The sequence below is a fragment of the Lissotriton vulgaris genome, chromosome 5, assembly GCF_964263255.1.
Source record: "Lissotriton vulgaris chromosome 5, aLisVul1.2, whole genome shotgun sequence".
Taxonomy (NCBI): domain Eukaryota; kingdom Metazoa; phylum Chordata; class Amphibia; order Caudata; family Salamandridae; genus Lissotriton; species Lissotriton vulgaris.
This window is the reverse complement of record NC_141693.1, coordinates 1,365,157,059-1,365,644,645: the sequence shown is the minus strand read 5'-3', so window position 1 is coordinate 1,365,644,645 and position 487,587 is coordinate 1,365,157,059. Positions and strand designations below refer to the sequence as shown.

The following is a 487,587-nucleotide window of genomic DNA, read 5'->3' as shown; positions in this document are numbered from 1 at the left end:
CCCGAGAAGGTCTCCCTCTAAACCCGCTCTCCAAGCTCTCCATTGGCTTCCGATGGAGAAGAGAGTTGAGTTTAAGGCCCTCTCAACGTGCCATCGCATTCTGAGCGGCAAAGCCCCTGTGCCACTTCAGAGTTTGGTGTCCCACTATGAGCCTACCCGCAATTTACGGTCCTCTCAGACGGGACTACTTGTGGTGCCCAGAGTTAGGAAGGCGCGGATGGGGGGGAGATCTTTCAGATACCTTGCTCCCAAGTGCTGGAATGTCTTGCCCCCAGACTTGCGTCTTGAGCCATCAGAGGCCCTGTTTAGGAAAAAATTAAAAACTTACCTTTTTAGCAGGTAGCTCCTGGGGGAGGGGGGTATGGCAACTGCTCACTTATCATAGCGCGGGGACACGCCTTCTGGCGTCACCAGGCGCTTTAAAAATGTCCAAATAAATAAATAAATAGGAGGTGGCTTAGGGATTCTTTATAAGACATCTCATATGTGCCATACTTCTGCACTGACTGGCCCGTCCGATTCCTTTCAGGCTCTTCATTTTTCAATTAGTTCCCTTGGTGCCGCCCCTTTTACGGGCATACTGATTTATAGACCCCCGGGTCCAAGAACTGATTTTAGTCAGGCTTTGCTTAACATCTTGGAACCTTATTTCGGTTCTCCCCAATTAACGGTTTTGGGGACCAAAACTTTCATCTGGATAACCTTGTTTCCAGAGACTCCCTCACGCTCCTTGATTCTTTATCCGCCTGTGGCTTCCAGCAGTTGGTTAAATCTCCCACCCACCAGGCGGGTCACATCTTGGATGGGGTGTTCTCTAATGACCCCAGACTAAAAATTGAATCACCTATCCCACTAGTTTGGTCTGACCACCTGGCCGTACCGCTGGAACTTCAGCATCTCCATGAGAACCTCAAGCGGACTGGCCCCAGCAAAATGGAACCTAGGAGAAACTTTAGTAGGGTTACTAATCTTTCCCTTGCCCCTCTAATCCAGAAATTCCCTAGTGACTCAGCCAAAGACGTTAATACAGCTGCCCTTGTGTTAACAAATGCCATTACGGCAGCAGTTAATGTGCTGGCCCCTGCAACTCTGCAACACTCTGCCCGAAAGAGACCTTCAGCCCAGTGGTTTTCAGAGTCTTTAAGGCTCCTAAGGCAGGGATGTAGGAAGCAGTAAAGGTTATGGCGGGTAAGCTGGAACCTTCTAGAGAGGGAAAAGCACAAGTCTCTTCTTAAAGAGTATAAGTTGGAGATTATTAAGGTGAAACAAGAATACTTTACTCATCTTACGACCAATCTTACCTCCCCGAGAGAACTCTTTAAGATAGTCGACTCACTCTGCACGTTACAGATGCCTGATCCCATAGTGTGCTCACAAGATCTCCGTGATAAAATCGCAGGATTTTTTCACACTAAAATTGCGGACATCTACTCGGCCCTTGATTCACAAAAGGCCTTAATGCCTCCCCCCCCCTCCCAGTTTGGACCCCCCTTCCTCTGTAGCCGATGCCCCGACTACTACAGGGAGTCTGTCCGTGTTTCCACCACTTTCCTTGCAGGAACTGACGTGCTTTTAAGCAAGACAAGATCAGGGTCCCCCTTAGAACCTTGCCCTCTTAAAGTCCTTAAGGACTGTAGAGAGACCCTGCTGCCTCCACTCTTGACATCATGAACAGGGCAATGAAGGATGGTACTTTCCATGCCCCTCCTTAAGAAGCCCACATTAGACCCTGAGGTACTTAAAAACTTCCTCCCAATTTCTTTGCTCCCAGCTCCAGCAAAGATGGTGGAGATTCATCTAAACCAGCATCTGGCGGCATTCCTGGATTCCTCGGGTCTTCTAGATCAGTCCCAGCATGGCTTCAGGAGAGGACATAGCACGGAGTCAGCCCTTACGATAGTGCTTGATAACATCTGCACTCAGGTCGATCAAGGCCACACGTCCCTTCTGGTCTTATTAGATCTGACAGCTGCCTTCGATACCCTGTCTCCCTCAGTGCTTACATCTCGTCTGAGGGAGATAGGGGTAGAGGGCGCTACCATGAGTCTCCTGGCCTCTTTTCTGGCCCAGAGGGAGCAGAGGGTCAAGCTGGGAGAATATCTATCTCCACCCACACCTGTGCAATGTGGGGTGCCACAAGGGTCGGCATTAAGTCCGACCCTGTTCAACATCTATGTGGCCCCACTTGACAGGCTTGTAAGATCATTTGGGATGGAGATAGTCTCCTACGCCGATGATACCCAGATCTTGGTTTCTCTCTCTCATTCACGGAACTCTTCAGTTCTCAACTTCAGAAATTGCATGGAGGCGGTTTCTAAGTGGATGATCTACAATTCACTGAAGTTGAATGGGGAGAAGACCGAGATTATGGTTTTCGGCGGAAACACGAACATCGGGTCGGCCGAATAGTGGCCCCCTCGCTGGGAGTCTGTCCTACACCTACAGACTCTGCCAGGAATCTGGGAGTTATGATCGATCCTGCTCTCTCAATGGTACATCAGGTCAACATGACAGTTGCTACCTGCTGGGGCATCTTTAAAATTCTGCGCAAAATTAAACACTATCTGTCCCCTCAGGCTCGTAAACAGGTTGTCATTACATTGGTCGTTCGGCGACTCGATTACTGCAACGCTCTGTACGCTGGCATCAATAAAGGCCTGTTGCAGCGCCTTCAAACTGGCCAGAATGCGGCGGCGAAGTTTGTTCTTGATGCCCCCTGACTTTCTTCTGCCACAGCCGCTAGGAAAAGCCTGCACTGGCTTCCTATTGAGTCCAGGATAGCCTTCAAGACTCTGTGTTTGACCTACGGGGCACTCTCTGGCAAGGGGGCAGGCGGTGTGATGAAGTTGCTGCTCCCCTATGTACCGGGCAGAGATCTGCGCTCCTCTACTAAGAGCTTACTTGTGGTGCTCCGTGTTCATAGAACTAAATGGGGCGGGAAGGCGTTTTCAACGGTTGCCCCCAAGCTGTGGAATACCCTTCCCATAGAAATTAAATCTCTGTTGTCTGTCCTGAAGTTTCGGAAAGCTCTTAAAACGTGGCTATTTTCAAAGGCGTACCCATAGTGCTGGTTATCTGGTCATTTTGATGGTGTTTGGTAGGCGCCTCGAGGCCTTCGGGCTTAGTAGCGCGTTATAAGACTCATTTCATTTCATTTTCAAGTTTCTGCTATTTCTAGAGTTGGGTCCCCACAGAGTGCCGTAAGTCGTTCCATGACTTCTCTGTCATAGTACTCTGTGTCCATCAGGACTAACCCTCCTCCTTTGTCTGCTTTTTGGAATGTTAGGTTAGGATTTTTTGTCAATTAATTAAGTGCGCTGTATTCAGCTCGGCTCAGATTTTTTAACTTTCTTGAGTAATCAATTTTTTTAAGGTCTTTTCTTATAAGTATTTCAAAAGTATCCAAAGTTTTGTGGGATACTGGCGCTACGAATGTACTCTTGGGTTTGAACGGAAGTGCCATACTCTTTTGACTAGGTTCTTGAGGACAAATATTGGAGAAGTTCCTTAGCCTTAAGATATTTCAGTACTTTGACATTGGGCGATCTATTTGCCTGTATAAGAAATTGGGTTATTAGTTGAGGGGGATAAATACCCACCTCGAGTAATCATCATTCGGGAGCTTGCACCCAGCATGGTCCCCTCAATGGTGGCCACCTCAGATGGGGTCCCCCCCCCCAACCGGTGGTCAAGGTCCGAAACCTCGGAGTCATTTTTGACAATAAACTTACTTTCATACACCACGCCAATGCTGTTGTATCATCTGCCTTCTACACACTAAAAAAAATAAAAAAATTACTTCCTTACCTACCACAGTCCGCGGGCAAAACACTCATCAGCACCTTAGTGTTCTCAAGAACCGACTATTGTAACTCTCTTCTCCTGAATGCCCAAGAAAAGGTTCTCAACAAGCTCCAGACAGTACAAAACGCGGCGGCCAGAACCCTACTATCCATTCCTAAGTTCACTTCAACCTCAGCTCATATCAAGGAACTACATTGGCTTCCGGTTAGGAGCCGAATCAAATTTAAGGCTCTGTTCATAGCCTATAAGACTCTGAATAATGAGGACCACAGTTTCTAAAAAGAGCTCTCCGCCCACTGGAACAACGCAGGAACCTTCGATCTTCCTCTGCCTACCTGCTGAACGTCCCTAGGACAAGAAAGGCCAGCTGGGGAGACAGATGTTTCACAACCGCCACGGCCAAACTGTGGAACACCCTACCACTTCATATCAAAACTGCCCCCACGCTCCTCAAATTCAGAAAGAGCCTTAAAACATGGCTGTTCTCATCGTCCTAACTCCCCCGTCACACCATCAGTGAGCTCTGTAAACACTAGCGCCAAGACACCAGTATGGGTATTTGCGCGATTTAAAAATAGCAATAAATAAATAAACAAATAAATAAATCACAAAACTTGTCAGGGTAAACCACTAAAGTCACTATATAAACCTCCTGGTAGGTACAGCAGAGAGCAGACAGGCTTAACTTATAACAGTGTGTATGGCATTTATGCGCCCCTCCCAGTCACTTCTGCTCCTAGCTCTCCAATTCATTTATTTTAATGACAACTATATGTACACTTAATATGAAATTATAGCCAACCCGACTTACAGGATGATATTGTCTAAAATGGTGCCGTCCTAGTTCCAGGCAGAAGCTAATATATATATATATATATATATATATATATATATTAAAAAAGCCCAAATGTTGGAATACTTGCTGGAGCGAATATCCTCTGACAGAAATTATGATAAACCAGTTATAAAGTAGGGACTGTATCCACGTTAGACATATATAGATACATTTTGGACGAGCAATTAAGACTGTGATTATAAGGATTCTCACCTCTCTTGCAGTGAGTACTCTATTGTACAACAATGTTTTATTAATTGCTGACAGTGAGAACGCTGGACGTGTCATCTTGGGCGAAAGCTTGGAATATTTATGCATAAAGCTAAGACTTAAGGTCTGAGGGGAATGGAAAGAAAACATAAAAATAGTACACACGCATATATTTTTCAAGATTAACTTGAATGAAAAATCAACACACTTTTAGCAAAACAGTTTTTCACTTTTAAGGAAATTACATATTTTAATATGAACAGTTCCTTAATTTAACCCCTCCCATGCTAAGAAGAGCTAAGTTCGTCATGAGCCACAGTGCTCCGGTGCTCATGACGAGCTGAGCTCGTCATGGCCCGTGGAACGCTCGCACGCTGGGTGGATACCCCTGCTGTGCTGAGCGTTCTATTAAACGGGCGTGGTCGTGACGAGCTCAGTTGGTCATGAGCAGCGTGGCTCATGACAAGCTGAGCTCGTCATGAGCATGGGGGCGCTATGCGCACCCCGCCCCCCAGAACAGCAGGGGAATAGCCCCAGCATTCAAGGGGTTAAAAGAAGTACAATCAAAAACATTCATAAACAAAGGTAACACTACCATGGCTCTGTTCAAACCACAGCTTTAAGTTAAATGGGCACATTTTCTTAATGTCAATTTAATTCTATTCTATCAATTATAAGCCCAACCTCAAACCTTAAATAATGACACTATGTTTTTTGACATATTCTGCTACTTACTAGAGGCAAAAGGTGGGTACAACCTTAGCGCAAGGTAATTGAAGAAACTTAATATTCTTCTGTTGAGGGAAAATTAGACACTGGTTCAAAGGGGTCCAAATAACCTTTTATTAAGCTGATGGGTCTATACTGCTCAGCACACTTCTCTTTAAATGTGGCATTCCTAAATGGCCACAGATTGCAAAAGGCATGATCTTACAGCTATCAGTCAAAAGCTGTATTCTAACTACTTCTGAATTTTAGGCTGTGTAACATTGTAGTTGTAAGAGTACAGCTCCTAAGTATCTAGTAGCACCTCACTGCCAATTCAAGTCGTTTCTGCATGTACAATTACCACAGCAAATCCAACCACAAAATCCAATGTTCGTGTCATCCACTCTGCTTGTCTTATTATTTCTGCTTGATTCAGGCGTCGCCAGTACTCTTAATTATCATGAGTTGAACTAGTTTTTAATATAATTTCTCTCCCTTTAGATCATTTTTGACTGATCCCTACATTCAGTCGGTCAATAGAAAAAAATAATGTTTTATTCCGTGAGCCTGGGCCTCCAAGATCAGAATGATTTATTCAGTTCAGGGCTTGGAAGCCTATGTGCTAATAAGGCACATTATAAATCCAACACTTATGATGAGTCTCCACAAACTGAACGTGTCAGATAAAAAGGGCCTTTTTTTCTCGTCTCACTGAAACATGCCAGCTTGATCACATTTGGACACACAGTACATAATCAGGCTGTATGAAAAATGCAATTCTTCTTTCATCTGCACTGCACCTGGATGTCAAAAAGTGGATAGCAGGCGAACGCAGTCTTAGGGCTTCAAACCAGCAACCGTTTGCATTACAGTTTCCATAAGAGACACAAAGATCATCAGTGCTGCTTTGTTTTCTTTGCTTTGCTTAACTGTAACCTGGATGTCTGTACTGTCTGCCTCGAGCAGCAGTTCTGTTAAAAACAAACACCCCTGGTCATCCTCAGCATAGAGGTAGGCTTTCCAGGGCTGGGTACCAGACTTGCTCCTTGCTAATGTGTTGATATCCACCACTTCTAAAGCAGTCTGCATGGTGTCTGGCAAAGCACCTCCCTTCCAGCTGACAGACTTCTGGTAAGCTATTTGCAGAGAAGCCCACTTTGTCTCGAACAGTGCTGGATCAATCTGTATATTACGCCTTAACTGTAGGTTATCTGAATCAGTTTGTAGTTCGTATACATCGTTATCCTCTTTAGAATCCATGTAACCTAAAACCAAGCAGAACAAAAAAATGTTTTAAAGTTCTCGTTCTTAAAAAAATCTAAACTTTCAGGAACACATTACTGAGTAACATTACAATTTTGGCAGATTGAACGAATATTACCTCCTCAATACACCACACACTTGGACAAATACCAACCCACTTGGTGTCTAGAGCCATGGTAAACTCTCCTTTGGAGTATAATGTAGATTTTCCACAGCATGCTGAAAAGAAAATCTGGATTTTATGAAGGACACGGAGGCTAATATTATGCAATCTCCCTTAATTGCAATCTCCCTTTATTGCCAGCTCACACAGCAGCAACAATTAGAAAGAATTTAGAACATTGAGAACATTCTGAACATCTATGTAAACCAGCGCCAGGCAGCCATCTTCCTTCTTTTATTTGCGCTGCGAACGAAATAAACTTTAATCCAAAGAAATCCAGGGGAAGAAAGAATCAATCCATGGTCAAAATTGTCACTCTGAAAGAAAAAATAGGTAATACGTTAGTTTACCCGGGGGCGGGTATAAGTCGTGGGATAATCTTAGCCTCGATGTCCTTAATAAAATCCAGATTTTCTTTTCAGCAGGCTGTGGAAAATCTACATTTTATGGCATGACACGGAGGCCAATATTATGCAAGTTCAAAGTGCATTCAATACATGATCAATTACATAATGCATTGGTTTAAAATAGCAGTTTTTAAACATACTTTCGTTAGGCCAGTCTGCTGCCCTTAAAATGTCCTGTAAACTCCCTCCCAAGGTGAAAGCTTTGGAAGCTGATGCACCTCTAAGTGAATGAGCTCCAAAAATAGAGGTGTCTACACCTCCTTCAATAATGACATCTTTCACCCATCTAGCCAAGGTAGGGGGAGAAACAGCTTTGTGAGGTCTTTTATGAGATATAAGTTGAGTGACGTCATTCCTCAAATTAAGGGGTTTCCTCACATATTCTTTCAAGCATTGCACCACACACAGATCAGGGTTTGCAGAGAAGTAAGGATGGAAAATGGTCGAAGAAAGGGTCTTAGTCCTTCTTTTAATATAGAAGCAAACTCCCTCAGGTTGATAGGCCCTACTGTTGACATCTAAAGCTCTAACATCAGAAGTACGTCTACATGAAACAAGACAAAGGAGGGTTGTAAGTTTATAAGAGAGGTTTCTAAGTGATAAAATAGGATTATCACCCCAGTTGTCTAAAACTTGAAGGATCAGTTTAACATCCCAAAGTGAGGTGTACCTAGGAATCGGGGGTTTAAGGCCCCTAATGCTTCTCATAATTCTCCTTGTCAAAGTATTCTGACCCACAGGTAATCCATCTATCAAGGAATGGCCAGCAGACATAGCTGATCTATAGATGTTTACTGTCCTATAGGATAAGCCAGATTCGAATACTTCTGTTAGGTAATTTATTACATAGACTACATCAGTTGAAATGGGATTGATATCCCATTGAATACACCAGCAAATCCATTTATTCCATGCCAGTCTATATGCTTGTCTTGTGCCGGAAGCCCATGACTCAGATAGGAGTCTAAAAGCATCTGGCGAAAGGCCAGGGATTCCCCACTGTCTCCGGAAATCTTCCATGCCATCAATTTGAGGGAGCCTTCTTCTATCAAAGGATGTATTTCTCCTCGAGGGCCCAGAACTAAGGTCTGGAATTGGGAAATCAGTAGAGGGAAGTCTATTGACATTTCTAGAATTACGGGGAACCATGCCTGGGATCTCCAAAGAGGAGTTCCCACTACTGTTTCCCTGAATCTGTGAGTATGTAAGAGGAACCTGGGTAGTATGACAAATGGCGGGAAGGCATATGGCCTTAGACCTCTCCAATTCTGTAGGAAAGTGTCCACCCCAGCTGCTTGAGGGTCTGGTTTCCAGCTGAAGAACTGAGTTAGTTGAGTATTCAGCCTGTCTGCAAAGAGATCCATGTTGAATGGACCCCATATGTGACGGATGTGTAGGAATATTTCCCTGTTCAGTTTCCAATTGCTGGAGTCTTTGAAAGTTCTGGAGAACTAGTCGGCTACTCCATTGCTCAGACCAGGAATGTGTTGTGTTACAACTGTAATCCCTTTGCTTAAACAATAACCCCGACAGTCCTTCGCTAGCTCCGCTGAATCTTTTGAGTGTGGACCTCTCATCTTGCTCACATATCGGACTGCTGAAATGTTGTCCATGCGAAGCATTTCACAACATGACCCAATTTGATTGACCCATTATTAGGATGTCGTCTAGGTAAATAATGAATCTTTCCCCTTCTGTCCTTAGCCATGTTGCTAACGGTCGGAGTACTTTTGTGAAGCACCAGGGTGCCGAGGATAGACCGAAGGGGAGACTTGAGAATTCCCACATTTAGTTTTGCCATGTAAAACGGAGGTATTTTTGGTGAGGGTGCCAAATGGAGATAGTAAGATAGGCGTCTTTGAGGTCTAGTCTCGTTAACCAATCCCCTATTCTTAGGGTGTCCCTTAAGAAATAAATTCCCTCCATTTTGAAGTGGCGGTAAACCACCCATTCGTTCAAATCTTTTATGTTTATAACAGGCCTCATCTCTTTGTTCTTTTTCTCCACCAGAAATATGTTGCTGAGAAAGCCACCCCTGGGATGAGTTGCCTCCTTGATGGCGCCCTCGGCCAGCAAGTCTTCTACCTCTTTTGTAACTAGTTTTGAGTGTTCTTGAGAGAAAAGGATTTCTCTTGTTTTTTTTTTCTGAAAGTGGATGTCTGTGAATTCTATATGATATCCCTTGACCGTTTGAAGAACCAAAGGGTCTTGAGTCACTAGATTCCAGTTTCCAGAGAATTGGGCGAACCTGCCTCCCACTATTATAGAGAAAGGTAAAGGGTCCTTGGAATGACATACCTGATGAGAGTCCTCTCTGTCTTCTATCACCACGGTTGTTCTGAAAGCGACCTCGTCTTTGTCTTTGGGGGTAGAAGTTGGAATAGCCATAGGTATGAAAGGATCTATTCCGTCATGGGATGTAGGGCCTGGAGTAAGGTATGCCGCGGCCGGGGAACCGACCCCTTGTATGCCCGGCCCTTCCAAAAATCCGATCATTGAAAACTTTTCTGATTTCTTTTTGTGATTTTTGTATGGAACTGAAAATTCCAACATACATGGTCATTTATTTAATGAAATTGTCGCCCAAAAGTTGGCCTTGAGAAGAAGCTCCCCCTTCTTTATTTGCAAGTTCTAGGAGCTTGGGATCAAACTTTAAAAGGATGCTTTTCCTTCTCTCGTTTGACAGGGCTGTGTTTGCGTTTCCCAGAAGGCAAACGGCTCTCTGTGTCCACTCTCTCAGTTCTTTAGGGTCGACTTTTCCGTCATTTAGGTATGCGGACTCTTGTTAATAAAAGACACCACCTTCTGGTCTAGTTCAGGGGTCTTAATAATCATATCTGGGAGAGATGGGAGAGGGCATACGGAGCCAAAAAATAATGTATTTGGCAACATGTTGCGAGGGGGTCCATTCGTATGAGAGGGGATGTTTGATCATCAGGGGGTCGAACATTTTATCCCCAAATGGGTCAAGGATCTTAGACCCAGAGGCCAAAGATGCCTCATCAGACGTCCCTTTTCTTTTGCTGGGTGTATCCTCGTAATCAGAATTGAATTCAGAGGAGCAAGATAAATCGAGTTCTGGTTGATAAGACTGATCCTCATCAGATTCACTGTCTATAGGGACAACTAGGCCGTCATGCCCATCCACAGTGTGGGACACACTAAGTCTATCTCCGGCGTCATCCGGAAGATTTTCAATGACCCCTTTTGATTTTTTAGATTTTTTATGGGGTTGGTCGTCAGATGGTCTTTTTTTCTGTGAGTTATCTTATCAAGTGGAGCAACCAGGTTGATTAATAGGTTGATTAGAGAGGCTTTCAATTTTTTCATTGAGGGTGTCATCCAGCGACCCCATCATTTTACCTAAAGCTCTATTTACAAGGTCTTCTAACTTACTATTCATTAAATAATCTAGTTCCTGTTCAGTCATATCCTTTTTTTTTAAAATAACTAAATTAATTAAATGGACAAATATAGGTTAATTATGAGCAAATCAGGTTATTTCCGTAAAGGTATGTTACCAAACAGTAAACAGTTAAAAGACTCCTATTTGATATAATTTGTTAAGAGTATTGGTCAGCAGGGGGCAGCTAAGTCCAAAGGATCTTGTCTCCGTTGCTGTGGAAGTCGTTTGCAATTGAAATTCAGTTTGGAGTGGTGCCCGGAGTAATTGAAAGGGTCTTTCCTCTAAAGGGATGAAAGCGAGGCTTGTTTCCCTTTGATGGTAATCAGCAAGTGTCCCGGTGCGGTCGCGTTGGGGATAGCGGTTGCAGCGGGTGTGTAAGGATATCGTGCCCCAAGATAGGAGAGGTAAGGGGGAGGGCTTTGTCTCTGTCTTTAAATAAAGACGGGTCTGTAATTTAGTTTGCCTTGTACGCGGCCCAGATCCGATCTCGTGAAGTGCGATAGAGAATGTGTAATACGCGCGGGGCCGCGAGAGCAAGCTCGAGGCCCCGGCGCTTCTTTTAAATGTGCATTTCATAAGAGGCAACACTCTGATGTGAGCGCGGGGGCCGCGAGAGCAACCTCGAGGCACCAGCGTGTGTTTGAAAGGCGCACTATTTAAAGGGGTGGAGGCAGGGAAGGTCTTCGGTCAGTTGGGTTAGTGTGCAGCTAGGTGTTGGGCATGGGGGAAACGAAGCCAATTAACGTGAGGACAAGTCAGCGCAGGGAAATAGCGTGGAGTAGCGTGAGTAGATAAAAGACATTAGAGTCTACAAGTATACAAGTAACAAGTCTTAACTAAGTGTCAATAAGCGCAAATAAGCCAAAGACGTATAATAAGCCCCAAGAAGCGTAAATAACAACAAATTAATAACAAATTAACAACGAATTAGCAGAGAGAAAATAAGGAGTACTTAACTGGTGAGCAGTAGCAATAAAAGAAGGAAGACAGCTTCCTGGCGCTGGTGTACATAGATATTCATAATGTTCTCAATGTTCTAAATTCTTTCTAATTGTTGCTGCTGTGTGAGCTGGCAATAAAGGGAGATTGCAATAAAGGGAGATTGCATAATATTGGCCTCTGTGTCATGCCATAAAATCCGAAGTCGCAACCCGCCAAAATCTCAAAAAATTTATTTTAGTAAACAAAATGGTAGTTAAGTCCTTTTTGAAATGTTGAAGTAATTACTTTTCAGATTTGTATTATATTAATATTACCTTCTAATAGAGTTCACTGCCCATTATACACCATCTACCACTGCAAGGCGTCTCACAAACTGGTGCTTGTTACTGTGGAAGAAAAGGTTACTTGCCTATCACCCCAGTTCATTTCTGCATCATGGAAACCTTCAATGAACAGTCAAACATTAAAATACCTCTTCTCACCTGTGACAACGTTTTTAGCTTCTTGAATAGAGAAATACATCTCTTCAGTCAACTCTTACAACAGTGTCTGTAGAGGCAACATTGCATTACAAGAAAATAAGCACAATATATTAAAACACACTGGAAAATCAAAATGGGTTTGTACACTACACGCATCCAACATTGCTATTCCAATCTCCCCCCCAAAACATTTCTTTATTATTTTAGGATACAGGGAATACTTCAAGAATAATCTCCTAAAGCTGTATGTTGGGTTTCCTCGTAGTGCAGTAAACCGATAACCAGCAATCATGAACAATTATGACGCATAATGAAAAATGCTGACGGTGTCCTGCAGGCCAAGAGGAAGTTTCAGAAGTCCAATGGTGGAGACAGAACCTTCCCTAGCTTCTGGTAGGCCTAGTTCGTCATCGTTGGGGAATAGGGACAAACTACTCCTCAACCGTCAGTCTACTTGATCAAGAACGCTGAATCTGTTATGAGGGAACATGGCCAATACAGGGGTGTGATTATTATCTCCCTTCCAATTAGTGTTCCCTGCCTGGACAATTTCACCCAGACTTTCCCAAATCCCGCAGGTCTACAATCTTCTATTCAAGTTAGAATTGAAGTTAGTAGGAGTGGCAGGATAAAGGTTAGGGGAAGGGATTGAATTTGCGTTACTGAACGTGCTAGATACCAGTTGCAAATATGCTCGACAGCCCATATATTCCTAAAATTAATTACAACGCAATCACCCTTAGTATTTTTTTCCGGAGGCCCCACCCAAGACCACTCGTCGAGCAAAACTAATTTTGCTAGATACCTGATTAGGAAGTGGCCTATTACAGTTCAGCCAAAGGATGCATTTATTTTTGAGCTCACTGTAGACCTCCATTTTTCCCTGGCTCAAAACTGGAACGCCTACAAGCACCACAACATACGGTATAGACTCGGGAGGGAGATCTGAGGTTCCGTAATTCTGAACCCGTTCCGTAAAGGTCATGGTATCGTTACGATTTTGGTAGTAGCGAAACGCAAATGACGAGTGCGGCAAGAATGAGTGTTTTCGTTATGTTCGATTGATGGATTCACTATGTATTCAGGGATTTTGTTCTGAACCTTCGGGTTCCATTTTGTGTACGGCAGCCATTTGTGGTTGCCCTCACATAGGCTGATGTCTACGGCCGAACGAGTCTTTGGGACACGTACACCTTTAGCTGACTTTTAGATGACCTGAGCAAACTGACCTTGTTGCCTGAAGCTAACCTGCTGAGCCAGTTCCTTGTCCGGTAGCTGGTCTAGATAGATACCAAAGAGCAGGACATTGCTGAGTTTATTGTTCACGCACACACCCTTCTATCTTGCTTCACATCTGTTTCTGTTCCTTCTTTTAAGGCCTGTTTATGGTTTGGGTTGTGGTCCTTTTATTATGGGTTCGTCCGGCCTGTCCGAGCAAGAATGTTGGGTTTTCCTGTGTAAATGATGGTGGGCTGGACAACTGAAAAGTGGGATTGTCGTTATGCGATACCCTTTTGCAATGTCACCTATGTTTGGATAGTTCGTAAATAATGGGTGTTTGTCAGGAATGTGATCTTTAGCATAAAAGACGATGTCTCGCAATATGAAAATTGAGCAGTCTCTAGTGAACCTACCCGTGTCGTACTTCGTAGATTTCTGTTCCTGGTTGCAGCCAATAAATTTGATATTTGACGTCACAGAGAAGTATCCTGTGTCTCTGTATACAGGTGAACCCGAAGACTTTGGCCGTGCCCCTGGCGCCGCTGGGTTCTAAAACCCGGTTCTTCAGTTGGCGCCCAACATGGGGCGACTTCAGTGGTACCGGTCCAAGACTGAAGATCGCGAGGAGCTTCGTGAGAAAATTCTGGAGGAAGGTCAACCACTTCATCGACCCCTGTATGTCGTCAGGGTCCGAAGGTTTTTGCTGCGAGGTTCCCCGCTTTCCGACGGCTACGAAGGACTGCTGCCCTGACTGTCGCCCTGTCTTGGACCCTTTGACGATTTGTAGAGCGAGACGATAGACGGGTCTTCTGGTGACGTGATCGATACCTCAGTTAAGTATGAGTGGAGCGTCTCCCAGTCCTTAGTTTTTGTATATCCTTCGGGATCTTTGATTTGGAACTTGCAAGTGCCAAAGCTGAGGGACTCGTATATTTGCGAGACTATCGAGTTTGGTAATCCCTTGAAGTTTGAAGCTAGACTAGTGAGCGAAGATGCCTGGTCTTAGCAGACTTGGAAAGATATTTTGTTGTGGTTGTAATAGGGATTCCCAATAGGAGGATTCGTGTCCGATACCTCCAGTTGGAACTCCGACTTATGAGCTTTATTCGAAACATGGTGTGGGCCCCATTACACATAATGAAGTGTGGGTTAGATACACGAGAAAAGACGGTGTCCTAAAGTGGCCCCAACATGGTAGCTCTGACACGGAGATTTTAGATAATCTAGAAGTTAAACTATTTAAGAAGAAAGCCGGGCCGGGGATGTTCGACTCTTTCCGCCTTTGGCGTAAGGAAGCCAAACAGAGAGAAATTAAACTAGCAAAGAGAAATAAAAGAGAGAAGGGTATATCGATAATGCAGGCTGCTATACAGTTTAAAGATAATGAAGAAGAACAAGCGAGTGAGCAGTTGCACAGGCAACGTAAAATGGCTATCGATAGATGTTATCCAGCTTTGTCACCTCTTCAACAGGGTACAACGAAGGACCTTGAAAAGGATCCTTTAATGTCACATTTGTTGAGTTCTCCACCCCCTTATGTGCAGAGTGCTACAGCACCTCCGCAACCTTTAGTTGCGCAACCTCCAGTTGTGCCTCCGATTGTTGTTCAACCGCCAGCTCCTCTTCAGTTGGCTCCTATTCCTTTGGCGCAGCCTTTTCAAGGGCCGCCAACTTTGTTAACAGTTCCGTCTCCAATTCCTACGACTTTTTCTCCTGTATTTCCTACTTCCTCTAATACTCCTTCTGATACCACTTCTACGTATACTTTGTGTTGGACCCGGCCTCGTGGCGTGGTCCCACTCCTCCCGCATGGCGGGCCCTGGACGACATCGACCACTGTCCTCCGGTCTATAGCTACCCCCTCCAGCCCTTACGAGAGCCGCCACGCATGGCGACCCCGGCTCTCCCCCTCCAGAACATGGCGACCCCTACTCGCCCCACGCTGCTGGTCCGACCCCTAGCCCGGGCCACCCTCTCAGGCCCCAACACCATCTTGGGCCTTCCACGTCCGGGCCCCGTGGCCTCGGCCCGACCTCAGCCGCGGCCACAACGAAGCCCCGACATCGAGGCACCAAGATCCGACCAGGTGGTAAAGCGGCCACTTGACGGAACAAGGAGGAGGAGAGTTTCGATGGCCCTCCAGCCGTCCCCGGACGCCTGGTTTCGATCACCCTCCAGCCTCCCTGGGCGCTGGCTCCACCCCCCTGCTGGGTGTCTGGACACTCTCATCCCGGCCCCTCTGACCCCCGGGTGCGAGGGTCCGGACATCAAAGGACTCCAGACCAATATCTGGGGCAGCTCTGAAATGGGTCGGTAGTTGTATCCTGGAGTCGAGAGACCCTGAGAAGAACTCGCCTACTTCGAATCCTGTAACCATATTCGGAGCCCTGCTGGCGCTGCCGCGGCCCAACCTCGCTGAAACCATCCTTGGAGCCCTGCTGGCGCTGCCGCGGCCCAACCTTGCTGAAACCACCTTCGGAGCCCTGCTGGCGCTGGCGCGGCTCGACCTCGCTGAAACCATCTTCGGAGCCCTGCTGGCGCTGCCGCGGCTCGACCTCGCTGAAACCATCTTCGGAGCCCTGCTGGCGCTGCCGTGGCCAGACCTCGCTGAAACCACCTCCGGAGCCCTGCTGCGTGCCCCGGCCCGACCCCGAGGAACCCCCCAGTTCGAGGATTGAGAACTGAGCGTAGGGTATCCCTGTACCAGGCTGGTACCAAGACTGTCCCGCTACCCCCTGTCCGCAGATACTAAGACCTTAAGGATCCCTCGATCCATTTGTACATATATTGCTGAGATAACCTGCCTTGATTGCTGATAAAGACGTTAAGAATCTATCCTTGTGTGGTGTCTATCTGTGGTAGGGTGATTGCTCGCCTGTACGATCCCAGCAGAGGAACCTCGCCAGGAGGCCTCTCGATGGCGCTCGGCCAGTTCCACAAGGAGAGGTGGGTCTCGGGGTGGTCGGCCAGATAGTCTCTGCCTCCCCCCTAAGATCACCTTTCTAACACTTTGTCTCAACTTGCTTTGCCTACTGTCGTTATGGCCACTTCTCCTTCTGTTCGACAGAGAATGGCTGATACTGTTACTGGTCTTTTGTCTCCCTTCTTTGGGTCATGGAGTATGACCCCTGCTTCTGCGCGTAAACAGTTGCGTAGCCAAATGCCTGGTCCCGAAGAGCGAGTAGTATTGGATCATATGGCTCGTAAGTGGGTTGCCAATTCTTCGAGATATGATTTAGAGTCGGTTATGGATGTCTTCCGTCAGTGGGAAGCACCAAAGCAGAGGTATGTCTTCGACATGAAGTGTACTTTCCTCCTTGAGGAATGGGAAGATGGTGAGTTGGGACATACTCCGTCTGAGGTGTTCCGTGTACAGTCCGAGTTTGCGAAAGGAACAATAGTGGGTCTTGAAGTTGAAAAAGCAGTTGCAACATTGCTTTCATTTAGGAGTGTGCATCCTTCTCAGTTGTTTGAGCCTGATTCTTCTGTTAGGAGACAAGCACAACAGTATCCGATGAGAGAGGTTCCTCCGGTATGGAAAGATGCAGTTCAGGCCGATGTTAATAATGGTATTCAAGCTGTACCGGCTCATTTTCAGCGTGTTTGGGTACATGTTCCATGGAAGCGAGCTGAGGTTTTGGCTCTTAAGCAGAGTTTACCTGATCCTCGTAAGAATCCTGCAGGGTACTATAAGGAATTGTCAGAGACAGCAGACTCATATGTTATGAATCTAGCCGATATAGATATGTGTTGTTTGGGAATGTGGTTCCTCAACCCTTGTGGGGAATGATTCGTCATGTGGATCATGCGTAAGAGTTAGGTGATACATGGACTAATATTGCTGCTGCAGATGGTCTTCAAGGTGGAGGGGCTAAACCTGAAGCTTTAGTTGCAGAACTCCCTGGTAGGATCATTACTTATATGAAGACTTTAATGCCTGCCGTACGAGTGAATTGGGATAAGTTGTCTGCATGTAAGCAGAAGAAAGATGAAAGTGTGTCTGATTTTTTCACTAGGTTTGAAGAGACGTTTATCGACCATAGTGGTCAAGATATGAGTACGGAAGGTGGCCAACGGTTGTTCGTAGATAAGTTTGTGCATAATTTGCTTCCCGAGTTGTGTACTAAGTTGAAGGATTCAGAGCGTTCATGGGCTAGGTCTTCATCGGCACAGATATTGGCTACTGCGCAATATTATGAGAATATGGATAAGGATGAGAAAGAGAAAGCGGATAGAAAGACTAAAGATTTGAAGACAAAGGTTCTTTTGCAACAAGCGTATCCGCCTCGTAATAATCAGCGTGAATATCAGCAACCTCAGCAGTTTCAGAGAAATTCGCAAAGGTTCGAGCCTTCCCAACAGCGTTTTCCTGTAGGCCCTAATCAGTGTGCGTATTGTAAAGAAGAGGGCCACTTTAAGAATAGTTGTCCGGTTCTGTTACAGCGTACGAATGGTGCTTCTGGTGTGAGAGGTCGAGGTATTCAGCAAGTTCCTAGAGGTAGAGGACGTGGTGTGTTCCCCCAGAATGCACGATCCTTTCCACAGAAATCTATGAACTATTTTGATCAACAAAATGGTGCGTCTGGTAGGACGACTCAGTATTATGCTGACAACTACTATGTTGAAGGTGAGAATATTGACGGTAATGATTGCTAGGACAGCCATAGACAAAGAGAGGGAGTTGTGTCAGTTCCAGTAGATCAGAGTGAACCTTATGTTGAAGTGATTACATTAGGTGTGCCAGAGCCTTTTCTGTTGGATACTGGTGCTGCGAAGAGTTCTATCATTCACTGTAAACTCCCTGGCGCACCTTTGTCTGGCTTGACAAATGTTTCAGTAGGTTTTTCTGGCGCCTCAGTTTGTAATCCGGTTTCTAGTCCTTTGTCTCTTTCTGTTGGACCTTGTGAATTTGAAGCACCCCTCATTTTAACGACAGGTTGTGGTGAGAATTTGTTGGGATTAGATTTGTTGAAAAGATTGTATGCGACACTACATTGTTCTCCTTCAGGAGTACAGCTTACATTGGGTAAGCGAGTGATCTCTCCGATGTATTTGTCTACAGATCGACTGGAATTGCGTTCTCTCCCTGATATTCTTTGGGCTACTGGTCCTAATGATGTGGGTCTTTTGGAGATTCCACCATATGTTATGACGTTGAAAGCGACTGCTAGATTGCCACGTATTCCTCAATATAGGATTTCTAGTGATGGTGAAAGAGCGCTTTTAGCGATCATCTATGACCTGATTGAGAAAGGTGTGATTGAGGAAACGAGAGGTAATGTGTGCAATAGTCCGGTTTTGCCTGTTCTGAAACGTAAAGATTCTTCTCAACCACCTGTGTATAGGTTTGTGATCGATCTCCGCGAAGAGAAGAAGATCGTCGTGCCACAATTTCCTGTTGTTCCGGAAATTACTGCTTTGCTGACTATGATTCCTGCTTCAGCTACCTGGTTTTCGGTGATTGATCTGAAGAATGCTTTCTTCAGCATCCCGATTGCCGAGGAGAGTAGAGATATTTTTGGCTTCTCTTTAGGAGGCCGAAGTTTCCGGTTCAAGCGCGCTCCTCAAGGCTATTGTGAGAGTCCATCCATCTATAGTCAGGCTTTGAAAACACAGCTTGACACGATTGTATTGCCTGATGGTGCTGCTCTTATTCAGTATGTCGACGATTTGTTAGTTGCTGCTGATGAGGAGATTTGTAAAGAAGCTACTCTTTCTTTGTTGAGACATTTGTCTGACTTCCATCATAAAGTATCACTTTAGAAGTTGCAGTATTGTCGACAAGAAGTGACCTACTTAGGTCATCTCTTATCGAAAGAGGGAAGAAGATTGACTCCAGAACGAATTCAAGCGATTGCGAAAATGAATGTGCCAACTACACAGAGAGAAGTGCGTGCTTTCTTGGGTATTACTTCATACTGTAGGCAATCGATTCCGAATTTTTTGCTCCTTGCGAAAACCTTTGTTAGCACTTACTGTCAAGGATACTCCGAATCCTCTTCCTTGGTCTGACGAATGCCAGAAGAGTTTTTCAGAATTGCGTGATGCGTTGTGCTCGGCTCCTGTGTTGGGTACCCCCGACTACAGTAAGCCTTTTACACTCTATGTTCAAGAGAGAGAGGGATGTGCATTGTCAGTCGTGACACAACAGTTCGGCGATAAACAACGTCCATGTGCGTATTTCTCGTCTACTTTGGATCCGGTAGCTAGAGCATTGCCAAGTTGTTTGAGAGCTACAGCGGCAGCAGCTGTTTCTATCCGACAGTCTGCTGGTTTGGTGATGGATAATACGTTGATTGTGATGGTTCCACATGCAGTGGATACTTTGTTGAATAGGACCAAGACACCGCACTTAACTAGTGCTCAATTGTCAGGTTACGAGTTGACACTTTTGGCGAGTCATGTGCATATAAAGAGATGCAACACGTTGAATCCAGCTACGTTGTTGCCGATTTCTGTAGAGACAGATGTTCCTGAACAGCATGATTGCTTTCTTAGGACAGAAGAGGAAACAAAGGGTAGAATAGACCTTAAGGACACTCCTCTTGCAAAGTATGATGGTACCCTATGGGTAGATGGTTCGTGTTTTAAGCTTCCGAATGGTGATACGACTGCAGCATATGCTGTTACGACTTTGCATACGATTGTTGAAGCTGCACGTATCCCACAAAATTCAGCTCAAGCATCAGAGTTGATTGCACTGACAAGAGCGTGTGTGTTGTCGAAAGGAAAACGAGTGACTGTGTATACCGGTAGTCAGTATGCGTTTGGTGTGGCACACAGTTTTGGTCGCTTGTGGAAGGAACGTGGGTTCCTCACGTCTCATGGTACAAAAATTCAGCATGGTCAGTTGGTGAATTAACTTCTTGAGTCGCTTACGTTAACGATGCAAGTTGCGATCGTGAAATGCAGTGCACATAAGAAGGTTACCGATGATGTTGGTCATGGTAATGCGTTTGCAGATGAAGTTGCGAAAGAAGTGGCGAAAGATGTGACGAGTCGAATGTATGTTGCGGGTCCAGCAAGATGGGTTCCGGATAGAGGAATGTGTGAAGATACGATAGAGAGTGTGAAGCCAATTCAGGCTGAAGCTACGGAGAAAGAATTGAGTGTATGGAGAGAGAGTACGGGAAAATTGGATTCGACTGGTTGTTGGATTGAGTTGTCAGAGCATCAGTGATGGTTGTTACCTGATGCGTATGTGCTTGCAGTGGTTACAATGGCGCATGGAATGGCTCACACTAGTGTGAAAGGGATTTGTAAGTTGTTGAATCCAGTATGGTGCAGAGAATCTGTTCAAGAATTGTATGGTTTGTCTGATGTATAATCCTGGCAAGGGAACTCCAACTCCAGCTGGTCACTTTGCGCCTCCGACGTATCCGTTCGAGGTTTTGAAATTAGATTTCATTCACATGGAGAGGTGTAACAACTTGAAATATGTCCTCGTAGTTGTTTGTGCCTTTTCGAGATGGGTAGAAGCATATCCCCTGAAAGATAATACTGCCTTGTCCACAGCTAAAGCCCTAATTAAGGAATTTTTCCCTAGGTATGGTTTGCCAAGAATGGTGTGGAGTGATAACGGGAGTGAATATGTGGGTCAAGTCATGAAGAGAGTATGTGAAGGTTTAGGCATCAGACAGAAGTTCCATGCTGCAAATCACCCCCAGTCAGCTGGTTTAGTTGAGTGCTATAATGGCACCCTAAAGCTGAAACTAGCCAAGATTCAGGCGAGCTCTGGTCTCCAATGGCCCGATGCCTTGCCATTGGCACTTTTGTCAACCAGAACGACAGTACATTCTCGAGTGGGACTTAGTCCCTACGAGATTGTCTTTGGTCGCCCGGCGAACATATGCGGAGTGCTGAGGCCGACAAAGTTTAGCGAGATTGAACATCCTGTATTGCTTGACTATCTGTATGACTTGACGGCTAAATTGCGTGTTTTACACCAACAGGTTCATGATACACTGCCACAAGCATCGGAAGATCCAGGACACGCCATCGATCCTGGCTCGTGGGTACTGATCCGGAATTTTCAGCGGACTAAGAACGATCAGCCCCGCTGGACCGGACCCTTTCAGGTCTTGTTGGCAACGCAAACTGCAGTAAGAGTGCACGGTAAAAAGAACTGGATCCATGGCGTACATTGTAAGAGGGCCCCTTTGCCTCTGCCATACAACCGGTGGGTCCAGGAGGGTGTAGGCGATTCAGAGACTGAGACTGTGCTACGTTTTGTGCCATTCAGCGATGCACGTTTGATTGGGACAAGTTCTGAGCGTGAAAACGACAACCTTTTGCAAGAAGCTGTGCCTCCATCATTTCGACTGGACACCACTGAACCTGAACTATTGTTTCGTGAACAGACATTGCCTGGTAAAGGCCGCTATAATTTACGATCAAGAGTCATTGGACAAATAAATGAAAACCTTTTCTTGTTATTTTTGGGACTACGCTTCCTTTTAACTATTGGATCTGGTGCAGAAGATTTTGCCCCCGCTTGAGAACTAGATGCAGACCGTGTTTGCAGTCTCGGAATTGATGTTCCTGGGTGCTCGTGATTTTGCGAAGAAGCACATAGATCAACTGATACGACATCCATTCTGGCAGAGGGACTAGGCAAACCACAGACAACTTTGAATAACTGGGTACCCACGGCAGTGTGGCCTATAGAAACAGTATCTACAGCTGATTGTTTCTCTGGCGACGGCGCCTGGGCCAGCCTGCCCATAGACGACCGTTTATCAAAAGCGGGATCCAATGATAACCTCCTTTCGGTCATTTCGATTTCTTGTGCCAATACGGAGGATGCCCTAGTTAGAAATTGGTCCAATGTGCCCACAATCGACCCGCCCGGTATGGGCTTCCTGCCCTTCTCCACATTGGAGGTAGTCATTGCTTGAGGGGGTTGCAGAGCAGCTACTCCACTAGTAGATTGCAACAAGAATACAAAAAGAGATAGAAGTACCAAAAGCGGTCTAATAATACAACATACGGGTACTAACCATCGTATGTAGATTGAATTGGTGGTGTAAAGGGGAGGGCCCCGTCCCGTCCTCGAACGGGCTCAAACGGGCCTGCCCTTAGCCCGGCGCGCGCCCATGCGCGTTCCGCAGGGCTGGAGCGGGGAGATCCTTTGTAGCCCCCGAGAGATCACATATGAGGGCTGTTTAACAAAGAGGCTCCTGGATCATGCAGTCCGTGACCAGTGGCAGTGGCGTTGCTCGAAGCGGCTCCCGCGAAGCAGGAGCAGCGAGATCCTTTTGTAGCCCCCGAGTGATCACAGGTGAGGGCTGTTTAACAAAGAGGTTCCTTGGACATGCAATCCGTGACCAGTGGCAGTGGTGTTGCTCGAAGCGGCTATAGCTGTATGTTGAGTTTCCTGGTAGTGCAGTAAACCGATAACCAGCAATCATGAACAATTATGACGCATAATGAAAAATGCTGAAGGTGTCCTGCAGGCCAACAGGACGTTTCAGAAGTCCAATGGTGGAGACAGGGAGAAATGGGTTGGAAGGGGTGACGCATGGGTCTGGAACTCTCTGCATGTGTACTCTTTTGTAATAAATGAGGGAGGGACAAGAAGGAGTAGCTGGAAAAGGGTAATACTTACTACTAGATGGGAGGGGGTTAGGAAAATGTAATGAGGTGTTTAAAGAGTGGCATGCTAATACAAACAAGCCCACGAAAGACTAAGAAGAATGCTATTCACAAAATACACTTCTGAAATTGCTGTAGCCAGAAAGGTGACAAAGCAGGTGTCGTACGGTTCCTACAAATTAAGTAAGACTATCTATCCGGACCACATAAGCGTCAGAATATGGGGATTGAGTGTACTCGTATCATCAGAGTAGGTTGGCCCAAATCCTAGCTAGCTCACAGTGCACCATCTGGAGCCCTAAGCTTACAGGGTACTGGATGGTATCTGCAACCTCAGAAAATTACCTCTCTAATTCCCCCAAGGGAATTATGGAAATAGATCTACCCATTCGTTATTACTTAGGCATGCCCAAAGGAAGACACTAGAAATATAAGAATTCTAATTTCAAAACATTTGTTGAACCAACGGTATTCTTGTGTACCAAACAATATTTATTAGCAGGAGGAAACAAAGCATTGTTACCAGCATTACAAGAATGGCGAAAAAGATGAACAGTTCAACCATTAGAAAGTGACAGTGATTATATGAATATATGAGAATCTATCATATTTATACTCCTACCTAATAGTACCTACCCTATCGAGAGCATAGTAATAGTATCCTCTTCCAGATTGCTTGGGACAATCCAACTACCATTTCTGTGTAATATGTATCAGGAGGCCAGATTGGTGTAGAACAGGCCCGGTCCTTTGCAGGATAGAGAGTAGAGTCAGTAGGGCTGCATCTCAGTAACAGGAACACATTCCAGAGTAAACCGAGAAGTGCTTCTCTGAGGAACTTGGCTTAGAGGTGGTTTACATAATCAAAGCCTTGTTCTGATCGCACTGTGTCAGAGGTGCTATGTTGATGTAATTGTTTGTCCTTCCAATTCAGAGCTGTCTCCAACTGGACAACTTAAAGTAAGGGCAACGTGCTCAGTGCTCTTTAGCCTAGGACAGTGTACACAAATGTCATGATAAAATGCTTACGAAGAAATGAGCTGCAAGCAGAATACTTTTACAAGCATGTAAAAAGTCACTGTCTAAAAATATGTCAAGTTTAAATGTGTATTACAAAATAGAGGCTTTTTGTGCATGGGCTCTGTTGAACAAGTTACTTATCTTCAGTAACAATATATCTCTAAGAAATATTAATTAGTTATAGATTCCTTACCTTAGAATTTCCCCCAGGCGTCAGACTGGATCTGGAAAGTTTTTCGTCAGCAGTACCTCTGCGCGTCGGAAGGTGGCGTTAGTCGGCTCCACAGTCGTCATTGGCGTTGTGTCACCGGGATGACATCCCGGTAGCTACTTACACGCTGCCCTAGCATGCTGAAGTCAGTTCTGTACACGACTTTTCGCACCAGAAACGCAGAGCCATGCAAGACACTGACCACTGGTGCACAAAACTAGGCCCTGAAAGGATATCCTTAACCCTAGAAAACAGTTTGCAGACCGGGGAGGATGGGTGGGGCGGGAAGGAATCTATAACTAACTAATGTTTCTTACAGATATATCGTTACCAAAGATAAGTAACTTGTTCATCCTAAAGAAACACGTTAGTTATAGATTCCTTGCCTTAGAATAGATACCCCTGCAATACCAACCCAGGAGGTGGGTCTGCGAACCAAGATCACACCAGAAAGTCCTGGAGAACAGAACCGCCAAAGAAGCCATCTCACCGGACTTGACTGTCAAGACAGTAGTGTTCGTAAAAGTGTGCAACAAAGCCCACGTAGCTGCCTGATAGATGTCACTCAGAGGAACACCTCGTCCCAAAGAAGTGGTTGCTGCTGTTGCCCTGGTGGAATGGGCGCGCAGCCCCACTGGAGGCTCCTTTTTCGCCACAGAATAGCAGGCTTTGACACACAAAATGACTCAACAGGAGATCGTCCGCTTGTGTACGGCCCGACCTTTCTTGGCACCCACGTACCCAACAAAGAGCTGGTCATCCACCCAGAACTGTTTGGTGCGATCCAGATAAAAGGAAAGCACACGTTTTGGGTCCAGACGGTGGAGCCTCTCTTCCTCTTTCGAAGGATGCAGAGGTGGAAAGAAGGTGAGCAAAGTGATGGTCTGCCCGATATGAAAAGCAGTGACAACCTTGGGCAAGAAGGATGGACGAGTCCTGAGAACTACCTTGTCCGATGGACAGACAGGAAAGGAGGCTTAGATGAAAGAGCCTGGAACTCACTCATTCTTCTGGCAGATGTGATGGCAACCAGGAATGCAGTTTTAAGTGTCAGAAGTCTCAAAGGACAGTTGTTAAGTGGCTCAAAGAGAGTGCACAATACATAAGTTAAGACTAGATTCAAGTCCCACTGAGGCATAACGAAAGGAATATGAGGAAAGAGATGAGTTATGCCTTGTAAGAAACAATTTTCTACCGGGGTACTTGAAAGAGAGAAGGCTGATTTGAAAGCCAAAGGAAGGCAGAGATGGCCGAGAGATAGCCCTTGATAGTGCCCCGAGCAGAGTACTGCTGGACCAAAGAAAGAAGGAACAAGAGAACCTCAGAAAGAGGGGCAGAGAGGGGATCCAAAGCCTTTGCTGTGCACCATGCCACAAATTTGTTCCACCGACAGGCGTATACCGTCTTAGTGAAGGGACGCCTGGCTGCCAAGATTACATCACAAACTTCGGGAGGCAAGTCAAATGACGTCAACTGCCGCCACTCAATCTCCAAGCAAGGAGGTGGAGGCTGGACAGGTTCGGATGGATGACAGTCCCCAGCTGCTGTGACAGAAGATCCTCCAGAAGAGGCAGTCGGATCGGAAGATCGATGGACATGTTGAGCAGCTCAGGATACCAGACTCTTCATGCCCAATCCGGAGCCACAAGAATGACTTTGGCCCGGTCGCGCCTGATCTTCTTCAGTACTCTGGGCTGAAGTGGTATAGGCGGAAAGGCGTACAACAGACCGCAACTCCACTCATGACGAAAAGCGTCGCCTAGTGAGTGCCACCATGGAAATTCCAACGCACAGAGTTGCTGATATTGCCCGTTCTCTTTGGTGGCTAACAGATCTAACCAAGGTTCTCCCCACTGCTGAAAGGGACCTTGCACCACCTCCAGGTGAAGACGGCATTCTTGATCCATCATGCGCCTGTGGCTAAGTTAGTCTTCCCTGGAGTTCAGGGAACTTGCCTGGTGTTGAACACCAATGGATATTTCCTGACGTTCTAGCCATGTCCAGAGGCGCAGGGCCTCCTGATATAGGGTCCACGACCCCACCCCGCCCTGTTTGTTGCAGTATCACATGGCGGTGGTGTTGTCCGTGAACACTTGCAATACTCTCCCCGGACAGTGGGAAGGAATGCCTTCTGTGCAAGATGAATCGCGCGTAGCTCCAGAAGGTTGATGTGGAGCCCAGACTCCGCCCGAGACCAGAGGTCTCTGATCTCCGGCTGTCCCATGTGGCCACCCCATCCCAGAAGGGATGCGTCTGTCAACACTGTGTGCTCTGGTTGGGGAAGGGAGAGGGATCTGCCGCTGACCCAATCCTGGTTCGTGAGCCACCACTGCAGTTGTTGTGCAGTGCCCTCTGAGATTTGGACGCAATCGGACAGGTTCCCCTGATGATGCGCCCACTGGAACTTCGGGTTCCACTGCAGAGCCCGCATTTGCCATCTGGCATAATCGACCAGCAGGATGCAGGAGTCCATGAGGCCCAGCAGCCTCAGGGTCATCCTGACCGAAACCCGTGATCATAGTCCGAAAATCTCGGTCTCGCTGTTCGAGAGGATAGACCCGAAACTGCGTCATGTCCAGAACCGCTCTGATAAAGAGGAGCTTCTGAGAGGGAATCCGGTGTGACTTTGGCACATTGATGGAGAACCCCAGCGAAAGCAGGAGGTCGGCCGTAGCCTGGAGGTGGGAGACGACAGTCTTGGGCGAGCCCGCCTTCAACAGCCAGTCGTTGAGATAGGGGAAGACTGGAATCCCTGATCTGCGCAGATGAGCTGCGACCACCGCCATCACTTTTATGAACACCTGAGCGGCGTTGGTAGGGCCAAAGGGGAGCACAGTAAACTGAAAGTGCCCATGGCCTACTGTGAACCGTAGGTAATGCTGGTGGGCCGGCAGGACAGGGATGTGAAAGTAAGCGTCCTGCAAGTCCAACCCTACCAACCAGTCTTTTGGGTCGAGGGTAGACAAGACATGAGCGAGCGTCAACATCTTGAACCTCTCCTTCCGGAGGAAGTGGTTGACATTCCCGAGATCCAAGTTAGGCCCTTGTTCTTCTTGGGCACCAGAAAGTAGTAGGAGTAATGACCACGGCCTACTTCTGGGACAGAAACGCGCTCAATGGCTCCCATGGCCACGAGACTTCCTGTTGGAGAAGGCCCAGATAATCCTCCGACATACAGTGGTACAGAGGTGGCATGGCTGGCGGGGTTGCCTCGAAGGAGAGGGATTAGCCCCTTTGAACTATCTGCAAAACCCACCTGTACAACATGATCGTGCACCAGTGGTGATGTTGAATACTGCTGCCCACTGGTTGTTGATGGGTCTGAAATATCGGACTAGGAAGGTTTGGAGGCTGCTGCAGTGAGGTTATGGGTGGACTTGCCCCCTGAACCACGGCGGTTGTTCTCATGTTCCCGCCCGCACAAAGGTTGGGCAACTTGCTGCGGCCTGTGGCTCGGAGCGGGACGTTGTGGGCACCCCTACCGTAGCCACGGAAGGAACCAAAAGCAGACTGAGCAGGGTGGTTGGAGAGGCCCAAGGACTTGGCCGTAGCCAGTGAGTCCTTGAAACACTCTAAAGCGTTGTCCGCTTTGTCTCTGAAAAGGTGACGGCCACCAAAAGGGCATGTCCATGAGGGTATTCTGGACATCCCCAGAAAAGCCAGTCGATCTCATCCAGGCGTAGCTTCGAAGAGCTACCGATGTGGAACTCGTCCTACCCAGAGAGTCGGTGGTATCCAGCCCACAATGGATAGTAAACTTTGGTGCATCCCACTCGCTGACAATAGCCTGAGAAAGCACTGTCCGGGCGTCCTCCGGACACTGAGGCAGCACTTGCACATCCGAGTCCCACATAGAGTAGCAATAATGGCCCGATGGAGATGCAGTGTTTACCGACTGCAGTCTCAAGCTGATGGAAGAGAAAATCTTCTTTCCAAGATGATCCAGCTTCTTGGATTCCCTTTCCGCTGGGTATGGTAGGGAATGCGCTCTTGGAGGTAGAGGCTTGGACCGCCAAGCTCTCAGCGGTGGGGATTGGGAGAGAAAAGTGGAGTCGCCCGGAGCCAGGTGGTAGTGTCGGGCAATCATCCTATCCAAGGGAGCCCGTGTGTTGGGCCTGGACCAGGTGCCCAAAAGGAAGTTGGTAAGGGCCTTATTAAACTGAAGCAGGGCTCCGAAGAGCATGCAGCCGGGTGAAGCACCTCGGTCAGGAGGTTAGTCCTGACTGACACTGTAGGGAGTTCGAGGTTGAGAGCCTCGGCTGCCCAACGCAACACCACTGCATATGACGCTCCCTCCTCTGTAGCCACGATAGAAGGAGACAACATGCCAAGGTGAGGGGAGGTGTGCAGACCACTGGCATCCCCCAGGTCCTCTCTCCAGTGCTGTTCATTATCCAACTGGTCAGTCAGAGGGTCACCTGACCCCTCCCAGCCCTCCTCCTCTTCCTAATCTGGTCGAAAAGGGACCCCAGGAGTGAACAGGGGCACACAAACCCCTCTCGGTGCCAGATCCGGCGTCAGCCGACGCCGGTTCGGATCCACATCAGGATGGAGGCCAGGGTCGAAGCCGGCCAGGGGGCCGACCGGCGTCGAATGCGTTAGCAGTGCCAGAGGAAGCGGCGCCAGTGGAGGTATAATAAGGCCAACCGGGGGGGACTGCAACGCTGAGGCCGGAGCCGTCAGCGGAGAAGGCCTAGGCCCCCCAACCGAGTCCGCGGGGGTCTAAGGCGCCTCGGCGGATTTGGGCCGCTCAAAGATGGCATGCATCGCCTGGTAGAACGTACGAAGCCGGGCAGGAGTCGCTCCGGGTACCGGAAAGGGAGGGAAACTTGGAGTCTGCTCTTTGGGCTCCGCACGCGGAGCCGTGGGAGGGGCACCGCCCGCATCCCTCATCGGGTCGGCTGACCGACGAGGAGAAGTCGAAGAGCGGCGATGCTTCTTTGACTTCTTCTTGTGCTTTGACTTACCTGACCCAGAGTGCGAAGACTTCGATGACTTGGACGAAAGGTGATGACTCCGCGACCGGTCCCTCGATCTCCCTCTCGACCGGGATCTCGAGTGGCGCGGAGCCGACTGCCTACGTTTAAGAAGCTTTCAGGATCGCTCCCGCAAAGCCTTCAGCCCCATGGACCGGCAGTCGGAGCAGGACTTGGGGTTGTGGTCGTGCTCCAGTCAAAAGAGGCACATGCAGTGCGGATCCGTAACCAACATAAGTCGGGAACAGAATCCGCAAGCCTTGAAACCGGGCATCCTTACGTGCACCAGGAGTCATAGACTCAAAAGACTGCGACAAAAAGTCGAAAAAATAGTTCAGTCAACAAATGACTGGAGGTACCGCTCTTCCCAGATCTGCGCTGGCTGGCGCAGAAAAAGAAAGAACTGACATCAGCATGCGAGGGCAACGTCTACGTAGCTACCGTAACGTCATCCCGGCGGCACGACGCAAACAATGAACGTGGAGCCGACCAACGCCTCCTTCTGACATGCAGAGGTACTGCTGCAGAAAAACTTTACGGATCCAGTCTGATGCCTGGGGGTAATTCTAAGGTAAGGAATCTATAACTAATGTGTTTCTTTCAGATGAACCTTACACCACAAGATCCTGTGCATTCCAGCCAAGGCTTGGACGACATTAAGCACCATACATGGTCGCTCACAGGTATTGAACAAGTTACTGTCGTTCAGTAACGCTTTACCTGGTAGAGTATCTATCTAGCCACAGATTCCTCACCATAAAATATTCCCCAAGCGTCATACTGGATTCTGCAATTTTTATTGAGCAGTCCCCTTGTGCACGGTAGGAGGTGTTAGTCAGCTACGCGTTGCGTTGTTGGTGCCAGCTGCTGCAGGGATCTGCTTTTAGAACAGAACTATGCTTAGAACCATAGAACATCAGTATGTAGGAACAAAGTCACCATTGCACCTCAGTACCTATGGTTTCGAGTCAGACTAGCTATAGTGCCTCACATGCCCTCCTAACCTTACCAGAGAAACAAGGGAACTGGCACCCCAGAACACAACGCTGTCGAACCTCTAAGGAATTGTGGTAATAGGACACACACTTTGCTCTGTCACTGGTACTCCTCCACATTAAGATAACCAGAAGACATGAAGGCAGGTTAGGAATATTTATTTAAACTATCGAGCACTGAAGTGCAGTATACGTGCCACAATTAGGAAACAAATGCATACTAAAAATACTGTTAGCATGGTTAATAATCCACATAACATGAGAAGTCCTGTCATTTTATAGGATAGAATAATCTAAACCGCCCTCCCTTGCTAATGGAGCTAAATGATTATATATCAATGATTTCTGGCATTACTTGTAGACCCTGTACAGTAGCATACACAGATGAATGCTCTACAGCTCAGCAAACTCAGTGCTCTTGACACGGGACTCTCGTTCCATGTGTCAGTTTTTTGCTCATATGCTCATCTATATGATAGGACATGTGTGCGCATAACCAACAGCTGCATTTTTGTGTTATGTCCAGGTGCTAGTGCCTGGACAAAAAAAATAACACCGGACACTGTTGACCTTGTCTGTGGTACTCAGACTAAATCCCAAGGAAAAGAACAGAATACAAAAACATATGCAGGTTCTGTGTGAATTTACAATGTGGCACAAAAGCAAAATGTATTCATAAAGTAACGTGTGCAAAGAAAAAGGAGGCCTACAACGTTCACAGTTAGGCGCCTAAAATAGGGAAAATCCATTATGTTACTCATTATTTTGTAGGTCAAGCCTCCATGAAGGAATCCGACTACGCACATAACGATAGGTCCACTGCCCAAGTCATGAGTTTCAAAGAACAAACATGCTCTACATTCTCAGCCGATCCTGATACAGTTACCGGGATACCTGCATCAGTGTTAACAGTGCCTGTATCTTGTGATCCATGCCCTGCTGCATATAGTTCCTCGTAGGCCAAAGGCTCAAATCTTGCATTGTGGGGGGCGTTTCCTGGCCGAGTGCCAAGATGGCGGCTTGACTGAGAAGCTCCATAGCGGCCGCGTAGTGAATGCAGTATTACCCTGCTCCCTTGATGCCGTAACATCGCCGTGCCCTCCTGTGGATGCCCGCCGTCTCTGGAAACGCCCTGGTGCCAATGGCGGTTGGTATCGTTGCCCCACTGACTGTGCGGCGCCTCTTGCTGGCCGCAGCCTGACGCAGCCCTCTGAGGCGCATGATAACAGGGGTCGCGGGCGAGCCTGAGGGCCGAAATTGAGACCGGAGTAGGGATGACACATACGATGGGTGCCTCTTTCCCCAGTGTACTCACGCAGGTCAGCAGTGTGTGGTGGTGAGTCTCCCACACCTCTGGCTGCCTCCTCTGGTGGTGAGTCTCCCACCCCTCTGGCTGCCTCCTCACTCTCCACCTTTTATCCGGCGCCGGCCCTCGCTGTGTGGGAAGCGGCCTGTTAACCGCTACGAGGGAAGGCCGTGGCCAAATCCTGAGGCTGGAACATATTCCAACAGTCCATGTGGGGTGCTCAGCTGCGCTGGGATTTCCCCTGGAATCAAGCACCACATCAAGGGTGAGATGAAGCGGAATGCAAGGCCAGTGTGGGATGCTGTAGTGCAAGAGTGGTGCTGGGGTCCTCATTATTACCTGGCCTTGATCCCAGGCGGATATTGACAGTGGAGGTGGGCATTGGGGGTACATGCCTGTGTTTTCACTGCCCTGGCAATTGCGAAGTGGCGACCAGTTGACCTCAGTTGCTGGGCCTGCTTTTGCTGATGCAAATAGGTGCAACCATTAATTTTTGCGCACTGAATTCTCTATCTATCAGTGGCACAAACACAGCTTTGACATCTAAGATCAACATGGGCCATGGGGACCCCAAACAACGGCAACTCACCTTTGAGAATACGAAGACCCCTTGACGCGAGGGCAATGAAGATCCCTAATGTGGTGACTCTTCAGGGCCCAAAGACCCCCCTGAGACCATTCGACCCTCCACGGCCAGTGCAGCGACTATCATGGTGGAGTTGTGCGCCAGCTTTAGGGCGATAGATGAGTCCTTTGATACATTGGCGACTCGGCTGGATGGTATGCATGGACATATTGAGCAGCATGATGCCCGAATTGATGCAGCTGCTCTCACTGATAATTCCCAGCATCACGCGATCCTACACACCCTGGCGCTTCCCATCCGACGCTCTTCTTGATGCCGTCTTTAAAAGTGAAATTACTGATGCTATCATTGAATATTTTCAACTTAATGTTGGCTCAGTTCCTTGCTACGCCACGCTATTGGAAGCCTTTAAAGTCTATATCCGGGGCATCTGCCTGGCTAAACAGGCTGGGTTTTGCGCACCATTCGACACAATCTTGATTCAACCGAAAAAGCACTGAAAGATTTAGATGCGTGCTTTCTAACGGGTGATCCCCCCCTCTTCTATGCACCAGCGTGTGAAATTCCTTGAGGAATTACAGGAGCGTTCGGCCCGCGAGACGGCCTATATTGGGAAATACACGCCAGCCACCCTGCATGGGGACGGGTAGCGCCCCGGATGGATTTGGCCAGGCTGCTTAACCCGCAACATTTCACTCAGTTACAACTGGAAGATGGCACATACATCACTCAGAGCGCAGACATCTCATCGGCCTTCCTGTCGTATTACTTGCGTTTATACACCACTTGGTCCGCACCTGCAGGTGCTGCCCTCTCTGAGCATCTAGCAGAGATGGCGATGGTCTGGACTGAAGACGACCAGCACCAATTCCTAGCCTCCCCCGTAGGCATGGATGAGGTCTTGCAGGCTATTGACAACCTTGATAGGTCCTGTGCCTCTGGCACGGATGGTCTCACGGGCATATTTGACAAGACATATAAGGCCTTACTGATTCCCCACCTTGAGGTTCACACAAAGGCACTTAAATCAGGAATGCTGCCTCTTTTGATTCGAGAAGCCATCATTTCTCTGCTCCTTAAGCCGAGCAAGCCAACTGACACGTGTGCCTCATACAGGTCCCTGTCTCTTCCTAATCAAGACTATAAAATATTAGCTAGGGTCCATGCAACGTCTATCTCTCTCTTAACTGATCAAATTATCTCTCCTCTCCAAACCGGTTTTGTTCTGAATCAGTTCACATTGGTTAATCCACACACAATATTTGCAGTTCTCAATCAAATAGAACCAGGTCGTCCTACCACTGCAATACTGCTAGATTCCAAATAGGCGTTGACTCCCTGGAGTAGCCTTTCTTACATGCAGCACTCAATAAGCTGGGCTTTCCTCGCAGATTTTTCAACCTTAGCCGCCTCCTTTATGCTGACCCAGTGGCCCAGCACCGGGTGAACGGAGAGCTTATGGACCAATTTACTTTTTCGAGAGGCACTAGGCAGGGATGCCCTCTATCACCCCTGCTGTTTATAATCTCTATGGACCCACTTGTGCAACATCTCCAGGAGCGGGGCCTTCAATTCCATCGGACCCTCTTCTGGCCTCCCTCTATTCGGATGAAGTTCTGCTATTTGTCCGCGACCCTGAAACCAACTTACCCCCGCTCCTCCGGGAAGTGGTGCATTTTTGAGTCTTCTCTGGTCTGATTTTTTTTTTTCCAAAGAGACTTTTATTGACTTCATGCAAAACTGACACAGCGGAATGCCTACATCCCAGAGGGCCGGCAGCACAGTACATTTTAGCCTTCATCAACCCTATTGGCCTGGTCGCGTCAGGAGGGCATGCGAGTTGTTCAGCTGACTAGTCAGGTCTCTAACAAACATAAGTAAAGCTTCAACTTAGAAAAGCCACAATACTCTCACCACCGGTCTCCTAACGTATTCGACTAGTGCTAACTCAGTTACTGGTCATGTTCCGCCTCCCGGTTTTTTTCCCCACTTCACATGCCCGAAGATTACACAGAGTAAAACAGTCTGCTCCTTCTAATGCTCAGGGAGTCCAGCCCTTCTCAGTGTCCTTCCCCCTCCCGCACACCCTCTTCTCCCGATTGGGGATCTGGGTGCATGTCATCGGTTTCAGTGTGTTTCAGAAGGTAAGTTTGCAGAGGGGCCCAAATATCATGTGGACGGGATGCAGGCGGCATAAGTGTGAAGTTGTTCCTGAAAGTATATGAGGCTGTTCAGCCACTCCTTAAATTTGGGAGCCCGTCCCCGCCCCCACCAGTAAGCTACCCGTCTTTTCGCTAGGAGGAGAGCCAGGGTGGTGTAATTCGGTACCTTAGCAGGGAGTGGCTCGTGCATAAATCCATTTTAATATTCAAGCTTGAAAAACAAAACCAACAGAAGTAGGTGCTGCCTAAGAACTGGGGAGGAGAGATCCCTAACACCACGTACGTCTTCGGGAAAAGGTGCAAGGGCATTGTGGACAGGCTCAATCGCTACTCAGGGTTCCCGCAATTAAGTACCAGACCAAACTTTGGTGCCACCATGTTGCAGGCATTCTGCTCTTAGAACAGAACCATGCTTAGAACCATACAACATCAGTATGTATGGCTAAGTCACCATACCGACCACCTTGGTACCTATGGGCCAGAGTTCGACTAGCTAGAGTGCATCACTTGCCCTCCTATCCTTATCGGAGAAACAAGAGATTTGGCATCCCAGAACACAACACTTCTCGAGGATCGCAGTAACATGACACACACTTTCACTCTCTCACCACAATAAGATAACCAGGAGACACAAAGGCAGTTTAGAATATTTATTTAAACTATTGTGCTCTGAAGTGCAGTATATGTGCCACAATTAGAAAACAAATGCATACTAAAAATACTGCTTTCATGGTTAATAAGGGAAACGTCCTTCAGGACGAAGCCCCGATCACGATGTGCCTTCACAGCGCTGGATACAGAACGAACGCGTCTTAAGCATGCATTCGTTCTGCACGCAAGTCATTACAACGACTTGGTTTAAGGGGGCGCATTGGTGGAATGGTGCTGGAACTAAAGTCCACCACCTTCCCTGCTGTTGCGCAGACTGGGGTTGGAAAAGAAAAATTTAACTATTCCAAAATCCAGTCCCCCCTCCAGGCAAGTCGTTACAATGAAATGTTTGCAAAAAGAATGCGTGCTAAAGACCAGTCCGTTCTAATGAAGGCAATCCCAAGACATGCGTGATAAATGCATGCGGAATACCGTCATACATTCGGTTAATAATCCATATATCATGAAACATCCTGTCATTATATAGGACAGAACAACATAAACCTCCTCCATTGCTAATATAGGTAAATTATTATATATCAAAGATCTCTGGGATTACTGGCAGTACACATACCTTAGCATACATAGATGGACGGTCTGCATCTCAGCAGATGCAGAAATCTCGTTCCAAGAGTCTGTTTTTTTTGCTCATGAGCTCATCTATATGATAGGACAGGTGTGCTTATAAACAACGGCTGCATTCTTGTGTTATGCCTAAATGCTAGTGCGTGGCCAAAAAGAATAGCATGGGACATTGTTGTTTGATCTTTTGTGTGTTGTTCAGACTAAATCCCAGGAAAAGAATAGAACGCGAAAACATATTCCGTTCCGTGTGAATGTACATTGTGGCACAAAAGCAAAATGTATTCGTATAGTAAGGTTTGAAAAGGAAAATTCGGCCTACAATTTGCACAGTTGGGCTACCATAGGGAAAACTACAATGGGCCATGCAGGAAACACACAACACCATCTGCGCTGGAAGTAACGTCCACAGTACCTATGCAGGCACCACTTCATTGAGCGGACCTCAGTTTTGTGACAATTTTTCCAAGTCAGAAGCAAGCCAGGATTCCTTACTTTAGAATAGATAACAAAGCAATACCTCCCCAGAAGGTTTGCAGACGGATTACATTAAAAAGTCCAAGAAGACCTAATCAGCGATATGCCCTTCAAGCCGAACCCGACTGTCTAGGCAGTAGTGCTTAACAATCGTGTGAGGAGCTGCCTCTGTAGCTGCTTGACAGAGGTCCAGAACTGGGACTCTGTGAGCTTTTACAGTGGTTGCAGCCTTGGCTCTGGTGGAATTACCATGCACACCTTCAGTTTGTTCCTCTTTGTCCACTGACTAGCAGATTTTAATGCAAAGTACAATCCATTCTCTTGTGCATGCTTTGTCTTTCTTTGCTACAACAAAACCCATAAAGAGTTGATTGTTCGTCTGGAAGACTTTAGTACGATCGATCAAGTTACTTACTTTCGGTAACGTCTTATCTGGTAGAGACTATATCTAGCCACAGATCGCTAACCTTTGAATTTCACATGCTGGATCCAGAAGAATTTTTTTTTGCAGTACCCATGCACGCCAGCAGGGGGCATCATTCGGCTCTGCGTGCGTCTTCAGCACCAGAAGTGACGTCTGTGGCACCTATATAGGTGCTACCTAGGCTCGCTGACGTCCGCTTCTTTTCACGACTTTCCACCAGAAGCGTGGAGCCATGAGAACACTGACCACTAGTGTGAAAAACTAACGCCCTGAAAGGGGTCAGCCCTGTCCCTAGAAATCTGTTCACAGAGCAAGGAGGATGGGTGGGTCGGTAAGGAATCTGTAGCTAGATGTAGTCTCTACCTGATAAGGTGTTACCAATGGTAAGTAACTTGTTCACCTGATAAAGGCTTCGAGCCGCAGATTCCTTACCTTTGAATAGATACTCTAGTAATACTTCCCCGGAAGTGAGCCTGCAGACCAGTGTCACACAAGGCAGCCCTGCAGGACCGAACTGACAAAATTGCCATCTCTACGAACCTGATTGTTCAGACTGCAATGTTTGGTGAACCTGTGCAAGGAAGCCCACGCTGCTGCCTGGCAGATATCCAGGACCGCAACTACGCATTCTAACGCAGTGGTCGCAGCTTTAGCTCTGGTGGAATGAGCCTGCAAGTCTTCAGGAGGCTGCTTCTTGGTCAGTGTGTAGCAGATTTTGATGAAGAGCTCGAACTATCTAGAGATGGTCCGCTTCTGAACAGACCGGCCCTTCTTCAACAAGATACACCACGAAGAATTGGTTGTCCACCCGAAACGCACATATGCGGTCAAGGTAGAAAGACAAGGGGCGTGGCCAGACTGGCGACCGTGATAGCCAGGCGGCACTGAAGGTCCGATGGGATAACCCAAACACCTACCTCATCCGACCTTCCATCCGCGACTCAATGCAGCAAAACATCCGTCCTGAAGGAGGGAAGACATGCACACATTGAAGTGTGGTCTGGAGGGCTCGTAACTCCGGCATTGACTCGGGAGCAAGCGTTGGTTGCTGGTGGCGCCTGGCTCTGACTCTAGGCAAGCACGGCCTGGAACTAGGCCGCACAGACAAGCACCCAGCGGCTGCGATCAGATGCCGCTTCCCCAGCTAACAGACACCCAGCAAGCCCAGGCGGCTCGGAGGTAAGTGGGGCCCTAGAACCAGGCCCCCTCCGGTGGTTCTTTGCCCCGTTCACCGGCTTACGTGCTACCGGCCCGCGTAGCTTCCGAGGCCAGCAGCGTCAGGGGTCGAGGCTGAGCCTGGAGGCCAGGCACTCAGGTGGAAGGGCCGGTTTGGGGGTGGGGGTGCCAGTGACTGGTGCTTGCCTGGCAGAACGGGGAAAGAACGAGCTGCGCTGATATTCCTGGGATGGCAGTGGCATCTCGAGAGATAATGGAACAGCCTGGCTCCTGAGATGGTGAGGCCTGCACTGGATTTATTTGCCCACTTCCCCTCTCAAGCTTCACTGAGGCTGGAGACTAGCGTGAAGAGCCTGCTGCTGTGCTGAGCCCAATAGGTTTGACGCAAGCTCAGGAGACACAGCGAAGCATGGTGTAGTGCCACTGCTGCGGCCTTTTCGAAACAAGCGCTGCTACCCCTGCGTGGCGGCGCGTCCATTGCTGTCTCGGGCCAGGTGGGGTCTGTCTTGGCTGGCTCTCTCAGGTTGACCCACTCCCGGGAGACGACCCAACTCCCAACCAGTCTGGTGCAATAAGGGATGGGACGCAAAGACCCGAAGCAAAGGTGGCTGCAATTTGGTAAACCTGCTGAGAAACCCAGCAAATCATGAAATCAACATGGCTACAGGTGGAGTGGAGGTGGCTGGCACGGATGACGTTCCAATTGGATCTGGCGCACTTATGCAAGAACTGAAGGCCAGCTTTAGGGCGCTAGATGGCGAATTCGACTCCCTAGAAAAAAGATTAGACACCATGGGATCCAAACTGGATGCTTATGATCAGCGCCTTGACAACACGGAGGGTAGGATTTCTGATCTGGAAGATGAGGCGGCCCAGTCCACTAAATGCTTCGACCGAATGGGGAAGTTCCTTAAAAAAGTGGCCATAAAGAATGAAGATTTAAAGGTACGAAGTAGGCGTAACAACGTACGCATCCTAGGGGTTCCAGAATCCACCAATACCAGCCGCATGGATCTATTTGTTGAAACTTTGTTTACGTACATTTTTGGCAGAGAGGCCTGCACCTCTACCTTTTTGGTAGAGCGTGCACACCGCTCCCTGGGCCCACGACCCAACTCGGGCTGCCCAACTAGTTCCATTATAGCTTGCCTACTAAATTTCCGGGACAGAGACACTACATTGAGGATGGCTAGAGAACAAGGTTCCATATCCTGGCAGGGGTCTATGCTGTCACTTTTTCCAGACTTCACTGTTAGGATACAAAAAGCGAGGCGTAAATATACCGGTGTTAAGGCAACTCTTCGTAATCTGGGGCTCAGATATGATATGATCTATCCTGCAAGCCTCCGGGTTGATGTTGACGGCTGGTCTCGCATTTTTGACACCCCACTGGCTGTGCAAGAATTCTGCAGAGACCACAAGAGGAGCGACGGACAAAGGAATAACGATAAGTCGAGAGTTTCCCCGTCACACAATGGCTCTGTGGACGGTGTGAAACTTTTCCAGTGGATAATATTGTGCTGCTTATGTTAAAGTATTTTGGGTGAGGTATATAACTTCATAGACAACATTACATACATAACATTACAATATTATAGAGAGGCGCAAGAGACGCCTGGTTGATTATTACTTTTTTTGGGTTTCTGGCGTGGCGTTGCCACACCCTGTGTATATCACGTATTGTTTGTTTCAGAAGCTGTAATGCATCTTACCTTGCTGTATGGTACTCTGTTGGGGTGTTTACATGATGCATATTATAGAGTTGTTAATGGAGATATTCCCTGCGAAGGTGGTGCGCAGGGATGGGCGAGGGTGGGGAAGGGGACCATCAGAGAGAATTGATCACAATTATTTCTATCACAGTTAATCACTGCTATATATCGTGTACTAAAATTGTTGCATTCTTACAGTTAGTGCTCTATGATTTTAAATGTCAATGCCGGGTAGAGTATCTACTATTTCGGATGTGAATCTGATCACCTGGAACGTTAGGGGCATAAACAATGCCAGAAATGGGAAGCATGTTTTACATTACCTGCAGAGTCACAATGTTGACATTGCTTTTCTGCAAGAAACTCTCTTGTCCCATACTTCTCCGGTCACTTTTGCATCGAACTGGGGCACACATTATTTTATTTTTCTAACCACAGCACATATTCTAGGGGGACAGTCATACTGGTACATAAAGGCTTGCCCTTCCAACTCTAAAAAGTTCAAAATGATAGAGAGGGGAGATAAACGTTGGTTATTGGGAAAGTAATGGGGTATCGCATTGCTTTGGTGTGCGAATATGCGCCTAATGTTGACGATCCTGAATTTTTCCATGATTTACATGTGCAACTCCTACAATTAGGCGCAGACTACATCTGTATGGTTGGGGATTTTAAGCTCCTCCTCGATCCGGAGCATGACAGCACAGACGACTCGCCTTATACCAAACCCCGTGCACGCCGTGCTCTGATTGATCTCTGTGACTCGGTGGGACTGGTGCACACAGCAATCCGGACGACCCCACAAACACACATTACTCAGCCCAGTATGACACCTGGACAAGGTTAGACTTCTAGCTTGTTTCCCCCAACTTGGCAACCTGGTGTAGGTTGACGCTTCATCTCCCTAGGACGTACTCAGACCATTCCCCGGTTATTTTGCAGATACATATCCCTAGGCCTGAGGGGGGGCAAGAGGCAGTGGAGATTTCCTGGGCAGGCACTGAATGATGCAGTGTTCATCGCGGAACTGCAAGAGGCAATAGAGGCATATTTCGAACTTAATAAAGGTTTCGTCAACACTTTGGCTACTCTGTGGGAGGCCTTTAAGGCATATATGCGGGGAGTTTCCATATCCAAGCATGCTAGGGTATTGAAAGCCTTGAGAGGAACTATATCTCGTATTGAGCAACAACAAAGTGTTCTTGATGGAGAGCAAATTGAGGGTCCAGATCCGTCCAGACAACCACAGACTGACGCTATTGACAGAGTTCAGGGAAGCGCCAGAGAGAGAAACACACTTTCTTGGCAAATACGCCACTGCGCAGCTACATGGGGAGGGCAACAGACCTGATTGCAAGCTAGCACAGCTATTGAGACCTCAGACTGGAAGATCTTACATTACATACATCCGTTCAGACTGCCCCGGGCCTAGACCGCTTCACTGGTATATTTTATAAAACATACAAGGATCTACTTGCTTCATATCTCCTTGAGAGGTACAACGAAGCACTCGAAAGTAAGGTACTGCCCCCCACATTGGGTAAAGTGGTAATTGTTCTTCCAAAGCCTGGGAAAGATCTGTCATTATGCGGATCATATCAGCCATTATCGCTTTTAAACTTGGATTATAAAAACCTCGCCAAAATGGTAGCACTGAGACTTGCACTGTTGCTCGACTGTATTATATCCCCGGCCAAGTCAAGATTCGTCCCCCACATATCGACGGTGCTGAATCTGCAAACCTTATTTGCTGTCCTACACAGAATTGCACCGGAAGTGCCGATGCTGCGGTCCTACTGGACACTGGAAAAGCCTTTGACTCCGTGGAGTTGCCTTTCTTTTTGGCAGTGATGAGGAAGTTGGGAATCCCAAAGGGCTTGATTAAGCTCACCTCCTTACTGTACACTGCTCCCTCCGCAAGGCTTCGCTTAAATGGTATGCTGTCCCCCTTGTTTTCTCTCACACAAGGAACTAGACAGGGGTGTCCCCTGTCTCTGCTACTTTTTATATAGACCCTGGACCCTCTAGTTAGACATTTTCAAGAGAGGCACCGACACAGGGAACTCCAGTTTAAAACAGGCCCACTTTTAGTTTCACTTTAGGTGGACAATATAATACTGTATGTCCGCCATCCACAGGTAAACCGTGACCCACTCATCAGAGAGATAATACAGTTTGGAAGCTTCTCTGGATTGGGCATAAACTGGAGCAAATCCGAGTTTTTCCCTCTGACGACTGGCACGGCACAGTGGGATTGTGAGTTCCCGCTGAGGTGGTGTGAGGAGTCGGACAGATATTTAGGGATCCAGATCCACAAGGACACAGAACAGATTATTCTGCGAAACTAAGGGACAGCATTGCGGTAATGAAAATGATTGTGGTTCCAAAGTTCCTGTAACTATTTCATAACATCCCCATTCCACTCCCAAATAGGTTTTTTGGTACTCTAAGGACACATCTCATCAGACTGGCATGGGGGCGAGTGACCTAGAGTTGGTTGGGAGACAATGACCTTGCCGTATGAGAGGGGAGGGTTCGGGGCTCTGGATTTCCAACCTTATTATCTCATTGCACAGTGCTGCTTCGCACAATCCTGGTAACACCTGGAAGCATGTGATCCCTACATGAGGCCAGAGGCCTATCTGGTGCTCCAGGCCCCCCTGCATGCTGTGTTGCCGCAGGGATTTCCCCGAGACCCTCGTGATATTCAAACAGTTTCAACAAGCCTGGCCTAAGCGGTCGTGGGTCGCTGGTGGCTATGCCCTCTACTTCTCTGAAATCCATATCGCTAATAACCCATGGCTTCCTATTACGGAAGAGAGACAGGTCTAGCGCACGCTTGCGTCTTTTTCCATAGTTAAGTTTAGAGACCTGCAAGGGCATGTTTTTACCAGTACATATGGGGGGGAGGGGTGGGGTGGAGGATTTAGCGGAGCAACATTTTTGGACCAACTTGGGTTCAGTAGAGGCGTAGGGAGCTCCATGTTAGAATTCCGGAATATCCACTGGAACCAGAGTCTTTTCCTCCACTGACACTATAATCACAAGTGCATAAGGGATCACCTGATTTCAAAACTATATAAGGCTTGCATGGCTCTGCTCCCTTGTTGTGACTCCAAGATTCAGGAAGCGTGGGAGTGAGATTTAGGGCACCCAATTCAGGACTCACTGGACATATTGCTGTACTCCGATTAGAGAGGTCTCCCTTAACAGTAGACACAAATTAATACACTTCAAATACCTATGTAGGGTTTACATGACCCTGGCGAAAATCCACTCTATTGACCCCAATCACCCACAATGCTGCCTAAAATGTGGGAACCCGTAGGCTAATTTTGCTCATCTGACTTGGAACTGTGCTAAGATCGATGACTTTTGGAGAGCTATTTTTAGGCTAATATCCCGGATGGCACACTTAAATAAATGCCACGCCTGAGGTTGCCCTACTGGAATACGTTTATAACATGCAAAAGGGGCTGCGCAGATTCATCGCTATTGCACTCTTGTTAGCGAAGCGGGAAATAGCACTCAAATGGTGCAGTAGAGCTACCACTACAGTTAACACTTGCATCCAGTCTCACTTTTTGTAACATAAATAACGAACTCTATGCAACAATGCGGCCCCCAACTTCCTAGCCAAAAGATATTTGGGGACCGCTTAAAGAATATCTGCTGGGCATAGGATTGCCCTCCCCCACACAGCAACCTGCAGGCATTGTACCAACTGGGCTGAACTAGGTACACTTAACAGACTGCACTACAGTCATTTGTAAACTTATAGAGGATAGAGAAGTAGCTAACAGGAAATGGCCTCAGGAGCTGATCGGAGGATATATTGTAATGTATGCTACAGGTACTACCCGGTTCTAATGTGCGATATATGAATGTACACAATTTCTATGCATAGATTTATTTTGCTGGTTGAATTTGTTATTGCAGTGAATTACCATACCATTTTTGTAGTCATGACAGAAAATGATAAATAAAAACAAATAAATAAAAAAGCTAGAACAACAACGCCCTAAGAGTACCCAGAGCAGAAAAGCAAGACTTCAGAAAGGGGGGGAGAAAGGGGATCAATGTCTTTGTCTGCACAACATGTCACAATTTTCTTCCAATGGCAAGCCTATACTGTCTTGGTGGAGGGGCGCTGAGCTGGCAGTATAATGTTACAGACTTTGGGAGGAAGATCGAAAGCTGCCACCTATCGGCGTTCAATCTCCATGTAAAAAGGCGGAGAGTGGACAGGTTCAGGTGGATTACCCTCAACTGCTCCTGTGACAGAAGATCCTCCCCGAGGGGCAGCCTGATCGGAGGAGCGATGGCCATGCTCAGTAGCTTGGGAAACCATACTCTCCGTGCTCAGTCCGGAGCCACAAGGATGACTTGGGCCTGGTTGGTCTCGATCTTCTTGAAAACTATGGACAGGAGTGGTATGGGCGGAAAGGAGTACAGGAGCCTGAGCTCCACTTGAGATGAAAGGCGTCTCCTAGCAAGAGCTGGCTTGGAAACTCCAGGATGCAAAATTACTGACATAGCACATCCTCACTGTTGAAAGAGGCCTTACGACACCCCCGAGTGGAGATGCCATTTGTGATCCGCTAGGCATCTAAAGCTGAGTTTGTCTGCTTTGGCTTTACGAGAGCCAGCCAGGCTTTGAACCAACAGGGATATGCCCTGCTGTTCCTGCCATGTGCAGAGACGCAGGGCTTCTTGACAAAGAGACCACAACCCCAGCCAGCCCTTTTTTTCGCAGTACCACATGGAGGTGGTGTTGTCCGTAAATACCTGTGCTAGCCTTTGCTTGATGGAGGGTAGATAGGGTTTCAATGCCAGACCGCGTGGGGCTCCAGCAAGTTCATGTGGAGTCCTGATTTTGCCAGAGTTTTTGATCTCCATCTCTCCCAGGTGGCAGCCCCATTCCAGGAGTGGTGCATCTGTCACTACTGTGAGATCTGTTTGGGGAAGGCAGAGGGGTCTGCCTCTGACCCAATCGCAGTTCGTGAGCCACCACTGAAGATTGTTTGCAGTTCCCTCCGAGATATGGACCAAGTCCGAAAGTTTCCCCCAAGGCTTTGCCCATTGAAACGTCAGGCCCCACTGCAGAACCAGCATATGTCATTGGGCAGGAGTTACCAGCAGGATGCAGTAGCCGTAAGTACAAACAGCCTTATGGTTTGCCTCACCAAAATCCAAGATAAAGGCTGAAACATTGGTATCATTGCCTGAAGGTCCTGGACTCGCCGTTCGGGAGGATAAGCCCAAAACGCCACGATGTCCAGAACAGCTCAGATGAAAGGGAGAGTCAGAGAGGGGGGTAGGCGTGACTTCAGCATGTTGAGAGTGAACCCCAGCGAGTGCGGAAAGTTTGGCATAATCTGGAGGTGGGAGGTGACAGCCTGGGCGAGCCTTCCTTCAAAAGCCAGTCGTCGAGATAGGGGAATGCTATCACCCCTGATCTCCGCAGATGAGATGTGACCACTGCCATCCACAAAAGGAGCAAAAGGCGGATTGCAAGCCCAAGGACTTGGTCGTAGCCCGACTGTCCTTGAAGCATTCCAGTGCAGAATCCGTCTTGTCTCCGATTATACTATGTCATCGAAGGGCATGTTCATAAGTAAGGATTGGACATCCCCTGAAAAGCCAGTCGTCTCAACCAGGAGTGGTACATCTAGGCCACCGTCTATGAACCGATCTGCCCAGTGAGTTGGTTGTGTCAAGTCTACAGCAGATAGTGAACTTTGTTGCATCTCTCCTATAGGCAACAGCCTGCGAGAGTACGGTCCAGGCCTCCTAAGGGACCCGTGCCAGCACCTGTACAACCATGTCCCATAGAGTTTGGAAATAACAGCCCAAAAGGCAATAAGTGTTCATGGACTGCAATGCCAGGCTGGCAGAAGGGCCCAGCATCTTGGATTCCCTATCGGGGGGAGCAGTGGGGAAAGTGACATGGGATGCTGAGGTTTAAGACATCAAGTTTTCTGAGGTAGGGTGTTGGATGAGGAAGTTTGGGTCCTATATAGAGGAGCACCTGTGTTGGCTTTGGCCCAAATCCCCGAAAAGAGGGTGTCATTGAATGGGAATAGCGGTTCAGATGTGGAGACTCCCGGCTGTAGCACCTCTTATTCTTGACTGCCACAGAGGGCAACTGAAGGCTAAGGACCTCAGCTGCCCTCTGCACCACCACTGCGTAAGGGGCTACCTCCTCCATAGCCAAAGTAGGGGGAGAAAAGAGACCAGTATCTAGAGAGGTATCCAGTCCACTGGCTTTACCCTCTTCCTCTCACCAGTCCATGCTGGGGTCTTCCTCATATGGCTATTTTTTCCCAGGATCCAGCGAGCCTCCCGTTCCTCCCAGAGTCTTAACGCAAGAGAATAGGGCTCAGGCTCTAATCTAGGAGGAAAGGCCCTTGTCAGCGTCAGGCGACGGCTCTATGGCTCCGTTTCAGTTGGGGATCAGAATGGGGTTGGTGCCGCCGGGAGCGTCGGCATCAAGACTGGCTTCGGAGAAGGTCGAGTTGGTACAGCCAGCTACTGTCTGAATCCAGGAATGGATCCAGGGGGGCCCACTGGAGCCAGACCTGCCAGCGTATAACAAGGTGAGGCCCCCTCTGACCCTGTGAGGCCCGAAGGAGTGACACAGGGGTCAGACCACCCAAAGATGAAGCACATGGTCTCAAACCTCCTTTGATTGGGTGGGGTTCGGTCCAACTTCTGGAAAAGGGGAAAGGCATGGAGTCCACCCAGATGCAGGCTCTACTGCCAGGTATCAAATAATGACACTCCCTCGTCTCTTTGGCCCACGGACGAGGAGAAGTCCGAGATCTCTTCGACGACTTCTTATCGTGATAGGACTTACCCAAAAGTCCCGAAGACTTCGATTGGGACAATGACCTCGGACTCCGCGACCTTTCCTGGGACCTTCCCCTCAATGGGAACCTTCAATGTTCTGGTGATACACGCCAGGCCAGCATGAGGCTGAGGGACTACTCTTGCAAGGCCTTAAGATTCATGGTGCTGCAGTTAGAGCATGACTTCAGGTTGTGGTCATGCTTGAGATACCACAGTTGCGAGTCCGTCACTGACATCGACCAATAACACACTACGCAGGGGTTAAATCGTGCTTTCCTGGATGACATCCTACACACCAGGAGGACAAAACCTCAAAAGTACTCGACAAAACGTTGAAAAAATCCAGTCAGACAGTGAGTGAGGGTTTCAGGTTTAGCGCTGACTGGAGCAGAAAGAAAAGAACTGACATCAGTGTGCCTAGGTGGGGCCTATAAATGTGCAGCAGACATTACTTTTGGTTCATGATGCGGACAACGCATGCAGAGCAAAAAGAAGCCACCTACCGGTGAGCAGGGATACTGCTCATGAAAAATCTTCTGGATCCAGTCGGACGCCTGGGAAATTCAAAGGTAAGGAGCCTGTGGCTAGAGGTCTCTGTCAGATAATTGTAGAATGATAAAGCTACAGTTGGACCCATGCGGTGGAGTCTTTCCTTTTCTTTGGAAGGGTGAGTTAAAACATAGAAAATCAGTAGTGTGATGTTCTGTCGGACGTGAAAAGGAATCACATCCTTGGGTTGAAAGGAGGCACGGGCTCTAAAGACCAGGTGTCCTGAAAGAAATATAGTATATGGCGTGTTGACTGAGAGTAATTTGCTAGGCTAGTGACAGCACAAATAACACTGCAGACATGGGTGCAGAAAGAGGATCAACTTGTTTTGCAACACACCAAGCCACAAATTTGTCCAATCGGTAGGCGTACACCATTTTTGTTGCGGGATACCTGGCTGCGCAGATGACTTCACACACTTTAGGAGGGAGGTCGAACACTCTCAACTGCCATTCCAGCCATGTCCAGAGGTGCAGAGCCTCCTGGCACAGGGTCCAGCACCCTACCATGTCCTGTTTGTTGCAGTACCACACAGATGTGGTGTTGTCTGAACCAACCTTAATTTGATGGATGGAAGGAAGGCTTTCAATGCTAAGTGTATAGCTCTCAGCTTCACATCAACTTGTGTCCACAGGAGAACAGAATCCTCTGATCTCTACCTCTCCCAGATAGCTGCCTCGACCCAAAAGTGATACATCTTTCACCAATGGGAGCTCTTGTTGGGAAAGGGAAAGGGGTCTGCCACTGACTCAATCTCGGTTTGTCAGCCCCACTGCATGTCTTTTGCAGTTCCCATTGATATCTGGACCACGTTAGAGAAATTCCCCTAATGCTTAGTCTATTTGAACTTCGGGTCCCAATGCAGAGCCTGCCAAGGCCAATGGGTTTGTTTTGCCAGCAGTAGGCCATGAGGCCCACATCCTCAGAACCAGTCTCACCGAAATTCAGGATGGACTTTAAAACATCAGTATCATAACCTCAATATCCTGGACTCGCTGCTCTGGAGGATAAGCGCGAACTAGCACTGTGTCCAGAATGCCTCTGATGAAAGGGAGTAACTGAGAGGGAGTCAGGTGCGACTTCAATTTACTGATAGAGAACCCCAACTAATGCAGGAGGTCCACTGTAGTCTGGAGATGGGAGTTAACTGCCTGGGGCTAGCCTGACTTCAACAGCCAGTCGCTTCTGACAATTTCCTTTTTCAGGAACTAGTTGAGAGGACACAGATTTGGGATAGTATGCAGGCCTCCATCCTCTGCACCAGAAATACATGCTTCTGATGGAGGAATCATTTTGATGGCTCCTTTGGCCAGAAGTAGCTGTGCTTCCTGTCGTAAGAGTGAAAGGTGATCCTCCGTCCACCTTTCAGAGAACGGTGACAAAAGGGCGGGGTTTGTTGGAAAGGAAGGGCAAAACTCCGCTGGATAATAGTAGCACTCATTTGTGCGAAGTAATCGGCCGCCATTGGAGCAGGTGGTGCCGAATCCAGCTGGTGTGCCTCCCAGAACCCTGGGGCCTCATGGAGCGCCAGAGAGGTCAGGCTACTTAAAAATAGGGTACATTGCCTCATAGAATTAACATAGTTGAGCACAGATCGCTCCGGCTAACTTGGGGAAGCCCAAAGGACCCAGGCTCAGGCTCCACTGGGACAATGTGGAGGTCTAGATTTGTGGCACTGTTCCTGTGCCTCATCTAATGATTTGCAGCAGGGCAGAGAGGCTGAAAAGCGAATAGACTTCTTGGACTATGTGAATTACCTGAAAATGTCCTGGATAGGGACGCTGACCGGCGCAGGCGACTCAGATACCCGTCCTGGAACCCCACTTGCGACTTCGACCTTGAAGTGTGCAGAGTTGCATGCCATGCAACCAGGAGCTCCATGGCTCACTCGCAGATGGCCTGTGGGTGCATGGGTTTACACTCTGAGCAGGCCTTGGCTCCAGGGGCCAAAGGCACACCAAGTGGGGGGGTGTCACAGATATTTGCCTGTGGAAGACACCACAAGGCTTAAAATCCATTTGTTTTATTTAGGGGATATAGTCCAAAAGGATAAGAAAAAATACATATTGGTGTAAAAATGTTGACATAAAGTTATGAAAATTCAGTCAAAAAATGACTGGGGGGAACTCAATCTGATGGCACTTATATATGCATTGCGCATATCACTCCCAGTGTGGATGACGTTGACGACGCAATGCAGAGCCAAATTACGTCATCTTCCATTGCACAACGTGACTGCCCAAAAAAATAAACAAACATTAACATTACTCACTGCAGTACAACACATACACCTGACTTTCAGAGCCACTACATCTATCTATACATGATGTAGTACATTTAGATTAGGAGCACATTTAAAAAATAAATATTTGTTGCAGATGATGCTAGGTATGCAATCTAACCCATTCTTCTCACACCTGTCAGACATCCAACCACAATAATGCAACAGAAGTACAATGGTCCACACACGTACGTGAGCCATCACTGAAGGCACTTTTGGTAAGTTTAAGTCACAACTCAGATCCCTTGACCTTACAGAGGGGAGGGATGCTTGTGTGTTGCCCAGAAGTTGTCTGCAAGATAAAAATAGTTTGTTGAGTGTTGCAAAACATCGCAGTGGGACGGGGCTTATATATAGACAATGCTCATGATCTTCAACCCCTCCAGATTCCTGGGGTGGAGCACAGAACGGAGGTCAGGGAATGCAGGATCAACTTGTTAACTCATTTTTCACGTGAGCTGCTAGTTTAGTTGCTGCACTAACATGTCTGAAAAGTGTCTAGTAAATGATGAATGGATGAGTACACCATCCACATAAGCCATAGTGGACAAGCTAACAAAACGTCACACTCATACATCCTATGCTCTTTTTCTTATTACAATTGCACTTCACTTTCAAAATCTTTCTAGCATTTTTATATTTGAAATCTAATTAAAATCCCTCACATAATATGCACAAGTATTTTAACATACAATTTAACATCTTAGGGCCAGATGTACAACCATTGTAAATTGTGACTCGTAATTTGCACTCGATTGCAGAATTTCCAATGTTCAACAGTGTCTGAGACACTGTTTGTGATCCTCAATGGGGTCGCAAATTGCATGCCTCCTGAATATTAATGAGGCACTCACAATTTCCGACCCATTGAGAATGGCAGGTCCTCCCAGGTAAGGTGACCTGGTGGGCTCAGCAGACCTCCATGTCTGGGACTGCTTTGAAATACAGCAGTTTTTTTTTAAATGCAGCCAGTTTTCCTTAAAGAAAAACTGGTACTATAAAAAAAAATGAAACGTTTTTGTTTCATTTTTTCAGGGCAGGGAGTGGTCCCTGGGACCACTACCGGCCCCTAAAAAATATTTTCCTATACATTTGCAAAGGGGAAGGGGTTCCCTGGGGACCCGTCCCATTTGTGACTGCATTACCACCCCCTTGAAGAGGGCGGTAAATGCCAATGTTCTGCGACCGCAATTGTGGTTGCAAAACATTCATACTTAGGGCTGCGAGTCGCAATTAGGAAGGGATGCCCTTGGAATGCCCCTTCCTAATTGCGAGTCGCTAAACACTATTTTGCGAGTTGCAATTTTTTGCGACTCGCAAAATAGTGTTAGCACATGGCCCACATGGATATTGCATACGCGAATGGGTTGCAAACCCGTTGGCGCATGCAAACTCCCTTCGTACATCTGACCCCGAATCTGTTATTACATAATTCTCAGAAATGCTCCCTTTAGTGATAATAATTGTCTAACAAATGCTTTTTTAAAATTTTCTCTGCATGTGTAGCATGCTAGGAGAGATTTCCCCAAATTAGCATGGTTTCTTACGATTATTTCATACATCTGTATCAATCTTTCTCTTTTTTTAGATGCAATATCCCAGAAATGTATGTGTATCAACATATGAAGTAGTGGACATGTGCACTAAACTCATTTTTCATTAACCGTCACTATATTCTAGTGGGTAGAGTTAGATATTTTCCGAAGCTGAACACCAACAACAGTGATATCATGGTCTTTGGGAAGAGCACCTCAGTGTGGGACTCCACCAAGAGCCAGGAATTACATCTACCCCACTACCCATGCCAAGAATCTCAGGAGGGTCAATGACATCAAGCTCAACATGACTGTCCAAGTCAAAGCTGTCACCGCCTTATGATTTTATACCCTGAAGATTCTGAAGAAGATTTTCTAATGGCTCCCAAACAGTACCCCCCCCACCCCGCCCGCCCCCCCCCCAAAAAAAAAAGCTCACCATAAGGATGTAGATAACAAGAATCACTCTCAACCTCCCAGACCGCACTCACATCACACTGCATCTGAAGGATCTCCACTGGCTCCCCATGCACAATTGAGCACAATTCAAACTTCTCTCCCACACTTTCAAGGCACTACACAACACTAGCCCAGTATACCTCCTCAATCGAATTTGCTTCCTTCAACCATCCACACACCTCCACTTGGCTGGACTCTTACTTGCACACAACCCATGCATACGGAAAACCAGATCCAGCATTCAAGCCTTCTCCTACATCGGTCCTATAGCATGGGACGACCAGCTGCAACACATAAGAGCTTCCTCCTCACTTCTTGAATTCTGCAAGAAGCTGAAGACCTGGCTTCTCAAGTAGTTCTACTAGACCCTAGGCTTGGATAGACTCACACCTGCTCCATGCCAGGATACCATCCCACTTGTTACTGTGCTCTACAAATCTGCCTAATATAACAGACAGTTATCATCTCAGAAGGACCCAGGGCAAACATCCTGAGCCTTGATTTCAAGGTGGCAAAATAACTAACAACGAGTGAGGAGGAGAAACCATCCACTACCACAGAGAGTGCACCCGCCTGATTAAAAAGAATGTTCAACAACTAAAAGACTCTCGTCAGAATCTGTTAGACACCACCAGCAAAGAGGAGTTGACAATGGTGCTCATCCTGACCTTGACCAAGACCTTTCAGTGGAGTCTGAAGAGCAGATCCCACGATCATTTGGGCCTACCCCAATCCCCTCCTTAACTTTCGGTGCCACATGCCACTGCACCCTCTGATCAATCATATTCTCCTCCATTTTCCCATCCAGAACAGCAGAGGTAGAGGGACACTTTCACCCCCTAACATTTGCATTTTATTATTGCCCACCCCATTTCCTCAGATTTCTTGTCTGTGACTGCCCTGAACAATGTCCTGAAGCCCATAGAAAAGGTTCTGTAAACAAACTCTCAGCAAGTACAAGAGTTAGCAGGTGAGATGCAACCACTCTTAGAGTTGTCAACTGACCAGCTTCATCATTTTTGTAGTCTCATGACCTCCCCGTTTGCAAGCATATGGACAGGTAATAGTGACTGTGTAAGAGGAGGGAAGTATACAAGAAAGTAAATATAAACATCATCTTATTTAAAGGGAATGTGTTCGAGGGGTATATATTTGAGGTATTTGAGGTTTGCAAAACAGTAAAACGTTGGGGTGGGGGGGGGGGAGGACAGAGCTCAGTTAGAGGATGCGTTTTAGGGCAGCAGGAGCATTTAGTTTTTACCTTGTGTTACATTAGGGTTGTCTAACATCCCCTATAGCAGTTGAGGGTGCACTGTAAAGAGGATAGCCTCCACAAGGGGCGTGAGAAACGTCTTAGAGACGACTATTTCTTTATCAACCTACGTGATTGATTTCAGCCTATCATCCGACTCATTTAGACCAGGTTTCCCAGCAGTAATTTTTATCCCACTGTGACATATCTCACCACAGACATACAAAGGTCAATTGTTTGTCTCTCAGATTCACATCTTAAGCCGCATTTGAGACCCAGGATTTAATGTATGTTTCAAAAACAGTAGATTTGCATTGAAGAAGCCCCAGGCCTGCACGCCATAAGGGGGAAATGCACTTCACTCAATCTTTTTTTTTTTAAACTGTTCTTCTTAAACAAAAGGTTTTGGTCATCACTTACAATTATTCATTGGTTGCAGCAGTATCACATATTTTGATAAACAAGTACGTAGTACGTACATAGCATTTAATGGTACATATGGCAGGATAAGAGGCTCACGGGTCATGCATGTCATGGCTATAACGGTTCGTCTAAGGCGGGGACAAGTAGGGGTTCACAGATATTGCCACAATACACATTCCAATTAGACCAAATTGCTATCCATTTTCGGGGGCAGCCACGTGCTACATATACAGTCTTTTCTCTTACCATACACTAGTCCATATCTGCCTTCCAGGCATTTAGCGTGGCGTGCAGCTTCTCCCCACAGACGTGCAATGTTTTGTTTAGCCACCATTTGACCAAGAGTCGGCCAAAGTTTGCCCTTGGTGTTAAGGTCAGTGGGCTAGGACACATTTAGGAGGCATCTCTTGGCTTCAGGCCGGATTACCACTCCGAAGACTGCACTCATACATTTGTGTACTTTTCCCCAGTAGTCTTGAATCAGCGCACACTCCCAAATAATATGCATAAAGGAGCCCTCTAGTCCACATTGTCTCTTACACAATCCTTCGTCAACCCTACCCATCAGCAACAGCCTAGGGCCGGAAATGTAGATTCGGTGTAACATTGTCAAGTGGACAAGCCGCAGTTTGGATGAGATAGCAACCTCTCTAGGAGAGGAAAGTGCTTTCTGCCATTCTTTAGCATCCAACTCGAGGCAGTCCCGCCCCATCTTTCCCTCAGTGATATTAAGAGGTCCAGGGTGTTGTTATGAGCATTTTGTACGTGAGGGAGATGGCTTTGTCCGGCAAATACCCATCCAGCAATCTATCCCCAAGAGGAGAGGACTCTGGAGGGCAGGAACCAGTGGGGATGTTAGTCTGGAGGGAGTGCCTGATTTGTATGTATCTAAAATATTCAGATTCCGCTAGCTGGTGTGTCCGTTGGAGTGCAAAATGAAACCACCCCGTTTGCTCCCCAAAGATCTCCAATGCGGAAGAGCCCAATTAGGTCCCATTTATCAAAGCCCCTTGTCTGCCCCAGGGTACCCTAACACTCGGATTCCCATAGTGGAGCGGCTAGCATGAGCTTTTTGGCCCAGCCTAGGCTGCGACTGACCGTATGCCAGAGTTGGACTGAAGTTGTGCAGGTCCTGTTAGTGAGTAATTGTTGGGCCTGGAATAGAGCGCCCTTGTGCCCCCTGGGAGTTTCCATTTGTCCATTCTGTAACCTGGTTCATCACCAACCCGGTAGGTGCAGTTATTTACGGCTGCAAGGTGTGCCGCCCAGTAATACTTTTTAATGTCGGGGAGCCCTATGCCACCGTCATACTATCCGATCGTGAGCTTGTGAAGCGCTATGCGCTGTCTATCATCCCATAGTAGATCTCTTTGGGTGCTTTCGATGACTCTGAAGAATTTAGGTGGACCTAGGTCTGGGAAGTTCTGGAGGGCATAGAGGAAACTCTGCAATGTCATCATTTTAAAGAGCGCTGCTCGTCCCAATAGAGACAGGGGCAGCGTATTCCAGGTCGCGGCGTCTCGTTTGAACCTCTGTAGAGGGTATGCTCATAGGGGAGTTTAACGTCGGTAATGATGAAAATACCCAAGTATTTCACTCTATTTGTTGCAGTCAGGATGGGGCAGTCCCTTGGCAGGAGGGGGGGAGGGGGGGGGGGGGGGGGAAATCTCCGTGCAGAACATATAACAGCCACTTGCTCCAATTGATTCTATAGCCATAGTTTCTCCCGAAATTTGTGAAGATATGTAGAACAAGTCGTAGCGACTTCCGGGGAGAGGCAAGATCTAGGAGGATGTCATCTGCATAGAGGGAAATTCGATCATCCCACCTCTCCGCCCACTTGAGTCCCCTGATGGAGGGGTCTTGTTGTATCCATGCTGCTAATGGCTCGAGGGACAGGGCGAAGAGTAGGGGGGGCGAGAGGGGACATCCCGGTCATGTTCCCATGCCAAGGGCGAATACCTCAGAGACTTTATTGTTTACTACAACTTGGGCCAATGGATCTGCGTAGAGGAGCTGCACCCACCCAATAAAGTTAGGGCAAAAGCCCAGCTTCTTGAGGACCGCCATTAGATACGCCCATTCGAGTGTATCAAACGCCATGGTTGCGTCTAGCGAGACTACTATTGCGTCTTCCTGCTTCCCTCAATCTTAACGAAACAACCTGAATAGTATTTTAAAGAAAACATATACACTGTATCTGAATAACCTATACCCTACTTACATCTCCATTTAGGTTAGGTTATGCTAGTCTTCTACTAGTTTCAGTATACTAAAAACAAATAGATGACAACTGTTAGTTTCAAACGGAGGAACCCATGAGGAAAATAAGCATCTGCAATGCAATCGGTTTGGCCTTTGGGACCTTATATGTATTTAGCTAAGCAGAACATTAGCATGGGTGCTGAAACATCTACTGTTATTTTAGTAGGCACCATACTGCATGACACGCCAGGCATGGAACACATGGAGAGAAATATTGCCTTTGAGATGAAAATGGTATAGTCCAAAGCTCTGTTTTTAATATAAAATCAGGGCCTTCTGTGATTATATTACAAAAAATACAAGATTTGAAAAAAATATGATTGTTCACGGGAGCTCATGGAAGACAATTTCTATCGACTAGAATCTAGAGAATGCTAAAGTGATTCTGGTATTTTACTGACCTCTGTGGTTGTTTTTTATCAAGAAAGTTTAATAGAGGCAGTTGCATGACAAATTAAAAAAAAAGAAAGTCCCTCAGCGCAGAAAGCAATTCTGGTATTTTACTGACCTATACTGGTCGTCTTCTATCAAGACAGTTAATAGAGGCAGTTGAACAGAAAAAAAAGTCCCTAAGCCGAAGCAGACAAATCCTAGGGCTGATCTCCAGAGCTCACAAAGTACATACACATATAAGTATATACTAAAGTATATACAAGAGATCTCGAATGTTCAACCTAAAAAACTGTTAGAAATTGAAACATAGAGAAAAAGAATCAGTGACACAATTCACCCGCCAGAGGGTGCAAGTCCCCTTAAAAGGTTCTAGATAATTGTTTTAAAACTTGATACAAAATTGGAGATCAAAGGAACTGGACGTTTCTCCTAGGCAGCAAACTTAAGTTGCTAAAACACTGTAAGAAATAATTTTAATAATTCATTTGATTAGTAAGTATTAATGCAATGGTTCTCTTTGAAATAGATGTGCCACAATGCCCTTGAATGTAAACACAAAAGACGTTGAATACCAAACCTCTCTGACACATATAAAGAAAAGAGAGGAGGAACTAGTATCTATGATCAAGACTTTGGCTTATGATTTATGTGTCACTTAAGGAAATTAAAAAATCCTCTAGTGCTGAGCCTTTCTATGAGTGAATGTTGTTCTCCAAGCCACAGGCTTGGAAGACTTGACAGAGCACCAGTAACAAAAGTGATGTTCGCTACAGCACATGGAACGGACGCTTTTTATATATCTGTAATAACAGTTCTGGGATCCCTCCCATGGGCATGACAATGGTGGGCTTAGCTCACTCATTAATTTCCAAGCTAGACAGGAGGATGCAGCTGTGACTACTTAGCCTGTAAGCCTAGAGAGGTCCAGAAAAAATCATATTTAACACAAACAAATGTGATAAGCATGATCAATGTGTTTTGGGATTTTCACCACTGCGTGGAAAAACAGTAATGAGGGATAAACTACAACTCTGATGCATTCATAAGGTCTCCTTGTAAAACCACAAGGGGAACAACAACATGTATCATGACCAATACTTCATTTTGGGACGGTCTGTCGGCTGCAAAATGTCTTTTAACCACTTCCTTTATTGCTCAAAAAAGTAACAATGAAATAATAACAATGAAAGCACATACAACTTTTTCTAAGATCTCTTAGCTTTGGACATCTCATGAGGCGTAAATGAGAAAGCTAGGAAATGTGTATAATTCTCTGAGTTGTGGAAGAGATTTAGGACAAGTTCCACATTTTCCCCATTTCACCCACATCGCTTTTTAGTATCAGGGTGCCTGTGTTGTCAACCCCACTTACTAAACATCAATTCCCGATGACTATAACCCCATGCCCTTTCAAGTTTTGATACGTAAAACGATTGAGCAGCTTAGCATAAGAACTTCAAGAAAAGGCCAAAAACAAGGAAGACCCATTATTATTATTACATAATTCCTTGCCTTGTGACAAGAAACAGCGACCCTGAAAAGGCCATTTAAAGTTTGATTATCATTAAGAAGTCTAGGAACTCTGCTCTTTCTTATACTTTTTTCCCTCATGCTCAATAACATTACAGATCACAAATAGCAGTAGGCTTTTTATTGCCATAAACTGCCTCCTCAATATTTACTGTATAACTAAATACATGAGTGAAGCTTGTAAGACAGTTTCTTCTACTTTCTCTTAATAACTGTAAAATAAAATGAAATACTTAAGAGGACTGCAGGCAAAAAGCTAGAACGAACTGACATCCATTTCCATGGTGTTCATTCATGGTATATCCTTTCCCCACATAGTAATACTTGCATGCAGGCTGCAAATCAAAAACATCTTGTATGTTTGCACGTATACCTGAGACCGGTGTCACTGTGTTGTTTCCCAATAGCTCGACAGCAGGCCTTCTGTGGGCTGTCAGGACTGCCCAGCGCTCTCTGCCATAAACTGGGACAAGCGTGTTGAAATCCTTTGCCCATGAATTAACTGGTCGGTTTGGTTGATCTTCCAGAACACCCAAAGATGGATCAGACTTTCGGTTACTAAGGATACGCTTAACCTCCTGTATACCAGACAATAACAATCGATAATAAAACAGCCCACGATCTCGCACAGCCATGTTTGTTTCTTCCTCTGAAAAAATATAGAAAGTTCAAAGCAAAACATTAAACAAAGTGCAATGCATTAAAAAGAACAGGAACTTGTGTGTTATACATAGTTCTCCCTTTTTTGTTCAAACAAAAGAAAGCATAATTTCAAGTACAAAAACAGATAACACTAAGGTCTAGTACATTAACTAAAACGAGGAAATACAGCAGTTTTCTGTCAACCCTAAGACATTGAGGCCCATATGTACGTACAATACATTTGGTAAAAGTGGTTTTAATTTGTGCACTGATTTTTTACTAAATTGGTAGTTTGCTAACCGGCATATGTGCCAAGAGGTCCGTTCACAAAATACCTAATCGTATTGAGTTACAGTTCAACCGACCTCATTAATATTAATCAGCTAGGTTGCAATTAATGACCCACTGCGATTCGTGCTAGGTTCAGCAGACCACCATGTCTTTAAATATACTTAAATACAGCAATATTTTTTTTAAAGCAGCTAGTTTTCCTTAAAATGAAAAAGGGATCCACTTAAAAAAAATACGTTTTTCGTAGGAGTAAGCAGTGGTCCATTGCCCACAACCTCTTCCTAAAAAATATTTTTTAAACAGTCTGTGGGGACAACTCTTCATGAATGGGTTACCATCTCCATTGAGGAGTCACTAAAATATTAAATATTTTGCGACTGGATTTCATTCAAAAAATGAATACTTACCACAAGGAATCAGCATTTGGTGGGGACGCGCTAAACACTCCCCTTCCAAATACCAATTCAGAAAAATAATGAAACAGACATGCAGACCTATTTCAGTTATGCCAGATACTAGTCACAATAATATTCATTAAATGTTTTAAATTGTAACCTATTATAAAACGTATCTATTATATATTATGCAGGAAATGTTTATTTTCTTAACTTTCTTTATCTCCAATAGCGTAGCTTGTCATAGTATTGTTGAGCCTTATTGTGCCTAAAGAAGTACAGCACTGTCACAATATGGCAAAAATAAAATAACTAGATTACAATGAGAGGTTAGGGGATACCTGGAGCAATCGTAAGGGGGTAATAAGAGCATTGCTAAAAAGGACTTGTATAAATTCTACGAAATCAAGAATTTGTTCTTGGAAATTTTGTCTTCTGGATGATAGTATCAGGCTTGTTCCGGAGGATTCTACCATTGGTAATACGTTTTCACTGGTGAAGAGGTACATTGGTCAGCCAAAGTAATTCTAACCTGCTGCAATACAACTGGCCCAAATTTTTAAGTGAACAAGTGTCAAATTTGTGGAATTTGCCAATGCTTGTTTACGGCTCGATAAAAAGTGAAAATTTACTATACCTTGTTAAATCTATCTCTACAGAACCCACAGTTGGATCTTTTTTGTTATAATGTCTAAAAATACAGTCTACTTTTATAAATTGGTGTATTTCTTAGGTGTCTCGTGTATTTCTTCTTCAATTGTTTTCGAGCAGATTAAATGATTTACATTTGTTCCTCTGTGTAAGCCTTGCTACCCCGGGTTGACCCAGACGTTTTAAAAAACAAAGCCTGGTTCGGTGAGTGTATTATATGGTAAAGTTGCACAACCACACCAAATAATGTACCCCACTTTCTCACAGGTGGGGTGGCTCCATCTTCTTCCCCACAGTCAATCTTTACCTTAGCGCTCACCAGATGTACAGTTGGGGACTAGCCTTGTAGACTGGCACTGGATCATGGCTGGCCCGGTGGCTCGCTCAGTGGCTGGGTGCCCTAGCCGCCCTCCTATCAGCAGAACCCAGGCAGATGATTTAAGCAAAGAAGGACAGACTGGAGTACTCTCTTAAGCACAGCATTAGACCTTGAGATCACAGGTTGGGTGAACGGTCAACTACTCGGGTTCAGATGCTGGTGGTGGCTCTTGGCGAAGGGGTATCAATCTCTGTGCTTCCCAATAGTTCCACGCAAAAAGGGATGCTTGAATACGGCACAACTGAGGAGCATCTATGGGAGAGGGACAATCCCCAAGCAGCGGGCGTGTGGCCCAGACCCTCCATGATGTAACAAAGACACTGACTGAGGAAGATCTTTTGGCTACCAATAAAAACTGAATTAAGGGATGAGATTGAGATGGACCCTGATTATGTCCTCCAACCATTGATCTTAGCTCCAGTCTGGATACTCTTCTCAACTACATTGACTCAGTGGGCCCACAATGGTAGACATTAGATAAAAAAATGAAACACTTGAACTAGCTAACACCCCAACCAAGAAAATATATGAAGAATTCAACACCAAAATAAAAGCAGTCACCTTAAAGTGTGAAGACCTCGAAAACGAAGCCAAAGGGTCAACATCTGAGTGAGGGGTCTGGAGGAGAGTGCAGAGAACCTTGATTTACATGCTGTCTTGGTGGCATTGTTTTCATGTTCAGTGACTAAAGCAGAGGCCTGGCGTAAGAGGGTTCATGTGGGGTGGAAGGGACTTGGGGCCTCAGGGGCTGGAGGGGGGTGACTGGGAACATGGTATATCCATTGGTGTTGATAAATTTCACAGCTACTGAGAAAAAGAGGAAGTCCTGATGGTCAGAAACATGATCTACTTCCAAAACTACTAATTAAACCCTCTATCGAGACATTGCTTCACTGGAGTCTTTTCTTTTCTGAAACTGAGAGAAAACAAGATCAAATAAAAATGGACCTACCCGGAAGGAATAGTATTCAACATGCTAATAAATAGTGGAATTTCAAAGTCAGAAATGAAGTGGTGAAGGCTCTTGGGACCAGCTGTACAACACTTTTTTGCGGGCGCAAAAAAGGGTAATGGCATGTACAAATGCTATTTTGCGAGTCAATGACTCGCAAAATAGCATTTGCGACTCTCGCTATTAGGAAGGGGATTCTCTTCCTAATAGGGAGTCACCATGCTATGTACTACTGTTTTATGCCCACATTTATGGTCGCAAAACATTTGCAGTTTACTACCTACTTCGAGTAGTAGACCCCTTCCCCTTTGTATGTGAGAAAAATATTTGTTAAGAGCAGGCAGTGGTACCAGGGACCACTGCCTGTCCTTAAAAAACATGAAACTGAAAAGTTTCATTTTTCCTATTTAAATGCAATTCCTTTAAGGAAAACAGGCTGCATTTTTTTTTAAACTGCTTTATTAAAAAAGCGGTCACAGACATGGTGGTCTGCTGACCACAGCAGGCTACCATCCATGTGAGTGCTAGACATTTCTAATGGGGTAGCAAATTGCGCCTGCCTTATTAATATCAATGAGGCATGCAATTTGCGACTCCATTAGGAATTGTAAACAGTGTCTGAGACACTGTTGTGCATCCCAATTTGCGAGTCGCAAATTGGTGGGTCGTACATCTGGCCCTTGGTGTTGAGATTACGAAAGATAAGGCAAACTTAAACTAAGCCTTTGTGATTGGAGGTTCCACTTGGAGTGATGAAATCTTGACAGGTTGACGGAAACAATCTAGACTTCAACGATGTCATGAATCCAGGATGATGGCAAACATTGATGACGAATAGAAGGGTGACAAGTCTGTTGACTGTACAAACTGGTGACGAGTGACACCTCCTATAAATCTGCACTGCTGGTTTAGAACAAATTGACAAACAAAGCTACAACTGTAGATGGTGCTTGATATATCAACAGCCGCCAACAGGATGGTGCCCAAACATACTCAGTGGGATTCAGGGTACATCTTTCATTAGTTATTTATTACTCTTTATTGGTTGCCTTGTTAAGAGGTTTTTTAGATGACTTTTTTATGGTCGGGTGGGTTGGGGAGGAATATAGGGTCTCAGCATGTTATCCAATTACACTTTATCAGCTGCCACTATGGAAACCTAGTGTGGGTAGGACAATTTCATGTCATTCAACTCCCTCCCCCATCATACAGACAACATATACTAGACAAGTGGACCCTCTTAATCTCTCACAATGGTACAAATTCATCTCATGCAATGTCAACGGATTAAGCACACCCAATCAAAAATTCAAAATCTGGTGGTATCTATTTTTAGCATCGATATTCTTACCATTCAAGTAACATACCTCCAGAAAAGGGATGGAATCAGCTTTAGGCATAAACACTACCCTATAGGTGATCCGTTCCACAACGATCATGAAACACAACAATATGCAAATCTAAGGCAATACTAAAGAAATCATGTTCTTTTTACATGTGCACCACACCTACTTGCTGGTGGCGAACAAGAATATTCATCCTATAACAAATGCCGACCATGCCACCATCCCAGTGAACTTTTCAATGAGGTGTGACTTACCACAGGAATGTTGGTGGTTACTCTACCTGGTACTCTAGTGAGATCATTGTGCTTAGGGCAAACAAACACCCAAATGGATGAATACTTTCACCTTAATGAGGTGGCGGATGTTGGACTGAATTGTACGAGGGAAGACCTTAAGGCAGTCATGAGGGTAAGTTGCATGGTACTAATGCTGAATTTGAAGCAACTTGGTGATAATTAGCGTGAACAGCAAGAGGAAGCCCGTAAATCCACAGAATCATAAAAGATAACTACCCCATTAATACATCCTTAAGTGCTTCTGCTTGACCTAGTCTTCCCTTAGCGGACAGCCACAGCAGATGAGATGCTCAGTCTAAAGAAGGCCATTGCAGTCATCTTTTATACCCGTTGGATCCCTTTGGGAGGTCCTTTAGGTCCCAATGATTAGACGTATCAGCCTTTTGGGAGTCGCATCGGTGGAGCTGTACCTGATGCTACTGCACAACTCAAACTCCACCAAAGGTCAGCTCCAGCGTTCGCCAAGTAGACGCTGGCTTCAGCCCTAGTACAACATCCAACACTATCCCGGCACAAGACTGACGCCATGGGTAGAGCCTTGATACCGATGTCACAGACGTCAGAGCCGATAGCTTTATCGATTTGGAAGCTCGACCCCCGATGACTCAACTGCGTTATTTTACTTTATCTGATGCTGATCAAGAGTTTTATGATCAAGATGTTAATGAAGGCAATGTTTTAGAGGACCTGCAAGATGACAACTGGGCTAGATACCTCCCCTGGCATGTAATGTCTACTCGCCAAACCCTATGGTCACCGAAGTATCCGCCTTCTTGGCAACAGTCATCTGGAGGGTGGCCAAAGTCCTAGACATCAACCTGCTAATGCAGGAGGTGATGGACAACGTACTGACAGAGGTTCTTAACTCAGCAGCTACCACTAAGGAATCCCTGCTTCCTTTCAATGAGGCCCGAGTAGGTGTATGTGGGCAATGGGGCGTAACCAGGATCTTGCCTACCGATCAACAGATACCGGTCAACAGACTGATGGCACATGGCACTGGCCAATTTCCAGGCACACAGACTTTCTGATACAACATCCCCCCCTCGCCCCCAGTACAGGCATCATCCAGCTGCCAGAACCCTAACTCTTTAACCACCACTCCACTTAACAGAGAATCCAAACAGATCAAAGCATTTAGCAAAACAAGCTTTTTTCCAGTGCCAGTCTTGCCCTATGTTTTGTTAGCACCTCATGCTTACTGGGACGGTATTTGCACCCCTTTTGATACAGAGTGGCGGCTATATTGCCAGCTGTTCCAAAGAATGCCTGACATAGCCTCCAACCTTTGATCTTTGATGGGCAAGATGGCGCAAAATATACAATCCGCTCTGGCATGGGCACAATAAACTGCTTGAGATGGGCAGTTGGCACCAGTGTGGTGCTTAGGTGCCAAACCGTGGATCAGCTCCAGGGGTTTCTGCTTGGATGTTCAGCATTCCCTCATGGATATGCAGCTCGACGGCTCAAAACATTTTGGGGCAAAGGCTGACTCGGCCCTCAAGAAATTTAAGGAGAGAAAACCCACAGCTTGTTATCTAGGCCTAGCTCAGCAGTTCCCCCACCAACAATGCCCATTTCAAGGCCTGAGAAGTGAATCTCCTGAGAAACACAGACTATAGTTCTCAGCAACAGGCCGCCCAGCCCTTTCAGGGACAAGGCCGGGGAGACAACCGACACCGCTCAGGCCCACGGGAGAAACATTCTACCCAGACCACAATGGCAGTTATTGCAAAACTACTGTAATTTGTCTTGACCCTAGCAGCAAGCGATCACCCAGTATGAGGTCAGGGCACTCTTTACCTTACTGCATGGCGGTGCATCACGTCAGATCTAGAGGTGGTTCAGACTGTAGAGCATGGCTACTCCCTACCTTTTCTGTTCTATCCCCTGGAAATGCCACCATAAGCACCTGGAGATCAAAATCTCATGGCCCCAAGGAGCAATAAGAGAGTATGCAGGCAACAGAGCTCAAGACTGGTTGATACTCCAGCTAATTTCTGGTGCTGAAAAAGGAGAGAGGTCTTCATCCCATCATAGATTTCCGCCCTCTGAACTTCTTTCTTCTAAAGGACACGTTCAAAATTCTCACCATGGCCCAAGTTTTGTCTGCTCTGGATCCACGTGAATAGATGGTGGCTCTCGACTTGCTTTACACACTCTGTGCTGCTGTACCACTGATGCTACCCGAGGTTTTAAGTAAACCAAGAACACTTTCAGTCTCCATGATCCCTTTTTGACCTGACCAGCGTACCTCTGGTGTTCATGAAGATAATGATGGTGGTGGCAGCAGTCCATCTGCGGAGGTTGGGTATACCAGTCTTCTCATGCATCGACGTCTTGCTACAATGGCAGTTGTTGCAAAACTACTGTAATTTGTCTTGACCCTAGCAGCAAGCGATCACCCAGTATGAGGTCAGGGCACTCTTTACCTTACTGCATGGCGGTGCATCACGTCAGATCTAGAGGTGGTTCAGACTGTAGAGCATGGCTACTCCCTACCTTTTCTGTTCTATCCCCTGGAAATGCCACCATAAGCACCTGGAGATCAAAATCTCATGGGCCTAAGGAGCAATAAGAGAGTATGCAGGCAACAGAGCTCAAGACTGGTTGATACTCCAGCTAATTTCTGGTGCTGAAAAAGGAGAGAGGTCTTCATCCCATCATAGATCTCCGCCCTCTGAACTTCTTTCTTCTAAAGGACACGTTCAAAATTCTCACCATGGCCCAAGTTTTGTCTGCCCTGGATCCGCGTGAATAGATGGTGGCTCTCGACTTGCTTTACACACTCTGTGCTGCTGTACCACTGATGCTACCCGAGGTTTTAAGTAAACCAAGAACACTTTCAGTCTCCATGATCCCTTTTTGACCTGGCCAGCGTACCTCTGGTGTTCATGAAGATAATGATGGTGGTGGCAGCAGTCCATCTGCGGAGGTTGGGTATACCAGTCTTCTCATGCATCGACGTCTTGCTACTGATTCGAGTTTGCCTTCGTCATAAACCACCTAGGAAGGAAGGCCAACCTATTAACATTTTTGGGGGGTCTCCATCAATGCGCCAAAGTCACACCTGCCACCTTCACAGTGGCTCTTTATCAGAATCATCTTAGAACAGGCATTTTATGTTTAGCTATTCCACCACCTCAAAGAGTCCAGGACATTCGATCCCAGTGTTGTAACTCTTGACCTGTGCTCCGAGGCTACTGTGCTTCTTCGCATCCTACTTGTAGACCATGACAGGTGGTAAAAGCAGGCTCTGCAGTGGGATCTAAAGTATCAGTGGGCTTGCACAAGGGTATCCAGTCAGATTTCCATCCAGGTGTCGAAGAATACTGCAAATGATCAGAAGTGGTGGCTCCCTGACCGAAATTGGTCCATTGCAGACCCCCTGTTCCTACCCCACCAAAAGCAACTGGTCACGATTGATGCATCATTGCTCGGTTGGGGGGGAGGGGGTTCAGAGGAGCTCGACTCCACATCAACCTGTTCAGATTGATTCACTTGGCACTGAAGGCGTTCCTCCCAACACTAAATGGTGACCAGGGTCTCACAGACAATGCAACCACCATGTGGCACTGCAACAAACAGGGCAGAGTGGGGTCATGGATCTTGTGAAAGGAGGCCCTATGCCTTTGGAAGTGGCTGAACAGTCAGGGCATCTCCTAACACCTGGCCGGATCTTTAAAATCCAGGATGGACTAACTCAGATGCTGGTGCCTGGCAGATCACAAACTACAGTTACACTCTGAGGTGGCAAATGGCATCTGCCAGCAATGGGGAGAACCTTGGCTTAATCTATTCTCTGCCGAAGGGAACGCAAAAGTCCAAACATTTGCACATTGGAGTTCCGAAGGTAGTCTTTTCAGGAGACACATTTTGTCTGCATTGGGGATTGGGACTCCAGTATGCCTTTCTGCCACTCCCTCTCCTGCCCAGAGAGTGAAAAGATCGGAAAAGAGTTCACGTTATCCTAGTGGCTTCGAATTGGCAAGGGGAGTGTTGGCGCCCGAAATTCTGGCCATGAGCATTGATCCAGCAATTGGGTTGCCCCATCAGGAGCACCTTCTGTCGCAGCTGAGCAGCCAAGTCCTGCACCAGAGCCCGCACAACCTACACCTCAATGCGTGGAGCTTGAGCAGCGACACTTGATGGTTTTCGATTTTCCCTCCGAAGTGGTTCATTCTCATATCATTCAGGGAGTCAAGTGCCCCTTCACTAAGTCAGTATATTCAGGGTGCAGGGAGAAGTTTGCTGCCTCATTTTCCCTCTGTCTTTTTCAGCCCTTACAAGCAAGTTTGTCAGACTTCCTTCTGTCAGTGATCCCTTTTCAAGCCACCTTTTGTGAGCAATTTTATGAAAAGTTTGTCCCACATGTTTCCATCTACACCTTTTTGTGAAGCAGCAATGGGAAATAAATTAGGTTCTCACATTTCTAATCTGCACCTTGAACCTCTGGATAGTTTTTCATTACACCTGTTAACTACCAAACTGTGTTCCTTATCATATTCAGCTCTGCTAAATGAGTGAGTGAAGTCCATCAACCAGACACTTTGTTCTTTCTGGACAAATTGGTCCTACGGACAAAGGTGATTTTAAAGCTGAAGGTGGTTATGCCCTTACATATAGGGCGATCCATCACCTTGCTGGCTTTCTAAACACCACCTCACACCTCGAAGGAGGAGGAACGGCTCACCAGCTTGACCTTAAGAGGCCTCCAGGTTTTATATTGACAGCACCAGAGATTACCGGCAAGATGACGAGCTTTTCATTGCGGCTCTAAAGCAAAAAAAGAAAAAGCAGAGCACATCAGACCAGAGCCATTTTGTAATAGATTGTTCTATGTATAAAGATCTGCTATAGGCTAACTAAGAAACAGCGCCCAGAAGGCATGCATGCTCATTCCACCAGAGTGAAGGCTGCTACAGCTGGGTAGGGGCACAGTGTGCCAGTCACGGACATTTGCCAGGCTACTACCTGGGCAACCCATCACACATTCACAAAGCATTACTGCCTGGATAACCAGCAATGTCAGGACGGGATTTGGACAGATCTATCTTGCAGGATTTCCTGGTCTCAGCCATCTCATAGACTCCCCACCCGAGAAGGTACTACTTTAGTATCTAATTACAAGGTGAGGAATCTGTAGTTCGAAGTCTCTATCAGAAGAACAAGTTACTAACATTCAGGTATGGCTTTTCTGGTAGAGACTCTATCTAAGTGCAGATTTTTAACTGACCCACTCTATTCTCGGTTCTGTGTAATGGACTTACACGATCCATTAATAAGTTCCCAATTCCGACACATTGGAAACCTGCCCTTCTGATTTAAATGGCTCCACATCGGACGATGCAAACGGAGATTCGAAAGAAACTAATGTCAGCGCATGGAGGTGGTGGCCTTATAGTGGCTCAGAAGTCACATCAGGAACCAATGGACCCAACGTTAAGCTGCACAGCACCACTTGTTGACACACAAGGGAATTGCTACTAACGTTTCCAAATCCAGTCTGGCACTTAGATAATATTCACATGGCAAGGAATCTCATTGACAATGAGTGTCTTCAAAGTTATTCAGTTCAACATTAACAGAAACTGGCAGGATTGTTAGTGATGCACCCATTGTTCAAGGTACTCTGGTAGGGTGGTGGGATATAATGTAGAATTCTCTGACGTGGAGAGTAGGCCTTCCATTAAATTCTGAGGACTACTTTGCCATCTTCCTGGATATTTTCTGGAGGAAATAACAATCTTATAGAGTGAATCCAGAAAACACACTATATAAAGGTTAACTTTTTTTGTCCTACAGGAAAAACACATTACGAAGTGTGAAGGCAAGCTGCTTTTGCGAACCAACACAAATGATGCAAAAGTCAGAAAAATTATGTATTTACTTTATTTCATTTCCCTTTTTCCTCGTTTTCTTAGTATTTTATTTCCTAATTTTAACTTATATTCGCTCAAACACAAAACAACCACTGTCAAAGCTGGGGCAGGGAGAATGCAAGAATGAGTCAATTGGTAGATTGAGTGAATTGGATGATGAGTGGCTGAGTGCATAGATGAATGAATGAATTAATGAGTGGGTGGGTGGGATGTAAGCATGCAGGACCGTTCCCTGGTAAGCCAGACATCCAGCCCAACTGACTTTGCAAATGCTTATTTAATAAAGATTACATGTTTCTTCATTCTAAGCAAAAACAGTTAATGCATTTCCCCTCAAAAACTGAATGAATCATCAAGCGTTATTATACATGGGAGAAAGTGGATTGTCAAGTACCCCAAGGCACTCGCCAAGACTGAACTAAATGAAGTGAACTTGGAGGGTATGAAGTATGCAATGTGGAAATTGAACTCCAGAAAGGCATCTAGACTAGCTCCATTGAACTGGTTTAGCAGAAAGGCACTCATTAGATGGTAAGCTTAGTGTCTAAACATTCTGCGTCCACTGCCTTCTCTTGAAAATGCAGAGTAAATACTAAAGGCAAACCACCAAAAAGCATCCTTTTGCTCCAAATGTGCATGCACATTTCAGCTTTTTCTATCTGCAATCTGTGAACTCGTGCTCCTATCTATGTGAACACTTACAGTTAAGTGTGTGAGCCACTGTCACTGATGGTGCATTAGAAACATTTGTTTCAGTTGTGTGCACCTTTGAGTGCTTCACCCCTTTCTCTTGTGTGTGTGTGTATATATATATATATATATATATATATATATATATATGACCAAGCTCCGTCCGCGGAGCGAAACGCGTCATGGAGAACACTGGTTCGTTGATTTTTGAATAAATCCACACCGCTGCTCACACGATTTGGTGTATTGATGGCTTGTTATTGGAGATCGTGATTTGGTTTGGGGAAGAGGTCCGCACCTGCTCAGTTCCGCATTGATAGCGGACAGGACTGCTTTTATATATATATATACACATGGGAGCTTGGGAGGAGCTGGTCCTGGGCCAAGAATACCAACATAATATCCAAAATAATTTAGTTGCTTGGTATCATTTTATTGACGATTTGCTGGTTATTTGGAGGGGAAGCAAAGAAGAAGCGTTAAAATTCATTGATGACATTAATATCAATGAACTAAACTTGAGATTTACTGCTACCCTAAGCCAGGAAACCATAACGTTCTTGGATACTGAATTGTATATAAATAACGGACATCTAGAATCCAGAATTTTCCGAAAGCCCACTGCTGGTAACAGCATATTGCATGCTGCGAGTGCACACCTGCACACTTGGTATCTAGCATCCCCTATGGGGAGATGCTACGATTACGACGAGTGTGCAGCAACCCAATCGACCTATAGAGGGCACAGGAGGAAAGCAAGATACGTTTCCTGGAAAGAGGATATTCAAGTCAGTTGATTCACAAAGCCAAAGAAAAATCTATGTTACTACCTAGGAAGGAGCTTTTGACCAGTACAACCGGTCAACATGCAATAACTACAATGGAGACGGTTAGTAAAAAGAAAGAGGAGAGTACCAATTTCCGTATAATTACAGGATATAGCAGACAACATCAGCAGATATATAAGATCATGAACAAACATTGGTCCTTAGTAACTAATGATACCATTATAGGTACTACTCTCCCTAAGAAAGTATCCTTAATTTACAGTAGGGCACCCTCCTTACAAGATCATTTGGTGGAAACTAATCCAGAACCCTATGTTAAATCCTCTTGGTGGCAAGAACATAAGGGCTTTTATCGGTGAAAAACCTGTAAGGCTGCCTCCACGGAGTAAACACTAAAACCTACAGGGATGGATTCACTGACGTACAACACCCAATCACGCAGGTATTAACCTGCAAGACCGAATTTGCTGTATATATCCTACAATGCCCCTGTCTATTAAGATACGTGGGCAGCACCAAACATGCTGTCCACAAACGTATCCTTCAGCATTTACGTGCAATCACCAATGGCGATAACACTTATCCAGTGGCTCGGCATTTCAGAGAATACCATCAAAGCAACAATGCTACCCTGAAATATTGGGTGATTGACTCAGTTAATGCCAATAGAAGAGGAGGGCACAGAGAGGCCAAATTAAGGAAACTGGAAACGAAATATATCTTGTTGCTTAACACCAAGATCCCTGGGGGCCTAAATGTAACCGAGGATTTATACACATGTTTACCGTAAGAGTTTTTGAACCATGATGGAATATATTAGGTCTCCCATCTTTACGCCTCAGCAATAGGAACCACCCGGCTGGGAGGGACTATAAGAGGACGAGGATGTTAAAGACACTATGGGAACCCTAAAATGAAAAACTGATTTTGCTGCTACTTTTTAGTAATATTGATCATTATCACTTAAGGGCACTTCAGGAACTGGATTGACTGTACGGGTCTTAATTCACAATAAGTCAATTTAGTTAACCTTTTAACAGACACCTATATCACTTTTATCACAATGTATGTACATAATATGAATTTCCGCTAGGCTTTTAAAGGGTAGTTGATAACATTGTGGTTAAATAAGTTTTAGGTTGCTTTTAAACCAAAGTATTTAACTAAGACAACTGTTTCTGGTGTTTTTAAATCGTGCTTCAATATTTTATAGTGTTCTTATTAACCAATTTAATTATGTGAAACCATGCAATCTTTTACACAGATTAAAGATACTTGCACAATCAGCTGTCATTAATTCTGATCATATTAGTGTTTGCATTTTAGCATAATTGGTACAGATAGTAGGGGACCAGTACTCCTGATTTGATTCGATTTGCACTAAAGCAATGTTTTGCACAAAAAACTGCACTAAAGGCAATTGCACATTGAGAATCTTGCACTTGCACTTTATATACCGGTTGGTCTAGCATACAGCAAAATGCAATTGATATCGATTGATATGGCACTATAAACAATAATATTGTACCCAGTAATGTGGAAATATTGAATTTTTACAGTCTATGAACATAAGGTATTTAACTGTGACACCTCATTTTACCCACAATGTTATAAATGTCGACAGTCTAATTCAATGCATTATTGGACTGTCAATTGTTGCTAATTTGGTATTTTACTGTAATTTGCAAATAGTATCAAATTAATGCTTGTATACATCACAACTGCTGTATATACCTAGTATGTTGTCTATGTCCATACATAGCCCTCTCATGTGACGACAATGAACCTATCACTGGCACTTTATAAGGGCGAACCATATACGACAACATTGTCATGTGAACAAGGCTCTTGGAGCCGAAACGTCATGAGACTACCTGCACTAGAAAATAAATAACGAAATCACCTAACTGGTCCGTGTACTCTGTATCCTGGCTGGTGTGACTCCAGAGCGCGAAACGAGTGACGGAGTGTTGGAGATATATATATATATATATATATATATTCACAGAAAACTCCAAACGCCACTTCCAACCACGTAGATTAGCGAAGCGTCAAGCAGGAGACGGACCACCAGATTAGGTAACAATTTTTTTAATCCAGGTTTAACGTTCTTTTCAGGAAATGCATAACGCGTTTCGGGCTGCAAGCCCTTGTTCACATGCACAAGACTGTTTGTTACATTTTTACATTTATAATGCCAAGTGATCAATGGTACACGCCCCTCCACACATCATGTGGTCATAGACATAGTAAACATACTTTTTACCACAACATGTGCAAACAAGCTATAAGAATAGTATAAATACTTATATTTAGACATAAAATCATTGTCATATATTTTGAAAGCAATAAAACTATTACGGGATAAATCCGTTAGTTTCACATGTTATTTCAATTTTACCACATACAGACACCCTTGGTTTTATAAGGGATGCAGAGAATATTTCTATTTGTTTGTCATTATCTTATTTAGGGGTGGGCATAGTCCAGTGAATAAAGTGTAAAGTGCTTAATATTAGTGCCAAAGAGTGCATGTCCTAAAGTGCAAAAATTCACATAAGTGCTATAATATATTTACAATGTGGTAAATAGAAGTACCATGCAATTTTTTCCGTATAATTAATGACAGGTAAAAGAATAGCTCAATCAAATGAGAGGCAGAGTCCGTGGTATCTGAGTCATACGGGCTTTAATCGGGATGGCTCGAGCCATGGAAATCAGATCCATCAATACAAGGGTTCGGGGGAATATGCAATGATGGCAAAAAGATGTCCACGATTTATTAACAGTACATGGCATATATAGTAAAACTGTACAATGGCGATGGATACAGTAGGCGTGACAAGTGAAAAGAATATGATAAGAACACATGTGCGTAGCAAAAAGGCGTGTACACGGGTGTACACGGAGGTGTGTGCTGGAAACGTCACAGAAAAGTGTCATAAGTGGGTGGGTGCGTAGAGGATTCTGCAGAGTCAGCTGAAACATTTCACCTGGGTGCGTGCGCAATTAGCATGACGTGTGATTGACGTGGAACTGGGGAAAGCTGGGGGTCTGACTTTTAGTACTAGTAGAGGAGACAGAAGTCGGGCATGTCAGATCGACCTGTTCCTATAACATGTCTGATATCTTGTGTTTGGGGGATGTATAATCTGAAGTAAAAGGTCTCTCGGGCAGAGGCTATTCTATACTGAATGCATATGTGTCTAAGTGCAATGCGCGGGGCCATGGGCCTACCATGGTAACGGGAGCAATGAATTACATGAAGGAGACAGGAAGGCTTGGCCCTTTGCTCTGCAGCCGGGAAGCTGTTTACCTAATTCACTAGACTGGAATGTGTTTTCGAGGAGGCTGAACTGGCTAAACTGATAACTTGAAGGCAAAACACTGTTTTGGCAGGCAGGCCAGGCCGAGCCAGGCACCGCTTCGCTTGGCAGGAAGTAAGGCAGAGGTCAGGGATGCATCTCCATGCTGCAGCTTTCAGAGGCAGAGACAGAAGTGATTCGAAGGCAGAAATCAGGGCCTAGCTCGGCAGAGCCAGGAAAAACGTGAAAGTGCACCATGTAAAGACGTTGGCATGGCATGGTTAGGAACTGAATTATCGATCCATTCATGGTGGATCTGATAGAGGACATGTTAATGTTGAACGCAAATGTATTTGCGTCTTCAGATTCGGTCGCGGAGGGAAGTTACATGCACTTTAAACTCGTACATGGAGACGTTGGGGTACACTTTAGGGGACATACCTGACCATAAAAATTTCAATTACCTCATTCCCTCCTTGTCCCCTACGGACCCATCAAGATATATCTATTTTCATGAGACCATCTATCTGTTCATATAACATCATCTGTTCTTCTTTCTTTATTCGGGAATGGGAACGTGAACTTGGACGAGGAATACAAGCTGTGGCGCACAAGCCGCAAATCGCTGGCCCACATTGCAGACAGAGACAACAACTAAACACTATGAGCAGTATGATTCCTAAGAATGACAGTAGCTTCCATCCCCAGGCGGATATTACACTCCAGAGCCAACCGGACCAAGTCCAGGAGCCTGGATTCTGATGTATCTGATGGGCAATTTCGTGAAGCCTGGTTATAGCTTTGTATACTGATGGCGCGTTATTAGGAATAAACACGCAACAACTGGATCCGATGACTCTACAAGCTCCGCCCCTATCAGCCAGGATGACGTCAAGGACAAGGCGGTTCTGAAGAACAACAAGTCTCATAGCAGACTGCTCCTCTGTTAAGTTGCCCAAAGCGGAAGTAGTCTCATTCACTACTGCTTTGAGGATTCTGGTTAATTTGCGTATCAGTTTACTATTTGAGACAGTGCCTAAATAAGGAAAGAATCCTTTATTGAAATCTGTATATTGTTCCCATGTAGTTTCAGTCTGATCAACAATTGGGAGATCCCTCTTTTGTCTAACGTGAGTGAGGCGGGAATTCCTGTGAGAATCAGATGGGGCTAGAAAAACTGGTGGCAATAGGAATGCAATGAAACAAGTACCATCCCAGTCTAGAGGTAAACGTACATAAGCTGTCTGACCACAAATGAAATAGGAATGTCGGGAAGCTTTGAAAGTAGACTTGCCTTCATCACTGAATTCGACCACAGTATTACAGTCACTGTGACCTAGATGTACTGAACCATTCTTTCTGACGCATAATACACCTTTTGCGGGTAAAACTGATATAGATGGCAAGTCTGGACTAGTCTCTGACTGAACATTTAGGATCATGAGGTTAAGTGTAAAATTACCTAATCCATACACTTCATTTTCTAGGTCGGTCCCTGTCATTTGTGGAAGACCTTCTTCGTCTGGGTAACATGCTTTGTTCATAACTGTGTTCAGGTTTCCCCATATCCATTTGCCTTGGGAAACTCGGGAGTCAGTGTCTAAAGAGGATATTAAACTAAACCATGCACCACAGGAACCATTATGTGTAAACGGGTAAGGAAAGAGGGGCAGAGCTCCCTTATAGTTCTGATAGGGAGGGAGTCGGCCACATATCCAACAATTAGTAGCATTGTTGATCTGGTGAGAATGGTGTAACATACGTATGAATGTGTTGTTGCGCAGCGCAAGTCGATAAGACAGTTCATGTGGAGGTAGAGCACTAAACATGTGCTCTGCAGTGTCATTAGAAAAAGAATGTGCAATAGGAAAGTACATATGTAACATCCAACTAATGCAGATTAACGTAAGACTCAGAAAAAACATAATAAGTAACGTGCAAATGCAACGGCTTCGGAGATTTTTACAATATTTAGGTTTCTTGGTCTCCTGTCTATCTCTCTCTCTATTGGGGTCTATCTTATACATGTCAGGAACCTGTCTAACCGCTTCACCCGAGGGGGACTTAAACAATTAAACTGTCTGACTTACTAGACCTCAATTTCAATCTGTACTCCTGCTGCGGGGTTTTCTCTAACAGGGGGAGTTTAGTATCAGTGTCTGGAATGCGGCAGTCCTGGGAAACAGTCTTTAGCGGAAGTCCATAAAAATTTTTGACGTGGCTTGAGTGCAGCCACCCTGTCCTGCCTTCGACCTTAACTGCAGTCCTTGTGGTCAACAAAACGATCTTCGGCTCTTTCCAGCGGGGCTCCAGAGGGCTTGCTCGGTCAAAGTTACGGACCACGACGACATCTCCTGGAACAAGTTCATGCGGTTTCACCTCGGTGTTGTCTGGGAAGGCTGCCGCGACCTGTGAACGACATGATAGTAGTGCAGACATCAAGGAGGCAAGGTAATCTGTCAGCATAGTACTGTCAACATCTGTTATTTTACGGGGCATAGGCGTCCCCCACATATTAGGAGGCCTACCAAAGACCACCTCATACGGGGATAGCCCTGTCCTAGAATGAGCTACCATTCGCATATAAAAGAGGGCAACCGGTAAAGCTACCATCCAATCTACACCTTTCTCTTTACACACTTTGGCAAGACGGGTTTTCAGAGTCTGATTGTGTCTCTCCACGAGACCTGCTGCCTCGGGATGTCGAACACAGAGAAACTTCCATTGATAGCCTAACAGGAGTGAAACCTGCTTCATGAGTTTGGACGAGAATGGCTGACCGTTATCTGAATATACGACACGGGGCAAACTGTACCGTGGGAAGAATTCACAAACCAACTGCTTGGCAGTGGTTACGGCAGTGTAATCTGGGACGGGATATGCTTCTGTCCATCTGGATAGGGCACATACAACTACGAGGACATACTTGAATCCTCGGCATCTGTCCATCTGGATATAATCCATCTGGAGGACTTCAAAAGGATGGTCGGGAGGATGAAATCCACCTCGATCCACAGGAATACCTTTTCCTGGATTGAACTGACAACAGATCATGCAGGTACGCACTTTGTTTTGCTGCTGCTCGTAAATGCTTGTTAAACCAGATGTTCTGTAAACTGTCTAACATGGCTTTCTCTCCTAAATGTGCTGGACTGTGTGCTGTGTTGATGATAACTTGAACCATAGAGTCGGGGAGAAACCATGTGGTCTTTCCCTTCGTCATCCATCCCTGTTCTGTCTGGATCCCTCCTTGTTCAGCCCATTTCTTTATTTCATCTGGAGTAGCATGTGTCTGTATGTCAATGACATCTTGTGTGGGATCCCTAACTGTCATGCAATGTGTCAGTGAAGTTACGTCAGTCTTTGTCATATCAGTCGTATGAGTATGAGTCAGAGCTGTATGTTTCGCTGTTCGATCTGCCAGGCCGTTACCCTGGGAAATAGTGTCTGTGACTTTGGTATGTGCTTTGCACTTCATGATGGCTATGGCTGTTGGCAAATGTATTGTTTCTAACAGAGCTTGAATGAGGGGACCATGCTGGATTTTGGCTCCGTGAGAGGTCAAGAAACCCCTTTCTTGCCAGAGGACACCGAAGTCGTGTACGACTCCAAATGCATAACGTGAATCAGTGTATATGTTTACTTTAAGGTTCGTGGCTCGTATACAGGCTTGGGTCAGAGCAATGAGCTCTGCTGCTTGAGCTGACAGGGTGTCAATGCGATGTGTTTCTATGACTTCAGTTTCAGTGGTCACTGCATATGCGGCCACTAACTCTCCTGTACTTGTTCTCATACATGAACCATCCACATAAAGTGTCAGGTCTGGATCGGGTAATGCAACATCTGTCAAGTCTTGTCTGGGCTTCGTGAATGTGTTAATGACATCCACGCAGTCATGTGGAGTAGGATCTGTTGTGCTTGATGGTAAAAGTGTAGCAGGATTTAGAGTATTGCAGCGTCTGATCTCTATGTGTGGTTGAAACAATGTCAATTCATAACCTGTCAGTCGTGCTACAGTCAAGTGCTGAGTCTGTGTTCTGTTTAGGAGAACTTCCACAGAGTGTGGAACCTGTACTGTCAATTGATGTCCCAATACAATGGAATCACTTTGTCTGATTGCTAGAGCTGTTGCTGCAACTGATTTTAAACACGCAGGCAAGGCCTGGGCTACTGGATCCAATGTAATCGAAAAATAAGCACATGGTCTGTGTTTGTCTGCTTGAACCTGAGTGAGAACCGATAACGCTGTGCCATCGCGTTCTGTGACAAAAAGCGTAAAAGGTTTGCTGTAACATGGTGTTGCTAAAACAGGTGCTTGACATAAGGCTTTCTTTAATTCGTCAAAAGCTTGTGTATGTTCTTGAGTCCAAGGGAGAACAGTCGAAGACGCTGCCTCCTGTGTTGTCAACTGTATGAGTGGTTTAGCTAGAAATGCATATTGAGGAATCCATTGTCTGCAATAAGAAGTGAGTCCAATAAAGGCTCGTACTTCCTTCTGTGTCTTGGGTTGTGGGAGATGTGCAATTAACTGGATACGATCAGGTGTCAGCTGTCTACCCCACTTGGACAGCAAGTGCCCAAGGTACACCACTTGCTGGGCACAGAATTGCAGCTTCGAAGGAGACACCTTGTGTCCCTTGTCCGCCAGAAAATACAAAACTGTCAGTGATGCATGTTCACATTCTTGTTCACTTCGGGCGGTGATCAATAGATCATCGACGTACTGGAGTAGGGCAGTGTTAGGAGGCATATGAATACTGTCAAGTTGTCGTTTCAATGCTTGGCTGTAGATTCTGGGGCTTTCTGTGAATCCTTGAGGGGCGCGTGCAAATTTGAAGCTACGGCCATTTAAACAGAATCCGAAAAGGTACTGGCTTTCCGGATCAATGGGGACACTAAAGAAGGCGTTCTTGAGATCGATTACAGTAAAGAACGTCGCTTCTGAATCAATAGCTGTCAATAATGATGATATGTCTGGGACCACCGGATATTGTGGTACAATACATTTATTTAACTCTCGGAAATCGATCACCAATCGATAGACTGGAGGTGCATTCGGATCAGTGCGTTTAAGAATCGGAATGATAGGGGAATTACAAACATTGGAGTCGGTTTCTGCAACCACTCCTTGTGCAATGAGCTCGTCAATGATTTTCAGTAAAGCCACTACAGCATCAGGTGGTAACTTGTATTGTCGGATTCGGGGTAGTACAACTCCTGGCTTGAGTGTGACACGGTATGGTGTAATGTGCATACAACCTACATCAGTTGGGCCTTGTGCCCATAAATGTGCAGGAACATTCTGTAACCTGGGATCAAAATCTCTCAACACATAATGACCCTTAAAATCACGAAGGAACAGCCTTACTCCTTCCGGAGAACAACAAATTACAGCTCCTAGAGCTTTCAGTGTTTTAATACCAAGCAAGTTTTCTGGACATGATTTCGTAAGTAACAAATCTGTAGTACGGGATAATGGACCAACTGCAAGGGGAACTGGTTTCGATACTTCATTAACAATAGGCTTTCCTGAAAATCCAAGGGAAACATTCTGTGAGCCTGAGAGGGGTGCCCCTGGAACCTCGTCATGACTAATGGTAGTTCTGCTTGCCCCTGTGTCAATCAAAAATTTTCTATCCTTTCCTAATACCTGACTATGTACATAGGAACCTCAATAAGAGGCAAGCCAACCTCCCTCTCTAGGCTGTTTCATGTATACTGCTGATAATCGGGGTAATCGGACTGTGCATACTGGTACATCTGCTGTGTGACATGTTGTGTTGCGGCAATGGGCTGGGGCTGTGGTACCGCTACGGTCTGTTGTGGAATCTGCATAGGCTGCACATTCTGCGGAATATGTTGTTGGACCTGATCCTGTCTAGGTGGACGCGGTCTCTCTTTCGTTTTACCTGTAGCTATATTGTGTTTCAGAACTGCACAATCACTTATATAGTGACCTGGCTGTTTACAATAGTTGCATGTCCCTTTAACAGGAGCTGTCGAATTATTGGACTGTGTCGTACCCCTTTTCTGACCATCGGCTGCAACTGACTGAGCAACTAGCACTTTCATTTTCGTGTCTTTCATACGTCTCTGTTCGTGTTCCTCCCTGATTCTGTTCTGGTGGTACTGTAACATTTGTAACATTTGGGAAGGCGTATTTGCTTGCCATGTGCTTTCGACTTTCAATACACGGTTCTTAACCTGGGGTAGGGAATTCTCGACTAATTTGGTCACAAAAAGGTGTGGGTATGACTCGCTACTTGTTTTCAGGCCGCTATTAATAATAAAACATTTCTCGAATCTGGAATAAAAATCACTAGTGTCTTCGTCGTGTTTCTGTTTACAGGCTGAGATTGCGTCCCAGTCTTCCTTTTTAGTTGTCAACAATCTTGGCAAAACCTGTACTAACAATCCTGGTAATGCTTTTGTTTTGTCCCCAAGACCTAAACCTGGGGTTCGTCTGGTTTCTTCGTTTTCTAATTCAGTCCAATTAATCTTTTTATCTCCCATCTCCCATTCTTTTTCTTTGAGTTTCTCGTAAATACCAGCAGGCAATAATACTTTCAATGTTTTCATAATATCGGGATATGTGTAATCTCCCATGAGTAACATGTCTTTTATTTCACGGTGAAACCCTGCTGGATCTTTATCATGACTAGGCACTATTTTCTTCATTTCCAATAATTCCATTTTAGTTATGGGCGTGTATACAAATACGCGTTGAAGCTCACCCCCTGGAGTTGTCTGGACGGGATGGACTTCTCGTAAAGGGTTCTGTCTGTCTAGGTGAAAAGGATAGCTTACTGGGGGTGGAACAGGTACAAAGTGTGGAGTCAAAAATGTTCTGTATCTATGACGTTGTTCGAGAATCACATTAATCAAATCAGTACCTAGGCCTCTCCATCATTCAGGAGTAATTTGTCTAGTACATTGTATAGGGGACCTGGATCAGAATGTTGACTCTCATATAGCATAATGATATGCTGGATCATGTACATACCAGCTAAACGTTGTTCAGTTGGAGTAAGACTCAGAAATGTTTGCGCTACTGAATCGTCTTTATATACGCTGTCATTATCGGCCCACTGTACTGCGGACCGTGCTAGTTCTTGTTCACGCATTGTACTAAGTTCATTGTAACCTATTCTATCCTTCAGGACTTTATCAGTGGCTTGGAATAAATGTTCAAGAGAACATTTTTCTGGTATGGGAGAAAGAAAACGTCTTTTATTTTCTAGACGTATTGGTCTGTCAAAAGGTCTATCAGGAGGATACTGTTTAGGGAGTTTCGTTCTACCTACGTATGCTATCATGTCTTGAGTCGCTACTGGATTCTCTGGTTCTTCCTCCTCTGAGGAATCTTTTTCATCCCCTGATTCGGTTGTCCTTTCAGCTTTGCGTTGGGTATGTATTGCCACTATTTCTTTACGAATCTTTCTGGACATGGCATCTATACAATTCTGTTTATCATGTTTACAATCTGCAATGTTCTGACTCCATTTTGTCAATCCCTCCATCTCTTCTTGAGAAAAACCTGGCTGATCTTGTTCCCTTATCAAACAATTAATCAAAAATCGCAATATTAACCCTTGAGTCTCGACTTTCTGATATGCCATGGCCTCACGAACACTTTCTGGACCCTCCCCCGTTCGAATAAAGTGATATATTTTGTCTAGAAGGTCTGGCATTTCTGGTAATGTCATCAAATAATCTGTATCACGTCTTAGACGTAACAATGCTAACACCATGTCCCCTTGCTTGCCAGGTACGGGATCATATCTACAATCTGCAAGTGCTTGTTTAAGCTTTTCAGATGTGCTCGCTTTAGGTGTACGCTGCATTGCTAATTCTCTGATTGTCATTTGATGTAATTGTGGCGGGGTGTGGGGAAGGCCACCTACGGCACCTCCTGAAACGGAAGCATGGGCATAGCCTGACTGTGTTGTGGCAGTTGAAGTCATGGCGGGTATATGTAATGGGGTTGGGCTCTGGATTGCATCTGTCGAAAAAGGATTAGTAGTGGGAACAGTAGTAGGGGGGCCAGTAGGGGAAGTGACAACAGGCACGGGACGTTGGTGACGTGGAGGGGTCGTGGCTTGAGCAGCCGGAGCATGCTGCTGTGCATTGTTAACGGGTGGTACGGGCACATTAGTATAAGCTGGAGCTACACCATCTAAATAGGAGGAAAGGAATATGTCCGCTGCGGTCTGTTTGTGACGGAGTTTGGTCGGAACCAATGGTGGCGGCAGATCACTTGGCATTTCCGGGGTCGCCTTGGGCAGGCCCTCGGCTAGAACTGGATACAGTCCTGTAATAAGGGCATTTCTCTGTCGGTCTTGTTGTTCTATTCTGACTCGTTCTCCTTCTTCTAGTAGTTCTTTTTCTCTAGCTTTTTCGGAATCTTCTCTACTTTTTTCTGCTTTCCTGAGTTCTTTCTCTGTCCGTCTATGCGATTCTTTACGCCACAATTCTATGGCATCTTTCTGTGATTGTCTGGCTTTCTTTTTCCACAACGCTTCTTCTACTCTCATGATGCACTTGGCATCCCATGTCCCTGTAACGGGCCATCTCTGTTTCTCTTCCAGGTCCTTCGTATAGTCCACCCATAAGTCTAAGTACAGTATGGCATCTAAGTCATGTTTGTGGTACATAAAATGTCCGGGAGTGTCCCTAGGTGGGACGGGAACTGCTTCTTCGAGTATCCCTTTCCTAGTTCCTATCTGTCGCAGTTTAGAAAACAAAGGCATACCTGGACACAAACACGATAAACACAATAAAAAAATGCAAACAATCATTCATACCACGACATTAAACACATTGAAACATTTCGAACAAATATTGTCTAATATGATGCTAGAAGACCAGAATACTGTATCACTGAATTACTGAATTACTAGATGCACTGCTAAACAGTACAGATGCACTGCTAAAACAGTACAGACCGGATCTGTGTACCCAAACCCGTCTTGACCGGACACAAATTAATGCACCCGTCTAGATGCGTCCCCAGCAACGGTACTCACCGGGAAGCACGGAACGGAAGGCCTCGGAAACTCGACTGGACTGGACTGCTACGACGTTACTGCTGCTGCGCACTACGCATGCGCCTCGACGCTTCGGACAGTTGGGCCTCTGGATACCTCGGACACTGCTCTCTCGGCTGGGCTCTGGTCGGGATCCTCCGCACTCCTCACCGCCTCGTCTGGATGCTGTCCCGCAGTCTCCGTCTCCACCGTAGGCCTGAGGGAGATACAGGAAAACCTGCAGATGCGCATAGGAGTCCGTCACGGCTGTGGTAGGGGCAAGGCCTGCGACGCATCGCCGGCGCGTGGGGTGGGGGAGGGGTCCCTGTTCGGGCGCCAAATTATGTGGTAAATAGAAGTACCATGCAATTTTTTCCGTATAATTAATGACAGGTAAAAGAATAGCTCAATCAAATGAGAGGCAGAGTCCGTGGTATCTGAGTCATACGGGCTTTAATCGGGATGGCTCGAGCCATGGAAATCAGATCCATCAATACAAGGGTTCGGGGGAATATGCAATGATGGCAAAAAGATGTCCACGATTTATTAACAGTACATGGCATATATAGTAAAACTGTACAATGGCGATGGATACAGTAGGCGTGACAAGTGAAAAGAATATGATAAGAACACATGTGCATAGCAAAAAGGCGTGTACAAGGGCGTACACGGAGGTGTGTGCTGGAAACGTCACAGAAAAGTGTCATAAGTGGGTGGGTGCGTAGAGGATTCTGCAGAGTCAGCTGAAACATTTCACCTGGGTGCGTGCGCAATTAGCATGACGTGTGATTGACGTGGAACTGGGGAAAGCTGGGGGTCTGACTTTTAGTACTAGTAGAGGAGACAGAAGTCGGGCATGTCAGATCGACCTGTTCCTATAACATGACTGATATCTTGTGTTTGGGGGATGTATAATCTGAAGTAAAAGGTCTCTCGGGCAGAGGCTATTCTATACTGAATGCATATGTGTCTAAGTGCAATGCGCGGGGCCATGGGACTACCATGGTAACGGGAGCAATGAATTACATGAAGGAGACAGGAAGGCTTGGCCCTTTGCTCTGCAGCCGGGAAGCTGTTTACCTATTTCACTAGACTGGAATGTGTTTTCGAGGAGGCTGAACTGGCTAAACTGATAACTTGAAGGCAAAACACTGTTTTGGCAGGCAGGCCAGGCCGAGCCAGGCACCGCTTCGCTTGGCAGGAAGTAAGGCAGAGGTCAGGGATGCATCTCCATGCTGCAGCTTTCAGAGGCAGAGACAGAAGTGATTCGAAGGCAGAAATCAGGGCCTAGCTCGGCAGAGCCAGGAAAAACGTGAAAGTGCACCATGTAAAGACGTTGGCATGGCATGGTTAGGAACTGAATTATCGATCCATTCATGGTGGATCTGATAGAGGACATGTTAATTTTGAACGCAAATGTATTTGCGTCTTCAGATTCGGTCGCGGAGGGAAGTTACATGCACTTTAAACTCGTACATGGAGACGTTGGGGTACACGTTAGGGGACATACCTGACCATAAAAATTTCAATTACCTCAACAAGAGAAGAAAAAAGTGCATAATACCTGATAAGACTACCTGCATTTAGAAAGGATTACTCCATGCTAACTACACAAACGGACAATAGTCATATTTTGTATTATAAAAGCTTGATAAAAAACATTTCATATTATTAACAGGGTTCATCATAAAAAAGTGATAAAAGGTGATAATACAAACACCCTGTGTCTAAAATTAGTGTAAAATTAGATATATCAAAGAAGATTTTTTTAATATTAAATATATTTACACAGAGGGGTTGATAATTGCACAGATTATGATCCCTTGCTAACAGGGACCCTGACTAGCCAGGGTTAGTACAGCAAACATATACCGAAAAGAAAGACCTTGATAATTGATATTGCAAATCCCCTGGTAACAGGGAACCTGACTACCAAGGGTTATATAAATTATATTAATTACAGGAGATCAAAATCAGAAAATGCCACTCGAGGGCCAGCCTACAAAAAAGTGTGTAAATCCTCAGTGTTGTTGAGGCCATTCGGCCACTTACTGTCGAATTCCAGAATCATATTCGATTCGAGCTGTCTGAGCCTCAACTCTCTGTTGCCACCTCTTCGTAGTTTAGTCACTGCCCCTACAACAAAGTATGTCAAACAATTAATATCTTTATTGTGTTTGATTTCGAAGTGGCGTGCCACTGGGTAACTAGGGTCACTGTGCAGAATTGCACGCAGATGTTGCAGGATCCTGACGTGCACCTGCTGCTTGGTGCTGCCAATGTAATTAAAGCCGCAGGTGCACCTCAGGACATATACCGCAAATTCTGTCTTGCAGGTGTGTTGACCAACATTCTAGTTGCTGTGTCACTGAAAGGGGTGGTGCAGTGAGTTTTATTTACCCCAAATTTACAGGCACGGCAACTGGCACATTTACGGAAACCACCTGCAGATTGCAGCCAGTTCGCTTTATCTTTTAATTCTGGACATGATTGGTCCAAGACCGCCCATGTTACGTGCTCTGCGAAAAGTTACTGTTGGTTTCTGCGGTAAAAAGGACCCTAGGATGTTGTCAGATAAAACAATGGGCCAGTTCCTATTGATGATCTTTCTGATTTTGCTCTCCTGGTCACTGAAAGAGGTAATGAATCTGGGGCAAAGTTCAGACTTGTCTTCTGATGAAGTGGTCAGATCTACCTCTCCATCAGTGACAGGTAAAAGGCTCTCACGGGTCCTTAGATCAGCTTTAGCCAAAGCTAGATCAAAAGTTTTAATTGAATATCCCTGTTCCCTCAGTCGTACTTCTAGCTCCCTTACACATTGCATAAAATCAACCTCAGAGCTACAAATCCTTTTCAGTCGGAGAATTTCTCCGTATGGGATGCTCTGGATGGTGTGTTGTGGGTGTAGACTAGAGGCATGCAGGGTGGTATTGCCTGCGGTCGGTTTTCTAAATAATGTAGTGTGCAGTTTCATCGAGTCATCAATATAGACTTTGACGTCTAGAAACTCAACCTGGCACGCGCTAATATGCGATGTAAACTTTAAATTCAGGGAGTTGTTGTTAATTTCCTCGATGAAGGAGACAGCTTCCTCCTTTGCGCCTTGCCACACAATAAAAACATCATCGACGTACCGCAGATACTTGATTATCTTTTCATTGACCCACACCTTATGTGTCTCATTGAGGACCCACTCCTCCCACCAGCCAACGTGGAGACACGCATAGCTGGGGGAGAAGCAGGCCCCCATTGCCACGCCTCTTACCTGTCGCCAAATCTCCTTACCAAAAGAAAAGTAATTGTTATTCAGGCACCACTCTATGAGACTCAAAATTGCCTTATTATGCTGATAATAATGTGCTGGTCTCTGGCTTAAGAAATATATTACAGCATTGAGGCCATCTTCATGTGCTATACTCGTGTATAAAGATTCAACATCGAGTGTGATTAACAACATGTCCTCCTGCCATTCAATTGTCTCTATTTTCTTTAAAAAGTCTGTGGTATCACGGACATAGCTAGGTAGCTTTTTGACAGGGTCTTGAAGAAAGAAATCTATATATTGGCCTACCCTTTCACCCACAAATGCAATTGATATCGATTGATATGGCACTATAAACAATAATATTGTACCCAGAAATGTGGAAATATTGAATTTTTACAGTCTATGAACATAAGGTATTTAACTGACACCTCATTTTAACCACAATGTTATAAATGTCGACAGTCTAATTCAATGCATTCTTGGACTGTCAATTGTTGCTAATTTGGTATTTTACTGTAATTTGCAAATAGCATCAAATTAATGCTTGTATACATCACAACTGCCGTATATACCTAGTATGTTGTCTATGTCCATACATAGCCCTCTCATGTGACGACAATGAACCTATCACTGGCACTTTATAAGGGCCAACCATATACGAGAACATTGTCATGCGAACAAGGTTCTTGGAGCCGAAACGTCATGAGACTACCTGCACTAGAAAATAAATAATGAAATCACCTAACTGGTCCGTGTACTCTGAATACTGGCTGGTGTGACTCCAGAGCGCGAAACGAGTGACGGAGTGTTGGATATATATATATATATACATACATATATAGACACATATACATATATAGACACATATACATATATATATATATATATATATATATATATATATATATATATATATATATGTATATTCACTGAAAAAACCATAGGTTATAGACCATATATAGTTAAGAATTCGCATTTACAAAACCTTATTTTACTCACACAAAACCATTGAAATTCCATATATAGTTAGTTGCACTAACTATATATCGCGCACCCGCAATCCACTGCTGATGATGTCACATATTACATCATTCATGACATGGTCAGTGACATCACTGATGACATCACTGATGACATCTCAAATGACATCACTGATGACATCTCAAATGACATCTCATTTGACATTACTGATCACATCACTGATGATATCATTCATGTGATAATACGATGAACCTCTTCAGACTCTAATATAACCTAAGATACAATCAGTGTAAACAGACACTCACGGACTGTCACTCATCCATGGAGTTACTCACACACCTAGTCAGTCATGCAAAGAATCAATCACACCTCCATTTCCTCAACTATACAGTTATACAAACTTTACTTATTCAAACATATACTAACACATATTTACTCTCTTATACAATCCCTGATACAAGTTCACAATGATCCATACAGCCACTCACACATTCACTGGCTCTTATGCACAGTTATTTATATATGTCAACTCTCACATGTACTGTGTTTTACATATGTACTTACTTTGACATGTAGCACTGAGATATCCATTCACTCACCAATACACTCATGCACACAGTCAACCGCCCTTACAGCTGTTTCCACATGCACTTTTGAAGCCATACATCTAGTGAATCAACTGCTCACACATCTATGCACAGAGTCATACACCTCCCAGCCACCCACACACACACTCAGTCTCCCATACAAATACTTGGGCAACCAATCAATAACCCATATAGTTACTCATATAGCTACTTATCAACACATGCAACAGTTTACAGAACAACAGACATAATGATGCACAAATTAAGACAGTTTAGTCACTAACCCATGCACTCAGTGAGACACATTTAATCACTCACTCATAGTCAGTCATGCACCTACTAAATCCTTCATCCAGACACTTATACATCCACTCATTCTTCAATATGTAAGACATATTTTAACTTTACAGAAACATACAGTCACTGGATGTTGTCATCAGTGATGTCATCAGTGATGTCATTTGAGATGTCATCAGTGATGTCATCAGTGATGTCACTGACCATGTCATGAATGATGTAATATGTGACATCATCAGCAGTGGATTGCGGGTGCGCGATATATAGTTAGTGCAACTAACTATATATGGAATTTCAATGGTTTTGTGTGAGTAAAATAAGGTTTTGTAAATGCGAATTCCTAACTATATATGGTCTATAACCTATGTTTTTTTCAGTGAATTTTCAAGGTTTTGTAAATGCTAATTCCTAACTATATATGGTCTATATATAACCTATGATTTTTTCAGTGAATTTTCAAGGTTTTGTAAATGCTAATTCCTAACTATATATGGTCTATAGCCTATGGTTTTTTCAGTGAATATATATATATATACATACATATATAAACATATATCATCTGTATATCTATATAAATACAAACATAAATGCATGCATACATATACTTATATGCATACAGATGCATGTTATTTACATGAAAGTTGAAAAAACACTAATAAAAGCAAAGCTAAAAAGCCACCTCATTACAAACAGAATGGCTTTAACTTAAACGAGGGCGAGATCTATTGCATTTTCAATGCTTGTTTACTTTGGTTCCATCAAGAAGGCATTCAGATGTGTCACACATTTGCCATAAATTCTGAATGTTAGCACTCTAGTTGCACATTAGATCACTGTAGTAAAGCTACTGCTCACCAGGGACGTCTGCTGCTAGTATTCAAAGTGCATGTTTCAGTCTGCATGTCAGAATTTTTTAATTGAAATAGAAGAGGATTTGAGAAGTCACTCAAAATGATCCCTAATTTTTCTTTCTGAAGCACTAATCATACTTTCTATGGCAAAATTAACCCCCTCATGTTGTTCCTTTTTAAATTGAGTGTTTTCAGACTTACCACTTCATTCCAATCAAGATGGCTTCTGGTGTGCCATACTTTTGTCATAAGTAAGACTGTTAGCGCTCTAGTTGTTCTTTAGAACACTCTGGGACATTCTGTCATTGGGCTATACTTGGGGTACATCTGGGTGATATTTGGGCTACATTTAGGCTCTTTTGTCTCTGGTGGGCATCTTGGGAGACTGTATGTCAGAATTTTTTAATGAAATTGAAGAGGGTTTGAGAAGTCACTCAAAATGTGCCCTAATTTTTCTTTCTGCAGCACTAATCATAATTCATATGGCAAAATATACCCCCTCATTTTGTTCCTTTTTAAATTAAATGTTTTAAGAGTTACCACTTTATTCCAATCAAGATGGCTTCAGGTGTGCCATACCTTTGTAATAAGTAGGACTGTTAGCGCTCTAGTTGTTCTTTAGAACACTCTGGGACATTCTGTCATTGGGTTATACTTGGGCTACATCTGGGTGATATTTGGGCTACATTTGGGCTCTTTTGTCTCTGGTGGTCATTTTGGGAGACTGCATGTCAGAATTTTTTAATGAAATAGAAGAGGATTTGAAAAGTCACTCAAAATGTGCCCTAATTTTTCTTTCTGTAGCACTAATAATACTTTCTATTGCATAATATACCCCCTCATTTTGTTCCTTTTTAAATTAAATGTTTTAAGAGTTACCACTTTATTCCCATCACGATGGCTCCAGGTGTGCTATACCTTTGTAATAAGTAAGACTGTTAGCGCTCTAGCTGTTCTTTAGAACACTCTGGGACATTCTGTCATTGGGCTATACTTGGGCTACATCTGGGTGATATTTGGGCTACATTTGGGCTCTTTTGTCTCTGGTGGCCATTTTGGGAGACTGCATGTCAGAATGTTTTAATGAAATAGAAAAGGATTTGAGAAGTCACTCAAAATGTGCCCTAATTTTTCATTCTGCAGCACTAATCATACTTTCTATGGCAAAATATACCCCCTCATGTTGTTTCTTTTTAAATTAAATGTTTTAAGAGTTACCACTTTATTCCAATTAAGATGGCTTCAGGTGTGCCATACCTTTGTAATAAGTAGGACTGTTAGAACACTCTAGGAGGCTGCAGTAGAACACAAAGGAATCAACTGACAGTCTCTGTCCTTGTTGGATGTACATGTTTTACTGAGAATGTCAGACTTCATTTTCACATGACTGAGAAAGATAATGTGAATTTACAGAAAATATGTTTACAGTTTAGCTTATAGATCCCCTTCCAAACCACTGTGGGAAAATCATGAGATATTAGTTTTCTTTCAAACAATATTCATTATATCACAGCAGAAGGTTTTTTCACATGGTAAAATCACCTTAGAACCCACCACAATTCCTAAAACGAGTATGGTACCATCAACAAATGATTTATAATGTAACTAAAGTCCTAAAACCCTCTATTAACTACAATGCTTTTTAATGAGGTGCTATCATGTATATTGGTCCCAAGATGGCTGCCAACACTTCTTGGATGAAGTGCTGACAGCCAATCAGATCAGATGTGTGGTTAGGCTCCGCCCAGATATATATCTTTTTTTGAACCTAAATTACTCAAAATCCACTGGAGCACATATATTGAGACCTAGCAAAGGCACATCGGGCTAACAGTCCCTACAATTTTGCCAAGTTTCGTGCAAATCCATTCAGCCGTTCGAGCTAAAAGTGAGGCCAACCGCCCTATGGAAATTAACATGGGAAAAACGCGTTTTGGGACACCCCTTTTTTCTCGGCCCCCCCTTGATGAAACCCCCCCAAATTGCCAGGGGCTGCTCAGAAACGAAATGTTCCATTTTCCTGAAAATTTCAGCCAATTCCGTCCACAAACGCCAAAGTTATTAGACATAGAATTTTCAAAAATCCCATAGAGAAAAAATCCTAACTATATATACCTACTGGCGACCGCCAGTAGGTAATATATGACACATATACATATACATATATATATATATATATATATACATATACATATATACATATATTAGCGGCTGTTCCCGGTCGCGAAGCGAGCCCATCCGCTTGTGAGCGGGTCCTGAGCGAGCCCTTGAACGGGGGCTTACTTATTTGAAGGAAGAGGTGAGAGCGAAAGCTTTAGCAGGAAGAATTCGCCCTCGCACTAATGGAGGCAACAAAGCAGGGCATCTTTGGACTTATGGGTGCACGTCTGTCCACTGGGACATTATCAAGTGTTTACCATTGAACTGCGAGCGCACCCAACAGGGATTTTGAATTAACTACAGTATCCAGAATGCCGTGGGGTGTACCACGCCCCTTGAGGCAGGTGATTCAAAAAGACTGTGCACATCGTGCATGCGCTGCTTTTCATTTCAACACACGCCACTGAGGAAGAGAGCATTCCGCTCTCGAAACGCGTCTGGCGGTGAAACTTTTAAAGACGCTACCCTTTGTACTTTAAGCTGCCAGCATACCTTCATTAAACCAAGTGCTGATTGAAAACCTCGTGTGGCTGCTTCAATGTGGGTGTTCTGCAACCGTGTGGATATTAGCGGCTGTTCCCGGTCGCGAAGCGAGCCCATCCGCTTGTGAGCGGGTCCTGAGCGAGCCCTTGAATGGGGGCTTACTTATTTGTAGGAAGAGGTGAGAGCGAAAGCTTTAGCAGGAAGAATTCGCCCTCGCACTAATGGAGGCAACAAAGCAGGGCATCTTTGGACTTATGGGTGCACGTCTGTCCACTGGGACATTATCAAGTGTTTACCATTGAACTGCGAGCGCACCCAACAGGGATTTTGAATTAACTACAGTATCCAGAAAGCCGTGGGGTGTACCACGCCCCTTGAGGCAGGTGATTCAAAAAGACTGTGCACATCGTGCATGCGCTGCTTTTCATTTCAACACACGCCACTGAGGAAGAGAGCATTCCGCTCTCGAAACGCGTCTGGCGGTGAAACTTTTAAAGACGCTACCCTTTGTACTTTAAGCTGCCAGCATACCTTCATTAAACCAAGTGCTGATTGAAAACCTCGTGTGGCTGCTTCAATGTGGGTGTTCTGCAACCGTGTGGATATTAGCGGCTGTTCCCGGTCGCGAAGCGAGCCCATCCGCCTGTGAGCGGGTCCTGAGCGAGCCCTTGAACGGGGGCTTACTTATTTGAAGGAAGAGGTGAGAGCGAAAGCTTTAGCAGGAAGAATTCGCCCTCGCACTAATGGAGGCAACAAAGCAGGGCATCTTTGGACTTATGGGTGCACGTCTGTCCACTGGGACATTATCAAGGGTTTACCATTGAACTGCGAGCGCACCCAACAGGGATTTTGAATTAACTACAGTATCCAGAATGCCGTGGGGTGTACCAGGCCCCTTGAGGCAGGTGATTCAAAAAGACTGTGCACATCGTGCATGCGCTGCTTTTCATTTCAACACACGCCACTGAGGAAGAGAGCATTCCGCTCTCGATACGCGTCTGGCGGTGAAACTTTTAAAGACGCTACCCTTTGTACTTTAAGCTGCCAGCATACCTTCATTAAACCAAGTGCTGATTGAAAACCTCGTGTGGCTGCTTCAATGTGGGTGTTCTGCAACCGTGTGGATATACATATATACATAAAGTCGCATGCTAAAGAAGAGCCCATCACAGGAAGGTTTCAGCCAAAGTCTTTATTTGCAGAGAGCGCTCGTGGAAACACCAGCAAAGTCCACTGAAATCACACACCCAGCCCGGCGCGTTTCATGTCCAGCATTTCATCAGGGGCTCCAGGTAAGTAGTCTAAGTACTGGCAATATTGGGCGGCGATATATGTAGTAGAATTCCCAGCCTCTGTGGGCGTGACCATCATCAAGGCATTATGGGCTACGTAGTGCCGCCGTGTTACTTCAGTGAGCTGCCGTACATTGAACTCTGTATAATGTCAATTATTTCAACCAAGTGGTGTGTGGCACTGAACTGAGGTACCACAAGAGCTTTGGTTGCTCTCCAAATGCGGCACCTGTTCCATCGAAATCCCGCCGTTAGGACGGAATCACAGGAGTGCCTTGCGACACCAGGGCTTTCTTCCACGGCTCAGGCAAGCCGTTTAGACATCCAAAAGTAAAGCCTCTGAAGAAGTAGCAATACAAAACGCGTCAGGCTGACTTTCATTGCATTTGCTGTATTTGCATCCATTTCGCAAGCTGCGCTCCAACAAAGAATTAAATGCTGAAACCTTCACCTTGCTCGTGGGCTCCTCTTTCCTCCAGGCAAACTAGGTTTGGATATTGTAGCGGCATGCCTGAGCCGCGGAGGTCAGCCCTGGGGCTGTTACAGCCCCCCACGGAGACGCCTAACAACGCCACCGATTTGGGAGCGAGGAGCGTTTGTTGGGGTAAAATAATGGACAGCTGCGGTGTTGTGATGTGACACTGCATACCACACTGTGGTTTTATTTTTTCATCGAACAGTTTTCTCCAAGGCAGGCCACTCACTGAAGGAGGACAGGACATTACACTACAGGTACCATGAAGCCCTGCGACCGGCCACGCCCACTGGGGCGGGTACTAGTGCCGTGGTTTTGCCAAGAAATATGTTTGCCCTGGAGCTCGAGTCAGTGCCTCTGAAGAAGTAGCAATACGAAATGCGTCAGGCTGACTTTCATTGCATTTGCTGTTTTTGTATCCATTTCGCAAGCTGCGCTCCAACAAAGAATTACATGCTGAAACCTTCACCTTGTTCGTGGGCTCCTCTTTCTTCCAGGCAAACTAGGTTTGGAGATATATATATATATATATATATATTACCTACTGGCGGTCGCTAGTAGGTAGTTATAGTTAGGATTGTTTTCCATAGGGAATCCGCAACATTCTATTGGGATTAACTTTGGCGCCGGTTGAGGGATCTGCCTGAAATTTTCATGAAGTTTGCCTCGCGGCGCTGCGCTCCTTCCCTGAAAGTTTGGGGGGGATTCGTCAAGCGGGGGCCGAGATAAAAGGGGGGTCCCAAAACGTGTTTTCCCCATGTTAATTTCCATTCAGGTCACATGACCCGGTCTTTCATCATTTGGAAACCAAAACTGTCTTGAAATTTCAGGGTGTTTTAAGAGGTAATACCATCATTACAGTATTGTTCCATGGGCGCTTTTAGTCGCATAAGTCTACTTCGTTAACCATTGTTTACAATACCTTCGGAGATGTTTCAATAGCTGCAAGCACTCTTACCCGATTCGGTGTATTGGCGTGGTTTCCTGCCCTCCGGCAAGATTCCTCCGCAGTGTGCACTCTTCAGCTGTCCGGGATTATAGAGCGTGCGCTACTCATCTGAATTGCCTTTCTTTTCCACGGTTTGTTCCTGGTTACAAAGTATCAATTTTCCTGCGACGGCTGCCTCGTGTCTTGAATTTAAACATCAAACGAAGTTTGACCCCCGTTGACGCCGGCACTCCCCATATGGCGTGGTGCGTTTTTTCCAACAGGGTCCAGTCAGTATGTATCAGCTAAGTCCAATTTCAATGTTGGTGGAGTAAAAACGCACTTACTCGTGTTGTTTTAGAAAATTACAGCGGCTTTATTTCCAAACGCTTGCCAAGCCCAACGCGTTTCCCCTTCTGAAAAGGCTTGATCATGGGATGCCGAGCCCTGACAAACAGACTTCTTTTCTTTTTAGTACACATTTACTTCCTGTGTTTCCATCTAGTGCATGATGGTCATTGTAGTTAGGGACTTGTGTGAGACTTAACAATTACTACATTTCAATGTGGTGTCAGTCCTTAGTGCGTGCAAGTGAAATTAAAATGCAATACTACGGTAGCTTTTGATACAAGACGGTGTCTATGTCATTCATATCTCTCTAGTGAGCATTGTATTCATGCTGTTCACGGTTTGCCACTCCATTAATTACAGATTGAATAGTTCTGTCCTGCCATTAATTATGATTTCTTTCTCGGCTCTCTAGTGAGCTTTGTTCCTTAGTGTACCCATCATGTTTGGGCCTCTTATGTCTCTGTGTCAGTCACGTGTGGCCACTAACGTTTTGGCCAATAAGATCTTTTATCCTTTTGTTACGCTCTGGTGAGTGAATCTTACTTTTTGCAGATTTATTTTTTAATCACAGGTGGACATACAGTTCTTCGTTCTGATTTAACCCTTTGGAATCAAGAGTCCTGAAGGTTATGATATGTTTGGATTCCTTTTGTCGAAAAGTCTTCATTCGATCTCCTCCTCTTTCAGATGCTGGTACTATAGAACAAGTACCAACATCTGAACAAGCATTTACAATGCAATGGTCTCAGCATTATTAAAGGTAGAGCTATTGGCATTGCTTATGACATTTTTTCATTTTTTTTTTAAACATAAGCAATGCCAATAGCTCTACCTTTAATAATGCCGAGACCATTGCATTGGGGGGCTGAGATGACTGCTCAGTGCCCCCAGCGGGCTCCTCTGGCGTTGGGGGCTCCTGCCTCCCGTAGGTAGGGGCAGGGCAGTGGTGCCAAGTACAAGGGCAGTCGCAAAGGGCAGATGTTTAATGCAGAGTGCGGAGTCTGCTCCGGAGGAGGGCAGGCATAGCTGCCAGCAGCACCGACAGGCAGGGCGAGGGCACGAAGAGGTTAATCACGAGATGCAGGAAACACTGCCAGCTTTCAGCATGAATGGGGTCAGGCGCTGGGAGTCTGCGGGGGGGGGAGGTATGCAGGGTGTGAGGGTAGGGTGAGACACATGGAGGGATGAAGAAAGGGGGGCAGGGATGATGCAGAGTGACACTGCGAGGGTGGTGAAATGAGGGTGGGGTGAGGCAGAGGGTGTAAGGGTGGGGTGAAGCAGGGGGCAAGGTGATGCAGGGGTGAGAGGTACGATGGGAAGGAAGTGAGTGGATGGTGAGAGCGTGCAGGCGCGTGACAGGTGAGGGATACAACTGTGAGGGTGAGGTGAGGGAGGGGGCGATGCGAGGCTGGGAGGTGTGACAGGGTGGGTGACGGAGGATTGGGAGATGTGAGGTCGGGGGGAGCACGAGGAGCGCTCTGCGCATGCTGCCTTCAGGCTCGCAGGCTCAAGCGCTGTTTGCAACGGCCGGGGTAGGCAGGAAAATGGCTTACCTTCACTGCGGTGCTGCCTTCAGGCTCGCGGGCGACTCGAGGAGGAGGCTCTCTGTACTTGAAGACTCGGCGGTGGACAGGCAACAATGGCGGCCAAAAGCTTCTGAAACTTTTCGGATTCGGGGGCGTGGTTTTGTGGTTCTGAGTGACAGACAACGTCACTGTCTAAAGAACAGCAAAACTTACGCCCCCAAATCCGAACAAGACGGAGCTTCTTTGGAGGGACGGCTCTCTCCTCCAATGGCTGGCCTCAGTTTAGGAAGCCAGCCAATGGAGGAGAGACGAAAATAGTGGCGGGATAAAGCAGCCACTCTAAACAACAATAATTCTCCGGACTTCCGGTCTTGGCCTACGGCCAAGCCCTATGGTCCCTCTACCTAAAAAGGAGGGTTAAAGTTTTCGCTAGAAGTACCTCTGCGCGTCAGTAGGTGGCGTTGTGCGGCTCCGCGTCCGTCGCTGGCGTCGTAAGCGACGAGATGACGTCACAGAGACTACTTAGTCGCCACCCATGTGCGCTGATGTCAGTTCTGCACACAACTTTCCGCGCCAGGAATGCACAGCAATGCAAGAAACTGAGCACTGGTGCCAAGAAACTAGGGCCCTGAAAGGGATGTCCTTAACCCTAGAAATCAGTTTGCAGAACGGGGAGGATGGGTGGGGCGGTAAGGAATCTACCACTAACTAATGTCTCTTACAGGTATATTGTTACACAAGTAGTAACTTGTGCATCTGAAAGAGACACGTTAGTGATAAGTTCTTTACCTTAGAATAGATACCCCAGCAATAACAACCCCGGTGGTAAGTTTGCAAACAAGATTACACCAGAAAGTCACAGAACAGAACGGCCAAAGAAGCAGTCTCTCCGGACTTGACTGTCAAGGCAGTAATACTTGGTAAACGTGTGCAGCGAGGCCCACGAGGCAGCCTGACAAATGTCCTGCAAGGGAACGCCGCGTCCCAAGGCAGTAGTGGCTGCCGTTGCCCTGGTGGAATTGGCACGCAGCCCCACAGGAGGCTCCTTCTTAGCCAACGAGTAACAGGCCTTGATGCAGAGAACGACCCACCGAGAGATGGTTCATTTGAGCACGGCCCAACCTTTTTTGGCGCCCACGTAGCCAACAAAGAGCTGCTCATCAACCCGGAACTGTTGTGTGCGCTTCAGATAGAACAAGCGCGCACGTTTTGGGTCCAGACGGTAGAGCCTCTCTTCCTCTTTTGAAGGATGCGGAAAGAAGGTGGGCAAAGTGATGGTCTGCCCGATGTGGAAGGGCGTGACAACCTTTGAAAAGAAAAAGACAGGTCCTTAAAACCACCTTGTCCGGATGAATAGAAAGGAAAGGAGTTTTGGAAGAAAGAGCCTGTAGCTCACTCACTCGTCTGGCAGAGGTGATAGTTACCAGGAAAGCCATCTTGAGAGTGAGAAGACGCAAAGGACAGTTATGAATGGGCTCGAAAGGAGCGCACATCAGATATGGCAAGACAAGGTTTAAGTCCCATTGAGGCATAATGAACGGCACAGGAGGAAACGCGTGCGTAACGCCTTTCAGGAAACGGTTAACAACCGGGGACTTAAAAAGAGAAGGCTGATCTGGAAGCCGTAGAAAGGCAGAGATGGCCGAAAGATAACCTTTGATAGTGCCCAGAGCAGAGCCCTTCTGGGCCAAAGAAAGAAGGAACAAAAGGACTTCGGAAAGAGGAGCAGAAAGGGGATCCACAGACTTTGCTGTGCACCATGCCATAACCAGCAGGCTTATTCAGATTTAGTGGAGGGACGCCTGGCTGCCAGAATGACATCACAGACTTCGGGAGGAAGATCGAAAGCTGTCAAATGTCGCCGCTCAATCTCCACGCATGGAGGTGAAGGCTGGACAGGTTCGGGTGGAGGACCGTCCCCTGCTGCTGTGACAGAAGATCATGCCGAAGAGGCAGTCGGATTGGGGGATCGATTGCCATGTTAAGTAGCTCGAGATGCCAGTATCTTCGTGCCCAATCTGGAGCCACAAGAATGACTTGGGCCCGGTCGCGCCGAATCTTCTTCAGCACTCTGGGCAGAAGAGGTATATCCGGAAAGGCGTACAATAGACCGCAACTCCGCTCGCAACGAAAAGCGTTGCAGAGCGATTGCCACCTTGGAAATTCCAACGTGCAGAACTGATGAAATTGCGCAGTCTCTTCGGTGGCAAATAGATCTAACCAAGGCTATCCCCACGGCTGAAAGAGACCTTGTGCCACGTCCGAGTTCAGACGCCATTCGTGATCCATCAAGCACCGGCAGCTAAGTTTGTCCGCCCTGGCGCTCAGAGAACCTGCCAGATGTTAAACCACCAAGGTAATCCCTTGATGTTCCAGCCATGTCCAGAGGTGCAGACCCCCTGACATAGGGGCGAGGACCCCATCCCGTCCCGTTTGTTGCAATACCACATGGCGGTGGTGTTGTCCGTGGACACCTGCAATACTCTTTCCCGGATGGAGGAAAGGAATGCATCAGTGCACAACGATTTGCCTGCAGCTCCAAAAGGTTGATATGGAGCCGGGACTCCGCCGGAGACCAGAGGCCTCTGATCTCCGCCTCTCCCAAGTGGCCTCCCCATCCCAGGAGGGACGCATCCGTCACCACTGTGCGCTCTGGTTGGGGAAGGGAGAGGGTTCTGCCATTTACCCAATCGCGATTCGTAAGCCACCACTGCAATTGTCGTGCAGTGCCCTCCGAGATCTGGACATGATTGGACAGGTTGCCCTGATGCTGTGCCCACTGGAACTTCAGGTCCCACTGCAGAGTCCGCATATGCCGTCTGGCATGTTGCACTAGCAGGATGCAGGAGGCCATCAGGCCTAGGAGCCGGAGGGTCATCCTGACTGAAACCCGGGATAGAGGCTGAGAGATCGGAATCATAGCCTGAATATTCCGGACTCGCTGCTCAGGAGGATAAACCCGAAACCACATCGAATCTAGAACCGCTCCGATGAAGGGGAGCTTCTGAGAGGGACTCGGGTGTGACTTCGTCACGTTGGAGAAACCCAGCAAATGCAGGAGGTCGGCTGTAGTCTGAAGGTGGGTGACAACTGCTTGCTGCGAGCCCACCTTCAACAACCAGTCATCGAGGTAGGGGACGACTGACACCCCTGACCTGCGCAGGTGAGCTGCGACCACTGCCGTTACTTTCATGAACACCCGAGTGGCGCTGGTAAGTTCGAAGGGGAGCATGGCAAACTGAAAATGCTCCTGGCCTACCGTGAACCGCAGGTAACGCCGGTGGGCCGACAGGCCGGGGATGTGAAAATATGTGTCCTGCCAGTCCAATGCTACCATCCAGTCTGCAGGGTCCCTTTGTCCTTCTTGGGGACCAGAAAGTAGTGGGAATAACAACCACACTCTACTTCTGGCCCAGGAACGCGATCGATGGCCACCTTGGCCAAGAGGGCCATAGCTTCCTGCTGGAGAAGCGCAAAGTGATCGCCCGACATGCAGTGGAACTGAGGTTGAATGGCCGGGGGGTAGACTCAAAGGTGAGGGAGTAACCCCTCCGGACGAGTTGCAACACCCACCTGTCGGAAGAAAGCCAATAGGGAAGGTGATGTTGAATCCTGCGTGGGGTGCGTCCCAAAGCTCAGACTAGGAAGGCTTTGAGGCCGATGTCGCGGGGCAGAGATGGACTGACCCTCAAGCCGGCCCCTGGAGCCGCCATGGCAGCCTCCACGCCCACGACCATGCTGAGTTTGATTCTGCGCAGGCTTTTGACTGAACGAGCAGGCAGGGCACGAAAGGAATGAAATGTAGACGTGGCCGGGTGCGTGGCGGCAAGGCCCATGGACTTGCCCGTAGCTCGAGGGTCCTTAAAACACTCCAGCGCACTGTCGGCCTTATCACCAGACAGGCGAGTGCCATCAAAGGGCATGTCCATGAGCGAGCTCTGGACGTCCGGGGAGAACCCGGTAGACCTCAACCAGGCGTTGCGACGAAGCGCCACAGTCGTGGAAATTGCCCTACCGAGGGAGTCTGCGGAGTCTAAGCCACAACAAATGGCGAATTTAGCCGCGTCCTTACCTTCAGCCACAGCCTGGGACAGCACAGCATGGACCTCTTCAGGGCACTGAGGTTACACCTGAGCAACGGTATTCCACACTGCCTGGGAATAGTGGCCCAACAAACATGTGGACGCAGATGGGAGCACCTCAGTGAGGAGATTAGTCTTTGGGCCACCGTAGGGAGATCAAGGTTAAGGACTGCCCGACGGAGCACCACCGTGTACGAGGCACCTTCCTCCATAGTGGGCGAGCGAGAGGCAAACCCTGGATGAGAGGAGACGTCGAAAGACGCCAGCCTCCTCCAAGTCGTCCGCCCAATCCTGCTCAGAGTCACACTGATGAGCAAGAGGGTCCTCGTACCCCTCCCAGTCATCCTCTACCTCCGCCGTATGTGGCGCATACTGCGGCAGCTAGGCAGGGACCGGGAAAGCAACAAACGACGTCGGGAACGGCGCCGGCCTGGGCCGAACCAGCACAGTGTCCCAATTCGGATCCCAGGTGGAGACAAAACCGTCCGGGAACCGAGGCAGAAGGGGAACCAACAGCATCCACTGCTGCACCGCAGGTGGAGCAGAGGGTGGCGCTGGGGCCGGAGCCGGCAGTGTGGGACCTCGTGGGACTGTGGCCGGTGCCAACGGCGCAGGATCCTGTGGTGCCGGAGCCGGAGCCGCCGGCGGTCCCGGGGCTGGAGCCACCGGTGGAGTCGGCAGGATTCTGACACGGGACTGCGGGGCCCAAAGGCGCACCGGCGGGAGCACGAGGCCTAAACAGGCGGTCCATGGCAGCAAGAAACTCTTGCACCTGTGCGGGAGTCGCTGACTGACCCGGGTAAGGTGGGTAGGCTGCGGGACTCCCAGGCTCCGAAGGAGCCGCAGGGGCGGAACCCCTGTCCCCCTCGTCCACATCTGGGGACCGTCTCTTACCCGAATCAGAGGGTGAAGACTTGGAGCCCGAGGAGCAATGATGGAGGTCCCGCGAACGTTCCCTAGAACGTCCCCTGGACCCGGAGCGGCGCTGGGACGAGTGCCGAACCTCAAGCAACTTCCCGCGTCGCTCCCTCAAGGCCTTCGGGGCCATGGCCGGACAGTCCAAACAGCGACGTCAACTCGCCGCTTACGATGCCAACGACGGACACGGAGACGCACAGCGCCACCTACTGATGCGCACAGGTACTGCTAGCGAAAACTTTCCGGATGCAGTCTGACGCATGGGGATATTCTACGGTAAGGAATCTATCACTAACGTGTGTCTTTTAGATATTAGGCGACCAAGGTAGTATTGTATGACATCTATCAAGGAACAACAGAGTACCATCCCAGTGGGCTAAACCACCAAGAGAGTATTGTAAGGTAGCCTCCCAGAATCGACAGAGAACCACTAAGTGAGTATTATACGACAGCCCTCAGAAGTGCTAGAGCACCAATCCACAGAAAGCATATTTAAACCATCAAGGGAATATTGTATGATATCCTCCCAGTAGGGACAGAAGGAAATGCCACTAGACACACTGTTAAATGGCCAAGGGAGTCAACTCGGGAGCGAGAAAAGATAGTTCTAGAGGAACTATCAAAATGCAAAGGAAGGATTTAATTGAGTCTACCCAGCAAGACACAGAATAATCCAACCGAAGTCACTGTAAGACCCCCGGTGTCATGCAGCACTGGCAGCAGTTAAAACTACATAGCATCATGAATGACAAAGCCCATCCCTTGAAGCACAATTAAGCTAACAAAAGCATTGTTAGATTAGTGGTTAAATAATATCTGGAGTCACCCAAGAGTGATTAAGATCAGAACATGGAAGAATTGTTACCAGTGACTACTACATGGAGGAAATACTGGAAGCACCGGCCAGCACCCAGTGAGCATTATATGGAATGAAAGGGAGCGACACAGAGCACATCATAAATTGGTTCATACGGTTAAAGAGACTATGAGGAATAACATGAAATACGACATTTGAAATAAAATCCAAAGATAGGAATTGACACACAAGTTTCTTCAACTGCACCAGAGATGGTTAGCTGCTTCCCCAAATACTATGGAAGCAATATTATGGTAGACATCTACAAAAGTGGGAGAGTTTTTGTCAGACATTTTCTCATGGTAAGAACTTGCTGTACTCTTTCTTAGATTGTCCTGTCATCAGGGAGGACACGTTTATAATAGGGAATGCAGGATATTTCCCCACTTACGCACTTCCTAAGATAAATGTATCTAAAATACAATGAGAAGTATGGTGCCTCCAAAGTACTTCAAAGTGCAAGATTCCGGAATGGCATTAAAATTTCAAATTGTGAGCTGCAGATGAGACAGAAAATTTGAAGGGGGACTATAAGCAAACGATGTGGTGTTCAGAGACAAAGTATGATATTGCCACTTTCTTCTTGACAGAGAGCACACAATTGAAGACATTCACCAAGAGCTTCTAGTTACAGCTAGACTAATCAGCAGCTGAGTGATGTGCAACTGAGCTAAACCCATGAAAAGGCATTTCCGGTATGAGTAAAAAACTAACTGTTCGATGCAATCAGCATAGGTTTGTAATGAATTACCAAAAGGGATAACGCTGCTTTGTGTCATTCTGGCATAATACGGATCCACAAGGAAGATCCGTATTCAAAGGAATATATCAACCAAAGACCTTAGAGGCAGCTAAAAACCAACACACTTTGCTTTACAAAAGACTGAAGTAAAAAGAATCAAAATCCTTCAGGCAACTGCAATGTGCACGAATGACACAAGGTTTAGGGAGAGTGAGCACCTATGAGATTGTTACATATTTCAAACAGATTTAGAACAGTCAGCAAACCAAAAGTGTCTTACCAAGACTGCACAGATGACACCAAGATTTTCAGAGTTTTTAAAGTTATTTTTCAAAGAAAGTTGCAACACTCACATGACAGAAAAGCCCCGAATGTAAGTGCAAATGTTCACTCTCTTTAGTTTTTAAACAACAACAATGAATTACCGCCTGCAGAGGTAGATTCCTTTTTATCCAAAAGATGTATGATTACATTGCGATGGAAAATCAGATACTTGAAATTTTACACGCCAGACCGATAAAGAATTAAGTCGGCCAATAAAGAAAGATGGATTAACAATGTGTTGGTGGGCAGAAAATTGTGGAGATGCATTATCAAAGGGGCCTAAAACTGGTAATGCAATAGACAGGCTCCCTCTCTCCACATCGCCACGGACATATTACTGCTTATTTTCAGAAAAAGCTGTACCCACTATATTGGCAATTTCCAATAAAAGGGGGGTTTATGTAGGATCATCTTTACCATGGGTTTCCATACCCTGCTTGATTCCTGCTATACTCTGCTTTATTCCTGCTATCAGATGTATCAGCATGTTCTCTGCACCAGGCACACTTGCCAGAAGTGTTTTTTCACCCCCCCAACTGTCTTCCTCAGAACACTATTTGGCATCATGTCGGAGAATCATTGCCATATCAAACATTTCTAGGTCGGGAAACACAAGTCTTCCCTCTTCTGCGTTTAGCTTTAGGAGCCTTAACCCTACTCTGCTCCTCTTGCCTGCCTAATACAAGGACACCAGTTGGCTATTAATTTCCCTAAAAGTAGCTCTTGATATAAGATACATGGAGTTCTGTAAAGCATATAAACTATCTGGGAAGGAAGACCATTTTTGCAATTGCAATCCTTCCAGCAACCAAAAAGGCAATGTATTACAGAAGCATATGGAGGCCCGAAGCCCAGTCAACATTTTATCCATATTATAGGAGAATTGCTTCTCTGTTGTGAGCGCCGTGTGAAGTTTCTGGTCTACATTCAAGGTTTCATGACCTAAGTTAATGGTTGCAAAAAAATGTGATTTAGAAGAAACGGAATTAAATGAACAAATTGAGTGTGGATTGAGAAGTGGCCAAGGATTATTGCCTTTAATACACTTGTGAATGTACCCACCTATACAGAAATGAAGCAAACGGCCAAGCATGTCTTGACATTCTGCTGGTCTTGAAATGAAAAGCCGCAGCACTGCAGTAAGCAGCTCCATCTTCACTGATGGGCAAGTCTCTGTTTTCACATTGTCTATCAAGTCTTCAAGCACATAAGGCGCATTGGGAATGTGCTCTCCGTGCATTCCCAGGAGCCATATCAATGCCTGCTTCCCCTAAGGAAGGCAACGAAAGAATGCTGTTGACTCTATAACTGAAAACATCACAAGCAGCAGCAAAACACAAATGAGGTTAAAGTTGTCCAATCATTCGATGCAGTGTAGATGTGCCTTTCACTTTAAAATCCATAACTTTGCTCGATTCAAACTTATTTATAAAATGATATTTTAAGTTTGAAATGTTCACCCAGTGAGAATGTGCTTGGCATTAATCGTAATGTAAATTCTGAATATCAGACATTACTTCAGATTCTTTTAGTCTGCATGCATTTAGTCCGCGGTGTTTCTCCTCATGCCTTTAAAACAAACAATCTAATTTAATACAATGATAACTGCCTTTACAACGCTGTTAAAAATTAAGTTTAAAATGTGTATAAAACATTGGCAACTTGTAGTAAACGTAAACAAACATAAGTTAGTAATATCGCTTGTACACTGCTAGATTGATTAAAAAATCCCTCCAAACAAAATGAACATTTTGTAAGGATTTAAGTAAATGATTACAGATAACTGATGTAGTTCCTCCATGCGACTGATTTCCACATTGAAGTCTCTTAATACAAAATATCCCCTTACACTGCGCTCATCCACATATATGTATTAGAAGTGACCCGGGATAATTTGCTGATACAGCTTATATGGAGCTCATGTCCCACTTATCGTAAGAGTGACAAACTGGTTAAAAAATAACAACCAGAACTTAACGGGACTATCCAGTGATGAGAAAAGAATAGTTCTCTTTGTCCAGTCGTGCTTCATTAATAATCACCAACAATTAGTGATCTAGAATGTACCATACTTTGATGATTTCTGCTTGGGGTTTGAGGCATATTGTAAAATCATCACCAGACAACTTCCGAGTTTGGCAGACTGGGAGGGTCTAAAGAAATCATGAGTAGATTTTACAGAATTATTAGTCCAGAACACCTAAGTTTACTATGTTTAGTTTGTCACTTGTAGTACAGTATTGAGTATTTAGCAAAACGTAATTTGGTAGTCGGGTAAGAAGTACAATATCCCAATTATCTTGCTGCCTGCTTCAGAGTTTCCTCAACAACTGCTGACTATATCTGGTATTATCACCTGTATAATGCATTCTCCCATTAATGAGGCTAAGCAGTTTCTTAACCGGTCACCATTTTTTGTTCCCCGTGTTATGGCTCTTTCATCTACATAAACGGTATCTGGATTAGGCTGGATGTGGTATGAATTTCATTCCACAAAAGGTCACTGCATTCTGCCACCATCAATGGTGGGCAAGCTCCACGATGCTAGTGAGGTTTACGCCTAGGCAGAAGTCAGCTTTGTCAAATTCTTCATGAACACACACACACACACACACACTCATGAATGAAATGAATGAAATGAAATGAAATGAAATGAAATGAAAATTGCACTTGTATAGCGCATAGCTACCCGGAGGCCTCGCAGCGCTTACACACACACACACACACACTACATAGATTACAAATAAACTATTAATTTACTACTCTCTCTATATAGAGAGTGGGAGAGTAGTAAAGTAATAAATAGTTAATTTCGGAGTAGAATCCCCATAACATTTACATTAATAAATACAATTTTCTACAGGTACATGTCCCCATTGTTAAACCCATTGCCACAAACTACAAGCATACCTTTTTCAAAATCAATGGTACGGCTTTCATCTATACCCTAAAAACAATAAAAACATCTACTAAAATTCAATTCACGCTGAACGTGACCGTAAGGACAATGCCCAGAGAAAATGCTTTGATTAACTACATTCAATGATGTTGGATCTGATTTCAAAATCCTCAATGTTTCCCAAAGGTGTCCTGGCCTCACCCAGGTATCGACATAATGAAAGAATACATTTCTTTTTGGTGCACTATGACAGAAAGAACAATAGTTACTTACCTGTAATTTGTGGTTCTCCAATATTGGTGTCTTTCATAGATTCACATGCCTGAATCATTCCCCGTTGTCGGAGTGGGAGTCCCACGGTACATAAAAAAGCAATAATATGCCTATAGGGAACCAATACCATTGGTAGTACCAAACCAGGAAGTAAAGTAGCCCAAGCTACAGTAGAAAAAAACTTCCACACTCGTGACTATCCTAGTCATTTTGTATAGACCAAACTGCAGCCCATCAGGTGACAGCACCCACCAGAATGTTCTCCCCAGAGGCTCAGGCTCTCACATTTTCTCGCACAGGAGTGAAACCAACATAATGCCTGAGGGAGCCTCTGGGGGGAGGCAGGCGGGTGCATGTGAATCTATGAAAGACACCAATACTGGAGAACCACAGATTACAGGTAAGTAACTATTGTGCTTCTCCAGTATTTGGGGTGTCTTTCATAAATTCATATGCCTGCATCAGAATAGATAGCAGTACTCATAACATAATGCTCATAGACGCTAATTGTATCATAGTAAACATGCATAATAATAAAATGCAAAAGACATGGTAAAGCGTCAAAAAAAGAGCATAGAGGAGGAGGGAGAACAGAGGTTCACCTTATTGGAAAAGATTGCGAAGAACTGCTCTTCCCACAGAAGCATCTGCATCACTTGCTGAGTCCAGACAGTAGTGCCTCGTAAAAGTGTGCCTGCTGGACCACGTTGCAGCTCTGCAGATTTTTAGAAGAGGCACACCAGCGAACAGAGCAGTGGAAGAGGAAACTGCCCTTGTAGAATGCGCTCTTGGTAAGGCCTGTAAGGGTCTTCCTGCCTGTTGATGACAGAGCCCAATTGTTGACGAGACCCATCTGGCGATGGTCTGTTTAGATACTGCACAGCCTTGGCGCAGTCTGCCATAAGCCACAAACAACTGGTCTGTCTTGCGAATAGCTGCTGTTCTTGAAAGATAGAAACTGAGACATCTCCTGATGTCCAAAGAGTGTAAAGCTCGCTCAGCCGGTGATTGTGGATTTGGAAAAAATGTCTTGAGGATTACCGGCTCATTTAAATGAAAGTCCGATGGGACTTTGGGCATGTACCTTGGATTGGTACGCAGCACCACCGAATCAGAGGTAAATTGTAAGAAAGGTGGTTTAGACGTGAATGCCTGAATGTCACTGACCTTTCTGGTAGAGGTTAAAGCCAATAGCAAGAAGACTTTCCAAGTAATAAACTTAAGGTCAACCTTATGGATAGGCTCAAAGGGGTGACGCATGAGCTGGGCTAGCACCACATTCAAATGCCAAGCAGGAGGTGGTCGTCGAATCGGAGGAAACATACGAAATATACCTTTGAAAAATTGCTGAATTATTCTTGAAGAAAACAGAGAGTTCGATCCATCCTGACGGAATCGGGAAATGGCTGCCAGAAATACTTTTAGGGTTGAATGCGCCAAACCCGATCTAGCCAGCTGCAGGAAGAAAGGCAAAATTTGTTCTGGTTAGCATGAATGGGATGCAGATCAACAGTCTGGCACCAGGCACAGAAACGCTTCCACTTGAGTTTGTAGGTCTTAATCGTTGACGGTGCTCTAGCGTTAGCTAGAACCTCTTGACAATCGTGAGGAATGTCTAAGTGGGCGAATTCATTGTGTTGAGGAGCCAAGCTGATAATTTCAGAGAAACTGGGTCCGGATGGTACACTTTGCCCCTCTGAACTGTCAGGAGATTCGGTATTCGAGGCAGTTGTATTGGCCTGCACTCCGAGAGGAGGAGAAGCTCGGTGAACCAATATTGCCAGGGCCACCTTGGAGCAATTGGGATTAGACGACATGGTTGACTCCTCATCTTCCTGATGATCTTGGGAATTAACGGTATCTGCGGAAAAGCGTATGCAAATATCCTACACCAATTCATCGAAAGGGCATCCCCGCAAGAGTCTTTGTGGGGAATCCAGCTTGCAAAGCGTGGGCATTTCCGGTTCTGATCTGTTGCAAACAAATCCAGATCGGGATGACCCCACTCTCGGAATATCTGATCATGGGATGGTTGATGTAGCTTCCATTCGTGATTGCATCCAGCGGACCTGCGAGGGAGTCCGCTAGAACATTGGCAACCCCTGGGACATGGACCGCTGACAGATTGATGTTGTGATCCAGGGCCCAATTCCAAATCTCCTGCGCTTGATGGGACAATCAGGCCGATCTTGTGCCTCCCTGCTTGTTCAGGTAATTCATGCTGGTTGTGTTGTCCGTTCGAATTACCACTGTAGAGCCCTTCAAGATCGCTTGAAAGGATTTCATGGCGAGAAAAATGGCTCGTAACTCCAGCAGATTTATGTGCCACTTTTTCTATTGCATGTCCCATTTGCCACTGACTGTCATTCCATGGAGATGGGCGCCCTAGCCCTCCACAGAAGCATCCGTGGTCACAATGAATCTGGGCCCTTCTATCAGGAATGTACATACCACCTGCAGGTTGCAATCTTGCCTCCACCACTGGATGGAGCTTCTCATCCGAGGAGTTATGTTGATGATGTCCTCGAATAAGCCGGTTATCTGCACCCACTGACGACTGAGTTCCTCCTGCAAGGGTCTCATTCGTAGGCGACAGTTGGGGTTGAGAGGAATACAGGACGAGATCATCCTGAGGAAAGACTTGAACTTGTGAACAGAAACTCACTTTCGTGTTAGTAGTGCTGAGGCCATCCTGTGAATCTTCACCTGCCTTTCTCTTGATATGAAAACTTGGCCGAGTTTTGTGTCCAGCGTGGCTCCCAAGAAAGACTTTCTCTGTGATGGAGTCAGATGAGACTTTTTGAAATTCACCGAAAAACCCAGGCTCTGAAATAGCGATAGACATCTCTGAATGTGAGTTTTTGCCAAGTCGATGGAACTGGTGTAGCCATTACTTTCAGACCTTCCTTCCATATAAAGTCAATGATTGGAATAGACCAACTCTGTCTTTGCGGCAAATCCTTAAAATCATATAGGAAGCATTCGTCTTGTTTAGCTTCCATTGTGACGAGGAACCTTTTCGTAGCTCTATCCATAATCTTGTAAAAGTTTTCAATGTCCACCGGCGGAGAATCCGCCGTAGGTGGGCCCGCTGGAGAAGGGGTTTGTGCCTGATAGTCGTCCCACTCCGACGATACTGACTTGTCGTCCAATTCACCATCTTCTCGTTCTTCTTCCGAAGCATTCTCACCCCCTGTCTAATGAGATGGTACTGGTGAAGAAGGTATTGCGGGCCGTGCTTCCTCAGTTGTCATTTGAGAAACTGATTCTTGAGGCTTTAGAGTTGCCGTAGAGGTTCTTGGCCTAGGCGTAGAGATATGAGAATCACCCGATTCTGATGGTGGAAATCGGCGATAATAATCGCTTAACATATATTGGAGATTCTCGAACAAATCCATAGGCATTTGCATGCTAGGTGCAGACACAGTCTCCCGACTAGAGGGTTCCAGGAAATGCTAGTCCTCCTCCTGATCCACATCCTGAATTTTTATCAGCAAGTCAGAAGGGCTCCTGGCTGCACGGAAAGTGTTGTCCCCATAGGATTCTTCTTCCTCAAAATCCAGTAATTTATCTGGCAGCTTTAATGGAGACAAAGTTGTGGAGGATGAACCACGCTTTTGTAGGAGTGAAGCAGTAGTAGCCGGTGATGGCAGAGGTATTGTGGATGTTTTAGCTGACCACACTTGCATTGCCGTACAGGGGATGTATGACGTTATAACGCATACCATTACAACTACCTACCATTACAACGCGACCGTTACAACGCATACCATTACAACGCATAGCGCTTAGAGGTGCTGGATAGTGGTAAGTATAATTTACTATTCCAACTCCAGTCCCCGTGGACACTAGGGAAGGTGTTGGATAGTAAATTAAATTTATTCCCTATCCTAGAGCACCCCCCAGCGCAATGCGTTGTAATGGTATGCGTTGTAATGGTCGCGTTGTAATGGTAGGTAGTTGTAAAAACTTAGTTGTAACAGTTATATACCCCGTACAGGTTGACAGTGGGGGCGTCGACGGAGCCACTGCCGCTGATGACAAGCCTGATTCCATCTGTGTCGCCAGATCCGTCGTCGACGGAGCGTCCGTCATCGACTATGAACTCGTCGACGGGGTTGTTTTCTTCTTCTTCGACGATGGTAGTGTCTGCTTCCTCAACGAGGAGGTCGTCGACGGGATCATTTTCTTCGTCGACGGTAACTTCGTCGATGAGGGTGTCGTCGACAGTAACTTCGTCGACGAGGACATCGTAGACGGTAACTTCGTCGACGAGGATGTCGTCGACGGTAACTTCGTCAACGAGGATGTCGTCGACGGTAAGGCCTTCTTTGTCGACGGCAACATATTCGTCGACGCCTGAATCAACGACGAAGTACTCGTCGACGGTACCTTCAGGATTCCCGTCGACGATCGATGGAACTATTTTCGTCGACGAGATGGGTCTAATTTGTACCTGAACCATCGTGAGGAGGTTGAAGACATCACCATAGCTGATCTTGGTGAGGAGAAAGTCACTGTAGAAGTGGAAGAGGTGGCCACATGAAGAGATGGCGACGATGAGGCTGTATTTGACTCTGCCATGGCCAGAGGTGTAGTCTGAGGTGAAATTTTTTGAGTAGCTGCTTTGGAAACTGTAGATTTTCCAGTTTTCCCTGAGGGCACACCAGAACCAGATTTTACAGGAGGAGACACCTTCTTGGAAGTAGTAGGCACGCCAGAATCCTGAGAGGATTGGGCTTTCTTCAACACCTTCGCCCTAGGAGAAGCTACCTCAACCTCAGTTTTCCTCTTCCTAGAGAATATAGAAGACCCCGAGGCAATGCTCCCTACCTCAGAAACAGGGTTATCCTTGTCCTTTGTCCTCTGAAGCCACAGGAGAAGACGACCCCCTCTGTCCCTGAGGGTCTTTTGAGGGAAGGTTCTGCAGATCTTACATTCCTTCACCTCATGATCAGGATACAGACAGTATATGCGTTTTTTGTGAGGATCCTCCTTGAACAGCCTTAGCTTTCCACAGGAATCACAAGCCCTAAAAAGGGATTTTGAAGTAGACATCCTTTGAAGGTTAAAAAACCAACCAAAGTAAGAAGAAACTGAGCGGAGCTCAGAGAGACTCCCTTCACACGACGTGCGGTAGAAAACCTGAGAGCCTGAGCCTCTGGGGAGAACATTCTGGTGGGTGCTGTCGCCTGATTAGCTGCAGTTTGGTCTATACAAAATGACTAGGATAGTCACGAGTGTGGAAGTTTTTTCTACTGTAGCTTAGGCTACTTTACTTCCTGGTTTGCTACTACCAATGGTATTGGTTCCCTATAGACATATTATTGCTTTTTTATGTACCGTGGGACTCCCACTCCGACGACGGGGAATGATTCAGGCATGTGAATCTATGAAAGACACCCCAAATACTGGAGAATTGATATTCCGTAACTCTGCAGAATCGCAAGTCTAGACAGGGGTGGCTGGTGTTGCTGAGCATAAAGGGTGTGGCTCTACCACCCTGGGGTCAAATTCGAGGATGAAAAGAAACACATGGAGCTGCAAACGAAATGCAGTTGCTGCTCTGTGACAAAGTGGGCGGTAATATGTGCTTTACGGCAAGGTGTAGGGGCTATTGGATTCACATTCGTTGGCTGGGCGAGATCACTCCGGAATCGTAAAGTAGGACAGGGCAGGATTATAAAAGCGAATTAAACAAAAGGGCCAGGGCTGCTTAAGCAGTACAATGCCAGAGTGGGTGGGGTGTCATTGACCTCCGCCTTCTGCATTCCACCCAGCAACTGCAGTTGCTGCTTCTGGTTTGTTACTGATGGGGCCTGGAGGCGGGAAGGGGGAGTTCAGCAGTCTTCTTCAAGGTAAATGTTCTCGAAACAAATTTTGCTTTTATGCACAGAAAGACAGGACAGATCCAGGTGGAGGAAGGAAACAGGAAAACAGCCACAAAGCTTAGTGTTGAGGCTGGAGGAAGTGTGGGTCACAGACTGCTCCCTCAAAGCTCAGGCACGCTTGGCCGGGGTTGTGGTGGCTACAACAGGATGAAGCTTTTTGCAGCGCTGCCAAGTGCCGAATATGCTACTTACCAGTATGCATCTGTTCTTGGCATGTAGGGCTGCTGACATTCATATCTGTGCATAGATCGCCGCCTAGTGTTGGGTCCGGATGATTGCACATTGTTGTCCTGGAAGAGTCTTCGAAGTATCACGAGATAGGTGGCTCCTCCCCTGGACTACAGTGCGCATGGGCATCGACTCCATCCTCAGATTGTTTTTAGCCATTGTGGCCAGGATGGAGTGAAACTCAGTGAATGATGACCATGCTAGAAGTATATGTGAATTCTGCAGCTGCTACGGGCGCCGGCGAGGAGGGCGGGCGATATGAATGTCAGCAGCCCTACATGCCAAGAACAGATGCATACTGGTAAGTAGCATATTCGGTTCGAGGCATGTGGGCTGCTGAATTCATATCTGTGCATAGAATACATAGCAGTCCCTCCATTAGCGGCGGCCGCCCGTGCCAGCTGCAGCAGTCTGGAAAAGTGTTTTGAGAACAGCCTGCCCTACAGCTGCCTGCTGTTTGGAGTGCACATCAACACAGTAATGCTTGGTAAATGTGTGTGTGGTAGACCATGTGGCTGCTCTACATATGTCTTCCAAAGGAATGTTTCCAAGGAATGCCATAGAGGCCCCCAACTTTCTGGTGGAGTGGGCCCTTGGTGGAATGGTGAGAGTACGTTTTGCTTTCAGATAGCAGATCTGTATACATTTAACGATCCACCTAGCAATACCAGCCTTGGAAATAGGGTTGCCTTTGTGGTGTGGCGCAAAGGCGACAAAGAGTTGCTTAGTCTTCCTAAAATCCTTGGTCCTATCGATGTAATACATCAGGGCCCTTTTGACTTCAAGGGTGTGGAGCATTCTCTCCGCCAATGACTCAGGATTTTGGAAGAAAACAGGCAATTCAATAGTCTGGTTGATATGGAATTGAGACACAACTTTGGGAAGAAATTTAGGGTTAGAGCGAAGCACCACCCTGTTAGAATGAATTTGAATAAATGGCTCTTGGATAGTTAGGGCTTGTAATTCACTAACTCTTCGTAGCGATGTAATCGCGATGAGGAAAGCCACTTTCCACGTCAAGAACTGAATCTCACAGGAATGCAGTGGCTCAAAGGGAGGACCCATCAGCCGGGTGAGGACCACATTGAGGTTCCAATCCGGAGCTGGTGGAGTCCGCGGAGGAATGACTCGTTTGAGTCCTTCCAGAAAAGCCTTAATGTCAGGCACCCTGAAGAGGGAGAGGTGCTGCCTATTCTGGAGATAAGCGGCAATCGCAGATAGATGTATGCGAATGGAAGCATAGGCCAGATTACATTTGTACAGATGGAAAAGGTAACAGATGATATTCTGAATAGAAGCATCTAGCGGGTTAATGTTGCGGTCTGCACAATAAATGGCAAACCGCTTCCATTTTGCCGCATAGCATGCTCTGGTGGTGGGCTTCCTTGCCTCCCGAATGATGTCCATACAGTCGGAAGGCAAGTGCAGGTAGCCAAACTCTAGGACCTCAGGAGCCAGATCGCCAGGTTGAGCTGTTGCGGATCTGGATGCTGAATGTCGCCATGGCTCTGCGTCAGAAGGCTGGGTGTGAGACGTAGCCTCTGATGCGGCACCACGGATAGTTCCAGAAACGTGGTGTACCATGGTTGGCGAGCCCACGTTGGAGCAACCAGGATGAGAGTCATGGAGTGCTGCCTGAGCTTGCGTGCCACCAGCGGTATCAAGGGTGCTGGGGGAAAAGCGTACGCAAATTTGTCTGACCAGTTCATCCATATTGCATTACCCTGCGACAGTGGGTGTGGGAACCTGGCGGCGAAGCTTTGGCATTTTGCGTTCTCCCTCGTGGCGAAGAGGTCGATCTCTGGATGACCCCACCTTTCGAAGTACGGTTGGAGTACTGATGGATGTATCGCCCACTCGTGCATTTGGTGGCTGTGCCTGCTGAGCAGGTCCGCCATCTGATTGTCCTTGCCCGGGAGGTGTTCCGCCATAAGGAAGATGTTCCTTTGAATGGCCCACTTCCACATGCTCGGAGCCAGATGAGACAGCTGCGGAGAGTGTGTTCCTCCCGGCTTCTGAATGTAGTACATTGCCGTCATGTTGTTCGTCCGGATCAACACGACCTTGTTGCACAGATGTACTTTGAAGGCTTTTAGTGCCATGAAGATCGCCATCAGTTCCAGAACATTGATGTCCATCTTCCTCTGCTGTTGCGTCCATAGTCCCTGCACAGTGTAATGGAGTACATGAGCTCCCCACCCCTGGAGAGAAGCGTCCGTCATCAGGATGATCTGTGGCACAGGCTCTTGGAACGGTCGGCCCTTGCAAAGGTTTCGTGGATTCCACCAATGCAGAGAGTTGTATGCCCAACCGCTCACCAACACTAGGTCTTTCAACTGCCCGTGAGCCTGAGTCCACTGACGTGCTAAGCACTCCTGAAGCGGACGCATATGTAGCCTCGCGTGCGGGACTATGGAAATGCAGGAGGCCATCATGCCTATCAACTGCATGAACACTCTTGCTGGAAGCGAGTGTTGAGGTCTGAATTTTTGTATCAGCGATTGAATGCTGTTGACCCTCACTGAATTTGGCTGTGCTGTGGCCGCCAGAGTGTTTATGGTCGCACCCAGATACTGCCGTACGTGGGCGGGCTGGAGGTGGGATTTCAGGTAATTCAGTGAGAATCCCAGATCGTGCAGGAGATGAATGGTGTGGGACATGTGGGCGGCACATTGCTGGGCTGACTTTGCTTGGATGAGCCAGTCGTCCAGATAGGGGTAGACGTGGATGTTCCGCCTCCTGAGATGCCCCGCCATAACGCCAGGCACTTCGTGAACACCCTGGGTGCCGTGGTGACACCGAAAGGCAAAACCTTGAACTGGTAGTGCTGGTTTTGTATGGTGGGCCGGAGGTATTTCCTGTGTGAAGGGTGCAGTGGAATGTGAAAGTACGCATCCTTTAGGTCTAAGGTTGCGAGAAAATCCCCCTACCTGAGCAACGGGAGCACTTGCTGCAGGGTCAGCATATGGAAGTGCTCCGACAGGATGTAGTAGTTGAGTGGCCGGAGGTCCAGGATGGGCCTGAGGGACCCGTCCTTCTTTGGTATTAAGAAGTACAGGGAGTAGACCCCTGTGCCTCTTTCTTGCATAGGCACGAGCTCTATTGCCCCTTTTTGCAGCATGACGGTGACCTCCTGCTGCAATAAGTGCAAGTGCTCGTCCGACATAGGACGGTGCCTTGGGGGCATGTTGGGTGGAGTGGATGTTAACTCCAGACAATAACCGTATTGGATAAGTTTTCTGACCCACCTGTCCGTGGTGATGGACTTCCAGAAGGGCAGGAACTGCTGGAGTCTCCCCCCGACTGGTGTTGTGTGGTCGGGGGGCAGTGACAAGGCGTCACTGTTTGGTGGTGGTAGAGGACCTGGAGCTGTTGTTGCCACGTCCTCTGCCCTTGGCGCTGTTGCCACGATATCCACCTCGACTTTTGTTGGCGTAAGAAGTCTGGGTGTTGCCCTTGTGGTATTGCGTGGACTGGAAGAGCTGACCCCTTGAGATGCCTCTAGTGCTGGAGCGACGAAAGGACCCACCCCGAAACTGCTGGGACAGTAAGGCACCCATGGATTTTGCAGTGTCAGTGTCCTTTTTCATTTTTTCTAGGGTGGTGTCAACCTCCGGGCCAAACAGGTGATCTGGGTTAACAGTTTGGTTCAGGATGGTGGTTTGGATGTCTGGCTTAAATCCAGAGATTCTCAGCCAGGCATGTCTCCGAAGCATAACACTGGTGTTTATAGCTCTGGCCGTGGTATCAGCTGCGTCCAGAGCGCACTTAATGGAAGCGTTAGAGATTAGCTTCCCTTCTTGAATCAGCATCTCAGCCCCTTCCTTGTATTGATCAGGCAGGTGTTGCAACAGGGTCTCTAGTGTATCGTAGTGCGCCCTGTCATAGCGCGCTAGAAGCGCCTGCGTGTTAGAAATACGCCATATGTTGGCGGTCTGTGCTGCCACCCTCTTCCCCGAAGCCTCAAAGACCTTGGATTCTTTGTCTGGGAGAGGAGCATCACCTGTAGTCTGAGAATTGGCCCTTTTTCGGGCATTCGAGATGACAAGGGAGTCCAGAGGCAGCTGTCCTTTAATGTAGGTAGGATCAGTAGGCGCCGACTTGTATTTTTTGTCAATCCTAGGGTTTATCACCCTCGCCCTGGTAAGCTCCTTAAAGATCTCTGCAGCATGCTTTAAAACACCTTTTAGCATAGGCAGAGTTTTTACAGTCTTTTCCGATACTGAAAAAGTGTCAAAGAGGAAGTCCACATCCACAGGGTCAGCATGCAGCTGGACATTGTGATTGTTAGCAGCCCGTTCAATGAGGGCATTGAAAGCAGCAGAGTCTTCCGTAGGTGAAGTCTTTGCAGAAAAGAGTTGAGGGTCTTGTCCTGAATGAGGATCCCCAGGGTCACCACCAGCTGCCCATGGCTCATGTGTATCCTCAGGGTCTGTATAGACTGGATAACTGTATTCATCCTCATCATCTCCCTCACCAGCGTCCACATCTGAGTAAGTGGGCGACACATCATGAGTCCGTGGTGAAAGGAGTTCCACCAAGACTGGAGAGCAAGCAGAGTCCTTTTTCTTCTTGAGAGGGATCTTGTAAGACTCCAGTTGGGGTTCCGGGGTGATTTTCCTCTTCAGGAGGGAAAGTTTGCCCGTTTCGGCGTCAATGAAGTGTTCCTGACGCTCATCCCCCGTCGAGGTCGAGGTCGTGGCCCGTGAACCACTGACGACGCCTTCGGCATCGAGGAGACCTTGTCGGGCACGCCGGCCACTGCCTTCGGCGCCGTCTTAGGCAGCAACGTGAAGTGGATCGGCGCTGACGCCTTAACTGGTTTCTCCACAGGCTTCGCAGGGTCCTTCGGTTCGACCGCCGCGGTGCCTTCATGGATGCGTTGCAGGGAGTCCGTCACCTTCTTGGTGAACGCGGTGGATGGACGCGCCGGTTCAACAGAGTCCTTCGAGGCCACTTTCAGGGTCGACTCACGGGGCGCAGCGCCCTTGGCCTTGTCGTGCGGACGCGGGGTAGTGAGGACCTTCGGGTCATCGAGTTGCTTCTTCGGGTCACCAAGACTTTTCTTAGGTTCGCCGACAGCCTTCTTCGGGTCGACAAGGCCCTTGCCGGCGTCGACCGGTCTCGGCGCCGACGCGCCAGTATCGACCACCTTTACTTTAGCCTTCGGCGCGGCAGACTTTGTCTCGATGCCCTTGACTTGACTTTTCGGCTCGATAGCCACCTTCGGCTTCTTTGGCGCCGAAGCCTCCGAAGTTTTTTATCCGACCAAAGCGATGCGCACTTTCGGTTTCGATGCTTGCACCTGCGCAGTATCTGGCGTCGAGACCGTAGGTTTCACTTTCGGTTTCGTTTTGCCAGGGAGTGGCTCGGTAACAATGTCTGTGGCCGGGCCCGAAGGCGGGGCCGTGGAACCCATATCGAGGTCTTGGGTAAGGCCCGAAGGCGATCCCTCGAGCTGGGCCTTATAAATAGGCACGGCCCCAGAGTCAGTTTGAGGAAGCTCCTCGTCCGAGCTATCCTCCATGGCCCCGAGGGCACCGTCGTCATCTCCTACCTCCTCGACGACTTCTTCGCTTTCGAACACCTCTGCATCAGCGTCGTAGTCTTCTTTGACGTCCGACGCGGGGTTTGATTCAGAAACGTCCTGGATATATTCGTCCTCAACCTCCCCAGCATCGAAGATGTCCGCAGGCGCCGGAGCAGATTGCTGGGCCTCCAGGCGCGCAGCTCGTCGAAGCTTAAATGTCTTCTTGGACCTGAAGCGTGAACAAGCCATACACTTGTCCTCATCGTGGTCCGGTGACACACTTTTTGCACACCGGGTGGACGTCGATGTGGGGGTACTTCGAGTTACAGACCGGACATCTCTTGAATGGACTTCGGTCCATGATGGATGGTCGATAGGTCAGGAGCGTCGACTAGGCCTTCCGCGCCGAGAGCACGCGGAAGTACAGAATCCGGCTCGGAGCCGAGCTAGAAGAAGTAAAGCCGAACGCAAGACAATACCGACGTATAGACTAAAGACCTTTTGGTCTCAAGAAAGTTTTTCTATCGATTCCGACAAGAGGGGATTAAAGACATCCGAACCCAATGGCGGAAAAAAACAATCTGAGGATGGAGTCGATGCCCATGCGCACTGTAGTCCAGGGGAGGAGCCACCTATCTCGTGATACTTCGAAGACTCTTCCAGGACAACAATGTGCAATCATCCGGACCCAACACTAGGCGGCGATCTATGCACAGATATGAATTCAGCAGCCCACATGCCTCGAGCTTTGAAGTTCACGGTGGACGACAACGGCATTCACCGTATCCCTGCAAGGCTTGTATACTTTCATGCAGATTGTACCAGCTGGGGTGCCCGAGCCAAAAGCAGCTTGTGGAGGGGGGCCGCGTGCCGATCCTCCCACTAACATATGTCGGGCCCAAAAACAGCCTGGGGTGGAAGGCCACACGCGCTCCCCTCCCCCAAAAATAAAAAGCGTAGTTCACCCGGGCCTTGGCACACACCAGAGAGCTCAGAAAAGTAGCACGTGAGACCACGCTTCTTTTAAAAAATATTTATATATTTGCGTCTCCTCTGTGAATTTAACCCTTTGAATGCTCATGACGAGCTGAGCTTGTCATGAGCCACGGCGCTCCGGTGCTCATGACGAGCTCAGCTCGTCATGAGCCGTGGAACGCTCGCATGCGGGGATAATTCCCCAGGAACGGGTGTGGCCGTGACGAGCTGAGCTCGTAATGAGCACAGGAGCGCCGTAGCTCATGATGAGCTCAGCTTGTCATGAGCATGGGGGCGTGTGCGTGCCCCCCTCCTCCCCAGCACAGCGGGGGAATATCCCCCGCAGCGAAGGGGTTAAGGAACCATTAAAAACAAATAACGTGTTTGGACCCAGACGGGGGTCAGGGCATCTGTAACCTGTCCCTTATGTATTTTTTTGTGTTTTTTTGTAGGACTCAGGACAGAGTCCATAGTCCTAAAGTGGCTGCCAATACTTCCTGGTTGAGGTGGTGGCAGCCAATAAGATCTTACTCGGAGATCTGTTGGCTCCATGGATCCTCCGCGGCATGAAATATAACATTTATTTGAAACTTCGTTCCTCCAAAACTACTGAACGAATTTACATCAAAACATAAAAGCACTTTTCCCAGACCAAGATCTAGCTTTCTGTTAAATGTGGTGTAAATCCGTTCAGTGGTTTGCGCTGTAGCAGTGCCTAAAGTTCCTATGAAAAAATTAAAGGGGAAAAGCGTTTTGGGACCCCCCTTGAACGATCACCCATGCGCAATCTAGTCAAAAAGTAGCACTTTATAGAAAAGTTTTGTGGAGATTGGTCAAACAAGATTAATAGCAAAACAAAAAATGCATTTCCTACAGAAACACAATCCTAACTATAACTACCCAGTGGCGACTGGCACTGGATAATATATACATAAATATATTTACACACACACATATATATATATATATATACATATATATATATATATATATATATATATATATATATATATATATATATATATATATATATATTCACTGAAAAAACCATAGGTTTCACACCAGTTATAGTTAGCTAGAAATTTTACTGACATAAAACCATTGAAATTCCACGTTATAGTTAGTTGGACTCACTATAACTTGCGCGTGTAATGCACTGCTGATGACGTCACATATTACATCACTCATGACATGGTCAGTGACATCACTCATGACATCACTGATGACACCATCCAGTGAATGTGTGTCTTTCTGAAAAATAAATATGTTTTATATATGTATATGTAAAGGTCGATGGAAGAATAAATGTTTAAATAAGTGTTTATAATGAATGCTTTTTTTAAAAAAAAATTGATTGGTTAACTGGCTTATTAAGTGTATCTTAGTGAATACATATATTAGCGAGTAATGTTAAAATATTTAAATATATGTATCAGTGTTTCACTTTGTGTATAATTGGCTGCATGGGTTGGTGAGTAGCTACATGTGTGTGTATATGGGTTATTAGATATTTTTTTAGTATCAGTATGAGTCTCTGTATGGTTTAGTGGGGGTATTACTTAGCACATAGATGCATCAATGACTGACTCACTGTTTGTATGTGTTTTGAAGACAGCATATGTGCAGGACTGTATGGGTGGATGAGTGTGTATATGTGTGTGTTAGTGAGTGAATGACTGTCTCACTAGTGTCTTTATCAGTAACGACATATGTTTTAATCTAGTATATGTGAGTATTGATGTTTATAAGTGAGTATAAGTGAGATTGTAAGAGTTCCTGTTTAAATAAGTATGTGTTTCAATAAGTGATTGTTTAAGAGAGTAAGTATGTGTAAGTTTCCTTAGAAGTAAGGTGGTAGTGTGTGTATAGTTGTATATGCAAATAAATGGATGTTCAATAGTTTATTTGCATGTGTGAGTATGTGTGTGAGTAACTTTTGGATGACTGTCGGTGTGTAACAAGATGTATAGGTGTATCACTACATATGATGAGTGAGTATATGTACGAGTGACTATATAGAACTGTTGGTGAATGAGTGGATGTGTATATAGATGGTGGTATTACTGAATTGGTTGTTGTAACTGGTATGGATCTCTCCATTTTTTTTAAAATGTTAATTTCTATTTTCGAATATGTGTTTTAAGGGTTACATTACACTGAAAGGAGGTCTGTCACTGTGAGAAGTTGGCCTGGTATATAATGCTCACTAATTCTAGTGATCACTTTGTACCATGCCAAGCAACCCTTATGATGATTGGTTGTAAGTCAACCTTATTGACCAGTTATCCTAGTGGTAACGTGGACAAAGCAGTCTTAGGCTAAACTCTGAAAGGCATGTGAAGCCAGCTGTATTACCATACACAACCCCCTTGAATACCAAATGAAAGGACACCACACAGATATATATTGAAAATATATATTGATTTATTAACTAAAAGTATCCCCTGGACTCTTTATGAGCACAGAAGCACAAGCGTTAAACACAAGACAGTTTAAAATACACAAAAGTTGCACAATATGGATGAGCCCTAGGGGCCACCTAAACCATATACTAAGAAAGTGGTATAAGAGATACCAATCGGAAAGGAAACAGGCCTAGGGCCTAGGGAATCGATGGAGCTGATCGGGACTAGCAGTGACTAAGTCGGGAAAGGCCCGCGGGACTCGGGTGCAGTGTTTAAAGTGCACGCACTCACCAATACAAAGTCTATGGTGCGTAAAAAGTACAAAGTTAGTTAGTTCGGAACCTTCCGAGTGACCTATAAAGCTGAAACTTGAGACACAGGCCTAGAGATGTGTACCAGTGTAGGAACACCGGCGGAGCTGAGTTACCTCACCCACAGGAAGCGGGTGTACAGGGTCGAAGTAGTGTCGGGTTTTGTCACGCTGGTCGATGGTGCTTGGAGCTGAAGATGCTGCAGGCGGCTCGAGGTGAAGAGTTCCGGTGGATCCAAGGGTGGATCTGAAGATGTGGAAGACCTGAAAGCATAGGGGACAATGTTCGAAGTCACTAGCCAGTGACTACCGTGGAACCAGATTGGAACCAGGCGATGCCGGGTGCAAACAGGCGTTGAGGTGTAGCTTCTCTCTGCAGCCACGTGGACACCGGGGGTCGAGGACGTCCAGGAGTCGGTCACGAGCTGTCCCACGCAGGCTTCTCGCTGTTGGCGGTGTCGGCAACTTGATTGTAGCAAACAGGCCTTGGCTAATGCAAGCCACGCAGGAATCGAAAAAGGCTTGTTACTCGGACCAGCAAGGTCTGAGCAGGGGCTCCTTTTTACAGGAGCTAGGGCAAGTCGGGAGCAACCAGACCCGCAGTGTAGTTCGTAGTTGTAGTCGCCAAGATGGCCGCTGACCACGTGGCTAGTGGCCGGGATGGCGCGCCGAGTGGCACAATGCAAAAGGGCCCCACGCAGATCGTGGAGATGCTGGGGGGCTGATCTTCGGTGCAAGGGCCGCTCGGTGGTGGGGGTTCTCAGTCCCCAAAGCACAACGTCGAGGATGCCTCTGGTGCTGCGCTGTCAGCTCTTCGGGTGTCTTCCAAGAAGTCCGGTCCCACGTCTCTCGGTGCCTCCACGGGTCCCTTCTTTGCAGGGACTGTGGATCGGGCTGTGAGAAGTCTGGGAGTCTGGGTCTTGTCAGGCTCTGGGCTCAGGCTCTGGCGGGAGGCGGCGGCAAAGCAGACGTCGATTCGCTGGTTGGTACCCGTGTTCACAGGGTGGCCACTCCTAGGCCACAAGGGAGATTCTCTTCAGTCTTCTGAGCAGCAGAATGTCGAAGTCCAGTCTTCTTCTTTGTTTAAAGTTGATTTCAGGATGATCTGCTGTGCAATGGCACTGCTCCCACTCTTATTCCCAATCTGAGGGGTGGATCACCTACTAGGTCCCTCCTCTGGGTGGGACCAGGAAGGGGGGCGGTTACACCCCCTTTCCTTTGTCCAGCTCCTCGCCAGGCCTGGGTCTGGAAAGTCCCAGGACCGGTTTGGACTGGCTTATGCACGGGGACACCTTGTGTGCCCCGGGCATGTCTCAATCTATTCAGCCCTGTCCTACCCAATACACAAAACCCTGTCTGGGGTGGTGCTCGCACCTCCCAAGGCAGGAAACCCTTTGTCCAAGCCTCCCTCGCTGGAAGGACTCCCAGCAGCAGGAGGTCAGACTTGTGTCTGTGGTGGCAGCATTCATTTTGTGATCCTGAGGCTCTGGTTAACTTTAACCGGGGTTAAGGCTACACACATGTCGTGTCCCTCTAGAAGGGTGGAATGCTATCCCCGTCGACAGAACTGTCGAGGGGATAGTATTCCAATTCGTATGACACCTTACTCGACATGTTTTGATAAAGCCAAACCAAAGATAGCATATAACCGCGAGGATTATAATGCACTTAAGAGTATATGGTATGGCAATATCCCGGAACAGCTTAGGGAGTGGTTCCCGACAGCTGTAGACAGGCTCAGCTCATGCTAGAGCACCATCTCACATATTTCCAAGCACTCTGCCTCCAGGATTGATGAGGCCTTCCATAGGAGTGGCTGATAGGAACATATGTGTCCAGTTTAGGGTTAGATATAGGGATACTATATCTAAGTAAGAGGTGATTACACCAACTTACCCCAGCTGAGTGATCAGCCAGTTGTATCAAATATGGAGGCCAGGCCAGGGGTGGCACAATACACGCTGCAGCCCCTGGTAGGCCTTGGAAACACCTATGCCCTGGGTACCTAGGGTACACTGTTACAGGGGCCAATAAGGTGAACCAGTATCCAATTCGTAATGCACCTAGAGTGCATTGGCAGTAATTTAGAGAGAGAACAGCAAGCTGTGGGTCTGATTAGCAGGCCCACAGCCACATTAAGTCATAAACCAGTGAAGCAAAAAGCAAAAATTTGGGGTGACCATAGGATAGCAGACCCTACTCTCCTACAGTCACTCTGTCACAAAGATGGTGTCATCAGTGATGTCATGAGTGATGTCACTGACCATGTCATGAGTGATGTAATATGTGTCGTCATCAGCAGTGCATTACACGCGCAAGTTATAGTGATTCCAACTAACTATAACGTGGAATTTCAATGGTTTTATGTCAGTAAAATTTCCAGCTAACTATAACTGGTGTGAAACCTATGGTTTTTTCAGTGAATTTCATAGGTTTTTTAAATGCTAATTCCTAACTATATATAAGGCCCCAAACCTATGTTTTTTTCTTTAAATTTCAAAATTTGGTTAATAGCAAATGTCTATAGCTATGAAATGTAATATTTTTGAAAATGATTGAATCCTATATTTTATTTGTATTTTAAACAATTTTTTTTTTTGACCCTGACGCGCTCCCGGGGCGCGTCCCGGTGAGCGCCCCCGGAGAGCGTAGTTGTTTGAAGCGCCCCGGTGCGCGAACCGGGAAGCGTCCCGTTAGCGCCAATGTCGCGAACGAAAACATGATCGTGACGTATCGCGTAGCCGCGTCCGCGTGATACGCACGGCTTAAGCGCACCCGGAAGCACTCGAGCAAATACGCTCGCGCAACGTAAACATCTGATGCGCTTACGCGACGCTACCTGGGGCGCGTCGCGTAAGCGCGTCGGTCATGTGCCCTGAAAACAACACTTTTAATTGGTGCAGAACAGTTTTAGTTTCATAATGATGAAATCCCTGGTCTTGTGACCTGAAAATAACACTTCTCATTGGTTCAGACCTTTTTCTTTCCAAATGATGAAAGACCCCACCTTTTTTTCCTATTCTGACTTTGTCCTTTGACTGAGGAAGACCTGATTGTACCTCTCTGTACCTTTTTGATCTATATAATGGCTTCAGTAGCAGCAGCAGCTGGTGCATCTGCACCACCACCACCACCACAACCACCAAGAGGACCACCACAAGACTACATTGGTGGTCAACAAGAGGAGGAAGAGAAGGAGGAGGAGGAGGAGGGGAGGAGAAGATGGCTTGAAGAACATAATACCCCATACCAGCCAAGACCACACATTATATGGGAGTTTTTTTCGATCCCAGAGGGGAAGAAAAAAGTAAATGCAGCCAAGGTGACTTGCCTAATCTGTGGCATGGAACTTTCTAGGGGGAACCCTAATAAAAAATATTCATTCGGAAACAACACAATGATTAGACACATGCAGTGCAGGCATCCAATAAACTATTCTATTCTGCTGCAGAGATGAGGGAACTGGCCAGAAACCCTCCCCAAACTACAAGCACCACCTCGAAAAGGAAGCAACGCACTCCGTCGGGACAAGTGGCAAGAGAGACGATGCCTTGGATTCAGCCACGGTTTGCAGATTTCCGAATAACCTGTAAATATATGTAAGACCATCTCCTACGGAGAACAGAGCGTAAAGCTCATTGTCCTTGCTGGGGACAACCACAAATGCCCCAATAAACCCTAATTATTTCTTTTCTTTTTTTTTTTTTGCTCCAGTTGAGCCATTTTCAATTCCCTGTTTTTTCGTTTCTCCCCATGAAAAATACAAAAAAATATAAAACTGTTCAGAAAACCCCAAAAAGTTAAAAATGTTCAAAGAAACAATAAAAAAATATAAAACAACAAAAAGAAGAAAAAAACCCGTTTTTTTTAGACCTACCTCCAATTTATAAAAAAAGGCTACATTTTTTAAAAACTCTGTCATTCTTTTTTCCCCATGGTCCGCTCCCCGGTCCGCTCCCATGTGCGCGTACCGGGCGCTCCCCCCGCGCAAATCAAACACAACATTTTTTTTTTGCCCCGCTGGGCCCTTTTATGGCCCCCACATTAAACCTAGGGGGTCAGGGGGGTGGTCTATCCCTGCCCCCTTATGGTCATTTCCCCCTTTTTTTTCCCACCTCTTGTGTCTCGATCCTACCGAGACACAAAATGGCGGCCGCTTCGGACTGTTTCGAATGTTTACAGACACCCGAGAGCCAATCAGCTTTCCGTACGCACCTCGCGTGGCGCGCCCGGAGCGCTCCCCGGTGTGCGTACCGGGGCGCTGCCATAGATATATATATTTTTTGGAACCTAAATTACTCAAAATCCACTGGAGCACATATCTTGAGACATAGCAAAGGCACATCGGGCTACCAGTCCCTACAATTTTGCCAAGCTTGGTGGTAATCCATTCAGCTGTTCGGGCTAAAAGTGAGTTCGACCGCCCTATGGAAATTAACATGGGGAAAACACGTTTTGGGACCCCCCTTTTATCTCGGCCCCCGCTTGACGAATCCCCCCCAAACTGTCAAGGAAGGACCGGAGCTCCGCGAGGCAAATTTGAGGAAATTTTCAGGCAGATTCGTCAACTGGCGCCAAAGTTATTCCAAATAGAATTTTGAGATTTTACATTGAAAAAATATATATATCTATCCATATCCATCCTGGTCCGTGTTGTTTGGGGCAGGCGCTATCAGTGGGCAGCCTTGACGATATCACGGAGTTTGTGGATATATATATATATATGGATATATATATATATATATATATATATATATATATATATATATATATATATATATATGGATATATATATATATATATATATATATATATATATATATATATATATATATATATATATATATATTCACTGAAAAAACCATAGGTTATAGACCATATATAGTTAGGAATTAGCATTTACAAAACCTTATTTTACTCACACAAAACCATTGAAATTCGCATATATAGTTAGTTGCACTAACTATATATCACGCACCCGCAATCCACTGCTGATCATGTCACATATTACATCATTCATGACATGGTCAGTGACATCACTGATGACATCACTGATGACATCTCAAATATATAATATATAACTATATATGCGAATTTCAATGGTTTTGTGTGAGTAAAATAAGGTTTTGTAAATGCTAATTCCTAACTATATATGGTCTATAACCTATAGGTTTTTCAGTGAATTTTCAAGGTTTTGTAAATGCTAATTCCTAACTATATATGGTCTATAACCTATGGTTTTTTCAGTGAATTTCAATGGTTTTTTAATAGCAAATATCAAAAGCTGTAAAATGTATTCTTCTTTTAAAGGAAAAATATATTTTATATGTATTTAATATAATTTTTTTATGTATATAAATTTTTTGAGGGAACGAATTGATCAACTATCATGCTGAAGAAGAGTGTGGGGAAAAAAAAACAAAGAGGAGGACTAAGAGGAAAGAACAATCAGTTCAAAAATACAATTGCTTTAAAGCATGAAGTGCTTTTCCACACATTTACATTTAAATAACCCATATTAGAACATACAAAATATCTACAGAGGAGACGGTGTACATTGAATTTTAGACTCTTCATTGGTACCTACATGTTGGTACTTACATCACCCACACAACACAACAGCTCTATTCAGAGCTACCCTACCTCAAAGCACTCTAAAATATTATTTTACTATTTCCCTTGGTTTTCCCCTTGTTACGCTTTCCGGAACGCTACCCGGTGCGCGGACTGGGCGCTAACCGTGCGAAAATTTGAAAAAAAAAGGTTGTTTTTTTTACATATATGGGCCTCCTCAGCCACCCTCAGAAAACCTAGGGGGTCAGGATATGTCTCCCGTGCCCCCTTATACCCATTCCCAACATTGTTTATCCTCCATCTTGTGACTAAATTCATCCGAAACACAAGATGGCGGACTCCCGTTACGCTACCGGTAAGCTACCCGGTTCGCGTACCGGGTAGCGCTTCCACCGCGAAAAATCGAAAAAAAAATATTTTCTTTTTTTGCCCTGCGGGGCCCTTTAATAGCCCCCACATCAATCCTAGGGGGTCAGGACAGGTCTACCTTGCCCCCTTCATTCTTTTCCACCTCTTGTCTCTCGATCCTACCGAGAGACAAGTTGGCGGCCGCTCCGGACTGTTTAGAATGTTGAGAGTCACCGGAGAGCCAATCCGCTTCTCCTCGTGAAGTTCCGTTACGCGTCTGGTACGCGAACCGGGGCGCTAAGCGGGACGCTGTCACAGATATATATATTTTTTTGAACGTTAATTTCTCAAAATCCACTGGAGCACATATCTTGAGACCTAGCAAAGGCACATCGGGCAAACAGTCTGTACAATTTTGACAAGTTTCATAGAAATCTATTCAGCCGTTCGAGCTAAAAGTGAGTCCAACCGCCCTTTGGAAAACTCAATGTTAAAAACACGTTTTGGGACCCCCCTTTTTTCTCGTCCCCCGCTTGACGAAACCCCCCCAAACTTTCAGGGGACACTCAGAAACAAAATGTGCCATTTTCCTGAAAATTTCAGCCAATTCCGTCCATCAACGCCAAAGGTATTCAACATAGAATTTTCAGAAATCCCTATTCAAAAACATCCGAACTATATATACCTACTGGCGAGCGCCAGTAGGATATATATATATATATATATATATATATATATATATATATATATATATATATATATATATATATATATATATATATATATATATATATATTTTATATATATATATAAACATTTCTATGGCAAAATGAAACCCCTCATTTTGTTACTTTGCAAATTAAATGTTTTAAGTGTTAACACTTTATTCCAATCAAGATGACTTCAGGTGTGCCATACTTTTGTCTTAAGTAAGACTGTTAGCGATCTAGTTGTTCTTTAGACCACTCTGGGACATTCTGTCACTTGTCTATAGTTGGGCTACATCTGGCTGATATTTGGGCTACATTTGTTTTTTTTTGTCTCTGGTGGCCATCTTTGGGCTACATTGGGCTACATTGGGCTACATTTTGGCTCTAACATATATATAGCGCAATATATATTTTTCAAAGTTAATTTTCGTAAAAACCACTGGAGCATATATCTTGAGACATAGCAAAGGCACATCGGGCTACATGTCCCTACAATTTTGCCAAGTTTTGCGGAAATCCATTCAGCCGTTCGAGCTAAAAGTGAGTCCAACCGCCCTATGGAAAACTCAATGTTAAAAACACGTTTTGGAACGCCCCTTTTTTCTCGGCCCCCGCTTGACGAAACGCCCCCTTTCAGGGGACGCTCAGAAACAAAATGTGCCATTTTCCTGAAAATTTCAGCCAATTCCGTCCATCAACGCCAAGTTATTCAACATAGAATTTTCAGAAATCCCTATTCAAAAAAAATCCTAACTATATATACCTACTGGCGACCGCCAGTAGGTAATATATATATATATATATATATATATATATATATATATATATATATAATATATATATATATATATATATATATATATTCACTGAAAGAAACCAAAGGTTACAGAGACGTTATAGTTAGGCTAACATTTCACTCGTACAAAACCAGAGACATTCAGGCTTTATAGTTAGTGCGCTAACTATAACTCGCACCCCCGCAATGCGCTGCTTATGACCTCACATATTACATCACTCATTACATGGCCAGTGACATCACTCATGAAATCGCTGATGAAATCTCAAATGACATCACTGATGACATCATCTACAGAATCTCTGACGCACAAACTCACATCCCCATATAATCATTCATACATCCTCTTCAACTACCACACTACCATTCTCAAACCTATTCACACACACATACCAGTACTTACACCGCCACTCACTGATTAATAGATCAACACACACATCCACTCACTGACCCATACAAACAAGTTACTTACCTTTGGTAATGATGTGTCTGTAAGAGACATTAGTAGTTATAGATCCTTACCTTAGAATTACCCCCAGGCGTCAGACTGAATCCGGAGAATTTTTCTGTGGCAGTACCCCTGCGCGTCGGTAGGGGGTGTCAGTTGACTCCGCACCAGTCGTCGGAGTCGTGGTCGCCGGGATGACGTTGCAGTGTCCACTTCGACACCACCCCTGTGCGCTGACGCCAGTTCTGACACAACTTTAAACGCCAGAAGCGCAGAGCCATGCAAGACACTGATCACTGGTGCACATAGCTAGGGATCTGTAAGGGAGTCCCTATCCCCAGAAGTCAGTTCTCAGAACGGGAAGTATGGGTGGGGCGGTTAGGAATCGATAACTACTAATGTCTCTTACAGATACATTGTTACCGAAGGAAAATAACTAGTTCATCTGAAAGCAACCGTAGTTATAGTTACTTTACCTTAGAATAGATACGCCAGCAATGCCAACCCCAGAGGTGGGTCTGCAAACCAAGTTCACACCAGGAAGTCCTGGAGAACAAAGCGGAAGAAAAAGCAGTCTCTCCGTACTTGGCTGTCTAAGCAGTAATGTTTCGTGAACGTGTGCAGGGATGCCCACCTGGCTGCCTGGCAGATGTCAACCAACGGAACTCCATGTTCCAAAGCAGTAGTGGCTGCTGTTGCCCGAATAGAGTAGGCACGCAGACATAAGGGAGGTTCCTCTTTTCCTAAAAAATGACAGATCTTGATGCATAGAACAACCCATCGAGAGAGGTTATGTTCGTGCACTGCCCGACCTTTCTTGGTGCCCACATCACCCACGAAGAGTTGATCGTCCTTCCGGGAGTCTTCAGTGCAGACAAGGTAGAAGGACAGCGCACATTTTAGGTCCAGATGGTGGAGTCACTCCTCCACTTTGGAAGGGTGCAGAGGTGGAAAGAAGGTGGGCAATGTGATGGTCTGGTCTATGCAGAAAGAGGTAACCACTTTGGGCAGAAAAGAAGGCCTAGTATGAAGGGCCACTTTGTCCGGATGGACAGCAAGAAACGGAGGTTTGGAAGAAAGAGCCAGGAGCGCACTCACTCTGCGTGCACTCTGCTCGGGAGGATAGGCCCGAAACTGAGCTGTATCCAGAGCTGCTCCGATGAAAAGGAGCTTCTAAGGGGGAATCAGGTGCGACTTCGGCATGTTGATAGTGAACCCCAGTGAATGCAGGAGGACCGCCGTAGTCAGGAGGTGGTAGTTGACAGCCTGGGGTGAGCCCGCCTTCAACAGCCTGTTGTCGAGATAGGGGGATTCTGGAACCCCTGATTGGCATCAGATGAGCTGTGACCACCGCCATAACTTTCGTGAACACCCGATGGGCGCTGGTAAGGCCAAAGGGAAGCATGGTAAACTGAAAAGGCTGGTGGCCTACCGTAAACCGTAGGTAACGCCAGTGGGCAGGCAAGACGGGGATGTGAAAATAAGCGTCCTGCAAGTCCAACGCTACCATCCAGTCTCCATGGTCAAGGGCAGACAGGACCTGAGCCAAGGTTAACATTTTGAACTTCTCCTTCCGGAGGAACCGGTTGACGTCCCTGAGGTCTAGGATAGGACGCAGGCCTTTGTCCTTCTTGGGTAACAGGAAGTAGTGGGAGTAGCACCACAACCTACTTCTGGCACAGGGACTTGTTCAATAGCTCCCTTAGCCAAAAGAGCTGTAACTTCCTGGAGGAGAAGGGCCAAGTGATCCTCTGACATGCGATGGAGTGTTGGTGGCATGGAGGGAGGGGTAGTCTTGAAGGGGAGGGAGTATCCCTTTCAGACTACCTGCAAAACCCACCTGTCCGACGTGATGTTGTGACAGTGGAGGAGGTGATGGCAGGTCCTGCCGCACACTGGCAACTAGTGGCCCTAAAAAGTCAGACTAGGAAGGTTTGGAGGCTGCTGCAGAGGGGGGCATTGGTGGACTGGCCCGCCGCCCGCCCCCAGACCTGCATCCCTGGGTCCCACATCCCCGGCCACTCATAGGCTGGGTATCCTGCATGGCCCTGTGGCTCTAGGTGAAATGCGGTGGGGCACGCAGACTGCATGGGGCGAGAAGTTTCTGCGAGGCCCAAGGATCTAGCCGTGGCCCTAGAGTCCTTGAAGCGCTCGAGCGCGTTGTCTGCCTTGTCATCAAACAGCCGCCTGTCATCAAAGGGCACGTCCAAAAGTGTGGATTCGATATTCCCATAGAAGCCAGATGTTCTCAGCCAGGCGTAGAGCCTCAGGGATATTGACGTGGAAACCGTCCTACCCAGCGAGTCGGCGGTATCCTGCACACGCCGGATGGAAACTTAGCTGGGTCTCGACCCTCAGCAACATTGCAGGTGAGCACGGCCCGGGCGTCCTCTGGGCACTGTGGCAGCACTTGCATGACCGTATCCCACACCGTGTGTGTATAACAGCCCAAGAGACATGCAATGTTCACCCACCGCAGTCCTAAGCTGGCGGAAGAAAACATCTGAAGATCCAGCTTTTGAGGATGAAACTTGGACCACCAAGCTCCAAGGGGTAGGGTGTTGGGAGAGGAAAAGTGGGTTGACCGGGGCCGGGCCGTGGCGTCAGGAAATCAACCTGTCCACAGGAGCCCCTGAGCTGGTCTTGGACCAAGGGCCCAGAAGGATGTCGCCGACAGACATACACATTCATTCACCCATACAACTCCTCACACACACACTCAGTAATCCACACAACCACTAACTCACCCACTCACCCATCTATACAGGTAGTCACACACACCCTCACCCACCAACACAGACACTCATACACCCATACAGGGACTCAGACAACCAATCAATCACCCATATAGCCACTCATGTACTCACTCACCAACGCATACAGCCACTTAGACATCAACTGACAGACTGATACAGACATTTACGCAACCTAGTCACTCACCCAAACATTCACTGAGACACCTAATCACTCACTTATACAGTCAGTCACACACCCAATGAATCAACCATACAAGCACACATATACACCAACTGATTCACCAATACATCTTTGTATATAATTCAACACTACAAATTTTTAAAAACACTCACAGTCACTGGGTGATGACAACAGTGATGCCATCTGAGATGTCATGAGTGATGTAATATGTTAGGTCATAAGCAGTGTATTGCGGGGGATGCAAGTTATAGTTGAATTTCCCTGGTTTTGTACGAGTGGAATGTTAACCTAAGTATAATGTCTCTGTAATCTTTGTTTTTTTCAGGGATTTTCTAAGATTTTTTAAATGCTAATTCCCAACTATAACGTCCCGGTGACCTTTGGTTTTGTCAGTGAATTTCTAAGATTTTTTTAACTGGTAGTCGCCTTTACAGAGTGGTGGAGAAAGGGGTCTGGGCCTCCGACCAGCTCTCAGGAATCCCATTGTGTAGAACTTACAGGAGGAACCAAGAGGGTTTCTAGGCCCACAAGACCCCTCAGGAGTAAAGTGGACTTCATCTCCGAACCAGTAGTGCACCTTGAGCAGCGTTTGCAGAGTGATGGAGAAAGGGGAATGGCTTCTGAAGACCTCTTAGCAATAACGCTGTGTGGGACTTATTGAAGATAACAGGACGTCCTTGGGGCCAACTACCCCTCCTGTTACCTCCAGTAAGTCCCAAACACAGGATTGCTAAGAGGTTATCTGAGGCCACGTCCACTTTCTCCGCCACTCTGCAAATGTGCCTCCCGGTGCACTACTAATAGGGGGATGAAGTCCTCTTGGTTAATGAGGGTCCTTGAGGGCTAACTAGCCCTCCTGTTGCCTCCAATAAGACTCACACAGCTGAAGAGGTCGTCAGAGGCACGCCCCCTTTTCCCACCACTGTGCATACGTGCTTCCTGGCGCACTACTGGTTGGGGAAGAAGTCCACTTTAGTCCTGAGGTCCTCAGGAGTACAGTGGAATTCATTTTCCAACCAGCAGCATGCCAAGAGGCGCATTTGTATAGTGGTAGCAACCACATTAATAAATGCACATACATTATAACAGTAGCATGAAATTCACATAAGAAACACATTATGTATTGGCTCAGAGATTATTTGTTATATTTACTTGACACATAGAAACAACTGCCGTAATAGACACATGGACTGCTCATTGTGGTTTTACCTTTCTGAACGAACCTAACCCCTTAGAATCCTGGTTTTTAAAAACAAATGCACTTGAAACATACCATTGCATAAACCATATATGTAGATTGGCAGGATATAATATGCTATTTATTACCATTTTTTGAGAGAGGGGAAACGGGCATTCTTGTGAAACACAGCCCCTCCCAACACTCAACAATGGTACTCACCCATGGTAACGAGCAAGATATTACACTCATTGCAACTACATATATACTTTATATTAACTAAAAAAAATAAAGCTTAAAGTGAAGTTATGGTGATCTGTGGTTAGAACACCTCCATTTATGTCTAAAAAAAAACATTCAGACATTCAACAAAAAATCACAGTGGCAGCGCAGTTATGGTTACTAATGTAAAAAAAGAAGAATAACAAACCCAAACAAGTTATTTACCTTCAGTAATGCTCTTTCAAGTGTATTTTCCATTTAAATGCAAATTCACCTTGTGAATACTCCAGGCACCAGACTGGATGCAGAGTTTTTTAAGAGCTCCACACTTCATCCTGCCTGAAAAGTGACTCTGGAGTCGCATGCATTCACCTTCACAACAATGTGAGTTTTTTTTCTTGCTATAGTGTTCGCCATTGGAAGAGGAGTTTAACTACTGATCAGACGTAAAAAGACCAGGCAGGTTGGAGGGTGGCTAGGAACCACCAGAAAGAACGTTATCGAAGGTAAGTAACATGTTCTTCTGATGGATACTTCTAACTGCAAATTTCTCACCTTTCTAAGGTGGTGGGTCAGTGGAGTGACTCAGACCGAAATATCTTACAGAACGAACAGCCGAAGTGCCCCTCCCGCCAGACCTGGTTATCAAACCAGCAGCGCTGCATGAATGTGTGAACTCACACCCACGTTGTGCTCTGCCACATGTCTAGAAAAGGCACTGTGTGCGCCAACGCGGTGTTAGCAGCCTTGGCTCTTGTAGAGAAAGATTATGAAGAAATCTACCAGCACTCAAAAAATTAAATCAGCGTTGTGTAGAGGGTATCAAAAGCCTTGTTTATTTTCACAACAATTATTTGGCTTGCCCATGCCAACACGTGTTTCGTTTTACGCTGCAAGGGTCGCAGCAGACGTCTTCAGGGCTGTGCTATATGGCTTGTTTATCTATACAGGTGTGGTCTGAAAGTATTTGATGTCTGTAAATGTAAATGTAAATGTAGTGTAGTGTATTTTGTAAAGCGCACAGCTGCCCCAACGGGACGTCCCGGTGCTGTATAACGCTGTGGAACCCTTCCTGGCTCTCCCTGTGAGATGCCCCTCCTGGGTACCCCCAAGGTGAAGCCAGGCATCCCAGTGTTGTAGGGGCCGTTGTGGAGATTAAGCAAGCTATTGCCCAGAGTTGCAGCGTGGGACCCATGATTAGAGTAGGCGCCAAGGCGAGAATTATCGAGTCCGCAGACATTGAGCCCAAGACCCTGCCGCGTCGGGACTTGAACCCTGGTCCCGGGCCCGATCTCTGCTTCAGAGTCTGCTGCTCTAACCAGTGAGCCACACTTCTCCATGTCTGATTCCTCTACATTCATGTGTAATCCTCTTGACACTTGTCAGTAGTAAACCCAAGTGATAACAGTTGCTGCATTAATGGTAAACCAAACCCCCTCTCCCGTGTTCTCTTCCCCTCTGTCGGATCTGGCATTCTCAGCGCTTGGACGCCCCTGGGCAGCAATTCGCGCTATATAAATCCACATCAAATCAAATCAAATCAAATCAAATCAAACCAAGGAGAGTGTTCCCCAGAGTTTCACGTCATCTCGGAGATGCATTCTGGCTCTGGTCGAATGATTCCTCAGCCTCGCTCGAGGCTGCTTCCTGGGTAGTGTATATCAGATCTTAATACAGAGGACCGTCTACCTCGTTATGGACTTTTTTTTGTACTGCTATACCCCACAATGAGCTGATTGTCCACCTGATGTACCTTGGCACGATCAATGTCAAAGCTTAAGGCTCTTTTGGGTACAAATGATAGACTCCCACTTTCGAGGTATAGGGGGGCAAAGAGCGCTGGAAGAGTGATGGTGGCAAAACCTTTGACAGCAACACCGCCTTACTCTGAAAACACCGTTTATCTGGGGGAAGAAGGAGGTGTATCGTGGCAGATCGGACAGAACTTGTACCTCACTAACACAGTGCGCTGTTTTGTGAGTTAGAAGTCAAGGACAGCTGTGCATTGGCTCACATAGGGTGCACACCAAAATTTGAGAACAAAATTAGGATCCCACCATGGCCTCACAACTGTCTTAGAAGGGAGCGTATGGACCAAACCCTCAGGAAACACATCACAGCCTGTTACTTAAACAAGGTCTAGTAAGAATAAAAAGGCAGCAAGGGCTGACAAATAACCTTAACAGTTCCCAAGCCAAATCCATGCTGGGCTAAAGACAGCACAAAAAGGAACATATCTGACAACTCTGCTTGTAGTGGGTTTGTAAGGCAGGAACTACACCAGGCAACAAACCTATCCCAGCACATACAGATTTCGCTGACAGATGCTTAGCTGTCAGAATGACATTCATGGCTTCAGGAGGTAGGGCAAATGCAGTCACTTGCTGCAGCTCAATCTATACAGATTAAGGTGTAGGTTGTACAGGCTCAGTGCAGTACCCTGCCCTACAGCTGCAATAGAAGATCCTCTGGAAGCTGCAGCTTGATTAGAGCACAGATGCTCCTGACCAGGTACCATGCTCTCATACTCAGGCCGATTCCATTAGGATGACTTTGGCTCAGTTATTTCTGATCTTCTTCACTCAATCAATCAATCAATCAATCAGAGTTCTTATAAAGCGTGACTACTCTCCTGTAAGGGTCTGAAGGTGGGGCAGATCAGTCGAAGAGCCAGATCTTGAGGTCCTTCGTGAAATGAGGCATTGATGGGGATTGTCTGGGGTGCAGAGGTAAGGAGTTCCAGGTCCTCGCCATGAGGTAGGAGAAGGATTTTCCTCCAGCCGATGTCTTGCAGATCCGAGGGATAGTGGCCAGGTCCAGATGGGTGGAACGGAGGTGTCTGGTCGGTGTGTAGAAGAAGAGGCAGTGGTGGTTGAGGTATTCGGGTCCGGTGTGCAGGGCATTGTAGGTGTCTATGAGGAGCTTGAAGGGCATTCTTTTGTTGATCAGGAGCCAGTGGACGTTTTTCAGGTGAACGGAGATGTGGTTTGGCAGGGATGTCCAGGAGAAGTCTGATGGAGGCGTTCTGGATGTGCTACAATTTATTTTGGAGTTTTTTGGGTCATGCCAGCATAAAGTGAGTTGCTGTAGTCAAGCTTGCTGCTGATGAGCACTTGGGTGATAGTTCTGGACTTGGTGGGGTTCCATTTGAAGGTCTTTTCGAGTAGGCAGAGCATGTGAAAGCAGGAGGAATATACAGCGTTGATTTGGCGGTTCATAGACTGCGAAGAGTCAAGGATGATGCCGGGGTTGCATGCTTGGTCGGTGGGTGTGGGGGCGGACAGTGCTCCTGGCCACCATGAGTTATCCCAAGCTGAGAGGGTGGAGCCCAGGATGGGGACTTTGGTTTTGTCGGAGTTGAGGTTTAGGAAGCTCTCCTTCATCCAGGCAGCTACTACCTTCATCCCATCATGGAAGTTGCTCTTAGCTGCTGTAGGTTTGTCAGTGAGGATCAGCTGTCTGTTGTCGGCATAGGAGACCATGTTGAATCTGTGGTTTCAGACGTTTGCTGTGAGCGGGGACATGTAGACGTTTGAAGAGGGTGGGGCTCAGGGAGGAGCCCTGGGGGACTCCGCAGTTGATCTATGTAGGATTTGAAGAGAATGGTGTGAATTTGACTCTCTGGGTTCTGCAGGTGAGAAAGGAGAGGATCCACTCTAGCGCTTTGCACAAGACTCCACGACGCCGGCATCCACAGCAGAGGATGTGGTGGAAGACCGTGTGGAAGGCGGCAGAGAGGTCCAGGAGGATGAGGGCTGAGGTTTTGCCTCGGTGAAGGAGAGTGCGGATGTCAATTGTGGCGAGGAGAGCAGTCTAAGTGCTGTGGTTGCTGCTGAAGCCAGATTGGGAGGGGTCCAGGGTGTGGTTTGTTTCGACGAATTCTGTGATTTTGGCGTTGATTACCTTCTCAATGACTATGGCTGGAAAGGGGAGCGGAGATATGGATCTGTAGTTATTGAGGTATGTTGGGTCGACCAAGGGTTTCTTCAGCAGGGTATTGATCTCGGCATGTTTCCAGTCTTCAGGGAAGGTGATGGATTCCAGGTAGCAGTTGGTGCAGTAGAGTTCGGGGGCGAAATCGGTTCCTACTTGGTTGAAAATGTGGTGGGGGGGGAGGGAGGGTCCGAGGGGGCTCCAAAGTTGATGGTGGGCATGATTCTTAGGGTGCCGTCAGCGGTGAGGGTGGTCCAGTTAAGCAGTGTCAGCTGGGACCTGGATCCTTCGGGTGCGGTGGTTGTGGTTGGGGAAGGTGGGTCCTGGATTGTGAAGCTGTCGTAGATGTCTAAAACCTTGCAATGGAAAAAAGTGGTGAAGTTGTTGAAGAGATCTTGGGAGGGGGATGTCTGTGGTGTCCGTGCAGGGTTTGGCAGATTCTTTGATCATGATGAAGAGTTCTTTGCTGTTGTGTGTGTGTTGGTGTTGATGTGTTCCTGTATGGCGGTTTCTTGGTGGTTCTGATGAGGTGGTTTTGTGCGGTGATGGCGGTTTTGAGGGCTGCCTGGTCTGCCGAGGTCTTGCTGCTCCTCCATCTGCAGGTGCTCCTGGACTCTTGGAGGGTGGGGGAGAAACAGCTGGCTTTCCCTGAGGGCTGCTAGCTGGATGGTGTCTTAAGGGGGTGGGCGCAGTTGGAGATCCATCAGTGGATGTTGCATGCTGAGGCGTTGGCATCCTTCGGCAATGAGGCTTTGCTGAGGGAGGTGGCGAGTTGGTCTTAAAGATCTTGTTCCATTTTCTGCGTTGGTCGCAGTGGTGTTCGGTGGGTTTGATGAAAGAAAAGTCGACGCGGCGGTGGTCTCTTTAATGTAGTTTGGAGATGTGGCTGACTGAGATGTTGTTGCCTGCGGACAAGATGGGGTCAAGCGTGTGTCCTGTTGAGTGGGTTGGGGAGGAGAAAAGTTGTTTCGGTCAGATGGTGGCGAGGTTTTCTAGTAGGGATGATGTGTTGTGGTCGCCAAGGTGGAAATTGAGGTTGCCGAGGAGGATGTAGTCCCTTGAGGCGAAAGCGTGGTGAGCAATGAAGTTGGCTATGGCTTCAGTGAAGGGGGAGGGGGTCCGGGAGGTCTGAAAGATGAGGGTGCCATGGAGGGTGCCATTCGGGTTGGTCAGGATCTGGAAATGGAGGGGTCCCATGTCGGGTGAGTGGTCATCAGAGCTAGTAGTGAGGCGGAGGGTGTTTTTGTGTACAACGGTGATGTCTCCTCCCGGCCGGTTGGTGCAGTTTTCTTGGATGATGGAGCCGTCGGGGATAGCGGTTGAGATGTTCGGGCTGAGGTGGGGTTCAGCCAGGTTTCTGTGAAGAAGGATACTGAAATAGTGCTTTAATGGCCGCCTCAGGGCCTAGGCCATAATAGGCATTATGGGTCAGGCATAGGGTCTTAAAAAGAATTCTACGGTCCAGAGGAAGCCAGTGTAGCATGATGAGGGAAGTCAAAACTACATGGTATTTCGGAAGATCCATCATCAGCCTGACTGCAGCATTCTGCACCAGCTGCAGACGTCGCACCAGGCCTTTGTTAATGCCCAGATAGAGGGCATTACAATAATTAAGTCTGGACATTACTAAGGCAATAACAGCCGGACCTCAGTCTTTTCCCCATTGAATTTAAGATAGTTTTCAACCATCCAGGAGGAAACTGCCTGCATACAATTTTTAAAATTTGTGGCGTATTCCCTGATACTATGGGTGATGGATTCCATTATTTGTGTGTTGTCACAATAAGACAACACCTCCAGCCCAAAGGATCTCACCACCTTAGTCAGTGGGGCAACATAGATATTGAAAAGTGTCGGGCTCAATGAGGAACCCTGCAGAATTCCACATATCAAGGAATTTGGAGCCGAGTAGAATTGGACCATTTTAACTATCTGTGCCCGATCACTGAGAAAGGATGCAAGAAGCCCAAGGGCTGTGGCCCCAATCTCTATCTCCTTGAGACGTTCCACCAGCCTCAAGGGGGACAGGGTATCAAACGCTGAGGTGAGGTCAAGAAGAACCAGCAGCATGGTGTGACCTGCATACGGATGTTATTAAAAACCGCAGTTAATGCTGTCTCTGTACTATGACGGCTTCTAAAGTCATGATGTGAGCCATCAAGTAACTGGTCATCCTTTAGGTAGGCACTAAGGTGAGAATTTAAATGTTTTTCCAATATCTTGGCAGGGACTGGTAGCAGAGAAATAGGACGATAATTTTTCAGTCCTATTGGGTCCTATGTAGGCTTTTTGTAAGAGTGGCTTAACCACCGCAGTCTTCCAAGGGGTAGGATACTGCCCCTGGGAAAGAGCTACGTTAAGTACAGAGGTGAGGTGGGGAACAATAACTTATCTTCCTAATTTTAGTACCTTCAGAGGGCATGCGTCCAATGGGGAACCAGATGCGACACCTAGCCGCCGATCCGTAACATCTGGCGACATGCGAGGGAAGGGGAGTACCCTAGGTACCTCCTCCATGATTAGGCTGAGCAGATAGAGCAGTTTTAGAGATGGAAGCCTCCAACAAAGAATATATATCTGTAATTTTGGAGTATAAAAAAATCTGCCATTCTATCATAAAGTTCCTGTGAAACATCCGAAGGATCTGTGACAGGGGGGATGTAAGAGAGTTGATGACATTAAAAAGCTCTCTAGGAGATTTGATCGACTCAATGATCTTTTGATAATACTGTCCTTTTTCTTCCATAATAGCAAACCGGCGCTAAATCTATACACCATAGCCTCTCCTGTTTGCGGCACAATTGCCTCAACTTTCTGACTCTCTCCGAGAAATAAGGAGCGGAGGTCTTTTATCTAGCTACATAATGCTTTTTAACCGGTGCTAAGGTGTCCATGGCTACTAACAGCCTTTTAGATAGTTCAGCTGCTGCCAGATAAGCATCCAGGTGTCTGGGAAGCTGACATTTCTTAAAAAGATTAATGAGAGCCTCCTTACTAATAAGGCTAAGATTTCTATTTTCCTCCATTATTCTTTTATCAGCTACAAAAGTACCTGGTACTGAAGTCTGTAAATTAAAAGGACTGTCAAAATGATCTGACCAGGAGAGAGGTATAGGCTCTACCCCTTGATCCGTAGATCATTAGAAAATATGCCATCTAATATATGTTCTGCCACATGCGTAGGGCTCATAACCAACTTTTTAAATCCGCAGCAGCCCAGGGTTTCCAAAAGAGTTTGTGAGTCTTTACATAACGTTTTGTCCAGATGAAAATTAAAATCAGACCGGTTTATGAAAGTTTCTTTGTCGCAGGCCATCCTGGTTAGCTTGGGAAAGGGACGCCCAAAGTCATCTGGAACAGCAGGCAATACTTGAGTCACTGTGCACCAAAGGGCCTAGAAGGAAGCTGGCATTTACTGAAAGCAGAGAAAAGCTCATGGTGAAAAGATGTGTCTGCCAAAAGTTTTCTATTCTTTTACACTTGTGATCAGGTGGGGTGATGGTATAGGAACCCTAGTTATCTTACTGGTAAATGCTTGCACCACCAAACTCTCTGGTGTAGGATGTGGAGGAGCTGAGGGAGCTGGCTATTAACTGGTTGTAATGAACATAGGGCCAGATGTAGGAAGCCAAATTCCGGTCGATAACGGCCGAAATTACCTAATTTCTGCCGTTACCGACCGGAATTAGGCTTTTCATATGTAGGGGCCGAATTTAAGGATTCAGTCATTTACCGAATCGGTAATTTAAGGAATCAGTAAATTACCGAATTCTTAAATACCGATTCAGTAAATTAATCCCATTTTAGGATTCGTTATTTACCACTAACTACAAGTTGGTGGTACATTTCTAAAACTCTAAAAAATGCAAATTCATGCAAATAATAACAGTGCCATGTGGCAGACATACATGCCCTCAGGGCATGTATGTGTGCCACATGTGCACCCATAAACAAATCAGGGGTGCAACAGGGTGTCAAAGTGACACCCTGCCACCCTTCAATGTTTCCCCCCTTTTACCGAATCGGTATTTACCGATTCGGTAATTCGCATTCATTCCTATGGGCTTAATTTACAGATTGGACACCTATATAGCATTTACCGATTCTAAAATAACGAATCGGTATAATTCGGTATTTTAGAATCGGTAAAAGCTGATTATCTACATCTGGCCCATAGTTCGGCCCAAGAGGGTATCCATGAGGACTTCATTAAATAGCAAAAAAGCTCTGTAGGTGCTTGATCAGCCTGGTGCATCTCAATCAAAACACCAGTCTTCACCTCCATAGTGAGAAGTTTTAGAGCCAGTACATCTATCACCTTTCGCATAACCATGGTGAAGGAGGCACTTTCCTCAGTGGCATTGCCAGGAAGCGAAACCAGACCAGCATCTGGAGAAATATCTACGTCACTGGCATCCTGGAATTTTTCATACTAATTTTCTCCATTATATTGGGGGGAAAAATCACCCCGTCACAAAATGTGGCATTGTCTAAATCAGTGTTGAAAAGACTGTGCAAAGTAAGGGCTTATCCCATCGTAAGGGCAAAGTATGAGAATTAGAGGGGTTGGCCTTCTGGCTGCCTTCCTTCTGGTTTGAGGTGCGCTCTCAATTCGAGGTCCTGGTGGATTCTGCTCTAAGTCGGAAAGCACAATGGGCCTTAAGTCCTCCTCTGGCCTCGATGTTAGCACCATTGTCAAAACCAATAGGTGTAGCAGACAATGCCGGAAATGAAGTTGGCAGCAGAGCGGCTGAGGAACCTGATGCAGGTTCGAGGGGCAGGGACAGTGTTGAGAACGAACCTACCGCAGGAAGCCCGACAGAGGGCCCGGCCGATCCTTTGGGCCTGTGGGCACGGCAGAGGGAATGTGCAAAGTGTTGAAAATGAGCAACATGGCCTTCCTTAAGTGGACCTCGAAATTCAGATATTATTAGGACTAGACTCAAACAGCTCGATGGTGACCGGGACAAAAGCAGGAAGCACGTTGAAGCCCTAGCTTCTTCTTTCTTCTGGAGTTTGAAAGTGGCAGGAAGGGGCCACTTCCTGCTTCGATTTCACATAGCTGCCAAGGTTTCAGATTGCTTACGTGTGACATTTTCATAATTTCAGTGTCAATAGGAGTGACATTTCAACGACTATGAGTGACACTTTCACACGAGTAAAATCAAGTAATGAAGATGAGGGAAACATATCAATATCAGAAGCTACACCCATTTGAGCAACAAGAAACTCTAATTAATATCGTAAAACTGCTGCAAAGCACCAGAAATAGAAGGGCAGTAACTGGAGACAAACTGCGTGACTGCAGTCCATAGTAACAGAGGGCAGGCACTAAGGAAGCTGCTGAGAAGTGCCAAGCCTTTTGTTTGTAAAATGAAAAGGATGCCACCTTGGTTTGGGCCATATTACTAACATACCTCTGTGCTGGACGTTTAAGCTCTCCCATATCTGCTTCTGGTGTGTCTGCCTGCAGCCTTATAAATTCAACACCTGGCCCAAGACACTGTACGTGCAGAGGTGTCCCCCCTACCTTAAATGCAGAGTCGAGAATCATGGGCGTACTAGCTCTGGACCTACAGGTGTTTTGACCATGGTATGGAGCTAAAAATATAGTGAGGTGTAACGGTTTAGTATTGCAGGCATGGGAACCATGAGCCTGCAGTAGACTCTGGGAGGCAGGTTCAGGCTGGGACCCTCCGCAGCGCCCACTTCCTTAGTCAATGACTATGTTCTGTGAGTCTGCTGCTGTCCAGTAATTCTCCCCAACTCTCATGCAGGACACCACGAACAACCCGCCACAGCAGCCTCAGTCATTGGACAGGCCATGACGCCTCCGCATAATTCGGGCAACCTCAAAACCCTCACGCTGACTGTCGCGCTTCAGACCCTCACTCAGCAAATGTGCAAAGCCATCTTTCTGGCATCCTGACACCCTCATACATCCCCAAGACTCTGCCCGCTGAGCCCCACAATGGAACAGTACCAACAAAGGCAGCAGTTAGGGGTTTCGGAAGAATTTTTTTTTAAATTAGGGGCGACACAGTTCACAAGTAATCATGCCACATGAAGAATTCCACATGAAGACACTGTTACCTCTTTCTTTGCGTTGTATTTCTGTACGGGCGCTGCAATCGCCGATCACTGCCCAGTGACATAAGGCTCGGCTGTAACTTAATTTGGAGCGGCGCCGGTCACATTATATTTTTGACTGCCGTGGTAGCCAGGTACAGTGCGAAACGCAGAAGGACGCAGCGCTGCACATGCCATAATTAAAGCGGCAACACTTTCTCCCATAATCTCCCGCCTTCGGCAGCAGGACGTGAAGGCACATCTCCTCCCACCCCCAGCGCAAGATGTTATAAAATAAATCACCTTGATCTGACCAGCCTGTCCCGCCCCGGCTGTGAGGGTAGAAGCCATTTGACCTGACACTAATGTCAAGCGGAGAGCGGCGCCACAGGAAATGATGATTGGATACAATGTAGCAGTGAGCTGCCTGCCAGCAGCAGTCTTAGCTCAGCCACAAGCCCCAAACCAGCAGGAGCAGCGCCCGCAATTAGTACAAGTACGATGCTCTGTCCGCTACCAGTAATCACACCACAATATTTTAAACACTGCTTCATGAGCCTTAGACACTGCAAATTATGCGTGACAATACATTTCTGTGCGGTGATGCGCAGCACCACAGTGAAATGCGTTGGTGTCACACCTAATGCGTGATACTTGACAGCACTGATTTCATATGTTTGTTTTTGAACTTACCTGAAGACTTAGACTGCAACAAAATTCTGTGGTGACTTCAAGCGGTCTCGGCAGAGTCTTCCAGTTTCTGTTGACATATAGCTTCACCTTGTGGACCCTTACTGCCTTTTAATTCATTTGAGTGCAGTTGTCAAAGGCCAGGGAATCGTGCTCTGACCCCAGACACCATGAGCATGCTTTGTGTGACTCTGCCACAGACATGCATTAGTAATAGACCCTAAATGGTTTGAACCATGTTGTTTTAAGGGGATGTGGGGACCATTTTCCTTTGCACACTTTCGTAGATTTTTTTTTTAAAAGGACCAAAAAAAACAAGGAGTTGCTCCGGATCCACATGTGAAGGTGCACAAAAAGGAACTGAACTCAGTACGCATGTTTGGCATTTACATGGGGCTACGTTTGTCACTTCTGGAGTGGAACAATGTTGGTGTGGAGCTGCACAATGCCACCTATCGGCACACAAGAATACTGCTTTAAAGTTTCCGGATTCAGATTGATGCCTGGGGAATATTCACAAGGTGAGGAATCTGCAGTAAGAAGTATCTATCAGAACTTTGCTTTAAAAAGATTTTTTAATTTAGAAAACAAATCAGTTGGACTGTGTAAAATCATGTAAAACGGCTCTAAGATTTGCAAAGAAATTATGAATGTTAAATCAAGATTAACAGTACTCTATAAACAATCCACACATTTCACACCATCTCTATCAATTGAAAACATTTAGCACTAACTCAGGTTAAACTTTTGGAGAATGGGTTCATGAATATAAGGTTTTGCCTCATTCATACTTACTCAGACAGGAGAAAGCATGCAAATTTAAATGGTTTTTTTTCTTTCGATATTTAGCTCACACCCTACCTCATTATCTTCAATATTATCCTCGCAGTCGGATAGTGCTTCGCAGATGGATTTTGTGCACTGAGGAGAGAGCCAGACAAGGTTGCGAAATGTTTGTATCACAGCTAAAATGTAAAATAATGCAGAACAGTTTAGACGACGGATTACCATGATGGCATTTGCTGCTGGCTTAGAGTTGGCAAATAAAAGGGATTTACAACATACATGCTTGCGTCAAGCACAGTAAGTGACCCACTAACATACTAAGAACTAGGCATCACATTTGTGGCAAAAAAAGTTATATGTGGTGGTACATTAAACAGGGGCTTTCTTTACATCAATTGGTAAAATCTTTAGATAATTTCAAAACCTGCTAAATCATAAACTTCTTTGTTTTAAAGACGTAGTATATCATAGTGCACACAATAGTACTAAAAGGCTAGAGTAGCAGTAGCAAAATGTTATTGTATAGAATATAAAATCTGTGACAATAATAGCAGTAGCGACTCCTTATTAGGGGCTTCAGGGAGTAATACCCTGCCTCCTGCGCAGACCCGGTGCATTTTTCAATTTCATGAACATTGCCAATGTGCAGGTCAGCCCTCTCTGCCTCATCGCCAAGCTCCTGATGACAGGAGGAGGGTCAGGGTCTGAGCAATGATCCAGCTACAGAGTGTGGTTTCAATATAAAATACTCTTTAGCTGGAGGGAGCAATACTCTAGCTAGATGTCTGGATTGTGCATGTTTGTGGGGCGTAGTTCAACCACGATCCCCTCACACAGGACCAATCCATTTTTAGGTCTCGCCTACAGCATTGCTTTAGCAAAGCTTGTTAGGCAAGATTATAGTAAGGCTTTCAAAAGTCTACCCAAACTGCGGATTAGATACAGTGCATGTGAGCCAGGCGCGTGCACAGCCTGCCACATCGCACACCATTTGCCTGAACCTCGGCATCAGACTTCAAAGGAATCCGCTCACCCGCCCCCGCATCAGACTTCAAAGGAATGCGCTCCCCCCGCCACAGCAATGCCGAGAGCTTGTTAGTAGATAGCTTACTGGTCTGTTGTATTTTATTCTCGTATTACTCTAATTTCTATGCACTCTCGATTTCTTTCAGTTTGTCTTCTCATCACAGGTTCTCTGCACTCCCTATCACTCCCGTCCACTGGTATATATTTGTTTATCACCCGTATTGTAGTTGATGCATTACGATGACATGGTTTGCATTCCTTCGTATGTATTGTAAATATTTTGTCTGTACAGCACTAAATAGGAGATGTACATTCCTCTTGCGTTCCTCACAAACATTGTAAATATTTTGTATTTATGTTATTTGCCTACATGTCAACATCATGCTCCGTAGGGGAATCTCACTAGATAGGAGCGACCGCTCAACTGCCATGGCATAGATGTCTTAGTTTTTCCAAGTCTTTTCTCAGACCGGGCGAGCTCGTGCCCTAGCGCAGTCTGTCTTCACACCGGCCAAACGGAGCGTGACAGCGGCAGACCAGCGCACTCGGGTTTAGATTACGTGCATGTTGGCTTTTTAAGCCGTGAGCGGACACACATCCTCCTTCCAGTTCTTTTAAACGCCGACGGATGCGGTTTGTCTCCCCTGGTGACTGATGCACTTGGAGGTAATTGATAGGCTGTTTTGCTTCGGAGTACAGGACAGGAACCCATACTGTTTATCTATTACTAAAGCATGCCATTTTTACAGCTTTGAACGCCCTTTCTACGGTAATCCGCTTGAAGGTCCCTCGCCGCTCCCACCCAGTGGGTGAGTCAGGGTGCCGATGCACGTTTTAACTTATTCCGTATAATCTTTATGGTTGTCTGCACATACCATGGTTAGTCTTAATGTCGGTTTTTGTGACTTTTTAGTACTGTGGGACATCCCCAACCGTGATGAATCAACTGGAAACAAATAACCTATAATCATAATCATGAAGTAGTTTCTGCTTTCAAGCTTGTGAACAGAAGGTGCTCGGTTGCAAGTTAAATGATAATTCAACCCCGCCCCCCACACACACACACAACCCCACACACACACACACACACACACACACACAACCCCACACACACACAACCCCACTCACACAATCCCCACACACAACACCAAACACACACAACCCTCCACACAGACACACCTCACACACAACCCTCCACACAGACACACCCCACACACAACCCCACACACACACACACACACCCCCACATACACACCCCACACACACAACCTCCCACACACACAACCCCACACACACAACAACCCCAAACACACACAACCCTCCACACACAGACACAACCCACACACAACCCTCCACACAGACACACCCCACACCCACACACAAAACCCCAAACACACACACAACCCCGCACACACATAAACACACAGACACACCCCACACACACAACCCCCCCACACACACACAACCCCCCCACACACAACCCCATACACGCACAGCCCTCCACACAGACACACCCCACACACACACAACCCCACACACACAACCCCAAACACACACACAACTCCACACACACCCACACACAACCCCACACACACAACCCCCCACACACAACCCCACACACACAACCCCCGCACATACACACAACCCTCCACACACAACCCCCCCACACACACAACCCCCACGCCCCCACACACACACACACACACAACCCCAAACACACACAACCCTCTACAGACAGACACACCCGACACACACACACACAACCCTCCACACAGACACACCCCCACACAACCCCACAGCCCCCACAACCCAGCACACACCCCCACACCACATACACCCCCACACACATAACCCCCACACATAACCCCCCCACACACAGCCCCCCCACACAGCCCCCCCCACACACAACTCCCCACACAAACACAAACTCCACACACACAACCCCACACACACACACAACCCCATACACAACCCCCCATACACACAACCCCCCACACACACAACCCCACCCCCCCCACAACCCCACGCACACCCCACACACACCACCCCACACACAACCCCCCACAGAACCACACACACAACCCCCCCACACACAACCCCCCACACACAACCCCCCCACACACAAACACACACACCGCCACACACACACACCGCCACACACACACCCCGCCACACACAAACAACCCCCACACACACAACCCCCCCCACACACTATCACTCTATCTATCTATCTATCTATTTATTGCCTTCACTCTATCTCCCTCACTCTATCTATCTATCGCCCACATTCTACCTATCTATCTATCTCCCTCGCTCTATCTATCGCCCTCACTCTATCTATTTATCGCCCTCACTCTATCAATCTATCGCCCTCACTCTACCTATCGCCCCTCACTCTATCAGTCTATCTATCTATCGCCCTCACTCTATCTATCTATCGCCATCACTCTATCTACCTATCTATCGCCCTCACTCTATCGCCCTCACTCTATCTATCGCCCTCACTCTATTGCCCTCACTCTATCTATCGCCCTCAGTCTATCGCCGTCAGTCTATCGCCCTGTCTATCTATCAATCGCTATCACTCTTTCTATCACCCTCACTCTATCTATCTATTTATCGCCCTCACTATCTATCACCCTCAGTCTATCTATCGCCCTCACTCTATCTGTCTATTTATAGCACTCTATCGCCACCACTCTATCTATCTTTCTGTCTTTCTATCGCCCTCACTCTATCTAGCTGTCTGTCTGTCTGTCTGTCTGTCTGTCTGTCTGTCTGTCTGTCTGTCTATCTATCTATCTATCTATCTATCTATCTATCTATCTGTCTATCTATCTGTCTATCTATCGCCCTCACTCTATCTTTCCATCGCCCTCCCTCTATCTATCTATTGCCCTTCATCTATCTATTGCCCTCACTCTATCAATCGCACTCACTCTATCTATCTATTGCACTCAATCTATCTATCGCACCACCACAGCATCACTCAGCACCACCACAGCATCACTCAGGGGCACCACAACATCACTATGCGCTACCACAGCATCACTGAACGCTACAGCATCACTCATCGTCACCACAACATCACTCAGCGCCACCACAGAATCAATCTGTGCAACCATTCAACAACAACTGGTTCAAATATGTTCTCTCAATGTTTCAAGATTTATTATAAATGTCACAAAAAGATGTTAATATTTCACTTCTGTTCTTGAATTTGTCACAATAAAATACACTGAACATAATATTCACAAACGTATTTTACAAAAGTTTAAGCGATTGCCATTATAAATTACAATAACTTTTATTTACGTATTAATTATTTTAAAAAAACTTAAAAGCCATTGTTATTTGTTATAGAAATACATCCAAGTCACGTAAATACAACACATATTGCATTACAAATGCTATAGGTGTCACATTTGCGGAAGTTATAACTATTGGCATTGTAAATGACAAAGCTATTAATTTCGCTATTTTCAAAACCAACACATAAATTAAAAATGTGTCATTTACAATACCAATAGCTCAAAGTTTCCTAAAGCGAGACCTATTGCATTGCAAATGCTTGTTACTTGCCTACCTGCCATCTCCAGTGATGAACTTACTAAAATCTGTAGGAAGGTGAAATCGGGTGCACCCACAGACCCAATGAGACCTAGTCACTTTCTAGGAGCCCTAGAATTTTTCCTCCCACCCCTAACCGCGATTTTGAATCTATCTTTTGCTACGGCCACGGTTCCCCTCTGCTGGAAACAGGCCTGGGTAACCCCGATCATAAAAAAACCCTCCCTAGACCCCGCCAAACCAGAGAACTACCGGCCTGTCTCTTTGCTACCTTGGGTCGCTAAATTGGCAGAAGCCCACGCGAATAAAATACTCAGTGAGTATATGGGGAAAAATAACATCCTAGACCCCTCCCAACATGGCTTCAGGCCGGGCCATAGTACGGAATCCGCGCTCCTCACTTCCACCGAGAGCCTGCGGGAAATCATGGATACCGGCAAAAGTGCCGCGCTGATACTGCTTGATCTTAGCGCGGCCTTCGACACGGTGTCCCATGCCATTCTCCTGAAACGCCTGGAAGATATAGGAATCGTGGACTCAGCGCTCCAATGGTTTCGGTCCTTCCTGACCAGCAGATCATTCAGGGTATCTGCCCCCCCGTTTATCTCCAAACCTCAAGACATAGGGCAAGGGGTACCACAGGGCTCAGCTCTCAGCCCCTCCCTGTTCAACCTATATATGCAACCTTTGGCAGAGGTTGCTAAGAGATGGGGCCTCACAATGGTGTCGTATGCTGACGACACTCAGCTAGTCATCAGCCTTTGTGAGGCTCCCTCCCCGGAGGCTACCAACTTTAGGGATGGACTGTCTGCCGTCGCCAAATGGATGACAGCAAACTGCCTCCAACTGAACGGTGGTAAAACCGAGGTACTAATAATGGGGAAAAACAGCAACAACTGGAACGATTTATGGTGGCCTCAGTCTCTGGGCCCAGCACCCCCTCCAAAAAAATTAGTAAAAAACCTAGGGGTGTGGCTGGACTCGACCCTGAGCTTCCAAGCACACACTAAAAAAGTTGCCGCAACCTGCACTGGACTACTGAGAAGCCTATACCACATCCTGGGCTACTTCGACTCCAAGACACGACAACTCATAGTGCAGTCTACTATCTTGTCTAGACTGGACTATGCGAGTGTCCTGCTGCTGGGAGCGAATAAAGCAGAGATAAAAAGATTCCAACGAATCCAGAACTCGGCAGCCAGAGCGATAGTAGGCCTTCCGAGGAGATGTTCAGTAAGAGCGACTTTGCAAAGACTTCATTGGCTGCCCATAGAAGCCCGGATCCAGTTCAAGGCCCTCTTATTTGCCTTTAAGATCCTGAAGAATGAAGGCCCAGAGCTTCTTCGGCCTCTGATGACCCCCTATAAACCCAAACGAAACCTCCGGTCCATGGGGCAACATCTAGCCCTGATACCCCAGACGAAAATCTGTCGCATCGGAGGTCGTTCCTTCAAGCTACTGGGGGCCAAACTGTGGAACTCCCTCCCTCTCCACATCCGTTGCATGGATGAATTGTTAGCCTTCCGAAGAGCGATCAAAACCCATCTTTTTCCCACCACATAGATCCCTCTCTCGTTTCCAGTAGATTGTGTTATGGTTCTAGCGCCGGGACGCCCCGTTGCTGGGGCAGCTGTTGCGCTCTACAAAACATATAACATAACATAACATAACAAAACCAGACATACTGTTCATGCCTAAGGCAGCACAGTAGATCCGCTAAAATGTGGCTGTTAGGGCGCACATCAGCGCATTCCTGAAGCCAATGAAAAGTCGCACAGAGCAGCAAAGATAAGATCCCCAGCACTATTACACCTTAAGTAGGGCTGTGGTTCCAATTCATTTAAGAAGCAGGGAGAGGGATTGAGGTGGGCCTTCCCTGTTTTCAGTCCTGTTCTTGTTGCTGTGTTTGGCTCCTTCTTGTGAATCTTGGCTTGCTGGTTCCAATGTACAGCACAAGGTTCCTACTCTGCTGCTGCCATGAAGACACCGTTGATGCCAGCTAACAATGCTAGGTGATAACCTTTTTAAAAAAAATATCTTTGTATGTGTTGGTGAGTGATTGAGAGGGCGTGGGGAGAGTGAAAGTGTATGCGAGTGGGGTTTAGAGTGTCAACAAGAGTAAACATTTGTGAGAATCTGAGTTTGAGAGTGAAAGTGAGTACGAGCGAATGATTGAAGGAGTGTGAGTTTGTTAGAAGGAGTGGTTGATTGGATGTTGTGAGGGAGTGAAAGTGAGTCAAGGGTGTAGCTATAAACAGTACAGCAGGTGCAGTTGCACCAGAGTCCAGACTCAATGAGTCTCTGTAAGTGTGTTAGTAAATGAGAATGAGAACCAGCGAGGATGCATATGTTTGTGCGTGAGTGAAAATGAGCAAGTGAAAAAATGTGAGTAAGAGTGAGAGAGGGGAAGAGACCAGATGTGAGAGAGCAAGGCAATTTTGAAAAAAATCGTGTGAACTCCTTGCTGGTATTATGCGTCACCATTGTCAAAGATCACCAGCCGCCGCTGAATAATAGCCAAAATTATAACACATGAAAACAAAAAATATCAACCACTGAAAACAACTTCATTATAAAAACATCCTGGCCATATCTATGTAAAAACACAAACATCATTAATTAACTTTTGTGTTAAGAGTCCTTGCGGCCTATACTAACATATGACTATAGTACTATGAAGGAATGAATGAAAAAGCTTTATTCGATTTCAGAGAACATAAAATCATAAAAGCAGCAAGTTCATTTCTCAGACAAACAATTATCCAAATAACTACATTAAAAAACAGTAGATACATATATTTTAAAAACGAATTAAACTTTTCCTTTTCCTCAACATGCTTTTTAAAAAACCTATCATTTAGCAACACAGTATACATCATTTAAAGATAATAGAAACAATAGGGCCGGGCGGCATTGTCGCCAGGTACCTTGTTTTTTCAAGAGTGGTTTGATCCATCTAGACCTTTCTGTGGCATAAAATTTACAAAAACATATCGCGTGCAGCGTAGATTGATCTGACGTATTATCACACGAGCACTTACAAAGCGTTCTGTCCCAATCGTTCACTTTGGGAAATGTGATTAAACGAAAAAAGTGTTCAAATCTAAATCTTGTCAGTAGATATCTATCAAAGCCCTCCAGACACCAAATTAAATATGGTTGAATGGTAAACGAGACTAGGGTGAGTTGATGTTGCAGTACAGTTTTTTTATTTAGTTCTACTCCTGGCCTTAGAGTTTCTAGGTGGGTCCAGCAGAGCAACTTTAAATCCTTCCTCGATATGTTACTCAGGGATTCTGGATGATGAAAGAACTCGGATCTCCCCAGGTCATTTGTAAACTTACGAATGTAAGACAGCCATGGTATCCTAGTGGCCTTATCCATACCCAAACAATCATTTATAATGTCTCTATTTAATACAAGAACGGGCGAGGTCCAGGCTCTATGTCATAACAATAAGGGTTGCATACTGATGAGGTCGCTGACGTATCGAATGTCCAGCTCTGAGTGACAGTTAAATACAGATGAACTTTGGGGGATGGCTAGGATGAATCTTAAAAAAGCATTTTCTACCTTTTGAATAGGTGTAGAATCATAGATTCTCAAAACCCCTGCCCTGTAGATGGCTGTACTTATGCACTTAGCCTGGTAATTTTTTACAGGATTTCAGGATTTTCTCTTTCCCAGCGAACAGGGGACAGTCTCTGTTCTTTCGTCTTCCACAGGTCATAACAAATGTTTTAGTTACATTGAGTTTCAAACCCCGGTTATCCATGAAATTTATATATGTATCTAAAGCCGTTTGTAGGTCTATTTGGGTTCTTGCCATTATCACGGCATCATCGGCATACAGGAGTGACACGATTTGTTTATGATTTACCTGCGGGGAGTCGCGGACTACCGTACTAATGTTAGAACCTTTGAAACAAATCAACATCTGACTTGAGTTCTTTATACAGTTCAGTTAAATTTCAGATACAAATAGTTTCTAAAAATTCACTGTATGATCAACAGTTTCCTTTTGTTATTGTTCTACAGTCCACTTCAAATTGATAAATATGAATATATAATAATCGAAAACTCAGAGTAGCTGATTAAACACATGCATCAAGATTGTAAGTTAAGTATATCTGCTTAGATATGGGGTAGTTAATTACCAAATAATGAGTGTAATGATTTCCCACATCTGTCAATGTGTTTAAAATGAACAATGCCGATTGAATTTGAAGGTCTGTGTTTTTTTATAGAGCCAATGTCAATCAGAGCCATTTTCAACTAATTTGTTAGGTCTCACACCTAGCGTTGCAGTGCGCAGCACTGCTCGCGCAGCACAAGACTTTTTGTATGGGGGTTTTAAAACGAGTCTAGGAATCGCACACGCTCATGCGTGTGCTTTTTGTTTTTCCCCATGCTATTGGCTTATGCGTGCGTCTTTTTAACCCCTTCCATGCTCATGACGGAACGGTTCCGTCATGAGCATAAGTTGGCCTGTGCTTATGACGGAACCGTTCTGTCATGGTTCCATAGGCCCAATGGAACGTTCAGCACCTCAGCAAAATTCACGCAGTACAGAAGGGGCTAATAAAGACAGTACGCAATTGGCCAAAGGCGGGCGCATTGCTCCGCCCATGGCCTATTGGTGTCTATTACGTGCACCAATGCCATATGGTTTCAATTATCGTGTCCAGACACTGGCGCAATATTTGAAATCACATGTCTTGCTGTGGCATGCACGCATCACTCACCGGCTTGTTTTCAATAGCGAACGCAGAGACCACGTTGCTTAGACTACTGGAAGGAAGGAAGTAATTAGACCTTGTTACAGAGAGCTGGGTGCTTTAATCCTCTTAAATACCGCTGTCTGCATGATGACGCAACTCTGTGCATTGGAAGAGTTAACCACAGACTTCTGTGATGCAGCAAGAGATGGCATGGTCGGTGAAAATGTGAGAGTGCATCAATTTTAACTAATGTGCATGCACTTGTGACCCCATCTTGCACAATCACACCGTAGACATAAGTTAACTCTAAGGATGCACATACCCGGCTCACGCAACAAAACAGTAATTAGAAGGAGTGAAAGAGTGTATGTACATGTAGGTGGACTCTAGGTCAAACCCAGGCTCAAGAGCCTTTCTCTGCGCTTCATCTCAGCATGGGCCAAAAGGGAGCGAGGGGGAAAGGTGTTTAGCTTAATAGTCTAACACATGCTTTGCGCAATTCGAATAACTATACCGATACTGAAAAAGGTTCTGAAGTTGTTTTGTTTTGTTATATGCTTAGGGAATGAAAATATTTACCATTTCAGATTCATGTGAATCTCAACCCCGCTGACAGCCCACAGCAACTCATACGCTTGCTTATCCAGACTGGCTTTTGTAATTTTCTTTGTAGCATCGGTGACTTTGTTCCAGGATTCAACACAAACTAGACAATGCTCTACTCCTGTGGCATAGATCAACTTTGAAGAATTCCTTTATTCCTTCCATGAGCTAGACAACACTTTGTGATTTCGAAGAAAGCCCACAGCCTCGGACTGATGTCCTACTCATTGTCCGTGCAGTCCTGTGCGAGTAAAAGATGTCACTAAAGTCCCTCTGTGTCCACGAGCAATCGCATCTAGTTCTACTTCTATGTCTGTGCCCGTTCCTGGTTTTTGGCTTTGAAAATATAGCCACCCTAGCTTTAGCTGTGCTGGTAGTAGGAGGCAGGCATCCCTCTTCCTGCACAGCTGTCTGCTGCCTTTCCGCACACCCCTGCCAGGTTATAGGTATCACACGAGCTTCACACATGGCAAGGCCCGTCGCAGTTTACCGCACTAGTGTGCCCGGACCTCTGCCTGTCTAAGGCACATTTGTAAAGTTTTTTTGTTGATACATGCAAAGTGACACATTCCATGAAAAAGGCACAGTGGTGCGCACACAGGCCAGGTAGGTCAAGAAGCATCACAGAACCAGCTGTTCCTAATCCACTCTTCTTCGACTTGGTGCTACGTGTTTGCATAAGTACACAAGTTTAAAGAGCATCAAAAAAATGCTTTCTTTTTCACCCCCGGGATTTCCATAAAAATGCACATACTGGTTACTTCTGTTGGGGGTATACTGTTGTAAGGTTTAAGAGAAGTGCATATTTGAATGTCCATGGAACTGCCTATTATTAACTCATTGATAGATATATAGCCCCAGCCAACTATGACAAGTTGTTGTCCTACTTCTTTGTCTAAAGCGTGTCCTGGTTTTTGGTTTTGAAAAAAGTGATCATCCTCCTGAAGGCGTTAACATTTTTGAAGCACTATATTTTTGCATGTGCCCTCGGACGCTTACACACAGTTCTGTACTGTGTAGTTGAATAATGTAAGAAACATTAAAACCAAATTGCATGCTTGCGGCTCCTCTAAGGATCGATAGAGTACAGGCAGGAAACCCGTGCCCGGGTGCACGTCCAACTCCGCTTGCAGAGCAGTCCTGCAAACACCTTAGAATGTGTAATTTTCTAAGGGACGCCACTATCGACAGCGTATTCTGGGCTCCACTTTCAGTATGGAATATTGACCTGGTGTCGTTAGGGTGACCAACTGGCATTGGTGCAAATTCAGGACGGTGAGTGTATAAATTCAGGACAAAGGGTCGGGATTCAGGACACAAATTCAGGACAGGAGGTCAAAATTCAGGACAAAACTTCAGGACAATTGAATACGTTCTACAGACACATCAGAGGTCGCGCAATAGTATAGAAGTAAGCCCAGCCATATCCAAACATATTCAACCGTTTTCAAACCTATCCTTCATGAAACCTTCAATCTATAATTTCAATCCTCCATCGCCTCATGCATCCTTTCACTCATACATCCATTATCCATCCATCCACCCTTTCACCCTATCCATCTGTACACTCATCCATCCACTCTTCTACCCATCCATCCATTCACTCATCCATCCAGCCATTTACCCTTTCACCCATCCTTTCACTTTCTCATCCATCCACCCAGTCACTCATCCTTCCACCCTTCCACTCTATAAGTCATCCATCCATCCTCCCTTTCTCTCTCCATCGACCCTTTCACTTAGCAATCCTTCCTTCCATCCATCCACCGACCCATCCATCTACTAATCCACTCATGAATCCATCCATTGACCCTATCACGCATCCATCCTTTCTCTCATCCATTTATCCTTTCACTCATCTATTCATCCTTTTGTCCATATACCCTCCCTTTCACTCATTCGTCCAGCCATTCACCCTTGCATTTATCAATTAATCAATCCATCCATCATTTCACTTATCCATCCACCCACTCACTCACTCATCATCCACCTTTTCACTCATCTATCCTTTCACTCATCCATCCACCCTTTTACCCATCCAGCTACCCTTCCACCCATACATCCAGCCATTTACCTTTTCTCTCTTCCATCCTTCCACTCACTCATTAAACCATCCATCCTCTCTCATTATCCATCTATTCAATCTTTCATTCATCCATTCACCCTTTCCCTAATTCATCCAGCCATCCACTCATCCCTTCACTTACTCATCACCCACCTTTTCATATTAATTTTGAGCTGAGCCTTTTTGACAAGAAGCCCATCAAGAACTTCACCCTCGCTGCATGAGCCATTCCAGGACTGGGACAGAAGCCAACCAGGGCAGAGACAGGATCCACCACAGGAGAGGGACAGGAGCCATCACAGGTGGAGGGCAGGGGGGGGGGGGACAGGAGCCATCACAGGAGGGGGAACAGGATCCACCAGGGTGGGCACAGGGGTGGGCATGCAGTATTCTAGTATAATCTTGGTCTCTTCCAGGGTGGGGTAGGGCTCCTCACCCCCTCCTGGACAAGACAACGAGAATACAGGCTCTTTCCAAAATGTTAGTTTTGCCATGCCCCACTGTGATGTACAGTACTTACAGGAGATGTTCCAAGAGAACTGATTTAACTGATTGTCCTCCATACTTTGTTAATCAGTGTGGGTGCGATTGTGCCATTTCTTAATTTTATTACATTAAGACTGCATGTTAGAAGAAACTAGGTTTGTTTACAATTTAGTGACAGCATTTAAGCTCTGTGAAGAGAACCAGTGCTGCGCAGTGTAATCAGGGCCGGTTCTAGGATGTTTGGGGCCCTGGGTAGAAATGGAATGTGTGAAGCCCTCCTAAATCTCAGAGACATGGCGCTTCCAGGGCTGTTTGCATCTGAATAGATGCCCCTGCTCCTGAAGCTGCCAACCCTCCCTCTCTTCCATCTTCAAACACCTCTTAACAGCTCATCAAGGGCTGGAGGTGTGAGGGTTGCCATCCTGCTGTGCCTCTCCAATGCTGCTGGGTATCTGAGCTTTGCATCAGAGTCAAGAAGGGAGGAGGGTGGAAGCTGTGCCGGCTTTAGGGTAGTGCGACCGGTGCCCGGGGTTAAAATTACAGACAAATGGCGTCCGTTAAAGAACCCTTCACGGACTACGGACAGATGGCCGGAATTACGGACTGTCCGTGAAATTTACGGACGGTTGGTCACCCTGATCGGTGTCGATTTTTTTCTGGGCTTGTTGGACAAATGCCAACAATGCAGAAATGTGGATGGACTGGTTACACCTTCTCCTCACAAACACGGCCTGCTGGGCGACTGCCTGCACGACAAAGGGGCTTGTCTAAAAAAAATCTCCAGACATGATAACCTGGGCTAGGACTGCAATTTGCTCCCTCTTTAATGCAGGGCCTATTGAGACAACAAGATGGAAAGCGATATCATTTTGTCTCGCCTTCTTGTTCCACTGGTGTCTCGGTATTTCGCTCCACATCTGCTTGAAGGGACCCACACAAAATAAAGAGGAGTGTCACTCGAGCAGGTGACACTCTCAGACCACCATCCAGCCCAGAGGTCACTAGCGCTCCAGGGAACCCAAGATCCCCCCGCACACTGCTCGGGTGATCTGCAAAACAAGGGTGCTTTCAGGAACCAGAAGCTAGAACAAGCATTTGCGATGCAATAGGTCTGAACGCAGCTCTACAGGACGAGAGCTTCGAGATGGACTATTGGCGCCGCCGGGAGCGCATGGCCCTGCTACTGCACTACTACAAGAGGCAAAACTTCGCCAGACTCCAGAGGTGAGGACTGCAAGGATCTACCCTAATTGGGTCAGTGGAAGCAGGTTTTCCCTTGTAACTGACATTGTCTATTCATTTACTCCTTCTCCAAAACATAATGCAGTTGTTCAAAGATGCCTATTTAGATGTTTAAGTGTCTCTTTATGATGACTTTTCAGCACCAGTCATCCATCGTTAATTGAGACTTCAATCCATCATGCCCTTGGTTGGTGGAGTGAGCAGGTGAACCGCCAGTTAGATTAATGATTTTCCAGATTGTTGTCAGTTTCTTGTCCCATTAGTGGTTATATTTCTGATCCCATGACGCTGGGATGACGGCTGCTGGGATGATGGTGTTCAGTTTGAAGCCTTTTTAGATGAGTGGCATCTTCAGGGTTACCTCTTTGGGACCCTTATTAAGTGGAACAAGGAAAAGCACACCCTTTATTTTTTTTAATCTCATTTGCATAATAGAATCATCATTTTGAGTTAGAGATATTTTGGTTGGACCTTGTAGACTTTATGAGAGAGCAGAGGGAGAATTGTGAACTTGACTATTTGTGCTACTGGGATTAATAGGAGAGCGGTCAGTCTTTTTATCTTGTGCTTCTTTTTGTCTGAGATTCTTGCAGGATGTGGATTTATTTTTTAATCTGAATTTAGTTTTGGATCTGTTGGGAATTCTGTAACTTTTTGTTTTTGGATCACTATTATTTGTGGTACAGTAAACCAGGCAAGGCACTAACCAGGCCCTTCTGAGTTCCAGTGGATCGGTAACTGCGACAGGGCTTTCCTGAGCATCATGACCTGGCCATCTGTAGTCTTAGCAATGTCATATACCTGAAAGGTGCTGCCAAGGTCCGACTCAAACAAGACATTGCGGTTGTTTATTTTTTTTTTCATTATTTATACTTTGGGGTTGTGACAATTTGCATGTCCCAGTAAGAGGATACACGCTTGAGGTTTATTCAACACAAGTAACTTTTATTTTTTGAGAAGCCAAGAGGCATTCATTTATTTCTCTTCAGATCCTCATGTAGTTGTATCTTGACATTGACTTTTTTGGGTAAGTGCAAAAGAGGAGCAATGAAATGCACTGTGCTTAGTGGGTACTGACGTAGACATCCCTGCAGCACTGGTTCTTGGATTGTGACCTCAATCCAGGAACTGGTCCCCATTCTTACATTTGTCTTAATTAACAACCGCACACTAGTGTAAAGGCAACATGTATGACTGTGTTTAGTTATTTAACAAAACATTGCGTCTTTTTCTTTTTTCACTTTTTTTCTGAATGAATCCTTTATATTATGAGTGAATATGACCGCCTATATGTGTTTTGTCCATCTAGACTTTTTCCAAAGCTTTATATGTATTGAAAGATTTATTTTGCCTGATCGCTAAGAAGTAATACTGCATACTACAGAATGGAAATCTCTAATAATGCGTAAATACAAATAATCTAGGACTCTGCAGAAGAGTGTTCAGCTGTAGTGTACCTCAAAGTCATGAATATAGACTCTTATGTTAGTGTTTTGTTTTGGTACGTTTGTGGAGGGTAAGGTCTTGTAATGATCATTACCGGTTGCAGAGATTTTTTATTCATCATGCTGCGTATATAGCAAGGACTTCACCGCATGGGTAGCACATCACTTCACATACAAAGACAGATTTCATAGAACTAGATAACAGCACAGAGATTCACAGTGCAGATGCAAAATTGCGAGGAAAATAGAACAAGAATAGAAGCTACCGTAGCAAGAGATGGGTCCAATAATTATCCTGTTGCAAATGGAGCATGAATAGTGAAGTTTTAGAGTCTTGCAGAAGACTAGGGAGTTTCCATTGCATTGCAGTTCTTCGAGGAGGTTATTATAAGTCTTGGGACTTGATAGGAGAACGTTTAAGGAGCTTTTGATATTTTATTTACTTCAGTTTCGTGAAATAGCGTTTTTTGTCCAATGTCTCTCTTACCTCTTGTGATGTGGAGCTTGTTTTTTAGGGATGGGTAGGAGGGCCAGCTAAGGTGAATCGCCTTGTGAGTAAACAGACTATTTTGAATTCATTTCCAGCCTCATGTAGCTGCCTGTGTAGGTCTCTTGGATGTGATGTCTATTTTTATTGCTCCCTTCACCAAGTGTGAAGCAGTGTAAGATTGCTGAGAGGTGCTGCCGAGTATTTGGTGAGGCCAGCTAGCGCGGTGTTGGCATCATCAAGGTGAGATTGCACCAGTGAATGAACTGGTTTTAGCCAGATAATATATGTGGGTTTGCACAGTTTGAGCTATTGACATTGCAAATGATAAAGCTTTTTATTTTTGTTTTTGTATTTAAAACATAAATAAAAGGCATAGTCATTTACAATGCCAATAGCTCAAACATTTGCAAATGTGAGACCTATTGCACTGCAAATGCTTGTTACAGTTGGCTTTGGGCCCACCTATTTCACCCACTGGTTTATTTACCAGCATTTTTCATCCATTGGCTTGAGACTTTGTCAATCACGTCTTGGCTCAGCCAGAAGAACATGGCAATTTCACCGGATACTACTGAATGGCAGGTTGTAGGTTTACACCTCCAAAGGTGTGCATGCATAGAAGTTCATAGGGACTACTCTATGATTAAAGACCTATGTTAGCTCCTCGTAGCTTATCCTGCCACTTCCTCTGCACTTTTTCTGTCCTTTGGCGGCTGCTCTCTCCCACTGTTCCTTCTGTCTTTTGAGTGTTGCTCCTCCTTCTCACTCTGTCCTTTCATTCCTCCATTCCATCCTTCTTTATCGTGATGTTCCACTTATTTCCCACCTGCATCTCTGTCGCAGTCCGCCCTTCCCTCCCTCTTTTCCAGTGGGTCTCTTTTTGTTCCACTTTCACTTCCCCAGTAATGCTCCTTGCTTTCTGTGTCCCTCGTTCCTCCCACAACTCCCATACGTACCCCCTTCCCACTCCTCAATTTTCCTGTGTGCTCCTTGTTCCCATCCCATACTTTCCCCTCATAGAGGCTTCTCATTAGTTCTGTAAAGAACAGGAATTATTTTTCCTTTTTTCATTTCCTAGAAATGAAAGGGTGTCCATATTGAAAGCTCCCTTTATGATGCAATTTCTGTTTCTATGTCAAATGAGCGTCAGAGGAAAAAGAGCCTTTATTATAGCCCTCCCCTTCTATGGCTCAGAAACTAAGAAGGACTATAATGAAAGCAATATCACCAAAGGTGTGATGATTCAATGAATGACGATCACATACAAAATCTCCTAATGAAACTAACATGTTATGGGTAAAGGAACCTCACACATGGTCTGCCCTGTCAGCCTGCTGAGGTAGTACTACGAGAGGGGACTATCCCTCTTCTTGAGGGAGTCCTTATCAAAGGTTACTGGACGTGAAAGGGAATCCAGATTGTATTAAAATTACCTCAAAGTGAACCCAAGTGTTTCTATTTATTAAGAGTGCCAAGGGTAAAATTAAAATAAATAATAAGGGATGTATTCTGAGTGCTGACTCAAAATATATTTCTGAGTGTTGACATGTTTCAGCCTGTATAAATACCCAACGGGTCAAAGGCTATCATCATGATACGAATAATCCCTCTCTCAATGGTACACGTACACCTTTTTACATAAGATATATGATGGAAATGAGTTTCCTACCTTTTTCATTAAATAGAGATGAGAGCCTATCTATGTAAACCTAAATCCACATGGTCATGCGGGAGCTACCATGGTAGCTGTATGTAATAGCCATTTAAATGAGTTGGACTCTGATCTTGCTCCGGGCATAAAATACACTAGAACCCATTAATCTGCCACATCTGACGGGGCAGTCATGCACAGCGTGAGCGGATTCCTGTATTGACGGGTGGATTCATGCAAATGTAGCAGTTTACATATCTAATTAACCGATAAAATATACATATTCTCAGTGAGTTGCCAACAAAACGCTGGTGCCCAATAAAGACTTCAAAGCGGGTACCTCTCCTATTGATTGTACAGTGCTTCAAGGTGGGCTTCCTAGTTTCATTTTATGTCAAGAACACTCCTCAAGTAATGATGGTGATCCACCGATTCAATAACAGTACTATTGATCCTCCAAGTAAACATGATGAACATTTTAGAAAATGACAATGTTTTTTAAGACAAAAAAAAGATTACGTTTGTACTCCTCTAATTGGGCGCACAACGTTTAGAGTCCTAAAGGTGTGGCTGCCATCATTAACAAATAGTCTGCGCAAGTAGGATTAATTAACATATGGGAGCCAAAATTTGGAAGGATGTTCTTTAGGTTCTGAAAGACAGCATCAAAGGTCTACGAGACATAGGTAAAAAAATGGCGCCAGGATGCACCTCTGTTTTAGAACATTTACTATATAAATTTGATTGTAAAGCTACTCCTGGATGTGAATCTCACCATTGCTCAGGTAATCCAGGTTAATAGGGTTTGTAGCAGCAACCCCATTGCTATGGCAAAACCCGCAGGAAGTGGGTCAGCCCTGCTGAGTCCCTCATCCTATCATAATGCGGTCTGATAGTATATTGTTAAAAAGGACCCTAACAGGTAGTGGAGTATACAGCAAAATAATAGGTTTTAGCACATATTCCCAAGATACTCTTTGTAGCTATTAGATATAGCCATTCCAGTGAATCAAAAGTTTTATCAGGATATAAAATAAACAGAAATCACCGCAAGTTTGGGCTTCAATTGTGGAGTAATATAAATTGTGTGCTCAGGGTGTGTGATCTTTGGCCATTCTGGGGACAAGCCATGCCTGGCTGGGTAACACCATACCCTTCATCAGTGGGGACACCCTAATGGCAACCACTTAGGAAATAATTTTGCTATCTACCATTATGCCAGAGCAGATTATCTTTCCCAGAGCTACAATAATCTTCTCTTGCATCACCTAAGACAGTATTCCATCTTACAACTTTGTCTCATAAACGTCCAAAAGATGACAGGCCAACACATCTCTATATTTGTTATGAAACTGTGGTATGACACACTCTTCCCATGTGCTTTGCGAGTAGCTTGACTTTCTATAGCTAATTTAATTTCCATTGTTGAGCGGTGCAAATATCACTTACCTCTGTTCATCTTCAAACCAGGCAAGTGTAATGTCATCTAGATAACGCCATGTAGATGCAGAATCTACCAGTAAGTTGTTAAGGTAGTAAGAATGTCAGAGCTCTTCCCCGACCACCAGTCTATTTTCTCCTCGCACTGCTGAAACAGTGGCTGACCCAACACCCTAGCCTATCCTCACTCAACCTGGCAGGTGGTGTCCGAGTCCTTCCTTTATTATTTTGCCTTGCTAGTGCAGATGTCCCTCAAAAAGCCACCTCCTTGCTAACACTTCATTAAAGTAACGTAATTTCAAATTTACCTCCAAAACGAGCCCTATATCTCTGGATTCAACATACTTTCTCTCAACAACTTTCTGCTCTGATTCTAAGCAATCAGTCTACATATGTGGAGATTTTTAAATACCTCCTTTTTTGGTTACGCTAATCCCTCTTATAGAGAATTTAAAAGTTTCCCAGACTATATTTAGGCATCAAACCAAAATTAATGTTGAGGAATTCTATAATTGAGGTCCGTTTCTCCTCAAGGCGTCCAGCAGTGCCCTCAATGTAAACCTCCAATAACCACACTAAGTGCCATTTTCTGGAAATAAGATATCCAGTACAATCAGGGAATTGTCAGAAAGCGTAAAAATAGTCAGAATGAGTAGCCAATGAGGTCAAGATTTTAAACTTGAGACAACACATGAAAGGGAAAAATGCATCGTTAGGTAAAATATTAACGTAGCTGTCAAGTTTTCACATTACATATGTGTGACATTATCATCATTTAAGTGTGTTTGTGAGTGACAGTCCAAACCTTTTGTGAGACATTTAGAGTGAAACGTAATTGTTATTAAAAACAAACATAAATTTCCCTTTAATAAGGTACATTTAAGAAAGTATCCTAAGTGGTGCAGCAGTTAATTTTTCCTTCCACCTCTAATTATCTATTCCGGCTGTAGACTTTCAAAGCAGCTGCACTGATAAATATTTTTTCCACTGGGTGAGTTGAGAGGAGCCTTCAAAACTGTGTGACAAAGTGTTCCACGGAGGGATGGTTCACCAAATTGGGTTAGTCTGACCCTTGATGCGTGGCACTTGGCAAGGCTGCAATAACGCGTTTAATCCCATTTTAGCCGCACATATATTTTCTAACCCATAGCATGTCACATATTTGAGCCACTGGTCTTGCTATCCATGCCACAAGTCTAGACCCACAGTTTGATCTGCCCTATGATGGCTTTAGTACCAGTTTAAATCTCTGCCCCTTAGCAGAGGTTCAGCACAGTATCAAGGAACTCACAAGAGTAAAATGGGTGGCACATCATTCTCTGTTCAAGCAGCCCAACCATGGAACTCATTTCCCTCCAACATAAGATCCATGGATCTTCAGAAAACTACTCAAGAATTGGCTCTTCCCCACATAACCACCATACGCAAACAGATGACAGAAATATTCAGCATCTCTCTCCATATATAAGCATTTATTTGTACTATAGATATTTACCTATATAGGTGTATTGCTTTGTATAAACCTGTAGAATACTTATGGTTAAAACAAATTATATATATTTATTAGTTCTGCTTAACAAATGTACACATCACTGATAGTTACATTATTCTATGTTTTTAACATGTATAAAAAGGGACTGCATAAATAGGTAAATCTTTTTATCGTAACTATTTATCTACCATTGCTTCACTATTGATATACAAATATATATACATATATATATATACAAATAAAACTAATTTAAAGTACAACACTTGTAGGCCAGAGTTTATTTAATGCATCTTTAATCTACTTATACTACCTTCCTTTATGCATCTACATACCTTTCATGTATTTATGGATCTAGATATTTATTACTTTTGGATCTATATATTTATTACTTTTATTTATTTATTACTTTCTTCTACTTCAGCATATCCAATGCACTACCCTATTTTCCACCATATACAGCTCTCAATATATCCTCTAGCTCAACTTTCCTACCGACTCACCTCAAACCTCTTTCTACTACTCTTTCCAATGGACTACCCTATACCTCTATCTATATATCCACTACTCTCCACTCTCTCATTCATCCCAAACCCCATACCACTACTATGATCCCCAAAATAACCATTTAGAGACTCTTCCCTTGCATCATCTCATACCTCTTTTTGCTATTCTGATCCCCCTCTGACTCTTCCCCTCCACCTCCCTTTTACTCATCCCAAGCCTCCTCCTACTGCTATGAGCCCCAAAACCAGCAAACCCAAAAATAAAATTCTAAATTCTTCCCTTATATCACTCCACTATCCTTTTCAGTCCGAATAAAAGACTAACAAGTCCACCACTCAAATTAATTTCATATTTCACTATACTAATTCACCACTAATCCTTTATGGATTCTAGAGTAGTGTGCTACTCACCGAAAAAGCACTTAAGCACCTCATCAAGGGCAGCAAGCGCTATATAAATGCAAACCTTTTTCCCTACTCTATCCCTCCACTATCCTTCTCAATCCAAATAACTAACATATCCACCACTCAAATTACTTGAACATTTTCACAATACTAATTCACCACTAATCCTTTATGGTTCCCAGAGTACCGTGCTACTTGCCGAAAAAGCACTTCAACTTCTCGTCATGGGTAGTAAGTGCTATATATATATGCAATACAATACATGCGGCCCCCTGGTCAACATTTGCACTCGGCTAAGGTTCATGTGACTCAGTGCTAACATAAAAAATATCTTAAATGAACTGGCAAACATTTATTTAAAGGTTAATTGAAATTACAGAAAGGAAGTAACTAGGGTGTCCTAAACCACTTAACATTGGGGACACATTTCTTGCAGTAAAAGTATGATAAAGTATGTTAATAATTCTTTAACATCCAGATAAACATCAGTTTATCAGTGCACCAAGAAGTTTTTTTTTTAAAGTCATTGTTTTCAAACATGAATTGAGAAACATCAATTTTTCCCTTCACCCTGATAACTATGCCAACAGTGTACGAAGAGGAAAGTCAATTGACATGTTCACTTATTGGGGACCGGGTTTCTATTACACATGAACAAACAGACCTGGGGTTACCGGATCGATGACCTAGCGAAGGTGGCGTTTGACGCCAAACATTGGGTTGGAAGGTCAAGTATTTATGGCAATGCGGTCTCCGGGGGGCGAGTAGGTGATTACCTGACGAGGCGAGCTGGACTCTAAGTAAGAATACGAGCCCCTGACCCCGTCCAGACCATGGGGCCAATCTGAACCTCATTTAAAATACTACGATCAATTGAGTTTAAATCGTATGTATAGAAGTGCACACACAGTAGGTGTGCACACATCACTTCTCACTTAACAATTTATTTACCTCACTTTTTAGGTCACTTAGGAGTGGAACGCATAGGGCTGGCCCGTGTGGTCCTGAAGAAGAGCCGTGGGGTGGCTCGAAACATGTTGACTAAAGCTAGAGACATTTAACTCATTATGGTTAATTAGTTGTTTAGTACCCCTTGTTTTTATTATACCGACTAGGAGCCAGAATAAAGTGTTTTGCCCACTAGCCAGGTAATTTTAGTTTTCCCATCCACTCCACCTACACTGCACCACACATAGTCGCCTGTTGAGTGCTTCTACGTAATTCGCAAGTCGAAGCACGCCTCAATCCGCAGCGGATTGAGAGGACCCCAATGATGAAGCTTGTCACCAGTGGGAAACACCGGTGAGTGAGGGGACTCAAGAAAGCATTTGCTTTTTCTTGCCATATATACTTGACCTTCAAACCCAATTTAGTTTTGGGGTCAAACGCCACCTTAGCTAGGTCCTCGATCCGGTAACCCCAGGTCTGTTTGCTTATACGATTTAAAGAAGGGTGGACCTAGCCTAGAAACCCTCGATCTCCCCTTGTTTTTGAAGTATTACACATGAACAATATATAGTTTATTAAATCAAACACTGGAGAGGCTTTGTACAGCACACATCCTGAAGTCATGTATTTCGAGGTTCTCACATGTGATAATGAAGAAAAAGGATTGAAAGTGAAATATAATAATTGTCTAGGATCACACAATTTGGTTAAGAGGAGAAGCTGGGATTAATCCCAAGTTTTTGATTTCACATTGTGAAATTCAGACACTAGATGAATACACTGTGCTTCCCCAACACCCACCTTACCACAAACCCCTTCTAAACCCTGACTGCCACGTTGCTGGTATCAATGCGGCCCTTCGTCACATCACAGATCAATGTGTGGCCCATGGGAACATTTTTGGCAAGTTTCTGTCCTCAAGCACATGGCTGTATGGCCAAACAAAGTGAAGATCCTCCAATGCTAAGAAACCTCCATCGATCCATTCAAATCCATGCACCTACATTATGCTGCATATTTAACCAGCTCGATTTTGAAACAGCTAAAGAGATGTCAGAAAGGGTCACAATTACATTTCTGAGGTCATGAAGATTTTCCTCAGCTGTATTTAAAACAAGAAGAGCAGCTTGTTAACCAGGCCATGATCTTCGTCTAGAAAGGCATAACTTAGAGGAACATTCCACTGGGGACACATGGATAAACAACACCAAAGATATCTGTGCAGGTAACCTTTCCTTTTGCGTTGAGGCTGAAAAATGCAGGCCAGCCTTTTCTAATTTGAGACATCTGCTGGTCCCAAAGTACTGTATATCATCACATAAGTCTTACTGTATTGCTTACTGTATATCATTACACAAGTCTGAAAATTAAGCATTTTAGTTATTGTTGTATTTTGGGAAGCTGGAACTGGTCCTAATTGCTGGAAGCCTTGTTTAATTTATGTTTCTCACCTGTGAAGTCTTATAACACTATGCATTTACATGACTAAACTTGCGGGGAACCAGATGACCACTAACCTTGGAGATTTGTATAAATACTGGTTACGTATTCAGCCTGGTGGCGGACGTGGATATCCTCATCAACTGTCTACCTCGGCACAGCTAAATAAATGTGCATTCTTGTATTGTCTGTTGAACTGAGAAAAGTGTTTTTTTTCTTGCTTAGAACAAACTCCAAGTAGTCACATTACTTCATTCTTCAATAAATCCTTGCAAATACATCAAATACATGTTGAAAGGAACTCCAACCTACATTCGAATACCTGGAAAGCTTCATTTGTTTCTACATCAGTAGTCTACATAGGGGGTGTCCACTTTACCTGCTGGAGGTACAGTTCAGCTTATGTGTATGCTGGAAAATTAATTCCCTGAGGCTGAGAGAGGCATTAAGTGTGGATGATGCCCAATGAAGTCTTTAGTAGGCAGTTTGTACTATTTGAGTGAACAGAAATCCATAACTATTATACTGAAGACATCTGGGGGCATTTTGTACATATGATACATAGATTTTTAAATGCAATGTCTCAAAAGGGTGTGATTCATAATGACAACGTATGACTTTCCCTAAGGATCCCCCCCCAATGTCTTAACACATCTCCAATTCTTACCCTCTCAAGCATCATACCTCTCTCTACTTGCACGCTTATTTTGTACAGCACTCAATTGCTATTCAACATGGTTCAGGTTGCTTAAGTAATAGATTTTTAACACCATGGATGCTGGCCCGATTTCCCTCCCGTGCTGAACATTCCTTAACTGGGTGTAGTCGTGACGGAACCATTCCGCCATCAGCACAGCTCAACCGTGACTGATGACAGAATGGTTCCGTCACAAGCATCGAAGGGGTCTAGAACTGTGGTAGAAGCTCCACTTCTTGAAACAAGTTTTCATACTCCACAAACAACTCAGTGCCTGATCAGAGGGCCAGAATCAATCCACAGGGCACAAGGACAGGACATGGAAGCACAGGGGAGACAGATAGGATATGAGACAGAAAAAGGGGAATTTAAATCTTCAGAGAGGCTGAAAAAGCCTAACCTAACTTTCTTTTGTCGGTAGCAAACATCCTTCTTACCCAGGCCATGTAGCGAAACAGGACTAATAAGAACAGAGCAAGAGACTTAGAGATAATGGACAGATCAATACTTAGAGGGGTCCAGAGCCATTCGGTCACAAAAACATGTGGCCAAGACGTCAATGCAAATGGACATGGCAATGCGGTCATGCCCGAACATCAAACACAACATGTAGCAACGGACTGGTCCTGGCTTCCGGGTGCCCTACTACCTGCTTCAAATAGGAGCCTGAACAATTGACTGAATAACTACTTAGTTGATAGCTCCCCAATGGAGTGTCTTTCAATCTGTGCCTGGAATATGGAGGGACTACCAGGAAAGGCGGAAGACGAGGTCATGCTAGCAAATATTAAAACATTTCATGTGGTGATTCTGCAAGAAACCTGGGTCCAAGAGGTTATATATCTACCAGCATATTTAAGCTTCAGTAAACCGGCGGTTAAAACAAACACAATGAGCTGCCCTGTCGGAGGACTTGTAATGTATGTAGCCGATTAACTTAATGCCAGAATAGAGGAGATCATCATCGACCATACTAATTTGCAAGCAGTTAAAGTTTCTGAATATTCTTCTACTAGTGCACTACGCCTGCGGATTATAAAAGTTTACATCCATCCCTCGCTGGTAAAAAACAAAGAAACCATCAATATTTTATTGGACCTTATGCCCACCCAATTTATAACAAATTTGTCACTTCTTATCCTAATGTCTGGAGACTTTAACATGAATTTGCTACAGGTGACAATCAAGGATCATATAGTGGAAACACTTGACCAGATCTGGCATATTCTCTTGTTTCAACCTCACAAGAAGAGGAAGGATTCCAGTGGACGACAATTTATAAGCAACTAGCTTACCCGTCGCGCGTTGCTGCAATCTCAGAAGAAAGGAAATTTAAGGAAACTTGTTATGATAACATTTCATTTACATTGTGTCATTTTTATTGAAAGGTATTCATTTAAATATGGAAAACATTTTAAAGTGTTGTTTTAATTCTGTTTATTTATTCGAGTGCTTGTGGATACACAGTATTTTTTGTTTTTCAGTCTGGTGCGTACACGAATAAATCAGAAGGTTTTCCGACGCATGAGCTGGCCACATACAGTTGTCCATGTGAGAAGCATGGATTCTCCAAATCTAGTCCACACACTTGCAGCGATTGTCCTTGTTCTTTGTTGATGGTCATTGCAAAAGCGAGTCGCACCGGAAACTGTAAACGTTCAGTATTGGAAAGATTATGAGGGCCCTGGGGGCCGATATTTAACAAATGTTTCTTCTTTTTTTTTGCCAGAAACCTTCGCGTGAGTGTACTCAACAACTTTAAAAAAATATATATATTTTGCCAGAAACCTTCGCGGGAGTGTACTCAACAACTTCCCAAAGTTTCATGCCGATCGGATGAATGGTGTAGTAATGCATAAAGGACAAACAGACAGACATACATTCGTTTTTATATATATATGGATGTGGAGCATCTGGGACTGAGAGTGTCACGTTGAAACTGACATTCCGGCGCATCCAACTCATCACTCAACAGCTTCCTATTCAATTATTGACAATACTTTAGTGTCTCTCCCTTGCTTTCAAATGGTGGCTCACTATGCTCTGGGAAGCCAGCTAGAAAGTGATCATCAACCGCAGATGATTCAGCTGAATCTGCAGGTCTCCTTGCATGATCAAGTCCAACCAGATATTGGTATAGTCTCTATGACAAATTATATAAAGCTGCAGCGAACAATAGATTTCACTGAGAAAGTGGAACACCAAGCTAGGCTCCAATGGAAAAAACAATGTGAAACTATCTCGAACCCACTGGCTCAGTGGTTGCAATTCCCGAATTTACTTCTGGAGAACCAAGTAGGTGTCCATAAGGCTGTAAACACCTCAGCCTTGCGCAAACTTGGCCCAGGAGTGTCTCCGTTCAACTCATAACAGTAAAAAAAAGCTGAACCATGCTTTATGGCAACTTAGAAATAACCCAAACTTTAACTTATGGAGTGAGATCCTCCCAAAACTAAGATTCTTATATAAAAAAAGCTGTGCGGGAATCAGCTAAATCTGAGGTTGACCTATATTGGTGTAAAGACAATATGATGCCATAGTGTTTTGGCGGTTGGTGGATCAACCTGCAGGTCCAAGGACATCTCCCTCATCTTCGAACATTTCAGAAGCCTCCAGGTCAGCTTATTTAGGGGAAATGTATGGTGGTGCAGAATCATCAAAGGGAGATCAAAAACCAGTGTGCTTTAATCTTGATGGTGAAGCCTCACTGAAAGTGGCTTCAATAGCCTTTGGGTAAAATATTGGTGCCTGTTCTCTGTGACTAAACTTGGATGTTTTGTTGGCTTCTCCTTTCCTAACTTTATACAATGGAATTTTTGCCAGGCATGCACACAGAAACTTCTTGCAAATTACCCACGCTGGTGATTGAAGAACCCATCATGCAAATTTAGGGACATAAATTTCCATACATGGAATTTACACATACATTTGGAGTTAAGACTATATGCTTGCAGATCCAGATGTATGCACAGTTACATGGTATTTGAGCTTGCAAATATGAGAATGAACCATGTACATCCATGCATACATATATTAGTGCTAAATTCTTAGTGAATCATGTCCATAATTTAGTGCTTAATTTGAGCAGGTGGTTACTGGTGGGGGCCACCAGCACTTATTTTTACAAATCAGAAAATTACTTCATGCAAGGGATGGAAAAACACACAGATCTCAAAGACGGGGGAAGACGATAAAACATTACAAACGGAGAAAGGAGGAACCTGCATGAGCGAGAAAAGGAAGGGAGTGTCTGATAGTGAATTAAAGAAGCATGAGGTCAATTCAAGACTAAATAGCCTTGGTATTAGGTTTTCCAACGTTCAATTGCACCACCTGTGGGTTTCTTAGCAGAACTTGGGCACCAGCAATCTTTATTTTCAGAATTTAAATACAGTGTACATTCATAGATTTACATGCAGGGGCATACGTCTGTGCACTCATCTTTTATTTGTGAAATTTGTACCTGGTGGATCTAGGAATGGACTCACATGGGAAGGTCCACCTCCAAGACCCCCTACATTATAAACTGTTCCACAGATGCCTGAACGGAATTAAGTACATTAAATGTCCTTTAAGGGTAAGGCAGCTTCCTGACCAGAAATCCATACTGAAATTGATGGTTGAGAATGAAAGCAGGAAGAACACAGTGAGGCAGAAATTCGATAGTAAATAATGATGAATCTAACGCAGTTGATCAACTCTCAAGCTAATAGGTGAACACTGCAACCAGAATGTACAAGTTTTACATACAGAAAGTTGATATAAGGATGTGATGATGTGATCAAAGTAATTAAGACTATTGTGGAACGTAATAAATGTAATAGGAGCGTTGATAAAAAAAAACAGCCAATTTAAGAAAAATAACGACATTAAAGAGAACAAGATAGAAATATTACCTGAAGTTATGTGTTCTTGCTGGAGTACTAACAGTCCAGATAAAATATCCACACACTTTTCGTGATATGTTTTTGCAATGCTACCTGAAAAAAAATAGTTGACAAATAAAGCATTAGTTTTTTCTGCACTGCAATGAACTGTATACCTACAATTTAAGCTCACCAGCAAGTGAGTCTTCAAAACATGGGAATTCATGGTTTTAAACAGGCCCACTTTGTCTTTTATGGGCGCCTAACCAGTTTTGTGGAAAACCATAAGATGTTACAAAAAGGCAACATTCTTAGTCCGTTTACAAGGAAACAAGGGTTGGGGTAAGAGGCTAGAGTCAAATTTGACTCATAAATTGTTTTGTTTTTTTAAAACAAGTTTTTATTGATAAATAAACATAGGTCATACTTAAAGTTACAAATCAAATGAAATATATTTCCACAGCTACCGAACATTTGCACCAACCCCTGGCTCACCTCCAACATCAAGTACATATCTCTAGGGGGGCGTGGCCTGGCGCCAACAGTGAGGGCCGCCTGAGTAGCGAGCTCCGCCGGGGCTGAATCCGTCCCCGTAATATCCGGCATATCTCTGCCCTGAGACACTGCTGATAGCGCTCCCCAGGTTGCCGCAGCGGGGGGCTACACCGGAGTCTTTCTCCCGGGCCCCTACTCCCTTCCGGAGCTGAGCCGCCCCCCTAGATCCGTGGGCCAGGTGCGCAGCAGACGCGCTGGTGCCCACTCGGAGCACCTATGTGAGGTCCCGGCTTGTGGCCTGGTTGCGACCGGAGGAGCGAGCTGTGGTCTGCGGTTGACAGCCTCTGGTGGACTGGGCGTAAGGAGAGAGCAGTGGAGGATATCGCGGGAGGGCTCGGCTCGTCTCCACCCCCCCCTCCCCCGGTGGCTCGGGACACCCCGGGGCGCGGTCCGCAACTGCGCCGGAGGCTCGGGGCCTAGATGAGGAGGAGGAGCCCTGGGGACCAGAGTTGGGCCGATTGCGGCGGCGGAGGGGGCATAGGAGTGAGGGCCTCGGGGGGCGCCCGGGGGCTCCACCGATGACACTGTCCTTGGCCCGTGAAGCTCTGCATCACTCGACCTGGCAGGACTGGCTGGAACCACACCGCGACATCCTGAAGGCCCCTAACCGACGCAGTGCTGGTAGGCAGGAGCAGCACTTGCAGTACACGTGCCGAGGTGGTGGCGCGGTGAGGGGAGGGCCCACGGGGGTGTCCCTGGGGCCCCCCAGTCCTCTCCAGTGTGACAGAGACTGGCCCTGTGACTGTGGACTGTGGACAAATGCGCGGTCCCTCTGGGGCAAGGCCAGGCAGGAGGCGCGGCTGAGGGCCAGACCTGTCAAACAGAGCCATCCCTGACCTCGATCATGGCGGCGATACAAACACTGGGCACCAACCTGGAAACAAAAATGGATAAAATTTCCATAGAAGTAAATCTTCTCCGGACAGACCTCGGCAAGACTACGGAAAGGTCCAAAACAAATGAAGCTGCGATCCAAGCGCTCCACACCTCCTCGAAAGCGTTGGAAAAGCGAGTTAACGAACTGGTCCACCCACACCGGGAAATGGCCCTGCGGCTCGAGGACCAAGAAGGAAGGGCCTGACGCAGTAAGGTTCGCGTGGTGGGGGTACCGGAAGGAATGGAGGGGCCTAGCGTGGAGTTGTTTCTGGAGGAACTCATTCTCACCCACCTGAAGCCGAAACGCCTGTCCAACATCTTCACAGTGGAGCGGGCCCACCGAGCGCCGGTCCCTAAGCCCAAGCCAGGGGCGCCGCCCAGAACTATCATTGCGAAAATCCTAAATTATAGGGACCGTGATGCCATTATGCAGGCGGCAAGGCAACGCGGGGACCTACATTATGAGGGAGCTACAATCCACTTCTTCCCGGACTTCACATTACAAGTCCAGCGTGAGAGACGCTCATTCACGGGCGTGAAGGCGGCACTCCGGGAAAAGGGGATAAAATACATGATGTTCTTTCCGGCAAAGCTAAAGATCGTCGTGGGAGGTAAATACTTGTTTTTCACCTCGCCCTTAGAAGTGCAGAATTGGTTGGACAACAAAGCGTCACAAGAGCAGGGACTACCGGAGGATGGGACCTGGAGGGACACTCGGGCCGCCTCTCCGGGGTCTGCAGCGCTGAGGTCGGAAGTGGATGTCCAGAGCCAGCGTTCATGGCATTCCAGATCAGCTAGCCCCAAATGGGGATCTCTCCAAAATACCGACGATCGCTGAGGAGGATGGGTACCGACTGCGGACACTGCCGAACTGTAATGTATAACTTGAGTATTGGGGGCTACAAACCACATGCCACTCTCGGTGTGTAAACACTTTCATGACTGGGATTTCTACAAACTGTCAGTGTGTGTCTTAGGTATAATAAAGGTACGTAAGCTTGGGGGGCGGATGCGAGTGGCGGCTGTGGTTGGAGCCGGTGCACTTTTACCCATTCAGGAGTTTACGCCGGAGGGGGAGGTTTCCTCGCTCCCGGGTTGGGACTGGGCGAAAGGCACTCTGCTAATTGGGGTTGTGGGTAGTTTGAAACCTACGGAGCAGGGTGGAGGGGGGGGGGGAGGAGTTTCAATTTACTGCATGGGGAACATTAAGGGATTGTTGCTGGGGGAGGAGGGGTGTGGGGGGGTGGGAGATGTATGGTTGGGGGTGGTGGGGGTGGTTGGAGGAAGAGGGAGCTGTTCAAAATAGTCACACAAGAACTATATGGTCACGTATGTGCAAGATGTTGGGAAGGGCAAGATTGATCCTCCAGTGGAGAGTCTGTACTGCAATGAAGTGGGATAAAAGCGTTAAGATCCTGAGCTGGAACGTCAACGGCTTTGGGGACAAACTTAAAAGGACTATTGTGCTACAATTTATTAAACAACATCTCCCTGATGTGGTGCTTCTACAGGAGACACATCTACTGGGAAATACATGCCACGCGCTCAACTGATCGGGGTACTCCTTGGCGGTCCATGCTGGCTTCACCTCCGGATCTCGGGGGGGGGGGGGGGGGGGGGGTATCCCGCTCCGTCGTAGCTTCCCACTGGTCCTCGACTGCACGGAATCTGATCCTCTAGGACACTATGCGGCCATCTCGGGGAGGTGGGAGGGTCGCAGGATAAATCTGGTCACGACCTACATCCCGCCTGGTCTCCAAACCCAGTCATACCACGCCCTGGGAAAGTTATTTTCTCTCTTTCCCGGAGGGACACCTTCTGGTGGGGGGGCGACTTTAACGCTGTAGTCTCCGGGGTCCTGGACAGACACCCCCCTGGGGACCTACCAGTGGGTCACAAGTGGTTAGCCGACTTCATCGAGGCGTTTGGGCTCACTGATCTCTGGTGACTCTGACACCCCACAGACACACAATTTACCTTCTTTTCAGGCCCACACCGCTAATTTTCTCGTATTGACTACCTCTTAGCCACTATGCAACAGGGCACTACCATCCACCAGATCACACAACTGGCAAGGGGTGTCTCAGACCACTCACCGTTGCTGGCCCACATCATAATGGGGGATCAACAAGAGGGTTGTTTAGCGCCAATTAATACTTGGCACCTTCGTAGCGAAGAGGTGAGAAAGAAACTGATCCTCTGGCTACTTCGAGACTAATGATGGGACGGTAGAGTCCTCAACGACACTTTGGGAGGCCTTCAAGACTGTGCTCAGAGGGGAGGCACTCTCGGTGATCGCTGGCCGCCGAAGGGACCGGGAGGCACAAATGGTCGACATGGAGAAGGACCTCCTCGCACTTGAAACAGCAGCTCAGGGAGGCGGCGACCCGGGGACAGTCCACCAGATGCAGCTCAAGGTGGCAGAATACAAGGCATTAGCCACTGACGCTGCCAAGACAATAGGAAGAGACAGGGAGGGCAGGATCTACGACCATGGAGACAAGGCAGGCAAGCTTATAGCCTGGTTAGACAAAAAACAACAAGCGCAGAGAGTGGTGGTGGAGCTCCGAGGTGACTCAGAAACTGTCTTCACGGAACCCCATGCAATAGTCAAGGAATTCGCATCACACTATCAAAGGGTCTATAGTAGAGGCTCTGACAGGCCAGAGGAGGACTCGGTTTCCCTGTTGACTGACATACGCATGCCCACCCTATCGGACGGCGAGCGGGAAACCCTGGAGTTGCCGCTTACCACAGAAGAGCTGAGCCAGGCCATTAGGGACCTTCGGCCTGGAAAGGCTCTCGGGCCAAACTGCCTGCCTATCGAGCTGTACAAGCTTATACTAGACGGCCTTAGTCCATACTTAAAACAAATGTTCGCAGGGAGAGGGGTATTCTGCCTCGGGACCAGCGTATAGCCACAATAGTGGCCATTCCCAAAGAAGGGAAGCCGAGAGATTCCTGTGCCTCCTACAGGCCTATATCATTATTGAACGCAGAGCCCCAAATTTTGGCTAAGGTCCTTGCTAACAGACTCAAACCTGTCCTACCCACACTGGTCCACCCAGATCAGTCGGGTTCTATGCCCCACCGGAACACGGCACTCAACCTCCGGTGGCTCCATGGAGTGCTAGGGTGCTGCCATACTCTTCGCGAGGACGCAGTAGTGGTGTCTTTGAATGCCTAAATGGCATTGGTCACGCTAGAGTGGCCCTATATGATGGTGGTCCTCCGAAAGCTGGGCTTTGGACCCAGCTTCATCAGCTGGATAAGTCTCCTCTATACGAAACCCCTGGCCCAAGTCTTGGTCAACAACAAATCCTCTGAGGTGTTTGCTCTCGGAAGGGGGACAAGGCAGGGATGCCCACTCTCACCCCTGCTCTTTGCTCTCTTGCTGGAGCCCCTGGCTGCATGGATTAGACAGGAACTCTCCCTGAAGGGAATCCGCTGGGCTGACGGCTGGGAGGATAGGATTTCGCTCTATGCGGATGATATCCTCTTAAACCTCACGAGGCCCAGTAAGTCCCTTATTGTAGCCATGGACATCTTCGCTAACTTCGGGAGAAACTCAGGATACTGTATCAACTGGGACAAGTCCCTAATATATGTATTACGTGGAGATCCTCCGATAGCCCCCTGAAACTGCCCGATCAAGTTGGCAATGGATGGGTTCCGGTACCTGGGAATTTTTATCTCTAAGGAGAATGCCACAAGATACGAGCGGAATCTCCTGCCGCCCCTACAGCGATTCAAAAGGGACACTGCCTCCTGGTGTATGCTCCCGCTGTCCCTCCTGGGAAGGGTGGCGCTCTTCAAAATGATGGCTCTACCCAGATTCATATAAGCCTTCAATCCTCCCGGACTTGGTCCTGAAATCATACTTCGCGTCCGTTGAAGCCACACAAAGAGAACTTCTGTAGTCTGGGACGCCGCGCATATCCCTGCAAAAACGGACATTGGGATGGTACGAGGGAGGCATAGCGCTCCCGAACATCCGGAAGTGTTATTTGGATGCACACCTCTCGGCAATTAACCAGGGCACGTATTGCGACCGGAACTATCCTGGGTACGGAATGGACCGGTGGCTATTACTGGGTGGTAACTTTGAGGCAGCGCTCAACTCCAGACCTGGCAGATACCCACTTACGGGACCAACGAAGCACTCGGTCCAGCTATGGCACATTGTGCAGCGCACAATGGGATGGGCCAACACCCTTACTATGGCAACCTTACTGTGGGTGTCGGAGAAGCTGGGCACTTTGGGTCGCACCAAAGGGTTCCACAATTGGGACCTTATTGGAATTTCCCGCATTAAAGATCTGTGTGGTCCGGACGGGATAGTGTCCTTTGCCTCACTCCAACAAACATACGAATTAGCACACACAGAACACTTTAGATATTTACAGGTCAGGCACTCACTTCAGACCAACATCCCCCCAGGGACCCAGCCCCCGGATTCTTTCCCACTGGAGGACAGACTCCTGGACGGCTACCTCCCCGACCACGCCATCTCACTCGCATACAAAAAAATCATCAATAACTTCCCAGACCAGCTGTTGCCACTTAAAGGGAAATGGGAGTGTGACGGGTTGGAAATTGATGAGGAAGAGTGGAGGAGTGCACTTGCCTCCCTTAAGGAAGTAGCCATTTCAGCTAGACTCCGACTGATCCAACTTAAAATTCTCCACCGAGTGTATATCTCTGAGACCAGACTACAGAGGATGGGTCGTGGTGTGGATGGGCACAGCAGGAGGGGGTGAGAAAAGTTGGGGACGTTCTTTCATATCCTGTGGGAATGCCCCGTGTTGTCTAACTACTGGAACAAGGTGACCAGCTGTATACAGGAGGTGTGGGTGGTTGAGTTGAGGCTGGAAGAAAAAAGGTGCCTCTTGAACATATGGGACCCCACGGACATGCCACCCTGGGGGAGGATCTGGGCAAAGTTGGGTTGTGTCATTGCAAAACGCAACACAGCAGGGATGTGGGGGGTTAAGGAACCGCTGAAATTAAGCTCCTGGAAGATTGATATGGACTGGTGCATGCTCCAGGAGAAAACAGTGTACGTGGCACGTGAATGCCCACGGAAATGGACAGAAGTTTGGTCCAAATTGAACAAGTATAGAGGCGGCATATGCGAGCCCCCCAAAACTGTCCCGTTGGACGAGCCACTCGGATTGTGAATAGAACTGTAAGATACTGCTGTATACACTCTAATAATGTAAACGCTCTGTATGATCTGTGTTCTTCCACAACACACATGTTGTCGCGTTCTAATCTAGGACCCCGATCAATACTGTGACCTTGTGCCCCTATATGGCTATAATCCATTTATACCACTATAATGGCATAAACGATCAAGAACGATATTTCAGAAACTCGTCTCTGGCCTAACACGATCAGAGCCACATTTCAGAATCTCTTCCTCTGCAGCTCATTAGAGCAAATGACACAGCAGAAGCCACTATCTAAGATTCCTAGATTACACTCAGAGTTCTTCAACAAGATAAAACTCAGCAACCTGGGAAAGCCCCGCTCGCTATGTTTTGATTAGTAATAGAACTCTAATGAGCACTGAGAGACTATCACTTCCTAGTGACATCTTTATTGACGTCTTATGTCCAAAAACGTACGTCAAACAAGGCACCTTTCAGGTATAAATATTACCAACGTTGCCTTAAGCAAACGCTGCCTCAACGACATCGATGGTGTGGTGAATACAGGAGCAGAACAGCTGTCCCTTACAGAGCCCAGCAGATGCAAGCTGCCCACGGACGCTGCCCCTCCTCCTCCTTGACCCGCTGTCTTTTCTCCTGCCGAGAAAATCCAGCTCTGGCGTTTCCAGCCTACTCTTGCGAGTGACTGGGATATCGAGTCCTGGAAGGAGATACAAGACCTCCAACATTCTATTTCAGAGGTATGGTGTTGACTAAACCCTTAGAGAGAATTCTTGAAGTAAACCTTGGCAAAATCAACTTAACTAAAACTGATACTTACTTACTCCCTCCCAAGTATTAGGCTTAGGTCAGGTACACTGGGGTAGGCGTTGTTAGAAGCACCAGTTGAGTACGTTAGTCAAATGTATATATGAATGTATATATTTTATTCATTTTAACCATTGTATGGCTAAGAAACCATATCAATGCTTTTACAGTATTATTTCGCAATCCTCATTTTACTGTACGCACTTTTTATAATAACTAGTCTTGCAATTGTGGCAATTCATTTCTCTTGCATGAGAAGAAAGACTGTTCAATAAATATTACCTTTTTATTGAAAACGACCGTCTCTCTATTTCTCTGCATCTTGGTGAAAGTAATCTGCACAACTGACTGAGTAAAATAACTGTCTATTGTTTCACACGACTCTAGAGATTGACTCTTATTCTAAGGAGCAAAGTTGTCATGTTTATGCGGTTGTTGGAAAGCTGAATCCCTTCTTGTCTGTACCAGGGAAGCTGATCACTTCCTATTCAGTCAAGAAAGTTTCCAGTGACCTCTGAGCTAGTTGGTAACAAACCCAATTAAGTTTAGCATAGTCAGTAGAGACCTGGAAGACCGCACTTCTACGTCTATACTAGGTTTATGTTATTCCAATGCGCAGGGCCTATAGGGAAAATAGGAACTACACTACATGGCGCCCAACGTTTGGTAAGGCGATAAAACTAATGCAAGACGTTAGAGTAACTCAGTCGTGCATTTTTCACACAGACTCCTTTCTAGCGTAAATACTCCAATAGACGTCTGGAGTGGGTGAAAGGTTAAAATCCGCCCGAACTTAGTGGGAAGAGATTCCTATGTAAAGCTCTGGTTTATTCAACGTTGGAGGATACAGAGTTCCAAAATATTGTGCACCTAATCTTTGTCTCCTTGGAGACCTGCTCTGCAAAACATTTCTGACAATAAAATGTCAGACAATGAAAACGGAACCGCTGCAGCTGCAGTAAATGCGACTGAGCAGGGTCCCGACGGTGTTAATGAACCGGGTGCAATAATCATTCCGGCACATTTAAGAAAATCTATAACTTCAAAACTTATAGAAAATGGACTGACCACACAAGGTGGAACAGTCGTCTTCATGATTGAGGCACACGAATATCGGCAGACAGAGGTATTCTATTCTTGGATAAAATTTCCAGCCGCAACACACGAGTTCCACTATTACAAAATAGGGGATCCACCGGAAGAGTACGCTCCTTTCGAGGAGATTGAAATCCCATTAAAATACCAAGAGCACCTGCTCTGGTTTAAAGGCGCCCTAAAACACAATGATCATATTACCAGGCTAGGTCCACTAGGTAGAACAGGAGCAATGTGGCCGGTTCTAGCCAGCTACACACCACATCCGGACATTGCAAAAATGTCAAAAGAAGAGCTGCTAGTACAGCTAAAAACATTAATTAAAATACATAGACAATTAGTCCAATATGTAATGCGGACTGCTACAGTCCAAACAGCTGTTAATGTACCACAGCTGACCCCTCATCAGGGGAACACCAATAAAATTACACCACAGAACATACAATCATGTCTTGGTAAAACACCCATAAAACGGGAACAAATTCCTTTCTGGTTAGCGCAGAAAATTACTCAAATAGAGGCAGTATTTACGAATACTACCCCTATTGAGAAACACAGAATTCTGACCATCTGCCTTCCAATGGGGGTCGCACCACACGTGGAGGACTGTGACACTTGGGGTACAGTCTTTGCTTCCATTTACACAAAAACACATGGTGTTCCGTCAATGGCGGTAATACGAGAAGTGCTAAAACAGTTTCAGAATGAATACGGTCCAAAACCTGCTTTAACTCTTGGTATGAAATTACTGAAAGACTTCAAGCAGGTCTCGGCTATATTACTAGCCAATATAAAAGGAGAAGCAGCATCTGTGGCGATCCGCCAGAAATTGAAGGAAACAGATATAACAGATTAACCAATTGAGCTTGCCAGAATTATAGAAAAATGTTATGAAGAACTAGGTAGAGACAGCTTGGGTAGAAAACCAGTAAAGCCCCAACTGCTCGAAAATCCTGAGAAATTATTTATTAAAAATAATTCAAACACTCCTAAAAAGAGCTGGGATGGAAATAAACAATCCACTCCCAAAGAAAAAGTTTTCCAGTCCAGAGGAAGGTCTCCTCGACCGAGGGAAAGAACTCCGACTCGAGAACACCAGTCTCCCCAGAGGGAGCCCTCTGAGAAAAGATATAACCTTAGAAATAGGGATAATTTGAAGAAGCCTGATAGATATCAAAGTATTGATACACGTCCCTCTCAATCTTTTTCGCAGAAATCGGAAAGAAGAGGACGGTCAGACCCAGGAGAGCACACCAAGTCCAAAGACAAGGAACCTGCTCAAAGTAAAAAAATCTCAATTTCCAAGAAAGAAGGTTGCCAGTATTAGAGTAATCGAACTTGCCGAGAATACTGAGGACACAGTTGAAAAACGGGGAGTGGGCACAGACAATGTTAGACAGTGCAGCAGAAATCACCATAGCTCGCAAGATCCTGATGAGTCATCTGGAGACAGTGGACACGAATGAATACATTCAAGTAGAAACTGCCGACATCAGAGTTAGCGAGCCCCATAAGATATACGAAATAACACTGCGTATAGAGGGTGATAAGACTAGGAAAATAAGGGGTCTATTTTGGGATAAACTCTCAAAAGGCTATGACATTCTGTTAGCTGAAAAAGATTGGCCCCTGGAGTTTGTCAGGGAGTGCCCTCATGGCGAAGAAATGATTATGCCTGCCTTCTCGAATCACATTCCGATTCACACTAAATATACACATGCAAGGAAATGGGCAGTGGCCCAGGCACCAGCATTATATAAAAATCATGTAGGATGGGATGAGGACTCTCCTCCTCACAAAATCCAGTTAAAAAATCAACCGACTGCACAAAGGCAGTATCCTATTAAGCAAGAAGCAAAAAAACAAGTCAGGGAGATTTTAGATCAACTTGAATACCAGGGGGTGATTGAAACATGCATCTCTCAAATGAACAATCCTTTGTTTCCTGTCTCCAAACCAGACAATTCATATCGTTTAGTTTTGGATTACAGACACCTTAACGCATGTTGCAAAACATTTGTAGTACAGAATTCGCATAGTGCTGCATTAATGAATAACATAGTTAGGAAAAAATATAAAACGACATTAGACATATCAAATAGTTTCTTTTGTCAAAATATTGCACCAGAAAGCAGATACTTGACCGCTTTCTCAGTAATGGGGTCTCAGAAAAATTTCTGTAGGCTCCCACAGGGATTCAAGAACAGCCCAGGACTATTTTCAGCCAGAGTAACAGAGTTACTACAAATATATGATGATGAGGCATTATCTTATGTAGACGATATCTATCTCACAGACGACGACTTGGATACTCACTTGTAAAGAGTGAACACCATTATACTTGGGTTCGCAGCAGAGGGTGACAAAGTCAACTTTAAAAAGTCTAGAATTGTCCATCTGACAGTATTATTTTCAGGATACGAATTATCAACTGAAGGGAAAAGCCTAGCGGACAACTTCTTAGAGAAGCGCTGTACTCCAAGCACCAAAAACGCTGAAGAACTTTCAATCGATTCTAGGCTTCCTGAATTTCGGAAGAACTTACATCCTAAATTATGCGGAGAGGGTTAAACCTCTCTACGAACTAATTAAACCTGATTTTAAACCAATCAACTGGACTCAAAAACACACAGAAATTTTGAGATCACTGCAAACAGACATGTTAGCAAAAACAATAATTAAACCTGATTTTAAACCAATCAACTGGACTCAAAAACACACAGAAATTTTGAGATCACTGCAAACAGACATGTTAGCAAAAACAAAATTAGATACACGTGATAACACACGCAACCTTGTAATCCGAGTCATCCCAGGAAGATGCGGATTCACGTACCTGACCTCTAATGAGGGAGAAAAGGTACCAATAGCTTACAAATCACACTTGTACACACAAGCAGAAAAATCATTCAGTCCCACAGAAAATACTGTGAAAGCAGTAGAAACTGCATTAGCGAATGAACGAGAACTAGCACATGGCAAACGGATCAATATCCTCACAGCGGAATCCGCCTTCGAGGCGCTATTCAGCCCAGTAAACCTGCCTACAGTATCACTGGATCAGAAATGGATACAGTGTGTAAATTCTCTTGGAGCGGAAGATGTGAAATACTATTTCGCCCCGCAACTCGAAAAACTGAATGATTTGACTTATGAACAAGAATATCCCCTGCCAATCGAAATTCTGCCTCTCCAACAATGCTCCTGTATAATCTATACAGATAGATTTGTACAGCATTTCAACGTAGAGAACAAATCCTACGATGCAGCCTGCGCGATTGTTAAAGGTCGCTGGCTGTGCGGTAAATTCAGACCGAAAATAACAAAAACTGAATCAGTAAGAAACTGTTCGGCTCAGCGAGCTGAAATCAGATCTTTAAAGATGGTGCTTGAAAATGCCGATCGTGAATTCCCGACACTAATTGTGTGCGATTCGCATTTTTGAGTCAACTCTTACAATAATAAGTTGCAGAGCTGGATTCAAAATGATTACAAAGATGACACAGGTGGCACAATAAAGCATAAAATGCTTTGGAAACAAGTAGCTCTTTTACATAAAGAACTACAAAAGACTCACATGATACACACTCTGAGTCATCAACGTGATGGCGTTCACGTTGCAGGGAATTCATTAGCTAATACAGCCACAGCGGAAGCAACTAAACCGGCTACCGTAGCCACAAAAAAGAGTTCAGAAAAATACATAGACGGGGAAACCATGCTGGCAGTGAAAACGTCCGTAAAAGGCGACTGTGCAACACTACCTGTGAACTATCCACTCAATTATGCATACGTAATTGATGCAAACTCCGTTCCTTTTGCTCGAATCCCTGGAGTGGGGGATAGGGTAATTCCAAACATGAACAGGAGAATCTTTTTAATAGCAGACGCACACATGGGATTGGGTCCGAGGCACAAAAAGATCAAAGAATCTCTGACTGAATTACAATCAGTATACTGGTGGCCGGGGATGAGTGTGCAACATCAAATATATGTAAAGAACTGTCCCGATTGTGACAGGGATCGCAGTAATGAACCGGTCCAGTCTGCTGCCCAGTTACCGTTTATAGACAGGGTAATGCTGTCTACATGCCATCCAGCGTCCTATTAATCATTTAAGACTAAAATTCACTTAAAAAATGTGGCCCCAGCGCTCGGCTGACGCCAGAACGGTTATATAAGATCTGCGAGTCTTTATCGGCACATACGCAATTGCCATGTTCCATTCTGACCAGGGTCCTGCTTTCAGCTCTAGAGCTTATAAGGAGGCCATGGCCAGCATGGTCGTTGGCTTGCGATACTCTTGTCCATCACACCCCGAAGGGAACAGTGTAGTGGAAAAAAAAACCTGGACATAAAGCAATCTATAACAGCGAAGGGATTAGGTTCGGGTGATGGGTGGGTCAAACATTTAATTAGAGTCCAGCTTAGTCTTAACAACTTGCCAAGAAATTCTCTAAAAGGTTTCAGCCCATACGAACTATTGTTCGGAACTAGAATGTACATTCAGGACTTAGATAGTCAGGTATCAGTGGTAGAAGATAAGAATAAAGACTTTGACATCAAAGACTGTTTGGCTGTTTTACAGGACTTGAATGAAACAAGAAAATCCTTAAGCAACAACAGATATTGAAATAGACGTAAATAACGTTTTACATCTAAACAGAACACATCCTGATTGGAAAAAGTGGTTAATCTGGCCTACTGACACAAACAACTGTCAAGATAGATTCCTGAATAAAACACAGGGGTTAACAATGTCCAGACCAGACCCTAGATACTCCCAGAGACAACATCCAGGGATAGTAACATACAGTGTAGGGAAGCTGTGCCTTGAATGGCGAGAATCATCCACACTGGCAGAAATTAAGCAACACTTATCTTTACTTAAAGATGGTGCTGATTTGCGCGATTTCATTCTGGGACCTCGCAAACAGCGTCAAAAACGTTTCATAGCGACCAGTATATATGCGGCTTATAACGAGGCTTGGAAAGTCACACAAATTGAAACAGCTGAAAAAATACGAGAAATTGATCGTATTAATTTGGAAAAATCACTTTCTGTTGTGGACAATGGGTTAATGACTCTGTCCAGAATATATTCACTGGACAGTATTGTATCATCTGCCATTGATATAATAGACAAAGACTTGCTAATGTTACAGCATGGCCAGTCACAATTGCGCTCTACTGTATAGTTAGGCTGGACGCTGCAAAATCTTCGTTCAGGCTATGTGCCATGGCGTTTAATCAACACAACGTCATTGTTTTCCATCTTTAACCTTACTGATAAACAAATCAGCTTGGCACAGAAAGGAGCAGACTATACAATCCTGAGCATCGAAAAACTTGAGAGATTACCTTTGACAATGTCAGAAAGTCCTGTCATTGAATGGATAATACACGGGATTATCACAATTCCGATAACAACTTTCCGATTTAAAAATTGCCTTGAATACATACCGACTGGCCAGTATGAACGTTTGGGTAAAGGATACATTAAGTCAGCAAGGAAATTACCATACACACACACATGCTATAGTGACAGCAACAAAAATGTATTTCTTAGTGGTAAAAACTGTAAACATTGTCTAAGCGGTATACTTTTGTGCCAAGGCATTAATTTACACGGAGCCTGTGAAGGAAATTCAAACAACGTTTCATGCCACCAACATGTCACACCTGCAACGCAGATAGAGCCTTTCTTTAAGCAACTCTCTAACGGGAGTTATGTTCTAATAACGGATCGCAGCTGTTGTGGCCTTTTGCCAGGGAAAGCATATCTCGTACAAGTAACTTCCATGGTCAAATGCTTTATGCAAGCATTGTTTCCAAACGGCCCTGGAGACTCACAGACTCCCATATGGCCTCGTTTGAATGTCTCTTCTATACGAATTGATACTTTAAGCAGAATGAAGTCTGTGCTTTTGCAGACAACAGTGCCCATCACGTCATCAAAAGAGACGTATGATCTCCTAGTTGCAAGGACAACATCAGAGATTCATGACCTTTTATCAACAAATTGCCCTGGTCATTTCACAGAAATGCTTAGCCAAATTCTTAACATGTCGAGTGCCATAGGCATCCCAGGCATATTTAAGACCATTTTTACGGGACTGTTAACACCATTCAAAGCAATTCTAGGAATCATTCCTAATTTTGTCCATTCAGTCTTTGGCGGCATACCCCTGATTTTGGGACTTGTAGCAGGCATTTAATTTTTGACCCTCCTGCTCCTATATGGCAAGCCAAAATACAGACATGACTCCGGCAGGGGTGGAAGAAACGATCCTAGCAATACGCTACCGCATAACTAGAGTCCTTGGATTGGCCAGGCTGAGAGATGACCTGGTTTCTTTCATTCAGACCTATATGGCAGACCTGCATCTTACCTGTGCTTCGATGTATGCTATGCGGAGATGAGTGTGTGTTGGACATCTGTCTTGCAATTCCATCAGCAGTACCAATGGATATCGATACTTTGCTAAGTCCTGGCACGGCTCACGCATTGTGTTGTCCCAGCGGCTACCAATCCTGATGACGGCATTCGTTGAGACTCCTGTGCTATGACTAGGTGGTGACAGTGGAGCAAGAAATAAAAGCAACATCACCCAGGTACGACCTTCTGTGAGCATTGCTGATCCAGACTTTGATGATAGCAATCATTCTCACACCTGCCAAGTTACAGCACTATCGAACTTGGTCGAACTGTCATCTGATTTTGTAGACCAATTCTTTGAGAGCTTGTCTGATATGATGTTCTCCCCTGAACAGAAACAATAATTTTTGAAAAGCATTCCGACACACAGCATTCCCATGATCTCTGAATTCGGCCTTCAGTTTTGATCAACAAAAACTACTGAAAAGCGTTGGAACTCTATTGCCCCGTTCACTAAGATTTTTTTTTTTAATTGAACATTTTTCAAAATATTTACCTTTTTTCTGGCACAAAAATTCTTTGCTTAAAGTAGATCTATTCATAAAGAACAGAACTTCTATTTTTAGGTACTTCTAGAGACATAATAACTTTACATCAGCCTCTAGCACATGTTACAGCAATTGCATGTATATGTGATGAAATTATCTCGCCCTTCTTTTCTGTATAAAGAGATATTTCATGTGTAATTTTTCGCAAAATCGTTCACTGATTACATATGCTATAATTTTGAATGATTTCTATGCTTAAAGACGTACAGTACAAATATTTCCATGTATTTAAAATACGCCATTTCAAATGCAGATATGTATTTTGGGGTGGGTTATGTTCCACATGCATCTTTTGCTATAGTTTTTAGTAATTTGATGGACATAAATTCGTGGAGTGGGTGTTGCGTTCTAATCTAGGACCCTGATCAATACTGTAACCTTAAGCCCCTATACGGCTATAATCCATTTATATATATATCCCCTATAATGGCATAAACGATCAAGAACGATATTTCAGAAACTCGTCTCTGGCCTAACACGATCAGAGCCACATTTCAGAATCTCTTCCTCTGCAGCTCATTACAGCAAATGACACAGCAGAAGCCACTATCTAAGATTCCTAGATTACACTCCGAGTTCTTCAACAAGATAAAACTCAGCAACCTGGGAAAGCCCCGCTTGCTATGTTTTGATTAGTAATAGAACTCTAATGAGCACTGAGAGACGATCACTTCCTAGTGACATCTTTATTGACGTCTTATGTCCAAAACCTACGTCAAACAAGGCACCTTTCAGGTATAAATATTACCAACGTTGCCTTAAGCAAACGCTGCCTCAACGACATCGATGATAGCGATGGTGTGGTGAATACAGGAGCAGAACAGCTGTCCATTACAGAGCCCAGCAGATGCAAGCTGCCCACGGACGCTGCCCCCCCTCCTCCTTGATGCGCTGAGAGAGACGCTGTCTTTTCTCCTGCTGAGAAAATCCAGCTCCGGCGTTTCCAGCCTACTCTTGCGAGTGCCTGGGATATCGAGTCCTGGAAGGAGATACAAGACCTCCAACATTCTATTTCAGAGGTATGGTGTTGACTAAACCCTTAGAGAGAATTCTTGAAGCAAACCTTGGCAAAACCAACTTAACTTAAAGCTACTTACTTACTCCCTCCCAAGTATTAGGCTTAGGTCAGGTACACTGGGGTAGGCGTAGTTAGAAGCGCCAGTTGAGGAACGTTAGTCAAATGTATATATGAATGTATATATTTTACTCATTTTAACCATTGTATGGCTAAGAAACCATATCAATGCTTTTACAGTATTATTTTGCAATCCTCATTTTACTGTACACACTTTTTATAATAACTAGTCTTGCAATTGTGGCAATTCATTTCTCTTGCATGAGAAGAAAGACTGTTCAATAAATAATACCTTTTTATTGAAAACGCCCGTCCCTCTATTTCTCTGCATCTTGGTGAAAGTAATCTGCACAACTGACTGAGTAAAATAACTGTCTATTGTTTCACACAACTCTAGAGATTGACTCTTATTCTAAGGAGCAAAGTTGTCATGTTTATGCGGTTGTTGGAAAACTGAATCCCTTCTTGTCTGTACCAGGGAAGCTGATCACTTCCTATTCAGTCAAGAAAGTTTCCAGTGACCTCTGAGCTAGTTGGTAACAAACCCAATTAAGTTTAGCATAGTCAGTAGAGACCTGGAAGACCGCACTTCTACGTCTATACTACGGTTTATGTTATTCCAATGCGCAGGGCCTATAGGGAAAATAGGAACTACACTACAATGTGATTAAGCTATATTTGAAATGTGATGGCCACTGTCTTGCTCTATGTCGTTAATAAAAAACAGAATTAAAAAAAAACAAAAAAGTACATATCTCTTACCCAACTCTAGTGTAAAACGAAACAGTTACGATGCTCCTGAATATGTGACCAATATCCGTCAACACTTACACTCACAGTTGCATAGTTCTTGAATCTGTGCTGTTCTTAGTGAAACAGATGAAATGCTCCCAGTGCAGAGTGTTACACAACATCTCTAAATTCTATCCCCATATATACCAACAACGGGTGCCCTACCAGTAGAAAAATGTCTCCGGTTTGAGAGACAGGTGTCTTGTCAGTCTCTCCAGCACCATTGTTTCCTAGAGTTTTACCACCAGCTTTGCCAAGGTAGGTCCTCACATCTGTTTCCTCCTGCCTGCTAGGATCAGTGGAGCAGTCAGCAGGAGATATAAGACCATACCCCACTCTGTAAAGCAATGTCATCCCACTCATTCACTTTGATAACCAATATCACCAAGCCAGTATCTGCAGGAAGTGGGAAACCAATGATGTCACTTATAAATGCTAGAATTTATTTCCAGGTTGTCTGATCTTTGAAATCTTGGTGACTGTCCGAACTGAGGTGGGACGATGTGTATACATACATAAACATACATTGATGATACTACGTACATTCTACCTAATTTGTAGATCATTAGATACAAATTTGCCATAATTTGTAGAGCGGATTCAATGTTTAAATGTTATGTTGGAGCATCCAATATCCTTCGATAGAAGGTCTCGAGAGTATCTGGGCAACTTCCTCCCCATGCCTCTGTGTCATCAGTCCACATATTTCGACATTGCCACCTTAATAGGGCCATTTGCACTTTTGTAAAGGTAACATATTGGCCCGTGTGTCCAAGTAAAGAACATTGTGTTTTTTTTATGGTATAATTACCACTGCCTACAGTCATCCTCGCTCCATTGGCTGGTACGAAGATCAGATTATTGTGGAAGGGCATATGGGGCGTAAGGAAGTTGTTAAACTATGTAGTGGTTCCCAAACTGGGCGCCGTGGCTCCCTGGGGAGCCACCAATCCTAGCCAGGGGAGCCGTGCAACAAGCATTTTAATGCATTTGATGTTGACTTAAACGCATGATGTCGATGGTTTGTAAGTGACATGCCTAAAGCTGTAAATGTAGTGCTTAATTAATTGCATGTCAAGGGAGATTACCTCCATATTTCACTGGATCCCCACTCCCAAAGTAAGCAGAAGATGCCGGATTTATTTTGTTAGACTTGTTAATAGTTTTGTTTTTTCCAAATGCATTTTACACCAATGCAAGTTATCAGGAAAGTACAGTTGTCCGGTCTATTGAGCACATTAAATATTGCCACTTGTACTTGAACCATAGGTACTTCTAGTACATATTTCTTTCAGTACTCACACATTTCCAGACAGGCCTGCTCTCCCCTTGAGCACAGGGAAGTAAAACACCATATACAGCATATTGCCAACATTTGGAAGCAAGAAAGCAGGACTTGTAAAAATTAGAAATCAGAGGAATTTATTTGGCTTGCATTGATTTGGAGGCAATTTTAGGGAGGAGACAGCAAAAATAAAGCTGTATGTGGTGTATAAAATCGTGAGTCACCCTGCAGAGACAGATGTCTTGGCATGTATGACATGGGTAGAAATGGACTTTGGCAATGGGGCCTACATGCACAGGGGTGCTATCTAGCACTGTATGTGGGATAAAAAAGGTTGAGAGGGTACTAAAAAATGGCAAAGAAGTGTAACGCAAATATTTTATTAGAGGCGCCGCATTAGTAATACAAAACACCCTGCATATAATACCTTCATTAGCTTCATCCCAATTGTTTTCATGTATATGTATGGATTGCCAAAATGGGAGGAATTACAGGAGACGTCCCCTGAAAGGTGTTAAATGTTCGGGGGGAAGTGTATACAAGTCACTGCTTGTTAGGGGAGGAGGAATTACGTGGTGTGGAAACTTTGCCCCTAACTTTGCCGTTGTTACCTCTGTATCCTCCTCTAAAGAAGCCTTTTGAGGAGGAGGATTGATTGTTGCAAAAAAGAGCAATTGATGGACAGAATGCAAAACAATGTCATAAATTCACCCAGTACAGAGATCTGGACCTAAATCCATATTTTTTTTGCTGACCATGCCATTCCAGTTTGAACCCAGCCATATGCAAATCAGCCTTGACCCTGCGCCCAATGGGAGCAGTCCAGCCCGAACTGCCAGGCCAGGTCCTCCCTTGACTGGAAACAAGCATCCTAGGACCGGTTTCAGGCTGTCAGCCTTAATGAGCATTGGAGTTCACTCTACAATAACGCTGTAATGAGCGGATTGGAGGGTTGTAGAAATGCAAATATTTTCTTAACTTGTTATGTCGCCCTAATCTTTTTATTAGAGAGACACTACGAATGAACAGTCTTTCCATGGGGGACTATATTGTTATCCATTTTTTCTTTGTTACTGCATTATGACTGACTGCATAGTGTCTAAAGTATTACCAGTTTCAACATGTTCAGTTTAAATTCCACCACCTACACTTTACATTGTATATATTTTTTAATGCATGATTATTTCCATGTTCGTTAGATCTATTTATCAGTCTTGGTTCATCCAATACATACAGTTGTCTACATATCACGTGGACTTAGTGTCATTTGCAGGTAATTATCTGTATATACCTGGCTGCTCATCAGTTCCTAATTAGTTCTCTTATGTTTTCAGTCCTCACTGGCTGATTTTTTTTTTTTGCAGAATCGTTTATCCTTTAAAATTCATACCCATTGTTCAGCTTCCATTTCTCATTATGGTAAGTTGGCACTTTTTACAGTCTAGGGTTTTTAGGTGCCATTGATCACACCGTATTTCACACTATTGTTTATGCCTTTGCATTCTTTATCACCAGGTTGGGTGCGGAAGTATGGGTATTTCTTTCACTTTCATATTTCATGCACGGTTTGTCTTTTCTAAATCTCATAATTCCTCTCTGGGCAGCTTTATTATTTTTTTACTCTTTATGAGTATGGAGTTCACCTTTTTGTATGTATACTGTACAGCCCACATCCCTACACAGACTCAGTGTACTTTGTTAGCTTATATGTGTCTTATGTTTTTCTTCGTACAGACATCTATGTGGCTCTTCCTGAAGAAGGCGTCTCGTACGCCGAAACGCGCGTAGATAAAATAAACATCTACAAAGTTCAGCCACATGTGGTTTACACCACCTGAATATTGATAATGTCTTGGATAATGTTTATTCATCTGCTTTATGGTTGTATTTAAAACTGATTATTTCAGTGAAATTATTGTTGTACCGTTTGTGATGTTATGTATGTTACACCATGGCTGCTTATGTCAGATGTTTAAAGTTTGTATGAATACAATGAAATATTTTTAACTGATTTTGGCAGTACACTGAGCCTGTGTAGTTAGTATCTTATTATGTACAGGACTTGATTCTCGTATGGTCCCTAGTTGCCTAGGAATGTTATTTCAGTAAGAATAGTTTCCCTGTCCTAGGAACTTCTAGAATCCTCAGGAGGTCCTTATTTTTGCATTTAATTTCAGCGCTCATCAGCCCCCACGATAGAAGGAGCGACAAAAAGGGCCACAATTAGAATGAGGCTGAAGTGCTCCCATTGACTTAGCCACGTTGCAAGTATTACGCCATTGATGAGATTGCCAAATCTTCATGTTTTATCCTGGGTATAAATCTAAATTTGCAATCTCACATCAAATCTCTAGCCAAAGGAGCACATTACCAAACCAGACTCCTCAAAGGAATCAAGTCTCTGATCCCTGCCGATTGCAATAAGACCAGAGGTCAATCTTTAGTTCTGGTGAGGCTTGACTCTGGAAACTACCTCCTGCTTGGCATTCCTAAATCCACTTAGCTCCTCCAAAAACAGTCTATGATGCTGCAGCTTGATTAGGATCGGGCACAGAAGAATGGTTCCTATCTACCCAACCTTTGTTACTCTGCAAAACTGGCTTCATATAGAAGCTAGAAACCTTTCAAAGCTGGCCTGCATTATCCAATAGACTATTCCTGGTGAGAAACTGAAATACTTTTCATACAAATTAGTCAACTCAGGAAATCTTGCAGCCTACCTGGTATAGACTTCCTCCTACTGGAGATGCCTCCCAACATTTTATTCTCTGGGATCCCCCCAAAATCAAAGTCATACTCTTAACTTCTATAACACTCTTAATCTGATCTGAGAACTTTAACGACTTCATCTTCACGTCCTGCTGCCCCAGTTGGATGAACAACTGATCTTAGCACTTTTAGTATACATTTGTTTGTTTGATATCTGTTAGTTTTCCCACTTGTAGTTCCTCATACCATGTGATGACCTGTTTGATTATGTAAAGAGCTCTGCTGCCCAATCTTTCTGGTGTGTGCGATACGATTCTACAAATAAATAAATAACTTACCTATGGCAAAAATAGCTGCTTGTGCAAGCTCCACCAACACATCTGTGCAGTACACCTTCAGCTCCTCTAAAATATGCTGCACATTTTCATCATTCACTAGTTCACATACAATGTTCATCTTCTGGAATTTGATGTAATGTGGATCAGCATAGGAACAAAAAAACTTCTTGTAGTGACAACTGAAATGACCTGGCAAGCTGTGGAGAATTTCCTGCACATGGCAAAGAGCTGTGAAGCATAGCTCACGACTCTCGGACACGCATGCCGCCAGTAGTGGTGCTTTCACTCGGATGAGCACATCAGTCTGTACATGGGGAAAGTCCTCAGCAAGTATGAGAAATAGTTTGGTGGCTCCCATGACCACGCCAGAATGGCTACTTTTCAGAAAGGGGTCTAGCAGGTTTAGAATATCAAACACTTCTTCTTCATTGCGTGGTTTGTAGCGTAGTAGAAATGTCAAAACTTCGCTTTGCCCCCACTGGTCAAGATCTACCATCCTGCAACACAAAGTTAAAAGAGGAAACCTTATATTGTATAAGAGTTGTTGGTGGCAGCACATATATATAGATATTTCACATTCCATTTAACATTGCTTTTTTAGCCATTTCCAACCATATCAATTTCAATATTATTTGCCCCATATAGAAATCATTGCGCATCTTCACTACCCACTGGTCTCGAATTGTGAATAATTCTCAGGTACCCCCAAAAGATATCTGTTACGACCTCTTACATTCTATTGAAACAAGTTCGGAGGACAATAGTTCTCATCATGTGGAGAAGTGTGGCTCAATGGTTAGAACGGCAGACCCTGATGCAGAGGTCTAGCCCGGGACCAGGGTTCAATTCCCCACCTCGGCGGGTCTTGGGCTCAAAGAAATTCCACGGACCTGATAATTCTCGCCTCGGTGCCTATTCCAATCATGGAGTCCCACTCTGCAACTCTGGGCAATAGCTTGCTTAATCTCCACAACGGCCCCCACAACGCTAAGGATGCCTGGCCTCGACCTTGGGGGTGCCCAGGAGTGGATGCCTCACAGGGAAAGCCAGGATGGGTTCCACAGCGGTATTCGTACAAGCGCCTTGAGACCCTTGCGGGTCAGTAGTGCGCTATACAAGTATCAATTTACATTTACATTTACATCAGCTTTTGGTGGATTATTCTTGGTCTCACACAAACATCAATGAATGATCACAATACATTTCTTAAAGAATAAAAAAAAATACACTAGCTGCAACAACTCTTGACAAATATTTTAAGTAATACTTAACATGCTGATTTAGATCCTCCTTTTACTTTTTCTCCACGAAAAAAAAGCGCCCCAAGAGCTATCTGCGCTCTCAAGTTTACTAGGTCCATTCATGAGTAGCTATTCCAATCCAGGATTTTTCCTCTGCATTCTTTTACTTGTAGTCCTGCTGATTACAATAACCATTCATAACTACAGATACCAGAATGCAAAGAAAAAACCTAGACAATCAGCTACTCCTATTTGTGCCATTAAAATTAAGAGCTCTGCACTATACAAGCACACTATATCATACCATGCATTTTCCTCTGGGGTCATCTTCATATAAGATGAATGCAAAAACCTATTTCTTGTTTGTATAAAGCAAAAGCATTGCTATTTTTATCATGCACTGTTGGTCTACCAAATAACATTGATGTTTGTGCCATGTAATGATATAAAGTCCAATTTGCCAGGTAAGACACAAAATTATGTTTTTCATGCTGAAATGCACTAAATGTAAGGGAGATGCAAAAGAGACTAAGTACCATATGTACAAAACATGATCTGTTGGAAGCATGGTTTGGATTTGCTGTACAAGTGCACAGGAGCCGATGGTAGTGGAAAAAACGTGGGGCAGAAGAAAAATTACTTTTATGGCAATTCTTTTGCTCCTTCCTTCATAACGGTTTGGGAAATGACAAGCCTGTGAGAAGACCAGGAGAAGATGCAATCAATAATTTTACAATTTTTGCCAGAGGACCCAGTACAAGCATCACCTCTAGAATGTATTCGGACATATACAGTGTGTGGATGTTGTGAAGAAGTTACGAAGGAGGGAAGAAGAAAGGAACCAGAATCACAATAACGTAAATCTTCTTTACTGCCATTGTTACTCTCCCTCCTTCTCAGCTGGTTGGGAACCAGACTCCACATCACCAACAAATCTGGGAGAATAGTACCAGACTTCAAGCGAATTGGGGGCGTGGCTTGGGCGCCGATGGCGATGGTCGCCTGAGAGCTCGGCTCCGGGACTGAGCCCGGACTTATCCTGTAAATCGGAGGCTACGGGGCACCCCAGACCCCGCATTCTGCTGAGCGGACCGACGGAGACCTGCCGGGGCCCCTAGCGGGGCTCGGACGAGGGTCGAGCCGGAGTGAAACCGAAGTTTGCGGAGTTGCGGAGTGCGACCCAACATGGCGCCCGGACTTCTTTGTCCCCCTGGTCGGACCCACTGATCCGGAGGAGCGTCGCGAGCAGCGACTTGCGCCCGGCTTTGCCATCCCCGGCTGCTCTGTGCACTAGATATCAATTTGATCGGACTTTTTACAACAAGTTTGCACTCGGCTGGGTGACTGGGCGGATGCCCACAGTATAGGGGACCCCGGGGGCGGACGCCCTATGATCCAGGCGGTGGCCCAACTCACGGCACCGCACCTAGCTACGTTTTCCTACCCAGTCCACTTCCATGGGAGGCGCGACACTTTGGCGCCACAAATCCTCCGGTGGAGTTGGTGACCCTCACCCCGGGTCTCTAGCGGCTGAGCGGGCCTGCCCGACTCGGCGGCGGTTATCTCCGCCCCCTCATCGGTGCCCTCGGACGCCGTGGCGGTGGCGTGAGCCGAAGCGGAGAAGTCTCCACAGGCCCTGGAGAAGGAGATCTCCCGTACTTGATTTGAGGACCAGTAACCGGGAGGGTCGTGGTCGGCAGCTGCACCCGGAGACGCCTACTCCGGGACCTTCACGGAGTGCCCCCAGTGATATGGGGAAACCTAGAGGCGCCAAGGGGACTACCCCGACAGCCTCGGACTCGGAAGCCCAGGACAAAGAGGAACATGGGGACTCAAAGAGTTCTGGAGGCGCAACGATGCAACAACAGTTCGACCGTGTCCTGGAGGCGATAGCGACCACGAGATCGGCCCTCCAACAGGACATTGCCCAGGTGGCGACGAGCCTAGGCCTCCTCAGAGCGGACCACGGTAAACTGTCGGACCGGGTCAAGGAAGTGGAGAGCTCGGTGAAAACCTTGGAGCCGGCGCAGCGGACCTTGGCTGCAACGATGAAAGATGCCTGGTCCCGAATTGCGACCCTGGAGCAGAGGGCGGAGGATGCGGAAGGCCACAACAGAAGGAACAACATCCGTGTAGTGGGCCTCCCGGAAAAGATCGAGGATGGCGACATGGTGACATACTTGGAGACCTGGCTCCGTGACACGGTGGCCCCGGAGGGGCTATCCTCCTTCTACACTCTGGAGCGTGCCCACAGAGTCCCGGTGCGGCCACCGCAACAGGGGCGCGCCCCGAGACCGGTGGTGGCGCGGTTATTGCACTTTCGGGACAGGGACTTGATCCTTAATGCCGCCAGACATAATGGACCATTCAAAGTGGCGAACAGTCAGGTGAACATCTTCCCGGATTACACCTACGAGACTCAACGCAAGCGGTTCTCCTTCCTGGCGGTCAAGCGCGAGCTCAGGAGCGAGGGCATCCAGTACTCGCTCCTCTATCCTGCAAGGCTCCGCATCATTGTCGATGACAAAACTCAGTTCTTCGACACCCCGGAGGATGTCTGTGCCTGGCTTGAGCTCTACAGGACAGGGAAAGATGGCTTCGGCTCCTCGTCCCAACAGGCAGATGAGCCGGAACAGAGACGGCGTTCCAGGAGGATCAGGAATCGCCGCGGCCGCACGGGAGGGCCCTCAACTGCAGAGACGTCGTCGGAACGGAGGGGAGTGTTGGAAGTCTTGTCGGAGTTGTCTGGGGCACGGGACGACGCCATTGAGGAGGAAGACAACCCGGGCGATGAGGAGGCACCATCGGAATCGGAGGACTCAGTGACTGGTAGTGCCCATACACCGGTGATCACGCCGAAATCGGTGGAGGACCTTTTGGATGGACAAGGGTAACGGGGTGTGCTGCCTTACTTTGGGTGGGGGCCCGGCAGGGGGGAGGCGGTTGCCGTCCATTGCTGCTGACAATGAGAGAGGAAGGGGTGGGGTGCCCCTGTTTCTGCCCCGAGGGGTTTTTGGTACTGTTTAGGGCTTGGTTTTAGTCCTGGTGGCCTGAGCGTTGAGGGCCCACTGCCTCCGCCCGGCCCGCACCTGGCCCTTAAGGCCTTCCTACGGTGGCGACCGTAGGAGTAGTAGGGGTTATTGGGTTGATGGAAGGCGAGGTTTGGATGGGATCTGGATGGTGCAGGTTGGGTCCTGTTCTGGGGTGGGTGGGTGGGGGTTCGGTTTGTTCTTGGGTTGTTTGGTTTTGGTTGGGGAAAATGGCCGCCATCAGTGCTGGGATGGATGATGTTTTTTCTTTGTGGGAGCCCGGACGGGGAGACTATGCGAGAACAATATGGGACAATGGCTGATGTTGCTAACTTGGAACGTAAGGGGGCTTCATACTATGTCCAGGCGCCACAAAGTCCACGCTTATTTAGTGCGTAGGGGAGTGCAAATGGCGCTGCTGCAGGAAACTCATCTGACCAAGGCGGAAGGGGCGGCGCTACAGCGTAGATGGAGGGGGCAGGTCTTTTCCACGTCGTACTCCGCGTATGCCAGGGGGGCGCTAATATGGATCAGAGCAGGGGTCCCCTTCCAAGTCACGAGAACAGCGATAGATCCAGAGGGGCGTTACGTGGCTATCTCGGGCACTCTAGGAGGGAGGGACTTGAACGTTTGCTGTGTGTACGCTCCTAATGTGGACCAGACTGCCTTCCTTTCCAGGTTATCGGGCTCGTTGGCCCACTTCTTCTCCGGGCCCCTTCTGCTTGGGGGAGACTTCAACTCCGTAGTGGACGTGGACATTGACCGCTCCCATCCACCACTTCCCGATTCTCCGGTTCGTCGCACGGCTAAGGGTCGTCAGGATTGGCAGACCCGATGGGGTTTGACGGACATCTGGAGGGCGCATCACCCCGCATCTAGGGATTATTCATACTTCTCGGGCCTGCATGAGTTGCATGTCCGACTGGATGGTTTTTTTGGGTCGCCCGAACTGGTTTCGGCAGCGGTCCGATCTGAGTACTTGTCCAGAACCATTTCGGACCATAACCCGCTTCTGCTGGACCTTCGCTGGTTCCCCGGGGCGCCGGCGGTGCCCACCTGGAAGCTGCGACCCGAGATTCTTGAGGACAGTGTCTTTAGAGTGGACCTGGGAGACAAGATATCGGAATATTTTGCGTCCAACGGCGGCACCGCGAGTACGCGAGCGTTAGAATGGGACGCTTTTAAGGTAGTGGTGAGGGGTTACTGTATTTCTAAGAAAGTGGGCACGAGGCGCGTTATTCTGGCTGACTTAGATGCAGCGGACCAGCAACTCCGCGAGCTTGAAATTCGCCGCCCTGGACACCCGGAATTGCAGGTACGAACGGCGGAGGCAAGGGAAAAGGTAGCGGCAGAGGTCGAACGGCTCCGCTGTTTTGATTATAAAGCCTATACGGTCCGATCCATCGCGGAGGGGGACAGATCGAGCGCGCTGCTGGCATGGTTGGCCAACCCTACGCGCCAGTCCCAATTGACGACAAGTATGCGTGAGGCAAACGGCACCCAGGTACATACTCAACCGGAGATTCTTAGCTGCTTCCGGCATTATTATGAACGTTTGTACCGCAGTCGCTCCGCACGAGACCCTGCCGGCTCGATAACTATCTACGTCCACTGGAGCTTCGCGCAGTGGAGCAAGAAGTGGCGAAGGCCCTGGGGTCCGACATTGAATTGGGGGAGATCCGCGGGGCCATTAAACGGATGGCGAGAAACAAGACCCCGGGCCTGGATGGCCTACCCGTGGAGTTTTATGCAGCTTACGCTGACCTCCTAGCCCCTCGATTGGTGGTGGTCTACAGGGAGGCGAAGAGGCTGGGGCGACTCCCGAGCTCGATGTGTGAGGCGCTGGTGGTTCCTCTCCTCAAACCGGGACGAGACTCGTCCGACCCGGGGTCTTACCGTCCTCTATCGATGTTGACAGTGGACTATAAAATACTGAGCAGCATCTTGGCCTCGAGGCTGCTGGGACACATGAGTTCCCTAGTGCATGAAGACCAAGCCGGTTTCATCCCACGGCGAAACACGACTATGAATATCCGCAGGCTGTTCCGTTTGCTGGGGGAACCATTTGTGGATGCCCCGTCCCCGGTCGTCTTGTCGGTGGACCTAGAGAAGGCGTTTGATAGCCTCGAGTGGGACTACCTCTGCACGGTGCTGCGGAGATTCGGCCTCGGGGAGGGCTTTGTCAGGTGGACCGCGGTTCTCTATGCCTCTGCATCAGCCAGGGTCCGGGCGGGTCCACTGATTTCCTCACAGTATCCGGTAGAACGAGGCACGCGGCAAGGGTGTTCACTGTCCCAGCTTCTCTTTGCGCTGGCGGTGGAGCCACTCGCGCTGCATCTTCGATCGGGGGCCCACTATAAGGGCTTGTGGACGCCTGCGGGCCCGCATTATGTTTCGCTGTATGCGGACGACCTGTTGCTCTTCCTAGAGGACCCGCTCGACGCTTTACGTGGAGCGGCGGTGGCGCTCACAGAGTTTGGGGAGGTTTCGGGCCTCCGAGTGAACTGGTCCAAGACCTGTCTCTTTCCGGTACGCAAAGGTGCTCCCGCCCCTACCCTGCATAGGGAGATTAGATGGGAACCAGACTGCTTTAAGTACCTTGGGGTGTTCGTCTATCACGATCAACCCGACCTCCTGGATGGGAACATTGCCCGCAGCATTCGAGCACTTTGAGGCTGCATGGACTTCTAGGCCACGCTGCCGCTTTCGGTGGCGGGACGGATCGCCCTGCTTAAAATGGTGGCGCTTCCCCGGCTATTATATTACTTTCGGACTCTACCGATCTGGGTCCCACCGGCCACGTTTCGACTGTTACGCTCTATGGTGGTCGGATTCCTCTGGGGGTCGGGCCGCCGGCGGGTAGCCCTCAGAACCCTGATGAGGCCGAAGGACGAGGGGGGGCTCGCGGTGCCGGACTTTGAAAAGTATTATCTGGCGGCGCAGCTCCAGACCTTCACCCAGGAGATCGCCAGGGAATTCCGTGGCCCGGAAGACAGGAGGGGAACGGGCATGGCCAGGCATGTTCTCTCCTTTATAGCGCTGCGACAACGTTTGGCCCTGCGGGATTTGTCGATGGAGGAGCGGACTGTCCTCCTGTGTTGGAATCGGGCTCACGCCCGAGGTCAACTGAGAACACCATATGCGCCTGAAATACCGTTGGGGATGCTGACGGCCCTCCCCCATGGAGGGGATTGGTCACGTTTGGTGGCCTGGGAGGATGCCGGCTTACAGCTGGTTGGAGATCTGTACGAGGTCGGAGCGCTCTTGTCCTTCCAGGATCTAATCGACCGCTTCGAGATCCCCTGCGGTGATTTTCTGCTGTACTCGGCCATTGTCCGAGCAATCCAGGCACACTGGAAGAGCGGGCAGGAGGAACCCCCCTTATCTCAGGTGTGCCAGTACGTGATGATGTCTGCGGGCACGGTGAAGGCGGTCACTTGCCTTTACGGCAGGTTAATTAACGAAGGGTTGGCTCCCCTCACCACTCTAAGAAAACGATGGGAGGAGGACATTGGCAGGGAGATCCCGGAAACGACCTGGGCCCAGTTGGTGAGACGAGCCTGGAAGGGCACACGTAACGCCCGTTTCCAGCTGGTCCACTATTACGTTCTCCATAGAGCGTACCTGACCCCAGTGAAAATTAGACGGTATTTTGCCACGAATTCGGCGGAATGCCCTAGGTGTCCAGCTCAGGAAGCGGACCTCCTACATATGTTATGGGCCTGTCCGGGATTGTCATCTTACTGGCAGGAAGTAGAGAAGACCCTGGAGGAGGTGACGGGGAGATCCTTATCATTTGATGCGGCGGTGGGGCTCCTGCACTGGTTCCCCCATACCCCCAGGAATAAAATTTCTAGTAAATTTATCGACCTAGGGCTCCTCCTTGCTAAACGAGAGGTGACCAGGAATTGGAAGGCACGAGTTGGTCCGACAGGCAGCAGATGGCATAGTGAGCTTTTGAAGTGGGCGGCGGGGGAGAGCGCGCTGAGATATCAACTGGCTTGGAGGCAGCGTAATGAGAAGGCGCAGGAGGCCGCGTTGGAGTGGGAAATGTTGGTGCAGGCCCTCAGGGATTATTGTGCCCCCAGCGACTCTGAGGGTGAAGAAGCGACTCGCCCCGAGTCCCGGTAAAAATTTGCACTGTTAGTCCTATTGCTTTTCCCGTGGGTCCCATGGCAGATCCTGTGGCGGTGGCTCCCAGGCGATGGTGGCGGGGTTGGGTGGGGTTTCCTTTGGCTAGTAGTATTTTGAGGGTGGGGGTTTTCTTTTGGGTTTGTAGGCTTGTTTGGAAAAGCAGATGACGGACAGTGGATCATCCGGACCAGCTCAAGCATCCTACTGAGCCCCCATTGCATATCGCCGCCCGACCCCAGGGTTGTGGGCCGGATGGCTGTGTACGAAACTTACGGTGGGGGGCCAGAGGGTTTTACTATGTTGATATTGCTTGTGATACAATGCTGGTCGATATTGTAACAATATACTAATTCCTGCAATAAAAATATATTTAAAAAAAAAAAAAAAAAGACTTCAAGCGAATTGCTTGTACACAATCTCTGTCCATATGTTGTATCTGTGTAGTAAGATGTATCTAATGATAAATGCTTACAGAAATATGGAGGAGCAATGGATGCATGCCTCTGGAAAGTGAAATATTTTTCTTGGCCCTAGCAGAAATAGCAGTCTTTGTATATTCATAACTGGCAATTGTTACAGTAGCTACTTTACTGCCTGCATAGGGCTATTATAGTTTATATAAACATGATCTGTATTCTTACAACTAGTCGTCCTATTGAAGGGTATCATAAGAGGCCTGAACATATCTAAGTTGAGTAGTCTTTCTCTATCTAGGAAGCCTGTGATCAATAGAATTAAACCTGGTTTAGATTAATTCGGTCATATCTTTCTGGATAAAAGAGGTGCTAATTGCAGTAATACTTCATGGAAAAGGTTTAAGGCTCTCTTACGGAAACAGCCATAAAAAAAGTCAGTGATCCTTAAAGCTGAGGAAATAGTGAATAAGGAGTATGGTTTTCTACATCAAAATCTCAACGTTCCAATGTGGCAGTGGGTCAAGCGGTTGGTGCAAGATGGCAAATACAATGAGATGCCAATGTGGGGATAGGAGACCACTTATCAGAGTAAAATCTCTCCAGAACTATTAAGGAAAATTCACAATTGACAAATAATACAGGAATAAACAAGAGTTTCAGACTCGGACAAATAGTTAACATAAAAGTTAAGAAATGGTCCAGGATTGACTGGCGTGGATTACACAAGTTTAAAGGGCCAGTGACATTCATCAAGCCATTTCCTTTTATTCCTTGTAAATTCTTCCTGAAATCACATTCAGTACAGACAAATTCAGGTGACCATTTCTCAAGTGTTCCACCAAACATGATCTCATATTCATTGACAAAAAAAGTATGGAATGATGAATATGATCCCCTTGCTGAACCAAAAGTTATGTAACCTGATGAAACTCCAAGAAGTTGCTCTAGGTCAGTAGACTATGAAAAAAACTGTGTTCACTCAAAATGAATGGGTCTCTAAAGATTGTTTCAAGGTTGTTGGATATCTTGATGTTCTGGAGGGTTATGTGAATCGGAGTTGTTAGTCGAAATGCATCAAGGAATTCTGGCAATCAATCTAAAGTGCATCTCCTGGAAAATGTTCTCTTGCTCCCACATGCAAAACCACCTGAGGATATAAACGACTGTCCTTTGTTGAAAGCAGGTCTACCTAAGGAAATACCCAATTATTTAAGACACACTGAAGGATTAACTAATTAATCTGCAATTCCCAAGGAAGCTCTGCCTAACTTGCTTAGGGTGCCACCTATATATTTATTTTCCCCTCCAATCGAAAGGCAACTGGTATGATGGTGGGAGGCCGAGTGTTTCGGTTTTGTTGCCGAGCCCGAGGGCGGGGTGTCTGAAACTTTTTTCGGTAGTCTGACCGGGCTCGAAGGCGGGGTCGACACCAAGCGGGGTCGGTTTTTTGGTAAGGGGACGTTGTCACTCACGGTTTGATGATCGTCTATTTCTTCGACGTCAGACTCGTCCACTCCCGACCCCGACTCGTCCTCATCTTCTTATTCTTCCTCTTCGGGGTGCTGGGCCTCGAACAGCTCCGGGATTGCCTCTGACTGCATTCTCGACACCTCATGTCTTCGGGCTCGACGGTTTCTAATCATCGACTTGAAGGAGAATGCTGCGCAAGCTTCACAGTCCCTGAAATCGTGTTCAGGTGATAAACAGAGGTTGCACACCTCGTGTAGGTCCTTGAGTGGGAACTTAGAGCCACACGTTGGACATCTTTTGAATGGAGTCCTTTCCATGGACTCCGGGCTGGACTACGTCGAGATAGGCCTCCCGGCCTCGTCGACGTAGAAGTTGGAAATTTTCTTGTTGACGTCGAAGCGCGTCGAAATGGAAATGAATTTGCGCTTGATAACAATACCCTCGAATTGGAAAGGGAATACGCGCCGAAATATAACTTTTTTCTCGAAGTCGATCCGGAGCGCTTCGATCCTCATCCGAACCCGATGGCGGAAAAAAACAATCTAAGGATGGAGCCGATGCCCATGCGCACTAGCACCCAAGGGAGGAGTCCTCGGTCTTGTGACGACAAAAGACTTCTCCAAGAGAAAAACAAGTGCAATCATCCGAGCCCAACACCAGATGGCGATCTATTCATAAATGTACCATCTGCAGCCCATATGCCTCGAACATGTTCATTGCCATTAGAGCCTATGGTAATGATGCATACTGCTTTATTATGGTACAGCGGGACTCCCACTTTGATGACGGGGAATAATTCAAGCATGTGAATCTATGAAAGACCTAATACTGGAGAACCAGGCATCCTTCATAAGAGACAAAAATAAGCAAATGTTGTGTATTGTAATGTAAAGTCTGTGTTAGCACTGCACATCAATACACAAACCTGTCCTTCCACATGCCTTTCTCCAGCTATTCGCAGGAATAAATTCAACATTACTATTTATCTCTAATTCCAGAAAGGGTTTTGGATTCACCATTTAAACTAACAACAGTTTAAAGCCACTCCCATTTCTTAGAAACAATTTTTCTCTGATACTACGGTTCCAATCCATACATAAAACAATGCTTTCCATCGACCCCCCTAATATAGAAACTGTCCTATATTTGTAGGTACCACATATTTTCATATTTTCTGTTAATCCACTACTCTCTACCCCATCATAAAAGGCAACCAAACAGCATACAAACTTGTTCAGTAGGTGGTGGGCTACTGACTTGTTGTAATGTAAAGTCTGTTGTAGCACTCCACATCATTACACAGAACCATCCTTCTACATGCCTATTTTCCAGATATTTGCAGGCATAAAAGAACGCTTAATTCAGCATTATCATTTGTCTTAATTTAATTCCAGAAATTGGCTTGGATTCACCGTTTATCCTAAATTTAACGCCGCTCCCATTTCTTAAAAACAATGTATTTTCTTATACTACTGAGCTAACCGATACATACAACTTAATGCTTTCCACCACAACCTAACAACATAAAAACATAAAACTTTTCCTAGTTATTTGTATGTATCAGGTATTTTCATATTTCGTTGTTCTTCTGCTCCCTACCACATCATAAAAGGCAAACAAACATCATACAAACCTGTTCAGTAAGTGGTGGGCTATAGGTTTGTTAATGACAACCCCTCCTTCAGGTTTAAGCATTTCCTCCAAGGCTCGCAAGCAGTTGACCATTACAATGGGATCCTGATCACGAAGCATACTGTACAATTCATTCACCAGAGCACCATCTAAAGAGACAAGGTATGGACAACATTAGAAGGGTGAAACCCAGTTGTGAAACCCAAAGATCTTTTTAACTCGCAAAAAGTGTTGTACAACTGGTTCTGATTCACAATTAAGAGGGGATGTGAAAGTTGCCTTTCCTCCTAACTGAAGTGGTAACACATTAATCAGATGCCTAACCGCAGTTGGGGTCAAGAGGGAGCCTGATTCGCACATGGGGAATTTGTCCCCTTTAGTAATCATTTTGGGTGGCCTTGGGAGGAGCAGGCACTGGTCCAGGGACTAGGCTTCAAAATGTTCCCTATTTTGGGAACATGAATGCAGAGATGGAGGTCTGTCGTCCCGTGTAAGCCACATTCCCTTCATTCGTACCAAAGTGCAGACTGCCACAAATAGAGATGTTCCTACTTAATATTCATAAGGAAGGTCATTTTGACAAATTGATATTTTGCAATGTGACCCATCAATACCCAGGTTGTATTACAAACTGCATCCATGTTCACAAACCAGTCGATGCACAATTTGCACATATTAAACATTCTCTTTTCCAATACAAACACAATTTTTGACTAAACCCTAAAGTGTCAGGTTTTCTGGAATCAAATGCATTCTTTATAGTATTTACATGTAAAAAAATAATGATAATTAGGGTTGAAGATAAGGTAATGAAGTCAGAGTATTCTACTACTACTTCTTGAACCTGGGAATAAAGAATATTTATTCTGGGAGCAAATAAACTTCAATTATAAAACCTAGTATTTATATGGTGGAATCCTTGCTTCTTTTTATCCAGTAAATCATATGCATATTAAGATTCAAATGTACCTTAAATTAATAGAACTATCACAAAACGTATTCTGAGATGCGATTTTACAGCCGATTTGGTTTAAACATCCATGTTGTAACAGGATACGCAGCTACTCTCTTTTCCTGGTCATTCATCTCAGGAAGGTGAATAAGAGCTCCATTCCTGTGAGGAAACCACTGAATCTGGAAAATATCAATGGCTGCAACATGCACAACTAGGAAAGCTAAACAGCTAACCCCCCTGAAGGCACTCACAGGTTCCTTAAGTCACTATGTGTTATGTAGCAACACTCATTCAGGCAACTCTTGCCCACACAGGTATTCTCAGATAGCCTCAACAACATGCAGTCAAACCGCACACTTCCCTATTCGTACCACTCCCTCCATCTATCTAAACCTCTTGCTGCCTCAGTCCCACCTCCGTCCCTCCTACAGACTATTCTCATGCCTCACTCAGACTAATTCACTTCCGCTCTGTGAGATCCTGGATTATTAAATGGAAATTAGAAATCTAGTATCTTACTAGGCCAAAACACATTTTCAATGACAACACAAGATTTTGACGCATAGTAGCAATTGCAAAAAGCAGCAGGACCACCCCCTCTCTCCCCCCAAAAAATGTGTATTAAGTTATTAAGAAACACTAAACCATCGTTAAAGTCAAGAGTCAAACTAATAAAATACCCAAACCAATGTATTATAAGGTAGGAAAATATAATGAACAAGCATTGGAAATGATACCAGGTCTGGCTTATAAATGAAATAGCCTTTTGTGTCACTGATGGGGATAGACACTCGATAAGTCATCATACACGCTCTCTATCTCACATCTTTTCACTCAAGCATATATTCACCAGTCCTTTGTCTCACCCTTCCATTTATCCCCTGATGCAACTACTATAAAATGCACACCAACTCATATGTAAGATAAATTAAAAGAATGCGAGTAGAATAAAGTAAACACGCTGCCTTCTAAACATTGTAGGTGTCCAATAGCAAAACTAAACATAGCTGTGGGGGTCTGTCTTCCAAAGGTATTGTAAATAGCCATTAGTTGTTTTAAGTTCAAGCATGGACGACACACATAGAACCAACATGATGGGAGTCTTGGAATGGTAAAACAATGATACATTATAGTCTTCAGAATTCCATAGTGAGTTTCAGGTTTAGAGGACGTAGCCACGTGGAATGTGGTGCACTGCAGATGAAATGAAGGGCGAGCAAACAACCCATTAGCACTGCCTTAAGAGCTGTATTATGGTCTTAAAAACGTGCGTCGCCCCACTGCTCTCTGAGCAGTTGGAAGAGGAAAAATAAAATGATAATAACTGTTAGAACTGGTTATTTCTGGTAGGCTAAGGCTGACGCCAAAGCCAGGCAGAAACCACCATTCTAGTCAGGGCAAGGAAGTCACACGCCAAGATAACCTCTGCTCACCCCCTTGGTAGCTTGGCTCAAGCAGTAAGGCTAAACTCGGAGGCAATGTGTAAAGCATTTGCGCCAGCGCACAACAGCAACAACATACTAGGCACACCACAAAAGAGACTCCACACAAGGTTATTATAAAAATAACTTTTGTATTGTAAAACCATATCAGATAAAATCACACATATACATTGTGCCAACTGGCACGGGCAATATTCACAGGGATTATGTACACAAGACAGGGCCACATGGGCCACTGTCATATTCAGATATAGCACTTCTGGATAAAATGTAGAATATAAAATCACTTCAAGAATAAATGTACCATAAAATAATAATCAAAGATAACAACCAGTAACCACTGGTAACAGGAACCAGGACATTACTAGGACCACCTGTACTAAAAAAAGAAGAACCACCTAAGTATCACACAGCATTTAGGGGTCTAAGAAATAATACAATAATCATGATGCAATAAACCTACATTCAGAGGAGTAGAAAAGACAACCACCTAAGAATAAACACATTTAGGGGTACACCAGAACACATTACCCATGATGCCCGAACCACATTCAGAGGAGTAATAAAGAAGAACACATGATGCCATAAAATACATTCAGAGGTGTTAAGAATAAAGCACATGATGCAATAAAATACATTCAGGGGTGCAGCGCAAGAAGACACATGATGACTAAACATTCAGAGGTGCAGCGCATGGAAAGAAAGACACATGATGGTTAAAAACATTCAGAGGTGCCAGAACAACACAATAGCGCAAAAACACACAGTAGGCAATTACTATTAAAAACATAGGAATCACATTGCGCATAACTTACATAAGTCACCACCTGTGGCAGTCCCTAGGCCAACTGGCCTTGTTGGGGCAAGGATGCCCTGTGTCCAATGTCAGGGCGCGCTGCCATGCAGCGCCAGTCCAAAAGTACAAAAAGCCTAAACGTGGCAGCTGCCCACAAAGTGCTGGGCAACTGGGATCAAAAAGCTGTGGCAGGGCTCTCAGTAGCCCCTAGAACAAATCTGCGCCACCTGAGCCACACAGGCTCTAAAACAAACACTGCGCACGTTGGAGCCACACAGGCTCTGGCCAACACTGGTCAAACGTTAGAGCCACACTGGCTCTAAAGCAACATGCCCCCTGCGTTAGAGCCCACTGGGCTCTGGAAAGAAGTAGGGGGGGGGGTGCTGGAGCCATCTGGCTCAGGAATCCACTGTGCCCCCTAGAGCCCTCGTGGCTCTTAACTAAATTAGGCCCACGAGCCTCCGTGGCTCTGCAACAAAATGCGGGCATCGTGGGAGCCTTCACGGACTCGTGGACAAGGGCGCCGTGAGCCTTGCAAGGCTCTAAGTAAATAAAACATGCCCCCCTCGTTGGAGCCTCAAGGCTCTGGCGTAACGTTGGGGCGACCCACTGCCAACCGGGGCCGCCCAAGCACCAACTCTGCTTCACCGGCACACAAAACTCCATCTGCTCCCTCACGGAGCAGCAACAGCACTGCCCCCGTCTCACCCGGCCCAGCCCTAACTTACCGGGCCTCGGGCAGGGCTTCTCCACATCGCGGGACTCCTCGGGGGCAGCAGGCAGGGCTCCTCTGGGCGGCGGCTCTACACTCGCGGTGGGGGCAGGCACCGACAATGTGCCTCGCGCCCCCCCCGCTACCGCTCCCCCCGCTGCAGGGCTCCCTCCGCTCACGGGAGCCCTGTAGACCTGCCGCCATCACTCTTCCTCCTCTTCTCCCCGGGCCCGGCGGTGATCATCTCTCGGCACCCGGGCTGCGGGGGCGGGACTTCCGGCCGGCCGCGCTGGGATTGGCCGGCCGGCCAGGTACTTCCGGGTCGCCGCGGGCAGCGCGGCGGCCCGATTCAGGCAGGCAGGCGGGCAGGCATTAAAGATATCGGCGTGGGCAGCCGAAATTTAAATAAAGTCGCAAATAAGCGAGGTGGGCACTCGCCAAGGCGGGCAAAGCGCTCCTCAGCGACACAATCCAAATAAAGCGCTCTACAGCGCTAGAAAACAGGCAGAGCGCTCCCAGGCGCTCAGGGGGAAGCACAGCGCTTCTTGCAGACAAATGCAGCTCCTCCATGCTGCAACAAGGTCCCAGTGATTCCAAGGGGGCAAGCAAAGTCCCCCCCTCAGCCCAGCAAGTCAGAGGGGTCCCCCAGGAGTCCAGGAATGTCCATCAGAGGTCCAGGAGCTGGGCAGGGCCCAGGGATTCCCCTGAGCCCCAGCAGCAGCATGCCCCTGGCAGATTCAAGTCAGAAACAAGAACATTTTGGAAGGGGACACAGCCCCTTCTTATACAGTGAAAAGTCTTTGAAGCCTTGGAAGTCTCAGTGTGAGAACCAGCTGGACTGGTTTAGAGGGAAGTCCCCTTCAGTATCAGGGACAGAGGTGGCAGTCGCCCAGTGGGAGGTGGAGCCAGCTTTGTAGTTAGGCAGGCACAGCCCTTCACTATCAGGTGCCATCTCCTCCCACTTCCCTGGCAGCAGATGCTGCCTTTCATCCATGGGCTGACTCAGACAACCTCCTGGGCTCTCCAGCCCCTGTCATCCTCAAACCAGACAGTCAATCCACAAGCAGGCCCAGGCACTCTGGGCCAGGCTCACCAGCCAATCACACGCTAGCACCAACTTACACAAATATGCCAACCTCCAAAAGTAGTACTTCTAGACTAGACACAGTCATGCCAATTAAGCAAAAGGGGGTGGTGATGGACTGAGTTTCTGAATTAAGCAGAATACTCTCACCCAGTCAAGAGATCAGGGCTTGATCCAACACCGTTTTTTAGCTCACTGCACCATCCCAGCTCAGAACCTGGCTATATGCAAATTAGTCTGTCCCTGGCCCAGTGCATCATGGGAACAGGGCAGACCAAACTACCAAGCCAATTCTTTCACTGGAAAGGAAACAAGCTTCCGGGGACCGGTTTCTGGCATAACAGCCGTCTTCGGCCCGGCTTGCTTGAATCCTGATGGTGCAATGAGCAAGGGACTCATGTCTGAGTATACCCTTCCACGCTTATGGTGGACAAAACAATTAAGCAAAAGGGGGTGGTGATGGACAGAGTTTCTGAATTAAGCAGAATACTCTCACCTAGTCAAGAGATCAGGGCTTGATCCAACACCGTTTTTTAGCTCACTGCACCATCCCAGCTCAGAACCTGGCTATATGCAAATTAGTCTGTCCCTGGCCCAGTGCATCATGGGAACAGGGCAGACCAAACTACCAAGCCAATTCTTTCACTGTCATGCCACATACATCATTTTGCAGCATTCACTCCCACGAGTTCATACATACCAAACTCGCCCCTGCACTCCCCACGCATCAGGAACTACCATGGGCATACATATTCCCCATTCATTCCTATGGGAGGGCAGGTCACTCACCACACATACAGAGAGCTCAAGCACTTTACACTGTACCACAGTGAAAAAGTGCGCAGAGGCCTAAAATCCCCAACACCAGATTCCATAACAGGCGAGGAAAAAGCAAAAAGTCTAGGGGTGAACCTGCCCAACGGGCCGGGTCCAACAATAACGATGATAATAACCCGGCGTTATTATCATTTTATTTTTCCTACTACAGTGGCTCAGTTGGGGTGGAGCTGGGCTCTATGACGCCAGAGCACTGCAGGGGAAGGAGTGGTGAGTGCACTCGTTAAGTGTGCTTGAAGCTTTGGCCGGCAAAGCGTTATGCGCACTTTGCATGTTCTCCACCCAGGCTGCATTACAGTCTGGTTGGAGAACATGCCCAAACACCCAGTCCCTGTCTGAGCACCAAACCACGGAGGTCAGACCAATTACAACACTCCTTTGCAGCGTTGTGATAGGCTGTGGGGAGCCCGGGAGCCCGGGTGCTTCCTGCTGTAGCACTCAAAGAAAAGGACGGTAGAGGCAGCAGCCGGCACAATTCCAGGTGTGGGGTTTTTAAGGTTATTTTTATATTTTTCATTCCCCGCCTCACTACGCCCGTCCGGTAGCAGCTGCTACTGCTAAAAAGTGCTAAATGTACAAACATGATAACAAAATACCGTAATTCACAGGGCAAAAGAGCCAATGCCTAAGCATACTGAAACATTACTCCATGCAGTTCACGGTCATAGAAAGACGCAGATTATATCACACTTAGACAGACCAATGCAGAACATAGTAGACCCTGAGGCCCTCTATGTATTTACATAGATAAATATTTACACATATCGATGTATGAAATATTTAAAGATTTTTAAATTACAAGATCCTGGCAGACATCTAGAAAGCGAATGTAGCAAGAATTATAATAGTGCAAATCTTCTCCCCCTAGGTTTTATCAGAGGCACTAACCAACAAAAAGATAATTCCCTGCAAAGATAACTTGACATTACGTGTTACACAATACCTATTTGTAGGCCTTAATTTCAAGAGAAATAACAATTCACATTTAAATGGCTGCCGATTTTAAAATATGCTTTTAACAACCAATATGTCAAGCCTAATGTGTTTATCATACCTTTTCATGATAAAAAGCGAATATGCTACTTACCAGTATGCATCTGTTCTTGGCATGTAGGGCTGCTGACATTCATATCTGTGCATAGATCGCCACCTAGTGTTGGGTCCGGATGATTGCACATTGTTGTCCTGGAAGAGTCTTCGAAGTATCACGAGATAGGTGGCTCCTCCACTGGACTACAGTGCGCATGGGCATCGACTCCATCCCCAGATTGTTTTTAGCCATTGTGGCCAAGATGGAGTGAAACTCAGTGAATGATGACCATGCTATGAGTATATGTGAATACTGCAGCTGCTACAGGCGCCGGGGAGGAGGGCGGGCGATATGAATGTCAGCAGCCCTACATGCCAAGAACAGATGCATACTGGTAAGTAGCATATTCGGTTCGAGGCATGTGGGCTGCTGAATTCATATCTGTGCATAGAATACATAGCAGTCCCTCCATTAGCGGCGGCCGCCCGTGCCAGCTGCAGCAGTTTGGAAAAGTGTTTTGAGAACAGCCTGCCCTACAGCTGCCTGCTGTTTGGAGTGCACATCAACACAGTAATGCTTAGTAAATGTGTGTGTGGTAGACCATGTGGCTGCTCTACATATGTCTTCCAAAGGAATGTTTCCAAGGAATGCCATAGAGGCCCCCAACTTTCTGGTGGAGTGGGCTCTTGGTGGAATGGTAAGAGTACGTTTTGCTTTCAGATAGCAGATCTGGATACATTTAACGATCCACCTAGCAATACCAGCCTTGGAAATTGGGTTACCTTTGTGGTGTGGTGCAAAGGCGACAAAGAGTTGCTTAGTCTTTCTAAAATCCTTGGTCCTATCAATGTAATACATTAGGGCTCGTTTAACGTCAAGGGTATGGAGCATCCGCTCCGCCAACGATTCAGGATTTTGAAAGAAAACAGGTATTTCGATTGCTTGGTTGATGTGGAACTGAGACACAACCTTGGGCAGAAACTTAGGATTAGTGCGGAGCACCACCCTGTTGGAATGAATTTGGATAAATGGCTCTTGGATTGTGAGGGCTTGTAATTCACTAACCCTCCGTAGCGATGTAATTGCTACGAGGAAAGCCACTTTCCATGTCAAGAACTGAATCTCGCAGGAATGCAGTGGTTTAAAGGGAGGACCCATCAGCCTGGTAAGAACCACATTGAGGTTCCACTCAGGGGCTGGTGGAGTACGTGGTGGAATGACTCGTTTGAGGCCTTCCAAAAAAGCCTTGATGGCAGGCACCTTGAAGAGTGAAAGGTGCTGTCTATTTTGGAGATAAGCGGCCATTGCAGACAGATGAATGCAAATGGAAGTATAGGCCAGATTACACTTGTACAGATGGAAAAGGTAACAGATGATGTTCTGAATAGAAGCATCCAGCGGGTTAATGCCGTGGTTCGCACAATAAATGACAAACCGCTTCCATTTTGCCGCATAGCATGCTCTAGTAGTGGGCTTCCTCGCCTCCCGAATGATGTCCATGCAGTCGGGAGGTAAGTTTAGGTAGCCAAACTCTAGGACTTCAGGAGCCAGATCGCCAGGTTGAGCTGTTGCGGATCTGGGTGCTGAATGTCGCCATGGCTCTGCGTCAGAAGGCTGGGTGTGAGATGTAGCCTTTGATGTGGTACCACGGGCAGTTCTAGAAACGTAGTGTACCATGGTTGGCGAGCCCACGTTGGAGCAACCAGGATGAGATGAGAGTCATCGAGTGCTGCCTGAGCTTGCGTGCCACCAGCGGTATCAGAGGTGCTGGGGGAAAGGCGTACGCAAATTTGCCTGACCAGTTCATCCATATCGCATTGCCCTGCGACCGTGGGTGTGGGAACCTGGCGGCGAAGCTTTGGCATTTTGCGTTCTCTTTTGTGGCGAACAGGTCTATCTCTGGATGACCCCACCTTTGGAAGTACGGCTGGAGTACAGATGGATGTATCTACCACTCGTGCATCTGGTGGCTGTGCCTGCTGAGCAGGTCCGCCATCTGATTGTCCTTGCCCGGGAGGTGCTCTGCCATGAGGAAGATGTTCTTCTGAATGGCCCACTTCCACATGCTCTGAGCCAGATGAGACAGCTGCGGAGAGTGTGTGCCTCCCTGCTTTTGAATGTAGTACATTGCCATCATGTTGTCCGTCCGAATCAACACGTCCTTGTTGCATAGATGTACTTTGAAAGCCTTCAGTGCCATGAAGATCGCCATCAGTTCTAGAACATTGATGTGCATCTTTCCCTGTTGCTGCGTCCACAGTCCCTGCACAGTGTATTGGAGTACATGCCCTCCCCATCCCTGGAGAGAGGCGTCCGTGGTCAGGATAATCTCTGGAACAGGCTCCTGGAACGGTCGGCCCTTGCAAAGGTTTCGTGGATTCCACCAATGCAGAGAGTTGTATGCCCGACCGCTCACCAAAACTAGGTCTTTCAACTGGTTGTGAGCCTGAGTCCATTGACGTGCTAGGCACTCCTGAAGCGGACGCATATGTAGTCTGGCGTGCGGGACAATGGAGATGCAGGAGGCCATCATGCCTATCAACTGCATGAACACTCTTGCTGGAAGCGAGTGTTGAGGTCTGAACATTTGGATCAGCGATTGAATGCTGCCGACTCTCACTGAATTTGGCTGGGCTGTAGCCGCCAGAGTGTCTATGGCCGCACCCAGATACTGCCGTATGTGGGCGGGCTGGAGATGGGATTTTGGGTAATTCAGTGAGAATCCCAGATCGTGCAGGAGGTGAATGGTGTGGGACACGTGGTCGGCGCACTGCTGGGCCGACTTCGCCTGAATGAGCCAGTCGTCCAGATAGGGGTAGACGTGGATGTTTTGACGTCTCAGATGCGCCGCCACCGTCGCCAGGCACTTTGTGAATACCCTGGGTGCCGTGGTGACCCCGAAAGGCAAAACCTTGAATTAGTAGTGCTGGTTTTGGATGGTGAACCTGAGGTATTTTCTGTGTGAAGGATGTAGCGGAATGTGGAAGTACGCATCCTTCAGGTCCAGAGTTGCCAGAAAGTCCCCCTGTTGAAGCAGTGGGAGAACTTGCTGCAGTGTTAGCATGTGGAAATGCTCGGACAGGATGTAAAAGTTGAGGGGCCTGAGATCCAGGATGGGCCTGAGGGATCCGTCCTTCTTTGGAATCAGGAAGTACAGGGAGTAAACTCCCGAGCCTCTTTCCTGCAAAGGCACGAGCTCTATTGCCCCTTTTTGCAGCACAACTGTGACCTCCTGCTGCAATAAGTGCAAATGCTCGCCGGACATAGGACGGTGCCTTGGGGGTATGTTGGGTGGAGTGGATGTGAGCTCCAGACAATAACCAAATTGGATAAGCTTTCTGACCCACCTGTCCGTGGTGATGGACTTCCACACGGGCAGGAACTGCTGGAGTCTTCCCCCGACCGGTGTTGTGTGGTTGGGGGCAGTGACAATGCGTCACTGTTTGTTGGCGGTAGAGGACCTGGAGCTGTTGTTGCCACGTCCTCTGCCCTTGGCGTTGTTGCCGCGGTATCCACCTCGACCCTTGTTGGTATAAGTAGTCTGGGTGTTGCCTTTGTAGAACTGCGCGGACTGCGAAAGTTGACCCCTTGAGGTGCCTCTAATATTGGAGTGACGAAAGGACCCACTCCGAAACTGCTGGGACTGCAAGGCACCCATGGATTTTGCAGTGTCGGTGTCCTTCTTCATCTTCTCAAGGGTGGTATCAACCTCTGAGCCAAACAGGTGATCTGGGTTGACCGTCAAGATGGTGGTTTGAATGTCCGGCTTGAACCAGATATCCGTAGCCATGCATGTCTACGAAGCATAATGCTAGTGTTAATCGCGCGTGCGGCGGTGTCAGCCGCGTCCAGAGCTCACTTTATGGAAGCGTTGGAGATCAGCTTCCCCTCCTGTATTAACATTTCAGCCCCTTCCTTATATTGATCGGGTAGGTGTTGCAAAAGGGTCTCTAGGGTATCATAGTGTGCCCTGTCATAACGCGCCAGGAGCGCCTGAGTGTTAGAGATGCGCCATATGTTGGCTGCCTGTGCTGCCACCCTCTTCCCCGAAGCCGCAAAGACTTTTGATTCTTTGTCTGGGGGAGGAGCATCACCTCTTAGAGACCCAGGGACATCTTATCTCCCTTCTTAACAGGGTAACAGCCTCCTCTCGGAACTCGCGCAGCTGGAACTGCGAGCGAACCTGTGGAATTGCTGGAGGAGGGCTGACAAACGAAGACTTACTTAGACCCGGCCTTGTTCGCCGAGGAGCATCAAGCTCTCCCGCGTATGCGCACAATATACTTGTGAATTATTAAATGGCGGCCCGGGACCACAGAGAAATCCTGGGAGGAAAAACGCGCTGGAAAGGGCGGAAGGCTGTATGCCATTCACCACGCTTCCCCAAACCTACAGCCTTCAAAAGTCTCTGATTCAGACTTCATGCGGACCACTCACTACCCTCATGGCAGCCCAAGGGTTGCCTAAAGAACGGGAGAGTAGAGGCACACTGCTGTGCCGCAGGCTGCAGAGATGTCAGAAGAATACAAGTATGGCAACGTAGGACAAACCCAAGGCAATACCTGAGGGTTGCCAGGAGAGAGAAACTCCGCTCCAACACCGATGATTAGATCTGAAACTATCAGGCCCTTTAGACTATCTCTTGTAAGGCTTCCCTCCTGTCTCTCGGCAGGGGAACTACAAATCGGTGAAGGAACACCCCCACACAGGGATCTTACCACAACAGCCCAGCAACAGTGGGCCACAGCATGCTGTCTGCATGCCGTCACCCCTCTGACCAAGTCAGGAGTACGTTCGAAGCCAGAACTTCCTGGCAGGTGGTAGTGGACAACAGTTAAGTACCGCCCACCAGTGAACAACCCGCTAGGAGGAAAATTCGTAAGAGTAGGAGAGCACCTCCCCGTACTCATGGAAGATGCATCCCTGGCCTCAAGGCACCGGGGGTTCGCAGACTGAGGGGCCAAGGCCCCTGAGGTGGTGTGTGGGAGAGGGACCAGAGAGTATTCAGAAACATCCCCGGTGGTCACACCAGTGGTGGCAGAGCAGGAGGCGACCTAGACGATGAGTAGGTATGCGAATACTCAAAACTAAGCATAAGGACCAACGTCCCTCGCTTACAAGTGGTAAGTAGCCACAGACTCCCCATCGGAAGGGTTCCTCGACGCTGATCAACTGCTCGGCGTCGAGAGTGGACGTTGCCGGGAACACAAAGTCCCCTCCTACGATTAGAGGCTCACCATGGAGCGAGGCCTGAAACAAGACCCAGGCGTAAAGCGCCGGCAATGAGTCCGCGCGTTAACCCATGACGTCGATCTCACTACGACGTCACCATCACTAAGACATTGACTGTCTCTACGACATTGACCAACACCCCGACGTCAAGACATCACTACGGTGTCAAACCCTCTTCACTTCGACATCAAGCAGCACTGTACCGAGACGCCTAGCCATCCATGACGGTGACGTCTGGACCTAACGGAAGACAGCGGAGCCCAAGCGAGCAAAGCCCCAAAATGAGCATCACTGCTCCTCGATGTCGAGCATGACTGCCCATCGACGCAGAGGCACCCCATGACGTCAAGGCACTATATGACGTCGAGGCACTATATGACGTCGAGGCACTATATGACGTCTCTCTTGTAAGGCTTCCCTCCTGTCTCTCGGCAGGGGAACTACAAATCGGTGAAGGAACACCCCCACACAGGGATCTTACCACAACAGCCCAGCAACAGTGGGCCACAGCATGCTGTCTGCATGCCGTCACCCCTCTGACCAAGTCAGGAGTACGTTCGAAGCCAGAACTTCCTGGCAGGTGGTAGTGGACAACAGTTAAGTACCGCCCACCAGTGAACAACCCGCTAGGAGGAAAATTCGTAAGAGTAGGAGAGCACCTCCCCGTACTCATGGAAGATGCATCCCTGGCCTCAAGGCACCGGGGGTTCGCAGACTGAGGGGCCAAGGCCCCTGAGGTGGTGTGTGGGAGAGGGACCAGAGAGTATTCAGAAACATCCTCGGTGGTCACACCAGTGGTGGCAGAGCAGGAGGCGACCTAGACGATGAGTAGGTATGCGAATACTCAAAACTAAGCATAAGGACCAACGTCCCTCGCTTACAAGTGGTAAGTAGCCACAGACTCCCCATCGGAAGGGTTCCTCGACGCTGATCAACTGCTCGGCGTCGAGAGTGGACGTTGCCGGGAACACAAAGTCCCCTCCTACGATTAGAGGCTCACCATGGAGCGAGGCCTGAAACAAGACCCAGGCGTAAAGCGCCGGCAATGAGTCCGCGCGTTAACCCATGACGTCGATCTCACTACGACGTCACCATCACTAAGACATTGACTGTCTCTACGACATTGACCAACACCCCGACGTCAAGACATCACTACGGTGTCAAACCCTCTTCACTTCGACATCAAGCAGCACTGTACCGAGACGCCTAGCCATCCATGACGGTGACGTCTGGACCTAACGGAAGACAGCGGAGCCCAAGTGAGCAAAGCCCCAAAATGAGCATCACTGCTCCTCGATGTCGAGCATGACTGCCCATCGACGCAGAGGCACCCCATGACGTCAAGGCACTATATGACGTCGAGGCACTATATGACGTCGAGGCACTATATGACGTCGAGGCACTATATGACGTCGAGGCACCCCATGACGTCGAGGCACCCCATGACGTCGAGGCACTATAGGGCCTCGAGCACTCCAGGGCCTCGAGGCACTCCAGGGCCTCGAGGCACTCCAGGGCCTCGAGGCACTCCAGGGCCTCGAGGCACTCCAGGGCCTCGAGGCACTCCAGGGCCTCGAGGCACTCCAGGGCGTCGAGGCACTCCAGGGCGTCGAGGCACTCCAGGACGTCGAGGCACTCCATGACGTCGAGGTATTCCATGACGTCGAGGCACTCCATGACGTCGAGGTCGACGTTGTTCAACGTCACGTCGACCGGAGTCCTGGGTCGACGGAGAGTATACCTGCTCTCGACGTCGCCGTCCTCTACGCTGACCGGAACCGCATCATAGTTCGACGTGCTCCTACTGGGGAGAACTCCAGAGGTCACAGCATGGGACTCGGTAGAGGACCTACCCTCTCCTTACCCAGAGGCTCCAAACCTGGGAGCCGAAGCCTCCTGGAAAAGAAGGTACAGAGAAGACAGATGTCAAAAGACACAGGCAAGCACAGAATACAAACCCTGTGAGCTTCAGCTTTGGCCTTTAATTCAACTGCAGGCAAAGCACTTGTCAGATAGAAATAGCATAAAGACAAGAAGACTGCAGAAATTCTGCCAAAAAAACACAGCAGAATATAGATAAAGGCCAAAAACGTCGAGAGAAGCTGCCAAAAATCCAGAAATACACAAAAATGTTATCAAAAAAAGCTCAAATTGAAGAGCTAATGCTCCAGGGTCCTGCTAGCAGGAGCCGGAAAAAAGAACTGAAAGTAAATGGGACCTGCTGTGCATTCTGAGATACTCAGAGATTTCTAGAACGTTTTCTTAAAGGCACAGTATCCCTTTTTGAGCAACTTAATGGCAGCCTATGGGGCTTGTCTGTCCACCCCTTCCTCTCTATCATTCCAGAGGCGTGTTGGTAAAGGGGGAGGTTTTTCTCTGTGAGGAAAACCTGGCAGGCTGTGCTGTTTGTGGATTTGGTGGAATGTCTAGTTGAAGTACTGGACAGTGTAGCCTGTGGATATAGGCTGCATTATCTGTCTTTAAATTCTCTCTTAAGTGTCTGTGCAGGACTGCATTTTTAGACAGCTCAAGAGATTATTTTTAATTGCTCCGGGGTCCACGCTCATGAGCGGAACTATTCACTAGATTATGACTATACACAGAGATCCCCTACTACAGAACTAGACATTAACATAGACCACTCACAACCCCCATTGCAAGGAGCGACAGCTATCAGACAGACTGCTGCCCTTCAAAGCTGGGCTGAAGGTTGGTCTTTAGTGAATGCTTGGCGTACCAAAAACACAGGCTTCAGGACTGGATGTTATGACATTTATTGAACGCAAAGTCTGGGCTTATAATACTTCTCCCCATTGCACTACTTGGGTGACTCCTTTTTCAATATTAAGGGGTCGAAATGTTCATACCACTTTGTACACTAGGTGGCTGAGTGAAAAAACGCAAGGAAATATTGAACTGATGCCAAGTAAGTGGATAATAAATGCTAGAGTTGGTGTACAGCAAGCTCAGATGAAGACCAGGTATGATGATGAGCAGGGTAATTCTGTTGTGGATTTACACGCTGGTGATTGAGTTATGATTAGAAAATCCATCAGAATACAGAAAAGGGATTACAAGTGTTCTGCTACAGTACAGGTTACACAAAGGTTCTGCACTTATCGTGGGAAAAGGGTGGTGTAATATGAGACAGCTTGTCAGACTGACCTCTGATCAAGTTGCTATCATGAGCAAAATGAGAGAATGGCAAAAGAGGCAGATACCGATTGGGCACACTGGTTTATTCATAATCCCTAATCTTATGATACACATATTCAGGCTCCCACAGCTGCTACAAGTAAAAAATCCTCTGGGAACAAGGGTATAGCACCTTGTGGTAGTTGTATGAATTAGTTGGGTTCTCGAATCAGGAGAATTCAAACAAATATGATGATTATGTGTTTAACTAAAGTCAATATCCAAGTAAATAATTTGTAGTTCAGATAAGAAGTGGGGAAATTATGTAATGGAGTAGTAAGGGCCACACACGCAGGGTTACTTAGTATGCTAGTGTCGAGCAGGCTCGCTTTGCACGTCTGTTACCTATTGTTATGTTTGTGTATGTTTGATTGTTGCCTGCATTCATAGCACGGGTGTTCTCTCAGGCTCCCGTTGGAGTCTGTTGATCTACCGTGATCCAAGTGGACAGGATGTGCTGTGTCGTGGGCCATAACTGATGGAATGAACTTACTTTGAATTAATCCAAAAGCCTTGCGGATCTCCATCATTTCAGCCACACACGCTGGTATGTACAGCTCATGCTGCAGATGGCAGCGGCGGCAGGGGAGTAAACATGAAGGTGCTTGGACACTTTACCTGAAGCCAGAAAGAGCACACACCGCTGTTAACACTTTTGGAGCACCTCACCTTTCTTCCCCAGTCTTCTTGAAGGACAGCTGGAGAAGAATCCAATGGTAGGTGTCTCCTTATGCAACTGTCAGTTGGTTACAGTAGAAACCGGAGGAGAGAAAAAGTGTACAAGAACAACAGCTAAGGGCCATATGTATGAAGTAAATTCGCAAACGCCGAAATTCGCAGAATTGCTGCGTATGCGAATGCAAATTTGCAAAATGGTATGTATAAAGGAAAATCTGGTTCAAAATAAGGAATCGCAAATTTTGTGATGACTTAAATGCAATGTATGAAGCAAAAAGTGTTGCAAATTGCCCTAAGGAATCGCAAATTACCACCAACTTCAAGTTGGTGGTAATTTGCGAATTCCTTGAAAAATGCACATTTTTGCATTTTTCAAAGTGCCATGTGACGCACATACATGCCCTTGGGGGCATGTATGTGCATCACTTGTGCACCCATGCTTATTTCAGGGGTGCAACAGGGTGTCCTTTGGACACCCCTACACCCTTGAAATTATTCTCAATTTGCGATTTTCAAATTGCGAATCGCAAAATTATGAATACCTTCCCATTCATTCCTATGGGCCTCCTGGCCCATAGAAATGAATGGGAAAGTATTCCTTAATTGCGATTCGCAATTTGCGAATCGCAATTAAGGAATACTAAGAATTCGCAAAAAAATTGCGCATTTGTATATACATACCAATTTGCGATTCTGAAATAGCGATTTCTTAAAAATCGCCATTTCAGAATCGCAAATGGGTACTTTGATACATATGGCCCTTAGTTTCTTCAGGCCAGGACACTTGAAATGGGCACTTTTTTTCAACAGGAATTCGGATTGGCTGGAATGTTCTGATTTTTCCATGACTATACATTCACCGGTGCAGTTACTTCATGTGTTTCATGTATCATCAATATTTCATCATTGGATTTGTGTACTTCAAAAGCAAGTCAGAAGAAAGCATTTAATTTTTGAGATCACAATATAAAATCCAGGTAAAATTTTAAGGCGCAAATGAGATATTCATGACAACCTAAAAATTATTTTATGTGGCTTTTAAAGGGTACTTTGAAAGCCGTTCATCTTAATTTAATACACCTTTTTGTTAAGTTTCTTCTTTGATACTACTAGAGTTACACTTAAATCAAAAGAACATCAACACTGCCTAGAAGAGAATCTAAACATCCTTGTGCAATTCAACATGAAAACTGTAGGTGCAGAAAAACCCTAGCCGATCTCTCTTATTTTCACAAGGAGGTGTAAGAAAACTTATGGTGGACGAGCTAATTTAGAGTAGGGGTAATGATTTTCAGACATGAAAGTAGTCACAACCAGTGGCGTAACAAAGGCCCACACAGTGCGAGGACGAGTTCCAGGGGGCCGCCTTAGCACAGTACCCCGGCCTGAAAGCTCCTGAGTGAGTCCGGAGAGGGGGCGCACCCCATGTACTTTGCAGGGTGGCTACCTCAAGTTTTGTTACGCCACTGGTCACAACTTGCTTGCAGCTTAAAGGGAGAGTGGTCTAAGACAACAGCCCGAGACTTGATCACAATGTGCTACAGAATTAATGATTCCCGCTCAGAATTAACATTGCAGAGATCTAAAACACAGAAAAGTAACTGTGGAGAGTGACATACCCAACTCTTGGTCTCCTTGCTGTGCGCACATTTTAGCACAGCCCAGCACAGCAACTCTCCTCACGTAGGAAGCTTTGTCTCTCAGTCCACTCATAATGGGTTTCTGAATATATTCCTGTATACCTGGCATTCTAGGAGAAAATATATATTTTTAATATATTGCACTATTTTAATTCACTTCAAATGAACACCAACACAAAGGGTACATAGAATACAAATTAATAAATACAAATAAAAGTAATGCATGACCATCCCATGCAATTAGTTCTGTATGTGCCTGTGACATAAAACAATAAATGCAAAAGGGGAAATACTTGTAGGGGATTGTCCTCCTTATGTGGTTTACCCACTAACGCGGTAACAGTGCAAGCGAAACAGGGAGGCCGGATTCTTTTAAACAGATGGTCAATTGAGAAAAACCACATAAGGAGGACAATCCCCTACTTCCACTTGACTGGCCTTTTAATCCTCGTACCCTTCGAGTACAATTACAAACCTCGGTGGCTCCCTAGCACTTACACACAACAAAGAAACAGAGCAATCTCAAGGTCATTTTTGAAGGTGCTTAATTGAAAAGACTTCATTTCCATCAACCCGATGACAATAAGTTGATGATAATAGATAAAAGTGCGATAGAACAAAACACCACTTACAAGGGAGACTCTTGACGTGGTAAAAAACAAACAGGAAGCGAAGGAGAACCAAAAGTAGGTTGAGTAAGAACCCTCACTCACCACCTAGTGGTGACATGCTTCATCACTGGGTTCCCACTGGAAAGACCTAGCATCTTTCCAGTGTGCTACAACGCCTGTTTTACAGCGGAGCTGGTTGTTGTGAGTGTTGAGGGTGCAGACAGAAAAACCAAGTTGTGCTAAGTGAGTGCAAATATTTTAAAAGTGCGTAGTTGTGACGGTAAACTATTTTATTCAAAGTCCAACCAGCACTGGTTAAAAACAATTTAAAGTGGAAACATAGGGTGGGTCTCAATAATTAAAGACATCTAGTCCACTGAGTGAAAGAAATGGTCCATATTTGCACTCACTTAGCACAACTTGGTTTTTCTGGCTGCACCCTCAACACTCACAACAACCAGCTCCGCTGTAAAACAGGCGTCGTAGCACACTGGAAAGACGCTAGGTCTTTCCAGTGGGAACCCAGTGATGAAGCATGTCACCACTAGGTGGTGAGTGAGGGTTCTTACTCAACCTACTTTTGGTTCTCCTTCGCTTCCTGTTTGTTTTTTAACACGTCAAGAGTCTCCCTTGTAAGTGGTGTTTTGTTCTATCACTCTTCAGTTGTTTATGTAATTATTCCTTTGGGGTAAGAGAGTGACCTGTCATACCCTTACTCTCCTTTTGTTTATTAGTGAATAGATAAAAGTGCTCCAAACTACAGTGGAACTTGTAGGAGAAAAATCAATTATTCTGAGAAAACTGTCCTGATGAAGGTGTAAAATATTCACCAAAACGCTGCGTCGACAACTTGTGTTTTCTGTTTTAATCTTTTTAATATGTCTATATGAATTGGCACTGTTTTAAATCTTGCTTCATGGTACTTCTGTACAGAACTTGGATTGTTATGAATAAATCATGTATTTTTTATATTTTCATTTTTTGATCATTGTTTTAATTTGTCACTATGATTATGTAGAGTTGAACTTTTGGGTTGTGGGAGGTCAGTGGATGCTATATATACATAAGAAAAAGGAATATTTTTCTTTCTCGTGCTAAAGAGCCATATCTAATTGATAAAGATCGCAGGGACTGCTTCTGTTTTACTTATCTTTTTCTCCTTGTCCCCTACTGGATTTTTTAGGAGACCTCCCTTCTTTTTATTTCAATCCTTAAAATCAAACAAGACAAAACTATTGAACACTTCAACTCTGGTGGAAATTATTGCAATGACTACCTATTAAATTTCATCAGTAAGTTATTTTTCCAGTTTTTTAGTAGGCTACCCAGAAACTTTTAGAATGAAAAGAAAAAAGAAAACTAGGCCTCTGCTTGTAACCTCCTTCTCAAAGGGGCTCTCGACAACTTTTGCCAAGCGTTGTCTTTCTTCTGACCGGCGATCTAAGCGTACAGCCGCCTTTCAATCTGATCTTTGAGGAAATCAAGGCTAAGTGTGTTACTTAAGCTATTGTTTATAAGCTGAACCCACCAACGACAGAGGCAAGAAAAAGAGTGGGCAAGTGTGAATCAGTGAGATCTGCATTTCAATGGAGGAAGACACGTGTTTTCAAAAGTAAAAAGTAGTTGATAGGAAAATGAATGAGCCAGAGCCAACCTAGTCAAGTACATTTATCATTTACAGTGCTCTGCTTTATTTTGGCTAGGTTTGTGCTATAGAAATACCATATATACACATTGGTATACACATTCAGGGGAGCAAAAAGGATTACGAATACAATTAGAAGGATTTTGAAGAGAATCTGTTGGAAACAGGGTTAAAAGAATTGGGAGCATTAGTTGAGGGAGGTAAGTATCCATCTCAAGTAATAATCAACATTTTTGTCAGGGTAACCATTATAGTCACCAAACACACCTGTGTAATAAATACCCCTTGATGGCTATGGCACAGAGCAGACTGTCTTAACCCAGAGGCGATGTATAAAATATTTATGCAGTACTTCAATAATTATTAAGACAAAACACAACACAGGAAGAATACCAATTAAAAAAATAGAGAATATTTTAATAGAAAAAAAGACACAAAAACAACAAAAATCTAATAGGGGAAATTGGAGTTATGTATTTTTTTAAGTTTAAAAGTGAAAATAGCGCCAAAAAATGTTGAGAGCCAACCCCGGCCATCTGGTTGCTTTTGACCTGTACCTAGATGCAACTTTAGGCCGACCGCAATGTAGCGCAGCCGCAATACAGAAATCAGGTTTCACCCAGTCAGAAGATTTACCTCAGCATGCTGTGCAAAGAGGGGACCATATAATCGGACAGCTGCTGGATGAGTTCTCATGGAAGCTGTAGGCTTTTGGCAGGAAAGCTCAGAGTGGGAGTGTAAGGAAATGCCTCTTATTGCATGTTCACCCCAATGTTTTGGACTGATGCTGCCTGTTTTTCGAATCTGAGAGTGCACCGAGGCCTGCTAACTAGACCTCAGTGCCAGTGTTCCAATCCTTTACAAAATGTACGTTTAATTGCCTACCTCTAAAAGTTTATAAGCTAGCTTACTTATACGTCCTTAGTATATGGTGCACAGGGTACCCGGAGCCTGTAAAGTACTGTGACCCCTCAGGGCCACAGTACTGATTGTGCCACCTTGAAGGAGAAAAACTACAACATTGCTCCCAGCCTGCCACTGCAGGCTAGTACAGCAGTTTTAAACTGCGAGTTCAAGTTGGCCATTCAAACCAATAGCAAAGCCCACACTTGCATTAACAATATAGAGAAGTCCTCACCTAAGGAAGGCCTATCAAGCCCTATGGGAGGGAGCTGTATAATATTAAGTGGGATAAATATTTTCTCATGTCCTAAAAGTAAAATATCCCAAACTGTTGTTTTTACTGTGGAAAGACTAGTAGCACCATTAGCCAGTACAGAGCTGCGTCTGAATAGGAGTACTATAAATGGTACTTCTAGGTATCGAATTAATTGTGGCATTAAACCAGACTAGATATCCATATTGAATGTAATGTCACTTTTAAGGAAAGGCGACTTTTAGAAGGTTGCCACTCTGTTAACCAGTTTTTCCATTGTCCATCCACAGCTTCTGGCCACCAGACAGTATTCTGCCCTCTTGGAGAGGAGTTTAGACAACTCCCAGGTACAGGAAAAATAGAGGCGTGCAGCAGAGGGAAATGTTACCTCCCCCTCGCATGAGGTACACAGGGTGTTGGCACAGAAGGAAAAGAGCGCCTTTGAGGGGGTAAATGGCAACCACACTGGAGAACAGTTGCCCATTTGTTCAGGTAGAAGGGCTGGTGGCAGGAACAAAGAGGAGGCGTGTAGTCCACAGGTAGCCACACCTCTAGGGTGGGTTAGCAAGCTTCCCAAACCGAGAGAGGGGTTCAGACATCTTGACAATGGGGACGATAGTGCACTCTGGGATAGCTAAGATGCCACACATGGTCGGAAGTCATCACAAAGCGGTAGTTCATTGGACAGAGACCACTTTACCCCCACCGCTCCTCATCCCCCCCACAGGGTACTTTCTGGGCATAAATATGGCACCCCTAGCACCCTGACCCTCGGATCACATCTGGACTGGAGGGAGGACCGAAGAAGGACTGCCCTGCTGACCCCTGGACCTGGCGAGAGAGGCTGCAACATCCAATGGACTGCTTCTCTTTGGGCTTGCAAAGAGAGGACTTGCCTATTTTGCCTAGCTCGAAGGTAAGGCACCCCTGAGCCCCAGACAGAAAAGGTGAACTCCAAGAGTCAGTCAGCTGACTCACTGTTCCGGCACCAGGATTATAAGCGCTGAAGTACCCTGTTCTGGCTTGTTAGGAGCCACTTCCAGAAAATCACAGCTAACTGCCACTGTGCTACCATATAGACTACTCCTTGGCGGTCAAAAGTTGCACTCGGGGGCGTGTCCAAGATGGCAGCGTGATCGGACGCAGGTCTGCGAGGCTCCCTGCCCATAAGCGCCAAATTACATCGCTGATCTCCCTAAACCACCGGGAGTAGTCGGCGCCAACAGCAGAACACGGCGGTGACCCCGTTACAGCGCCCATACACTCGAGGGGAGCAGCAGACGTACCCAGATCGCCGGCCTGCGGCTCCGGCAATGGCGGCCGCGACGAGCGGCTAAATGACCTGTGCCCGCAAACGAGATGCGGCGACGCCGATCTCCCTACAGCACCGGGAGTAGTCGGCATCAGCAGCGGCACACGGTGAGGATCCTGCGGTGGCGCCTACACACGCTGGAGAAGCAGAGGACGCCGTGAGTTCTCCGGTCACGGCCGCCGTAATGGCGGCCGCAATGAGCAGCTAACCGGCCTAAGGCCCGCCGCCCCTATCCTTCACGTCAAGGAGGCGACCAGACACCAGCGGACTTTGCTGATGGGGCCCCCGGCCGCTGGCCCTGAGGAGTCGGGCCCCCGCGTGGCGCACTCATCCCAGCCCGCGGTGATGAACGACCCGGCCGGGCACAGTAAAATCGAGGCTCCGGCTTTGGGCCTACTAACCGCCAGCCCATGGTCCTCCGTGAGGGCCCCTCCGATCGGTCCCGCAACGAGGGGGATGCCTGGTCGGCAGTGCCCCACACCGCTTCATTTCGGACCAGGCTGACCCAGGTGCCGCACCCCGAGGCTCAGGTGGCGGAGGATTTGCCCCGGACCAGGGCACACCGGAGCGAGAGGAACAAGGCCCTGCAGAGCTACAACCACAGCGCAGGAAGGAAGGTGAGGTGAGCGGAGGCGGGCGCTGCGTGGAGGGCTAGGGGGGCACAATCGAGCTCCCGGCAGGGAACAATAGCCAGGCCGAACTTCACCGCCATTACAGGGGAGGAACCACAGACCTCCGGTCCTTGCAACCGGAAACCTCTGCCTCGTGGGATGACACGGGGGCCACCGGGGAGTTGCCTAAAGGGGACCACGACTGCGCGAAGGGGGACACCAGTGGCCGTCGGACTGAATGTGGCGGCCTGCTCATCTGGGAACGCACAAGTGTCTGCTGGGGGCCTGTTTAGCGGTTGAGAGGCTTTGCATCTGCTCGCTCCATTGCTGTGCATTGCTCGGCTGCACGCTCGACCACGACTACCTCGCGGGCATGTGCCCAGAGAACGCCAAGCAACTCCCTCACACACAACAACGGCACACGAGCTGCCCTTGGCACTCAGCCGCTGGTTCCCTGTCCTCTATTCGAGAACCCAGGGCCGGCCGCCCGGATCACTTCTGTTGCGGGCCGAACTATGTCATCCCTTAGAGGGAAGAAGGGGCCACAAACACTTCCCGAAATGCTGGCCAAGTCCCAACTCAAACCCAGCAAAGACCCACCTTCCCCGGTGGCCGCGAAAACCTTGCTCACACCACCTGACGACCAGGTACCCATAACTAGATCATTCCTAGAGACCCTGTTAATTCCCTCAGAGACGCCTTTAAGTCCCTGAAGCAAGAGGTGGCGGGCGAGGTCTGTGAACTTCGGCGAGATATTGAGGGGCTTGGTGAACGGGTGGAGGCGATCGAGGAGGCTGACCATACCAGGAGCGACAAAATCACACAGCTCCAACAAGAAGTCCTGAGACTCACGGACCAGCAGCTGGACCTTCACGCCCACGCGGAGGACCTTGAAAACCGTTCCTGGCGCAATAACATTCGGGTCCGGGGGAGTCCCTCAAAAAGCGGAGGGGACCAACGTCGTGGGATACTTACAAGCCCTGTTCCGGACCACAGAGCGCACAAGGTCGGATTGCCTCGGCGCGCCTCTGCCCCTCCGCCGGACATCCTGGCCTTTCTCCCTGACTTTCCGCTGAAGAAGCAGATCCTACGGGAGGCCCGACAAGCACAACCCCTTCAGTTCCAGGGTAACTCGGTCGCCCTATATCAGGACCTGTCGGCCATCACATTGCAGAAAAGTAAGGAGTTTAAAATAGCAAAGGACTTCCTGAGAAGCCAAGAGATCCCTTACTCCTGGGGTCACCCATTCAGGCTAATTTTCAAATGCAATGGAACCCTACAACAACTGAGATCACTTACGGACACCTGCACCCTTCTGGGAATTGATCAAGATGCCGATGTACCACCGGCAAGAAACCCACGAGGGCCCTCCAGGGGGGGGCTGGCAGACGGTGGGCCGGAGACGGTCCCCCTCGCATCGCTTGAAGCCAGACGCGACCATCATCTCACAAGAAAGGGCAACTGCAGTGGCAGAGGTGGCCAAAGAGACTTCCTCCACCTCCGAATAACTCGTACCCGAGACCGGGAGATCATTCACAGCTTGACCATCGCTGGTGCTCGGGGGGAGAAAGGGAGGGAGGGGGGTTGGGTGTTTGGCCGGCGTGGCCGCCATCAGATATGACCCTTGTACGAACCTTTACCACGGCCCTGCGCGGACTGGCAGGACTGGGACTATGTCTTTTCTTGGTTGAAGGGATTGGGGGCGGGAGTGGGGAGGAGGGGGGGCATGTTCAACTTTGGGACTATGGCTATGGACTATGAGTAGTCAGTTTGACAGTTGGGTTGTTTGGGAAGGAGATGTTTGGGGGGGGGGGGGGAGGAGTGCATGGGGGGTGGCCCAGTGTGCTGAAAGGGGTAAGTTTGCAGTGACCCTGTTGTGTCTCACCCCTTCGGTCCCGAAGGAAGTTTGCCACTACACAGATCAGGGTTTACATGATCCCCCCGTGATGGAGTCTACTCTGAAGGTATTGACCCTTAATGCTAAGGGTCTGAACAACCTGATAAAGAGGAGAGCGGTGATCTCGTACTTAGAGAATTCCGAGGCAGATATATGCCTACTCCAAGAAACCCACCTCTTACCTAAAGACTGGCACAGGATGCGCTCGCACGCTTTTCCCCAACAACTCTTTTCCTCACTCCGGACAAAAAAGGCGGGAGTGGCTATTTTAATCTCCAAGCGCTTCCGCGGCTCCATGGGGGACAAAGTGGGGGAGATTAAGGGCAGGCTGCTAGTACACACCTTCCTTCTAGGGGGGCAACGCTTTACAATTGCTTCATTGTACGCCCCGAACTCGGGTCAAGAACGCTTCCTGAAACAAGCCGTCTCGGAGCCGTCAACCTCGCTTCTGCTTGTCGGGGTGGACCTTAACTTAATGATGGACTCAGACATAGACAGATCAGGTCGTCGGAGCGGGGACACAGGGGCCATAACAGCGGCTGGAAAAGAGTGGCTGCGGGACCATGGTCTGGTGGACCTTTGGAGATCTGCACACCCCACTTCATCGCAATTCACATTCTACTCGCACGTTCATCACACATACGCTAGGTTGGACCACATCTTGGGCTCACCCGATTTGCTCCCTATTCTCAAATATATTGAGCGAAGAGGGCTGACCTCACGGCCCGTGTCTCGGAACTCGAGAGGGTCCATAGCCGCACAGGTGCCCCAAGGATATGGAGGCAACTTAAATCCACCAGAGCCCAGCTGGCCAGTCTGGACACGGACCGGGCAGAATTTACCGCTTTACTCTTACGCCACTCTTACTACGTCGGGGGGAACAAAACGGGCCGCTTACTTGCTAGCGCCCTGAGAGCGATGACTCAAAGCTCTCAAATTACTAGTTTGACGGATGATACTGGCCAAGACATCTCTGGCGAGGCTCAGATAGCAGAAGCATTCCGTACGTTTTACGCTACAAATATACAAAGCTGACGAGGTCTTGCCGGAGGAGATCCATCGATACTTAGAATCGGCGAATATAACGGAGCTGTACCACGACAATGTGAATTCCTTGGACGCCCCTATCCACTTAGATGAAGTCATTGCTGCTATCTCTCGCCTGCGCCCTCTGAAGTCTCCGGGCCCAGATGGATTCTCGGCCGGGTTTTATAAAACCTATTGTCAACTGCTAGCCCCGGTCCTCACATGACTTTTTAATTCCTTCGAAGGCCCGAGTTCTATCCCCCCTGACATGTTAGCGGCTGAGATTGTCGTACTGCTCAAACCAGGCAAAAACCCTCCAGCTGCTCGGCTTTCCGCCCCATATCCCTACTTAATTTGGACCTGAAGATCTTCATTGGGATCTTGGCTTCGAGCCTTGGCCCATGTCTGCCTGGGATCTTAGAACCGGACCAATCCGGCTTTGTCCCCAATCGCCAATGTAGCGACAATACTAAACGCATTTTACATCTGATAGATAAGGCTCACTTTCAGAACTCGGACTCCGCCTTGCTGGCCATTGACGCGGAGAAAGCGTTTGACCGAGTGGACTGGCACTTCCTTCAACAGGTCCTACGGCGCTTCCGCATGGGTGACAGGTTCCAGGCCTGGATCGCGAGCTGTTACCACCGCCCCCAAGCTCGCGTCTGCTTGGGAGGCTTGCGTTCTGATCCATTTGGAAATCCAGCAGGGCACGAGGCAAGGGTGCCCCCTCTCGCCCCTTCTTTTCGCCCTTTATGTAGAGCCTCTTGCGCAGAAGATCTGCGACAACCCTACCATCCGAGGCATGAGTTTTGACCGCGAGCCTCACATCATAGGCCTCTATGCTGATGACCTCATTGCCGCTCTGGATGCACCGGACGACTCCGTCCCCGCATTCCTGAAGGAGCTGGAATCATTTGGCGATATTTCCGGCTTCAAAATCAACAAAGGGAAATCCCTTATTTTACCCTTGGGCAGGAATGCCCACAAACACACTTCCCCTCCTGCTTACGGGGGAGGTGTCTCCTCTGCGACACAGCTTCCATACCTAGGTATAACACTCACGGCTTCCACAGACTCGATGCTGGCTCTCAATTACACGACCCTCTCCTCCCGGATCCGGTCTGACCTGGCTCGGTGGGCCAAACAACCACTGTCTCTACTTGGCCGCATTGCGGCGGTCAAGATGTCGACTCTGCCTAAGATCCTGTAACTTTTTCAGACTCTCCCTCTGCTCCCCCCCAGGGGCACCATTCCAGCCCTCCAAGCTGCTATCCATCACTTCATTTGGGAGGGCAAACGTGCGCGCCTAAATAAACACCTAGTTTATAGGTCCACAGCGGAGGGTGGTCTTGGCATCCCCAACTTGCTGCAATATTTCCAAACGGCGCAGCTCCGATACCTGGTGGAATGGTTTAGGCCAGAGTCCGAAACACGCTGGTTATTCCAGGACAGAGCAATGGCGGGAACCTCCCTTTGGAAGATCCCGTTTCTTCTTCGACAACACAGACCATGCTACATGTTGCTATCCCCTGTCACCCGCACTGTCATGCAGGTCTGGAACACGGTTGCGGCCAAACGGGGTCTTACTACTTTCCCCTCTCCCCTTACGCCTGTTCTGGATAACCCGGAGTTCCCTCCGGGCAAGGACCCCAACACCTTCCCGCAATGGTGCGGAATTGGTAGCTTCTCCACCGGTCACCTTTTTGACTTGAGAGGTTTCCTCCCTCTCGCAGACATAATTCAAAGCTACGATGTAGTTTCCCCTCAGCTTTTCCAGTATTTCCAACTCCGACACTGGCTCACCCATCCGGACATTCTCCCCATGGTAGGTAGGCCCATGACCGTCTTCGAGAAATGGCTGGTGACGAAGAACTCTGACAAGCACCTCATTACAGACCTTTACAAAATGCTTACACCAACCCCCCCGACAGGCAAAACAGCGGGCCAGAGGCGCTGGGAGGCAGAACTGGGGAGAGCACTGTCCCATAAGGAATGGAGCTATGTCTACTATAGATCGGCACATACCACCCGCAACACAGCTGCTAAGGAAACAGCGACGAAACTGGCTATATATTGGCACCTTACTCCGGCCCGGCTCAACAAAGGTAACCCCGCGTGCAGCTCGTCGTGCTGGAGGGGCTGTGGGGAAAGGGGCACTCTAACACACATTCTATGGGAATGCAGAGAGGTTCAAGACTATTGGAAGGCTGTCCTAGACGACATTGATTCAGTATTTGAAACCGAAATACCTAGATTCCCGGCTTACGCCATTTTGGGGTTACCCAAGGCACTCACATTCCCCCTGAAATCCCTTAGAGGTCGCCAGATGGGAGTGGCTATGCAGGCCGCGACACAACACATCCTATCCCTATGGGGCTCCACCACTAGACCTACTCACACGGGTTGGCTACATAAGATATGGTTTACCCTAGGCATGGAGGGCATTCACGCCACGATTACGCAGTCCACGGCTGCTTACCAAAAGGTGTGGCTCCCACTGCTCTCCCTTCTATCCAGGGAATTTAATGAGATCAAGTGCCCTAAATACCTACGTATTCTTAGACTTACCGCAAACACGAATGACTCCACACATCCACCTGAGTGACCGCTTTCATTATCATGTGGCTGAGGCCTCGACTGCCCCACATGACTGGCACACTGGGCGGGTGGGAACAGGGTGGTGGGACGGGGGAACTCGGGGGGGTTACAGTTGGGGTTTTTCTTATTATGGTTTCATTGCTGCGTAGCAAGGAGTGTCTGCACCTCTAGTACCGTATCCCTGCTCTACCAGGCGCAAATGAACATTCATATACTCTCTGTACAATGTGGATCTTATCTGCCTGAATGCCTCTTTTGCATGCTACAACTCCCTTGCATTGTAGTGACCAATGATGCTCTTCAAACCAATAAAAACAAATTTGAAAGTAAAAAGTTGCACTCAAGTCTGTCGGACCCAGGAGTGCCGATTGGTTGCGAAGAATGGACAACAGCCAACACCACTCACCAAAGGATATCGCTTGATGCACTGTGATTGCTGGACTTCTGCTAGCTCAGAGAGGACTTTGACTTTCCAGCAAGGCAAGGCTACAAGCTGTAGTCGTAGATGGCTACACGAGGCCAGATTCCTTCTCTTCAACGTACCGCTGAATCGGATGTGCTGTTGAATAAAAGCTCTAAGTGGGAGGAACCTGAACCTTTGGCCAGAAGTAACTTTTGTCTGATCAGCTTGGTACATTGGTAGAGTACTTTGGAGCCAAAAGGTTTCTAAGTTCCAGGTTTCAGGAAAACATAGGTGGGATACACTTTGACTCCAGCCATGGGTCCAGGACCTTGGGGACACCACTTTGGGGTCAAAACTAACTCCAGTAGAGGACAACTGCACAGGGCAGATGGGAAGTTGTAGAAAAAAGCTTGTTGCGCCCTTGTAGCTTGAACAGGACAAGAGGAGGAGCAGATCCAATCTTCAAGGCTCTTCTCAGGTCACAGACTGCAGGTTCAGGGTTCTGTTCTTCCACAGGTCCAGAAATTGTTCCGAGGAGGGTACTGTGGGTGCCACATTTATGTCTGGCACCAGCCTGTGAGTGAAGGAGTTCCTAGCCTCTCCCTTACCAATAGGATCAAACTTCCCAGGGGCAACCCTACCTACTTTTTCACCAGTCCATGTGTGCCAATCCTGCAAACAATCCCACAGTTCCCCTCTCTGACTAAATCCAACAGGGTGAAAGCATTATCCCCTTGTACAGAGAATGCGTGCCTACCCAAAAGGTGTGGCCAGGCAAATGAGCACTTTTAACTAGTTCCAGGGCATCTCATTTCCCACTGGGAATGGTGCCTGACTGGATTTGGGGGGGATGGGCAAAAGCAAACATGTGCCTGTAGCAGAGTGGGCCTCTTTGAAGTTCATTACGTTCCTAGGCACAGTCCAGCTGATCCTCCTGCCAGAAGAAAAGCACACTTCCCCATACCTACAGACTTTGTCTGGAAACAAGTTCACATCTCATCTTAGATTGTCAGTGGCAGCCCGAAGATTAGCCTCAATGTTTATCATTTTCTCAATTAATTATCAGAAGGGACAATAATTGGCTGAGGTACCTTCAGGTACAAAAACATCTTAAATATTTCAAAAATTTCAAATGGGCTATTCGTGGCACTAGCAATTTTACTTCAAATTATGGGGCATGGTCAGCTTTAATGGCCGCAGGATATTTCCTTAGGGCCTCATTGTATCTGCCCTTATCAGCAGATAAATATTATCTTCTCCAAGCTCTTTAGAGTCTCAACAACTTGTTTTTCTGATGCTAATAAACTGGAGAACTGCAGAGCAGAAAATCTCTCAAGGGAGTCACTTTATCCAACGTCGACCGAAGCCAAATATCTATTTCTCTCGATTTCATCACAGAACTCGGGTACTGACTGACATAGTGCCACCTCTAATTCTGGAGGCTTGATTGTACTCCAGGCCCATAAAGGGGGTTAATTAAATGAAGATTCTCTATCCACACTACCCATATTGCACCAGGAAAATCATCCGACTACGCTACCACAGAGGGATCCCCAATAGATAACGTTATTAAATTTAACATTGCATCCTAATGCTTTTCCATGGAGCAGCCAACCCTGCTGCAGTGAAAATTGCCTTTAGAACCTTTTCACTTTTAAATGCCATGCCTTCTGAGCAGAAAGGCCTACTTTGGGGTGACTTATAAATATTTAAAAGGAATGTTTAGGCATGTCAAAACAAAGTTATCTTGAAGGTGGGTAAATTTGCAGCTTAAGCCTGCACAGTCAGGTTACACATGGCAAACCTGCAATGATGTTTACACTATCGTGAATGGAACAATGGGTGCTCCAGTCAACTTGTGGCATTTAAATTACAGGCCCTGGGTAAACTTTGTAACACATACTAGGGAATTATAGGTAAGTTAAATATGCCAATCTTAAGTATGCCCATTTCTTCACGATCAAAGGGGAAGCACAGGCACTTCACCAATGGTGAGCAGGGGTAAAGTGCACAGAGTTCTACAGCACACAAAAACAGTCAAGGCAAACATCTGGGGTGATACCACAGAAAGAATGGTCATTTTCAACACTGGGGAAACATGGTGGGTGGGCAAAAACAATGGAATAATACAAACAAGAGTTCTCTAGTATTTGAAAAGGAAAGGCACAATAAATGTAAGGTCCATTGCAACGAGCTGAATTATCATCGCATTCTAAGTGTTGGAGATGCTCTGGAGCTAATGGTGACCTCATGCATATAATTTATGAATGTCCTATTATAAAGCAATTTTGGTTACAAATAGGAGCTACACTACTAGAAACTATTCCTCTTTCACTCCCTCTCACACCTGCCACTATTTTACTACATGACCTTAGAATTTTTCCTAGTATTTCACAACCTCAGAGTCGACTCTTACACACTGCACTTTCTACTGCTAAACTATGTGTATTAAGAGTGTGGCAATCACCTAATCTTCCCTCCAAGATGGTTGCGATGATACAGACAGCATCATATGAACAGGTAATATATACGATGCAAGACCAAGAACAAATATTCCAACAGGCGTGGACCCCCTTTCTTTGCGATTCATGACATTTTAATTCTCTTTTCTTTTCTCTCCCTCCCTATATATCGTTTTTTGTCTTCTCCTTTTCCCCCTCTTCCCTTTTCTTCTCTCTCCTTTTTCCCCTTCTTTAAAATATTACAGATGAATATTCTTTGTCACATACCGATTTAGGATTTACTATATTGTTTTGTATCACATGAAATTGCCTATCTTTTATCTCCAATAAAACATTATGACACAAAAAAATGTAATGTCCAAGTACAGACTTACATAAAGAAAATAGAGAGCATGATATGTAAAAAAAATAACAGTAGATGCAATAAAAAGAGCAGCAACAAATCTAACAAAGGGTTAATATCTGGAAGCAGAAGAAGAAAGAAAGGCGATGCAGGTAGAAAAGGCAAGGGAAGAATCGACTAAACAACCAATGATGGGTGGACAGTAGAAAAAGGGTAAATAAAGGTTTAAAGTTAAAACACCACAATGCAATGTAATATATAGAAGTCCCAATTCCCTAATCCAATGTCCCAATTTGTATGATCCTGCCCTCTTGTGAAGTGTGTGTTTGAAGTGTGCACGAACTGGGACCATCCGACCCTTACACACTGAGAACAAAAGTGATTGACATGATGATGATCCCCACTTACTCAGATCATTCATATCTGATCAAGAGACTAATGGAAAAACATTGGGAAATGAAAAAGGACAGAATAGTGATACTCTTTGCAGTATACCTAGCATAATGTATAGGACAAACAAGAGCATAAAAGATGAGCTAGTGTTTAGCCACTTCTCAGATACTTCACATCAATCTAGAGAAATCAATAAAATGTTTTTGTGTCTGCAATAATTGCAAGGCAAGAAAACACAGTTACCAATACACACATGTACGATTGACCATTTACACTGTCAACTCCCTCAACTGGATATTCCACTCTTGCATCCTTCGTTAACAAATATCTTCCCAGGGGCCCACAAAAATCCCACGGGAGCAATGACACAGGGAGTAGGGTGTTCTAGGTTTTCAAAGTGCACATAACATTGGGCTACGTCTTTTACCAAGACCTTTATAGTAGGAAGTGACGTACCATTCCAGTCTTGCCACTGGTCTCTTCCCCAACAGTGCTATGCTCACACATTTTCTACTGCTTTTTGGGAATTTTCTTCACATAACCTAGTAGCGCCAGTATCGGTACGGCTACTGGTACAGCTATCTGGATCAATTCTGTCATCCCTTTTAACGTTGAAAGAAGTGGTTACCAGAAAGGAGCTATTTTCAGGCAGCTCCATTCCAAATGCAGGAAATCCGCCTCTGAGCATAACACCTGGTACAATTATTATTGTCCCTCCCACCATATCTTACCATACTAATTGGTGTATGGTATAATTGATGTAAATACTTATAATGGAGTAATCTATGTCAGCCATTCAAAGGCACTTCCTTTGTTTGGCACAACAAAATGCCCATTAATCCTGCGGCACCTCTATTCCCAGATCGTGTGCCCATTTCACCCTAGTTCTATTATCTTCTAATTTCATATCACTCTGAACCAGATTGTAAATTGTTAGGACAAGCATCCTAGGGGGCGGCCTCACAGCTACTAAGGACAACAATCTCCACTCCTTAGGTTCTTAAAGAAAAGCAGGGAACACCTGTTTGACCGATTCTCTCAGTCTGTGATAGTGAAAAACATCTAGGGGGGGGGGGGGGGGGGGGAACTTCCTCTACTGAGATATTCAGTCCTAGAAGCAAACGGGTATCTTTTAAGAGATCTCCCATCCTATAAATCTTTCTAATGTATACGTTATTGATCATACGTGACTCGTAATGGCGATTCTGTGGTATTTAAGGTGAATTCCCGGTCTCAATTGCACGTAATTGTGCCAGTCCAGCCCATACCAAAAGTGTACAATTTATGGTATGTATTCCGTCCCCGGGTCCGATTGGTGGTTTAAAGAGGCCTCTTTGCGGTTCTTGCCTAGTGTTGCTAAATCAATGAACTGCAAATCGTGTCTGAGCTATCAGGTAATGTACATCAAAATTGCATACCGCAAACCAGGTCTGCGCATATGGTTTTTGTAGCATTATTAAACTTTTACACAGCTGCTTTCCCGCACAGGCAAGCCTAGTTAGAAACTACTACAGTTTAATGGCACAGCTACATTCAGAAATAATTAAGGTAAAATGACCATCTTCATCAGTGCTATTCATCCAGCCATGGTTCAGGGGCAATATAATACATTTCTCCATATTTACAGCTATTCTGTCCACAATAGTTTCATACTTTTCAGACAGAACGCTATGAAATTGTATACCTTCATATCACACTGAGGCTGTTTGCCATTACAGCAGATAAAGTAACCTCAGAAAGTTGGGCCGCTTGTAAGCAGCATCATTAAGAACTTGGGCCAGTTTATACAGTAGTCCAGATCACTGTCCATAGTCAGTAATCTCATCAGTCAGTGCGTTTAGGTTCATAACTGGGTTTTTAACGAACAAGAGAATATCATCGGCATAGAGTGATATTAGTATTTTGCAAGATCCAAACTGGATACCCCTATCACCATGAAATTTGCTCATCAGGCACGCCAGTGGTTCTATTGCTAATGCCATTATTATTGGTGACCTAGGACAATCTGGGGAGACATTTGGTTATAGACGTTGATCCTGGGAACCGGCCTACTAGAAAGGAACATAGTCCATTTTTAGGTTTCGCCTGGCGTTCACTGCGTAAGCAGTGTCGCGCAGGCGAAATTTTATGTTTTTCAGTAAGGGGCTTTCACCCGCCTCTCTCTTCCATTTGCTAGCTCCATAAATGGAGGCTAGCCATTGGAAGAGATCTGTCAGTAATTCTTGGAGCAGATTCGTGGGCGTGCTGGTGATTTTTACTCGCTCCGCCCCTTTGTTTACGTCATGGGCCATAGTGGTGTTGTCTTATTTTTTTTTTTGTCACTATGCTTGCGCTGCCATTTTTTCATGGTGCTGGGGTGGGTGGGTTACATACAAGATACTGGTCTTGTTCATTACCCCTGCATCCCTCTCCACGATTTTCTCTTCTTCCACAAACACATACATGGGCAGACATGGGGGACTTTGGGGGTCACCTTTGGTCTGTTCTACTGCGATAATTAACCCTTTGCATCCTGGGGGCGGCGGGTCAGGACACTTCAGCCACGACGGCTCTCTTGCGCTGACTGCAGTTTGACTGACCACATGTGCACATCGGCCTACTCAGAAGTTACTTCATTCTCTGGGCTGGGGGCAACACGTTATTTGCCAATGCTTTTTACTGTCTGTTCTTTATTCTTTTTACTTGTAACCATCCTTCTGGCCCTCCGCGAAACCGGAAGTCAGGCATCTTCTTCCAGGACGGGGGCGGGGCCTGCAATCCGTCAGGAAGTCCCGCCCGCCGCCGCCGGCCGGAGGAAGAGGAAGTGTGGCCTGTTGCAGGGCTCCTGGGTGCTGAGGGAACCACGGAAAAAGAAGAGGAGCATGACGGCTAATCGTCGGGGCTCCCATGTGCAGGAGGGAGCCCCAGGAACGGAGGCAGCCTGGAACCTCGCCGGCTGCAGAGTCTGCGGCGTGAGCTGTGCTGCGGGCCTCCCATGCGTAGAGGAGAGCCCCGCGATGGCACCAGACAGGAGAGAAAGCATTGCAGGTGAGCAGGGAGGACGGGAGCCTACCCCGCCTCCCCCAGCATGGCGGTGAAGCCCTGGGCCCCAGGAGGGGGGCCCGGGTGATGGAGAAGAGACTGGAGTCCTGCTGCTGAGTCCCGGTATGTGGGGCTCGAGTCTTGTGCTCATGTGCTCTTGTGCCTTGAGAGGCTGGTTCGCATTGCTCTCGTGTGTATGTGCCCTTGCATCCGTGGCTGCACGCGTGCACCCCACACAAAGGAAGCACGTGGCATGCTGCAGGTTTCATCCTTCTCATGCCCTCTGTAGCCTGTCACCGAGCCTCGGACGTGGTTCTACCACCAAGTGGAAGGACAGCTGGGGGGGAGGGTGGAAGCAACAGGGGTAAAGCTGTGGCGTCTGTGGATGGAGAGCATGCCACCGATGGGCAGAGTGCCTAGGGTCAGGAGCGCATGTCCGCAGTCCATGTAGGCATGCTCTAAACATGGGCCTGCTGCTGGAGTCCGCGCTTTCATGTGCAGGTGCAGCGTGCATATATGTCTGCTGTCAGGTCATGCCACCGAGGTCAAAAGTGCCATGCTTATATCCCTGGCGCTGAGGGCCTCGTCCAGTCACATAAAATTACAGTAAGTCAACCTTACTTGAAAGCAGGGCTGGGGAGGACAGCCCTCCGGAACATATTGAAAACTAGGATCCATGCACTGCCAATTCTGGACTTCAGGACCCTTTGGAAACACAGTGTGTCTGGGAACAAGGGATGTCGCCTGTGTCAGTACCGTACAGAATCAGCAGGGCACATTATTTGCTGCAGCCCGGTGTTGCTGGGTCAAAGGCGACTATATCTCAGGTCTCTGTTCTTGCAAAACCAGGTGAGAACGCGCAAAGAGGCTCTAAAGCTCACCTGTACCATCACGAAGCCCATGGCCCTCGCACGACTTGGCAAGTTCCAGCAGAAGCAAAAAGTCCATAACTCACAAGGAGAAGCTCACTAAGGACTATGGGAACTTCAAGTGGAGGGGCATCGAACTGGTTACCACAAGCTTAGCTATGTATGATGCATCTCTGACTGGCCTGCATGAAGGATAGATTACCTGAAGGGCCTGCACATGGTCGAGAATTTCCACCAAGCTCCTCACAATACTTTTGGCAAAGCCCCTTCTCACCAAATCAGTCCAACACCTCACAGGGCGCGCGCTGGCGCACACCTGCGTGTGTGTGGCTCTGTGTGTGTGGCTGGCTCTGTGTGTGTGTGTGTGTGTGGCTCTGTGTGTGTGTAGCTCTGTGTGTGTGTGGCTCTGTGTGTGTGTGGCTCTGTGTGTGTGTGTGGCTGTGTGTGTGTGTGTGCGGCTCTGTGTGTGTGCGGCTCTGTGTGTGTGTGTGTGTGTGGCTCTGTGTGTGTGTGTGTGGCTCTGTGTGTGTGGCTCTGTGTGTATGTGGGTGTGCCTCTGTGTGTGGGTGTGGCTGTGTGTGTGCCTCTGTGTGTGTTTTTGAAACATAAATAAAACGTGATATTTACAATGTCAATTGCTCAAACTTGCGTAAAGACGTGAATTTGCGAGAGATTAAGCTATTGGCATTGTAAATGACAATGCCATTTATTTATCTGTTTTGAAAACCAAAACATAAATAAAAGTGTTATAATTTGCAATGCCAAAAGCTCAAACTTTTGCAAAGGCGAAACTGTTATTGTTTTTTTACCCAGTCCCAGCCTATTTAGCACCATCAACAGATCTGGCCTTTTGATTTAATCAACTGTTTGTGGCATACAAAAACACTGCTAATGCCATAACTCTGGTCGTATTTGGTGAACTACCAAGAACAGAGTTCTGAGATTGTCTTATATAGAGCCCCCTGGTATAAAACCAGACTGATCTGGTAACACCAGTCACTGCAGAAGAGGCAACAATTGGGATGCAATTATTTTTGTCAGAATCTTCTTGTCCATGTTAATTAGTGATAGTGGTCTGTAGGAGTCACACATTCCAGGCTTCAGTAAGGTTATCACAATGGCTTCTCTAAGCATGAGGGTAGCAAGAAATATATAGGAAGCACAATATTTTCAGTTAAAAAAAAAAATCCTAGAGCATTGGTGGGCTATTAAGAATGTACATATGAACTATTTTTGGCAAGGCGCTTTTTGAGGCTTGTGAGAGGCTTGTGATTATAAATGGGTTAAAGTACACAAACAAAGTAATGGATGGAATGCTTGAATTAATCTCATTATAAAATAATAGGAGTCACCCTTAAACCTCCAAGGGACCTGGGTAAAAATAATAACAAAAAAAATGTCCTAAAGGTATTATACAAAAACCGATGATCATAAATTTAACATAAGGTAATTCATACCGTCATAAGAAGTAGAGAAGTATGATGCAAAGTGGATAGTTACAATATATTCAGTAACTGTTTTTAAACAACATTGAAAAAGTGTTTCAAGTTCAATGTGCAAAGAACGTGCTCAAAAAGTGCAAGCGGCAAAATAATTTTACATAGAACAAGAAATAATAATAAGAGGGAAACATCCTTTACGGCGCAACTTTTACCACACAGTACCTTTACAACGCAGGTTTTTCAACGCAAGACATTACAACGACTTGCGCTGGGGTGCGCTCTAGGATAGGTAAGAGTTTAATGTACTATCCAACACCTTCCCTACTATCGAAAGGGACTGGAGTTGGAATAGTAAATGAAACTATTCACTATCCAGCACCCCCCAACACAAGTCGTTGTAACGACTTGCGTTGAAAAACCTGCGTTGTAAAGGCATGCGTGGTAAAAGCATGCGTTGTAACAACGTTCATCCATAATAAGAACAATGTTCTTGAATAGATCATAATTCAACAAGATTCTGTTTTCCTATAAAGTTTATCCAATTCTTTTCCAGCCGATATATTGTTGACGGTGTTTCGACCTTTACATGATTCAACAGGTCATTATCAGGAAAGAACAGTAACGGAAGATCAGAAAAAGGAAAGTGCTGCATAGAAAGATTACAATTATGTATAAGAAGTATATCAAATAGAAATATTACAAACCGCTTTAGGTTGGTATAAACCTATTTTTTTATGGGTTGCAAAAGTAAAAAAACAAGTTATAAGTGTTTAGCTATCCAGCACAATATCCTTGGTGCAACAACATTAACCGTTTCATGGCTAAACACTTATAAGGTCCCAAAGGCGAGGCCTATTGGATATGCCAATGCTTGTCAACTAAGCTTCGGATGTCTGACGATTTCACAGATGGGGAATTTTCAGAATTTGACTGACTACACAGGTGTAAGAACAACTATGTTTTGTGCAACGGTAATAGCATGGTTTGGCACCTCTATTCGTACTAGGCACAACACATGAGAAACGCTAGTGGCATTCATTGGCGGTTTGCAGAGCCAGTTTCAGCTTCCATAAAACTGAGTGCAAATCTGCGTTCTAGAGTTAGTGACTCACATAGCACCTATGCTAAAATACTGCAATTTAACACAAAACAGCTTTAGAAAGCAACGTACCAAATTGCCATTTCTTTATAATTGTATGTACTTTCTTTAGAAATAGTTGTCTGAACACTAATGCCAATAAATGATCATGCTGTTGTTTGTATAATGGTACAAAAGGGGGTGGTGATGGACGGAGCATCTGAATCAATCAAACACTCACACCCAGTCAAAAGATCTGGGTTTAATCCATCACCGTTCTTTAGCCCACTCTGCCACCCCAGTTCAGACATGGCTATATGCAAATCAGTCTGACCCTGTGCGTCATGGGAACAGTCCAGCCCGAACTGCCAAGCCATGTCTTCCCTGGACCGGAAACAAGCTTCCGAGGACCGGTTTCTGGCATTCCAACTGTCTTCAGCCCGGCTTGCTTGAATCCAGTGGCAAAGTGAGCAAGGGACTCACGTCTGAGCATACCCTGCCACACTTATGGCGGCCAAAAGCGGTACAAAAGGGGGTGGTGATGGACGGAGCATCTGAATCAATCAAGCACTCACACCCAGTCAAAGGATCTGGGTTTAATCCATCGCCGTTCTTTAGCCCACTCTGCCACCCCAGTTCAGACATGGCTATATGCAAATCAGTCTGACCCTGTGCCTCATGGGAACAGTCCAGTCCGAACTGCCAAGCCATGTCTTCCCTGGACCGGTTTCTGGCATTCCAGCCATCTTCAGCCCGGCTTGCTTGAATCCAGTGGCAAAGTGAGCAAGGGACTCACGTCTGAGCATACCCTGCCACACTTATGGCGGCCAAAAGCGGTACAAAAGGGGGTGGTGATGGACGGAGCATCTGAATCAATCAAACACTCACACCCAGTCAAAAGATCTGGGGTTAATCCATCACCGTTCTTTAGCCCACTCTGCCACCCCAGTTCAGACATGGCTATATGCAAATCAGTCTGACCCTGCGCCTCATGGGAACAGTCCAGCCAGAACTGCCAAGCCATGTCTTCCCTGGACCGGAAACAAGCTTCCGAGGACCGGGTTCTGGCATTCCAGCCGTCTTCAGCCCGGCTTGCTTGAATCCAGTGGCAAAGTGAGCAAGGGACTCACGTCTGAGCATACCCTGCCACACTTATGGTGGCCAAAAGCGGTACAAAAGGGGGTGGTGATGGACGGAGCATCTGAATCAATCAAACACTCGCACCCAGTCAAAAAATCTGGGTTTAATCCATCACCGTTCTTTAGCCCACTCTGCCACCCCAGTTCAGACATGGCTATATGCAAATCAGTCTGACCCTGTGCCTCATGGGAACAGTCCAGCCCGAACTGCCAAGCCATGTCTTCCCTGGACCAGAAACAAGCTTCCGAGCACCGATTTCTGGCATTCCAGCAGTCTTCAGCCCGGCTGGACTGTTGCCATGAGGCACAGGGTCAAGGCTGATTTGCATATAGCCATTGTCTGACCTAGGGTGGTGTGGAGTGCAAATAAACGATGGATTTAGGCCCAGATCCTTGTACTGGGGTGAATGTAAGACATTGTTCTGCATTCTATCCATCAACTGTGTTTTTTGCAATTTTCACCCCGAGTGGGCTGGGTATGCTCAGACGTGAGTCCCAGGCTCTCCACATCACTAGAGTCAAGCTATCCAGGCTGAAGAAGGCTGATAGCCAGAAACCGGTCCTTGGATGCTTGATTCCGGTCTAGGAAAGACATGGCTTGGTAGTTTGGGCTGGACTGTTCCCATGAGGCACAGGGTCAAGGCTGATTTGCATATAGCCATTGTCTGACCTAGGGTGGTGTGGAGTGCAAAAAAAGATGGATTTAAGCCCAGATCCTTGTACTGGGGTGAATGTAAGACAGTGTTCTGCATTCTGTCCATCAACTGTGTTTTTTGCAATGTTCACCCCGAGTGGGCTGGGTATGCTCAGACGTGAGTCCCAGGCTCTCCACATCACTGGAGTCAAGCTATCCAGGCTGAAGAAGGCTGATAGCCAGAAACCGGTCCTTGGATGCTTGATTCCAGTCTAGAAAAATCTCCTGCAGATGGGGGAGGGGAGGGCGCCGAAATTTAAGGACTGGCTCCAAGACCTGGTATATTGCCAGGAGCAGCTACACATATATGGAGAACTCCTACCCCCTTCATCACGCCCGAGAGATATATGGGTTCCGTTGCAAACTTACTTACTAGACAACGCTGTGGCTAATAGCGCAAACACCTCATGATAGGTATCATCTACTCTCTGACGGTCTCCCCCCTCCGGCAACACGTGCACCTGCCGTGCATCAGTAGGCTCAAGACGGCATATGTCGCAGATATTGTACTCATGTGCCACGACACCTACTCATCACGATTACAATTTTGCTGACATGTGATATATAAGTGGAATCAGGTTTTTTCTTTCTTTTTCTTAAGCAAAACGCCTTTGTTTATGCATTATTGTTATAAATACCATGTATGTTTGCAATGATGACTCCGCCTTCACTGTCGAATGCTCCCATTGACGCGGACGGCCCAAAGGGTTGTAGGCGGCTTGCTGTGTATCCCCCTACCCCCGATGCCTATCCGTCTTTAATATATGCAATGTCGCCATGCCAGCCGAGAAATGGTTTTAGGCAGTAAGCTGAACTGTACGTCTACTGTTGGTCCTTAATAAAGGTTTTTTGAATACTAAAAATAAAAGTACAAAAAAAGTCAGTGCATGCACTGAGTGATCTTTTAGGTTATGTTCCCTTTTTTAGGAAAATAAAGGAGGATCACCAAGAGACCGATAAAATTGCAGTACTGTCCAATTTTTCCTAATAATCTTACTGATTTTATTGCTTGATGGACCAAAAGTAGAGACAAATGGGATGTGATTATTGACCTTTCTTTGTTTGGTGGTGAGTAAAGCCTCTCAAGGGCAATACCAAGCCCTTTTCAGAGTTCGAGAGAATAAATGTTTTGAATACCCCCGTCATGTCATTTTTTTTGGCAAGAACCTACGCCTCGAGAAAATATTCTTTGTGACACTTGAAATTCCTACAAATTTGTAGGAAATGCAAAAAAAGGTAAGTCATCGCGTACACCCCTAGTTTGATTGCTTGAATACTGTAAGGGTGTGTCCTTTTTCATTGGTCTACGATATAGTGATGTACCTAGCTTCCCTTCTTCTGCATGAATGGGAAGACCTAAGAAAGTAGAGCATGTGGCCTAATGGCTAGGGCGGTCGACCTCAAATCTGGGGAACCGGGTTAGAGTCTCAGCAACGACGCTCAACATCCTGGGATTCTGAACAAATCACTTAATCTTCCCGTGCCTAACAAAAATAAATGTGTCCTTATGTAAAGCAACTGGCGCTCATGTAAAACGCTCTGATGCCTTTGGGTCAAGTTCACGCTGTATAAAACTCAGAAGAAAAAAATTATAAGAAAAAAGGTATATAAATAGCCTTAGCATCAAAAGCAAAAGTCTGATGTGGATGTTCTTTACTCAGCCAATTCATAAAAAAACAGGGGGAGTACTTACTGCCTCTCCGAATCAACAAAATATTATCAATCTGTTGCTTCCATAAGCAAATGTTAGCAAAAAAAGGATATTAAATGTAAGTACCATTGAATATTCAAAGTTATCTACGTAGAGGACAGCATAATTAGGGGCAAAGCATGCGCCCAGTGAAATTCCTTTCTTCTGTAGATAATATGTGTCTTTATACAGAAAATAGTTCTGTTTAAGAGCTATATCAAGGAGTTTAACAAAATAAATCAGTAGGGACCTTCGTGGGTAAGGGTCCAGTGTTCAACAAATTCTCAATATGGGAAGTCCCTCCTGTGGAGGAATATTGGTGTGCAAAGATTCTTCCTCTATCCACACCAAAAGATCAAGATTGGTATTAAATTCCATGACTTCAATAGTAAAACAGGATCAGTGCTGTCCGTGATGTAAGTGTTAGTTAGGAGTACGAACTCCTTAATAAAGGAATCAATGTATTTGCCTATGGGTTACAAAATGGACCCACAACCTGACACAATTGTGCGACCTAGGAGTTGGTGCTATCTTTATGGATTTAAGGTAATATGCAAATTATTGGTGTCCACGAGCTTTTGATATTGAGGAATAACTATTCCTTTTTACAAATGATTCCTAAATCCAGAGTACTTTTTGTGGTCTGCTGAATCTGCTCACGGATCTGTGTAAGTGGATTGCAAGGAAAGGGACAATAGTGACCCGTATTTGATAACTGCTGTATTATCTCTGAATCACATTTAAGGCGTTTGATGGTCTTGGGTATTATTGGAATAGGAATGTGTATACTGCAAACAAATCATATTACTATGGAGTGGTTAACTTTCTGACTTTTGTAAGCATCATGAGGATTTTGTCTCGAAACAATCATTCAAGTGCTTTAAGAACATTTAATAAAACTAGTACTGATAAACCACAATGGCTTATGTAGCAAAAATTCAAGTAAAATACTGATCTTTGAAAGTAACAGGCTCCATTGGCTCCTGGTATCATAAAAGGACGGCAGTTGAGAACATTTTAAAAGTACATCAATATTAAAATGTTTTATAAACCCAAAATAGTAAACATCTGTAGGTTCGCTAAGACATAACAGTAAGATAAGTTACAAACTCTTCATTAGCATGACTGTATCAAGCACAGTGTTAAGTCATTGTACCTTAATGTTAAATGATAGAAGAAGACTACTACTACAGCTGTCGGCATAGATCAATCACTACAAAACAAGCATGAAAGCTCTCATCTCCTAAAAAGGCAGAGAGATGATGGTAGGAGAAAATTGGTCAGAATTTGAGCCAAACATATGTAGTTTAATATGTCCTTGCTTAATATGCGTTTCAAATGCCTCTAATATTACTAAATAGTAGCATTTCTTTCTATTAAAGCTTTGTAGAACCCAGTCATGATGTATAAAATACAACGGATGAATGCCAGCACGGTCAGGGAGAAGCTGGAGCATAATAACAAGTTTTTGTATGCTCACCGCCAACTTTATTCTGGAGATAGGTGTGGAAAATGACTAATTGCATTATCCTCAAGCTTGGCATGTTGCAAAATTTGGAGTGTGCTTACACAAAGTACTCTAAATACACTTAAAAAATGAGTAGCACCCAGCCAATGGGGAAAATGGATGGAGAAAATCCAGCTAAATCTCAAATTCCAACATTCTCAGAGCTGGAAACCCTTAAATGAATTACCGGGAGAGAATGTGAAGTTCAGAAGCTACTGTGAATAATTCTGTTGCTGAAAATAAATTTGCAGAGGATTTCAATCTGTATAAAATGTATATATCTTCTGCTTTTTTGAAATTCCCCTTTTCCATTTTCTCAACACCCCGTCTTAAATGTATTAAATATAATCATAATACTTATTATATTTTTTGATACAAACGTTAGTAGGTTCCTTTCAAAGCACGGATGGTCGTATGAAATTGTTGCTGCTTAACAGCATGTCGTTCGTACCTTATTATCTATTTTCTTTACTACTATGAAACTAAATACCAATCAAAATATTAAACTTATTCCTTACGAGTTCTTAGACAAGAAAGGTAAAGAGCCATACAATCAGTGAGAGGGCACCAATCGTTGTGGTATTTATGGACAATCAGATTTTATTAGATTGGTTTGGAATGGGCTGCGATGCAGTGCAGATGGCAAACGTAGATAAACTTGACCTACTGAATAAAATGTACTGGCCTGCACATTTTACGTGATATTGGTCGACCCTGATCTTTCCTTTAAATTCTTCTATTTTTCTGAACAGAGATCTATGCACATTTAGAGGACACAGCCTCTCACAACTGTTTTCAAGAAACAGTGAGAAGGTGCACCTTTCAAAGAGAAACAATTCCTAGCTGATCTATGTCTACATTAGAGAAAAAGAAAACGCGGGCATTGCGTCACGTCAGGCTGGCAGGTCCACAGTGGAAAGTAGAATAATATACAGATGTGCATGTAAAAGCTGTGTTTAAGAATAGCAGATTTAAAACATCACAAACCTGAGACTGCACATGCTTCGAAGCGCCAATCCACGGACCATCGGATTGGGGTCAGAGCAGTCTTTGCATAGGGTGTTGATGGCCAACAGTGCCAAGTCTGGTTTCAGAGCAGCATAAGTGCACATGTACAAGTAAACCAGCTTCTTCTGAACAATGTCCACTGTTGCGCTGGCTTTTACCATCTCCATGAAGACACTGGATACATCAACTCCCTGAGTCATGTACCTAAAATGGGAAAAGGCTAAATATTTGTAATTAATAATGCATTTATAAGGAGGGCATATGCATACACTGTTTGCACGCACAATGTTGATGATGTTCTAAATTCAAGTCTCATCATTTGACAGTACCTGTGTGATTCTAAGCAGAAACCTAAGTGCATGTACTTCTTTCTTCTAGAAGCAGACCACACACCAATATTGAATGCTATCAATAACAAAATCTACAATATATTATTTATTTAGCCTTGAGGCATCTAGCTAGACTTCCGTTTTGCTATGATGTTTTCTCACCCATTCGCTGTTTTAGAGTTTCAATATTTTACAAATGCACAAAAAGAGGCTTATTAAAAATATAACTGCCAGTAAATGTGCATGCCAGTGCCGCTAGTGATTCTATAAGCATTGGCCATCATTACTTCCTAAACAGCATGACTTGGTCATATATTCTTTCAGCGATGACATGTTCTTACAGTTTTTCCTCTGGGGGAATATTACGCATTATTTTCACTACAAAATTTATTTACAGAGCATTTTTTAAGTGATTTGTTTGGGCTCCAATTTGTACACTCTCCCAGCATCCTTCTCAGATGAATTTTAACCTGATAACTAGCCTCATGATGACCCGCGGAATAACACATTGAAGGTTGAAACTTTACTATCTTTCAAGTGGATAAACTAGTAATGGTATTCCTTGAAACACATCTTAAAATAGACCTTTAAATCACAACTACAAAATGGTGTTTGATTGGCCCTTTAAATAAGACGGGTATGCCCAGATGTAGTTCCTGTGCATACCGTCTCTGGGACCAAGCTGTACCCGGGTGATTAGATCAGAAATAGGGCGAAAACAGTCTTTGGTTCCTTGTGTTTCGTTTTAGGGAGGCCCTGGCTTGGCAGTTTAGGCTGGACTGTTCCTATTGGAGCAGTGTCAAGACTGATTTGCATACAGGTGGGTCCAAACTGAGGTAACACCCCTCATCAACCAGGCTACCTTGAATCCAGTGGCAAAGTGAGCAAGGTACCCAGATCTGGCCATTACCTGCCAACTTAGGGCGAGCAAAGCAGACACTCACTGCTAGCCTGGCTGATGAAGGGTGTTACCCCGAAACCAGTACCAGGATGCTTGTTTCCGGTCCAGGGAAGGCCTGGCTTGGCACTTTGGGCTGGACTGTTCCCATGTGGAACAGGGTCAAGACTGATTTGCATATGGTTGGGTCTGAACTGGGGCGGCAAAGTGAGCTAAAGAACGATGATGAGTTCAACCCAGATTTGTGACTGGGGGTCAGTGTCTGAAAAGTTTCAGCGCTCCGTCCATCATCTCCTTGTGTTTGCAATGTTTTCACAAAGCCTCCTCAACATACTCAGTGCATCGGGTGAACAAACACCTCTAAGGAGGACCGCCCCACGCCGGTCACCCCCAAACCAATCCTGGACAAAGATGATTTTACCAACTATCTCCTCAACACAGAATTAACTTTCATTAGAAAAAAAAACATCCAACGGCAGACTCCGATTGAGCAGAAGAACCAAGAAGGCTTCAAACCAGTACTAACGACACCCTATTCATCAATGACAAAAACGTCCTCCTGTCCGACTCAACCTCTCTGTAGCATTCACCAAAGCACATGGTTTTCTCCAACAGTCATGCACTGGTACACATACTTCACAAACCACCACCAACTCCCCAGAAGGGAAGCTCAATATTCTCAAACACTCCTGATTTCATGTGAGGTACATCAGAGACCCATGCTCTCGGACGCCTTAAACCATGACATTGAACATGTTAGTTCAAATCTAAGCGACAAAAATATCTCAGTTTCCTCAGCTTATGGTTTTCAACTTACAAAAATCTGAACTAGAACTGGAGGTCAAGCATCTTCCTAAAGCTCACCACCTCTAAGACAGAAGCCATCATCTTCCTCAACAGAACCAAACTACAGATGCAAGCCTCGCACAAAAATTCCCCAGATGACAGCCAATGAGAAATCACTCTGATTTCACTACTGACACAGACCTCGCCTTCAAAGAACACAATTACAACACTTAATGCCAAAATTTAGATACTTAGGGCCTAAATAGCATCAGTGTGCAAAAGACATTCTAGACGATGAGACATATGTGTTTTTGATTAGCGGTTTTTTACATTGACTGCTTTGTTCTTAGTATCAATCTTCAAAGTACTTTGTGGCCTCAAACACTCAAAAGGAGGAGGAGCAAGCAGACAGGAACTCAAGATAAATCTAAGCCGGGAGAATCCATGTGAGCTCCTGGAGTATATGTAGGCAGCAAAAAAGCTCCTTGATACTGCAGACCTTCACAAAGGACTGTTGAATCTCTGTGCATTGACAAGGATCAGCACAATTTTAACAAATGGTGTCAATATTTCTCCATATAAACACAGACCTAGTTGGCTGTGCAAGAATGTTTTACAATGCATGCACTAAAAGCAAGACCCAACTGTGCCAGTGATCACATCACCAGTTCCTCTAGGATGAAAAACTGGAGTAAATTCATTGTTGCTTCACTTTTGAGTAGAAGAAGAAGTGCAGAACTGCATAATGCCGGCGCGTAAAAGCTGGTAACCACAAAGACAGAATGGTGGCTCATAACCTAGATCACTCCAACTTCCTAAAGGAGGTAAACCTAAGCCGGACATGTGCAGTCAGATAACCTACCCCAGGCCACAATACTGGACCATTAAGAAAGAAAATAAGAGTGGCTAATTAGTTAAACCTTTTAGCTGCGGAAAGTGCAGGTCACGCAAGGAGAGTCATTCAAGTAAGAGAAAATAAATTACACTTTAACAAAGGGAGAGCTGGAGACTAGCTATGTCAATATATTCTGAAAAGGAGACAACTAACACTGGAGTAGGGCTTGACCCATAGCAGATGCTATACAGCAATACATTCTTCTCAGGCTTAGTGTGCTTTTAGCATGTCTTAATCTCTATTTAAAGCACTGTGTCCCAAACTGTGGGTTACAACCGATTCAGGTTGGTCGCAAGCCAATTTTTGGCAGGTTGCCAAATTCCAAGCAAAAAATAAAGATGCCTTTAAATTCTGTATTCATCTGGTCATATTTGCTATGCTTCAAAGACAGAGGTCAAGTGTTAGGCAATGTCTTCTGACAAACTGCTGCATATATTTTGTTTAATGGGGATTGGGGTTTACAAACGCCACTCACTTTGCAGTCAGAGAAAGAAAAGTACAGTGAACTAAGTGGCAATCCTGCTGGGGTACAGGAAGCGTGAAAGGAAAGGCTGTAATTTATTTGTAACACACAAAGTATAAATATCTGTAAATAAACTATACACGTTCAGCAGTTAGGAAAGCAAAAATGAAGCATATTGGTTTTGTTTTTCTGAATTGTGATTAAAACAAGGATTTTAATAAGATAAAAAAATTAGAAACACTTTACTAAGTGATGCACAATGATAAGTATTCACTCAATCTCGATTTCCACACATTATCATTTGTGTGCAATATAGTTCTATCACAAACATTTTGTGCAAATTTAGTGGCCATTTAATGGAAAACATACTGTCTGTGACAGTGCGCTACCACACGGTGCTTTATTTATATTTAAAAAATGCCCGCCTCATGTCCACCCAACCCAGGTGGGTCACAAATGTTTGTTGTTGTAAAAATTGGGTTGCGGTTCTAAAACGTTTGCAAGCATCGATTTATAGCCTTCAACCAAGGTTGTCACACACCCTTTTTCAGGAGCCATGACGGTTTGTAATATGCAAGTATGTGCTAATCCTGCTAATTAGGTCGGTCTCTTATTGATCACACTTCCTCAAGAGACTTTGTATTAGAAAATGACCTCCTTCCTCTTATGTGGATCGATAATAGCATTCCTTTCAGTATTTTTATGAAAGGTCATAAACATAAAAAGGTAACAAATGCGAAGTCAAAGACTTGAACTAGATGTCCATTGATCTAGCTTTTCTACAAGGCCAGTCATGACTTGACTAAGAGAAAAGAGCTACCCTTCTAGGCCTCCACCAACTATAAATTGAAAATAATCAATTATGATATAATCAATGCTCTCGTACATGTTCCCCTAGACAAAAAGGTCTGAACATTTAGACAACCTCAGCAAAGTACAAATGGGTACTTTTCATCTGCACTTCTGAGAGAAAAATCAGGATGTGAGGGAAAAAGGATAAATGAGGAAGTCCTATGACCTGGATAGCACGAGTGCCTATCTAAGGCAAAGGAATATAAGGAGCTGATTAATGTTACTAAAAGGGCATATTTTCCGGAATGTATATCAAAACATCCAACACCAAAAGAAATTGATTGCAAATTATTTCGGTTCTACTCTTCCAAAAGGCAATTACACATGAGGTTACTCATTTGAAGAACTGCATAGCAAGTTCTCAGACACTTTCCAAGGTGAAGCCGAGAACATGTTACGCAATTATATAAGAGTTCATTCTCTATACTCCTGAGCTTTACTCTTCCCAATGACGTTTTCTTGAAATAAATATTGACTTTAGTAGGTTGAATTACCGAAACTGGTCGCATCCCGTACCATGTCTGGCTCTATGCTGGACTCCTGTCTAACTACCATTTTGAAGCAGTTATGACCTTTATCTGCAAAATACTTCACTGCTGTATACAAACATGTCAACAGGAGTCACCAGCCTAGGAAACGGCCTTTATTAAGCCCCACTCAAAAGGCAGTACCTACCATGAACGACATGTGTCCCCCCCCCCCTACCCCCCCCCCCCAAAGACTAATTTCGTGACACCCATACATCTCTAAATAGATGGAAAAGATGGCTGTGGTCCATCATAAACAATATGGGGGCAGCAACTTGATGTTGGATACCCATCAAGCAGAATTTTTGCAACACAGATACATCGAATTGGTCATTCTCTGGACTTTGGATGACCTTCGAATTGAAGATGATGGTTGAGGTGGAGGGGGGCTCATATTACTCAACACGTTTGTGGCCTTTGACACCATCAACCACAACTCCCTCATAGAGAGGTTGGTTTTAGAAGTAGAATAAGAGACAGGTTTAAATCTTTCCTCCAGGGGCTCAACAGGTAATTTTTCTTTCCTGATCACTTTGAGCCCAATAAGATCAAGCAGGGTGTCTGTAATTTATGCACTGCTCCTCTTTTTTGCACCAATTGTTTATTGGCATTTTAATATCAGTAAAACAAATACCAATTCATCAAATAGGACTGACGGACCCCATATGATCATGAGAGGAGAATGGCTTTCACAGTACCAAAATGATTCCACAATGCTCCCCAGACTTTCTGATGTTTTGGAGGATAGCGCCGTGATTTGTAGACTGATTCTTTTGCTATTGCGTAGATGACCATTCGTCTCAACCATTCAGATATAGGTGGAGCTGCAAGTAACAGGCCACAAAAGAACTAGTCGCAACATGCTCATTCCTTTATTGTCATCCCAGCTCTGCATAATGTTAAGGATAAATGTTGTCCAATTTTGCACTATAAGGAGGCCGAGTACCAGCTAACGAGTTGAGACTATTCTGGACCAAAATTTAGCTTAATACGACATTTAGCTACTATGTGTTTAAAAGTTACTTTACTGGAACCACATCTCAGGCCGTTCGAGTGTGATCCCTTATCAATTTTATCTATCTGTCCTATAATATATTCTACAGAAATACTTAAATTATACGACTCGCTGTCACGCCGATATAGCAGTCTATCTAGCTGCCATTTTTGCTTCTAACCTCTCTGCAAATCCCATTTTCGTCACATCCTGTTCCGATTGGTCCGAAAGTATTAGGAGAACGTCTAGGGAGTTATTCACAAGTGTTCTATATAGTCTAGAATTGCTTTGTCTATAAATTCTCTATTGTAAGATTGGACTTGAGGGAATTAAAGCCTGGCACAGGGTTAAATTTGAAACCAAAAGGGATGATGGACGGAGTGTTGAACATTGCAAGCACTCACCCCCAGTCAACTGATCTGGGTTTAATCCATCATCATTCTTTAGCTCACTCCGCCACCCCAGTTCAGACATGGCCATATGCAAATCAGTCTGACCCTGTGACTCATGGGAACAGTCAGCCCGAACTGCTGAGCCATGTCTTCCCTGGACCGGAAACAAGCATCCTGGGGCTGGTTTCTGGCTAATCAGCCGTCATCAGCCAGGCTAGCTTGAATCCAGTGGCAAAGTGAGCAAGGGACCCACGTCTGGGCATACCCTGCCAACTTAGGGCGAACAAAGCAAACCAAAGGGGATGATGGACGGAGCGTTAAACATTGCAAGCACTCACCCCCAGTCAACTGATCTGGGTTTAATTCATCCTCATTCTTTAGCTCAAACTGCCACCCCAGTTCAGATATGGCCATATGCAAATCAGTCTGACCCTGTGCCTCATGGGAACAGTCCAGCCCGAACTGCCATGCCATGTTTTCCCTGGACCGGAAACAAGAATCCTGGGCCCGGTTTCTGGCTAATCAGCCATCATCAGCCATGCTAGCTTGAATCCAGTGGCAAAGTGAGCAAGGGACCCACGTCTGGGCAGACCCTGCCAACTTAGGGTAAACAAAGCAAAACTAAAGGGTTAAATTTGTCCTGTGTCCCTCTATTCTCTCCCATTATTAACTTATGTATGCAGCCCCTGCCAAATTACTGCATTCTTTCGGTGCTTCGGCTTATGTGTGTGCAAATTACATCCAGATCCTAATTAACCCCATTACTGAGCCCAGTTTTTCTGATGTTTGATGTACTTTCTTCATAACCTTTTTTTTCCACAGGCAAATCTGAATCATTCATTTCCCACATGTTGAGGGGTCTAAAGGGACCCAAGGTTTGTGGATTCCCTGGCAGGGAGCCACAAAAATTACCAAAATGTAGCAAGGTGTTGGTCCTTTGCAATTCTTTTAAAAACAAATAAGGAAATAAATGTTTTGTAATAAAATGTAGGATTTTTACCGAAACATTGAATCAGCATTTGCTGGTCTAAGATCCTTCTCTTCCCAACATTCAAGAACAGGAATGGTTGTTCAAAAATAATTTGTTACCATGGTGTTCACGATTTTTAAAGTTGTAGCCGGTTTTTCAGTTTATTTGTGGTTACTCACTACTTGAGGTTTGTGGTGGAAACAGGTGTGAAAGTCACTAGAGTACTGGGAAATGTATACATCTTTGAACAGTAAACAATTCCAAATTCAACAGGTTCCCATTTGTTTAGTTTGCTCATGGTTTTCCTAAATAAACTAATTGTTAATTAAAAAAACAATGAAAATAACAAGGAACATAATAGTAATAGGTGATAATGTTTTCATCTGCAAATGTTTGTCCAGATAGCTGATTTGCAAAAGTAATATAATGTTATGTCTGTCAGACTCTTGTCACAGGGCTATATAGTGTTGGTCAATTGTCCAAAATGATGCGATACCCAGAGCCAGTAACTGAGCTGCAACTTATGATTTTTCATTGGGTACCAACCATGAATAAATGTATATGGTAAAATCTGATGAATGAAAAATGGGTCGAAGGTACCGAGTTTAGGAATGGTGGCCACATCTCTGAATCAGGCTTATCCATAATATCAAGTGCTTCAGAGGAAATTTTGCAAAATGTGTACTTTCTTGCACACTAGCTTACAATTGGAAGCCAAGAATCGTGAGAAATTCAATTGAAAACAAAAAATGTTCTACCGACTTGTGTTAACACACCGATAAAAACGGTATACCGCTTGTGTGGCTAGACCTATTACTCTCAACAGGAAAAATCCACAATGCAATGAGGAGCCATCAAACTTTGCCTAGCAAATGAACTCCTTCTGGCAATGTGCGTCGCTGTGATATGTTGTCCCATACCCGGCGGGCCCCGAGAGGCACCTACCAAATTCAGACATTTCTGAAAATTGGACACCCCGGGAGTCCAGGGTGGTCAGACGTGGATATCCCAAAACATGTTTTACCCAGACTGTGCTGCAAACATTCTTCTTTGGCTAAAATCAATGATTTTCCTCATATTTTTGTGAGGGAAAGTTCATGAAACTGAAGAACATTCTTCTTGCGCTGGGGAAATATTTTAATATTTTATACACCTTTTCTGTTAAGCTGACGGACAAAATAAAAATAACAGGTGTCAACAGACAAAGACACATAGTGATCCATACCTTATCACTCTAAGAATGATATTTCTGTATCTGAGCCAGTCTGCCTGGATATTAGGATTGGACAAAGATTTTTTTAGCTCCTTCACAGCGTCTTCAGATCCAAAGTACGGCATCTTGAATTGATCACTAGCACTCCAAATCGTATTGAGAATTAGCTTGCAGGTATCATCGAAGTCCTTCAATTACCTAAAAGAAGGATGTAATAAAGTATATGTTTTACTGATAACTATACATACCACTATTCTCATAAAACATTAACATTATGCAAAACACATTATATGAAACATACCAAAAGCTAATTGCTTAATGTTTCTTGCTACATCATATTTACACCAGTGTAAAACTACTGAAAATCTATAAAAATAATTACAAATATTGCAGTTTAAGTAAGTTTAATTGAGAGAAAACAAAACGCAACACAAATATCTCTCTGTGAGGCGAAACATGCCAAGAGTGCACTCAAGTCCTCACAGTGATGCTCCAATTAAAATAATTCAAGATTGAAACACAAGATCAGGACTATTTGAGTTTTCTAAAACTGAGTTGACGCTAATCAAATAAACTTACACTACACTGATTCCCAAGGTAAAAGTTATCGGTTTATTCAAAATTAGGATCATTACAGAAAGCAAAAAGTGGTTAGTTCACCAGTAACAATCAAGTTTATGTCTCAATCGTAAATCAAAATCAAATAATGTTAGAGGATCAACGTACGGTCTCCAACCTCTCCAAGAAAGCAAGCAGCCAGAACTGAGTATGGCTCAACAACAGGACCGATATAGACTCGGCCTCCAATGGAAAACTCGGAAACACTAAATATAAATCAAATGAGTCTAGTGTAAAGTTTGCACAGTTAGAAAGGCAAAGAACATCATGAAAGGCAACAGGAGAATGGTATATCCCAAAACCATAATTTTTTTAGGGTTATATGGGATTATAGAGAAAATACTCTCACATTCAGTGCTTGGATGTGAAGTAATAGGGCTGAACTAGCACTGTATCATTCTAGTAAGCCATAGAATATACCCCTTTTTATGAATACTTTGAGAGTACAGCTTAAGGCTGCTAAAACAGTCAGTAAAGGGGTATTTTCTTTCCAGTACACCTGGAGCTAGCACACAACTATTACCAAACATGTTCCCTAACAAAAATACAGACCTATCTGCGTTGTCAATGTGTGCTCCTGTATGTTGTGGCTTTGGTGCCCATAGTTCACTCAAACAACCTAACAAAGTTCATCTTACTATTGATGGAGCAAGGTTTCGTGCGTAAGAAACTTGTTTGGATTCAATCCTCTCGAATAATATGTAATAATGTAACCAACATGTTTTGTAAATACTAATAATTGCATTACATGACATTTACTTTATCTAGGGGAAGCTTATAAAAGTGCTTTACTAACAAGTAACCCGAGTGACTAAAAATGTCTGCTGAAAATGAGGGAACTCTTCTGCACATGCGTCTGCTGAATCTACGTAGTATGACGTCTTTCGCTTTGGTGGGAAATCTTTGCAGCTGCACAGTAGTATTAAAATGGCCGCTTTGAATCGCACATGCTAATTCACCTGCTACGCTTAAAACTAAACCTTACTTGTCTTGCTAAACTGCTAATGCAATAGCTAAATAAATCAAGGGAATTAGAGTACTAATAAGTGGTATACAGTGTATTCATTTATATTCATATTCTAAAAAAAATTTCTTTGACTTTGTTATTTGTTCGTATTTGGGCCTGGAGGGTGACTGAGAGCGCCATCCTACCGAGGCGCGTGCAAGCGCATTGGACTTTGTAAAACTTCATGGAGTGACATTGAAACTCTGCCAAATACAGTTGACCTGAAGATGCGCCTGGGAACAGCACCTCTTGACCCAAAGAGGAGAAGAAGAAAAAACAAATTTCGCATACAATGTTAAAATCCCAATGTAAAATGCGGGTGGGAATTAAAGCTCGGGAAAATAAGTAAGGGGAGGGAACATAGAACAATGAACCTAAGAAAATTGACATTACATTAGTATGGTGTGATGTCCTCTCCCCATCCCATTGTCCATCACCAGTAGTGGATTCACGAATATTGAAACATTTGGGGGTGGTACATACACTGAGAATAGTATAACTAAGGTAGGCTCAGTCAGTTAGATTGTCAGACTTGTCACCGACCTGTCACCGACGCATCATTGCTGCAGAAGACGGAGGAGGCCACGGAGGTCAGAGAGGCTGCTCGAGCACTCCGACAGAAAACTTGAGAAAGGAGAGACTGAGAGAAAGAAGAGCCAGAGAGATCGCTGAGGGAGAAAAATCTGTCCATCCAGAAGGGGAAGAATAAATGAGAGAGGCACCAGAGAGGGTGTAACGCTGGCGCTGCACTTAGAAGAGGTTACCTGTCCTGAACCTGTCCTGAACTGTTGGCTCCTGACTACTAAGGAGTCCCTGTCCAGCTCCTTGGCCAGGGGTTGGTCCTCACACCATTCTAGGTAAATATAAATCTGTGTGGTATGTCCTAATACCGTTTCCCTTTTCCACCCATCCCAGATACCAACGTTATGAGATTTTACTAAGTCTTTATGTCTTTACCTAGATCATTATTTCTCCTCAAAAAATTTGGTGTATGAAATGTATTGGTATCTGACTCACAGAATTATTGCATAGATAGTTTTTAAACTCTCCAGAGTCTGTGGTTATTCTAATAAATGTAAATGTCATTTATACCTATTATGTTTACAACCTGACCTATCGACCAGAGGAAACTGAGAACTAAGGTATTTGGTAAGAATTGAAGTACAGGTGTAATTCACTATAAGGTAAATATAAGTCCTGATCGCCAACGTAAGATTGCCAGCTTACTGTATGAATGTTTTATGAGCCCAGGTGAGTATGGTATTTTAGAAATAAACCCAAGCTAGTAATCCCGCGGGATCAGCATTTCTTGGTAGCAGAGTTATGGTTAGGTTTTAGTTAAGATAGGTAGTTAGTTGTGTATTTGAATATTGATTTATGTATTAACCAAAACCTGTATGTATTGTTTTATGTTGTCCAGAAATCCCCGGGTATGTTGAATAGCGGGTGGTAAATGGAAGCCACACTGCAGTGAGGTTACTAGCTTTGATGACAAAGAATGGAAAGTTAGGTAGGACTTAAAGCATTAACTAGGGAATATTTTCTTGTATAAAAAGTGAGAGTGTCTGGTAGCAAAGGAGTTCGCTGGTGAAACTTTGGTCTTATATCACCTAAAAAGGGTAATATTGAAGTAGTAGCAGGTTCTTTGATGCTTGAGTGAAGAGTAAGCGGAAAAGGTTTTACTCGTAGTGTGTGAAGGGTAAACGGAAAGTTTTACTTGCGGCAGAAGAAATTGACTTTCCTTTGAATTAGTCAATCAGGCACAGTAGCGAATGTTTCTATGTTGTTAATTAATGAAATACGTAAGTAAAATTGAAAGAAATTGAGTTTCGCATTACCCTGCAAAGGAGGGGTAATTTGCGGGTGCTGCACTAACGTCACTGAAAGGCGCGCTGGGATTAGTGAAAACAGCGGGCGGGTAGCCGAGGTAAAATTGTAAGGGAGGGATGAGTCAGGAGGAGCAAAACTGACGTCACAGAAAAAACGCGCAAGCATTCGTTAAAGAAAAACAGTAAACCAAACGTTTATTGTTCACCAGAATAGAAGACGAGCTGGTATTGGAGAAGCATTAATGTAGAAGTAAACAAACAAGTAATTGCCAAAATAGAAGTTTCGTTGTTAATAGACAGTGGGTTTTGTATGTGGAGACATGATCCAACTCTAATAGGGACTCGTCCAGACAGAAGATTTTTAGGATTTGCTAACAAGCAATATATTAGAGGGAATCTAACCAAAATGTATGGAGAGAAAATAAAAATGACATGAGACTGAACATTTAATGGGAGAATTTTACACAATTTACCAACTTGCACGAATTAATTAGAACCAAGACCAAGACTGACCCAGTATGAAGATTTAGAAGAATGGGAGACTGAGGCATTTGAACGAGACAGATCACGGAGTAACAGTAACATGAGTAAATTTTATCCTAGGTTTCCTCGAGAAACTCAAGATAGTCAAATGAAACAATGGAGACAGGCCATGATAGTGGAAGGATTATATCCTGTGCTGACCACAGAAAGAAATGACAGGAAGTAAATGTACAGAGAAAACAAAACATTTACACGCATATGTGTTTGATATATTTAGAGCAAATTCCTTTCGAACAAAAATCATGTTCACTTCGAGCTTAGTGACCTTGGCTGCTTTGACAGAAAATTTCTAAAACAAATTCGAACAAAAAACAAAGATTTCACTACGATCAATGCATCTGTGATCGTGTGTGGCCCAGCCACGTAGTGTGCTAGTCTTGTTATGGGGTCAGGCTATTTGTATCCTCTGGTGTCAACTTCAAGAATAGAATAGAATAGAATAGAATAGAATAGAATAGAATAATTATTTATTGCTCAGTTAATTAAAACCATTGCAATCAGCATATTTACATGTAAATGAACTTAAATTAAAACTTTTGTCTAGTAAAATATGACTATCAAACATTTCAGTTAGATAAACTTTAAAATGTTCTAAGAGCTTACTTGAGCAAAAAAATATATGTTGGAAGACGATTAGGCTTTCGGTTATCTAAATGCTAAGTCATTTTGTAAACAGGAAGAGAATAAAGAATAAAAGGCAAGCTCGCAGACTCCCTGCAGCCTTTACAGATTCTTTGGGGTTCCTAATCCATCCGTGGTAATTGTGGCTTGAGTTTGTGGTAGCGGCTTGATGGGACGGTAGTCGGAGTTAAATGTTGTGTGGATTAGTGTCTTCCGGGCTCTCCCTTCTGTCATTCTGCTTCTTACCAGCTTTTTCCAGGAATTTTACCAGATGACTTGCTAATTGGATGTTTTTTCCATCAAAGCATGCATTGACTGCCTGCCGGCATGTCCTTATTCCCAGTTTCTTTAGGGTTGGCTTTAGATGTTGTCTGCGCTCCTTGTCCAGACCTTTGCAGATGCATATTAAGTGAAGGATATCCTCTTTTGTGTCCCCACATAATCTGCAACTTGATGGCATTTGTGGCCGTTTCCACGGGGGAAGATGGATTTGAGATGGGAGGATGCCCAGCCTTAGTTGTATGAATTTCTCCTTTGTAGACCGTGTAAAACCGGCTCCTAAGTAGCTTTGGCATGAGCTGCTGGTGTAGTTTTGGATGACGATCCAGCCGTGTGCCCTTTTCGTTAATGCAGCGTTGTCCTCTATTAGAGACTTGGTCCTTACAGATCTATTTGCTAGTTGTTTGAACAAATTATGTGAGATGTTGCTCTTCCAGGCTTCTTGTAGCTCCAAAGTTTCTATGGAGTGCTTTAGATCATTTGCGGCAGCGCTTGTGTTTCTCCCTGATAGCTCGTTCCAGAGATGATAATCCATGGATGAGGCATCGGCTCCTCGTATTTTGTGCCAACTTTTGGCATAGACCCCCATTCTTTCTGTTACTTGGTTTCTCAGGCCAAATTCGAGTCTGATCTGTGCTTGTGAAGTGTATTTGGGCAGATTAAATAACATTTGCATTGCCCTGGCTGTTGTTTTGTTCAGTATCTGTGCGTCCCTTCCTCTGAGACATTCACTTCCATAGGTAATAGCCGGTGTTAGTTTTGCTTGGATTATTTGTAGGAGTGGAGTGAAACTGCAGCCAGATACTTTCTTTTTAAGGTTTCTCAGTGCAGCTGATATTGTGGTACCTCTCCTTGATATTGCTTCCTTCTGAGGGAGGAATGTCCCTTTACTGTCAACAATTACACCCAGGTATTTGTACTCGTCCACGGTTTCCACTGTTAGGCCTCCCATTTGCCAGAGAAATTTGGATGTGGCCGGCTTCCCATTTACTCTCATGGCTTTTGTTTTGGAGAGGTTTATGCTGAGGCCATTCGTGGCTGCGTGGGTGTATGTTGTGTTGATTAGGTGTGGTAGCCCTATCGGCGTCCGGCTAATGAGCACGATATCATCGGCGTACATCAAGTTTGAGACTATAAGTCCTCCTAGTTTTGGGGCGTGAGGATTGCATTCGTCTAGCATTGGAGAAAGATCCGACATAAAAATATTGAAGAGGGTCGGGGCTAGAACGCACCCTTGTTTGAGGCCCTTGGTCGTCTGTACTTTTCTTGACAGGCAGTCTCCTGAGCCTAGCTTGATTTGTCCCCATTTGTCCGTGTGTAATAGCACCAGTTGTGATAGTAAAGTTGTCGGCATTTTCCTGTTGGCAAGCTTCTCCCATAGTAAGTTTCTGCTGATGTTATCGAAAGCGGAGGTGAAGTCAATGAAGCATATATAGAGGGGTGAACTGGCGAGTTTGGCGGATTCAATTAGCAGAGTTAGGGCCATAATGTTTGTCATTGTTCCTAGTTTTTTCCGAAAGCCTGTTTGGGTGATGGGGATTACTGCGTTTTCATTTACCCATTCTGTGAGCTCCTCTAGTAATAGGCCAGCATAGTATTTGGCCTCATTGTCAATTAGAGCAACAAGTCTATAATTTTTTGGTTCATTTTTGCTGCCTTTCTTATGAATGGGAGCTATTATTGAGCCTTTCCATGAGTCGGGAATCGTTCCCGTTTCGGAAATCTGTTTGAATAGTGGCAATAGGGCTGCTGCCCAATATTCCGAATTTCGTTTGTACAAAATGGGAGGAATTCCGTTGGGGCCTGGCGCCCCCTCTGTCTTCCCTTTTGCTATCCTGCTTATGATTTGTTTTTCTGTGAAGCACTTTGAAGTTGACTCTGTTTGTTGTATGCAGTCTGAAGTTTTTCTATTGAGTTCTGATGACTTCTTGGCAGAGTTATTTGTTGTTGTATTGAAATGGAGCCATAGAAATTCAGACCAGGCTTCTTCAGTGATGTGTGCGTTTATGCTGGGTTTTCTGGTATCCTGGAGGTCATTCACTGTCTTCCAGAATCTTCCACTGGTGTTAATTCCTTTTGCATCATGGAGCAGCTTTGCCCATAGGTCATCCTCTGCCTCCCTTTTCAGGTTCCAGATTAATTTCTTCTTGATGGATTTTTGTTTTTGCAGTTCCTTTTGGACTTCTTTGTTTGGGCCTTCTCGGTGTAGTTGCCTCAGTAGTTTGTTGATGTTTTTCTTGTGAATCTTTAAATTGGTGTTCCGTTTTATTTTCTTGTCTTCCTCTTCCTTGTTGCGAGATCTCTTTTTGGAACTTGGTTGGTTTTGATTTTCCAAGTTTTTAAAGGCTGTTTTTGAGCTTGTTTGGGCAGTTCCAAGGCTGCCAGTGAATGATTCCCATCGGTTTAGATTATCTGTCCGGGACTCTATGCTTTTTTCCCACAGTTTTTTCGCTTCTTTTTCGAAGCCTTCTAAGTTGTGCGTTTTGCATTTTATCCTTTTTTGTATAACCAAGTATGATAGTCCCACATTAGCTACTGGTAAGATGGCCGCGGCCCCATAGGTGTCAAGAGTGATCTCTTGCGGTAGGTGGTCGCTGGCTGCGGTTGTTCCTATTCGAAAATCCCGAATTTTGCCAAACAGTTTTAGAGATGAGAATGTGAGGTCTATTGTCGAGCTTGCCATTGTGTTGTGAAAAGTGGCTGCCGATGGGATGTCGTTTATGAAACGGCCGTTTAGAGCTACAAGGTTGAGATGTTCCAAATCAATCTTTCAGGCTTTCTCTTGACAATCTGCTTTGTTTTCCCCATTTGCTGGCCACCTGTTGGGGGATTCCCCATATGTTAAAATGTTCTTCTAGGAATGAGTCCCTTAGCTGGGGCCCACCTAAGTACATATTAAAGTCCCCTGTTACTAAGAGGTTGGTTGTTGACTCCTCTGACAGTATCTTTGTTACTTCTGCAATTAGTAGTTTAATCCCAGCTTTTTTTTCCCGGGGGTGAACATATACGTTTAGCAGTATTAGCTTTTGATTTTGATCTTTTCCCCCTAGTTCCAGCTCTATTGTTTTTAAGCTGTTGTTACCTGACTGTGTGGCGTCTTTACTCTTCATTTCATTTATGCTCTTTATTGAGGTGTATGTTGTTTGGCCACCTTTTGAATGGCCATATTTAGCATTTCTTGAAGCTGGTGTGTGGTATGCTTTAAAGCCCTGTATTTGGTACGGCTCATCCGACCAGGTCTCTTGAAGGGCAATTATATCAAAATTCTGGAGGTATAGTAGAAGCTGAGCGTCGTCTGCTTTATTTCCTAAGCCATTTATGTTCCAGGAACAAATTCTTAATTGATGGTTTTTTGGATTGGTTTGTTGCGAGCTTTGTCAGTTCTTCTCAGGCCTTGTATTGATGGTCCTTGCTACCCAGTACCAATCCTCGTCTCGGATTGGTCCTTGGGCTTTCCTTGCGCTCAGTGGGTATATGTCGGTCTTGGAGACTGAAATGCTTCTGGCCCCTTTCAGGATGCGTGTGCTTTTCTCTGAATTTTGTTTGTTTTCGAGGCAGTCGAGTCTCTCTTTTTGTGCTTGGCTTAGTGGTTCTGGGTATCCTGTTTTTTCCTGTATTTTTAGGCGAATCCCCCATGTTTTAAAACGTTGTTCAGACTCCATGATTTTTTCAGTTATTTCCTGCGTAGCCCATGTGGTTTTGGTTACCTCTTGTTCGGACAGGTGACTGTGGTGTTCAAACTCCACAGATTCAAGGTTGTTTGTTTTTATGTCCTTCAAGTTGCTAATGGTGGACAGTAAGTGTAGTATGTTACCTCGGTTGAGTATATCCCCTCTGCCTCTTGACCTGTACTCCGGGATAAATAGAATTGTGCCTTTTTCAACTTCCTTCTGCTTGTGGCCCCGTTGCGTATGTTCTTCAATGTCTGGTTTAATCAATGTCTGCTCGGCTCTTTTTGAAAGTGGTTGCTTTTCGTCTCGGGCTTCTATGGGCTCCTTGTCTTCTTCCTGCATTGGGCCCTGTAACTCAGGGGTTCCCTTAGTGACTGTTAGTGAAGCTCCCGACCTTGCTGTAATGTTTGTCCTCTCTGTTTCATTTGTGGGCTTGCTTTTTTCTCGACTGAATTCTGTTTGACGCTTATTGGTCATATTACTGCCTTTGTGGTTGTGGTTTTGACTTAATGAGATTTGTTTAGTTTCTTTAGCCGGTGAGGTTGTTATGGTTGCTGTTTGCCTGTCTGTATCTGCTTCCTGGTCCCTTTCCGATGTTGGGTTTGCCACTTTGAAATAAGCTTTTATGTTGCTTGTCTTTTTTCTTCCTTTTCTTTTCTGTTTTCGACCTTGTTTGTTTAAATCCCTGAGTTTTTCAGGGCTTTCTGTCCCCGAGCTCTTGTTTCGAGGGCTGTTATAGTTCGTGGTTTCTGGATCCTGCCCCTGTTGTCCCTGCGAATCACTAAGCTGTGTGTTCTTTTGTTCCGAGCTAACCTTTTGTTGTGATTCTGCAGGGGTTTGTGTTGCTTTCCATGCCACCTCGGCATAAGTTTCAACTTTGTTTTTCCCCCGAGGTATTCTGGCATGTTGGACCGTCCCTGCTCAAGTTTTGTGCCTTCTGCCCTTTCTTGGTTCCCGGTGAGAGTCCAATCGATGAGAGTTTGTCCATTATTGTGTAGCAGGCGCAGCTTGGCAGCTCTATTTTTGTTTCAGCTTGTACTCTTTTGATCATGTCGTTCATGTCTGCAAGCTTACTGTCGATGTTTGCTACATGTATCGCTAGAAAATTTAGAAGGGAAAGTTGCATATCCATTTTGTCCGAGTGATACTGCATGGCCTTTATTGATAGCTGTAGGGTGTTTAGCAAGGATGACCATAGTATTTCTGTTCCACTAGAAGACTCTTCTGTGATTGGGATTTTAACAGGAACTTGTTGACTATCCTCCACCTGTGGGATAACTGGGGAGTAAGATGCTACTAGCCTCTCCCACTCCTCTGTTGTGAGCTGGCCGGTGTTCTCTAATTTGGAGGTATCTGTTTGATCAAGCTCGTTTTTTTTCTGTCTCTTCCGGTTCTTCTTTTTCTACATTTTTTTATGATATTCCTGGTTCTCTTCCGACGTCCTCTTGTGAGTGTTCTCGATGTTGCGGGTGCTCGTGGGCCTGATTAGTGATAATATTAGTTGCTTGTTTACTAGTGATGGGTCCTGTATTTGCTTTTGACTGATCCTGTATTTTGTAGTCCATTTTTGTTGGCTTTGTTGGAAATGGTGACTCCGATTTTCTGGGCGTGAGTTGTTTTCTATTGTTTATGGCTCTTGATAATTTTGCCCCTTCTCTATTGCTGTTATTAGTGGTTGTGACGTTGGCAGGATAGCTATCCTTGGCTCAAGGGGATAGCCCCTTTCCTCCTTGTAGCTGGTGAAGGCGCTATGGATTTCGCTTTGACCGTCCTTGCCTGTACCAATCAAATCTGCTTGGGTTGAGCTTTCCTTGATTGAGTGGGTTCCCCTTTTGCCCTTGGCGTTACTCTCCCTCTTCCTTTCTTTGTCTTCCTCCCAGCCATCCCCAGTGTCTCTCTCTGTCCCCGGTTTTTCTTGTCTTATGTTCTCGCTTGTTTCACCTCCTGGGTCAATGGCGGTTATTTGGGTAGATCCCGCAGGTTCCAGTGGCGAGGGAAGGCCCTTGAGATCGCTGATTGAAGAGCTTAAGAACGACCCAGGATCTTTCAGGAAAGAAAAGATTGAGTACATTTTTGGTTGGTTGCCCTTATGTGTGATTTTGCTGAGTGCATCTGCCTTGTCGTCCTCGCGCGACTGATTTTCTGGTGTTGCTAGCTCCTGTTCCTGAAGGTGTATGATTTCGTCCGGTGGCTTGGGCTTACTATTCCCGCGCCTTCTAGTCTGGGCATTGTTGGTTGCTTTCCTGACTTTTCCGGACCTCATCCCGCTGTCAGAAGTTTGCTAGTTTGCAGTTGAGGTTAGTGCCCCTCAGGTGGTTGCTTCCTGTTTGTCTACTTGGTTGCGCTCCCAGTTGGTAGATGTGCTGATCTGGATCTGATCTGGATTATTATTATTATTTTTTTTCCTATTTATTTGTGTATTTGTTTATTTATTTATTTTTCTGTTTACCTTGTCTTCCTGGAGTTTTCCTGGTGTTCCAGTGTGGGTTATGTTACTGTGGATCTGGTTTTTCTGCTTTTATGTTACGTTGCCGTTATGCCTTTTGCTGTATTGTTTGTTATATTATTCACCCCCTTTGGGCAGCTTGTTGAGCTTGTTGGGCCTTGCACTGCCCTTTCTTTAATGCCTGGTTATAGAGGAGCCAGGTTGCCTTGCCCTGCCTTGACTTGGCTCCGCCTGCCGGCGCGCTCTCTCAAGGATCACGGGCCACCACCACTGTCAGTTATGATGACTCAATTTAAGGCACTAAAAAGTATGGTGGGGTGACCTTATTTTCCTGCCCTGAACAATGCTTCTTTAGATGTGATAAAATGAATGTTCGTTATACTGACACGCAGTGCCCACATTCACTGCTGCAATATAGGCTTCCAATACTCTAGTCACTCACAGGCACAGTGAGTTTCCCCCGCTGCAGTTTTCCACACGGGATCCTGGTCCTGGTCGTTGGAGGGGTAGCCTTCCCCTGTCCTGCTTGGTGCTTGGTGATGACTGACAGAGACTGGCCCTCCGGCGCCCTCTGGTGACCTCCTCTCTGTGCGTCCCTGCGATGCCTGCTGGTTGATGTAGGCAGCGCCCGCCTGGCCGTTTTCCTTGCCGCGGTGCTGAACTGCGAGGCAGACGACCCCCAGGGAAAGCAGGTGAGGTCAAAATGAAGTGGCTGGAAGTATGAGGTCCGGCGCCTCGGAGGGGTCTCGTGTACGGGGCTTTAGGTAATATGCCCCCCGCGGCTCGTGGTGCTCAGCTCCCTTGGCTCCTGCAGCTTGTGCCTCTCGCTGCTCTCGCTGCACCGTCAGCCTCTCGTACGCTCTGAGGCCCTCAGGCGAAGCAGGCAGAGCCGGGTCTAAGGCAGAGCGGGAGGTTGCGGTCACGGCCGCAGGCAGGGAACCACGATCAGACTCACCTGTCCGCGCTCACCGCTCTCCGCTCGATTGCTCGCCGTTCGCCGTCCCACCGCTCCTCTTGCTGCTCCGAGGCGCCAGGTGCCAGATACCACTTGGTTTGAAGCTCGGCTCGGCTTTCGGGGAGGGGGTGAGGGCTTCCTTGCCTTACCCCTGGCTCCTCTCGACCCCTCGCAGCCTCGCCTCAGCCGTGCTCCTTGCTCCTCGTTCCCTGCTCAGAATGCTCGCTGCTCACAGCTCATGCAGGAAGTGAATAGGAACACACACTATTTAAGGACTGTCAACTTCAAGGCACTTAAACATGCTCATAATCTGCTTAAATACTGACTGTAGGTCATTTTGAGAAGTGTACAAGCAAACCAGCATGTTCATCAACGTATTTCCGTGTAGTAAACTGGAAGAAAGAAGCGTTGTGCTTTCAATTTTAGTTCGTGTTTTTGGCAACATTAGGAAATATGCTACATTTCCAATAGTTTGTAACTGCTGCATGCTGCAGAACCACTTTGGTTTGGTTATTTTCAAGTCTCCTTCTCAGGTTTTCCTGTCTTTGTGTAGAGTGATGTTTTTCACAGCAGGCAGAAATGGGATTGGCTCTAGGCAGGAGTTCAATGAAACGAGAAATATCTGCATCTGGCTATTATTAACATTTATGAAGCAGAAATTAGTGACAGAGGGATAGCCCGGCAAAGACATTTTCTCACCTTAAACAGCAGAAACTTCAGTCCCACATTTCACCCTTACTATCTACCAAACAGCATGGCTCAGGAAGAACTAATCAGCACCCCCTCATTAAGAAGATTCATGTATTCGCTAAAACTAGATCTGCCAGCATCCTTCTCCCTTTCTTATATGGACCTCCGCCTTTCAGTCACAGAAATGCAGGCAATACACTGCCACTGTCTGGGAAGCTATTCTCACCCCAATCTTGTACAATGTCACAACCAGGGGCAGCCAAGATGGATCCCACTTACCTTTCCAATTAATACTGTGAGCCAAATGTAAAGAACGAACATCAGAAGACAACCCCTCCAGTATATGCAGACTCTCCTTTTTAATGTTTCCATTATTTGCCCTGTAAACTCTCTAATGTTGCTATGATCTTGAGGTCGCTGTTGCTTCTGAACACAGGCTATGCCTCCCTATATATGCATCAAGCCAACAATTTATGCCTCCTGCCTTTCAACTGATCAGTTTTTTTCTTGCTAAAAGCTGTAGACTTTCAGGAGATAGACAGTGTGCCTGATTCTAGTGCTTATCAAAAGTAATAATATAGCATTACCTCACATGCAAATAATGGTTGTTTTTGTTTTGTTTTTTGTGGAGTTTTATATAGCGCAAACTTGACCCGAAGGTATCAGAGCGCTTTACACGAGCACCAGTTGTGTTACAGTCAGACAGACACATTCATTTTTGTTAGGCACTGGGAGATTTAGTGATTTGCTCAGATACACAGAATGTTGAGAGTCCCTGCCGAGACTCGAACCTGGTTCCCCAGCTCTGAGGTCGAGCTACCCTAGCCGTTAGGCCACAAATGTTGTGTCTTTCTACCGTTTTCCATCATAAAATTGAATACAATCTCAAAGAAAAGTCTTCTACCATGAAAATAGACCTGGACTTAAAACTTACGATTTTTGCCTCTCCTATTTTCTTTCAACCAAACCACTCTTGCTTTCCATCCTCTGCATCCCTTTATCCCTCTGATAAAAACCTTTTCAAAGTCACATGCATGTTCGCCCTAATCTCAATTTTTGTATTTCTGCAAACTGCCCACACCTCACCTCAAAGATCACAACTGCTCTTCTTAAAACCATACTCCTGCAATCTAATCATACCTATTCTCGAGTAGTTCATCCATTAATACTGCCAAACTGTTGTAAATAAAAGTAGCGCAATCCAAGTTGTGGCTTTAGGTAGTTTATTTCCATGAAAGATGTTACACGATTAGAAGAAGACGAACCCCACCAGGAGCAGCCTCCCTGCCACTCAGCCCTTCATCCAACTGACAGTCTTTCTCACTCAACATTCTAACTAGCTCCCACACCAAACATTCTAGGCTGAGCAGCAGGAATACAACACAAACATTTTCATGAATTTGCATGCCCTCCTCCCAAGAGCACAACACTAATCCCAATAATAACATTCAGCCTCCGAAGCAGCACGACGCCCCAGCCTAAAGCCCTTTAACGTCTCCTCAGGGGTAGCAAGCACTAAAAAATGCAATAACAGTACAATATATAACCCTCCTGACGTTCATGAATACTAATACTATAACACTCAGCATTCGGGCAGTCGATTGCAATTGGTGAGCAAAATAACGATGGATTCAACCCAGATCTGTGACTGGGGGTGAAAATTTTGCCATTGTGCAACATTCCATCCATCATCTTGTTCGTTTTGCTGTTCACTCTATGTGGGAAGGGTATGCCCAGACGTGAGTCGCTTGCTCACTACGCCACTGGAGTTAAGCTATCCTGGCTGAAGACGGCTGATACCAGACAAGAGGAGATAACCTGCACACCTATTTTTTAAAACAATAATTCTTTGTGTCTATTCACCAGTATCTTTATTTCAGAATACTACGTTTTCAACAACTGCTGCAACCCTGGAGATCCCTGACTAGCCCCCGTCAGGTGGGTATAATAAACAGATTCTGTTTGACTATTGAGTAAGTCCCAAGGTGCACTGTTCATGAGCCCTATAAGGTGCTGAAATAAATCAATTTGCTAATGTTTCAATTCAAAAGATATCTTCCGACCTAATCATGTCTCTATTTAAATGCATGTTAAAGCATAATCCAAAAATTCTCATTTATGTTGCCATCAGAACAAAAAATCAATCATGCATGATAATCAATCCAAAAATGATCAATCACATATCAAACATTTCATCTAATGTATATAATTTTTCATCAAGTTTTCAAGTATAAGAACAAGAATAAGTAAAAGAACGTAAAAAGCACCCAATGCGTTTCGGTGGAAACACCTTCATCAGGGGAACACTCCAAATCATATGCGCGTTTAAAATGATGATGTTCGCGTCCTGCGCGTGTCGTTTTTATTTGTGTGAAGATGCGCACTTCGAACGGATGCATAGAACAAACAAAATTCCCAATTCAAAAGGTAGCCTCTAGTATTCTGTGTGCACTCTATCAACTCAAATCTTCAAATGTCGGTCCTCCGAGGACTCAAATCTTCAAATGCCGGTCGACCGGCATTTGAAGATTTGAGTTGATAGAGTGCACACAGAATACTAAAGGCTACCTTTTGAATTGGGAATTTTGTTTGTTCTATGCATCCGTTCGAAGTGCGCATCTTCACACAAATATAAACGACACGCGCAGGACGCGAACATCATCATTTTAAACGCGCATATGATTTGGAGTGTTCCCCTGATGAAGGTGTTTCCACCGAAATGCATTGGGAGCGGTCGGATATTCTGTTGAAGCATTGAAATATGAACGCACTGAAAAAAAAATTCAAATACAAAGAAGTGCATAACACAATTGACAATTTCTTGTGCTTTTTACGTTCTTTTACTTATTCTTGTTCTTATACTTGAAAACTTGATCAAAAATTGTATACATTAGATGAAATGCTTGTTATGTGATTGATCATTTTTGGATTGATTATCATGCTTGATTGATTTTTCGTTCTGATGGCAACATAAATGAGGAAATTTATGGATTATGCTGTAACATGCATTTAAATTGAGACATGAATAGGTCGAAAGATATCTTTTGAATTGAAACATTAGCAAATTGATTTATTGCAGCACCTTATAGGGCTCATGAACAGTGCACCATGGCACTTGAACAGATTCTGTTTGACTTTTGAAGACGGCTGATAGCCAGTAACCGGTCTTAGGATGCTTGACTCCGGTCCAGGAAAGACATGGCTTGGCAGTTCGGGCTGGACTGTTCCCATGAGGCACAGGGCCAAGACTGGTTTTCATATGGCCATGTCTGAACTAGGGTGGCTTGGTGAGCAAAATAACGATGGATTCAACCCAGATCTGTGACTGGGGGTGAATGTGTTGCCATTGTGCAACATTCCGTCCATCATCTTGTTTGAATTTGATAATACTGCCTGACAGCCTCACACCCATATAAGACAATACTGCTACAGGAAATGCCCATCACCCAGTACTGTGTCAGTCCACAGCAAAAAACCATCACCAATTGAACGGGCAGGGAATAACTGAAGAGATGTGCCACATGCTGCTGGCTAAGGGTAGACTCTAGCTTAGTCCACCACTGCAGTTCCCGACAAGGTACAGGCTTTGACATATTTTTAACAGCTGACAATCAAGTATGGGATGAAGTTACAAACGTACATTCCAGCAGATCTCTCTACCATGTCTTCCTCAAACCTATGCTTTCTCAGTAAAATAAATTTTAACAAAATATCTCAGAATGGGCATCCAAGTGCAATAACCAGCTAAGTGGACTGTGATCATACGAAATACCATAAAGGGACCTGCTGAAGGGTTCAAAGGTGCCAGTTTACTGTAAACCGGTAAACTGCATACCTGCCTTACACTTCCTCTTACTGATAATTGCAGCCTGCCATAACATGGTAACCGCTCCTCGGTGGTCATAGAAACTATTCCCACATAGGATCAAAACAAAGACAGAACACAGCCCATGTAGGCAAGCTCTTCAGAGCACCTCATTGGAGGGCTAGGAAGTGGTATATAAATGTTGCAATAACATGCAATTAGTTCAAAGTTCAGGTTCATACCAGGAACGAGAGTTAATCTAGTTATATAAATTCTTTCTTCTACACACTACTTAAATTCCATGTACTACAGAGTCAACAAGGAAGCTGTGTTAAGCAAGGGCCACTAGGGTCAGACTGAGACAGAAAATAGGGCCAGAAACCAAAATAAAAGTGTCCCCATTAAAGAATTAAGAAGCTAAACAAGAGTTCCATGTTTACAAACTGTGCTCTTTTTAATTTGTGAAGACACCCTTGGAGTAACTTCTTCAGACATCCATTGCTTGTAAATCTTCTTTATTGAATCAAGATTAAGCGTGTACAGAATAAGGGTGCTGCTACCCCGAGATACAACTCAGCTCCGACACAGCATTCTACATTAGTACTAAATACATTCTAATTAGGCCGTACATTCTAAATTCTATATTCTACAATCTAACTTGACTACTAAGTTACCACACATCTCCTTTCTCAATAAAAAATAAAAGATGAAAATAACTTATCCATCAACTAACTAATATTGGTAATATAAGTTTTACTTACAAACATAATCCTCTAAAAATGTTGGTGTGATTACTTTCCTTTCCTTCCACTTTTGGTGTAAATTTGTCACTCAAGTGTAAAGTCATTAGTAGAGCTCATGGGAACAGATTCATGTGGACCTGGATCTGTGTCAGCTTCAAGACCCAACTCCACATTATCCTCTGAAACAACATTTTCATGAACAGGAGCAGCATCTGGTTGAACAGAAATCGAATCTGATGACATAACGGGGTTTAGCCACCAGTAGCCACCCCCATCTCCCTCCTTGAAGAGGTTTCCTGACTCAGAACACCTAGCTAACACAATTGTGCTCATGTGAAGAATTGTACCATAATCTAACATTACCGTGTTGCGCATTACTTTGGTGATTGTTCTAGGATGTGAGAAACATGGTTGAAGTTTGACAACTTTCTTTGTGGTTTTGACTCTAACTAATTGACCAACCTCAACATATGTCTCCTTGGTTCCATGTTTCTTATCATCAAATGCTATCTCTGACCTTCTTTGAATCCCAATAGTATTTCCTACTTCTGCCCATCCAAACAAGATTCATTTTGCAATAAGGAAATCTGCCTCACATTAAACCAAAAGGGCTTTCGCCCCAAGTATCATGTACAGTTACTCTATACGACCATAACATCTTATCTAACTCAGTACACCAATCTTTTCTTCCTTGGTTGGCCAATTGTAACGTTCCTTTTATCACCCTGTTAACTCTCTCCACCACTGAGTTCCCTTGAGGTTGATATAAGCAGAAAACCTCTGCTTGACGCCCATAGACTCAATGAACACTTTCATAGCATTCGATTTGAACTCTACCCCGTTGTCAGTTAAGATAGAAGCAGGAGGACCTTCTCTAATGAAACATTCATCGAGAAATTTGATTACTATGTCAGTGTTAACGTTCTCCACAACATTCAGTTCTATCCATTTCGAGAACAGATCCACTAAAACCAATATATGTTTAAAAGAATCATCCTGCCATATTATGGGTCCCATTATATCCAACTCTACTTCCTACCACGGTAATTTGGGACATCCCAAAGAAGACATTGGAGGATTGAGTGTTTTTTTACTTTTATCTGAACACTCATAACTGATGCATTCTCTTACAGACCTTTCAATTTCTAAGTCAACTCTAGGCCACCAGTACAAGGTTTTAACGTTTTTCTTAGTCCTGGAAACCCCTGGATGCCCTTCATGTCCCAATGTAACGATTTTGGAGCGGACACCTTTGGGTGGAACTAGCTTATCACCACGGCACACAAAGGTGCCATCTAAGCTTCGTTCAACTCTTACTTCCCAGAATGGTTTGAACTGAGGATCCGACTTCGAATGTGTGTGCCAAACATTAGAGATTCTTTATTTAACACGATCAAGAACCATATCTTTAGTACATTCACTCTCCCATTCATCCTTTGACATGCCTTGAGAGTCAGAAAACACTCCAGCCACACAACAATCATTCCAAGAGTTATGATCCACCTCTCTCATGGGCAAAGAAAGTCTTCTTAGGAAATTTGCAATAACATTCTTAACCCCTGGAACGTACACAATAATATACACAAAATCCTGAAGTCTCATGGATAATCTCGCAATCCTGGCTGATGCTCTACATAAACCCTCAGTGGTCAATAGTTTGGTCAAAGGTTTAGGATCAGAACGGAGTGTCAACTGTTTGCCCCAAATGAATTTGCGAAAATGTTCCATTGCCCACACGTAGGCCAAAGTTTCCTGCTCAATAACAGAATACTTCTCCTCGCATGGTGAAAAGGAACGTGATGCAAACGCTACGACTACCTCCACACCTTGTTCAGACATTTGCGAGAGGACACTGCCTAAGCCAGTTCCACTAGCGGTACAAAAGGGGGTGGTGATGGACGGAGCATCTGAATCAATCAAACACTCACACCCAGTCAAAAGATCTGGGTTTAATCCATCACCGTTCTTTAGCCCACTCTGCCACCCAAGTTTAGACATGGCTATATGCAAATCAGTCTGACCCTGTGCCTCATGGGAACAGTCCAGCCCGAACTGCCAAGCCATGTCTTTCCTGGACCGGAAACAAGCATCCGAGGACCGGTTTCTGGCATTCCAGCCGTCTTCAGCCCGGCTTGCTTGAATCCAGTGGCAAAGTGAGCAAGGGACTTACGTCTGAGCATACCCTGCCACACTTATGGCGGACAAAAGCGGTACAAAAGGGGGTGGTGATGGACGGATCAACTGAACCAATCAAACAATCACACCCAGTCAGCAGATCTGGGTTTAATCCATCACCGTTCTTTAGCCCACTCTGACACCCCAGTTCAGAATTGGCCATATGCAAATCAGTTAGACCCTGTGCCTCATGGGAACAGTCCAGCCCGATCTGCCAAGCCAGACAATATAGTTAGGCAAGAAAATACCTACTTTCTAAAAGTGGTATTTTCATACACAGAATATTAAAACCAGCTTTACTAAAAGATGTATTTTGTTATTCTGAGTTCTGAGTCCATCACCACACCCTTTTGTACCGCTTTTGGCCGCCATAAGTGTGGCAGGGTATGCTCAGACGTGAGTCCCTTGCTCACTTTGCCACTGGATTCAAGCAAGCCGGGCTGAAGACGGCTGGAATGCCAGAAACCGGTCCTCGGAAGCTTGTTTCCGGTCCAGGGAAGACATGGCTTGGCAGTTCGGGCTGGACTGTTCCCATGAGGCACAGGGTCAGACTGATTTGCATATAGCGATGTCTGAACTGGGGTGGCAGAGTGGGCTAAAGAACAGTGATGGATTAAACCCAGATCTTTTGACTGGGTGTGAGTGTTTGATTGATTCAGATGCTCCGTCCATCACCACACCCTTTTGTACCGCTTTAAGCCAGTTCCACTGGCATCAGGGGTGAGAAAAGTTTGAGCAGCAAGATCAAACCCTTGTAACATAGGGGCATTGGCTGTAGCTAACTTTATCTCATGAAATGCTTTCCTGCAACCTTCACTCCACACGAAAGGTGATTTGTTTTTCATTAAGACACGCATTTCATATGTTTTATGCGAAAATCGGTTGACGAACTTCAAGTAAAATTCCGCCAAACCTAAAAACGATCTGAGTTCGTCCTTTGATTTAGGTCCCGGGGAATTAACAATATCTTCAACCAATTTTGCTTTGGGTTTAGTACCTCCTTCACAAATTTCGTGCCCCAGGTATGCGACTGACTTTTCTGAAAATTTGCATTTGCTTAATTCAGCAACTAATCCATTATCAGCAAGAATTTTGAGTACCTCTCCGAGTATAGTCATGATGAGACTTGCTCTTCCCCATTATCTAAATGTCGTCTTGAAAAAAAATTACTTCCCGCAAGTGACCAAATAACCTTGACATTAATCTTTGGAACACTGCAGCCGCTGAGGCCAAGCCGAACGGCATACGCTTGAATTTGAAGCAACCAAAAGGAGTACAAAATGATGTCAAATGTCTGCTATCAGGATCTAGAACTATTCGGTGATATGCCGCCGATAGGTCCGAAGTGGAAAACCACTTAGCCTCTCTGGTCAAAGACATTTTGTCTATTCGGGGTATTGATCAATAAGTATTTGGCTATTTAAATACCTCAAATCCACCCATAAGCAGTCCTTTCCATTGGCCTTGCGTGCTATGACCAACTGAGAAACTCACTCCGCTGCCTCCACTGTCTCAATTACATTTGAATTTTATCAATTTTTCTAATTCGACTTCATCTCTAACGATCATTGGCACATTCCTTGCTTTGTGTATTTTGGGATCAGCATCATCTTTCAATCGAATATGGTGGGTAAATCCCTTCAGCTTGCCCATATCATTTGAAAAGACAGAAGAGAATTCATTAATAACCCACTTTTTTGTGTCTTCACCGTCACAAGAAACCAACACCTGTTCCTTGCTATTTGAATCCAGAATGATATTCAGGCTTTTCTGATCTTTCCATCCTAATACGGACGGCCCTTTTTGGGAAATGTACAATTTACAAGTGTCATGTCTGCCCTTAAATCTAAAGACGAACACTCTAAAACTCTGAATATCAATTCTTTCTCTGGTATAACTTTCTGGAGCAATATCGGGAGGTACCAACCATCCTCCAATCTGGGAAACAAATTGTTCCTCTCACACGTGTTGAGCTATGGTTGTGAAAGGAGACCCCGGGTCTGCAGGCAACTGAGTGAGGACTCCCCCTAAAGAAACCTGGCACAAAGGTTTATTGGAAGACCCATCTGAAATATTTAAAACAACCTTCTTTTTCATAGCAATTTGCAACTGAACACCCTAATCACTAGAAGATGAGCTACAGTCTGGTTCTGTTTCTTGAATACACGATACCTTACTTTTAAAATTTTTGTGCATTTTTTTTCTGCATACCTTAGCAAAATGTCCTACATCACCACACACCAAACATTTAGTTGTTTTCACAGGACATTTAGGATAGTGAGCAGAATGTGACCGACTGCCACTCCTAAAGCAAACCAACTCAGAATACTTTTTTGTCTCCACATAGTCTTTCTTAAAAGCCCCTGTCTTGACATCTCTGTTATTCTTATGGTTACTTCTGCTATCTGAAATTTTATAAACAATTTCCACTTCTTTTTTGTCATTGGTTAATGATGCCTTAGCACACTATTCCAAAAGTTCGACTTTTTTACCACGGCAATGATCTCTTTCAAAGAACCTTCACCCTCCACCCTCAACTTGTCTTGGATTGTTTTGTTTTTTGTATACATGACAATTTGGTTGTGTATAAATGAAGCTGTGCGAATCTACATTTGACAGCCAGTTTTCTCAAAGCAGAAACATAATCCTCAATAGACTCGTGTTTATCCTGTTTCCGTTGAAAAAATGAATGTCTAGTGACAGCAGTACACACACTTGGGGGAAAGTGGTCATCTAAATCGAGTAACGCTGCTTTAAAAACATCAATGTCTCCCCCAAATCTATCTTGCTTGTGTTGTTGATTATAGATCCGCAACCCTTCAGGACCCAAGCCTAACAAAAGGATCCTTGTTTTCCTTTCCGGAGAAAATGACCCATTGACATCCTCCAAATTTGCAATGTAATTGAGGAAGTATTCTTTCCAGTCCAACCAAGCAACTGGTGGATCACCAGATACTGCCAAAAACTCCCTCGGAGAACTGAGGTGCATGCCATGTAATGATATTTCCCCAGAAGAGACACTGTCACTGGTAGAAGGCATGGTGAAGTAACAGCCCCAGAAATTTCAAAAATAAAGAGAAAATACTATGAAATGGTACTTGAACACGTTGCTTGAATTTAGGAAAAAAATATAGCAAAACTCTGAGCAAATATCACAAGAAGAGTCTCTGGTAACAACAATTGGTACTAGAACACGTTAGTTAAATTTGTGTAGAGTAATCGATCCTTGAATATATTATAGCCAGCACCCTTGTACACTTTAATTCATGCATAAAGTAAAATTAGAAAGACAATAAATACTGTGTAAAGTCTGTGAAAACTATTCCGGTGATAATCTCCCCCTCTTAGCTCCAATGTGACTGAACTCAGCGGAAAAATACCACCCAAAATGGCCGCCAAGTGTGACCTTGCGTCGGGTCACGTAGAGCGTACCCAGACTGCACTGCCAGGTGGTGATGAGTTTGCGCGGTTATGCGTCACACAGGGAGACCGGGAAGTTCGTGAACAATGCAGCGTCTTTTAAAAGGTAAGCTGCTGAAGATGTCCGTTCGTTAAGTGGCGCGGGGCTAGCTTTTTGAAAGACAACAGAGCAAAGCGCACAGGATGTTAAGGAAGGCCAGTACGTGGTACAATGAAAAATGCAATTGCAGGGAAAACAAGCACTGGCGTTGCCAATAGGTCTCGCAGTAGGAAAGTTGGAGCTATTGGTTTTGTAAATGACAAAGCCCTTAATGTTTTTAAAATGAAAACAAAAATAAAAGGCATTGTTATTTGCAATTGTAATAGCTCCAACTTTCCTACTGCGAGACCTATTGGCAACGCCAGTGCTTGTTGTAAATGTGTTTGTGCTGTGATTGTGTTAAAAAAGTGTATGTCGAATAGCTGGCCGGCCTGAAGCTTGAGTGCACTCAAGCATGCACGCGCGCCGCCATCTGTCTGTCTTTGATCACGCCACCATCTGTCTTTGTCTTAGATCACAATCACTTTCACGGCCGCGCGGTGTTACTTTTACTTCCGCGTGGCCAATGCTTGTTTTCCAAGGATGTCTGTTTTCCATGTTGATGGGCCATTCGGTCTTTCCCTCTACATCCTTTGGTGTTGCTGAAGAAAATGCTAAAGGCAGCTGCCGAGTTCTATTTAGGAAGCCCTCTGCTTCCTCTGTAATTGAGACATTTGTGTATTGCCTTGGCAAACGTTTTTGTTGAGGTGAAACCAAGCAAGCTTTCTCTTCCGAGCAGAATCTGGACTTATGCTGCATGAGCACCTAATATTACTAAATCTAGCCTCTTGCCAATCGTAGCTATTTTTTGGCGCTCAGTGTGTGCTGTTTTTAGTGCCTCATGTTCCCACACCAACGTTCACTGTGCAGTTTAAAAGTGTATGGAGCATGTCTGCAATCTAGGGGGAACGGAACATATGTACAGTTAGGCATTTAAATTGCATCATGCGGGGGGCGTGGCCAAGATGGCGGGGTGAGCGGACGCTTCCTCCAGTAGCTCCTCCAGCCCGGCTCAGCTCGAGCCCCTTTTTCTGCGCTTCTCTCCCCCCGCTGCTGCTCAGCGAGCGAGAGGAGTGTGCCGGAGTGCCTGGTGCGCACATTGATACCACTTTGGCCCTCATCGCCTCGGAGGAAGCACTTCGAAAATTTGGTCAAAGATCGAAGTACGGAGGAGAGCCTGGGAGGCGGAGCTAACTGCAGTGCTGTCCAGGCGCCTCGGCTGGGCCTGGTGCTGAAAGCTGACGATCCGGGGGGGATCGGACCCGCCGCGCACCGGAGGATAACGGAGCCCTACGGACGGGGTCTTGGTGACACGGAAGACTTTGGATTTGAGTTTACGCCTTGGCCCTCCGACTAGCGACGGCGACACACTGCGCTGTGCGGGCCCCGGCCCCGTGAACGACGACCGGAGGCCTCAACACTGAGATCGGCCCATCTGGGCCCTCCGGTGAAACTGTGTGACATTGGCTGCGGACTTTCTTTGATCGCTGTATCCCGGGGGTCGCCAGTGATGTCGCCAGCCCAGGCCGCTCTACCTGGCCCCGCCCTGCCGCCATCTTGTCCCTGAAGAGCTGGTGTTGGTGGCCTCCGTCTGTGACTTTGGCTGGCGGGCGCTTGCTGTCGCCTCCGCTACTGGACTAACTTCCCGAGGGACGTGCTGAAGAGAGTCCTTTGCTTTGGCTCCCGGTCGCCGCCCTGGCCGGGCGCCGCGACTGGTAGTGCCTTGGCCGGACCGCCATTTTGTCGCTGGTGACGCAGCACCCTTGCTTGCAGAGCGGTCTCCACATCTGGCGCCCACGGGCGACTAGGCAACTCTGAAGCGGCCGGACTTGGGCCTCGTCCACTGCAGCGACCACGATGACTGGAAGAGGCGGCTCGAGGAAGGGGGACCGCACCCTGCCGGATATGCTTGGCAGGGCCCAGCAGCTGCGGGACAGAACACAGCCGTCGCCGGGATCCTCCCGGGCCTCGGAGGATGCGGCTGGGGGCGAGCCACCGGTCACGAGGTCCTTTATGGAGGAATTATTTAGTTCCCTCAAGGAAGACTTTCAAACGTTGAAGAGAGAGGTGGCCAGCGAAGTCCGTGAAGTACGCAGAGAGGTGGAGGGCCTTGGCGAGCGAGTTGAAACAGTGGAGACGGCGGGCCAGCGCCGAGACAAAGAGATAGTCCATCTTCAACAGGACGTTCTCCGCCTCCGGGAGCAATGTGTCGAGCTCCAGGCCCACTCTGAAGACCTTGAGAACAGGTCCAGGCGGAACAACATCCGGGTGCGGGGTGTCCCATCCGCGGACGAGGGGGCCGATTTGGTGGCCTATCTACAGGACCTGTTCCGTGAGATCTTGGGGGAAGACGCAGAATTCCCTGTCCGCATTGACAGAGCGCATAGGGTGGGTCGACAGCGCCAGTCATCGGCGCCCCCTCCGGACATTTTGGCATTCTTGCCCGACTTTCCGCTGAAGGAACGCATCATGGCGGAGGCCCGAAAGAAGCAGCCTTTAACTTTCAGGGAGCGGCCTGTAGCGCTCTACCAGGACCTGTCCGCCATCACGCTGCAGAAGCGCAGGTCCTTCAGGATTGCCACTGACTTTCTGCGCGAACACAAGACACCCTACTCCTGGGGACACCCTTTCCGTCTGATCTTTAGGTGGAACGGGGTGCTACACCAACTGCGCTCCCTACAAGACATCTGCGGAGTACTGGGACTCACGGCCACGGAGGAAGACGGAGCAACACCGTCGTGGAGGCGCCCAGAGAGACGGAGCCGACGGAGGTCGACGAGGAGACAGTCGCCAGCGAGTGCAAGTCGCCCCGATTCCCCAACTATCAGGGCGGACATGGCAGATGCTTTGAGGGCGGCGGCCAGGGACTTGGCCGACTCCAATGGCGTGGCCATGACGGCCTAAATTCACTCCGGGGGGAGAGATTCTTAGCCTCTACGATGCTGGGTTTGGGGCCGGGGGTCGGGGGGGGAGCGGTTGGAGGTGAGTGGCTGAACGTCCACTTTGCTGTTTTCTACGGACTTGCCCGTTTTTGGGCTTGACTGAGACAATGGGGTGTTTACATTTGTTTTTGTTTTTGGCTAGTTGCCATGAGTGTGTTTGGGGAGGGTGTAAGGGTTGTTTTGTTGTTGCGGGTGTCCCGTCCGATGTTGTCCATGCCTGCGCTTGGCCTGTCCTGGCCTCTCCCGCGCGCATGCCCCATGCGCCCCGCCCGCTGCTCCCTTGCCTGCTGCATAGCGCTTCTGTTCCCCGGGAGGAATGCCGTCCTTAAAGGTGGTGACCCTTAATGTTAAGGGTCTGAATAACCCTGTGAAGCGTAGGGCGATCCTATCACTGCTGGAGGGGACGCAGGCGGATATATGCCTCCTGCAGGAGACCCATTTACTGCCCAGGGATTGCCATAGGCTGCACTCTGCCAAGTTCCCCACTCAGTTCTTCTCCTCAGCGGCGACCAAGACTGCGGGTGTGGCCATTCTTTTAGCTAGCTCCTTTAGAGGCGAGGTTCTGTATAAATATGCCGAACAAAAGGGGAGGCTCCTTGCATATCGCATGCGACTAGGGGGAATAGCTTTTACGGTTGGCTCCGTTTATAGCCCGAATAATCACCAGGATCGTTTCTTAGACTCAGTGTTGGTGGACGTCACTGCCTCGCCCGATCGCCATGTTATCCTGGGGGGGGACCTTAACATCGTTTTCGACTCTGCTATGGACAGGTCGGCGCAACGCTCCCCGCAGACGGGGGAACTTCCCGCTCGGTGAAGGATCGGATTGTGGAGATGGATTTGCACGACCTCTGGCGCTCTATGCACCCCGCTGATAGGGACTACTCTTACTTCTCCCATGCGCACCGCACTTACTCGCGGCTGGATTACCTCCTGGTGAGTGGACCGCTGCGCACTGCCGCCACGGCGGCGGACATCGGGGTCCTGTCCCTGTCTGACCATGCGCCAGTTTCCGGCGTCTTCAAGTGGCCGGGGGCCTCTCCCTCTAGAGGGACGTGGCGTCTGCGCGATACTCTTTTACATAAGAAGTCTGTTGTGAAACGCGTAGGGGAGGTCATTCAGGATTATTTGATTCACAACGGCAACTCCGACACGTCTCAAGCAACGCAGTGGGCAGCTTTGAAAGCGGTCCTCCGAGGGGAATTTATTTCCATCTCCTCAGCCGAAAATAAGGAACGGCAGCGTAAGAGGGACGAACTGACTGCGCAGGTCAGGGAGCTTGAGCAGGTTCATCGCCGCACAGGGGCTCCGAGAGTTTGGAGGCAATTGAAAGCGGCGAGGAAGCTCCTATCAGCACTGGATCTTGATAGAGCGGAGTATGCCGCTTTGCGCCTGAAGCATGCCTTTTACTCAGGGGGGGACAAGTGTGGTAAGCTCCTGGCCCATCGGCTCCGGGTTGCACAGCAGCGTAATGTCGTGAAGGAACTGGTAGGTACGGACGGGGTTATTGTTTCTGGTGACGCGGAGGTGGCGGAATCCTTTCGCAGCTTCTACGAAGCACTGTATGCTGTGGAGCCCTCCTCGCCGCGAGATGCCGAGGACTATTTGGAGTCAGTGGCCCTCCCGGTGCTGGATTCCGCCCAGGCGGGCCATCTAGAGAGGGACATCCATGTTGAAGAAGTCATCTCCGCTATAGCGCGTCTGAAGCACGGTAAGGCCCCGGGCCCGGATGGCTACACAGCTTTGTTTTATAAGACCTTCTGCACCGCTGTGGCCCCAATCCTGGCTCGACTGTTTAACTCCTTCTCCGAGCCTGGCGCTATCCCACCGGACCTCCTTAACGCTACGGTGTCAGTCATCCCGAAACCCGGGAAGGACCGGGCCTTGTGTGGTTCGTACAGGCCCATCTCACTCTTAAATGTTGACCTCAAGCTATATACAGGGATTCTAGCATCCCGGCTTGGTCTCCACCTACCGGGACTGGTGGAGGCGGACCAGGCGGGCTTTGTACCCGGTAGACAGACGGTAGACAACACCAAGAGAGTGACGCATGTACTGGAAAAGGCCTCGCGTATCCCGGGGGAGCGGATGTTGCTAACAGTTGATGCGGAGAAGGCCTTCGATAGAGTTCATTGGCCGTACCTTGAGCTGGTTCTCGGGAAACTGGGTATCGGCGAGAAGTTCCGCACCATGGTCTTCAACTGTTATAAACGTCCATCGGCGTCGGTGCGGGTCAATGGGTGTAGCTCCGGTAGTTTTGCCATCGAACGCGGTACGAGACAAGGTTGTCCCCTCTCGCCGCTTTTATTCGCCCTCTACATGGAGCCGTTTGCTCAGAGGATTCGCAATAACCCTGACGCCATTGGGGTTAAGATGGGCCAATATGTCCACACAGTCAGCCTTTACGCGGACGACGTCCTGCTGACCCTGGACGACCCCAAGAGGTCACTCCCTGCTTGCGTCCAGGAACTGGACGCCTTTGCGCGTGTGGCCGGCTTTAAAATGAATATGAGCAAGTCGGTGGCGTTGGATGTGTCACTGGCCACGGACACCAGGAGGGACCTTCAGCGTCTTTTTCCCATGCAGTGGTCCTCGTCTACGGTGCCATACCTGGGGATCCTGCTAGCGCCCACACTGCCCGAGATGGTGTCAGCCAATTACACTTCCCTCAGCAGGAAGATCAAGGAGGAACTTGGCCGATGGAGCAAGGGCCTGCTGTCGTGGCTGGGTCGTATCGCGGCGGTTAAGATGATGGTGCTGCCCCAGATTCTGTACCTCTTTCGTGCGCTACCTCTCCAACCCCCTGTGGGTTGGATACAGCAAACGCAAGCTGACATCTCCCGCTTTGTTTGGCAAGGCCGCAAGCCGCGGATGAAGAGGGTCCTCTCCACGCTTGCTCCGGAGGCGGGGGGTCTTGGTATCCCGGACCTCCGGAAATACTTTCAGGCGGCGCAACTGCGATACTTGGTGGAGTGGAGCAGGTGGGAATCCGACAAACACTGGCTTTTTCAAAGACCAGGCGGTGGCGGGCCGCACCCTCCAGGAGGTTCCGTTCTTGCGCCGCGCGCATCGCCCTGCTAATCTCTACGCCTCTTTTGTTACACGGGTCCCCCTGCGGGTGTGGGATGCGGTTTGCGAGGCTCGTGAACTGACCACCTTCCCCTCGCCGTTCACGCCCATAGTGGGTAACCCGGACTTTGCCCCAGGCCTGGAGCCGGGAGCCTTTTCCCATTGGGTGAGCGCGGGCTGTAGGGCGCTTTTCCAGATCTACGGGCCGGAAGGCGTGATTCCTTTCCAACAACTTCGACAGGAAATCGGCCTGACGGAGATGGACAGACTGCGCTATATGCAGGTCCGACACTGGGCTCTCCAAACCCAGGTGCGCGACACCGCAGCTCGCCAAATCACACCATATGAGCGGTGGTTGGTGACCCGGACCTCGGACGCCAAGCTAATTACCGATTTGTATAAATTCCTTCAACCCCCGACGTTCCACTATCATAACCCGGGGAGGGAGCGCTGGCACAGAGAATTGGGTAGGACACTTAGCCATAAGGAGTGGGACAAAATTGCATATCGGGCGAGGCACTCTGCATACCACACTGGACTTACGGAGACCTTCACTAAGGTGTCTACTTATTGGTATTACACCCCGGAGAGGCTATATGAAATGCATAAACACACTGACAAGGGGTGCTGGCGGGGTTACGGACAGGAGGGTACCCTCTCACACATTCTTTGGGCTTGCCCGGTGCTGACTGCTTACTGGAAGGAGGTCTTGGATGAGATAGATAGGCACTTTGAGATTGAGCTGCCGCGCTTCCCAGCGTATGTTTTGTTAGGCCTTCCCAATGATCTGATGTACCCGTTGAAGTCCCGCAGAGGTAGACAGATTGCTATTGCGCTAGGCTCAGCGGTCCAGAATATTCTTGTCCACTGGCGCACCGACGCTGTCCCCTCCATTACTGGTTGGTTGCATAGACTCTGGCAGGTGTTGGGTATGGAGAAGATGTCGCTTACAGTGGCTGGGGATGTAGATCAATTTGAGGAGCTATGGCAGCCCTTCCTAGCACTACTGTCCACGGAATTCCGGGAACTCACCTGCCCGAGGTACCTTCGACTTCTTAGGCTGCCGACACCGGCGACCCCGGTGGATTAGAACGCACAGAGGATAAGATCTTAAGGGATGGGGTGTGGGCTGTTTGGGGCGGGTTATCCTAATACAGGGCCATTGGACGGGGGAGTTGGGGTGTTGTTTCCTTTCTTTTTCCTTTATTGGGGGTGGGGGGCTCGGAGGGACTGGGTTGTACCTTGATGGATCGCTGATGGCTATTCGCGCTTGGCTTTGGGTGGGGTGTTGGGGTGCACGAGAGGGTTACACAAACTGCCTAATTGCCTTACATTTGTTGTATTTTCCTTCTGGGCCAGCGAACTACTTTTGGCCAACGCTCCTGAGATACGCTTCTTTCTCACTATACTGTATGTAACCTTGACCTCCTATTCCCCTACCCCATGTTTCTTTTGTCTTAATAAAAATGCTTTAAACCTAAATTGCATCATGCGCCACTGATGAAACACTTTGTGCAACTGTAGCTTAAGCAAAAATGTTGGACCTCTGATTTGCTGGGCCCGCCTCTCTTTTCCGATTCTGGCCCATCAGACTATTTAATGTGACGCCCTGCTTAGCAGTACCAGGGTCACTGACAAATAGAAGGACGCGAGCCAAAACCCTGCTGGCTCTAAAGACTCGAGGTGCCCAGCCAGTAAGCACCTCCCACTGTGAAAATAAAAGCACAGAGACGACCGTGAGGAACAGCTTTTATTTACATCTTAAATGTGATTAGAGCTGCAGCACCTAAAAATAATTAATGAGATGACCGATAGGTAAACCGTCCCCGAATCAGCAGGGGAGCAGCATGTCAGTAACAGGAGGCTGCCCCAAAAACTTTACATGACTAATCGAGTATATGGCATCCATAGATTGGGAAAAGGCATCAATCTAACTAGTTTTAGGTCTGTAAAAAACATAAAATACAGCTTTGCTTCCTTCACGAATCAAGAGTCAATACGAAGTGATGGGCTGGAAGTCTGACAGTTATAGACAGTTCTATAGTGATCATTATGTGAGAGCATAGCCACAATGTTAAACTAATTATAATAATGAGTAATGTATAGTACTTAATAAAGTTTGAAAACACTGTAATAAGCTGTAATAACAAAGCGGCATGAAAGTACATGGAAAAGGTGCGATGCTGGGTAGAGAGGAGGCAGGCGCTGGAGAGGGAGGGGGTGGGCTGCCTGCAACTCGAGCTACCATATGGAGGGGGAGGGGGTGGGCTGCCTACTAATGCGTGTGGCAACAGTGTGAGCAATTAGGGGGGAGGAGAAGGGAAGCCAATCAGAGGAGAAGAAGGCACAAAAAAAAAAGCAACGACAAAACATAGAAAAAAATGTGTGAAAATCAGACGTCACTAAACTCGATTGCAAGCTACAAGGGAAACCAAACTGCAATACACTCCATCGCAAGTTAAACGCCAAAATAATAAGAAAACCTGGCGTATTCAGACAGCACTAAAATAGATCGTAAGTTACATAATGAAATGAAACACCAATAAAGTTGATCACAAGTTAAGCAACTATATAATACGAAAACGTATAGAATTTAGATGGCATAAACACGATCGAAATTACAAAGGCAAGAAAAACAGTACCGCAAGTCACAAAAAGAAGAAACAAGTCAAAGGAACCTGTGAAAGCTAAAGTTATGATGAGTGGTGGTGGAGAACGAGAGACGGTGACTATGACAGACTTGATAGTGAGAACTAAAGAGAGGGTGTCAAATAACAAGGGAGAGAACAACACGAGTGGTGGGGGAACGGAGACAAAGTGAAAATAAAAAAACAACACGTACCTGATAAATGCAGAGCGGCCGGGAAACTGAAAGTAGGGCCGGCCTGCGGCCGGCCATGAATAATTAGGGGAGGAGAAGCCCTTTGATGTGCTGTGCGGCCGGTAATGCGTGTGCTTGTTTGGTCACGTGATTCACGTGAACTCAAACAAAACCGCAGCGCAAGAAGCCCTTGGTTTCACGAGGATTTTCGAGACATGAATTCTCGCTCCGCTCAATGCGCTTGCGCGCATTGATAGGTCGCGAGACCTAAAAAACGCTCACCCTCAGAATATGTCCATTCCGTGTCAATCCTTGCCTTCCACTCCGTGTCAATCCTTGCCTTCCACTCCTTGGCTTCCTTATACTGTATTATTCCTGAAGCACTTCCCACCACTCACTATAACGTTGTAGATGGGAAAAAAAATGGTATGAATTGAAATCCCACGCAGATCCAAATCCCGACGTCGCTAAAATTGTATTAACTTCTTCAGACATCCTTCGCTTGTAAATCTTCTTTATTGAATCAAGATTAAGCGTGTACACAATAAGGGTGCTGCTACCCCGAGACACAACTCCGCTCTGACACAGCATTCTACATTTGTACTAAATACATTCTAATTATGTCATACATTCTAAATTCTATATTCTACAATCTAACTTGACTACAAGTTACCACAACCCTGAGTAAGTATTTTGCAAGGCATAGAAGACAGCGTGGATTTCAGCTTGCCGCAGGCATTGTTTGTTATAATATCAGAGATGTCCACAGTAAAAACCTGCCCAACAGACAGTAAAACAGGCCCACAGCAGCATGCCCACACACTGACCTGTCAGACAAGCCCATGGGCCACTGCCTGAAGGCCAGTCTGACTCGGAGGACCACACAACAGGATGATCGCTGCGTGACCATAATGGACTAACATTTGCGTGTACAAGCACCCCATCTTACTTATGTCTTCCGCTCCCAGGAGGCTCACAAGCAGGCACTTCGCCCAGCAAAGCTGGGTCGTTTGAACTCTCGGCTCACCACAAATCTCCAGGCGGGGAGGGACTTTTCTCAATAACTGCGGTTTCAAACGCACCTTGGATCTGTCCATCGAGGACTACCATACAAGGGAGATCCAGGGAGAATTTACTTACAAAAAAAACTATAATAAAACTTGACAAAGACAGATTTCCACGAGCAGAAAAAATAGAATATTATAGAGTAAACCATTCTGACATTTCTATTCAGATTGAGACACCAAAGCTGCCAGTTTCAGTCCTGTCTAATTTATTAGACACTTGGGTTATGTGAGAAAATGAATCAACAAGGTTACCGTAATTGAGACGCCCACAAAAACATGACTTGATCTACAGCAGGCACAGTTTCCTCTTGTTTCCTTGGAGTTATCATCGGTGCCATGACAGATTTCTTTAAAAAATGTAATTGTAATGATATTTTTAGGGATGAAATTTGTTCGTAATTTCTGTTCTTCCGGGTCGCATAACAGCCAATCATAGAGCAGAAAATATTCCGGAAGTCGTCCGGGAGTGGAAGGGATTGGGCAATGTTTAAAGTGAGCTATGTTTGGAGCATTGGGTCTGCACCTCAGCCAATCCTATAGCGCGGTACAAGAAACCTGAAGCGTTCATGGAGTCCGCATGCGTCTTCATATGTTTATAAACACTAGCTGGTGGGTCTCATGTCACGTTGACTGTGAGCTCTTTCTTTTCAAAGTCAGGATGAGGACCGTCCGCGTTCTCGCCATCTAGCGGGAGGAGAGGCTACTCGGTAAAGGCCTGTCCGGAGGACCCGCTCCCATTTCAGCCTAAGAAATCGTTGTAACTTGTGCACCGTCCACCTACCCCCCCACCCCCCACCCCACCCCACAGCGGTAATAACTTGCCTCGTCGGAGCCTTGCAACTCGCTTTTTCCCCGGACAAGTACAGCAAAAATGAAAGCAGCACAGCGCGTGCAGCCTGAGGCTGGAGAGCACAGGCAGCAAGGGAGTAGCAGAAAATTCAAATACCCCCATTTCAAATCAAAGTTCTTGCACGTCATCACGACATTCTCCAGAAGAGCTCTTTTGTCACTCTCATTCAAGAATCTATCCATTAATCCTTCCATCCACCTGCTGGTATCCACAATGTCACCTTTAAATTCTGTCAACCATTCATTCTTTAATCTATCATTCAGTCTTTCTCAATTCCGCCAACCTATCCATCCATCGCCAAACCTACCGATCTCCTTTCATTTATCCATCTCTCCAGCCATCCTTTCCCTCACCCATTCACCCTCTCATCCATCTTCCCTTTTATTCATCCATTCCTTCACTTATTAACTCCCATTCATTCATTTATCCTCCCATTCATTCCGTCCATATATCCACCTTTTCAATCGACCCATCCACCCTTTCTCACCACCCTTTCACCCATCAACCATCCTCTCTTTTTTCCATCCCTTCTTTCACTTATCCATCCACTTTCATCCATCAACCCTTTCACTTATCCATCCATTCTTTTTTTCATCCATCCTTTCACTCATGTATCTATCGTCCTTTCACTCACTCATCCAACCATCCATCTACCCTCTCACGTTATGTATGAGCCTTTGTCTGCCGAGTTGCAGATAGAAGAGGCCCATCAAGAAAACCCCTGCTGTAGTTGCTAAAGCTGGGGTTCACTACGCCCCTGATGGTAAGTAATTTAAACATAAATGTGAAAACTTCCAGTAAGCAGGCTTACAGCATATACTCATTAAAGGCTTAAACAGGGGTAATACCACTGTGCCCACACAAAGTAACTTAATTAAGCAACCTAATTAAGCAGGTTCATATTACCTGTATTACCCACACTGCACTAAACAAGAGCCTTTCAACTATAAATCATACAGTTAGCACTTGTAATAAGATGAGGCAGGGTTCGGAAGGAGGTTTGAAGTAAGCTTTTAATTTCCAACTGAACACACCCACGACAAGGAGCGTCCGAAAGCTGCGAGTCTCATCTGTACCTGATTTAACGTTTCCTTGCGCCTCACAGATGCCTTTCCAGCCCCTATCATAACTTGTACATAACAATGGAAGCCCTCGCTGTACTGAACAACTATGTGGGCTAGCACGTTCACTAGACTACTTACAACCCCTTTCAACATTTCCTCCCTCAACGAAACATAGTGAAAGAGAAGCAAAGAAGGAAAACAAAATATATACATATGTGAAGAAAGCATAACGTCTGAATGATTTCTGAACATAATGTATACAAAAAGCAAAATAGAATTATCACAACAGCGGATTACCCTACTGTATAATCTTTGAATTTGCAAGGAGCTTTCTTTGACGCCCCTCACTCCTCACACCCTGATATCCTCACCAGCAGGTTTGCAGAAAGCAGTGGCATTGCCCGTCGGACCCGAGTCAGCAACAGAAGTAATTGTCCCCGAATACAATTCCGAAACTGATTGTGCCTCCTTACCTTGCAGCCAAAAACACCACTCACACTGCCCTTTGTCATTCACTACATGTCTTTTAATGATGTCCACCTGAGGACTGGCGAGGTGCACCAGGCCCCTCTTGTTCCACCAACATTTATTTTTTAGGAGGCTGATCCTTTGCTGACTTGTTTGACCATTACAAGCCGGGTCTGGTGGCTTAGTGGACCAATGCAACCACTTTAGGGCCTGTGTTAGACTTCATTGTCTCAGATTCAAATCCTGATGGGTCCACTTAGCCTTTCATCCTTCTCAGGTTGATAAGATGAGTACCATTTAGTTGGGTAACAATAAACATCTGTTAGTCAGCGCCTGATACCCTAGGGCAGAGGTCTTCAAACTTTTGTAGGTTGAGCCCCCCAGCTGATTTTTTTTAGATGTTGGGCCCACCCACCACCTGACAGAAATTTCTGGAATCTGTTACACTACATAATCTTTGATGGCGCACCACATGCCCATACTTGTGTACAGGGGAACAACTAGACCCGAACTTCGTGGCGGCTAACACTCCCATCCAGGGCTGGCGCTAGCACTGGACGCACATAGTGCAACGGTCTGTTTTGGCCCCCATTTCCTCCTTCTCCCTGAATTTCCAAACTACCACTCACCAACAATGCATCCCATCTCTCTATAGCACCTTTCTGGCAAACATTTAATTTTTTTATAGCTCTACTCATAGTTTACCCACACTCAGTTCTTTGATCTGCATGGTACACATTCTTTATAGCAGGCACATTAACCCTCTGCACTTTTTGGGTGGTAGGAGTGCCCATGTGAGTGCACGGTGAGTTATGCCACAGTGTGAGAGAAGGATAAGAGGAGTGATGCAGGGTGAGTGAGGTGACCATATGAATTTGGGTGCGGATGTTAGTGCAGAGTGGGACAAATGAATGTATGGTTAGTGATGGTCTTATTGGAGTGAGTATGCACATTGAGCAGAAAAGGTGACATCCGAATGAAGTGTTTCATGAGTACAGGGTAAGTAGTGTGCTTGTGTGACTGCAGGGTGTAGTACAGGGTGAACAGCACAAGTGCATTGTGAGTGCAGAGTGATCACTGAGTTCAGGGTGAGCTGGTGATCAGTGTGAGTGCCTGGTGATTAGTGTGAGTGCAGAGTGATCGCTGTGAGTGCAGGGTGAGAGGGTGAATGGTGTGAGTGCATGGTGATCAGTGTGAGTGCATTGTGATCGCTATGAGTGCAGGGTGAATGGTTGAGTGCATGGTGATCAGTGTGAGTGCATTGTGATAGCTGTGAGTGCATTGTGATCGCTGTGAGTGCAGGGTGATCAGTGTGTGTGTGCATTGCGATTGCTGTGAGTTCAGGGTGATCAGTGAGAGTGCAGGGTGATCAGTGTGAGTGCATGGTGATCAGTGTGAGTTCATTGTGATTGCTGTGAGTGCAGGGTGATCAGTGTGAGTGCAGGGTGATCAGTGCGAGTGCAGGGTGATCAGTGTGAGTGCATGGTGATCAGTGTGAGTGCATTGTGATCATTGTGAGTGCAGGGTGAATGGTGTGAGTGCATTGTGATTGCTGTGAGTGCAGAGTGAGAGGATGAATGGTGTGAGTGCATGGAGATCACTGTGCGTGCAGGGTGAGCATGAAAGTGAAGGGCGAGAATGATAGCGAGTTGTCTGAATGCAGGGTGCATTCCCAGACACTTGAACTAACTCAGCAGGTTACTGACGGCAGCGTAGGGTTTCAGATAAGTTAAACGAGTGCTATTATGGCATTAACCAGGGATCAGGGTGGACGAAATAAATGTGCTGATCTTCCAACAAACTTCCAGTGTTATGGTTAGGGTTGCCAGCTTATTATTTTGATGGCCCAGTTGGTACAAAAATAACAGTCACCTGAAGCTGTATTGTCAGCACTTGTCTGTGCATACTTTGAGCAGCAAATATAAATAGTAGCACTTTTAATTGTGTTCTATAGCTGCCTGAATGGTCCATGACTGATAATAAAATGGAACAAAGACAGAAACCTCACATTACAAATGTTTGCTTAGAAGCATATTTGGTGTCAAGAGAAGCAGGCTGTTTAAAAAACACATGGTTAATTTTTCTGTTGCTAACTTGAAGCCCTGTGGGTGTTGCAGCGCCTGCCTGTGTAAATGTAAAATAAACGTTGTCTCTTTTCTACTAAGAGCTTCCTCCCAGGACGGGGTTAAACTGGTAAAGCTGAAATGCTTCAGCAACTTTGGGAGGCAGGATGTCTGCTTTGCTAAAACTGAAAGCAAGAAAAGACCGTCCTTTCAGCTGCAGTGGGAGGCAAGGAGTCTCCTCTGCTTTGAAATCGAACGCAAAGGAACAGGACTGTCCGTATTTTAGCAGAGGAGACCCTGCCTCCCACTGCAGCTGATGCATCCAAGCTCTACCAATTAACCCCCTCCTGTGAAGGTTAACTGTTGGCTCTTAACGTGACAAAAGCACACGTCCTGCCTTATCAATTTCCCCTCCCTCCTCCCTCCAGCCCTCAGTTACGGGAGAATTCCCATTTGAACTTTTGACACCTCGAGACTCTGAAAGGTAAGATCTTCGTGTGGAGTGTGTGCCGCCCCCTGAGATGGTGTTGTGCCCCCCTGGGGGGGCGCGCCCCACAGATTGAAGAACTCTGCCCTAGGGTGATATGTGCGCGTTACAAATACTCGTTATGTTATGTCATCACTGGTGGTGAAACCTTATACATACCTTTTACAACCTTCCTTGGATTTTTTATGAGTACCTAATCACCTTGGTGTAACAGAACATTCTCAAAATGCTCACTAGTATCAAACTGGGCTTTCAAGACTTCTTGCCTCTGACACACTTGTGACCTAACAGTCTCCACAGATTCAGGTTCCTGGCTGCTTTTCCCACTTAACCAGTTGGGATGTGCCTTTCTACCTCTCAGAAGTATGAAAGGAGCTACACTAGTGGTGCTATGAGGTGTAATATTAAAAGACCAAATCTTGTTGCATACAAACTCTTGTACACCTTGGCCAGTTGACATTGCTGTTTGCACACCCTCCTTCACTATCCTGTTTTTCCCTATCCACAAGGCCATTAGACGAAGGAGAGTACAACGCCACCTTGAGATGTTGAATGTTATGTTGCTTAAGACAGTGTGACAAAAAGTGTGTGCCATTGTCGGTGCCAATGTCTTTGGGTGAGCCCTCCAACATAAAGACATGGCAGAACTATGCCTGGGATCACAGAACGTCTGTGTGTAGGGACCAAGTCACCGTACCACATCAGTACCTATGGGCCCAAATCCTGACTAGCTAGTGTCTTACCTCCTAACCTTCCCAGACAGGTAAGTTGATACCCCAGAACACATCACTTTAGTCCCCTCAGGGAACTATGGTAATATATCATCACCTTTCGTTCTCTCACGCATGCATATCCACAATAAACAGAAAAGAGACATGAGAACAGTTTACAATATTTATTGAAACTATTGTGTTCTATTATGAAACAACTGTGCTGCAATTAGAAAACATACACAACTCAGCATTGTAATTAGCATTACTAATAACCATATACAATGAAGTGTGCTATCATGGCGAATGATATATCTGCCTAAGCTTAGCCTCACTATATGAGCGCAGTGATATATCAGTAATTTCTGGGATTAGTACCGGGCCCCATACCTAGCATTTACTTTAGCTGGTCTACATCTTGGATAGCGAAGAGATCGTCATGGGACCTTTTCTGTGCTAGAAATCATCTCTCTTTTCAAAATGGCAAGTTTCTGCTGATATGATAAGAAGTGCCATGTTAGAAAACAGCAGCTGGATCTCTCTGTTGTGTCTATATGTTAGAATGTGTTGGTGACTGATCACAAAGGAAAACAGGGTACAATGTTGTTTGACCTTGTACGAAATGTTCAGACTGAGTCCCAGCAAGAAGTACTGAATAACAAAAACATGTGCAGTGTATTTCTAACATGATATTGTGGCACAGAAATAAAGATGCAGTGTAACATGTGCAAAGCAAAGTGGGCTACAATGTGTGCAGTTAGGCTAATATAGGGGAGAACTACAGTGGGTGTAAAAGGGAACTCCCGACAGCCCTTCCTTGGTTGGTACAGTAACGTAAGACTAACTAAATAATAGAAAACTAAAGCACAAGCTAAGCAAAATAAATGTCTTGCTAATAATAATAAGCATGTTATAAAAAGAATTATAATAAAAAACCTTACATCAATTTTGATAAGGTAGCCAAATTAAGATGTATTGGAGGTAACCATGATATCCTTCGTAAGTTCATAAGCCAATGAATGCAGGATAGATTCCGTCTCTGCAGACAATGATTGTTCAACAGACCAGTTCACAAACTAGAGAGAACAGACATGATTAACTATATTGGTTGATGATGAGAAAGTAGCAGGGTAACCCGATTCCGTGTTATAAGAGCAATCGTTTAGTGACCATATGCTAAAGCACTTGCCTCTGCAGAAAAGAGTGGCTCATAGCTCGTATTCAGAAAAAGCCGTGGGGCCAGGGGACAACTCCGAAAATGGGTTGCTAGTGGAGTCATCAATATGTACATGGCCATGGGAGCTAGCTTTTGCAGAGCCAGACTAATATCTACTGCCTTTTCTAAGGACACGAGAGCCATGGATTTGAATTTAATTTGAATTTAAAATTGTTTGAATTTAAAAACATTTATTGAGCGCACTTTTACCAAGCGGTTTCATGGCGCTTTTCAGATTGCGACCAGCGTCAGCAGCAGGGGGAGATTAGGCAGCAAAAGCTCAGGAAAAAAGAAAGGTTTTAAGGTTTTTCCGGAACTCTATATAGGAAGGTGAGGTGCGGAGTCCCGCAGGAAGGGAGTTCCAGAAAGCTGGGGCGAGGACAGCAAATTTTGCTCCACCAGCTTTCTTCTTTTTGAAACGTGGAGTGACCAGGAGTGCCATGTGGGTGGAACGGAGTTCTCTACCCGGCGTATAGGGCTTGATGGCAGAGCATATAAACTCAGGGGCGGTGTCCATTCTGGCCTGAAAGGTGAGGCAGCCAAGTTTGAATAAGGCTCGCTCTCTCACAGGCAACCAGTGTAGTGCCTGCAATAGAGGGGTGGCACGGTGGAATTTGGGCAGGCCATGAATCAGGCGAGCAGCCTGATTCTGCACTAGTTGCAGGCGATGGATAGCATAGGCCGGCGCGCCATTATAGATTATGTTGCCATAATCAAGGCGCGAGAGCACCATTGCCATCACGATGATTTTTAAAGCCGGGAGGGAAAAGAAGCGGGAGATCTTTCTGATTGTCCTAAGAGAAAAGAAACAAGAAGACACCACAGAACAGAAAGTTGTGAATTGAGAAGAATGCCAAGGGTTTTAACTTTGGGAACCGGGAGTGGGGGAGCACCAAGTGATGGGGGCCAATGGGAGGGAGACCAGGGGCTGCAACCACCTCCGGTCAAGACCAACTCTGTCTTGTCCGGGTTGAGTTTGAGGTGGTTGCAGTTCATCCAGTCCTGAATGAACAACATGACAGTTTGAACATTCTGGGCGGATGAAGGAGAATGGGAGAGGTTAAAGATTAGCTGGAGGTCATCGGCGTAATTAAACACCGTGACCTCGAGCTGCTGCAACATAAAAATGAGGGGATAGATGTATAAATTAAACAAAAGAGGGGAAAGTGAAGAGCCCTGGGGAACACCACACACTACCTTGCGAGAGGCAGCAGTAAAACCAGCAAGGTGGACCGCCTGAGCCCTCTCGCTCAGGAAAGACTCGAGCCATGAGAAGGCTAGGCCCTCTATGCCCGCCGCCCTGACACGGGTGAGGAGGATGGAGTGGTCCACTGTGTCAAAAGCGGCGGACAAATCTAAAAGAATGAGGGCTTGCGGGAGGTTGGTGTCGATGACTTCACGTAGCCTGTCCATCACTGAGATCACCACCTTCTCCGTGGAGTGGAGGGGCCGAAAGCCCGCCTGGCAAGGGGAGAGGCAGTGATTTATCTCCACGTGGGTGCTCAGGGTGCTGGTAACATGGGTTTCTAAAACCTTACCCAAATAAGGCAGGAGAGAGATGGGGCGATAGTTAGAAGGGGATGATGGATCGGCGCCAGCCTTTTTTAAGATTGGGATGACAACCGCGGATTTATGGAAACTAGGAACAACCCAATACTGAGTGAATCGTTAAGGAGTGTGAGGGGCGGGGTAGGACAAGAACAGATAGGTAAGTGGTTTTTAGCACAGGGCAATACGCTCTTCTCCATGCTCGCTCGGCTCTCCGTGCAGCCAATTTCTTCTCCTTAAGGTCTGAGGTGAACCAGCGGTTGGCTGCATGGGCTCGCTTGACCGTAATTCGTCTCAGAGAGGCGAATTCATCGCCCGCTTGGGTCAGCCAGTTGTTGATAGTAGTCAGCTGAGCAGGGGCTGCCAGGCCGGAAAGATCACGGCTGGTTTTGGCCAGAGACAAGCAGAGGGATTGCATATCGACTTTGCCCCATTTCCTAACCCAGGTGTTCTTAGGGAGCGGGGGCTTAGTCTCAGGGGCTAGAGCAAGGGAAAATGAAATAAACGAATGGTCTGACCAGGGACAAGGGGAAATGATGGGGGGGTGTGGTGGGGATGTTTAGGGTCCAGATCTGATCCAGCGTGTGACCCTGTGTGTGCGTGGAACTGTGGATATGAGGTGTGAAATTAAGGCTGGTCATGAGATCAGTGAACTCCTTAGAGAGGGAGCTTTCAGCAGGGTTGTTTGGCCAGAAGTTGAGGTCCCCTAGGACTAACACTGACAAGTTGTTTATCGCCAGTGTAGCCAGGAGATCTTGGAGGCTGGAAACAAAAGAAGGGGTGGAGTGAGGGGGGCGGTAAATAAGAACAGAGGTCAGGGGGGCCTGATGGGAAGTCGAGCGGGCTACCAGGTAATCTACTTCAGGAATGGGAAGGAAGGTAAGGATCTAAAAGTGAAGGTCAGTGCGAGCTATCAAGGCCACTCCTCCGCCTCTTCTGCCCTCCGGGCGGTCCGCTCGAATGGCAGAGTATGAGGGGGGCAGTGCAGCTAGAACGTTGGCCTGGGAGTCAGCCTTGAACCAGGTCTCCGTTAAAAACAGGAGATCCGGTTCATGTGTATCGATGTAATCGAATAGCTCGTACTGATGGTTGACCGCCGACCTAGTGTTCAAGAGTGTGGCCGAGGTATTAAATGCCGGAGTATGGAGGGTAGAAGGGGGAGAGGGAATAAGCGGGGGTGGAGGGCAAAGGGATCAGTTGTGATATGATCGCGGGTGGAGCGCGGGAGGGGAGAGAAAGCAGACCAAGGTGGGTCAGATGATCAGTAACCGAGGGTCCAATCACACCGGGGTTCCAGTGTGAACAGAGTTGGGATGGAGAATATGTAAGTAAAGGGGTATAGTGAGGTGCCCCTAGCCCCGGCTGGTCGCGGACGGGCGCAGACGGGCTTGACTCTGGCGCCACTCCGGCGCGCCTTCGTCGTGCCCGCTGCGCTCGTCCGCTGCGCTGACACATTTGGGCCGTTTAAATAGAGGAGTAGCGAGGGGGGAGTGGCGTGGGTGGAGTTTTCCGGTCCTGCCCAAGCCAAGATGGCGGCCGCGGCCGCTGTGCGCCCGCCAGAGACGATCAGCCCACAGCGAGCCACGCGCAGCCCCTGAAACAATGAAGCAGGTTAGTGACCTGTTAACTTTGAGGCAGGTTAGACAATAGTTAAAAAAAAAAGCACTGCAATTACAGCAATAAAAAAAGCGTGACACCGCTCGTAATCAGCGGGACGAAATCAATGTTAAAATCAGGAATTGCAACCATCCAGCTACCGCTAGCAAGCCCACTGCCACCGGGCTGCTCGCAATCCATGGAAACACAGTTTATATGCAGGTAAACCAGGCAGGTTGAAATAATGATCAATCAAGGTTCAGTTCCTGAAGCAAGAGCATTCCAAAGAATCGAAGAATGCACTCACGGCAAAGCTGGAGTGGTGGAAGTTCCAATGGGCTTTCAAACAACATCCATTACAGAGAAGCAAAAATATTACCAAAATGCCACAAATGAGGAATAACTCCAGCGGAATTCCCCGAACACCCTGGTAAAAAGGGAATTAATAAAAGCTGATATGATTCCAAAGATTGTCTGGAAGGACCTGACTAAGCCGGAACCCACAACTTCAAAAAAAGTGAGCATGGCCGGTAGTATTGACTGCATTAAAAATGCAATGGACTAATTTGCCACAATGTAATGGGACGTTAGTGTTCAAGAGGACTGTATCTCACTGGATGTCCTTGCAACTGGTAATTCAAAAGTCTCTTGAGCAGATGTTAGTGCTACATCCTTTTAAAACAACAGTGCATTGAGTCTGATTAGCTTGTTAAAACGTGTCTTCAAAGTTGAAATGGAAGGCCACAGCGAGGTATCCATACCCTCTTAAGTGGGATGGAAAAGGTTGTTATTACAGTTGGTCACTATCTGGGAAACCAATAAAATGTATGGGATCCTAGCTCATGGTAACATGTTTGCAAAAGATTGGATGTCCAACAGAAGAGTTGCATTTCTTCCCAGTGAGAAGACCTCTTAGTTGGCACTTTCACAGCAATAAGAAAATGGGAGTGACCATAGTTCATACCTGAAGCTGCCTCCTAGAGGTTCATATCTATTGACAGGGAAGTGTCTCTCGTGCAAGCTGTGAACTGGAATGTTGTAATCAGCCAAATATATTAAGCCTTGTATTAACCAGACAGCGGAAGGTGTTTCTGCAATAGTGAACGGTAGCTGTTCTAACATTTCTAGATGTAACATTGTGTAGGAGGCATCTTTCTTAGCCATGAGTCGTGATTTGCATGTCAGATTAAAATGAAAGACTAGCTTTACTGGAATTAAGATAACGCCAAGGAACTCGCCCATTTTGAGGATTTGATGTGTCCAGCTAAACTGCATGATAGATCTAAGCTGACTTTGCCCATGATACAATGCCGACATGTTACTTTGCATAATATCAGTAATAGATGACACAATGTTATTCAAATTATAAATGCGAGAAGACAGTGCATTAATACTATTATGTTAGTTCTGTCCTTTGAGAGGAGACTTCTTCGCTGCTGGTCGTCCCTGACTTGACCTCTCTTCCTGCTTTGCTGTGCCCGGTCTCCCTCCCGCCGCCGCTGTTGTTACCTTAGCGGCCGCCGAGCGGAGGGAGACTACAACTCCCAGCCTGCCCAGCGACCCGGATCCACTCCAGCGGGGTCATCGCGCCCTGAGGCGCTAGAAAAACGCTGCTCCCTCGGCAGAGCGGGTGTTCTGTCCTTTGAGAGGAGACTTCTTCGCTGCTGGTCGTCCCTGACTTGACCTCTCTTCCTGCTTTGCTGTGCCCGGTCTCCCTCCCGCCGCCGCTGTTGTTACCTTAGTGGCCGCCGAGCGGAGGGAGACTACAACTCCCAGCCTGCCCAGCGACCCGGATCCACTCCAGCGGGGTCATCGCGCCCTGAGGCGCTAGAAAAACGCTGCTCCCTCGGCAGAGCGGGTGTTCTGTCCTTTGAGAGGAGACTTCTTCGCTGCTGGTCGTCCCTGACTTGACCTCTCTTCCTGCTTTGCTGTGCCCGGTCTCCCTCCCGCCGCCACTGTTGTTACCTTAGCGGCCGCCGAGCGGAGGGAGACTACAACTCCCAGCCTGCCCAGCGACCCGGATCCACTCCAGCGGGGTCATCGCGCCCTGAGGCGCTAGAAAAACGCTGCTCCCTCCGCGTCGCGGGACGCGAGCGGGACGCCCGGACGAAGCCCGGACAAAGGGCGGGCCATCTGAGGCCGTCCGAGGCTGGACAAGGTTGGGTTGGGCCCGTTACTCTGCTAAAAAAAACCTGATTCAAGGAGGTGAGCCTGTGTTATAGCTGGGGGTTATTTATTGAATTGTTGCCTCTTGGAGCACCTGTTTACCCCGTGCTTACGAAAAGTATTGTCTGTTAGTGAATTATGCCCAGCAAAAAGTTATCCCCTGCAAAAAACACTATGGACAACTATATCTTTCAGGTAGTTGCCAAAATTAATAGTGACAGGAGATCTTCGCTTGGCCTGAGTTCACCGTCTGCCCTGGGTTCACCAACTTCGCCGGCTTCAGCTTTTGCCGAGTCCACGGAGCAACCTACCTCCTGTTGTCCACCTGTAAGTGAATCTGACCAAGCTGATATCGCTGTAATGAACCGGTCGGTTCTGATTGAGTTAGACAGCGAGAGTGAGATGGAGACTGAACAACAACTACTCGAGGACAAAGCCCCCACTCCGGTGCCCGCTCCACGATCCACCAGAGGGGCTAAAAAGCCACAGCCACAGCCGAAACGATTTGGCCTCAGATCAAGCCGCAAAAAGATTGCATCGCCCCCTAGCAAATCCGCAAGGGAAGAAGATGTCACTCTGGATGACGTTTCTATGTCTCTTACTAGTGGTCAATTTAAGAACTTACTGAGTATGATAGACACTAAGATAAAGGACATTGTTAATCCGCTGTTAGGCAGAATTGATAAACTCACTAAGGAAGTGAATCGCCTTGGGGGTTTGCTGAATCAAACCTTATCTGAAGTAGGCAAACTACCAGATGCTGTTTCTAGTAGGGTTGAGTCCAGTAAGGCCTCTTCTTCTTTGGTGGGTGGTGGGGCTTCCTCACTACCAGTTCCTCCGGTGGCTCCCTTGATATCCATTTTAGATAGTGCAGAGAATAAAGATGTTCCCTCAGATGCATCCTCCGCCCCAGAATCTGTAAATGGCTCGGTAGAGTTGATAGTTGAGGCCTCTCCATTGGTCTTGGTTTAGCCAATGTTCCTCTTTTGCAGTCTGGTCAGGAAGAATCTACCTCATCCCTATTGTCTAAAGCACTTTATTGGTTAACAAATAACATGGTAATAACTCCTAGGGGTAGGCACCAATTGGCTGACGAAATAGTAAAGGCTAGAAGGGTGAGGTGGATAGGTAATAGTACAAAGAAGTTTATGGGTGACTGCGTCATCCTACATTTTTCTGACCCAGAGGTTTTGGCCAATATTCTACCCAACCTTCTACCTCCGCAGCGGAGATCGACTGAAATCATTCCACTCACTTTAGACTTTTTTTATCAGTGTAGTGGGAGGGTCTCTAATAAAACAATGCTAAAAACAAAGTGGAACGTTGTCCCAACAAAAGGGCGGAGGGAAGTGAAGCAACCAGAGAGGGGTCTAAATCTAGAGAATAGATTTTCAGCCCTTTCCAATCTTGATGCCTGTGATTGACTCTCTATAAATCTAAGTCAAGTACCACTAGCAAATGGGGATCAAAATTCGGATAGCTTATCTACCCAGAATGTTAATTGCCTTACCAATGATTTGTCGAATAACTTGGTTGTCCAACCAGAGGGTGAGGCTTGTGTACTAAATTATTTTCCTGGATTACGCCAGGGTCGTTTGTCTGGAGTTGCTAACCTACTCTGCTGGAATATAGCTGGGCTGACATCCAAGCTCGATTGTGGAGACTGGCTTGGCTTTGTTACCCAATTTGATATTTGTATATTCCAGGAAACTTGGGCCTGCGACCCTGTCTTTGTATTAAGCTATTTGAATTTTTATGTGTCAGCTGTCAAGGGTCCGAAAGGTAGACCTATGGGGGGGCTTACTATCTGGATTCGACAAGCAATAAATTTCTCAGTTAAAAATATAGCTACTGGACACAATGATATCCAGCTTATTAGGATTTCTAATGACAGAACAGGGTCACTTGATATTTACAATATTTATATTAGGAGTTCCAAAGGTCGATCTGAAACATTACTAACCTTGGCCGACCTCATCGAGGAGCACTCCGTTAAAAATAACATCGTTATAGCAGGAGACCTTAATAGGACGTTTGAGCCATTGGTTGTGGGAGATGCTTTCACTGGTGCTGATGAGGATTCCTTCTGGGGCATCCCTGAACTACAACTGAAACCAGTCTCCCGTTGGACAGAGGACATTATAGCTATTAATGCACTGTGTCTTGAAAAAGGCTTGAGAGCTATGAACGGGAGAACAGCTGGGGATAGAATTGGCTCACCAACATTCGACAATGGGAGGCACAAAAGTCGAATTGACTATGTGATCTGCAGTTTGCATTTGTGGCCTGCCCTTTGTGATATGGAAGTCATCATAAGATCTGAGAGTGACCATAACCCCCTAAGTGTGACTCACAAATGGTGGCCTGCTGAATCAAACTCTAGCTGCATGAATGAATTCGTCCCTCCGCCCATTATCCCCGAGAACAATATGCGTAGGCTACGTTGGGACACTGTAGCGAGAAATCAGCAGGCCATTGATATTATTAACAGTGAAACTGATCAAGCCATTCGAGCTATGGAACTGGCTAATGCCTCTCCTAAGGATCTGGGTGAAGTGGTCAAAATACATGATACCCTCTTTGGTAAGATCAAGGCGCACTTTCTAAGACCTGATAAACATAAGGGGGTCACTACCAGAAAAGATGCTAGATGGTATAACTCTGATTGTAGGAAGGCAAGACTCGACCTTGGCTGGGCAATCAAGAAGCGAGACTGTGTGTCTGTTTCTCTAACCAGGAAAGAATATATTATCAACAACAGCAAGCACTTTATCCAAATTATCTTTATCAATTTTCGTCAGCTTCCATTTCTGACAATTTCCAAATATCATTATATGTGGCATAAATAAATCTTAATAGGAAGTTTGATAAGTCCATGTCTTTGGACGGAGAGAAAGATGTTATTTTACTGCAGACAGTGTGGAATGTTCCAACCATTGTTGACACAATTTTCCCACCAAATAGGTGGTGACAATACCTGAATGCTGAGATTGGGAGTATTAGTGGTTGGGTCTGCTTGCTTTAAACCCCAGTGTGGAATTCAAAAAACAAGCATAACAATCATTTGTGTTTACAGGCCACAATAACCATGTGTGAGGACCAAAAAGTGTGGAATTAAATGTGCCAATATGCAACAAACTGTTGAGTTGTTCTTCAATGTAATTTATCAAGGTTTGCCAATTTTAAATCCGAGCAATGGAAGGAATAGTGGGTCCATTAATTTCTTTAATTTTAGAGAATACTAGACACATGGTATGTGGATCGGTCATTTAGAAAAATCATTTGTGTTGGGATTAAACAGGCTCAGAAACAGATTTCCATACCCTGAATTTGACACGGTTTGGTTCTCCAAATAGATTTCATGTCAATTGTATCCTTCCAACAACCGTACGTAGCCTTTCACAGCTAATTGGGTGACTAATGAGTATGTGTACGAGCTTAGTTTGTGTAAGCATATATTTCTTTGGTAGTGTTGGGACTAACTTGAAATATTATGATGTTAGGTCTGATGTATCCTATCCAGAAACATTTGTTAATTTCTCCCTATATGTTTTAGAGTTCCCTTGTGAGGGAGTGGGGCAATGTTTTCCCATTTATGCTCAATGTAGCTAGTGATGTCCATAATGGTGGTAACAGAACATTTCACTGTAATTAGCATAATTTAAGTACAGATCCCCTGACTCGAAATTAATATAGTATTCCAGCTCTGACAGTATGAAGTTTACAGTTTCAACATCCCAGTCATCAGAATGTATCCCAGGCACAATTACATCACCCAAGAAAACTTAAACACATATGGTATCCGCAGAATCTCCGTTGGTCCGAACATATCAAAGGGAACTTTATACCAATCAATTCCATCAGTTACTAGAACAGCTGAAATGTTCATGAGGGACACGTCACTTTTTAACTTATGTGAAGATGAGTGAAGCGTCAACACCTCATCTACTAGATCTGTAGCAGAGCATTCTGAAAGATAATGACCATTAATCAACAAGAAAAAAACTGTCACAAATCCAATCCACGGGAATAGAAAAACCATGGAAAGTGTTATCCAAACATATATCCAAGGTAGAAACAGATAAGTGCGTTTTAGCCATGAAAAGAAAACACAAATCCACTCCTTAGCATTAGCCACCTGCACTGCAGTCAGTATTTTTTCAATGGAGGCAAAACACATTTTGGCACTGGAATATAAATGTTGTTTGTATGCCATTTGCACTGTCTCACCCTCATTAAAAGTGATATAGGTGAATCCAATTGCACCCTGATAAACAAGGATGACTAGGTTTGTGATATTTACACATGTATGTAAGTGACATGTTGCAAGTAAGACAAATTGTGAAGATCTGAGTGTGTCTGTGTGTTCTGAGGTCCAACGTGAACTGGAAAAGTCAGGCTGTATTAATTCATGAAGTGGTTTAATGTGTTGTGCATAATAGGGAATGTAAGTTCTGCCTAATTAAGGCACCCTAACAAGGATTGTATTTTCTTTAAATTATTTAGAGATTGCAGTTGTGCACATTTCTCCAGAAAGTAAGGGGCAAGACTTTTACCCTCCTGTGTGAGTTCCTATCCTAAGAAAAGAACACTTAGAAATGTTATATAAGATTTCTTAAAGTTGAACTTATCGCCATAGGCAGCGAACCCTAAAATAACACGATCCACTCTGCCCAAGTGTGGGTTCAACTCATCGTCTGTGAGATAAATGTCATCAACATAGGACAAGTCAGTGTTGACATCATGTAGTATTGACACTATGCGGGCATCAAACATTCCATACTGTTCCTATAGCCCATTGGGAGACATGCAAAGTGACGTTGAAAGCCAGGTGCTGAGAAAGCTGTCCAATCGCTGCTTTCAGGCGCTATATTTTGGCTGAAAAACATTGGAAATATCCAAGTTTGTTTTGTATCTTTTATGAGCTATATTTTTAATTAGTGCCGCACTGTGTGTTTTCTGTATCGCAAGTGTGTGTATGACTACTTACATGTCTGTAGTCTGACTATGTGGTGTGAATGTTCCAAATTTAAGACAGGAAAAATGGGATTATTCATATGAGAGACACAGGGTTCAGTGACTCCCTGGTATTCCAATTGGGAGAGTACGTCGTGCCTGCTACTCCCTGTGCGGCAGCGTGCATGGTATTAAGCTATAACAACCCTTGCTCTCAGCACCAGAACGCTTTGCGTCCTTGTCTGAACTAGGTTTGCCAATTGTTGGTTTAGTAGGTCTGGTTCCCAAATTATTGCATCCTAAGGAAGTGTATAAGGAGCTCACTTTTCTGGCTTGTGCAACCGCTGTGAGCTGCTGGCGTATAGCCAGAGATGCAGCTTCACCTTTAATATTAGACAGAATCATTGTGGAGACACTGACACATTGACTGGTCACGTGGTCGGGGAACATGGCGGCTGGCTAATGCCGGTCGGGAGGATCTATGTGCAGTAGGAGGATGAATGGCGCAGACTCTGCAGGATTTATGCCGTGATAAAGTAAGGCAAGGTGGCGGGAGTGATGGGCATCTCCGTTTGGGACCTCTTTCTGGATCAAATCGTAGTTCCATTGCAAGTGTGTGCTTCTTTACCAAATGAGCCTCAGTACTTGTGTGATCCCAGTAAGGCACAGCATGCGACTCTACCCCTTAGGGAAAGCCAGTCTGGGCGGCCACGTGCGAGGACCGCAGTGAGGGAAAGCTTGTACCTATGCTGATGCCTTTTCTGGGTTTTGGTTCGGTGACTCTTTTTGGCATTTTATTTTTTTATTGTGGACATTTTTGTACTGAATTACCGTTCCCCCATATTTGCACGCCTCTCTCTGTATAGGTCTCTGTACTCACCGGATTCCAGCAGGACACGACTCCGCCCCCCAAGGAAGTTGGGTTTGGGCAGCCGCTTTTGCAAGGACCGCTCGGAAGGCAATAACAAGGCTGCAATGTGTATATAGAGGGGCAGAGAGAAAGATTTATGCTTCCTGTGTTTGTGATTCCCACGGGGTGCGCAAATGGAGAATACAGGGTAGTGAAAGGAGCATTGAGAAGAGCTGCACAAGGGGGGCTCTGGGAGCTTCTTTCCCCCTAATAATAACGTAGGATCAGGTTTCAAAGCCAACTGTAATCAAGGAGTTGATGAAGAAGAAGGACCCTGCATCACAGGATTTACCTTTCAATGTCTGGAGCACAGGGAGACCAGATGGATTAAAAGGAGTTTAGGGGTTGGATACTGAACAAGCTCGGGGGCAGGAGTAACCCACATTAAAGGCGTTAAATGCTCTTAGAGGTCTTGGGTATTCTGGAGCCTCTGTAGAAGCCTGTAAGGGTGGACAGCCTCCCTGAACTGGAAGGAGTAGATATCTGTTGAATTCTGTTCCAGAAAAGAAGAGTCCCATCGGGAAACAAGTTAGTACTCTTCAAGCTGGTAAAGAAACCTCCTAAGGGAGGCAGAGTTAGAAACTGTAAAAAAAGACCCAGCAGTTTTACTGTCTAAGCCACCACCCTCACTCAGGTCATACTTTGAAATTATGGAGAAAGTGGCCGGCTCAGCAAGGACTGAGAAGTCTCTTGAGGACATAGGGAAGGGGGCAGGCGCTCCTGTGTTACAGGCAGGACGGAAAGATTTGAGTGAGCCAGTGAGTTTGGAGAATCGTTTCTCTCCTCTTCTTGGGATTGTGGTAGAGAGCTCGGAAGAAATGTTATCTAGTACCCCAGGGGCTCTGAGTATTTCTGTACCAATTTCATCCACGTCTAATTCCATGCCTAAATATGCACTTAAACCAATGCCTATGCTTACATCACAACCTGTGCAAGAGGGGGGTAATAGCAGGGAGGGGCTCTCAAATCAATGAAGAGGGGGCAAGGATGGATTATGGTGCTCTGGGAGAGTCCCCTTTGATGACTCAGGTGACAGATCTCTTACTGAGCCTAAGACAGGATATGTTGTTTAGGTTGGAAACTTCCGAGCATAATCAGAAGGTTATACAGGAAAAATGTGGGATCCTTGAGCAAAAGGTTGACAGGATTGCGTTGCACACAACAGCATTGGAGGAGGACGTGAAGGTGCTGGGTGAGGTCTTAGCAGAACATTCCAAGGAAATAGTGTTCCTTAGAGAAGAGAATAAGACCCTAAAAGAGGATTTGGAAAAGTTGGAACTCCATGCTAGTCGAAAAATGTTTGTATTTTGGGGGTGTACGAAAATGTAGAAAGGTCGGATATTAAGGGTTTCCTGTGTAAACTTTTGGGCAACCTGTTTTAGGATAGGAGTGATATTGACTGGGACAAAGAACTTCAAAGAGTCTATAAAGGCCCCTATAGACTTCACCCAGGGAGAAAGGCCCCAAGGAGGATCTTAGTAACTTTTTCGATCAAGTAGCTGGTGTTGGGGCGACCGTTAAAGGAACAAGAGCTAAAATACGGGGATGTTACCTATCAAATATGCTCGGAATTGGGTAAAAGAACCTCTCAGCGACAGTGGGAGCTTGGCTCCAAAATTAATGAGTTACGTTCCAAGGGGGCCAAGTCCAAATGAAATTCCCTGCCATGCTCAAGATAATGTGGCACAACAAGATGCATGTTATGAGAGACCCTATGGAGGTTGAGGGCCTGCTGAAACTGATGGAAAACCTTAAATAGAGATAGTTTATGTATATAGATGTATATAGAGAATCCACGCAGTTAAATAGTAAGACATAAATCACCTAAGAGATACAAAATGGCTATAAATTGTATAGGGAATATGTAGGAATATACAATGTATAAGATTGTTGATTGTTTCTTCTTTTCTTGTTTTTGCGTGAGGAATATCTTAGGAATAGATTTTCTCTTTCTTTTGCACGGGGAGACTTCAAAGGCTTCTTTTTGACCTTAGATATAGGGTGGGGGGTTCCCCAGAGGGGTTGGTGGGTGGGTCACGGGTGGTTGGGAGCATTTGGGAGAAAAATAAAAAATAGAGTCCTTTTTCTGCTATTCGATGGGTGGTCCCTACTAACCTATGCTGATTTGTGTATTTTTGTACGTATACAAAGGGTTGGTCAACACAAGTTTGATCTAGAAGGTGCTGTTAGAGGTCTAAGGACAGATCGGTGATGAAGAATTTAGTGTGCTTTGTATCCTGGAATGGTAATGATTTGAGGTCTGCAAAGAAGTTAGGTTGAGTAATGGAATTTGTGAAGAGAACTGAGGCGAATGTTATATTATTGCAGGAGACGCACTTGACAAAACTCGAATGTGTGAACACTTTTAAAAAATGGTCTTGGGTGCAAGATAACGTCTGATCGGATCAAAGTAGCAACTCGAGGGGGTGGCCATTCCTATAGGAAATAATGTGAGTATTACAGTATAAAGCCAGCAGACAGACTCTTCTGAGAGGTGGGCTCTAGCCAAGATAAAAGTACAAGGAATTTCTGTAATTGTAGTTAGTTACTTATGGGCCCAATGAGGATAACCTTGATACACCAATCAAATTGGAACGGTGTTTAATGTCCTTCAACAACCCAGTGGTAGTTGGAGAGGGCATTAATTTAGTTTTAAATAAAAGCTTGGATAGAACCTCCCAAGTTAAATACATTACGCCACCAAAAACCATGGCAGTGCTTAAACATTTGATTAGAGAGCTTAATTTAATCGATATTTGGAGACATAAGATTGGGGACCAGAGAGATTTCAACTTTTTTAGTAAAAAGTATGGTCACCATTCCCAAATTAATTATTTTTGATTGAATCACGAGCTGGTATCTGGGGTTGAAATGATTAAGCATGTACCTGCCATACTCTCGGACCATTCAGCCATCCTCTTATCATTAGAAACCCCCAATAAGAGGGGTATAACCAGATGGACTCTGGATAGGACAATTTTGTTGGATGAGGGGGTGATTCACAAAATGATAGAAGAGGCTGTGATATTTTTTGAAGCAAATAGGGGGTCAGCTAAACCTCAAATTATAAGGGACTCCTTTAAGGCCTTTTTAAGAGCTATAGGTACGGGTATTATGTTGGGGAAAAGACGTAGTGCGAGATACCGAGAAGAAAGGTTTCTGGAAACCATTAAGAGCAAAGAACAAGAGGTACAAAAAGCCTCCCTTGAGAGTTCTAGCAATGTGGCCTCTCTTAGGAAACAGCTAGAACTGTTGCAATCAGAATATCAATCTGGCCCTTCCCCCGGGCTATGCAATCGCGAGGGGGAGGCATAGCTGTGGCTTTCAAAACTTGCTACACCTGCGCCTGGAAGCCTATGGACTTGGTTGGTGCTGAGTGTGCCCACTTTTCCATCGGCATTGGCCAGACTCAAACACTGTCAGGTCTCCTGATATAGCGGCCTCCAGGGGGTGACTGTGCCTTCAGGAAAGCCCTTCCTGAGCTAGTTAGTTCTCTGTCTTTGTTCTCCTCCAATATTACCATCATTGGCGATCTTAATATACATTTTGATGCCATAGAGTTACCAGTGGCTAGAGGTCTGCTGGACGATCTTGAGGCAGTACAGCTATCCCAACTGGCCCGTCATCCGACCCATGAGGGTGGTCATATTCTTGACCCGGTTTTTACAAATCTCCAATTGGCCGAGATTTCTCCCCCTAGACCTATGGGATGGAGCGATCACCACCTCATTGAGCTTTTTATCACAATGGTAACACGTTCTATCGGGAAGCCTGACAAAACATCTTTCAGGCGACCCTGGAAAAAGCTCAAATTGGAGGATTTTCACCGTCTTTTGGCCACTACACCCCTGGCTCTTACGGATGACATTGCAACTGGGTATAACATCTTTTGCACCTGGATTGTTCAAGCGCTCGATGTATTAATCCCGGCCAGCTGGAGTAGAAATCGATCTTCTCAACCTAATCCCTCGTACTCGGAGACACTCAGGCGTATTAAAGCCACCTGCCGACAAGCTGAAAGGGCATGGAGGAAGAACTATGACAAAGATCTAAAAGCATGCTACCTGGCTAAGGTAAAGTTATATCACAGGGCTGTCTGCAGGGCTCGAGCCGACTACTATGCCAGGGAGTTCCAGGCAAGCTCCAATCCGTCCAAACTGGTTTTTAAAGTCTTGAAGGAGCTCACAGTGAATAGACTTCCTATTACAGAGATCTGTTCTCTTGCTCACTGTGAGTCGTTAGCCAGCTTCTTTGTGGAAAAAGTAAATGCCATCTATCGCTCTTTTCCCAAAGCTGATCCTGATAGTACGACTCTAACATTGCGTACCTCTCAGTGCTTGGCCTCGCTTCCCATACCATCGGAACAGGAGTTTAGTCTCCTAGCGGCCAAGGTCAAGTCTGGCTCACCGGATGACCCTTTGAGGCCGGCCCAGTTTTTGGACTCGGCGTCCTTTTGCCTCCCTCCTATTCGACATCTGGTGGATCAATCCATCACCACCGGGTCAGTTCCTCCTAGCTGGAAGGCTGCCTGTGTCATGCCCATTATAAAGAAGCCTGGATTGGATCCGGTGAAGCCGGAGAGTTATCGACCTATCTCCCTTCTTCCATGGGTGACAAAGATCACAGAGGCTCATGTGAATAACATCTTAACAAAACACCTGGCCGCTGCACACCTACTGGATCCTACACGGAATGGTTTTAGACCTGGGCACAGTACAGAGACGGCACTCCTATATATGGTTGAACATCTCCGCTCTGTACTAGATGCAGGTCAAACGGCGGCATTGATCCTATTAGATCTCAGTGCCGCCTTTGACACTGTATCCCACTCCATTCTTAGTCGAAGGCTTGGTGAGGCAGGCATATCTGGTAAGGTGCTGGATTGGTTCCAATCGTTCCTTTCGGAATGATCCTTTCAGGTAGTAGTGCCACCATTCAGATCTAAGCCCCATGCCATCACCCAAGGAGTTCCGCAGGGATCGGCGTTGAGCCCCACTCTCTTCAACCTATACGTTCAACCTTTGGCGGCGGTTGCGAAGAGTTGGGGTCTCACAATGGTATCATACGCCGATGATACCCAGTTGGCGGTAGTTCTCAACGGGGACTCTGACCAATAGGCTTCAAACTTTGCGGATGGTTTGAGGGCTGTTGCTAGTTGGCTTACAGCCAACTGTTTACAGCTCAACGCCCTCAAAACCGAGGTGATGGTTTTAGGGAAACATCCTGATCTGTGGGGTGCGAGCTGGTGGCCTAACGAGCTGGGACCCTCTCCAAAACCTGCGCCCGAACTTAAAAATCTTGGCGTCTGGTTAGACTCCAAACTAACCTTCTCGTGCCATACCAAGAAGGTGGCATCCATGTGCTTCGGCATTCTGTGTGGTTTGAGGCCCATCCTCAAATTCTTCGATGCCCCCACAAGCCAGATGGTGATTCAAGCGAGCGCATTATCGAGGCTCGATTACGCGAGCTCACTGTTTTTGGGCGCTAACCAGGTGGAGGTCCTGCGACTCCAACGGGTGCAGAATGCGGCTGCCAGGGCCCTGGTGGGCTTGCCGCGGTTCTGCTCAGCCCGCGGTACAATTTTTAAATTGCACTGGCTACCCGTAGTTAGACGCATAGAATTTAAGACTCTGTGTTTTGCGTTTAAAATTCTTAAAACTGACACCCCTACCATCCTCCAGCACCTCCTGACCCTGTACACCCCTTCACGCAGCCTTCGTTCTGCCGGCCAAAATCTTGCACTTGTTCCACGCTTCCAAAAATGTAGATTAGGCGGCCGATCATTCATGGTGCTGGCCTCTAAGCTCTGGAACGCGCTTCCTGCTGACATTCGATCTTTAGAAGATCTTTTTTCTTTCAGGAAAGCTGTTAAAACCTATCTCTTCCCCCTGTCGTATTAAATTCTCCTTACTGGTTTACTTTTGTTAGTTATGTTACCTTTTCATATATAGCGCCGGGACGCCCCTTCGCTGGGGCAGCTGTGCGCTCAAAAAATCAATTAACATAACATAACATAATATCAAGGGGCCCTGGATAACATTTTATCAGATAAATGGAAGGTTAGTAAACTTCAGCATTTTGCTTATGGGGAAAAAAGTGGTGCCCTGTTGGCATGGAAAGCAAAGACTGATAGAGTGCGTAACCAAATTAAATGCCTTAGAGACCATATGACGGGGATATATTGGATACTAATGCTAAAATTGGGCTGGAGACCTCTAGACATATGGGTGAATTGTATAAGGAAGATACTTCTCCAGGGAGGGATAACATTGAAGGTTTTTTTAAGGAAATCAAACTTCCAAATTTGAGCGAAGAGCAGAAGGCGACATTATCAGCGGATATAACAGAAGAGGAGATCCATCAGCAGTTTAGGAAAATGGCCAGAGGGAAAGTGGCAGGGCCAGATGGCCTTCCAACTGAGATCTAACCTAACCTTTTAGATGAGGTAGTACCAGAGCTCAGGGAACTTTTTAATTTAATACTAAGGGAGGGGAAAGATCCTTCTGTAAGTTGGGCCGAGGCAACAGTAACATTGATACTGAATCCTAATAAGGACCACCTTGTAGTAGTCATATAGGGCCATATCTCTGTTAAACAAGGATTATAAAGTGTTTGCGGGGATTTTGGCCGCTAGAATTGCAAAGATCATTAAGGCCATAATACATAAAGACCAGAAAGGCTTTATTCCCGGAAGGCAGCTAAACGAGCTAACCTTTCAAATATTGGGAGTAATAGATTTAGCGGAAACGTACAATCTTCCTGTAACGCTGTTAGCAGTAGATGCCACTAAGGCTTTTGACCACGTTCACTGGCCATATCTGTGGGAAGTTTTAAAGCTTTTCGGATTTCCGCCCAATTTAATAAAAGCTGTCCAACTTTTGTATAAATCACCAAGAGCAAAGGTTTTGGTTAATGGGGAGTTAACCGATTGGGTTCAGATACTACGTGGTACTAGGCAGGGATGTCCCCTGTCTCCACTTTTGTTTAACATATATATTGAACTTTTAGCTACATGGATTAGACAAGACCCTGCTATTATTCCTTTCAGATATGGCAATCTTGAGATTAAGCTAGCGTTGTACGCAGACGATCTTTTACTCCACACCCTGAATCTGCAAATATCTATCCCCATATTAATGGCTAAAGCCAAAGCATTTGGAAGGGCTTCAGGATACAGAGTGAATACAAATAAGACCGAAATAACGGAGTGGAACCAACCAATGCAACAACTACAGGCAAAATCAAATATGCGCTATCTCGACGCAATAATTACGCAGAAACTGGCGGAAGTCACAGAGGTAAATTGGGAAAAGATTAGACAAAAAGTAGAGAAATTGCTGGTTAGATGGGCAAATCTCCCGTTCAATTTGTTCGGAAGGGTAAATTTCATTGTTAGACCTGGCATCATTGGCGTGAGTCTCCCTTCCATTTTGACGGATTGCCTCCTCTGTTTTGATATGTTTTTGCTGGATGTATGCTTTGGACACTGTGCCACTGCTAATCAATGCCTCAGTGCAAGTGCTCCCTATTTTAAATTGAGGTGCTAATCGGTTATTCCATGATTGGGTTATTTGATTTATCTGTCAGACCCTAGTACAGTGCACCATGTGTGCCCAGGACTTGTAAGTCAAATGCTGCTGGTAGGCTTGCAGCACTGGTTGTGCCACCCACAGAAGCAGCTAGTAAAGTGTGTCTTAGGCCTGCCATTGCAAGGCCTGTGTGCAGTCTAGCACTGCCATGCCGACTTGGCCAAGTGCAACCACTTGCCAGTCCCTAAACCTTCCCTTTGCTTCATACTAGACACCCCTATGGTAGACCCAAGGGCAGAGTGCATTGTAAATATAAGGAAGGACATGCTCTGTTGTGTGTAGCATGTTCTAATAGTGAATTACAGCCATTTTTGTTTTTCACTATTGAAGCCTACCTGTTCTCATAGGCCAGAATGGGCAGTTAGATTATTACATTCTTATAATCCTAACTGACTCAGGGAACATGGTAGAAATTCAAATTTAGTATGTCTGAACTCAGAATAATAAAATATATCTTTTAGTAAAGTTGGTTTTAATATTCTGTGTTTGAAAATACCACTTTTAGAAAGTAGGTATTTTCTTGCCTAACTATTCAGGCCTGCCTCTGCTGGGTTGTGTATTCCTTGTCTGGTTGTGTGAGTGACAGGGCTGGGGAATTCCAGGAGACAGGCTGGGGCAGACCTGTGGTGAATAGAGAGATCTGCATCTATATGGGAGGGAGGAGTTGCACCTTGGACCTGAATAGGGCTGGGCCTGCCCTCTACAATGCTGGCTCCACCCCCTGTGGCTTGTCTGATGTCTCTGCCCTGCACCGTGAAAGGAGAGAAGGAAATCTCAACAGAGTGCTCCAGAGCTGTATCTTCCCTCCCCAGTGCTGGCTCCACCTCCTTTGGGGCGGCTGATATCTCTGCCCTGCACAGTGAAAGGAAGAAGAGAGTCATGTAAACAAAGTGCTCAGGAACTGGTTTGGACTAGGCAGAGGCCTCTCTGCCTTCAGAGAACAAAGGATTTTGGGGTATAAATATTGCGACTCTGATCCCAAGAAATTAGATCACTTATGGACAAGAAACCTTTCTGCCAAGGAGAAGAACCAAGGAAGCTGCAGGAATTTGGACTGCCCCTCTGCCAGTGTGCTGTTTGCTGGGTTGGCCTGCAGTGGTTGCTTCATTGCCAAGGGAAAGGAGAAGGAACTTTTCTTCAAGGGCTTGAACTGTGCTTGCCTCCTGCTGAAGTCTCAGGGACAAAAGACTTCACCTCCAGCTCCCTCCTGAATTTCCTTGCTGGGAATTCTGACTCCAGACACTTGCGTGTCGCTGGGAGCAGTGATTAGTGTACACTACTAGTGAGTTCAGGCCAAATGCGACCACATACTTTTCTTTAGAATCCTTTTTCCTTGGACTGTTAATTTTTCCTGAAAACTCCCAATTTTTACCACCATGAGTAAACCAGCATCTGTTGCATCTATGTATCTTCGTTTTGAGGAAGAGAGGTTGAAAACCTACACTATGAAACAGCTCAAGTATCTACAGGAAATTGAAAGTTGCTACCCCAGGAATTTCTGAAAAGGAAGACTACCAAAAGGTGCTGAGGGCCTGGGTGGAAGCCTGAAATGCCCCTGATCTTGTGGTGGAGCCTGTTGGGGATGCGGATGGGCAAATTGATGGGCCAGAGTTTCCAGCCAGGGGAGAGGTGCCATCCCCACCTGGCAGCAGCATCTCTTCCAAAGACCTGACCCCCAGACAATTGGAAGACTGGGAGAGAAACAGGGCACTGAAGCTGGAGTTGGCTAAGCTTAAAATGGTGAGTCAGAGGGAAACAGAGAATTTTCAGTAGTGTGGCTCACTGGTTAGAGGCGGCAGACCCGAGAGCAGAGGACGGCCCGGGACCAGGGTTCGATTCCCGACGCGGCAGGTTTCTGGACCAGGGTCAGCGGACTCGATAATTCTCTCGCCTTGGTGCCCACTCTGATCAGCGATCACACTCGGCAACTCTGGGCATAAGCTTGCCTCATCTGCACTAACGGCCCCACCAGACCGCCGGGGATGCCTGGTCTCACCCTGGAGATACCCATTAAGGGACCATCTCTCAGGGAAGCCAGGAAGGGTTTCGCAGCGGTCGAAGCGCGGAGATACTCCTCCGGGAGTCGATCCTAGCGCTATATAAACTTGCAATTAATTAATTAATAATTAATAGGTTGCCCTTGGAAAGAGAATGAGAATGGAGCATTAGAGAATGTTGAGTGAGTTAGAGATCAAGGCCAAGGGGTTAGAGATCAATTCCTCTGGTGGCAGCGCACCATCTGTGCCTTCAGAAGGCAGAGTACATATTCCCAAGGATGTCATAAAAGATTTTCACAAAAATTAAGATATTGGGCAGGGGTTTGTAGCCTGAGAGATAGCAATGTTGGCCCACCGGGCCCCTGAGAAGGATTGGGCAGCGGGGTTCTGGGGCCGCTTTTTAACTGAAGGCAGGGATACTTTGTTACTTTGTTAGACTTGCCCAGTTATAAAAGGATGTCTTATGCCCACATGAAAGAAGCACTGATGACAAGGTATGGGTTAACTCCAGAGGACTATAGACAGAGGTTCAGGATTTGTAAGAAACTGGAGGGAACCACTTGGGTAGAATATGTGTCTTTTTATTTTGCAGAGTTATGGATGGTTGGGTGAGGGGTAGCAATGTTGATAATTTTAAAGTGCTCTATGATTTGATTGCTAGGGAGCAATTGTCTGCTAATTGTTTTCGAGAGCTACGCCAGCACCTTATTGATAGCAAGCTGACTAACCCTAGAAAGCTTGCTGAAGAGGCGGACTGCTGGGTCAGTACCAGGGTCCACAAGGGTCTTGTGGGAGACTCTGCCAAAGGTGGGCAGGGTCCCCGGCAGAAGATTGGGGGGACATGGGTAAACAGAGAGAGTTCCAAAAAGGTCCCCAAAGTAATTCCCAAGGGAACCAAGGTAAGCGTTCCCAGCCTCCACCTGAGAAGAAGTCAGGACCCCGACAGGTACACCTGTTCATAGGGGGCCTGTTACCTGCTTTCAGTGTAAGCAGGTGGGGCACCGTTGGTATGATCACCAGTGCCCTCAAAAGGGTCGGTATGAGCCACCCCGTGCACCACCCCGTCAGATGGCCAGTGTAGCCCTGGGTGGGGAGGAGATGGGTACCCACGGTAGGTTGGGTCCCGCAGAAATGTCCCTTGTCTCATTAGGAGACTTGAGATGTCTATCAGAGCCTCCACTCTATGGCCATTGATGGTCACCCGAGCCTCTTCCTGACCTTCTGTCTGCAACAGAGCAAGATGGGACAGTGGATGGTGTCAGCCTCTCTGCCACACTGACCCCTGATCAGCAGCAAGATTGTCGCCAGCTGTTGGGGCAATTCTCTGATCTATTTTCCTTGGTTCCTGGTGTCACAGAGTGGTGCGTCCATGATGTGGACACTGGAGACAGTCCTCCTGTGAAGCACAAGGCTTACAGAGTGACTGACAAGGTTAGGGCTTACATCATGGAGGAAATCTCCAAGATGTTTGCTTTAGGGGTCATTGAGTCCTCAAACAGTCCTTGGGCCAGCCCAGTGGTCTTGGTCCCAAAGGCTGTCTCACCGGGTGCCACACCTGAACTCCAGTTCTGTGTAGACTACAGAGGGCTCAATTCAGTCACCAGGACTGATGCACACCCCATCTCCAGAGATGATGAGCTCATTGATCGGTTAGGGGATCTGCGGTACCTCAGCACATTTGATTTGACGTCTGGGTACTGGCAGATCGCCTTGACTAATGGGGCTAAGGAGAGGTCAGCATTCTCCACACCAGATGGGCACTACCAATTCCGGGTTATGCCCTTTGTGATGAAGAATGCACCTGCCACCTTTCAGAGGTTGGTCAACCAGGTTGGGCTGGAGGATTTTAGTGCCGCCTACCTGGATGACATTGCAGTGTTCAGCACCAGTTGGTGTTATCCTCTCCGTCCTCAGGATCAGCTTGTGGTACAAGTAGGCCACCTCCAGATCTATCCAAGCCCCGAATGCTGTAATAGCCGTGGGCTAAGGAAGGATCAGGTGAGGGCAAAAATAATAAACAGGAAGGAAAGGAAGGGGGCAGCTGGGAGGGAGAGCTGTGAAGACAGAAACAAACAAGAACGTTGGTATCTGGATTCATAAAAGTCTTTCTTAACCACGTTACCCTTTTTCCCACAGCGTTACCTTCGTATACCTGTATATAAAAAGCTGACCGCCTGACCTCAGAAGATGCCTCTCTATACTGAAGTGACTTGAATCAGCCCGTAAATGCCTTCCCCTGTAGAAACAAAACTTAACTGTAAAACACACCCCTACACCCTGATAATCCGCAATATTAGAAGAGGGAAGAATGACACTACGTACCCTAATCTTTATTCTTCAGAGCCCTGAAGGAAACGTAGACTAAGTTCCAAGGAAGGTGCGGTATGCCAATAACAACTCCCCGAAAGTAATAAGGGATAGGGTTACGTCACCCAATAATAAAGGAAACAAAGGTTACCTGAATTGTAAGAAGTTTCAGGTGAAGTACCCTCCTCGTTGGAGCCAGTAACCAAAACAGACCCTCTGCAATAGCCGATGCAAAAAGGCTCGCCAACGGAGGGTCTAGTAACATGAAATAAAGTAGGTATTCAACAAATGTTTCCTCCGCAATAGCTGATGCAAAAAGGCTCGCCAACGGAGGAAACGGTAAACAGCAATGGCGTGTAAAACGCTATAACTAGGTCACCGGTGAATTCGCCAGCGGAGCCCCGCAGACCAACACCGGAAAGAGCCCACTCTGTCCTCTGCAAAAGCCGATGGTCAGGCTCACCAACAGAGGACAGAACAAAAGCAATAACTTAGACTAGGACCAAAAAACCGTCCTCCGCAATAGCCTAAGGACAGACTCTCCAACGGAGGACGCAAACGACACACCAGTGTGCCGAAATCCACAGCACAGGACACAAGAACGCCAAAGAACAGCACAGGAACCACCTCTCTTCTACGGTCGTCAGGAACGCCAAGAAACACGAACCAGAATATCCGACGCCGGATCCAGGAAGTGTTGTCTTTTTATGCTCCACCTTTCTGCCGCTAAGCTCTCTGGGTAATGTAGTTTCTTTCACTGCGGAGATCGTTGTTTCTCGGAGGCGCGACGAAAAACCTGACAGTACATCCCCCTTCACCTAGAGCGCCGAAGGGGACCAGGGTTCTCAGGGAAACGACGATGATAAGCAGCCACCATTCTGGGAGCATGAACCCCCGATGCAGGTTCCCACGAGTTCTCCTCGGGCCCGTACCCTTTCCAGGCCACCAGATACTGCAATCCACGACCCCTCCACCTTGAGTCCAGAATTCCCTCCACCTCATATTCCAGACCATCAGGAACCACCAAAGGGGGAGGAAGGCGTCGCACCACCGCCGCCACAGGCTTGAGCAGCGACACGTGGAAGACAGGATGGATACGCAAATGTCTAGGCAACAGCAACTTCACCGCCACTGGATTGATGCATTTAACCACCCGAAAGGGACCAATATAACGAGGGTTAAACACACTGTAATGCCGAAACCGAAAGTTCCTGGTCGACAGCCACACCCAATCCCCCACCTGATACAAAGGACCAGCGCGACGTCTTTTGTCCGCTGTGCCTTTATAAGCCACCTTGGTGCTTTTCAGAGAATCCTGTACTTGCTCAAGTATCGTCTTGAGCCGAGAGATCCTTCTGGCTGCTTCAGGCACGGTCTCTTCACGGTACGGCTGCACAAAAGGGAGGAAGCGTGGATGATGCCCATAAGTGCAATAGAATGGCGATACTCTTGTGGCAGAATGCGTGGCATTGTTGTAGGCCACCTCTGCCAGCCAAAGGTGCTCCACCCAATCGTTTTTTCCCTGTGAGACATAGCATCGTAGAAATTGCTTCAGCGTTTGGTTGAGCCGTTCCGTCTGGCCATCAGTCTGGGGATGGAAGCTCGTGGATAACGCTGTCTTGATGTGTAGAGATGAGCACCATGCCTTCCAAAATTGGGCGGTAAACTGAGACCCTCTATCCGACACTATGACCGAAGGTAGGCCGTGCAGACGAACCACATGTTTCAGAAGAAGATTTGCCAATTGACCGGCCGTCGGTAACTGAGGACAAGCAACGAAGTGTCCCATCTTCGTTAGATAATCAATGACCACCAACACCGTGGTGCAACCCTGATCTTTTGGGAGACCTACCACAAAGTCCAATGAAATACGTTCCCAGGGTGTAGACGGGGTAGGCATGGGTTGCAGTAATCCTGCAGGTCTACGATGATCTGACTTGGCGCGAGCACAGACATCACATTCGGCCACCCATTTCCGTACATCATCCCTAATCGAAGGCCACCAACACCTACGCTGAATGAGATCCATGGTCTTATCTACTCCGATATGTCCAGCACTTGGAGAAGTGTGACACCACTCATACATTTGTCTACACAATGTTTCGGTGGGTATTAGCATCCTTCCCTGCCTGATTGGAAAGCCATGATGTAGTTTCCATTCGGGATGTACTTGCAGCCATCTTTTCCACTGATCAGTTCTGATCCCATATCTTATCCTTTGCAGAAATGCATCGGGTTGGATACTACAAATCACTTTGACAGGATTCACTATCGCAGATTCTACTCGGGTCTCCGAGACCTTAGTACATGATTGCCGAGATAAGGCATCCGCTTTTCGGTTATCTACTCCAGGTCTAAAAGTAATCACAAAATTATATCCTGAAAAGAAAAGCATCCATCTTAACTGTCTGGGGGTCAAATGTCTGGCTGCTGACATAAACTGCAAATTGCGATGATCGGTATACACCGTCACCACGTGCTTTGCTCCCATTAAGAAATGCCTCCATTCAGTGAACGCCTGTTTGATCGCTAGAAGTTCTTTTTCGGCTATGCAGTAGTTGCGTTCTGCTCCCGTTAGTTTATGTGACATGAACGCCACTGGATGTAATTGTCCTGTACTTTCGTGTCTTTGTGACAGTATGGCTCCGGTGGCTACCTCAGAGGCGTCTGCCTCAACGATGAAAGGGATATCCGTATTAGGGTGTGTCAATATCGGTGCGGAGACAAAAGCTTCTTTCAAGGCAACAAAAGCCTCCTGAGCACTCTCATCCCACTTGAACCCTTGATCCTTTTTCAGCAAGCGAGTTATGGGAGCCACCACTTTCGAGAATTGGTTTATAAAACGCCTGTAGAAATTGGCGAATCCCAGGAAACATTGAACGTCCTTGATGTTACGAGGACTTGGCCAATCTCGCACTGCTTGGATCTTCCTCTCCGCCATTTCCTGTCCCTGAGGGGTAAGCATCACCCCTAGAAACTCAACGGTAGTGACGTGAAAGTCACATTTGGACAATTTGCAGTAAAGGTGGTGTGTCTGCAGTATCCGGAGAACAGACTTGACATGTTGTATATGCATGTCCTCAGATTCAGAATAGATGAGGATGTCATCTATATATACAATGACGTGTCTATCTAAGATTTCCCTCAACACATCGTTCAGAAAAAACTGGAATGCAGCAGGGGCATTGCAAAGCCCGAAGGGCATGACCAGGTATTCGAATAACCCATACCTGGTCTGGAATGCTGTCTTCCATTCATCCCCTGCCCGCATTCTAACCAAATGGTATGCTCCCTTTAAGTCTAATTTAGTGAAGACCCTGGCTTTCTTCACTTGCTCCAGTAGGACCGGTATTAACGGTAAAGGGTAGCGGTTCTTGATGGTTACTGCATTGAGGGCTCGAAAGTCTACACATGCTCTCAGGTCCCCGTTAGCCTTCGGGATGAAAAATAAAGGGGATGCTGCTGGAGATCTGGAAGGACGTATGAACCCTATTTCCAGCAGTTTGTCCAGATAAGTTCTCAAGTACTCGTTCTCTGGCTCAGTTAGGGCATACAGCCTCCCTTTAGGGATCACTGCCCCAGGAACCAACTCAATTTGACAGTCGTAGGGCCTATGTGGGGGTAATTCCTCAGCTCTGACCTCATCAAATACTCCTTCAAATTCCTGATATTCCATTGGAAGAGTTACCTCTTTTTCAGCGGCCGTGGCTATCACACCCCCACCCGCCAAGGCAAACGAGGGACATTGAGCATTTTTAAAACAATGCTCTTCACAATGAGCTGAAGTCATTGAGATTAGACCGGTTTCCCAGTTAATGTCAGGGTTGTGTCTCTTCAGCCAAGGGAGGCCTAAAATCACCCCATACTGTGGAGCCTCGATTATACTGAATGACACGTGCTCTCTATGCTCACCGAATCTCATCTCAGTTAATGCCGTTTGATAACTTATGGGTCCTGTGTCTAATTTCCTCCCATCTACCGCAAACACATCAGTCCCGTCTTCCCTGGGAATTAAAGGAATGCCTATCTTTTCTGCTTCTTTCATATCCATGAAGAAACCTGTAGCCCCGGAATCAACCATGGCCTGTGTATGCACTTCAATCATGCCTATCATCAGAATGATTTTAACGAATAGATGTTGTGCTCCTGCAACCATACTCAACATGGAAGGGACAATAATCTGACTCCAGGGAACCCCTTCTACACCCCTAGAGCTCTTCAGTTTTCCGCCGGTTTCTCAGTGGCCGCGGACACCCCCCTATTCGAGCGAAACTTGGAAAACTTGGGTTTGACCGGGCATTCGCGAACGTAATGGCCTTTTTTGCCACAATAAAGGCAAAGGCCCAACTTGCGCCTCTGTTCCTTTTCCGTGGTGGTCAAAGCGGCACGGACTGCTCCGATCTCCATCGCCTCGGTGACCTGCGACGTGGAACTATCTGGTGCTTTAACCGCCACGGAAGAGGGGACCTGTCGGTTCTTAGCTCCTCCCCCCCCTTTGCGATTCTTCATCCTATGGTCCAGCCTTAATACTAGATTTATCAAATCTTCACATGACACCGGTTGGGGGTCGATTTGAGCTATTATATCTTGCATTTCCTCGGTCAGACCCTGATGGAAAATTGACGCTTGTTTGGCTTCTGGCCATTTGGTTTCTGCAACTAACCGTCTAAAAGTATTCAAATACGTCACTAGATCCTGATTCCCTTGACGTAGACCTAATAACTCCTTATCTGCTGTATAAGTATCCGCTCTTCTGTCGAATACCTTGGTAAATTCTATTTGGAATGCATCCCAATCATGTAATATGGGGTCGTTTCTCCGTACCATGGGAACCGCCCACTGTGCTGCGTCTCCGACCAAATATGAGATGACGAACGCCACCTTGGATTGATTGGTCGGAAAGGACCTGGGTTTGCATGAGAAATGCATAAGGACTTGTGTCAAAAATACTTGAACCGATCCTGAATCACCATTGAAACGTTCTGGGTGTGCTAAGGGAATACTAGGGGGGATCTCCACTACTACTGAACCGGGCGTACCAGACCCTGAAGCCCCAGCGCTAAAGGGGTTTTTCTGGATGTTATCCAACCTATTCCGCAACTCAGTGCTTTCTTGTCTAGATGCAATCAATTCTGATTGCACCACGACTAACGCTGCCATCACCTCGTCCAGAGTAGCCATACCCTAAACTGATCGGGAGGACTTAAAATCTTAGGTCGGATATTCTGTTATCCTCTCCGTCCTCAGGATCAGCTTGTGGTACAAGTAGGCCACCTCCAGATCTATCCAAGCCCCGAATGCTGTAATAGCCGTGGGCTAAGGAAGGATCAGGTGAGGGCAAAAATAATAAACAGGAAGGAAAGGAAGGGGGCAGCTGGGAGGGAGAGCTGTGAAGACAGAAACAAACAAGAACGTTGGTATCTGGATTCATAAAAGTCTTTCTTAACCACGTTACCCTTTTTCCCACAGCGTTACCTTCGTATACCTGTATATAAAAAGCTGACCGCCTGACCTCAGAAGATGCCTCTCTATACTGAAGTGACTTGAATCAGCCCGTAAATGCCTTCCCCTGTAGAAACAAAACTTAACTGTAAAACACATCCCTACACCCTGATAATCCGCAATATTAGAAGAGGGAAGAATGACACTACGTACCCTAATCTTTATTCTTCAGAGCCCTGAAGGAAACGTAGACTAAGTTCCAAGGAAGGTGCGGTATGCCAATAACAACTCCCCGAAAGTAATAAGGGATAGGGTTACGTCACCCAATAATAAAGGAAACAAAGGTTACCTGAATTGTAAGAAGTTTCAGGTGAAGTACCCTCCTCGTTGGAGCCAGTAACCAAAACAGACCCTCTGCAATAGCCGATGCAAAAAGGCTCGCCAACGGAGGGTCTAGTAACATGAAATAAAGTAGGTATTCAACAAATGTTTCCTCCGCAATAGCCGATGCAAAAAGGCTCGCCAACGGAGGAAACGGTAAACAGCAATGGCGTGTAAAACGCTATAACTAGGTCACCGGTGAATTCGCCAGCGGAGCCCCGCAGACCAACACCGGAAAGAGCCCACTCTGTCCTCTGCAAAAGCCGATGGTCAGGCTCACCAACAGAGGACAGAACAAAAGCAATAACTTAGACTAGGACCAAAAAACCGTCCTCCGCAATAGCCTAAGGACAGACTCTCCAACGGAGGACGCAAACGACACACCAGTGTGCCGAAATCCACAGCACAGGACACAAGAACGCCAAAGAACAGCACAGGAACCACCTCTCTTCTACGGTCGTCAGGAACGCCAAGAAACACGAACCAGAATATCCGACGCCGGATCCAGGAAGTGTTGTCTTTTTATGCTCCACCTTTCTGCCGCTAAGCTCTCTGGGTAATGTAGTTTCTTTCACTGCGGAGATCGTTGTTTCTCGGAGGCGCGACGAAAAACCTGACAGTTGGGAAGAACATCTGCAGCACCTCTGGGAAGTGTTAATGGCACTGCGCAAAGCAGGCCTCACGATCAAGGCGAGTAAGTGCCAGATCGGGCAGGGTTCCATGGTGTACTTGGGTCACCAGATAGGAAGCGGCCAGGTGGCGCCCCTACAACCCAAGATTGATACCACCCTGGCATGGGAACCCCCAAAGACTCAGACACAGTTGAGAGCCTATTTAGGACTCACAGGGTACTACAGGAGGTTTGTCAAGGGGTATGGCAACATTGTTGCACCCTTAACTGAGCTGACTTCCAGGACGCAGCCCAAGAAAGTGAACTGGACTGACACCTGTCAAAAGGCTTTTGACGCCCTGAAGACTGCCATGTGCATAGCATCCGTGCTTCAGGCGCCCTATTTCTCAAAAGAATTCATTGTACAGACAGATGCTTCAGCGCATGGTGTGGGGGATGTTCTATCACAGATTAATGAAGAGGGCCTAGACCAACCTGTAGCCTTCATCAGTAGAAGGTTACTTCCACTGGAACAGAGGTCGAGTGCAATTGATCGTGAGGCACTGAAGAAGTTGAGACTATACTTGTTTGGAACTCACTTCCAGGTTCAGATCGACCACAGGCCCCTCAGATGGCTGATGCAGATATGGGGTGAGAACCCAAAGTTGTTGAGGTGGTCCATTTCCCTACAGGGTATGGACTTTACAGTGGAACATCGAACTGGTACAGAACACACCAACGATGATAGTCTGTACAGATTTTTCCGCCTTAGTGAAGAGAAGTCCCTAGGGAAAGGGTAGCTCTCCCCACATTTCAGCTGGAGGGGACATGTTTTAGACCTGGCATCATATACGTGAGTCTCCCTTCAATTTTGACGGATTGCCTCCTCTGTTTTGATATGTTTTTGCTGGAGTTATGCTTTGGACACTGTGCCACTGCTAATCAGTTCCACAGTGCAAATGCTCCCTATGTTAAATTGATGTGCTTATTCGTTATTCCATGATTGGGTTATTTGATTTATCTGTCAGACCCTAGTACAGTGCACCATGTGTGCCCAGGACTTTTAAGTCAAATGCTGCTGGTGGGATTGCAGCACTGGTTGTGCCACCCTCAGAAGCAGCTTGTAAAGTGTGTCTCAGGCCTGCCATTGCAAGGCCTGTGTGCAGTCTAGCACTGCCATGCCAACTTGGCCAAGTTCACCCACTTGCCAATCTTCCCTTTGCTTCATACTAGACACCCCTATGGTAGACCCAAGGGCAGGGTGCATTGTAAGTATAAGGTAGGACATGCTCTGATGTGTATAGCCATTTTTGCTTTTCACTTTTGAAGACTACCTGTTCTCCTAGGCCAGAATGGGCAGTTAGATTATTACATTCTTATAATCCTAACTGACTCAGGGATCATGGTCGAAATTCGAATTTAGTATGCCTGAACTCAGAATAACAAAATACATCTTTTAGTAAAGCTGGTTTTAATATTCTGTGTATGAAAATGCCACTTTTAGAAAGTAGGTATTTTCTTGCCTAACTATATTGTCTGGCTTGGCAGTTTGGGCTGGACTGTTCCCATGAGGCACAGGGTCAGACTGATTTGCATATGGCCAATTCTGAACTGGGGTGTCAGAGTAGGCTAAAGAACGGTGATGGATTAAACCCAGATCTGCTGACTGGGTGTGATTGTTTGATTGGTTCAGTTGCTCCGTCCATCACCACACTCTTTTGTACCACTTTGTTTGCCCTAAGTTGGCAGGGTATGCTCAGACGTGAGTTCCTTGCTCACTTTGCCACTGGATTTAAGCAAGCCTGGCTGAAGACGGCTGAAATGCCAGACACCGGTCCTCGGAAGCTTGTTTCCGGTCCAGGGAAGGCATGGCTTGGCAGTTCGGGCTGGACTGTTCCCATGAGGCACAGGGTCAGACTGATTTGCATATGGCCATGTCTGAACTGGGGTGGCAGAGTGTTCTAAAGAACAGTGATGGATTAAACCCAGATCTGTAGACTGTGTGTGATTGTTTGATTGGTTCAGTTGCTCCGTCCATCACCACCCTCTTTTGTACCACTTTGTTTGCCATAAGTTGGCAGGGTATGCTCAGACGTGAGTCCCTTACTCACTTTGCCACTGGATTCAAGCAAGCCGGGCGGAAGACGGCTGAAATGTCAGAAACCGGTCCTTGGAAGCTTGTTTCGGGTCCAGGGAAGGCATGGCTTGGCAGTTCGGGCTGGACTGATCCCATGAGGCACAGGGTCAGACTGATTTGCATATGGCCAATTCTGAACTGGGGTGGCAGAGTGGGCTAAAGAACGGTGATGAATTAAACCCAGATCTGTTGACTGGGTGTGAGTGTTTGATTGATTCAGATGCTCCGTCCATCACCACCTTCTTTTGTACCACTTTGTTTGCCATAAGTTGGCAGGGTATGCTCAGACGTGAGTCCCTTACTCACTTTGCCACTGGATTCAAGCAAGCCGCGCGGAAGACGGCTGAAATGCCAGAAACCGGTCCTCGGAAGCTTGTTTCGGGTCCAGGGAAGGCATGGCTTGGTAGTTCGGGCTGGACTGTTCCCTTGAGCACATGGTCAGACTGATTTGCATATGGCCATGTCTGAACTGGGGTGGCAGAGTGGGCTAAAGAACGGTGATGGATTAAACCCAGATCTGTTGTCTGGGTGTGAGTGTTTGATTGTTTGGGTTGCTCCGTCCATCACCACTCTCTTTTGTACCTCTTTGTTTGCCATAAGTTGGCAGGGCATGCTCAGACGTGAGTCCCTTGCTCACTTTGCCACTGGATTCAAGCAAGCCGGGCTGAAGACGGCTGAAATGCCAGAAACCGCTCCTCGGAAGCTTGTTTGCGGTCCAGGGAAGGCGTGGCTTGGCAGTTCGGGCTGGCTGTTCACATGAGCACAGGGTCAGACTGATTTGCATATGGCCATGTCTGAACTGGGGTGGCAGAGTGGGCTAAAGAACGGTGATGGATTAAACCCAGATCTGTTGACTGGGTGTGAGCGTTTGATTGTTTCAGATGCTCCGTCCATCACCACCCTCTTTTGTACCACTAACTATCCAGGCCTGCCTCTGCTGGGTTGTGTATTCCTTGTCTGGGTTTGTGAGTGACAGGGCTGGGGAATTCCAGGAGACAGGCTGGGGCAGCCCGGTGGTGAATAGCGAGATCTGCATCTAGATGGGAGGGAGGAGTTGTACCTGGGACCTGAATAGGGCTGGGCCTTCCCTGTACAATGCTGGCTCCACCCTCTGTGGCTTGTCTGGTGTCTCTGCCCTGCACTGTGAAAGGAGAGAAGGAATCATGTCAACAGAGTGCTCCAGAGCTGTATCGTCCCTCCCCTGTGCTGGCTCCACCTCCTGTGGGGCAGCTGATGTCTCTGCCCTGCACAGTGAAAGGAAGAAGAGAGTCATGTAAACAAAGTTCTCAGGAACAAAGGATTTTGGGGTATAAATAGTGGGACCCTAATCCAAAGAAATTAGATCACTTCTGGACAAGAAACCTTTCTGCCAAGGAGAAGAACCAATGAAGCTGCAGGAGTTTGGACTGCCCCTCTGCCAGTGTGCTGTTTGCTGCGTTGGCCTGCAGTGGTTGCTTCATTGCCAAGGGAAAGGAGAAGGAACTTTGTAAGGACTTTCATCTACAGAATATTCTCCAAGGGCTTGAACTGTGCTTGCTTCCTGCTGAAGTCTCAGGGACAAAAGACTTCACCTCAGCTCCCTCCTGAATTTCCTTGCTGGGAGTTCTGACTCCTGACACTTGCGTGTCGCTCGGAGCTTGAAGCACGATGCATCTAGAAGAAGCGTGTCGCCGCCGCAGCTGGAATCATCGCAATACCGGAGAAATGAGCCTTCACCGCATCACCCTGGAAGCGTGTGTTCGTCGAAGCTGCCTGCTGTCGCATCACCGGACAAGCATGACACCATCGAGAGAGTAGCCATCGCATCACCGGAGAAGCGTGTCGCAGGGCCTGTCGCGGCTCCAAAGTACAGAGTTGTCGCAAGGCTGCCAGGGTGTCATTGCATCGTCATCGCATCGCCGCATCAAGGGCACCATCTTCTCGCATCGCAAGCGGATCATCGCATCGTATCAAGGCGCCATCTTGCGCACCGCAACGGGCCCGCAGGCCGAGAACCTACGCATCACCTCCGCACCGTTACGGCTCACGACGAGTCCCCTACTCTGCGCAAGCATTGAGGCAGGATGCAACCATTCCCCCAGGTCACGGAACCGACACATCAACCCTTTTGCGAGCCTTTTGTTCACTTTGTGTTACACATCCATGTACTTTGTTGAGAACTTTGTCGCATTTACCATCAACTTGAACTAAGGAACTTTAATCATCTGTTAAGCATTCTTAAGTGTAGTATTGTGGATTTTTGTCGTTTGTGGTCTTGTGTTTAAGTCTATATGAAGAATACTTCTTTTTATAAAACCTGTGTTGTGTCCATCTGTAGTGTTATCAGTATATTACTGTGTATATTCACAAAAGCTTAACACACTGCCTCTGTGATAAGCCTGTCTGCTCGTGCCAAGATACCAAGGGGGTGAGCAGGGGTTATTAAGGAGTGTAATCCCCTTATCCTGAGTTAGAAGTAAGGGTCCCTATTTGGACAAAGGTGAACACCATTGCCAACTAGAGACCTCCAGATCTAACACTCATCAAAAGGGTTATTTAACCCCAAACAACATTTCTTTTTAATTCTATACCACTGTTATTTGATAGAATGAAAATTGCTAAACTCCAAAGAGGGCTAGGAAGCTTTATTTGGGCCTCCATGGGCTCACGCACATCTTGGAAGAGATTGAGGAGGAGATTGGGTGGGCTGGCCTTAGCGGATCTGATGACGTATGGGTATGCTTTTCTTTTTAAGAATTGCAGAAATCTTTTAAATAGGGTCGACAGTTCTGCTATAGGCAATCTGTTTGGGGCCATTCTTGGAGAATTAAGGGAGGGTAAAGATACATTTTTGTTTAAGTTTGGAGACCGAAGTTCTTCAAAAAAGTAAGGTTGAAGATTTTATTGGGAGTTCCGAAAATATGGGTTTACATTCGGAAAAAGATAGGAATTCCACATTACTCGTCAAGGGCCCCGATTTGGGAATCCCCAAGGACTCCTGATTGTTTGAATGACTCGCTTAGTCTCCCACTTAAGGCTTTGGGTACTTCTTGTTGGGGGGGGATGTGAAGACTGGAACTGAGCTAGTTAGCTGGGAAACTTTGTATTTAATCGCGGGGGCAAATTAACCAGGTTTAATTATTACCAGCTCTCCGCGTGGTGAGGGGATCAAAATTGGAAGTAAGAGGAGGATGATACTTGGTTAGCTCAAGCGATTAAAACTGGTACTATTAGAAGGAGGTAGCTTTGTTTTATCAATATCTGATTAAGGCAGATGATGATTTAGGAAAAGATATTCAGAAGCTTTGGGGGGAGGGAATTTTGAACATTGATTTGAGGAAAGCGTGGTTGGCCTCCTTTGCCTTGCATGCCCCGACATTGAGAAGTTTTGGTTCGAGGTGTGCCAATTTTTAACCAAAGTCATAGGTATTACTGTGAAAGTCAGTCCCACCCATGTCTTGTTTTGGAATTTGGCATGACAACACCATTAGCATCAGTAGATTAGATGCAAGATTTATTTTCTATGTAATCCTTTTAGGAAGAAGCGAGATTTGCAGATCATGGAAGGCGAATCTTCCACCCCATCCCTAGAATGCAAACAAGTGTCATATATAGCAGTAAGCAGGACTTATTGTGTGATTCCAGCAGTAATGAGAAAGTATGGCTTAAGCTGGTAGACTGGATCCGAAATCGATGGTCCAATTGTGGAGCCAATTGTGGAGCTGTTGGTCCTGCGTTTCCTTCCATGATACGCGCACTCTCGGGAAGGGTGGAATGGGAAAACAGCTTTTTTCTCTTGATTGGAAGGACTGTAACCTGGACTGGTTTACCAGAGAAGGGGAAGAGTATAGCCAGCAAGTAAATTGGATGAATGAGGACTAAAAAAAAAAAAAACAAATCATTGTGAAGACAATGGGAAAATTTCCCATTAGTTTCATCCCCAATGCCAGGGCAGCAGTTGCCCCGTGTTTGTTCTGTATTGGTTTTAATATGTCTGGCAAAACTGACATGGACAGAGTACCATTACTGATGGTATATACAGTATATACAACAGCAAAGACTGTTCCCCAAGTCTTAGAGTCACCTATACCGGGAACCATTCCTTGGGGTAAGCACATAGTCAAAATCCTGTGCTTGTCTTGTGGTCCTGTAAAGGGGAACATAACTTCAATTTGGTCAATTTTTTGGGGAAAACCAAAATGGAATTTCCTCATGATTGGTGGGAATTCTGCTCATAACTGTATAAACAAATACAGGACTGATTGTAGGCACAGCAGGCAACTGCACTTTACCTGGCAGGCCAAACATTGCTGTTACAATCAACTAGGTGAGCAAAACATATTGAGTTAAAAGTCTATAAAGTCTAACTAAATTAGCATACAATGGTTGTCGCTGTTGAGTAGTAATATCTGCAAAATCAGGATATGGTGTGTATTCAGCCACAGCTGGCCAGATCACCCCTTAATTATTTAGGGGACGTATAAGAACTGCTGCAAGTACATGGGGAAGGGCACTATGGAACCAAATAGTTTGATCCCAATGAGAAAGAGGTATTTCTAAGTGGACATGCACTTTATATTGTGCTGGTGGTGGAGTAACTGTGCATTCATGAAATGCGTTTGTATTAGCATCCACAGCTGGAAAATGGACTCAAAAATAAAAGACTTCTAAATGATAAGTCATAGTGGGCTTCAACCACAAAAATAAAGTCACCAACGGCATTAGTATGGCCTTGTGCAGTAACGTGCATGGACAGGTCTGCAATTAGCAACTATTGCAATAGGTGGTGGCTGCACCATGATAAAAATACCAATGGAAAGATTGCTCTACACAAGATGAGTATTGTCCTTTTAAACTTTCAAGCTTTAACCCCTTCGATGCTGGTGACGGAACCATTCCGTCATCAGTCACGGTTGGGCTGTGCTGATGACGGAATGGTTCAGTCACGACCACACCCATTATCATAGGGGCCCAGCACAGGAGGAAAAGATCATCCGCAGCGATGAGGTTAAAAGCCAACAGAATAAGGTGATTCCTAAAACAATGTGTCGATTTAATCCCCAACACCACAGACCTCTACGGTGATAGGTGTAAGAGGTATTATGGACACGCATAAGCACTACTCTGAAGAACCGTGAATAAGTACCAGGCAATACGTTGGTGGTGCCATGTTTGCAGGGATTCTGTTTAGAAACAGATCACAGAACGCCTGTGCGTAGGGACTGAGTCGCCGTACCACATCAGTACCTATGGGCACAAATCCTGACTGTCTCATAGTCCCTTACCTGCCCTTCCAATCTTCCCAGAGTAACAGGTAAGTTGGGATCCCAGAACACAACACTCTAGTCCCTCAGGGCACCGTGGTAATGGATCACCACCTTTCGTTCACTCACACATGCGTGTCCACAATAAACAGAAAAAAGACACAAGAATAGTTTACAACATTTATTGAAACTATTGTCCTGTATTATAAAGCTACTAGAAACATAAACAGCTCTGCAGTATAATTAGCATTACTAATTGTTAGAAATGTAATGTAAATGTACATGTATTTATATAGCGCAAATCACCGACCCGGTATCTAAGCGCTTGCTTAGGGAACCCGTCCTGGTATTCCTCTGTGAGATAACCCCGGCAGGGTATCCACAAGGTGAAAGCCAGGCATCCCACCACGAGGGGCCGTTGTGGAGATTGAGCAAGCTATTGCCCAGAGTTGCAGAGTGTGAACCCGTGAATCGAGTAGGCACCAGAGCGAGAATTGTCGAGTCCGTGGACATTTTAGGACTCAAGACCCGCCAAGCTGGGAATTGAACCCTGGTCCCGGGCTGACCTCTGCTTCCAGGTCTGCCTCCTCTAACCAGTGAGCCACACTTCTCCACTTGGTATTTCTGGTTGGATAGGGCCTGCCCCTAAGCCAGACAGAAACCACCACTCTGGTCAGGGCAAGGGAGTTACACACTGAAGATAACCCCTGCTCACTCCCTTGGTAGCTTAGCAGAGCATTTAGGCTTGTCACAGAGGCATTGTGTAAAGTGTTTGCGCAACACACTCACACAGCAGCAACACCCTAGGCACAACACAAAAGAAACTCCACACAAGATAATATAAAAATAGCCTTTGTATTATCCATAAATGGCTTTCCTGTTTTCAGTTTCTATTTTTGGTAAATACTGGTGGTTTTTTTTCAGTGTTTACAAGTGATCAATACCTTAAAAAAACAGTGGTTATCATTGGTTCCACATTTTTGCGCCATTAAAAACAGAAACAGTTTTTCTGGGGTTTATGGAACTGTTTGCTTTAATTCTTGCTTGCTTTCTGCACTGATAGTGCATGCTATATAGACACGGTATGTACAGTGTAAATGAGGTCCAAATACATTTTTGCAAATCAAACTTATCGTAGTACACCATACAATACTTCTTCAGTGGGTCAATGGTCATGCAATCTCTTTCCTTCCAATGTAAACTTTTATCTGTGAAAAGGCCCTCTCAAAATTGGCACTTGAGCACCGGCAATGCCAAATTAGCCAGTATACAATTTGCTAACTCTGGCCACTGACATAGCTTTCCATGCCAATACTGGTGCACCAGGTTCTGCAACATATGTTGAACTGGGCGCATATGACCTCAGAGTTAATGAAGCAGTCAAAAGTGAGGCTGCACTTTTGAAATTCCAGAGGAAATTTCCCTTTACAGAAGGGATCTATAAATTGTGCAGAGAACCACAATGAGGCTTCCTGGACTTCAAATGCCATGGTTGGTGAAGAGCTATTTCTAATACATTGTAAAATAAAAGTTCCTGAATTGCTCCTCAACATTTTTGTTTACCAAGTGACACACACTCTAACATGGAATGTGTTGCAGTGCCTAAGTCACTAAACGTGTTGCCCAACCTACTCTCAAGGAGAGGTTTCACTTCTACTTCAAATATGCTGAACACTTGGTAGACAAGGGTGTTTTCAGACTACAGTTTTTTTATGTCCACTTCAGCAGTCATGCTTTCCTGTAAAAATCTAAAAATGCAGTAGAGTGTACCTTTTTTCAATCACAACTAATATGTAATCAAAGATCCTCACATTTCTTGCTTTTGGCATCATCACTCAGCAAAGGTTCTGTAAACGGTTGCCACATGGATAATATAGCATTCATGGCCTCTAGGATTGAGAACACCGGCTACATCACACAGCTTGGAGGATTCTTTTCTTTGATGCCACTCAAGGCACAAAATGAGATATATTTGCTTTTTAGTTTCTGTGCATAAGAAGTCAATAGCATTCTCCATTCACTCTGAAGATTGTAAAGACGCTTTCAGCATACCATCTAACAAGTGGCAAGGATCTCTTACAGGGAAGCCCTTTAGCTCAGGTGTCGATTATGACAGGTCATCACACAACTTTTTCATATACGTAGCTGAATCACTGTAAATACAAATAAAATCACTCCAATCTTTGTTGAACTTAGTAAGAACATTTTGCAGCAGCATTCCAAGTTCCATGTTTCCAAAAGTCTGATGTCATGTTTTCACCAGTATCCTAGATGCTTTGTGACTGCACTCTTTTCACATATACCTGTCATTATACCTTGCATTGAATGTTTGAATCCTGGGGTGTTTGGCAATTCACCTACTATCAATACTGAGTCACTAGAAAAGGGGGCTGAGGTATCAAGGGGTTTTACCCATTCTCTGGGGGTAAATATGGTGGTACATATTGGTAAAGATTCGTATGAAACCTACATTTTTTTCTATCAGTGAAAGACTCAAACGTAGCAAAAAAAAGCAAATATGATTTTGATATTTCCTGATTCTCTACAGTTTATGAAATAACTAAACACATAAATATTCTTCTAACCCCTGTATCTTTAGACCAAAGACCATAAAACTGAAAAAAGGAAGAAGAAACAATATTTTAGTGACATCCCTAAACAACAAAACTCAAGCAGAATAGTGTTAGTCCAGTTTTTCTTACTGCCACCTTATATAACAAAGGTGCATTGTATTGACCCCTTCAGGAAGAAATACAAATTACTTTCACTCTCCTTTTCCTTTCTTTGAATGGCATTTAGTTTGTGGTTGTGCAGGTTTTTGTCAGTGTTTATATGTTTACACCGGTGAGGGCTATTTCCCTTCCAGGGGGGGTTTATCAGTTATTATAAGTTTAAACCTAAAATCGGACAGTCTAACTATAATCTTATCTCTCCTGTAAGAGGCAGAAGGACCATTTACACGCCTGGCAGGTGGGATTGTGCCAAGGACATTTGCTGCAGATAAGCTGGCAGGTGGCAGCCACTCTTGTGAACTATTCCAAGGTGTGTTTGGAAGGTTTTTCATAATGCAGCAGATCCAACAATAAATATGGGCTGGGATTCTCAATAACAAACCAAAACGTTTGGTATTTTTTTTCCTTTCACTCTGATTTTGTCTTTTGCTATTATCTTGCATTGTAATCATGATAATTCTGCTTCATATTTTCTACAATAGGTCAGTTTACAAAAACCCCAACTAATGTAAATTGTTGTTGTGCATGTACTGTTTTAGGGATTCCAAAACAAGAGTAGGCCTTTCATGTTCCATGCATTATTCGTTTTTTTGTAAGGCGTATGCTAAAATCCTCTCTTCCAAATGCCTCTCTCCCATATTCATATAGCCCATAGGCATGTCAGATATAGGCCCATTTTCCCGCTGTCTGCAGAGACCAGACGGTGGGCCTGATACAATTCTAATAAAATACTACATTGCTGTTAGAAATGGGGGTCTCTAGTTGGCAATGGCTGGTGTCAATGTCCAAATAAGGACCCATCTTCCTAAATCAGGGCAAGTGGGCTACCCCTTTTGACAACCACTGCTCAACCCTGTGGTAACGTAGCACGAGCAGTTAGGCCTATCTCAGAGGCAGTGTGTGAATCATTTATGACCATGTACAACAGGGCAACAGCAACACCACAAAAAGACACAACTCAGATAAAGATATTATTTACTATACCTACCTAACAGTTTAACTCAAAGCTCTCAAAGCGTTTCAACAAACTACAATGCATGTAAACTAGTAGTGAGTCAAAAAGTCAATAACGTATTTACCAGAACTTTACAATGACTGAGTTCAAGGCTGTGGCCTACGCGACCCGTTGCGCACCAGTTACCTGCTGTTGAAAGGGGCCACAGCACGCAGCTTCTCGAAGAAGCGAAGACGATGACAGGCAGGCTCCCAGCGGCCATACGACTGGGCTGCAGGGGTCCGCAGTGGGCACCCACAATGACTCAGGCACTCAGGGGCAGGCGGGCTCTCAGTGGCAGCAGCACGTGGCTGCGGCAGCCTGGGCTGGTGGTGGCGATGGCTCTTGTCTTGCAGCTCCGTGGTGGGCTTACAGCAGCAGCAGCTCCCTCTTAGCTGCGGTGGCCCAGAGATGATAACGGCAATCCTCGACAATGGTGAACAAGGTGCAGGCACTCAGCAGCAGCAGCTTTCTCTTAGCTGCGGCGGCCCACAGGACAAATCCCAATGAGGCAAAGTTAGCCAAGGTGCGGGCACTCAGCGGCAGCGGCTGTCTCTTAGCTGTGGCGGCCCACAGTACAAATCCCAGTGAGGCAAAGTTAGCCAAGGAGCAAGCACTCAGCGGCAGCAGCTCTCTTTAGCTGCGGCGGCCCACAAGATTAATCATGATGATGCAAGGTTGGCAAAGGTGCGGGCACTCAGCGGCAGCAGCTCTCTCTTAGCTGAGGCGGCACACAGGAAGAAGGGTGATGCAAAGTTGGCCAAGATGCTGGCACTCAGCGGCATCACCTCTCTCTTAGCTGCGGCGGCCCACAGGACGAAGGGTGATGCAAAGTTGGCCAAGGTGCGTGCACTCAGCAGCGGCAGCTCTCTCTTAATTGCCAAGGCCCACACAGATTCAGCAAAGGGTCCGAAGGTCCACACTCAGGCGGGCTCCTAGCGGTGGCAGCTCTCTCTTAGCTGCAGCGGCCCACACAGTTTCAGCAGAAGTATAGAAGGTTCAAATTCAGGCGGGACCTCCGCAGCGGCAGCTCTTTCATAGCTGCAGCAGCCCACACAGATTTAGCAAAAGTTTCAAAGGTTCAAATTATGGCGGTCTCTCAGCGGTGGCAGCTCTCTCTTAGCTGCAGCAGCCCACACAGGTTCAGCGAAAGTTTCAAAGGTTCAAATTAGGCGGGCTTTCAGCGGCGGCAGCTCTTTCTTAGCTGCAGCGGCCCGCACAGGTTCAGCGAAAGTTTCAAAGGTTAGGTCCGCAGTTCACGCAGTAGGACTAGAGGCTCCGGATTACTCGACGGAGACCTCACCTGCAAGCAGAATTCCTAGCACACGAATTCCGACCGCTGACAGGGTGAAGGAACACACTTGGACAAAGTTCCAGCGCAGCGTTTTATACCTAAAAAGTCTTTGTTCTCTAAGGCCACAAATCGCTGCCTCCAGTCCGAACCAGTTCGGTGGGGTCAGGGAGCACTTGGTTTACAACGCGACATCCTTCCCTTTCAGAATGAGGGGGTCTGCTATGAGACACCCAGGGGGAGGTGGAGCCATTATTCACCTTGCAAGGCACAGCCCTGCTCGGATAAATGAGTCACCCCTCCCCATGCTCTTTCCAGCCAGGTCTGACTCAGCTGGCCCTGCTGCTCTAAAACCAGACGGCCAATACATACAAAGCCTACCGAAACGCTTAGGCAAGAAACCACCGCTTTCTCAGAAGAGGCATTTCCCAACATGGGATATATAAACAGTCCTTACTAAAAAGTGTCTCTCAATGTCCGGAGCATAAACATATCAAGCTCGAAGTTCCTATCAGGTTCCTGGGGTAAGATAGGATGATAGAAGGTAATCCTCGACCAGCCTATTCTGGCCTATGGGAACAGATTTTTCACAATAGCGACAGTGAAATGGAGGGTAACTCACTATTAGAAGCTGCTACACAGATCTAGGCATCATGTTTACTCTAATTCATACAGTCATCTTTATACAGGGAGCATTCGAAGTGTGGCACTGATGCAGTGGCACGGCACCCACAGCATCTAAATACAGCCAACATAACAGAGAGGAAGAGAAAAGAGGAAAGGGGACCCACGCCAATGATGCCAGATCTAACACCCCCCCTACAGCTGAAATGTGGGGAGAACTAACCATTCCCTTGTGAGTTCTTATAACTAAGGTAGAAAAATCTGGACAGACCATCAGCATTGGCGTGTTCTGTACCAGGGCGGTGTTGCACCATGAAATCCATACCCTGTAGGGAAATGGACCATCTCAACAATTTGGAGTTCTCACTCCTCATCGGCATCAACCATCTATGGGGCCTGTGGTCTGTCTGAACCTGGAAGTGAGTCCCAAACAGATATGGTCTCAACTTCTTCAGCGCCCAGACCACAGCTAATGGCTCACGCTCAATGGTACTCCACCTCTGTTCCCGGGGAAGTAACTTGCTGCTTAGGAAGGCTACCGGTTGGTCTAGTCCCTCCTCATTGATCTGTGACAGAACAGCCCCTATACCATGGTCTGAGGCGTCTGTCTGGACAACAAATTCCTTGAAAAAGTCGGAAGCCTGAAGCACGGGTGTGGTGCACATGGCAGTCTTCAGGGCGTCAAAAGCTTTCTGACAGGTGTCAGTCCAGTTAACCTTCTTTGGCTGCTTCTTAGAAGTCAGCTCAGTCAAGGGTGCAACAATGTTGCCATATCCCATGACAAACCTCCTGTAGTTGCTGTGAGTCCTAAGAAGGCCCTCACCTGCGTCTGAGTCTTGGGGGGGGGGGGGGTTCCCACGCCAGGATAGTTTCAGTTTTTGGGCTGAAGAGGTGCCACCTGGCTGCTCCCCACCTGGTGCCCCAAATATACTACAGACCCCTGCCCAATCTGGCACTTACTGGCTTTGATTGTGAGGTCTGCCCTCCACAGTGCCATCAAAACCTCCAAGAGGTGGCTCAGGTGGTCCTCCCAAGAGGAGCTAAACACCGCAATGTCATCCAGGTAGGCAGCACTAAAGTATTCCAGCCCTCATCCGCACTGATGCTTCATGCTGGAAGTGTGGTGGGGCTAACGCGTCCTTCCTCCATGTGGCGTGGAGCTGCCCTAAGCTAGATGTGTACTGGTCGAGCATTTTTGAGGCTATCAATCACATATTACACAGGTCAGATGAACCCACTCCGCTTTTAGGGCTCCTGGGATACGTTAAGGACACCGAACCCGGTGACAGGAAACTGCATGCGATGCTGCTACTTTACGCTAAACGCCAGGTGGCGATACACTGGGGCCGTGGTGCCTTGCCTACGTTCGCCGCATAGGTTCGAGACGTTACATACGGTCAGACACAACTCACGAATTACTGGGAAACGATGCCCACCGCATCTAGGCCCAATGACATCTGGGAACCCTTCCTTCAGTGGACTAGAGAGCGGGCGGGTTCAGACACCTCTGTGGACTCCCCTGGGGCGGGTGTTTCGGATGACATGGGGTGAAAACTTTGACCCCTGTGTGCATTTTCTAGGATGGATGGATACATGCTTGGTAGATATGCCTGCGGGCTGTGGAATGTTTTACTACTGTCGGGTTCCGTGCCTGCTGCGTGTCGGACAGATTTGACATGATGCCCCCCTTCCTGGCCAGGCGCCCCACTGCTTTGCCCCGCCGCGCCCCCTCCCCCCCCGCTCCATGGCTGCTGCCTTGCAGTCCTCCTTGAGCTATCAATGCTACTTGTTGTTGTCCCTCTATGGCTGACAGGTCCTTGTACACGTGACCCTGCGTATGTGAGATGTGATATATGTTTTTTGAAATAGCTCTGCACCGAAGTTTGTTGTTTCCCTCCGATTGTTGCGGGGGGGGTTGGGCGAAAAGGTGCCCGTGGACACTTTAACTATGCATTACCTTTTCCATGGGCTGCGGCCCTGGTACTCGCCGGAGTGGCGGGGCGAGACCGTGAGCCTGAGATTCGTTTGCCAGTCCACGACACCCAAAAATGTAAGACTATCCACTTTGCATTGGTTATACTTTTGTACTCCTTGCCAGGATCAAGGATATGCATCTCCCTTAGTGGAACGCTATTGGCCTTGTTTTATGACTCCTAATATGATACTCCTTCTTGGGAGACATTTGTTTAACTTAAGAATACACTGCGCAAAGCCCTGAAGAAGTCCGGTTTCGGACGAAACGCGTTGGCTATTTTTATCTGCGAGTTTTTGAACAAATAAAGAAAGAATAAAACGAAGAAAATCGACTTGAAAAATTTCTTGGGAGGACAGTTGGATTTTATTTTTGTTACAATACAAATGTTTATTAAGCACTAATATTGTGTCTATCATATAGTTTCTTGGTGTGCGAGGTCAATTTGTGAAATTTGTTGATATCGCGGCCTGCCTCCGGGTTGTTGGCGTGACGCAGTGTAACCTTTCTTTTTGCACAATAAATGTCTTACACCAAAAAAAAAAAAAAAAGAAAAAAAAAAAGTATTCCAGCCCTACCAACACCCTGTCGACCAACCTCTGAAAAGTGGCAGGGGCATTCTATATTCCAAAGGGCATCACCCAGAACTGGTAGTGCCCATCGGGGGTAGAGAATGCTGACCTCTCCTTTGCTCCCTTGGTCAAGGCAATCTTCCAATACCCAGACGTCAAATCAAATGTGCTGAGGTATTTGGCAGCCCCCAACCGATCTACGAGCTCATCCGCTCTGGGGATGGGGTGCGCGTCAGTCTTCGTGACTGAATTGAGGCCCGATAGTCCACGCAGAACTGAAGTTCTGGGGTGGCACCAGGCGCTATAGCTTTCAAGACCAGGACCACTGGGCTGGACCACGGGCTGCTAGAGGACTCACTCACCCCAAGGGCAAACATTTTGGTAACCTCATCCTTAATGTAAGCCCTTACCCGGTCAGTCACTCGGTAAGCCTTGTGCTTAAGGGGAGGACTGTCGCTAGCGTCCACGGCTTGGACACACCAATCAGTGACACTAGGCACCAGGGAGAACAGGTCACTGAATTGTCCCAACAGTTGGCAACAATCACCTTGCTGCTCAGGAGTCAGTGTGGTGGAGAGGACCACACCCTCTACTGACCCATCTCTCTCCCCTGAACACAGAAGTTGATGAAGGGGCTCGCTCTCCTCCTACATCCCAGCATCTGTGGCCAGGAGCATGCCCACTTCAGACCTCTTAAAGTGGGGCTTCAGGCGGTTAACATGCAGGACCCGCAAGAGGTTACTGGGAGACTGCAAGTCCACCATGTAGGTAACAGGACTCTTGCGCTCCACCACCTCAAAGGGGCTGGTCCACCTATCCAGGAGCACACAGGGCTCAACTGGGGCCATGAACCAAACCTTTTTTCCAGGCTGAAACTCGATCAGAGTGGCGTTCTGATCGTGCGAGCTTTTCATCTCGTCCAGGCTGGCTTCCAGGTTTGCCTCAGCAAGTTTCCTGAAACGCTGAGTCTGGTTTCTGAAGACCAGCATGTAACTAAACACATCCTGGGGAGGTTTCCTGGGAGATTGCTCCCAGCCTTCCTTGACCAGACTCAGAGGCCCTCTTACTGGGTGACCATAGAGCAGCTCAAAGGGACTGAACCCTAAGGACTTCTGTGGCACTTCATGGTAAGCAAACAAGAGGCATGGCAAGAGGACATCCCACTTATGCCTCATGGGCTCACCTAGGGCCATAATCATGCCCTTCAGGGTCCGGTTGAATCTCTCAACCAGCCCATGCCCCTGGGGTTGGTAAGGAGTGGTGAACTTATACGTTACCCCACACACAACTCTCATAGAGACTTCATGTACTTGGAGATGAAATTAGTTCCCCTATCGGACACCGCCTCTCTGGGGAATCCCACGTGGGAGAAAATCCCCATCAGTGCCCGTTCCACTATGGGGGCCATCACTGTCCTGAGAGGGATGGCCTCAGGGTACCTGGTGGCATGGTCCACCAAGACCAGGATGAACCTGTTGCCCATGGCTGTCTTTGGATCCAGAGGCCCCACAATATCAATGCCCACTCTCTCGAATGGGGTACTCACAATGGAAAAGGGCTGGAGTGGGGCCTTAATCTCCCCCCCACTCTTCGCACTTGCCTGCCAAGTCTCACATGTCCTGCAGTGAGCATCTGAGATCCTGCGCATCTGGGGCCAATAGAAGGGGGTGACCAGCCTCTCAAAGGTCTTGGTCTGCCCCGGATGTCCGTCCAATGGCACATCATGAGCGAACCCCAGTAGCAAGGTTCTGAAGCGCTGGGGTACCACCAGCACACTGGCTGACCCAGGCTCAGCAACCTTAGGCTCGCTGTAAAGGAGGTCATACTCCCAATAGATCCAATGTGACACTGTCTGATCACCTGCTGCCTGTTTGGCAACCTGTCGCCGCACCCACTCAATAGAAGGGCAGGTTCTCTGTTGCTCGCAAAATTCCTCTCTGTGGGGCCCCCCTTCTTGCTGCCAAAGGGTCAGCTCTGGTAGGTCCCCCAGTTCAGCCACTTGCTTCCCTGTAGGTTCCAGGGCATCTTCCTCAGGGTCTACTCCCTCCGGGACCGTGGAAACTGCGGGTCCAGTTTCCCACGCCCTCTGCCCCTTCTCTTTAAGGCAGGGGCATGGGCCATAATTTCAAGCTCCAGGAATTTCTGAATACCCTTCTGAGATGTCATGGACCGAGTGGTGGCGCACGCCCACTCAGGCAGGCCCAACTTTTCCAAAAGCGACTTTCTCTCCAACGTGGCCCACGGGGAGTTCTCTAGATCATTGCCCAACAGATAGTCTACAGGCATGGCAGGCATAACAGCCACTTGAAGAGTTTCTGAGATCACCCCCCACTCAAAGGGAACCTGAGCCACCTCACACTGGCTCTCTGAGTTGTCTTATGACACTAAGGGGGTACAAACTGCTCTTTGGACACCAACCTGGAAATGACAGCAGTCACACTAGCTCCGGTGTCCCTGAGAGCCTCCACCCTATGGCCATTGATGGTCACCCACTGCCAGAACTTCTTAGTGTTATTAGGCAGTGTGGGGTTAGGGACCTTCTCAAAGTCTCCTAGTGAAACAAGGGTTACCTCTACAGGATCCCACCCACCTTGGACCTCCATCTCTCCCCCCCAGGGCTACACTGGCAATCTGGCGGGATGGTGCACGGTGTGGTGCATGCTGGGATGCATTGGGGTCCCTCTGGGGACACTGGGGATCATAATACTGGTGGCCCACTTAACCACACTTGAAACAAGTGAGTGGCCCCCTCTGAACAGGCCTACCTGTCGGGGACACTGGCTTCTTCTCCGGTGGAGGCTGGGACACCACTGCTTTGTTCACTAGCGAATTACTCTGGGGCCCTCTCTGTAACTCCCTCGGCTTACCCTTGTTCCACCCACTTCTCTGCTGGGGACTCTGCCCACCTCTAGCGAAGTCTCCCACAAAACCTTTGCAGACCCGGGTGCTCACCCAGAGGTCTGCCTCCTCAGCAAGCTTCCTGGGTTAGTCAGCTTGCTATCAATCAGGTCCTGGCGTAGCTCTAGAAAACAGTTAGTAGAAAAATGCTCCCGCGCAAACAAATCATATATCTACTCAAAAGTTTCCACTTCGCTACCTTTTACTCAGCCATCCATTGCTCTGCAGAAATAAGACACATATTCAACCCATTTATTTATTTAAAGAGTTTTATATGGCGCTGGCTAGACCCGGAGGTATCAGAGCGCTTTAAATGAGAATCAACAATGTAACATAAAAAGTTCAACAATTACACAATAAATCCCAAAAAAATAGGCAATACAATTAGGAGGGGAGAGAAAGGAGAGCGAGAAGTAGTGGAGGGGGCAGGGGAGGTGAGAGGGGGAGGAAAAGTGAAGAGACAATATGGAGAGGCAAAAAGAAGTCTGTCTAAAGACCGACTGGGTAGGTGAAGACCAAGGAGGTAATCCACAGCCCATCTCACCTATAGCTAAACCAGGTAGCTCCATCAGGCATCAGACAAAAAAGTTCAGTCTCAGTACATTGAGAGAGGGGAGAAGGAGAGACATAAATAGAGGGAGGATGCGGGAGGAGACGACAGGAGTGACGAAGGAAGTGAAACAATGTGGTTTAACAGTATAACAGAAAAAAGATCAACAATTACACATTAAATCAAACAATCAGCAATACAGTAGGAGAGAAGAGAAAGGAGAGAAAAAAGGAGTGGGGGGTAGGTGAGGTGAGAACAGGATGGTAAGGTAAGAGACAACTGTAGAGACGAGAGGAAGTCTGTCTAAAGACCGACTGGGTAGGTGACGACCAAGGAGGGAATCCACGGTCCATCTCCCCTATAGCTAAACCAGGTAGCTCCATCGGGCATCAGACAAAGAAGTTCGGTCTCAAGTGTCGGGGGAAGAGGTTCTCAGAAAAACAGGTTGGGAGGGAGATACGGCAGAAAGACGAAGGAAAGTCTGCCCAAAGACCGGCTGGGTAGGTGGCGGTTGAGGGGGAAATCCCAAAACACATCTCCTCTATAGCTATCAGGTAGCTCCAGCGGGCTTTGGCCAAATAGTTAGGTCTCAATGGGAAACATTTAAATAACATGGGGGGCAAAAAAACTGGAGCGTAGAGGGGAGGGAACAGGGCAGGTGAGAAAGGGAGGATAGGGGAAAAGACAACAAGGAGAGACGAAAAGAAATCTGTCTAAAGGCCGACTGGGTAGGTGACGACCAAGGAGGGAATCCACGACCTATCTCCCCTATAGCTAAACCAGGTAGCTCCATCAGGCATCAGACAAAAAAGCTAGCTCTCAAATGACGCGGGAAATTCACAGGTAAACAGGGTGGGGACTAGGGCAAGGACAGGTGAGGGCAACGGTTAGTAGCAGGAAAGAGGAGAGGAGTAGAGCAGGTAGGGGTAGGGGGTAGGTAGTTCGGTAAAGGTTCCCATGGATCTGCTGTGAGGCATTCAAAAAGCAGGTCAGTTTCTTCACAGGCGCCACAATGGAGTTCTCCGTGCGGTGCCGCTAAGCGGGGTCCGGTGCAGATACTTCCAGGCTCCCCTCCTAGGGCCGGTTCGGCGTTTGAGGCGTTGCCCTGGAAGAAGAGGCCAAATTATCGATTAAAGTCCCTAAAGCACCAGAGCGCCAGAGCAATACAGAGCAGGCAGCAGTCATGATCGAACACGGTCGCCCTCTTGGGGTCAGGCCAAACTCAGTAAGATATAGTAACTTATGCATTGCTTTATATGCCTCAATAGATGTTTGTGTGAGCTGGAATGGCTCCTCGGGAGGTCATTAAAGCTTCCTTCATATGGGCATACACCATCCTGCTCTCCTCAGGCAGGTCCAACAGGGGATCGCTACTATCATTCACAAAACATCCCCACAACCCCGCTCCCCAATCCTTCTCAGGGACCAGTGGGACACCATTGCTATTCATATGCGTCAAACCAATGCCTAATATCCTCACTCTTGTGAAAATCCTTAATTACATCTTTAGGAATATAAACCCTATTTTCAGGAGTTACTAAAGGTGTGCTGACACCAGAGGGGGAGACCGGGACACTCCTCGTCCTTTCTTTATCTCCTTCAACATTCTCTCATGCTTCATTTTCATTTTCTTGAGTTCAATTGACAATCGAATTCTTCTCAATGTCTAACTTATTACTCTCAAGGTCCTTCTGACCTTCCAATTTAGCCATCTCCAAACTATGCCTCCTATCTCTCTTCCTGTCCTCCAGCTCTTCTCAGGTCAGGCTCCTTTGGGATACACTGGTACCTGGATTGGAGGGTGTTCTATCCCCCCCTCTACTGCATCATCCTGCTGCCCTCCAGCATTCTCTTCCTCGTCTCCAGTGGACTCTCTAGCTTCCCACCAGGCCTTCAGCGCCTCTGGTACTCCTCCTTCCTAGAGAGACCTATCATGGGGACGGGGAATTGCTTACAAAATGACTTCAGCTGTCTGGCAGTATAGGTATCTAATCTTTCCTCCTCAAAGGTGAGATCCTCCGAAGCATTGGAGGTTGGCCTTCCCGTATAAACAGTACTCATGGCTGCGATCAACAATTCAATCCTAGAACATCCAACCAATAAAAAAAGAATTTGTGGCTGCGCTTTGGTCTACACTCACCAAGTGTCTACAATTATTGTACGTGGATCATAAATGTAAGTCCTGATCCTCACCGTTGACCGCCAATGTTAGAAATGGGGGTCTCTAGTTGCCAATGGCTGGTACCAATGTCCAAATAGGGACTTTTATTCCTAAGTCAGGGCAAGTGGGCTACCCCTTTTGACAAGCCCTGCTCAACCCTGTGGTAATGTAGCACGAGCAGTTAGGCCTATCTCAGAGGCAGTGTGTGACCATGTACAACAAGGCAGCAACAACACCACAAAAGGACACAACTCAGGTTGGTATAGAAAAATAATATCTTTATCTAACAGTTTAACTCAAAGCTCTCAAAGCGTTTCAACAAGCAACAATGCACGTAAACTAGTAGAGACTCAAAAAGGCAATAACGTATTCACCAGACCGTGACAATGACTGAGTTCAAGGCCTGGGCCTACACGACCTGTTGCGCACCAGATACCTGCTGTTGAAAGGAGACACAGCACGCAGCTTCTCGAAGAAGGGGAGACAATGACAGGTGGACTCACAGCGGGCACAAGCCTGGGTTGCAGAGGTCCACAGGGTGCACCCACAATGATTCAGGCACTCAGGCAGTGGGATCTCAGCGGCAGTAGCACGCAGCTGCTGCAGCCCTTGCTGGTGGTGGCGATGACTCTCGTTTTGCAGCTCCGTGGTGGGCTCACGGCGGCAGCAGCTCCCTCTTAGCTGCGGTGGCCCACAAGACAATAGTGACAATCCTCGACAATGGTGAACAAGGTGCGGGCACTCAGCAGCAACAGCTTTCTCTTAGCTGCTGCAGCCCACAGGACAAATTCCAATGAGGCAAAGTTAGCAAAGGTGCGGGCACTCAGCAGAAGCAGCTCTCTCTTCGCTGCGGCGGCCCACAGGACGAATCACGATGATGCAAAGTTGGCAAAGGTGTGGGCACTCAGCGGCAGCAGCTCTCTCTTTAGGAGTGGCATCCCACAGGACGAAGGGTGATGCAAAGTTGGCCAAGGTGTGGCCACTCAGCGGCGGCGGCTCTCTTAGTTGCAGCGGACCACACAGATTCAGCAAAGGGTCAGAAGGTTCACACACAGGTTCAGCGGAAGTTTAGAAGGTTCAAATTCAGGCTGGCTCCAAGCGACGGCAGCTCTTTCATAGCTGCAGCAGCCCACACAGATTTAGCGAAAGTTTCAAAGGTTCAAATTCAGGCAAGCTCTCAGCGGCGGCAGCTCTCTCTTAACTGCAGCAGCCCGCACAGGTTCGAAGAAAGTTTCAAATGTTCAAATTCAGGAGGGCTCTCAGCGGCGGCAGCTCTCTCTTAGCTGCAGCGGCCCGCACAGGTTCAAAGAAAGTTTCAAATGTTCAATTTCAGGCTGGCTCTCTGCGGCAGCTGCTCTCTTAGCTGTAGAAGCCCACACAGGTTCAGCGAACATTTCAAAGGTTCAGTCCGCAGTTCTTGCAGTAGAACTAGAGGCTCCAGATTACTTGACGGAGGCCTCACGTGCAAGCAGAATTTCTCGCACAGGAATTCCTACGGCTGATGGGGTGAAGTCTAATGTCACTGAGACTGCTGCAGGAGGAGCTCTCGATTCAGGCCCTCTGGTACTTTCTTTGGCAAGCTTGGTGAAAGTTTTAAAGTCCTTTCCTCTGCTCACTCGGACAGAGTTTCATCTTGTCATCCAGAAGGAACACACTTGGAAAAAGTTCCAGCGCAGCGTTTTATGCCTAAAAAGTCTTTGTTCTCTAAGGCCACAAATCACTGACTCCAGTCAGAAACAGTTCAGTGAGGTCGGGGAGTACTTGGTTTATGAGGCGACATCCTGCCCTTTTCCGAATGAGTAGGTTTGCTATCAGAAACCCAGTGGGAGGTGGAGCCATCATTCACCTTACCAGGCATGGCCCTGCTCGGATCAGAGTCACCCCTCCCCATGCCCTGAATACAGATCTCTCTTTCCAGCCAGGTCTGACCCACCTGGCCCTGCTGCTCTAAAACCAGAGAGCCAATACACATACTCGCAAAGCCTACAGTAACGCTTAGACAAGAAACTACTGCGATCTCAGAAGAGGCATTTCCCAACATGGGATATATAAACGGTCCTTACTAAAAAGTGTCTCTCAATGTCCTGAGCATCAACATATCAAACTCGAAGTTCCTATCAGGTTCCTGGGGTCAGATAGGACGATAGAAGGTAATCCTCAACCGGCCCATTCTGGCCTATGGGAACAGATAGTTTCAGAATAGCGACAGTGAAATGGAGGGTAATTCACTATTAGAATCTGCTACACAGATCTAGGCATTATGGTTATTCTAATTCATACAGTCATCTTTATATAGGGAGCATTCACGCTGTGGCACAGATTAGCAGTGGCACAGTGCCCAGAGCATCTAAATCCAGCCAACATAACAGAGAGGAAGAGAAAAGAGGAAAGGGGACCCACACCAATGATGCCAGGTCTAACAGTTGCCCTGCCAGATAATCTGACCGCCAAATTTGGGCCTGCCTTTTGGGCCAGCGGGCATTTCTATCATTTGCAGGAACCGCAGTTGAGGCGGTTCCTGTGACTGCATTGGGACTTGCCCTATTGGTCTGTCAAACATGATGGAGCCGTACGTCAAAGGTTTCAACTTTTTTTTCAAATACAATAGCTCAAAGTGGATTTTTGTGTATGATTTCTTTTATAAAACATGCCCCTCCATCATTAAAGTCATCTCTCATAGCGAGGGGAAAATTTTTTGTTTTTCACTGTCCCGTATCACCAAAGTTTACCTGGTGGTTATACAAGCATTTTAATGCAATAGGTCTCGCATTTACGCAAGTTTGAGGTATTGGCATTGTAAATGACAATTCCTTTTATTTATGTTTTGGTTTTTAAACATAAATGAAAGGCATTGTCATTTACACTGCCAATAGCTTAAACCCGTGTAAATGCGAGACCTATTGCACTACAAATGCTTGTTTTGAAAGTGCTGTGAAGCTACCAAATGCGCTGGAGGCTGCTTGCCGCATGGAGCCCAGATTCGCGTCTGCCAGGTGCAAGAATTAGCTGGTATGAGGTAAAAATATCGCTATTTTGCACATATGGTTGAAACGCCTGACTTTTAATATATTTTACTGTGACAACGGAGCATTGTTTTAATTGTATTTTAAAAAGCTACTTACTGCAGCGCTATAATCCTCTGATACCCCCAGTTCTGTCCGCCGGCTCCCCGATTCATCACAGGTTTTCCCGCTTGTTGTGGAGGGAGTGAAGGCGTGACAGCGACACTCTTCCGGGTTAGAGGACAGGGGGCGGGAATACTGCCGAGACACTATTTAGTGGGCTCGTAGGAGGCACTCTGTGGATTCGCGTCTGCCAGGTCCGAGGGATAGCTGGTATGAGGTGAAATATTGCTATTTTGCGCATATGGTTGAAACGCCTGACTTTTAATATATTTTACAGTGACAACGGAGCATTGTTTTAATTGTATTTTAAAAAGCTACTTACTGCCGTGCTCTGATCCTCTGATACCCGTAGTTCTGTCCGCCAGCTCCCCGGTCCACCATGGGTTTTCCCGCTTGTTGTGGAGGGAGCGAAGGCGTGACAGCGACACTCTTCCGGGTTAGAGGACAGGGGGCGGGAATACTGCTGAGACACTATTTAGTTGACTCATGTGCACGACGCGCAGCGGACGCACGCAGCGGGCACGCCAAAGGCAAGCCCGTCTGCTCCCGTCTGCGCCCGGCCGGGACTAGGGGCCACCCCTCTTGCCCAAACCCCGATTTCACAAACTTACTCGCATAGAGAACTAATTAGTCTCAGCCACGGCCGGCAGTGGGAGTACCTGCAGGGCGGTGACGTGGGGAGGGGGAGGGGCAGGGTGGGGGGGTTGTAATGTATGGATTACGGAGTTTTACAGGTAAGTAAACATTTAAATAAATAAAACGAATTTCGTTGCGCGCACTGCATTGTATTTGGGAATGCAGTGCGCGCAACAATTTTTTTTTATTTATTTAAATGTTTACTTACCTGGGAAGATCCGTAATCCATACATTACTACCCCCCACCTTGACCCTCCCCCTCCCCACGTCACCACCCTGCAGGTACTCCTGATGAATCGGATATTTCTATGATACCAAATACATTTGTTTCCAGTGCTATAGTTTTCTTTGAGCTACGTAAGAATTGACACCAGCAAGAATTCACAAAATGGTTGCACGATTCCATTTTGTGTGTCAGTCAGCTGCAAAGTGCAAAGCAACGCAAGGCTTTCTGAGAACAAGCGTGCCAGCTTCCAGCTAGCTATTGCAAAACTTCACATTTCCTATCAGTGTCAGCATGACCTGACCGGTCACGTCCGTGCCATGCCCACGTATACGAGAAACACATATTTCAGCTTTATGGAAAAAAAAAACAAGTCTGCCTTTGCCGATGACACTTAGGCAGCAACACCAGACCATAGGCATGTTTTTGGTCCTTCGAAGGTATCACACCAGGGTTGGTCCTCACGGATTGGTCCAGCAGGACATAGTCTGATCGGTGGTACATATTTTGTTATGACCTACCCTCTGAGGCTTGTTTCCCTTTAAAAAGTCTCTGCATTGTCATACCAATTGGGCACTCAGTAAGCTTTGCTGAGGTCTCCATGCTGCATGTTTATTTGCATTCTGATTGGGTTCCCAATAAACCTTGCAAACTTGTGTGCTGGGAGAGAATTGTTTATTTCAGTGTTGTCATTTATCCTTTATTTTTTCAGCTTCGACACTCCCACTGCCGGCCGTGGCTGATTAGTCTAAGGCCAAAATGCCACCTGCATTGTGATGTATTGAACTTTGAGCGTCCACCGCCCACTTGCCCTGGATGTAACCTTTCCTTCTCTCATTTGGGGTTGGGAATAACAGGGGAGAACGGATGGCATAAGAATGCTAAGGCTAGGACAAAGGGAAGTGAATTTAGACACTTTGAATTCCTTAGCACAAACTGTAGATCGCTACCTAAGTACAAAGAGGACATCTTCAATCTGTTAATTGACCTTAAGCTGGATTCATTATTTCTGACTGAAACATGGCTAAATGCTAGCTCCGGCCCGGACATCGCTACAGCCCTCCCGCCCAATTACACTATAGTCAGAAGAGATCGGAAAAATCAAAGTGGGGGAGGTATAGGTATTATTTTTAAAAAGGATTTTAAATGTAATGGGAAGATCTAATATTAGACAATTGCGAAGCTGGTCTTTTTAAACTAACTCTCACACCCCAATTCACATTTTCTGGGATATTGATTTATCGGCCACCAGGAGCAGCAGGAGAATGGGTGGCTGCTCTCCCAGATTTTATCACCCCACTATTATTGGAAGCCTCCATTTTTTCTATCTTAGGAGATTTTAACTTGCATTTGGAGGACCGTAATTGCCCTATGAATCTTAACCTTATATCTGACTTAGAAGCTCTCAATATGCGACTATGCAATACTGGCCCTACGCACACAGCAGGCTACTTGTTGGATCCAATATTTGCTAATTTTGGTAATCTAACGTGTGAGCCTGCATTGCCTGTACCCTGGTCCGACCATTATTTGATCAGCTTTGAAATCAGGTTGTCAATTGCTAAAAGTTTGGACAGGACTGAGGCTTCCTGGTATAGAAATTGGAAAAAACGTATTATAGACTGTCTCAACACCTACTTAATAAACTCAATGCCTAATTTAAATGACGTCAGAGTCGCAGATCATAATAAAGTTAATAACTGGCTATCTGAAGCTGAAGACACTATTATTCCACTCACGAAGAGTAAGCTTAGGTCCTGTAAACCTCTAGTCCCTTGGTTTTCTGAATTGTTAAAATTGGAAAAAGCCATTGCAAGAAACTGGAGAGACAGTGAAGGAAACATTATGACTTGGCCAGTATACAAACAAGCCATAAAGCCCTATCATCTGTCGTGCAAGGTTGCAAAGGCGGATTTCATAAAGAATAACATTTTGGAAGCACAAAATAATCCCAGAACTCTTTTTAAAGTTATAAAGGACTTAGCTGGTGCAGCACATCAACCGCAACCCCCTACACTGTCCACCATACAATGCAATCTCCTTGCAAACTATTTTAATGAGAAAATCTCTAATATTTACTTGGATTTCAGTGGAGCGGATGATCTAAATCCGATCTCAACTTTGGTCCCAACTCCTAGCGGATCCAATGAGCAGGATGATACATCTAGGAACTTGCTTACTGATTGAAATCCATTAAATCCCAACTCCTTTGTGGAGATTCTAAACAGCATTAAATCCGGATCACCTAATAACCCTGTGCCAGTTCACATAATAAAACAACTTGATCCAAGCATCCTAAATGAAATTAGAACGCTGCTAAATGCATCATTGGGTGAAGCAGTGGTTCCAAAGACCTAGAAACACGCTATGATTGTACCACTGCTCAAAAAAGCAAATGGAGATCCGGAGATCTTCTCGAATTTTCGCACTGTCTCTCTCCTTCCAATCTTCTCCAAAATTTTGGAAAAACACGTGAACAGACAACTAGCGGAATTTGTTAATACCAACAGGCTCTCTGGAAGTGTTCTGGGCTTCGTTATTCAAGGAGACTTCGTTTGGCCTTTTGCTGAATAAACCTACAGTTATAACAAGAAAATCAGGAATAGATCCTTCCGTCTACATCAATACAACATATATTACTCCTCAGCATTAATGCATGAATCTTCTGGTACATACCAAATTAACTAGAAGCCCTTGTACACACTTCTACAATGCCAGGTGCTTGATAGTTTGCAACCTTCAAGATATATGCCAAAAAATAACACTTAGTGAAAAAAGGCTTTCGGCTTAAATATACTAACTATCTTAAAACTCTAATAGACTATTAGTGGTTAGTTATAGGTTAAAGAAACATCACACCACTCATCAGCCCTACCTTGCAATTGTATGATGACTCTTCCAAAAGGGGTTTCTGTTTAAAAACAAGAGAAAAGAAAAAGAAACAAAAGAACATAGAAAGTTTCCTAATTCTCGGAACCTCTCTGGATGCTGTGAATTTACAATGGTTTTAAAACATTGCCTGATATGAGCAACTGTATTCACAAACCCTCATACAGTTATTTATAAGCTATAGCGCAATATTGCTTAATCATACTGCAACAGTTTCTTTTGAGCAGCTACATTACAATGTACCAATGTTCGTTTATTTCAAGTCTTTGCAATTTGCCAATGCTCGTTTCCGAAAATAACACTGTCTCTAGCGAATTGCCAAAGTTCGATAAGCACAAGTCTCTTGAAAGGATATGGAATGTTTTTACCAAGGTTTGTTGGTTTCTGACGCGATCTTACTGTTGTTCCAGGAAGTTGTTGTCCGAGCGAGGAGCCTACCGGAAGTCAGGCCGAAGACGCGATGCCGGGGAGAACGGAGGAAACCTGTCCGGAGATGCAGACATACAGGGAGGTGACCGGAGAGGACGAGGAGAAGGTAAGGAGTTCAGCTTTCGGAAACGGGTTAGCAGGAATGGGTTGCAGGAGGAGGGCGGGGAAGCCAGATGCTGAAGTCCGACGGGCACAGGAGCTGCAGACAGGAACACTCGCGAAGGCACCGATGAGCAGGAAGCGAAGCGTTTCTGAGTTTGTGAGCAGGGTTATCATAGCTTTCTTGAATCAGGGCGTTGGCTGCTTTCACGTGTCAGCGGAGAACGTTATTAAAATTAGTACAACGTGCAGAGCTACATCATGGAAGGGGATCGATACAGGCTAAAGAAACAAACAAGCATTGACACCAACACGGCTACTGTTTACTATTGAGTTTACTAGAAAGGCATGAAACTTCATTACCCCACAGCTGCATGTGATTTCATGACAGCTACACATTGTGCATTCCCCACAAACACAGGAAGGTGAAGCTCATCTGCATTCTGAGTACTCATCTGCATTCATCTGCATTGTGATGGGTCTTCCTGGCCAGGGACAAATGTGAGGGGTTGACACACTTCAATACGTAGGGTCCTGTCCACACACAATGCACTGATTTACTCCCTGGGTTAGCCTGGAAGAAGGACCGAGTTGAAAGGGAGCCTTGTGTACTTCAGAGAGATCTTTTAAAGTCACCCCTTACATCAAAGGCACTTTTGGATGTAAGTACTGGGTCTCAGACCCCCTAAAATCAGACAGTACCAGATCTTGAACTGATCCCCTGTCAGAAGGACTACTGTGCCCCTTAAAGGACTCAACTGGACTGCTTTTCTGGAAGGACTGCTTTTCTGCTAGTTGTCCTGCTACCTGCTACCTGCTTCTCACTGACTCTGCTGGAAGGGCTCTGATTACTTTCCAAGTGATCTCCATGGGTTTGCTTTCTAGCCTCCTGTTTTCTGAAGTTCCAGAGACACAAAAGACTCCCTACAATTCTGCTGATGCTTCTGGACTCTGCCTTCTGTGACCCCCTACCTTTGTTAAGGTGCCCCCTCCAAGCTCTGGGTCTCAGAAGTGGGTTCTGCAGCTGTTTTCATAAAAATCCGACTCATTGAATCGACTGCGTGAAAAATTCCCCGGCATCACTCTTTGAAGTCGGCACAGAGGCTGACAGATGACAGTGGTTTCACAGCCTGTGCGGCTTGATGATGACGCTCTGCGTGGCTTGATGATGACGCATTGCCTTCACTTCAGTGAAGCTCGATGATGGCCCGACAGAGTGGAAAAGATCAACGCATAGAGCCCTCAGCATCAATGAGTCGTTTATCTAAGGTACTTTCTCAGCAGGCCCTGTGAGGGTCCTGTCACCGGCCTGCCCTCCATCACAGTCGGCCTAAACTTTGGATTTGCAGCAGTCCCCCATGAACTCAAGTAACCTTTTCACTGCTAGTGACTTGTAGGCACTAATGTAAATTTTGAAAACTCATATCTCAACTTCTACAGATTGGATGTTTGTCATTTTGGTCTTATTTTGCACAAAAAAATATTCCCTATTTGTCTAAACCTGTGTGGAGTCTTTTTGTAGTGTACTATTGTGTCATGTTGTCTGTGTGTTGCACAAATACTTTACACATTGCCTCTTTAGATAAGCTTTACTGCTCTGTGCTTAGCTATCCGTGGGTGAGTACAAGTTATCTTTTAGTGTGTATCTAGCTTACCCTGACTAGAGTGGTGGTTACTGCCTGGCCTGGGTGCATACCTCAGCCAACCAGGAATCCAATTTCTAACATAAGGGATTTATAGTCCTAAGGAAAGGGAGGGCCAAGATTGACAGACTTTTCAATCCGGATCCAACAGTAGCGATGGGATCGTTTAGATGTCGCTGAGCCCTTGTCTGGAAGAAATTGCCAAATGAATGAATGACTCCTTTCTGAAATTGAACAGGGAAAAAAGAGAGGTGATGATCCTGGGGAATCGGTCTCCCCTTGACCTTATTACAATATGGCCGACCACTCTGGGTCCTGTCCCTATCCCGAAGACTCAGCTAAAAAGTCTGGGCATCTGGATAGACCAAGACTTGACTTTTAAGACACAGGCACGTAAAACGGCGGTCCTGTGCTATGGCATCTTGAAAATGCTTTGAAAAGTCCTCCCTCTTCTCCCTTTCCAGGCAAGAAAAATCATGGTTCAAACACTTATCCTGTCACGGCTGGATTAGGGGAATGCCCTTTATTTGGGTGCCACAATTGAGACCTTCTCCAAACTCCAGGTTATAAAAGACTGGGCAGCCAGAATTCTTCTGGATACTCTTAAAAATCAATCAGCAAAACCTGCTTTGAACTCTCACAACTGGCTTCCCATTAGGGAGAGAGTTAACTTCAAGGCACTGTGCATTGTCCACAAGTCATTAGCCGGAATGGGCCCGGCTATTAACCACACCATCACACCATCACCCAGCCCTATTGAGCTAACAGACGTCTTCGCTCAGATGACATGAACTTGGTTATTGTCCCCAGAATTGAGAAAGCCAGAAGTGGAGTCCGGCAATTCTCATACAATGCGGCCAGGCTTTGGAACTCCCTTCCACTTCCTCTACGAAAGGAACCTAATCATTTTGCCTTCCGCAAATGTGTTAAAGACCTGGCTATTCCATTAGTCTGTCTGGTTTCTCTATTATTTGCTACTACCAGTGCTGGGATGCCTCAGAGTAGCCATGTGCTTTATAAGTGTATATTTCATTTAACTTAGTTTCATGACCGAGGCCTACCTTGATGGACTGCTGTTAGGCCTGGCATCCTTAGCTTGGGTTTCCCCCTAAAATTTTGCCTTCAGCCTGTTTTGCTGACTTAATTTTGCTGGCTTTAGGACTCTGCACACTTTACCACTGCTAACCAGAGCTAAAGTGCTTGTGTTCTTTCCATAAAACATGGTAGAATTGGCTTACACCCAATTGGCATATTTAATGTACTTGTCAGTCCCTAGTAAAGTGGTACTGCAAGTGCCCAGGGCCTGGAAATTAAATACTATTAGTGGGCCTGCAGCACTGATTGTGCCACCCACTTAAGTAGCCCTTCAACATGTTTCAGGCCTGCCATTGCCGTCTGTGAGTGCAGTTTTAAACTGCCATGTCAACCTAGCAATAAACCTTTTGCCAGGTCTATGTCAAGACTCCACTCACCTGAATTGCAGACATCTGCAGGAGTGAAGACAGTCCTCCCCTATCCTTCATAAACACACCTCAACACACGGATAGTACTGGTGTTGGCGATTGCCTACAGGTGGAAAGGGGGTTCGGGGTGAGGAAGGGAATGGTAGACAAAGATTCTCTGGGATCCAAATGCCATGCTGTGGACTTGGTTCTCTGTATCTTGAGACTGTATTCACTCCAGGCACCATGAGGGTATAAACATAAGACTCATTAAAGCAGGCACTGCTGGAGTCATGCAATTGAATTACTGTAAAATTACAGAACGAATACCACAACAGATTGCTATGTTTATGTTAATCACCTTTAGTTTGCCCTCTCCAATGTCTCTAATGTCTCTCACTTTAGGATAATTCAAATCCCGCGTCTGAGTTAACTGGCACTCAGAGTAGATGGGATTCAGCGAGACTAATCCATTTGTGCCAAAAGTTAAATGTGTTTTCTGCCACAGTCTTGTAGAATAATCACTCTTATACCTCCAAGCTTTCATACGAATGAACTCTTGGCAAAGTCTTATGTTGAATGAACTTATTGTTATTTGCAATGTTCTTTTCCAGATATTACTCTTTTATAGGAGAAAAGGAACCAGCAGGTTCAGTGCACTGACCTGGACTAAGATGAGTTGTATTCTCTTTTCAGTCGTCCACCCTCGAAAAGAACTGCTCAGCGAGGATTATCCCATGTTACCCCGCTTGTTTTTTTACTGCATGACATTACAACGCGGTCATTACAATGACCATGTTGTAACAAAGCATGCTGGATGTTGGAATAGTATAATTTACTATTCCAACTCCAGTCTGTGCAACAGTAGGGAAGGTGTTGGATTTTAAATCCAACACCTTCTGACCCCTAGAGGAAGTTGTTGTTCCGACTTGCAGAGCAATGGCATGTGTTGTAAGAACACGGTCATTGTAACGTTGCAATTGCATGTGGTCTCCCGGTTTCGTGGTAAATGATGTTTAGCACCAGGACATGAAGGAGGAGAAAAGGTGAAGGGAGCTGTAGGGAAACCACCACTCACCCCAGGTACGTTTACGGGATACAGGGCTTTCTCTCTCATGAAGAAACTCAAAACCAAGCATGGCTTTGTGAGTCGACACAGTATTTATAGTACTGTGCCCAATATGGCCGCCAGATCTTGCAGGGAACTTGAATTTGCGTGAAAGTTCGGCATAAGACATTTGGGAGGACCCAAAAAGCACAAGAAAGTTGGATGGGGCTCTGGGGCCTATTCCGAATATGTTGGATGTAACGTTCCTACTCAAACAGATGGTGGAAGGTGTTTAAGGAGACAGTAGACTATGAAACTTTTAGGACGTTCATGGGTGTACAGAAATACCACACCATGGTTTGTGGCGGGAACAGATAGGAGGTCATTTCACATATTCCTGGGCCACGGAATCCTAGATGGTCAGGGAATTCAATGAGCATGCTCAGGGTCCAAATACCTGACACCCATGTGCCATAATATGTACAGGTGGAGCGGGGTGTAACAGCCCAAACCTTCCTTTTTAATACTTACAAGTCACCCCTAGGGGGGCCTTGGACAGCCCAGAGGACAGGGTGCAGAATATTAAAAAAGCAGGACCTATACTTTTAAGTTTTACATGTCCGGTCAGCGAAATAGTCTAATATTCGTTTTTCACTACTGCAAGACCTACCTCTCCCACAGGATAACATTTAAGTTACCCTATTATATTCAGTAAGCTGTAACTTCCAAATGGGAACAGGTAAAAAAAATCCTTAAATCCTCTCTTATGGTGAGGTCGGATTTAAATTTAAAGTTTGAAAATGCCACTTTTAGAAAGTCGTCATTTTTCTACCTTAGTTATTTATTGCCTGCAGCCTGTCCCTGGGTCACATGACTGGTTGTAGCTAACAGTTGGGTTTTGTGTATTCCTCCTAGTTAGCCACACACAATAGAGAGCTTAGGTGTGCCTTGATGGACCGCATACCCCCAGTAGTTAGTCTGGAGCCAGGACAGGAAGGGCTGGAAACCTGTGCAGTTCAAAGGGAAAACACCTAGAAGCTTCTCTCACTTCAAAGGAAGGCCCAAGTATAAATAATGAACCACAGACACCAAATCTTCAGTACACTTCTGGTCCTATGGAGACTTTGCCAGGAAGAAGGACTGCTGGGTTGCTGAATGGACTGCCACTCTGCTGCCCTCCAACCCTCCTGTGCTGACCTGCTGCCTAATGTCCCCTTGCCTGGGTGAGAAGGACTAGACCAGCATCTGTTGAACTCAGTACCCCAGAGTGAATCCAAGGGCTAGTTGGCTGGCCTCCTGATTTGAGCCTTAGGGACAGAAGGTCCCAACAACCTTGACCCCACACCTGGACTCTACCATCTGTGAGTCCTACCCTGCCAAGTGGTTCCACCCCAGTCCTGGACCCTTGGAAGAAGGCCTAAGGGATCTCTGCCAGCCCATCTCTGGATCAAGCCGAACTGACGCATCTTCTCTGCTGTGAGGATTCTCCCAGAGCAAGGACTCTGCAAGTGACCGTGCAGTCCAGATCTGAACTGTAGGTGCACGACACAGGCCCTCCCATCTCAAATTTTTCATCAACGGCAGCCTCAATAACGACATGGTTCTCGCATGGCAGCTTTCCAGCTCCTCAGAACCGACACTTCGCCTTGGGTGCACGATATATCCTCAATGCAGGACCTCGCAACGCACCGCAACTAGGATTTAAGGTAATCTTGTTCAGCAGGCCTACCTGGGTCCCTGTAGCCGGCCCATGCTCTAATGTAGTCAGACCAAACTTGTGACTTTGGCCTGGGCTGGCACAAACAGATATCCGCAGTTGGTGCTTTGTGCTTTTTTGTGCTATTTTCATCTACATCTTTAAACCTGCATACCTCTGGATCTACTGATTTGTTTTTTTACGTTTTGGTTTATTTTATGTATTAAAATATTCTCTGTCTAAAGTGGTGTGGGATTTTTCTGGTGTTGTGCTATCACGTTATTACTGTTTTAAGTGCTGTATAAATTCTTCACACATTGTCTCTTAGTTTAACCTGACTGGTCTGTGCTAATATACCAGGGGGTGAAGCACAGGTTAATTTCGGATTTGTGCAGTTGCCTCACCTTGACAAGGATTGTAGTTGCTGCTTGAATAGGGTTTTCATCCCCCCAACCAGTAACTCAATTTCCTACAACTGCTGTCTACCATAGACTAGGAGTGGCACCAAAAGAGCTTCCCTCAGAATGGGTTGGGCTACTGCCCTCACCTAGAGTTGCAGAATAAGAGCGCTTTGGTGACAGCATACCTGTTTGGTGAACAGCTGGGGATGTATGCCGTGGAATTGGTAATGTTCCATAGCTGTATTCGCAACTAGCTTGGCTTATATGAGAGGCATGTAGTGCTGTGAAGCGCACACATGTTTGTGTGTACTAAAGCCTGAATGTACATGTGCCTCTGACATGAAATGGAGGCTCGTGGGTTCCATTTTGGGAAGAGCAGGGTCTAGAAAATTCTAAGATGGAGATGTGGACTTCAGACCACACAGAAGATGTGGATTGCTGATATTCCTAGTGGTTTATGGATGGAGAGTGCTACACTGGGAGGGGAGCAGAGCATCCCCACTGGGCATCAAAGGGATTCAGGAAGAGTGCTAGGCATGGAGGCCAGAGCACAGTGTTTATGTCAGATGGTGGGACTGATAAGGTACACACTACAGAAACACAGAATCATGAAAGTTGGAAGGCTTAATCCTTTGAATATTTGAGAGACAGTTGTTGCTGGAGGCTGACATCCAGATGTAACTCTTTGCTGCATCCATGACCTAGGCTTTGAGTCCTTCAATCAGATGCCACCCCTGCTGGGGCAGACAGGCCCTTTGACAAAGAAAATAAACGAGGAGTGGGCATTTCAAAGAGCCTGACACCCACAGCACAATTTCAAATGGCCAAGCACTAAATCACATTGGTTTCTGGAGAGGCTATATAACAGTGGAAACTGAAAACCCACTTGTTATTCAGAACTAGAACAAGACCCCCACAACTTGAGCTACTGCAACAAGGAGCAGGGATCAAGGTCTGCTAACCCCCCCAGCTGGGCAGGGTGACAGCCCAGGACACTAAGAACACCTGCCTGAGCCTGGAGCAGCAGCCTGCCTGCCAAGACCTCTATGCCTTGTGAGGAGGAGGGGAAGACTGGAGTGAGCGAGACCCAGTGGGGATCCAGAGATGGGGATCCAGAGATGAGGATCCTGGAGAGGAAGGTGTGAGCCTGAAGGCCCATCTGAACTGGGACTGCCACAATGCAATGAGGGCCGTTTGCTTGTGCTTTGTGGGCCCGTGCCCAGGGACATTGTTGGGGCTGTTGCCTATTAGTATCAACTGGGGCTCACTGTTGCCCAAGGTAATAGGTGAACTTGAGGGGTCCTGCTAGACTGTGGGGCCGCCATCTATGAGTGTGCATCACCAAGCCCCAAAATCCCAGGAACTGCTTTCCTGCCATTGAACGCAGGCTCTACCCACTGAGGAGGATACTGCAAGATTGTGAGGCTCCTGCCTTCCTGTTGTACTGCCAATTCTTGCTAAAGGTGTCCTCCCCGGCCAGAGAAGGTTCCAGCATCGCCAAAGGTACTGCCTGATGCCAGGTCGCAGCTTTGCTGTCCCAGTGTGAAAATTACTGAAACACACAACGGAACCTAGAAGGGGACAGTTACATTGTTGCTACCACCTGGGTAAGACACATCAAGCAGGGACTCATTAAGACTTGAGGACTAAGGGAAGATGCGCCACATGTGAAAATTGTGTAAAACACATCCAGGCACATGCTATAAACTTTGTGAACAAAAGCGTAGGATGGAGGGGGTTCCACCTGTTGGAGAGTTGCCTCATATTTGATCTAGAACCTATGTGCAGGGGAGTGGGCCTAGATGGAAGGGACTGTGGTGAACTTGTCCGAAGCACTAGACGGGGCACTGAAAGAGATTGTGTTAGTTATTTCACTGTGATAGATTTGTACTGCTGAGTGTAACATAATAAATACTTGTTTTTCCATGAAATTCAACATTGGGCTGGACCTGATTTGGAGTTGCTGGAGGGCTCATTGAGTTGTATGTTTGCAGCTACACTGATATTCTACAACCCCTTTTAGAGCCTTGGAATGTTTGACCTGTGCTACCACTGAGAGTCAAGTGCTTAAGAGGTATTATTTCCCCAGTTTAACAGAATCCATAGAAAGCTGGGCCCAAGAACAGCAGGAGTAAATGGCCCCAACCACAATGGAAGTGCCCAGTAGCCTCTGCCTGCCCTGTGGCCCTCTATTAGGCGTTATGACTAGGCAAAATAGAGTTCATAATCCTAATGGATGACTCCTTGTGCAAAACAGCTAAGTGTAAGTCCATATATTTTTTGGTGCTAGAGTAATACTCTGAGTTCATAGATGTAATTTGTTGTCTTCATAGGATAGCAGGTTCCATGGATTCCAAATTCCAGCAGAAAGTGCCAGCTGCAGTAGTGGCAAAGGCAGGTCATTGGGCTAGGGGTGGTGAAATGCTCAACAATGGGCATCATGATCAGTTGCAGCTGTTAACAAGCAGTGGCATAGCAAATAGGTCTCGCCTTTGGGACCTTATAAGTGTTTAGCCATGCAACAGTTGATGTTCTTGCACCAAGGGTATTGTGCTGGATAACTAAACACTTATAAGGTCCCAAAGGCGAGACCTATTGGCTATGCCAATGCTTGTTCAGTTTATTATTGTCGCCTGTGTTTGATAGGTGTGATGGCATTCTGGTGTGGGTGGGAGTGCCTGAAGCATTCTCTCTGTAAGCAACAAACCGTTCTTTTGCAACAAAATACTGAAGGTTTGTATCTAGTTGCCAAATGCAGCTCAGCTGTAAAAAGCAGGCGAAGTGACTTGTTTTTATCCGAAAAACAATACTCTTAACCTGGAGATAAAAAATAATTTCGAGAGGGGCGAGCCACCATTTATTTATTTATTTGGCATACTTATATAGCGCTAATCTGTCACCCAAAGGGCATCCTGGCGCTTTGACTAGATAAGCCACAACTATCGATGCGGAATTGGGCTGCTCTAAGAAACAGATGCAAAGTTAGGCTATTCTAGAAAACAGATGGGTTTTCAGCCCTTTTTTAAAGGCTAGGAATTCACCCTGACTTCTTAACAAGAGCGGAAGGGAGTTCCAGAGTCTGGCGGCCGCAAAACTAAACAACGGTCCACCCATCCTTACTCTCTGCACTCTAGGAACCGACACCAAGTACGCCAACGAGGAGCGTAGGCTCCAAGATGTGGTATACCAGGAGAAAAGGTTCTGTAACAGCACTGGGCCCTGTCTATGTAAAGCTCTAAAAACAAGACAGGATGCTTTGAAAAGGATCCGCTGGTGAACCGGCAGCCAATGTAGATCTTGTAGTGCCAGAGTGGAAGAGGCAGCGCGTGGTCGAGATAGTGTCAGCTTGGCTGCCATGTTCTGGACCCGCTGCAGCCTGCCCACCAGCGTTTTAGGCCCCTCCAGAAGTAGTGCGTTGCAATAGTCCAATCTGCTTAGGATCAGACCCCGCACTACCTCTGGCCTAGCCTGAGCTGGAAGAAGTGGTAGGACATTCCGTAGCATCCGAAGCAGCATCATGCAAGTGGCCACGGACTTATTTACAAAAAGATCCAGTTGAAGGTTGAGGCCAAACATGACCCCCAGATTACGAGCAGACTCTGCGGCCGTCACCGTCCCAGAGAAAGAAGGAGGCCAGAACTCATCCGGTAGAGCACGTGGTACACGATCATTGGAGCAGTAGAGAACCTCCGTCTTAGATCCGTTGAACTGGAGGGAGTTGGAACGCAACCAGTTCGAAGTGGCAGTCAGGCAGTGGTGGAAAGTCTCTAGAGAGACGGCATCTTTGCCCTCCAATGAGAAAACCAACTGAGTGTCGTCGGCGTAATTAAACACCGATATGCCGAAAGATTTTATCAGTTGGATCAGAGGGCGGAGGTACAAGTTGAAAAGTATGGGGCTGATGGCCGAGCCCTGTGGTACCCCCTGCCCAACTTTCCGCACATCTGACTTAAAAGGCGGCAGAGCCACTACCTGCTGTCTGTTGTCCAGATAGGAGACTAACCAGTCCCTGGCCAACCCCGTAACCCCGCTCTCCTCCAGTCTCCTGATAAGGGTGGAGTGGCACACCGTGTCGAACGCGGCCGACATGTCGAGCAGCACTAAAAAGGCTGCCTGACCTGTGTCGACCCGCGCCCGAAGATTGTCTAACACGGCTACCAGCGCTGATTCTGTCCCATGCGCTGGCCGAAACCCTAACTGGGCCACATCCAGCCATTCGTTATCCTCGAGAAAACTAGATAGAGAGCGGGTGACCCACTTCTCCAGGATTTTAGCCGGAAAAGGGAGCAGGGAGATAGGTCTATAATTAGACAGACAGGTGGGATCAAGTGAGGGTTTTTTCAGGAGGGGAGAGACTACCGCTAATTCCCAACTCTCCGGGACGGCTGCGGTAGCCAGCGACTGCTGACAGATGGAATACAGAGGGTGGAAAAGTTCATCCCGGAGTGTTTTCCAGATTTTATGTGGAAGAGGATCTAGCGGCGAGCCTGAGGATACAGTCTGTGCCAATTTACAAAACTCCTCAAAAGAGGGCAAAGGAAAACGACTTAACTGAGGATGATTACGAGGGTCAGCCAGAAATCCCCGACAGAGATGGCTAGAGCTAGGAGGTTCCTCCGGAGCTCCCTGACTGAGATACCGGTAACTCTCCCGAGGTCGACTGGAAGACTCCCAAGTCGAGAGACCAACAACTCGGCTGGGGTCGACTGGAAGATTCTGTCGTATTTTCCATGGTGGAATAACTAGATAAACAGTCCAAGGGAGTCGATAGAGATAAAGGCTCCTCCGCCAGTCCATTCAAAATCGTGGAGATCTTATCCTCAAAGAAAGCTGCCAAAGAATCACATAAAATCTGTGAGACTGGGATATTATTCGTGGCACCAACCGGATGGGAAAGATCATTCACTGCTTTGGCACTAGTAGCAGTGTGTGCAGTATCAATTAATCCAGCGTTTCATTCATAAACTAGGGAGTGGTGTGTGCGAGTGGTTCACATTCATATACACAGGAGTAGGCGAGCACCTTCCTGCCAGGTGTATTGTCAGCCACTCTATGCATCATCCAGTGTTGCACTGCAAAGCTGTAACCATGGCAACCGATGCATCAAACACTTGTAAAATTGTGACGGATTTGTGAATCGCATATTGAACACCCGTATCACATTACGTACAGTGCCCTTAAGCTGGAAATTTTTGATTTTGCTGAGCAGAATGGAGAGGTCACCTGGAGTTTAAGATTCTGACTCGATCAGGGCAGATGGCTCCTGTCTTTCCTGCTTTGTGGCATTGTAAGATGCTGGGCGGGTGTTTTTTCCATCTTTCTCTAACACTGTGTAAAATTCTGTACGTTTATAATTTTAAAGTGATACTACATATTTGACCATTGTATAAAACGGAACGTGTCCGCGATTTTCAAAACTGAAAAATGTTGTTCAAAGTCAAACGTAAACTGCTGTGCCTGCCTTCAGCTTTTGGCGTGCTTGATATTGAACATGTCGTGAACTTCCTGCCTTTCTGAGAGGAGAAACTTCCTTTTTTTTTTTCTCTTCGTTGAAGGAGGTCTAAGACCGGAAATGGTAATTCCGATTTTTTGGAAGGAGTGTCTAGTTCACAAGAAATCACCAATCAAATATTGAAGTCCGTATCAGATTCTTTATTTTCAATTTCTTTATTCGCCAAAAATTATCTCTCCACAGTTCGAACCAAGAGAATCAGGACCTGCTGTCGACGACGTTGCAACTTGAGAAGAAGAAATTTTGGAGATTGAGACTTACGTTGGAATAAGAACTAAGGACTTTAATCACGGAGCCAGGAGTACGAACAAATATGATTGAAACTGGTCTGTTTGAATAATACTGGGGTGAAGAATACATTATTGCACAAAGAGAAGTAGGATGCAGTACCAGCATTGTATAAGCTGTATAAATTAATGAACCCTGATGATTTCCTAAGGAGGACGAAATGCGTAGGCTGTTCTTTTTGTGTTAAACAATTGATCTGGATGAAATAATCATTGCATTGGAATCATGAACTGATGAACACTTTTGTTGGAATTTGGATTTTTAGAATTCTCTTGCTTCGAACTGTGGCGAAATAATTTTTGGCCAATAAAGACATTGAAAAGAAAGAATCTGATACAGACTTCAATATTTGATTGGTGATTTTTTGTGAACTAGTCGCTCCTACCATCACTATATTTTGACTCCACTATAGAGTTTAGTGCATAACACCAGTTGACTGCAGGATAGAGTTCATAGTACAAACCCAGATGACTTCTCCGTAGAGTTTATAGCACAGAGAAGATGTCTCCAATACAGAGTACATGGCACAAAACTAGAAGACTGCAGTGTAGAATTCATATCTGCAGTGTTAGCCAATATACTTCTCTGTGATAAGATCATTATTCACTCTGAAGTAAAAATGAAAATATATCCAAGCCCTGGTAACAAGGGATCGAGCAGCAAAAACACAAGGAATAGTTGTCTAGTTTGAACACCATACAACATGAGCAAATACCTAAAAGATAAAGATGGATGGCTGCGGCCACTACAAGTCTTGATGGAGTCCCGCCTGCATCTTGATAGTTGGTGTGTACCTGTGCTCTCTTGGATGCTTCACATAGCTTAGTCGTCCAAGCGGCGCCTACATTCTGGACCCCTCTATGGTTTCCTCTAAAATGAAGAACTCACTTGCCCATGATGTTCAGGGATTACATCACCCGCTTACTCAAATTCCCTTTCTTTAATGTTGCCATTAATCTTTCCACAATACTTTATTTTTTGATGTTCAATTGAAAGAAGTGTAGAAAAGCCGATGAATTCCTTTCTTCAAAAAAGTGTTCCATTATCTGATTTCGCTGTGCAAAGGATGTTGATTTGATGAAGTATCATGTGCCATTCTGAGAACAGCTCTCTCTTCTGGGAAACATAAGCATTCATCCATCACTACGAGAAGGTGCTGACCTGTAGAGATAGGCCTAAAAAACACATTTCCACCTTGTCCCAGAACTGTTTGGTCACATGGACATCTGCTCGCTGATAGACATAGCAGTCATCTACTGTCTTCTCTACAAAGGCATCAAGACCTTGCAACCAGACTTTATGGCACAGTAGGCACTTGGTAGCCACAACTCTTCTATGACCCTTCTGCATCAACTCTACTACTTTACTTTGGAAGGAACAGGACATGAAAAGACAAGTCCCTCATAGGATAAGTCAGTTGTGGTGTTTTGCTAGCTCACTTCACCTAACAGTGAGACTCTTCATCACCTCTTTGGAGTAAGCCAGTTCAGGTTTGCCGAGAATGCAACTGGCAAATGCATATTTCCTATGCAGAAATGCAGGTCCTGCTTCCATTTGGGCAAAGATGGCACCCAGGCCCCCTGGGCTCCAATCAGAGTGTGGTGGGGTTTCTTCTGGAATGATCTTTGCGTAAATCATCTCAAACGCATATTTGCACTCCTGTGTCCACTTAAAACAGAAAGGATGAGATGAGTTAAGTTAAATAAGTGGATAGTTTTATCCTCCTTATGAATAGTACACTAGAAAGTGCATCTTTCATAGTCTACGTTCTTTGTTGGCAAAAAGTAAGTCATTGAGCTGTCTTTGACCTGGGTATATGAGTCTTGTTCATTTTCATCAAATTGAATGCTTGTCATTCTCACTGCCCAGTGCACCTACATTTGTATCGAATGATTCCACTCATCTGCACAATCTGGGTGCCAGATTGTTGGTATCATTAGGATAAAAGCCAGGTGGGGGGAGTCACATCCAAAGACTCGGCAGATGCATGGTTACTCCTCAGGTGCATAGATGGCAGCAGCAGGTTTCAAATCAAGAAAATGTTAGGAAATTGCTGCAGGCTTGATGGCTGATGTCTTTGCTGGATGTCGAAAAGATACCCTTTGTGCCATGATCACCCCCATTTTTTGACTGAAACTGGCGGTTATTGACTGGGCTCTGCTAACCAGGTCCAGTGCTAGTGCTCTGTCCTTAAAAAGTATACGGTAATTGGTATATTTCTAATTGGCCAAGACAGCCTACCTACAAGTCCCTAGTATATGATAGGGCGTGTAGCTTTAGATACCCCAGTAGACTTAATGCACTTTCGGATGCACTGCTATGATATCTGGTGTCATTTTTAAGTCAGGCTTGCAGTTGATGAAGTGAGCTTCAGAAAATATTTTATTCTGACTTGTGGATTTAATCTCCCAAAACATGAACTAATTTATTAATGAGCTGTTGCATGATTTGTTTAATTAATTCAACCTAGATTAAGTTTTCACCACACATGAACACGCGGGAACTAATAACATGTGCTCTTGTTGCATTTGCAAATCTGTTTTGTAACACATGATTAATATTGTTTTGTTTGTCATGTTTGTCCTTTTGTCTTTGTCACTATCAATATGCGGCTGATCATTCATGGCATGTGCTTTATTATATGTGCTTACATGTTTGTCTTATGTTGTGATTGTCTGTCTGTGTATCATTTAATCATCTTTTTATTCTTTCAGAAACATAAAGCTGGATTACATGAAGAATGGTAGATATTTTATGTGCTGCTTTATTTGTTTGCTTTTGCTAGATGTCTTTTATTAATGGGTTAATTAATAATTAGTAAGGGTCAGGTGGTACAGAAGGGTTTGCTTTACCTGAATTAATCACTCTTTTTGTGTTTGTTTAAATATTAGCCCGGGAGTGGTTTGAGGCCTAGCCTCTGATTCCGAAGAAAAGTTGGTCGGCCTGTACGTGAGCAGAGTTGGAGCCAAATACAGTCATCTTGGAAACTTTCCATGGAATCAAGTTTTGTGCTTCACCTTTGAAAAGATTGTGGCTCTAACAAAAGAGACTTATTCGTGAACTGCTCTGGATGTTCTTTTCACAAGGCCAAGGAAGTGACAGGCATGATTTTGCCGAGCTTTGATGGAAGTCAGAAAGGCAACTTTTAAAATGTTGCGATACGCTCGGAAGTTGTTGTCACTCCATGAGAATGAACAATAATGTGATGACGTTCTTACCCTGGGAGAGGTGGTTCTGTTGGTCTGACAGCCATCAACCAATCAGAGTGCTGAACTTTTAAAAAGAAATACATTTAGTTAAATTAGAGAGCAAATAGGGTATAAAAATTGGGCCTCTTGAAGGGATTGGGGCTGACTGTTTCCTGAGGGCGAAGTGCTGTCCGATTTCCTATGGACTGTAAGCATTCAACTGTTTATTAATTTGTTTCCCTTTCAGGTCAGAAAGCTAACTTAGGGAATAAGATTAATGTTTTTCTTGATTCATTATTTTGAGCAATGCTGAATTGACAGTTATCTTCGAGCCAATGTTTAATGCATTAAACTGAATACAACTAAATATTTGATTCTAATAAAGAGAGTTAATAAATATTATCCAATTATGAATTTTTAATAAACTTTTAAAATGACAAGCTGGTCTTGTTTATTGTAGTTAGCATAAAATCAACATATTTGTTCCATTCGCCTCATGATTCAGCTGCTCTGTTGTTTCTTATGGGCCTGGTATTGATTGGTAAGTGTGGTAGTGGTTTGTGGCTTCATTTATAAAGAATTTTAGTAGGAGCGCTGGATCACCTTGCAGGCTGCTTCTAAAATAAAACTATGTCCAAATTCGACTTTGGAATTAAATGTAATTCCAAAGTCCAAAACTTCCTTGTTATTACATATGTCACCCCTAGGGTCTGCCTTGGTGACCCATGGGTAGGGTGCCTTATTATAAAAAGCAGTGACATTATAAAATATGTGGTATATGCCCTGGTGGGGGTAAACATCAAAGTCGTTTATACCCATTGTAACGACTTGCGTTGTAATGGAACGCGTGGTAACAAAGCATTTGTTGTAATGCTCACTTAGTAAAGGCATGCATTGTAAAAGCATGTGTGACTACGTCATACATACATTCAAAGTATGAAAATATTGGTTCATCCGGAGCTCCTGGGCCAGAAAAAGGGTGGCTCATCTGGGGTCGACTGAAGGTCACCTCCGGAGCTTCCAGGCCAAGAATCAGACGACTTGACCGAGGTCGGCTGGAGGATTCTTCCGGAGCTCCCGAGTCGAGAGACGAACAACTCGGCTGGGGTCGACTGGAAGATTCTGTCGTATTTTCCATGGTGGAATAACTAGATAAACAGTCCACGGGAGTCGATAGAGAAAGGCTCCTCCGCAAGTCCATTCAAAATCGTGGAGATCTTATGCTCAAAGAAAGCTGCCAAAGAATCACATAAAATTTGTGAGACTGGGATAGTATTCGTGGCACCAACCGGATGGGAAAGATCATTCACTGCTTCACTGCTTTGGCACTAGTAGCAGTGTGTGCAGTATCAATTAATCCAGCGTTTCATTCATAAACTAGGGAGTGGTGTGTGCGAGTGGTTCACATTCATATACACAGGAGTAGGCTGGCACCTTCCTGCCAGGTGTATTGTCAGCCACTCTATGAATCATCCAGTGTTGCACTGCAAAGCTGTAACCATGGCAACCGATGCATCAAACACTTGTAAAATTGTGACGGATTTATGAATCGCATATTGAACACCCGTATCACATTACGTACAGTGGCCCTTAAGCTGGAAATTTTTGATTTTGCTGAGCAGAATGAAGATGTCACCTGGAGTTTAAGATTCTGACTCGATCAGGGCCGATGGCTCCTGTCTTTCCTGCTTTGTGGCATTGTAAGATGCTGGGCGGGTGTTTTTTCCATCTTTCTCGAACAATGTATAAAACGGAACGTGCCCGCGATTTTCAAAACTGAAAAATGTTGTTCAAAGTCAAACGTAAACTGCTGTGCCTGCCTTCAGCTTTTGGCGTGCTTGATATTGAACATGTCGTGAACTTCCTGCATTTCTGAGAGGAGAAACTTCCTTTGTTTTTTTCTCTTCGTTGAAGGAGGTCTAAGACCGGAAATGGTAATTCCGATTTTTTAACAGGAAGCTGGCTGTAAAATTATGCAAAGGGTATCTTAGTTTCCCACTATTTCTGAAATACTGCAGAATCACTGTTCTGCGAGGGTGAGAGCGAGAGTAGAGGAATGTCATTAAGTGCGTGCAGTCACGCTAATTGAAAGCAGGTGGCCCCTGCGTGCCGCTGCTCGCTCCCGCCAGGTGGATGCAAGCACAAGCAGGAGTGTAGCAAAAGCGCAGACCGATTTCTAAAGGTCACCTCCTAGAACAGCACTTGCACGCTGCGCTAGGCTTGACCTAAAAAGCCTAAATGGGATATGTGGGGAGCAAAATGGCCACACATTGGCATATTGTAATTTTTTGTGCATCGTTGCTCGTTTAGTGTCCACGATAAGGGAGCCCCTGAGGGTGTTGATTGGCCAAAAAGGCTATTGGAGTGGTCAAAGAGGCTACAGTACACAGCTGAGGTTGTGCTGCTCATGACAGAGGGATAGGGGAGTTAATGAGGCTCATGATGTTAATCAATTTTTAATCCCATCGTGGAAAAATGATGTCTCTTCCTAGAATTTCTGATTAAATGTAATCTGATACAGAGTGTGTAGCTGAAATGAGCAAACCAACAAGTAATTTGTACAGCATATATATTCCACCTTGAAGAAGGGTCATTGCAAGAATATATTTGACAAGGCACATACAAATACTTATCTCCTTACAGAAGAAAGTACCACAGTATACAAGGAAACCTACACACGGACACCCATGGGCCTACACCTCTTCAAACATGCACATTCCTGCAGCATTGCACTTAATTTTTCATTTTTTTTTTTAGTATTCCCCCTCCTCTAGTGCTGCTCAACCAGATTCATGGTACTACTTTTTCCAAGCTGTTCAACCACTATGTTCCATTGAATCACAAGATTCTCATGAGTTCCTGTTGTTTCACAATGTCCTTTCTGGGCCAGTAGCGGAACGAAACTTGCAAAGTACATGGAGGGCCCCCCATTCTCCAGACACAGTCAGGAACTCTTCTGCTCACCCGTATATAGTCCTGGAGCGGGACCCCTGGAGCTCAGGCACCAACTGCACATCAGGGGCTGCGGAGGCTATTGGCACTGTGCTGGGCAACTGTGATATAAATTGCTCGAGCATAGACTTGTTTGTTTGGAGTTTGGAATCTATTATTATTGAAAGTCAATAAAAGACATCTCTGAAGTCAAAGAAGTATTTTAATGCAAACACAGGTTAAAGGACTTGCTTGTGCATATTATTTCCTGACTAAGGATTGTGAACTCCTATTTTGAACTGGTTTCTTTTTCACAAGGCATTGTCCTTTAGAATTACAAACTCTTATTTTGATCTTTCTCAGTTTACACCAGGTACCATCCATTAGGGTTATACCTTGTAATAATCTCTGCATTACCCCCTCTCTATGGTTGAGCAGAGGAAATGAATCAACTTTGGAAACACCTCATAGAATGCTCAGAATTATGATGTATGTCTAAGTTTCAATAACTACCATCAGCAGATTGGAAGTTAAATCTCTAATATGAATAACCCTATATTCACACAGTCCATTACCTGCAAAATATTAAATATACATTCAGTATTATGAGTTTCATTCCTGATCAAACAATTTCCCACTACTGGTAATATCTCACTACTGCACGTGTCAAGTGAAGTAATAAAGCCTGTACATTATAATTTGTAGGCCTACGAATGATCGCAGTGTTGAGTTTGTAAAATGTACACAAGACAACTCCAGTATAATGTTCCTAACATAAAACTAGATGACTCCAGTATAGACAATAATTAAACAACGATGAGGGTAGCACTTAGTATGCACTGTTGAGATATTTCTATGACAGTCCAATGAAGTACTTATTAGTTTTGGCGCTCTACTTACTGTAGTGTAGTTCCTAGTTTCCCACTAGGCCCTGCGCATTGGAATAACATAAACAGTAGTATCGACGTGGAACTGCGGATATTCCAGGCCTCCATTGACTATGCTAAACTTAATTGGGTTGTGTTACCAACTAGCTCAGAGGTCACTGGAAACTTTCTTCTCTGCATAGGAAGTGATCAGCTTCCTTGGCACAGACAAGAAGGGATTCAGCTTTCCAACAACCGTGCAACATGACAACTTTGCTCCTCAGATCAAGAGTCAATCTCTAGGGTCGTGTGAAACAATAGACATGTATTTCACTCAGTCAGTCTAGTGCAGTTTACTTTCACGAGATGTAGAGAATAGAGGGACGGGCGTTTGTCAATAAAGGGTTAACATTTATTGAACAGTCTTTCTTCTCGTACAAGAGAAATGTATTGCCACAATTGCAATAATTGTTATTATAAAAAGTACGTACAGTAAGATAAGTATTGCGAAATAGAACTGTAAAAGCATTGATATGGTTTCTTAGCCATACAATGGTTTAAAAGTAATAAAACATATATACAGTCATATATACATTAGGCTAACATACTCAACTGGTGCTTCTAACTAAGCCTACCCCAGTGTGCCTGACCTAAGCCTAACACGTGAAAAGGGGAGTAAGTAAGTAGCTTTAAGTTAAGTTGGTTTTGCCAAGGTTTGCTTCAAGAATTCTCGTCTAAGGGTTTAGTCAACACCATACCTCTGAATAGAATGATGGAGGATTGGTATCTCCTTCAGGGGTCTCTCTCGATATCCCAGTCACCCGCGAGGGTAAACCGGAAACGCCGTGGCTGGATTTCTCTGCACGAGAAAGGCAGCGGGTCTCTTCAGCGCGTCGAGGAAGGAGGGGGGACAGCGTCCGCGGGCAGCTGGAATCTGCTGGATGTCTTCGCAGAGGGACGGCTGTTCAGCTCCTTAAGCGTACTGCACCATAGTTCGCGCTTTAGCGGTGATAATGGTATCAGCAGCTTCACCACCACAGGATAGCAGGCTGCAGCGACAGAGTGCTAGATTTACCAACACGGGGTTGTGCAGGCAGCTGGCTTCAGTAGCTCGTACAACAGGCATTGCTTAAGGCAACGTTGGTAATATTTATACCTGACAGGTGCCGGGTTTGACGCAAGTTTGCTGGACATAAGACGTCAATTAAAGATGTCACTAGGAAGTGATAGTTATCAGTTGCTCATTAGAGTTCTATTACTAATCAAAACATAGCAAGCGGGGATTTCCAGGTTTGCTGAGTTTTTATCTTGTTGAAGAACTCGGAGTGTTATCTAGGAATATCAGATAGTGACTACTGCTCTGTCATTGCACTAATTGGTCGCAAAGGAAGTGGCAGAGGGAACTATGCTGGAATGTGGCTCTGTTCGTGTGAGGCCAGAGATGACTTTTCAGAAAATCGCACTTGAACGGTTATGCCAATATAGGGAATAAATGGATTTATAGCCGAATAGGGGCATAAGGTCACAGTATCGATCAGGAACCTAGATAAACACGCAACACTCACTCCACGGGTTAATGTCCATCAAAATTACTAAAACTAAAGCAATTAGATGCATATGTAACATTGCCCACCCCAAAATACATAAATGCATTCGAAATAGGCGTACTTGTAATACATGAATTTAGGTACTGTACGTTTTTTAAAGCATAGTAATCATTCAAAAAATTATTGCATATGAAATCAATGAACGATTATGCAAAAGGAATTACACATGAAGTATCTCTGACAGAAGAAAGGCGAGATAAATCATCACATAAAAATGCATTGTAATAACATGTGTGCTAGAGGCTGGTGTAATATTGTTATGTCTCTAGATGTGCTTAGAAATAGAAGTGTGAAGCTTCTGTTCTCTTAGAATAGTTTTTACGTTAAGCAAAGAATTGTTCGTGCCAAAAAAGGTCAATATTAGAAAAATTGTCCAATTCAAAGAAAATAGATTTCCAAAGCTCTTGGCAGTTTTTGTTGATCAAAACTGAAGGCCGAATTCAGAGTTCATGGGAACGCTGTGTGTCGGAAAGCTTCTAAAAAAGTTATTGTGTCTCTATGGGTGAGAACATCGTATCAGACAGGCTCTCAAAGAATTGGTCTACAAAATCAGGTGATAGTTCAACCAAATTAGATAGCGCTGTAACTTGGCAGGTGTGAGAATGATTGCTGTCATCGAAGGCAGGACCAGCAATGCTCACAGAACGTTGTACCTGGATGATGTTGCTTTTGTCACTCGCTCCACTGTTACCACTTGGCTGTAGCACAGGAGTCTCCACGAATGCCGTCATCAGGATTGGTAGCCGCTGGGGACAACACAATGCGTGAGCCGTTATTGGACTGAGCAAAGTATCGACGTCCATTGGTACTGCTGATGGAAGTGAAAGACAGATGTCCAACACGCATTCATCGCCGCAAAGCATACACCGTAGCACAGGTAAAATGCAATTTTGCCATATCGGTCTGAATGAAAGGAACCAGGTCATGTTAAGATCTCTCAGCCTGGCCAATCCAAGGACGTTAGTTATCCTGTCCCGGTAGCGCATTGCTAGGATTGTCTCTTCCATTCCCATGGGAGCTATGTCTGAGCCGAGGCTTGCCATAACGAAGCAGGAGGGTCAAAAATAGAATCCCTGCGACGAGTCCCAAAAATAATGGTATGCCGCCAAAAATGGAGTGCACAAAATTAGGAAAGATTCCCAAAATTGCCTGGAAGGGTGTTAGCAGTCCCGTAAAGACTGTCTTAAATATGCCTGGGATGCTTGTAGCACTAGACATGTTAAGGAGTTGGCTGAACATTTCTACGAAATGCACGGGGCAATTTGTTGATAAAAGGTCATGAACTTCAGTAGCCGTCCTTGCAACTAGAAGATCATACGTCTCTTTAGATGACGTTATAGGCACTGTTGTCTGTAAAAGTACAGATTTCATTTTGATTAATGTATCAATTCGTATAGAATAGAGATTCAGACGAGGCCAGATGGGAGTCACTATGTCTGGAGGCCCACTCGGAAACAATGCTTGCATACAACATTTGACCATGGACGTTACTTCTATTAGATAACTTTTCCCTGGCGTGAGGCCACAACATCTGTGATCCGTTCTAAAAATGTAACTCCTGTTCGGGAGTTGCATAAAGAAGGGCTCTATCTGAGTTGCAGGTGTGACTAGCTGGTGGCATGAAAGGTTGTTTGAATTTCCATCACATGCTCCGTGTAAATTAATACCCTGACACAAAAGTATACCGCTTAGTGAATGTTTACAATTTTCACCACTAAGAAATACATTTTTGTTGCTGTCACCATAGCAAGAATGAGTGTATGGTAATTTCCATTCGGATTTTACATATCCTTTACCCAATTGTTTATATTGGCCAGCAGGTATGTACTCAAGGCACTTTTTAAATCGGAAAGTTGTTATCGGAATTGTGATAATTCCGTGTATTATCCATTCAATGACAGGACTCTCTGACATTGTCAATGGTAATCTCTCAAGTTTTTCGATGCTCAGGATTGTATAGTCTGCTCCTTTCTGTGCCAAACTGATCTGTTTATCAGTAAGGTTAAAACTGGAAAATAATGACGTCGTGTTGATTAAACGCCAAGGCACATAGCCTGAACGAAGATTTTGCAGCGTCCAGCCTAATTCTATAATAGAGCGTAATTGAGACTGGCCATGTTGTAACATTAGCAAATCTCTGTCTATCACATCAAAGGCAGAGGATACAATATTGTCCAACGAATATATTCAGGAAGACAGAGTCGTTAACCCATTGTCTACCACAGAAAGTGATTTCTCCAAATTAATACGATCAATTTCTCGTATTTTTTCAGCAGTTTCAATTTGCTTTACTTTCCAAGCCTCGTTGTAAGCAGCATAGATACTGGTCGCTATGAAATGCTTTTGACGCTGTTTGCGTGGTCCAAGAATGAAGTCGCGCAAATCAGCACCATCTTTTAGTAAAGACAAGTGTTGCTTAATTTCAGCCAGTGTGGACGAAGTTAGCCATTCAAGGCAGAGTTTCCCTACACTGTATGTTGTTATAATCCCTGGATGTTGTCTCTGGGAGTATCTAGGGTCTAATCTGGTCATTTTTAACCCCTGTGTTTTATTCAGGAATCTATCTTGACAGCTATTTGTGTCTGTAGGCCAGATTAACCAATTTTTCCAATCAGGATGTGTTCTGTTGAAATGTAAAATTTGTGACACGTCTAACTCAATATCTGTGGTTGTATTCTCAGGTATTGGCTTCGGTATAGACGGTGTTTTAAGGTCTTTGATCTTAGCTAGGCCAAGACAAGATGTTTGGTGTATTGTGTCATTTAAAAACAACATTTGTTCTGGTATCATGCAGGTTCTAAATAGTGCTTCAATGCCTTGCACCTGCCAATCTTTTGTACCCCAAATTGTTTTCGTTTCAATTTTCCAATAATCAAAACCAAATGTCATCATTTTGTCATAAAATGCTTCTGAATATATCAATTTAGAATTTGTCAGCATTGTTTTCATTCCTGTTTTATCTAACAGTTTGTAATAAAACGTTTCTGCCTTACTGGTGTTAAACCCTGAGAAGTATTTGAATTTCTCAAAAAATGCTTTAGAACTGCTTTTAGGTGGTGTAGAACAATGTTCCCATTGATTATACATAAAAACATTTCTAAGCTGTGCAGATTTATGCAAGTAGTGATCCCCATAGTGGGTATAACAGAATAACTGCTCATAACTAGATGAACCTTGTAAATAATCATGATCTGTGAATCTAGCTGACATTACTAAATCAGACATCATGTCATTAATACTGTTAAAGTCCCAATCATCAGAGAATGCACTTGGTGTTACAAAGTCACTTAAGGAAACCTTTAGTTGATGAGTATACTTCAGGATTTCGACCGGACCATAGATCTCATAGTCTGTTTTCTCCCATACTACCCCACCAGGTATTGGAATTGCTGTGACATTTACTGTTGACAGTTCTCTTTTCTTCACGTGGGATGATCTGTGTGGTTTCAGGACTAGGTTGATGTTCTGACTTGCTGTGTCCATTCAATTGTAATGAACTTCCCTAAAATTAAAACTAAAATTAGGCATAGTAGGAGTATGAATACCCCTGAGATAATCCAATGCTCAATCAACGGTGAATCCAGATATAGTTCTTTGATTTGTTGAAGGAGTCCTGTTGTATTTTCTTTAGAATACTTTTTTGTTTCTGGCATCACTTCGGGGTCATTTAAATCTTCAGAGAAGTTGTCGAAGTTGATGAAATAACCAGAGGCAGTTCTGTCAATTGATGGGATTGTTCTTTCAATCTGTCTCTCGGTAGCACTTTCTGATGCCACATCATTGTAGACTGGTGTTGTTTCTTGACGAACTGTTTCAATCTGTGTTTCAAGAGGCACGAGTTCCATGGCTGTATTGCATAGTCCTTCATTGTGCACTGCAGGCTGATCGAATGTGATTAGTCTTTCAGTTTGAACCTCTTGGATTGTTGCAAGTTTGGGTATTCTGTTGTTTCTTGGGAGTCCACTGGGCCTACTGTTGATTATAGGCCACATGCTTGTGGTTTTACCAGATCGATAGACACGACTCTGTTCTCCTTTTTACCAGCAAGGGGCGGTAGTACAACTGATCTTGTTCCGGTGACTGCTAAGACAGGCACTGCTTTTCTGTAAGAAGGCCCAAATTCCTTCTTAACCGCGATCTTTTCTCTGACTAGATCCCCAATCTTTGGAATCCAGACAGGCCTTGCTGGGGCTGTTGCGGGTGGTGCCTCGTCAGTGGTACTTGGCTGTTGCTTTAACTTTATGTTGCTTAAGGATTTTCTTGTTTCATTCAGTTCCTGTAAAACAGCCAAACGATCTTTTACATCAAAGTCTGTTGTTTTTTCTTGTACCACTGACATCTGACTATCGAGGTCCTGAACTCGCATTCTAATTCCGAACAATAGTTCGTATGGGCTGAAACCTTTTAGAGAATTTCTTGGCATGTTGTTAAGACTAGTCTGGACACTTATTAAATGTTTGACCCACCCAGCGCCTGAACCTAATACCTTCTCTGTTATAGATTGCTTTATGTCACGTTTTTTTCTTTCTACCACACTATTCCCTTCGGGGTGCGACGGACAAGAATACCGCAACCCAATTCCCATGCTGGCCATGGCCTCCCTGTAAGCTCGAGAGCTGAAAGCAGGACCCTGGTCAGAATGGAACGTGGTAATTGCGTATGTGCCGATATTGACTCGCAAATCTTTTATAACCGTTCTAGCGTCAGCCGAGCGCTGGGGGCCTCATTTTTTTAAGTGCTTTTCGTCTTAACTGTTAATAGGATGCAGGATGGGGTGTAGGCAGCGTTACGCTCTTTCTGACTGGTAGCCGGTAGCAAGGTTCGCTACTGCGATCCCTATTACAGTTTTCACAGTTGTTTGCATATATTTGGTGTTCTACACTCATTCCCGGCCACCAGAATACTGATTGTAATTCAGTCAGTGATTCCTTGATCTCTCTGTGCCTTAGACCCAAACCCATGTGTGCGTCTGCTATTAAAAATATTCTCCTGTTCATGTTTGGAATTACTCTGTCCCCCACTCCAGGGATTCGAGCAAAAGGAACGGAGTTTGCATCGATTATGTATGCATAATTGAGTGCATAGTTTACGGGTAGTGCTGCACAGTCGCCTTTTACGGTCGTTTTTACTGCTAGCATTGTTTCCCCGTCTATGTATTTATCTGTACGCTTTTTTGTGGCTACGGAAGCCGGTTTAGTTGCTTCCGCTTTGGCTGTATTAGCCAATGAATTCCCTGCAACGTGAACGCCATCACGTTGAAGACTCTGTGCGTGAATCACGTGAGTCTTTTGTAGTTCTTTGTGTAAAAGAGCTACCTCGTTCCAGAGCAATTTATGCTTTATTGTGGCACCTGTGTCATTTTTGTAGTCGTTTTCGATCCAACTCTGCAGTTTATTGTTGTAAGAGTTGACGCAAAAATGAGAATCGCACACTATAAGTGTCGGGAATTCACGTTCTGCATTTTCGAGCGCCATCTTTAAAGATCTGATTTCAGTTCTTTGAACCGAACAGTTTCTTACAGATTCGGTTTTTGTTACTTTCGGTCTGAATTTACCGCACAGCCAACGACCTTTAATGATCGCACATGCTGCATCGTAGGATTTGCTCTCTACGTTGAAATGCTGTACAAAGCTATCTGTATAGATTATACAGGCGTATTGTGGGAGAGGCAGAATTTCGATTGGCAGAGGATATTCTTCTTCATATTCTAAATCATTCAGTTCTTCGAGTTGCGGTGCGAAATAGTATTTCACGTCTTCCGCTCCTAGAGAATCTATGCACTGTATCCATTTCGGATCCAGTGACACTGTAGGCAGGTTTACTGGGCTGAATAGCGCCTCGAAGGCGGATTCCGCTGTAAGGATATTAATCCGTTTGCCGTGTGCTAGTTCTCGTTCATTTGCTAATGCGATTTGCACTGCTTTCACAGTTCTTTCTGTGTGACTGAATGTTTTTTCTGCTTGTGTGTACAAGTGAGATTTAATTGAAATTGATACCTTTTCTCCCTCATTAGAGGTCAGGTATGTGAATCCGCATCTTCCTGGGATGACTCGGATTACAAGATCACGTGTGTTGTCACGTGTATCTAATTTTGTTTTTGCTAACATGTCTGTTTGCAGTGATCTCAAAATTTCTGTGTGTTTTTGAGTCAAATTGATTTGTTTAAAATCAGGTTTAATTAGTTCGTAGAGAGGTTTAACCCTCTCTGCGTAATTTAGTATGTAAGTTCTTCCGAAATTCAGAAAACCTAGTATGGATTGTAAATTCTTCAGCGTTTTTGGAGCTTGGAGTACAGCGCACTTCTCTAAGAAGTTGTCCGCTAGGCTTTTCCCTTCACTTGATAATTCGTACCCTAAAAATAGTACTGTCAGATGGGCAATTCGGGACTTTTTAAAGTTGAATTTGTAACCCTCTGCTGCGAACCCAAGTATAATGGTGTTCACTCTTTTCAAGTGAGTATCCAAGTCGTCGTCTGTGAGGTAATATCATCTACGTAAGACAATGCTTCATCATCATAGATTTGTAGTAACTCTGTTACCCTAGCTGAGAATAGTCCTGGGCTGTTCTTGAACCCCTGTGGGAGTCGACAGAATTTTTTCTGCGACCCAAATGCAGAGAAAGCGGTCAAATATCTGCTTTCTGGTGCAATGTTTTGTCAAAAGAAACCATTAGAAATGTCTAATGTCGTTTTATATTTTTTCCTAACTATGTTATTCATTAGGGCTGCACTATGCGAGTTTTGTACTGCAAAAGTTTTGCAACATGTATTAAGATGTCTGTAGTCCAAAACTAGACGATATGAATTGTCTGGCTTGGAGACAGGAAACAAAGGATTGTTCATTTGAGAGGTGCATGTTTCAATCACCCCCTGGTACTCAAGTTGATCTAAGATCTCCCTGACTTGTTTTTTAGCTTCTTGCTTTATGGGATACTGCCGTTGGGCAGTTGGTTCACTTTTTAATTGGATTTTGTGAGGAGGTGAATCCTCATCCCATCCTACATGATTTTTATACAATGCAGGTGCCTGGGCCACTGCCCATTTCCTTGCATATGTATATTTTTTGTGAATCGGAATGTGATTCGAGAAGGCAGGCATAATCACTTCTTCGCCACGAGGGCACTCCCTGACAAACTCTGGGGGCCAATCTTTTTCAGCTAACAGAATATCATAGCCTTTTGAGAGCTTATCCCAAAATAGACCCTTAATTTTCCTAGTCTTATCACCCTCTATACGCAATGTTATTTCGTATATTTTGTGGGGCTCGCTAAGTCTGGCGTCGGCAGTTTCAACCTGAATGTATTCATTCGTGTCCACTGTCTCCAGATGACTCATCAAGATCTTGCGCGCTATACTGATTTCTGCTGCACTGTCCAACATTGTCAATGCCCACTCCCCGTTTTTCAACTGTGTCCTCAGTATTCTCGGCGTGGTTGATTACTCTAATACTGGCTACCTTCTTTTTCTGAAATTGAGATTTCTTATTTTGAGCAGGTTCCTTGTCTTTGGACTTGGTGTGCTCTCCTGGGTCTGACCGTCCTCTTCTTTCCGAATTCTGTGGAAAAGATCGAGAGGGACGTGTATCAATACTTTGACATCTATCAGGTTTTTTCAGATTATCCCTATTTCTAAGGTTATATCTTTTCTCAGAGGGCTCCCTCTGGGGAGACTGGCGTTCTCGAGTCGGAGTTCTTTCCCTCCGTCGAGGAGACCTTCCTCTGGACTGGAAAACTTTTTCCTTGGGAGTGGATTGTTTATTTCCATCCCAGCTCTTTTTAGGAGTATTTGAATTATTTTTAATAAATAATTTTTCAGGATTTTCGAGCAGTTGGGGCTTTACCGGTTTCCCACCCAAGCTGTCTCTACCTAATTCTTCATAGCATTTTTCTATGATTTTTGCAAGCTCAACAGGATCTTTTATATCTGTTTCCTTCAACTTCTGGCGGATCGCCACAGATGCTGCTTCTCCTCTAATGTTGGCTAATAATATAGCCGTGACCTGCTTGAAGTCTTTCAGTAATTTCATACCTAGATTTAAAGCGGGCTCTGGACCGAATTCATTTTGAATCTGTTTTAGCACCTCTGGTATTACCGCCATAGACGGAACACCGTGTGTTTTTGTGTAAATGGAAGCAAAGACTGTACCCCAAGTGTCACAGTCCTCCACGTGTGGTGCGATTCCCATAGGAAGGCAGATGGTCAAGATTCTGTGTTTCTCAATAGGGGTAGTATCAGGAAATACTGCCTCTATTTGAGTGATTTTCTGTGCTAACCAGAAAGGAATTTGTTCCCGTTTTACGGGTGTTTTACCAAGACATGACTGTATGTTCTGTGGTGTGATTTTATTTGTATTCCCCTGATGAGGGGTCAGCTGTGGTGTATTAACAGCTGGTTGGACTGTTGCAGTCCGCATTACATATTGGACTAATTGCCTATGTATTTTTATTAATGTGTTTAGCTGTACTAACAGCTCTTCCTTAGACATTTTTACAATGTCTGGATGTGGTGTGTAGCTGGCTAGAACCGGCCACGTGGCTCCTGGTCTACCTAGTGGACCGAGCCTGGTTATGTGATCATTGTGTTTTAGGGCGCCATTAAACCAGAGCAGGTGCTCTTGAAATTTAAGTGGAATTTCAATCTCCTCGAAAGGAGCGTACTCTTCCGGAGGTTTCTCTATTTTGTAATAGTGAAACTCTTTTGTTATAGCGTTTACCGCTGGAAAGTTTATCCATGAATAGAATACCTCTGTCTGCCAATACTCGTGAGCCTCTATCACGAAAATTACTGTACCACCTTGAGGTGTCAGTCCGTTTTCTATAAGTTTTAAAGTTATAGATTTTCTTAATTGGACCGGGATGATAATAGCATCCGGATCTGTGTATTCAGGACCTTGCTGAGTCGCATCTGCTGCGCCCCCAGTGGTTCCGTTATTCTCTACTGACATTGTATAAATGCAGGTTTTGCAGAGTAGGTCTCCAAGGAGACAAAGATTAGATGCACAATATTTTGGAACACTGTATCCTTCAACGTTGAATAAACCAGAGCTTTACATAGGAATCTCTTCCTACTAAGGTCGGGCGGATTTTAACCTTTCACCCACTCCAGACGTCTATTGGAGTATTTACGGGAGAAAGGGGTGTGAAATATGCACGACTGAGTTACTCTAAAAGTCTTGCGTTAGTTTATCGCCTTACCAAACGTTTGGGCGCCATGTAGTGTAGTTCCTAGTTTCCCACTAGGCCCTGCGCATTGGAATAACATAAACAGTAGTATCGACGTGGAACTGCGGATATTCCAGGCCTCCACTGACTATGCTAAACTTAACTGGGTTGTGTTACCAACTAGCTCAGAGGTCACTGGAAACTTTCTTCTCTGCATAGGAAGGGATCAGCTTCCTTGGCACAGACAAGAAGGGATTCAGCTTTCCAACAACCGTGCAACATGACAACTTTGCTCCTCAGATCAAGAGTCAATCTCTAGGGTCGTGTGAAACAATAGACATGTATTTCACTCAGTCAGTCTAGTGCAGTTTACTTTCACGAGATGTAGAGAATAGAGAGACGGGCGTTTGTCAATAAAGGGTTAACATTTATTGAACAGTCTTTCTTCTCGTACAAGAGAAATGTATTGCCACAATTGCAATAATTGTTATTATAAAAAGTACGTACAGTAAGATAAGTATTGCGAAATAGAACTGTAAAAGCATTGATATGGTTTCTTAGCCATACAATGGTTTAAAAGTAATAAAACATATATACAGTCATATATACATTAGGCTAACATACTCAACTGGTGCTTCTAACTAAGCCTACCCCAGTGTGCCTGACCTAAGCCTAACACGTGAAAAGGGGAGTAAGTAAGTAGCTTTAAGTTAAGTTGGTTTTGCCAAGGTTTGCTTCAAGAATTCTCGTCTAAGGGTTTAGTCAACACCATACCTCTGAATAGAATGATGGAGGATTGGTATCTCCTTCAGGGGTCTCTCTCGATATCCCAGTCACCCGCGAGAGTAAACCGGAAACGCCGTGGCTGGATTTCTCTGCACGAGAAAGGCAGCGGGTCTCTTCAGCGCGTCGAGGAAGGAGGGGGGACAGCGTCCGCGGGCAGCTGGAATCTGCTGGATGTCTTCGCAGAGGGACGGCTGTTCAGCTCCTTAAGCGTACTGCACCATAGTTTGCGCTTTAGCGGCGATAATGGTATCAGCAGCTTCACCACCACAGGATAGCAGGCTGCAGCGACAGAGTGCTAGATTTACCAACACGGGGTCGTGCAGGCAGCTGGCTTCAGTAGCTCGTACAACAGGCATTGCTTAAGGCAACGTTGGTAATATTTATACCTGACAGGTGCCGGGTTTGACGCAAGTTTGCTGGACATAAGACGTCAATTAAAGATGTCACTAGGAAGTGATAGTTATCAGTTGCTCATTAGAGTTCTATTACTAATCAAAACATAGCAAGCGGGGATTTCCAGGTTTGCTGAGTTTTTATCTTGTTGAAGAACTCGGAGTGTTATCTAGGAATATCAGATAGTGACTACTGCTCTGTCATTGCACTAATTGGTCGCAAAGGAAGTGGCAGAGGGAACTATGCTGGAATGTGGCTCTGTTCGTGTGAGGCCAGAGATGACTTTTCAGAAAATTGCACTTGAACGGTTATGCCAATATAGGGAATAAATGGATTTATAGCCGAATAGGGGCATAAGGTCACAGTATCGATCAGGAACCTAGATAAACACGCAACACTATGGCCCATTGATATGACCAATAACATGCCAAAAATAAAAATAGTGATGGAAGGAGCGTCTAGTTCACAAGAAATCACCAATCAAATATTGAAGTCCGTATCAGATTCTTTATTTTCAATTTCTTTATTCGCCAAAAATTCTCTCCACAGTTCGAACCAAGAGAATCAGGACCTGCTGTCGACGACGTTGCAACTTGAGAAGAAGAAATTTTGGAGATTGAGACTTACGTTGGAATAAGAACTAAGGACTTTAATCACGGAGCCAGGAGTACGAACAAATATGATTGCAACTGGTCTGTTTGAATAATACTGGGGTGAAGAATACATTATTGCACAAAGAGAAGTAGGATGCAGTACCAGCATTGTATAAGCTGTATAAATTAATGAACCCTGATGATTTCCTAAGGAGGACGAAATGCGTAGGCTGTTCTTGAACTAAGGCTGTTCTTTTTGTGTTAAACAATTGATCTGGATGAAATAATCATTGCATTGGAATCATGAACTGATGAACACTTTTGTTGGGATTTGGATTTTTAGAATTCTCTTGCTTCGAACTGTGGCGAAATAATTTTTGGCGAATAAAGACATTGAAAAGAAAGAATCTGATACAGACTTCAATATTTGATTGGTGATTTTTTGTGAACTAGTCGCTCCTACCATCACTATATTTTGACTCCACTATAGAGTTTAGAGCATAACACCAGTTGACTGCAGGATAGAGTTCATAGTACAAACCAAGATAACTTCTCAGTAGAGTTTATAGCACAGAGAAGAGGTCTCCAATACAGAGTACATGGCACAAAACTAGAAGACTGCAGTGTAGGATTCATATCTGCAGTGTTAGCCAATATACTTCTCTGTGATAAGATCATGAATCACTCTGAAGTAAAAATGAAAATATATCCAAGCCCTGGTAACAAGGGATCGAGCAGCAAAAACACAAGGAATAGTTGTCTAGTTTGAACACCATACAACATGAGCAAATACTACCTAAAAGATCAAGTTGGATGGCTGCGGCCACTACAAGTCTTGATAGAGTCCCGCCTGCATCTTGATAGTTGGTGTGTACCTGTGCTCTCTTGGATGCTTCACATAAGCTTAGTCATCAAAGCGGCGCCTACATTCTGGACCCCTCTATGGTTTTCTCTAAAATGAAGAACTCACTTGCCCATGGCCCATGATGTTCAGGGATTACATCACCCCGCTTACTCAAATTCCCTTTCTTTAATGTTGCCATTAATCTTTCCACAATACTTTATTTTTTGATGTTCAATTGAAAGAAGTGTAGAAAAGCCCTTGAATTCCTTTCTTCAAAAAAGTGTTCCATTATCTGATTTCGCTGTGCAAAGGATGTTGATTTGATGAAGTATCATGTGCCATTCTGAGAACAGCTCTCTCTTCTGGGAAACATAAGCATTCATCCATCACTACGAGAAGGTGCTGACCTGTAGAGATAGGCCTAAAAAACAAATTTCCACCTTGTCCCAGAAACTGTTTGTTCACATGGACATCTGCTCGCTGATAGACATAGCAGTCATCTACTGTCTTCTCTACAAAGGCATCAAGACCTTGCAACCAGACTTTCTGGCACAGTAGGCACTTGGTAGCCACAACTCTTCTATGACCCTTCTGCATCAACTCTACTACTTTATTTGGAGGGAATAGGACATGAAAAGACAAGTCCCTCATAGGATAAGTCCGTTGTGGTGTTTTGCTAGCTCACTTCACCTAACAGTGAGACTCTTCATCACCTCTTTGGAGTAAGCCAGTTCAGGTTTGCTGAGACTGCAACTGGTAAATGCATATTTCCTATGCAGAAATTTAGGTCCTGCTTCCATTTGGGCAAAGATGGCACCCAGGCCCCCTGGGCTCCAATCAGAGTGTGGTGGGGTTTCTTCTGGAATGATCTTTGCGTAAATCATCTCAAACGCATATTTGCACTCCTGTGTCCACTTAAAACAGAAAGGATGAGATGATTTCTAAATAAGTGGATAGTTTTATCCTCCTTATGAATAGTACACTAGAAAGTGCATCTTTCATAGTCTACTTTCTTTGTTGGCAAAAAGTAAGTCATTGAGCTGTCTTTGACCTGGGTATATGAGTCTTGTTCATTTTCATAAAATTGAATGCTTGTCATTCTCACTGCCCAGTGCACCTACATTTGTATCGAATGATTCCACTCATCTGCACAATCTGGGTGCCAGATTGTTGGCATCATTAGGATAAAAGCCAGGTGGGGGGAGTCACATCCAAAGACTCGGCAGATGCATGATTACTCCTCAGGTGCATAGATGGCAGCAGCAGGTTTCAAATCAAGAAAATGTTAAGAAATTGCTGCAGGCTTGATGGCTGATGTCTTTGCTGGATGTCGAAAAGATACCCTTTTTGCCATGATCACCCCCATTTTTTGACTGAAACTGGTGGTTATTGACTGGGCTCTGCTAACCAGGTCCAGTGCTAGTGCTCTGTCCTTAAAAAGTATACGGTAATTGGTATATTTCTAATTGGCCAAGACAGCCTACCTACAAGTCCCTAGTATATGATAGGGCGTGTAGCTTTAGATACCCCAGTAGACTTAATGCACTTTCGGATGCACTGCTATGATATCTGGTGTCATTTTTAAGTCAGGCTTGCAGTTGATGAAGTGAGCTTCAGAAAATATTTTATTCTGACTTGTGGATTTAATCTCCCAAAACATGAACTAATTTATTAATGAGCTGTTGCATGATTTGTTTAATTAATTCAACCTAGATTAAGTTTTCACCACACATGAACACGCAGGAACTAATAACATGTGCTCTTGTTGCATTTGCAAATCTGTTTTGTAACACATGATTAATATTGTTTTGTTTGTCATGTTTGTCCTTTTGTCTTTGTCACTATTAATATGCGGCTGATCATTCATGGCATGTGCTTTAATATATGTGCTTACATGTTTGTCTTATGTTGTGATTGTCTGTCTGTGTATCATTTAATCATCTTTTTATTCTTTCAGAAACATAAAGCTGGATTACATGAAGAATGGTAGATATTTTATGTGCTGCTTTATTTGTTTGCTTTTGCTAGATGTCTTTTATTAATGGGTTAATTAATAATTAGTAAGGGTCAGGTGGTACAGAAGGGTTTGCTTTACCTGAATTAATCACTCTTTTTGTGTTTGTTTAAATATTAGCCCGGGAGTGGTTTGAGGCCTAGCCTCTGATTCCGAAGAAAAGTTGGTCGGCCTGTACGTGAGCAGAGTTGGAGCCAAATACAGTCATCTTGGAAACTTTCCATGGAATCAAGTTTTGTGCTTCACCTTTGAAAAGATTGTGGCTCTAACAAAAGAGACTTATTCGTGAACTGCTCTGGATGTTCTTTTCACAAGGCCAAGGAAGTGACAGGCATGATTTTGCCGAGCTTTGGTGGAAGTCAGAAAGGCAACTTTTAAAATGTTGCGATACGCTCGGAAGTTGTTGTCACTCCATGAGAATGAACAATAATGTGATGACGTTCTTACCCTGGGAGAGGTGGTTCTGTTGGTCTGACAGCCATCAACCAATCAGAGTGCTGAACTTTTAAAAAGAAATACATTTAGTTAAATTAGAGAGCAAATAGGGTATAAAAATTGGGCCTCTTGAAGGGATTGGGGCTGACTGTTTCCTGAGGGCGAAGTGCTGTCCGATTTCCTATGGACTGTAAGCATTCAACTGTTTATTAATTTGTTTCCCTTTCAGGTCAGAAAGCTAACTTAGGGAATAAGATTAATGTTTTTCTTGATTAATTATTTTGAGCAATGCTGAATTGACAGTTATCTTTGAGCCAATGTTTAATGCATTAAACTGAATACACCCCCATGTTTTGACTGAAACTGGTGGTTATTGACTGGGCTCTGCTAACCAGGTCCAGTGCTAGTGCTCTGTCCTTAAAAAGTATACGGTAATAATAATAATAATAATACAGAAGCTTATTAAGCACGAACAGCTACCTCTGGGGAGGTGTCCCGGCGCTAGCGAGTCCTACAGCAAGAGTGAGTAGATAGGAGGGAGAAGGATTATTGCATAAAAAACCAGGTTTTTAGGAGTTTCCTAAAGCTGGCTTCTGGCGTAGCGGATTGGATGGCAGGGTATTCCAGAGTTTCGCCGTGCCGGCTGAGAAGGACCTGCCTCCAAGTCTGGCTTTCCTCGTGCGTGGTACAATTAGCTTGAGCAGGGAGTTTGAGCGCAGCTCTCGTTTTTGGTGGTAGCGGGGGAGTCGGAGTTTTAGATAATTGGGACACGAGCCTTTTAGCGCTCTGAAAGCCAGGGTAAGCACTTTGAACTTAATTCTGCTTGCCACTGGCAGCCAATGCAGCTCGTGCAGATGCGGAGAGATGTGCTGCCTAAAAGGGACACGTTTTATCAATCTCGCAGCCGCATTCTGCACGATCTGTAAGCGTTGCACCGCATATTTAGGTAGACCAAGATAGAGGCCATTAGAATAATCGAGTCGAGATGTGATTGTTGTGTGAACCACCGTTTTTCGACACTCGACTGGTAGCAGAGGCAGAATTTTCCGCAAATTTTTGAGTTTATGCATGCAGCCAGCGGTAAGCTGTTGTATATGCGGCAAGAAAGACAAGTTCTCGTCCCATTTTACTCCTAGATTTTTAGCCTGGGTGCTGGGAGATGGGGCAGGGCCCATTTCCGTTGGCCACCACAGATCCGGAGGGGGATGTTTGAGGTATACGGTAATTGGTATATTTCTAATTGGCCAAGACAGCCTGCCTATAAGTCCCTAGTATATGATAGGGCGTTCAGCTTTAGATACCCCAGTAGACTTAATGCACTTTCGGATGCACTGATGTGATATCTGGTGTCATTTTAAAGTCAGGCTTGCCTTGCAGGCTGCTTCTAAAATAAAACTATGTCCAAATTCGACTTTGGAATTAAATGTAATTCCAAAGTCCAAAACGTCCTTGTTATTACATATGTCACCCCTAGGGTCTGCCTTGGTGACCCATGGGTAGGGTGCCTTATTATAAAAAGCAGTGACATTATAAAATATGTGGTATATGCCCTGGTGGGGGTAAACATCCAAAGTCGTTTATACCCATTGTAACGACTTGCGTTGTAATGGAACGCGTGGTAACAAAGCATTTGTTGTAATGCTCACTTAGTAAAGGCATGCATTGTAAAAGCATGTGTGACTACGTCATACATCCATTCAAAGTGTGAAAATATTGGTTACAATAAATCCAACAACTTGCCAAGGTTTGATTTATAATAACTACTACAGTAAAGTAGTTTTAGAACTCACTATCCTGAAGTTACCTAAACAGCACTGTACCAGCCTCTTCTGATTGGCTATCTTTTGACAGCATAAGCCAAGCTGCTCCCTGAGTAGATGTGAAGAAGTCTGGGTCTGAAACAGCACAGCCATTTGGTGGGAGGAGATTTGCTTTGTGGAGAAGCCAGGGAGAGGAAGTGGGCTGGGGAGATTAGCTGGACTTCAATGACAGGAGAACAAATGTCACAGGACCCAGGCCAACCCCCACTTCCTTGATCTTCAGCCAGATTGGAGCCCTCTTAATTAGATTAGGAGAGGGGCTGGAAGGGGTGTGCAGTGCAGTGTTAGCCACAAATATGGGTTGGGCAACGCTGACACATTCCAAGGAGAGAATTTATCAATTTAAATTTGTTACAATGGTGCATTCTGGGTCACAAATATGCTACACTCCACAAGAAGACACTCCACAAGCTATACCTAATTCAAGGTAAAGGAGTGGACTCCCTACGCAGAAACAGGTAGATAAGTGCTGGAAGAATCCACCTGCATCATCCACTGAGAGGATTACTCCAGCTGGCCAGCTACAACTAGATTTTCTTGGAATGTCCAGGTACATTAAGGGTGTTCAGTACCAGACCCCAAGAGGCAATCCAGAGCTTCTGAACCCTTGGTTGGTGCTGATGGACACTTTTCAACACAAAGGAAGCTACTCAGAAGAAGTTCTGAAAGTTTGGAAACTTTTTTGCAAATGTTTGGTAAAAATAACCAGACGAAGACCAGCTCGACATCGAGAGTCATGATGCAGTTGTCGACTGGAGAATTTGCCTGATCATGCTATTTTGTTCCGCTGAAAGGTACAGAGCTCCTTGCCATCAGCGCCGAGGACAAAGACTTCCAGGGGCTCACTGAGGCATTGTGCTGCAGCAGGTTGCTTTCGTCAAAGCCACCTCTGGATCTGAGGAACCTGAAGTGCATCACGCAAATCCACTGTTTTGAAATCAATTTAGCCCAACATCGTTGGCTGCGCCACCACACACTGCTGCCATTTTGAATCAGTATTGGTTTGATGTTGGAGAAAGGTTATTTCTGCTAAATATTAAGAAAGCTATATCTGAAGATAGCACATTAACAGTGATGCGTACAACTAATTAGTACGGAAACATTGTGGATTACTGGATCATCTATATTGCAGTGACTAACCTCATTGTTTCCCAATTGGCACTTTCACAGTGATGAGCACACCTAAGTAGAACTGGAACAGTACAATTTTCAAGTATCCCTAGACTATGATTACATTTGTTATTTTCACATTTATTATTGTGTGCGTATGACTTATTATTATCAGACTATTAATTCCAAATACCAGAGTACTGAGCATCCCAATTCCAAGTATTGTACCACCTCATCTGTTTCTGCCAGCATCTGGTGAGCTTCTCATAGATTGGGAAACTTGAGAAGCAATATTTCTCACTTAAGTAGAAGTATTGGAAGGTGATGTCTGTGGACCTGAAAGAAAACTGTCTCTAATAAGCAGAGCTTTAAATGGGTCGGTACTCACCGGTACTGAGTACCAGCACTTTTTTATTTTCTCCCTTTGAGTACCGGCACTTTTTTCCTCAATCAAGGACAGTACCGGTACTCACAAGGGCCTGGCTTTGACGCAGATGTCGCTCCTACGTTGCTCCCTTAATCGATCACCTCGGCAGCAGCTATTAGTCACTGTGGGAGCCTGGGCCGAAAGACAACTGCTCTTGTCACCAGCACACCATGAGCTGCCTGTACTGCTCTGGAAGTCATCAGAGCAGAGGTGTGGCTTTGTTCTTACACAGTGGGTGTTTACAGGAGGCTGTAAAACTTAATGGGAGAGGGTGTGAAAGGCAATCTTATGGTGACACAGGACTGCAATGACACTTCCGTAGCAGAAACCACAATATGTAAACTGCTGCCCTTAGACTTTTTAACACAAATTCACCAGTACAGTGTGCATTTACAAAAAACAAGCATTTTTTCAAGATACTGTTGCCTGTGGTGGGTATTTTCAAGAAGCGTCAACAGAAAAAAGTTTTCAAGTTTTTGCTTGCATTCACTATCTCCACCATCGGTCCACAACTAAAATGCCTATTTGCATGTGTAAATTGCATGTGCAAATAATATGGGATCTCGTTACCAAACTCACTGATCCCTCCTGTTCATTGACCTTGAACGGAAGAGAAGGAGGGAAGCCATTGAAAACGTGATATGAACAGAGATGTGTGCAGCTAGCTAGAGCTAACCCATCTGTGCTTACATGCCACAAGGAAGTATACAGTTGTATTTTTATCAAAAGCCAAAAATGTAATTCATGACTAGGTACATGTGTGTAACTCGCACTCATAATTGTAATGTATTGCACACTGATTGGATGCCAAAAACAGGAAAACTGAATTTTTTCTCCTATTTTGCACCCCCAGGTGGATCTTTATACAAGTTATTTTGGTAAAACACAGAAAACAAATGTAATTTGTAATAAACCCTATCTCCTGACCGGGACTTAATGTCAGTACCCATATTTCGATTCAGACAGACTCTCTTGCCATTTGTAATGTGATGTAAATGTCTGTTGCTTTTTAAAAATATTTGCTCGACAGTTTAAAATTCAAGAATACATTTGACATTTACTTCATGAAGTATATGAGGCATAAAATATGTTATCTACATTAACATACCTGGGCTCGCACTAAATACTGCAAAGTAATGTCAACAAAAGATTTTAAAGCAATTCAAATTATCCAACGGAGATGTTTATTTCATCATGTGTTAAACATATTCGTGTACATTTTAATTACCAATTGTATTAAGATAAACCGGCAGATACCTTTAATCATCTAATATCACATGTGCAACATGTTTACTCTGTCCACCACTTCTTTTCAACCACATAAAATGGAATGTTGAAAGGTTGAGCCACCAGCAGCAATTTTGTCTCTGGGCCAACATTCCTCATCCTGTGGCAGCAAGAGAGAATATGCTGCTTACTGAAGTTACACAAAGTATGTCCCTTAGAAAGCAACTCTGGTTTCCATTTTAAACAGAAACACTCACTAGTGCAGAGAATGAAAAGAGTGTGATGAATTGCTTGCATTTTTGCAGCTAAGCACATTCACTAATCATAAGAAACAAGAAGCCGGGCCTCTCTCTTAAGTAAGAAATATTGGGACACCATGAGTAGCAATATAATCAATAACTCTGGTGGGTAATGCACTCTATGGGTAAGTCCCAGCCTCAGTAGAGGGAGGGAAAAAAGGTGTGTTACACACAAACCAAATAGGGACGTCCTTTGTCCTTAAGAAGACCCCACTCACCAACCTAGTTGGTGACATGCTTCATCATCGGGGTCCCACCTGGATAGCCGAGTGCCATCCAGGTGTGCTGCGACACCTGATTACAGAGGAACTGGTTTTCTTTTTATATGTGCAAGGAAGATGATTGTGTGTTTAAAAAGCACTGGTTTTTCCATAATCTCTATATTTTTTAAGGTTGAAGAAAAAGGGTTACTTTGGGTGGTAATAAACACTGATTGGTAAGTGCTATATAAATGGTTATTAGTGTAAAAAACTAATGGAGAGATACATCTGATATTCTAACAATGCATGCAGATTTCTTGCATAAAAAGCTTGAAAAGGTAAAAAAAGTAGCCCCAACTCTTACTCCGCCTTTAGCGCCGTCCTTATGCCCGCCCCAAACTCCACCCCCCGTCTATCCCTCCTTTTGATGAGTACCTGCACTTATTTTTGTCCATTTAAAGCACTGCTAATAAGACATTGCTTAGGGGCATTGCAGGTCTTCTACGGAGGGCAAACATGGCGGCCGCTTAGCTCGCGGAGGCGCCTGATCACGGAGACTACTATGCGGAATTCATGAACAAAGTACCTACATTTGCTAAACAAAGGATTTAGCTCCACGAAGGAAATGCGATGATGGCGAAATACTTTTCCAGTCTGTAACGGTAAAAACAAAGTGCTTTACTGTGCTGCCTGGTTTGCCGGTCTGCCGGTTTGTTCTCTCAGTGCGGCTCAACTGTTTTGGGATGACGGCGTAGTGAGTTGAGGAGTCCATACATGCCAACATTTCAGACGAGCAAAGTGGGAGAAATAAAAAAAAAAAATCGGGAGAACGGGGCATTGAATCGGGTTACTGGCATGTATGGCTTTGGAAGTGTGCTGCTGCAGAATCGGACATTTGAAATGCAAATGCACGTTTTTTGTTACCTTTCAGATGCACGGAGCGCAATGGCAGGCAGAGAGAGGGTGATGCAAATGTTGTGCACTGGCCTGCCGGTTGCTGGCAGTGCATGCACTCCTCCCCCCCCCCCCCCCCCCCCCTCCTGTGTGGCAGCTCGGGCTGTAACTGCTTCCCGGCAGACACACAGCCGCCCCAGTACTTCACAGTGTTACATCGTCTTTAAAAGACCAGTGCCTTGTTAATGACGCTTTGTTGGTTTTTCACCCCTTCTAGAGCCCCTGCATTGCCACTCTGAATATTGCTGGAAGAATTAGCACCTTACACAATACCAAACCCTGTCAGCTAAAACCCCTGAGGAATCGGGTTTTTGCTTGCAGTAATCGGGAGGCGGGAGACTAATCTTGAAATCGGTAGTCTCACGCCTGAATCGGGAGGGTTGGCATGTCTGGGAGTCTCTGAACTATTATGCGGAATTTATGAAGAAATCACTTACATTTGCTGGGCGGATGATTTGGACCCACTGGGGAGGTGCGGTGGTTGCATTCTGCGATCGGTGGAGGAGTGCTTCACTTTGCTGCCTGTTCTGCTGGTCAGTTTGTAGTGGTAAAAAACAAAGTGCCTTGCTGTGGTGCATGGTCTGCCAGTCTGCTCTCTAGACTCAGCTCGGCTCGGCTTGGCTGCTTGACGGCGTAGTAAGCTGCGGAGTCTCTGGACGGGTGGTGTAAGGGCCTTTCTTTTTTCTGGCAGCAGTGGCCCGTTTGTGCTGGTTTATGCACTGTGCACAGATCGCCAGCCTGAAGGAGGAGGTGGAGTCGGGACCGGGACTTGGCAAGACGTCGAGGAGCAGGGGTGTGGAATTGCTTGGAGGTGATGGTGAAATCGGTGCTCACTGTTCCTTGAGCTCAGACGGTCAGCAGGTTTGTTTGGTCCCGGACCCCTGCTGGGCACGGGCTGCTCAGGAGCTCAGCAGGGGCCGAAGGGAGTTCATGCAGCGCACAGGCAATAAAGGCTCCTATAAATTGAAGCTGGCTAAGGAAGGTACAAAATTGGGTAATAAGGTAAAAAACTACGCCTTGAAGCAGGGCAGCCCCGGCAAATGCATTAAAGTGCATGGTGAAGGGGGCAGGTTTTGTCCAAGGGAAAAATAGTTACAGGAGGTGAAGGAGTTAAAGCTGGGCCCATATTATATATTAAAGGAGCCTCTGGGGTGTCTTTGGCAAAGGGGGTGCAGAGTTTTTTTTTAGCCCCTTAGTCCAACAAGTGGTAGGAATAGCAAAGGCGAAAGTAGAGCAAAACCGATATCATCTGAGGAGCGGACTAAGAAAAGCTGCATAAAGGGAGGGCAGGGCTCTTTAAATACAAATAGTGGAATAAAACAGTCTTTTTCATCAAAGCAAGGGGACTTGGTTGCAGGAGAGTGGGTAACCCCGAAGAAAAAGAGGAAATCTAAGGTGCAACGTGAGGCTCAAGCACTAAGCCTTGAGAACTTTTTTTAAGGTAGCCCCTAAGACATTGCTTTTAAAGAACCCGACTGCAGGTCCCCCTGAGACTATATTGCAAAGAGAGGCAGACACAGGTTGCAGGAATAGATCTCAGGTCTTGGCAGGATTCTCGAGCTCCTTGGAAATTCAGCATTCCACTTCTGGAAGAATAGAGGCTTACCTGCACAACCTCATTTACAAGCCCAGCCACAGGGAGCGACCCCCAAGATATTGCTCGAATCCTCCAATGGAGAACCAAAAAAGGGGGGAGACCTATGTGTGACTAATGGAGTTGAAGCTGTTGCTCTACTACAAGTGCAGCCTCTACCACACGTCCCAGAGAAATCAGTTGCGGAGCTGATAAAATTATTGACAACTGAGGTCAGAAATAGGTTCGAAACATCCGAGTAAAATCAGAAAGAAATCTGGTCTGTCTTTGAGAATCTGGGGAACAAAACTAGATGTAGCGGAAATAACCTCCCAATTGGAGATCGGAATGAAAGATCTGGTATCCCAGGTGGCGGTTAACACTAAGGAGATTAATGACCTCAGGGCTTGTAAACTTCAGATGAAGAATAAAATAGAATCAATGGAAAACAACCAATGAAGATTTAATCTTCTTTTGCCAAAGGTCCCGGAAGGAGCCGAAGGAGAGGATATAAAGAAATTTGTGATACATCTGATCAAGGAAGAGCTACAGGTTAAATGAACAGAAGAAGAATTAAATATGGATATACAGAGGGTCCATAGAGATCCATATAAAAGGAACGTTAATTAAGTCAAACCGAAAAAGATATTGGTACATTTCCATACTTACAATTTCAAGGAGGAAATTCTTCTGTTGTGTAGCGTTTTAGGATCCAAGCGTAATTTACAGATTCAAGCCCTTATATAGGTATAATTTGCCTTGCCCTTATATAGGCATAGAAATCATCAGGGACATCCCCTTTCTGATTATATTTGTCATAGAAATCACGGAGTTTTCAAAGAACTACCATTCCCTTGGGGTTCTTTGGTAACGTTATTATGTCCGACTTTACGCCAAACCAGGCACCTTCAAGGTATAAATATGCCTACACTTGCCCTAGCAAACACACAGTGGTTCGGAGCAGCTTGACTATCTACTTGCCCGACTCAGCTCGCTACAGCAAGTGCCGAAGGAAGCCGACCCTCCAGCTGACGCACTGACAGAGAGGCTGTCCTTTTTCTCGCTGAGAATCCAGCTCCAGTGTTTCCAAGCTCCCCTTGCGGGGTGTTGGAAAATCGAGTCCTGAGACAGAGATACCAGACCTCCTTCTTTCTAAAACCAAGGTACGGAGCTGATTACACCCTAAGAGAATTCTTGGATAGATTCTTGTCAAAGAAACTAAACCTATGCTACACCATACTTACTTCTTCCCTCGTACTAGACCTAGGTTAGGTACATTGGGGTAGGCGTATTTTAGAAGCACCAGTTGAGTACTTTTTAGTCTTTGTTATTTATGTATGTATTTTATGGCTTAGAAACCATACCATGCTTTTACAGTTTTATTTTATAATACTTTGCTTACTGTACGCATTATACTTTGCAACCAGTATTGCGATTGTAGCAGTTCATTTCTTTTGCACGAGAAAGAAGACTGTTCAATAAATCCTTTTATTGAAACCGCCCGTCTCTCCATTTCTCTGCACCTCTGTTGAAACAAAGCATGCACGATTGACTGAGTAAAATATCTATCTATTGTTTCTGCGACTGGGGTCAGGTGTGACCTGACCCCAGGCCGCTCCCCACACGGCACGGCTCCTCCTGACTGCCCGAGTCTCTCTGCTCCACCGCTGCCGAGGGTTCACCCCTGGTAACTGTGTTCTTTTTCCCCCTCTGTACTGCCAACGTTTTTCCTTTGCTGTTCCTGTAATTGTATTTTTCGTTATTTGTATTGTATTTTCAGGCGCTCCCTGCCCCCTGCCCTCTGTGCATTCCCCGCTCTCTGCTTCCAGCCACTGCTCCCCTGTGGCCCTGCCCCCTTTTTCCTTCTGTACCCCCTGCCCTCGCCCATTGGCCGCCCGCTCCCGCCTCCCAGCTGCTCCTCCCTCCCACCTCACCTCTTATGGAGGCCGCGCGCTACTGGCGCGCCAAAGGCGCGCCAAAGGCAAGCCCCTCTACGCCTGTCCCCGCCTGGACCGCATTCAGCACCAGAACCCCTGGACCCGCGCCCCCCGCAATGCCAGACTGCTCTACGACTCCAGTAACCTCCACGCACTCAATACCGGACGAGACCACACCTGCTACTGGGCCACCCCGAAGCACACCCAAGGGCCCTTCGCCTGCCGGAACTGCAGATTCACCAGCATCCAGCCCACCAACCCATCAACCAGAGAACCCAACCACCTCCGCTGCATCCTCCTCAACACTCGCTCTGCTCGCAAACACGCCATTGAACTCTGGGACCTCCTAGACTCCACCGCCCCCGACGTCGCCTTTCTGAACGCCAACTCAGCACCAGACGTCGCCATAGCCATCCCACAGGGCTACAAGATCTCCCGCAGAGACCGCACCAATGGAGTGGGAGGGGGAATCGCCATCATCCACAAAGACACCATCAGAATCTCGACCAACACCGACGACACCCTCACCACAGCCGAGCACATGCACTTCCAGATCCACACCAACCCCAACACCACCCTCAGAGGAACACTTGTCTACAGACCCCCCCGGACCACGACCACAGTTCAGCGACACCATCGCCAACCTCGTCAGCACCCACGCCCTCGCCTCCACAGACTAAATCCTCCTCGGGGACCCGAACCTCCACCTCGAGAACAACAACAACGCCAACACCACCGCTCTGATCGCCAACCTCGGACTCAAACATCTCATGATGACCCCCACCCATGCCGCTGGACACACGCTGGACCCCATCTTCTCCACAAGCCCCCACGTCTCCTTCAACCACACCACCAACCCCCACTGGACCGACCATAGATGCTAGCAAAGCAAGGAAGGTCCAAGGACTACAAGGCTAACAACGCTTAATAAGCTGGTTTCATAGGTAACTGGAGACACACTCAAAGCTCTGGACCTCTTGAGCTGCGTAAGGATAAGCGAGTTTGAGAAGGGGAGAGGGTGTACTCTGTGAAAGTCAGTATTGTGCTTTTTGTGATAAATACCCGTTCTTTCAGATTTTCATACAAATGCAGCGTATAATACAACTGTTTCCATATTATCAAAGTTCCAAAGCAGGAGTTTCAATACTCACAAATCAATATTTTTCTGTAAGATTGCAGAAGGCTAGTCGCTGCAGTTAGGGACCGAACTGCAGCGACTAGCCTTCTGCAATCTTACGGAAGAATATTGATTTGCGAGTATTGAAACTCCTGCTTTGGAACTTTGATAATACAGTTATATTATACGCTGCATTTGTATAAATAGCCTTGAGAAAGCCCCGGCGCAATTCGCCATTAGGGGGCGAAACACGTGTCGGCTGTCCATGTCTCACAATACAACAATAAAGATGTCACACCGCAATTCGAAGTAGTCGTGTCTTCTACATGAAAATCTGAAAGAACGGTTACTTAATCCAAAAAAGCACAATACTGACTTTCACGGAGTACACACTCTCCCCTTCTCAAACCGACCACGGATGCATCCACTTCACCTTCAGGAAACCCACCACGCACCACCGCACCCAACAGCTGCCAAGGACCAACTGACCACCACACTTGCCCTGAGACCACCCACCAACCCCACCGACCCAGACACCGCCGCGACCAACCTCAAACAGTGGATCATCGACTGCGGCAACACCCTTGCCCCTCTTAAGACCTCCACAACCAACCACACCAACAAGAAAGCCGCCTGGTTCACCGAAGGCCTCCAGATTTCCAAGCGCACCTGTCGGAAGCAGGAGAAGAAATTGCTCCACGACCGAACACCTGACAGCCACAAAGCCCACAAGAGCGCAACCCGCAGACACCACCAACTCATCAGGGCCGCCAAGAGGACCACCTTCAAGGATCGCCTAGACAACAACGCACACAACACCAAAGAACTCAGCATCGTGAAAGAACTCTCCAACCCCAGCTCGAACACCAATGACATCCCACCATCACAAGACCTGTGCGACTCCCTGGCCACCTTCTTTCACCACAAGATCACCGACATCCATGACAGCTTCAACTCCGACGCCCCTGCTCCTATGAACGAGACGACCACCCTGCGACCTCCCCCCGCACCAGTCGCCTGACCACCTGGTCCAACGTCAACGACGAAGACACCATCAAAACTATGAACTCCATCCACTCTGGATCCCCATCTGACCCCTGCCCTCACAGCATCTTCAACAAAGCTAGCACAACCATCGCGTCCCACCTCCGAAAAACAATCAACAGCTCCTTCGAGACAGCAACCTTCCCGGAAAGCTGGAAGCACGCAGAGATCAACACCCTTCTGAAGAAGCCCAAGGCGGACCCCAAGGACCTCAAGAACTTCCAGCCCATCTCCCTGCTCCCGGTGACAGAAGATTGTCAACAAACATCTAACCCGCTACCTCGAAGTCAACAACATTCTGGACCCTTTCCAATCAGGTTTCCGCAGCAACCACATCACCGAGACCGCACTCATCGCCGCCACTGACGACATCAGGATCCTGATGGACGAAGGAGAAACAGCCGCCCTCATCCTCCTATACCTATCAGCAGTCTTTGACACAGTCTGCCACCGCACCCTATCAGCACGCCTCCATGACGCCGGAATTCAAGAGAAGGCCCTGGCCTGGACCACATCCTTCCTCTCCGGCAGAACCCAGAGCGTCCGCCTCCCACCCCTCCGCTAGAAATCCACCGAGATCATCTGTGGCGTCCCACAGGGATCCTCCCTCAGCCCGACACTGTTCAATATCTACATGGCACCGCTCGCCCACGTCGCACGACAACATAACCTCAACATTATCTCCTACGCCGATGACACCCAGCTGATCATATCCCTCACGGAAGACCCCCACACCACCAAAGCCAACCTCCACAGAGGAATGAAGGCCGTAGCCGACTCGATGAAGAACAGCAGACTGAAGCTGAAGTCTGACAAGACGGAGGTCCTCATTCTCGGACCCACCCCATCAGCCTGGGACGACTCCTGGTGGCCCACATCGCTAGGAACAGCACCGGAACCCACAGACCAATCACGCAACCTGGGGGTCATCCTCGACTCCACCCTCTCCATGACCAGGCAAGTCAACGCTGTCTCAGTGTCCTGCTTCAACATCTTCCACATGCTCCGCAGGATCTTCAAATGGATCCCTCCTGACACGAGGAAAACCGTCACCCAAGCCCTCGTCACCAGCAGACTCGACTACGGGAACGCCCTCTACTCTGGAACAACAACCAAGCTCCTGAGACGACTGCAACGAATCCAGAACGCCTCGGCACGACTGATCCTCGACGTCCATCGATGCAGCCACATCACACCCCACCTGAGAGGCCTGCACTGGCTCCCCATCAACAAGAGGATCACCTTCAAGCTCCTCATCCATGCACACAAAGCCCTTCACAACACCGGACCTGCATACCTCAACAACCGACTCAGCTTCCACACACCCGCCCGAAACGTCAGCTCAGCCAACCTCGCCCTCGCTACAGTCCCCCATGTCCGAAGGGCCACCGCTGGTGGAGGATACTTCTCCCACCTTGCTGCCAATACCTTTAACGCTTTTCCCACCAGCCTACGACATACTCAGGACCTGCTGGCCTTCAGAAGGCTCCTCAAGACCTGGCTTTTCGATCAGTAGCGGCCCCCCTCCCATCCCCCAGCACCTTGAGACCCTCATGGGTATGTGGCATGCTTTATAAATGCAGTGATTGATTGATTGATTGATTGACTCTGAAGATACGTTTTATCTTGGGGAAACAAAGTTGTCATGTTTATGCGGTTGTCAGAAACTAATCCCTTCTTGTTTATTCAAGAAAGTTTCTAGTGACCTCTGAGCTAGCTGGCACTCACAATTAAGTATATTCAATAGAGTCCTAGTCGACCTAAGTCCCAAGTCAAATCTATAGGATAGGTTATTCCAATGCTCAGACCCTATTGGGGATATGGGAACTACACTACATGGCACCCAACATTGGTAAGGCACTAATTTAACGCTAGATACTAGAGTAACTCGGTCCTGCTTTTCACAGAGACCCCTTTTTCCTGTATCTCTACCATCGGTCCACAACTAAAATGCCTATTTGCATGTGTAAATTGCATGTGCAAATAATATGGGATCTCGTTACCAAACTCACTGATCCCTCCTGTTCATTGACCTTGAACGGAAGAGAAGGAGGGAAGCCATTGAAAACGTGATATGAACAGAGATGTGTGCAGCTAGCTAGAGCTAACCCATCTGTGCTTACATGCCACAAGGAAGTATACAGTTGTATTTTTATCAAAAGCCAAAAATGTAATTCATTACTAGGTACATGTGTGTAACTCGCACTCATAATTGTAATGTATTGCACACTGATTGGATGCCAAAAACAGGAAAACTGAATTTTTTCTCCTATTTTGCACCCCCAGGTGGATCTTTATACAAGTTATTTTGGTAAAACACAGAAAACAAATGTAATTTGTAATAAACCCTATCTCCTGACCGGGACTTAATGTCAGTACCCATATTTCGATTCAGACAGACTCTCTTGCCATTTGTAATGTGATGTAAATGTCTGTTGCTTTTTAAAAATATTTGCTCGACAGTTTAAAATTCAGGAATACATTTGACATTTACTTCATGAAGTATATGAGGCATAAAATATGTTATCTACATTAACATACCTGCGCTTGCACTAAATACTGCAAAGTAATGTCAACAAAAGATTTTAAAGCAATTCAAATTATCCAACGGAGATGTTTATTTCATCATGTGTTAAACATATTCGTGTAAATTTTAATTACCAATTGTATTAAGATAAACCGGCAGATACCTTTAATCATCTAATATCACATGTGCAACATGTTTACTCTGTCCACCACTTCTTTTCAACCACATAAAATGGAATGTTGAAAGGTTGAGCCACCAGCAGCAATTTTGTCTCTGGGCCAACATTCCTCATCCTGTGGCAGCAAGAGAGAATATGCTGCTTACTGAAGTTACACAAAGTATGTCCCTTAGAAAGCAACTCTGGTTTCCATTTTAAACAGAAACACTCACTAGTGCAGAGAATGAAAAGAGTGTGATGAATTGCTTGCATTTTTGCAGCTAAGCACATTCACTAATCATAAGAAACAAGAAGCCGGGCCTCTCTCTTAAGTAAGAAATATTGGGACACCATGAGTAGCAATATAATCAATAACTCTGGTGGGTAATGCACTCTATGGGTAAGTCCCAGCCTCAGTAGAGGGAGGGAAAAAAGGTGTGTTACACACAAACCAAATAGGGACGTCCTTTGTCCTTAAGAAGACCCCACTCACCAACCTAGTTGGTGACATGCTTCATCATCGGGGTCCCACCTGGATAGCCGAGTGCCATCCAGGTGTGCTGCGACACCTGATTACAGAGGAACTGGTTTTCTTTTTATATGTGCAAGGAAGATGATCGTGTGTTTAAAAAGCACTGGTTTTCCCATAATCTCTATATTTTTTAAGGTTGAAGAAAAAGGGTTACTTTGGGTGGTAATAAACACTGATTGGTAAGTGCTATATAAATGGTTATTAGTGTAAAAAACTAATGGAGAGATACATCTGATATTCTAACAATGCATGCAGATTTCTTGCATAAAAAGCTTGAAAAGGTAAAAAAAGTAGCCCCAACCCTTACTCCGCCTTTAGCGCCGTCCTTATGCCCCCCCCAAACTCCACCCCCCGTCTATCCCTCCTTTTGATGAGTACCTGCACTTATTTTTGTCCATTTAAAGCACTGCTAATAAGACATTGCTTAGGGGCATTGCAGGTCTTCTACGGAGGGCAAACATGGCGGCCGCTTAGCTCGCGGAGGCGCCTGATCACGGAGACTACTATGCGGAATTCATGAACAAAGTACCTACATTTGCTAAACAAAGGATTTAGCTCCACGAAGGAAATGCGATGATGGCGAAATACTTTTCCAGTCTGTAACGGTAAAAACAAAGTGCTTTACTGTGCTGCCTGGTTTGCCGGTCTGCCGGTTTGTTCTCTCAGTGCGGCTCAACTGTTTTGGGATGACGGCGTAGTGAGTTGAGGAGTCCATACATGCCAACATTTCAGAAGAGCAAAGTGGGAGAAATAAAAAAAATCAAAAAAAAATCGGGAGAACGGGGCATTGAATCGGGTTACTGGTATGTATGGCTTTGGAAGTGTGCTGCTGCAGAATCGGACATTTGAAATGCAAATGCACGTTTTTTGTTACCTTTCAGATGCACGGAGCGCAATGGCAGGCAGAGAGAGGGTGATGCAAATGTTGTGCACTGGCCTGCCGGTTGCTGGCAGTGCATGCACTCCTCCCCCCCCCTCCTGTGTGGCAGCTCGGGCTGTAACAGCTTCCCGGCAGACACACAGCCGCCCCAGTACTTCACAGTGTTACATCGTCTTTAAAAGACCAGTGCCTTGTTAATGACACTTTGGTGGTTTTTCACCCCTTCTAGAGCCCCTGCATTGCCACTCTGAATATTGCTGGAAGAATTAGCACCTTACACAATACCAAACCCTGTCAGCTAAAACCCCTGAGGAATCGGGTTTTTGCTTGCAGTAATCGGGAGGCGGGAGACTAATCTTGAAATCGGTAGTCTCACGCCTGAATCGGGAGGGTTGGCATGTCTGGGAGTCTCTGAACTATTATGCGGAATTTATGAAGAAATCACTTACATTTGCTGGGCGGATGATTTGGACCCACTGGGGAGGTGCGGTGGTTGCATTCTGCGATCGGTGGAGGAGTGCTTCACTTTGCTGCCTGTTCTGCTGGTCAGTTTGTAGTGGTAAAAAACAAAGTGCCTTGCTGTGGTGCATGGTCTGCCAGTCTGCTCTCTAGACTCAGCTCGGCTCGGCTTGGCTGCTTGACGGCGTAGTAAGCTGCGGAGTCTCTGGACGGGTGGTGTAAGGGCCTTTCTTTTTTCTGGCAGCAGTGGCCCGTTTGTGCTGGTTTATGCACTGTGCACAGATCGCCAGCCTGAAGGAGGAGGTGGAGTCGGGACCGGGACTTGGCAAGACGTCGAGGAGCAGGGGTGTGGAATTGCTTGGAGGTGATGGTGAAATCGGTGCTCACTGTTCCTTGAGCTCAGACGGTCAGCAGGTTTGTTTGGTCCCGGACCCCTGCTGGGCACGGGCTGCTCAGGAGCTCAGCAGGGGCCGAAGGGAGTTCATGCAGCGCACAGGCAATAAAGGCTCCTATAAATTGAAGCTGGCTAAGGAAGGTACAAAATTGGGTAATAAGGTAAAAAACTACGCCTTGAAGCAGGGCAGCCCCGGCAAATGCGTTAAAGTGCATGGTGAAGGGGGCAGGTTTTGTCCAAGGGAAAAATAGTTACAGGAGGTGAAGGAGTTAAAGCTGGGCCCATATTATATATTAAAGGAGCCTCTGGGGTGTCTTTGGCAAAGGGGGTGCAGAGTTTTTTTTTAGCCCCTTAGTCCAACAAGTGGTAGGAATAGCAAAGGCGAAAGTAGAGCAAAACCGATATCATCTGAGGAGCGGACTAAGAAAAGCTGCATAAAGGGAGGGCAGGGCTCTTTAAATACAAATAGTGGAATAAAACAGTCTTTTTCATCAAAGCAAGGGGACTTGGTTGCAGGAGAGTGGGTAACCCCGAAGAAAAAGAGGAAATCTAAGGTGCAACGTGAGGCTCAAGCACTAAGCCTTGAGAACTTTTTTTAAGGTAGCCCCTAAGACATTGCTTTTAAAGAACCCGACTGCAGGTCCCCCTGAGACTATATTGCAAAGAGAGGCAGACACAGGTTGCAGGAATAGATCTCAGGTCTTGGCAGGATTCTCGAGCTCCTTGGAAATTCAGCATTCCACTTCTGGAAGAATAGAGGCTTACCTGCACAACCTCATTTACAAGCCCAGCCACAGGGAGCGACCCCCAAGATATTGCTCGAATCCTCCAATGGAGAACCAAAAAAGGGGGGAGACCTATGTGTGACTAATGGAGTTGAAGCTGTTGCTCTACTACAAGTGCAGCCTCTACCACACTTCCCAGAGAAATCAGTTGCGGAGCTGATAAAATTATTGACAACTGAGGTCAGAAATAGGTTCGAAACATCCGAGTAAAATCAGAAAGAAATCTGGTCTGTCTTTGAGAATCTGGGGAACAAAACTAGATGTAGCGGAAATAACCTCCCAATTGGAGATCGGAATGAAAGATCTGGTATCCCAGGTGGCGGTTAACACTAAGGAGATTAATGACCTCAGGGCTTGTAAACTTCAGATGAAGAATAAAATAGAATCAATGGAAAACAACCAATGAAGATTTAATCTTCTTTTGCCAAAGGTCCCGGAAGGAGCCGAAGGAGAGGATATAAAGAAATTTGTGATACATCTGATCAAGGAAGAGCTACAGGTTAAATGAACAGAAGAAGAATTAAATATGGATATACAGAGGGTCCATAGAGATCCATATAAAAGGAACGTTAATTAAGTCAAACCGAAAAAGATATTGGTACATTTCCATACTTACAATTTCAAGGAGGAAATTCTTCTGTTGTGTAGCGTTTTAGGATCCAAGCGTAATTTACAGATTCAAGCCCTTATATAGGTATAATTTGCCTTGCCCTTATATAGGCATAGAAATCATCAGGGACATCCCCTTTCTGATTATATTTGTCATAGAAATCACGGAGTTTTCAAAGAACTACCATTCCCTTGGGGTTCTTTGGTAACGTTATTATGTCCGACTTTACGCCAAACCAGGCACCTTCAAGGTATAAATATGCCTACACTTGCCCTAGCAAACACACAGTGGTTCGGAGCAGCTTGACTATCTACTTGCCCGACTCAGCTCGCTACAGCAAGTGCCGAAGGAAGCCGACCCTCCAGCTGACGCACTGACAGAGAGGCTGTCCTTTTTCTCGCTGAGAATCCAGCTCCAGTGTTTCCAAGCTCCCCTTGCGGGGTGTTGGAAAATCGAGTCCTGAGACAGAGATACCAGACCTCCTTCTTTCTAAAACCAAGGTACGGAGCTGATTACACCCTAAGAGAATTCTTGGATAGATTCTTGTCAAAGAAACTAAACCTATGCTACACCATACTTACTTCTTCCCTCGTACTAGACCTAGGTTAGGTACATTGGGGTAGGCGTATTTTAGAAGCACCAGTTGAGTACTTTTTAGTCTTTGTTATTTATGTATGTATTTTATGGCTTAGAAACCATACCATGCTTTTACAGTTTTATTTTATAATACTTTGCTTACTGTACGCATTATACTTTGCAACCAGTATTGCGATTGTAGCAGTTCATTTCTTTTGCACGAGAAAGAAGACTGTTCAATAAATCCTTTTATTGAAACCGCCCGTCTCTCCATTTCTCTGCACCTCTGTTGAAACAAAGCATGCACGATTGACTGAGTAAAATATCTATCTATTGTTTCTGCGACTGGGGTCAGGTGTGACCTGACCCCAGGCCGCTCCCCACACGGCACGGCTCCTCCTGACTGCCCGAGTCTCTCTGCTCCACCGCTGCCGAGGGTTCACCCCTGGTAACTGTGTTCTTTTTCCCCCTCTGTACTGCCAACGTTTTTCCTTTGCTGTTCCTGTAATTGTATTTTTCGTTATTTGTATTGTATTTTCAGGCGCTCCCTGCCCCCTGCCCTCTGTGCATTCCCCGCTCTCTGCTTCCAGCCACTGCTCCCCTGTGGCCCTGCCCCCTTTTTCCTTCTGTACCCCCTGCCCTCGCCCATTGGCCGCCCGCTCCCGCCTCCCAGCTGCTCCTCCCTCCCACCTCACCTCTTATGGAGGCCGCGCGCTACTGGCGCGCCAAAGGCGCGCCAAAGGCAAGCCCCTCTACGCCTGTCCCCGCCTGGACCGCATTCAGCACCAGAACCCCTGGACCCGCGCCCCCCGCAATGCCAGACTGCTCTACGACTCCAGTAACCTCCACGCACTCAATACCGGACGAGACCACACCTGCTACTGGGCCACCCCGAAGCACACCCAAGGGCCCTTCGCCTGCCGGAACTGCAGATTCACCAGCATCCAGCCCACCAACCCATCAACCAGAGAACCCAACCACCTCCGCTGCATCCTCCTCAACACTCGCTCTGCTCGCAAACACGCCATTGAACTCTGGGACCTCCTAGACTCCACCGCCCCCGACGTCGCCTTTCTGAACGCCAACTCAGCACCAGACGTCGCCATAGCCATCCCACAGGGCTACAAGATCTCCCGCAGAGACCGCACCAATGGAGTGGGAGGGGGAATCGCCATCATCCACAAAGACACCATCAGAATCTCGACCAACACCGACGACACCCTCACCACAGCCGAGCACATGCACTTCCAGATCCACACCAACCCCAACACCACCCTCAGAGGAACACTTGTCTACAGACCCCCCCGGACCACGACCACAGTTCAGCGACACCATCGCCAACCTCGTCAGCACCCACGCCCTCGCCTCCACAGACTAAATCCTCCTCGGGGACCCGAACCTCCACCTCGAGAACAACAACAACGCCAACACCACCGCTCTGATCGCCAACCTCGGACTCAAACATCTCATGATGACCCCCACCCATGCCGCTGGACACACGCTGGACCCCATCTTCTCCACAAGCCCCCACGTCTCCTTCAACCACACCACCAACCCCCACTGGACCGACCATAGATGCTAGCAAAGCAAGGAAGGTCCAAGGACTACAAGGCTAACAACGCTTAATAAGCTGGTTTCATAGGTAACTGGAGACACACTCAAAGCTCTGGACCTCTTGAGCTGCGTAAGGATAAGCGAGTTTGAGAAGGGGAGAGGGTGTACTCTGTGAAAGTCAGTATTGTGCTTTTTGTGATAAATACCCGTTCTTTCAGATTTTCATACAAATGCAGCGTATAATACAACTGTTTCCATATTATCAAAGTTCCAAAGCAGGAGTTTCAATACTCACAAATCAATATTTTTCTGTAAGATTGCAGAAGGCTAGTCGCTGCAGTTAGGGACCGAACTGCAGCGACTAGCCTTCTGCAATCTTACGGAAGAATATTGATTTGCGAGTATTGAAACTCCTGCTTTGGAACTTTGATAATACAGTTATATTATACGCTGCATTTGTATAAATAGCCTTGAGAAAGCCCCGGCGCAATTCGCCATTAGGGGGCGAAACACGTGTCGGCTGTCCATGTCTCACAATACAACAATAAAGATGTCACACCGCAATTCGAAGTAGTCGTGTCTTCTACATGAAAATCTGAAAGAACGGTTACTTAATCCAAAAAAGCACAATACTGACTTTCACGGAGTACACACTCTCCCCTTCTCAAACCGACCACGGATGCATCCACTTCACCTTCAGGAAACCCACCACGCACCACCGCACCCAACAGCTGCCAAGGACCAACTGACCACCACACTTGCCCTGAGACCACCCACCAACCCCACCGACCCAGACACCGCCGCGACCAACCTCAAACAGTGGATCATCGACTGCGGCAACACCCTTGCCCCTCTTAAGACCTCCACAACCAACCACACCAACAAGAAAGCCGCCTGGTTCACCGAAGGCCTCCAGATTTCCAAGCGCACCTGTCGGAAGCAGGAGAAGAAATTGCTCCACGACCGAACACCTGACAGCCACAAAGCCCACAAGAGCGCAACCCGCAGACACCACCAACTCATCAGGGCCGCCAAGAGGACCACCTTCAAGGATCGCCTAGACAACAACGCACACAACACCAAAGAACTCAGCATCGTGAAAGAACTCTCCAACCCCAGCTCGAACACCAATGACATCCCACCATCACAAGACCTGTGCGACTCCCTGGCCACCTTCTTTCACCACAAGATCACCGACATCCATGACAGCTTCAACTCCGACGCCCCTGCTCCTATGAACGAGACGACCACCCTGCGACCTCCCCCCGCACCAGTCGCCTGACCACCTGGTCCAACGTCAACGACGAAGACACCATCAAAACTATGAACTCCATCCACTCTGGATCCCCATCTGACCCCTGCCCTCACAGCATCTTCAACAAAGCTAGCACAACCATCGCGTCCCACCTCCGAAAAACAATCAACAGCTCCTTCGAGACAGCAACCTTCCCGGAAAGCTGGAAGCACGCAGAGATCAACACCCTTCTGAAGAAGCCCAAGGCGGACCCCAAGGACCTCAAGAACTTCCAGCCCATCTCCCTGCTCCCGGTGACAGAAGATTGTCAACAAACATCTAACCCGCTACCTCGAAGTCAACAACATTCTGGACCCTTTCCAATCAGGTTTCCGCAGCAACCACATCACCGAGACCGCACTCATCGCCGCCACTGACGACATCAGGATCCTGATGGACGAAGGAGAAACAGCCGCCCTCATCCTCCTATACCTATCAGCAGTCTTTGACACAGTCTGCCACCGCACCCTATCAGCACGCCTCCATGACGCCGGAATTCAAGAGAAGGCCCTGGCCTGGACCACATCCTTCCTCTCCGGCAGAACCCAGAGCGTCCGCCTCCCACCCCTCCGCAAGAAATCCACCGAGATCATCTGTGGCGTCCCACAGGGATCCTCCCTCAGCCCGACACTGTTCAATATCTACATGGCACCGCTCGCCCACGTCGCACGACAACATAACCTCAACATTATCTCCTACGCCGATGACACCCAGCTGATCATATCCCTCACGGAAGACCCCCACACCACCAAAGCCAACCTCCACAGAGGAATGAAGGCCGTAGCCGACTCGATGAAGAACAGCAGACTGAAGCTGAAGTCTGACAAGACGGAGGTCCTCATTCTCGGACCCACCCCATCAGCCTGGGACGACTCCTGGTGGCCCACATCGCTAGGAACAGCACCGGAACCCACAGACCAATCACGCAACCTGGGGGTCATCCTCGACTCCACCCTCTCCATGACCAGGCAAGTCAACGCTGTCTCAGTGTCCTGCTTCAACATCTTCCACATGCTCCGCAGGATCTTCAAATGGATCCCTCCTGACACGAGGAAAACCGTCACCCAAGCCCTCGTCACCAGCAGACTCGACTACGGGAACGCCCTCTACTCTGGAACAACAACCAAGCTCCTGAGACGACTGCAACGAATCCAGAACGCCTCGGCACGACTGATCCTCGACGTCCATCGATGCAGCCACATCACACCCCACCTGAGAGGCCTGCACTGGCTCCCCATCAACAAGAGGATCACCTTCAAGCTCCTCATCCATGCACACAAAGCCCTTCACAACACCGGACCTGCATACCTCAACAACCGACTCAGCTTCCACACACCCGCCCGAAACGTCCGCTCAGCCAACCTCGCCCTCGCTAAAGTCCCCCATGTCCGAAGGGCCACCGCTGGTGGAGGATACTTCTCCCACCTTGCTGCCAATACCTTTAACGCTTTTCCCACCAGCCTACGACATACTCAGGACCTGCTGGCCTTCAGAAGGCTCCTCAAGACCTGGCTTTTCGATCAGTAGCGGCCCCCCTCCCATCCCCCAGCACCTTGAGACCCTCATGGGTATGTGGCATGCTTTATAAATGCAGTGATTGATTGATTGATTGATTGACTCTGAAGATACGTTTTATCTTGGGGAAACAAAGTTGTCATGTTTATGCGGTTGTCAGAAACTAATCCCTTCTTGTTTATTCAAGAAAGTTTCTAGTGACCTCTGAGCTAGCTGGCACTCACAATTAAGTATATTCAATAGAGTCCTAGTCGACCTAAGTCCCAAGTCAAATCTATAGGATAGGTTATTCCAATGCTCAGACCCTATTGGGGATATGGGAACTACACTACATGGCACCCAACATTGGTAAGGCACTAATTTAACGCTAGATACTAGAGTAACTCGGTCCTGCTTTTCACAGAGACCCCTTTTTCCTGTATCTCTACCATCGGTCCACAACTAAAATGCCTATTTGCATGTGTAAATTGCATGTGCAAATAATATGGGATCTCGTTACCAAATTCACTGATCCCTCCTGTTCATTGACCTTGAACGGAAGAGAAGGAGGGAAGCCATTGAAAACGTGATATGAACAGAGATGTGTGCAGCTAGCTAGAGCTAACCCATCTGTGCTTACATGCCACAAGGAAGTATACAGTTGTATTTTTATCAAAAGCCAAAAATGTAATTCATTACTAGGTACATGTGTGTAACTCGCACTCATAATTGTAATGTATTGCACACTGATTGGATGCCAAAAACAGGAAAACTGAATTTTTTCTCCTATTTTGCACCCCCAGGTGGATCTTTATACAAGTTATTTTGGTAAAACACAGAAAACAAATGTAATTTGTAATAAACCCTATCTCCTGACCGGGACTTAATGTCAGTACCCATATTTCGATTCAGACAGACTCTCTTGCCATTTGTAATGTGATGTAAATGTCTGTTGCTTTTTAAAAATATTTGCTCGACAGTTTAAAATTCAGGAATACATTTGACATTTACTTCATGAAGTATATGAGGCATAAAATATGTTATCTACATTAACATACCTGCGCTTGCACTAAATACTGCAAAGTAATGTCAACAAAAGATTTTAAAGCAATTCAAATTATCCAACGGAGATGTTTATTTCATCATGTGTTAAACATATTCGTGTAAATTTTAATTACCAATTGTATTAAGATAAACCGGCAGATACCTTTAATCATCTAATATCACATGTGCAACATGTTTACTCTGTCCACCACTTCTTTTCAACCACATAAAATGGAATGTTGAAAGGTTGAGCCACCAGCAGCAATTTTGTCTCTGGGCCAACATTCCTCATCCTGTGGCAGCAAGAGAGAATATGCTGCTTACTGAAGTTACACAAAGTATGTCCCTTAGAAAGCAACTCTGGTTTCCATTTTAAACAGAAACACTCACTAGTGCAGAGAATGAAAAGAGTGTGATGAATTGCTTGCATTTTTGCAGCTAAGCACATTCACTAATCATAAGAAACAAGAAGCCGGGCCTCTCTCTTAAGTAAGAAATATTGGGACACCATGAGTAGCAATATAATCAATAACTCTGGTGGGTAATGCACTCTATGGGTAAGTCCCAGCCTCAGTAGAGGGAGGGAAAAAAGGTGTGTTACACACAAACCAAATAGGGACGTCCTTTGTCCTTAAGAAGACCCCACTCACCAACCTAGTTGGTGACATGCTTCATCATCGGGGTCCCACCTGGATAGCCGAGTGCCATCCAGGTGTGCTGCGACACCTGATTACAGAGGAACTGGTTTTCTTTTTATATGTGCAAGGAAGATGATCGTGTGTTTAAAAAGCACTGGTTTTCCCATAATCTCTATATTTTTTAAGGTTGAAGAAAAAGGGTTACTTTGGGTGGTAATAAACACTGATTGGTAAGTGCTATATAAATGGTTATTAGTGTAAAAAACTAATGGAGAGATACATCTGATATTCTAACAATGCATGCAGATTTCTTGCATAAAAAGCTTGAAAAGGTAAAAAAAGTAGCCCCAACCCTTACTCCGCCTTTAGCGCCGTCCTTATGCCCCCCCCAAACTCCACCCCCCGTCTATCCCTCCTTTTGATGAGTACCTGCACTTATTTTTGTCCATTTAAAGCACTGCTAATAAGACATTGCTTAGGGGCATTGCAGGTCTTCTACGGAGGGCAAACATGGCGGCCGCTTAGCTCGCGGAGGCGCCTGATCACGGAGACTACTATGCGGAATTCATGAACAAAGTACCTACATTTGCTAAACAAAGGATTTAGCTCCACGAAGGAAATGCGATGATGGCGAAATACTTTTCCAGTCTGTAACGGTAAAAACAAAGTGCTTTACTGTGCTGCCTGGTTTGCCGGTCTGCCGGTTTGTTCTCTCAGTGCGGCTCAACTGTTTTGGGATGACGGCGTAGTGAGTTGAGGAGTCCATACATGCCAACATTTCAGAAGAGCAAAGTGGGAGAAATAAAAAAAATCAAAAAAAAATCGGGAGAACGGGGCATTGAATCGGGTTACTGGTATGTATGGCTTTGGAAGTGTGCTGCTGCAGAATCGGACATTTGAAATGCAAATGCACGTTTTTTGTTACCTTTCAGATGCACGGAGCGCAATGGCAGGCAGAGAGAGGGTGATGCAAATGTTGTGCACTGGCCTGCCGGTTGCTGGCAGTGCATGCACTCCTCCCCCCCCCTCCTGTGTGGCAGCTCGGGCTGTAACAGCTTCCCGGCAGACACACAGCCGCCCCAGTACTTCACAGTGTTACATCGTCTTTAAAAGACCAGTGCCTTGTTAATGACACTTTGGTGGTTTTTCACCCCTTCTAGAGCCCCTGCATTGCCACTCTGAATATTGCTGGAAGAATTAGCACCTTACACAATACCAAACCCTGTCAGCTAAAACCCCTGAGGAATCGGGTTTTTGCTTGCAGTAATCGGGAGGCGGGAGACTAATCTTGAAATCGGTAGTCTCACGCCTGAATCGGGAGGGTTGGCATGTCTGGGAGTCTCTGAACTATTATGCGGAATTTATGAAGAAATCACTTACATTTGCTGGGCGGATGATTTGGACCCACTGGGGAGGTGCGGTGGTTGCATTCTGCGATCGGTGGAGGAGTGCTTCACTTTGCTGCCTGTTCTGCTGGTCAGTTTGTAGTGGTAAAAAACAAAGTGCCTTGCTGTGGTGCATGGTCTGCCAGTCTGCTCTCTAGACTCAGCTCGGCTCGGCTTGGCTGCTTGACGGCGTAGTAAGCTGCGGTGTCTCTGGACGGGTGGTGTAAGGGCCTTTCTTTTTTCTGGCAGCAGTGGCCCGTTTGTGCTGGTTTATGCACTGTGCACAGATCGCCAGCCTGAAGGAGGAGGTGGAGTCGGGACCGGGACTTGGCAAGACGTCGAGGAGCAGGGGTGTGGAATTGCTTGGAGGTGATGGTGAAATCGGTGCTCACTGTTCCTTGAGCTCAGACAGTCAGCAAGTTTGTTTGATCCCGGACCCCTGCTGGGCACGGGCTGCTCAGGAGCTCAGCAGGGGCCGAAGGGAGTTCATGCAGCGCACAGGCAATAAAGGCTCCTATAAATTGAAGCTGGCTAAGGAGCTGATCATATCCCTCACCGAAGACCCCCACACCACCAAAGCCAACCTCCACAGAGGAATGAAGGCCGTAGCCGACTGGATGAAGAACAGCAGACTGAAGCTGAAGTCTGACAAGACGGAGGTCCTCATTCTCGGACCCACCCCATCAGCCTGGGACGACTCCTGGTGGCCACATCGCTAGGAACAGCACCGGAACCCACAGACCAATCACGCAACCTTGGGGTCATCCTCGACTCCAGCCTCTCCATGACCAGGCAAGTCAACGCTGTCTCAGTGTCCTGCTTCAACATCTTCCACATGCTCCGCAGGATCTTCAAATGGATCCCTCCTGACACGAGGAAAACCGTCACCCAAGCCCTCGTCACCAGCAGACTCGACTACGGGAACGCCCTCTACTCTGGAACAACAACCAAGCTCCTGAGACGACTGCAACGAATCCAGAACGCCTCGGCACGACTGATCCTCGACGTCCATCGATGCAGCCACATCACACCCCACCTGAGAGGCCTGCACTGGCTCCCCATCAACAAGAGGATCACCTTCAAGCTCCTCATCCATGCACACAAAGCCCTTCACAACACCGGACCTGCATACCTCAACAACCGACTCAGCTTCCACACACCCGCCCGAAACGTCCGCTCAGCCAACCTCGCCCTCGCTACAGTCCCCCATGTCCGAAGGGCCACCGCTGGTGGAGGATACTTCTCCCACCTTGCTGCCAATACCTGGAACGCTTTTCCCACCAGCCTACGACATACTCAGGACCTGCTGGCCTTCAGAAGGCTCCTCAAGACCTGGCTTTTCGATCAGTAGCGGCCCCCCTCCCATCCCCCAGCACCTTGAGACCCTCATGGGTATGTGGCATGCTTTATAAATGCAGTGATTGATTGATTGATTGATTGACTCTGAAGATACGTTTTATCTTGGGGAAACAAAGTTGTCATGTTTATGCGGTTGTCAGAAACTAATCCCTTCTTGTTTATTCAAGAAAGTTTCTAGTGACCTCTGAGCTAGCTGGCACTCACAATTAAGTATATTCAATAGAGTCTTAGTCGACCTAAGTCCCAAGTCAAATCTATAGGATAGGTTATTCCAATGCTCAGACCCTATTGGGGATATGGGAACTACACTACATGGCACCCAACATTGGTAAGGCACTAATTTAACGCTAGATACTAGAGTAACTCGGTCCTGCTTTTCACAGAGACCCCTTTTTCCTGTATCTCTACCATCGGACCACAACTAAAATGCCTATTTGCATGTGTAAATTGCATGTGCAAATAATATGGGATCTCGTTACCAAACTCACTGATCCCTCCTGTTCATTGACCTTGAACGGAAGAGAAGGAGGGAAGCCATTGAAAACGTGATATGAACAGAGATGTGTGCAGCTAGCTAGAGCTAACCCATCTGTGCTTACATGCCACAAGGAAGTATACAGTTGTATTTTTATCAAAAGCCAAAAATGTAATTCATGACTAGGTACATGTGTGTAACTCGCACTCATAATTGTAATGTATTGCACACTGATTGGATGCCAAAAACAGGAAAACTGAATTTTTTCTCCTATTTTGCACCCCCAGGTGGATCTTTATACAAGTTATTTTGGTAAAACACAGAAAACAAATGTAATTTGTAATAAACCCTATCTCCTGACCGGGACTTAATGTCAGTACCCATATTTCGATTCAGACAGACTCTCTTGCCATTTGTAATGTGATGTAAATGTCTGTTGCTTTTTAAAAATATTTTCTCGACAGTTTAAAATTCAGGAATACATTTGACATTTACTTCATGAAGTATATGAGGCATAAAATATGTTATCTACATTAACATACCTGCGCTTGCACTAAATACTGCAAAGTAATGTCAACAAAACATTTTAAAGCAATTCAAATTATCCAACGGAGATGTTTATTTCATCATGTGTTAAACATATTCGTGTACATTTTAATTACCAATTGTATTAAGATAAACTGGCAGATACCTTTAATCATCTAATATCACATGTGCAACATGTTTACTCTGTCCACCACTTCTTTTCAACCACATAAAATGGAATGTTGAAAGGTTGAGCCACCAGCAGCAATTTTGTCTCTGGGCCAACATTCCTCATCCTGTGGCAGCAAGAGAGAATATGCTGCTTACTGAAGTTACACAAAGTATGTCTCTTAGAAAGCAACTCTGGTTTCTATTTTAAACAGAAACACTCACTAGTGCAGAGAATGAAAAGAGTGTGATGAATTGCTTGCATTTTTGCAGCTAAGCACATTCACTAATCATAAGAAACAAGAAGCCGGGCCTCTCTCTTAAGTAAGAAATATTGGGACACCATGAGTAGCAATATAATCAATAACTCTGGTGGGTAATGCACTCTATGGGTAAGTCCCAGCCTCAGTAGAGGGAGGGAAAAAAGGTGTGTTACACACAAACCAAATAGGGACGTCCTTTGTCCTTAAGAAGACCCCACTCACCAACCTAGTTGGTGACATGCTTCATCATCGGGGTCCCACCTGGATAGCCGAGTGCCATCCAGGTGTGCTGCGACACCTGATTACAGAGGAACTGGTTTTCTTTTTATATGTGCAAGGAAGATGATCGTGTGTTTAAAAAGCACTGGTTTTTCCATAATCTCTATATTTTTTAAGGTTGAAGAAAAAGGGTTACTTTGGGTGGTAATAAACACTGATTGGTAAGTGCTATATAAATGGTTATTAGTGTAAAAAACTAATGGAGAGATACATCTGATATTCTAACAATGCATGCAGATTTCTTGCATAAAAAGCTTGAAAAGGTAAAAAAAATAGCCCCAACCCTTACTCCGCCTTTAGCGCCGTCCTTATGCCCGCCCCAAACTCCACCCCCCGTCTATCCCTCCTTTTGATGAGTACCTGCACTTATTTTTGTCCATTTAAAGCACTGCTAATAAGACATTGCTTAGGGGCATTGCAGGTCTTCTACGGAGGGCAAACATGGCGGCCGCTTAGCTCGCGGAGGCGCCTGATCACGGAGACTACTATGCGGAATTCATGAACAAAGTACCTACATTTGCTAAACAAAGGATTTAGCTCCACGAAGGAAATGCGATGATGGCGAAATACTTTTCCAGTCTGTAACGGTAAAAACAAAGTGCTTTACTGTGCTGCCTGGTTTGCCGGTCTGCCGGTTTGTTCTCTCAGTGCGGCTCAACTGTTTTGGGATGACGGCGTAGTGAGTTGAGGAGTCCATACATGCCAACATTTCAGAAGAGCAAAGTGGGAGAAATAAAAAAAAAATAATAATAATCGGGAGAACGGGGCATTGAATCGGGTTACTGGCATGTATGGCTTTGGAAGTGTGCTGCTGCAGAATCGGACATTTGAAATGCAAATGCACGTTTTTTGTTACCTTTCAGATGCACGGAGCGCAATGGCAGGCAGAGAGAGGGTGATGCAAATGTTGTGCACTGGCCTGCCGGTTGCTGGCGGTGCATGCACTCCTCCCCCCCCCTCCTGTGTGGCAGCTCGGGCTGTAACAGCTTCCCGGCAGACACACAGCCGCTCCAGTACTTCACAGTGTTACATCGTCTTTAAAAGACCAGTGCCTTGTTAATGACGCTTTGTTGGTTTTTCACCCCTTCTAGAGCCCCTGCATTGCCACTCTGAATATTGCTGGAAGAATTAGCACCTTACACAATACCAAACCCTGTCAGCTAAAACCCCTGAGGAATCGGGTTTTTGCTTGCAGTAATCGGGAGGCGGGAGACTAATCTTGAAATCGGTAGCCTCACGCCTGAATCGGGAGGGTTGGCATGTCTGGGAGTCTCTGAACTATTATGCGGAATTTATGAAGAAATCACTTACATTTGCTGGGCGGATGATTTGGACCCACTGGGGAGGTGCGGTGGTTGCATTCTGCGATCGGTGGAGGAGTGCTTCACTTTGCTGCCTGTTCTGCTGGTCAGTTTGTAGTGGTAAAAAACAAAGTGCCTTGCTGTGGTGCATGGTCTGCCAGTCTGCTCTCTAGACTCAGCTCGGCTCGGCTTGGCTGCTTGACGGCGTAGTAAGCTGCGGCGTCTCTGGACGGGTGGTGTAAGGGCCTTTCTTTTTTCTGGCAGCAGTGGCCCGTTTGTGCTGGTTTATGCACTGTGCACAGATCGCCAGCCTGAAGGAGGAGGTGGAGTCGGGACCGGGACTTGGCAAGACGTCGAGGAGCAGGGGTGTGGAATTGCTTGGAGGTGATGGTGAAATCGGTGCTCACTGTTCCTTGAGCTCAGACGGTCAGCAGGTTTGTTTGATCCCGGACCCCTGCTGGGCACGGGCTGCTCAGGAGCTCAGCAGGGGCCGAAGGGAGTTCATGCAGCGCACAGGCAATAAAGGCTCCTATAAATTGAAGCTGGCTAAGGAAGGTACAAAATTGGGTAATAAGGTAAAAAACTACGCCTTGAAGCAGGGCAGCCCCGGCAAATGCGTTAAAGTGCATGGTGAAGGGGGCAGGTTTTGTCCAAGGGAAAAATAGTTACAGGAGGTGAAGGAGTTAAAGCTGGGCCCATATTTGATATTAAAGGAGCCTCTGGGGTGTCTTTGGCAAAGGGGGTGCAGAGTTTTTTTTTAGCCCCTTAGTCCAACAAGTGGTAGGAATAGCAAAGGCGAAAGTAGAGCAAAACCGATATCATCTGAGGAGCGGACTAAGAAAAGCTGCATAAAGGGAGGGCAGGGCTCTTTAAATACAAATAGTGGAATAAAACAGTCTTTTTCATCAAAGCAAGGGGACTTGGTTGCAGGAGAGTGGGTAACCCCGAAGAAAAAGAGGAAATCTAAGGTGCAACGTGAGGCTCAAGCACTAAGCCTTGAGAACTTTTTTTAAGGTAGCCCCTAAGACATTGCTTTTAAAGAACCCCACTGCAGGTCCCCCTGAGACTATATTGCAAAGAGAGGCAGACACAGGTTGCAGGAATAGATCTCAGGTCTTGGCAGGATTCTCGAGCTCCTTGGAAATTCAGCATTCCACTTCTGGAAGAGTAGAGGCTCAACCTGCACAACCTCATTTACAAGCCCAGCCACAGGGAGCGACCCCCAAGATATTGCTCGAATCCTCCAATGGAGAACCAAAAAAGGGGGGAGACCTCCCAGAGAAATCATTTGCGGAGCTGATAAACTTATTGACAACTGAGGTCAGAAATAGGTTCGAAACATCCGAGTAAAATCAGAAAGAAATCTGGTCTGTCTTTGAGAATCTGGGGAACAAAACTAGATGTAGCGGAAATAACCTCCCAATTGGAGATCGGAATGAAAGATCTGGTATCCCAGGTGGCGGTTAACACTAAGGAGAATAATGACCTCAGGGCTAGTAAACTTCAGCTGAAGAATAAAATAGAATCAATGGAAAACAACCAATGAAGATTTAATCTTCTTTTGCCAAAGGTCCCGGAAGGAGCCGAAGGAGAGGATATAAAGAAATTTGTGATACATCTGATCAAGGAAGAGCTACAGGTTAAATGAACAGAAGAAGAATTAAATATGGATATACAGAGGGTCCATAGAGATCCATATAAAAGGAACGTTAATTAAGTCAAACCGAAAAAGATATTGGTACATTTCCATACTTACAATTTCAAGGAGGAAATTCTTCTGTTGTGTAGCGTTTTAGGATCCAAGCGTAATTTACAGATTCAAGCCCTTATATAGGTATAATTTGCCTTGCCCTTATATAGGCATAGAAATCATAACCATATTTATACATAGCCCATCCAGTCCAAATACAGGCATGGCTACTTACGCTGGTTCCAAAAAGCCACAACGATTTCTTGAAAAACTCCGCTTCAGCAGTCAGGGACATCCCCTTTCTGATTATATTTGTCATAGAAATCACAGAGTTTTCAAAGAACTACCATTCCCTTGGGGTTCTTTGGTAACGTTATTATGTCCGACTTTACGTCAAACCAGGCACCTTCAAGGTATAAATATGCCTACACTTGCCCTAGCAAACACACAGTGGTTCGGAGCAGCTTGACTATCTACTTGCCCGACTCAGCTCGCTACAGCAAGTGCCGAAGGAAGCCGACCCTCCAGCTGACGCACTGACAGAGAGGCTGTCCTTTTTCTCGCTGAGAATCCAGCACCAGTGTTTCCAAGCTCCCCTTGCGGGGTGTTGGAAAATCGAGTCCTGAGACAGAGATACCAGACCTCCTTCTTTCTAAAACCAATGTACGGAGCTGATTACACCCTAAGAGAAATCTTGGATAGATTCTTGTCAAAGAAACTAAACCTATGCTACACCATACTTACTTCTTCCCTCGTACTAGACCTAGGTTAGGTACATTGGGGTAGGCGTATTTTAGAAGCACCAGTTGAGTACTTTTTAGTCTTTGTTATTTATGTATGTATTTTATGGCTTAGAAACCATACCATGCTTTTACAGTTTTATTTTATAATACTTTGCTTACTGTACGCATTACACTTTGCAACCAGTATTGCGATTGTAGCAGTTCATTTCTTTTGCATGAGAAAGAAGACTGTTCAATAAATCCTTTTATTGAAACCGCCCGTCTCTCCATTTCTCTGCACCTCTGTTGAAACAAAGCATGCACGATTGACTGAGTAAAATATCTATCTATTGTTTCTGCGACTGGGGTCAGGTGTGACCTGACCCCAGGCCGCTCCCCACACGGCACGGCTCCTCCTGACTGCCCGAGTCTCTCTGCTCCACCGCTGCCGAGGGTTCACCCCTGGTAACTGTGTTCTTTTTCCCCCTCTGTACTGCCAACGTTTTTCCTTTGCTGTTCCTGTAATTGTATTTTTCGTTATTTGTATTGTATTTTCAGGCGCTCCCTGCCCCCTGCCCTCTGTGCATTCCCCGCTCTCTGCTTCCAGCCACTGCTCCCCTGTGGCCCTGCCCCCTTTTTCCTTCTGTACCCCCTGCCCTCGCCCATTGGCCGCCCGCTCCCGCCTCCCAGCTGCTCCTCCCTCCCACCTCACCTCTTATGGAGGCCGCGCGCTACTGGCGCGCCGAAGGCACGCCAAAGGCAAGCCCCTCTACGCCTGTCCCCGCCTGGACCGCATCCAGCACCAGAACCCCTGGACCCGCGCCCCCCGCAATGCCAGACTGCTCTACGAATCCAGTAACCTCCACGCACTCAATACCGGACGAGACCACCCCTGCTACCGGGCCACCCCGAAGCACACCCAAGGGCCCTTCGACTGCCGGAACTGCAGATTCACCAGCATGCAGCCCACCAACCCATCAACCAGAGAACCCAACCACCTCCGCTGCATCCTCCTCAACACTCGCTCTGCTCGCAAACACGCCATTGAACTCTGGGACCTCCTAGACTCCACCGCCCCCGACGTCGCCTTTCTGAACGCCAACTCAGCACCAGACGTCGCCATAGCCATCCCACAGGGCTACAAGATCTCCCGCAGAGACCGCACCAACGGAGTGGGAGGGGGAATCGCAATCATCCACAAAGACACCATCAGAATCTCGACCAACACCGACGACACCCTCACCACAGCCGAGCACATGCACTTCCAGATCCACACCAACCCCAACACCACCCTCAGTGGAACACTTGTCTACAGACCCTCCCGGACCACGACCACAGTTCAGCGACACCATCGCCAACCTCGTCAGCACCCACGCCCTCGCCTCCACAGACTAAATCCTCCTCGGGGACCCGAACCTCCACCTCGAGAACAACAACAACGCCAACACCACCGCTCTGATCGCCAACCTCGGACTCAAACATCTCATGACGACCCCCACCCATGCCGCTGGACACACGCTGGACCCCATCTTCTCCACAAGCCCCCACGTCTTCTTCAACCACACCACCGACCCCCACTGGACCGACCATAGATGCTAGCAAAGCAAGGAAGGTCCAAGGACTACAAGGCTAACAACGCTTAATAAGCTGGTTTCATAGGTAACTGGAGACACACTCAAAGCTCTGGACCTCTTGAGCTGCGTAAGGATAAGCGAGTTTGAGAAGGGGAGAGGGTGTACTCTGTGAAAGTCAGTATTGTGCTTTTTGTGATAAATACCCGTTCTTTCAGATTTTCATACAAATGCAGCGTATAATACAACTGTTTCCATATTATCAAAGTTCCAAAGCAGGAGTTTCAATACTCACAAATCAATATTCTTCTGTAAGATTGCAGAAGGCTAGTCGCTGCAGTTAGGGACCGAACTGCAGCGACTAGCCTTCTGCAATCTTACGGAAGAATATTGATTTGCGAGTATTGAAACTCCTGCTTTGGAACTTTGATAATACAGTTATATTATACGCTGCATTTGTATAAATAGCCTTGAGAAAGCCCCGGCGCAATTCGCCATTAGGGGGCGAAACACGTGTCGGCTGTCCATGTCTCACAATACAACAATAAAGATGTCACACCGCAATTCGAAGTAGTCGTGTCTTCTACATGAAAATCTGAAAGAACGGTTACTTAATCCAAAAAAGCACAATACTGACTTTCACAGAGTACACACTCTCCCCTTCTCAAACCGACCACAGATGCATCCACTTCACCTTCAGGAAACCCACCACGCACCACCGCACCCAACAACTGCCACGCCGCTGCTGGGGCAAGGTCTCCAAGGACCAACTGACCACCACACTTGCCCTGAGACCACCCACCAACCCCACCGACCCAGACACCGCAGCGACCAACCTCAAACAGTGGATCATCGACTGCGGCAACACCCTTGCCCCTCTTAAGACCTCCACAACCAACCACACCAACAAGAAAGCCGCCTGGTTCACCGAAGGCCTCCAGATTTCCAAGCGCACCTGTCGGAAGCAGGAGAAGAAATTGCTCCACGACCGCACACCTGACAGCCACAAAGCCCACAAGAGCGCAACCCGCAGACACCACCAACTCATCAGGGCCGCCAAGAGGACCACCTTCAAGGATCGCCTAGACAACAACGCACACAACACCAAAGAACTCAGCATCGTGAAAGAACTCTCCAACCCCAGCTCGAACACCAACGACATCCCACCATCACAAGACCTGTGCGACTCCCTGGCCACCTTCTTTCACCACAAGATCACCGACATCCATGACAGCTTCAACTCCGACGCCCCTGCTCCTATGAACGAGACGACCACCCCGCGACCTCCCCCCGCACCAGTCGCCTGACCACCTGGTCCAACGTCAACGACGAAGACACCATCAAAACCATGAACTCCATCCACTCTGGATCCCCATCTGACCCCTGCCCTCACCGCATCTTCAACAAAGCTAGCACAACCATCGCGTCCCACCTCCGAAAAAACAATCAACAGCTCCTTCGAGACAGCAACCTTCCCGGAAAGCTGGAAGCACGCAGAGATCAACACCCTTCTGAAGAAGCCCAAGGCGGACCCCAAGGACCTCAAGAACTTCCAGCCCATCTCCCTGCTCCCGGTGACAGAAGATTGTCAACAAACATCTAACCCGCTACCTCGAAGTCAACAACATTCTGGACCCTTTCCAATCAGGTTTCCGCAGCAACCACATCACCGAGACCGCACTCATCGCCGCCACTGACGACATCAGGATCCTGATGGACGAAGGAGAAACAGCCGCCCTCATCCTCCTATACCTATCAGCAGTCTTTGACACAGTCTGCCACCGCACCCTATCAGCACGCCTCCATGACGCCGGAATTCAAGAGAAGGCCCTGGCCTGGACCACATCCTTCCTCTCCGGCAGAACCCAGAGCGTCCGCCTCCCACCCCTCCACTTGAAATCCACCGAGATCATCTGTGGCGTCCCACAGGGATCCTCCCTCAGCCCGACACTGTTCAATATCTACATGGCACCGCTCACCCACGTCGCACGACAACATAACCTCAACATTATCTCCTACGCCGATGACACCCAGCTGATCATATCCCTCACGGAAGACCCCCACACCACCAAAGCCAACCTCCACAGAGGAATGAAGGCCGTAGCCGACTGGATGAAGAACAGCAGACTGAAGCTGAAGTCTGACAAGACGGAGGTCCTCATTCTCGGACCCACCCCATCAGCCTGGGACGACTCCTGGTGGCCCACATCGCTAGGAACAGCACCGGAACCCACAGACCAATCACGCAACCTGGGGGTCATCCTCGACTCCACCCTCTCCATGACCAGGCAAGTCAACGCTGTCTCAGTGTCCTGCTTCAACATCTTCCACATGCTCCGCAGGATCTTCAAATGGATCCCTCCTGACACGAGGAAAACCGTCACCCAAGCCCTCGTCACCAGCAGACTCGACTACGGGAACGCCCTCTACTCTGGAACAACAACCAAGCTCCTGAGACGACTGCAACGAATCCAGAACGCCTCGGCACGACTGATCCTCGACGTCCATCGATGCAGCCACATCACACCCCACCTGAGAGGCCTGCACTGGCTCCCCATCAACAAGAGGATCACCTTCAAGCTCCTCATCCATGCACACAAAGCCCTTCACAACACCGGACCTGCATACCTCAACAACCGACTCAGCTTCCACACACCCGCCCGAAACGTCCGCTCAGCCAACCTCGCCCTCGCTACAGTCCCCCGTGTCCGAAGGGCCACCGCTGGTGGAGGATACTTCTCCCACCTTGCTGCCAATACCTGGAACGCTTTTCCCACCAGCCTACGACATACTCAGGACCTGCTGGCCTTCAGAAGGCTCTTCAAGACCTGGCTTTTCGATCAGTAGCGGCCCCCCTCCCATCCCCCAGCACCTTGAGACCCTCATGGGTATGTGGCATGCTTTATAAATGCAGTGATTGATTGATTGATTGACTCTGAAGATACGTTTTATCTTGGGGAAACAAAGTTGTCATGTTTATGCGGTTGTCAGAAACTAATCCCTTCTTGTTTATTCAAGAAAGTTTCTAGTGACCTCTGAGCTAGCTGGCACTCACAATTAAGTATATTCAATAGAGTCCTAGTCGACCTAAGTCCCACGTCAAATCTATAGGATAGGTTATTCCAATGCTCAGACCCTATTGGGGATATGGGAACTACACTACATGGCACCCAACATTGGTAAGGCACTAATTTAACGCTAGATACTAGAGTAACTCGGTCCTGCTTTTCACAGAGACCCCTTTTTCCTGTAAAATACTCCATTAGACGTCTGGAGTGGGTTAAAGGATAAAATATCCGCCATACCTGAGTAGGACAAAAATCCTATGTATTCATTTTTGGTTTGTTCAACGTTGAAGGATACAGTGTTCCAAAATATTGGTCACCTTATCTTTGTTTCCTTGAAACTTGCTCTGCAAAACTCAACAAAATGACTGAAAGCGAGAACGGAGTGGCTGCAGTAAATCCAGCAGCCTTTGACATTACCGGTTTCCAAGACACCGGCCTGGTGGTAGGGTCATTTTTGTTATAGAGGCACATGAATATCAGCAGACAGAGGTATTCTATTCATGGATTGTCTTCCCTGAAGCAAATCCAGTAACACATGTGTTCCACTTCTCCAAAGTAGAGGAACCTCTAGCGGAATACACTCCTTTCGAGGATGTTGAAATTCCATTAACATACCAAGAGCATGCACTCTGGTTTAAAGGCGCCCTGCAACAAACCAAAATCACATTACAAGGCTCGGTCCACTAGGTAGACCAGGAGCAACATGGCCGGTTTTAGCCAGCTATACACCACATCCTGCAATTGAAGAAATGACAGGTGCAGAACTATTAGTTCAACTAAAACAACTAATCAAAATACATAGACAATAGGTTCAATATGTCATGCGGACTCTAACAGTCGAACCTCCTATGAGGATTCCACAGCAAACCCCTCACCTGGGGAACACAAATAAAATTACACCACAGGCCATCAGTCATTGGTATATTGCCCACAAAAAAGGAACCAATTCCATTCTGGATAGCTCAAAATATTACTCAAATCGAGGCAGTATTTCCTGACAGTACACCTCATGAGAAACACAAGATTTTAACAATCTGTTTACCAATGGGGATCGCCCAACATCTGGAGTACTGCGACACTTGGGATACAGTCTTTGCTTTAATCTACACAAAAACACATGATGTTCCGTCTAAGGCGATCATACCAGACGTCCTGAAACAGATTCAAAATTAATACGGGGCAGAGCCTGCTTTGTATCGGAGTATGAAATTACTGAAAGATTTCAAACAGGTCTCAGCTATAATATTAGCTAACATTAAAGGTGAAGCAGAGTCCGTGGCGATCCGCCAAAAATTAGGAGAATTTGATGTAACTGAGTAACCATATGAACTGGCTAGAATAATAGAAAAAACCTATGAAGAACTAGGTAGAGATAGTTTGGGTGGGAAACCAGTTAAACCCCAACTAACAGAAAGTCCTGAAAAGGTCTTTATTAAAAACACTCTCACTACTCCTAAAAAGAAGAAGTGGGAAAATACTAAACAGTCCCTTCCTAAAGAGAAGGGTTCTCAATCCAGAGGTAGGTCTCCTCAAACAGAGCCCTCGGAAAAGAGGTATAACCTCAGGAACAGGGATAATTTGAGAAAACCTGATAGATATCAAGATACTGATACACGTTCCTCTCGAACCTTTCAGACTTCCTCACAGAAATCGGAAAGAAGGGGACGGTCAGAACACAACGAAGAATGCATGAAGTCCGAAGATGATCAACACGTTCCAAAAAATAAGAAAACCCAATTCACCAAAACGAAGGTAGCAGGTCTAAAAATCAGACATGCCGAGGAACTTGAGGACACAACTCAAGAATGGGGAGGAGGCCCAGACAATGCTGGACAGCACAGCAGAAGTCACCATAGCTCGCAAGATCTTGAAGGATCATCTGGAGACACTGGACTTGAATGAATATATTCAATTTGAAACAGCTGATACTAGGGTTAATGTACCCCATAAGTTATATGAAGTAACGCTCCGGATGGAGGGGGACATAACTAGGAAAATAAGAGCACTTTTTTGGGAGAAGCTCTCTAAGGGTTATGACATTCTTCTAGCTGAAAAAGAATGGCCACCAACATTTATCAGGGAGTGCTCACATGGTGAAGACATCATTATGCCAGCCTTCCCGAATCATATTCCGATTCACTTAAAATATACCTATGCCAGAAAATGGGCTGTAGCCCAGGCTCCAGCATTATATAAAAATCATGTAGGATGGGATGAGGATTCTCCTCACCATAAAATCCAGTTAAAAACTCAACCAACTGCACAGAGGCAGTACCCAGTTAAGCAAGAAGCTAAAAAAAAGGTCAGGGAGATCTTATATCAACTTGAATACCAAGGGGTGATTGAAACATGCACCTCATTAATTAACAATTCTTGGTTTCCTGTCTCCAAACCAGAAAATACATATTGTCTAGTTTTGGACTACAGACATTTAAATTCTTGTTGCAAAACCTTTGCAGTACAAAATGCACACAGTGCAGCACTGATGAATAACATTGTGCGTAAAAAATATAAAACCACATTAGATATTTCTAACGGTTTCTTCTGTCAAAACATTGCACCTGAAAGCAGGTACTAAACCTCGTTCTCTACTTTGGGGATACAGCGTCAATTCTGTCGTCTCCCCCAGGGATTCAAGAATAGTCCGGGGGTTTTTTCAGCCAGAGTAACAGAGTTACTACAAACGTATGATGATGAGGCTTTATCTTATGTCGATGACATCTATCTAACAGACGATGACTTGGATAGGCACTTGAACAGAGTGAATACCATTATACTTGGCTTCGCTTCTGAAGGATATAAAAATTCAACTTTAAATAATCAAGAATTGCCCACCTCAATGTCCTTTTTCTTGTATACGAGTTATCATGTGAAGGCAAAAGCCTGGCAACCAACTTTTTAGAAAAATGTGCGCTGCTCCAACCTCCAAAAACGCTGAAATACTTACAGTCAATTCTAGGTTTCCTAAATTTTGGAAGAACATACATTCTAAATTATGCATAAAGGGTTAAACCTCTCTACGAATTATTCAAACATGATTTTAAAACAACGAATTGGACTCAAAAACACGCCGAAATTTTGCAAACAGACATGTTAGCAGCAACACATTCACAGATACGCGTGAACATACGCAACCTTGTAATCCGAATCATCCCAGGAAGATGCGGATTCACGTACTTAACCTTTAATGAAGGTGAAAAAGTACCAATTGCTTACAAATCACAGTTGTACACACAGGCTGAAATGAAATTCACTTCAACAGAAAAAAATCTGACAGGGGTTCAAACTGCAGTAGCAAAAGATAGAGCACTCGCACAGGGTAAACGCATAATGGTCGTTACTCCTGTGCCTGCCTTGCAGGCAGTGACAAAAGCAAGCATTCCGAATGCAAAGGCTACATCCGAGATGAATACAATGGGTTAACTCTCTTACTGCAACAGACGTGGAGTAAGTTTTTGACCCTTATTTGAAAACACAAGAATTTCTATAATACGAACAGGAAAGTCCTCTGCCCACTGAGATTCTGCTTCTAGAACAATACGAATGTATCATTTATACAGACGGATCAGCAAAGCCTGCAATTGGTGTTAAACAAGCTTATAGTGCTGTGTGCTCGATCGTTAAAGGTCACTGGCGCGATGGTAAATTCCGACCTATGGTCACAAAAACTCAATCTCTCGGAGTCTGTACAGCTCAGTAAGCTGAACTACAGGCTTTCAAGATGGCCCTTATAAATACCAATCGCGAATTCCCCACACTCATAGTGTGTGATTCGTATTACTGCGTTGAATGAATACTTTCAGAACTGGGTTCAAAACGGTTTCAAAGATGAAAAAGGTGTCACAATCAAGCATAAATTGCTTTGGGAACAAGTAGTTCTATTACAGAAAGAACTACAAAAGACTCACGTGATCCATACACTAAGTCATCAGCGTGATGGCGTTCACGTTGCAGGGAATTCATTGGCTGATGAAGCCGCAAAGGCAGCTGTGCAAACAGCTTCGTAGCTGCAATCAATCGTTCAAAAACAAAAATAGACAGCAAAATAATGCAGGCTATCACAGCTTCTAACAAAGACAGCGGTAAAACATTACCAAAAGGCTTTCCACTCAAGTATTCATACATAACTGATGCAAATAATGTTCCTTTTGCTCGAATCCCTGGAGTTGGGGATAGGGTAATTCAAAACATGGAACATAGATTAGGACTAATTTTAGCAGCACATGAAGGGCTTGCCTCTGCACATGCAGGTGTTTCCGCCACAGTGTCATTGCTAAAGCAAAGATACTGGTGGCCGCGCATGAGGAAACAGACCAGAAATTATGTTTTGGAACGTGAAATCTGCCAGAAAATGAAGGTTTCAACAGTGAAACGCCCGACGCAGACGCCCCTTTTAATTTCAGATAAACCATTAGCATATGTTTACCTGGACCACAGTGGTCCCTTACAAAGGGATGGTAACTATAAATACATTATGGTCGCAGTGAATTCATGCTCAAGATTCATTTGGATGTGGCCTCAGCGCTCAGCTAACGCCCGAACTGTTATAAAAGAGTTGCAAGTCTTTATCGGCACATACGCAATGAGCACGTTACATTCTGACCAGGGTCCTGCATTTAGCTCTCGAGCTTACAAAGAGGCCAGAGCCAATATTGGCATTTCATTGCGGTATTCGCGTCCATTTCATCCTGACGGAAATTCTGTAGTGGAAAGAAAAAAACGGGACATAAAGCAATCTATAAAGACTAGGGTATTAGGCTTGGGTGACGGGTGGGTCAAACATCTAATAAGTGTCCAACGTAGTTTAAATAATCTGCCAAGAAATTCTCTGGGTGGAATCACTCCATATGAAATCCTTTTTGGTACTAGAATGCTTGTCCAGGATCTCGATCGCCACACTTCAGTGGTAGAACAAAAACCTTTTGATATCAAAGACAGTTTGGCTATTTTGCAGGACTTAAATTAAGCAAGGCCTGTCTGGATTCCAAAGATTGGGGATCTAGTCAGAGAAAAGATCGCGGATAAAAAGGAATTTGGGCCTTCTTACAGAAAACCAGTACCTGCGCTAGCAATCCATGGATCAAGAACAGAGTTACTGCCGCCCCTTGCTGGAAGAAAGGAAAACAAGTTTGTATCCATCAACCTGAAAAAACCACTTAATGTGGTAGATAATAAGTAGTAGGCCCAGTGGACTCCAAAGATGTAGCAGAAGGCCAAATCTTGCTACTATCCAAGAGGTTCAAACTGAGAGACTAATCACCTTTGAAGAATCTGCAGTGCGAAAAGAAGGACTATTGAACAAAGCAATGGAACTTGTGCCTCTTGAGACCCAAATACCAGTTCGTCAAGACGCTCCTGTCTACAATGATATAGCCTCTGACTATACTAATATGACAAGGGATCAAGCAGCTCCAGCGAATTCAAGTAATCCTGATGCAATACCAACAATTGACAGAACTGCCTCTGGCTGTTTCATCAACTTTGATACGTTTTCTGAGGAGCCCAAAATGCCGCCAGCAAATAAAACTTTTAAAGATCAAGTAACAGAACTTTTTCAGCAACTTGAAAAAACGTATCTGGTTTCACCATGGGCTGAACCTTGGATTGTGCTAGGTGTACTTTTTCTCCTACTTTGGCTAACCCTTGTAATAAGTCTTGGAATGCTGATAAATGGAAGATATAGTAAAATGGACACAGCAAGTAAGAACATCAACTTGCTCCTGAAGCCACACAAATCATCTCATCGTAAACAAAGAGTCTTAACATCAGTGAACATCACAGCCGTTCCTATGCCTGGTGGTAAAGCATGGGACAGAGCTGATTATGACATTTATGGTCCTGCAGAGCTGTTGAAGATTCCACATCAAGTCAAGGTTTCCTTGAGTGACTTTGTTTTATCCAGCACATTTTCTGATGATTGGGACTTTGAGACAGTCAATAATATGATGTCAGATTTGGAGATGTTTGCAAAATGTACAAAACATGAATACTTAGAAGGGTAATCAGATTATGAACAAAGGTACTGTTATAATCATTATGGTCATCATTACTTGCACAAATCTGCAAACCCTAGAAACGTGTATACTTTCAATCAATGGGAACATTGTCCAACGCCACCAAAAGGTAGCTCAAAACATTCTATGAAAAATGTCCATACTTCTCAGGTTTTAATGTCTTAAATCCATACACATTTTACTTTAAAAATGTTAATAAGACAGGAATGAAAAGTATGTTGACTAATACAAAGCAAATGTATTCTGTGGGCTTTTATGCTCAGCTGTCTTCATTAGGTTATGAATTTTGGAAAGACAACATTGAGACGAACACTGTCTGGGGCAAAAACGTCTGGCAGGTGTAGGGAATAGAAGCTTTATTTAGAGACTGCATCATCCCTGAACAAATAATGTTTTTGAATGACACTGTGCAACAGACATCCTGTCTAGGCCTGGCCAAGATAAAAGATTTAAACAAACCGTCCATACCTACACCTACACCTGATAGTAAGAACACTTCAGAGGGGGTGGTCGACGTAAATTCACTTTTACTTAAAAACAGAACTGAACCTGAATGGAAAAAATGGTTAATCTGGCCCACAGACACAAATAACTGTCAAGATAGATTCCTGAATAAGACACAAGGGTTTACAGTAGCTAGGCCAGATCCAAGATATATCCAGAGACAACATCCAGGGATAACAACAACTTACAGTGTAGTAAAACTGAGCCTTGCGTGGCTACAAAAATCTAAACTCACAGAGGTTAAACAACACTTATCTTTACTTAAAGATGGCTTTGATCTGAGGAACTTCTTACAAGGTCCTCCTAAACCACGTCATAAATGTTTCATATATGCAGGTATATATGCCATTTATAATGAACCTTGGAAAGCGACACACGCAGAGATTGCAGAAATATGAGAAATTGATCGTATTAATTTAGAGAACCCTCTCTCTGCAGTTGACAATGGGTTAACGACTCTGTCATCCAGAATTTATTCTTTGGACAGCATTGCATCCTCTGCCATAGACATAATAGAACAGGACTTGCTCATGCTACAGCATGGACAGTCACAATTATGTTCTATAATACTTTTAGGCTGGACATTACAAAATCTTTGTTCTGGATATGTGCAATGGCATCTAATCAACACCACGTCATTGTTTTCTGCATTTAACCTTACAGATAAACAAATCACTCTGGTACAAAGAGGAGCAGACTATACGGTGCTGAGCATTGAAAATCTGGAAAGATTACCCTTAACTGTTTCTGAGAAGCCAGCAACAGAATGGATAATACATGGGACAATAACTCTGCCTGTCACGATTTTCCACTTTCAATATTGTTTGAAACATACCAGCGGGTGTGTATGGGTAAGGAACACATAAAGTCAACCTGGAAATTACCATACACACACAGATGTTGGAGTGGGGGAAAAGAGGTATTTCTTTGTGGTACAAACTGCAAAAGCGCACTAAGCGGTACACTTTTATGTCAGGGTATTAATTTACACAGAGACTGCGATGGTTCTTCGACCACTTATCCTGCCAGCTGCAAGATTCTCAGGCAGCAGTGATAGATCCAATTTTTAGGTTGCTTTCCAATGGGAGCTACATAATGTTGAATGATCACAGCTGTTGTGGAATGATGCCAGGGCCACTTGTTGTATGCAAGTATTGTTTCCTAAAGCTAAGACAGACGGGGAGTCGCCGCTATGGCCTTCACTGAACATCCCTTCTATTCGAATTGATACTTTAAGCAGAATGAAAGCCATTCTTTTACAAAAAACTGTGCCACTGACCTCATCCAAAGAAACGTATGATCTGCAAGTAGCACGGTCCTCTGCAGAGATGCATGCCCTTTTATCCACCTTTTATTTGTCCAATACATTTCACAGAAATGTTAGGTCGTATCTTAAACATATTTGATACCAGTGGTATTGTACATGTATTTTAAACAGTTTTTTCGGGACTGTTCGCACGTTTTGAAGCAGTCCTAGGCATTTCTCCAAACTTCGTGCCCTCTGTGTTTGGCGGCCTGCCTCTTATTTTGGGACTCGTAGCAGGAATACTATTTTTGTTCCTTCTGCTCCGGTATGGCAAGTCCAGACACCAGCGACATCCAGATTACCATAGAGAACACTCTCCTGGCAATGAAGTGTCGTGAGCGCATGATACAGATCTTGGGCTTGGCTCGTTTGAGAGATCTGAATACCAAGTGGTTTCTATCATTTTGACCAATCTGGCAAGATTGCATCCTACCTGTTCTACGATGCCTGCTATGTGGAGAAGAATGTGTGTTGGACATTTGTCTAACACTTCCATCAGCACTGCCAACGGATGTTGGTACTTTGCTTGGTTCAGTAACGGCTCATGCATTGTGTTGTCCACAGCGGCTACCAATCCTGATGACGGCATTCATTGAGGTCTCACAGACGCAATCTGCTGACGGTGAGATACGTGGAACAACAGGTACACAGGTACCATCTACTGCGAACATTGCTAATGCGGCTAACGCTGACGGCGATGCTTCTCATCTGTGTACGATTGATCTGCTTAATGAGGTAGTCCAACTTTCACCTACTGTGGTAGACGATTTCTTTGCCAGCTTAGAAGATTTGGGGCCAGATGTAGGTAATCCCAGATTACCGATTCTTAAATACCGAATCATACCGATTCGGTATTTAAGAACTGGCAATCGGGATTTAGGTAAATTTACCGATTTCATTACCAAATCGGTATGATTCGGTAATTACCGAATCGGTAAATACCGATTCGGTAATTGGGGGAAACATTGAAGGGTGGCAGGGTGTCACTTTGACACCCTGTTGCACCCCTCAATTGTGCATGGGTGCACATGTTGCAGACATACATGCCCTTAGAGCATGTATGTCTGCAACATGGCACTGTTTAAAAAGCACAAAAAAATGCTTTTTAAAGGATTTTCATTATTTACCACCAACTTCTAGATGGTGGTAAATAATGAATTCTTAAACCTCTGTAGTACTGATTGCAGTGCTACCTACATGTCAAAATACAGAATCGGTAATTTTACCGATTCAGTATTTTACAGAATCGGTAAAATTACTGATTCTGTATTTTAACATGCCCCTACATCTCCATCTTCAAATACAGGTCGATAACGGCCGAAATCGGCCGCTACCGACCGGTATTTGCCTTCCTACATCTAGCCCTTGATGTTTTCTCCTAACAACGAGAATGATTTTTGAAAGTTAGCACACAGCGTTCTACGGGACTCTGCATTCGGCATTCACTTCTCAAAAACAAAACTTCCAACTTCAGAACTCTATTTGTATGCAATTTGACTTTTTCCGAAAATGAACTTTTTTTGGCATAAAGTAATCTGGTTAAAGTAGAACTATTCTTAGAGAACAAGAATTCTTTGAAAGACTTCCAAGTGGCAATATTTGACCTTGTCCACAACCTAAACAGTATATATATTCTGTCATGGAATGGTCTTGACCTTTCTTCTGTATTTAAGAGCCATTTCATAAATGTTATTTCATGACTCATTCGGATAGCATTTCCAATGTCATACTATATGCTTTTGATGAAAATATTGCTTTTAAAATGCGTACATGGCTAAGGAACAACAAGGGCACCCAACGAGTTAGCACAGGACCTCGGGGAACATAGTCTACACTTGGCAACAGTGGTCCTGTACGTAAATAGTTGGACTAGGACTAGGAGTCTGCAAGACTTGTAGGGCGCCAGGCCAGTAGATATTTGTTGGTGTTGGAAATCGCTTTGCATATAGTATGTTCTCCGCACCCTGCCCTGAGCACCTCTACTGATAATCTTAAGATGTTGAGGCTGGTTTGCACACCTAGGCTTTGCTAGTCCCAAACGGCACATTAGCTCTGATATCCTCACCTTAACGTCTGGACTATGTGCCCCCTTTATGCCCTTCTATTTCTCTTCTCCACCGCTTTCCCAGTAACACCTTCCTCTTATCCCCCCCACACTCCTTCGCCACTTTTCACCATCATGGCCACCCCCCGAGTTAAGGCTGGAACTAATTGCTACAAAATCATTTATCCTCCTAGCCTGTCTAAAGCCGCAACTAAACGATGGAAACATAACACTATTGAACGTTTCCCAGATTCCCTTTTTGTGGATCAATTTTACAATAGTCGTTTTGGGAGGCTAAAAAATGATTTCATTTTCTTCACTCATGACATCCCCTCCTGGTCCAACAGTTTTTACTATTCCCTCAACGTCACCTCCTCCTCCTCTATCCCCCATGGGAAAAAACTAAAAATTTCCCCCTCTGCTTGCTTCAAAGGTAACCTCACTATCTCACTCTATAACAACGGTACTGTCCTGATCCAAGGCACAGACAACTGCCTCTCGCTCTTTGACTGCCTCGTCCCCTCCTTACTCCCCTCCTCTGCAACCGGATTCCCCCATCACTCTCCTTCCAACTCCACTCATTACTCCCTTTCTCCTCCGCAGACCCCACCTCACTCCAATTGGCGGCTCCCTCGAGGAGCACAGGTCGGCCCCCTTCCCTCCCCCTCCCTTGTGACCTCCCCTCCTATTCCTCCCCCTCACAGTATATCCCTTCACACATCATTTCAACCTTACCACAAGCCAATACGCTCCTCGTCCCATCTGCACCATCCCGTTTCTCCAATCTCTTCTCCTCCCCCATCTTCCTTCCCATCACCCCCCTTTTTAGCCCACCTCTCCTCCGTCCCTCTCCCCAAGTGTACTTTCCTTATGCTCCCCTCACCCCTTCCATCCCTCCCCCTTACCCCCTCCTCCCCTCGTTATTCACCCCGTCCTCTCCTCAATCCCACCGCATCTCTCTCCTCCCTCCTACTCCGCCAGGAATGCTGCACTACTCCCCTTCCCCGCCCGGTAACCCCCTCCACTCCCCTCCCTCGGGCCCAGCAGAACCACTTCCTCTCTTCAACTCCCCTTTCTCCCAACACCCCTCACTCTGCCTGATGCCCGTTCCCTCGCAGCCACCTCTCCTAGCTGACAGGTCCTCCACAACCACCTCACCTCTTTTCCTCCCAAAAATCCTACATTCTCATGACGCCACACAGGCCTCCCCTCTCATTCTACCCAACCGCCGAGTTCCGCACACCTCTCCCCCTAAATGTGCCCTTAATTCCTCTCCCTCTTGCAACACCAACATAGACAACTCTCCCTTAACCTCCGTTTCACTAACTCCCGCTCTCACCCACCACCCTTCCCCACTTATGAACCCCACACCCAAAATTACCTCCTTTCCTGCCACCTCTCCCTGCCTGCCACCACCCACTCCACCCCCCCTTGTTTCAATAGAGCCACCCAACCTTCCCCAACCCAACCTTCCGTGCTCTGCCCCATTCTCACTGGAAAACACACTAGGCTCTCTTATCACCTCCATCTTCCAGCTTACAGCTGCCATTTCACTTTTATGCTCTAAGATTGTCACCCCTTCTTGCACCGCTACTTCTTCCCAACTTCCCACGAGATGCACCTCGCCCCCTCACCCCAGTACAGCCAAGCTTAACCTATCGTCGGGAAACTCTGTTAACTCACTCAAGCCCTTGAGCGCCACCCCTCCTCAACCCTTCATTGATTGGCTAAATTCCTCACAAGAACATCTCAAATTCACAAGTGATACCAAATCCAATGACCTACCATTCCTTGATTAGAAGAACGACACAGAGGCCAATGCTGAGAGATACTTTGGGGGATTTTGGGGGTTTGAGAAAAGCAAACACCACCTGCTTGATTTCTTTAGCAACGTATCAAGATTTATTCTTTTGCAATTATTTTTTGCTTTGTTTGGTACACAATTTTTCAGTGAAAGGAGAAGCCAACAATTTCATATATACAATAAAAACGACAGTGAAAAAACAAGAACATAGGCATTTCAAACATTCAGTCATACATGGCCGTCCAGTCATACACAAACATTCATACACATAACAAAAATGATCAATAAACCAAGAGAAACAAATGGATCCACGTATCGGTCACAAATAGGTTGGAGAAAATCCCTTTTTGGAGATGCAATTTAAAAGTCTTTTCGTGAATTAACACCGGGAAAGCCTTTCTCTCAAAGTTAGCGAAGGTACTCTGTCCTTAACACGGCAACTAAAGACCTGATACGGGGGTAGAGTGGTCGACGCGTTTCGAGCCCCACTTGTTATGGGGGGTTCTCCTCAGGACCAAATGGTTCTGAAACAATAATAAACAAGCATTTACAATGCAATAGGTCTCGCAGCATTAAAGTTTGAGTTTTTGGCATTGTATATAATAATTTCTTGCATAAATTTGTATTTTAAATGTCATATCCTACAAACGTAATTTCAAAGTAATATAGAAACTGCATTTACACTAAATAAGGTATTTTATTTTAGACAACAAAGCTTTCTTAATTTGCATATTATTTCAAACACACACATTTAATTGTAAACATCCATAAAAAATACTATTTACTGTACAAGCTCTGTGCACGCAGTTGGCAACATGAAAAGCACTTGCATTATATTAACATCTGTGTAAACGTAGAACTGTTTTAAGTGAAATACATGAGATACATTGTCCTTTTGCAGAATTGAACAATGTATATAGTGTGCTGTAAGTGTAATTTAAATGATACATTACCCTCCATGCCTTTAAAAGGTAAGAGAGTTGCAACGCTGTTTTAGCAAGGGCTGTCATAGAGGAGTAAATGGTATGCTCACTGCTTCAAACTTGCTAGGCCAGTGCCTAACAGTTGCATTAGCCTTTCTGCCTGCTATTACCCTCCATGCTTTTAAAAGGTAAGAGAGTTGCAACGCTGTTTTAGCAAGGGCTGTCATAGAGGAGTAAAGGGTGCTTAATTTGTGCCGGTGCTTTCCGGTTCCAAGCACCGGCACTTATTTTTCAGGGCCGGGTCTACACTGGAAGACTGCTGTTGAGAGACTGGCCAAAGAATAGGAAACAAAAGAAAAACCCATGCGCTGTCTCAGGCTGTATGTAACCTGAAACTAAGCAGGAGAGATCGCGCTGTATAAAACTGAAAAAAAAAAAGAAACGAAGCACTGAATAATTGATGAAGCAAGAGAGAGGCGACTTTTTTTTGTTGCAGATTTATATAGCGTGAAATCGACCCGAAGGTATTGAAGCGCTTTACACAAGCACCAGTTACAGTACACACACATGGACACATTCATTTTTCCCGGGCCGTGCCTACCAATAAAGATGAATGATTTGGCCAGTTACAGGATGCTGAGCCGACGCCGAGGTGTGAACATGTTTTCCCAGCTCCAACGTCGGCAACTCTTGCCCTTAGGCCACATCCTCGCCCTGAGGGTGCGCCTCAACATTGGTAACCGAGACAAAGGAGCATGGCATAAATTGTATTTTTTCTGATTCTACCAGTAAAGCTGGAATTGCCCCCAGCCTCCTTGTAAATATGGCCAGGGGCGCATTGGCAAGGCGGGCATTCGGGAATGGGCCGAAGGGCCGGTGCCTCAGTGCCCTCTGTGGGCCGTTTTTTTTCTCCCCTGTCCCAGTCCACAGAGAGTGGACTAGGAAAGGGGAGAAAAAACCGGCCCACAGAGTGCACGGAGACAGAGACACAGAAAATGAAAGCAGCCTCGCTGTGCGGCCAGACAGCGATTGTCAGCTGTGGCCTCTCCTTCACCCCTGCCCTGCCAAGCAATCAAGCTGAGGCTGGGCTGGGGAGGGGTGATTGTTTGCAATAATCGGCCTCCCTGGGGGCCAGGTGTTTCTCAGGCCTTTGAGCCATTTGCACCTCGGCCCCCTGGTGCCCATGCAGCCCAGAAACGATGTTAGTCTTAACACCTCGCCCACAGCCCTTCACATTCAGGGCATAGTGGGCGAGGAAGAATGGGTCTTGCTGTGGGGGCCTGGTGATGTTTGGAATTTTTTTGTTTTATTTATTTATTTATGCGATTTTATATAGCGCGGACTTTACCCGAAGGTGTCAGAGCGCTTCACACTAGGAACAGCAATAATACATGAGGAGAAAATTATAAGTGGACAAATTACAAAAGCAAACGTTAAGTTACATGAATCAAAAGTGACAATAGTGAGCAACCAAAATACAAGAGGAGCAAACGATACATTACAGGAGGAAAAAGTGATATGTGTTCAGGTTACAAAAGCGTACAAAATACAAGTAGAGGTATAATACTGCAATTAATGGCAGACACTCCAGCACAAGAACAAACGTTACGTAGGCAATGGTGGTACTTGTGCAAGTATCTAAAGCAAACAAAAATGAGAGGTAGCATACAGTGTGTTACAAGAGAAAAGTGACGTGTGCAAGTTACAAAAGGGTACCATACACAGGTACAAGGGTACTACTACAGTAAATGGTGAATATTCAAACTGCCAGAACACACTGGGAAGGCACTTCCCCCCCCCCGGCTACCTGGCTACCTTGGATGACCCAGAAAGCTGTGTTTTGTGCTCCCCTGCCAGGACATTTCCCCAAGGCCTGGAGGGTTGATTAATTTACTAATTGCAGGAGCCTTACCTCTGTTCATGTGCTCCTGAGCTGAAGGTCTGGGGAGGGCTAAGAAGGTTAGTAATAGCAGGGGCTTTGCTGCTTTTCAGGTGCTCCTGTGCTGGAGGGCTGGAATAATTTTGTGACAAAAAGGGGCCTTGCTATTTTTTTTAGTTGCTCAGCATGTAGGCCATTGGCACCTTGGCCCTGTGTCCTGTGCAAGAACAGTATCCTCCCACTTTCATTCCTTGTCTGTGCAAATTGTGTTTCATGAAAGGGCACGCCCCTTGAATGTGGGCCACGCCCCTTAAATATGGGCCACGCCTCTTGAATGTGGGGCCACTTTTTTCATCAGTGCCCGGGCCGAATTGTGATCCCAATCCGACCCTGAATATGGCGTTGTGTGGGCCCAGATAGGTAAGGTTTCCTTTTCTCACCATCTCGCCTTCCTGTTTTAAGAGTATGCCTTCTGTAACAAAAAAACACAGAAGGGAAACGATCTTTAGTAGCCTCGGCCTCAGTCCGGAGGAGACGAGACGAGAGGCAGGGTTGGTTTGCAGTAAACATGTTAATCCCTCCCCCACCCCATGCTGGCCTGGGATGCTGCAAAGAGCAGGGGCTGGAGGAGGGGCCCACAGTGTATTAGGCTGGCAGTTGGCGCCTTGCACGTGAGAGAAGTAACGGGCTGGAGGAGGGGCAGTCCAGATTATTTTGTTTGAATATCGGCATGGTGTGCATTGCTCTATCAATACTGTTGCCTCAAGTTACAGGATAGATTACACTACTGCTAGTGCTGCCAAATGCCCACTCCTTTGGAACTGAGGTGCGTCTTTGTTGATTGGAGCCAGGCTGCAGCCCCAGACAGCACGTCGACATTGACTGAATTGACTGTCTCATGGGAGACGGGTCATCTGCATTAGGTATGTGAAAATAGGTAGCAGCTAACACTTTACAGCATTAATGCTGTAAAGTGTAAAAAAACGTGTTGCCATTGTTAAGTTTGGTATGGAGATGTTTCCCAATTGCGTTTCCAGGTTTTGGACATGTAATATCTGCAACCCTTGGTTAGTGCATCTCATCAGCCGCCACGAGAGAGTGCAATCACATTCCTATTTACTAGCGCCTCACAGTAAGTGAAGAGTAATTAGTTTTGAGGTCTGCACGCTGGTGCAGCTGGAGCGGTAGGCAACAAGAATGAGTTCAACATGTAGTAGAGTAAGGGTGGTAACTTCCAATGATGCAGCAGGTGTATTGGCACCAGGACCCAGGAGTATGAGGCACCTATGATCACAATTAAATAGCTGCTTTTTACTACTTAACAGGGAGCTGTGGCAGGGGCAAGAAAGCGTTCTTGTTAGGCTACTGCATAGAGTACACAAAGGCAGATGCAACGCTTAGCAGTCACTTGTAACTGGGACCTTTTGGACACTTTTAAGATACTCTGTCCACTGGTGGCCTTACTGTGCTCAATCTAAGGGATAAAACACTAGCCAACGATAGTTATCATCACTTACTTCACTGAGGTATAAAAACTGTAAATCATGTGCGTTACCACGGCCGATGGTGCAAGGGCAGTATTTAATTTGAGCCAGTGGCTCCGTGTGGGGATTACAGCCCTTTATTAGTGGGTAGCTGCTCTTATTTTTTTCCTATCAGGTTATTTACCGACCACAAGAGGGGGAAAAACACAGCTTTGAAAGACTAAGGAAGAGAAAGATGACGGAGGAAGAGAAAGACAGGAAAACATTCACAAACAGAGAAAGCAGGGGCCTTTAAGAATGAGATAAAGGGGCAGGGAGTGGCTGATAGTGAATTAAAAAGACATGAGGTGTATTAAAGACCACCAGCCTTGGAGTTTGGCGTGCCGACATTTAATTGCACCAGCCTCTGGAATCTGAACTGAGGTCTGAGCACCGGCACCTTTTTTTTTAAACAAATTAAGCACTGGGTATGCTCACTGCTTAAAACTTGCTAGGCCAGTGCCTAACAGTTGCATTAGCTTTTCTGCCTGCTATTACCCTCCATGCTTTTAAAAGGTAAGAGAGTTGCAACGATGTTTTAGCAAGGGCTGTCATACAGGGGGACAGAGTATGTGTATTGCTTCAAACTTGCTAGGCCAGTGCCTAACAGTTGCATTAGCCTTGCTGCCTGCTATTATGCTTAATGCTTTTAAAAGGTAAGAGAAATATGTGCATTTGCGTTTTAAATGTCCAATCCTATAGCAACACACTTTCAAAGCCAATAAAGTAACTGTATTCAAAGTCCCATTCTCCTTATTCTTTTTTGCAATCTTTTAGTTTGCTCTTCTGAAATGTTAACATGTATGCATTATAGGCTGTGCATGCTTTTAACACTAATTAAGGGCTAATACTGAAATATTAACTAAAATATTTTTATACTAGACATTGTATTAAATCACGACGAGAAATACTCCATGGGCCCCAAAGTGACTGAGTGAAATCTTGTAGATTTCACTTAGCCACTTTTAGGAGGCGTTCCTGCGCTGGAACGCCTCCTTCTGGCGCAGGGCTTTACAACGTGGCGCATCTCCCAGATGCGTCATGTTGTAAACACCCTGCAGCATGGCGCATCTTTTGCGTCGCCACTGCATCACGAAAGTGATGCAACGGTGGCATAAAAGAGGCGCAAGGGGCTTGTAAATCTGCCCCTAAGGATTTTGGGGCCAGCTGTACGACCATTTCATTTAGCGCCTTGCAATTGGCGACACATATCGAGTGGCAAGTTGCGAGTCGCTAAATGAAATGTACAACAGTGTGTTTAACACTGTTTCGGATTCCCAAAGGATTAGCTTGTAGTACTGTAATAGAATGGTATGTGTTGTAGTGGATGTCTGCTGTTGAGTTGTATGTAATAGAGCGATATGTATTGTTAAGGGCAAAGTACATAGTAGTGTAAACTGCAGACTGGTATTGAATGCAAAATGCACATTGTTGTTAAGTGCAGAGAGCAGTTTGCTGCTAAGTGCAGGGTGCAGATTGTTTCTGAGTGCAAAGTGCAAATTGTTAATGAGTGCAGGGTGCAGATCGCTATTAAGTGTACAATGTTAAATGCACAGTACATATTGTTGTTAAGCGCAGACAGCAGATTGTTACTGAATGCAAGGTGCAAATTGCCACTGAACACAAAGTGCAGATTGTTGCTGAGTGCAGAGTGCTACAGCGCAACGCTCCAATCTACAGCGCAGCGCTCCACTCTACAGCGCAGCGCTCCACTCTACAGCGCAACACTACACAACGCAGCATTCTGCTCTACAGCGCAGCGCTCCACTCTACAGCGCAGCATTCACTCTACAGTGCAGCATTCACTCTACAGTGCAGCGCTCCACTCTACAGCGCTCCACTCTACAGCGCAGCGCTCCACTCTACAGCACAGTGCTCCACTCTACAGCACAGTGCTCCACTTCACAGTGCAGCGCTCCACTCTACAACGCAGCAGTCCACTCTACAGAGCAGAACTTCCCAGTATAGCACTCCACTCTACAGCACAACGCTCCACTCTACAGAGCAGCGCACCACTCTACAGCGCATCGCTCCACTCTACAGTGCAGCGCTCCGCTCTACAGTGCAGCGCTCCACTCTACAGTGCAGCGCTCCGCTCTACAGTGCAGCACTCCGCTCTACAGTGCAGCGCTCCGCTCTACAGTGCAGCGCTCCGCTCCACTCTGCAGCGCTCCACTCTACAGCGCTCTACTCTACAGTGCAGCGCTCCACTCTACAATGCAACACTCCACTCTACAGCACAGAACTTCCCAGTATAGCACTCCACTCTACAGCGCAGCGCTCCACTCTACAGCGCAGCGTTCCACTCTACAGCGCAGCGCTCCACTCTACAGCGCAGCGCTTCACTCTACAGCGCAGCGCTCCACTCTACAGCACAGCATTCTGCTGTACAGCGCAGCGCTCCACTCTACAGCGCAGCGCTCCACTCTACAGCGCAGCGCTACACTCTACAGCGCAACACTCCACTCTACAGCGCAACACTCCACTCTACAGCGCAACACTCCACTCTACAGCGCAACACTCCACTCTACAGCGCAGACCTTCCCAATTTAGCACACCACTGTACAGCGCAGCATTCCACTCTACAAAGCAGCACTCACTCTACAGCGCAGCGGTCCAGTCTGCAGCGCAGCGCGCCACTCTACAGCGCAGCGCGCCACTCTCCAGCGCAACACTCCCCTCTACAGCGCAACACTCCCCTCTACAGCGCAACACTCCCCTCTACAGCGCAGCGCTCCACTCTACAGCGCAACACTACACAACGCAGCATTCTGCTCTACAGCGCAGCGCTCCACTCTACTCTACAGCGCAGCATCCACTCTACAGTGCCGGATTCACTCTACAGCGCAGCGCTCCACTCTACAGCGCTCCACTCTACAGCGCAGCGCTCCACTTTACAGCGCAGCGCTCCACTCTACAGCGCAGCGCTCAACTCTACAATGCACTACTCCACAAAGCACACTAGTCCACTCTACAACACACCACCCCACTATACAGCGCTGCACTCTACAACGCAGCACTCCACTGTACAGGACAAACACTTCCTAACATGCTCATTGTATTGAAAGCACACACATTATTATTGTAGTTAAACACAAACACTTTTTTACGGACTAATTATCGAAAACACCCACTTTTCAACACTTGTATTAAAACACGCACATTATATTAAAAAAAAACCATTGAAAAAAATTGTATGCAGAAGCTGTTTGCACACAGTTGGCAAGGGAAAACTGAAACTGACATGTTCTTCACAAACCAGCCTTTAAAACTGCAACAAAGTAACAAATGTAGAACTGCTCGTGTAAACTGAAACTGACATGCTCTTCACAGTTGGCGCGCGACCTAATCCAAGTCCAAGATCTGCGCGTTCACATCTCTTGTCTCTTGTCTGTTCCCCTTGAGTCCTTGAAAACTGAAATGATCACAATAAGTCTCGCAGCGACGGATCGCTTTCGCGATCCGGTTCGCAGGTGCGAGACCTAAAAAGGGTACTTAGGGAGGGGTTCTCACACAAAACATCATAATGAGAGACTCAACAATCCCGTGAGTACAACAGCCTACCTTAGCCAGATCAGCTCAGTTTATATGCCTTTGGCATTTTCTATGATTGTTTGTCTGCTGGTTCTAAACAAACTACATGTCCCATAACGCCTTGGGGCTATAAAACAGGAAGTTCAAGTTTTAACCAACGGCGATTTTCTTCACAACTCGCATTACGGGATCAAGGACAGATGCCTTCCTCCCATCGGTATGTTTCCAGTCTGACGCGGACGTTTTGTTACTAATCCACGCGCTGGCGCATTTGTATCAGTTCTAAGCCATTACTGACCGTCCCTCCTCCCTCCTTTACAGAAACTAAGAAATCCTTCCCACAGAACGAAGGAGAAGTATGGAGGCGCCGGCAAGCAAGTAGCCGGTCGGAGCCCAGGTAAGAGCCCCCCCCAGCTGCACATTAGAATAGACTGAATGAATGACAGTAAGCGCGTGACACTAAAGATAGCACGGCTATTTCTTTTTTTGGTTAAGGCTACTGTGAGCATTCTACCTTCAAACTACTCGCTGCCTATGAATATTGATGACTGATTGGTTTACTGGCTAAGGTAGGCTGTTGTACTCACGGGATTGTTGAGTCTCTCATTATGATGTTTTGTGTGAGAACCCCTCCCTAAGTACCCTTTTTTATTATTGTTTCAGAACCATTTGGTCCTGAGGAGAACCCCCCATAACAAGTGGGGTTCGAAACGCGTCGACCACTCTACCCCCGTATCAGGTCTTTAGTTGCCGTGTTAAGGACAGAGTACCTTCGCTAACTTTGAGAGAAAGGCTTTCCCGGTGTTAATTCACGAAAAGACTTTTAAATTGCATCTCCAAAAAGGGATTTTCTCCAACCTATTTGTGACCGATACGTGGATCCATTTGTTTCTCTTGGTTTATTGATCATTTTTGTTATGTGTATGAATGTTTGTGTATGACTGGACGGCCATGTATGACTGAATGTTTGAAATGCCTATGTTCTTGTTTTTTCACTGTCGTTTTTATTGTATATATGAAATTGTTGGCTTCTCCTTTCACTGAAAAATTGTGTACCAAACAAAGCAAAAAATAATTGCAAAAGAATAAATCTTGATACGTTGCTAAAGAAATCAAGCAGGTGGTGTTTGCTTTTCTCAAACCCCCAAAATCCCCCAAAGTATCTCTCAGCATTGGCCTCTGTGTCGTTCTTCTAGTTAATTTGGGCTCAGCCTCGCTGAGTTAGGAGTCTAGACCCTGTTTTGTTTTTTTGACTACCATTCCTTGATGTCATCATACATGCAGAAGAGGGAACGCTTGGAACATCACTTTTCCATAAGCCCACAGAACGTAACACCCTGTTACATTATTCTAGCAACCATCCAAGAGGCCTACGTGATGGACTGCCGTTCGGCCAGTTCTTACGAATTCGCCGAAATTGTAAATGGCGGAAAGACTACTTCAGAGAGGCAGACATCTTGGTGATAAAACTTGTCAGTAGAGGCTATCCACGACGTCTGGTCACACAAGCAAAGAAACGTGCATGGTATAACCATCGCGAGGACTTACTAAGGCCAAACCAAAATAAAGAACCAATGACCAGAATCCCTTTTGTTTCTGTTTTCAGCCCGGACAGCAACAAGGTTTCCAAAATAATCAAGAAAAATTGGCCCATGCTACGATTTGAGGAACAATTTCATGCACCACCGCTATTCTCGTATCAGAGAGGGAACAACATTGCCAACCATCTTGTTCATGCTATTCCCTAGCCAACCACCACAACTGATAAATACCCCATCACAGCCGCATGGGGCTTGAACCCAGTGGTTGGACATTTTAAATGTCAATCATGCAGTGTCTGTGAGCTGACATTCAACACCAAAGAATTCATTTACAATGGACATGCTCACCAATTATCACATCACTCAAACTGAAGAACACAAAATGTCATTTACGCCATCCGTTGTCCATGCAACCTTCTTTACATTGGCCAGACCACCCAAATGGTCAAACAAAGGATAATACAACATAAGAGCAGAATGAACTGCAAAGTACTTACTGCTCCATTGGTCGCACATTTCATGGAAAAATCACACACTGACACAGACCTAAGGTGGCTAGTCATTGAGAAACCCACATTACCCATAAGAGGGGGTAACATATCCACCCTACTCAATAGAGCTGAGTGTAAATGGATTGCACGAGTCGACTCGGTCAACCATGGGCTAAACAATCTTGATGAATGGACGAACACGATCACTGTTTAGTTCCATTTTTCCACATGCATACACTCCCAATGTACCTAACTGTCCGGTCTTATACCATGCTCCCTGATTATATGTACCTAACTGCTTGTTTTCATACCTTGCTCTCTCCCATTAAAATGAGGGGGGTACATGACCACTCTACCTAATAGAACTTAATATAAATGGGCTGCACGAGTCGACTCGGTTATTCATGGGGTTAATACCTTTGACCTGATAATACTTCCAATGTACCTAAATGTCTCCTACTGCTTGTTCTCAGATAACCCCCACCGCTTGCCTCCATCTGAATAGACCTCCAATGTAACTAACTGCCTGGTTTTATACCGTCCTCTCTGATATCCCCCATGACCTGTCTCACCGTTCCTTATGATGGTTCAGCATTTATTGAGACTACATGTACAATTGTTTTGTTTTTCCGCACTCTGGCATGAAATGTACATCTAATGTAAAATGAATTTGAAATGTGCTCGTACCCATTACAACCATGACGGGAACAATCCAGCCGGCTTTCGATCCAGAACAGAAGCCCGTTTCCAAGCCCACTTGTCCCCCTCCACCCCTTGCGTCATGCCTTCAGGGTTGCCCTGACAACTATCCGGCACTTCCTGAATCTCTTCTATCCAACCATTTCCCGTTTGCCTAGTTACCACGGTAACGCGGCGACACGCCCCCGACCCTGCCTCCTGCGCTGCCCGGACTCTAGCTTCCTTATACGCAGAGCTCTGACCTGCCCAGGTAGCTCCAGCCTTCACTGCTAGCAGCCTACCCATCAGAAGAGCCCCATTTGCCTTCCGCTGTCCTGATCTATTCAGGTGAGTCCACACCTCGCACATTCGGTGCGATCGGTTTTTGCAGCTTTCTTACGAGCGTGCACGCCACAGGCCATTTCTGACTCCCAGTGCTTTTCCTCCCCGTAGGCACAGCAAGTTTCACGCGCTGACCTTAAAGTCATCGATCAGGTAATTCCACTACCTGTGGTCTTTTAATCCAGTCCACACTCTTAACATGTTGCTTTTTGTAATCACTCATCCTTTGTTCTCCTTAGCTATCGATTAATGAGCGACTAACCGGACTTCAACTACCCTCGCCCTTATGCTTGGGTATTACTGTAAGTTACTTCCCTTGCTTACCCCAGCATTGCACTCCCCCCCCTTTCCCCCCCCTCCCCATTCACCGCGTAAATTGCACTAATCTCTATACAACCAACAACACAGGTTATATAATTATACCAATTACCAAAACGTCTAATTTTCCTTGTTGGTACACAAACCCTAGTCACCCACACTTAACAATCCTAACCACACAGTTTGTTCTAGATCAATCCTTTGCCAACTAAAACTAGCTGGCGTTCAATTATACCTTGGCTCCTTCTTGATATAGATAATCTAATCCTAGACACCCCCAATTTACAATTTGAAGTATATCCCCGCTCGGCCATCACTCCCACCCCACCACTCCCACCTCACCGCCACCACTCTCACTGACCTAAGCTTAAACCTGATCACTCATGCACCTTTTCCACCTCCGCCACTCCCCTATCCCTCCCACCCCGTCCCAACCGTCGGTCTTCCGCTCAATTTGCCCTTTCTGCCCACAGCACTGTTTCCCATCGACAACCCTGTCCTGATGACGATCCCGACTAAAGGGGGTCGAAACGCCGTCGACTATACAGCTTGAATTATACGACGCATATCACGCTCTGTGCTCCTATATGAATAATTTTGTTTTAAGTGACTATAACTTGCTGCTTTGGAGCCATGATTTGATGTATTAATTTGGCTAATGCGTCGATTACGCTGTTTATTTTAAACACTTGCACCTTCACGTTCGTCAATTGTATATAGCACCTTGCACCAAGTGTCACGTGGTTGTCACATGATCCACTCTGTACAGTGCTGTCTCTAACTGTATTGATATGTGAAAGACCATCCCTTTCTTTTGTTCTTTGGTGAATAATACTGCCTTTAATCAACTGACTCCTTGGTTTTCCTTTCTTGTAATGCACATTGCATACATTATTGAAACTGTCTTGACATAAATCCTGTTGTGAATTGTTTTTTCTTACCCCTCCTCAACCGGCATACCCTAGCAACCCCACTATCTACGCCATTCCGATCATCACCTCTGTCAGAACAAAGCATCCACCTAATCCCCCCCGAGCACCCCCTCATAAGTACAATATCCTGATCACCCTTCAGAGCCCTAGTGCCCCGTCACCAAAACAGTCTTGACAGAGCTGCGCTGCATGCTTCACAACTGCAGATCTGCAGTAAAACACAAACTTGAAATCTCCGATACCATCACCCTTCATAATATTGACATGCTCTTCCTCACAGAGACCTGGTTCAAAGATAGATCTACCTCTATATTTGATCTCCTATTACCCACAGGCTACTCTTTACTTAGGAATGACAGAACTGACAACACGGGGGGAGGTGTTGCAGTCATCTTTAGAAACACCCTCCAACTCAAGGCCTCTCCTAACAGCTCCTCCAAAACCTTTGAATGCCTTTTTCTTGAGCTTCAATTGCAACACCGTTCACCCCTCAGATTCCATGTCATTTACCGCCCACCTCGTAGTGGCCCTTCGTTTATGGATGAACTCACCGACTTCATCAGCGACCAATACTCGCGAAGTGACAATCAGACCTTCGTGGGTGACTTCAATCTCCACTGGGGAGTACCGCAAGACTCCTCTGCGAACTCACTGGCCACTTTCCTATCTACTAACGATCTTATCCAACACAGCACTGAATCAACCCATTCTAAGGGCGCAATCCTGGACCTTGTTATTTCTAAAGCAGGCATGCTTTCTACCACTACCCCAATTCATGTAGATTGGTCTGACCACCTCCTCATCCCATTCTCTCTTCAACTTTCACACTCTATAACTCTTGGCCAACCCAAGAGGGCCATCTCATGGTTCCGGGATGCTAAAAATATTGATGTCGGTCCCCTCTGTGAATCAGCTTTGCTATCTCTTCCAAGGCTCGACCCGAACCTAGATGTTGACGAACTCACCTCTCAAAGCCTCACAGTTCTTGCAGCTGAAATTAATAAAGTCGCTCCACTCAAAAGCAAAAGGTTAAGGCCCACTCCCTCAGCACCTTGGTTCAACAAATCCCTTTATGAGGAAAGGAAGCAGCTAAGATCCCTGGAGAAACAATGGAGGCAAGTGCCCTCCTCCGACAATTTGGCCAAGCTTCGCTCAGCAAGATCCAAGTACCACAAGCACATCTTCCGTGGGAAAGCGACACACTTCAAAACCCTCCTTGACTCCGCCAAAAATAGACCCAAAAAACTATTTGATCTCATCAAAATGCCTAACTGCTCTCCCCCAACCTCCAAGGTTGATGATTCTACAAAGAGAGCAGCGGATTTTGCTATTTTCTTTGATGAAAAAGTGAAATCACTTGTGGATCAGGTCGCTCATCCTACCCCTCCAGAGGAGCGCAAATCCATAGCCATTTGGCAGAGCTTTGACCCTATATCTGAAGATGCCCTTCTCAATTGCATACGAGAAACGAAGCCATCCAACCATTCTCTTGACCCTATCCCCAGTGCCATTGCCATTGACTTCTATACCCATTCCCTCTCCTATTGGACCACTCTGATCAACCTCTCCCTCTGGCAAGGCTCCCTTCCTGCCTCCTTCAAAACTGGGCAGGTCACCCCTCTTCTGAAAAAACCCACTGCTGATGCGAATGACCTCAACAACTTCCACCCCATCACTAACCTTCCCTTTCTGGCGAAGATCACAGAAAGATGTGTAGCAAAACAACTCTCCTGTCATATCAAGGACAATGACCTTCTAGACCACTGTCAGTCCGGCTTCATCCAAAACTGCAGCACTGAAACAGCCCTACTGCAAGTGGTTGATGACGCGTTGAGGATACTCGATTCAGGGGGGTCCTGTCTGCTAATTCTCCTTGACCTTTCCGCAGCCTTTGACACTGTCAATCACAATGCCCTCCTCAATATTCTTCAACAGAGAATGGGCATGGAGGGCACTGTGCTTAAATGGTTTGCATCCTTCCTTTCTGGCAGATCCCAAATGATCAAAATAGCGAACAGTCTTTCCCCTCCTGTGGCGGTAGGTCAAGGTGTTCCCCAAGGCTCGATACTTGCTCCCACACTGTTCAATCTCTATTTAGAACCACTGGGAAATCTCCTAAGTAAATCCGGGATTCACTATCATCTTTATGCTGACGACACTCAACTCTACCTCAAGATTGCCTCTACTCACGATCTCTCCATCCTAAGCTCCACTCTCGACTCCATTCAAAACTGGATGTCAACTCATCAACTGATTCTGAATCCCTCCAAAACTGAATTCCTTCTCTTCTCCTCCTCACTCTCTCCTCCCCCGGTTCAATCATGGATGGATCAGATGAATCTACTAAACAATAAACCCATCATTGTCGACAGCGCCAAATCCCTTGGTGTCATACTAGACAAAAAACTTAATCTAATTCCCCACATCAATTCCATTGCGAAATCAGCTCGATACCAACTCTGCCTTCTTTGGGGAATCCGTCGCTTCTTCGCGGAGCGGGACCTTATAACCCTGGTGCAAGCACTGGTCCTCTCCAGACTCGACTACTGCAATTCTCTTCTTACTGGCCTCCCCAAATCCCACTTGTCCCCACTTAAGTCTGTTTTCCACTCAGCAACTCGTTTCATTTATGGGGCCAAAAGAAGCGATCACATCACACCGATGTTATCTACCCTCCGCTGGCTTCCCTTTGAGGCTAGAGCTATCTACAAGACCGCTTGCATCACCCACAAAGCCCTGCACTCCTCTTCTCCTCTCTACCTGGCGAATAAACTGAAACTCTCTGGAGGTTCTAGACCTTCACGCAATGCGGAGAATCTACTGCTTGAACCTCCCACTTTCAAGAAGGAAAGAACGATGGCCCAATCCTTTTCAGGCAACGCAGTGAGAATCTGGAACTCATTCCCGCCTCAGCTCCGGACCACCGCCTCCTCACAGGCCTTTAAAAGGGACCTCAAAGCTCTCCTCCTCCAGAGACACCTCCAAAAGTAACTCTCTTTTATCTGAAGGAAGATCTCCTACTACTGATAATTTCTACTTCTCATGTCCATGGAAGTGCCTTCCCAGTGTGTTCTTGCGGTTAGAGTGTTTGCCTTTTATTGCAGTATTATCCATGTACTTGTGTTTGGTACCCTCTTGCAACTTGCACTCACCACTTTGCCCCTGTAACACACGGTTTGCTTCCTCTCACATGTTTTGTACCTTTGATACTTGCACAAGTGCCACTTTTGCCTACGTAATCGTTTGTTCTTGTGCTTGAGTGTGTAACATATATTGCAGTATTATACCGCAAATTATACTCTATTTTCTCTTGTAGCCTGCACACTTGTCACTTTTTCCTCCTGTGCACTTTTTACTACCTCATGTATTTTTGGTAGCCCACATTTTTACTACCTCATGTATTTTGTTTGCTCACAAGTGTCACAATTACCTTGTCTACCTCATGTAATTTTGGTTTCTCACAATTTTTACTACCTTATGTATTCTTGGTTGCTCACAATTATCACTTTACCGTATGTAACGTAATGTATGCCTCTGCAATCTGTTGCTCGTGTAATGTTCTCAGGTTGTATCTTTTCTGTTCCTATTGTGAAGCGCTCTGACACCTTCAGGTAAAGTCCGCGCTATATAAAATTGCATAAATAAATAAATAAATAAATAAAAATAGTTACGACTAAATGAATACAGACACAATGGAGCTATATTAGTTAGCGTGATTTGTCCAGCCGGACAGTGATCACCAAGAATTTTTACTGTTTGAAAAGTTAGCAGAAAAATTGTCTTACATTCACAAAGAGTGAGACACAAGCCTGTGCCTTCACGCTTACAAATTGACAAAGTAGAGTGATAGAGAAAGGCAAAGAGAGAGATAGGTTTGGCAGAAAGTGAGCGATTTCTGAGAAATGGGAAATAACAGAAATTCAGTTACACCATTAATCACAATTTAAATATACATTTGCATATATGGCGTAAGAGGTCGACGGCGTTTCGATTCCATAAACAAAATACAAGGAATCATCATCAGGACAAAATGTTTTGTGCCTAACATTTGCAAAACACAATAGCCTAAAGAAGAAGGGAAAAAATGGAATATATCAGTAAGGAAAGACATCACAGCCTTCATTTGTGACATCATGTGAAATGGGTGAATAAAATTCCTTAAGGGAACAACTAGTGATGGCAGACGTGATGGATCTATAAAAGGTACGGCGAATGTGGTATAACTTGTAAGTGATAGTCTAGGTCAGAACAATGGGAGAGTCATAAGACCAGGGAAGTGCCGCTGAGAATCAGTCTGTGAGTGCAATCACACGTGGGCATGCTGGTGTGAGCAGTAGTGCCACTGCTAAAACGATCGTGAGTGCACAGTGCGTGCATTGTCGCAGGTGGTGATGCTGCTCGATCTAGTGACTTAGAACATTTCGAGGCTGCAGATCAGACTCACTAGCCCAGTTGCTGGGGGCCAGGACTAGCTAGTTGAGTTGTCCATCCGTTTCATAATTAGGCGGATATGGCGGCGGCGGCGCTTCAGATTGGCCTAATGGAGGAGCCTGATGGAGAGAGATGGAGGAAATGAGGGTTGCAAGGAAGTACCGTTCGTGATTGCAACTGTCCTTATAGAACCGAACTTACCAGAGCCGGTGCAAGTGGTCACTAGACTTGGGTTGATCGCTTTAAAGAAGCGGAGGGCGGGGAGGGGTGCTCAGCGTCAAGGTTTAGGCGCAAGATGATGAGCCTATGGGCATGTAAAAATGCAGATTAGATGGGGGTTTAGGGTGAGCGGGTGGTACGAGGGGATATGTGGAGTAGTATACTTACCCTCGCAATACGGGAGCTAGTATCCCTTAAAAATGGTGCTATTGACCGCAGTGGGTGAGGATGATCACGCCAGAAATAAGGCGTGAAGGGGCGAGCCTGTAAGACAGTTAAGCAATGTTTTAGGCATCGATTGCGGGGCCGGGTCATACGCATAATCCCCATTGGTACCTGCACTCACCTAGGGCTTCGTGACAATGGAGAGCCGCGATGTGGCAATCAGCAATGTTCCGGTGCGGGTGGACGCCGGAAAGTAAAAGCGAATGAGCTAATAGCTGATTGGTCTGGGGCGGGCAATAAAAATGGATGAGGGACTGGTAACGGCGGCCATCTTAAGTGGTCTAAAGGAAGGGGTGAGTGAGACTTGCGTGGCGTCCATCTTAAAATAGTAAATAGAAACATGCATTTGTGCAGGGCGTGCAGTTAAAGTAACATTAATCATTGACACATTTAAACAACTATCTGAAATGTCATTGGATTAGTAAAGCAGTAATAGTACAACATATTGGTGGAAAAAAGATACAAAAGTATCTGGATTGTCTCTATATTGGGGCCCATTTATAATAGGCTTGTCCAATCCTCTTGTAGATTAAGGCCAGAGTTAAGACTATCAGTTCTTAGTATTCATTTTAGTTCTTCTCTGTTCAGCATTCTGGATAGATCGCCTCCTCTGGTTGGTATCGTGATTTGGCTGATTACAGTCCATTTCAGTTCATTCTCTGAGTGTCCCTTGTCCAGAAAGTGTTCGACCAGGGGAGCGTTGGCAGTCTTACATCTGATTCTGCTTCGATGCTGTGATATTCTGAGCTTTATCTTTTGTCTCGTTTGGCCGACATATCATGTTGCATGGGCAAAGAATTGCATATATCAAATTGCAACTATTGCAGTTAGTAAAGGTTTTCAGTACATTTTTGGCATCTTTAAAAACAAACTCCTTACTCTCAATGCAATAGTCACACACCACATATGTACCACATTTGGAATGGCCTCTCAGTGGGGTAAGACGCCAAAGATCGTCTAGAGTGGTATTGGTCTTTGCTGAGGGCGGGAGTGCCGCTCGCACCAATTGGTCTTTCAAATTTTTGTTGCGTTTAAATGCAAACAATGGTAATTCAAGGGACAGATTACCTGAGTTAATGATATGCCAGTTTTTCTTAATACTCTTTATTTTGTTAGAAGCTGAAGAGAATGTGGTCACGCATACAAGTTTATTTGACTCCTTCTTGGGCTTGGGTTCAAGCAATGTCTCTCGGGGGCAATACCATGCTCTCTTCATAGCATTCCTTACCAATCGTTTAGGGTAACCCCTGAATTTCAGTTTGTCCGCTAGAGTGTTGGCCTCCCTAAAGTAATCCTGTTTCTGAGAGCAATTTCTACGCAGCCTTAAAAACTGTGAGTAGGGGAGACTGTCCCTCAGAGCTCGGGGGGGACAGCTATCGTAGCGCAAGAGCGTGTTTCTCTCAGTAGGCTTGCGGAACAAAGAGGTAAATAGTAAGCCATCCTTGTGTTGGATATCAAGATCTAAAAATGGAATGTGGACTTTACTATGATCTACAGTGAAAGTTAGTCCATTACATGCACAAACGTTGGTAACATTTCAACAGGGCCTCCCCATATCATAAACACGTCATCTATGTAACGTTTCCACATGAAGACGCCCTGGTAGAAAGGATTGGTGGCAGGGAGGATGGTAGTGCATTCTAGATAGTCCATATACATAATGGCCAGGGTGGGAGCAAAAATTGCCCCCATTGAAGTTCCTTTATTCTGTTGGTAATACTGGTCTTCAAACATGAAGTAGTTACGAGTTAGGCAAATCTCCAAAAGTTGAAGTATGAAGAGGGTAGGAACTGGATGTGGTCTTGGACGTTTGTTTAGTATTGCTTCCATCACCAACAATGAGTCACGTTGAGGGATATTAGTGTAAAGCGACTCAACGCCAAGTGTACAAAGGGTTTGTGAGTCAGGGTCAAAGGGCAGATTTTCAATGAGATTTATCATATTCATGCTATCCCTGACATAGCAGATAGTGTCTGGTACAAAGTCTTTTAGGAAGAAATTGACATAGTGCCCAAGGGGTTCTAAAACCGAGCCACACCCAGAAACAATAGGACGTCCAGGTGGGTTCTCTTGGCGTTTATGAATTTTGGGCAGTATATAGATAACCGGTATCCGTGGATGACTCACATTGAGATAGTTAAAATCATGTTTAGAAATGAATCTGGTTTCTAACGCCTCAGATGTAACTTGTTTTATTCGAGTTTGTAATTCTTTGGTGGGGTTGGTGGGAAGTCTACTATAATGATCAGTATTAGAGACTTGGCAGGATAGTTCCGCTTTATAGTTGTCTATGTTCTGCAGGACAATGCCACCACCCTTGTCAGCTGGTTTGATAATTAATTCACTCTTATCGCGCAATGTTCTGATGGCATTTCTCTCATCTAAGGAAATATTGTAGGGAATAAACATATGATCTTGTGATAAAGTGTTAGTCTCCTTGAGAATGACCTTTTCGAAGGTAAGAATTTCCTTTGGTATCATGTTTGCCGAGGGTAAGAAGGTGGAGGGAGGTCTAAACGGTGTGATAGTGACCTTAGATGGAGTGGGATTTAATTCAAAAAAGGCCCTAAGCCTAATTTTACGGAAGAAGGCTAAAAGCTCAAGTATGTCAAGAAAATTTGGGTATGAGATGGGCACAAATGAGAGTTCTTTGCTTAATAAAGAGATCTCTTGTGATGAGAGATCATGGTCGGACAGATTGAACAGCGGGACCTTCTTGGGCTTGAACCCAAGCCCAAGAAGGAGTCAAATAAACTTGTATGCGTGACCACATTCTCTTCAGCTTCTAACAAAATAAAGAAGAGTATTAAGAAAAACTGGCATATCATTAACTCTGGTAATCTGTCCCTTGAATTACCATTGTTTGCATTTAAACGCAACAAAAATTTGAAAGACCAATTGGTGCGAGCGGCACTCCCGCCCTCAGCAAAGACCAATACCACTCTAGACGATCTTTGGCGTCTTCCCTCACTGAGAGGCCATTCCAAATGTGGTACATGTGTGGTGTGTGACTATTGCATTGAGAGTAAGGAGTTTGTTTTTAAAGATGCCAAAAATGTACTGAAAACCTTTACTAACTGCAATAGTTGCAATTTGATATATGCAATTCTTTGCCCATGCAACATGATATATGTCGGCCAAATGAGACAAAAGATAAAGCTCAGAATATCACAGCATCGACGCAGAATCAGATGTAAGACTGCCAACGCTCCCCTGGTCGAACACTTTCTGGACAAGGGGCACTCAGAGAATGAACTGAAATGGACTGTAATCAGCCAAATCACGATACCAACCAGAGGAGGCGATCTATCCAGAATGCTGAACAGAGTAGAACTAAAATAGATACTAAGAACTGATAGTCTTAACTCTGGCCTTAATCTACAAGAGGATTGGACAAATGGGCCCCAATACAGAGACAATCCAGATACTTTTGTATCTTTTTCCACCAACATGTTGTACTATTACTGCTTTACTAATCCAATGACATTTCAGATAGTTGTTTAAATGTGTCAATGGTTAATGCTACTTTAACTGCACGCCCTGCACAAATGCATGTTTCTATTTACTATTTTAAGATGGCCGCCACGCAAGTCTCACTCACCCCTTCCTTTATTTTCACTGAAATCCTTTAGACCACTTAAGATGGCCGCTGTTATCAGTCCCTCATCCATTTTTATTGCCCGCCCCAGACCAATCAGCTATTAGCTCATTCGATTTTACTTTCCGGCGTCCACCCGCACCGGAACATTGCTGATTGCCACATCGCGGCTCTCCATTGTCACGAAGCCCTAGGTGAGTGCGGGTACCAATGGAGATTATGCTTATGACCCGGCCCCGCAATCTATGCCTAAAACATTGCTTAACTGTCTTACAGGCTCGCCCCTTCACGCCTTATTTCTGGCGTGATCATCCTCACCCACTGCGGTCAATAGCATTGCCTACCATTTTTAAGGGATACTAGCTCCCGTATTGCGAGGGTAAGTATACTACTCCGCATATCCCCTCGTACCACCCGCTCACCCTAAACCCCCGTCTAATCTGCATTTTTACATGCCCATAGGCTCATCATCTTGCGCCTAAACATTGACGCTGAGCACCCCTCCCCGCCCTCCGCTTCTTTAAAGCGATCAACCCAAGTCTAGTGACCACTTGCACCGGCTTCTGGTAAGTTCGGTTCTATGAGGACAGTTGCAATCACGAACGGTACTTCCTTGCAACCCTCATTTCCTCCATCTCTCTCCATCAGGCTCCTCCATTAGGCCAATCTGAAGCGCCGCCGCCATCTCCGCCTAATTATGAAACGGATGGACAACTCAACTAGCTAGTCCTGGCCCCCAGCAACTGGGCTAGTGAGTCTGATCTGCAGCCTCGAAATGTTCTAAGTCACTAGATCGAGCAGCATCACCACCTGCGACAATGCATGCACTGTGCACTCACGATCGTTTTAGCAGTGGCACTACTGCTCACACCAGCATGCCCACGTGTGATTGCACTCACAGACGGATTCTCAGCGGCACTTCCCTGGTTTTATGACTCTCCCATTGTTCTGACCTAGACTATCACTTACACGTTATACCACATTCGCCGTATCTTTTATAGATCCATCACGTGTGCCATCACTAGTTGTTCCCTTAAGGAATTTTATTCACCCATTTCACATGATGTCACAAATGAAGGCTGTGATGTCTTTCCTTACTGATATATTCCATTTTTTCCCTTCTTCTTTAGGCTATTGTGTTTTGCAAATGTTAGGCACAAAACATTTTGTCCTGATGATTCCTTGTATTTTGTTTATGGAATCAAAACGCCGTCGACCTCTTACGCCATATATGCAAATGTATATTTAAATTGTGATTAATGGTGTAACTGAATTTCTGTTATTTCCCATTTCTCAGAAATCGCTCACTTTCTGCCTAACCTATCTCTCTTTGCCTTTCTCTATCACTCTACTTTGCCAATTTGTAAGCGTGAAGGCACAGGCTTGTGTCTCACTCTGTGAATGTAAGACAATTTTTCTGCTAACTTTTCAAACAGTAAAAATTCTTGGTGATCACTGTCCGGCTGGACAAATCACGCTAACTAATATAGCTCCATTGTGTCTATATTAATTTAGTCGTACTTAAAATGCGTACAGCACAAATGCTCATTTTCGCGTACAACCATTTTGAATGCAATTTTATGTATTTTGGGAGGGTTATTAACACATCATGCTTTAGATATGTTTTAAATGCTCAGAATTTAGTAATATCGAACATAATAAAGTGGAGTGGGTGTTGTGTAGCGTTTTAGGATCCAAGCATAATTTACCGATTCATGCCCTTATATAGGTATAATTCACCTTGCCCTTATATAGGCATAGATATCATAACCATATTTAGACATAGCCCATCCAGTCCAAATACAGGCATGGCTACTTCCACTGTTTCCAAAAAGCCACAGCGATTTCTAGGAAAACTCGGCTTCAGTAGTCAGGCACATCCCCTTTCTTGAATATTGATTTGTCCTAGAAATCATGGAGTTTTCAAAGAACTACCATTCCCTTGGGGTTCGTTGGTGACGTTATTATGTCAGACTTTACGTCAAAATAGGCACCTTCAAGGTATAAATATGCCAACACTTGCCCTAGCAAACACACGGTGGTTCGGAGCAGCTCGACTATCTACTTGCCCGACGCAGCTCGCTACAGCAAGTGCCGAAAGAAGCCGACCCTCGGCTGACACACTGACAGAGGCTGTCCTTTCTCTCACTCAGAATCCACCTCCAGTGTTTCCAAGCTCTCCTTGCGGGGGAGGCATTGGAACATCGAGTCCTGAGACAGAGATACCAGACCTCCTTCATTCTAAAACCAGGGTACGGAGCTGATTAGACCGTAAGAGAAATTTTGGATAGATTCTTGACAAAGAGACTAAACTTATGCTACACCATACTTACTTCTTCCCTCGTACTAGACCTTGGTTAGGTACATTGGGGTAGGTGTATTTTAGAAACACCAGTTGAGTACCTTATAGTCTTTGTTATTTATGTATGTATGTTATGGCATAGAAACCATACCATGCTTTTACAGTATTCTTTTATAATACTCTTCTTACTGTACGCATTATACTTTGCAACCAGTATTACGTTTGCAGCAGTTAATTTCTTTTGCATGAGAAAGAAGACTGTTCAATAAATCCTTTTATCGAAAACCCCTGTATCTCTATTTCTCTGCACCTCTGTTGAAACGAAGCATGCACGATTGCTTCTCTCTTACCTGCTTCTAACCGCTACCTGGATGGTGGGAGCTGGGAGCTGGGAACTGGAACCGCACTTACCAGGATCCTCCATCTTGGAAGCAGGCCGGTCTGAGGGTCCGAAATCTCGTGTCCGCCCTCCCGCAGATGACTTAACGCTGGATGCATATGCCTGCAACTTGGACGCCGAGCTCAAGTCCTTGACAAAACGGCCCAGACTTCCCATCCTGTGCACCGGACGGGTTGAGGGAAGCGAAGTCTCTGTCACGCCGATTCCTAGGGTCACTGTGAGATGGAACAGGATCCACCATCTTGTTTACCAGTTTGAATTTGGCTGGAAGTCTGCAGCGGTTGGGATCTTGCAGCCCACATGTAGTCAACTGGTCGCTGATTTAATATTACTGAGAGCGAGGACACGTCCGCCCCGCCCCCAGGATAAACGGGATGTCAACTCAGGGTCACAAACGTTAACTGGGCTCCTTCGTCCTGCTGACCGGTCTGAACGACTTCCATCGACGGCTGTGAGTGGTGCGAGCGATGCTGCCATAAGCCCCTTCTCCCATCCAGGATGAGAAATGCGTGGAGTTTCTCCAGGACCCGAGGTCGATAATCAACGAGCGTCATGAATCCCTTCAGAGGCTGCCATATGTTTATGCCCAGGCAGCGCCCTCAGCCAGCATTCGCCTTCATTGGGAGCTATGTTTCATATGCGAACACGCACACTGAGCAGAGTCCACTGCTGCTCTCCTGCCCTCCGGTCACTTTGTATTACATTTGCCTGATCGCTTCAGGGGTCGTCCATCGGAGCCTTGCAGGTGAGTGGTGGCGGTGACCTACGAGTCCAGCCCTGAAATCCTCTGGGTCCTTGGCACTCCTACCCCCACCCCCTTTATCAGGCTGCATGGTGATATCGAGATGCCGGACCTCTCCCGATCTTACCAATGAGTTTATGGCACCCCCTCCTACCTGCCCGTTTCAGGTTGCTGCCTAATTACCGGAGCACAAGCCCAGTTACAAGAAATGGGACTGCAAAAGATTTGGGCCCATTCATCAACTCTCCACATTAATATCAAAGCCTGAACTCACAGGTAAGAGAGTGCTCTGTTTGTTTCCTGCTCTTAAGAAGCTGGAGAAACTCTGATAAGAAGCTCTCTTAACGGGATTAATTCCTGCCCATTGCCCTACCTCATTGCTCGCTTTCTGTGCATTAAACTAATTGCCACACTACTCAGCGGTGTGACAGTTTCGCTCTCCTCATGGATCTGTACCAAACATGATTTATGGCTAAATAGGAAGAATTATTATTCATCTTTGTGGAGGTTTTATCCAAAAAGAGACTTTGGACCCCCCCCCCCCCTTTAAAACTATCATAGAGATAACGAAAATAGGACCAGTTAACAGCAATTGAAAGATGACAACAGCCTTACCCAACACATTAACTGAAAGTGCAGAAAGTGATAAAGGACTATCCTCCAGGACCAACCATCAGTAGCAAAAGAAGCAGCCATCTTGAACTACCCTCAAGAACAATCACTGGCATTAAACGTAATTGCCACTTTGATCTGACCACTTATCCTTGTTTAGCAATACTAAAACTACCCATCACTATTAGATCATCGAGACACCTTTCTGGTTTGCCTCGCTGCAAATATTCTGGTGAGACCCCCCACGTAGCCTTACATCACCTACTACTTCCAAGTCTGGTTCCTTATAGATACAAGAGCTGCCTACATCATGGAACGCACAGGATTACACACTTATAACATTATATACCCACAAACCTGTCTAAAAAAGCAGCCAAGCTTTTTAAACATGCCGTCTGCGGTCACCTACCCAGCCGGACATTGGGCAGATTTTCCCCTCGTCTCTACGTCCTATCTTCCTCCTACCCCTTTAACCCTACTCCCTTACCCTTCCTTGCTCCATTCACCTTGTCGTCTATGTTCTTTAAATGCTTTTCTTGATACTTATGTAACTTTTAATCCAATGCAAATTGCAACATTATTGTTTGTCATGTAAAACGATGATTCCTTGGGTCTAGCCAGCGCTTTATAACAACTCATTAATTATGTATGTTCCCATTCAGTACTCTTTCTCTCCTTGTCTACTTCCCTAGCTCCTATCCCCTCTCCCCTGAATCTCTCACCTTGCCCGCTAGTCTGCCTAGCCCCCTGTCCTTTGTGCCCTTTGACTAAGCACTCCTTTTCCCCTTGTTGGGGAAAGATCCAATATTTATACTCTGGAGTCTCAGCAAACCCGCTGAGAGAGTCAACTGCGCCAAGGGAGCCACTCACAGTTGAGGTATGGTATGGCACCCCTTGCCAAAGCACTCCCTCTCCCCTTTTTGGGGAAGGATCCAGTTTGTAGGCCTTGGAGTCTCAGACACCCCTCTGAGAGAGTCCACTGCGTAAAGGGAGCCTCCCACAACAGAGATAGGGAAGTGATACCACTTTCCCTGGGATCACAGCTTACTGGACTTTGGACGTTGCTTTGACTCGTCTACCGGTTTGTGTCCCTGTCGGCCTTCCCCTCCTCTTTCCATGCGGTGTCCTTCACCCTCCCCTCCTCTTTCCTACCTTCATTACCTGTCTACTTCCCCAGCTCCTACCCCTCCTCTCCGGAATCTTTCCCCTTGCCTGCTTTTCCCCTGACGTATTTGTACTTATTGTTTATCTTAACCTTATAAGTAGCTATGTTACCATGCTCTAATAACTGTGTAACCTTTGCAACAATGTAACCTGTAAATATGATCTGATGCTCATGTAAAGCGCTCTGATAATTCCGGGTCTAGCCAGCGATATATAAAACCTTTAAAATAAATAAAAATAAATTGTTTCCACGACTCTGAAGATACGTTTTATCTTGGGGAAACAAAGTTGTCATGTTTATGCAGTTGTCAGAAACTAATCCCTTCTTGTTTATTCGAGAAAGTTTAGTGACCTCGAGCTAGCTGGCACTCACAATTAAGTTCTAATATATTCGATAGAGACCTAGTCGACCTAAGTCCTACGTCAAATCTATAAGATATGTTATTCCAATGCGCAGAGCCTATTGGGAATATAGGAACTACACTACACTTCTTAAGAGTTTCTATCATGGAACTTAATTGTATTAAGGGGGGAGTCATAGGCGCGAGAGTATTCTGCAATATTTAAAAGATTCTTCAGCCCAAGTTATCCTACTTCAGGAAACACATCTAATGGGTGATGGGATGAGAGACCTGTTTAAGAGCAGGAGATGGGTGCAGAGTAATGTATGCACAGAGCAGCAACTCACCATAAGCGGGGTGGCTATCCTGGATTAAAAACAACACGCAGATGGAGATAACTGAAAGCAGGGTGGATAGGGCTGGAAGGGGGGTAATTACAAAAGTTAAATACCATGACGATTATTATACATGGTAGTGGGTTATTATGGGCCTAATATTGATGACCCTACGCCTCTTAGTAACTTGCTTACTGAATTGCTGGATTTCCCATATCCTGTCATAGTGGCAGATGATTTTAATGTGGTTCTTGATGACAACCTTGACCGTTCCACCAAAAGCAGGAATATAATGCATAATAAGTCAAGAGCACTGATAAAAAACACAGTAAAGAATCTTGGATGGTGCGAAATTTGGAGAGAGAAGAAGGGATCTCTGAAAAGCTTTACTTTTAACAACAAGAAATATGGGCACCAATCCAGAATAGACCTGTTTTTGGTGGATCAAAATATAAAAGATCAGGTTCATAATGTAAATCATGTGGGTGCACACTTGTCTGAGCACTCTGCAATAACACTGACTTTGGCCCCGTTGCCTGAAGAACAAGGACCCCTGATTTGGATCAATTTCCTGGGTCAGGGTAAACAATATGTGTGAATTAACGCACCCAGGCAAACAAACTAACTACTGGCGCATATTAATGGCAAACAAACCATAATTAATAATAGTATACAACTGCTTTAGCATATAAAGTACATTTTAATTTCATACAAAAAAAAACATTTGATAAAATCATTGATTCATTGATGGGACTTGATAAAAACATTTGTGCATTATCACATATGCATTCATTGGTAAAAAAGGCTATGATGTGAAATAATGGATGGTTTCCCGTCTACGCGTTTCGACGCGTGAGTTGTGTCTTCCTCAGGACTTTACCATCATGGTGCTGTAAGAAAATTTAAAAAGTCTTTACAATTTTGTCTTTTTATGCTAAACAGTTGACAGTAAGTCGGATTTGTTGGTGGTAGTAGAAAGACGGTTGCAAGAAAGATGACAAGCTAGTAAGCTGGCCCATTTCAACTATGGGGAGTTTTATAAAAGAACTTAACTATGGAAATGCTGGATGCCCAATTATAGCGGGGGCTAGTATAGAAGATACGTTGTTAAAATACTATGAGGAAGTATACAAAGAAGATCTATGCACAACAGAGAAGGGGATTTTAGCTTGGCTAGAACAAGAATCACCCCATAAAGTATCCAAACTGGAAAAGACTGCCATCAACAACTCAATTACAGAGGACGAAATAGAAAACGCCATTAAATTGGGAAATCCAGCAGGGCACCGGGTCCTGATGGGCTACCCAGTGAGGTTTTTAAGAAACTAAGTAAATATTTGATGTTAGTAATTAGCGAGTTATTCACAGCCATTTTTGAAAATGGGGAAGAGATCCCTCCCTCATCGAATGACGCCATTGTGACTTTGATCCTTAAACCCGATAAAAAACCAGACTGCTGTGATTCATACAGACCTATTTCTCGGCTAAACTCGGATTACAAGATCTATTAGAAGATATTAGCAGACAGGTTGAATAGGGTGGTGGGAGCACTCCTTCACGAAGATCAAAAAGGGTTTTTGTGCGGAAGGAGTATTAAGGATCTAACTTATAGTCTCATAGGTGCCATTGACTTAGCCACCGTGGAAAAGGAGCCATTAGCCGTCATTACAGTCGACACAACCAAAGCGTACGGCCGAGTAAACTGGTTTTACTTGCATGAAATATTGAGATTATCAAATCTAGGAGGAAACTTTTGCAGGGCAATAAAACAGATATATAAAAGCCCTACAGCAAAAATATGAATTAACGGGAGGTTATCTGAAAAATTCAACATTTTCAGAGGGACAAGACAGGGGTGTCCACTGTCCCCACATCTTTTTAATCTTTATATTGAAAGCTTGGCAGAGAAGATTAGGAAGCATGAGGAGATACTATCTTTTCGATCCAGGGGCTGGCAAAAAAGTGGGGTTATACGCAGACAGTCTGGTGGTTTACACTTCGAATCTTAGTTCAGCTCTGCCAAAAGTTTAAGAGCTAGCGGCAGGTTTTGGAATGATCTCAGGATATGAAATCAATCAAGGGAAAAATGTTGTAATGGCTTGAAATATCACCACACAAGAGAGCTGTGTTAAAAAGGAAATGCGGTACTTGGGCATTAAAATTACTGAGAAAATAGAGCAAATCCCTGAATCTAATTTTCAAAAGATCAACAAGGAAATAGGGAAACTACTGCTGGGGTGGTCTCACTTGCCTTTATCAATCTATGGGAGAGTCAATATCATCAAAATGACCATCCTCCCTAAAATTACTTTCCTATTCCAAAATATTCCCCTGGCTTTCACGGATGAGTGGCTAAAAAAAATCCAATCCATGATATCCAGTGTAATGGGGCCTCTTAATGGGTGCGTATTTCATGGAAAAACCTGAGACGTCAGTTTAGGCCCCCCATGAGAAGGGGGGCCTAAGGTTGCCAGATCTATCGTATTATGCCTGGGTTTTCTTATTAAAAGGAGGGGAAGGGCTCTTTAAGGGGCCAGATGACTCAAACTATTATAGTGGGATGGCACCATTGTTTGACTCTCCTGGTTCCCCAGAGTGGACAAAGGACTGTTTGGTGCGTCCATTAAAGATCGCAGGAGTCACTAGGTGGAGTCAATTGATAACGAACGGTTTCTTAATACCCTGGGAAGAAATCCAAATATTCTCTAATGGCCAACTTTTGAGATTTAAGTATCTGAAAATGTTGAGTTGGAGTCTCACAGACGGCCGTGGAGCAGGACTAACCAATAAACTGGAGGAAAGTCTGGTAGCCAGGGGAACCTTCAAAAAAGAGGTGGCGAATGGTTATTGGATGCTAATGGAGTTGACGGAGGGAGATTTTAACCTGCCAGCGGAGCTGTGGGAGAAGTGCTTGCCAGAAGAACAGATTCAAGATTTAAGGCAAATATCTTATGATATACTATACTCCACATTTCGACCCGCAAATTTAACCACCTCTTTTGTCTCCATAGGGTTTATTGGACCCCATACAAATTGTCTAAACTGGGGAGTGGAACAGCATCTAGATGTCCTAAATGCAACAAGGTGAAGGTGATGATACCCACATGTTTATGCTCTGTCCGATGATCCAAGGTGTCTGGCAGGATGTGAGTAAGACAGTATGCTCTATACTTGGCGAAGCTCCCCAGGTAAGCGAACAGCTGGTCTTTTTTGGTCTTACAAAAAATCATGTATCTTTGTTAAGAAATACAAAAAAATATATATTCTACTTAATACTACCAGCTCGTAGGGAAATCTGTAAAAATTGGGTAAAGGCTAATCCGCCTAGAAATATAGAATGGCCTGCTTCAGTTAAATATACTAATATGCTTGATAGTACACATAAATGTAAGAGTAATGCGTTTTGGCTTCCTTATGAGGAATGGGCTCAGTCACTAATCAATTGAGTCCAATGATTAGGCCTCTATACCACACTGCCAAATACTCTTGTGGTTGCCGATGGTGAGTTGGGCACCAATGGTTGAGTATAGATGGCAGGGAGTAGAGTGTACCACTCCAGGTCTCCAAAGGATCACCAGAGGCTCCTCTGAGAAGTGATCAATGCTCTAACTGTTGTACACCTGGGCAATGAGGACTACTAAAAAAACTGAAAAGCAAAAAAAAAGACATTGCTTAGGCGGATTTGGTTGAAAAGAGTACAAACGTTTGCCAGCTTAAGTTAGTGTTAGCAGTTTAGAAGTTTACCAATATGCATCCAAACAAATGCTTATACGGTATGGAAAAAAACAAATGTAGTTATGGAGAGATTTAAGTTCTATTCCAAAAGACAATGCCAATGAACCTATTAAAGAATATGTATCAAAGTTAAGGTCACTTACTTCGACTTGTGATTTCAAAAATTAAAATCACTATGTGTATATAATAGTTTATTATGTGAAACAACTAAGATATAAATTCTGCACAAAGAGAAGGGATTTCTGTATTTGGTTGACAATGTGCCTGGTGCTGAAATGAGATTTGGGGGCCTATTTCGATGTCGGTCCGACCTGCTATCGGAGGCTTTTCGACTGACACCTACAGTTTCACTTCTGACCGCCTAATTACAATGTAGGCAGTTGAAAGTGAAACCGGCCGGTTATTCCAGCTGGATTACGATGGGCTCAAGGAACCTGCCGGCCAGTTGGAACCGGCACATAAAACCTATAGGACGGCGTTTACGCAGCAGGGATTATGATGTTGGTTTCCGACAGGCATTCCATGCTGGGTTTTCCGACATGGAAAGCCTGTTGGAAAGTGACTTTGGGGGCCCCTAGCAGGGCCCCCTTCTCCCTCCGGCCTCTGGTTGGGGGCTGAGGCTGCACCTATAGAGTCCCACTGTAAATCCCTGCACCGTGTGGCAGGCACCAAAAGGTCAAGAGAAGAAGGGTTCATAGTGCCTTGGTGGGTCTAAAATCTTCGTCAGAGAACTTGCTGTTTTCCCAATGGCAGGCTGACCTGTTGTACAAGTAGTAGGAGGAGAGGAATTCCTCCACCCTGAACTAGTGCCCTCACACACCCAGCAAGCTGGGTGTAATGCTTCATCATATGGGCCTGCTCCTTGTCAGATCGGCGTTGCAATACCCAATGGGCACCCATAAAGGGGCTCTTTTTCGGAGATCTTTTGTTCCTCGTCGTTAGGTGCTGTGGGTGTGAGGGCCCTAGTGTGTGTAGATGTAGTAGTGAATGTGATTGTTAAAACAGGTCAGGAGTCCTATAAAACAAACTTTATTCTCGAAGGGACCCTGCCTGATTAAAAGAGGCGACTATCTGACTATAGTGGGTCAGGACATGGGCGCTCTACTCCTGGTGGGTCGACATGTTTATCGCCTATTTTTCTGTATGATCAGTGGCGATTCTTCAGGACCTTAAAGTGAAACTATCTACACCCAGTGGTAAGGTGAGAACCTACCTATCACTCTGTGGATATGTGGGATGGGTGCCCGCAGGTTCAGTGGGCAACCTGCAGGGGAGATGAAAAGATGCTCAAGGACTTGGTACGTCTTAAATACAATCGTGATCACACACAGGTACTATGATATAAACCTTGATTATGATAAAACTCAATGGTGACTGCTATGGTGAGCAAATTGCCTGCTAATATTACACATAATATGTGCTTACCAAATAGTGTGTTTTGTAACAAGCACGTGACTCAAGCTAAAAACATAGGTGATGAACTGGCTGTGATTATAGCGTTAGCGTCAAACGTTAGTCGAATGTCATTGAACTCACCTAATCACTAGATCGTGCCTCATCAGTTTCCAGCGGGTTCTGGACGCATTGAGGATTTTTTTCTTATGAACGAACTAAAGAGATTTTTTGACACAAGTGAGACTCGCAGTGCTTTACAGGTTTGTTTAAAAACTGCTTTCAAAGACATCAGAAAATGCCCCGTAATACAGGGGCAAGACAGTGGTACTGGGCAGGGGAGGGTGGTGCGTCTAATAGAGCACCCGTCCTGCCATCGTGGAGATTTAATGCCTCTCATGAACCCGACTCTCGATAAAAATGGCTACAAATCCCCGCAAACTGACAAGGGAACCCAAACAGATATGGATTTACACCCTAGAGTTACGGAAGTGCGGCCATAATCACGGAACCGTGGTCGGGTATGCAGATATTATGCTCACACAAGATAGGTACGTCGCAACTCTACCAGAACAAAACAATCTTAACCCCAGCCGCTTACCTCTGCTGTCGCTGCAGATCGGGGGAGTTTTTTGGAAGCCGAGTGGTAGAAAACGCACCATTGGATCCGGGATGGTGACTGGCTCGTCTGTGTCTTGTCTTCTCCTGTCAGATTCCTTCTGACAGTGGTGGGTTTTTGGATACTGAGGCAGTTGCCTCATTACTCCATATTCATTTAGAATTTTTAAGTCGCTGTTTAGGTTGCCTTATTGATGTGTGACCCTTTGTCACAGTTGAGGTTGTATCACATGGTCAGCTCAGTGATGGGCCGCGGGTAGCGGTCGAATGGTGACTGGCTACGGGGTAGGGTTACCCTTATACCTGCCTGTTCTCCAGCAGGGGCGGGCGGGGGAAGCCAATTGGTTTCAGCTACAGGTTCAGTCTGTCACATGACGTTCTGGGAATGCCGAATGTGGTGGAGTAATGGATCGGCCATCTTGGAGTGTTTAGAACACACATGTCTGTATAGGTAATGACAAGGGAAACGGAGTAGAGGAAGTTTTGGATCCATAAGTCTGGATTAGTGCCCTCATGGGAGCCACTTGATTGTTCAACAGTAACGTGTGGAGCGCTCAGTAATGGTAAACCACAGTGATCATCACATGTCAATATAGGTGATTGAAATGTGTATGGGTCGGATTAATTGATTTTATTGTTCAGAGATGTGTTACAGTTTTATAGAGGTTCATTAATATAGGTATCTCTCAGAAAGATGCTCCTTCGTAATAACTATCTCCATTACAGATCGTGGGTGGTCGTTGCAGCATGAGTTGGGGATTTAGAGGGAGTCTGTGACGAGGGACCCAGTGTCAGTTGTTAGCAAGAGATACCCATGGGATTTCATCACTCAGTCCCTAGTGGTCGGTACTCAGACGGTGTACCCATCTTTGTTCCATCCTGAAGTTGGCACCCTGTGTTATCTGGGTGTGAGTTTCTAAGACTGTACACAGTAGACTTTCAGGGGAGTGTTTAAGTTTTTTGAAATGAGAGTATAGTTTCATGGTAGTTCCTTGGCATCGAATATTGCTCTTATGTTCTGTAATTCGTGTTTTTTTCATCCTCATTGTCATGCCTATATACATCATATTGCATGGACACGTCATCATATACACGCATTGAGTAGTATTACAATTGGTGTGTTTTGTGATTTTCCATGTGAAGGAGTCCGAAAGCGTGATCTCCTTTGTGGGTTTTGTCTAGGGACACACTGCACAGGAGCCAAAGGGGTAGGGGCCCTGGACAGGGGGAAGATCACAAAGGGATCTTTGTTCATTGGTTCTTACTGTTCTAAGTCTTGTATGTATCAGCATGTCTTTCAGATTCTTTGTGCTTTTGAAGGCAAATCGGGGTTTGGGAATCTGTAGGGACCCTATGTTAAGAATTCCCCAATGTTTGTTAATGACACCCTTTATCCATTTGGATTCCGGTGAGAAGGAAGTAACGCAGGTTAGTGTGTCAGTAGGCTCTTTTAGAGTAACCTCTAGTAGGGCCTCCCAATGGTTGTCCCTGGTTCTTTTCATAGATTGTGCCACTTGTCTTTGTGGGGACTGTCTCCTCAATCAATTCTTAACTAAGGATTTCGCCTCTGTCTTGTAGTCACTAATAGAACTACATTTTCTCCTAATGCGCAGAAATTGACCAAATGGTAAATTGTCCTTCAGGGTTCGTGGATGGTGACTACTGTGTAACAAAAAGCTAGTTCTCTCAGTTGGTTTCTTATATATGTTAGTACTCAGTTGACCATTGTTGAGTCTGATGTCGAGGTCCAGGAAAGGTATGTTGGTAGGTGTAACAGTGTGGGTGAATTTCAGATATTCACTTTGTGTGTTAATTCACCGACAAAATTCATTACACGTGGTCACAACTCCTTTCCAAAAAATAAGGATATCATCTATGAACCTATTCCACAATCTCAGATTGTCTGTATAGGGATTACTAGAGTGTAAGATGACCCTGTCTTCAAATGCTTCCATGTAGAGGCAAGCCACGCTAGGGCCAAATGTACTTCCCTTAGAAGTCCCCTGAGGCTGGTGGAAGAGTTGGGTTTTGTACCCAAAAAAGTTTTCTGTTAATGCCAAGTTGCGCATTCCATTATGAATGCCACAGGTGTGGCGATGTCCATGCTACCTTTTCTAGAGCTCTTTCAATAACCGTCAATGTAGGTTGTTGAGGAATGTTGGTGTAGAGTTCTACATCTAGTGTTACTAGTAGGTTTATTTAATCTGTGTTTCTTGCATCTCCTATTATGCGTAGAATATCTGTAGTATCTCGCACATAGGAGGGACTCAATTTCACCAGTGGCTAATGGAAGTGATCGCAAAATTTTGAAAGGGGCTCTTACATTGAGCCTATACCCAAAACGTGTGTGGTCCCCTTATGAATTTTGGGCAGCATATAGAAATATGGTGTTCTCTGATTTTTTGTCAGGAGAAAATCTGCCTCTTTTTTGCTGATTCAGCCGTTCGCTTCAGCTTCAAATACTATGCTGGAAATTTTTGTTGCTAGTCTGGGAGTGGGATTAGCAGTGATGGGTGTCTAATACCTTGTGTTGTTGAGTTGGCGTTTGCACTCAAGGTCATAATCAGTGAAGGATTGGATCACTGTTGCCCCACCTTTGTCAGCCTGTTTGATCATGATGCTAGTATCTTCTGCTAGAGACCTGGATGCCTCCAGTTCAACTCTGGAGAGGTTATGGAAGCTGGGTCCGGTGGCTCAGTGGACTAAATCGTCCACTTCAGGGACCTGTGTTTGACCTCATGGTCACAGGTTCAAATCCCGACGGGTACACTCAGCCTTCATCCATCTGAGCTTGATTGAATGAGTACCATGAGTTGGGTAACAATAACCATCTGTTATTCAGCGCCAAGATACCTCTCGGTGAACGTGCGCTTTACAAATAACACATGTTATGTTAAGGGAGTCTGCCCTGTTTCTTGCTGAGGTCTTTCAGTACTGCCTGCTCGAATGTGAGCACTTCTACAGGGATCCTATGGCCACATGGGGCTGGGCTTTGCACAAACTCCAATTTCTCTATGGGAGCTTGTGCCTCGGCCAGTTTACAGCTGCAGCAAAGCTCCAATAGGAAAATGGGAGTATTTTGCATCGCAATTATGCAGTGGGGACCGCCAACCGGAGGTTGGTCCCAATTCCGCGATGATGACGGTCGGAGGCAACTCTGATCAACATCATAATTGGGCCCATAGTCTATTTCACAAGCCTAAAGTACACTGGAAAAACGTTGTAACTCAAATACATAAATGAAGAGTCATAAAGTCTGGCCAATATTAATATAAGCATTATTGAGCTAAATTGCCCTGATGTTTAATTGAAATCTTTTTGTTTATCAGGGTTACAACAACACACTGATAACAGGGCCTTAGAAGGACAACAGCAGAGTAATTGATTTCTTAAGGAGGGAAGTTCTTGAGCTTTAGAATAAGGTCTCTCACTAGTGACAGAACTTAAAACAAACGCAGCTAGCAGCTGCACTCGAAGAATATGTATAGGTTTTTTATTTTTTTTTATTTTATAAAGCGCCACAAACAACAAATACACAACTCCAGGCCTACAACCCCTTGGGCCGGCCGAGTTATACACTAGTCTTATTAGCAATGAGCTCTGACGTACACAGCTAATCAGCCGACAACCTGGGGGTCCTGCGGCGAGTTCCTCTTGGGAACTGATACTTGCATAGTTATCCTCATCACAGGGGCTGGGTTCAGTCGACATGCACATTTTCATCTGCTATTCAACTATACTTCCCTCCCGCCTCCCCTTCAAGTACTCCACAGCCGGTGATGCGTTCTTGTGCGCTCGTGTCATTACTATTCTAAAACTAAACCCCAACGAGGCCCTTGGCCCTTACCCCCCCTCCCCCTTTCCCTTCAACCTCCGCGGGTACCCATGAAGTGTATGTCTAATTGACATTTAGATCTGCCTCCCTGATGTGCCTGTGCCCAGGTTTGTCCTTAACCAGTGTTTGCGCCTCCCTTGAGTCTTCCCATCCGGGGCACCTGTCTCTTTTGTAACGTACCAGTTTGCTCGGGTGTTGTCTGCGCTATCTCAGTCCCCCCCTGCTCGTTTAACCAATGCCCACCCTACACCACTCCTCCATCTCACTTACTAACACCCCCTCTGGATCTGGTGTATCGATATCCTCTCCACCCATCCGAGGGCCCGCTTCCGGCGCACCATGTCCCTGTGTGTTAGGAGGATCTGCCCCCGGCTCTCTGAGTCCACCCATTCTCTCCCAGTGAGGTAAGCTTGATACAATGCCCAGAAATTTTTAGGACGGCTTTTTGGGGGCAGTAGTCCGCTGTAGCTCTCCGCTTGCGTGCTACAGTACAACATATCTCGTGCCCATCTAGTTCTGGTTGGGATCGGCCCTCTCATCCAGCAGTGTGCTACGACTTTCTTTGCCATAAGCATTCCCATATCCGTGAGTCTGCGTAGTGCCACCGAGAGCCGCCTGGAGTTTCTTATGAGTGCCAAGCCTGGCTCCGGGGACATGTCCACCTCCAGTATTTTGCTCATTCCGGAGAAAATATCTCGACAGAATGATTGGATCCCCGGGCAGGTCCATGCCAAATGCATGAAGTCTGCGTTGGCGGCATGACAGAGATCACAGTCCTCCGATGTCCGCAGGCCATATCTGTGGAGTCTCTCCGGAGTGTAATACACCCTCTGCAGGAATTTAAAATGGATCAATCTAAGAATATCAATAGTTTACGCTGGGCGAGGCTAAGCTTTCTTGACTAGATACCCAACAAATGATGCATGAAGGGGGAGGCAGCACTTGCGACCTGCTCAAGACGGATGACACAAATTTAGGTGTGCGAATTCTGCACCTAATTATGCAATGGAGGACCCAATGAATAAAGAGGAGGCCATGATTGCAGATTCCCTTAAAGAACAAGCCCAGGCCTGATATACATGGAGGAGGTCTGTAGTCATCCATTAGTTATCGCCCATGATGTACCAGTAAAGGGAACATAACAAAACCAGTAGGTGCAAAGAAATTTGTGTTACCCCACCAGAGGATGTTAATAATTTTACCTCAGCGACAGAACTAAGGGGGTGATTACGATGGTGGAAGGCCCGCCACCGCCAGCAATGCAGTGGCGGGCCACCCGCCATCTGACAGCAATTTTCTCCCCACCAAATTATGATGGTGGGGGAATCGCTTTCGGACAGTGGCGCTCACAAAGACTGCCCACCACGCTTCCGCCACAGGTAATCATCCCGATTGCCTGGTGGAACGGTCAGCATCTGTAAAAGGGGGGCGGTGCCCAGAAGGAACCGTCTGCCAAATTACAATGCTGGCCGCAGCCAGCCTTTCTGTGGTAGGTAAATTGCCATTGAAAGGCTGGTGGGGATTGGTTTTGGGGGCCCATTGATGGCCCCCTTTGTGTTGGTGCACTGGGGTTACCCATTTCCTTGCACTAAGTGGCAGGCACAAGGCGGTGGCTGTCACATAGAGCAGGGAAATGCACGACATGCTGTTATAGCATTGCAGCGGGTTCTGTAGCCAGCAGCACCCACCGCTATGTTAACCTAGCATGATGTGACCGCCACATTGGCGGTCGCATCATACATGGTGCAGGACTGCCGCCTTACAGGCAGCCAGTCCCAGGCACCACTCTGATGGCAGTTGGACTTGAATCCGCCCACCATCATAATCACCCCCTAAGATACTTGCCAAGAACATTATGGGATTGTGACAAGATTCCCCCCATTCCACTCACCTGTAAATCAGTTCAAAAGAGTGGTCCTGTTGAAGGTGGCAGCTATTTAATTCCACCGAAACGTGCGTTAACCAACCTGCTGGGAATTCTAATAAGACAACACCAAAGTGGTCGCACACTGTGATTTATTCAGCCTGCTACTCTGTTATTGGTGTATGTTAAAAAAAACATTTGGGTTCCCTTTTGTTATTTTGATTGGTGTGAATCTTGATTTGGATGAGAGAGTTTGTCGGTTGAGAGAGTGTGGTTTGTGAGGTAAGTATGTTGTGGATTTGAGGACAGATGATGGATGGGTTTCTTTGTTTCTCTGTGTGATTGTATGATAAGGAGTAGATTTATGTGTCTATTGTTGTATTTTATCAGTACATTTCCCTTTTTGTAGATGCTGTCTAAATATGATAACGAATGAACTGTTTAACATGTTTGTGCTGATATTTGTACTAGCATATTTGTTATAACAAACATCAAAATGTTATTACAAAAAGAAAAAAGATGAATAAATGATAAAAAAACTATATATTTTTGCACATATGAATATGGTGAGATTGGTTTGTGGGAACTGCCCGATTTGAGCCCTCAGTTGGTCACCAGTCAAATTAACATAGTTCTGACAGGAGCAATAGTTCATTATACTTTTTGGTCCTTTTTTCCCCTGGCTCCTTGACCTCAGAGCATGTGGAGGGGGTAACCCTTTTGGATAGTGGGGAGACAGCACAGTCAAGTTATTATATCGGCTGGCCACACAGTACTTCGAGCTCTACATTATCCAAGAAGTGACTTAAGGTGACAGGGGGCTGGTAAAAGATGGCATATCAATTGTGGAGGAGCTTGCTGATTACTACGCCGACCCTTCCATCTGCAGAAAGGTCCAATCCAATAGCACCAGATTTAGTAATAAGTGTTACACCTGCTTTATAAAAAGGAGCTGGACTTTAGAAGAAATCCAGAAGTCGATCACCTCCATGAATAGTGGAAAGACAACACGTCCTATTTTTGAAGAAATACTACTCAATTTTGCTGCCCCTCCTCTTGGCATTATACGAAGAGGCGCATGCTTCATGACAGTTGCCACATAATATTTGGTACAAAAGGGGGTGGTGATGGACGGAGCATCTGAACCAATCAAACACACACACCCAGTCAACAGATCTTGGTTTAATCCATCACCATTGTTTTTTTTTTTTTTTTTTTTTTTTAAACCTTTATTTGGAGACAAGTAGGTACAAGGGAAGTGTACATTCAAAACATACAGTCACATTCGGCCTTTACAGTGGTACGTCAGTGCCCAGAAAGCATACAAAACAGAAATACATAAGGAGACACGAGGAAGTACAGGGCAAGGCATCCGTCAATACAAGGAGCAACAGCGAAATGTGCAGGAGATATTAAAATACAATGAACCAGCATGGACAGGCGAGCCAATAAGACAATGCAACATGAATACAGTACAGTAGCGGAGACCACGTGAGCCAGAGGGGACACAATTATGAGGAGCACTGGATAGAGGGGTGCCGCACAGGGATACAATCCGAATTCCCCAAAAAAAAAAAAAAAAAAAATACCTGTCCGAAGGGTGACTCCCACCCCTCAATAGCTCGCAGGGACAGGAGACAGTCAGCCCCCCCCCCGATAACAAAAGAGCAGCAGGTGTCGTGCAAAATCCCAGCCCATCCCGTTGTCATCAGCCTATCCCCTCACGGTCCTCAAGTTCAGAATCAGAGTCCCGCGCAGCCCTGGTCAGGAGGTACACCTGGAGCGGACTCCAAAAGTCCTTCGGTCTGCATCGAACAGGCATCAATTCAGAATAGATATTATACTGATCCTGACAGTAAATGAGGTCAGTCACCCAGTCCTGAAAACGCGGCACCCTACCACGACCCCAGCAACAAGCTACCCTACGCTTAGCCAACAACAGGGCCACGTCAACAAATCTACGGTGAGAGGCAGGTACGTCCTTAGAGAAGCCAAGTAACATCACCAAGGGGTCAAACGCCACCCCATCCTCCGCCATAACCTGCAGGGCCTCATGAACCTGAGTCCAATATTCCAAAACCCCCGCACAGCTCCAAGCCAAATGCAAAAAGTCAGCGCCTTCCGCTCGACACCTAGCACACCTGTCATCCTCCGCCAAATGAAACCGCAGTTTCCTCGCCGGGGTATAGTAGTACCTCTGAACAAACTTGTAATGGATAATTTTAAGGCGACAACTAGAAGAGACATTGGCCGTGAGCCCGCAAATATATTTCCACTGCTCGTCCGTAATAGGAGCACCCAATTCGGCAACCCACTGCTCGCGCACCCGATTGGTCGGGACCGATCGCTGTCGGCGAATGGCCCCGTATAACTTTGACACCAGGTGTCGCCCATCTGAAACCAGCAGCACATGGAGGGGGAGGGTCACCCCAGGCTCCGAAGGGTAGTCCGGTAGCAGAGCACGCATGCCCTGCCGCAGGCGGACAAAATAGAACAGGTCTAAAGGAGAGCAAGCAGCCGACCCGAAGAAGTGAGCCTGCGTACGAAAGGCACCTTCATGAAACAAGTCGCCCCACGTAAGAATACCTAGCCGCTTGCACATCCGCTGAAACCCCGTCTCCAACAACAGCGACAGATCCGGATGATAAGATAGAGGCAAGGCCGGCGAGTAGAGAAAGGAAACGTCTAGCAACTGAGCCGTCCGCTTCCAAGCATCCACCGTGCATGTCACCGTCGTGCGGGGCGTTTCCACATCTGACACCTTGCCCAAAACCATCCCCTCCAGTGGGAGCGGGTGAGCGACCCAATGCTCAGCAGCTATCTGGGGCATGAATGGCGTGGGGCGCATCCAATGATAGGCATAGTGCGCCTGAGCGCTGAGATAATAGAGTTCAAAATCAGGGACGTCGAAACCGCCATCAGCATAAGGCAACGTAAGGGTAGCCCAGGCCACCCGCGGCTGCTTGCCCCCCCAGAACAATCGCAGAAGCTCAGAACGAAGTCGACGAAAGAAATAAGCACCAGGATGATATGGGAGGTTTTGAAAGAGATAAAGAAAGCGGGGCAGAACCACCATCTTGATAAGAGACGCCCTGCCGGCCATGGAGAGAGGTAAAGACATCCACCTGGTGACGTCATCCGCCAGTTTAGTAATGGCCACACCATAGTTGAGCCGAACCGCGTCTCCCCTATCCAAGGATACAACAATACCAAGATAGCGCAACTCCGAGTCACACCATTCCAGAGGGTAGTCAAGGGGAAACCTGGCCACCGCAGATGTGAGGGGGAAAAATTGAGATTTCCGCCAGTTGATATGAACCCCGGATACGCCACCAAAAGCGACCAGCTCCCGCAGGAGCGTATTAAGGTTGTTCTCAGGGTCCTTGACATAGAGTGTGACATCATCGGCGTACAAAGAAATGCCGACCTGCCGCTGAAGACAATTAAAGGCGCTCTGCTGATGAAACGGACGTATCCTACAGGCTAGCGGCTCAATGGCGATAGCAAACAAGAGGGGTGAGAGGGGGCAACCCTGTCGGGTCCCTCTCGTGAGAGGGAACAAGGGGGACAGCACCCCATTCACAACTACCCTCGCCATCGGATCAGTATATAGAAGCTTAACCCAAGAGATGAAAATCCTGGGGAAACCCATCCGACAAAGAACATCAATAAGGTAGCCCCACTCGACAGAGTCAAACGCCTTAGTGGCATCAAGAAAAACAGCGGCAACTGGGACAGCGGGATCGATGGTCGACACAAGCGAAAACAAAGTGCGAAGATTGTGAGAGGTGGCGCGGCCGGGCACAAATCCCGACTGATCAGGCAACACGATAACGGGCATGAGTTCGGCTAATCTCACCGCCAAGACCTTCGCGAGAATTTTAACATCGCAGTTGAGCAATGAGAGGGGCCTGTAGGAGCCCACATCCAGTGGATCCTTACCCGGCTTGAGCAGCGACGTGATGGCGACCTCCCGCATGGAGCTCGGAAGGCGTCCCTCCTCAAGAGACTCATCAAACACCTCCCGGAGCACAGGGGCCATGATGTCAATATAACACTTATAAAATTCAGCAGGAAGGCCATCCAGGCCGGCAGCCTTCCCATTAGAAAGGGACATGATGGCATTCCTGACCTCCTCCACCTCCAGGGGCCTGCCCAAGAACTCACGATGACCATCCGAGAGCCAACAGAGCGCCAGCTCATCGAGGAAGCCACCGTATCGAGTCTCACCCGTCTGCTGTGTCGTGTAAAGGTGTGCATAATGATCAATAAAAGTGCGCTGAATCTCCGATGTGTCTCGACAGCGAGTGCCATCCGGAGACACCAATTCCAACACGTCCGACCCATGCCTAGGATGTCTAGTAAGGGCAGCGAGGACCTTACCGGGCCGCTCCCCCTCGCAGTATCGCCTCGCCGTCCAGTATTTCCCCCTGTGCTTAGCCTCCCGAGCAGCCTCCTCCTCATACTCGGAGAGCTTAGTGCGGATCTGTGCCAAAAGAGCGGGGTCCGAAGTCACCTGCATCCTGCGCTCCAAGTCTCGCAAGTCAGCCTCCAATCTCTCGAGGGTCCGAACAATCAGACGGAGTACTCCACAACTTTTAGAAATAGTGACACCCCGGATCGTAACCTTGAATGCCTCCCAAATGACCTCAATGCTCTCCACAGAGCCCTTGTTTCTAGGGAAGAACGCCTCCACCTCCGCACCGAGTTCCTCCTTGAACACCGGGTCAAGCAAAGCAGTCGGAAACAAACGCCAAGGCGGGCGCGGCCTGTGTAACCCGGGGACGGACAAATCAACCTTCACCGGACAATGATCTGAATACGTTCGAGCCAAATGTGAGGCCCCCCTTAGGCCAGCCATCAACCCTCTAGAGAGAAATACATAGTCCAGTCTCGCCCATGAACGAGCATGTGTGGTGTAATGGGTGCCCTCCTTAGTGGCAGGGTGGGTGTACCTCCAGCTGTCAACCATCCCAGCCTCCTCCACTATCCCCCGCAGCACATCCCTCGCCTGTACATTGTACTGAGGGCTACCCTCCGATCTGTCCATCTGGGCCTGAAACGCAAAATTAAAATCACCCCCCCACACAATGTGAGTAGCATCCACAGCAAGAACATGACCCCACAGAGTGACAAAAAAGATTGGCGTATCAACATTGGGAGCATAGCAATTAACAAACAGTACAGTGGTCTGCCCAAGCCGTCCCCACAGTGGCACATAGCGCCCCTCAGGGTCCCCCAAAGATCCAAGTTCCTGGAATGCAAGCGATTTCTTAACAAGGGTAACAACCCCACGAGCATAAGAAGAGTATGAAGCGAACCCCCTGGCCGCAGCCCACCTTCCGCCAAAAGTGGGGGAGGGAGCGGGGCGCAGATGCGTCTCCTGGAGAAAAGCAACTTGAATAGCATGCCTGTCCAAATACTGTATCACACTGCGACATTTCCTGGCATCATTAAGGCCCCGTACATTCCAGGACAAAATCGAAATCTGATCTATAACAGCAGTTGACATCACATAACGTAAGGGCCCCACAGGACCCTATAACCAAATACAGGGCATCCAACTACCAGCAACAGCCATCGATAGGTCCGCGCCCCAGGGCACGGGCAGACCTCCACATACACTCCAGACATTTCCCATTCATCTCCAAAACAACCAAACAAGAACACAACAACTCCCCCCCAACCGCCCCATCCACGCAGCAAGCACTCGGGACAGCCTACGCGCCGCGCGCCGCCAAGCCATTCCACACGGCCCACATCACGCACACGTGATACGCTCGCAGAGTGCGCCCCGGCACGTGGCAGCCTAAAATGGCGGCCGGCGCGCTCGGGCCCAAAATGGACGGGAGCACGGATCCCAGAACCCGTCCCGTAAGATGGGAAAGTGGAACAGCCCGGAGAGCGGGCGCCACGACATGTCCGTACACTCGAACAACAGCAGCAGCCACCAAAGCGAACCAAAAGTCCCGGGCAAACAGACATGGACAGCTTCAACCCCCCCCCAACCACCCACCTGACACCACCCCAACTATCAGGCCACATACACCCCTCCCCCCCATCCCTCAACACACATCCAGTCAACCAACATAGGACTAGAATCCAAACAAAAGGTAAATATGGGGCACACCCTCCGGGGAACCTTCCAGAGGTGCACGACACCACTCCCTCACGCCACGCCAGTGTCCGCGCCAACGAGTATCAGGCGGCCCCAGGCGCAGCGCGGGGGGGTGGGTGCCCAGAGCGCGACATCCCATAACACCACCCCGCGGTGCCATCCCAACCCCACAGGAACAGCAAAACGCACTCACTCATCATAATACAGACATAACCCACACACCAGCAAAAAAATCAAAAACGGACAATAGCTAGGCCGCAAACACTGAGAAGGAAGCCAGCAGGCCCCAATACAAAAAGTTACATAGCCACAATACTACAAAAACCGGAAAGATGATAGACAAAGTCCAAAGTCACCAGCATCAGGCGACCTCCTCCTCAGCAGCCGAATGTTCACCCTCCGGATCTCGATCGTCGCCACGATCCACAGCAGCGCGCTCGCGCTGGAGGCGCTTCGCAAAGTCCTCAGCATGCTGTGGGTTGGTGAAAAAATGTTGTTTAGCCTGGTGCGTCACTCGAAGTTTAGCCGGATAAAGCAAGGCGTAGTCCACTTGAAGGTCCCGAAGCTTCCTCTTCACCCCCAAGAACTTCCGACGCTGGTCCTGTACCATCGGTGTGAAGTCGGGGTACATGGTGAAAGACACCCCCTCGAAGGAGAGAGACCTGTTAGTACGGGCAGCCTGAAGAGCAGCGTCTCGATCACGATAATTCAATAGGCGCGCAATGATGGGACGCGGTGCAGCCCCAGAGGCCGGACGAGGTCCCAAGGTCCGATGCGCTCTCTCGACGATGAACTGGGACGAGAAAACGTCCGCTCCGATGGCGCCCACCAGTAGCCTCTCCACATAAGTCTCCATTTTGCCCACATTCGTGGACTCCGGCACACCTACAATGCGCACGTTGTTGCGCCTACTCCTCGCCTCCAACTCCTCGTTCTTGGCGGCAATGACACGCAAGATATTGTCCATCCGCGCCAGCTGGGTGGTATGGGTGGCTGCCGTGTCATCATGGTCCGAAATGCGCTGTTCCGCCGCCGTCAAGCGCTCCTCATGTACGTCCAGTTTCTGAACGACCGCATCCATGCGCGACGATATCTTGTCCACTTTGTCCACTATAGTGGCGAACCCCTGCCTCATCTCCTGCATCATTTGGGCGAAGTCCGGCGGAGGTGGGTGCGGGACACTCTCAGCGACAGTAGGGGGGGGGGACCGCGAAGTTCCAGCTTCCTGGAGCGAACGCGCCCCACGCCTGGCCCCTCCAGAGTCAAAGGACAGTTTGGACTGTTTAGTGTCCGGCTTCCCCATAACGGTGGTACAGAAGGGGAACGAGGCAAATGGGGGTCAGGATACAGGTCGGGCAAGGGACCCGACCAAGCAGAAAGCAGCTCGAATCGTGGGGGCACGAGCAGGCCAGCACGCCCCGCCACTCCCACCGACGAGCAAAGGCCGTCGCCGTTCCCAGCCCAAGGTGGCAAACCCTCAGAATCCGAGTATTAAATCCGTGGCACTTCCGTGGGCGATGGTATCTGGACAGGCAGATGGGAGAGCCAAGAAAAGTCCGACAACACGGGAGAGCCAAGCGTCTCGCCCGGCCAGCGATCAGGCCTGGCGGAGAAGGGCGGAGCTAGGCCTACACCCCACGTGCAGAGCCCCGGACTGGCATGAACAGCGACGCCGGGCAAGATGGCATCAGACTTCCAGAGCGCGAGTCGGAGAAACTTGGGACCCACATAACTTCGGCCAGCAACCTCCGAATGGCACAGGAGTTGGACCGTGGGTGGACAGCCGATATCCCGACCGAACCGTGGGGTCAGTTCAGGGCGCAGCGATGGTAATCAGGATACCTAGGCGGATAATAGCTCCGGGCAGCGGGAGCCTCACGACAGTGCGGCCATTCCGCAGTGCGCCCTCTAGCGCCCCCCCCATCACCATTCTTTAGCCCACTCTGCCACCCCAGTTCAGACATGGCCATATGCAAATCAGTCTGACCCTGTGCCTCAGGGTAACAGTCCAGCCCGAACTGCCAAGCCATGCCTTCCCTGGACCGGAAACAAGCTTCGAAGGACCGGTTTCTGGCATTTCAGCCGTCTTCAGCCCGGCTTGCTTGAATCCAGTGGCAAAGTGAGCAAGGGACTCACGTCTGAGCATACCCTGCCAACTTATGGCAAACAAAGCAGTACAAAAGGGGGTGGTGATGGGCGGATCATCTGAATCAATGAAACTCTCACACCCAGTCAACAGATCTGGGTTTAATCCATCACCGTTCTTTAGCCCACTCTGCCACCCCAGTTCAGTCATGGCCATATGCAAATCAGTCTGACCCTGTGCCTCATGGTAACAGTCCAGCCCGAACTGCCAAGCCATGCCTTCCCTGGACCGGAAACAAGCTTCCGAGGACCGGTTTCTGGCATTTCAGCCGTCTTCAGCACGGCTTGCTTGAATCCAGTGGAAAAGTGAGCAAGGGACTCACGTCTGAGCATAGCCTGCCAACTTATGGCGAACAAAGCGGTACAAAAGGGGGGGTGATGGACGGAGCATCTGAACCAATCAAGCACTCACACCCAGTCAACAGATCTGGGTTTAATCCATCACTGTTATTTAGCCCACTCTGCCACCCCAGTTCAGACATGGCCATATGCAAATCAGTCTGACCCTGTGCCTCATGGGAACAGTCCAGCCCGAACTGCCAAGCCATCACTACCCCCTTTTGTACATGATATTTTGGTCGCTACAATTGTAGTCATTCCCAAGCAGGGGATACAGCCCAGGAATGTCCCTTATATTGCCCGATGTTATTGATCAACTGGCAAAGGTCCTGGTCACTGTTTTGCTATGGGCAATAAAAACCCTAATTCACACTGATCAAAGCGGCTTCATTCTGAACCGTGGGATCTGACACCGTATACGCTGACTGCAGATGGTCATAGGTAGGGCAGCAGAATAGAATGCGGGCTATAGCAGTGGCCTTGATTTATTTTGAGAAAGCCATTTACTCATTTCAATTGCCTTTCATATTTTAGAGTCAGGAGCACATGCATTTCAGGTCTCAATTCTTCAAATAACTTCAGACACAATACCATGCCCCATGGATGCAGGTCAGAGTCAACCAGTTGTGGCCCTCCCCTTTTAAGATGGAGAGGGGCACGAGGTGGGGATGTCTCCTTTACTCTCTCCTATTTGCGTTTCTTACTGAGCTAGTGCATAAGTGGATCTGACGAGACTCTTGGCTGTAGGGGATCAGTTGGTGCTTGGGCCATGAAGACTCCTGTCAGTCTCTGCCAGATTAAGATTAATACAATTTAGGTACTTCCATGAAACTTATTATCATCGGACTAGGATCTGGCACACAGGCAGGAGAAGGGATCACTTTTGTCTGTGCTGTAATTTTCAAATGTTGTGGGCTGCCTCCAGTAGCTGAATACTGGTTCAAGATATACTATACACCAAGCAAGGAGATCCGTTA

The 487,587-nt window shown here is 46.0% G+C and overlaps 1 protein-coding gene across 4 annotated transcripts; it reads right to left on the bottom strand.

Annotated features, from left to right (window-relative positions):
* Positions 1–4,690: 4,690 nt before the first annotated feature.
* AP4B1 (adaptor related protein complex 4 subunit beta 1) lies at positions 4,691–291,551 on the bottom strand. 4 transcript variants are annotated; one of them, XM_086923299.1, is made up of 11 exons: positions 291,376–291,551; positions 258,357–258,542; positions 250,005–250,229; positions 223,100–223,230; positions 205,521–205,668; positions 193,598–194,094; positions 171,935–172,018; positions 143,890–143,993; positions 102,676–102,883; positions 57,226–57,501; positions 4,691–6,822 (listed from the first exon to the last, which is right to left on the bottom strand). In XM_086923299.1, the coding sequence occupies exons 2-11, from the start codon at positions 258,467–258,469 to the stop codon at positions 6,395–6,397; spliced, it is 2,214 nt and encodes a 737-aa protein (XP_086779425.1). In that variant the 5' UTR covers positions 258,470–258,542; positions 291,376–291,551; the 3' UTR covers positions 4,691–6,394. The 4 variants fall into 4 exon arrangements, with proteins under 4 accessions (XP_086779425.1, XP_086779426.1, XP_086779427.1 ...); XM_086923302.1 differs by lacking the exon at positions 4,691–6,822 and adding an exon at positions 7,173–7,300 and having other exon boundaries at positions 291,376–291,505; XM_086923300.1 differs by lacking the exon at positions 291,376–291,551 and having other exon boundaries at positions 250,005–250,245; positions 258,357–258,476.
* Between the last annotated feature and the right edge of the window lie 196,036 nt (positions 291,552–487,587).

Excerpts from the sequence above, each read along its gene's own strand:
- AP4B1 (XM_086923299.1), bottom strand. The coding sequence starts at position 258,469 with ATGCCGTACTTTGGATCTGAAGACGCTGTGAAGGAGCTAAAAAAATCT. Across the intron at positions 223,231-250,004 it reads CGAAGCATGTGCAGTCTCAG|AATGCCAGGTATACAGGAAT; the intron begins GTTTGTGATGTT and ends ATTTTCTCCTAG. Across the intron at positions 57,502-102,675 it reads TTTGCTTCATTTCTGTATAG|AGGAAGAAACAAACATGGCT; the intron begins GTGGGTACATTC and ends ATATTTTTTCAG.